At 33.0% G+C, this 487,587-nt stretch overlaps 4 protein-coding genes across 4 annotated transcripts; 2 read left to right on the plus strand and 2 right to left on the minus strand.

Moving 5' to 3' along the window:
• The first annotated feature begins 229,483 nt into the window (after positions 1 to 229,483).
• 5-HT2A (5-hydroxytryptamine receptor 2A) lies at positions 229,484 to 451,766 on the plus strand. Its single transcript, XM_085951499.1, has 9 exons — positions 229,484 to 230,252; positions 430,903 to 431,005; positions 433,250 to 433,371; positions 435,375 to 435,561; positions 436,172 to 436,237; positions 437,532 to 437,723; positions 446,185 to 446,357; positions 447,910 to 448,036; positions 450,849 to 451,766. Exons 1-9 carry the CDS (start codon positions 229,541 to 229,543, stop codon positions 451,057 to 451,059), a joined length of 1,893 nt encoding a protein of 630 aa, XP_085807625.1. The 5' UTR covers positions 229,484 to 229,540; the 3' UTR covers positions 451,060 to 451,766.
• A 1,357-nt stretch (positions 451,767 to 453,123) lies between these two features.
• HBS1 (translation elongation factor EF-1alpha (GTPase) HBS1) lies at positions 453,124 to 460,370 on the minus strand. Its single transcript, XM_085951498.1, has one exon. It carries the CDS (start codon positions 460,162 to 460,164, stop codon positions 458,098 to 458,100), a length of 2,067 nt encoding a protein of 688 aa, XP_085807624.1. The 5' UTR covers positions 460,165 to 460,370; the 3' UTR covers positions 453,124 to 458,097.
• A 246-nt stretch (positions 460,371 to 460,616) lies between these two features.
• RagA-B (Ras-related GTP binding A/B) lies at positions 460,617 to 479,286 on the plus strand. Its single transcript, XM_085951508.1, has 6 exons — positions 460,617 to 460,756; positions 461,005 to 461,104; positions 467,098 to 467,315; positions 469,365 to 469,531; positions 470,514 to 470,760; positions 471,815 to 479,286. The coding sequence occupies exons 1-6, from the start codon at positions 460,745 to 460,747 to the stop codon at positions 471,989 to 471,991; spliced, it is 921 nt and encodes a 306-aa protein (XP_085807634.1). The 5' UTR covers positions 460,617 to 460,744; the 3' UTR covers positions 471,992 to 479,286.
• A 5,668-nt stretch (positions 479,287 to 484,954) lies between these two features.
• Positions 484,955 to 486,817, minus strand: LOC147069124 (uncharacterized). Its single transcript, XM_085951606.1, has one exon. It carries the CDS (start codon positions 486,815 to 486,817, stop codon positions 484,955 to 484,957), a length of 1,863 nt encoding a protein of 620 aa, XP_085807732.1.
• Positions 486,818 to 487,587: the final 770 nt, after the last annotated feature.

A 487,587-nucleotide genomic window follows, 5' to 3' on the forward strand; every position in this document is an offset into this window, starting at 1 on the left:
TTGGAAGTGAAGCATCATTTTTATTTTTATGACTGGGAATGTCTCAGGAGCAATTACCCAAGACTAATGTCACGATACACTCAAATGTGCTTTGACTGAATTTACATGACTTTAAGTTAAGGTACCTAGGTAGAGGCAATATTACAAATTGTAGTAAGTAACAAATTAAAGCTAATATAAAACTGCTGAACATTCTAAGTGAAGAGATCTTCACTTTGGCAGTATGATGCCGCAATTTTTCTAAATGCAATAAAATTGGCCTTTGTGGCCACCAGGTTAGATGGTCCGATGGGCCCAACAGCTGGTTTAACCGACTTGAGCAGCTCTTCCGTTTCCGTACACATTTTAGGACATTCCCAGAGAATGTGGTTTGCATCCTGTATTTCTCCGTCACATGGACATGTTGAACGGGTAACAAGACCAAGCTCAAAGCGCCTGCCAGCAAAGCCACCATGTCCTGTCAAGAATTGACTGGTGTAATGATCTGGAGTTAAAGCGGTTATCTTCATTTGCCAATTGATACTCTGTGTCGTTCATATGATTAGAGCATTGTACTGCTTTATTTTGTGCAATGTCTTCCAAAACATCACATTCATCACGGAGCTGCTAATTGCTTCTTCCTATGAGGACATCAAATCTTTTACCAATGTTGTTAGATTCATTATCAGCTTTTAAGCTCAAATTATTGCCATAACAGCATCATTGTATCTGATTAAAATTCTTTAGAAACCACTTACTATACTTTCCAAATACTCAATGTTGTAGCTTCAGTAACATATGGTATGCGTATGTCATTTTTGTTGACATATTGTCACTTGATTTATAAGTGCATGACGATGTCCACATTGTGGATCTATTTGTGGCACCCTATCTCAGCTGTGTAATCCAATCTTTGGACGCGAAGCGATCGCTCTCTGAAATAATGCCAGAGATTTCACTGACAAATAATATTAATATTTCTGTCATAATGCACCATGTAGCAAAACCTGGCAACACTTTACACTTTATAAATGATAAATATTATGAATGAATAATTTATTACAACAGTTGGTGCTATGAATACTTAAGTGGTTTTCATACCGTGCCAAGTAGTGTTTTCCCATTAGTACCGGATATAATTTTGCAGTATAAATGCTCCATAATTCATTATTTTTGCCGGTAATATGATACCAACTAGTTTCCGGTATAATAATTATCTAGAGTTGGTCTACTGCCATTTTACTTAGTTCCTCAAAGTTCGTAATTCCTCACTGACACATACCTCCAAGAAATTGGATATTCCGTTGATCCAGAAGGTTTTTGTGTGACTCTGTCATCGTTTAATACCTCTGGCGTAGGGAATCCAATCCCGAGCCAAAATTCTGATCCCGGGATTTCGGGATTACAATTTGACAATCCCGGGATTGGCATTTTTTTCCATTGTTAATATAAAATTTTTATATTTACAAATAACATTGATAAAATCGGTCAAAAATAAATCTAGTATAATTTATACTATTTAAGACATTTATTGTTAATATTGTATACGTTCAATCTTGGAAATACACAAGTTTAATGGAGTAAATAATATTGTAATATAAATAATAATGTGAATTTAATATGAGATTGCTGTTTCTGATAGTAAAGACATAATGAATGGATTAGCGAGATTTAAAATAGTAAAGCAAATAATCATGGCGTACTTATGGCCTTTCCGCATTATAAATCTAATTAGTCTGCCAAATATGAAACTGCTGTAAAACGTATGATATCATGGTAGAATTACTTTGTTAAAAGTGCGAAGCATTGTTTTTTCCAATCTTTCTCATTTTTAATAATTCATGTAAAAAAATAAAATGAATCGACAACCTACACATGGGTATAAATCAAACTTCATTCAAACTCAGTTTATTTCTAATGTAGTTATTTTTTATTAAAAGTATTTTTTTCCGTTTTATTTTCGCTTTTATTTTATTTTCCATAAAAATTCATAAAAAAATCAATCCCGAAATCCCGGGATTATGTTTATCAATCCCGGGATTCATGGGTATCGAAAATAGCTCGGAATCCCTACTCTGGCGTACCACTGTATGATTTTTATCAAAGATTACATATGCATTGTAAGTATTAAATTTTACTGTCGCACGGTTAATTGCGAGCATTGAGCAGGAAAAAATCATCACAAAGAGCAGATCTAGGACGATCTGGTGCCGGGACAACTGGACACCACGCAATTTGAAAATAAATAGACGTTAGGGGCTTATAGGTACTTTTAAAAAGAATATTTAATACTTATTAGTATTTATATTTAAATTATTATATTATAATTTAGTTGGTGAGAATTTAAATATGCATACGTTATTAATGATGTAATCGTGCATATGCTTAAGTTCCAACGAAATAAGAGTTTTTTTTTATTTTTATATAAAGCCTTAGACATGATAATTCTCAATTCGAAATGAAAAAAATCATTATACATATTAAAAGTAAAATGAATTATTAAAACTACTAAGTAGTAGATAGAAACTGATTAAAATTCCTCGTCTACGTATACGTGTTTACGACAGTGCAGCGTCCAATTGTCCTGGCGTCCAGTTGTCCCATTCCCCCAAGAGCATTGGGAAAACGCAATTTAAATACGACCAAACCAGCTAACTGCACTTTTAAGCAAAAATGAGATTTTGATATCATTTTGTAACAAAGCATGTTTTTATGCTCATACAAAATTTAAAACTCCTAAACTTATTTAATGCGTTATCGTTATTCAAACAAAACAGCCAACTGCAGGTGCCGAATTTCTAATATCGTAAATGGAACAACTCCGCTCTTTATATAATTTTTCTTTATATATAAAAGAGAAGCTAAAATAGTATATTAACAGCTTATTTCCAAAAAAAATTCCAAGTCTATTTTGGAATTGTTAAATACCGCTTTATAGTAAAGTTAAATTATTACCTTTCTTTCTCCTTCCTGTAAAAATCAGGCTAATTTCTTTGTGCTTTATATGCATGTTCTATATATCGAATGACTTTGATTTTTTTCTCTAGTATACATATTATGTATACATAATCCGTTATTAACTCTTCTTCATAGTCGTGTACTCATGGCTGAGGATCATGATCACATTTAAATTTCCCCATCCTTTGAGCTACCAAGACTTTCCATCCTTCTCGATCTTCCGCTTCTCTTAGGGCAAAATGGATGGTGCCCCCAGTCAGCTCTTTCACTTGGTTGCTCCATCGTGCAGACGCTCTTCCTCTGCTTCCCCTTCCCTGGATGCTACCCAAAACTACCAGTCTCTCCAGGTTGTCCGGTCCGCGCCTGACAATATGTCCAAAAAACGGCAGAATTCATCTCAGACATATCTTTGAGAGCCGTTCCTTTATCTTCAGTCTCTGGATGATTGTCTGGTTCGTCCTGTGCTCCGTCCAAGAAATGCAAAGCATTCGGCGCCAACACCACATCTCAAAGGCATCAATTGCCTTCCGTTCTCTTGCCTTAAGGGTCCACGACTCGACTCCGTATAGGAATATCGAGAACACTAATGTTTGCACGAGCATCATTTTTGTGGCAATCGAAATTCCCCGATCCTTCCATATAGTAGTAAGGAGTGTCATCGCATTTTTTGCAATCTATGTGCGCCTTCTTATTTCCGCTTCGCATCCGCCCTTTCCACTGATGGTCGATCCCAGATATACAAACTCGTCGACTGTTTCGAGGTTTTGGAGTATACTTGGTGTTGGTAGAAGGTTGACCCGATCAACAACCATTAACTTGGTCTTATTCCTATTAATAAGGAGGCCGTATTTGCGACTCTCTTCCTCTACCCGGTGTAGCAGCTCTGTGCATTCTCTTTCATCAGTAGCAATCAGTGTGGTATCATCTGCGAATTTTAAGTTGTTTATTTAACTCTAAATACCTAAATTATCGACTTACCAACTTTTGGCAGCAACTCCACGATAATTTGATGGTACATATATATACCTACTATTACTGCGACAACTGTGATTTTTCTGTTTGTTTTTTTTTTAAGTCAGTAAATCTTTTGAATCAATTTAGAGAGACGGTTTTACTGTATTCAGTTAGTAATACAGAGGTTTAAGACTAAAATCCCATTAACTGAGTGAAACATGCAATTAATTTGTTTTATTTTGTTGAATCAATATAGCTTGTATCTGCGCCCGACGTAAGCTTTAGTGTAATGTGGTCCTTTTCCTACCTTTGTCTTATTTTTCGTTAACTAACTTTACGACACGTCATTCCCATCCTATAAAAGGGGTAAATTGAATAGCTTATAACTAAGCCTAATAGAAAATCATACTGACAGATACACACGGTGAACTTTCGTGTATTTCGTTCTGGAGAGAAACTAGAATGTTTTTGCCTTACCTTATCGAAAAGATACTTACAGAAGTTTCTAATAATCAATATTAACAAATGACAAGTGATTGTGAGGAAAACTGCATTTTTTGTATTAAAACTTGATGGTACTTTTGCAGTGGACTGTTATTTGAAGGTGATGCTGGTGGTTCGTGAATTATGGATCTAGGGGGGGGGGGTTACAGAGGATGTCAGACACTGACCTTTATGTTGAGAGGGCTAGTTCGCGCTGGTGAACGGATGGTACACTTTTGATGGACAGTGACGTCCCGTGGGGGTAGGCAGATTGAGCGTTGTTTGGAGGCGGCAGTTACTCTAAGGGCGGCAAATCGAGGAAAATCATTTGGAATATATAGAAATAGCCACATAAACTTAGTAATAGTAAAAATATCTTTCCATTAAAAAAATCGGCTCACTGGTTTTATCGGGTTCACGATATCTAGTTTACTTCCGTTGCCCTTAAGCGTAACGTTCTTGGTAACCCGAAACCAAAGACCACACTTGCAGATTTGCGATTAGTCTGATATTTTGTTGGTAATGTATTCATACAACACATTTCTTAGATATTGGACTCATGAAAGGATGATAAAAAAAATGTTTAAAAAAAATGAGGCGGCATTTTATCTAGGGACGTCACTGTTGATGAATGATGTATGAGGTTGATGAATGATGATATGGATGATATAGACGCGATGTTCCCTCAAACCGTTACAGATTTAGCGCAACGAAGGTCGAACAGATACATTTTGTATGAATCACTCTGTATGTAACGCGTCCTCTTTCGTATCGTATCAGATATACCTCGACAGCTTTAGCAAGCCCACGCGCTCGACTATCTTGGAATAATTAAACTTAACTTTCATCACGGTCTATCATGACCCGTAACTGATGGTCTTGTGACAGTAATTGGGGATTTTAGGCTGGTGGAAATAAAGGATTAATTTTAATAATATTTAATAAATAATGCCCTAACTATTACGACCGTCTATAGCCATTGCAATAAATAATTGCGATTTCTTATAATAGTACTAGTTTTTGCTTAAACTTTTCTATGTCTCACGATATTACTATGGCAGTATCTGACAGGCCGCAGATTTTATTGACACAGTATTGAATGTAAAGCAAAGCTCTTACTAAAATCGCTGTAATACCGATAATTTGTAGATAAATATTTAATAATTTTTCAAATAGATGTCACTGTGTGTTTCATTTTTTAGATTATGCAAATCAATCGACGTTGACTAGTAATTTGAGTTTGAAGTCGGACGAGACAACTCGCGAAATTTCTATGTGTGGCTTGTCGATCACGGCCTCAAAGAGGCAAAACTCTCTGAAGGCATAAGACCGGTTGAGAAGAAAATACTACGGCTATTATTTCAGTTGATTTTATCCTTTTTGTAAGTTGTCTACAAACTGTATACTATATTGTATTTGAAGTATAAATAATACAATATAGTATTGTGCCCAGCGCTCTAATGGAAAATTTTACGAACTGGAGCGCTCAATAATTTTACGAAAATATTAACATTGTTATCTGATTATTGTACCTATGAATTAAAACCAAACCAGACAAAGCAAAAATTTTGGTGATTTTATGAACCAGAACGGTGCTCCGGTGCGTTTCGGTCCATTTCAAGCCCTGATTGTGCCGTGATCTTAATATAGTTGGCTTTGTGAAACTACTTTAGATACGGGTGTAAATTCATTCAATAGAAATATATTATGTGATATGAATATTAAAACCAAGGGACTTGTTAAGATCTTTCTGTCACATTCACAGTATTTGTTCACCATATAATAATATTTACCATGCCACCATGGATATACGGGTTCAAATCCCGTCAAGCATCGTATTTTCTTTTAATTTTTCTAGTGTGTATATTATCTGAGGTGTTTTTAAGTTATGTATATTCAATATATGAAATATTACATTCTCAAATCCTGTGAATTATTTGCTGAAATGACGAAATGGTTTAATAAATATATATCTTATTCGATAACACTTTACATAGATTTCATTTCCAAGCATGAGATGCAAAACAACATTTGAATTTTACACTGCCACCGGATTGAAACCCACGATCTACAAAATATGAATCAAGTTTTTTAACACCTGCTTTACTGATTACTTATATGTGTATATAAAATTTTCCAAAAGGAATAAAAAGTTGAAATTGAATGAGAATAATTATGAGCATATTTTAGCATAAAAAATCATTAGCTATTATTTTTATATTTCTCTTCGGTAGCAACCATGTTAAAATTTCCCACATTTTAAGAGACAGTAAAAAAATTTGCATCATTAAAATGATATTCACTTTCGCTTGTCATCAAATATTTATGTGGAAAGTTTATTGCAACGCAGAGTTATATTAAGAGAGAGAAAAAATCGTAATTTTTATGTACACTTTGGTGGTCTTATTAAAATAAATTGGTTTTTTTTTATACTGCTTCCTCATTCAAGATAAAGTGTAATCGGGCCCATATTTTCTTTGCGGAAACTGATTTAAAACATCTGGTGTAATTAAACAATGGTAGGTATATATTTTTTTCTTCGTCAAGACGTCATGACTTTAGAGTTAAACCTTCGTGCATTGTCTCAAGCATAGATTTCACCATAGCTTTGATACCACAGTCTCTGGTACGTTGAAATACGTTTATATGTTAGAAATCGATCGTCCCCAAGGAACACAGTGACGATGGCCACGCGGCTTAAGCGTCGGACAATAGCGTCGTGGGTTCCAGGTTTGAATCCTGGGTCTGACAAGTTTTTTTCAATTTGTTTATAAGTCATAGTGTGGACCTAATAGGTTGAGCAAGTGGCTAACATCCATTTCTCACAAAAACAAAATCTGTTAATACAAACCTCCACTCTGTAGAGGTGAGGGCCATATTATTTTATAAGGATCGGACATGGTCGAAAAAAAAGGAATACAGAATTATTATTGGGAACGGGTGTGGATAAATAGGCAACCGATCTTGAGTGTGAATGAATATGGCATAAACGTCATTCTAAGCTTGTCCTTCGTTCTGACAACTGCTCTCAGTTTATGCACTGACGTTCATTCAATATTGGTTTATTTGAAGGTTGCGGCACGCCTATAATGCATTTTCGTAGGACACTCACATATTCAAAACTCTGCTTCAAAATGTAATGTATTGAGGTATAGTCAATCTGAATTATAATTAATAATCTGTTCTGTTTACGTCTCATTTGTAATATGTTACTCCTCGTGGTGCAGTACGTAGGCGCTGACCTTCCACCCGAGAGTTTTGGGTTCGATTCCCGTGAGGACGCAATATTTATTATTAAACAATATTAATGTGTTTGTGATTGTGATTGTTCAAATTTACTAACAACCACCTTATACGAAAAAGCAAGGACATGGTTATTAATAATTTAAAAATATATAGATAATATATATATATATATTTCGTAACATATTATGTTACTCCGACAAAATGCTAATACCGAATAGACGTTACTGGATCAATAACTACGTAGATAAATTATTGCATATCGTCGTTAATTTTCTACAAACACGTATCTCAATTTTTGTCAGTTTTGAGTTGTTTGATGTAATGAATTCAGAATTTGAATACGCTCATATTCCACTAACACGTATCTCAAAACATACTTTACAACATTATAGATTTAAGCAATAACAAAAACTCATATCACAATAAAAGACATTTATAAATATTATAAACTCGTATCTTGAGTTACTTGTTTGTAAGTATACAGAATACTGAACTCCGACAGATGATTGTACTGAAGTTCTTTCTCGTAAGTCAAGATAGTGTTTGCTGCAGTAATATTCGCAGTAAAGTTGCAATGCATTCTCGTATCTCCGACAATATGACTGATCGGTCGAAAGTATAGTGCGATAAATAAAAGAAACATTACATTTTTTTTCATGAAAATATGTCGTCTCTGTTCTGGCAGAACACACTAACTGGAGAATACTAGTTTTGAGTAATTTGACTTTGAAGTTGTTAAAATGTTTGAAATAATGGTCTATCATGTGAGTTTATTAAGTAATCGTAAAAAGGATGACTTTAAAATAAAGACTGTTTATTTATTAAGAAGGTTTCCAGACGGTAAAGTTTGAAATAATGAACATTTTGGTACTAACTCAATATGTAATTTTTTCGAATTAGTGTCTTCTGCCAGAACAGTGACGATGTGTAACTATTCTAAATGGATATTTCATAGAAGTAAATTTATTTCTAAATTAAAAACCGAGAGAATAAAGTTTTCATTTGCCTCTCTTAAAAAGTTGTGTTTTTTGAGATACGTGTTTGTAGAAAATTACAGACGATATGTAGATTGATTCACAGATGAATTAAAAATACTTCCAACTACAGCACGATACTATATCAAGTATAAAACGTTACCACGGTCGTTTTTGGAACTAAAACCCTCTCCCGCATTTAATTTATCCTATACTATATTCCCCGCAAACACACTATAATGTGTGTTTGATATCGCGTAAAGTTGTATGCCTAAACCTTAGCGGAAGTAGGCGAAGAGTGTTTATTTCGAATTTAGAAGTATCTTTTTCGACCATATCCGTCCCTTAGTTGGAGTATATGGATACCACAAGGCGCCTCCAAGAGTCTCTGTCGCTCGCCAATCTTATTGCGTCATTCCAGATTAAACCAGCATACCGTAGCTCCACCTTATACACTATAGATAGTATTTAATGGCCTTCCAGGACACCAGAATCCGGTTGGCTTGAAGAACAGGAAAGCCAAGTCCAATGTCGCCTCTTCACTCTCAGCGTGATGAGAGGCTGAATACAAATATGGTATAAAAGTATTGTGAGTAGGAGACAAATGAAAGAAAGCTTTTAATTCCTCTAAATAGTATCTGATATGACAGGTCAATATGCACAGACCACGTGACGGAACAGTGTCAGCGCATGTAGCGTAGCGCTGTGATGTGACGTAGAAAACTTGATATAGAAGTTGGTCTATTGTATATACTTAATGCAATTAAAGGAAATTCAGTAATACCATCATCAGCCAGCGTCGATACACTGCTAGATGAAGGCCTCATCTAGCTGGTCACATTATATTTATTGTATTTTATCTACCGTTGGTTGCACCGATTGTAGTGGCCGTCATCCTTATTGCCCACCTACTCAAATCCCCTTATTTATTATTGTCATGATACCTGACGACGAGCAATTATGGGTCAAGAGTAGACCGTGACTACAGTATACATTCAGTGACTTCAAAACAGCCGACTCGCGTAGACTTGTGTTAGTGCTTTTTATCTAATACGATACGAACGAGGCAGTGTGACTTAAAATACATAATATTTTAACTTAAGTTGGCTCGAGGCCACTGGTGCGTAAGCTTGTTATCGCTAAACCACCGTATATTGATTAATTCAATTATTATACAGACTCAGAAGTTGTTCGTGGGCCACGGCCGGGTCAGCTTGACATAGTGTGATCATCGTCCAAGCAATACTTCTGAATACCTGGTGAGCCATGATACCGGCTCTCATCATTCATATAAATTAACCTATCAACCACATATTATATAACCCGTCAACAGTGCACCGTCAAGTGCCACGTACCGGGTAACCCGACAAACCATACCGCGCGAGTGATAGTGCAACCAGACCATGGAGCCATCATCAATATCATAAAAGATCAGTGTCTGGCATCCTGTTAACCCTTCCCCCTAGATCCGGAATCCACCAACACCTTCAAATTATACAGTCTACTGCTACACAATGGCTGGTCACTTTTGAAGATACTAGTCAAGTACCTACCGAAATGCAATATATTCTTAAAAATATTTTACGATTTTGTTTTATAAGTATTTTTAATATGTTTTTGTTTAGGTTTCTGGGAAATTCCGGCATTCATTCCAGGGTGTAGATTTAGTATATATGTATAGTCTAGTGATTCCAATCCCGGGATCTCAAGCTATTTTGAATACCTATGAATCCCGGGACTGGTAAACATAATCCCGAAACTTTCAGGATTGATTTTTTTATCAATTTTTATAGAAGATAAAATAACAACGAAAATATAACAGAAAAAATACTTTTAATAACAAATAACTACATAAGAGATAAACTGACTTTGAATAAAGTTTTATTTATGCCCATGTGTAAGCTGCCGATTCATTTTATTTTTTCACATCTAATATATAAAAATTAATATTTGTGTGTTTGTTTGTTCGTATTGAATGCGCAGCCACACCGTTCATCCGATTGCAATAAAACTTTGTAAACTTATTGCTTGCACTTGCGGAAAGAGTATACGCTATACTAATATATAAAAATGAATGTCTGTCTGTCTGCATGTCTGTCTGTCTGTGTGTCTGTCCCGTATGCGTTCCTATACCATTCATCCGATTGCGATGAAATTTTGGTAAGTGGTTATATGCACACCCATGAAGGTTTCTGAATTAAAAAAATCATCATCATCTTCTTCTTCTTCATTCAATTTTCTTTTATTCGTATGGTTCCTATACCATTCATCCGATTGCAATAAAATTTTGGTAAATGGTTGTATGCACACCCATTAAGGTTTCTGAATTAGAAAAATTATCATCTTCTTCTTCTTCTTCATTCTATCTTCTTTTATTCGTATGTTTCCTATACCATTCATCCGATTGCGATGAAACCTTCGTCAGTTGTTGTGTTAACACCCGCAAAGGTTTCTGAAATAGTACAACCATCTTCTTCTTCTTCTTTTTCTTCATTCTATCTTCTTTTATTCGTATGGTCCCTATACCATTCATCCGATTGCAATGAAACTTCGTCAGTTGTTGTGGTAACACCCGCAATGGTTTTTGAATTAGTACAACCATCTTCTTCTTCTTCTTCTATTCGTATGCGTTCTAATTCCATTCATCCGATTGCAATAAAATTTTCGTCAGTAATTGTGCCAACACCCGCGAGGTTTCTGAATTTTACAACCATCTTCTTCTTCTTCTTCATTCTATCTTCTTTTATTCGTATGGTCCTTATACCATTCATCCAATTGCAATGAAATTTTTGTCAGTAATTGTGCCAACACCCGCGAAGGTTTCTGAATTAGTACAACCATCTTCTTCTTCTATTATATCTTCTTCTATTCGTATGCGTTCCTATACCATTCATCCGATTGCAATGAAATTTTGATCAAGTGTTGTGCTCACGCCGCAAAGGTTTCTGAATTGATACAACTATTTTCTTTTTCTTCTATTCTATCTTCTTCTATTTGTATGCGTTCTTATACCATTCATCCGATTGCGATGAAATCTTGAACAATTGTTGTGAGCACGCCCGCGAAAGGTTCTGAATTAGTACAACCATCTTCTTCTTCTTCTATTCGTATGCGTTCCTATACCATTCATCCGATTGCAATGAAAATTTGATCAAGTGTTGTGTTTACGCCCGCAATCTGAATTGATACAACCATTTTCTTCTTCTTCTATTCTATCTTCTTCTATTCGTATGCGTTCCTATACCATTCATCCGATTGCAATGAAATTTTGATCAAGTGTTGTGCTCACGCCGCAAAGGTTTTTGAATTGATACAACTATTTTCTTTTTCTTCTATTCTATCTTCTTCTATTTGTATGCGTTCTTATACCATTCATCCGATTGCGATGAAATCTTGAAAAATTGTTGTGAGCACGCCCGCGAAAGGTTCTGAATTAGTACAACCATCTTTTTCTTCTTCTATTCGTATGCGTTCCTATACCATTCATCCGATTGCAATGAAAATTTGATCAAGTGTTGTGTTTACGCCCGCAATCTAAATTGATACAACCATTTTCTTTTTCTTCTATTCTATCTTCTTCTATTCTATGCGTACTTATACCATTCATCCAACTGCGATGAAATTTTGACCAGTTGTTGTGCGCAAGCCCGCGAAGGTTTCTGAATTAGTACAACCATCTTCTTCTTCTTCTATTCGTATGCGTTCCTATACCATTCATCCGATTGCAATGAAACTTTGGTGAGTTGTCGTGCGCACGCCTGCAAAGGTTTCTGAATTAGTACAACCATCATCTTCTTCTTCTATTCGAATGCGTACTTACACCATTCATCCGATTGCAATGAAACTTTGGTGAGTTGTCGTGCGCATGCCCACGAAGATTTCTGAATTAGAAAATCATCTTCTACTTCTATTCGTATGCGTTCCTATACCATTCATCCGATTGCAATGACATTTCTATCAAGTGTTGTGCCCTTGGCCGCAAAGGTTTCTGAATTAGTACGATCATCTTTTTCTTCTTCTATTTGTATGCGTTCTTATGCCATTCATCCGATTGTGATGAAATTTTGACCAGTTGTTGTGCGCACGCCCGCAAAGGTTTTTGAATTAGTACAACCATCTTCTTCTTCTTCTATTCGTATGTGTTCCTATTCCATTAATTCGACTGCAATGAAACTTTGGTGAGTTGTCATGTGCATGCCCACGAAGATTTCTGAATTAGAAAATCATCTTCTTCTACTATTCGTATGCGTTCCTATACCAATCATCCGATTGCGATGAAACTTTTGTCAGTTGGTGTGCGCACACCTGCAAAGGTTTCTAAATTATTATTATATAAAATACAAAGTTTGTTGTTTGTTTGTTCCATCCAATTTTGATTTTTTTTTTACTACATATTAATAACATTAATAACGTTTTAATATTTTGGATTCGATTTTAATTTAGTGTTCTTATGTTTGACCTTTACTCCTATTAGAATTATTTTCATATTGCCATATTGTATTACACAGATATTTTAATATTAAAAAAATAATTACCTCTTATTATTTTTCAAATATCTAAGATAAATATAACCACGAAGCGACCCTGTGCGAAGCCAGGTACTTCAGCTAGTAGATTAATAAAAATGAGAAAGATTGGAAAAAACAATGCTTCACACTTTTAACAAAGTAATTCCAGCATCCATACGTTTTACGGCAGTTTCATATTTGGCTGACTAGTTAGATTTATGAAGCGGAAAGGCCATACACCATGATTTGCTTTGATATTTTAAATCTTGCTAACCCATTCATCAAGTCTTTATTATCAGAAACATCAATCTCATATTAAATTCACATTATTATTTATATTACAATATTATTTAGTCCATTAAACTTATATATTTCCAAGATTTGAATGTGCACAATATTAACAATAAATGTCTTATGCCACAATACATGGTAATTATTATACTAGATTTATTTTTGACCGATTTTATCAATGTTATTTGTAAATATAAACATTTTATATTAACTATGGAAAAAATGCCAATAACGGGACCTCTAGAGGAGCGATGATAATGATAATATTGCCAATGAAAAGTAGTAATATCCCAACCATAATAATAAACGAATTAATCATTTCTAACGTATATAAAACAATATGGAAGTTTCAACTGAAAATCAGCATAATAGATACATCTCGCAAATTTTATCCCTTCAAATAATTTTTAACTCACGAAAAAAACTCAACACGCTGTAGAAAATGCCAGTTTGGCCTCACGCTCTGTAGATAACGCAAAAAAAAAATGAATAATTTTCCTCTGTTTTTCCTCGGCCTTTTCCACAATAATACAAACAATTATTATTATATTCGTTATGTTTATCTCTTTTATGATACCTACAGCCATTTTTCTCTTCGTAAGTCACTGGTGTCCAACCAGTCGAATGCGGATAAATAAATTTCAGTTAATTTTGATTAGATTCAATTTTATTTATATAGTTTCAGCACCATATTAATACGTCGATGAAATTTGTAATCAAATACATTATTAGAATTGGAAAAACTGGATTTTAATTTTATAAAATTTTAATTTACTGCCATTCGCACAGAGTGCACAAAAATTCCAATAATGGTGTGCGTCCTAGTAACGCTAGCGACCACGGTTGCGGCAGCCATGATACGGTAAAAGGATTATTTTTTCAGGAAAAACTTCTTTACAACCCAAAATAATATTTTTTCCCGTGAGTGAATCCTGCAAGATAGATTATAAAATTTGTACTTCCATTCTGAGCTCTTCATCAAGCAGTTGTTTGACCCAGTTGATGATAATGATGAATGATTGGGACGAAAAATCCATACTTACGATCGTCCACTAAAACTCGAACCGTTCACGCAAATGAAAAATATTGTTATTTGAATAATTAACGAAGTTGTTGATCTTCAAATTGGTATCACCAATAGTAATTTTTGCATATTGTGAGAACAAAAAACTGAGAAAATTGCTCAAGATTATACAAATTTTCATCAGCAAAAATATCAAAGAATTCTCATTTACACCACGTACAGGTCGATCAACAATGATTTTATATTCTAACTTGTTAAAACTACAGTATAAAAATATGCCAAAAAACGTCATATAGATAAAGCTATTGATTGAGTATTCAAAGATGATTTGAGTTACTCCATTTCCACTCGCTTGTATGAAACATGTCAGAATGATAAGATTTTATTGCCACACTTCCTTGACCCAAAACGAAGCTGCACGAGACTGTTATAGCAAACATGCACCTTGGTACTTAAGGTGATACATCATTGAAACGGCAAATAATTTTCAACTATAGGCGCGACAAAATTTTGGACTCGCTCGCATTCTGAGAGAGAACGTCGAGCTGGGAACACGTCACTTTGTTTCGTGATGGCAACGGGCGTATTTATTCCTAAATCGTGTAAATATGACTAAAAACGTTACCCATTTACTTTAAAAAGAAAACATGTCAATGAATATATTATTATTGTTACTAATAGAATAATAAAGAGAACATAAAATGGACGTATGTTGGATTTATATGACAAATTATATTTCGTTTGGCATCCGTCATTTGCACCCGCGACCCGCAATCCACGCATCGCCTAGCCACAATCTTTCTAGACCGTGCCTCAACTGAGGTACAACCTTAAAGAAAGAGTTTAAAAATTTAAAAAAGGATCTTGACTCGCTCTGCCGTCATTTATCTTTAATGACATGGAGTTTTCTCTATACCAGTGTACACAAACTCTACTGAAACAGAGGAGTCAGGAGTTGAATGTGATAAATCTAAGGAGTGATCGGAATTATTCCGTACTCCATATTATGACACATAAAATTTGTCAAATGCCTCAAAGTTGGCATTGGTTATCAATCAAATTAAAGTCGACGTGGCAATTGGGTCCATTTGTAGATAGACTCTGGCAAACAGCTCTACTCGGTCGAATCCCATCAGCGGACAGTCTCAGAGAAGGACGTGTTCAGCGTCTTGATGGTCGTGCCCGTATGTGCATTCCGGTTCTGCTTCTGTTTTATTCTTGTTCATAAACATGAATTTAAATAATAATAAATATGATATCTAACGTTTTACCGTAAGCAAACATACGTCTATCTCTATTTCTTAAAATTCTAGTTTTAAAATAATTCCTCTGAAAAAGGTTGGGAACTCATGCTTTAAAGCATTAGTCAGGCATTATAACAGTTCCTTTCTTACACAGGTATGAGTAATGACGGGCTTTTTAGAGGAAAAGGAAATTTTTGATACATTGTTCCTTCCTTGTTGTGGGTTTTAATAAATCAAATGAAGTTTAGGATAGTTTTAACCTTTAGGCTTTAAATTAAATTTCTCGTAAATATGTAAAGCCTTATAAAACACATTTTCTTTATGATAGTAAGAAACAATCTTTTGTTAATTCTTAACTTAATCGTTTTCTTCGTGCCTATGTGTAAGATGCGTCTAAACTTTTACAACCCATGCTTTATCCACCTCTGTTTTTGGCAACGTTATTTAATTCCAAAATGTCATCAGTGCAGCTGATTGCAGATCGTCACGTAATTTGGCCAACCCATTAATTTTGCTTCTTTGTGCTCCTCTCTCTCATGTGTACTTTTAAATTAAAATCATCTTAATTCAATTAAATCACATTTGAGCGCAATGTGATTTTAGTCTTAGGTAACTGCTCCTGAGACACAAATTAAGACCGGGTGTGGATTATTGGCCAAATTAACTTCAACACCCAACCCATTAACCCCTTTCTTTTGACAAAACGCAGATAAAAAAAATACAATGTTATTTAACCATAATTCGAGCTTTGAACGCGCAAGTTATAAGCCTCTAAGGCGGACGTTTTTCCACTACACCACCATGGGTGCATTCTTAATTAAGGCTATACCTCAGCTGAGGCATGGTCTAAAAAGATCGTGACTAGGCGATGAGCGGAATGTGGGTCGCGGGAGCAAATGACAGAAGCCGAACGAAATATAATTTGTCATAAAAGTTCAACATGCGTCCTTTTTATGATATGTTTATTATTATATTCGTAATATTAATAGTATATTCATTGACATCTTTTCTTTTTTAAGTAGATACGTAAAGTTTTTTAGTCATCTTTACACGATTTAAGAATATTTTCATCCGACGCCATGACAAAATGAATCGACGTGGAGACGCCTCGACTATCGCTCTCCGAATGACAACGCGGCCGTAATTTCGTTCTACATACAGTTGACAATTATTTTCCGTTTCACCTATGTACGCTCTTAACATCAGCAGTGAAGTTCACAAAGAAAAACATGCAGTAGATACTTGCATAATCAATAAATATATGAAAATCAAAAATTATGTTTGTCTGATTTCCATTCCCTACTTGGTCCCAACTAACATCTACATAACATTATGAAAAATGATAAGTTTGTTAAAATTATCGTTTCTGCCAATTTTAATTTAGATTTTTCACGACAAATCACTATAAAGTTTGCATATTTTCTTTTGTTTGGCGTAGCTGTCAAAATTATTTTCATTTTGACATGTTGTATACCTAGATTCAGGTATTTGAATATTGAAGAAAGTAGGTAATTTATTATTATTGTTTTGTTAAATAAAATAAATGTACATTGATCAATGAAACGACCTCATGCACACCTATGTAGATTATAAAACGTTGACAATGAAAATTAATATAATATGGTTTTCTTTATTTTCAAATAAAAACAAAAAAGCTTCGTTCCATTTATAATGGCAAAAAAATACTTCTTTAAAAACATCTACCTCTCTAGTGTTGCCAGTAGAGTAAAATATTCAGTGACTGCTAAAAACTTTTAAAATAAATTTGAAGCAACATTCCCTCGCTTAGTACATTTTATATAAGAAAAGACTTCATCCCTGCAATCAAATTGTTTTGAACGATTTTATTTCTCAAACAGAATGAGAATTTTTTGTTTTGTTTTATTTTTGTGGTTTTCGAATCTATCTGTAGAGTAACTACGCTTTTTATGTGACGTTTGATCCAAATTAAATGATTTTTATATTCGTTTTTTAAATATTATATTTTTATGCTAGTATCATCATCATCATCCTCCCCTATATCTCTCCACTCTTCTCAGTCCCTAGTGCTTTACTGCTACGTGCATCTACCCAATGTCATGAACTCGTTTACCCAGCGTGTTTTAGGGCGTCCCTGTCCCCTTGGGTATCACTGAATGACGAAATTTGTCCAGCGGTAGTCCACTCACCGAGTGACATCCCAGCCCATTGCCTATTCATCTGCTTAGCGACCTGTATTACATTGCGTAATTTCGATGTTTTTGTGATATTTACGCGTTATGCTCAACATGCACATTTCCATGCCACATTGCGCTACTCGTAATTTTTGAATTTCTCAATTCATTAAATTCTTTCATTAATAGTCCATGTTTAACATGCATATGTGAGCATTGGTAGCACACATTGGTTGAACACTTTATCCTTAAGACGTAATGGGAGAATACTTTTGAAGATACTATTCAGGCACCCACATGCACTCCATGCCAGTTTGTTCTACAATCTCGTCATACATACCATCGTCAATCGACATTTGTTATCCAGGATAGACGTAGTTGTTGATTCGCTCAATTTGAGTGCCGTCTATGAGGATTGCTTTTGGTTCAGCAAAGCAGTTTATCATTCCTTTTGTCTTTGAGACATCTGTCTTTAAACCTGTTTTGCGGTTTTTATTTGCAAGCATCTTGTTCTGAGGATCTTCTGGGTTGTTTGCAAAGATAACAATGTCATCTGCAAGACGCAGGTTACTTACCACACCTAAACGCACTTATCCCAATAAAGGTCTCACCAGTGTGTTCAGAGATTTGAATTTCTCCGCACGAGACAGAAGCAATCCTTTATAGTATGTTAGTTTTTAATTAATTTCTTTTAGGCGTCTAAAAATAATGATTACATAATATCTTAGCATTTTTTATTGCAAAATAAATAGTAGTCTATTTAATTAATTAGAGCTTATGTAAATTTAGTTCAACTCGATGTGGAATGTCTGAAACACATGACTATACCAACATGGTTAAAACTGAATGATAGCTGTTCAGTGCTTTAATTCTGATAGTGTCTCTTTATGGTAACGAGTTATAGGAACATACAAAGGGTCAAAGTAATCTTTTACAAATGTTCGCGAGTGCCAACGTAAATCAAGATCCAATTCATTATTTTATGTTTCATTAAAATCCGTATATTTCAATGTATTTTTGGCACTTATTTATTTCTTCTTCTTTTTGACCATAATACGCTACTAAATTATAAAACATGACTCCTTGTCGCCCGTCAATCTCTCGTATCGTCCCAGATCATGCCAGCATCCCGTAGTTCTTCTGTATACACTCTGTAGATTGTATTGATCGGCTTCTCAGAATGACAGAGTCCAGCTGGCTTAAAGAACAGGCAAGCCAAGTTAAAATTATTTAGAGGATCTGCAGTACACGGCCGAGCTAAGTTCAACGTTACTTCTTCACTCTCAGTGTGATGAAAAGTTGTTTTATCCGCTCTCGAATCTCGCAGTTACTCCACAAGTCACACCAAGTATCCTCACTAAATATCTGTTTATCTGAGCCTTTATTGGGATTATTCAATTATATAATTATGTATAGGGACTGATACTGTATAAATAGGACTCAGTGGTTTTTAGTGAATATTGAGAGAAACACACTTCGAAATTATTTGATTTGACGAGATTACTTATTCGTGGAAGGCAACAGGAGTAATTTGTATGGTAGACCAATTTAATTTATTTCATGTAAATCAATACTTAGAAATATACTTGTATCGTTGGACATCAGCATGTAAGTAGAAGATAACTATTTTTTAATACATCTTATTAAAAAGACTTTAAAAAGAGAGAGTGGACTGCATTTCTAGGGTTAGTTTTGAATGGGGTGGTCTTCAATTTCCAGGGATGTTCTGTACCCCACGAGTGCTGTGTGATACATTGGTTTAACATACAATACCTATTTATTATAATAGCAATGAAGTTTTGTTATATTTTTTCGAACACTAGGAATTACAATTGACGGTACTTTTACTATTACTAAAAACTCACTATTTATTCATTGCGCTCTCAGTTTAGGTACATAAGAGAGACGCAATAAGACTAACTTATTGCATGTTTTCAGATCAAAACAGAATCTCACAATTTGGTATTTCGCAGACTTCTAGAATACTATAGTCTAGTTAGCTTCAAGAATAAGAAGGCCATGTTCAAAATTTCTTGAGGCATCTGTAGCCATATTACTAAGACAATTCCATCATTGCTTTTCACCTTCAAAATGAAGAAAGGCTGTATGGACCTCATTATTATCTCCTCGTTACTCTAAAAGACTTAATACCATTTACCCAGTACCTATCCTGAATGATGTTTAATACCTTCAATTATTATCTGACAAAGCATTTGAGATAAGCCAAAAAAAATATATGACAAAAAATAATCGTGTTGAACTGCATTTCTCGGAGAATATTAATTCGACCATAATGAATGATGGATGAGTACTAATGTGTCTTCTTATGATGTCGTAGATTCCATATTGATGAACTGGTAACAAAGAGGGCATATTTTGTCAATTTTTAGAGAAATCAACATTTGAATACCATCTTGCGGCCGTTTACGATATCTATGTTTACCTGTTTTTCGATTTACAAAGACATCATAGGTCAGATGATATTGAAGTGTAAAAAATCGTTGTTTCTACAAAAACGTCATATGTTGCAAGAGTTTCTAACAAAAACGTCCAATGTCACTGACAAAAATAACTTTTTTGTGAGAAAAGTACGTTTGCTTTGGTTGAAAATCGTATCTTTTATAATAATTGGATGGGATCTAAAAACCATATTATTAAAGATCATAATATTGAGGTGTCTGACAATTAATAGTAGTGTAGTTGAAGTTTGATTTATAAAGTCATTAAATATTTTTCTATTATTTTATTTGAATAATAAAAAAATATATATTTGGTCTTTAAAATTTTAAATCTATATTTTATACTTACCCACGAACTTTATTTTTAATTATTCATAGTTAGTACTGTTGTAAGCATGTCTGATTATTAAAATAAATACCTTTTTAAATTAAAAATAATTGATTTTTTAGCTGTTTTCTTACAAAAATGTCATAAGTCAAGGAGTTGCTATGTTTAGTATTTTTTTCTCATCCTTCCAGATTTTATTTTGAAGTATTTCTTTCTTTAAACCATGTCTCATATACTTCACTAATAAAGGATATTTTTTAAATATTCTGTTTTTTATTATTACCCAAGGTGGACAGTTTCTCTCTCCTGAAAAATCGTGTCTTTTGACAAATAAATGCCCTTTTTTTAATAGACTCGTCGTTTTAAATCCTGTATCTGCAAATTTAAATGTTCTTTTTTTCAGTTTGCATTCGTACCAAAAGAATGGAAATATTGTATAGTGAGCAAGTGGTTAATATGTATTTATAATAAAAACAATTATTAAGAAACCTCTTTGTGAAGATCCACATCGGAATGTAGAACCAATTTTAAAAATAAAATATACATGGTCACCACACAACCACTGTCGTTAAAACCAAATGCAGATAAAATTGGAAGTTGGTTATTCAAGTAAAACCGGCTTAGTTGTGCATACAGTAGTATGTGATCCAAACAATTCTTCGAAAATATGTAAAATGAAATCAATATATTATTATCACTAAATGACGGACTAAATAAGTGTCTACTGAATAATGTTAATGCTATATTGATGTTTTACGGCGTAATTGACAACCTGTGTTATTAAAAATCTGTACAACATAATACTTATAGGGATACGACAATTTAAATATTAAATGTTATATTAACCGTGTTCTGTTTTTTCAACGTTCTGTTTTGTCATCGTTTAGTTTTTCTATGTTCTGTTTATAGATGGAACCGTTATTAAAACCTGCTTCCTCTATAGTTTTCCGGAAGAACTTTGTCAGTTTGTTGAAAACAAGCTGATTTGTAGTAACTATCTATCAGTATCTCAGTATGTTTCTTGTTAAAGCGATTTTGTATTAATTGGTGACAGTTTTTTTCTGTGGATATTTCAATGCTAATATTCCACCGTACGATGAGGTGCATGAATAACCATTCATTATAAAGAGTTTCCTAACGGTCCACATGCTCAGCATAGGTCAAAATGGAGCTTTTATGGTGTTATCAGAACATAACCCTGGACATTCCGTAAACTTTGTAGATAATCTATTTATACAATTATTTATTTTAAACATTTGATGACTGCTAACCGAAAAAAAAATATTTTTTTAAAAACGGTACATGTTCAAACACGCGCGTTACTATGATCTTACTCCCTACTTCATTTATCGTTTATCAATTCATGGATATGGCCGTATGTTGTAGCTTAACCACTGGGAAATGCCAATAGAAATGGCGTATTTCAAAAAAATACTACCTTATTCTTAGGTCAATAATTATTATAAAGCAACCATTATGCGTAGGATGTTTATCACATTTAAATGTTTAAAAACATAGCTTATAAACAGTACCTTTATAATTATCTTCAAATGCGTTAATCGTGCCCATTTTTTGAATGATAAAATGCCTAATTCTTGTCGTAAATTTGGGTTCACAAAGATTATAAAATATATTTTTTTATCGTAAATATGTCACTATACAATGTTAACATTAATTTTACTAATGGTTTTGTAAATGCATTTAAAAATTAAAAAATCTAAAAAATCTTAAAACCACTGCACATGGATGTACTAACATATTATGACTATATTCTAAAGCATTAAAGCCAGAGGTTTAAAAGAATACTATTTTATGTAATAAAAATAGTTTATGCAGTCATCAAATGTTAACAATAAATATAAAGGATAATAAGGCTTCAAAATTATATAACTAAATTATCTCCCGCGTTTAAGTAATGTCCAGGGTTATGCTCTGAAAATACCATTAAAAGCTCCATTTTGACCTACGCTGAGCATGTGGGCCCTTAAGAAACTCTTTATAATGAATGGTTATTCATGCACCTCATCGTACGGTGGAATATTAGCATTGAAATATCCACAGAAAAAAAAACTGTCAACAATTAATACAAAATCGCTTTAACAAGAAACATACTGAGATACTGATAGATAGTTACTACAAATCAGCTTGTTTTCAACGAACTGACAAAGTTCTTCCGGAAAACTATAGAGGAAGCAGGTTTTAATAACGGTTCCATCTATTAACAGAACATAAAAAAATTAAGCGATGACAAAACAGAACAGCGATAAACAGAACGTTGACAAAACAGAACACGGTTAATATAACATTTAATATTTAAATTGTCGTATCACTATAAGTATTATGTTGTACAGATTTTTAACAATACAGGTTGTCAATTACGCCGTAAAACATCAATATAGGTATATAATTTCTGCATTCCTAATCGCTGGAAAGCCTCAATTGAACGGGACTCACCTAGGTGTTGCCGGCAAGCTAGGTATATCTCGCCTTAAGGGGGGAAGTGCGTCGCGTAGGTCAAAATGGAGCTTTTATGCTATTTTAAAAGCATGATCCTGGATATTCTTTAAAGATTGTAGATAATCTATTTACATAATTTTGAAGCCTTATTATCCTTTATATTTATTTTAAACATTTGATGACCGCATAAAGTATTTTTATTACATAAAATAGTATTTTCTTAAACCTCTTGCTCTAATGTTTTAGAATATAGTCATATTTTGGTACATCCATGTGCAGTGGTTTTAATATTTTTTAGATTTATAAGTTTTTAAACGCATTTACAAAACCATTAGTTTATTTTATAAACTTAAGTAAATAAACAAAAATGAATGTTTTATTTTTCCATTGGCTGTTCTGTTTTATCACCGTTCTGTTTATTCATGTTCTATTTTGTCCGGTTACCCTCAGCAATAATTATTATGCACAGTGTTATGGATGTATTATCTCATGTGGGTAATAAATGGTTCACTCAACTCTGGGTATATGGTCTTAATAGCAACGAAAACTTGCACCTTTTGAGGAGAACACCAAACTTGGAATACATAATGTCCACACTCATCCATCATCTACGCTCAAGAAGAATTGTCACCTGGAATTCGCCTCCCTAACAAAATGACGGTTATGTTTTCCAACTTACCTTTAATAAAATAAAATTATTTTAATATTAATTAATACTAAACTTAATATTCCTATACACAGAATATTGAAATATCCATAATACCTATATCGTTTATTCATTCGATGTCCGCTATGAAAGCAAGTGTTTCGAAAACATGTGGGTACCTATCTTATTAATCTAAACACATATTATTGAAAAACAAGTTTGAACTTCGGTTATATTAGATTTCTAATTTAACGTGATTTCATAAAATGTTATGATGTTTTCTATGAATAAGCTTTAGGCGTTTGTAAATTACCATAATATGTTTAAAAATGTTTTTATTTATAATAAACCAAATAAAGTTATTTTATTTTGTTATTATTCAAAATATTCTTCTTCTTTTTCAATGGCGCTACAGCTTTAGTCGAGCCCTGGCCTCCTCCACCGCTGTCCTCCAGCCAGAACGGTCCTCCGCACGTCTTTTCCAGTTCCTGATTTTTAGTATCTGGTTGGCATCTTTTGTAACATTATCACCCCATCGTGTGCGTGGCTTTCCCACTGGCCTTTTCCCTCCTGGGTTTCCTTCGAGGATCTTCTTCGGTATCCGTGACTCAGGCATGCGCTGGACATGGCCTGCCCAGTTTAGCCTCTGGAGTTTTATGAAGTTGGAGAGTTTTGAATCTTGGTATAAGCGGTATAGTTCCGTGTTATACCTAATTCTCCACTCCCCACCATCAATTCACCAAAATATTCACCTCTCTATAATTGTGGTAATTAATAATTTTGTAATAATAATATTTTTAATAGTATAAACACTAAAATAAATATTATGTAAAAAAATCATGAAACAAAAGTCGGAAATTATTTATCGTAATGCCCTACGTGCTGCAGCCTGCAAAGGTCGAATATTAAGTCAGTGGGTTATCTTTGGGAGTTAAGCCTGAAAAATCTATCGACTATGTGCTAAAGATGTATAATATTATGTATGTATGCCCAATAGTTTTACTTGGAAAGAATAGACTTTTAGATTATACTAAATTAAATCATAGAATATATTTATATTACGGCAAATACAGAATCCCAAACGTTGTATTTTTTCAAAAATTACAAGTAAATTGAAAACTTTATTAGAAAATTTTCTTTTTCTTTTTTCTTTCACCCTGTCACGACCCAACATTGGAGCATAGGGCAAACACAAGTTCGCGCTACTTCCATCGATCCATCGCCAACTCTTGCGCCTCCCGCCGTTCCAGACCTGCGGCACGTAGATCGCTTTTTTAGCACCGCTTCAGGGTGAGGGAAGGCCGGCCACGACGACGAAACCCCTGAGGCTGTGTCACAAGGGTACGAAGTGTCACACTTCTTGGGGGCATCCGGAACACATTTCTCAGCCATGTAAAACGTCTCTCCATGATTACGCCAATCACCGAAGGCTGCTGTGTCTGCTCACGAACTCGGGTGTTTGTAACGCGGTCGTACTAATATACCACTAAGATTCGGCGGAGACATCGATTCTCAAAGCTCAAAAGCCGAGACCTTTGAGGCTTAGTAAGATGCCATGTCTCACAGCTAACAATAGAAAATTTACAAACATATTATTTTTAATAAAAATTTATAGACGTTGGATATGGTGTTGTAGGTTATAGGATCCAACATCTATTATTTGTATGTTGAAGGTTGCTTCGTGTGTGTGATAATATAATGTTCGGGGGCATAATTAAAATGAGACACAGAATTGATAAGGATTGTTTTATATTGTCATAAAAACATTTAAGATTTACACGGCACTAAAATAAGATTGTCACATTGTTTTTATTCTTTGTTACTGAAGGTTATATTATGATTTTGAATTTGATATCGAAACTTCATGCGAACTTGCTCGCATGATTGACTGTACTATTAAAGGCCGGATTTGCAACTCAATTGTTGACTCATTTCATTATTATTGTCTATGGTCGATCAATGACCATAGACAAGACAACAACTTGACATTTGTAGAGTTAAAATATAAAACCTCTGCATATTAAAATTAGGTATAATCCACGTGTCGAATCCAAAAAAGTGGTACAACTTTGGGTATTCTTATTACATATGTCAAGGATTAGGTATAAAAACAAATATTTTGAATATTTAAATTAAATTCCTCAGTTGATCATTTTGAGACAACTCAACTTGAGATAACATTGAGAAAACTTGGGTTTTCATTTCACAAAAACCAAAAATACTGCCTTTTTACTTAGCAGAGCAGTATTATAGTGGACGTACAAACAAATTCAATAATGTAAATAAAATTTTAAACTACCGTTCCCAAAAAATCAGTTCGTAATAACTTAATTTAAAATAAATAATTACTATATAAAAATAACTTTTTATACACAACGTTTTTAAAATTTCTGTTGAATCATATAAACTTGACTTGACTAGCTTAAACGATCAAAAAAATTTGTACTTGACATAACATTGATTTCCATAGTAACGCACGTATATATTAAAAATTTTGTTGCTAGGACCCCAGACCCCTAGCAACCAATAATGGTGTTGAAATAACTTTTTATATAAAACAGAATTAACTGAAAATTAATTCAATTCCACTTAAAGATGGCTAAAAGTATTTAAAAAATGCATTGGAATCGTGTTCTGATATATTCTAAAAGTTTCAAACATCTTGCTAGTCGGAAAGTTAGCTAAAAATAGATTGCAAGATTTGTACCGGACAAAGAACCACCGGAAAAAGAAGAATACGAGCTAAGAAAAATGTTATAATAAAAAGGGAAGAGACCCACGGAAAAATGGATGCTTTCAAGATGTAGCTATATTGGCGTATGATGGAGATTTCTAGGATTGATTAAATTATTGTGCAAGGGGCATTATACTTTAATCATATTTTAATTAATAACTTAGGTAAAAGTAAATTATGCGTAGTCAGTACGAGATTATATTTAATTCTTAATATCTGTAAACGGTTCAGCCAATATCCAAGGCGTTTAGTGATCTAATATGACTGGTTGAGGATAAAGAAAAATCCTGCAATTCCTTTGCCAACTTGAGATAGATCATGGTGCCAAGATCAAAACGAAGTACTTATATTAAATAAAATTTCTTTAATAGAAGTCATTGTTTATTCAAAGATGAACTGTCCGAGAACAGATAGCACGAAACCAATATATGGGAAGAAAATGGTTTCCGGAAAAACACAAAGCAAATTAAAAGTACCATTCGGTTTTGCTTTTGTTTTAAATGGAAGCTGTGTTGTTTTCCATTAAACCGATACCGGGATTTACTGCAACCACGCAAAACGTGCCACCAGGAATGATTGCCGATTATTTTACTTGTGTGAACGCTTATGTTATTTAAAATGTAATTCGAGGAACAAAGTGACTTTCTGGAAATATTCCTATATGGCTTCGTTCGTTTTTACGGAGATACTAAAAAGAAAACTAAGTTTAACCTATAATTTATTAATTTTACTTCTATAGATAGTATAAATTAGCGAAATATGTATTTCCTTTTCATTGCCAACCAAGTTTTACTAGGCGGAGACTTGTACGCCAGCTATTTTTGGAATAAAATAAATCCCTTGAAAAATTTGAAATAGGAACAGAATAATAAATATTTGTGAAAACTTACCAAATCGACATGTTTTTCGAGTTTATCGTGAATATTTGCATACTAAAATGATAAATATTGTTTAGAAAATATACACAAACATTTTATTCAGAAGTTTTTATGGCGTTTACAAGAACACAAGATACGACATACATCCTTTGACGAGTTAATTCGACTCTGGCTAATGTGTCCTACATGATATATTTTCAAAAATGAGTTAGATACAGAATATTTTTTACCTAAACTAGTCTTAGTAGCGGAAAACGACCTCAGGTCTTTTCAGCGTTATTACAACGGTAAAATCAACGAGTCATTCAACAATCGCACAATTGTCGCATCTATAATCGGCATATTAATATTACTTCGATGGAGTTCGACTATTTCAGGATTGGTCATCGAAACGCCTCAAAGTTGCAATAATGCAGCCGTCAGTAGATTTCTGATTGCAAACTACATCAACAATGACTCTCGCAATTACCGAGTATTCATGTATATAAATAGGCCGTCATTAGTTAATGGATTATCTTAGTAACCTTAAGCTTAGTCAGTTCCGTAATCTTCCGTGATCTCAGTGGCAGTTAAATCTCAGTCTCAGTATCACTTCGCATAGCATCTCTCCCGCCATGCCTTGAACCAGCGCACTCTCTCATCACAAGTCTCTCTGAAGCATTTTCTCACCGTGCCTGAAACTACAGCATCACTTCCACTGAGCCTCGGACCGTTATCATAACTCCTGCATTATTTTTACTCATATACCAACTGTATACCGTTACGTAACAATAAACTCTTGCTTCTTCATTCATCTGAGCAACCTACAATTTAACTTTCATCTCTACACCAGCTGTCACCCCTAAAGCAGTCTTGTCCCTTTACAATGAGACTGCCAAACTAGCATATTATTATGCATCAAAAAAATTAACTTTTAAATTATATTTAATTTATAATAGAAAAGTCAAATACCTAAATCACAAACCCGTAAGTCCGCTAAAATTTTCAGTGACGGAAAATTCTTAATGTTGGGTTTTTGATAGTTTTATGGACGGTTTTCACGTGCAGGTATTTACGAAAAAATATAATGATCTAGTCTTTAATTTGTTTATTAATAACATAAGAACCAACAAAAAATTCAATAGAAATAGAGCCTAAATAATGTGTTAAAGTGAAGATGAAAAATGTTAGTGATTTTATTTGTTTTAAGTAATTTTGATTTTCATGATCACGTACCTATTAGTAAAGTCATACGTTAACTGTTTGAGATTTACTCACATTGACTGCACTGAGAATAATACATGTAATACGTTTTTCTTCTTTTTTTTCAGATGAATGTCATGAAAAAGTGAAATACAGTGAAATCGTAATTTTCGAATCTATGGTGAGTAAATTGACTAACTTCAAAAGTATAATAACTAAGTTTAAATAATATATGTTGTATGTATACACCCAAGGTCTACTATAATAGTAGTCTGGCGTGAGACGAACTGAAAATTTCAATGGTGGAGCTAGTTATTGCTCATATTTTGAATCCAATTTTATGGTGGTTATGTGGTTTGTAGAAATATTATTGTTGTATATTAAAATAAATGGTAATAATTTGAACAAAATATGTACCTAATTAAAAATCTCAATTTATTCTTCTTTTCTTTCGACCATGGCCTCCACACAGTAGAGGTTTGTAATAACACCCACGGTGGCCGCGCAGATTAAGCGTTGTACTATAACGCCGTGGGTCCCAGATTCGAATCCTGGGTCTGGCAAGTACAAAAATTGTTTATCAATTTGTGTCTGTCAGGGTATAGACCTAATAGGTTAAGCAAGTGGCTGACATCCATTTCTCGTAAAAAACAAAAACCTGTAATTTATTACAAACAAGTTATTGTATTGCATTACATGATAATGAATAACTAGCTGTACCTATAGTAATTCGTAAATGTTACGGTCTGATATTGTCTGACTTGCTCTAAACAGTCTAAACGGTCTAAGAAAATTTAAAAAAAAAAACTGTACCTATTCTAAAACTCTTTCTTTAAGCACTAAAGTGCATGGTTGCTCCATCAGTCCCGTGCAGCATTGCTTCGGGACAAGGAAGTATGGCACTAAAATCTTATCATTCTGACACGCTTATAGCATCATGGAAGCGGCCGTGCACAAGCCGCGGCTGCATATACATGGCGGGTGGAGATGGGGAAACTCAAATCATTGTACCTAAGTGCGGCTGTCAACGGATCCGTAAGAACCAAAAGAGACGAAAAGTTATCAAATTAATATAATTTAATTAATTATCATTTATTTATAATGATTCACAGGTCTTCAGCAGTTTTGAATAACGTTGACTCGGTGAGAGAGGCGAAAAATAAGTTTATTATATTAAAAAAAAAATCTCACTAAAAACCTGAGATACATATTTAAGCATTTATTTTAAGCGTGTTGGGTTAAATAAAAAAGCTAGAACGATTAAACAAATAGTTTATTCGATATTTTCACTCGATCTTCTCACTTCGTACACTCACTCCACGTTAAGACGTCCACAACATGACATTTAGAAACAACGAAATATTATTAAAACAATATTAGGTACATAACAAAAGAGATAGATCAGTATTAAGTTATTCTATAGTATAAATGTGTGAATACAAAAAAATATATAGGTACAAGGAAGTACACCGAATGAGTTAAGCAGACCCTATTTTAAGAATTTATAAAATAACGTCCACCTATACTCATCCTCACGTAGATGGAATATATCAACATCCGAAGCGATTTGGTTGAACAGAGTTATTGCCCTCCCAATTGACATCACCAATGGCAGGTTAGTTCTGCTCTTCGGGAGAACAAACAACTGATGCTTCCAATTTCTAAGATAGTTATCAGGGACACACAAGTCAATACTACCAAGAATGGCAGAGTTCTCATTCACACCACGTATAAGTCGAAAAAAATACGTGGCCAAATATTGATATCTTCTAGCACATAAACTACAGTATGTAAGCATACCTAAGAGAAAGTTAGTTGGATAAAGCCACGGATAGTATCCATATAACCTCAAATAAAGGAGTCTCAAAAATTTCTTTTGAACTCGCTCCACCATAAGGTCATATTTCAACTGATGCGGGGCCCAAACAATCAACCCGAATTATAAAAAAATGTTAATACAGTAACATCTGGAAAGACCCGGGAAGTACGTACGTAATATCTTGCCAGAGAACTATCACTCTATATTACGAGTACCTCGTTATCATCTTTTGCCATTGTATCACTATACTTCTGTCAAACACACAATCTACATGATCTTCAGACTTCAGTACTTTACTCCTTCATCGTTCATCCACCTCACCTACTACCCCAAAAAAGTAAAAATAGTATCATCACTTCAAAATATTAAATATGCTTATATTGATTCAAAGAGTAAACATTTCACTTGGCTAAAATAAAGTTTCTTTATTGGTATTTTTGAATATTCGTATTTAAAAAAAACGCCTAAAATATTTCAAATATACAAAACATATATTATTACCGTTATTAAACAATGATCTTTTTTAATATACAAAATATTCAAAATGTAAAATTTAGGGTAACCATAATGCAAAATTAATTTATGCCACATATTCAAACTTAATTCCCCCGATGAATTCAAAACGCAGAAGTTATCAGATACCTAACTTTTAAGAGAGGTGTCATAATATTTACCATACGGATACTTCACATCTCTGATTGTCGCAGGGTGTTGTTGCAACATACAATGGCATATTTTGGTGTGTATCCTGGTATATCATAATTTTCATCAGATTTGGCCGATTTACTGGTGTACCTTTAATTGGTCATTCATCTTTTCTCAATCAAGAATTATTGTTTTTAATGATTATCAATCATAAATGTAATATTGCGAACAACTAAATATAAAAATAAATTTATTATGAAAATGGCAGCATGTTTCTGATTTCTTGCTACTCATAAATTTAATGTTCTTTCGTGTAAAATGTAATAATTTGTAGCCATCTCTACATTTCTCATAATAATATTAATATTATGTATTATGTACATGAATGACTGACTGTTACCGAGTAAGTACTAGTACCTAGTTATTAGTTAGTTATACAAAAGTGTAGGTATTGTTGCTTTTCATTCAACAAACTGCCAATGAAATTAAAACAATACATTTTTTTAATAAAAAATAGTGTGTAATTTGAAGTGAACCATATTTAAGTAGGTTTTGAAATGAACATATAAATGATTTTCTTGATTTTCATAAGACCCTAAGCCTTATGACTGAGGTTTGTATCCGGTATTGAATACCGGAAACTTAAAAGGGTGTAAGTGCCATTTTCAAAAAAAAAAGAAGGGAATTTAAAAATACATTCAAACATCCAATTCATACATCAACCATACAATTCGTACAACCAACGCCATCTTCTGGAATTTTTAAGAATTATTTCCGGGCATCAGTGGTACTTGTACCCTTCTTTAGGACGTTGGCCTTGGCACATGCTATCCATTACCTAAATATAACCGTTTTCATAATTTCTAGCACTTAAAGCCTTTTAAGTTTCCGGTATTCATTTGGCTACCTAATAGCTCCCTCAAAACAGTCCGCCCCGCACCACACTTGGTCTCAATCGAGCGTATCACGAGGCCCTGCATTTTAATGTGAAGCATCAGCAATTGTGTATGTTTCAGGGTAAGGTGCCTAAACTGAGGTCACCACGCACTCAAAAGTGCTTTGATTGAGTTTACAGAGACTTTCTAATACAAGTTCTCATAGGAGAGAGGAGCAAAGAGATTTAACAAAAATAAATTATTATAAATAATTTACATTTTTTTGTAAAAAGCTAAAACATTTCGGACATACTAAACTATGTGGATTTATTCGTACAGTATTTCAAACTTGTTACCAGAGTTACACTTATGTAAATAAATCCTTTTCATTAGAGTTACGTGTAAAAAACACAATGTTGTACAATCAACCGCATGATTTTTTATTTACTGCCCACCACATCTCCACGCTTTTTAGAGCATAACAATGAAAGGAACAAACGAGAGCTGCCGTTTAAACTTGTGCTTGGTGTGTTCCAGAAAAAACTTCACTTGACATTGAGTCAATTTTATTTGAATGTAGATAAAAATAAAATACTAACTCTAATATCTAACTCACTCTGTGTAGCTGCAAATTAATATATGGAGATAAACAACTCAATCCGCGTCAATATATTTATCGGCGATATTGAATAACTGACCGCAATTATAAATTCCTTAATATCCTCGTAGTGTCCAGTTATGGCAAACTCAGTAAATAGCTTACTGCAATTATAATTTTCGCAATAACCATTTTTCTACATAGTTAACCATATCCAATGACGTAAACTCCATATAGAGTAGCTGCCTTAATTATAATAATTATTTTTCAAGATATTATTTTGATTGTGAGTACGTCAATAAATAGCGGATCATAATTCATTGGACATGTCACTCGACTATAAGTTCCCGGTCTGTTAGTATCTCAGTCTCTGTATCGCTCCGCACAACATCTCATCCTACCGAGACTCGGACCTCGGAACAGTATCGTAAGTATTGTAACATAATTACTACTGTAGCATACTCTTATGCCGACTGTTTACGCTGCAAATAAAACTCGCTCCTCTATCCATCGGAGCAACCACCAAATCTTGACTTCCTCATCCACAACATCATGACCCCCACAAATAATAATGTGATTGATCCTCCGAAAAAATCTAGCCGTGTATGGCAATGAAATAATTGGAAGCACCTAAACGTCTAGGAGTGGGTATATTTAAATGTACAATTAAAGTCATTATATTATTATAACGAATGAACTTTTGTGGGTGCTGTATTTAATTAAATATTCATATTAATATCGTCACAAGAGTTTTTGGAAAGTTTATTTTAGTCATGATACGCTTTTATTGTAGCCTACAATTTAATAGGACTTAGTGTAGGGTTATCAAATAGGAGTCATATTATACTTTATTTTTTTCTCAATAATTTGATTGTATCACTAGTTGTATGGCATGTTGCAATATCTTATATCGTCCAAATCAAAATCATATGCCAGAAAAAAATATTTATCACGTTTCTGTTTCAAAACGTTTACATTTCAAAAAATACGGCCAAATTACACCCCCAGACCATAGATTACAACAAACTGTTAATTTTTGTGGATATCAAGGTGTTTCAAGAATAACATGTGTATTTTCATTACTACAAATATGTTAATTGTGTTTATTTACGAATCCATATAATCACATATGAGTTTCATTGCTGAAGATATTTTTTTCATGAAATAATAGGTCTGTTTCTAAGTTGCTCTAAAGCAGTGGTCTCCAAACTCAAAAAGGATGTGAGCTACTTTCAGAAATTGAATTTGTCTCGTGAGCTACTTAAACATATTGATACTTTATATTTTTTTATCATCATCCTTTATCGTACCATACATAATATTATTATATTACTTAAAATAAATTAGGACATCGGACTTACAATAAAACATAAAATGTGTACTTTAATTATTTATTTATAAACAAAATAATAATTGAAAAATCTCTTGAAATTAGTGTGAGTAAAAAGAAAAATAATTAGTGAAAAAAACGGTATTCACATTCCGCTACATTTTTTTTTTCATTTCTCGGTTAGTATCATATCACTCCCATTTGAATGCACATATAAAGATGTACCATCTGTGATTATGTTTTCTGTTGGGACGAAAGGACATACAGATTGTACAGTTGAGGCAATACTCTTAAGCTACAAATAACATTGAAATTCTATCAATTCCTCTTCTAATGAAGGGCCATCTTCTTAAAAATTTTCGACGATACAGCTCAAATCGTTGTGCCAAGAAATTCATATTACAACGGCAACTTGTTAAGCATTTAATTGAAACTTAGTTCGAGACATATTTCATTTCGGAGTCAAATAATAAAGTTTGAGAGGCAAATTTATAAATAATATTATGATTATATAACAATATGCTACCGGTAGCTCGCGAGCGACCGTTTGACGATCACTGCTCTAAAGCCTAATCAGCAAAATTTCAAAATACGAAATGGTTAATTATGTTAACTGTATTTTATATGCCTTCAGATGAATTTTTTTATAAAGAATATCAAAATATGTAGCGCCATAAGAAAGTCGTTGAGTAATTGAGAATGACGTGTAATTGATTGTTCTGGATTTTCTTACATAGAGTTACCCAGATTTCTTAAATTTCAATTAATATTTCAGTTAAAAATGTGTCGCTAGATTTCAAAATCAGCCAAGTCTAGGTTAGTTAGGTATTTTTGACTTTTTTTATGAATTGCTGAAAAACTACTGCGTTCTAACATTTCTGCATTAACAAAATATGGAACTTATTAATTTTAAATATTCTATACTTGAAATAATATAAACTTTCACCCTCGTGATTGTGTGCTTGAAAAAACAAAAAGCTGTTTTTCTACTATTCATCCATCATGGACTTGGCTGATTTTGAAATCTAGCGTCACACATATGCAATTCGTCAACATAATATTTTAGCAATTCATAGAATCATCAATATTACTTCTAATTAAACTGTTATTATTTTCAAAATCAATGGCATTATCCAGTAAATACATATAATTGATAAATATCCGTCATATTTCAGTTAACCATGCTATCATAAAGCCTGCTGTCCATAACATTTCGATGCAAAGATGTAAGAATGTATTGAATTACTTGTATGATTATATTTGAGTTTTGATGCCTTTTTGATACCTAATTTTAAAGATAAATAAAAAAGCAAATAATTACGTTGCCAAAATAAGAATTTCCCTTTTATATAGGTACTGTATTATTTTAAAATTTCGTTTGGTAACCTTAGATAACATCACCGTAACAAGCGGATTTTTTTTAGCATCGTAAAGGAAAGATTGACGGCCTTAAATAAAATAAATAATGTTTAAAGTAAAAAACGACTTTTCAATCAATCTCTGGCTTAATTTTATTAACTATTAAAAAATTTGAATTAAATATTTTATAAATATACTTAGGGACTATAAAAAACTATTAACAGAATCAAAAACAAGATAAATCTTAAAAAAAACTTTGAAACTGATTTTTAAAGAGTTTATAAAAATTCTCGCTCATAAGCGGAGAATATGAACATCTACAGTGGATTAGATATATTAACAGACTTTTTAGTAGAAATGATTGACAGCCAATCGACCAACACATTGAATCAAACACACAATAAGAAAAAGAATCAGTGTTTGAACTTATGTATGCGCGTTAGAAGTTATACTTCTTTAGCAAAACAAAACACAAATAACAAAACAAAAAAACGTAAGTAGAAAGTACGATAAAAGATATTTAATTCAATCAAAAAAGTTTTAATTAAAAATCATAATCAATTAGAATGATGTGTATACAATACACAGTTATTAATTGTTGATGACATGTGTTAAATAAAATTATTATAAATAATTTGAAAATGGTAATATTAGTTTTAATAATTCTATAAATGTAATATTATTTCTAATCTATTTCCTATAATGGCATCTCCGAAAATTATAAACATCACCATTTTGACGTTTACAACGTTTAGTAAGAAAATTATAATGGCGGACTAGACTCCAGTGTTACCATATCGGGAAAAATCAAGGGCTCTAAAAATCACTTATTCGCTAATTCCAGAGACATTGAATTATTTTAATTGTGTTTTTATAGTTATTGAATTTATTTTGTACAGTTTTCATATTTTTGTCATCGTTTAACAATTACAAAATAATTTACCTAAGCAATGGGAAAGAAAAATTTTAAATATGGTATTATTTTCAATAGAAAAACGGAACGAAGCTATTTATGACGAGGTGAACTATATACGCGGCGACGTCTTTTTCACTTCCGTAACGGTTTCTCAATTTCATTACGTCCCAAAAAAAGTATAACTTCAAAAAACCCTAATTTTGCCGGCTTCATCACCACGGAGATACGTATATCAAGCAATAAAGAATACTTGTAAAATAAAATCTATTAATATAAATTTATCTGAGTTTTATAAATGGAGTTTTATTGCGAAAAATAGATGTTAGCCATTTGCTTTACTTTCCCATGTCTATGCTTTGAGTCATACACGAATTGAAAATGAAACAACATGTAAATTTTCCATGCGTGAAATTAAACTCGTGACTCGTGAAATAAATAATTATATGTGGTCGTTCTTGCACTACTCCACCGCGGCCATCAAAGTCATACTCAGTTATAATTAATTTAATTAACGCACCAATGTTGCTGTTCTATGGCAAGAGTTAATTGCATTTCATTATGTAAATAGTCGTAACCAGAAATCGTAAATTGATTTCTATAGCTTTCAAACCATTCACGCCGGGAATTTGTAATGCATATTTTTTTTTCTGATATTATTATCAAACTATTGTTCAATTACATTGTTTGTATAATCAAATTAGGTACTCGAGATTATAAATTCAATGTTAAAATATTAAATAAGATAAGGAGGATATATGTGACAGTCCGGCATTTTCTTTAGAATCTTAAGTAATTTTATATTTTCAAAAAAAAAGCTCCAATTACGCATATTATTATTTTTAGACTGTTTTGTAATCGGGTATTAATTAAATAGAACTAATTTATATCGTTACCGGAATTTAGTATGACAAAAAATGTATATTAAAATATCATATTGTCACTGTCAAAAGCTGGTAAGTCAATAGTTAAGGTATTTAGAGTTAACAACGGATTATGATGTATATAAATAAAAAAAATATGTATGCTAGAAAAAAATCAAGGTTATCCGATATATAGAACATGCACATAAAGCGCAAATGTCTGATTTTGGAGAGCATGTCAAACTTTCTAATTGTAATTACTGCATAACATGATTTTGAGACTTACCAACTTTTGGCAGTAACTCTACTCCAATATATTATATTGTAAGATCTGAAAATACATTTTATGATTTTGATATACTTATATGATTGCTGACAAGCGCTCGAATTGGATCGAAGCGCACTGGAACCCAGCGCCGGTTCATTAAATTCTCGAGACTAGCTGTCTCTTGAAAATTAAAAAAAAGTTATATTTATATACTTACTTATATTATTATTATACTGGGGTTTTCGCTAATATAAATAATTTTGGTTTATATTGTCGTCATCTTGAAGGTTTGCAGATATATTGTCTATCATTATTATTATTTTTTGACCATGTCCGGCCCATATAAGATCATATCACAGAATGGAGGTTTGTATCAACAGATTTTTGTTTTTATGACAAATGGATGTTAGCCACTTGCTCAACCTATAAGGTTCAAATTCTGACTCAAACAAAAATTTAAAAACAATATGACGTATATTTGCTAGACCCAGGATTCGAACCTGGGACACACGACATTATAAGCCGACGCATAAGCCGCTTGGCCACCGTCTAAATATATTATTTAAAATAAATTAAATATTTAAATAATCATATAATTATAATATATTATTTATTTTATAATTTACTAAGTACGTAGCAGTTATATTCCGTGGGGGTATGTATTTTGTGTATTTGCATTAAATAACGGACGAAAAGAGAAACATACAAAATTTTATAAAATATTTAGTTAAAATTAGTTTTTTTTCATATGCAAAGCTAGAAAATATCACCTTTCATCTTAAGTAGATAAATATAAATATATGTCAAAAGTTTGTTAAATTGGTGAAATCATTTGGTAGGTATCAAACGCTCCGGTTCGTATTTTTTATAAATTTCAAACAATGTTACTAATATTAGATTCTGATGTCATTACAATATCTTTATAATGTAAATGATCAATGGTTTCTTATATCTAATGGGATTTTGTACGTGACGTATGAGGTAACTAGAACGCGTGCTGGATTGTTGGCATTCCATGCAAATGGCGAATCAAAATAGTTGTCCATTGGAATGCTCTTGCATACAAATAAATCATTTCAAATTGACAGAATTGTAAACACAATTTACGCTAAAAGTGACTGGTAATATATTTCACAACACAGGGTGCCTGATATTTGGTGTATATAAGAGTATATGAAAATTTTGGCATTTGCCATCAGAATGATTTTTTTTAACTATAAATTCAAAATAAATACGTAGTGATATTTACCAACATCCTGTTGAGATATAAATAATAAACAGATAAAACGTAGACTGATGCATTTGAGATACACTATTGTAGACTATCGAAGGTATAATATGTTAAGTATTCCTCGGTAAGATTATTTATAACATACATTTTCTTAGCATATAAGTTCCACTTGAATCTAATTGCCACTTGAAAATAACAACTTTTACCTCAGTAATATTTATTATGTTAAAATTCTTTTTGAACCGAAAGGCATGGGATACTTAGTGTCAGCAGTACCCAATCGTTAGGGGTCCAATAAATAGCCTATCACGATTGAATAAAACTCACTCAGCTTTTATCTTGATAGTATAACTGTCATTCCATATCTCACTCGTTTGTATATCTTATAGTATTGTGTTTATGAATATATGTAAACTGCACTTGTTAATTTGAAAATAAAACTCGCCATCTATTCCATCATTCACAAGTCTTCATTCATCACATAGAGTCCCTCATCTCCAAACACACCGTTCAACCCAACAATTATTTTAACACTATAACAAGTCTAGAGGCTCAATGACAGTAGTATAGCTTAACAGTAGTAGGTATATTTAGTAATATAATATTCTTAATAAATATGTATATCAGTGAATTAAAAAAACTATAAAATATATCAATATAAACCCTATTGTGGGTATCTCCTTCAAAGAGGATGATAAAAAAAATTATCACACTTCTCAAGCTACCCTTGTAAATTTATATGTACTTATAATCATTATTGGTTACTAGTCCCATTTTTTAAATTAAAATTGAATCAAAATAACGATTATATTTTCATAAAATGAAAATTTTTCCAAATAAAAATACTTAAAAGAGTTTTTATAATTTCTGAAAATGAACGATGAAAAAATTCGTACATTTTATGACTTTGTTGTGACAAGTAACTTCAATCATCAACTATGAACATTAATTTGTACATCAAAGTGCCTGTCACCCTGTATAATCAAAATGTTAATATCCACATTTTAGTATAAGTATTATGAAATTAACTGTCTGACGGCACTAAATCAAAATATGGACTAACTTATTAAACGTGTACTGGGGTTCTATTTCTATCATATTTATTTTATTGTGGAATAGTAGAACCTTAGATAAATATGTATGTATTACAATAATATTGATAATTTCGGCATACTTAAAGAGTTCTACTGAGTTTTCGAAGGTTTTTCTATTAATTTTTCCGAACTATTCTCATATGAATATTTTTTTATGATTTTACCGAGGGTTTGACTGCGACTCGCTGTCATATCGCCTTTTCTTGTATAGAAGAGGATCCGCCGATCAGTCACTCACTCCAATTCTGTTAAAAAGCTTTAAAATTCTGCAAAGCTCTTCCGTCCTACCCACCGCGAGGGCATCTTTCAATTCGTCGACATTTTCAAGGATATCCGCAATTCGCTATATTCTGTGTCGTTCATATTTAGGGCATTGCAGTACATATTTAATGTCCACCAAAACATCAGATTCATCGCAGAGCTGCGAATTGCTTCTTCCCACGAGGACATCAAATCTTTTACCCATTGTGTGACGTGTTCTTAGCCTCAGTATCAGCTTAATCTAATTTCTCTTCCAAAGGGACTCTACAAACCAGGGCACCAAACGCAGGGATGGTAGAATAGACTTACTCCATTCCCCCTTTTCGAGGGATGCCCTGTGGTGAAAATCTATCCACATACTTTGGCACATTTTCTTTATGGGCTCATTTCGGTCCAGGTATTCTGGTACCTACCCACTGATATGGCATCTCTGATTGGCCAGCTTCCTTTGCCAAATCATCCACCCTTTCATTACCCTCAATACCCACGTGCGATGGGATTCATTGAAGCAGGAACGTTTTAATGTCTGATTTTCTAGTGTTTTAAGTTAAATAAAAATAACATTCACTTCAAAAAGCCGAATTTCAAACTCTGACTGAATCATTTTTTACGTAAAACGTCACGCTGATAAGTTGAAAGTTGGCAATCTTTTTTTAATACGTTTAAATGTCTTAACTGTTTGAGTAAGGGAAACGTAGATTAAATACAAAAGAAATTGAGTGTCGTAGATATGAAGGTTTTCAAGCCTCTCAGCCTCTATGAACCCTCCTTTGCCTCCTTACATTTTTTGTAGTTTTCTTTTTTTTTGTGCAGCAGTTAGTTTCGTCATTTTAAAACTATATGATAGCGTTATAGCTTAAAAAGTGTATTTTGAATGGTATTATATAAATATATTAAAATGCTGTATTGGCGAGAGTGTTGTGAAAGTTATAGCTAATTTTTATATGGTCGCCATTTTAACAGTTTGTCATTTTTTTCAATATACCCGATCCTCTTTTTGCACGGGGGATACGTACCAAAAACTACAGTGCAAAACAAAACCGCGGAAAAAAAGATAAGGTGCCCATACAAAAATGGTAGATAGGTTCCAATACTTAAAATCAACTCAAAATACAAAATTCTTGAACTCAAAAATAAATCGAATTTATTTATTATTTATACACAAAAATATTTAGATACCTATACATACATAAAAATACATAGTTTTTGATTTAAATTAAATTTAGCATAGAGAAATATATTCATTCAGTGTCACTACTTGACAATAAATGTGCCCATTTACTGTTTTCGGTAGCGAAAAATCACTCTCATCGTTGGAAATATTGTTGGAAATATTTAATGACGCTGATGCCAAAGCACACAACGCGTCTCTCGTATGTAACCCCAAGTGACTGACTAGTGGCGCCATGTATGTCTGGTCGGCCATTGCAATGCAATTTTTTGATAAATATGTACATACATACATATTTTTATTCTTTTTAGTTTTTTTAAACCGTGTTAAAGCAGATCAGTGTAAATAAAAAATAATCAGTACTTTTTTAAACCATGTTATTTCGAAACCGTGCAAAAAAAACGGTTCAAAAAAAGGATCGGGTGTATTTCATTTTTCGTAGATACTAATTTTTTTCTTATCTTTTAAATTGAATGATGTATCTATCATCCACTGCTACATTAAAAATATTCAAGGATAATTTTTATCAATAAATTAAGATACGTAACGCTAATGCCCAGTACGGCAAGTGGCAACGTAATTCCTCTATGTATAACAAAATAATATAAGGCGTTTTGCTTAATCTAAATAAACAAAATATTATATAATAAAGAAATTGAAATTAAAAATGTTAATATTCTATCAATCAACAGTAGGTACTGACAGCATTTTTCACCCCAAGCCTTGTCAAACAAGCTCTAGGAAAATAATATAAAAACAACCCTCCAAAAATAATAATTTTCAGTCTGCCCGTAGGCCTTTCCGTACTGCTCAGATTTTGACACTTAGCCGTCTCTTTCCCTCTTGTGAAAGCTTATGCGCCTTGCAACACGTTTTCTTGTCATTTTGGTATCATCGTAAAGTGTCCCTTAGGACAGTTGTGTAGAACCTACCTCGACTTTACATTTCATATTATATTCAATATATTATATTTTATTCCATAACACGCGGTCGCAGGCCTTTTATTGGACGATGAACCCGCTATAACTATTTTATTTTACCAAACGTTTTGTTCAATCGAATAACGTTATTTTATACGATAGGATATTATTTCTATTATAGTCGGTTACCTTTTTTGTATTTTAAAAGATTTAATTTATTAATATACACAATTTAAAATAAATCTCAGAATCTTACCAATTAAAAAAATTTGTCTAGAAGTGTCTATTAAAAGTTACAATATTACGGTTACATGACGTAAGTTGTACGTATGCGGTTCATCGTGGGACACTTATTCGTGCGCCGCAGTACGTGAAACAAGAGTTCGTATAACATTTTAGCAAATGACGAGTTCTTCGTTGAACTTCACCGTGGAATACATTTGTACGTATCTTACAAAATGCGGCGATAGTTTGCAAATAGTACTGTTCTAATTAGATTAACCCTAACCTAACCTAAGCTAACCTATTAAAGGCATCTCCACATGTTGTAGCATACGTATAAATTTATTCCGCGGTGAAATGTTCAACAAAGAAATCGTAATTTGATTAAATGTTACACAAACTCATGTTTCACGTACTGCGCCGTACGAATAAGTGTCCTGCAGTGAACTATTTACGTACAAAATTCCTGATACGCAATATGACAACTAACAACTTTTCTATTAGTTATAATATATTTTACCAGAAGTGTTTTCAAAATTATGTATGTTCAATAATTACATTCGTAAATCTTGTGTTTAAATGATTCGTTTAAATAAAAAAAATAGTTCATTAAAAATTATAAGCAAGTTCAAGTAAGTTAAATATTTAGAAGTGAGATGGAATAGGGAACCGGAGGGTAGGTTGGTTTGACTCCAATAATAAGAAGTGCATTAAACGAACCATGGTTTTATTATCTCCTTCCAAATAAATATTAATTTAATTATTACAGATAAGTTTACAGATTATAATTTAGATGTGTGAAACCACGAGTATGCGTTCTGATGGATTTACGAGATCGATCGGGCGAAGCGAAACGATAAGCTTACGGTTAAATCTTTGATAACTGAATGACTATGCTGCTTTCTTCTACTGAGTGTTTTATATTGATTCGATACAATAGAAAATGCTGCTATCAACTACTTAAATATTTTTGATAATCATGCTTATGAGGTTTATTGTGCAATGCATACTTCGTTTCGTAAATTATAAACAATTAATTTTAATTTGAACAATTATGCAGTTTTAATAATTGCGTAAAATTGATTTCATGCAAACAACTTTTGTGCATATCACATAGCATTATTTCTTAATTTGCGATATTATTGAATAATGAATTATTATATTATTTTGCTAAATAAGCTTTCTGTTGAAATTTTATTGACTCACATAAATCACTTGTTTTGGAATTTTAAAAATATTATGTTACAAGATACATTGTAGTTATAAATTAATGGTTTCTTGCCAAGTCATGCTGGATGGTAAGATATTCACCCTACAAATACAACACAAAATCTTGGAGTGATCCGTGACGTCGGCTAGCAATTAAAGCAATACCTACTTTGACTTAAAATACAAAAGCCAATAATAGCTCAATTTGGAAAGCGCTTCAGAGAGTATTAAGAACCATTAGTTAAAATTTGTCGCAATTAAGTATGACGCCTTTAGCATAGAAGTATATGTGCATGGGCGCGATACCCAAAAATGCAAGTTCGATTCCTGCGGGATGTTTTACTTTTTTCAAAAAGATTTTTTCTGTTGGATATAATATATTTTCTCAGAAGTGTTTTCAAAATTATGTATATCTAACAAACCTATTATCCATTATGCTACCAATATACTCGTAATTAACTGCAATAATTATTACCAATACCTTATTGGTAAAAGCTACACTATCTGCTGTATTCATAATATTATACCAAGAAATAGCTTCTAACTGAAATTAAGGTAATAAAATTCTTCAAATCTGCGAAAGTGTCCTTTTAGTTAGAGCAGGGGGGGCAAACTTTTTGGATGGAGGACCAAATTCAAGAATTCAAAATGAGTGGCGGGCCGCAAGTAAAATACCATTTTTAGATATACTTACACTATTTATTATCACGAAAAATAAACATTACAAAAAAATCAATGAGAAGAATGAAACAGTCGTACATTTTTTAACATTTTTTTTAAATTCAAGTGTTAATTTTGTAGTTAATATTCTCAAAACTAAATGAGCCTGTAAATGGGCATCGGAGATATTTAATCGTAAAGAATTTTTATTGAGGTTCATGATCGAAAATGTTTGTTCACATATCGAGTGCTTAAAGTTAGACAACGTTATCTACAAAAAAGTTTTTTTTTTTTTTTGAGATAACGTTATTTTACATTTACGGCTACATGATAGTCAAACAACGTTATGTCAATCTTTTCTAATTTCTTATTAAATCGTCAGTAAAGTTTAACGCTAACTACATAAGTTACCCTTGTTTTCATATTTTTTAAAAACTATCCCTATAAATTTTAACATCATCATAAGGAAGATAAATGTACAAATTATAAAATAAAAAATAGTAATAAATTATAAAATATTAACATTAGGTTTTAAATAAACATTTCCCTTGTTGAGTTACAAGAATCTAAATTAATTAACGATTTTTGGCTCTCCTGTAAAGTTGCACTTTTGTAGATAGTGTTGTTTGACACTAAGCCCTCGATATATAGGTTGATCCAAAAATAACGAATATTTTTCTTGCACAATCTTTAAGTTGGTCGAATTCGTCTGAATTAAGGGCATTGTAAAATTTGGAGATTTCTTCACGACGATGCAATTCTCTTAAATCAGTGTCACACTACAGATCAATAATCTCAAGTTGTAGCTCTGTCGGTACACTATCAAAATGTATTGAAAATGGATCGCGTACTATTGCTAAACTTGTCTCAATTTTCTCCAACAAGTCACTAAATCCTTGTGAAAAATCGTCATTCAAAGCTTTAATAATTTTACCATATTCTTCAAATTTATATTCTAGTATATTCAGCAACTTCAAAGTTGGAAAGTGGTCCATGTTGTTATTCGATATTTGTCGAAGGAATAACTTGAGTTTTAATTGATATCCATTCAAACTTTTTACCATAAATATCATGGGCATATATTTTTTTCCTTGCAACGCGGAGTTAAAAGTATTTAAATGTTTCACGATGTTCAACGTAGAAAATAGTGGTTAGATAGTATGAGACAAGACGCAAGGAATACGTACTGAGATAATACATTTACGAAACAACAAATTCTTAAAATTTTATTCTATTGTCAATATTTTTTAAAAAATTATAAAAAAAGTTATTCGTAATCAGAAGTACAATTAATGATGGCGGGCCTCAAAAAAATACCCGGAGGGCTGCAGTTTGCTCTCTTCCTCCCCTGAGTTAGAGCATATGAGCACGACACGGCACCTTCAAGAATCTCTTTCACTCGTGAGTCTTCTTGCATCTTCCCACGCCATGTCATCATCTCGTTACTCATTGAATAGTATTAAGCGGCCTTTCATAATGTTATAGAGTATCTCTGTCGTCGTTTAATGCATCTCAAGTGCACATATAATATTATGATATGATTCATTTATTAAAGTAACATTCCGGCTTATTTCTATTTTCGTCTGCTTGGCGACCTTTATTATGTCTGTCTCCTTTTATTTTGCAATATCCTTGCGCCATACTCAACATGCACCTTTCGATTGTTGCCACGTTTCACTACTTGTAATTTTTTGATTCTCTTACATTGACGGTCCGAATTCCATATCGTCACTTTACTATTAAAACTTCGTAAGTCTGTTTAAAAAAATGTTATGGGGAAGGAAAAAACTTAATAAAACAATATTTTAAACACCTATCTATTCGATGAATCTGCTAACACTGGTTGCAAAATACAAGGTTTTAATTATATGTTTGAAATCACGAGACTTTAAGTGAATTTATCGAAAGATGGACAGCATCCTAGTCTAGAGAACCGAGGTTTTGATATGATTTAAAAAAAAAATGTATAAATTTTGTCGAACAAACTTAATTTTTACATAATATCGGACTTAAGAGGTCTTAATAGTAAGGTGGCCCTATGCATATATGTGAGCACTGGTAGTAAATATATAATACATATCGACGGCCCCAGGAAAAACCATGATAAGTCTAAAATCATAAATGTTCAGGAGAGCGAAAAAACTAAAATATTTACGCTATTAAATTCATCATATAAAATGAGTAAGTTTTTTGTTATTTTATTTAAGTAAATCAGATAGACCATTTTATGGTCTATATTCCTATCAAAATTTAATGGTGATTAATTAATTAACAGCTGAGATAATGTCCAAAAATCGTTTTTATTTGGAATAATATTACGCACTTTATATTTCGACTCGATTCAACATGCTTTTGCGCGGACGAAATAGATTACTGACTCCGCATAACACATTCATATTCTGAGATAGAAACCTTATTTTACGTCGCATTTTTCTTTCTCTATACGATTTTATTAATTACAACTATAGTTATAACGCTCTTTCACGGAAAAATTGACATTGCGCAATATTTAGCTCGAAATAGTACAGCGTGTCTATAAAATCTTAACAAGGGATATAGGGACATATTGATATATATATATTTTTATACGGAGTTTTTATAATTTAAATGTATTTAAGTATGACTTTTTATGATTTTTTGCAAATTATTATTGATATTTTTATAAATAATCAGAATATGTACATAACGAAATAATAAACATTCAGGAAAAATGTTTATAATGGAATAATAAAGAAGTTATGAGAAAATTAGTACATAACACTACTTACTACACCATCAATAAAATATCTATTTTTTATATCTACTTCGTAAAAAATTTTTCATTAAAAATATAGAATAGATAGAAAAAAACAATGTAATGTTAATGGTCATGTATATCGCTAGAACAATTTTAATTTAATTAATATTCAGTACAATTATCGAAACCAGAGAGATAATATATTTCATTAAATAAATCATTATTAGTTCGTTAATAGTTTACATAAAGGATATACTGAATGAATTAAATTAGTAATTATCACTTTAGAACACACATAATTATTTTTGTTCAATACAAAAACACAAAAATATTAAATAACTAGTGGAATATAATATTATACATAACAATTTGGCACAAATGTACCTACCAAAGCATCGAAATGTTAGAAAAAATATATTTAAGTAGGTTTATTAGTTTCAAAAATTTTAATACTAATAAACCTAAGGAAAGTGTTATTTATAACCTAATAATTATTATTTAAAAACAGCTGAATTCACTTTCGTTATCAAATGATATCGCATTATTAAAATGTTCATCAGCAGAGTTAAATTCATATAAAATTTATACTAGGCTTGTATTACATACACATTCTATAATCACGATAAGGTAATTACCCATCTAAAATAACATTGATACAACATTATGTAGTTCTGATGTAGCAAGAGTGATAACCTTTTCAGTACCTACCTTCTATTTTCTTTTTTCAATTCAATTTTTGCAACATAATATCTTTCTGTAATTGATCTTGTAAAATTATAATTAAAAGCTTATAAATACTGATACAGTGATCATATTAACTTTCGTTTTGTTTTTCTAATGTTTATTGTTGATATGAGTTTAATTATCGATTAGTAAACATAGTTGAATTATATTTAATTGTCAACATAAATCATGAAACATCAGTATAAGTACGTCTTAATTGAACTCAGTTATGTTAATTAATAGGAGGTGTCATGATTGCAATAATTTATTTGGAAAGATAAAATAAATATGTACCTCCCCAACATTGTAATATTTAGTTTAAAATTTAAATAATCGTGGTACGAATCTGCATTTTTCTAAACGGTTGGCTTTTAAGTATTTTCTTTAAATGATACATTATATTGTTATCTAATCTAATCAATTACGTAGAGTTTTATTAAATACTTTCTCAAAAAAACATAGTTTAATATCAATTATCATTCATAGCACTTTATTTAACTTACTATTTTGATCAATTTATATAACTCCGACCGATTTAACTTAGATAAAATAGTAATTACTATTTATGCTAGTTTTCATATTTTAAAACAATCATATTCAATAAATTAATACGAGGTATGTATATATGAGAGTAGGTACTAGATTTTTCAAAACCAATTGATATTTTGTTCGATATTATACCTACCGGGGATACCACAATATGTTAATCCCATCTCATACATATTATTTACCTAGATTCTAGACAACAATAAATGATTCATAAAATGACTATTATTATACACGTTTTTCGGTAAAATTCTATTAAAAATAATAGATAAAATAAGTTTTCAAAAAACCCGGCTAATCTTTTCTTTTAGGTGACCGACATGTAATAATAATTTATAATCCACAGAGCTCGTTTTCGAGAAACATTCAATGTACAAAGTAATAATAATATATACCCTTTTATATTATTGCAAACATAAAATTAGCACGTCGGACGTATTTAAGTTTTACAATGAGCTTAAGTTGGTCCCAATGTGTACAAATCAATTAGTAAGCCTTTCGGAAATTCTCACCATTTGAAAGAGTAATAAAAATGATTTTTTTCACTTTCTTAAGTCATAAATATTATTCCGTAATTAGTAAGAATTTTACTAAGAGAATAATAAAATAAACTCTCTTGTATTTGCTAGCTAGATAAGTCCTTCCTTTTAAATAATAAAATATTTTGTAATTTAAACATGAAAATACTGCCTAGTTGTTATTATCGATGTACAAGACTAATTTAATCAAAATGTGTCATACTGTACCGAAAATAATATAATGTTTTGAAGTTAAAACATAATATTATAGGTATAAGCATCGGCCTATAACATCGTAGGTTCCGAGTTTGAATCATGGGTCTGAAAAATAGATACAAATTGTTTTTCATTTTGTGGTCGGAGTCAGAGTACGTACCTAATAGGTTGAGCAAGTGGCTGACATCCATTTCTCGTAGAAACAAAACCTGTTCTCCAATCTGTGGGGGGCCTCATTAGGATCGGACATGATCGGATATTTTAGGTGGGTATATTTTTAATTGCAAAACAATTTGTTTTCTAGTAATAGGTAATAATATTTAATTAAAATATGTCGTTTTCTGCTGGGTATTTATTTAAATTAAGTTTATTTATAATTACATACTTTTTTTACTCATCTAAATAATTGAAACAGTGAATTATTATAATGATATATCCATATCGTTTTCTATTAGATATTTGTTTAATATCAAATAATATAACAATTTTAAACTTAAACATTACCTACAACATTATTTTTTGGGTATCTAAGTAGAAGAGTAATTAACCGAAAATAGTCGAAGAAAGCTTGTGGAGGTCTTTATTTTGCGGTGGATTTAAATTGGCTGATGAATCAAAATTTATATTTAAACATTATTACTGTGTCCTAGTATAGTAAAAGCACCTACCTATAGTAGTACAAAATAATTCTTTTCTATTTTGTTTGTTTTACATTCAATAATATAATATTTTGATAATAAAACACTAGTACTAGTGACTAGTGAGTAGCTTTTTAACTAAAACTGCATTTACCTACTGCAAATTCCAATATTTTCCGAAGATAAACCAATATATTTTTCGAAACTAATGTGATACGTCAATATAAACCATGCCGTATATTAGGATCTCCGTTAAAGACTGTTATAGCAAGTAAAACAACCTTCTTACTCGTAAAATAAAACGCAGTACACTTTTTTTATTGATATATGACTATACTCCACGGATATTTATGTGAACACAAATTTGGTCGATGCGATATGTAGATATAGAGCACCATTGTCAAAAACCTAACTTTGTCAATTTTTATGCTAGAGACCTGAAATTTTTACAGGACATGCACAAAAAATATGATATTATAAAAAGCTAATAAAACTTAAAACGCTATTTTCAGACTTATCATGGTTTTTCCTGGGGCCGTCGATATGTTAAACACTTGAGACAAAATCACTTTTAAAGATGCCAGTCAGGCGACCAAAATGTTCTCCATGCCAGTTTGATTCTGGAAGCAAGTCGTCAAACAAATTTTGTTGTCTAAGATATGCCGAGTTATTATAAGTTATTTAAGCTACAAATACAAAAATATATACTATATAAACGTTACATAGCACTGTTTAATATATTAACATCATTTATCAGTATTATATAAAAAATATAAATCTTAATATATATATATGTATTATACAAAAATATAAAAAATCATAGATAGATAGATATATACATAAAATATATTATTATAGGTTATATATACATTAGATATAGTCAATTTACTGTCATTTTTATTTTTATTTATTTTAAAGAGACCGCAAAAATATTTTTATTGTCGCTTTAAATATGCTTGCCTTAAAATGGCTTATAATCACGGTTCGCGTGCCGTCAGTTTTGACCTCTGATTTCTGACTAAAAGGAGTTTTAGACTGTCCTAAGCCTCTGTCAAATTTCTTAGCAGCACTTGCTTCTGGGTTACATGTCTTTCGTAAGAATATTTCCGGAAAGGGTCAATATTTATTGCAACCCTTGTTTGGTCGATATAGTTCACCGGAAGATGCCATCGTGTGCTACCAATGCCAATATAATATGCGTGTCTACGTACCCAATTCATTTATTAAAATGTTATGTAATTTCAGACTAAGGCTACATACAACCAGGTCAATAAAATCAAAAGATGTTCTATTGAGTTGAGTTTGGCTTTAGATTTAGTTGACGAAATATAATAATTCAATGAACCGTTATTTTTACTAAATTACTGTATTTTTACAACGTTTTTCTTAGGTCGTATTCTTATTTGTCCGGTGGTTGTTTGTCTGGTACAAATCTTGCAATCGATTATTAACTAACTTCCCGACTAGCTAGACATTTGACTTTTAGAATATATCAGAACACGATGCAAATGCATTTTTTAAATACTTTTAGCCATCTTTAAGTAGAATTGAATTAATTTTTAGTTAATTTTGTTTTGTATGAAAAGTTATTTCGATACCATTATTGGTTGCTAGGGGGTCCTAGCAAGTAAATTATTAAATAATATATACGTGCGATACTATGGAAATCAATATGAAATGACATTTCATTATTCAGTATTTCTATCAAGTACAAATTTTTTTGATCGTTTAAGCTAGTCAAGTCAAGTTTATATGATTCAACAGAAAATTTAAAAACGTTGTACATAAAAAGTTCTTTTTATCTTGTAATTATTATATTCATATATTTGCGTCACTGTAAGGCATAAAGCCCACCAAAAAAGCGTTCGGTGCGCTCACTACTGAGTAGGCCCCCTCCCACCCGCGCATTACCCTTCACCTATATAATAAGGGGCTCAAGGAGCACAAAATAATTATTATTATCAGCGTCTCTCATAACAAAGCAATGAAATATTATTAAATTTCTCGGGGCTTGTAATTAATATCGGACACGCAATAATTAAACAAAGAGTTCACTGTTCTTAAATAATGGTTTCTCGCCCGTCTTATCGACGACGCTTTGAGGAGCGTGATTTTGCTTGCCGTGTTCAATGAATGGACTACGTTGTATTTTCGTTAATTCGTATCGCCGAGAAGTCAAAAACGGTGACTCATGGGGTAGGCGGGTACAGTGCGTCGTCAAATCCAGTGTGCGCTGGCGTATTTGATTACGTTGTATTTTCGATGATTCACATAGAAATAGCGCCTCGAAAGCCTGCTTTAGTGGACTTTATGCCTAAAATGAACAAGGTTTATTTATTATTTTTAAAAATGGTGAAAGAAACGTTTTGTATAAGATGGAGCCGTAATAAACTATTTTTATATATATATGTAAATATAAATATCAATGGGTTTTACTAGCGGATTCATTTTTAGCATATTTTCCACCATTTGCCAACATCTGTGAAAAACTGCAGGTACCTACTTCAATACTAATTTATGTTAAGTAATATTCATTATTGAATAATTCCTTAAAGTATTAACCTTCCCTTTACGATGCTCTGGTTGGCTCCACATTCCGGTTATATCACCTTAAGTTACCACACAAGATTGACAATATTATAGTAGGTAAAATGATAATGGCTATTTTGGCTACATCAATAAGCCTAACAAGGTGTCATCATCATCATGTTTTATTTATTATTTATGATCAAAAAGGCATCACATATTAATAATAATCATACTAGTATGTCTATACATTCTTAGGTATAGCCTTTAAGTCAGTGGTCAGCAAACCGCGGCTCGCGAGCCACATGCGGCTCTTTGGCCACTTGAGTGTGGCTCTGCTACAAATGCCCTCTGCCCTATTTGACATGGCTACAAAAAAGAAGCAAAGAAAATGGATGACGAAAACCGTGAATTTAAAGTTGAACGGACCAAGACTTTCGTGTTTATTCAAAACTTAAATGGCCTACGGACGTGTATTAGTTGTCGGGAAAAATTGGCGCATAATACGAAGTCAAATTTGGAGGGACAATTTACAACTAAATACGCGTCGTTTAGCACTAAATACCCTATCGATGATGCAAGGAAGAAAGCAGTTGAGGAACTAAGATACCTAAAAGTCATGAAAAATCAAGTTCTGTATTTAACGCTTTCGCTGCTGAAGAGATAATGAGATTTTAATTGCCCCCTTTAAAATGCACGTTAATTACATCGATCGGCCGCCTGGCCATTACGCGCCGTGTGCGTCTTCCGCGTCCAAAGTATTAATTACAATTTTCCAACAATGTTAATATTGCATGTTTTGTAGTTAGTAAAGGAATTTCTAAGAGAAGAAATCATGAGTAAATTGAGAAATCGTCTTATTGATGAGAACCTGGAATCTTGGTTGAAATTAAAAACATCAACATGCAAACCTTAAGACTTGTCCAAACTTTCCACGGAGATGCAAGGCCTTTATTCACATTGAGTGTTTATCAGTCATTGTCATGATTTAATTCTATGGATACCTTACATACAATTTACTTGTTATCAATTTCAATTTAAGAAATTTGGCTCTCAAAAGAAATCTCGATCGTTGTACTATTGATATTTGGCTCTTTTGACTAATGAGTTTGCCGACCACTGCTATAAGTCATAATACTATGTGACACCGCTTACTTTCATATCATTTTCTCACAATCGAGTATCTATATCTCTCTCTGTCGCATATACTTACTACTATCTACTATTTTGTTCTTACTGTAATGAGACTATATAAATTTAAAATAGTTAATTTGGAAATAAATTATCTTCGAACTGAAATTATAAAAAAATAGATAAGCACATATTATTGGTACGCAAGTTCAAACTGTAAAATTCAGTCACCAATATTAAAGTATTTTATAAAACGCTTCAGTTGTATCGCTACTAGTCGATTTCATCGTAATTAAGTAAGATATAAGTGGTTTAATTAGTAAAGCACATTGACCAGAATTTGATGGATACAGGGTAGATTTTATCCTGTTTGACGTCATATTTTTTCAAGAATTTTTCAAGTAGGTATGTTTCTGATGCCTTATATAAAACTCTTCTGCGCCCAGTATTAATGTATGGATCAGAATGCTGGGCAACAGGATGAGAGAAATATGGATATCTTTGAGAATAGAATCTTTGGGGCTGTTCAATAAAGTGGCATTTGGAGGTCAATGTATAATGAGGATATACCAGCAAGGCGGGTTATGTACGCAAACCCCGAGAGTAAAAGTAGACCTGGACACCTTGAAATTGAGATGGCTAGACTGCACCACAGGAGATTTAAGAATGCTCGGTTAAAAAAACTGGAGAGTATTGGTGCTGAATTGTCCAGGATGAAGGAAGTTGTTAAGGAGGCCAAAACCAAAAAGGGTTGTAGTTCCATAAATAATGATGTTTCTGATAAATTTTTAGATCAATAAAAATATCTATTTAAATATTACAGTGATAAAATTGCACAATATACAGTAGGAGGCCATCCATAGACTGAACCCTCGTGTGGTTTTAACTGTATGCTATTATTATTAAACTTATGATTTTTGTTCATGGAATAATATATTTTCACTTAGTATATTATGAAATTGTACGTAGGTAAAAGGTTTATAAACAGATACGGTCTGATGCTTGTATAATTAGTGAACATAATATATAACAGACTCCTAAGTTAAGTATGAAATACGGTGCAAGGCTACGTACAGTTTTCATCTATGGATAGCGTCTAGATTTATCACTATTATTAAGGGGGAGAGGCATACCAGCAGAGAAGCTAACGGAAAAATACGAAGCTTGCAATTTGAGATTTTTTTTTGATAATTTACAATTTCAACTGTATTAATTAATAAATAATAATATGTATCTGAAAACATTAAAAATATATGTATATTTTTTTTAATTCAAAGATAAACTTACAATTGTAAAAAATGTAATAAAATGTGAATTCGGTGCAAGGTCACATCTTATTATTACATTAAATTTTGCAATCATATGTATTATTAATATTTAGTTTATTAAGTTTAAAATTTTTCGTCGTATAGATTTTTGACAAATTCATCGTTTTAATATTTTTTATATGTATATTAAAAAACAACGATTTTTATAAAAATATAAATGTGGATAACTTGAAATCCTTTTTATTCATATCAAATCTAGCTTCAATATTGGGACCATACCTAAAATAAATTTTGATATAAATAATAAAGATTTAAAGTTATACAAATTGATATTTTTATAAAAATCGATGTTTTTTTAAATAAACATAAAAAATATTAAAACTATGAATTAGTCAAAAATCTACACGAAAAAAAATTGAAAACTTAATAAACTAAATTTTAATATTAAATATGACCATAAAATATAATATAATATCAAGATGTGACCCTGCAACGAATTCACATTTTTTTACAATAATTGTACGTTTATCTTTGAATTAAAAATCAAAAAAATCTTTTTAATGTTTTAGATACATATTTAATAATTAATACAGTTGAAATTGTAAATTATCAAAAAAAATCTCAAATTGTAAGTTTAGTATTTTTCCGCTAGGTTCTCTGCTGGCATGCCTCTCCCCCTTCATTAGTCAGAAATAGAATCAGTGAATCAGTAGTGTGAACATGTACCAACAAAATAAATCATAAGTACAAATCGTGATGGTACCTACATGACAGTCAATTAGTATGAATGATAATCATTCTTCTCTGGGGCCAGCAACGTCCACCAGAGACCTCCTGTGCCCACGTTGGGAAACCATTACTTCTATGAACATAATATTGACAAAAATCGCGTATCAGACTGACGAAACATCAAATATTGATAATATATCAAAATAGTTGACAAACATGGCGGCGTGTTTCAATGTTTGTACTTATAAAATAATATTTGTTCTATGGCTACCAATTCAACCGTACTCAAATCATTGCCTTCGTGTACTGGAATACTAAAAGTGAACAGGGCTTCATTTAATAATCATAGCCCAAAATCTTTGATTATGTCTATGTTGTTTCAATTGAAATTTCAACGACTCATATTATTGTAATCAAAATCAATATACCTACCAGTTATCTCCTATTAGAATGTTATATAGGGTGATGTATGTAGCATTACCTTATTGAAAGACAATGTAATTTACATAATTTTATAAATATTATTATTTTTTAAGATACATAATTTGAAAATATCTCATGCATATAATATCCACTAGAAAAAAAAATATAGAAAAAAAATACGACGCCCGACGGGATTTGAACCTGTAACCGTTGGATTCATGACAATGTACTTTTCCAATTAAGCTACTTAATTACTATAATATATTCATGGGATGTTTTCAAATTATGTACGATCAATATAATTTATTTATTTAAGAATACAAAACATTGTGGACATAACAAATCTAAATTCAAGACGTACACAACATGAGATTTACATTATAACAAATATTACAATATAGAATATAATAATAATAATAACAGAAAAACAAATTAAATCAAAACATACTTAAGTACAATTTAATACAAAAAAATGAAGTTTCAAAAACAAAATGCAAAGTACATCACTGAAAATGTCTATGTCTTTAGGGAGCGCATTTACAAATCTTGCACCCCTCGCTAATGGTGCCTGATAGGCTTGACACGAGGAAACGGTTCCGATCCAGAATAAATCATGGCTGCGACCACGTAGGTAATTGGCAGGTGCAGGTGCATGTAAATTCAAATTTATTAGGACACCGGGATTGGAAACCATCCCTCGCGCTAACAAGCAAAAGCGTTTCAAGAGAAGAAGAGACCGACCAGATTCAAGAGAGTGAAAAGTAAGCATGCCGTGTAGAAAAGCAGTCGGAAAATAATCATTTGACGAATTATTGAAAGGAAAATAGTTAAATATCTTAATATAAAGACATCGAAGAAATTTCTTCTGGACGCGTTCTAAAATAAGCTTATAGGAAACCTCATAAGGACACAAGATAATCGACCCATATTCAAGAATCGTAGAGACGTAGAGTGTACGCAATAAATTTGGATTCTTGAATGGTTTGGATTGTTGCATGATGAATCCTAGAAGATCCTAGAAGAATCCTAGAAAAGATAATGAAGAATCAAAAATTATCCCAAGATCTTTCGCCTCAAATTGACGCTTTAATGAACTTTTTGACGTAATATAATTATATTTAATCGGAGTTCTACACCTAGAAAAAGTATTACAAAAGCATTTGTCAGTATTGTAATATAATGCTATATTCTCAAATGTTGTGAATTATTCGTAGAATAAAAGAAAAAGTTTATTAAATTATTTTTATTATCATGGAGCCAATTTTTTTCAACCTTTAATGGTTTGTAGCCTCCCTTTGAGTCTAATATTTTTTTATGACTCCCCTACCTAAAGGTAATAATAATTATCACGGTAGGGGAAATTTAAAAATGAAACGTTAAAAAAGATTTTTTATTAAATATAATAAATTGACATAAGTAATTGATTTAAAAAAATAGTTTATTAAATTATTTGCAAGTGCAATTATAATTACGATTTGGAGAGATCCTGACGTCGGTTTTCAAATAAGGTAAGCACCTATTATTACCTGTTATTGGTATCTTGTTTCAAACCACAAAATTGAGTACCAAAATAAACGCAATTTATTAAGTGCTTCAATATATTGTATATAATACTAGTTAATTTCATCGCAATAAGATAAAACGCACGTAGGTCAATCAGTAAAGCATATTTTACGAACCCTCCAAAGGAAAATACAACCACGCTATACAACAACCCTTGCATCTATCCCAGAGTCTAGTGGGATTTTTTTCTTTGGAGGAGGCCTTCACCCGAAGAGGGGTTCTTACAAACCAAACAAACAAACAAACCAAAATATTATCTAAAGTTACAAATACAAAAATATATACTATATAAACGTTACATAGCACTGTTTAATATATAAACATTATTTATCAGTATTATATACAAAATAAAAATCTTAATACATATATGTATTATACAAAAATATACTTAGATAATATAAAAAATCATAGATAGATAGATATATATACATAACAGATATAATTATAGGTTATATTATTATATACATTAGATATAGTCAATTCACTGTCATTTAATTTTTGTCTGTATGAAATAAAAAGGCTTTTTTATTTTATTTATTTATTTTATTTTACTATCAGGCGTCATATTATTTTCAAAGATTTTTTCTATTAGGTATAATATATCTCAGGTATTTCAAAATTATTTATGTTGTAGGTATGATAATTTATAAACGCATAATATATTGATCTTAATGAAAATATCAATAAGACATCATACAGCTAATATTGGGGTTCTAAAATTCAAAAAGAAAAAGTTACTATATCGAGTGGCATTTGCGCAAAAATAATCATTAATACATATTTATTTAAAAATCAAAATGGTATCATGGAAACTTTCATTGGTAAATACTACAGAGATGTTGTGATTGAAAAGTTTTTGGTATCACAAATAGAAAAACTTTGAAAGGAAAATACGGCGCCACATCACACGTGACAATATATAAAGTTTTGAAAGAGTTGTTCCTTAGTTGTGGTTATATACATTGACCAATAAGATAACATAATTTTTACAATTTAACAGTCGCTGATTTGTAGGGCAATAATAATTATAAGGAAACTTTATGTCTTAAAGTCGTGGATATTAAAGTCCAAGGCTCTATATGAAAGTGGAAAATGAATTACTTGGGGTGTTATTAATTATTATCTGCTGACTTATTCTAGGAAAGACGAGTACGTTACTATGATACGTTAGCGTGTCTTACTATAGAAATTAACACTATAGATAAATCATCATCATCATCATCATCAGGCTAAATCTTCCACTGCTGGATGAAGACTTATCCAAGCTAATCCCACTTCTTTCGATCCTGTGCATTGCGTTGCCACGTGCTTCTGCAGAACGTTATCACTTAATCGATCCAGCGGCCTCTAGGTCTACCTTTTGGACATTATGTACCTTGTGGGTACCACTGAATTACTATCTTTATCCAACGATTGTCCTTTCTTCAAACTATGTGTCCAGCCCATTTCCATTTGAGGTCTTCAGTGAATAATATTACATCGTATACTCTCGTCTGTTTCCTCATCCACTCATTCCTATGTTTGTCCTTTAACATTATGCCCAGCATGCTTTACTTAGAGTCCATGTTTTACACACATATGTGATTACGGGAAGTACATACTGATTGAACACTTTGGGCCTTAGGTACAGTGGGAAGTCACTTTTGAAGACATTATTCAGGCGGCTCACTCGGGCGGAAGCACTCTAACCGAGTTCTACTCTGCGAACAATTTCATCAAATATACATCCATTTATAGACACTTTTTGTTGTCCCAGATAGATGTAGTTTTTCACCTGTTCGAGCTGAGTGCCATTGATGAGGATTTCTTTTTGGCCCGCAAAGCAGTTGAACATGACTTTCGTCTTTGTTAGATTTATTTTCAAGCCTACTTGTTCAAATAAATATTATATATTAAACTGTCATAAAATATATAAATTATATATCATAGTAAATATAAAAAGGCAAAATATTACAATTCGCAACACCCTTTATTAATGTTTCAGTCAGTCTATTACCTGTGTTTATAATATTGTGTTTAAAATTGGCTAGACAAATTGATATAATTAATGACACTCACGTAATGTATCATTTTGAAAAGGCCGGTTTCAACCTCTTATCAATCCGACAGCTTTCACAAATTACATAATGTTGAAAAGGATCCTGACATTTCCATATTATTATATTACAGGAGGCGTTTACATTCATAATAAACTGAAACAGTCGGTAGCTGTATGGGTTTCAGGTATGGTGGTGAATGAACGACGGTCGTGGTTGTTCGTGATGATGGAGGAGCGAGTTTTATTTGCAGCGAAAACGGTCAGTACAAGAGTATGTTACAATACTTATGATATTGTTCCGAGGTCCGAGTCTCGGTAGCATGAGATGTTGTGCGGAGCGATATAGAGACTGAGATACTAACAGACCGGGAACTTATATGCGAGTAACGTGTCCAAAGAATAATGATCCGCTATTTATTGACGTACTCACAATCAAAATTATATGTTGAAAAGAATATTTAGAAAATAATTAATATAATAATTGAGTCAGCTACTCTATATGGAGTTTACGTCATTGGATATAGTTGACTATATGGAAAAACGGATATTGCGGAAATTATAATTGCAGTAAGCTATTTACTGTGTTTGCCGTAATTGGACAGTACGGGAAATGGATATTAAGGAATAATTTTAAATACAGTCAGTTATTTAATCTCGCCGATCAATATGCTAACATGGATTGAGTTGTTTATCCCCATAGCTGTACTTTTGTGGTTTTTTTTTTAAGTAAGCTCGAAATCAAGTAGGTAAAACGTTTTTTTTTAAACAGAATAATTAAATTTTTCAATAGTTGTTGAAAGGACGAAGTTGAAATGACGGGAATCTACATTTGGATATAAAGCATAAATATTTTTTATGAATGTCTCAACGGGTCTATTCTTAACAGTTGTCACTTTAGCACATTTCCCGTATTTTCATTGGTCCAAATTAATACGGATGGCATTCAATATACAAAGCAGATATCGGGGCTATCTCCAATAGTTGATAAATCGTAATACGGCAAAAATTTAGGTTGGCAAACATGTCGGTCAAATTCGGGTGTGTTCGTGTTGACGGATACACCCAATCCCAAACGTATATGGCCGAACCCAATAATTTTGAATTGACACGTCAGACATATCAACATAACCTACAAATGTAGTAGTCATTCCATTTTTATTTTTTTTTAGAATTATTAATAACCATGTTCTTGCTTTTTCGTACAAGGTGGTTGTTAGTAATTTTGAATAATCACAAACACCCAGGCTTTGAGAAAAACACATAAATATTGTGTCCTCACCAGGAATCGAACCCAAAACTCTCGGGCGGAAGGCCAGCGTCTTACCCACTGCACCACAAGAGCTGCCCAGTAGTGATTCCATTGCGATTATAGCACAAAATATGTTGCAATAAAAAAATATTAAGTTACTACCAGCTGCTACTAGTCAAAAAGAAAACATTTGTGGCAAATATATCCAATTATTCTATAACTATTGATCCAACGTTGATACTTTGATAGTACACCCAACAAACGTTGAATTTGAGAGAGATTTTCCTGTACCTGGACTTTGTAGTATTTGTAAAAAATATCAGTTCTAAAATAATATGATCTTCTTCTTGGTCGTGCATTCATGGCTGAGGATCGTAACCACATTTAAATTTCGCCATCCTTTGAGCGACCAAGACCTTCCATCCTTCTCGATCTTCCGCTTCTCTCAGTGCAGAATGGATGCCAGTCAGCTCTTTCGCTTGGTCGCTCCATCGCACAGACGCTCATCTTCTGCTTTGCCTTCCCTGGAGGCTACCCAAAACTACCAGTCTATCCAGGTTGTCCGGTCCGCGCCTGACAATATGTCCAAAAAACTGCAGAATTCTTCTCAGACATATCGTCGAGAGCCTTTCCTTTATCTTCAGTCTCTGGATGATTGACTGGTTCGTCCTGTGCTACGTCCAAGAAATGCGAAGTATTCAGCGCCAACACTACATCTCAAAGGCATCAATTGCCTTCCGTTCTCTTGCCTTCAGGGTCCACGACTCGAATCCGTATAGGAATATCGAGAACACTAATGTTTGCACAAGCATCATTTTTGTGGCAATCAAAATTCCCCGATCCTTCCATATAGTGGTAAAGCGTGTCATTGCATTTTTTTGCAATCTGTGCGCGCCTTCTTATTTCCGCTTCGCATCCGCCCTTTCCACTGATGGTTGATCCCAGATATAAAAACTCGTCGACTGTTTCGAGATTTTGGAGTGTACTTGGTGTTGGTAGAAGGTTGGCTCGATCAACAACCATTAACTTGGTATTATTCCTATTAATAAGGAGGCCGTATTTGCGACTCTTTTCCTCTACCCGGTGTAGCAGCTCTGTGAGTTCTCTTTCATCAGCAGCGATTAGTGTGGTATCATCTGCGAATCTTAAGTTGTTTATTTTCTGGCCACCAATTGTTATTCCGCCTTGCCAATAATCTAGGATATATTGAATAACTGGGGAGATAAAATACATCTCTGACGAACTCCCTTTTCGGCTTGGAAACTCTCGGAAAACGCACTATTTACTCTTACCTTTCTGTGGCTATTGTTATATAAGTTTTTGATGAGACAGGTAAGGTGTGATGGAACTCCCATTTCCAGAAGTACCTTCCACATACAGTTCCATCTTACGCAGTCAAATGCCTTATGATAGTCAATAAAGCATAACATCATAGAGGTATTAATGATCATGAGGGGTATTATGATCTATACATATGTATAAAGGTCAACATAATAAATGTAGGTAGGCTTATATAAAGTAGTATTTCAAAAATAGATTGTAATCAGTAGTATTTATTGACGGGTACTTATTTTTTTCTAAAATATGTTTTGACTAATATCTACCTGTATTAATGCCGGTATTCAGAAAGAAATACCAAAATACCGGTATTGATATATTCGTTCGGTATTCCAATCCCTACATACATGTAAAAGTATTCTAGAGATAGAGACAGAGAGAAGACAATTAATATATGAGAATGGTGATAGTTGGTACTGTTACCTGATAATATTTGCTAGTACCCTAATATTACTGGACTTAACTTGGAGTCTTAAAATCTACATTGTCTTTGCTTAAAAGACGCCCAAGGTATAATACAAGAGGTAAGTAGCAGTAAAATATGTACTAGATGTACAAGTTATTATGTTTGGAGTGTTGAAATAGTACATTGCAAATACGTAAGTTGTAAAATACTTATATTGTTTTATGTTCTAAAGTTTAGTACCACTTTACGTCCGTCGATAAGGTAGTAAATGCGAGAGCAATATTGTTAAACTTTACAGCCCTTACGCTTTACCCATTTCAAATTTTATATCAATATAAAAATTATATATTTTATACGGTATATACTTAGTACCCAGTCTTGATGGAATATAAAACGTAGAATAATGTATACCTACTACCACCGCCATCTTTAGATTAATAAAGCCTGAGCATATTTTTTTGCACAAGCAACGAGTGGTCCACTGCCATACTATTTATTTATAAAAAAAACTTGCAAGCAGAGTTTGGTATTCTATAATGACTGAAGAGTGTAAATAAGTTATTAGTTATTGTCGTTTAGAATCTACTGTCACGTTGACAAACGTCCTAGCGTATTATGATATTATTATAATTGTGTCGCTACATTTCAAAACCAGCCAAGTCCACCTTTAGGTATTTTTGACTTTTTTGTGATTTGCGGAAGAACTAATGCTTTCTAACATTTCTACATTATCAAAACCATCCAAATCCGTCTGTATAATAAATAAATGGAAGCCAAAGATGAACAGTTTTTTCAAACTCACCCATGTCCACTGAAGTCATTTTATCACACTCAACCATGTCTATTCAGGCCAATCAGTGATGGCGATTACAACAACATGGCCGTCGGTAGTTTACAAACCATTGAGTGAGTGAGTGTCAATAGTGTCTTTTTTTACATTTTTTAATAGAAATATTTAATAAAAATAATGTTTCAAATATCAGAAGTGACCCCCGCTAAGGCGAGAAAATAAATAAATAAGAGAAATAATTAAGGCAGAATCGACAAAACGCGCCAAAGATAGGGAAAATCGGAAAGTTTTATTCTGTCTAACCTGCACCCTAAAAAGAGTCCGGTGACAAGCAGGGTCGCATTTGACATTTTTAGTCATAAGTACTGAGAATATAAATTTGGTTTTATACAATTGTAATTTATGAGACTTATAGAACCCTTTGTACTTCTTTAAAAAACACACACATCGTACCTACTCTTTAATTAATTTAAAGATTTTAATAATAATTATTCGTGCATGTTTATTTAAGAGCGTACTTCAGTGAAACGGCAAATAATTTTCAACAGTAGGTGCGACGAAATTTCTCACTAGTCGCCAATCGGAGACGGACAGTCGAGGTGTCCGCACGTCGATTTGTTTTGTCATGGGGTCGGATGAAAATATTCTTAAATCGTGTAGAGATGACTAAAAAACTTTACGTGTATACTTAAAAAAGAAAACATGTCAGTGAATATACTATTAATATTAGTAATATAACAATAAACATAACATTAAATGGACGCATGTTGGATTTTTACAACGAATTATATTTCGTTCGGCGCTCGTCATTTACACAATCCGCGCATCGGCTAGCCACGATTTTTTAAACCATGCCTCAACTGAAGTATACCCTTAAATATAGTTTGCTGTTCTATGCATACGCCTCTTAAGTTAATAATACTATATAGAGAATTTTTTTTTTGTCATCAACATTTATTTATAATTTCGCCCTTTTTCATTTCCTAAGTCCAGCCCAGAAGAATGACACAATCATAGCTAGTAAAATGGCTGCCACGTAAATATCAAAATAAGCCAAGTCCGCGTGGACTTGGCTTATTTTGTGACAAACTAAGCCATGTCCATATAAAAAATCCATTTTTTGAAGAATCTATGAAAATTACATGAAAACTAATAATGTGGATCTTATTAATTTAAAACATTCTATAATCGCAATAATATAAACTTTCATCTTCATGACCGTATGCACGAAGAAACAAAAAAGCTGTTTTTCTCCTTTTCATCCATTATGGACATGGCTGAGTTTGAAATGTAGCGTCACAATTATGTGTCGCTAGATTTCAAAATCAGCCAAGTCCATAATAGATGAATAGGAGAAAAACATCTTTTGGTTTTCTCAAATACACAGTTACAAGAGTGAAAGATTATATTATTTCGAGTATAGAATATTTAAAATTAGTAAATTCCACATTTTGATAATGCAGAAATGTTAGAAAGCAGTAGTTCTTCTTCTTCTTATTGTGCCATCCCCTAGCGGAGGTCGGCCACCATCAAGGCGATCTTATCTTTGTCGTCTGCTACCCAGAACAGTTTGGTGGAGCTGCACTCGTAACAATCACTAGTAATCAGTAGTTCTTCAGCAATTCACAAAAAAGTAAAAAATACCTAAAGGTGGACTTGGCTGATTTTTAAATGTAGCGACACATATACAGAAGAAGTTTACTTACATTGATCGTCACTTCCAATTATTATTAACACAGAACTACTAAATCAGATGAACTCCAAGGTATCCAAGATACGTTAAAATAATCTGAAAGAAATCTGAAACTAAGAATACTCCGACAAGTGAACACGACAGATGCATCAGTTTGAGCACTCTATAGACAATAACAGGTCATCCATAGAAAACGGGAAGGGCGGAAAGGTAGGACCAGTCGTGAAATGTATCGGCTTTCGTCTTCAATCGGCAATGATACTAATCATCTTCAATAGCGTATTATGCCATTTTCTTTCTTCAACGGTTATATCCTTTCATTTATTTACATTAACGACTTGTATAGTCACATTGAAGTTTATTCTCTCTCATAAAGTATAAACGATCAGATTTAGTATACATTATATTATGAGGTCTGACATACCATAGTACTATATGAATGATTGGTTGCGCTTTTTGCAGTGGACTGTAATTTGAAGATGCTTGTAGATTACGGTTCTAGGGAGGGAGGTTTAAACAGACACTGACGTTTTATGTTAGGAGGGCTAGCGCGCGCTGGAGCTGAGTCATTATTCACGCACTCACACATGGTTCGGAATGTCACTCTCACTGTTTCACTTAAGTTTTAGGATTAATTTTGATGACAAGTTCAGAATGGATGACAGACGCGACGTTCGCTCAAACCATATCAGATTTAGCGAAACAAATATCGAACAGATGCGTTTTGGAAGTGTCATAATCATATGCAACCGTAATTGTAATATTAAACACAAATGTAACTTACTTGTTTTAATGAATAAAATTGTCTCCACGTGCTAAAATAATTATCAAGCTACATCAAACCCACCCTCTCTAAGAAATCTCGCTCAATCATCTGCTGTTTTTTTAATAACCAAAGGTCTTTAAAAAATATTTACAATGTATATAGTAGGAGTACAATCAGGTAGTGGTAGATGATGGAGGTGATAGATGAAGAGTCGTTGTTGATTGGTTGTTGAGATGTGGGTTCATTGGTTGTAACAAGGATACACTGAATACAATAATAAGGATGATGACGTGATAATATTATAATTGCGAGGTTATGATGTATTGATGTAATCAATATTATCAAGATATTAATTATAGGAATGCACTGAGAGACTCTTGATTCGAGTGGAATAACGGATGTACTATGTCGAGTAAAGAACTCGTGACAATGACAGTATCTACGTCTCGTGACGGACTCGATGAGTGGAGTGTTAGTTTATAGATTGTTCTTCTTATTTATATTATGAATGCAGTAAGACATGTTATAATACCATAGATATAGTCGTAATTCTCAATCAAAATAAACGCTACTCTTGTTATGATTGAGGAAACGCTCACAACAATAATTAGTGCGAAAGTTTTGGTTTAATAATAAAACCTACATATTAATAAAGTGTGTCACTAATTTAATACAGAGTAGCATGATCGCTAGTTGCTACATATATTTATTTTATATACAGTTGTGTTGTGACATCAATCCGCACGGATTCATCTCAAAACAAAGGAGGAGACACTATTGTTATTCATTCAGGCTCGTTTATAAGACGGCCATACACAAATCACAGCTTTGTATAAAATAATATAATGGGTAGAGATGGGTTACTCAAAACATTGACCTGTATCATCAAGTGCTAGGTCCCAACAGCAACCGTGTTTGGTATCAGAGTTTCTAGCATAAGCTGAACATAGCTTGCCCCGTTCAGTCTCAAGGGTTTTATAATATTTTTACTGTATCAAATTTGTTCTTAAAGTGATAAATACATCCTACATATATTTACGGTGAGGTGGTATACAGAAATTTAGAAATAATTTATATATAAGTTTTTTTTAATATGTAAAGGTTTACCCAACTCTACAACCGAAGTATTATTGTCTATGTTCATTTGTATAACATAGACAATAATAATAAGCGGAAATGACAATCAACAAACCAGTCGCATATTCCTCCTCTGACTCCGTGAATATCCAAACCCAATCAAAATTCATAATGTAAAATCCTACATAATCAACTCTCAATATCAATATATCTCTATTCGTAATGCCGTGTACAATCTAAAATGTAGTGCTACAATATAAATCCAAGAAAAAACATCACTGTGTCTTATTTCTATTATGCCCCGAACATTATAACAGCTCACACATGACGCAACCTTCTACATAAAATTAATAAATGTTGTATCTACACACACCAAACGACACAAGATCATACATCTATAAATATAAACCCGATTGACAATACAAAATTCCATTAATTCTTTTTTTATAATACAGCTTTTGATGGATTTTATTTCTAAAAAAATAGTAAACAAAATTGTGTAAAAAACAAATTTAATTGAAATTATTATTATTTTTGAGTTTTTCTCGTTAAAATATAATTTACAGTGGTAAGAAACCAAAGACGGCCGAGCGATTAAAAGACTGTAAACACTAGGGTCAATGTTGTTTATAATTCAAATTTCAGTGTTTACACCCTCAAATTGAAAGCATTTTAACAGGCAATATTCTGAGTAGGTACTACTTTGAAATTCACGTAATTGAAAATATAATCGACGTTGATTCTGCAGCAGCTCGTATTTCTAAAATGTGATTTTATATTTTTAAATTTAATTTAAGTGCCATATTTCACTGAGACACTAGATAACCGGCCACCCGAGATAATTTTCTTTAATATGCTGTTAATAGAAAGGCGATTCGAGTTACCCCTTATTACTTATCATATATATGCTGCCGTAAATATTAAGACGATTTCAATTACGATATATCCATCCATCAAATTCAAATGTTCTTTCTTAACTTTCTTCTTTAAGCACTATGGTGCATGGTTGCAGCATCAGTCCCGTGCGGCTCCATCTCGGGACGGAATGAGCACTTAAAATCACTTCTTTCAGACACGTTTAAAGCGTCATAGAAAGCGGCCGTGCAAATCCACGGCTGTGCATATATGACGGGTGGTGGTGGGCACTTTAACGTTTATCCATCCATCATGTATATGCATCTGCAATATATACACGGCCGCCTTTTTAAAACCACCGTTAAAAAAAACGATTTTTTTGCGGTTAGATACATGTTCAAATACGCGCGTTAACATGATCTTACTTCATACTCCATTTATCGTTTGTCAACTTATGACTACGGCCGTATGTTGTAGCTCAACCACTGGGAAATGCCAATAGAAATTGCGTATTTCAAAAAAATACTACCTTATTCTTAGGTCAATAATTATTATAAAATAATAATTATTCTTAACATGTTTATCACATTTGAATGGTCAAAGACATAGTTTATAATTAATATCTTTAGAATTATCTTCACATGAGTTAATCGTGCCCTTTTTTTTGAATTATAAAATGCCTAATTCTTGTCAAATTTGGGATCACAGAGATTATAAAATATATTTTTTTATCGTAAATATTTTACTATAAGTAAAATGTTAACATTAATTTTACTAATGGTTTTATAAAAGCGTTTAAAAATTAATAAACCTAAAAAATCTTAACACCACTGCACAAGGATGTACTGAAATTTGACTTTATCTAAAACATTAGATCGAGAGGTTTAAAAGAATACTATTTTATGCAATAAAAATACTTTATGCAGTCATTAAATGTTTAAAATAAATATAAAGGATAATAGGCTTCAAAATTATATAAGTAAATATATTATCTACAACGTTTAATGAATGTTTAGGCTGATGCTTTGTAAATACCATAAAATCTCCATTTTGACCTACGTTGGGCATGTGGGCCATTAATAAGCACAAACAGGTTTGAGTAATATATTAAAAAATATATTTATTTAGAATCTGCTTACGTTTTCGCGTATATTTATGTATGTATAGCTTTATTAATTAGAAAATTATTATGCTTTAAAACTAGTAATTTTTACAGCATACGGTGTACTGCAGTTTCGGCGATGTAATTTTTATTCCAAAACGAATTGGTATTTCATCGTTCTTGATAAATAAACAACGTTTATTTTTAGGATTTGAGTAAGAGGTTGGTATCTAATAAAAACGATACAAATTAACGTATTTTGTTTATTTCACAATATAGGTATTCTCTATATTATATTATTGTAATACAGGTGTGTTTAGTTATAAGGTTGGTATAAAAATAGTTTGAATTATTTCATCCATAAGAATAATAATTCATTTATTCAACGTTATTTCACTACTTACGTGATAGTGACTGTATTGATGTCCCTTATGAACTAGGCTGGAACCGACTTCGGGTAATCTTTTAACCGGTTGTAAGTTTAAATTTATTATTCAGGTTACAATCACTGCTAACCTGTTAATTACCACATTTAAATAACACGTTAATTATATCTAATAGTCAACGACTTCAAACGCGCCAGTGTCGGTGTTAGCACTAAATGAGTTAAGTCATATAAATGTTATGTCTGTCTAAATGAGATAAGGGTTAAGAATTGTAAATTAAAACTATGTAGTTCTTAATAGAATATTATCAGATAAAAATTTATAAAAACTGCACACAAAAACACAGCGATGAAAAAATGGCCATGTAGTAAATAAAAAATACCTAATTACTGTAAAAAAAATACATTACGCAAGGAAGAAGATGAGAAAATAAGTTATTATGTAATATGAAAATAGAATAACTGATACAATTTGAAATTTAATGTATTTAACATGTCGACAAATATTTAATAATTTACAAAAAATATAGTAATATCTACCCTTAAGAAATGAAATGAGTTAATCGGCACCCTAACAAAACCGCCCAGACATTGCCGCCAAACCAAATGCGCCTGTACCAGTGCTCGTCTATCAGACAAATCTGCCTAGACAGAACCGCCCGCAAAAAATACAAAAATAACAAGTGCTTTTCTGGTTTATCGAATTGCGTATCGATTGAAATTTACCTTACTTACGATAATCAGTGTAATTTTAGATATCGTCGGTCTATCTTGTAAACCTCGTGAATCCAAATCAACTAATTGTTCAGGAGACAATAAAAACTGTCTAATTTTGGTTTTAAATGGAATTTCGAAATTTAAAAAATCCATTTGGTTACTTTTTAAATCAGCAACTGTATTCAGTAATTATTTTTAATAAATTTTCATTATACTTATTAAAAACAGCCTTTTTGGATTTATGAGGTTTTCATACTAAGTGTATTTTGCCTTTATGGATTTAGAAGGTTTTCAGTCATAAAAACGAGTACTGTTTAAGACAATTGCAAATTAAGACACATTGTATAGTTTACAAAAATATCAAATGTAATGTTTAAACTTATTAACAATTTTACTTATATAGGTATATTTAAAAAAAAATAATAAATGAACATGTTACTTTTTTTAATGTGGTATATTATCGTAGTAATCGTGAAAATCCTTCGACAAAACAGTCTTCAGTTCTTGCAGATCATGATGTTTCCTTGGTTTGATTTTAAGACGACTGGCATGTAGAGGTGAAAGGTCAGCAAACTTTTTAGGTGTGACGTCCTTGTCCTTTCTGTGAGGCAATCAATGACATTATTAATGGACAACGCACTCAATACAGTAGCTAGCAAGTAAATTCACGCACAGCGACATTCGCACTGGTAGGTAGACGTCACGCAATTTCCATTATGCGATATCACGCATCGGGAATTTATAGCAATATCACCTTTATTGTAATGGCGTTAGAACAGTGTTTCTAGTGTCGATGTTCATTTGAGCGAACCCGTTTGAACCAAACCGTTCGGCAGACTCGACAAAAAGCATCAGGAATTTATAGCAATATCACCTTTATTGTAATGGCGTTAGAACAGATTATGCCATTCGGCAGACCTGACAAAAAAGTGAGTGTCATTTTTATTCCCAGATGCTTCGTCCATATTAATGTCATTGGAGGCAATACACTCCAAACATCTGAAAATCTTAATTTATACTGTATAGTGCCATTTGGTTCATATAATAATGCCCTTATATCAGTGACAACCGGATTACCAACTTTTTTCCAGGACGAACAATTTTGATATATTTAAAGTCAAATTTGTTGAAATCTTTGTGATACAGATATTCACTATAATATGGCTCTGGTTTCTTTCGAGCATTACGGCATATATTCTGCAGGAAAATTTATATCCTGTTTTTTTCAGGTACCTTTCAATGGTAGAATGCATCGAATCAACTGGCATTTGGGTGTGTCCTTTTTCTAATATCCTAATATCATTCATCATTGCAATATTCAATAGTGAATTTTCCATTGTCGAATTTCTATTTTGATATGTACAACCATCGCTATATAGGATAAGTTCTCTTCTGTCTGTTTCCGATAGAGATGGCAAAAACTTTTTCGATGCTTAACAGAACATGCTCCCATGCATGTTCTGTTTTCTTCCTTCCGAAATATTGCTCACCTCTTTCTATATTTGCCTTCTTTTTTTCACTTTTCCACTCGGACTTATCTGCCTTGCATTCATTTTTTTCCCTCCTTTTCCTTTAAGTGTCAGTACTGATTTCCTGTAACGAATCATCAGTATTGGAATAAGGAACTAAATTATGGCTTTTTCACGAGATTTTCATAGTTTGAAGATCTCTCAATAGTCCCGATTATATTGTTTCCTGATAATTTTGCTAATTGGGGTCTCACACTTATATTGTAAGAAGCTTCGTGTTGTGAATCATTCATTAAAACATTGTCATCGCTAGAAATGACCTCATATGGCGATGATAATGGAATAATATGTATGGTCTCATAATATTCCATTGGGATTATTTCTATATTATTTCCTTCCTTAGCAGCAGTTGTTTCAATTGTGTTATTTTTTATTTGTAGCATGTCCATAATTTTTTGAGCCCATGACATCTGATAACAGATTAAACTTTGTAAATTTTGCATTCACGTAGTAAGTGGGTACTTGAATGTAATTTGATTTGTTTTCTTTTCTAATTGCATGTGCTAATAAACTAAAAATCATTGAAAACAACCAAACATCATTAAATATGCATGTCATGAAATTCTAACCTGAAAGAAACGTTCTATTGTAAATGTAACATTGTGTGCATATTATGGGAAATCATTATAAATAAAACGCTTACCTTAATATTTAATCTATATTGTATCAATATAAATCAATTCCTCTCTTAATATGATACCCAAAGTATAGTTGTATAACGAAACAAGACGAAGGTCATGTAATACTCAAGACACTGTGACAGTTCTCCATACGAAATGGCGGGATTATGGTATTTACGAGGTTTGCAAATTTTATTGTTGTATGGACGCGATTTACGAGGTTTTTGTGGATTGATTTATGAAATTATTAAACGAGATATGGATATAAGAGTTTAACACATTCGTAGATATTCAACCATTCTAACGTATTCGCTCAAAATCTCATTTTTGACCAAAACGGGATTTACGAGGTTTACAAGATAGACCGACGATATAATCCGTTGCAGCTGTTTAGTAGAGTATTAACTTAAAATCATCAGCTTTTAACACAGTACTAAAAACATAAAAAATGCCGATAATAAGTGCGTAATCCGATGCAGCTGCATAGCTTATACCTGAGTTCCCTAATGGAATATCTGGAATACTTACCTACTATTTTTTTATATCTTTATTCGTATGTTTTTTTTTATTTGTGTAAAATAAAAATTGTCTCAATGTATGGGTGGTTTTGTCGGGACCTCAAGTTAATCTTATGGTGCAATTATGAAACGGTTAATTTAAACGAATTAATGAACAAGCCCTGAACATCTTTGAAAGAAAAATTCTCCGCCGTATATATGGACCGATCAGGGTTGGCACCAATTGGAGGAGATGATATAATGGTGAGCTTTATAGGCTGTAAGAAGATTGCAGCGCAGTTCAATCAATCAAGATTGAGATACTGCGATGGCTAGGTCATGTGCACCGTATGAATGACAATTAACCGGCAAAAAGAGTGATGTTTAGCAATCTAATAGGACGTAGAAGAAGAGGGAAGCCAAAGATTTGCTGGTTAGATGGAGCCGCCAGTGACTGACGTATCCTGGGGGTACCAAATTGGAAAGCGGCCACACTTGATAGGGACAGGTGGAGGGAGCATAATTATGTTACCTTTTATAATAATAATAGATATTTCACAAAAATAAAGACAACTGACAGCCAATAAAATAAATTTTATGTAAAAAGCAATTTCTGTCTCGATACTTTGGCACTTTGACACCGAATACAGCGCAAGTAAATCAATGGATATAATAATATAATAAAAACTGACATTATTCTAAACACGTTATGCTAAAATACCTACAGCCACAGAATATACAATAGAATGACATTGGTTTTGATACTATGTGTGTTTTTTTTACAATATGTATGTATGTTTTGTATGCGTGAAATATTCTAAATTAGTTGAAACCTTTTTGCTTGTATTAGTTCTATAACTACATATCCATTTGGTTGGTCAAACTAACAATATTTATTTATAATACATACGTACAACAGACAGCTGATGTCGTTTAAAAATTATATAATTTTTCTAGAATACAAAGTAATGAAGTTATTATTTAAATACGTTAATATGAAGGTATTTAAGGTAGGATTTTAATAATATGAAGTCTTGCTACAGTTTTATACCTAGCTGGAAAATATTACCTGGCGATATCATGCAATCGGCGACGTCGCATTAGCAATACAGCAGAATAAATTCGATCAGAAGCAGGTGGTGAAAGGTGTGCTGGTAAATCTTTTAAAATCGTCTCAGATAATTATTATAAATTAAACTTTTTTGAGAAACCCGACATAACTTCTAAGAGATACAATTTGTCAGTTTATTGTGAGATTCTGACGGTGACCACTATTTGTTTTTAATCAGATATTACATTATAATATCAGACATCAAATAAAAATGGAAGTTAATTAGGCTTGTCATCTACTTATTTAAAAATTTAAAACTTTGAATATGGTGGCATATTATTATATCACAATTATTAACAAAATAATTGTAAAAAAATGTATGAATAAAAAATATAAAAGTTTTAACTAAAGCATAGCTAAACATTTAAATTTTAAAACTCAACTCTCAGAACTAATTGATTATTATACGGTTATATTAACGTGTATAAAAATAATTACAAGATAAAAAGATTTTTTTATATACAACGTTTTTAAATTCTCTGTTGAATCATATAAACTTGACTTGACTAGCTTAAACCATCAAAAAAAATTGTACCTACTTGATATAAATAATGTTGAAATGTCATATTGATTTCTATAGTAACGCACGTATATATTATTAATATTAATAATTTAGTAGCTAGGACCCAATCAGCAACCAATAATAGTTTTACTTTTTACGGATTTCTTCCGAAATAACTTTTCATACAAAACAGAATTAACTGAAAATGAAATCAATTCTACTTAAAGGTAGCTAAAAGTATTAAAAAATGCATTAGCATCGTGTTCTGATATATTCTAAAAGTTTCAAATGTCTAGCTAGTCGGGAAGTTAGTTAAAAAATGATTTCAAGAATTGTACCGGAAAAACAACCACCGGAAAAATAAGAATACGAGCTAAGAAAAACGTTGTAATAGTAAATATGTGTACTATGACCTAGATACTTATGGTTTTTTTGTTTTATTATCCATTCTTGGACACGTACATTATTAGTACGAACCAAAGTCAATAATTGCAAATATTATTATATTTAATTATTTGAATGCATTTGGTATTTTTATTCTAAAAGATGATATCCTACATTAAATTTTTAAACACAAAACCATAACAATATTTATATTGCCTTATTGAATAATATTTTCTATTTGTGAGAAAAACACAATATTTTTTCAAGATTGCGGTATAATAATGAGTGTTTTAAATTATTTCATGGTCCCTCTTAAATCTTCTGTTGAATCGATTGCGAAATCTGAGTCAAATAAAATCGCTGGGGCCATGCTCAGCGTAGGTAAAAATGGAGCTTTTATTCTATTTTAAAAGCATGATCCTGGACATTCCTTAAACGTTGTAGATAATCTATTTATATAATCTATTTATATAATTTTGAAGCGTTTTTATCCTTTATATTTATTTTAAACATGTGATGACTGCATAAAGTATTTTTATTACATAAAATAGTATTCTTTTAAACCTCTCGCTCTAATGTTTTAGAATATAGTCATATTCAGTACATTTATTAATTTTTAAATGCATTAATAAAACCATCAGTATAATTTATGTTGACATTATTATAGTGAAATATTTACGATAAAAAATTATATTTATAATCTCTGTGATCCCAAATTTGACAAGAATTAGGCATTTTATTATTCAAAAAATGGGCAAGATTAACACATTTGAAGATAATTCTAAAGATATTCATTGTAAGCTATGTCTTTGACCATTCAAATCTGATAAACATCTTACGAATAATGATTGATTTATAATAATTATTGACCTAAGAATAAGGTAGTGTTTTTTTGAAATATGCCATTTCTTTTGGCATTCCCCAGTGGTTAAGCAACAACATACGGCCGTAGCCATAAATTGACAAACTATAATTAAAGTAGGGAGTAAAATGATACTAATGCGCGTGTTTTATACATATTTTTTATCTTAAATATTTCACTATAATAATGTCGACATAAATTATACTGATGGTTTTATAAATGCGTTAAAAATTAATAAATGTAAAAAATCCCAACACCACTGCACATTTATGTACTAAAATATTACTTTATTCTAAAACATGAGAGTGAGACGTTTAAAATAATACTATTTTATGTAAGTAATAAAAATATTTTATGCAGTCATCAAAAAATGTTTAAAATAAATATAAAGGATAATAAGGCTTCAAAATTATATAAATAGATTATCTACAACGTTTAAGGAATGTCCATGATCATGCTTTGAAAATAGAATAAATGCTCAATTTTGACCCATGCTGAGCACGTCCGCCTTTAAGGTGTAGGTACTGGAATTAAGTCCCCAATTTTCAATAAAAGGGTTAACTCGAAGAATAAGATATTATGAAACTCCGTTTGTAACGAAGATACTCGTTCTTTTAGACCATTGAATTTAACAGTTTAGATTAATTTCATGCGGATATCACTCAACCATTAATAAGTATAAACGAGCACCAAAATCGAATTAAGTAATTCATAACACAGTGAGTTTACGGTCGGCTAACCACAACGTGAGCCTAAATCGTATACCTTCCCTCACACTCACACACCGCTAAACAGTAATATATCTCCATTAATACAATACAATACTTCATGGCACACTGCTAATAATTTAAATACGATCCCGATAAACAATTAAACGCGGGGCACCCTATAGCCGTGGCCATCTGGCGGTGCGGTTGAGAGAAAATCCCGGCACCCGGGATTACCGATCCGGGATCCCGGTGAATAGAATAACAAAGCCGATGGATTCTGCCAGATCCGGTTTACGGTGCAAGGTCTTAAAAACAAGATGGCGCCGCGACAGGTTTAGTGAAGCTCTAGAAACACAACCACTAAAAGTGCGAAAAAGCTCCCGTACTTTAAACCGTTTTATGACTCGTTTTTTGTACGTCGTATTTGTATTAGTTTCGGAAATGCGCTTTAAGACGCTTGAGCTTAATTTCAAAGCGGAATAAGTCCGTTCAGTCTGATAAAATACAAATCAAAGAAGAATAGAATTATTAATTCATAAAACTTATAGCAAGGCTTTTCACATTTTTAAATAAAAATCGTATACTTACATTAAGGTGAGGCCTTTACTGAGCCTTTTTTAAAGAGGCACCAAGCGGAAAAATACGAAGCTTGCAATTTGAGTTTTTTTTAAATATTTTTTTATGTTTTTGTATATATAAAAAGGATTTAAAGTTACACATATTTATCGTAGTATATTCTTGGGTATATTCTTAGTATAATCCACAGAAACCCTGAAAACATTAATAGGGATGATGGATTACGATTAAAAACGTCATGGCTTCCGGCACTATCAGCAAAATCTAATATTCGAGCCAGTATCTCCGGTCGTAATGATTGACAGATTACTCTGAACAACGTTTGCTCTTAGATAATCGGATTCCTTTTGACTTTCTTAGAGCAACGTTTACATTCACATACATACACTACATTTCATCATAAAACATATCTCTTGATAATGGCCTCTGCAACGAGCCCGAAACGTCGAGTAAAGAAGGAAGAAGGAGACACGGTGAAAACCCAAGAATATACTACGATAAAAAACAACCGTGAAAGCCTCAAACATTATATTACACATATTTATATTTTTTTATAAAAATCGATGTTTTTTAAAATAAATATAAAAAATATTTAAACTATGAATTAGTCAAAAATCTCTTAAATGATGCTTAGAAAACTTAATAACCTAAATTTTAATTATAAATATGACCATAAAATATATGTAATAATAGTGTGCGGTCCGATTCAACAAATTCACATTTTATTACATTTTTTACAATTGTAAGTTTATCTTTGGCTTAAAATAAAAAATATTTTTGTTTTTAATGTTTTCAGATACATATTTATTAATTAATACAGTTGAAATTGTAAATTATCAAAAAAAATCTCAAATTGCAAGCTTCATATTTTTCCAGTAGGTGCCTCTTTAAAAAAGGCTCAGTAAAGGCTTCACCTTAATAAGTTATTATGCTTAATGTTATAGCGTTACACATCTCTTAAAAAACCAATCCTGGGGAAGAGACATTTTGAATGGAATCTGGTTCGCGTTAGAAATGGCGGAAAACAACTTCACTGGTCACTTATCCCTTATATTTAAAGGATTGATGGAGGAGCCACAGTCAAAAACTACCCAATCAAGACTCGCAACTGGACAGAATCTGGCATTCGAATGACGTTTTCAATATGGCATCCATATGGTAGTTCGTTGTTTCATTTTTGACCGTTCTTCAGATAAATTTATAGAACTGTATATGCATTCAAAATACACATTTTATTCGTTTTCGCCGTAAACTAGCGCGGTTTGTTAAAATGGCTCGAAATTAAAACAAAAATCAAACTGGCTCTGCTTTGTTCAATTATTCAATTCCAATCTTTTCAATGTATTATTCCGATGGTAACAATGTAATACTTATACATAAACTCAATATAGGTAATTGATAAAAGTAACTTTCAACTTCATAAATGCAGAGATAAGTTGTTGACTCTCATAGCCTATTATAATGTAATATTTATATATACTGTGGGACATGGGAACTTCCTTTTTTGAAAATAAATAAAAAAACTGTACACGTTTAAAGAAAAATATTCTTATTTTTCGCCTGTCACATGACACAGGATATTTGATTTTACACCATTTTAAAAATATTATCTTGCAAATATCACCCTCCACTGTCAATACACTGATTCAGTCGAATTCGGAAGTTTCGGTTCACTCTTTCAAGCATGCCGACCAGTACATTGGCAATTTAAGTGTTCTGTTGGTGTTCTAGGGTCCGTGGAAGATTGTTATAAAACCAAGAGATCACCTCACAGGCAATAATCACAGGGGGCTAAATTAAGCGAGCGCACATGCCATTTTACGACCCTTCTCAGTGAGATCAGCCGCCCGGGGAAGGCTTGTCTCAAAAAATCCATTGAAACCCTGGAGGTGTGGGATGTGGCCTCACCTTGCTGAAACCACATATTGTCCACCAGGTCCACCATTGAGACCAGGCAAAAAACCTCATGGATCATTGTCAAATAACGGTCTGAATTCACGGTTACGGCACATAACGGCCGTTTTCTTGAAAAAAGTAAGAGCCGATGATCCCTACTCTTTAAATTTCATACCATACCATGACATGATCCGAATGAAGGGGTCTCTCATGAAGTACCCTGGAATTTGTTTCACTCCAGTACCGCATAATCTTCTATTTGTTAACACAGCCATTAAGGTTAAAATGTGCTTCGTCAGAGTACGTCGTTCGGTAAGGTGTCAATCAGCAATTCACATGATGTTTGTCGGATTACATAATCACACAAATACAAACCTTAAAGCCAGCCTCTTTCATTGAGCCCTTCCTCTCCCCTCTGTGACCACCACTAACTTCACCATGTCATTTAAAAAAAGGAAGTTCCCACGCCCCACCTGTATTTAAAGAACTAGAAAATTCGTTTAATATTACTTAGTGAATTATAATGGTATTGACGTTATTTGATATTCTCTGTATTTTCCGGTTAGGTTCGTACACATAATAATATTATAAAAAAACCCGCAAAGATTATGTCCATTATCGGTTTGGTTTTCAATAGTCTTATTATTATTAATCGTATTCAAACCGATCGGCTATTTTCGAAATGGTATTTTATTTCATCGGTCTCATAAAGTGTGTTCAAAGCTAAATTGAGATCTGACTTACTGATATGTATATAACATAAAACACTCTGCATTATCTATATAAGCGATTTTATCCGGATTTTTTAAATATAACTTATACCTAAACGGCCTTGAGATTAAATAGGTCACGTTCGATATTTATTAATATTTTTAGTAATAAGGCATAACTCATTAATTAGGTCCACGGAATAATAGCATTAATTTATTATTTATTCGTGCTACGAATACTTCACGAAACTCACGACTTCGCTTGCCTTTGTCAGAATGCCAGAAAATACTATAATACGGACGATATTCTACCTAAGCAGATTTTACTGGCGATTAAAAGCAGGTAGTGGTCAGAACGCGTCAGGAGGCGTTAGTCAGTGGTGTCCTCACTGTACCGAGTACGTCTTGCTATTTCGTCATGCGTGTTAGAATGTTGGTGGTTTGCGACCAGATTAGCCAGGTTTTGATTATCACGCATGGTTTACAAAAGTTAGAAGCGGTTGGTAGCCGATAACTCGCGGTTTTTTATCGACTCATGATTGAATGGGTCTAAGCCGGCTCTCACATATAAACTCGCCTCGTCTCATCTGCCGTCTCCATCCATGCTCACATCTACCTAGTGACAGTCGCGCGTAACCTATCGAAACGTATATATATATATATATATATATATATATATATATATATATGTGGATGCTGCAGCTAGCGAGCCGGTATAGGAATGACCAATTCATAGGTATGCGTATGCATTTTGGCGTTTTTGACTTACAACCCGAAACGCATGCGATTTTTGATAGCATCACTAGATGTTTTTTTTTTCAAACTAAAAGCCGCATTCGCCCAATCTGAGAAGCTCCATTTGGCAACGAGTATTTTGTGAACAACGATAACGTCACATCGACGTGTTCGACACGTTGCATACGTTTGAGTTAAGTTTTGATGTGCGGACCGGCTATCGCTTGCACTTTGACGATGCTATTGCTTGTTCAGTCATGGTACGGACGTGCTCTACAATAGAAGAGGGAATTCTTTCCTTATCTTTTGATTCTCTTCCTTGATAACTGTGTTAATGTATGGGCGAAGACTTAAGGGCCTACATGCACAACGTTGGTCAAAATTGAGCTTTTATGATATTTTCAAAGCATTTGCCTGAACATTTCTTAAACGTTGTAGATAGTTTATTTATATAATTTTGAAGCTTTATTACCCTTTATATTTATTTTTAACATTTGACGACTGCATAAAGAATTTTTATTACATAAAATAGTATTCTTTTAAACCTCTCGATCTAAATGTTCTAGAATATACTCATATTTCAGTACATCCATGTGCAGTGGTGTTAAGATTTTTTAGATTTATTAATTTTTAAACGCATTTACAAAACTAATAATAAAATTAATGGTAAGAATATATAGCGAAATATTTACGATTAAAAATTTTATTTTATAATCTCTGTGATCCCAAATTTGACAAGAATTAGGCATTTTATTATTCAAAAAATGGGCACGATTAACACATTTGAAGATAGTTCTAAAAATATCGATCATAAGCTATATTTTTGACCATTTAAATGTGGTAAAACATGCTACGAATAATGATTATTTTATAATAATTATTGACCTAAGAATAAGGTAGTATTTTTTTAAAATACGCCATTTCTATTGGCATTTTCCAGTGGTTAAGCTACAACATATGGCCGTAACATTGTATTTTTTGAGAACACGCAGGTGTAAGAGACAATGAGCGCTTGAAAGACCTTCATTGAACAGGATATTGACCCCTATAGATATTTTAAAATATGCATTATTAATAGAAAGAAAATTAATCTCACGCAAAATATTTTACAACTCACTCAGCGTAAATGTTCCCGTAATACATTATTATGGTTGGAACATCATAAACAGATTGTCGAGTACGTACTCGTATGTCCCAACGCAATAAAACGCTTGGTTTCGAGCCGCCGCGAGTGAGCCTACATATTTAGGGATGTATTGAATCGGAGCGGCTAAGGAGAGCGATTGTCAACGCGACAAAAATGACACCACGGGTTTAATAATTACGATACGAACATACTCAAAAATCGTATTGATTTATTTTTATACGTAATATTAAATTTTAATTGTTTTTAACCAGTCGAGTTTCACCTATAACTATAAGTGCGAGTGAAAAAGCATTTGGCATGCTTATATCTCCGCTCTATGCGTGTGAGTAAGATAGAACTCCTTCTGCTGAATTTTAAAAATATTAAAACGTCGCCGGAAAAAAATGATTTGGTTGATTACATGCATTTAAAAACTGCAACTACGTCGTGTTGCTGATATGGTTAATTATTTTGTGTTTAAATTTGGTGGTCGTACTGAGAAGCAACACGATGGTATAACGTTTCATACTTAAGTTTATAATAATAGAATCGTTGTTCTACTGTGCTTTCACTAGAAACGCGGCTTCATTTTGCCTAAAAATAGGCCCTCTCTATATATCATTACTCTGAGGTATGGACTGTGCGCTATGTACTTTCACGTAAATATACAACTTATTTATGAATAATATTTTACTTAACGTGGAATTTAGAATATCATTTTCTTATAGCATAGAGTTTTATTTAATAATAATAATAAAAAAATGTAGTCACAATTTTTTTATCTAAATAAATGGGAAAAAAAATGCACAATAAAACGTATTGCCTTGTTGAAAACTGTGTCAATTGAGCGTAGTTATGCACAAAGCAGCCGAGCCACACAAACCTCAAACAGAGATAGAAGCACTTTTATGTAAATTGTGTTTCTTTAAATCAGCAAAGCCTCTGTATACTGTGTATACTTTTTGAATGATAGATATTATATATATATATATGATTTTGTATAACTTTTGAAGAGATAAAAGCATATAATCTATGAAATTTTGGTGTTTTAGCAGTCCAGGTGTTTTGAGTAAAATGGTTTTTTTTAGAATGTGCATTCTGCAGAATGCAGCCATCTCTTATTTTTGTAAGAAAAGTCTTTATTTTTGATTATTTTCTTTAAAAATAGCCTTCTAAGTTACTTAATTATTATGGGAATTTCAAAATTCTGAAAATAATTCGAAAAACTTGTAAATTATACATCAATATTTAGCTGCCTGGCACTATTTTTTATATGAAAAATCTGTATATTATATTATATATAATAAAATGAAAAACATATAATGTAATTGAGAAAATAATGTTTATTAATTGAATGTAGAAAAACATACCTTACTGTCACGATTTTAAAAATGTACGTAAGTACAAATTATTATCATTTGGCTGCTTTTTGCAGAACGAATATTGCATATTTTTAGAACGCATTTATATGACATTTTTGTATGACAGCAGCTTGGTTGCTTTATGCAAATCGAAAATGTCATATTCTGCGATTTGCAAAATCTTTAAAACGCATTTATATGAGATGTTTGTATGACAGCAGCTTGGCTGATTTGTGCAGAACGTAAAACAAACGTGTGAGATTATGGAAATCACAATAACTCATTTTTTTCAAAATTGTGGCTTGGCTGCTTTGTGCATAACTACGCTCAATTAATATTGATTAAGTGAGTTAATTTTCAATTGAATAAAAAAACATAATAGTAACGTATAATATGAATACTTATATTTATATATGATATATAATTAAATAACCATTAGTTCGTAGTTATGACAATATTGTAAGAATAAAAAAACACAATTACCACTTCTTCAATATTTCGAGACATTTTGAAAACACCTAAATTCGTAAATTATAATATTAGCTGAAATCCGATGGATAGAACTTTGAGTTCCGCCCGGCACCAATATTTTTTAAGATTTTTCCTAATAGGTATAACTGTAAAATATTTTCGATTAATATATTATTATGCTCAATAAAGAATGTTACATTCTTAAATTATTCGGCTCATAGTGTCGTGGATCCCAGGCTCGAATCCTGGAATCCTGGTATAGACCTAATACGTTGAGCTAGTGGCTTACATCCATTTCTCGTAAAAATAATCTGTTAATTCAAACCTGTGGAGGCCCATAGTATGATCTTATTAGAATCACGGTCAAAATAAGAATATTATTTAGTGAAATAATTATATATTGTTTTAATGATTAAGATTTTTATTAGATACAAACATTAGAAACAAATTTGAATTGATTTTTATTTTGTATTTTCTCTATATAATGTTTGAGGTTTTTACGGTTGTTTTTTTATCGAAGTAGATTTTTGGGTTTCCACCGTGTGTTCTTCTTTCTTTACTCGACGTTTCGGGCTCATTGCAGATGCGTCATGACTTCCGGCATTATCAGCAAAATCCAATATTCGAGCCGGTATCCCTGGTTGTAACGATTGACAGATTACTCTGAGCAACGTTTGCTCTTAGCTAATCGGATTCCTATTGACATTCTTAGAGCAACGATTACATTCACATACCCACACTATTTTCTCTAGTTACCTTTTAATACGAAACTAGTAATTAGTTAAATATATTTAACTGTCCAAACATTACTTAAGGATATTATGGTATTTGAAACGTAGAAAAACAAAATTAACGACAACTTATAAGATAGCTATATAAATATACCGTGCTAACTGTATTTTATTATTATGTAAGCCAATTGCAAAAATTAACAAATGAAAAGCTGACCCGGTTGACGCACGAATCTGTATAGTGTATTTTAACCATAACCGACATTCACAACTATTTTTATTTGAGTCCAATTTATTTCAAATAAACAACTTTACTTTTAAAACAATACTCGTGATGGCCACGCTAATAAAATATATTGTTATGGGAATTATAAATTCTTAGTTCCACAATCAAGACGCGTCAAATTAACATTTTTGCGGATGTCGCTTCGCTTTGTGTATACCTTAACAGATTTTCGCACAAATGTGAACCCCCCCCCCCTCCTTTAAAATTTACATGTTTAAATAATTCATGAGCTTTGGAACACTTGTAATGAGAAATGTTTGGGAGTCGCTCGCTACAGTGATAATTTTTTTTCCAGTTTTTTACAATTTCTTATTAAATACTATTTTTGTCTTTAATAATATTAATTCAATTTATTCAAAATTAACATTAAATTTCGATTTTTTTTTTCAAACTATCTGCATAAAATTTAAAAAAAAAAACAGCTACGTATAAGGTGTTTAAATTCGATATTGTTGAATAAACCATTTATTTTATTCAACGAATAATTCACAATATTTAAGAATTTCAACGTAAAGAATGTTACATTAAGTACGTTATTAATAAAATTGTGTGTAATCCAAACGTTGGTTAGTAGGTATTTATGGCACTGAATAATTCATAACTCGATTTAAAACACAACAACCGTTATCCAAAATTAACACAATTTGGTAGGCATTTCTATATATAAAAACTATTTGCTTTTCCCTCCACCAGCCGCCACGTCTCTACACCCGTTATGCAGGCGTATGCAGTTAGTAACGAACGTTGTGCGCTCTTCAAATTTCTGCCAAAAGTGTCCCAGGAGCAACTTCCCAAGACCTTGGTTGACGTGCACTAGAGTGTGCATGATTTCTACTTTGATATAATGTATTACGGTCAATTCTCGATGAAAAAAGACCTTTTTGCTCGCCGTAAAATGCCGCAAACTCTTTAAAGGCTGAGAAAATTTTCCTCGTAGATACCAAGTCACAATGGCCGACCGGTCTAACTCAGGGCCGGACTGTCTTGATAAGCTCTTCCCTTTCAACCGACATATGGGGACACTCCCAGAGGATGTGATCGGCATCCTGCAATTTACCACATAAGAAAATCGCAAATTCTATTAGGCCAAGCTATCAGAGCTTGGAAGCAAAACCACCGTGTCCAGTTAAGAACTGAGAAGTTCAATAAAAACAACTACTAATTTCATCTTTATTAGATAGGACGATTGTGTTTTAATTAGTAAAGCACATTAGCGCGAATCTAGAGGACATGACGGATCGAGCGTCATATTTTTTCTAGTAGGTTTATAATATAAAACTGAGTAAAAATAAATAATGTATGTTTGATATTGTTCAATATTAAAATCAATATGCTAACTAATCATATAAGTGTGGTATTCCAGAGCAGCATGCAAATTAACCGTACGACATGCACTCAGCTAGTGACCGCCACCTTGCAACGTCAAAGGGCATTATTATCATAAAATCTATTGCTTCAATGCACTTTTAACCTAATCTACTTACCTACTTATTATGTAATATAACTATTCGGTATTCATTGCAAATAATATCCAGTGAAACATTGTTATATACTGTCCAATAAATATATTATTTATTTATAAAAATCGTTCTTATTCTTCCACCCTGTCACGACCCAGCATTGGGGCATAAAGCAAGCACAAGTTTGCGCCACTTTCCTCGGTCCATCGCCAACTCTTGCGCCTCCCGCCATGTCAGACCTGCAGCACGTAGGTCGCTTTTGTAGCACCGCTGCAGGGTGAGGGAGGGCCGGAAGGATGACAGATGACGGAATTCTTGAGACTGTGCCACAAGGGTGCGAAATGTCGCATTCTTTGGCGGAATCCGGTACATGTGTCCCAGTCACGTAAAGCGTCTCTTCATGATAACCTTAATCACCGAAGCTTGCTGTGTTTGCTTACAAACTCGGGTGTTTATAGCGCGGTCGTACCAATATAACCCTAAGATTCGGCAGAGACATCGATTCTCAAAGCTCAAAAGCCGAGACTCTTGAAGCTTAGTAAGATGTTATGTATCACAGCCATACAGAAGCATAGGTAGCAAGCACGCGTTAAATGTTTTGGACGACATTTGGTCCTCACATAATACAGCCTTCACCTCCATGCGACTCCAAGTTGGTTGTATGCAGAACCCGCCATACCCACGGCAACCGTGGCACTCAAGTATTTGAACACCACCTCGACGGGCAGACCGGAAACCCGCAGTTGAGTGTCGGCGTTGGTGCATTCAGCACTGCACATGGATTTGGTCTTAGCAGCACTCAGATGAAGACCCACACGTTTCGAGTTCGCAGCGAGCCTGTTCACGGTTACCTCTAACCGTTCGATCGTGGAGTCAAACACGACTGCGTCATCTGCATACGCCAAATCGCAGTCTTTCTTGAATGAAGATCGTTACCAACCTGAAATGCCTGTAACGTCGAGTTTAGTTGCCATCAATTTTCTTTGACTTCCTTACTCTCAGAATCTATGACTCTGTACAAAAATAACACTAATGTTTGCACAAGCATAATAATTTTACGTGCCGATGGAAATTTCTCCTCAGTGGTAAGACGTATCAGCTTATGTTTTCTAATCTGCGTGCGCGTTCCTATGAATTCTGCTTCATTATAATATTATTTAAAATTAAAATAACAACACAAATTTACATTTAGATTTATATAACTTAAATAACATTAACAAACTAAAATTTATTTTCTAATAAAATATATTTAAATCATGTAAATTGTGATACACAAAACCGGATTAACTTTTCTTTAAACCATCCAAATATTATTTACGAGCTTGCCAACCACGTGGTTGTGAGATTTATTTTTGCGTTTGTATTATTTATTTTTAAAACAGCTCTCGGCTAAAAAAATAAGATGTATTCATTTGGGTAGATGCCAACGAAGTATAGGTCAGTGATGTACAAGGTGGATGCCATGTTTCTATAATCATAAAATAAACATTACCCCACATTTACCGGTCGAGTGTTCGGTACACTTATTATTTTTCATACATCATTCATAATTTACACCACAGCTTAAGTCAGAGGTATATAGAACGTGGAGTTACAATAAATTGAAACAACGTCAAAATGATATGCGTACTTATAATAAATTATAATTACACCTGTGAATATCGCCAGGTATTCATTTAACGTCACATACGAATTTAGAATAATTCTTGACATTTTTACAACGTTTTTCTTAGCTCGTATTCTTATTTGTCCGGTGATTCTTTGTCCGGTACAAATCTTGCAATCAATTTTTAACTAACTTCCCGACTAGCTAGACATTTGAAACTTTTAGAATATACCAGAACACGATGCCAATGAATTTTTTCAATACTTTTAGCTATCTTTAAAAAGAATTGAATTCATTTTTAATTCTGTTTTGTATGAAAAGTTATTTCGACACCATTATTGGTTGCTAAGGGTCTGGGGTCCTGGCAACTAAATTATTAATATATACGTGCGTTACTATGGAAATCAATATGACATGTCAAAATGATATTTCAGTATTATTTCTATCAAGTACAAATTTTTTTGATCGTTTAAGCTAGTCAAGTCAAGTTTATATGATTCAACAGAAAATTTAAAAACGTTGTGTATAAAAAGTTCTTTTTATCTTGTAATTATTTAAATACTGATTTCCCGATAAATATTATTTTTTTAAATTGCCACATAATAGTAAGGGTATGCAAACGGTATAATATATATTTTTTTAATAATTATAAATTCTGTGGTTTCTGAGTAAAAATACCTAAGTAAGTTTGGTTGCAACTGCGATAATCAGTTTTCACAGTTTCCAAAATCACAGTTTTCAAAATACTTATTAAAATGCTTATAAGTTAATCTGTGTATCTTTTTTTATTTCTTTAACATTATGTGTGTATAATTAAGTTTGTGTGTTATATTCAATGTTTTGAATAAGTAATTTAACTTAGAATTAAAATGACGTTCTCGATTTATGTTATTTTATAACGTTTTTATTAGCCCGTACGTTTGTCTGCTGGTTGTTTGTACAGTTTAAATCTTGAAATCGATTTTTAACTGACTTCCCGACTAGCAGAACACGATGCCAATGCATTCTTTTAATGCTTTTAGCCATCTTTAAGCATAATTGAATTCATTTTCAGTTAATTCTGTTTTGTATGGAAAGTTATTTCGGAAGAAATCCGTAATCCAATTCACCATTATTGGTTGCTAAGGAGGTGGTCCTAGCAACTAAATTATTAACATCTACGTGCGTTACTATGGAAATCAAAATGAAATGTCAAAATGGCATTTCAGTATTCTATATTTGTTTGTTTTTTATTTACTTCGTAACTTTTACAAGTTTGAGCATAATAATTCAACAGAAAATTTAAAAAAGTTCTTTTCATATTGTGATTTTATATAGAAATTAAAATATGTATATATTTTGCTTACATGTGACAAAATCTATGATATGCAAAAAGAGCACAATTCTTTACACATATATTAATTTCGTAAAATCGTGACTTAACACAATCACTGCTAACCTTTTAATTACCACATTTAAATAACACGTTAATTATATCTAATGGCCAACGACTCCAAACGCGCCAGTCGCAGTGTTAGCAATAAATGAGTCAAAACTTTTGCTCTGCATCCAAAGAATTCCTAGTAATTAATATTATAATCTTTATATAATTCAACCATGGATTTAACACTGAAGTCGTAGTTTATTAAGAAGGGTATACTGAATTTATATATATTTTGTATTGGCATGGTAAGACATTCGTATATCATGTTGTTGAATGCAATGTCAACGTTGCTGATAATACAATGAGTTATATTTAATAATAATTGTTATGTAGACGCATGTTAATGTAACAAACAATTATTCAACATTTTTTTTTAATCAAAGTCTTTTATATGAAAGTTTTGGAATGACTGCATGAGGTATGTAACTATCATGTCAGACCAAAGTTGTGTGTTCATTTTTTTTATTATAAATATTGATATCATATTAATCATCATAATTTATTTAACTACTTCAATACTAACCAGAAAACTTATTGCAACACTAGCATGTGGCAACACAGATTGACTTAACTAATTAACCTAGATCTATTATAAAAAAAATATTTAGTTTATTATAGTAATACCTCTTTAACCAATATTTTTCTCTCATAACAATATAAATATATTTTGAACTATATTAACAGCGCACACATTAAAATTCGTGCAAGCTTTTAAAAACGTTCTTTGATGTCAATGCATTTTAAGAATCATAAGTATCTGGTTGGGTCAATTGTGGTGGCATTAATCCTTTCTTCCCACCTATCTTCGAATCCTTATTTATTATTGTCACAAGACCAGGATGACTAGCAGCTACTGTTTAAAAAAAATATTTTTTTTTTCGGTTAGGTACATGTTCAAACACGCGCATTAACATGATCGTACTCGCTACTTCAGTTATAGTTTATCAATTTATGGCTACGGCTATATGTTGTAGCTTAACCACTGGGAAAAGCCAATAGATATGGCGTATTTCAAAAAAATACTTCCTTATTCTTAGGTCAATAATTATTATAAAACAATCATTATTCGTAGGATGTTTTTTACATTTAAATAGTCAAGGACATAGCTTATAATCAGTATCTTTAGAATTATCTTCAAATGTGTTAATCGTGCCCGTGCCGTTTGAATAATAAAATGCCTAATTCTTGTCAAATTTGGGATCACAGAGATTATAAAATGTAATTTTTTATCGTAAATATTTCACTATATAATGTTAACATAAATTTTACTAATTGTTTTATAAATGCATTTAAAAATTAATAAAACTAAAAAATCTTAACACCACTACACATGGATTTACTGAAATATGACTATATTCTAAAACATTAGATCGAGAGGTTTAAGAGAATAATATTAAATGTAATAAAAATACTTTATGTAGTCATCAAATGTTTAAAATAAATATAAAGGGTAATAAGGTTTCAAAATTATATAAATAAATAATCTACAATGTTTAAGGAATGTCTAGGGTTATGCTCTGAAAATATATTAAAATCTCCATTTTGACCTACGTTGGGCATGTGGGCCCTTAATCTGTCGACTGTGACCTTACTGCGATAGATGCGACTGATGAAGACGTATTTACGATGGATTTACATTTAAATTTATCTTTATCTTTATGCAATATATCCCGTGATCATAATTGTGACTATTAATTACATACATAAGCCATATTATGACTAAAAAGGCGCTGCAAATGTTGGGCTTCATCTTACCTACGTACTTTCCGGGTTTTTATGGATGTTACTATTAAAAATCCCTTATAACTCCTCAGTTTGAATCCGGCTACTTAAACGGTGCCCAACCAATCGACCTACTCGCAAGTCTACTTATAATTACGTATATAATGTGGTTGGGCCAATTATGGTCACCCTCGTCTCTACATTTCCTTCGGTTCCATGACAAAACAGAACAGTGACAAAACAGAACAACGATAAATATAACTATGACCTTTCAGGAAAAATATAAATTTAATATTGAAATTGTCCTGCCTCATAGCACAGATTTTCGATACGCCATAATAAATTAAATTATATACCTAATCGCTAGAAAGCCTCAAATATACGGGACTTAACTCGGTGTTGCCGGCAAGCTTAGGATATCTCATTTTAATCAATATAATATGTTCAAAATGATTGGGTGACTAGGTACAATGAAATAATGACCTAACCTAATCTAACCTCAACAGATTCCACAAAAATTAATGTTTCATTTTTCCCCTGGCTGTTCTGTTTTGTCACTCTTCTATTTTGTCCGGTTACCATTTCCTTCCTACCTCAAATCCCCAGTTCCTGTCGCAAGTTCAAGTGAAACTCAGTTACGGGTCATCAGTCGACTGTGATTTAAAAACATACAGTTACCACAAGACAACGGGCGCATCTAGGCTTGTTACAGCTAGACCGTCGTTTAACGAGTAAGTCGAAGCGCATACAGACTGATCCAAAAAATTAAGTGGAGACCTTGAGCGTGTACAGTGCAACCGTCGTGGAAACCATAATTCTATTCGAATCTCCGTGCAAACTCCGTTAATCAAACTACCTGTGTCCGTGTTACTAGCACATTGTGTTTTCTCATTTATCATATCATTTATCAAAAGTATACCGTGCTAGTGTTTTCTAGGACCAGCTTCAGCCAGACCACTGAACATCAATAATAATAGTGCCAGGACTAACTCCCGTGCAACCGCCTCTGCCCCCTCCCAGCATCCACATCCACCATCATAATCATCCCATCACAAAAATACAGTCCACTATAAAAAACGCAACCAAATGTTTAAAGACTAATGCAATGGGTATAATGAATTATTATTAGACCTGTAAGCACTCTTTATTTTTAATCAAAAATTATAACGAAAAATCACACCGTCGAAAAAAAACGAAGATATTAAACACTTTAAAAGTCACGTGCCGTGAAAATGTTTCCAGCGGAGTTATCACTACAGTTTTAATTTGTTAAATTGTGCAGAAAAAGTACCCTTTGTTATTTCAACCCCTCGCGTAACAGTGGCTTATTTAACATTGCGGTAAATTTGTTTGGTTGCGGAAAATTTTTCACACATTATGTCGATTTTTGTTTAACTTAGTAACAATTAAAAGAGGCTTTTTCCCAATTACATAGTGGGTAGATTGGTATTTTTTAGAGTGTCGAATACGATAAAGTTAGTTAATATTATTATAATATAGTGTTTATATTATATTAACTAATTTTTTATCTGGTCGTTTTTATCGTGAACCTAATACTTTTACATTTTAGTTATTTGATCAATTAAACCACTTATATGAATGATGGCCGAAAAATTAATTATTCTATCAACGTTCATTTATAAAAATTATACAAGTCGTTTGATGGTATCAATAATTCATTCATGTATTAATTATATATTTTTTTAATTATTAATAACCATGTCCCTGCTTTTTCGAACAAGGTGGTTATTTGTATATTTGAACAATCACAAACACTCAGGCTTTGAGAAAATCACATAAATATAATATGTCCTCGCTGGAAATTGAACCTAAAGCTCCCGGATGGAAGGCCAACGCCTTACACACTGCACAACGAGAGCCGCATATGTATTAAATATTGCAACGAACAGTGTTTATAAATACACTATATCTATGAACATATTGATATTGAATCCAATCGTAATAATAACATTTTATCTATTATCAATCAACTCATTAAGCAATATCAATCCATTCGTCCAATTACCGCATACTGCTTCTTAGTCGTTTCCTCGTTTTGAGGATCGTGATCACCTTTGAATTTTGTCATCTTTTGAATTACCAAGATTTTTTACCTTTCTCCATCATCTATTTCTCTCAGGGTAGAACATTGGTTTATTATCATTGGGGTAGAATGAATGTTGTCCGCTTAAGTAAGCTTCTTCACTTTGTCGCTCCAGCACTCCGACGCTCTTTCTCTGCTTAGGTTACATGTAAATTGTACGTATGCAGTTCATCGTGGAACACTTATTTGTGCGCCGCAGTACTTGAAACATGAATTCGTATAACATTTTATCAAATGACGAGTTCTTCGTTCAGCGTGGAATACATTTGTACGTATTTTACAAAATGCGGCGATAGTTTTCAAATAGTACTGTTCCAATTAGTTTAACCCTAACCTAGTAAAGACATCTCATAAAATTAGTATTGAATCTAATTAGAACAGCAAACTAGCGCCACATGTTGTAGCATATGTACAAATATACTCCACGGTGAAATGTTCAACAAAGAACTCGTCATTTGATTAAATGTTACACGAACTCATGTTTCACGTACTGCGGCGCACGAATAAGTGTCCTGCGGTGAACTGTTTAAGTACAAATTTCCAGGTACGCGTTCTGAGGATCGTGACCACTTTTGAATTTTGTCATCTTTTGAGTGACCAAGATTTTCTACCTCTCTCGATCATCTACTTCTCTCAGGGTAGAGAGCATAGATGTACTATCATTGGAGTAGAATGAATGTTGCCCCCAGTCAGCTTCTTCACTTCGTCACTCCAGCACGCCGACGCTCTTTCTCTTCTTCACCTTCCCTGGAGGCCTCCCACAGATCCAGTCTCTCCAGATTGTCCGGTCCACTCGAACAATATATCCAAAAAAACTGCAGAATGCGTCTCAAACATATTGTCAGAGCCGTTCCTTTACCTACAGTCTCTAGATGATTGACTAGTTCAACAAATAAGAACATTTGGCGCCAATCTCGAAGGCATCAATTGTCTTTCGCTCCCTTCCTTTCAGGGTCCATGACTCGACACCATATAAAATATGGTAATAACACTAATGTTTGCAGAAGCATCTTTTTTCTGGCAATTGAAATTCCCCGATCCTTCTATATAGTAGTAAGACGTGACATCGCATTATTGGCAATCTGTATGCACCATCTTATTTTTGCTTCACATCCGCCTTTTCCACTAAAAGTCGATCTCAAGCAATACATACTACCTTACCATACATTCATACGAATTAATGTAGGTATATAGATAATAATAAATTCATAATAATTACAAGATAAAAAGAACTTTCTATATACCGCGTTTTTAAATTTTCTCTTGAATCATATAAACTTGACAATTATATTTATTAATAATTAAGGACAAATAAGGTAATAGTATAAGGCAATTGTCAACAAATCATTTTTTTGCTATTTTACAACAAACAAACAAATATAGAATACTGAAATGTCATTTTGATTTCCATAGTAACGCACGTATATATTATTAATTTAGTTGCTAGGACTACCCATCTTAGCTACCAATAATAGTGGATTGGATTACGGATTTCTTCCGAAATAACTTTCATACAAAACAGAATTAACTGAAAATGAATTCGATTCTACTTAAAGATGGCTAAAAGTATTAAAAAAATGTATTGGCATCGTGTTCTGATGTATTCTAAAAGTTTCAAATGTCTAGCGAGTCGGGAAGTTAGTTAAAAATCGATTGCAAGATTTGTACTGGATAAACAACCACCGGACAAACAAGAATACGAGCTAAGAAAAACGTGGTAAAATACAAACACCCTTGAGAAAATCGCATAAATATATTGTAACCTCAACAAGTTCGAGCCCGGAGCCCCCGGATGAAAAACCAGCAACTTACTTACCGGTCTATGAGTACCGGCATACAATACCATGTTTAGTTATATGCGCCCAAATTCTATATTCGGCCTTGAATAAAATAAATGATTTAAAAAATCGCCTTGAACCCAAAGTGTTAACGCTTTTTTTCGGCGCTAATAATTCTTACCAAGGGTAGAGTACGTACATAGGGATGGTCAAAAAAGAGATAACGGCCGCTATCGTTATTACGATGTTACGTTCAATTAAGTGGCGCTATCTTACGAGCTCGCAGGTAGGCAACGAATATTGTCTGATGTACAAAGGCTCCGACTCGGCAAGCAATATTTCATGCCTAAAGTAAATAATAGTGTTATTTGTAAGGAAAAATAATGTTTTTTTTCTAAGCTCTCTATTTTTGCACCCAAATATCGCGGACGCCACGAAATTCAGACATGTCCGAGTGGTGATTTTCTCAAATTTACTACACACACAGAATATTGGCTAACATACTTGCCATAATGTATCTATATCAGTAGCGAAGGGTGGAGGTAGACTGTTAAGATCCGCCATAAACAGTGCACATTAAACATTGTTAGTTGTGTGCTACATTTTAAATTTTCTACATTTTAGATTTCAAAATCAGCCATAATAGATGAATAGGAGAAAAACAGCTTTTTGTTTTCTCAAGTACACAGTCACAAGGGTGAAAGTTTATATTATTTCGAGTATAGAATATTTAAAATTAATAAGTTCCACATTTTGATAATGCAGAAATGTTAGAAAGCAGTAGTTCTTCAGAAATTCACAAAAAAGTCAAAAATACCTAAAGGTGGACTTGGCTGATTTTGAAATCTAGCGACACAGATCGCCTTGATAGTGACAAGAAGTAACTTAGCTAGAGAATGCCACCATCCATCAGTGAATCAACGCAGGCTGATGATACATTCAAAAGAAGTGAAACTACTGCCTTGTCACCGGAAAGAGTTAAGCGTTTATTGTATTATTTAAATGTACCTACACGCGTAACGAACGCGTGGCTTTCGACGGCAGAGCTTTCGCGCTACAAGAAAGCTGTCCTCCCGAGAGAATAAATATTTTCGTAAACTTTTAACGGAATTTTTCATTGTTATATAAATATGAATAATGTTTCGGAGCTTTTGCAATGCGTCGGCTGTGTTACGCACAAATGTAACAGAAAATACATTTTTTGTGTCTTTATTTATGGGGAGACAGTAAACGCCTAAAGTAACATTTATGTGACGTTTATTGTAAGAAACAATAAAAAAATATGCTGAAATATCATATTTTACGACAAAAAATAACGTTTTTATTCTAATGTTCACTGATTTATTTTTAATATGCTTAAGCATTGTTCAGTTTGTTTTGTTAACACTGTAATATGCGATGGATATAAAACTTTCCATTTGTTTACAAGACGCTACAAAATATATTGGACTTTGTATTACTGTTATGTCTCTCAGGGAAGAAGGCGAAGGAAACAGGTGACGTGGGTTGACAAGAACCTGATGTGGTGTGATGGTGTTATCCTTCCTTCGTCTCCTTACCAAAGACTAGACATATGTGCATCTCCTGATTAGTATTCATAGCTGATATGTTTGAAGCATGGCCCCCACAAAGGTGGGGCTGATAGGGCTCTAGCCTAGGGCCCGGCGTGGCGGGTCGACCAGTTAAGCGAAAAAAATACACCAAAAATTTGCTCTAATAGTAAAAAAGTCGCCTGCGGCGCTATTTTCTTTGATGGTTATTAACATTTAAAAATATGTGGCTATGTGATGTAATTTGATGTGATATTATGATGATTGATATAGTTAGAAGATAATTCACGTATAGAATTTTATTTTATAATTAATTTAATTTTAATTTTAAATTTAATTCCTGATTTACAAAATGGCTTTTTATCCAATATGGCGAAGGGTTGTATGTTACTTGGTTACCACAAAAGAATGTCGCGATCAGTACTTCATAATATTATGCTGAGCGCCGACAACTCAATAAATAAACTGGATCTATTTAAAAATCGTTAAAAATACTCTTACCTAATACCTTTAACCCTGGGGTTCCGTTAAAACCACTTGGGGAACACTACTGTAGAAAATCACACTGCCCTTAACCTTAGCAATAGGTAAGGGAGCCCGCCATAGATCCTGGCCTGGGGGCCCGCTTCGGGATGTGGGGGCTATGGTTTAAAGACCGAACCCAATTGTACTTAACTATACGAATAATCCTTCATGCTTTTTAGTAAAGTTAACCATCCCATAAAGTTATGTTAAAGTGTTTTCTGCAATACATTTTCTTACTTAAACAATGTGTCATAAATTGTAAAAGACTGCTTGCATGCGTAACAACACTTTGAAATGTTGACACAAGAATTTTATGCATGGCTTTACGGTAAATAATAACATTAAACTATACGAGTATCAGTGATACTTGCAAATATTAGAGTCGAAAACATAAAGATACAATAACATTTCGTCTATTTATCTTTTTAAATTTCATTACAATATTTTTGTTCTGCGTTGGCAATCTATGGATATGCTACTTTATCTAGTGTGTTATTTCATTTAGACTGTCGATTAAAATAGGCAATACACAATGAAGTCACGTGGGGGTAGTCATATTGAGCGTCACTTGGGTGCGGCAGTTACTCAAAGGGCGGCAAATCGAGGAGAATCATTAGGTATATATAGAATGCTACGTAAACTTAGTAATAACGGAAATATCTTTCCATTAAAAAAATCTGCTCACTGGTTGGAAACAAAAGATATCAGCTATTATTTAGATAATTAGTATACAATTTTCAACAGGATTTTTTTTTTGGGTTCGCGATGTCTAGTTTACTTCTTTTGTCCTTGGATAACACGTTCTTCACAGTCACTCGCGAGTTATGGAAGAGTTGTCAGGTGTATTTTTAAATATACCTATCTGAAACCGTAGACTCACAATATTGTTTATTGAAGTAGAGATGGCATTTAAGTTAGATTTATTAGTATAGGTACATATATCTTGTTAGTAATGTATCCATACAACACAATTCTTAGATATTGGAGTCATGAAAGGATGATAAAAAGTACTATATAAAAAAAATGTGACGCCATTTTGGCACTGCCTAGGGGCGGCATTTTGTCTAGGGACGTCACTGGCAACACACATCTGTTAGTAGTTAGTGATTGATCTGTAGAGGCTGTGAAAATTTGACATAAATAGTGCACACTAAACTTTGTCAGTCATACTTATTTATTTTAATTGAACTAAGAATAAAAATAATTGCAGATGGTGCTGGTTAGTTTTTAAAATGAAATTAAATCCTGTCTAAAGAAAATCATAATAGTAGAAGTATGCAAAAATAATGCACACTATGTCAGTTATACTTATTCGTTTTCAGCGAAGAATACAAATTGCAGATTGTTTTTCAAACTCGATAAAACCCTGCCTAGCCAAACCATAGCACATAAATAATATTCTTGTATCTATAAAATATTTTCAAGGGCGGACGTGCTCAGCGTGGGTCAAAATGGAGATTTTTTTTCTATTTTCAAAGCATGATCCTGGGCATACCTTAAACGTTGTAGATAATCTATTTATATAATTTTGAAGCCTTATTATCCTTTATATTTATTTTAAATATTTGATGACTGCATAAAGTATTTTTATTACATAACATAGTATTCTTTTAAACCTCTCGCTCTAATGTTTTAGAATATAGTCATATTTCAGTACATAAATGTGCAGTGGTGTTAAGATTTTTTACATTTATTAATTTTTAAACGCATTTATAAAACTATGAGTATAATTTATATTGACATTATTACAGTGAAATATTTACGATAAAAATTATATTGATAATCTCTCTGATCCCAAATTTGACAAGAATTAGGCATTTTATTATTCAAAAATTGGGCAAGATTACACATTTAAAGATAATTCTAAAGATAGTAATTATAATCTATGTCTTTGACCATTCAAGTGTGATAAACATCCTACGAATAATGATTGCTTTATAATAATTATTGACCTAAGAATAAGGTAGTGTTTTTTTGAAATACGCCATTTCTTTTGGCATTCCCCAGTGGTTAAGCTACAACATACGGCCGTAGCCATAAATTGAAAAACTATAATTGAATAAGGGAGTAAAATGATGTTAACGCGCGTGTTTGAACATGTACCTAACCGATTTTTTTTTAAACGGTACATGTTCAAACACGCGCGTTAACGTCATTTTACTCCCTACTACTAAGGATAATAAGGCTTCAAAATTATATAAATAGATTACTACAACGTTTAAGGTATGTCCAGGATCATGCTTTGAAAATAGAACAAAAGCTCCATTTGGACCTACGCTGAGCATGGCCCCCCTTAAGAATAGAACTGCAGATTTATTTTGTGAGTCATGTGAATAGCTTTAGAATAAAAATATTCTAAGTATATTTTTGAAGATTTTCTAAATTACGGATTCATTTAGGAAAGGAGTATTCATAAATAAATCAACTATTTAATGATTTGGCCAAATTTTAGTCACCTTTAAGAGCAACAATAAATTATAATATGTACCGGAAATAAAAATAATGATAACCAAACTTCGTTTAAAAGATAGCAGGTGCCTACACACAGAATAAGGCGTTATGATAAGAAAACGTCTTATTGTTTAGTTTTATTTGCAGTTAACCATTTAACTCTCGCTGGGAGAAATATACAATTTGCGGTAAAAGGGTTGTAAGCATTGTGTACCTGACATTCTGAACAAATTGTCAATTTTAAGCGCAAGTAAACTTCTATATTCTACGAAATATTTTGTAACCCAGCATATTACAAACAAAATAACTGTTTTCGTTGTGTTTTGGTGTGTAAATAAACAGTTGGATTTAGATACCCACTTAAAACTAGCATGTTAACAATTTCAGTTTAAACTCGGCATGCGTGCACCTTCCGAATTAAAAATGATTTACATAATAATAATTATTGAAAATGTACAAATTTACAACGTGTTTTGCAAGGAAAATAATATTAAATTTAATAGTACCTATGTAGTATTAGTGGTGAAGACTTCATATTAAACTATTTAAACCCTTCATACTTAACGGCCCACATGCCCAACGAAGGTCAAAATGGAGGTTTTATGGTATTTTCAAAGCATTCCTTAAGCCCTGTAGATAATCTATTTATATAACTTTGAAGCCTTATTATCATTTATATTTATTTTAAACATTTCATGACTTCATAAAGTATTGGTATTACATAAAATAGTATTCTTTTAAACCTCTCGATCTAATGTTTTAGAATATAGTCATATTTCAGTACATCCATGTGCAGTGGTGTAAGATTTTTTAGATTTATTAATTTTTAAACGCATTTATAAAACCATTAGTAAAATTAATGTTAACATTATACAGTGAAATATTTACTATAAAAAAATATATTTAGTAATCTCTGTGATCCCAAATTTGTCAAGAATTAGGCATTTTATTATTCAAAAAATGGGCAAGATAAACACATTTGAAGATAATTCTAAAGATACTGATTATAAGCTATGTCTTTGGCCATTCAAATGTGATAAACTTCTTATGAATAATGATTGTTTTATAATAATCATTGACTTAAAAATAATGTAGTATTTTTTTGAAATACGCCATTTCTATTGGCCTTTCCCAGTGGTTAAGCTATAACATACGGCCGTAGCCATAAATTGAAGGATAAATAATGTAGGGAGTAAGATCATGATAACGCGCGTGTTTGAACATGTACCTAACCGAAAAAAATCTTAATTACTAAATTTTGGCCCTTCATCCGAAAAGTTTTCCCCCTCTGTTATAGAGTATATAATTCGTACTAATATAATATATATATTTATCATATATCTCTGCTCAGATCTTATTTCTAAATATATGATTAGTATAAGAAAAGACTATAAAATGTAGCCTTAAATAATTATACACAATATTTACACAGCTAAACTTATTTGCGTCTAACCACTATCAAAGTTCACGGAAACACCTTCGGATTATCGAAGCAAAAGGTAGGGAATAAATTCTCATCTGGGAGTCTATTTTCACGGTGTTTGTATGCAAATTAGATTAGGCCGTCTATAGTAAACAACTCCTAGGACCGGATTAAGCCTTACGCTAGACCAGCGCTGTCCAACTTTACTTTCTATCAGCGCGCGAGAAACAAGTATTTATTTTATTGACTTCAATAATAAGATGTGATCATGGCCCCCACAAGGGGAGGGCTGGGGGCTGGAGGGGCCCGGTGAGGCGAGTCGATCAGATAACTGAGATAAACACACATCACCAATTTGTTTTAAAAGTGAAAAGTCGCCTGCGGCGCTATTTTCCTTCCAATAATATTATTATTAAAAATATAATTTTTAATTGTGTATCACTACTCGACAACTTCATAATTCAAATGGATGTACATATATATATAAAAGAACCACTAAATATACACATTGATTTTACCGCATACACCATTTGGAAAGCGCTACTGTAGAGCGTCACACTGCCTTTATCCTTAGCAATAGGTAGGTGGGGCCACGAAAGATAGCTAGATATAAGAAATAGCTCTGGCTATTCGATGGAGGGCGATCATTTGCTACGTCATTCATTGTCATACCGAACGGACAAAAATAAGGGTGAAGGCTTTCGAAATGTGACTGAATTGGCGGAATATAAAGAATATATACTGAGTTGATCACATTACCTACCAATGGGGAGGCTTTAAGATGAGTTGAGATGAAACGCAGACATACTGCATACTTTTCACAATGAAAAGTAGGTATGGTTTACTTCAACCCGTATTTCAAGCGATGATAGAGAAAACGGAAGCGTCGATAGAAGGAGATTCCCTTGTCTATGCAACCTTTGTAGGTAGCTAGGAGTCTGATATAACTGACCCAGAAATGGCGAAAGGATTCTCCGGATGACTCCGGACCATTACACCAATCAATTTTTGACTGGAGATGGTGGCTTTGCTGGTAGAAGCTATGAACTTAGTCTGTTACCTGTTCAACATATTGTGACGGAGAAATGATAAATAATAAATAAAATAAAAAAGCCTTTTTATTTCTTACAAACAAAGGTAAATGACAGTTAAATGACTATATCTAATGAATATATATATTATAACCTATGAATATATCTATTATGTATATATATATATATATCTATCTATGATTGTATTATCTACTTATTTTCTAGTTTATATAATATTAATTATTATTATTTTTTACATTTTTGTATAATACATATAAGTATATATTATTAAGATTTTTTTATATTTGTATATAATACTATTGGATAATGTTTATAAATTAAACAATGATTTGTAACTAGTTTGTTTGGTTTGTAAAAACCCCTCTTCGGGTGATGGCCGAGAAATACCGAATGCAAAATACATCATAATTATGGGAATAACCTAAAACTAGTATGGAAAGTGAAGAATTGCTCATGTCGTTTCAAACAGCTATTGGGCCTTTCGCACCGTCCAACTAGATCACCACAAAGGCTTATTTTGTTGCATTTAATAAAATAATTTCAAGTCTTTCAAATAATTCCATACACTCTATTTTCACTTTGAAACTCTTGAATATAGCTGATATCATATTGTTTATATTGTTAAAAACTATTTCTTAACTATTTGCTCGTGTGCATAGGTAATAATTTTATTAACCTAACTGAGTTTTCAATTATTTTCTAGTTGAACAGCGCTGATTTAGGCTTGTGATAGGGGAGGTCTTGTTTTATCAGTGTAAAGGTAAAATTTTGAATATTATGTTATGAAAGATTTTGATCCCATATTATTAAAACCGTTCGAATAATAATTAATTCTATTATATGCCAATTTCACGATTTTCCTAAGAATATTTTTCTGTTTTAAAAAAAGCTTTAAAATGAATACATTTTTTATAAAAAATGGCTTCTCATAAATACAAGAAAATATACTGTTAACTACCAGCTGTAGTTTGAATTATAAAGTTTCAATGTATTTCTTGTTTTCTTTTCATTTTAGCATAATAATATAATATATAAAAACTGACTGTTTACTATTTACGACAGTAATAATATAATATTCAATAAGCCAATTTTGAATAATTGAGGGTATGCGAACACACTTGGAATAAGCACTGTCGTGATATTTTTTTATATTATTATTTATTTAAAGTATAATATTAAAACTATCGACTTAAGGTACTTGATGGAATTTGAATTTAAATTCTTATTGATTTAAGTTTTATACTGTTCAATTTCAGTCGTTTTTTACGACCCGGGTTTCGCCTTTTGGCATCTTCGTGCACTGTGTGGAATGGAATAGTACAAAACTTAAATCTATTAGAATTTGGTATTTAAAATATGTTTAAGGTTTAAAGTTACATGTCTAGTTTTCATTTTATTAATTACTTCACCCTGTCATGTCCCAGTATTAGGGCATAGGACAAGGTACAGGGTCGCCCCTCCCGCCATGAGAGACCTGCAGCGCGTATATCGCTTTTGTAGCACCGCTTCAGGGTGAAGAAGGGCCACAAGGATACGGAACGTCGCACTAAATCTAGTGCTTGTTATGCTTGTAATGCGGTCGTACCAATATACTCCTAAGATTTGGTGGAGACACCGATCCTCAAAGCTTAAAAGCCGAGCTTTTCGAAGTTTAGTAACATTACTGTAACATAATACAACCTTGACTTCCATGGGACTCCAAGATGGTTGAATGCAGCTATGCGGATTCCAAGTTCACTAGAATGACTACAAACCAACGTTCCCTCTAATTTTTCTATTGTGTGTGCGGATCATCAACGCATCTGAGCAGTGGCGTAACTAGTGATGGTATCACCCGGTGCGGTAAATTAAAACCCTCACCCCACAAACACACATATACAATTTTTCATTAAAACTTATATTTTTAAGGTACATTTGTTATGTAGTACAGGTTTGTGTATGAGTGATGGTTTCGTGCATTCGAGCAAAACTCAAATCTGGCAAAAGAAACTTTCTTTTACAATAGTGTGAGAACTGTGCGGGTTTCGAATTTCCCGACGGGAATTCTCGAGAAATTTTCGAGATTTTCCATCTCGAATCTCGAGAATTTAAATTTTTAACATTTCGGGAAATCGCGGATCTCGAGAATCTTTTCTCGGGATTCGAGATTTCTTTATTATCAAATATTAATTCAAAAAACGATTTTACACAAAACTTACAAATACTGATCGGGGCATTTAACACAATTAAACCAACGTCGACTCAAAATGAGGGAATTTTGTATCCCAAATGAGTACGCGATTGTCAGACGCAGCGATTGACAGTCTGTGTTTTTTGAAATTCTATTTTAATAAGTAATATTTTGAATTACATATTTTTGTTTTCCTTCATCTATTTTGTTTGTCTTCTTACGTAAATAAAAAAAATCATATTTTTTTTCGAATTTGTCTGTTTTTACACTGATTTTATGATCTTTACAGTTTTTTTTTTTAAATTTTCCGATATCTCGAGAATTCTCAAGAATTCTTTTCTGAAAATCCCGAATCTCGAGAATTCAAATTTTTATCATTTCAGGAAATCCCAAATCACGAGATTGAGATTTTCGCGGGAAACGCCCAACTCTATGAAAACATGCGTGCGAACACACAATATAGAGGGAACATTGCTATAAACCATTGTCGGTAGTTGTGGCAACTAATTATTTGAGCCTGGTCACCGGCTCGATGATTATATCTATACCATGCAATAAAATATTTGTTTTTAAAATTATTAGTTTACTCAATTTAGTTTTCTATGCGCTTGGATACTTTTAATGTTCAACCCCTCAGTTATTATTAATAGAAACGAAAATAAATATTTTAATAGACATTTTCAAACGACTCTCGCTTCGATATAATAACATTATTGTAAAAGCTTTTTTCGTAAAAATATGATTATAAGAATGAATATGAATAAAAATGCCGTCATTTTGTTATTTCGTGTATCCGAATAAAAATATAACGTATTCTGTTTGACCGATCGAGATGGGAAATAACATATTCGCCGCCCGCGCAAGCCGGGACACAACAAATTTGGCGGCAAATCGAGTTAACACATTCCCATCTCTGTGACATAAATAAATCCGTGATAAAAAGAAATATAAAAAATAATAAATAACATTAAAGCACCTGTATAAGTGCATGGATTTACTGTCAGCCATTGCGTGTAAATTAAACTATCTAGACAATAACTATACACACACAAAGAGGCTGATTGTCGCACCACTATCCTTCTACTCTGCATATATAAATATATACAGCCAAGAGTAAATTCACGCATATGTAAACGGGCCATTACTTAGCAACATTTTTAATAAAATTATTGAATGTGTGTGGCGACAGACGTGAAACTTTGTTATTTTGCCTCCATTTTCAGACAAGTCGATTATATCTTGGTACCAGCCATAGTAAATAAATTACATTATATTTTTGCATGTTTTATTGTTTTTGCAGTTTTATCCGAAATAAAATAATAATTCATTTCATATTGTTCTAAATACCTGAATGCATCACTCGAAATGAAAAAAAAATTACAAACCGGAGCGCTCAATAATTTTCCGAATTAAACACTTCGTTTTTTTGATAAATGGCCTATCTAGCTCAGATAGTCAAATTAATTTTTCCACGAAGACGAACCAATAATTTTGTGGATTTCATGAAACGGAACAATGTTCCGGTGCGCTATGGTCCATTTTTTTTTTGTTCACGTCTACAATAATAGTTTTCTACTGTATGTATATTAAGATAACACAACATTGTCATTATCCGATGGCCGAAATAGCTCAATCGATGACATGCGCATTTGCGAATCGAAAAGTTCATGACGTGTTGACCCTGCCTGCAGGCTGCCATTGATATATAGTTCGTTTGTCAAATAAGTAATTTTTTCACAAATATTTTTTGACGAAAAATAGGTTTTTGACATTGATTCCAATAAAGTACTCTCCTGGATTTGGGCTGTTACGAAATTAGTGCATATATTTTTTTAACATTTATTACTCGGTAACTAATCAAAGACTAGTAGGTAACAATTAATTAATGCTATCCTGTTGTAAATTATAATATATAAATTAAATAAACAAAGTTATTACTAGAATACTGCGTCCATACATAGAGATTACGTATATGAGGTGAGGAGAGGAGAGAAATATAAGCCCAAATTTCGTCAGTCTATGACCTCAGCTACGTACCTAATAAGTAAGGAATCCGCGGTTTTGTATTAATTGACAGGATAATTAAGCTCGCGTCTTGTAAATATTGGTTACGATTAGTACAAATGTGTCACTAGATTTCAAAATCAGTCAAGTCCATAATGGATGAATAGGAGAAAAACAGTTTTTTGTAAGTACATAGTCACAAGGGTGAAAGTTTATATTATTTCGATTATTGAATATTTAAAATTAATAAGTTCCGCTTTTTGATAATGCAGAAAATGTTAGAAAGCAGTAGTTCTTCAACAATTCACAAAAAAAGTCAAAAATACCTAAAGGTGGACTTGGCTGATTTTGAAAACTAGTGACACAAATAACGAGTTGTAGCCGTAATACATTTCTCAACTTATCTGAAAGACGTATGTATGAATTAATAAATTTAATAATTCATTCAAACAGGTAAAACATTGAATAGACACATATGTTCATTTATTATATTTTTCCGCGTCTCAAAGTGTTAATAATTTTGCACCGGAAGTGTCGCCCAGCGCCATCTTGTTTTCGTAGTTATAAAAATACTTTACGCGGGAAATTTCGAATTATGCTTAGTGGAGTCTCTTTTTGCGCGGCGCGGAATTTAAATGGAATTTTGGCGAATTTCCTCGGTTAGCTTTTTAGGCATCACGTTCTAGAGAAAGCTTGTAAGGGAAGGTATTGAAACAGATTGCCTTTCTAGACTTCTATTCGAGACAAACGTAATGCGTACGTTTATTATTTAAGGGTTTAAAATTATTTTTATAAATTCTTACATATATTATTAATATTTTGACCGCCTAAAGTCTTCAATGACGACCTCATATAGGCTAAAAATATATAGTATAAAATCGACCATGTTTAGGAAAAAGGGCGTAACCCACACACAACAAATTTTACAGGAGAAGCAAAAAACGTTTTTTGAATGATTTTGGTTCAATATTAATAAAAAAAAAATGGCACAGACTGGGTGTATGATGATTGATGATTTGGTGTAATATCTTTTCGATCTATTAATAATTTAAGAAGTTATTACAGAAAAATCATTTAAATTGAGGGTAAATGCCTTTTTCCTTAAATTAAAACTTAATTGAAGCTCAATTAAAACCCGAATTTAGATAATAAATCAGCATTTGCGGCTTACTTCCTTTTTACAGAACGTGTATTTAGTTGTATGTATTGTTATTATCCAATAAAAGCACTTTTAGAAAAATCGAGGGTTAGGCCCTTTTTCCTAAACACAGTCGAAATTTAATGTATGCTATTCAACATGTGTCTTATCTGGTAATATTATGTATCCAAAATAAGGATCTTCAGCAAAATACAGATCCAACCCTTTTTTTAGTTTGGAATGTCAAAATAGTATTTTTTAAAAATTGATATCTGTCATTCGTTAGATAGTTTTACATAAAGTCGAAATTCGTTGTATTAGAGTGTCAGAGAACAACCGTTCAAAAAAGAAAAATAAAACTTTACTCGTAACTATTTTGGCAACGAAATAATACCCTCATTTGGCAATGCTTATAAACAATGGTATATTATCTCGTATATCTCTTTATATATAATATATATCATTACTTGAATACATTGTATAATTAATCTGTTGATATTAAACTAAAGTATAATCTTAATGAGTCCACCCCCATGTTGTATATGCAGCCATATGAATACATCGCATCCTCAAGCACCAACAACGTATAATTAATTTGCATCTCTCATAATTCATAAGCACTCGCAATGAAGTAGTGGGAAAACACTCTTCTTTGAAACTAAACTTTTGTCTCAAAATGTCGTGTGTTTTAGATAAAGTTTGATTCACAGTTCAACTATTCCTAGTAAAATTCCGTTAAATAACCTTCACTCTATCAATATCCATGTCGTGTTCTGATTTAAAGTAAATGAGTTGCCTAGAGTCATAAGTCATATATTATTCCAAAAATCGAGTTTTGATATAATCGCGAAAAAACACTAGAGCACTGTTTAATTTTATTAGAAGAAAAGTACTGAACCACCTTGAATATTAATGAGTGAGTGAGTCGATTTACATTATTTTTTAAATATATATAATACTCATAAGGCTGCAGACAGACGGCATACTATGAAAAATAGAGCTCTCTGTCTGGTTATGTTATTATTCATTGAAAAATGTGAATTATGACACCAACAGTCATCTTTGTCAATAATTTTCAGATAGTTTAAAGTGACTTTTGATAGCCAACTATTTTCTTTATATGGGTTAATGCCTTTAGAATGAATATTAACTAAAAAATGACCAAATTGAAAAATGTGACTGAAACTCTAGGCGACTTAAATTTACTTTAACTTAAAAGTCTCAGATAAACTTGAATCACCATGCAATAAATGCATGCGAAGAAGAGGAAAATTATTCCAACACTTGTAGCAATACTTTACCTACAGCAATATTTTAGGAATGCAACTCAAACTAATTTGCGAGAATAATTATTAAATAATATTACCTGTATAACGTCAGATAATTATTAATATAACAACTAAAAAACATATTTTTGAAATAAATGTAATCCACAACGGGATTCTAACTCCGCATCCACTGGATTTGCGCCAATGTGCTTTACGCAATAAATTATCTACGTCCTATCTAATTATGGCCGATAAAATTAACTATTCATTTTGATATCTTGAAACGCTTGATGTGTTTGGCCATATCCGCCCCTTAGTTGGAGCATATGGAAACCATGCGGCACCTCCATGGATCTATGTCGCTCATCAGATTTCTTGCATCATCCCAGATCATACCAGTATCCCGTAGCTCTTCCGTATACACCAGATAGATAGTATTAAGCGACCTTCCAGGACATCGGAATCCGATTGACTTGAAGAACAAGCAAGCCAGGTTCAGGTTCTCTTTTGGCATCCGCAGCACGTGGCCAAGCCAGGTCCAACATCGCCTCTTCACTCTCAGCGTGATGAGAGGATGTTTTTTGCGTTCTCTTATCTCCTCGTTACTCCTAAAGTACCACAGTTAATTCACAGTACACACAGTATCCATCACAAACATCCGTTTTCGAATCTCAGTATACAGTTACTCTGAGCCTTCATAAGGTGCCATGATTCGCTACCGTAAAGCAGCACCGTCAAAATGCAACCGTCGAATGGGAAAGATTTGGTTTTGACCGAGTACAATCGAGAATCCCAGACATTCCGTATCGAGTTGAATGTTGCTCCAGCCATTCCCATTCAGATAGCGAGCTCTCTCGCGCTTGACAAATTACGTTAGTTTTTGGCAGTCGGCTTTTAAGTTTTAAATCAAAGTATCAATTAGGTAACCTCTATTTCTAATCAATGAGAATCCAATGGCGATGGTCAAGCGGATAACGTATTGCCCTGTAATGTCATGGATTCTGGATTGAAGTAAAAAAAATAGTTTACTGAATAAATAGTTATCTATGTAAGAAATCTTCTTCTTTGACTTGGAGTAATTTTGTGTAAAAAACAAATAACACGTTAGCAAATTTTAAATATTATTTTCCTACCTTCGCGTTCCACAGTAAAGTTGACAATCACCGTTTTCAAAATGTGTCCTGTCACTATTAGCGCAACATTAGATCTTGGCAGGAATGATAAATTTAAATTGAAACCATTCCTTTGCTTCAACTATCTCAAAGCGTGCAATTGACAGATCTTTCCTATACTAATTTAATTCCACAGATTCCATGTAATAATTAAGAAACATTCAATTTTGTTTATATTAAAGAAACTTTCTCGTCAATTTTATGTAGGCATATGTGATGATAAATTGAATTCAAATTTAATTATACGCTATCCAGCCCTGTTAATTTAAAAATTATAAATAGTTCTTATTTTGCAAAGCTCTGCACATTATAAAATATTATAATCATTTATGTAATAAACTGATTGGGTGAATTTTCAATTCTAGTTAAATATCATGGTATAAGAGTGAAGTTATTTTTAAACAAACCTGCAATGTGAAGTCACTTTTAGCTAACTTAATCAATATATAAGAGATCCTTTTTGCTCTATAATTCATACGATTTAGGCTCCATCTCGATAGAATAAAGTTTGTTCATATTATTATTATAATATATTTATAACATCATCCAGCAGTCCAATGCATAAATCAAAATGACACTAATTTGGGGATTAAAATCCGTAAGTGTCGGTTTTCAAATCAAATTAAATCAAATTTTATATATTTTACACATAGTGAACTTTACAAATTATAATTTAAGACGTTCACAACATGATATTTCAAAACAAAGAAATAGTAATAGAATAGTAGGTAGGTATAGATAAAAAAAGATGCAGGACGGGGACGAGACAAGATGGGCACGTGCGCCGCGTTGGACAAAATGGAGATTTTTTGCCATTTTCAAAGCATGATCCTGGACATTTCTTAAACGTTGTAGATAATCTATTTACATAATTTTAAAGCCTCATTATCCTTTATATTTATTTTAAAACATTTTATGACTGCATAAAGTATTTTTATTGCATAAAATTGTATTCTTTTAAACCCCTCACTCTAATGTTTTAGAATATAGTTATATTTCGGTACATCCATGTTAATATTTTTTAAATTTATTAATTTTTAAACGCATTTATAAAACCATTAGTAAAAAAATGTTAACATTATATAGGGATTTATGTACGATAAAAATTATTAAATATAATTTTTTATCGTAAATATGTCACTATATAATGTTAACATTAATTTTACTAATGGTTTTGTAAATGCGTTTAAAAATTAACAAATCTAAAAAATATGAACACCACTACACATGGATGTACCGAAATATGACTATATTCTACAACATTAGAGCGAGAGGTTTAAAAGAATACTATCTTATGTAATAAAAATACTCCATGCAGTCATCAAATGTTTAAAATAAATATAAACGATAATAAGGCTTTAAAATTATGTAAATAGATTATCTAAAACGTTTATGGAATGTCCAGGGTTATGCTCTGAATATACCATAAATGTCCCATTTGGCCGTTAAGTTATTAAAAAATAAAAAGAGTAAATACAAAAATTATAAGAAAGTACACTGAATGAGGTAAGTAGAATCTATTTTAAGAATTTATAAAACAATGCCTACCTATTATACTCATCCTCACGTAGGTGGAATATATATAATATATGCGAACGATATACGTAAATCTTTAATAAACTATTTTTTTTATTCAACGAATAATTCACAAGATTTAAGAATGTAACATTCTAATTATTGAACATACATAATTTTGATCCTACTACTTTTATTTAAAATACAAAGCCGATCGCCAATAGTAACTCAATTTGAAAAGCACTTCAGAGAGTATTAAAAAGTACCGTTAGTTAAATTTGTCGCAGTTAAGTATGGCGCCTATAAATAGCACAGTGGTCTATGTGCATGGGCGCGAAACCCAAGAGATTCAGGTTTGATTCCTGCCGGGTGTCCTACTTATTTTCAAAAAGATATTTTCGGTACAGTTCGGTTTTGAGGAATACAGCGGAAAACACATTTTGAAAATACCCGATATACTGAATTATTTGTTAGTTTGGGTTAGTTTAGGTTAGGTTAGGTTGGGTTAGGTTAGGTTAGGTTAGGTTTGGTTAGGTTAATCTAACAAATAATCCAGTACATCGGGTATTTTCAAAATGTGTTTCCGTTGTATTCCTCATAACCGAACTGTACCATATTTTCTATTGGTTAAGTATAATATATTTTCTCAGAATTGTTTTCAAAATTATGTTTGATGACTAAGTAAATCTTTTGAGAAATTTAACGTTTTATGATAACTTAATGTAGCTATTATGTTTTAATGCCCAAAACACGGAAATGTTTTTGTCAAGCAAAACATTTGAATTCATTCAACGGTATAAATATCTCTACCCAAAATTATATCAAAATGAAATTTTCAGTTAGCATATTTTCTGAGAAAGTGATAGCTCCTCCGTAATTAATTTTGACGAAATGAAATTCACTTCACAATTAGTGCAGTGGGTAGAGAAATTTCGCCTTTTGTCGTCACCCATTTTGGACTAAGCTCGAATTTCTAAGAATTTTTATCGAGTTATTTGTAAAACTCCAATTACTAATTAAGACTTTCAAGTGGTTACTATTCTGAGACCAAAAATATAAGGCGTATCAAACGTCTTGACAAACTGTGAGTGATTTTTGAAAGTTTTCCTTTTCTACCCACCAGTGATCGCCGCAAAGTGTAGTACACGTCGCACCCGGGGAATAATAGTGACACAAGTTCAAATTTTACATTTTTGAGTTAAGTATGTAGAAATGTTCCAAGATATAATTTCTATCCGCGCAAATAGCGGCATAATTCTAAAAAATATAATGGTGTCCTTAAAAGCATTTTTGTCATTATCATATTATAAAATTTTACTTGAATTCAAGCAGAAATAGTGGCACAATGATTATAGTACCATTTTTATTGCGGACAACATTCAAATTGAGATGACTCAAGTGTGACAACGTCACACTATTATAAAGTTAATTTAAAAAAAACTGATTTGACGTACCAACATAAAATATTCAAACTGCTCTCCTGCAAAAACAAATTTCGAGTTGTGCCACTATTATTCCCCGGGTGCGACATATTGTTTTTTCACTTTGTGTATGAGTCATTGTATGGACCTAATAGGTTGAGCAAGTGGCTGACATCCATTTCTCGTAAAACCAAAAATATATCAATAAAAACCTCCACCCTGTGGAGGCCCATATGATCCTATTAGGATCGGACATGGACAAAAGAAGAAAGAAGTGATCGCCGCGCTCCAACACCTATTATGTGGGCATACATCGTGGCATAACTACTAACGGTTATGCGCCGTCTAGACAGCAGCGACTTGCCCGCGCGGTATAAACTTTTACAGCACTTTCGCGAGCTTCAGGTTTCCCATCCATATGCACGGGCTTCCTGATACAAACCGGTTTGCGCAGGTAAGTTTGTGGTAAAGGATGAGCATCGCTGAGCGGCGCTTTATATGTAAATTGTAGGTAAAACATTTCACCGTGGCACAGTTCGCCGTAAGCTTTCTTATCGGAAAGAGAAGAGGGCAGCCGCTGTTTGTTCTCCCAAGGTGGAGAGATAACCTGCGATTGGTAATGCCAATTAGGAGGACAATAGCTCTGTTCAACCAAATCACTTCGGGTATTGACATATTCCACCTGCGTAAAGATGAGTACAGGTGGGCATTGTTTTATAAATTCTTAAAATAAGGTCTGCTTAGCTAATTCGGTATACTTTCTTGTATCTAATTTATATTTTTTTTATATTCACACTTTTCTACTGTTCAATGCTGATCTATTACTTCTTTATATATATTTTTTCGACCATGTCCGATCCTAATAGGATCGTACATTATGGGCCTCCACGGAGTGGAGGTTTGTGTTAACAGATTTTGTTTTTACGAGAAATGGATGTCAGCCACTTGCTCAACATACTGTTTTATTAATATTTCTTTTCTTCGAAATGTCATATTGTGAACGTCTTAAATTAATAATTTGTAATTTTCACTATAAGTATATAAAATAAAAAAATAAAAAATTTGAAAAACTATGCTGTCTCCAATTTTATTAGATTCAATAATGAACGTTAAGTTTATTTTCGTAGCTGATTTTGACAAAATTCATGAATTTAAGAATGAAAACCTAACCTAACCTAACAAAAATAATCCAGTATATAGTCTATTTTTCAAAATTTATTTGCTGGTGACTTCTTGTGTGCCAACCAATAAAAAATTTCACGTGAAGTGTGATACGGCGAACTGCATACGTACAAGTTTCCGGACTCGGTAACTAACATTATTTAGTTCTGATAATGTATCAAGAACAACACTCTTAAGGCAACGGTTGACGCGCACGAGAGTGTGTATCAGTGACGAAGGGTGGAGGAACGCTGTGGAGATTCGTAATAAATAGAGCACACTACGTTTTGTCAATCATACTCATTAATAATTATTGTTTTCATTGAACTAATAATAGGTACAAACTGCAGAATATAGTGTTTATAATAATAATTTATGATTAAGCTATGCCAAAACAAAACCATAATACATAAAAAAAATTGTATTCTATCTATAAATTTACTGGCATTATTTTAGATATTTTATAAATAGAAAATTGCACATACATAATTTGAAAACATCTTATGCATATACCTACTACAAAAAAATCTTTTTTAAGAATGCTTTCACAATTAGGTTACGGGCATCCTACTTAATTACGACGAATTTCACTAGTAGTTATTTTTTTTATGATTTTACCGAGGCTTTGACTGCGACTCGCTGTCATATCGTCTCTTCTCTTCTAGAAGGGGATCCGTCGATCAGGTCCTCACTCCTATTCTGTTATATAACTTTACAATTTTGCCTAGTTCTTCCGTCTTATTCACCGCCAAGACACCCTTCAATTCGTCGAAATTCTCATAGACATCCGAAATTCGCAGCTGTACTCTGTGAAGTTCATATTTAGGGCATTCTAGTGCTATATGTACAAAGTGCTCTAAAACATGGCGTTCATCGCAGAGTTGTGATTCGCTTCTTCCCATGAGGGCATCAAATTTTTTGCCCATTGTGTGCCCTGTTCTTAGCCTCAATATTAACTTAAGCTCATTCCTCGTCAAAGGAGACTCTACAAACCAGGGCACCTACCGTGGTGATGGTAGAATAGACTTACTCCATTTCCCCTTTTCTAATGATGCCCTATAGTAAAAATCTATCCACACACTTTGTCCCATTTTCTTTATAGCCTCATTCCAGTCTAGGTTTTCTGGTATTCATTGATATGCTATTATTTCTTACTTCAAATACTTATCAAATTGCATTACAATATTGGATATCGGTTGTAATATTATATTGAATCAAGTTAGCTATCAATTAAATATCTTAATTACAAACCGAGGTTACGAATCACTCTAAATATTAATTGTTTATATCTTACCTGCACTTGTTTTAGGCAGAGTTTAATTAAATTTATTACCCACACTATCTGCATTTGTATAATTAGTTTAATGAGAACAAATAATTGTACCTGAAAAACTTTACTGTGCCCTATTAATGTCGGATCTCCATAGTCTACATCTACCCTTCGCCACTGGTGTGTGTGGTTCCTATTTAATTTAAGAAGATAAAGCTGAGTATTTTTCCTTCGTTGAAACCAAATCAACTTACTATATTAATCACAAGATTCCCAAGTCTCTATAAGCTGTATTATTTTACGATGCCAAATTTTTTTATTCTTCAAATGGTGCGTCTATGTAATTTATTATATTGTATAAAAACTGGACTCAAACGCGCTATAGAGTACATCAAGCGTAATTTTGGCAGTATGCTCCTGGGACAATTCCAGGACAATAAAAACGTTTGCTACTCCACAAAAAATCAAATCTGTGTATTAAAGAGTTTCAAACAATACCTAAAAGAATTCATAATACATATTTTTTAGATTGATAAACCATGTTGGTCGGAAAATGATGGATGTGGGTTCAAGTAATTTCTTGTTGTTTGGGCCAATTATGGAAGCGTTAATCCCATACAAATTCTTAACCTACCTCTCTTACAAAAAATGCGCAATTCACGATTGCGCAATTACTAATGTTTGTATTTTACATTTTTATATTTCCACAAAAAATGGGTTTTTGTCTCTCTTGCAAAAATTGCGCAATTATTGATGTTTGTATTTTTTTATTTTTCGGGATTTCGGCCTTCGGGTTTCGTCCGGCACCCAGTACCTAAGTAGTTTATCAATCAAACTACTGAAACATTTATACTTAGATACTAGATAACTTACTTAATATTTTGTTTGTAATTAATTCATACTATCTTAAAATACGCATTTATGCATAATAATATACATGTTTAAGCCTTATTATAATATTAAGTCGATAAAACGCAGAAATATAATGTTATTTTCATTCTAACATCTAACATTATTTTTAATATTTGTTGTAAATATAAATAAGTACCCATGTAGAGACAATAAATTAATTGATTATGCATATCTTTAAGTTTTAACGAGGGAAGAATTATTTTCTTTTAATAAACATCATAAGGCATAATAATTATTCTCAATCTATATTAAAAATGTGTCAGGCGCGAAATGTATAAGGTACAACTACTGAGAAGATAGAAGCATATTAAACTGACTTGCTTATTTACTCCAACAAATCGTAACGTACGTCTATTCCTTTGCGCATTTAATTCAACTGTGCGGCGTCCAATCCTCCCGGAGGCCAATTGGGTTGGTGTTGAATTGGGTCGGTGTCCAATTGGGTCGGCGTCCGATTGTACCGGCGGCCAATTACCGGAGGCTAATCGCCGGAGGCCAGTTCGCGGTGCCAAATCGTCCCATTTCCTCCAGGCATGGTATAAACAATTCAGTTATCTTCAGACCATCAAAGCGTCTAGGCTTGCACTAGTTTGACCACCCTATCGTTATCAAAGAAGTAATTCAATTACGAGTTACAATTCGACTAATGCCGCGTCAATCACCGTAATTCATGAAAAATCATAAACTCATTACTCACCTATCTGTCACAAGTACAGTGTAACCGTGAAAGTGATCGTACTAGTTATGTAAGAGCGAGAATACGGAACCAACACAGCACGTCCGCCATATCAACATCAAATGTTAGTGCCTGGATTGAATCCCCATGTAGAGTATATGCTATTCTTTTTACATATATTATCTGTATATTTATGAATTACTACATAAATTAATACAAGTAAATAATATGATTTGTTCTAACTTTTGCGACGTAATCAGGAAAAGAGGCATATCAGTATAGTAAAGGTGCAGAAAAGTTCGAAGTTATAAAACGTATACTCTAACCACAATCTTTCTGCATCCAAATCATCCCTTCCTACAGTTCACTAAAAAGCACCTCCAAATGTTTTTGAGATGTCCTGAATTATGTATGTTCAATTAGGAATATTACATTCTTAAATATTGTGATTATTTCATTGAGTAAAAAAAATAGTTCAAAAAAAATATTAAGACGGTAATAATATACTTACTATTAATTATTGTGGATGTGCATTCAGAGATAATTTATACTTTAAATTGTTTTATACAAAGAGATTGAAAGACTGAGTCCAATCTCTTTGGTTTTATAGGATTAATTGGTACCTATCTGAAAAAATTTAAATCGAAAATATTCATAATTAAACTGATCGTGCGTTCTGTTGTGCATGCCTAAGGCGTAAAACCCACTTAACGCAGCAAGTGGGGCTCTCGCGCAAAATTTCACAAGTGGCGCGTAAATCATCGAAAATACAACGTAATCAAATACGCCAGCGCACACTGGATTTGATGACGCATTATGCGCGCCCGCCCCATGAGTCATCGTTTTTTGGCTTCTCGGCGATACGAATGAACGAAAATACAACGAAGTCCATTTATTGAACGCGGCGAGCAAAATCACGCTCTGGAAGCGTCGTCGATCGACGGGCGAGAAGCCATTATTTAATAATAGAGAACTCATTGTTTAATTTTATTGCGTGTCCGATATTTCGCTGGTAGAATAATGTCATCGTGAATATTAATTACAAGCCCCGAAATAATATAATATTTGTATTGCTTTGTTATGAGAGACGCTGATAATAATAATTATTTTGTGCTTCTTGGGCCCCTTATTACATTGGTGAAGGGTAATGCGCGGCTGGGAGGGGGCTTACTCAGCAGTGAGCGCATCGAGCGCTTTTTTGGTGGGCTTTATGCCTAAAAGGTACTACATAATATTGTATCCTATCAATTTTGCAATACCACTTACCTATTGAACTTTACAAATCTTAAGCTTTTATTAATATAATTTAAATACTTGCATACCTAACTATGTCAGGATGAAAGCATTCAAAGACTCACACGCTAGCCCTTTTATCTAAAGTCAATAATTTAATTCAAGATAACATTTTAACCGAATATAAGAACTTGTAAACAACTGTTACTTTGGACCCCGAAACCGGAGATCAATGCACTTAATCAAGATAAATACATATTATTTTATATGAGCAATATAACATATATACCTACCCTATACTTTGTACTCCAAAAATGTAGGGTAGGTATAGTATTGTAGCCCAAATCACCTGTTTCCCTAAAGTACTTATCGGAAGAACATAACAGTTCGTTGAAAATAATAATTATATCATATTCATGGATATTTGTTTAATTAAACTACCTAGTTGTAGTTTTTTCGAATGTCACAAAAAGATTTATATGTTTGACAACTTGATCAGTTATATCAAATTAATCTTCGGTAAATTGTGACAATACTAATACATAATTTATAATATACTGATAAAAAATTATTAAATTAAAAACAGAGCTCGATTCTCGTGAAAAGTATCAGTCTCATTTGAATGGTTAATTGATTGTAGGACAATCAGAGGAACATCTTGCAGAAAGCATACCGAGCAACTAGACGAATTTAAAATTTAATTCAACTAAATTAATAATTCAATTTAAACGCTTTTTTCCGAAGAAGAATTGATGGTAAAGTTACTTGAATGGAAGTGGGAAAAATTCATTAATATTTAATGAAATCCTTTACAACGTCATCTTGAATGGATTTCAAATACAAATTTAATTCATTTCTTGGTAATCAAAAACTCCACAGTTATTTTTACTCTTTATTCAAAATGCATGGTATTGAATATAAAATAATATTTGACTTAATATATAAATAAAATTGGTACCAAATTGCTCGGCGTGGACCGGATGACCTGAATATACTGGTGGTGAAGGACCTGATTGATATGCAGAACTTCTTGGCACATTCTCCTTTGGTTGACAATATCAATATTAACTATTTTCACCCTACCATCAAAAGATTTCATACGTGATAACAATCTTATTGATGTAATACATACTTACATTATGTATCATTTGTGTTGAGTATTCTTGAATATGCCATCATTATTTGATCCTAACTGGTCTATCCGCGCAATTAAGTTGCATCAAGTCCACAATAGATTTCGTATATTTCTCTACTTAAGGATATACGGATACTTTCCTTATGATAATGATAATAAAATGAATTTTCCAACTATTTTTCTTCTGGGTATGCTATCAATGCAATCTTTATCCACCCGAAGAATGATTGCTCTTTTAAATCATTTATTTTTAGTTCTTCGTGGGATCATTTATAAGCCGTATATACTGGCAAATATTAATTTTCATGTTCCCACCAATATCACTCGTAACTCTACGGTCTTCATGATACCTCGTCGCAGAACGGATGTGATGTTTCATGATGGTGTGTATCGTGCGATTAATTTATTTGATAGCACCATAAAGGTTGATTTACTTTTTATTAACTATATCATGTTTGTTGATGTGTTAAATAGGTTAAATTTATAATTGTATTTATCATTTTATTTTAATATCTACATAAGCTCATAATTTCTTGTTATATTGGTTGTTATTTGTAATGAAGTTATTTTTATAATTTGTAATTATTACGTATTATGGCGCATTGGCCAATCACTGTAATGCCGTAATACTCTTTTCTATATAAATAAATAAATATCTTTCATAAAAAAAAATCTGTAATAAACAGAATTGTGGAAGAAATAATATTGAACTTGTAATAATATTTGTAACCTTGAATCGAAATATTAGACCCGTGGCTGTTATCGAATTCTTGTAATCCAGATCTCAATAATTATAATATTATTTATTAAATATTCATTTTTCACGTACAATCAGTCACTGCCTATAATGTAATATGATTTCTTAGTGTTATGTAATAGCGGATCTGCAATTTCATAACATTACGAATTAATATGATTTCATAATAATTTCAACATATTATTTCATATTGCGACGGTCAATAAATAGCGGGTCAGAATTTATTGGACATCTCACTCGATTACAAGTTTTCGTTAAAGACACATCGCACCGAATTAGCGTTATATTTATTATATTGCATCGATTCTACTGTTGTTGTTATTTTTGTAACAGTAAATAAATTTTAGCTTCCTCAATCATTAAGAACAAACACTACCGTCTTTCATTTGCAATATCAACTATCCTCCGCCGAACCAGAATACCACATACCAGTTTAGTAGGTATCCTTTTCTGGTACAACACAACCAATAATAATTTTACGAATTTCCGTATGACGAAAAATACCGCTATCTTACCCAAAAATATAAGAGTTAGTCATCGACGAGTCATTGAAAGCACCGAATTAGACGCACCTAATATACTACCTTTCAGTCAAGTGCATGAACACACAAGTAGGTATTTAAATTATGTACGCGCGTTAGTAGTTATACTTCGTTGGCGTAACAAAGCAAAATAAGCCGTTACCTGACTATAATATAATATTACAGTGGATTAGGTTCATGAAAACGTACGCGATTCATCTGTGTCTCATATAGCACATGATAATTGTAATTGAATTATTCTATTGGACCAAAACTCATCTTTGCCATACAGCGGTTACAATCGAATCAGAAGTGCCCATGATGAATTATTAAAAAATCAAATTTTAATATATTTTTTGAATTATTTACCAACTCAACATTCACAATTTTTTTTTTTCAATTTATTTATTGATATTAAATTTTACTCATAAATAATACTTACATAAATATAGCCTCAAATCTTGATACATAATCTTTACAATGAAAAATAAATATACACTCCAATATAAATAAAGTTTTATGAATATAAATTAACAGTGTAGAATGTTAGTCTCCAGAAATTTGTTTATAAACATATATTTATTATGACACTATATTGGTTATGTTTACAACATGTGCTCTTTACTTGATGGTATTGAACGACCAACTAAATGATACTATGCGCATGCGCATGTACCCTTGAGACCGAAATGAATATATTCATAATAATAAACAGTTACATCGGCGCGCGCAACTTTGTCACACGCTAAAAATACACTCTGATCTGTTTTCCCAAACGCGCCAATAGAAGTATAACTTTAAAAATAATAAGGTAGTGTTTTTTTTAAATACGCCATTTCTTTTGTCATTCCCCAGTGGTTAAGCTACAACATACGGCCGTAGCCATAAATTGACAAACTATAATTGAAGTAGGGAGTAAAATTATATTGACGTGCGTGTTTGAACATGTACAGTTTAAAAAAAATAAAAAAAAATCGGTTAGGTACATGTTCAAACACGCGCGTTAACATAATTTTACTCCTTACTTTAATTATAGTTTGTCAATTTATGGCTACGGCCTTATGTTGTAGCTTAACTACTAGGGAATGACAAAAGAAATGGCGTATTTCAAAAAAACACTACCTTATTCTTATGTCAATAATTATTATAAAGCATTCATTATTCATAAGATGTTTATCACACTTGAATGGTCAAAAACATAGCTTATAATAAGTACCTTTAAAATCATCTTCAAATGTGTTAATCTTGCCGATTTTTTGAATAATAAAATGCCTAATTCTTGTCAAATTTGGGATCACAGAGATTATCAATATATTTTTTTATCGTGAATATTTTACAAAAATTATCTCGTAATAAATTATACTAATAGTTTTATAAATGCGTTTAAAAATTAATAAACGTAAAAAATCTTTACACCACTGCACAGTTATGTACCGAAATATGACTATTCTAAAACATTAGAGCGAGAGGTTTAAAAGAATACTATTTTATGTAACAAAAATACTTTATGCAGTCATCAAATGTTTAAAATAACTATAAAGGATAATAAGGCTTCAAAATTATATAAATAGATTATCTAAAACGTTTAAGGAGTGTCCAGGATCATGGTTTGAAAATACACTAAAAACTCAATTTTGACCTTCGACGAGCATGTCCCCCCAGTGCATAAAAAAACTAAATTATGTTTCGTCCCTAACATCTTGCCAATTATTAGATAAACTTTCACATATATTTGTATTCCTTTCATAAACATAGGAATATGATATATATATATAATATATTGTGTGAAACGTAAAATACCTTATACCCTGAAATCAGTATTAAAACCAATGCTATGTCATAAGCTCTTCCATACATAATAATACTTACATCTTCAAAGACTCAATTCTACGTGGTTTATTTACTGATATATTCTCTCAAAGTCTGTTAGTTTCTGTTCTTCGTTAGTTACCATTGTTTTCAACTAACACGTAAAATGATATGCTTTTACGTCACCTATGATATTATAATATAGAGTCTATAATATGCTCCGTCTGGAATACAACTGGTGTACAAGATAAGCATTTCATCCTTTCTTATCTGTGTCGTTTTTCTTATATAAGGTTTTCTATTCATTAACTCAATGAAAACCTTTTTCCTAAGTTTCAAACTATTTACTGTTATGAACGAACGTTATGTCGATAATAATTTCGATTATGAAGATAGATGAGACAGGTCTAATGAAATGAAACGCCGGTCTAAGTGAGATGATTATGGCGTTACGTTATTTTTTTTAGTTTCCACACTTAGTAGTTAATGCGGAGTATTTTTGTAATCAACTTTTTGTACATAAATAAAAAGTCATGGCGTCGAATTTAAATATTATGATTTAATTACATGTGTTATTAATTATCAAATAAAAGATTTATATATTTAATTTAACTCTTAATAAGTTGATTGTGTCATGAGCTGTATAGCATGTTGCACCATCTTGTTAGGTAGCACATATCGTCCAAATCAAAATCATCTAATTCATGCCAGAAAAAAAATCAGTAATCATCTTTTTGTAGCATTCTCTATTGACAGTAACTGCAGTCATTTTCTTTTTTCAAAAAAATACTACCCAGTTACAAAACCACACTAAATTGTTAATTTCTGTGGATGTACTTACATGTGTTTCAAGACAATTATTGTACTTGTTTACGAAGCCAAATAACTAAAAATGAGAAGATGATTTTTTCATGAAATAATGGGTTTTTTTCAAGTAACTTTAAAGGAGAAATTAGCAAAATTTCGACGCATAATCAAATGCAAATATTTATGAATAGTCCATGTAGTGCCATAAGAAATTTTAAGTTCTTGAGAACAACGTGTAATTAATTGACACATTTTGATTCACAACATCCATATTTTCAGCAGTACGTTTACGTTTTTGACGTGTTGGATTCTTAACATCACAACTATTACCATTTGATTTGATTTTTATAAAATTACGAATAGTAAACTCTGTAGGTATTATTATACGTCATATTAACAATTATTATAACAATTTATGAACGTTGTACAACTATGCATCTTTCCATTATGATTTGCCAAACAATTAATACTGAACATAAATTTCAATTTTAGTGGGAATCAGAAAAAAGGCTGCTATGACATTTTAAAAATACATAGTACTAATAATTTAATAACCTTCTATATATCAATTACTTTTGTATGAAAACAACACTATGTTTTATTTAACTATCTATTTTTATGTTAGGTAAGATGTGGTGTTGCAAATGACATGCTAAGAATTAAATGAACGGAAAAGTATTTTGAAATAAATAAATATTTAGATACTAATATGGTACACTGTTTGTAGAAAATGATGATTGTTATAATAATGAAAATAATAACAAGATAAAAAGAACTTTTTATATACCACGTTTTTAAATTTTCTGTTGAATCATATTATAAACTTGACAAGTCTATATATTAATAATTTAGGACAAACCATTTTTTTGCTATTTTGCAACAAACAAACAAATATAGAAAAATAACTGAACTGAACTGAACTGAATACTTGATTTCCATAGTAACGCACGTATATATTAATAATTAGGTTGTTAGGACCACCCCCTTAGCAACCAATAATAGTGGATTGGAATACGGATTTCTTCCGAAATAACTTTTCATACAAAACAGATTTAACTGAAAATAAATTCAATTCTACTTAAAGATGGCTAAAAGTATTAAAAAAATGCATTGGCATCCGTGTTCTGATATATTCCAAAAGTTTCAAATGTCTAGTTAGTCGGAAAGTTAGTTAAAAATTGATTGCAAGAATACAAGCTAAGAAAAACGTGGTGAAATGGTAATACGTTAATTGATTTTAATGAAATATACAATAAAAAAAATCATTTACTGCAAACAAATTAGTACTGCATTGAATTTGAAAATAATCAATTAATAGAACTACTATAATAACTCGTAATTCAATGCCCAGATCTGTCTATTAAAGTTGGCCTTGGACCTGTCTCAGTAAATCAAAATAAGAATTTATATTGCAAGGAGCGCCTTTCTCAAAACGAGACGCCTCCTTAGTGATCGAGATAGTTTACTGTTCTGTTATTCCAATCCGTTTCTATGACATGGGGGTGTGAACGCTAAGCCAGGATGTCTCGGAGAGTTGAGGTTATATAGACGATATTCTGGATTGACAGGATGACAGATATTAATATCCTACGCATGAGAAAAAATCGATAAATCCTGGATATCTTAAAATTAGAATACTACAGTACCTCGGTGACATTATAAGATGACAGAAATATAGCATTTTCAAATTATTATTCAAAAGTAGGAATATAAGGTAGATGCCGATAACGCATTTTTTGGCTTGATGGATGCACGATGAGAGCAGCTCCACCAAACGATTCCAGGTAACACGTGCGTATAGTTTTAGTGTAAATTCTAATCCAGTCTTTCGTTAAAAAGGTACGTGAGTAAAATGCATTTTTTACAGAATATCTAAAGACTTGCTTATGTATAAAACAATATAATTGAAGCGCCTAGTTTCAAAAGCCGCTAAAACGGTTTTTAAAAATTTTGGAGTTAGATAATATGTATTTAGATGGATATTTTTGTTGCCTATATGATGGCCAAAGATTGAACTTTAAAAATGCCAAAAACCGTCAATATGTATGGTCAAAAATTAGGGTAAATTTCAAAACCCGCTGAAATGGTTGGGTGTGCTTTTCAAATACCCCTAAAATGGTGAGCCAAAATACTCTTTCGAATGTAACAAATTAAAAAATAAATACATAAAGTTCGCAGATGTAATAGATATAATTTTTTTCTCATTTTTCTCAAAACTACCTAAAATCGTTTTTGTCATTTTTCTCAGAACTACCTAAAATCATTTTAGGGGCTTTTGAAACTAGACGCTTCAATTATGACTACTTATTTATGTACTTATTTACTTGTTTATGTGAATATATATATATTTTTTTTAATACATTATCCAATTTTTAAAGATTATTTTTTAACCCGCTAACCATTTTCAAACAAGTTTGCATTTAAATACCACCGATTAACTGTCAATTCATGGTGGAAATACATTGTATTAATAAATTACATAAAACGTAATGTTAAGTAACAAATTGCACTTTTTCTTATTAAACTGGTCCAATTTCTTCCGCTTCAAAGGGACATTATCAATTAAATGACAGTTTCCAAAAACTCAATAATTTCTTCAAACTAAGATTGCTACAACATGAAAATATAAATAAAATATTAAATTATACAGATTTTTTAAAAAGGTTTTGTCGATAGCTACCTCGGTTGTAACACCGTTATCAAGACTTTTCAGAAAAGCTGTTTGCCTTTGCTTAAATACTATACGTACAGATAGAGACGTAATACATTTTCTTATTCGTTCCTAATCGTTTCGTTCCGTTTCTAATTCGTTAAGCATATGATTAACACAATTATACTAATAATATTTTATATATTGTATACATATATTCGTTGTCAGTGTGTATTTACCTCTTGGTGAGTGCACGTGGTGCCTGAAGATGCCAAAACGAGAAACCCGTGTCGCAAAAAACGACTTAAAAGGAAAAGTACAAAACTTAAATTTATTTGAAAAATAACTTTGTTTTAAAACTATTGTAATGGAGTTCTACGGTTATTTAGACATGGGGCTTAATTATTTTTGGAAAAACTTGAGAACGGGAAGGTGGTAAAAATACCAAAAAATCAAGTGACGTCATTTTTTGTGAACGACCCTAAAAGCGATAAAAATATATATATTATGTATCTAGATACTTCATATCTCCTACATTATCTTGTATCCACTATTTTTTCGTAACATTTATTAGTTATAAATCACCCCTTCAGATATTTTCTAAGCGACTGAAGATAGGCGGTTGCCCATATCATATTATTTGTGAGTAGCTTATGAGTATGTCTGGCAACGAAATTAATGTTTTTTCCACAAATTGGTTCGTAAAAAATATCGAAGACCGATTGTTTTTGATTTTTTATTCTCTGTCACAATAAGTAAATATAAAGTTGTTTTATATCGAAAAGTTTTGTAGAGTTTTCTTGAGGTTTCTTTATTTTTATATATATTATTATAATATATATATTAAATAATAAATTATTTTATATATATTTTTATATATATATATATTTTTTTTTTTAATAATTAATAACCATGTCCTTGTTTTTTCGTACAAGGTGGTTGTTAGTAATTTTGAACAATCACAAACATTTAGGCTTTGAGAAAATCACATAAATTCTGTGTCCCCAGTGAGGACACAGAACCCAAAGCTCTCGGGTGGAAGGCCAATGCCTTACGCACTGCGCCACGAGAGCCGCCAAGAGGTTTCTTTATTTATTTGGCCGTAAATATTATGATTGAATGTTGATAATTATTTTAGTACAATTCACTATTATGTTAGGGACGGATACTTAATTAGTATCGCATGATGTCAATGCCATTCTACACGGAAAAACAAATCGCCGCAATTCAGCGGCGAGAGGGTATTTGGAAAGCGGGCGTTAGTCGCAACGCGTCAGGAGGCGTTATCGAGTTTCGCCTAGTTTGAAAAAAAGGCGTTCGTTAGGCGGTAGCTCACGAAGCTTCCGCTTAACGTGGTTGTTTGCACTGTGACCACAGTCTTAGACACCCAATAGTGCCGGTATTGAGAAACGTAAGTGACGAGAATCGTAGTAGTCATGTGTACATGTTGTGCCCAGATTTCGGACAAGTAGCGTTCTATTTCATTTTATCTTACACAAAATGCAATACTGCATTTAATAAAATATTTTTTTTTCAACAAATAATTATTCACTCTTATTGAACATACATAATTTAAAAACTAGTCTGAGAAACAGGTTGATTTTAATATACAAAAGCCGATTGCCAATAAGTAACGCAATTTAAAAAACGCTTCTGAGGTATTTTAAAAACATTAGTTGACTCAGACGTAATTAGAAAGGGCACGTATAGCTTCGTGGTTAGGTACATAGGCGCAGGTTTGAATTCTGCTGCGGTTATATATTTCTCTGAATTATTTTCAAATTATGTATGTTATTTACAATGTCTTACTTCCTGTATCAATTAATCGATGAGAAATCATATCAGTCAATTCATAATGTATGACTTATATGACTGATTCTGTGATTTTGTTGTAGTTTTATTTTCTAATGTACCTTTCCTTTGATATTTTCTCTAATAACACCATAATATTATGATAATGTTTAGCTAACTGCCTAAGCATATAAAATCAGTGACATCCCTAGACAAAATACCGCCCCTGGGCAGGGCCATAATGCCGCCCCATTTTTTACAATATTTTTTATCATCCGTGTCATTTCTGGTCACCAAGGACGTCGAAGGGAAATGGAAGTAAACTAGACATCGCAAACCCGACAAAAAAATACAGTCCTGTGAAACCTTGTATGTGAATTAATACATTTTGTACACAACCAGCTGATTTTTTTTAAAGGAAAGATAATATCTTCATTATTATGTACTCAGCTTAGGTAGCTATTTCTATATATAACAAATGATTCTCCTCAATTTGCCGCCCTTCGAGTAACTGCTGCCCCCAAGCGATGCTCAATCTGCCTACCTCCGTGGGACGTCAATGCTAAGTTTAGGTAGCTATTTCTATATATATATATATATATATATATATATATATACCTAATGATTCTGCTCGATTTGCCGCCCTTTGGGTTACTGCATCGCACTCGACGACGTCACTGCTTAAAATACTCACATTACTTCTACGAGTATACCTCGAGACATTTTATTTAACTAAACTTAATGCTTTTTTATTAAAACCATCCGATAATGTTATGTTTAAGTCTTTTCTGCAATACATTGTCTTACTCACACAATCCTGTTCCTGTTGGGTATTTTTTCAAAAATATATTTTTAGTGGTTATATTACATTGATGATTCCAATTGAGAGGGAAATAACTGTCAGTAACCAAATCACTTAAAATAGCGATTTATTCCACTTGCGTGAAAATGAGTTTATATATACGTTGTTTTATATATATATTTTTTTTAAATATTATGGTATACATAGCTTAATTGGAATAGATACTTTCATGTACTTTATTATGTGTTTCTGTTTACAATTCTTGGTCGTTCCCTTACTACTGAGGATCGCGACCAGCCTGCAATGCAGTCTTCTTCTAAGCGATTAAAACTCTCAACCCTTTTCATTCCCCTGCTTCTTTCAGGGTAAAGTAAAGGCAACCCCAAGTAAGTTCTTTAACTTGCTTCCTTTGTTTCGCCTTCCCTGGAGGCTATACAAAACTATCAATCTTTCCAGGTTATCTTGTCCACGCCGAATGATATCTCTACTATTACTCTTTTTTATAAATTTTATTAACAATATTGTGTTTGTAAAGTTCAGTATATTGTCTAAAAATAAATAAATTTTAATGCAATACTGAAGTTTTATAGTTTTAAAGATCTAATTTGAGTTACCCTATCAGTACCCGCCATGCATATGCAGCCCCGGTTTGTGCACGGCTGCCTTCCATAACGCTATAAACGTGTCAGAATGAAAATATTTTAGTACCCTTCGTCTTAGTTTCTTGTCCCGAAGTTTTTAGTTCCTTGTCCCGAAGCGATGCTGCACGGGACTGATGTAGCAACCATGCACCTTAGTGCTTAAAGAAAGAGTTTTAGAAAATAAAAATCTTGAATCTTGAAAGAATCTTGATTTGCTCTGCCGTCATTTGTCTTTAATGACATGAAGTGTCCTCTGTACCCGTGTACTGAAACTCTGCCGAAACGGAGGAGTCAGGAGTTGAAAGTGATGAATCTAAGGAGGGATCGGAATTATTCCGTCCTCCAAATGACGCAGCAAATTTTTCAATGCCTCAAAGTTGGCCTTGGTTGATATCAAGTCGGCGTGTCTCAATCGGGCTCGTATGTAGACGGACCCTGGCAAACAGCTCCACACGATCGGTTCCCATCAACGGGCAGTCCCAAAGAACATGTTCAGCATCTTGATGGTCGTGCCCGCATGTGGATTCCGGCCCATGTCCTACCAAACGAAAACAATGTAGCTTGGCTATGCTATATTGAGGGAGTGGCACGCGCTGGACTCGCTTCGGTGTCCACGCACTCACTCACTGGTAAACGGACGGTGCACATTTGTATGGATGATATTATATGAGGATGATGAATGATGATTATAAGTTCAGGATGGATAATATAGATGCGACATTCACTCAAACCATAACAAATTTAGTGCAACAAAGGTCGAACAGATATGTTTGTATGAGTCACGCTGAAAGTAGGTAGCGACGGTAAAGTAAAACAACTTGCCCACGTCCGCTTACCTACCTTATTCGCCATCACGGTCGTATTATGACCCATAATTACTCATCGTCTGATCTTGTGACAATAATAAATACGAAGATTTGAGTAAGTGGGGACTAAGGATGAATGCAACCACAATTTGGCCCAACCACTCAACCACAGTATGTTTAAACATAAATAAATTTGGTACAGTTCGGTTCATACCCGATATACTGGATTATTTGTTAGTTTGGGTTAGTTTAGGTTAGGTTAGGTTGGGTGAGGTTAGGTTAGGTTAGGTTAGGTTAGGTTAGGTTGGGTTAGGTTAGGTTAGGTTAAGTTAGGTTTGGTTAGGTTAACTTAATAAATAATCCAGTATATCGGCTATTTTCAAAATGTGTTTGTCGCTGTATTCCTCATAACCGAACTGTACCGTACATTTTAATGCAATATTGAAGTTTTATAGTTTACAAAGATCTATATTGGTTTCATATGTATACTAATCCATGTACGTGAATTCGTTTATCATTTCAGTCAAGTTGTTTGAGTGTGTTTTCAATGGTAGCTGTAAATAGTTTCGGTGAGATTGTGTCTCATTGATCACATGAAATGATAATAGCGCAAAATGCAAATATTATAATATTATTCCCTTTGCTATTTCCACTAGGTATATTATGTAATTGAGTGATGAATACGTATGTATTATTAATTCCGCTAATTTCAACGCCTGTCGCATTTATTTATCTACCACGATGATTGATGGCACGACTCTGCTAATTTGAATAATATATTCTATTACAACATTGCGTACATTTGACAGTTTGCGAAACTTCTCTTTACTTTGAAATGCTCTGTATAATTCACGAGTGATTACCGTACAATATGGAAAGATCAATCAATTATCACCAATATGAAGTATACCAAAACGGTCTCGAAAATTGGACCGTAGAATAAAATGTTTCCCTTCGTTTTCAGCGGTATGAAGAAGGTTAAATAAATAATAAAATAAAAAAGCCTTTTTATTTCTTACAAACAAAAAAGTAAGTGACAGTGAATTGACTATATCTTAAGTAATGTAATGTAATAATAATATAACCTATGATTATATTATCTATTATGTATATATATCTACATATCTATGATTGTATTATCTACTTATTATCTAGTTTATATATTTATTATATATATATATTAATACGGAGAAGAAGGACTCACATGTAGGCTGGTAGAATCCTTCATCCAGCATTACTTCAGGTTGGGGGTGCGGACATCATGGGACATAACTATAACACAGAAACTTTTAATTTGACGGTTCCGCGCGGAAATCCTTTTTTTATTCACACTAAATTATACAAGCTTGGTTTACAAGGATTCAGCATGACTGCGATAAAGTAAAGTTATTATAGATTTGCATCGTGATTTGATTTGATCGTTTTGCAATCATATTATCTTGTAAGGCAGGGAAGGTAAACTTTTAGTGGGGGGGGTGTTTCGATGTATTTTTTTTTTTGTTAGATTACTGATTTAGAATTTGGAACTGTCGCGCGCTAGGGTTTTCGTTTGATAACAATATATATATATATATATATATATTTATAATACATATTATATTACTAACTAAAAATAAAAAAATTAAATATTTTGTATATAATTCTAAAGATACTCAAGATAAACATATTTAAACAAAAGGGAGCACTGAAAGACACACAATATTATATGAAGGAGGACTATCCACAGTATATTCTAGAAAAAAGGAAAAGAATTACAACAACAAATATGATCCTAGAGAAACAAAAAGGCAATACAGTCAAAATGAAGAAAGTTAAAAAACTAAAAATTGTTTGCCATTTTCTAAGATGGTAGTCACAATAGGAACACTGTACAGGCAGTGTTGTTAACTGTTATTTACAAAAAAAATCGGTGTGTATACTTATGTACGAGCGTTAGAAGATATACTTCTTTGGCGTAACAAAACTTGTGATATACTAGATTCTTTGACTAGCTCTTAATTATCTTGTAATTGGAACGCCGTTGGTTTATCTCTATACACTTTAACTTATATTACTAACTGACGTTTAATCATTTGTTTACGTAAGGAATTGCGTTTGGCTGATAATCGAACAATCGGTGGTTCGAATCCAATCAAGTGCGTTTTTTTTCGTGTGAAAAAATAAATTATGTGTTACATGTCACACGCCAAAAATACACTCTTTTCTGATTTCCCAAACGCGCCAAAAGAAGTATAACTTTAAAAGCTAAATAGGGTAAAATAATAATGTACATAGCAGAAAAAATGCTAGATTTTCGCAAAATTGAAAGTGTCTAGAAACTAATTGTTTTCACATGAAACAGGATGAAGAAAACATTCGTATTTTACAACAAAAATCGTAATAAATGGATAAAAAGTTTCCGTGTCTAAAGTGCTAGTTATACGCCATATTATGTGAATTTGCCAAGCTAGATTTATATTTAAAAATACTAGATCTGGGAAGAAAAATGGGAAGGAGAGCATGTAGATACGAGTGTTAATGGTTTTTAGTGAAGGGTTTATTTTTAGTTAATATAATAGCGTCTTTTACTTGGTCAGACTAAAATGTGTAGGTGACCTCCTTCTTGTGCGTCAAACATCAATGTATACGCTGAAAATAAGTCTTTTCGAATCCTAATTCTTTCTTCTAACTGTGTCCTTAAAGAACTGCAGAAGTTTTCGAAGACACATTTCTTTTTAGAATGAAGATATTCGTTCTCAATACTGTCTTTGGAAGCCTTAAAACACAATTTAAACACAACAATATCTTAAAAACATCAGTCTTATGTAGTTTTATAGTTCATGTATCAACACCATAAATGAAGCTGGAAATATTTTTTTTCAAGATTTATTACATAATTAAATTGGTTGACTATTTTTTTTTAATACTTTATTATGAATACCCTTTCCGTGCTTTTTCATACAATATGATTGTATTATTACCTACATAGAGATACGTTATTTTAAATAATGCTTGCATTTTTGAAAGCTCTCAATATTGTTTAAATATCAAAAATTGATAGAATAGTATTATTTTTAGCCTTATTGTAAGTTATGTTTCTCCGTTTATTTCTTGTTAATGGTTAAAATTAGATATTTTGTGTAGTGTTACTATGTTATTTCCTAAAGTTTTTTTTAAATCAATTTTATAATTGTGTTATCTTCAGAGATCCTAGAGCCTATTGCTATTTTGCTAGTATTAGGCAGTCGTTAATGACATATCACACTGTTTGAGAAGTGTTGCCTTCACATGGACAACGGTCATGCTGTATGTGATACTGTATCGTTGGTGAACTATCACATTTATCACATAGTGGAACCTAATCAATTGTCTAGAAAAGCATTCATATTATCTTAATAGATAGAACAAATGTCAATATATAAATACGAAGCCATAGATCATGGGTTTGAACATATGGCTAGACAAGGAGTAAAAGGACCTAATGGGTTGCGCGAAAATCTATCAAATTATAAAAAAGACTTCAACTTTAGTTAAACTTGATTTATAGTAAACACTCAAGAATAAAAAAGTCATTACTTAGTATGATTATTAATTTTGTTCAATTTCATGGCAATAAACTTTCTCTGGTTCTACTAGACCCGTTTAGTACATGCTGTATTTAATACGGTGTAACATTGTTGGCACAGCATGTTGACGACAATTGCGAAAACAGCTACTTAATCACCTGCTGCAGTAACATAATATCCATTTTAATTAAATTTGATAGTTCATTAAATAACTGCATACAAACAGAGAGAGTACTGTCAAAGGTGTACCTAACTATGTGCAATTTATTGTAACAATAACAACTTATATTTTATACTAGCAGTATCACCCGGCGCTGCCCAGGAGTGGAATAGTTTAATATTTCAAAATAAAAATTCTAAATTTAACGTAGAGTGCAAATGATTGAATATAAAAATGTAAAAAAATATAATATTAGAGATTTTTATTTTCAACATATAGTATATTTTTGTAAATGTATTGTATTTAAATATCTTAAAAAGTAGTACATATTCAATTTATTATTTGAAGGCTTTTCTATATAATATATACCTATCCATAATATAAAATAAATATCCAATCCATCATTCCAGGGCTTTTCGATATACAATATTTGTGGCTTTTCCATTTGGTGCCAAAATATATAGATTTTTTACTACTCTCACTCTCGATGCCGCTACATACAATTTGTCCGTGAGTGAAGCATTCCGATCTAATGTGGCAGCACTGCGTTGCCGGCACCGCGCTGGCTCGGTTGGTTTCCTGCCGATTAGCGATTCTAATACCATAATTATTTGCATCTAACTTTGCCATTTGACCTCCGATCGAACTGAAATAAACTCCAATATTTTTTAAATGTACACATTCTACCGACATTTTTGATAAAAAATGGGGGTTGCAGCATTAAATTCCGCATTTCAAGGCCCTGTGCGCGGCGGTATTTTCCGAGATTTTGTCAAAATCCGACTGCGCGTGTGGATTTGTAGAAAGAAAAACCGACACGACGGTACGAACATCCAAATATATTTTCGAAATTATAGTATAGATGAGGTGTATTACGATAATAACCTAAGTCCCTTTCAATAAATTTAAATTAATTTCAGGATGATTTATAACTATGACACAAATGTACTTTATATCAAGTGTTAAAAATTTGTATGAAAATATAAATACCTCCGGGAAATACGATCGTTAATGAAATAAGTTAGTTATAGTTATAATTATGGAAGTATGGACGCAAAACCAAGAGATGTCACGGAGACTTGAAGCTTTCGAGATGTGACTGTATAGACGCATCCTCAAAATTCCTTAGACTGACCGGGTGACAAATATTGAAGTCCTCAATCGAATGGGGAAGGACCGAGAAGTTCTACATAGTATCAAAACCAGGAAACTACAGTACCTCGGCTACATTATGAGAGGACAAAAAAACAGCATTCCCCAACTAGTCATTCAAGGAAAGATCAATGGGAAGCGTAGCAGAAGACGGCGCCGCATTTAGTGGCTTAAGAACCTCCGTGATTGGTACGAGTGCAGCTCCACCGATCTGTTCCGGGTAGCAGACGACAAAGATAAGATCGTCTTGATGGTAGCCGACCTCCGCTAGGGGATGGCACAATAAAAAGAAGAAGAATGAAATAAGTATTATCAATAACCACTTTCTCGAAATGAAATCAAGATGAATAATTTTCTGTCGTTTAACTTGAACTACGTACTACAAAGTCATGAAGTTACAATTCTTAATAAATTCATATAGGTATCTAATAAACTCGTTCAGGCATTCTTATATCTCACACATTATTTAGCTCTCCCAATTAGAACAACAATTTACGTTTTATATACAATTATTATACCACGCGTTTAGGCAATAAATCTGTATAATACACAATACTTCTAGTATATCGTAGGTACTTTAAATGTAATTTAATGGTGTAAACCAAAACCGATAAATATTCTTGATATATAGATCTTATATAATGTAAATTATAACTACATTTAATATAATAATATATTATATACTTGTATCATACTCGGTAGAAAGTCTATCTAAAGATATTTGAAATAAAATCTATTTTTATTAATTTTTGATAATGTCAAAAATTATTTAGGAACATGCCTCATGTAAAACAACATGAAAAAATGCAAAAAGTCTCCTTATAGAGTTTAATACTAGCATCATTATATTTACCGCCACCAAGGAAAGTGTCTTTCGTATTTAAAAGTATTATAGAAGTTATACTTCTTTTGGCGCGTTTGGGAAATCATCATCATCAGCCTGAATCTATCCACTGCTGGATGAAGGCCTCTTCAAGCTGCTTCCACTTCTTTCGGTTCTGTGCGTTGCGTTGCCACGTACTTCCGCAGAACTTTATCATTTCATCGGTCCAGCGGCCTCTAGGTCTACATTGCGGACGTTGTGTACTTCTTGGATACCACTGGATGACTAGACCTGTCCAACGATTGTCTTTTCTTCGAGCTATGTGTCCAGTTCATCTCCATTTTGTGACGCGTGACATGTAACACATAATTTATTTTTTCATACGAAAAAAAAACGCACTCGATTGGATTCGAACCACTGATTGTTCGGTTATCAGCCAAACGCACTACTTTTACACCACAGTATGATACTGCAATCGTGACGATTATGCAGTATAATATTAAAGTTTAGAATTGTTCCGTTGCCTAGGCAAAACAAAATATTAAACGTCTGACTGACAGTTGGTACTTTAAAAATAAAAACAACGAGAAACCATTATATAATTTAGTAATATAAGTTAAAGTGTATAGAAATAAGCCAACGGCGTTCCCATAAGCGGTGCTTTTTCTTGAGTGTGTAATTTAACAAGATAATTAAGAGCTTGTCAAAGAATCTAGTTTATCACAAGCTTTGTTTTTATTTTATTACGCCAAAGAAGTATAACTTCTAACGCGCGTACACAAATAAGTACACACACCGATTGTTTTTCCATCCTTTCATCAGTTACCTAACAACCTAGGGTGTGTCCATTTCTACTGCAAAATGTTCCTTAATCATATTATACCATCCTGTTCCAGTGTTCTCCAGGTTATCTGCACCGCCCGCATTAGTATCCATGTTGATATCGTCCAACCACCGTAATCTAGGCCTACCAATCGACTTCGACCATTGAGTCGCATCACATCGGTAGTTGGCCACTGTCCGTTTTTGGACTAATAGAATGTCTTCTAAAACGTTTCAGTTTCACATTATTTTAAGGAACCACCAAAATTATAATATTCGTTTATATTTTAACTAATGGTACATTTTACCGTGTCACAGTTGACCGTGAGATATTGTACCAGAAATAGATGGCCATATAGAGATCAAAAATATAATATGTTGTTAGTAGAGCATTGCAAATATTAAATTTTTTGATATCATCCTAATATTATCTAGATCTTGTGATTTTCCGACTATCTTCATTTCTCGAAATTAAGAATATTTATTTTCTCGAAAATTCTATATTGATTGAGTACCTATTTGATTTTCCGATAATTCTCGAGATTCTCTATAAATCGATAATTCTACGAAATTACCTCTTTTTGTCGATTATTTGTGTAAGAAATTCCGTTAAAATAGAAAGTCAAAACCTTTTTTTTTAGCTCAACCTCCCAAAACAAGTTGTTTAATTAGACATAAATTTGATCGCAATACTATACGCTCAACGGTTTCCAATATAACATCTCACAGTGAAATGGCATATTTTATATAAATTTCAGGAAAAAATTTGGGTACGTAATGCAAATGTAGTAGCACAACGTGATATGGAGAGGTGCATGCTGGGCATAACGCGAAAGGACAAAAAGAGGAATGAATGGATAAGGAAGCATACAAGGGTTTGCGATGTAATAGAGTTTTTTAAAAGCCTTAAATGGAGATGAGCTGGACACATAGCTCGAAGAAGAGACAATCGTTGCACAAATCTAGTCATCTAGTGATATCCAAGAAGTACAAAACGTCCGTAAGGTAGACCTAGAGTGTATCTCTCGCTGTATCGATGAAATGATAAAGTTCTGCGGAAGTACGTGGCAACGCAATGCACAGGACCGAGAGAATTGGAAGCAGCTTGAAGAGGCCTTCATCTAGCAGTGGATAGATTCATGATGATGATGATGAATGCGAATGACAGCAACTTTATATTCATCAATTTTGTTCATCTGTCATTGTCTTCAAAATGTTTTCAAATTGAAACTGCGCAAAAGAACCGTGCGCATTATTTTTTGAAAAATGTAAATGGTATAATATTGTTAACTATTTTTTATCTATATCTATTGTGGAACGCTTCAAAAATCTAAAAACTAGTAGTTAAATTCGTCGCAATTAAATATGATGCACAAACCTTAGTTTGTATAGCACATTGGGCATATATTTTTCTGAGGTGTTTTCAAATTGTATAATAAAATATTAGATAGTACTTTACAAATTCATTTCAATTAATGTGTCATATAATTTACATACCTACTCGAGAGGAATAAATACAGCTTTGGAGATAGGTGCGTTCATTCAATTCAGCGATGATTTCTATTTTATTATATCATACATATCTATTTTTATCGAATTAAACATGTAAGAAGTAATCTTTTTTATATTTATTTTAACTTGCCTTTTTTATTACAAGTATATTTTTACGTGTTTCATGTTTAAAATAATATTAATGTGTGTATTTTATACGTCTACATTTCTTTATGCGTACCATATTAATGATTTTATTATAAGGTGTGTACGTATCGTTTGTAATCATTTTTTTAATGTATACACGTTAAATTGAAGCCATCAGTTTCAAAATCGGTAGTCTCCATTTTTACTTTTTTGATAATATGTTTCTTGGTTTTAATTATTATAAATTCAGTACCGATTGCTCGTTAAATAGCTAGAAAGTCATAGTCAGCAGCCTTCATTTTCTAAATTTTACAACTAATTTGAAACACGATTTTTTATATTAATTTTAATAACACTTTACTTCTCAGTTAAATTTTTCTAATAATTTTTTTATCCAAAAATATTGGGTATTATTATAATTGCAGTCCGAAATGTGCTTGACGTTTTTTTGTAATTATTTCAAAATAGTGGAATATGAAGGTTACCAACTTTGAAACCAATTTTCTGAATTTATAATGATTCCACGATTCGTATTACGCTGCAAAGTGCAATTTTAATAAAAAATAACATCATATAAAAATGTTTTAAATATAACGTACATAAAAAAAAACATCATAATTTACAAAATAATAGTGTTATAAATAACTATATTATTATTTTTAATATTCAAATCCTATTATTTGCACTTCCATAGCATAAAATCCATTATTTTAGGGTATTTTCTGTAATATATTCTCCAAATAATCTAAAATCCATATATTTATCTCCTCGATACATTTAATTTAGAGCCAAATTGACAGTAAAACCAACATCAATAAACAATTAACACATACCTACAAAGTGACCGCGCCTGTATAGACCGTTCACTCCAAAGCTACAAGTGACGTTATGACATAAGCGTAACAATGTGCGCGTGAGTTACTGGGTGTGCTGGACGTCCTGCTCACCATCAACTCGAGATTAATGCTCGGAGTCCACCCCATTTATAAATTACAGTCCACTTAAATTATTTCCATCCTTTAATAAATAATTTTCTCCCTGTAAGTCAACTGGATACCAGTATCTCAGTACCTTGGCCACGTGCTGTACTCAGCAAGCAAATATAGTAAAACAGAAGAAAAGAAAAACTCATCATCTTTTAATGAATGATCTTTACTACTCACCTATAAAATAAAATTGAAATGAAAATATCACAATTTTAAAATATTATTCCAAGTAAGCATTTTCCGTTTGGGATCCTTTGATTTTCTGTCTCAATGATTTCTATTCAGTGACCTGGTATTCAATTTTCTTACGTTTTTTTAACGAATTTTCTTTTTCATCTTTGTTGAGACGCTATTTTTATTACGCCTAAGGATAGTATTGCCGGTTAAACGGTTATAAAATCATCACCAAATTACCGGTATCTATAACCGTTATTGCTAACCAAATCATCATTTTGAATTTATCCACATCTAAATGAAGGATTTTTCAGGCTGATTCCATTTATCTCGATTGTATTCTTATTTCCATGGTCTTTTGTACAACTGAACTATTAAGTTAATCCAGTGGCCTACGTTTTCATCTTTTAAAAATATGTGACCAGATATGCCTAACGATTATTTCAGTTTCGAGAAGTCTTAGTAGAATAGGAAGATAGTGAAGAACACATTAAATGCATCATATTATATTATTATTAAAGATCCATTTTGTTATACAAGATCTCATAATATACGTCTGCAAAACATGGACTGTTAGATGGATGTAACAAAGACCCAGAAGAGATTAATTTGCATGCTGCCCATAACGCGTAATATCCACAAAAAAGACCAATTTATCGGGCGACATGAAGCCCCTGGGCCGAAGACCCATCTTCATCACGCAGAATAGCGGCCTCCAGGGACACAAAGTCCCTCCAGCGAGTTGACCTGGATTTGTTAACAGCCTTTTTATACTTCAACCTGGCGGCTCTATGAGTGATCAAGAATAGATCATCGGGCCTTCGATGCATCTCATGTCTCTTATGCGCGATTTGGAGTTCCTTTCTAGCACTCCTCATTAAATTATGCAACTTTGTCAACTTCGGTTTCCACCGACGTTTCTGCCGAGTGTCAATTCTCCAGTTTCCTCAACCGTTCTTGTTAAAACGCTTGCTGCCTCGTGCAAGTTCTGGGGTGGACTGGAAACAAACCTGTCTAGTTTTCTCTTAAATTCGCGGTCTAACGCAATAAAATAGATGTCACCAAACTATTGAACTGGTTTGGTGGAAATAGATATAAAAAAGTGAAATAGAAAAATATAACAGTGATATAAATTTGATACAAATCAAAAAAAAAGGTAAATGGTTCGGTTTAATTTAGACTCACTAAGTTATACATATAAAATGGCCACCGTAACGCAGTTAAGGCCGTTTTCCTTAGATACACACAACTTTTGATCTGACCTGTTTTAATCTAATATATACCTTCAGAAATGAGTTCTTTGTCCACACAGTATTTTTTCAAAAATATAATCGATTATATTATGTATTAACTATCTTAACACTTTTTAACTTCATTATAGATCGGTTGGTGGCCAACTTTGCCTAATACAAAGACATGGTTTCTCATTAAAAAATATGTTTGTATCTTAGTTACTATTAGTTTAACCGATTGAAACATGTTTACAGCAAAATGACCGGTTTTAAGTCAAGCCCTTGCTGTATTATTATCGAAAAAAACGCCAGATGCCTCCGTACTGAATAATAAATGTAATAATATTATTTTAACACGTGTTTTAACACTTCAGATTATGAAATATTGCTGTAAAAAACTTGTGTAATATTTCAAACTCGAGAAAGGAATAATATACATATTAAGAAAAGAAAATATTGTAATAAATCACTTTCTTGAATCTTGTATGAATACTCAATATTTATATGCATATAAATGAGCACATGATGCATTAATTATTTTCCGAAAAAATATCTTTTCTAATATTTTTTTTAAAATCTAATTTTAACACCATATAATATGTATACTCGTATAATCAAAATACGGTGATAAAAAAAAATATTAAAAGATTCTCCCATACTATTCATACTGCTATTTTCTTAATACACGTGATATACTCAAGATATAAACTGTCAAAAGTAGCGCTTTTTAAACGATGGTTAACTAGATGGAGCAAGACAGAGTACAACAATTAATTATAACTTTAAATGTTGCTTTTGTAAAATTATTAATACGCATAGCGCGACAAAAGCGCCGCTCCTCAGGTTATAATATTTTACATATTACACACCCGCAAGCTGTCAAGGAAAGTCCAAGAATGTGCTCCGAACGGGAAGAGATGCTCAAGTCGGTCCAACCAGGTGTTGGACCCATCGGGCCGTCCAATTTGGTCGCCACAAAGAAAGATTTTATCGCTTTAAAAAAAATTACGGCGTCTTACTGCGGGTGTGAAGATCTTTTTACATAACTTTTGCTGTCCGTATTGATTAGCTTCGTTTTTTGTTTTATATATATATTATTAAACTCTTCTTTTTTTATTTATTCTCTGTGCCTTTCTCTACAACGGCACTTTACATTAGAGTAAAATCAGTAAACTAAGCCAAAGCTCACTTAAAAGCGTGGTGACCTCAGTCTTGGGTAACTCCTCCTGAGACATTCCCTGTCATAAAAAAAATGTTGCTTCACACCAAACGTAGGATCCCGTGATACTTCCGATTAAGACCGGGTGTGGTGCGGGTTGGGTGTGTTTTGGTGGGGACATTAACTCCAATGTCAAATAATGTCATTTTTTACGTGAAATATTTCTTATAAATCGCAAATTAAATGCATATTTGTACAATGTACAACATAATGAATACAAATATATTAATAATATTGTGTCGCTAGATTTCAAAATCAGCCAAGTCCATAATAAATGAATAGAAGAAAAACAGCTTTTTGTTTTCTCAAATACACAGTCACAAGGGTGAAAGTTTATATTATTTCGAGTATAGAATATTTAAAATTAATAAATTCCACATTTTGATAATGCAGAAATGTTAGAAAGCAGTAGTTCTTCAGCAATTCACAAAAAAGTCAAAAATACCTAAAGGTGGACTTGGCTGATTTTGAAATGTAGCGATAAATATAATATACACGATAATACGTATATTATAACAATAGTATGTAAAACTAGTACGGTGAGTTAAAACTAAGTTATCAATATCACTGCTAAGCTTTCATTTACCGGTAGGTAGTGTCGGGAGCAATGAAGTTCGATATTCAAATTATATTTCGCGCAGTTTTTCGCAACAATTCAAGTCGAAGAAAACTAACACAAGCAGATCTGAAGCATTAATTTCTCGATATTTCCATAGTGAACAATGCTCAGGGTAACAATGCGTACCCATGTAATCGCCAATAGAAATGAGAATTGTAATTAATTTTTAATAACGTTAATCCTCCAATGTTTATTGTATTAAAGCTAGGGGTTGTTTAACAATACTTTTACTCCCATACTTCTGTTATTAAGTCTCTGTTTAGTATACAATAATCTTAATTAAATAAATACGTCCATGAATAAATTCGTTATCATTTACCACTCCACTTATTTTAAATGAAATCACAACGTATTACTCTCTGTCGTATATTGAACAACATCTCACAGTCTAACGTTTACATTGTAGTTATATATTATATAATGTTACATAATTATACGATAATACAATGCGTATATTTTTTTTTCTTTATTTGGAAGCAATTGAGCTTTTCTCTGAATGGAAGGCTATTCTGCTATACAATGGTTTACAAAAGTATACATACACCTTTTTAACTACAGATATAAATATTTACATTATTAATAATACAGAATTACACTTTTGTTACACTACACACTAGATATTTACGTTACATTTTTGGAGACATTCATGTTCAATTTTCATAACTGAAATATTTGGTTTTGCCAGGAACGAATTAATCGTGAAGGAGGGTATAACCTGCATTTTCCCAATTTATTCATCAACACCTCTCTCTCATGGTCATAGGCATCATATTGCCAGACAATGTGGTTAAGATCTTGAGTGGGATGCCCACACTGACACTGAGGGCTATCTACCACTTTAATTTTGTACAATGATTCGTTGAGACTGTAATGCCCTGTCCTGCTTCTAGCTATTGTCACTATTGCATCTCGCTTTATTTTACAATGTTTACTAAGCCAAGTTTTAGGAGATCTACTATAATAATAATTTTGATAGAAGTGTGTTCCCTTTTCTTTCCCAAGATTTTCTAAATATATACCGTTATTTTCGCTCATTGTTTGTTTAAACTGGGTTTTAAAATCTGTGTATGGAATTCTTATGTTTTCTGATGGGTATTTTACGGATTTTTTTTTCAATTAATCAGCAATTTCATTGCCATTAATTCCTTTATGTGCTGGAATCGAGTATATCTGTATATTTATAACGTGTTTGTTACTATTGCTAAATTTGGAAATGTTGGTTCTAATATCAAGAATGTAGTCATTAACAATGCGTATATATTATAATCATATGTAAAAATCTTTAATATATTTGTTTATATGTATAGTAGTATAGTGTGTACCTACGCGAGGGCACGTTCAAAAGTGTTTTACTACTCTGAAAACTAGGAACGCACAATATGTTGTTTTGTTGACAATATTGTGTTGAAGATAAATCCATGCCAAAAGATTGCGAACAGAATTTAACTTAGGGTGAATGCTAAGTATATTTAGTTATTTTTGCTTTTTATTATTCTTACCATTATACTATACCATCATCATGATCGGGCCAACCTTCTACCAACACCAAGTATACTCCAAAACCTCGAAACAGTAGACGAGTTTGTATATCTTGATCGACCATCAGTGGAAAGGGCGGATACGAAGCGGAAATAAGAAGGCGCACACAGATTGCAAAAAATGCGATGTCACGCCTTACCACTATATGGAAGGATCGGGGAATTTCGATTGCCACAAAAATTATGCTTGTGCAAACATTATTGTTCTCGATATTTCTATACGGAGTCGAGTCGTGGACCCTGAAGGCAAGAGAACGGAAGGCAATTGATGCCTTTGAGATGCGGTGTTGGCGAAGTTTTTTAAACATATTGTCGGGCGCGGACCGGGCAACCTGGAGAGACTGGTAATTTTGGGTAGCCTCCAGAGAAGGCGAAGCAGAAGAAGAGCGTCTGCGCGATGGAGCGACCAAGTGAAAGAGCTGACTGGGTGCACCATCCATTCTGCCCTGAGAGAAGCGGAAGATCGAGAAGGATGGAAAGTTTTGGTCGCTCAAAGGATGGCGAAATTTAAATGTGGTCACGATCCTCAGCCATGAGTGCACGACCAAGAAGAGATACTATCTACACCATGGCCCTCACAAGGGGGGTAGCTGATATGGCTCTGGTCTAGAGGCCTGGTGTGGCGGATCGACCAGATGAATGAGATAAACACACATCTTAAATTTGCTCTAATAGTAATTATTGTACCTCGGGGTCATTCCCGTTTTAAGATAATAATTATTATATGGTTGTGCGATGCAATTTTTGGTTGTTGTATGTCGCTGAAAATACATTAAATATTATTTGAACACGAACACCATTTCGAAGAGCGTCAGACTGCTTTTAACATTAGCGATAGGTAAGGGGGCCGCCAAAAACCCTGGCCTGGGGGCCCGCATCAGAATGTGGGAGCCATGATCTACAGCTTGAATTATGGGTGGATTCAAAAGAGTGGTCATGTGCTTTGACAACGTTACTTTTAATACTGATGTATGTTTATAGTTGATCATTCTAAATATTCACAATGACACATAATATTGACATATACAGCTACTTCCAGTACTAAACGCAATGGAATTTTATATGCGAGCTTTCGCGCGGTTATCGCAAGGAAGCTTCATTTTTGCGTAGTGTCTAAAATGTATTACTATATACTTTTAGTTAAAACCATCGCTATGATAACTATCAATCATCCGTTCCGTTGAACATCGATTAATATATTTTTTTTATAAAACAACGTGTCTAAAAAAACTGCAGAATGCAGTGGCGGCTCGACGACTTTCTAGGTGGTGGGGTTTAGTCAATAATTATCAAATATATGTACAAGTATGTACCTACCTACATTCTCATATTAATATAGGTACATTATGTACGAAGCTACTTATAATAATATAATTTTATTAATGAGGAAATGTGTATTTTTTCAGAATAAATAATATGATTATCTGAATCGTTATTTAATCACATCTAAAAATCGTGTTTAAAAATATAAACTTAATTAATAATAATAATTATTATTATAGATTTACCATCAGTTTTGAAAAACATACAACGAGCATTTTAACTCATCTATGGGGGTCATTCTATTCAGCCCCTAGTATGCGTATAATAACGCTGATGCATTCACATACTTTGTAGAAGGAGATTTGTACCACAGCAACGAAATGGAACTGAGCGACCCCGATCAGCGAAAAATAGACGCCATAGCTTAGTAAATTTGTACATAATTATGTGTCACCGTGAAATAGGGCGTATTTAATTTAATAAGTTATTTTAATACCGCGTAATCATTATTATGTTATTACATAATTTACAATTAAGTATTGGTTTATTTATTTGTACAATAATAATTAATATCTCTCTAAAATTTCAACTGGTTTTTTAGATAGATGAAATAAATTAAATAATTCATTTAATCGTTTAATTAAGTAGGTAATATTATACGTTTTTTACGCATTCCCCACATGATAACGATGTGGGGATGGTCCCTATAAACCCTCAAGGTAGAGCCGTCCCTGGCAGAATGCATCTCAAACATATTGTCGAGAGCCATTTTTTTTCTCTTGTGTCTCTGGATAATTGAATGGTTCGTTTTGTATTCTGTCCAAGAAATACAAACCATTTGGCGACAAAGCGTATCAATTGTCTTTCGTTTCTTTTTCTTCCGGATACAAAATGCGACACCATACAATAATATGGAGAACACTAATGTTTGCACAACCACCATGGCATGGCAAACTAATGATCGATCCCACTCGTCTGCAGTATACTTCCTGCTGGTAGAAGGTTAACTCAATTGATACCAATTGATCATATTCCTAGTAGGTAATAAGTAGGCCGTATTTCTTCTGCTTGATGTAAAAGCTATGTGAGTTCTCTTTCATCAGCAACAGTTAACGTGTTTGCGAATTTATTTTGCGATCACCAATAAATATTATTTCGCTTTGCCCACGATCTTTCCGCATATTTTGAATAAATGGGGAGATAAAACACAACCCTGACGGACTCCTATCTCGGTTTTCAGGAAATGCATTATTTGACAAAGATGGCACTGAAAGAAGAATAAAGAATAATCTTTATAGTATGTTGATTCATTATATTTATATATCAGTAGTGAAGATTGGAAGTAGGCTGTTGAGATCCGCCATAAATAGTACATATTAAACTTTTTTAGTCGTACGTATTTGTTTTTATTGAACTAAGACTACAATTCATAGATGTGTTGGTAAGTTTTAAAAAATCAATTAAACGCTGCCTAACCAAACCATAATAATTTTGATATACTTTGGGCGATACGACAAAATTATGCACACTTTTTCATTCATACTTATTTGTTTTGTTGAATTAAGAATACACATAACAGATGGTGTTGGTTAGTTTTTTTTAAATTCATCAAGCCTTGCCTAAACCAAAGCTTAATCGATCGTAAACCACCTTCTATCTATAAAATATGTATGGTTTAATGGCATAACTTTAGATATTTTATAGATAAATGAATACTTTTAACTATCATCTACTATGGCTTGGATTATGCAGAGGTTAATTGAATTTTAAAAACTAATAAACACTATCAATAAATTGTGGCTTTAGTGTAATGAAAACAAATACATTTGACTGACAAAATTTTGTGTGCACTATTTATAGGTGATCTTAACAGCCTACTACCACCCTTCGCATATAGGTATATTATATATATTATAATATATATGGTGGAGTTCCACGTAATGTTCACCTACTGAAAATCGACCACTATAGTAAAAGTATATCTCAGAAGTTATTCAGAATTTATTCAAATCACGGCGGCTCGAGAGACGAGCGCGTCACGTGAGCCACGGAGCGGTAAATGGCTGATTCAGAAAGGGTAGGTACTAGATAGACTCCGCGTGACATAGTTAATTTAGTTTTAAGGCCAAATGAAAAGATGTTGAATTTATATAAAATTAATTAATTATGAACCCGATGCATATTCAATTAAGAGCCCGATGCTTAGAATGTCCCGAATCATTAAACGCTATTTCTACGCGTATCAGTTGTAAAAAAAAATAATGTAAACAAACACGTTACATACTAGAATCTGCGTGTGAAATTAATGACGTACACGTTCCACTGATTATCTGAAAATCTGACAACTGTTACTTTTTAAATAGAAATGAAATGCTAATGAAATGCTTTGAAAATAGGAAAAAGCTCCATTTTATCCCACGCTGAGCACGTCCGCTCTTAAGCAATGTCCACATTGGCAACAAGTTGCTGGCAAACTTATTAAATTTCGATTAAAACAATTTATGGTCATATAAATTATGATAATTATCGTGAATTTTAATGAGATTGCCAGCAACTTGTTGCCAATGTGGACACGGCATTAGATGATTATAAATAATTCTCATTACTTAGTGTATAAGTCAATTCAACATGAAACACTTTCAGTATTAACATCTCCGTTACTGTTATGTAACCTTAGATTACCCAGCCCAAACTTCAAATATTTCAGTTAATATGCACTTCATCATCTTAATATTTTAGATTGAATTAAAATATCATTATAATATTCAAAATCGATAATATTATCCATTATATACATAATTGAGATATCTGTCACATTTAATTTACCTGTCATAAATTATAAATGCACAGTGCAAACAGAGCATCGCATTCTACTGCAAACAAAAGAGATGGAAAAGTATATGCGACATCGAGAGATGTATTTAATTGTACGAAAGATATATGAAAGTAAGCGGTGCGATCAACGTATTATTATTACCGGCTTTCTTGTAGATTGTAAGAATGTATAGAAATTTTTGTATTAATGTAATTAAGTTTTATTGCATGATCGATTATTTTATAGATAAAACAAATAGTAAAGAATGATGATGAAACCATATTAGACTTATATAATTAATATGTTGTCAAAATAGGCATTTTCCTTTTACCTACTGTAATATTATAAATTTCGTATGGTAACCGAAAGTAACATCACCGGAACGGACGGAATTTATTAGCATCGTAAAGGGTAGGTTAAATACTATTATGATCACAAAATAGATAATAAATAGAATACCGATTGGCTATATTCAATACGCCGCATCTTGAAGTAGGGTTTTGAATGTGTGAGTGTACGAAAATGAAGCACGCATTATGCACGTGTGTGTATTACACCAACATTAAATCAGCGTAAATGCATAACCCGAGAGCAGTTTTCAGTATTCGACGTAAAACGTATTCTTGACACGTGTGTAAGTTTAACCCGCATTCTTCCTTACTCGAGTCGGTTACCTGCTATCGCCTTACCCGTTATGTATTTCAGTTCCTATTATTTCTGAGTTCCCTGATTATGATGTTAATAAAAAATATAAGAATTCATAATACCTTTATCTTACTAGGTATACTGTATCCGCAATGCGTTAATACCAAGAGTTAACTACTGACGAGGCAATTATTAAAATATTTCATTTTTATAATAACAATTAATGTATATTGTGTCGCTTTGATTTTTTAACCACACGAGAGATCAAAATTGAAATCGAAAACTTGTGGCTTACATGTTATAGGTATGCATTTAATTTTTATGTTAAATTATCGATTGAAAGACTTTTTTTATTTTTTTTATCACATTGCCCAGAAAGTAACAATAATTGAGTCGCCTAGAGTCATAACTCAAATTTTGCAATTTTATCATTTTTAGTTAAATATGCCAAGTGATTCCAAAGCCATTAATAGCCTATAATATAAAGAAAAATATTTGTCAAAATCACTTTAAATCGTGTAAAAATCGTTGATAATGACTATTAGTGTCATAACTTATATTTTTTAATGAACAATGTGAGTTCTGTCATCAAGGCCTGTCTAACCAATCAAGAAGCTCTATTTCTTATAGTGTGCTGTTGTATGTCTGCAGCCTTACTAGGAGTATTATATATATATATATATATTTTTTTAATATGTAAATCGACTTACTCGCTCATTAATATTCAATGAAATTCAATACTTTTCTTCTAATTACAAAAAAACAGTGATCTAGTGATTTTTTGCGATTATCTCAAAACTCGATTTTTTTAATATGTGAGTTATAACTCTAAGCAGTTCAATTATAGGTGCATACTTCACAGGCAAAGTAAAAAAATAGAATACATCTTATTTTATCACTTAGCTTGATTTTTTTGGAAAAAATGGTTAATTCCTGAGCATTATTTTGATCACATATCGCCCGCAAAATGTAATAAATTTTTAATATTTATCTCTGCCCGATTATTGCTCTAGTCATTATACATAATACCCAATTAATTATATGGTCCATAACAAAATATACATGCAAATATGTTTATGGTATGAATCTTCAAGCGAGACGATCTTTACTACGTAAAAAAGTCATTCGAGCCTTCTTCATATTTGGAAAGTCGAAATAACTTCGAAAAAAACATTTTCGACTTCTCTTTTGTTTTAGAACTAGGGGAATTTGAGATAAAATTACTTTTATATTTTGATTTTATAAGTAAAGTTATTAGTATTTATTTCAATTTTACCATAATAAACTGAGTTACTACTGAAAGAATTCAATTGGATATCTTTTCTTTAAAAAATTGTACTAGAACAAACAAAATTTGTTATTTTATTAAATCACCCTTTTTAACAATAAATTTTGTTATTGCATCAAAGGTAGATATTAAATGGTAATGTTAAACGTTTAACGACTGAACAGTGCACTGATCGTTTAAGACGATTTTTTTTGAAAAGGATAATATCCAGAGACCTGATACACCTACATAACGACAGGTGTTTTTTTTGACTAGCTACTTCTTTAACCAGATCCAGCATTATCTAATGTGTTTTAATTTTTCTGTAACGCATGAGAGAAAATACGAAACTAGATATAATTCGTGGGGTTACTACCAAAAATTGGTGAGACTCAAACTTGACATGCCTTCTAAAATTAGGCATAATGCTAATTTATATAATAATATGCTTTATGTGCATGTTCTATAATATATCGGATGAAAGTGATTTATTTTTAGCACACATACTTATATACCCATAATCCGCTTTAAATAATTCTAACTACCGAGTTTAATATAGAAATTATTGACTAGAAAGAGAGGGAAACATGGACGTATTAACTATATACTCGTAAACGGTAATTCTAAATTAGAAATATAAACTGTCACGCAAAAAACAAAGGAATCGTTTATTTTAATCGAGTCGTAAAAGAAAACAAAATGATAAAATATAATAGTTTGACAGACGTGTACAGTGTAGTAATACAATATATGGTAGGTATATATAAAGTATTAAAGGACATTAAAAGTAACTTGTGACAGATTGATGGAAATTTTTAAAGTAGTATTATTATGTCGAATGGGAAACACGATTTTTAAAATGATACATCTCTGAAAATGTCGATCTCTATAAGAATATAATGGTTATTTTAAAATATCCTTTTTTTTATGGACGAGGAAGAAACACCTTCTAAGCATGGCCATTTGACAAGTATGCTGAAAAAGACGCAAATTGCTATTTTTTAATAGGCATTTGGTTTGTAAAATACGCATATGATGTAAAATGAAGCGTTTTTCGAGGCCGCAAACAGCTTCGATTTATGTGACTAAATTTTGTCCATACACTAATTTTTAATTGAACGACTGATTTTATTGGTGTCGAAATAACAAATTCTTTTTCTATCTTTTTTTCTCGTGATTCCAATGTTCATAGTTACTACTTATTTTAATTTTGAGAAAATCCTTAGTTTTTATTCCCTATTTAGCTACTACTCTTACTTATATGCTTTTGTCAATGTCACACCGGTACTAAAAGGTAAATAATTACAAGATAAAAAGAACTTTTTATATACAACGTTTTTAAATTTTCTGTTGAATCATGTAAACTTGACTTGACTTGACTAGCATAAACGATCAAAAAAAAATTGTACTTAGAATTAATACTGAAATGTCATTTTGATTTCCATAGTAACGCACGTATATATTAATAATTTAGTTGCTAAGACTCCAGACCCCTAGCAATCAATAATGGTGTCGAAATAACTTTTCATACAAAACAGAATTAACTGAAAATTAATTCAATTCTATTTTAAGATGGCTAAAAGTATTAAAAAAATGAATTGGCATCGTGTTCGGATATATTCTAAAAGTTTCAAATATCTAGCTAATCGGGAAGTTAGTTAAAAATCGATTGCAAGATTTGTACTGGACAAACAACCACCGGACAAACAAGAATACGAGCTAATAAAAACGTTGTAAAATAGAATTTATTGTAACGCTATCTCGTTCCTTCTTTCTCTTTCAAAATAAGATTTATTAAAGTGATCTATTCCTAGAAAATAATACCTAACTAAATGGTAAATCTAAGATTTTTTTATTCTCTATCTGTAAGTATCTAATTATCTAGTAAAAACAAAATAACCTTTTTTGTTTTTCCTTGAACCTCCTTTAAATCTACGTATTTTTCACTCGCATCCTTCGGAAGGTGAAAGGCTATATAGCCATACTTGGCTTCAAATAGCCTTATAACTTACAATGTACCCACCAGAAGCCTAACACCTTGTTACGTAGCATGTCATCTAGGAGAAAGGACACGCTATGTGCCTCGGTAGGATCCGTACTAAATTGCGTGTCTTTTTGATGAAATTCAAGATATTATTATAAAATCTTAAATCGGAAAAATGGTGTTTTCGTGAAAACAGTGTGCACGTTGTTATTCAGGTTTATTTTACAAAATTAATTCTTTATAATATTATTTATTTATTTAAAAAAGACACATTGAGCATTTATACGAAATTATTAATTCAAAACGTTTACTATATGACATTTAGAATAAACAAAGCAAAAGATAATTTTATAGCAAAAGAAGTAAAATAAAAAAAACAACAATAATTATATTCAAGAAAAATACAAATCTAACAATAAAATAGAATTTTAAAAACAAAATACATATTGCATCGCTAAAAATGTTTATATCTTTGGGATTGAATTGACCAGACGCACAGCCCTCGCTATTGGTGCCTGGTGAGCCTGACATTGAGGAAACAGCTTTCACCCAAAATAGGTCATGGCTGCAACTGCGCATGCAATTAACGGGTGCATAAAAATTCAATTTTTCGAAAATATTAGGATTGGAAACTATACCACCCGAGAGCAGGGAAAATGCTTTAAGAGCAGAAGTAATCTACGAGATTCAAGAGGATGAAAGGCGAGCATGCTTTTAAATTATTATCAACGTTATTTGTCTTCATTTTACCATTACAGTGATTGACTGTGGTGCATTTAAAAACTGAAAGTTACCCTTTTTTTGTTAACATACTAAATTAACAACGTATTTTCTGAGTATCGGAAATTGTGTACTTTTTATTTTATTTTTCCAAATATAAATATACTTTACTCATAATTTGTTTGCAATAAAAGTCGAAGGGATCTAGGAAGATGATGTAACCGTGGCAAACTCCCTTTAAATAATATATAAATTCTGAAATATAGTTTGATGTAAATTCGAAATACTCGTAGCTTTACAATATTTTTTTACGAAAGAGATTCAGAAAATATTAAATATGACATTAACTTTTATTGACTAGATAAATACTTAATTCATAACACGTATATACTATAAATAATAATCAAAGGTCGTACCTCTCGCATAGTCTAAATTCTCCAGTAAGTAAATCAATAATTCAAGGGGATAAACACACCTCATTTGAGTTCATATTTCATTCACAGCTCACTTGCGGTTAAATCCAACGAAATAATTGGCAAGATTGCAGCATCTCTGGGTCTGTGAATCTTTATTGCCAATTGTATCAAAATGTCTCAGCCAATCTGCGAGAAGAAATCAGACGGACGTGATGGAACTGACAGGCGGTATAAGAGAAATGTTTCAACTCTAATAATATATAATTATAATATAAAGAATGTCTCATTCCCGATAAACTTCACAACTACGTCAATATGATTGACTAACTAACTGGTCGACAGTTATATCAACATTGCTTCAGCCACTCTACTACTGAATGAAAGCCTCTCTTTGCTTTATCTACTCTTTTTGATTATCTGTATTTTGTTATCACGTACTTTAGCCAAACTTTATTCTCTCATTCATTTAGCAGGCTCCTGAATATTCTTCCAATCATGTCCAATCCAAAAAGGATCATATGGGTCTCCACAGAGTAGAGGTTTGTATTAACAGATTTTGTTTTTTAAGAGAAATGGATGTCCTGAATATTCTTAAGTTATTTTAATATAATTTTTTAGATTTATTCAGAGATGGTGTGTTCTTTGAGCGATGTAGCCTACCGATTTATATTTTGTATTATATTTAATAAGTACTACCCTTTGCTTCCTTGTCCGTTTATTTATTGATCAATCTCTACATATTATGCCCAGAATATTTTTTAGTATCTAAGGTTTTGAGCCTCTTTAAAATTTAAATTCGCACACCCACGTTAGTGCTAGAACTGCTAGAAGAACACATTGACTGAAGGCTTAACGATTAAATGATAGTCATCATCATCATCAGCCGGGGTCAATCCACTGCTAGATGAAGGTCTCCCCAATCTTTTTCCAACTCTCGCGGTCCTGTATCGTTCGCTGCCACGTATTTCCGCCGAACTTTACCAGTTCGTCAATCCAGCGGCTTTTAGGGCGACCCTGTGGCGGTTTCGTACCCCTTGGGTACCATGGATGACGGCATTTGTCCAGTGGCCGTTCTTTCGGTGAGCAATGTGCCCCGCCCATCTCCATTTCAGCAGTTTGGCAACGTCTATTACATCGCGTAATCCTGTCTGCTTCTTAACCCATTCGTTTCTCTTACGGTCCTTTCGCGTGATGCCCAACATACACCTCTCCATGCCTCGCTGTGCGACTCTTAGCCTTTGGACATCTCTCGTATTGAGGGTCCACGTCTTGCAGCCATACGTGAGCACGGGTAACACACATTGGTTGAACACCTTACGCTTAAGACATAATGGTAAGTCACTCACTCTTGAAGATACTATTCAGACGTCCGAAAGCACTCCATCCCAGCTTTGTTCTTTCAGCAATTTCATGGTGCATGCTTTCGTCTATAGGCACCTGCTGTCCGAGATAGACATAGCTGCTGAATTGCTCGAGTTGGGTGCCATTAATACAGATAATCACAGGGTCCGAAAAACAGTTCTTCATCACTTTTGTCTTTGATACGTTTATCTTTAGGCCGACCGTTTGACTGACATCCGCGAGTTCTTGCATTCTACCTTGGAGGTCTTTCGGGTATTGTGAGAGTATAACAATATGATCTGCAAAGCGCAGGTGACTGAGGTGCTCCCTATTAATTGGAATACCTTTTTCCTCCCAATCAAGTTTTCTAAATAAGTCCTCAAGAGTAGCGGTGAATAGTTTAGGTGAAAGGGTATCACCTTGCCAATTTCAATGATAGTAAAAAAAATATATATAAAAACTCAATAATTAATAAGTGAACATGTAAAAACTTCACAGTCAAACACGAATTTGCGAAAATATCTAACCGTATTGCAATGTGAGTATAATTCATTTCCCCACTACTCGTACATAATACAATATATTATAATGATTTCGTTATTATGAACTAAATGGTTTACTTTTTTATCGTTTTGTTTTAACATATTTATAAAAAAAAATTATGGAAACATAAAAATAATTACAAGATAAAAAGAACTTTTTATATACCACATTTTTAAATTTTCTGTTGAATCATATAAACTTGACAATTCTATGAATTAATAATTTAGGACAAATAAGGCCATTGTCAACAAATCATTTTTTTGCTATTTTGCAATAAACAAACAAATATAGAATACTGAAATGTCATTTTTAATACCATAGTAAAGCACGTATATATCAATAATTTAGTTGCTAGGACCACCCACTTAGCAACCAATAATAGTGGATTGGATTACTTTTATTTTTTTTTTATTTTTTTTATTTTATTTTATAAAGGAAAACAAACAGTTACATATTGATTACAGAAATTTAAAATATAATATTAATAAGTTAATTGCAACCAGCAAAGTTTCCATATATACATTATAATATAGTTAATCCTAACAAGATAGATAGTAAAATAACATAAATATAAAGAAATTACATAAGAAGATTACATGAGAAAAATGAGAAAAAATGAGGAAGAATAATGAATAATTAAATGATATACAAAAGATAAAAAAGAAAAATAAAAAAGTAACATAAAAAATAAAAGAATATATATATATGTATAAGTAAATACATTATATATCTATTTATACAAAATTTTTGAGATAGCATGTTTAAATGAAACAGGTGAATTATTAAAAGGATCAACGGTGGAGAAATACATATTATAATTTAAACAAGAGCGCCGAATAAAGGAGTTTTGTGCATAATTAGAACCGCTACGACTGATATGGTACAAAGTTTGGTTTCGTGTAAATCTTGATGGACAATGTAAACCTACCCTTTCGAGTAGGTTTGGCGAGTCAACAAAACCATTGATAATTTTAAAAAGAAAATACTGATCAGATATAGAACGTCGACTTTCCAAAGATGGTACCATAAAAGTTGCAGCGGTCGAAGTAGAATTAGATAAATCATAACAGTAGGTTTTAAAATTAACGTGCTTGCGAAATCGCTTTTGCACCGCTTCGAGCCTATTTATATAAGTAACGTACTGTGGATTCCACACGACGGAGGCATACTCTAATAAGGATCTAACATAAGAGAAGTAAAGAACCTTCAGAACATCAGGCGATCTGAATGGTTTAGAGATACGAAGGATAAAACCTAGTAATTTTAAAGCTTTATTTATGGTTTCATTGATATGAGCGTTAAAATTCATTTTATTATCCATTATAACGCCCAGGTCACGTATTTTTGAGCTGCGTTTCAAGGGTTCGACTCCTAGTTTGTATTCTGTGTTGATGGGGCTCATACTTCTGGAGAATGTTATTGACGAGCATTTGTTGACGTTTAGATAAAGGTGATTCCGTTGACAGTATCTATACAGTCTATCTAAGTCAGATTGTAACTCAATACAATCATCGACTGAAGAGATATTTTTATATATTTTTGTGTCATCTGCATAGATGGAAAATTGTGAGTTAAGAAAACAGGTGCTCATATCATTAATATATAAGATGAATAATAAGGGACCAAGGTGGGACCCCTGTGGTACTCCAGATGGAATGTGTATAAAACTGGAGACGAATCCTTTAATTGCAACAGCTTGCGACCGATTTGAGATGTATGAAGAAATCCAACGGAATAAATCCCCGTGATTCCCCAGGGCCCAGAGTTTTTTAAGTAAGATGCAGTGATTGATTTTGTCGAAAGCTTTAGAAAAGTCTGTATATATAGCGTCCACTTGTGTTTTACTGCCCATTGAATTAAGTATGAAATCAGTGAATTCGAGTAGGTTAGTTTCTACGGAGCGTCTCCTAAAAAAACCATGTTGATTTGGTGTGATGAAGTTACGCAGAGCTGCAAAAATATGGTCGGAAATGATCTTTTCTAACAATTTTCCGAAAATAGGAAGTTTGGATATCGGTCTGTAATTAGTAATGACGCTTTTGTCCCCACTTTTAAATATTGGAGTAATTAATGCTTTCTTCCATACATCAGGAAAACATCCGCTTTTAACGGATTTCTTCCGAAATAACTTTTCATAAAAAACAGAATTAATTGAAAATGATTTCAATTCTACTTAAACATGGCAAAAAGTATTAAAAGAAGGGGAATGGGACAACTATACAGAACGTAGATGAGGAATTTTAATCAGTTTCTATCTACTACTTAGTAGTTTTAATTCATTTTACTCTTAACGGCCCACGTGCTCGTCGTAGGTCAAAATTGAGTTTTTATTGTATTTTCAAACCATGATCCTGGACACTCCTTAAACGTTGTAGATAATCTATTTATATAATTTTGAAGCCTTGTTATCCTTAATAGTTATTTTAAACATTTTATGACTGCATAAATTATTTTTGTTACATAAAATAGTATTCTTTTAAACCTCTCGCTCTAATGTTTTAGAATATAGTCATATTTCGGTACATAACTCTGCAGTGGTGTTAAGATTTTTTACATTTATTAATTTTTAAACGCATTTATAAAACCATTAGTATAATTTATTACGAGATAATTTTTGTAAAATATTCACGATAAAAAATTATATTGATAATATCTGTGATCCCAAATTTGACAAGAATAAGGCATTTTATTATTCAAAAAATCGGCAAGATTAACAAATTTGAAGATGATTTTAAAGATACTTATTATAAGCTATGTTTTTGACCATTCAAGTGTGATAAACATTTTATGAATAATGATTGCTTTATAATAATTATTGACCTAAGAATAAGGTAGTGTTTTTTTGAAATACGCCATTACTTTTGTCATTCCCCAGTGGTTAAGCTACAACATACGGCCGTAGCCATAAATTGACAAACTATAATTGAAGTAGGGAGTAAAATGATATTGACGCGCGTGTTTGAACATGTACCGTTTAAAAAAAATAAAAAATAAATCGGTTAGTTACATGTTCAAACACGCGCGTTAACATAATTTTACTTCCTACTTTAATTTTAGTTTGTCAATTTATGGCTACGGCCGTATGTTGTAGCTTAACCACTAGGGAATGACAAAAGAAATGGCGTATTTCAAAAAAACACTACCTTATTCTTAGGTCAATAATTATTATAAAGCATTCATTATTCATAAGATGTTTATCACACTTGAATGGTCAAAGACATAGCTTATAATAAATATCTTTCGAATCATCTTCAAATGTGTTAATTTTGCCGATTTTTTGAATAATAAAATGCCTAATTCTTGTCAAATTTGGGATCACAGAGATTATCAATATAATTTTTTATCGTGAATATTTTACAAAAATTATCTCGTAATAAATTATACTAATGGTTTTATAAATGCGTTTAAAAATTAATAAATGTAAAAAATCGTAAAACCACTGCACAGTTATGTACCGAAATATGACGATATTCTAAAACATTAGAGCGAGAGGTTTAAAAGAATACTATTTTATGTAACAAAAATACTTTATGCAGTCATAAAATGTTTAAAATAACTATAAAGGATAACAAGGCTTCAAAATTATATAAATAAATTATCTACAACGTTTAAGGAGTGTCCAGGATCATGGTTTGAAAATACAATAAAAACTCGATTTTGACCTTCGACGAGCATGTCCCCCCTTAACATAATATTTTTTTTCTATTGCGGATTGAGAATTACCATACCTAAGGCTGTATATAAAATAAAAAAACTCTTTTTTCGTTGGAACTTAAACTTATGCACGATTAAATCATTATTTATGTGTGCATATTTACATTCTCACCAACTATTAAGTCATAATATAATAATTTAAATATAATTAATAGTAATATTAAATACATAAATTTTTTTAAAGTATCTACAATCCTTACTTAATTATTTAATTTCGAATTGCGTGGCGTCCAGTTTTCCCGGCACCAAATTGTCCTTGACCCAAAAGAATGCATTGACATCGTGTTCTGATATATTCTAAAAGTTTCAAATGTCTAGCTAGTCAGGAAGTTAGTTAAAAATCGATTGCATGATTTGTACTGGATAAACAACCACCGGACAAACAAGAATACGAGTTAAGAAAAACGTGGTAATATGAGAATTAGGGATGATTTAAATTGGGAAAAAAATGATTCTATTCAAACAAGTTAACATATTTCTGAGAAGTAAAATACTATTGTTACATGAATATATTAAATGCATTTGATCTGTCTGTTATGTTCATACTAAACTATGTAATATCAATTATTTTATATACTGCTGCGTTCTGATTTATTTCGATTCCTGGATTAAGGGTGAGATCACAATAGCACTAGAGCTTATATGTTTTTGTAATAGAAGTTGTTGTAGATTACCTTAACTAAACACATGAACTTATTATTACAGCAATAATAATAATTTATTTGAAAGAAATATAATATTATCCTTTATTGTACTATATTGTACTTTTGGAAATTTTAGTAGGTATAAAAACTCTTGAAAAACTCTATGGGAACGATTTTTCCATTGCCTGATTATAGGGAATACTTTAAGGCTTAATTACATTGGCAGACGCGCAGATCCAACCCGATCCAACAACCGTCGTGGCCAACGTTTTAACACTATTTGCAATTACACGCAACGATTCAATCGCGTTGGTCCTTCCTTTTGATTTGTTTAAAATAAACATAGTGTTGCTATTATTAAAAATATAAGTTGACAAAAACTAGATATTTCTTAGATTAGTGGCTACACTGAACGTATTCCGTGCAATTTTACGTCAAAAAACTGAGCTGTCAAACCTAGCGAGCATCTGTTGAAATTTGCGCGGCCGTTTGACATTTTTAGAAAGTTTTGTATACTTATTGTTAATTTACATCGTGAATAAGTGGGCGAGCTTGAATTTCCAAGCCAATCGATTAGTAATTACATTATTAATAATTTTTAATAATACTAAAGACTAATTGTAGCGAGTATGGATATATTTCAACTGTCGTGTATTAATTCGACGAGGACCATGTCCTCAGCGCTAGTCCATACATTTTTTTGAGATTTCGCCATCTTGTAGTTGTTAAAATCGAGCAGTAGAATGAACGACCAATTGCGTGGCTTGCGAGCGGGTGCGTATTCGGCTATTTTCGTACGCTTTCGGCAATCTTCCCTTGCTAATGAATGGATCGCACGACGGAATAATAGAAAATTTTCCACTTTTGTCCCGATCGCTCACGATCCTTGAAAACCATAGAGAATAGAGTTTGACAGTCGTGGCAGACGATCGGGCCAGACGCAATCTGCCAATATAATTTGAGCTTTACTATTGTCAGATAAAAACAGCCACATTGTATTTTGGTAGGATATTACCATGACCTGATTAAGGGTTAATAAAACACTTTTTTTAATCCGTAACTTATAATATATTTTTAGAAACATAAATGGTTCAAGCTAAATAGCAACACAATTATATTTAATCATTTTCACAGTCGCAATTTATACCAGCAGCCGGGATTGGAAGGTGCTGAATACATTAGCATTTCCTTTATTTTGTGCGAAGTGAGACTGACAGAGTAAAAAGAATTAAATCCGATCGGTTTCCAGTTAATATATTTTATTCTAAGGCAAAAAATACTTTAAAGAAAAAAAAAATGCCACCGTTAATCAATATGATAAATCTAAAGACCGAATTTCGAAAAAGTTTAAACTGTAATGGGATTATTATAATGGAAACAGACTGCGGTAACGTAATCAAAAAAATTCAGAAGCTTGACTCTTTTAATGGTTTTAAAAAATTCTTAACTCCACATTTTGAATAATAAATAAACAATTCATCATCATTTTTGGTACTATCCATAAGCCATAAACCCGATATAGTTACATTTTTTTTTATTTTTTTTTAAGGAAACAAACAGTTACATATTGATTTCAAATTAAAAATATAATAATGAAATGTTATTGCAACCAGCAAAGTTTCCATGTATACATTATAATATAGTTAAGCCTAACAAGATAGAGAGTAAGAATAACATAAATATAAAGAAATTACATGATAAAAATGAGGAAGAATAATGAATAATAAAATTATATACAAAAAAAAGTAACATAAAAAAATATATATCTATTTATACAAAATTTTGGATATAGCGCGTTTAAGTGAAACAGGTGAATTATTAAAAGGATCAACGGTGGAGAAATACATATTATAATTTAAACAAGAGCGTCGAATAAAAGAGTTTTGTGCATAATTAGAACCGCTACGACTGATATGGTACAAAGTTTGGTTTCGCATAAATCTTGATGGACAATGGAAATCCACCCTTTCGAGTAGGTTTGGTGAGTCAACAAAACCATTGATAATTTTAAAAAGAAAATATTGATCAGATATAGAACGTCGACATTCCAAAGATGGTACCGTAAAAGTTGCAGTGGTCGAAATAGTAATGAAAGTAAGTTACATGGTAATATAGGTAAGTTATTAAGAAAAAAAAACCACTTCACGTTATCACTATTCTCACAGAAAAGGAATTCAAATTAAAATTCATTTATTTTACATTATAACATGACAAATTATAAATTCAAAGCGTTCACGACATGATAATATAAAGTAAGAGTGTTAACAATTTTCATATAAAAATACAGGATAATGTGAGTAAATTAATAAAATAATAAAAATAAAAATACACGGAACCACAAAAAGTGAACTTGATTGATGGGCCCTATTTAAAAAACTTATAAAACAGCGTCCATTTAAAATCATCTTCACTTAAGTGTAATATAACAATATCTGAATCGATTTAATTAAATATAGTTATTGCCCTTCTAATTGGCATTACTAATGGCAGGTTAGTTCTGCACCTCGGGAGAACAAACAACGGATGCCCCCGATTCCTAAGATAATTATCAGAGACATACAAATCAATACCACCAACAATGGCAGAGTTTCCATTTACGCCGCGTATAAGTTGGAAAAAATATATAGCTAAATAAAGATCCCTTCTAAACTTTCAGCTACAATATGTAGGCATAACCTATGAGAAAGTCAGTCGGATAGAGCCAGGGATAATATCCATACAGCCGAAAGTAAAGGAGTCAAATTTCTCTAGACTCTCTCTACCATAACTACTGCTCAAGTCAGTTAAACCAGTTTTTGGATCCATCCTACCGTCCAACCTGGTTGCCACAAAAGCCAATTTTGTTGCAAGTTAGAAAATTTTCAGTCTCATACTGCCAACGTCAAGATCTCTTTGCTTATATTGCTTGGCTGTTGTTACGTATTACATTGTTTAATTTTGAGTCTTAAGGATGCGAGACAAACAGAACAATCCATAAGGTTAAATGCATCGCCGTCAACGATTAGCATGCCACAACCAAATTATGTATATAAACTGTGAAGAAGCATTATTATATAAAAAATGAAAAATATAAATTTCATGGTTATTGAGAAATTTTTGCACGTTGACGTTGATTAATGTACATCCGATTTCGTCGTTCAAGGCCTTTTTACAACACTTTTATTATCTCGTATTCTTATTTGTCTCGTGGTTGTTTATCCAGTACAAATCTTGCAATCGATTTTTAACTAACTTACTAACTAACCCGACTAGCTAGACATTTGAAACTATTAGAATATATCAGAACACGATGCCAATGCATTCTTTTAATACTTTTAGCAATCTTTAAGTAGAATTGAATTCATTTTCAGTTAATTCTGTTTTGTATGAAAAGTTATTTCGGAAGAAATCCGTAATCCAATCCACTATTATTGGTAGCTAAGTGGGTGGTTCTAGCAACTAAATTATTAATATATACGTGCGTTACTAAGGAAATCAAAATGACATTTCAGTATTCTATATTTGTTTTTTTATTTATTTCATATCAAGTACAAGTTTGAGCATATTGAGCATAATAATTCAACAGAAAATTTAAAAACGTTGTATATAAAAATTTCTTTTTATCTTGTAATTATTCTTTCTAAGATCCAATGCATGGAATGTCATGAAATGCTATTAACTATTTAGGCATTTATCTGCTGTTTATACCGTGCAACATGCCCTATCGTGTTTTATGAAAAAGCTCTTAAAATAAAAGCTAGAAAACACTTGATAAAACAACTTTGTAGAAAAATAGCAGTGCCTAAGGGGGAATGGGACAACTGGACGCCAGGACAATTGGACGTCGCACTGTCGTACACACGTAAACAGAACGTATACGAGGAATTTTAATCAATTTCTATCTACTACTTAGTAGTTTTAATTTATTTTACTCTTAACATAATGTTTTTTTATTGCGGATTTAGAATTATTACCATGCCTAAGGCTTTATATAAAAATAAAAAAAACTCTTTTTTTGTTGTAACTTAAACATGTGCACGATTAAATCATTATTTACGTATGCATATTTAAATTCTCACCAACTATTAAATCATAATATAATAATGTAAATTTTTTTTAAGTACCTATAAGTACCTCACGTCTATTTATTTTCATATTGCGTGGCGTCCAGTTGTGCCGACGCTAAATCGTCCTAGACCCACGTAAGGCGCATGCCTTCCATCCGGGAGCTCAGGGTTCGTAATATATATACATAATCTAATATGTAAATTCCTCAAGCCTGGGAGTTGTACCACTATTATTAGGCTTCACGGCCTGTTCAACAAAGAAACAAATAATAATAATAATACTAATAATAATAATAGTCTAATACTGGCCTAAGAGAGCGGTGGCCATGACCATGTGGTGAACATGATCACCATAGAGGTGTAGTTGTGATCGCGCACCGGGTATTTTGTTGTGTAAAGTACCTCTGGAAACTCAACTACGATAAAGATAACAAATATTAATATTTTAACCCCTTATCATCGGAATCGCAAACAAAACGTCTACGCTATTAAAATCCAAGACGCGACGAATTCCAGAATCGTTCGGAATATTTTATTAGTAATTATTTTAAAGCGTAAAACACTTTGTGTGCTCATTTTAATGGCAACATTAATTACTTTATCGTTTATCATCAAAATGCCGTGGGGGTTTCTTTTGTGTGACTGGTACACCTATAATAACGTGAGGATTAAGTACAAGGTGAACCAGAGCGACAAAGGAAAGCAATACTGATAGTGTCTGTGCTCCTAGCGATTTTCATTATTCTAAAATACAAATTAACGTCTATACTTTCATGATTTATAATTATTTACTAGCGTTTGAACACAGCTTTTCTCGGGATTTTTCCTTGGCGGTTGTTTATTCCTATTCAAATTTAATTTCCGTTCGGTACATGTTCAAACACACGCGTTAACATGATTTTACTCCCTACTTCATTTATCATTTGTCAATTTATGGCTACGGCCGTATGTTGTAGCTTAGCCACTGGAAAAGGCCAATAGAAATGGCGTATTTCAAAAAATACTACCTTCAGTCAATAATTATAATAAAACAATCATTATTGGTAGGATTTTTATCACATTTGAATGATCAAAAACATAGCTTATAATCAGTTTCTTTAGAATTATCTTCAAATGTGTTGCCCTTGACATTATAAAATATTATTTTTTATCGTAAATATTTCACTATATAATGTTAACATTAATTTTATTAACGGTTTTATAAATCCGTTTAAAAATTAATAATTCTACAAAATCTTAACACCACTGCAAATAGATGTACTGAAATATGACTATATTCTAAAACATTAGATCGAGAGGTTTAAAAGAATACTATTTTATGTTATAAAAATACTTTATGCAGTCATCAAATGTTTAAAATAAATATAATGGATAATTAGGCTTCAAAATTATATAAATAGATTATCTACAACGTAGGATTATGCTCTGAAAATACAATAAATTTTCTATTTTGACCTACGTGGCGCACGTGGGCCGTTAAAATTTACGTTTAGTGTACAAGCATTTAAAATATATAACTGTGCTACAGTGTGTGTTACTAGACAAACATACATCGTAAAGAATTAAGCCCTGGATAATTTATTGTAGTCATATTAAAAAAATAGTCCTTTTTATTTTTATTTTAATTCTTGATCTGATTATAAAATAAGTAAAGTTTAAAAAGACAACCGATAGACGCCTGTCCAATCGCATAGTCGCCTATATAATATTAATATAATATAATATAATCGCATATTAGTTATGTTCATGTAATAAATATTTTTGTAAAATGTTAGCTTCAATAAATAAAAAATAATAATCACGGGTAAGTTCTTCTTTTAAATGCAACAAACCTCACTTTAAAATCTTGTATCGTGATTCCATGCCATTCTAGAGAAACATGCTTACGAGGAATTTGGTTAATTTAATTAACATATTATAAACATTTAAATAAACGTGGTTGGTTAAATATACATATTTTATATTAAGGGGGGACATGCTCGTCGAAGGTCAAAATCGAGTTTTTATTGTATTTTCAAACCATGATCCTGGACACTCCTTAAACGTTGTAGATAATCTATTTATATAATTTTGAAGCCTAATTATCCTTTATAGTTATTTTAAACATTTGATGACTGCATAAAGTATTTTTGTTACATAAAATAGTATTCTTTTAAACCTCTCGCTCTAATGTTTTAGAATATAGTCATATTTCGGTACATAACTGTGCAGTGGTGTTAAGATTTTTTACGTTTATTAATTTTTAAACGCATTTATGAAACCATTAGTATAATTTATTACGAGATAATTTTTGTAAAATATTCACGATAAAAAATTATATTGATAATCTCTGTGATCCCAAATTTGACAAGAATTAGGCATTTTATTATTCAAAAAATCGGCAAGATTAACACATTTGAAGATGATTCTAAAGATATTTATTATAAGCTATGTCTTTGAAAATTCAAGTGTGATAAACATCTTATGAATAATGATTGCTTTATAATAATTATTGACCTAAAAATAAGGTAGTGTTTTTTTGAAATACGCTATTTCTTTTGTCATTCCCTAGTAGTTAAGCTACAACATACGGCCGTAGCCATAAATTGACAAACTATAATTAAAGTACGGATTAAAATTATGTAACGCGCGTGTTTGAACATGTACCTAACCGAATTTTTTTTTATTTTTTTTAAACGGTACATGTTCAAACATGGGCGTCAATATCATTTTACTCTTTACTTCAATTATAGTTTGTCAATTTATGGCTACGGCCGTATGTTGTAGCTTAACCACTGGGGAATGACAAAAGAAATGGCGGATTTCAAAAAAACACTACCTTATTCTTAGGTCAATAATTATTATAAAGCCATCATTATTCATAAGATGTTTATCACACTTGAATGGTCAAAGACATAGCTTATAATAAATATCTTTAGAATCATCTTCAAATGTGTTAATCCTGCCGATTTTTTGAATAATAAAATGCCTAATTCTTGTCAAATTTGGGATCACAGAGATTATCAATATAATTTTTTATCGTGAATATTTTACAAAAATTATCTCGTAATAAATTATACTAATGGTTTCATAAATGCGTTTAAAAATTAATAAACGTAAAAAATCTTAACACCACTGCACAGTTATGTACCGAAATATGACTATATTCTAAAACATTAGAGCGAGAGGTTTAAAAGAATACTATTTTATGTAACAAAATACTTTATGCAGTCATCAAATGCTTAAAATAACTATAAAGGATAATAAGGCTTCAAAATTATATAAATAGATTATCTACAACGTTTAAGGAGTGTCCAGGATCATGGTTTGAAAATACAATAAAAACTCAATTTTGACCTTCGACGAGCATGTCCCCCCTTGCTAATTATTTTTTAGTTTATTAAATATACATTTTAATATATTCAGATGTTCTTCATCTAGTTGACCCTTTGTTGGCGCTAAATCGTCTTGGATCCGTAACTAGTTATAATATATTTTGCAATTTTGATTTTTTACGCATGGAAAATCTCTCACATAGAATAATACATAACAGCGCACTATTACATACTAAATAATTACTTAGTATGCAAGTCACCATTGCTTAATACTATAGCATACAGCTTTGATTTACCGCATCACTTCACTGAGTTCTTGACTTTATAATAATATAAGGGTTGAGTTTGATATTCTTTGCAGACCGCCCTGGCAGAGTAGGCACCTTGCATATATTTTAACAGATCCGCATTATAAATAATATTATATTAAATCGAGGTATATTATATTGAATCATTTCTTTTGTTCAACATAATCTATTTAAACTATTAATAATTAAGTGAACTTACGAGTATGTATTGCACGTATCGGGGGTACTCAGTGACGTCCCATGGGGCTGGGCAGATTGAGCGTCGCTTGGGGGCGGCAGTTACTCGAAGGGCGGCAAATCGAGGAGAATCATTTAAAATGTATATAAATAGCTACCTTAACTCAGAAATAACGAAGATATCAGTCCATTAAAAAAATCAACTCAGTGGTTTTGTCGGGTTTGCGATATCTAGTTTACTTCCGCTGCTCTTCGACGTCTTACGTGACCAGATACGACACGTGCAGATTTTCGAATAATTACAGTCTAATATTTTGTTATAGTCATATTTCTTAGATATTGGACTCGTGAAAGGGTGATAAAAATAGGGTGGCATAAAATGCTGCCTAGGGGCGGCATTTTATCTCGTGACTTCACTAAGGGTACTCATGAAATCATAGACATAGAGAGCGTCAGGTGCAGAACCAACCTGCCGCTGGTAATGCCAATCGGGATGGCAATAACTATAATATTAAACCAAATTTCTTCGGGTATTGATATATTTCACTTGCATGAGGTGAGTTTAGGTGGAAGCTATTTTATAAATTCTTTAAATAGGGTCTCCTTAGCAAACTCGGTGTACTTCCTTGAACTTCTATAGATGTATAATTGTATTTTCACTCTTTTTGTATGTTTATACTATGTTCTCTTTTTATATTTCAATTTTTAACACTCTCATTACTTTTTTTCATCTTTATAATGTTTCATGTCAAGTTTTGAACGTCTTAAATGTCCATGTAAAAATATTAGGTTGCGCTTTTTGCAGTTTACTGTAATTTATAGATGCTTGTGGATTACGGATCTAGGGGAGGGGGCTTAAACAGGATGCCAGACACTGACCTGTTATGTTGAGAGGGCTGGCGCGCGCTGGAGTTGGTTCGGTATTCACGCACTGGTAAACGGACGGTTCGGAATGTTACTCTCACGATTTTACTTGGATTTTGTAATAAATGATGATGACAAGTTCAGGATGGATAATTGACGCGACGTTCACTCAAACCGTATCATATTTAGTGCAACGAAGGTCGAACAGACGTTTTAGATGAGTCACTGTGTGGTTAACGACGGCTTAGATTTAACAAGCCTAGGCGCGTCCGCTTTCTTGAAGTAGATGAATGTAACTAGAATCACGGTCGACTACAATATGACACATGATTTAATTTTTGAATGATAATGAGGATTAACTGGGCTAGGCCACTATTTTTTCTTTGCTCGCTTTCAAGCAACACACTTACAAAATCACACGTCAACGCGTGGCAACCTGCGTCGTGTACAACAGTAAACCCAGTCTCCCGTTATCTGCTACATTTTGTGATATTTTAGATTAAGACCTGATATTTTTTTTTTGCTTTATTTGACATGACAACGGGCTACGAGGTAACAAATTAAACCAGGAACCTCAGCAAAGTTATTCTAAATAGGTAACACGGTAATTCATTTGTTATTTTTATTGCTCTAAAATAACACGGATAGCAATTCCATAAACATTGCGGTTATCTACAGTAATTTTTAGCCTATTAGAATCAAGTGTTAATTGTGTTACTCAACGTCATTGGATATATCGCGGTTAACGCGGTCATAGGCGACCGTGTTAATTATTAATATCACATCTGACAGTCAACTTCCCGGGACAATTTATCATTTTTTTATTGCTTTTGTAGTTAAGTGATATATTAGAATAGCTCCGCTGGTATGAGAATTCAGTACATTACGCATTGTACTACGAGGATCGCATATCTAGATATGATACAAATTGTATTGGATGGTGAATTAAATACTTATATTTTATACATAAATAGAAAAATATTAAAAATGGAAATTGAAAACTAACTTTTGAAAATCTTTCAAAATCCCAAGCATTAAAGTTTTAATCTCTCCAATACAGTACTGCGTTTCGATAACATCCAAAGTTATTCTAAGTTACGAAGCATTTGATATGATGCGCAGACAAGTTTCGAATTAAATTTTCTATTCTGCTTCAAAGTGACAGACACTGCATAACTATTCCAGATACCTTTGTGCTGAAGCCACTTGTTTTCACAATATGAATAGTATTACACCTTCGTCTGTAATTATATTTGGAATGTAACATGAATTATGTAACTTTTATTAGGTAACTAATTGGCATAGCTTAGAATGATTATTTCTATTAATATTTGTAACAACTTATCAGTTTACAATTTGAACACTGAACAATATCAAATAAAATACATACTTAATTTAGCCGATTAAAGTAAACAACTGTATGCTTATATCCAAATAATGATATTGTTCCCAATATGATTTTTCTATATAACAGCTGTTAAAGTTTTATTATTTGCATTTCATCATTAGGTATCTCCCAAAGATTTTTCAAAACAAAATAGATTCTCCTTCGTCGTCGGGACTTCATGGCTGAGGATTATGACCTAGATAATTCCTCTATTTGACAGCCTTCGACTTTACTCCAACCCTCTCAATAACTGGTATAAATACTATAATGGTATAAAAAACTGGTATAATAAGTGTTAACGACACTCAAAACCTTCGCCGATGTAAAACTTGTGACACTCTTGAGCCTGTCTGTCCTCTTGAAGATTCAGCTACCAATTCAATCGTCTTCTTCTTATTGTACCATCCCCTAGCGGAGGTCGGCCACCATCGAGGCGATCTTATCTTTGTCATCTGCCACCCGGAACAGTTCAGTGGAGCTGCACTCGTACCAATCACGGAGGTTCTTAAGCCACGAAATGTGGCGCCGTCCTCTGCTACGCTTATATTCAATCGTATTGGCGCTTAATTTGATTGGTTCAAAATATACGCTCAGTTGTGAACAATAGTATAAAAAATCAGTGTGTGTACTTATGTACGCGCAGTAAAAGTTATACTTCTTTGGCGTGATTGACGTGAATATGATAACCTAGATTCTTCGACTAGCTCTTAATTATCTTGTTAAATTACACACTCAAGAAAAAGGACCGCTTATTGGAACGCCGTTGGTTTATTTCTATACACTTTAACTTATATTACTAAATTACATAATTATGTATCGTTTTTTTTTATTTTTAAAGTAACAACTGCCACTATGACGTTTAATAGTTTGTTTACGTAAGAAATAACAAATGGCCGACAATAATAAATTCGTTCGGAACGGAACAATTCTAACCTATAATATTATAATGCATAATCGTCACGATTGCAATATCATATTTGTGGCATAAAGGTAGTGAGTTCGACTGATAACCGAACAATCGGTGATTCGATTCCAATCGACTGCGATTTTTTTCGTATGAAAAAATAAATTATGTGTTACATGTCACACGCCAAAAACACACTCTGATCTGATTTTCCAAACGCGTCAAAAGAAGTATAACTTCAATAAAGTCAGGCAGCTTTCATTAGGTAAATGTCAAATTTGTGTTGTTTTGTCAAACGCATGACAGAACACGCTCGCGCACATAGCAATAGGAATTGTTCCAATTCGCTCACTATTACTCACGACTCTAGTGAATGACTTAAAAGTGGCTTTTCACGATCGGAGGCGGTTGTGGCAGACGGTCAGGCCAGACGGTTGGCCTGAAAATATGCCAATGTAATTTGAGCTTTAAAATAAGAGGCAACGTTGGACCTGACTCAGCCACGTGTTGTGGATCCGTCAAAATAATTTCAATATGGTTGGTATTGTTTATACCCAACCGGATTCTGTCCACCAATACCATCCATAAAGTGTAGCTATGTGCTTTTGGCGAGCAACGAGTCCGGTGGGAACCAAACATTGTCAGCAAAATCCGCGACATACGAATCGATCGCGAAAATAAGCGATCACAGGCCATCAGCGATATCGGTTAGTGCTTACTCAGTAAGAAACGTTGACGGTGGAAATAAGACTGTTTATTACATACATTTTCTTAGCATATGATTTTCACAAGATTCTAGTAACCACTAGCAAAAAAGATTTTTTACCTCACTAATATTTATTATGTTAAAATGAATTTCTCACCGAAAAGCATGGGAAGTTCAGTGTCAGAATTATTTAATAGTGAGAGATTCAATAATTAGACTATCACGATTGAATGAATAGAACTTTACATCAGTTACTCAGTATTAATTGCCGAGCCTCGGGTTAAATATCTCACTTTTTTGAAGTTATACTTCTTTTGGCGCGTTTGGGAAATCAGATCAGAGTGTATTTTTTGGCGTGTGACACACATAATTCGCACTCGATTGGATTCGCGCCACCGATTGTTGCCTAGGCAGCGAATTTATTATTGTCGGCCATTTGCAATTCCTTACGTAAACAAACGATTAAACGTCTGAGTGACAGTTGGTACTTTAAAAATAAAAACAACGAGAAACCATTATATAATTTAGTAATATAAGTAAAAGTGTATAGAAATAAACCAACGGCGTTCCAATAAGCGGTCCTTTTTCTTGAGTAACTTTTTTAGAGTTTAGCATAAATAGTGCACATTTAACTTTTTTAGTCATACGTAATTGTTTTTATTGAACTAAGACTACAATTTACAGATGGCGTTGGTTAATTTTTAAAAATCAATTAAACCCTATCTAAACCAAGCCATAAAAGTTTTGGTATAGTACGTTGGACGATTCGACAAAATTGTGCATACTTTTTCATTCATACTTATTTCGTTGGATTAAAATTACTTATTACCTACACATATTGTTAGTTCATTAAATTCATTGCGCCCTGCATAACAAAACTACATTAGATAAAAAATTATTATATCTATAAAATATCCGAAGTTAAGTATGATTTAATTACATAATTTTAGATATTTTATAGATCGACGTGTGTTTTTACAACGTTTTTATTAGCTCGTATTCTTGTTTGTCCGGTAGTTGTTTATGCAGTACAAATCTTGCAATCGATTTTTAACTAACTTTCCGACTAGCTAGACATTTAAAACTTTTATAATATATCAGAACACGATGCCAATTCATTCTTTTAATACTTTTAGCCATCTTTAAGTAGAATTGAATTCATTTTCAGTTAATTCTGTTTCGTATGAAAAGTTATTTCGGAAGAAATCCGTAATCCAATCCACTATTATTGGTTGCTAAAAAGGGTGGTCCTAGCACCTAAATTATCAATATATACGTGCGTTACTATGGAAATCAAAATAACATTTCAGTATTCTATATTTGTTTGTTTGTTTGTTTTTTATTTACTTCATGTCAAGTACAAGTTTGAGTATATTGAGCATAATAATTCAACAGAAAATTTAAAAACGTTGTATATAAAAAGTTCTTTTTATCTTGTAATTATTTGACTATTACATATTATGGCTAGGTTTTCGTAGCGTTTGATTGAATTTTAAAAACTAACCGGACCATTGCACCATCTGCAAATTGTAGTCTCATTTCAAGAAAACAAATACGTATGACTGACAAACTTTAGTGTACACTATTTTTGGCAGATATTAAGAGCCTACATCCACCCTTCGCCACTGGGATACGGTCAATAAAGAAGAATAGTATAATGTTATTATTATAACTGAAGAAAATATAACATTATTAAGACAACATTTAATACTAAAACTCGCGACTCAGATACTATGTAGGTATAAACTATTTTTTGCGTCGACCTCTTGCTTCTTAATGAATTGTTTTATTTGGCCATTAAAGAGCAAGAAAAAAAGCACAATTAACTCGCAGAGGGTCGTTTTGCATGCTTAGAAGTGGACTTTAATGCCTTTCCCTTGTACGTCTTGTCTCTTTTTTTAATAAACTCGTTCTAGAAAAATGTTCAGCTCGTTAAAAAATTATTTATACGGTCTTTACAAGTTTTCTTTGCCAAAGGACATTGCAACACACTCAAAGTCGTTCTTTTTAATTTATTTTTTTAATTTTTAATTCTTTTTATAATAATTATTTATTTACTCGGTACTTAACTTTAACACCGTTATGCATAGTATTTTACTAATCACTAAATACTAAATAGTCATTTATGGGTGCAGAACAATTTTTTATACGCAAGTTAAAAATAACCAGTAAATCTGACATAATATTATATCGAATTTCAATTACTTATCTACATGAGTATGAGCAACAACCCCCTTATATGACAATAACGTATTTATGACGAGATAATAACTTATATTAATATTGGTTTATGTAAAAATTATTATAATACCTTAATAAGCAACGTTTGCTCTTAGCTAATCGGATTCCATTTGACATTCTTAGAGCAACGTTTACATTCATATACCTACACTACATTTCATCATAAAACATATCATCTCTTGATAATGGCCTCTGCAACGAGCCCGAAAAGTCGAAGAAAGTAGGAAGAATGACACACGGTGGAAACCTAAAAATCTACTACGATCTTAATAATAAAATTACAAGATAAAAAGAACTTTTTATATACCACGTTTTTAAATTCTGTTGAATCATATCGCCTTGACAATTCTATGTATTAATAAATACTTTTTTGAAATTTTTTTGATGAATTATCCCATCAACTTGAAAGAAAATGATCAAATGCGTAAAAAAGAGAGCAATTATAAGAATTTTTCAACATTTATTAATTGAATAACATATAATATTAGATTAATTTTAAAACTTGTACTTGATATGAAGTAAAAAACAAACAAAAAACAAGAAAGCGAGTTAATTCTTTTTTCAAGATCGTCGAAAGCTGTTACGCAAAAGTGCAAGCATTCAATTTGATCGAAGCGCCAACTTGCGGATTTTTTCCGAACTAACTTTCCATTAAAAACAGAATTACTGAAAATGAATTCAATTCTGCTTCGTTCGACTGATAACCGAACAATCGTGGTTCGAATCCAATCGAGTGCGATTTTTTTCGTGCGAAAAATTAATTATGTGTTACATATCACACGCCAAAAATACACTCTGATCTGATTTTCCAAACGCGCCTAAAGAAGTATAACTTCAAAAAGTTTTAACCTAGAAGAAAATTATGCTCATTGAACAAAACATACGTAATATTATACAGGCTGATAACCGTTCAAACTCGCTATAACGACAATGACAGAAGTAAAATGATATTTGGATTGCCGGAAGATGGGGGAGAATATATGAGGTAATAATGAATTGAGGAATATGGGAATGGGCATGAAATCTTGGAATCGGCTAGCTAGATGGAAGAGTGGTTTTCTTAAAGCCTGGGTGTGTGTGATGTTACACTACTGTCATTTGCCCTTATGTCCTGTTGTGCTAAAATGCTATTTTTCGATTTTTAACTAACTTCCCGACTTGCTAGATATTTGAAACTTTTACAATATATCAGAATACGACGACAATGCATTCTTTTAATACTTTTAGCCATCATTAAGCAGAATTGAATTCATTTTTAGTTAATTCTGTTTTGTATGGAAAGTTATTTCGGAAAAAAACGTAAAAAGTAAAACACTATTATTGGTTGCTAAGGGGGTCCTAACAACTAAATTATTAATATATTATACGTGCGTTACTATGGAAATCAATATGAAATGTCAAAATGACATTTCAGTATTCTATATTTATTAAGTATTTCTATCAAGTACAAAAAAAGTATTTATTAATACATAGAATTGTCAAGTTTATATTATGAGTCAACAAAAAATTTAAAAAGGTGGTATATAAAAAGTTTTATCTTGTAATTATTTTTTTCTAGGTTAGAAGTTTCTTTTTTCTTCATTAAAATTGTGCATTACTAGACCAGTCTTACGGGTATTAATAAAATAATGACTGATATTTGCAAAACCGGTGGAAAACGAATATTTAATCAACCTAGATAGTGCAGAATCCGATGTAATGACCGTCGTCTAGACCTGTGTGAAATCGGATACTGAAAGAAGCAATGACTAATACTAGATTATATTTATCATAGTTTTCTTATATTTCCATCACTAGTTATAGCCTACCTAATATTACGAAAATTTTGTGTGAAAAAATCCCAGTCTGGCGATCCCCTAAAAATATTTTCAAACACACTGTATTTTCTACAATGTAAGAGTCTTACAATTTTGTTACTGAAACGCGGCTGCATAAATAATGTATTGAAAAATCTTTTTCAATTTTCTTGAAAAGTTTTGGCACTGTGTTTGTCCAACATGCCAGATTTTTTTTATATGTCGTAAATAAATAAATTTGTGTTGATGGACACTGAAGAATATATTATTATAGTAACTTTTCGTGTCCAATATATTATAATAAATAATATACTTGTAATATATATTATTATTATCATTAGAAATAGATAACCTTGGCGTAATATTAGGTGATTAGTAAATATTACCAGCTAGAAGTACCACCTTTCAACACTATAATACGTCTTCTCCCTGTCACTTTCTCTATCTCATATGTTTACGTGGATGTTCTATTTTACTATCTTACATTTGGTGTTTTAGACTCATTTTATCTGTCTGAGAGCTGCTGCATCAGCCAAGCAGAGTCTACTAACTTTGCCAATTACGCCACCGCTAAACTCATTTTTTTCAAGTGGTGATGATGAGCAAGATGATGATTCTTCCTCATTCATAATGTTTCTATTTGTTTTTATTTATTGTATATTTCACTGAATTACTACCAGAGCCGAGATAACTCATCAAAGTATGTATGTAGCTTCAGGCCATGGACGAGTTAACTCGTGCGTTCTCATAAACGTCATAATTTCTGAATAAACTGTTTGTGTATATTTTCTAAACAATATTTATCATTTTAGTGTGAAAATATTCACAATAAACTCGAGAAACATGTTGATTTGGTGAGTTTTTACAAATATTTATCATTTTGTTCCTTTTATTTTATTAACTGTCAACTCATGGTGGAACTGCATTGTATTGTTGTTTAATTAAATGAAACGCAATTTTTTTTGTAGTATTTATTCCACTTTTAATCAATAAATTAGGACCGGTTTCGTCCGCCTCAGTGGGACATTTTTTTTAAACAATATTTATCAAACAAAATCCAAAGCGACCTATTATTTCTGTCACTTTGGATTTTGTTTGATAAATATTGTTTTAAAAAAATGTATTCAGTTGAAAATGTTCCTCTGAGGCGAACGAAACCGGTCTTAATCTATTGATTAAAGTGGAATAAATACTACAAAAAAAAATGCCTTTTTTATTTAAACAACAATACATTCTGTACCTATTCATTTTATTCCAAAAATAACTGCAAGTATCCACCTAGTAAAAATTTGCTTGCAATAAAAAGATTAAGATAACAGTGAATTAGAGTGAATTATCCCTATTGTAGAATAATCTAATTCTTATAGAAATTGCCATTTTAAGTTATATATAATTATCAAAATAGAGTTTTCTATCCGACACCATATGACAACTACTTCTATGTTATACCTCTCCATCAATCTGTCACAAATTATTCATCGTAATATCATTATTTTTAATACTTTCTACATTGTCAATATTGTATAGCTGGTGTTTGATGCGTGTTCATATCACGTCGGGCTCACCACTGTAGGTGTTGTCCTTCTGATGATGGAGAGGTCACCACTGTAGTATTCCATGTGTGGGTTATGGTGTTGAGGATGATGATGAAGAAGTCGAAGATGTATACAGGAACGAATTTTATTGGGCGTAACGGTCGGTACAATAGTATGTTACAGCAGTTATGTTACAATACTAAACTTATTATAGGTACAGATCCGAGGTCCGCATCTCGGTACAATCAGATGTTGGGCAAAGCGATATAGAGACTGCGATGTTAACAGACTGGAAACGTATATTCGAGTGACATTTTGATAAATTATTATTCGTAATTTATACAGTCAAAAGTAATACCGAAACATTATATTTTAGTACATAATTATATTGAACGAGTCAGCGGTTTAAATACGAGTAGTTGTGAATTTTATTTATTATGGAATATTATTTATTATGGAATGGATATAAGACTAATTTTCCATTGCGATACCGTATTTAATATCACCAATCAATCTGCTGACACGCTGAGAATTTATTATTGCGGTCGAATAATTTGATACATTAAAAATAGATATTTGATCAATAATATACTGACAGCTACATATATATGTTTGATACGGTTGATAGTTTCATATACATTGGTTCTCTTGTAACTCGACATAATGATATTACAGAAGAAATCAACAAGAGAATCATGTCTGCGAATAAATGCTACTTTAGCCTGTTAAGACATTTTAAGTCCCGCATACTATTTCACCGAACTAATAGCACTCTTTAAAAGACACTTGTAAAGTCAGTGCTCACCTACGCACCGGAAACCTGGACATTAACTCTGCAAAATGAACGAGCCCTGAACATTTTTGAAAGAAAAAAGTGTCAATTTATCGATGGTTTACGCTTGGGTTTTGCTATTTTTTAGATGTAGCAATATGCAAAGGAAAACATTCATTGTTCTTTCGAATGATTATAATGCGAATGAGAATTCTCCGCCGTATGTATGGACCGATCAGGTACGGCACCAATTGGAGGAGAAGATAAAATATAATGCTGAGATATACGGGCTGTACGAAGATTGCAGCGAAGTTCAATCAATTAAGATTAGAAGACTGCGATGGTTAGGTCATGTGCACTATATGAATGACAATGAACCGGCAAAGAGAGTGATGTCCAGCATTTCAATAGGGCGTAGAAGAAGAGGCAGGCCAAAAATTCGCTGGTTGGATGGAGCTGCCGGTAGCTGCCGTATTCTGGGGGTACCGAATTTGAAAGCAGCCATACTGGATAGGGACAGGTGAAGAAAGCTGTTGGAGGAGGCCAAGACCCACACCGGGTTAACGCGCCCCTGATGATGATGATGATGACATTGTCAATATGATTTTTATATATTTTACAGTAAGCCAGACTAAAATACTTACCACATTTCAATAGGTCTCTAAAAATACCACATTACATTAAATTTGTGAAAACTTCTCCAGTGGTTAATAATATTCTAGGTATCTTTTGACGCCATAAAATTCGTACCAATTTTTATGGATTTTGAAGGAATATTTATTATTTATTGATTGATTATTCAGACACGTTTGTATGTGTATTTCATTGTTCTCCTTCCAAAGTTTTTCACTTTGCCCTATGATAAATAATAAAGAACACAGCGATTTATCAATTTGTAATAAAACTTTTAGGTTTATAGCCGTTATATTTGGTCGTAAAATAAAATGCGAAATATAGAGGGTGTTTCAAAAAATAACTAAGTCATAAAAATGTTGAATCGTTGTACCCTTCTTCTTTTTCGCGCTATAAAGTTTAGTGATTAAAAACTCAAAAGGTCTCTTAGAGTAACTTGTACTCATTGATTTTTAAGAAACATACTTTTCTAGTTGAGTGTACGTTATTATAATTATCATTTTCTAATTTTAATCTACTTCTAGGCGAAGGTCTTTTCAATTTGATTCATTTTTCCATGCCCGTTTATGTTATATCGGTATAAATCCCCATATTAGTCAGCTTAGTAAATGTGAACACGAAAATTTTGCAAAATGCTACTTAGAAGCATTGCTTTAAATTTTTGGTATGAACTAGGTACCTTTTTCGGCAGCCATCTTGGATTTATGGCGGCCATCGTGAAATAACTATAATATCATCAATATTCCAGCTTCTAAAATACTCAGAATCACAATATTTAAAAATGCCAATATACATTTTCAGGATCAGAGAATAGATAAAACGCAATTTTTTTGTAGTACTTATTCCACTTTTAATCAATAGATTAGGACCGGTTTCGTCCGCCTCAAAGGGACATTTTCAACTTCAAGGCGGACGAAACCGGTCCTAATTTATTGATTAAAAGTGGAATAAGTACTACAAAAAAAATTGCGTTATATTAAATAAAAACAACAATATAATGCAGTTCCACCATGAATTGACAGTTAACAAAATAAAAGAAATTCAGAAAATACAAGTGGATAATTTTTAAATGCATTCGATATGTATTGATTCAAAAGATGGTATATTATAACAGCTGCTGGATATTTTTTTTTAGAAAATTATACAATAATATTATGTACTAAAATACATTCATACGTAGCATATTAGAAGATACACATTTTCTTATATAAAAATTATCAATTATATAATATATGAAATATGTTGCTCATACTACGTTAAAAATGATAGTAAGTTCATTGTAATTTCAACCTGTATTTAACTAGATTTTTTATCCAAACAATACCTCTTGGTAGAGATATTATGTACCTTGCCAATTTCAATTAAGATTTTTATCTTTTTAATCGCATCATCTTTTATCCAATTATTACGTTTTTTCAAGTTATACTTCTTTTGGCTCGTTTGAGAAATCAGATCAGAGTGTATTTTTGGCGTGTGACATGTAACACATAATTTATTTTTTCACACGAAAAAAATGCACTCGATTGGATTCGAACCAACGATTGTTCAGTTATCAGCCGAACGCACTACCTTTACGCCACAGTATGATAATGCAATCGTGACGATTATACAGTATAATATTATAGTTTTGAATTGTTCCGTTGCCTAGGCAGCGAATTTATTATTGTCGGCCATTTGCCATTCCTTACGTAAACAAACGATTAAACGTCAGATTGACATTTGGTACTTCAAAAATAAAAACAATGAGAAACCATTATATAATTTATTAATATAAGTTAAAGTGTATTGAAATAAACCAACGGCGTTCCAATAAGCGGTCTTTTTTCTTGAGTGTGTAATTTAACAAGATAATTAAGAGCTAATCAAAGAATTTAGTTTATCACAAGTTTTGTTTTTGTATTGTTACGCCAAAGAAGTATAACTTCTTATAACGCGCGTACATTAGTACACACACCGATTTTTGTCGAATCGTAGTACTTATACCTAGCATGCACTTCACAATATGAAGATTCTGGGCCTCTCTTTTACTGAAAGTTTAGTATGTATTTACAATTATTACAGGAAATATACAGTGATTGAACACTTTGCATTTATGTACTTAAATTTGAGATATTATTTAAGAGGCACTCCAACCTAACGTTTCTCTTTGCATTAAACATATATACATCCAATATTGAACAACTGGTACATATAAATATATTTGTTATATATCAAACTTCTGAATAAAAAGTCAAACAGGAATAGCTGTAATAGAGATACACTATACAAACATTAACAAACAACCCCGAAACGACCTTCAAGTTTACATACTACCTCCTGTGTTACGCAAAAAAACTAAAAGAAAACACAATAGAGCTATGCAATATAGCAGATACACAATATCCGCCACAGGATCAATAATACTAAATTTTATTCCAAAACATAATTTCAACCACAACCCTTGCCAGGCGTACAAAAAATCACACAAACTCATACCGATACCAATATGCCACGGAATATTTAGAGTCTATCTAAACAGATCTAAGGGACAATGACTGTCGTCCATATGACGTCTCAAATAGTGTGGTATCATTAACGACTGTAGACGATGGACTCTTGGAACTATGTTCAGACAATATACCTACTAAATTTGTCTGCAAAAACCACAAGAAATATTAAACAACAAAATAACACAAGAACATTACACAAAATAAATAATTATTGTCATTAAAAAAATAAAGAATTGAATTAAGGAACATAACTCACTATTACACTTTTTGGAGGTGGGATGGAATAGGGAACCGGAGGGTAGGTTGGTTTGACTCCCAAATGAATAACTCAGAATGTGGTGCGTGAATGAAATGAACGCTGGTTTTATTATCTCCTTCCAAATAAATATTGATTTAATTCTTATAGATAAGTTTACAGATTATAATTTAGATGTGTGAAATCACGAGTATGCATTCTGATGAATTGCGAAGTTCGATCGGGCGAAGCGTAACGATAACCTTACGGTTCAACCTTTGATGACTGAAAGACCATATTGCTTTCTTCTACTGAGTGTTTTATATTGAATCGATACACTAGAAAAATGCTGCTATCACTACTTGAATATTTTGATAATCATGCTTTATTGTGTAATGCATGATTCGTTTCATAAAGTATAAATAATTGATTTTAATTTGAACAATTATGCAGTTTTAATTAATTGAGCAAGATTGATTTTCATACTAAAAACTTTTGTGCATATCATAATAAACTTACGTAGTATTATTTATTAATTTGCGATATTATTAATTGATTGAATTATTATATTATTTTGCTAAATTAGCTTTCTGTTGAAATTTGATTGACTCACATAAATCGCTTCTTTTGTGATTTTAACAATATTATGTTGCAAGATACATTGTAGTTATAAATTAATGGTTTCCTGCCAAGTCATGCTGGATGGTAGGGTATAGACCCTACACACTACACTTAAAACTTTAGTCTGGTACACTTATAGTAAATCTTTACCTATCACAAATGTATTTATGTAATTAACTTTATAAAAAACAAGGAAAATCAAGGATATGGTTCATTAGGGCATAACATGTGGACAAATAACATTATGCTTTACCCGTGTAGGTCCTGACAGCTAACTTATCCTACATTAAAATAATCACTACATAAATATAGTCATCCAGTAGTAGGTACATATGGCTATTGTAATGATAAGATAGTTAAGATGACAACGCAATGCACATAACCTAAGAAATAGAGTCAACTTGAAGAGGCCTTCATCCACCAATGGATCAATCCTATCTGATGATGATACATCTTAAAATTAATCATTTATAAAAGGACATGTAGGATTTTTTATTTATTTACTTGACATATCATCCATCACTGAAACTTTTGACTTTGAAATAATTTTAAACCACAAAGTAACTTTTAAATAACATATGAATTATTTATTCTACTTACAAAGCTATTCGTCAAATTCCCTCCAACCTATTCAGAGCTTTTTCTCCGTTGAGACGTTGAGAGAAACTTTCAATGAGGTTTGCTTTTTTTATTAAAATATTTCATGTGGATAAAATTATCTTAATATCAATGGATCATTTATTCATTTAATGTTTAAGTTATGACGATCTAAATTTGGATTTTAATAAGCGGGAGAAATGTAAATACTTTTAATCTGTCTGTCCTCAGATATATAATTAAAAAGATATCATCAAAGTGCCCTCTATGTTCTGTCAATTTTTATTCCCCTCAAAGTTTATTGCCCGAGATGTTTAATTGATCAAAGATACTTTGTGAGTACGCTTTTGAAATAATTCATCGCCGAAATATTTTAATTAAGTAAGTAATAGAAAGCTTAAACATTTTTTTGTGATTGGAATATTCCACACACAAAAATGTATACATAGAAAATTCCGCATATTCCGAAATTCCGATAGATTCAATAACTTACTATTAAGAGCCATTCTAGAGGAGCAGGTGAAAATCTGCTGCTTACCCGCTACCGACTACACACTACACGCTGTGATCTGAGCGCGCTAATTAATACAAACACTCTGACAGTGATCACGCATTCGGCATGGTGTAACCAATACAGCAGAAAACCACTCGCTAACGCCTCCAGACGCGTTCTGACCGCCGCGCATTTTTCGAACGCTTTTATTTTACAACGTTTTCATTAGGTCGTATTTTTGTTTGTCCGGTGGTTGTTTATCCATTACAAATCTTGCAATCGATTTTTAACTAACTTCCCAACTAGCGAGACACTTGAAACTTTTAGAATATATCAGAACACGATGCCAATGCATTCTTTTAATACTTTTAGCCATCTTTAAGTAGAATTGAATTCATTTTCAGTTAATTCTGTTTTATATGAAAAGTTATTTCAGAAGAAATCCGTTAAAAGTAAAAACTAAAAACTATTATTGGTTGCTAAGGGTCTGGGGGTCTTAGCAACTAAATTATTATTATATACGTGCGTTACTATGGAAATCAATATGAAATCTCAAAATGACATTTCAGTATTCTATATTTATTTATTATTTCTATCAAGTACAATTTTTTTGATCGTTTAATCTAGTCAAGTCAAGTTTATATGATTCAACAGAAAATTTAAAAACCGTGTATATAAAAAGTTCTTTTTATCTTATTTTTATTTTAGAAAAAAATAGTATTATGGCATTACATAGATTGACCATTGTGTCGTAATACATAATAAATACAAAATATAAAAATGATTTATTACAAATAACAACCAATATACCAAAAAAGTAGAAGAGAAAGTATGTTGTAAATATTAAGTTAAAATGATAAAAACAATTATAAATTTACAGAATTTTATATATTTAGTTCAAAAAAAATAGTCAACCTTTATGGTGCCATCAAACATGTTAATTGCACGATACACAGCATCACGAAACATCATAGCCGGAAATCCTCAGCATTTTAAGTGTGAGATATTGAGTAAAATAATAAAATTATGTAAAAAAATACTTTTTTTTATAATATAATTCCCTTAAATAGTTGTTATTTTATTTGCGGTTGAATTGATAAAAAATCTATTAAAAAAATGAGGCGAAGACGAAGGCGAATTTTTGATGTTTTATTATATATACATTTATTGACATGATTTACATTGTGATTCATATATTTATTTACATGTTGTGTAAAAATTAAAACTACAATTACGTTCATAATATGACATAATATTATAATAATGTTATAGTTGTACAAAATACTAGAATTTTATAAATTTATAAAAGCAGAGTGATAAAAAGTATGCTAAATAAATATTATAGCTGAATCCCTCTTACGTAAGTGGAATATGTTAATACTCATTTAGATTTAAGTCTTGGTCTGCCATTATTTCTGCATTAACAATAGCGGGTTAGTTCTGCACTTGCATAAACAACTGGTGACTCTCATTTCATAGATTGTCATCAAGTCTTTATTTGTCAAGATAGTCTTTATTTGACCACGTCTTTCTTAGCTCGTATTCTTATTTGTCCGGTGGTTGTATATCTAGTAAAAAATCTTTCAATCGATTTTTAACTAACTTCCCGACTAGCTAAATATTTTAAATTTTTAGAATATATTATGAGAACACGATGCCAATGCATTCTGTTAATACTTTTAGCCATCTTTAAGTAGAATTGAATTCATTTTCAATTAATTCTATTTTGTATGAAAAGTTATTTCGGAAGAAATACGTAAAAAGTAAAATACTATTATTGGTTGCTGAGGGGATGGTCCTAACAACTAAATTATTAATATATCCGTGCGTTACTATGGAAATCAAAATGACATTTCAGTATTCTATATTTGTTTGTCTGTTGCAAAATAGAAAAAAAATGATTTGTTGACAATTATTGCCTTATTTGTCCCAAATTATTATAAATAATGAACATCAGGTATGATGAATCTCTAAAAACTTTTCACTGTATTGAAAGGGATTTTTTTTATTAATACAATTGTCAAGTTTATAATATGATATATATAGATTATATGACAGAAATTTGAAAACGTGGTATATATAAAATTCTTTTTATCTTGTAATTATTTATTTACACGATGTAAGTATGAGTAGGGAAAAAATATGTGTAAAACTACGAATAGTATCCACCGTTTCAAGCGAATGATACACTATCGAATCAGATTGTCTAAAATTTAATATTTTTTGTTTGGCATTCACAAGTATCTTAGGATAAACTGTTGTAGTCTGAACGTTAGGATTAAGTATAACGAAATCTACTTTGCCAACAGGTAGACGCCGTTAGCGGTTCTCGTAATTACGGCCGCTAACGACTAACGACGGCGGGATAACGAGTAACGGCCGTTACCGAAGCTTCTGTCTTTACGACAGAATCGATCTGCGAATGCGATTTATTATAAAGTTAGCTATATTTCATAGTGCCAACCATTGTCAGTTATTTAATTGTTTGATTTTGTGGAAAATAACGCATTGTGCTACTAAACTGGGAGACTTAAATTCAACCAATTTTTTTAGTCAAACCAGAACATTTTTGTATTAAAATACGATGCATTTTTAATTTAATACTGAATTTAGAATGTTAGATTCTTTATTATAGAAAAAATGCAACTTAGAAAAACCTCAGAAACATACATGCTTATTAGAAAAAAATCTCCAGGTAAATGCTTTAGACTCTTAGCTATCAATAGATCTATGATTCATGCGAACATTTTCATATAACTACGTTTAAACTTAATATTGAGATATATACATAATTTTGAAAACACTTTAGAGAAAATGTATTGCCTATAACCAATAGAAAAATCTTTTTGAAAAAATTAAGACACCCCACAGGAATCGAACCTGCATCTCTCGGATATCGCGCCTGTCGCGCATAGACCATTATGCTAAAGCTGCCATAATAATTCCGACAAATTTTACTTTTTGACGTACTTTCCAAATTGACCTACGATTAGCTATCGGTTTTTGCATTTTAAATCAAAGTAGATATTACTTTGATTACTAACCGACGTCACAGATTACTCCAAGATATTTTAGTGTTGTAACTTATTTGAACTTGCTAATAATTTTTAATTAACTATGTTCAATACTTAGAATATTACATTCTTAAATCTTGTGAATTATTCGTTGAATAATTGTAATCTTTTAAGTTATTTTAAAGTAACTGAATGTTATTCGCAATCACGATCATCCATGACCCGTAACCGGTCTTGCAACAATAATAAATAAGGATTCGAGGGTATGTAGGTGGGAAGAAAGGATGAATGCGACCACAATTGGCCCAACCAGTGGCTATTGTTAAATCTCACTGACATTAGAACATTGGTGGCGGTCATTATGTGATAACTCTTTTAAAATGGAGGATCACAATAAATTTACCATCAAAATGATTGATTGTAGAATACGAAAATTTTAAAATGAATCTCGATCACAAGTAACTTTGACGCAGCTCGATCAAATGTAATGGCTCCTTTGCTCTAAAATGGCCGCTGAAAAAAAAACAAAAATACAGCAAAACAACAACAACTTTAAATTCTATAATTTATTCATTATCAAATATTCAATTCGGTGTACTTCTTTACTTTTGTTGCTTTATTTAAATAAAGTAATAAACAATACAAAACTTCTAGAAAATAAACATAACTATGAAGTTAAACAAAACCATCGGTAGCCATTTAAAATTTTAGTATTATTGTTTTATATTGTCTCTGTGTATATTCTGAGAAGTCAATTAGGTCGGTTCAACAATTGCTAACTTTACAGTTTCATTATTTGCGATCCACGAAATAGTTTCAAATTTGCAGGATTTAAATCTAAAATTTTCCTCTAGTAAAATATTATTATAATGTTATATTGCCTTATTATTTAACATTCGGTCTGGCTTTTAATACTTACAAAATGATGATTTCCCACTCGTTGGGTTACTAATGAACAAATTGTTTTAAATATTTTGTAGTTGTTCATCACTTTCAGTTGGGATCACTGTTTGTAGTTTGGTATTTTAATTTGGTAACTACTAAGTTTTATTAAATATGGATATTTGATTAATAAACACAGAACTTTTTAAATGGTTGTTTAATGTACCTGTACACTTGTACACTCCATTAAATTTCGAGGATATATTATATAATATTAATTTAGTTGTCTATGTGAATTTAGTATTTTTAATAGTTATACGTCATTCTCGGACAAACACAGTATGTGAGAAACTATTATTCAATTGAGAGATTATTTGTGTGTTGCTTGATTGAAAGGTTTGATATCGACTAATAGTTGCATCTAATACAATATAATATGATAATTTTGAGTGACCAATACTAAATTACCGTCTGTGATCGTTAATTTTATTTTATGTTGATAGATGTTACTATTGTTTATTTTTTTATTTGCGTTTAAAAAACATGTTTCTGTCCTACCTAAGTTAAATCCATTATTACTGAAGCTCAAAATATACCTGAAGATTCCCAATATTTATTTAATATTAATTTACTTATATATGTGTGTTGGGGCACTACTGTGGTGTTCGATGTGTGGGTTGAGGATGATGATAATGAAGTCTACGATGTAGCAGGGTGAGATTTATTAGCAGCATATTGGTACAATAGTATATTATACAATGATAGTACATATAATCTACTGAGATAGTTACGAGCTAGGTACTTGGATTCGAGTGACATTTAGATAAATTATCCTTCGTTATTTATACAATAAAAAGTAAGATATTAACATTAAATTCTGATACATAATCATATTGGACTATATCGTCAGCGTTTTACATCGAGTAGCGAAATGATAATTATTTATTATTACCGTCGTAAGAAAATATGATACCATGAAAAATGATTATTCGACTAATACACCGTAATGATATATTGTGCTGTGATATGATGTAATAATATACCGTATCTAATGTCGCCAAACAACTTTCTGATCTAGCTACGAGTTGTTTGCTGGAAATTGATTCGCTGGGAATATATTACTACAGAGTAATTTGATACATTAAACAATATATATCTGATCGCTATTATTCTGCAGCTACATGTGAATTTAGTATTTAATAGTTTTACGTTATTCCCAGACAAACACAGTATGCGTGAAACGACCATTTAATTGAGAGATTAATTGTCAAATGCTTTATTGAAAGGTTTGATATCAACTAATCATTATATTTAATATAATTTAATATGATAAGTTGGAGTGACGAGTACCTACTTAATTATCGTCTGTGATCATTAGTTCACTAAGTATCTTTTGCTTCTTTTTCTCTAGATATGACGACCCTAGGAATGCGGTATTTGTGTAATACCGAAGATGTGCATTTAAACTAACGTTGTTTCATATTAGAGGTCGTGCCTCGTCTTATTTTGATTTTACGCTTAAGGCTATACTTCAGCTGGGGCACGGTCTAAAACGATCGTGGCTATGCGACGCAAAGATTGTGCAAACGACGCGTGCAGAAAAAACATATATAGTCATAAAAATTCAACATGCATCAATTTAATGTAATGTTTATTGTTCTATTATTAATAATAATAATATATTCATTGACATGTTTTCTTTTTCAAACACGATTTAAGAATTAATTCCCCCGACGCCATCACAAAACAAATTGACGTTTTCACAACTCTCTATCGCCCTCCGAATGGCAGCGAGTCCAAAATTTCGTCGCACCTATAGTTGAAAATTATTTGCCGGTTCACTGAAGTATGCTCTTAATAATTCGACGATGTTTCATTTACCCTTCCCAGAGTATCATAATACTGATTTGAACATCACTTAATTAACGACAGTATGTATTGGAACGGTACTGAGGTTAGGAAGGTAGTCAAGATGAAATTTAATGAAACATTAATCATTAGAAAAATAACCAAAACGAATATTTCACCCAAACAACAGATAAAAATTTACACCCTAATCTATTTTCAATAAGTAATCAAAGTCTATAAATATTACGATTAAGTTTATCTAAGAAAGCTAATAACGGATTAAGCTTTTCCTGAGCGGCCTAACGGAGTAACGCTGTCACGTGATTAAGCCTGATTTAATTAATACGCCATTAACATACTTACCGCGAAAGCCTCTTTTCCAATCCTCTCCTTATTTAGTGAACGAATTTTCCACTCGATTATCCTGAAAGTGAAGGATTATTATTTCATAACATAAGAATTTACTCCGCCTAATAAATAAATTAATATTACAAATATTTTATTATAATCTTTAAACGCCTCGGAAATATTGACAAAAATTCTATAAATATTCAAAAATGTGCTATCTTACTCATTATAGTATAAGTCATTTTTTTTAAATAAGCTTTAAAAACCATTTGATAGTATCTTTCTCGCCTGTGAGTAAAATATATACGTTACCAATAAATTTTAAGCTGTTAAAATTGGCTTAGAGCGTACATAGGTAAAACGGCTAATAATTTTCAACACTATGTGGGTCGTAATTTCGGCCACGTTGCCATTCGGAGAGCGATAGTTGACCTGTGAGCACATCAATTTGTTTTGTGATGGCGTCGGAGGAATATATTTTTAAATCGTATAAAGATGACTAAAAAACGTTCCGCATGTACTTGAAAAAGAAAATATGTCAAAAATATACTATTATTATTACGAAAATAATAATAAACATAACATTAAAAGGACGCATGTTGAATTTTAATGACAAATTCTAATTAGACCATGCCTCAGCTGAGGTATAGCCTTAACTCGTTGGACGCGGACGACACGGTTGCCGTGTCCCCGTTGAACGGCCATTAGATGCAATTAGCATGTTATTTAAATGTGGTAATTAAGAGGTACACAGTGATTGTGTTAAAACGATTAAAACCTATTTAGGCACGAATATAAGTTTAAGTCTGTGAATAACTGAACTTATTCAAATAACAGATGAAAAATCATCATCGAACGTTTCTAAAGCCCAATATTGGCAGATTGTCAAACCAACCATCTGGCCCGACCATCTACATCGATGGTGTAAAAGTCACCTTTGAGTCGTTCCTTGATGTCGTGACCGAATTAGAACACTGCAGTTAATGGCCCCATAAAACCACACCTCTCCACGCCACACCCGGTCTTAATCGAACGTATCACGACGTTTGACTACACGAACTTACGTTTAGATGTAAACCATCATTTTTTTGATTGGGAATGTCTCAGGAGCAGTCACTCAAGACTAAGGTTACCATGCACTCAAATTTGCATTGAATGAATTTACATGACTAACGTACACATGGGAGAGATGAGCATGTGGGGGCAATATTAAAAATTGCAGTAAGTAACAAATTAAAGTTAATACAAAACTGCCGAACATTCTAAGTGGAACGCAGGAAATTTTCTAATTTTTTAGAACAATTCTTATTTTTTGGGCACTATCATGTCGAACGTTACCGGGAATGTACGAAAATATCCGAATTAACCTTAAGCTACCAAGAGTGACCGCTCGAGCCTGTCCTGTCTTGCGTTTGACATAACAAACCAGGTAGTCAGACTTTATTCATCACTTTAACCATTGATATACTACTAGATGAGCAGTTCCCATACAAGTGTCATTTTAAAAATGTACCACAAAAGATATAACGAATATCGTCTTATAATATTTCCTTGTAGGTATAATGCGTTAAGACCGTTAACATGGATTCCCGAATTTTACCCGTATTGCCCTGGCTGCAAAACTAAATTTGCGTTCTTGGAATAGTGAACCTAAGGGTAGCTGCAGCGCAAAACAGACAGAGCAAGTCGTCATGCGCTGACTATTAGTTAGAGTAAGATGCAAGCTAGACCGGGCTTACTCAGTAAGTTTTAACAAAGGCCGACTCGCTGAAAATCGGGCGTCATTTTAAGAAGCATATGATTCATCCAGTAGTATATCAATGATTTTAACAGACAATAATACAATATAAATAATTACACGATAAAAAAACTTTTATATACCACGTTTTTAAATTTTCTGTTGAATCATATAAACTTGACAATTCTATGTATTAATAAATACTTTTTTTTGTACTTGATAGAAATACTGAGTACATATAGAATACTGAAATGTCATTTTGACATTTCATATTGATTTCCATAATAACGCACTTATATATTAATAATTTTGTTACTAGGACCCCCTTAGCAACCAATAATAGTATTTTACTTTTTAAGATTTTTTTCCGAAATAACTTTCCATACAAAACAGAATTAACTGAAAATGAATATAATTCTGCTTAAAGATGGCTAAAAGTATTAAAAGAATGCATTGTCGTCGTGTTCTGATATATTCTAAAAGTTTCAAATGTATAGCTAGTCGGAAAATTAGTTAAACATCTTCAATCGTCCAATACAAATCTTGGACAAACAAGAAAAAAATTGTACCGGACAAACAAGAATACGAGCTAATAAAAACGTGGTAAAATAATACCCCTGTATATACAATCTGCAACTGCTTACTTGTCTAAATTAAATTTATTGCTTTATTTATAATTTGTTCGTTGAAGTAACTGGCGTATATTATGAACAAAACAAATCAAGCGCCAACATGAATGCTATCACGTATTGATAAGGAAGAGGAGAAGGTGGGTATTGAAGGTGGGTAGGATTTATGATGGATAGGATGGGAATTGCAGGGGAAATATATAGGCAGGTGCGCCCGGGCATGGAGCGTGGAGATGAGATAGGAGTGCGGTAGAACATGAGACTGGGGGAATGCAGGGTCGTGGTTGGTTGACAATACCTCTAAAACCTCAGTTACCTGTCCGGTTACTTTACTCATTCGTGTATATTCCTGTAATAATAAAATACATAAAAATGCAATGATATATATCTCGGATTTAAGCGCCACTCTATGAAATGCATAGAGACAATAGTGATAAAAGGTAATTTAAATAAAACGCGTGTAAATAATTCTAACAGATGTATAATTAATAGATAGAATTTACTAGCGGGCGACAGTGTATAAAGTTGTAAATTAATCAAATCAATTACGAGCGGCTAACGTAGTATAATATTCAGACAATTTAGAATACAAATAAAATGCTAGTTCGGTGGACCGTAACGTAATGAAATAATATAACAAATACCACATACCAACTATGCTCTCAGCCCATTGCCGTCCTGAAACGTGTCGGGACCATGGGCTTCCTTCGATCTCCTGGCCTGGGATGGGACGTCCTTTGGATGGCCATCATCATCGTTTCCAAAACGTCAAGGAATCCAAGCCATGTGCCCCTGGTCCGAGGCTCGGAACGGAGCGAGACGTCTGCTTCGTTCGAACGATAAAATCTGAGAGGCTTGAATCCCGCTTCGCCTTGATGTTAAAAAGCCGCTTTTGCTTCTTTAGCGCCGGAAATAGTTTACAAACTGTCTTGAAACTATCGTATTGCGCATGCGTATTCAGGTTGTCCTTTGCCATTTTGTTGCCATATGAATAAAGTGTGTCATGTGTAAATAACATGACAATGCGTTGAAATCATTCCGTGTAATTTATTTTTATTTCAAGTCGACGTTTGCTTATGATGATCATTGAATCTGGTTGTCTAATTATTGAATTTTAATACGTAAATTTTTAGTATTACATTTTTTTTTCAATTACACATCTTAAATATATTTCTGTACCTTGATAGAATAATGAGTAATTGTCTAATAAATTTATTTATGCGGTGTAATATAAATTAACATAAAATATCGTCACCTCAATACTACAACTAGATAATCCTGATTTAGTCATTGTTGGGAAAATTAAATTTACACTTTACTTGATTAACTTAAATCTAGGCTAAAATTATTATTTAAAATAAAAATGGGAAATTGTGCTCGTCTAATTGGGAACAATTAAATAATGTTCAATTTTATAAAAAAATATCGTAGATAAATTATTTTATTTATTTAATGCATTTATGATTTTAAAGTTATTTAATATTTTTCCTCTCATTATGTCGCTGAGATACTGTAGTTTTCCGGTTTTGATACTATGAAGATCTGCTCGGTCCTTTCCCATTCGATTGAGAATGTCAACATTATTTGGCACCCGGTCAGTTCAAGGCGTTGTGAAGATGGGTCAAAGTCTCACCTCTCTGTGACATTTCTTAGATTAGCGTCGATACATTGAGAGAACAAAACATACGCAGTCTCAGACCTACATTAACGCTTTCGCTGCTGAATAGATAATGAGATTTTAATTGCCCCCTTTAAAATGCACGTTAATTACATCGATCGGCCGCCTGGTCATTACGCACCGTGTGCGTCTTCCGCGTCCAAAGTATTAAGGTCTCGATTGCTAATGAGGTGTCTCATTTTGAGAGAAGCATTAATTGCGATCTTCTTCTTCTACTTCAGCCATATCCACCGCTTAGTCGGAGGATATGAACACCACGTGGCGCCTCCAACAATCCCTGTCCCTCGCCAGTCTTCTTGCTTTGTTCCAGATCAAACCAGCATCCCGGAACCCCGCTGTATACACTATATATATAGTATTTAGCGGCCTTCCAGGACGCCGGAATCCGGTCAGCTTGAAAAACAAGCAAGCCAGGTTGAGGTTCTCTACTGGCATCCGCAGCACGTGGCCGAGCCAGGTCCAACGTCGCTTCTTCACTCTCAGCGTAATGAGAGGCTGCTTGGTGCGTTCCCTTATCTCCTCGTTGATGCTAAGGTCATACCACCACACACCCAGTGTCCGTCGCAAACATCTGTTTTCAAAGATCAGTATACGGTTGCTCTATGCCTTCGTAAGGTGCCATGATTCGCTACCGTAAAGCAGCACCGCTAGAATGCAAGCGTCGAATATGCGGCATTTGGTTTTGACCGAGTACAATCGTAAGTCCCAGACACTCCGCATTGAGTTGAATGTTGCTCCAGCCATTCCCATTCGGATAGCGACCTCTCTCTGCGAAATGCCATCTCCCATGATATTTGAAGCTGTCGACGCTCTCGATGTTTTACCCGTCGCTAATCAGAGGGAAATCTAGATCAGGACAGGTGCTACTCGTATTACACAAAACGTTGGTTTTCTTCGCGTTGATTTTCAAACCAACGCGAAATGAGTTTTCATGCAACATGTCGATTGTTTCTTGAATGCCCTCGATTGAGTTGTCGAATATTAGTTCTAGTTTATATTATTTACTAAGACTGGTCCCATTTCTCATTGACCCTGTCTGGTGTTAATAACAAAACTTGTCTTGGTGTTGCAATAAAGTAAATAATATCATATAATTAACAGAAACTCTATTTATTTTTTAAACAATATAAATGCACTAATATTTACTAAAATACATTTTCTTAGTCTTTTGATCATCCCATTGGGTTAGTAATACATAATACGCTATAAAATATATACACATAAAATCAAAACTATTATAGTACAATATTTTCAAAATTTATAAATAAATACAATATTGACAATCGGGTAATCGCTTGGAATACTAAGGAAAGCGTCACAAGGTTATCGACGCCGGAAACGTTGGTGTAGGGTTGAGGGGTCGTTGGCGTCGGAATCTCGATGTTTCGAACAGGTGTCAATGTGGTGAACCAATTGAAGCATAATAATTACTTGAGACGGTAATTTTGTGGCCAGGTAAGTTTGATAGATACGTAATATATTTTCCGAGCACATTAGTATTTCGGTAAGCAGGTACTGATCTAAACTAAAGACTATATTTAGATTGACTGAACATAATGATTATTAAAACCAAATTCTTTGTATCAGTCATTTTCTTGATGGTGTTGCTCCATCTGGTAGGCATACATCTTCAACGCTACCAGTAATCATTCTCCAAAAAATTTAAACACGCCTCCGTCAGATGGCAGCGAAACATTCTTAGATACTATCCATGGAATTCAGAGCCTCCTCCGCAAACTTCACAATATCTCGAATGTCCTAATCATAAAGGTATTAAATAAAAAGAGGGGCAAAGAATCGGCTCCAATCGGTCCCAACCAAGGCCTGAACAAAAACGATGCATAAATGCGAGTGAAAAGTATTCGGTACCCTTATAATCTCTGATGTGTAGAAGATTTTGTTGTCTGCGTAGCCGCCAAATCTTAGTTTTTTGCTTAACTAAGCGTCGATAACCTGCGAGCGCGCGTTGCTAAAATTGATATTTTTGTGTTAAACATAAAGTCAGTGGTAAATATTTTTAGTTAATTAAGTAGAATAGATGGTTCTGTGTGCTGTATTAAAATGTGGTAGCCGTACTGATAAGCAAGAAGATGGTATTACATTCATTGGTAAGTTGATACATGTTCGTGATAATTTATTTGTATATTATTATATATTTTAACATCCGTGTTTCTTTAAAATAACTTAAATTATGGATATTTTTACATAATGATAGCATTTTGACCGCTTAAAAATACTATATAACGTAAAAAAAATAGAAAAATATATTTTAATTCTGAGCGTCTAGTGTGAGTTCTTTAGGCGAGCACTAGCAAAATGGTCTATGGTCTCGAAAATTTGTATACGTATGCGTTCACTCACCCACAAACCAAACGCACGGCAAGCAGATTCATTTAACAATGCAATGAATGGCGTCTAGATGTATCTATAGTCTAAGGTCCCAACTCTTTTTCTATTAGATTCTGAGGAAGTTCTGGTTTCAACACTGTATAGAAAGATCGAAAATATCAGCATTTTAGCGTAGTTTTGTGACATTGTGACTTTTCCAAAACTTGGTGAGATGACTCTCAACATTCTTGAATATTAAAACCTACTAAAATCGTTGATCCACTCATTTCAAATGATATTAAGTATTATAGGTGCAATACCTAATATTAATAACGTCATCATCTTTGTACAAACGACTGCAGTTCTTGATTACTCTGAAATACTGCCATATTCTTCACCATCCTTTGAAAGCCTTATATTGTATTGGATCTACTAAGATTCAACGACCTGGACAACGCAGACGCAACATATATGAGGCGTCTAATTACAAAAAGCGATAAGCCCACAATTATTTAATATTTTCGGGAAACAACGTTATTATGTTTCAAGCTTCAATTATTTGTTTTAACGTGAGATTATTTTTTTCGTTGTATTCTATGTCTAAATTAGAACCAAATGGCAATTTGTTTCAGCCGATAAACTCTTAAATGTAATAAATATAGGCAAAATAAAATTGGACGTAGCGCTACTTGTACCTCACTTTTTAATTTATTCCGCATTAAGCACATATTTCCGTGGCACTGTCATGAGTTTACCAGATGCTACAGCATGGGAGACGCCCTTTTCAATATTGAACGTTCCCTTATTGGTTGACTTAAGCACGCGCGAAATAAACCAAGCTTTAAATAATATGAAACACGGACTTGGCGCTTTTTGTAATAAATCGAGACTTAAAATATTTTTTTTCATAAGGTTATGCCGCATTATGGAATTTATAGATCAATACATATTGTGTAAAATTATACAAAGAATACGTGCGTATTTTTTCTCGATTTTTACCAAATGTGGACTTATCGCTTTTTGAAATTAGACGCCTCATATACTTGCTAGTTTGAATCGTATCGTATGTGTATTTCTTGGTATCCATTCTTACCCACCATATCTGGTGTATTTTAATACACCAAGGGCACCTTGCCATAACAAATTTTTAACACCATCTGCCCTACATACATATTGCATTTTTTTCTAATTATATTGATTTATATACGCTTGATTAACATCTAAATATCTACATCACAATGTAAGCTTTCCTACTCGTATAGCGTCAGTGTCCATGATAGAGATTTCACTATGTCACTACCGCTTGTCAGACGATTTCACGGATTTACCAAAACCAGCCCGTAGCGAAAATAGGGGGTTTCACGAGGGGGTTGTCGTGTTACTTCAGCGTCGTGACTGCGGGGGATTTACCGAAACCACAAAATCCAATGAGCGATCCCAGGGATACATCTCGCAGAGAACGTAAATTAGTACGAAATTTCAAAATACATTTGATTGCAATCTTCTCATCGGTATTATCGTCATCGCAGTTGCAGTCAGGATGCTTTTTCAAATGAAGGCTTCCATCTGTTTCTTCAAGAGAAAAATGTAATATACATACTATTTTTCACTTCTTATTTTCTCACTTACCGTGACGTATTTGATAAAGCACCCGTCTTTTAACCGAGGGTTTAATATGCGTTTGAACCAGTACCTACATATTATTATATATTATGTTACGCCGCATGTGTGAAATTGCGTATAACATAAAATCGGCTAAATTTTGCCTATTTCATGAAAAATACAGGCCCGTTGCTTTATTATTGAATTAGGCAAAATATCTGCCGAGTGCGTGAACTCGGCAATATTTTCTGCCTAGTTCATGCATTGGGCAAATTAGATAGTAGCGCTACGGTGGTGTTTTTTGTAACTAAACCAAATGTGTCAATTGTCATTGGTCAAAATAGATGGTCGCGCTCCGGTGGTGTTTTTTGTAACTAATCAAACTAACCAAATTGTGTCAAACGTCATTGATTATATAAAAATATACTACAAATAAATATAACTACAATGACGTTCATATCCATTTACTTGGTCGATTGTTTGTTTGAGATAGTATGATTTGATAGTTTTTTGACACTTGTTAGCTAACCTTAAAATGGACATTCAGTTGAATTCAGAATTAAAAAACCTAACCTAACCTAACATAACATAACCTAATAATAATAATATTATATTATGTCCAATTATAACTAATAAAACCATATGTATTAAATTTACTTTTTCTACTGTCATGTTGACAGTTTAAGAATTCCATACCCTGCCAAATTCACGCACTCGGCAGATAAATTGCCTAATTCATGAATAATGCAAGCCCGTTATCTTATTCATGAATTAGGCAAAATATTGCCGATTTCGTGTAATACGCAATTTCACACATTCGGTGTAACATATACATTAAAAAACTATTCCATAATAAAATTATTTTCCGACTGCCTTTTTATAAGGCATGCTTACTTTTCACTCTCTTGAATCTCGTAGGCCTCTTCTGCTCTACGTGGACGCAGCCATGATTTATTCTGGATCGGAACCGTAACCTCGTTTCCAGCCTATCAGGCACCATTAGCGAAGGGTGCAAGACTAGTCAATGCGCTATGTATTTTGTATTCGAAATTTAATTTTTCTGTATACAATTGTACTAAAGAATTTTTTTATTATTAATATTATTTCATATATTCTCTTTTTCTCTATTATGAGGGTAATATTAAATATGTTATAATGTGAATCTCATGTTGTGCACGTCTTGAATTTAGGTTTGTTATGTCCACAATGTTTTGTTTCCTTAAATAAATAAATAACCTCCAATGGCTCATTAGTAATTTCATTTGGCTACACACTAACATTGATTTTGAGTCTAGCAAAACTATTTAACTCATGACACTGCCTAATTATATAACGGCATTCAATTTAATTGAAGCAATTTCTTTACTAGTATCTTGTACATGAGAGTGTATATTGTTATTAATGGTCCTTACAAGTACTCGGGTACCTTCTTTTTGCTGCGGTGGAGCATTGTACTCATGCCATAAAGCTAAAAGTTGTAATAATATTATCGATACAATATAAATAACACTCAACCTGATGATGTCAGTAGAAATTAGGAGGAAAATCTTTCCGAACCACATGTATTGCTTTTAACATTCCCATTACTGTCATGTCACCTTAGGTTACCCAGTCCATTAAACTAAAAATATTTCAATTCTAATGGATTTAAGTTTTGTACTATTCCATTTAAGTCTTTTTTTGCGACCCGGGTTTCTCTAGGGTCCTCCTAGGGCATTCCCGGCCTAAAACTAGTTGCTTCACATCGCCAATGTCGGGCCACGTAATACGCTTGATTAAGACCGAGTGTAGTGCGTGGTGGGTTTTGGTTTGGAGGGATTAACTTCAATGTGCTCTATCCAATAAATACGAAGCGTTCGGCGCCAATACTACATATTAATTGTTTTACATAATATATTATCTATTTATTTATTACTACTTAATAATATATTAATACAAGTGAATATCATTTGCTTTCATTTTATCCGAGGTAATCAGGCAAAGAGGTATCCCAGTGTAGTAAAAAATGCAAAAAAGTGCAAAGTTATAAAAAGTTCACTCTATTAAAGGTAGGATTCTGTGATTTCCCGATTAAGACCGTATGTGGTGCGGAGTGGATGTGGTTTTGTAGGACCATTAATTTCAATTGCCCTGAGAGAAACAAAGGGCCGTGAAGGGTATAGAGTATTGATCACGATGAAGATTACTATATTTCAGGATGGTTACGATAATAACATGAACCTTGGCATGCTGAATAGTCACATCGTAACAACGCATTTTTTTACGTTTTTCTTAGGTCGTATTCTTATTTTTCCGGTGGCTGTTTGTCCGGTACAAATCTGGCAATCGATTTTTAACTAACTTCCCGACTAGCTAGACATTTGAAACTTTTAGAATATATCAGAATACGATGCCAATGCATTTTTTTAATACTTTTAGCCATCTTTAAGGGGGGACATGCTCGTCGAAGGTCAAAATTGAGTTTTTATTGTATTTTCAAACCATGATCCTGGACACTCCTTAAACGTTGTAGATAATCTGTTTATATAATTTTGAAGCCTTATTATCCTTTATAGTTATTTTAAACATTTGATGACTGCATAAAGTATTTTTGTTACATAAAATAGTATTCTTTTAAACCTCTTGCTCTAATGTTTTAGAATATAGTCATATTTCGGTACATAACTGTGCAGTGGTGTTAAGATTTTTTACATTTATTAATTTTTAAATGCATTTATAAAACCATTAGCATAATTTATTGCGAGATAATTTTTGTAAAATATTCACGATAAAAAATTATATTGATAATCTCTGTGATCCCAAATTTGACAAGAATTAGGCATTTTATTATTCAAAAAATTGGCAAGATTAACACATTTGAAGATGATTCTAAAGATATTTATTATAAGCTATGTCTTTGACCATTCAAGTGTGATAAACATCTTATGAATAATGATTGTTTTATAATAATTATTGACCTAAGAATAAGGTAGTGTTTTTTTGAAATACGCCATTTCGTTTGTCATTCCCCAGTGGTTAAGCTACAACATATGGCCGTAGCCATAAATTGACAAACTATAATTAAAGTACGGAGTAAAATTATGTTAACGCGCGTGTTTGAACATGTACTTAACCGAATTTTTTTTTATTTTTTTTTAAACGGTACATGTTCACACAAGCGCGTCAATATCATTTTACTCCCTACTTCAATTATAGTTTGTCAATTTATGGCTACGGCCGTATGTTGTAGCTTAACTACTGGGGAATGACAAAAGAAATGGCGTATTTCAAAAAAACACTACCTTATTCTTAGGTCAATAATTATTATAAAGCAATCATTATTCATAAAATGTTTATCACACTTGAATGGTCAAAGACATAGCTTATAATAAATATCTTTAGAATCATCTTCAAATGTGTTAATCTTGCCAATTTTTTGAATAATAAAATGCCTAATTCTTGTCAAATTTGGGATCACAGAGATTATCAATATAATTTTTTATCGTGAATATTTTACAAAAATTATCTCGTAATAAATTATGCTAATAGTTTTATAAATACGTTTAAAAATTAATAAATGTAAAAAATCTTAACACCACTGCACAGTTATGTACCGAAATATGACTATATTCTAAAACATTAGAGCGAGAGGTTTAAAAGAATACTATTTTATGTAACAAAAATACTTTATGCAGTCATCAAATGTTTAAAATAACTATAAAGGATAATAAGGCTTCAAAATTATATAAACAGATTATCTACAACGTTTAAGGAGTGTCCAGGATCATGGTTTGAAAATACAATAAAAACTCAATTTTGACCTTCGACGAGCATGTCCCCCCGTAGAATTGAATTCATTTTCAGTTAATTCTTTTTTGTATGAAAAGTTATTTTGATACCATTATTGGTTGCTAGGTCCTAGCAACTAAATTATTAAATAATATGTACGTGCGTTACTATGGAAATCAATATGAAATGATATTTCATTATTCATTATTTCTATCAAGTACAAATTGTTTTGATCGTTTAAGCTAGTCAAGTCAAGTATATATGATTCAACAGAAAATTTAAAAATGTTGTAAGTATACAAAAAGTTCTTTTTATCTTGTAATTATTAAGATATTAAGTGGCGTCACAATGTGTGCAGGAGATCTCAAATTACAAAATAAAGGATAAACATTTAATTTTATATACATAATTTAGGTTTGGTTTGAAGAGAAACTTTGCTTTGCAGCCAATTTTTACTAGGTGGACACTCTTGTAGGCCAGCTATTTTTGGAATAAAATAAATTCCTTAAAAAATATGAAACAGGAACAGAATGATAAATGTTTGTGAAAACTTGCCAAATCAACGTATTTTTCAAGTTTATCGTAAATATTTTATTACTAAAATTGTAAATATTGTTTAGAAAATATACACAAACAGTTTATTCAGAAGTTGTGACGTTTACAAGAACGCACGAGTTAACTCATCCATGGCATGTTGTGACATTTATATACTTTAGCTATGGCAGTAATCAGGTTAATTTCAAATACATTGACTAATCTGTAATAAAAACTGCTACGTAATGTTATCAAATAATAAAAAATTAGAAACTAATGCCTCAGTATTATTGATTTACCAGTGTTGCCATGTTACGTAATACGTAACATGGCAATATAATGAATAACCTTTAAGATAAATCAACTAAATTAATAAGTTCACAAAGTCATTTTTGATAATTGATTAAGTAAAACTAACATGAAAAATTCGCCAGTCGTATTAGCTATCAAACTTAAATTGACGCGAAGTTTCAGCCAAGGATCAAGTTTTGAACAAGTTTGCGAGTTGCTATTTGACCTTAGCAAAGATTAATCGGTTAGCCGTCCAAGATTTGGTGTTGGAACAATTCGTAGCTGAAGCAAAGATGCGATATATTTACTTGCAATCACGCGTTTCTCATCCACACCTGGGGCGGGATCAATAATGTGCTAACTACAGAGTGATTACTATGTTTTTGAAAAAAGAACTCTAACTCCCAAAACTTAATTATAACATTATGTTCGTATTAAATATGGAACGGTTTTACTATGGTTGAAATGAACCTTATTTTATTACATATGGAGTCCAAATTTAATATTATAATATTGAAGCACGACCGGACACTAATTAAGTTAGCTGCATGTAATTTTGCATTGCAGGTTCATTTACACAAAACTTCACACTAATAAGCATTTATTTGCACATTTTACAGGGAATAAGAAAAGACAAATCAGTCACGATGAATAGAGAAGCAGCCATGAACAATAACACACTTCGGCAATATTATTAAGTTGAAAACTAATTTAAAATTTGTGTAAAACTTTTTATAACTGCATTCGAGTAAGTAATCTCAATGAACATTTAAAAGTGAGAAAGAAAATTGAAAAGGCAACTGAGTGATAATTATGCTTCATGCATTTGCATTAAATGTCATCTCTTTCTATAATTATAGTCATCATAATTGTCATAGGTAAGTATAACATGCCCATAAGCTGTTAACTGTCATTTATTACGTGAAAATATTTATAAAAATAAGCAAATGCAATGTATTTTACAACGTTTTTATTAGCTCGTATTCTTCTTTGTCCGGTGGTTGTTTGTCCACTACAAATCTTGCAATCGATTTTTAACTAACTTCCCGACTAGCTAGACATTTTAAACTTTTAGAATACATCAGAACACGATGTCAATGCATGCATTCTTTTAATACTTTTAGCCATCTTTAAGCAGAATTGAATTAATTTTCAGTTAATTCTGTTTTGTATGGAAAGTTATTTCCGTAAAATTTTCCGGAAAAATCCGTAAAAAGTAAAAGACTATTATGGGTTGCTAAGGGGGTGGTCCTAGCATATAAATTATTAATATATACGTGCGTTACTATGGAAATCAAAATGAAATGACAAAATGACATTTCCGTATTCTATATTTTGTTTGTTTTTTATTTACTTCATATCAAGTACAAGTTTGAGCAAATTGAGCCTAATAATTCAACAGAAAATTTAAAAACGGTTTATATAAAAAGTTCTTTTTATCTTGTAATTATTTGTATAATGAATGCATTCGAAGCTATACGAATACTCCAAGATCGATAGGGTGTAATTATAATAGGCTCAATTTATGTCGTCATGTCTAAGGGTAGGAATGGGTCTGATTTAATATGATAATTATTTGTAATGAAGAGTATGGGGGAGGGAGATAAAAAAATATTATCTCACAAAAATAATAAAAATAATGAAATCAATAAATTTTCAACCGAATTTATTTTTCAATGTTTCACAAGGGGGTTGAAAAAGTAGCATAATTTACACAGGAGATTTAAAAAAATTGACGATGTGTGACGATATAAAGCGGTGTACCCATGAGTAAAGATTTTTTCAAACTTCATACAATATTCAAATGCTTCTTTGTTATGACATGTTCAATCGTAGGGCGCCAATCATATCCTTTGGAAATTTCCACATATTAAATACCTACCTTAAAAATGTATAAATCTTGAAGTGCCGAAAAATAAAATCTATATATTGGGTGTTAAATAAATACATATTTGAAAATAAAAGTGGTACCTAAGTGTATACCAATATGTTTGTTTATTGCAAACGATCACCTTGGTTCACCGTCAGCAATTTTCATATAAAACTTAAGTTATGTCAAGTATAATAAAATTATAATATTGTGTTTCATAAAAACCTTGTCAGTTTTTATTTAGTTTTATTGGCCACTTGGAATGTCTGTGGTATATGACCTTTTAAAAAATATCATTGGTGAACAGCTGATTTTTTCCGTTCGAATTTGAATTAGGTACATAACATTCGAATATTTTGAATTACGATTTTTGATTTTCATTTATTTTGACTTACTATAGTATTCTGAACCTACCTTCTTTCGTTTACTTATAATTTATTATTATATTCTGAAATAGCAATCCTCCACTATAATATTAAAAACTGAAAGAAATAATTACAAGATAAAAAGAACTTTTTATATACCACGTTTTTTAAATTTTCTATTGAATTATTATGCTCAATATGATCAAACCTGTATACGTGATATGAATTAAATAAAAAACAAACAAACAAATATAGAATACTGAAATGTCATTTTGACATTTCATTTTGATTTCTATAGTAACGCACGTATATATTATTAATTTAGTTGCTAAAACCCATCCCCTTAGCAACCAATAATAGTCTTTTACTTTTTATAGATTTTTCTGAAATAACTTTCCATACAAAACAGAATTAACTGAAAATGTATTCAATTCTGCTAAAAGATGGCTAAAAGTATTAAAAGAATGCATTGGCATCGTTTTCTGATATATTCTAAAACTTCCTAATGTCTAGCTAGTCGGGAAGTTAGTTAAAAATCGATTACAAGATTTGTACTAGATAAGCAAGCACCGGACAAACAAGAATACGAGCTGAGAAAAACATTGTAAAATATACACACGCACACAAAGAAGAAAAAAAATTCGTACAATTAATAATGGTTCAATTTATACTGTACCTTAACTTATAATGTTGCAAGTGCGTTACTGTCGGAGAGTTTTTTGTGCTTTATTTATAATTAAAATATATATTCAGTCAGTTCATTCGAACAATATATTCTATAACCTGTGTATGTTTCATTAATATTAATCTAATAGTTTTTGAGTTATTTGCAAACATACGGACTTGTTATATTTTTTTTTTGCGTCATGGATACCAGGTTCGAATCCTGTTTCTGACATAAATACACATATTGTTTTTCAATTTGTATTTGAGTCAGAGTATGGACCAAATAGGTTGAGCAAGTGACTGACATCCATTTCTCGTAAAAACAAAATCTGTCTATTATAAGCCTCCACTCTGTGGAGGCCTATATTATCTTATTAGGATCGGACATTGTCGGAAAAAAATAATAGTAAAACAATCACAAACATCCAAACTTTGATAAAACCCATAATAATGTATTGTGACCTCACAAGGAATTGAACCCGGATGAAAGGCCATCGCATATCGATACAAAATATTATATAATATTCCTCTATATATAATTATGTCTCTACATTCTGAATCAGCCTACCTGTCAAAACCAATTTGCACTTGCAATTTGGTCAGCGTTGTGGGAACACTGTTCACGCTGTTCACATAACACTTGAGCGAACCGCTTGCACTAGCTAGTGCACTTGACTGCATTTCGAGTATCTATTTTATACATTGATAAGAAACCGGGATTCCTAGGAGCTTTTAAATTTATTTTAATGTGGTTTTAATACCAATCAGTAGCCATCGTTGATCCACTGCTGGATAAACCTCTCTCCATGTTTTTCCATTCTCAGTAGATTATGGCCTTTCCTTGTTACAAAGTATCAGAAAAATAAAAGAAAATTTGTTTCATAGTATCTGTATAAGAGGAATCTCATGACTTGGTTCACTTGACAACTTAATGTACCAATAATCATTATATAATCGTTCAACCAACTTGAAGTCGCATGGAGGTCAAGGCTGTATTCTGTGAGGACCAAATGTCGTTTGTTTAACGCGTGCGTGCTACTTGTGCTCCTGTATGGTTGTGAGACATGGCATCTTACTAAGCTTCAAGGGTCTCGGCTTTTGAGCTTTTAGAATCGATGTCTCCGCCGAATCTTAGGGGTACATCAGTACGTCCGCGTTACAAACACCCGAGTTCGTGAGCAGACACAAAAGCCTTCAGTGATTGAAGTTATCATGAAGAGACGCTTTACGTGTCTGGGACACGTATTCCGGATGCCGCCAAAGAGTGCGGCACTTCGTATCCTTGTGGCACAGCCTCAAGGGTTCCGTCACCATGGCCGGCACTCCCTCAACCTGCAGCGGTGCTACAAGAGCGACCTACGTACTGGAGGTCTGACATGGCGGGAGGCGCAAGAGTTGGCGATGGACCGAGGGAAGTGGCGCCAACTTGTGCTTGCCCTATGCCCTAATGTTGGGACGTAACAGGGTGATAGAAGAAAGAAGAAGAAGAAGAATCATTATACATTCATACAAGTGCACAAGTGAAATAGTGTTCCAATGACAGGTATATTTGTAAAAAAATAATACTCTAGTCATGAACAATAAAATTATTAGCGGCTCTAGAGGAAAAAACGGCAATTTTTTTAGAATTCTAGAAGTCATTTAAAAACTCTTACATCTTTATTATGGGTATAATTTTTGAAAAAATAATCATAATTTACGAAAATGGAAACTGCCATTTTTATTTCTAAGTCCCTCAATTGTCGTTCATCATCATTTGACTTATGTCAACACTTACCGGCAACCAGCGGTATAAACAATCCATTAATTAAGTATCTGTAATACGCTGTTTACACTTGTGCAGATTCACTGCTGACAGTACATTTTATCCCGGCCATAACAATGACATGTAATTGTAAACACATATTATTGTGCAAGTTGCAAGATTGCATGCATGTATCAAAAAAGTTCAGCAGCTTCTGACTTTTCATGCGATAGTTTGAACTATAGAATGATAGCGGCAAACCTGCCAGAAAAAAATACTAACTACACCATGCAGACCACTGTGACGTTTACCAATTTCCACAATCTATCAATAGTATCACCATACAATGACAACAACGCATTTCTCTTACGGTTGACTAATGAGATTGGTTAGACAATCAGCACTTTTACGTGTGAACAGTTATTATTGCGATAGTCTAATTTAAGCACTACTCGTTCCAGTAAAACCATACACGTGTACAGGCGCTATAAGTGACAAATATTTGTCAAGTACATCAAGTCGTGGGATTCCCTCTTTAGTAATTACTACTCACGATTATCATCCAGTTAATCTTGTGTTCAGCCGAGCAATACAAGTGTGCATACAGCGCGTGTAACCACATCGCAACTACTACATTTATTAATACTAACGACTAAAAGGATTTTCCGGAGAATGCGGGACGTCACCGATCACAAAAATATGTCCGTCATTTTTTATTATTACAACGTTACAACGTTTTTCTTACCTCGTATTCTTATTTGTCCGGTACAAATCTTGCAATCGATTTGAACTAACTTCCCGACTAGTTAGACATTTGAAACTCTTAGAATATATCAGAACACGATGCCAATGCATTTTTTTATACTTTTTGCCATATTTAAGTAAAATTGAATTCATTTTCAGTTAATTCTGTTTTGTATGAAAAGTTATTTCGATACCATTATTGGTTGCTAGGGGGTCCTAGAAACTAAATTATTAAATATACGTGCGTTTTTATGGAAATCAATATGAAAATACATTTCATTATTCGGTATTTCTATCAAGTACAATATTTTTTGATTGTTTAAGCTAATCAAGTCAAGTTTATATGATTCAACAAAAAATTTAAAAACGTTGTATATAAAAAGTTCTTTTTATCTTGTAATTATTAGTATTTGAGTCAGTAGGTGTGGTAGTGTAAAAATTCTAGATTTCAATTCTAAAATAAGGTTAGTGTACTATAATTAAGCTATGTGGTAAAAACGATATAATATACACACCTACACTATTTTAAACTTAAAATTTCTATTTTTTTTTCATGGAACCCATTGAGGAATCACTGGTTAAATAATCGTATTGAAACATATCGCAGAAACACCCACTCCTGAGAAAATTACGTCGATATATTATGGCCTTCATAAGAAGCCAATATCGTACACATTGGAGTACAAGAGCTACCAATGTAGACGTAGTTATTGACCCATTCTTGAATTGTATTGATTATGATCAATTTTACGTCAACCAAGGAGTTCATTATTATTTTAAAACGTTTTTATTAGGTCGTATTCTTATTTGTCCGGCGGTTGTTTGTCCGGTACAAATCTTGCAATCGATTTTTAACTAACTTCCCAACTAGCTAGCCATTTGAAACTTTTAGAATATATCAGAACACGATGCCAATGTATTTTTTTAATACTTTTAGCCATCTTTGAATAGAATTGAATTCATTTTCAGTTAATTCTGCTTTGTATGAAAAGTTATTTCGACACCATTATTGGTTGTTAGGGCCCTGGGGTCCTAGCAACTAAATTATTAATATATACGTGCGTTACTATAGAAATCAATATGACGTCATGTTAAGCACAATTTTTTTTTGATCGTTTAAGCCAGTCAAGTCAAGTTTATATGGTACAACAGAATATTTAAAAACGTTGTATATAAAAAGTTCTTTTTATCTTATAATTCTATATTATGACTTTAGTCCTTCATCTTGGGTGAGTTATGCAAATCGAAATTAGCTGAGGGGTTCTCTGTTAATAAGGATTTCTTTCATCTAGAGAGATTTTCTAGAGAAGCAGTGAATAGCTTAGGTAAGATGTGTTCCCTTATACCACGCACTTCTGCAAACACCCTGCCTTCCATCAATAGGGATTTGGTATTCAATGGTTTACAAAGCCTTCATAAATATATTCTGGAATCGCTTCAAAACAGTATCAGATAAATAAGTACCCAGATCTACAGGATTTCAATCAGCCAGTCAGCTTAGTCTGATTAGCTCTGACACTTTTGATCATACATGTCCTCTATTTTAAAACTAAGCACCTTACACTCTCGCAATTTGTTTCTAGTGATAAAAGTGGTTTCTAGTTGTCAAATGTGATACCTACCTAACAGTAGCAAAGGGTGGAGGTAGGCTGTTAAGGTATGCCATAAATAGTGCACATTAAACTTTGTAAGTCATACTCATTTGTTTTTGTTGAACTAAGACTACAATTTACGGATCGTGTTGTTTAGTTTTTAAAAATCAAGTTAACCCTAACTTTGGGCGATACGACAAAATTGTGCACAATTTTTCATTCATACTTATTTGTTTTCGTTGGATTAAAAAAATATTACACTCATATTATTTGTTCATTTTTTTTAATTCATTAAGCGCGACCTAAACCAAACTATACTAGATAAAAAATATTATTCTATCTATAAGATATCCAAAGTTATGTATGATTCCATTGCATAATTTTAGATACTTTATAGATAGATGAGTATTTTTTTACTAATATCTATTATGGCTTGGTTTTCACTTTAACGAATTTTAAAAACTAACCTTCACCATCTGTAAATTGTAATATTATTTCAATGAAAACAAATTAGGTAAGATTGACAAAGTTTTGTATGCACTATTTATGGCGGATCTTAACAGCCTACATCCACCGTTTGCCACTACTACCTGAACTAACCTTTGGCAAGTTCATCTGGTTATTTTATCGAGCGAGTCATCTTATCTTGTTAATCTGTTTTCGTGTACCGTTTGAAGTATACTCTGTTATTATTGATTAATCTCTGTGAACTCTGAATAAATACTGAAACCGGAAGTGTTTCTATTTTGTAAATAAAATACAACTGGCTTTGATTGATTTCGGATTCTACAGTCCAGTAGATCACATTAAAGTTTCAAGGACAATTATAGAGAGATTCATATTCCCTCAGTTTTCAATACCTGGCTTTGAATCAATGAGTGAAGAGTCATTTATCAACGCATTGATGGAGACGATCACTTCAAGTCTGAATACACCTTGTGACCCTGAGAACTGGTTATCAATACAACGTTGTATAACAGAAGAAATAAACAGCCAATAGTTATAGTAAGTTTTACTGTGGCAACACTTTAAATAGAATCATTCTATTCCGATCACTTCACCACGTCTTATACAAAGAGAACAAAATTGTTTTTATCAATGAATGACTAAGCAAATGTCGTAATATTTATATAACATCATTAATTAAACAAAACACAATAATACGAGTATATAAAATATTAATTTTATATTTTCCAAAAATTTAAGCATAACATGCGCATTAAGGGGCCGCTGAAGAGCTCGACATTCAAATATAATTCAGTATAAAAAGGACCTCGGCGTCGTAACTACGTTAATTTAAATCGATCTTTTCGCAAAAAGCACTAATCATCGGAGATTTTATTTCAAGAACATTATTATTATTACTGATATTGTCTGCCGCGCGGAGCATTATTATTATTTTATGAACACCTGCGAGATGAAGCCGATCAGAAAACAGGGCTGTCAAAATAATATTAAGCATTAATATTTTTAAAATGTTAATTTCATCGTAGTTTTTAATCAAACCTGTGCAAGTACGTACTGATAACTTGGGTGGATTTTGTAGCAAACATACTATTGATATATATACGGGTATATTAGTATTATAACCCAATTCAAATTGAACATAGGTTGATACTCAAATACTATTATAGTATGTTTATGATTTCGAGAAAATAATACAATGGTATAATTAATCCATATCAATTATTTGAAAACATTACATTCGCACTTTGCAAAGATAACATCAAAATGTGTATATACTTATCTAAATGACGAATGACATGCATGAGTGAGCACGGCTGAAAGCTTGGAAATGTGTTTTTTTCTATTTCAAAATCTTTTAATTGTGTATTATTTTATAACAAATTCAATGCCAACTTCATATAACTAATAAAAAATACTGTTTGTTTCTACGAATAACAAAAGACAGGAAGAAAGATGTGTACAAATCACGGCAATCAGAAAGGCCGGCAAATATGGCCGACAATGCGTGATACACAAACATAAAATACACAAAATTACAAACACATTCGAAGTTTGCCGCACACGTACAGACCACGTGATATTTGTTTACGCAAAATCGTCGCTTTTCAAAATGGCGAATTTGATTGCCAGATTTTACTGCGATGAATCAGTATGTTCCTTCTTGTCTTTTTTTATTCGTAGGTTTGTTTACTATGTACACCGAGAAATTTCCATTTATAAAATCGGAAACGAATTTTAAAGAAGAGTTTTGGAATAGGTATAATGCAACCAAAACTGGAAAAAATTCTATCATGGGTGTTGACTTCCTGAATTAGTTAACCCCAGGTCCATGCCACTACGTGAACCACAGTGGATATTAAGCCATTTCTACACTGGCAACAAGTTGCTGGCAACCTCATTAAATTTTACGATGCTTACCATAATTGCTTAAGAAATTTTACGATAATCATCATAATTATCGTAAAATCTAACGAGGTTGCCAGCAACTTAACTTGTTGCCAGTGTGGACCCGGCATTAGATGCACAAAACTTAAATAATACATATTATAAATAAAAATTTAAAATTATAATTATTTATGATTTATGTCTTCGACAGCCCTGATGAAATAAATGTGAAATATGAGTCTGATCAGTCATAGAGCAAATTTATTGACACAAACAACTTTCACACGACCTTTTTATATTAACTAGTAGACCAGATATTATGGACCACATGTTAAAAAATCATATTTTCAATTCTCAAGGCCAATTCTGTAGAACGTCCTCTTAAGGCCTATGTTGTATGCATACTTGTATAGCTCAGTTGAGCCCAAGAATGACTGGAGTAGAGTAATTAGTAAACACAGAATCCCACAACTTGACGGACCTACAAAATTATAGCGCCTGTACACGTGCATGAATTTACAGGAACCAATAGTGTGTAAATAAAACTACCGCGATATTAACTGTTATTACGTAAAAGTGCTGAGTATCTCACCAATCTCATTCTTCAAGCGTGTGTTATCATTGTATGGTGATATTTCACAGATTGTGAAAATTGGTAAACGTCAAAATACTCTGTGTGGTGTAGTTCATTTTTTTCCGGCAGATTCATCATTATCGATCAAATTCTGTCAATTACATTATTTTTTGTATTAATACAGTTTTTACCATTTAAAACGTGTCCGTATTATTTAATGAAATTAAAAGGGGCGTAGTTACATAACGTTTGGAAACCACTCTATTAATATATTTTATTTTAATTGATACGATATCTTTTCATTGGTATTTACAGTTGTCAGCAAGTCACATCACCGGAAGCTTATCTAAAATGAACTCAATTATATCATTATTCTAACTGGTGTAGGTACATGTATAGAGATTGCAATACCTGTATTTTTCGATACCGAAATACCGGTTTTAAACATCAGACAATAACGATATATTCGGTATTGAAAGTGGAAACAAAATGAATTAATTAACAGAAAGGTTTAACAGCATCGTGATTTTTTATCGGGTTACACGATGTCTGGTTTACTTCCGTTACCTCTCGACTTTCAAAGTGACCAGCAATAACACATGCAGATATGCGAAATATATTTGCATTACAGGTATGTTGATACCTACTTTACTAATTTTAAATTTATCCAAAAAAAATCGCAAGCTGCTCGCGGGTTTTGAAGTTTTTGAGTAGATATATCTGAAATCCCGGTTGTAAAATCATGAAGAAAGCGCCAATAGTTCAACTATTAAGTATTTATAAACATCAGAATCTCTACTATATCTTATCTTTACATATTATTTTTTAAGGTATACATATAAAACTGTACGTATTTAGATATTTTTGTTATAAAATATTAATCTTTTAAGAGATTTTTACAATGTTTTTATTAGCTCGTATTCTTATTTGTCCGATCGTTGTTTATCCAGTTCAAATCTTGCAATCGATTTTTAACTAACTTTCTAACTAGCTAGACATTTGAAACTTTTAGAATATATCAGAACGCGATGCCAATGCATTCTTTTAATACTTTTAGCCATCTTTAAGTAGAATTGAATTCATTTTCAGTTAATTCTGTTTTGTATGAAAAGTTATTTTGGAAGAAAGCCGTAATCCAATCCACTATTATTGGTTGCTAAGTGGGTGATCCTAGCAACTAAATTATTAATATATACCTGCGTTACTATGGAAATCAATATGACATTTCAGTATTTTATATTTGTTTGTTTTTTATTTACTTCATATGAAGTACAAGTTTGAGCATATTGAGCATAATAATTCAACAGGAAATTTAAAAACGTTGTATATAAAAAGTTCTTTTTATCCTGTAATTATTACATCTTTATTTATTGGTAGATACTTCTGTTTTTTTTCATATATTATACGAAAACCGAAATACCGGTATTTGTATTTTCATTCGGTATTGCAATCCCTATACAAGTAAAAACATAATCTTGTACTCGTGACAAATCATTAGTGGTGTGTATTAATGGATGTAGCTCACATGTGTACATCCATTTAAAACTTCTTTTTATCTTATTTAACTTGCATGATACGTACAAATCTCTCACGCCATCTTGGCACGCGATAAAGTTTAAATCTATCGTCAAAAGTTTGCTACTTGTTTTGCATAACATTGTTTCACTCAAAACAATGGACTTGTACGGCCATTGTCTCGAAATCTATCTCTCAACGATGAAAAATGGATCTGTGCTTTTTATACTGAACGCTTTTCTGATCCGCATTGTGAGATTCAGCCCATCTGTCATTTCGAAAAGTTTATTTATAATGATGAAATAAAAGAAATAATGCTAATTATTATTAAATGATAAGAGAATTAAATTAAGGGGGGTCATGCTCAGCGTAGGTCAAAATGCAGCGTTTGTTCTATTTTCAAAGCATGATCCTGGACATTTCTTAAACGTTGTAGATAATGTATTTATATAATTTTGAAGCCTTATTATCCTTTATATTTATTTTAAACATTTGATGACTGCATAAAGTATTTTTATTACATAAAATAGTATTCTTTTAAACCTCTCGCTCTAATGTTTTAGAATGTAGTCATATTTCAGTACATAAATGTGCAGTGGTGTAAAATTTTTTACATTTATTAATTTTTAAACGCATTTATAAAACCATCTATATAATTTATGTCGACATTATTATAGTGAAATATTTACGATAAAAAATTATATAGATAATCTCTGTGATCCCAAATTTGACAAGAATTAGGCATTATATTATTCAAAAAATGGGCAAGATTAACACATTTGAAGATAATTCTAAAGATACTAATTATAAGCTATGTATTTGACCATTCAAGTATGATAAATTTTCTACGAATAATGATTGCTTTATAATAATTATTGACCTAAGATACCTTATTCTTAGGTCAATAATTATTATTGTTTTTTTGAAATACGCCATTTCTTTTGGCATTCTCCAGTGGTTAAGCTACAACATACGGCCGTAGCCATAAATTGACAAACTATAATTATTAAGTAGGGAGTAAAATTATGTTACCGCGCGTGTTTGAACATGTACCGTATAAAAAAAAATCGGTTAGTTACCCACGCTGAGCACGTCCGCCCTTAAGCAATGAATTATTTTTTTCTGTCACAATAATAATTTACTTTTAACGTTTTAACTAAGAAGTTTTTGGACGGAACGGAGTCTTTGCAATAATATTTGAATTACTACTTATCTTTTGAATATTATTTCCACTACAGACGTGTTATTTTTACACTGCCATACTTTGAAGGTTATTGTACAGCTTTACCTACACAAGTCGCTTAAATCTATACTTCAGCTGGGGCACGGTCTAAAACGATCGTGACCACGCGACGCGAAGATTGTGCAAACGACGCGTGCAGAACAAAACATGATTTGCAATAAAAATTCAACATGCGTCCATTTAATGTTATGTTTATTGTTCTATTAGTAATAATTATAATATATTCATTGACATGTTTTCTTTTTCAAGTAAATGGGTAACGTTTTTTAGTCATCTTCACACGATTTAAGACTTAATTTCCCCAACGCCATCACGAAAGAAATTGATGTGTTCACAGCTCGACTTTAGCTCATTGGCAGCGAGTCCGAAATTTCGTCGCACCTATAGTTGAAAATTATTTTCCGTTTCACTGAAGTATGCTCTTAATAATCTGTAATCCAGTGCAATTGCCTTATTTGTCCTAAATTATTAATACATATAATTGTCAAGATTATATTATGATTCAACAGAAAATTTAAAAACGTGTTATATAAAGAGTTCTTTTTATCTTGTAATTATTTACACTGCTATACTTTGAAGGTTATTGTACGGTTTTACATACACTAGTCGCTTAACAATCTGTAATCATCAGGCAATCAAAACGCACAGTAAAATGCAATATATTATTAACTATTTCTTAAGTCGATCACGATCAACCAGTCAATTTTTCGAAACGGATTTTGGTCGAAAGCATCATATTATAATAGGCCCATTTGAATTTCGCCATGAAAATGTAAAAAACATGTACATATATTTGGTTTAAATATAATATAATTTCATAGACTATTAGGTACTTTTATTCAACGATTAATTCACAAGATTTTAGAATGTAAAAAAAGATTTTACAACGTTTTTATTAGCTCGTATTCTTGTTTGTCTGGAGTAGGGATTCCAATCCCGGGATCCCGAATCCCGGGATCCCGAGATCCCGAGTTATTTTCGATACCTATGAATCCCGGGATTGATAAACATAATCCCGGGATTTCGGGATTGATTTTTTTTATCAATTTTTATGGAAAATAAAATAAAAGCGAAAATATAACAGAAAAAATACTTTTAATAAAAAATAACTACATTAGAAATAAACTGAGTTTGAATGAAGTTTGATTTATAGCCATGTGTAGGTTGCCGATTCATTTTAGTTTTTCACATAAATTATTAAAATAGAAAGATTGGAAAAAAACAATGCTTCGCACTATTAACAAAGTTATTCCACCATGATATCATACGTTTTACGGCAGTTTCAGATTTGGCTGACTAATTAGATTTATGAAGCGGAAAGTCCATAAGTACTCCATGATTATTTGCTATACTATTTTAAATCTCGCTAATCCATTCATTAAGTCTTTACTATCAGAAACAGCAATCTCCTATTACATTCACATTATTATTTATATTACAATATTATTTACTCCGTTAAACTTGTGTATTTCCAAGATTGAACGTATACAATATTAACAATAAATGTCTTAAATAGTATAAATTATACTAGATTTATTTTTGACCGATTTTATCAATGTTATTTGTAAATATAAAATTTTTATATAAACAATGGAAAAAATGCCAATCCCGGGACCAGTCCCGGGATCCCGGGATTGTCAAATTGTAATCCCGAAATCCCGGGATCAAAATTTTGGCTCGGGATTGGATTCCCTAGTCTGGAGGTTGTTTGTCCAGTACAAATCTTACAATCGATTTTCAACTAACTTCCCAACTAGCTAGGCATTTGAAACTTTTATAATATATTAGAACACGATGCCAATGCATTCTTTTAATACTTTTTGCCATCTTTAAGCAGAATTGAATTCATTTTCAGTTAATTCTGTTTTTTATAAAAAGTTATTTCGGAAGAAATCCGTAATCCAATCCACTATTATTAGATGCTAAGGGGGTGGTCCTAGCATCTTAATTATTAATATATACGTGCGTTACTATGGAAATCAAAATGACATTTCAGTATTTTGTATGTGTTTGTTTGTTTCTTTTTTATTTACTTCATATCAAGTACAAGTTTGAGCATATTGAGCATAATAATTCAAAAGAAAATGTAAAAACGTTGTATATAAAAAGTTCTTTTTATCTTGTAATTTTTCAAATAAGTTCCTACATACTTATCTAATGTGATGTCAAATTGTGTACCTATATTTAATTTCAATGAAATTGTGATGGGAAAAAAATAACCATTCTTATAATTAGGTACTTTATTAAGCCAATAACGTGAAAGACATTTTTAAATTAACCACAAAAAAACCCGCGTAACCTTGTCGTATCACTTGATTCATACTGAACCACTAACAGTTTGCCTTAGGAAGGAGAGAAAGAGACAATGTGAATTTCCACGCTTTAAGCCAAGGCATTGTTTTAGTTTACAGTCGCGAAGTAGAATCTTTTCACAGTAAAATACTGGTTTAAACCAGAGCGTTGGAGCGGACCCTTTTTTGTGTTGCTCCGCTCCAGCTCCGCTCCGGGACTTAATACTTGCTTCGGCTCCGCTCCAGGATCTGCTCCGCTCCGGATAAAAAGTTCTAATAAGTAGGTATTATATGTATACAAATGTTAAAAAAGTAGTTTTAAAATAATTGTCAATTTCATTATAAATTCTATTAAACAAAACCGACAGCAAATCGTCTCTCATTATTTGCCTCTTCTGTCAAAAAAGTGAGGTTATTTATCACTCAGTGATCACGACAGTGTTTCCATATTTCAAATAATTCCAGAGACGCAAAAATAAATGTCAAAATATACTATTTTCATTGGTTTTTAGGACGAAAATTTAATAATAAAAAAAACATCCGTAGCAGTGGAGCGCTATAAATTTTCGGTGCTCCGGGTAAAATCCCATAGCTCCAGTGCTCTGTGCTCTTGCTCCGAGTTCCGCTCCAACGCTCTGGTTTAAACATGAGTGCAATTAGTATTGAATACCTAAAAGAAGATGAAAACATATAATTTTCACGACGATTGGAAAATTGACTAAACCTTGACAGTGATATATAGTAAAAAAATAAATAATATGTTTTTAGTTTGAAATGCATCAGTGCCTTCAACCAAAAGTAATACGCTTGTTCAAGATAAAGAATGACAATGGAAGCTTGTTTTAAATCAATGCTAGATTTGATTTTGCATAGTAGATCATAAGTCAATTAAAGTTGGACACGCCTGCTAGGTACATAATTTTAGAATGAATCAAAAATAAAATAGTTAAATATTCAAACAGCTGATACTGATATACTTAGATGATTCTTCAAATTGCGCCATTACACCATCAATAACATGTTTGAGGTTACATGTCAGTTGTACGTATGCAGTTCATCGTGGGACACTTATTCGTGCGCCACATTACGTGAAACATGAGTTCGTGTAACATTATATCAAATGACGAGTTCTTCGTTGAACATTTCACCGTAGAATACATTTGTACGTATATTACAAAATGCGGCGATAGTTTGCAAATAGTACTGTTCCAATTAGATTAACCCTTACCTAACCTAACCTAACCTAGTAAAGACATCTTCACATGTTGTAGCATACGTACAAATATACCCCACGGTGAAATGTCCAACGAAGAACTCGTCATTTGATTAAATGTCACACAAACTCATGTTTCGCGCACGAATAAGTGTCCTGCGGTGAACTGTTTAAGTACTAATTTCCGGAAACGTATGTTTGAAGCCAGTTTCATGGCGACCATGATGGCCAAAACATGGTCACGAAGAGTCCAGGTGTTTCTCTCACACAGACACGACAGAAGAAGAATTACGAACAGTGATGATTATCGCTTTTGTTTCTTCTTTTTATTTTATTTTCCATCAGTTATAAAATAACAAATTTTAAAAACGTATAATTCACATAAATATTATAATATAATAATATCTATCTTTCAAAAGAATCATACTCTGTTCTATTCTAAAGATGTTTGATATGAAGAAAACTTTGTTTAAACCTTGCATTTTTTAAACATTGATGTTGTACTCGTGAACCCTCTTAATGATGATTATCGGCATGTAGCTTGCCGTAACATGATTCGCATTTCAATTAAAAATACACGCGATCTAAATGAAATAATTTCGATTTTCGCGTCGACTGCAAAAAAAGATACAGTGTATTAAATTTGCTCTGTAGCAAGCTGTAATAATATTATGTAGAATGGGACTAAACGTAAAAATTTCAAATTACAAATTTATGTCATTCTATTATCACAATTATTATGACCTCTATAAGCTGAATATTGAATTAAAAAAATCATTATTTTCACATACCAGAACGTCAAAAATAAAAAAAAATATTACCTTTTAATATAATATTTATTTTGAATTATCTGTAACGCATGAGAGGAAACATATGAAAATGTATAAGAGAGAGAGAGGCAGAGAGAAGACGTAGATATTAGATACACACGTAAATTCAAATTGAAAATTTGAAAAATATGTGAATAAAGGAATCGTTAATTTTAATCGGGTCGTAAAATAAAACGTATAATACTCTCATACTAGTTTGACAATCTTAAAATGATAAGTTTGATTCTCTTCTAAGAACTCATTGCAGTTATTATACTAGGTACTATTAACATTAACTGTTATCTTGATGTGCAAAGAACCTACCGCGTGACTGTAAGAATAAACTGCAAGCTTCAACTTTAGCGCAGGGATTCACATAATTTCTCTGTTACTTATGTGGTAGGCCGTGAGTGATGCAATATGAATCAAGTGATACAACGAGGTCATCGGATCTTCCTGACGAATAAATAATTAGAAAATTCTTGAACGTAATCTAGTTAAGTAAATAAATCAAAATTACAATGGTTAATGCTCTTCCCTTTAAATCATATTGTATTGCAACTTCATTTAGCATTGTACATTTAAATCGACCAGTATCCATCCCACGAATAATGTGTTGGATATGCTTGATATATATGCTTGTGCATGAAATAAGAAGATGCAAGAAAACTGACTGATTCTTAGAGGTACCGTATAGTGTTCATATGCTCCGTTTAAAAAAGAGAAAAAAGTACAATTTTAAATGTGTACCGGGCGTGACTTACCCACGTCGCGTACTGTCACGCTGTCACGGCGACAAATTTAGTCTATGGTTTCGTCATTTTGCAGAATATTTTGAACGATCACCATCTCTATAAATTCAACGATGGAGGGTGCCATTTTGTATGTACGTATTAGTATTTTGAATTATTATTCACCATTATTCATGCTAATTTCAATTAATTTTAACATTTTCTACTTGTGTGTACGTTAAAATTACTTGCGATATTTCATACAAAGATAATATTTTAAAAAGAACCCAACCTACAGACCATAGGTAATAGACAACATTATTATAGGAAATGCATAGTGCCAACCGCTACAAACAAAAAAACATGCGATTTTGACATGAATCGAACAAGTGTAGGCGTGTACAAAAAGATAAAAAAATGTCCGTTGAGTCATGCGGGTGTCGATGCAGTGCGGTACGCGTGAGGTGACCTCGTGCTTGTTTTGGTTATTTCAGCAGATTTTGCTAACTGACAATGTACGTTTAAAGTTTCAAAATGTGCTACAGGATGGGAACATCAGTCTGATAACATTTTAAACACAATGAAAAACGACATAACACACTTTTTTCCCGTAGCGATAGTTTACTGTGACGTCACGTGATAGTACACGACGTGTATCATAATATATGTGGCGCTTTACATTCAAAATAACTATTTCTAACCCCACTCCTAAAAAGTATCTAGCACATTAAACAAATTTAACTTTTAAATATTTTTTCATGTACCGAAATAAGTTAAAATATTTTATGTCACATATCATAACTTCACTTTGATAAATACACGGGTGAGTAGACAACTAATCAAACTTTTCCATCAAAGTTGGCAGGGACAGAATTTCACTTTTCAATTTTCTCTCCTCGTTTATAAGTATAACATAAAAGTAAAGTAGTATCAGAGAGAGCTTTTGAGTAAGCCAAAGCTAATGTAAAAGGCTTTGAATACATTCTAACTAGTGTACTGTCTGACTGTCTTTCCGTTTCCGTTTGTTATTTTATAACTGAAAGACTATTAGACCAAACTTACACACCTTATCAACAATATTATTGGTTATGTTTTCTACTGTTTTTAATAATTTATTATTCGAGAACATAACCTAGCTTGGTTACATGTAAGTTGTACGTATGCAGTTCATCGTGGGACACTTATTTGTGTGCCGCAGTACGTGAAACATGAGTTCGTATAACATTTTATCAAATGACGAGTTCTTCGTTGAATATTCCACCGTTGAATACATTTGTACGTATCTTACAAAATGCGGCGATAGTTTTCAAATAGTACTGTTCCAATTAGATTAACCCTAACCTAATTTAACCTAACCTACTAAAGACATCTCATAAAATTCGCCACACGTTGTAGCATACGTACAAATATACTCCACGGTAAAATGTTCAACGAAGATCTCGTCATTTGATTAAACGTTACACGAACTCATGTTTCACGTACTGCAGTGCACGAATAAGTGTCCTGTGATAAACTGTTTACGTACGAATTTCCGGATACGACCAAACTTAACATATAATTTTCCAGGATTTTATGACATATCGCCTTGTTTTAAAGCTATCAGTTAAAAATGTAGGAAAGAAAGTTGAACACAGCGATTTAATTTGTGCGGCCTTATCGCAGGACGTAGGAGTTGCACTATGGAGAAGCGTCCAGATCATAATATGTCTAAGCCAGATGAAGTTCCTCTTCGTAATCACACCTGTCAGCAAGGACTGAGGTGTCAGCTTATCAACTCGACTATGTATATACTAATGTACCCCTAAGATTTTTAAAACTCCAAAGTTGACACCCTTTTGTCCAACTTAGTTATATCTTCTTCGATAATACTTTTATTAACTTTTTGCTAATGATGCCATCAATCAGAAACTTATATATATATAGATTCCTTCGGTTTCGCCTGTTTGCAGATATTAATGGGGAAAAAACTTGGGTGTTGGCGATTTATTTTTCGAGATAATTATAATACAATATTTTAATATTTATTTCTCAAAATATTGTATACACTACACAAAAATATTGTAGACACTATATTTGACATAGTATAGATACAACCGTTACTTATCACATTGATTTGATGTAAAAAAAATCGAATCAGTCTATTTCTTCATCCTGTATAATATCATCTTTCTAAGTTATTTGTCATGATTTCTAAGATTACCTCTGTACTTTTTGGCGTGATTTAAATTAATACTCACACGCAAACTTGCAACATCGAAATGTGTTTCAATTTATATATATATAAATATGTATACTAGGTCATTCAAATTCAAAGCCATTCGATATATAGAACATGCACATACAACATAATATAGAAATTAGCAGTATGTCTGATTTTAGAGGGCATGTCAAACTTTCAAGTTGCAATACCTCCATAACATGATTTCGAGACTTACAAACTTTTGACAGTAACCTCACAATATTATTATGGTTTATGAATTTGGACCAAAATTGGTGCAAAATTAAATGATTTTTCTAACACTTAACTCTTGTTGATAAATGTATATCAAAAGGTTCAACGTACGTCCGTTTTAAGGAAAGTTTAATGATTTCGATGCTTAATGAATTACCTAACCTTTTCATCTCTTCTCCAGTAACTATCATTTACGTTGTTTTTGCTTTAGAGAACAACCAACGAAGTGTACCAGCTGATCCACATCACTGATTTTATTTATAACAACGTATTATCTCTATACTGTTAACAGATGTTTAATTAAATTAATTGGAACCGGCCATTTTGAAGTGAGCTAAATTTTTGTTGAACAATTTAAAAATACCTACTGTGTAATGATTTGTCTTTTCTAAGATATAAAAAAACGTACAAGATAATCGTATCTTATTATAATATCATCATCAGTCTGGATCCATTATTAAAGCTAAGGGATGATTCCAATAAACAATCATTGGACAGTGGAAATGTATTTATTTAAAAAATAATTATTTATTTTGACACAATAATTTTGAATGTACTTAAGTACCTCCTCCGCCTCCTTAGCAATCCAGATCTTAAACTAGGTTTGAGACTGCGTATATTACGTTGTTATGTTCTCTCTTTCTTCTTTCTTTCTATGGTGTAGAAGTATGGACGCTAAACCAAGAGATGTCACGGAGACTTAAAGCTTGCAAGATGTGGCTGTATAGACGCTTCCTCAAAATTCCTTGGACTGACCGGGTGACAAATGTTGAAGTTCTCAATCGAATGGGGAAGGACCGAAAAGTTTTACGTAGTATCAAAACTAGGAAACTACAATACCTCGGTCACATTATGAGAGGACAAAAATACAGCATTCCCCAACTTTTCATTCAAGGAGAGATCAATGAAAAGCGTAGCAGAGGACGGCGCCGCATTTCGTGGCTTAAGAACCTCCGTGATTAGCACGAGTGCAGCTCCACTGACCTGTTCCAGGTAGCAGATGACAAAGATAAGATCGCCTTGATGGTGGCCGACCTCCGCTAGGGGATGGCACAATAAGAAGAAGAAGTACTTAAGTATATTAAAAATGTAGCCGGCCTCCTAAAAGACAGAAACCGAGTGCAATTATTTAATTACTATAATATATTATATCATCATCGCCACCTTCTGCTCATCATTGGCTTTGTATTTTTTATCAATAGTCGTTGCTGGCAGAGGTTTCATTTGACCTTTTCAGAAATGACTCATTTAAATCACATTTCATATGAGCAGGTAGTCAATTACATTTTATAATTTAAAATCTAATCAATTTTGTACAAGAATAGAAAATAAAAAATAAAGCTTAATATTAATATTACAATACTATAAAACATAACTCCCAGTATAAATCTATCAGAAACCAGTTCCGGCCTTATCCTCAACGGGAGGTAAATTTTGTAGATATTGCCATTCAATAATGGATGAAAACCTCTACATTTTTCTCGATCGTATGTATGCACGTAGGTACGTGTTTTGTACCTATTGAATCCTGTTGGATAACTAGATTTGTTCAAAAATTTGTCTCTTTTTCAATATAAATGTATTTAGCCTATATATATATATATATATATATATATATATATATATATATATATACAGCAAATACTAGTACATCGCGTACTCTTCTTGGTTTCTTTTTACAAGTATTTTATTTATATTTTAGTGATTACCGCCATATATACATACATATGCTCGAAAATAAAAATTACCATTATATGAACACTATTTAATAGTAGTTACTTATATGAAACTGACTATTTTATATATTTTATTTTACATAATACGGCAAAAATTTAGATTTGTTAGCCATGTCGGTCAAATTCTGATATATTCGTGCTGTCGAACCCAAGCGGATTAGACCGATAACATGCGGATAAAGCCAAACCAGCGCTATATAGTCGGTAATGAGCCAAACACAAGAATTTTGTATTGACACGTCAGACATGACCTACAATTTTTTTATGTTAATGCAATTGCAGTACAATAGTCAAATCTTGCATCTAAATAATTATCAATATGTAAAATTTACGTACTCTGTCTCGTTCTCAAAGTAAGCACGGCCAAGAGAGGGGCTGTTAAAGATATCACCTTTTGACAGTTCAATCCATGGCCCCCACATCCTGAAGCGGCCCCCAAGCTAGGATCTTTGGCGGCCTCCCCTACCTATCGCTAAATATAAAGGCAGTGTGGCGCTCTACAGTAGCGTTTTCCAAATGGTATAGGTACGCGTTAAAATTAATGTGTATATTTAGTCTTTTTTATGTATATACATCCATTTGAATTATGGAGTTGTCGAGTATCGATACATAATTAATAATTATATCATATAACCAGGTAATTTTAAATAATAATATTATTGATGGTAAATAGTTTTTTTTACTATTACAGAGAATTTGTGATGTATTTTAACACCACTAATCTGGTCGATTCGACTCGCCGGGCCCTTCGTGAGCCCGGGCCCTCAGGCTAGAGCCCTGTCAGTCTCTCTTTTGTAGGGGCCATGGTTCAGACGGTTAACTTTTTTACATAATTAAACACCAGAATACGTGAAGTGATAAATGTGATATTATATTTATTACTATTATTACCTCTTATTTAATGTTAATTGATATGTTAGAATAGGTCTGCAGATCACATTGAGGCTTAGTTCTGACGATGAATGAATTCAATATTTTCCATCTTTCATACAAAAGAAAATTTTACGTGATTAGAGTAATAGAAATTTTATTGAAAAATCTTTTTCTTCGTCTGAAAAATCGTATAGACTTGGCACGTCATTGCTATCAATCCTTAAAAGCGAAACGCTCACAAATCGATTTAATATGAATCCCATTATAACTATTTTCTATGTTTTTCTTCTTGGCTATGAGGCTAAATCATCAATTATATTATTTCTATTCACTTTGCACCAAAAATAACATATAATATTATTAAATCACAAAAATCAAAAAATAATGAATACTTATTCGAATTTATTATGAACACGTTTCATTTTGATAACGTTTTCTATTGGTTTCAAGATAATCTCGGCGAATTCAGAGAAATAATTACAATATTTATATGTATATTGATTTATGTGCCAATATGCCTGTAATCAATGACATTAATATGGACGAAGCATCTGAAAAAAAATGACACTCACTTTTTTGTCGGGTCAGCCGAATGGCATAATCTGTTCTAACGCCATTACAATAAATATGATATTGCTATAAATTTCCGACGCTTTTTGTCGGTCTGCCGAACGGCATAATTAATAATTTAATATCAATATCGTTCGTTCAAATGAGCATTGACACTAGAAACACTGCTCTAACGCCATTACAATAAAGGTGATATTGCTATAAATTTTTGATGCGTCATATAGCATAATGGAAATTGCGAAATTTTGTCACGTGACGTCTACCTATACATGTGCGAATGTCGATATGCGCTAATTTACTTACTAGCTACTGTACTGAGTGCGTTGTCCATTAATAATATCATTGCCTGTAATGCATTAGCTGCTTCTCTATGACGCTGGTAAATTCGTATGTTACATAATTTTCGTCTTTGCTGCGCGTTTGCATAATAAAATATCCACGTTGCATCTCCCTCATGCACGCTGCAGTTAATCGTTTAGTTACTATCAACAAGAAATCGGCGATAAGCATTCCTTTAGCATAGTGGTTCTATGTGCATGGGCACTAACCCGAGAGATGCAAATTCGACTCCTGCGTCTTACTTCTTTTTTTTTTAATTCTATTGTTTATATATATTATATAAAGATATATATATATATTATATATCTTGTCAGAAGTGTTTTCAAAATTATTTATGTTCAAAAATTAATATTAAATTAAGTTTAACCGTTTACTGCGACATTTCAAACTATTTCAATATAGCCAATGCCATTTATGTAAATTATCAAATAATATCCTTTTTCGATACCTAGAAAACTGTTTTACCATAAACATCCTACTTTACCGATTTTTTTTGGACATTTTCAAGAAATAAAGCATTTCTGCATTATAGTCTCTGCACTTCTGCTTTGACAGTTGACGAATTCGTATGTACGCGAAAATCCGCATTTGTAAATAAATAAAAAAAAATGTACAGAAGATTTAAATTGGTTGAATAAAAATATCTACACATCAAATAAGGTGTATACATTAGTTTTTATAATTGTTATCATTTGGTTTTGTATTTTGTCATACTGAAATGTAAGATTTCCTAATGTCGTAAATCTGCGACACCACGCAGTAACATACAAAATTTAATGGAATTTTCGAAAAAAAAATATTATTTTTCCTTCATTCACAAGGCATTTTGACACCAAGAAAAAATAAAATTTAAAAAAAAAACATGCAGTGTTAATATAATGAACCTACATAATATTGTCATTGTATTATCATATGTATACCGACGATACTCTAGCTAGATATTACGGGAAGATGTCGAAAACTGAGCTTGAGATGAAAAATTATCAGAAAAATGTTGCAGAGTTTAGTTTATCTTTTTATATCATAAAGTAAAAAAAAAAAATAACGGTACGTGATAAATATGATAAATAAACATGGTTATGATAAAGTACGTACTGCACCCAAGTATAAAACAATCGTATATATTTGGAATTTGTTAGCATTTAATACTTTATAGAATAAATATTATGTCTGGTGTGAAAGGCCGACTCAATTTGAAGATGTTGTCAGTCAAAAACAATAAATTTAATATCTTTCAAGTTGCAAATTTAAGGTGAATCATGTTTGAACACTGTCTGGTTTTTGTAAATTATTCACTGAAGCTAAGTAATTTTAGTCTCATTGATATGCCAAACTTTCGCTTGTCAAAAGCTCTCATTTCTTTGTTATAGAAAGCTCGCAGTCAATCACAGTGATTTTAATCCGTTTTCTGAAAGATATTTGAATAGCGATGGAATGTTTTTGAAATGAAAACAATTGAAAATTGGCTCAGTTTATTATTGTTTTGAATTACTACCTACTTGGTTAAATTACATAATGAGGTCGTATGTATTATAAACGTGCCATAAAAGTTTAAAAATATAAAAGAGTGCCTGTGAAACCTAAGCCTAAACAGTATAACTTCTGGTCGCGCTTTTAGCAGTGGACTGTAATTTTAAGATGCTGGTGGATTACGGATATAGGGTGGAAAGCTTACACAGGATGCCAGACATCGACCTTTTATGATGAGAGGACTGGCACGCGCTGGAACCGGTTTGGTGTTCACGCACTCATGCACTGGTAAACAGATGGTTCGGAATGTCACTCACACGGTTTCACTTGGTTTTTGGGATGAATGATGATGAAAAATTTAGAATGGATGATAAACGCCATGAAGCGCAACGAAGGTCAAACATATGCATTTTGAGTCACTCTATAGTTAACGACGGCTAAGCTATAACAAGCCCACACATGACAGCTTTCTCGATGTCACTTGAGCTAACTGTATGTTATTCTCAATCAAGGTCATTTCATGACTCGTAATTGCTGGCTGCCTGGTCCTGTGACAATAATAAATAAGGATGTGAGGTTGGTGGGGTAATAAAGAATGATGGCCACCATATTTGACCCAATCAACCTCAATGTTTCAACCATGTAAATTACACATTCCTCGCGTACATTCTTTAAACAATGACACTCCACACTTTAATTCTAACAAAACACATATAATTTTCAGCAATAACTGCTCATGGGGAGCTCACCTGACAATGGCTACATACTGCCGCAGCTATAGGTGGGTACCAATTTCATGTGGCTCAAGAATCTTTATTATTCATACAAAATTTTAAATCACTGATTTTTTCCGGGCAGCATTCAATAGACTAAAAATCCTGTTGACAACCGTTCTTCGATGTTTCCGCTTTTGAGAAAAAGGTTACCTTCTTATCAAAAATATATAACTGTAATATTGTGTATAAAATTGAACTAGGTGTTGTATAGTTTCTTTTTTTAGTTTCTTACATAAATGTATGTGTTATTGAAAAGACATTGTGTTATCTATTTAGCAGTGGTTATCAACCTGTTTTCTATAACGGAACCCTTGAAGTATTTTTTTAAATCTCGCGAAACTAAACTAACTACAGAAAGCAAATTATTAATAATTACAAGATAAAAAGAACTTTTTATACACAATGTTTTTAAATTTTTTGTTGAATCATATAAACTTGACTTGACTAGCTTAAACTATCAAAAAAATGTACTTGATAGAAATAATACTGAAATGTCATTTTGACATGTCATATTGATTTCCATAGTAACGCACGTATATATTAATAATTTAGTTGCTAGGACCCCAGACCCCTAGCAACCAATAATGGTGTCGAAATAACTTTTCATACAAAACAGAATTAACTAAAAATGAATTCAATTCCACTTAAAGATGGCCAAAAGTATTGAAAAAAATATACATTGGCATCGTGTTCTGATATATTCTAAAAGTTTCAAATGTCTTGCTAGTCTGGAAGTTAGTTAAAAATCGATTGCAAGATTTGCACCGGACAAAAAACCACCGGACAAATAAGAATACGAGCTAATATAAACGTTGTAACGTTGTAAAATGCCACGTACCTACGTGTGAAAATTAACAATTAACCAAAAAGAATATAGCGAAAAAATATCACGAGCATGGAATCTATTCCAAAAGTTATATTAACTGGAGTCTTAACCACAGTTTCTAACATAACCTAACTATTCGTACGTGAAAATTTAACCTGTTGGCTACCTCTAAGTAACTTATCAATTATTTTGAAAAAAAAAGTAGCATATAGGTACTTCATTTATTGTTTACATTTCGGATACACGAGTAATATTAACATTGTCCAAAACCAATGTAATTAATATAAAAAAACAATATACATCAATGCTCTTTTAAATCTTCAGTGTTAACGTGCAAAACTATGACAGAAACAAAACGAGCAGTGCGTAGTTGGCGATGACGTTCAATAATAATAACAGCTACATATCTCATTTTTGTATTTTTTCATTCGTTTTTGCTGCAAAAATGTCCCTCCCGAGTAAGCTATCGCGACTTCCAGTTATAACTACGGCGTAATATATTTGGAAGTAAGTGGATGATGAGTGATCAGGAGATGAGTGAAAAACTGAAGACTGGTTATTGAAAGCGGTTGCGTGTTTATCTAGCGAATTGACAATTGCAGTTTACATAGGTATAATGATTAAATATAATGGCGAGGTAGATATTTTTGCCCAAGGCATGATGATACAGAGTGACAGTTCTCTAACAAGATAAAATGCGGAGTGAAATATTCGTTTAATCGTGATTGCCTTTTTAGTGAATAATGCTTACACTGAGTATCCCATACCTTTGGTGAGAAATATATTTTTACATAATAAATATTAATAACTTGTAATTCTCGTTTCTCTTCTAAGTAACATATCTTACTTTTCACCGTCCGCATTTCTCACTGAGTAAACATTAACCGTTATGCTGACGGCCTGTGAAGATTGATCGTCATATATCTAAGCTAAAATTATAAAATACTGTATTTACCCTATTGCCAATTTTCGTAAGAGTTTACGGATTCTCGCAAACCCCTTAGCATAACTCGCGGAACCTCAGTGGTCCACGGAATCCCAGTTTGGAATCACTGCTTTAGAGTAATGTCCATCAGCCATCGGAAGAAGCTGACCACCGATAAGAAACGTTGGAAAACGAAGAATATACGTAAATTTTCCAAAAAGTTTCTTCTTTAACACCACATCTGCCATTTTGTAAATAAAATATCGGTCTGATATACAAAGTATTTTTTAATAAAATATTACAATATATATGTCTCATCATGTCATTTCCGCTTCGATGTCGATATTAGATGTCAAAGGTGTGCCCTCGTCACGGATGTGTTCAGTTGAAAAGTCACTAGGTTGAATTTACGGTGTGACCGTTGTCTTTTTTTACTGGCTATATTTAGGCGTTATAACAAATGTCACTAAAAATTTTCAGTGAAAAATCTCCTATACCACCTATATACGTCACTACATATTTGATCAGTATACTTGTATAGCAGAGGCGTACGGTCTATAGATTTCAGATGCTAAAAATCCTCAGAAATGATCGTTAAAGTACAATCTAATAATACCTAATATGTTCTCATTGTATAATTATAATTATTAGGTACTAGCAAGACAGACTGGCGAGAGCCAGTTGGCTCAGCTAGTAATTATTATTACTCTAGAGCTACTTAAGGGGGGGGGGACATGCTCAGCGTAGGTCAAAATGCATTTTTTATTCTATTTTCAAAGCATGATCCTGGACATTCCTTAAACGTTGTAGATAATCTATTTATATAATTTTGAAGCCCTATTATCCTTTATATTTATTTTAAGCATTTAATGACTGCATAAAGTATTTTTAATACATAAAATAGTATTCTTTTAAACCTCTCGCTCTAATTTTTTAGAATATAGTCATATTTCAGTACATAAATGTGCAGTGGTGTTAAGATTTTTTACATTTATTAATTTTTAAATGCATTTATAAAACCATCAGTATAATTTATGTCGACATTATTATAGTGAAATATTTACAATAAAAAATTACATTGATAATCTCTGTGATTTGTATCTTTAGAATTATCTTGAAATGTGTTAATCTTGCCCATTTTTTGAATAATAAAATGCCTAATTCTTGTCAAATTTACCGCCATTTTGCGTTAGTGTCATTTTGTCGTTTCATGCCTATGATGTTCAAGCGGTAATGTGTCAAATTCATATTAAGTTGTGTGTTTGGACCATTGTTTGGACCCAGAGTATGAACCTAATAGTTTGATCAAATGACTTTCATCCATTTCTCGTAAAAACAAAAATCTTTTAATACAACCTCCACCTTGTCGAGGCCTATATTATAATCTTTTTTGAATCGAACATGATAATATTGTAAAAATATTATGGTATTTGGAGTCATTACACTGGATTAAACATTCATTGAATTACATACTATACTTTTTTAACCACTTGCACTCATTTTGTATATTTGCAACATTATACCAACGATGGACGAGTCAGTTGACCTTGCGTTTATGACACCATAGGTCACGGATTCGATTGGGCTGGATAAAAAATGTATAATATTTTTAATGTTAAATAAATATGATTACTGTTGATTTTAAAAAATAAAACAATAGATAATCTAATTAGATTATTTTAGAGATTATTATTTTCTCCTATTTAATATTGATATCTAAATAATTATGCAAAACTTGACAATGCTTAAGCCTTTTTCTAATTGATTTTTTTCTTCTTTTGTTTCAGAAAACTTTCAAGATAAATTATTCAAGATACCCTCCCCTCGCAAGAACTTCTGAAGTGTAATAATTAATAATACAACCCTTCAAACTGTTTTTTGTTCAGTGACAACTTACTAGTAAATTTCGAACAGTTCACAAAAAATATTATAAATATTCTTAGTTACCTTTTGAACTTAATTCAAATATAATAATATTGTCAATAATTTGCCTCTGTATTCCTTGATGGGTCTAGAAACTTGCTTTGTTCTGGAAAACTCAGCGCTACCATATTCCAATTATTTTTGGCAGAGTCTCGTGGCGCAGTCCACCTATCTCAGTCTTGGCTACCAGGGCCTTCTTGAATCATCAAAAGATGCGTATTTGATGATGACTCTTCAGTCAATTCTGTATAAGTGCTTAAATTGGTTCAGTTTTGTATCTCTTATACCATGTGATCATTTCATTGTGTCTTGACCTGCAAATGAAATTTTCTTTTTACAGCTCCAAAATTCTTACGTGACTCGTAATTTTAAAATGTCTACTTTTCTCTCATCTAAATTTATAAAGGTTTGATACCATATATATTATATATAACATCATAATAACATCATTAAAATAAAACTAAGAAATGTCATAGTACATAGATATAAAGAACAGTTTTATTAAAGTATTCACAAGTTACCAGAGACAAATAAGCATGAAGTTAACGTTTCCAATAATGCCATCAGTATAAAATTTAAGAAAAATGATTTTCCATGGAAAATGATATCTGGAATTTAAGATAATAAATTGAAAGTATACCTTGTCAATAATAAATGAATAAAGTTTCCAATAATGGCAATGGACGAGAACATATTCGGCAATTCTTCAATGAGCTGCCGTCTGACATCAGGGAGACTCAGAATATGCCCCGGCGCCGAAATAAGTACCGCTGGCTTAGACTGCCTACCGATGGGACTTGAATCTTCAGAAAACAGAAGCAGCACCTACTCGTGTTCATTGAATATCGACTACCAAAATGATACCTTGTACAATTGTGACGCTTGTTCAAAAAACTGGACGCATACAGATTGTGCCACGAGTTTTGATATGTCTTTTAGTGGAATGGTTTTTGAGACAGCACTTCGAACTTTATGGTTGAAATTTCCTTCGGAGCCCGATGAACTATGTTCGATAAAGTCGTCTAGTAAATTCAAAAAAACATTAGAATGCTTCTCCAGTGGTGTTCATTATATGAACCAATCTTTCTGGTTGCGAGACAGTGTTGATTACATGGAAGAGTCCAGTGTTTTGGATGATGTACGATGTGTATGGGGGGACAATAATACTTCTATTAGTGAAGATATCTTGGAGTATGAATGGAGTTTTCTTTTCGTGATTTTTTTTATTATTGCCGGTGGACTTGGGAATATTTTAGTTTGTTTGGCCGTGTGCTTGGACAGAAGACTTCAAAATGTGACTAATTACTTTTTGCTTTCGCTGGCAATCGCTGATCTTCTGGTGAGCCTATTTGTTATGCCGCTGGGGGCTATTCCTGGATTTTTGGGTGAGTGAAAATAATTATTTTTATGATATTTTATTATCGATTTGTCAACTATATCCATCCTCAATTTCTTGCTATTTGTAGCGAGCAACGAGACCGGTGGAAACCAAGCATTGTTAGCAAAATTCATGACACACGAATCGATCGCGAAAATATTATTTAATTGTTTTCCAAGTTATACTTCTTAAGGCGCGTTTGGAAAATCAAATCAGAGTGTATTTTTGGCGTGTGACATGTAACACATAATTTATTTTTTCACACAAAAATAAACGCACTCGATTGGATTCGAACCACAGATTGTTTGGTTATCAGCCGAACGCACTACCATTACGCATCACCAGTATGATACTCCAATCGTGACGATTATACAGTATAATATTATAGTTTAGAATTGTTCCGTTGCCTAGGCAGCGAATTTATTATTGTCGCCCATTTGCAATTCCTAACGTAGACAAACTATTAAAGTCATAGTGGCAGACATCACTATAAAAATAATTATATTATTTAGTAATATAAGATAAAGTGTATAGAAATAAACCATCGGCGTTCCAATAAGCGGTCCTTTTTCTTGAGTGTGTAATTTAACAAGGTAATTAAGAACTAGTCGAAGAATCTAGGTTATCACAAGTTTTGTATTTGTTTTGTTACGCCAAAGAAGTATAACTTATAACGCGCGTACATATAAGTACACACACCAATTCTCAAAGCTCGACCAAACTGTTTCGGGTAGCAAATGATAGATCAAAGATCACCTTGATGGTAACTAAGCTAGTAAAAACTGTAAGGTCCATTTTTTTACACTCAATGCATTGCAAAATAAACTTCTATGCAATTGACTAATCAAAACAATGCAATCGATATTTTTAAAAAATCGGTGTGTGTACTTACGTACTTGCATTAGAAGTTATACTTCTTTGGCGTAACAAAAGAAAAACAAAACTTGTGATAACATAGATTCTTCGACTAGCTCTTAATTATCTTGTTAAATTACACACTCAAGAGAAAGGACCGCTTATTGGAACGCCGTTGGTTTATTTCTATACACTTTACTTATATTACTAAATTATATAATTATGTATCATTGTTTTTATTTTTAAAGTAACAACTGCCACTATGACGTTTAATAGTTTGTGTACATAAGGAATTGCAAATGGCAGACAATAATAAATTCGCTAAGCAACGGAACAATTCTAAACTATAATATTTCTGACCATGTCCGATCCTAATAGGATCATATGGGCCTCCACATAGTAGAGGTTTATATTAATATTTTTTTTTTACGAGAAATGGATGTCAGCCACTTGCTCAACCTATTAGGCCCATACCCTGACTCACACACAGATTGAAAAACAATGTGTACTTGCCAGATCCAGGATTCGAACCTGGGACCCACGGCGTGATAGTCCAATGCTTAAGCCGCGCGGCCACCGTGGGTGTCTATACCTACTATTACTATACTACTAAACTATAATATTTTACTGTATAATCGTCACGATTGCAGTATCATACTGTGGCGTAAAGGCATTGCGTTCGGCTGATAACCAAATTGGTTCGAATCCAATCGAGTGCGTTTATTTTTGTGTGAAAAAATAAATTATGTGTTATAAAATAATACACTCTGTATCTGATTTTCCAAATGCGCCTAAAGAAGTATAACTTCAAAAACTACATCGATTCACAGAAATCAAAAAACACCGTGGTCTTAAAATATATGCGTTGATCTAGAAATCGTCCTAATTATCTTCACGAAAATTTCATTTCGATCACGCTTGTTCTTTGGCTAATTTAGTGATACAGAATGCAATTACATTATTTTACAATCTTTCAGATTTAAAGTATAGATATCGATCAGTACGGCTACAAATAGACTAAGTCTACCTTTGTTGAATTTATTTTGTTAACAATAGCAAAGAATGTAGTAAAATTGGTTGTTATGATTGTGAAAATAATAACCGTAGTTGATTAAGTACGATTAATTTAATCAAACAGTTATTATTGCTTTGTTAAAGCTCCGATGTAACAGAGCTTTTGTGTTCACTCCAGTATTCTCGATTGGTTAGAATGGGCCAACGTAATACAATAATAATTAATGAACCCTTTTCTTGGATAAGTTCAATTGTCATTTCAAGGACATTGATTTCATTTTATAACAGAGTTATCCAACTATCAAATAAATGTCTTCTCATATATTTTTATCTTCAGTATTTTTGAGAAACCTTGTCAAAAACTTTGGAAAAGTACTTATATACTAATATATTAAGTAACCAAATCCATAAAGACAAAAAATAAAACCATCCTGGCAATATATGTGAATTAAAGTAATTGTATAATACATAATATTATTCTCTTCTTCTTATCGTGTCATCATGACCCCCCACAAGAGGAGGGGGTTGACAGGGCTCTAGTCAGGGGCCCGGCGTGGCAGGTCAACCAGTTAAGTAAGATATACTTACACCACAAATTTGCTCTAATTGTAAAAAAAGGTGCCGGCGGCGCTATTACAATAATGGAATTTTATCATATTATAATTACTTTTAGTGTGTTTCCTGTATAATAAAAATGACTATTTATCCAACATGGTGAAGTGTCAGATGGTACTTGGCTATCACAAAAGGGGGTCGCGATCAGTGCTTCATAATATGAGTGTCGAAAAATTATTCAAGCGGATTTATTTAAAAATCGCTAAAATACACGGAATATGCTTTATTTTATATAGAACCATGGAGTTCCGCGGAATATCATTGAGGAAACACTACTGTAGAACATTACATTGCCCTTAACTTTAACGATAGGTTGGGGGCCTGCCAAACATCGTGGCCTGGGGGCCCGCATCAGGATGTGGAGGCCATGCGTGTCATCCCCCATTGGAAGTTGGCCACCTTAAGGATGATATTTGCTTTATTATCTGCTATTCGGAAATCTTGTTAAGCCACAAAATTCGTTATCAGCTTGTACCGTTGATTTTTTCTTTGATAATAAGAATTGAGGAATGCTGTAAATTTGTCCTCTCATAATGTAGCTGAGACACTGTAGTTTTTAGGTTTTGATAATATGCAAAAAATCTCCAAACTATTTCATTCGTTTGAAGACATTACAATTTGTCACTTTCATAAATTTGTCACACGTATCCTGGTTATTATAATGATTTAAATAACAAATATGTTAACCTTATTATTATATTAACAAAATATTAAAACATTCTAAAATTAAATTTCGAACTGGTTGACCTAACTCCATTAAACATGACTATCCATCCATCCTAATAATTAAACTGTTCTTGTCTTTTTAGTGGAAGCCAGTGGCAAACAAATTTTGAAAATGGCCGATAATATAATATACTAGATTATTTGTTAGGTTAGGTTAGGTTGTCATTGCTGGATAATTTATGAATTTTGCCGAAATCGACTATGAAAATTGCCGCTGTTCTCACCTGGCTTCCAGTAAAAGGACTATAACATTATAACTCACGACCTATAAAATGTCCAAGATATTTGAAAATATAATAATGACACTCATTGAATCAATATGTATAATTATGGTCAAATATTTTATTGAATATACATGAAGACCTTATCAGGAAAATTATACGTACACAGTTGACAGTGAACTTTCGTATCGGAAACCGTTTGCCGTATAGCATTGAGTTGAAATTCATTTCTAAATAAAATACCGTACATAATAAAATAATGTACTGTTAAAAAAAAATCGGTAACGTACATGTTCAAACACGCGCGTTAACATCATTTTACTCCCTACTTCAATTTATGGCTACGGCCGTATGTTGTAGCTTAACCACTGGGAAATGCCAAAAGAAATGGCGTATTTCAAAAAAACACTACCTTTTTCTTAGGTCAATAATTATTATAAAGCAATCATTATTCGTAGGAAATTTATCATACTTGAATGGTCAAATACATAGCTTATAATTAGTATCTTTAGAATTATCTTGAAATGTGTTAATCTTGCCCATTTTTTGAATAATAAAATGCCTAATTCTTGTCAAATTTGGGATCACAGAGATTATCAATATAATTTTTTATCGTAAATATTTCACTATAATAATGTCAACATAAATTATACTGATGGTTTTGTAAATGCATTTAAAAATTAATAAATGTAAAAAATCTTAACACCACTGCACATGCATGTACTGAAATATGACTATATTCTAAAACATTAGAGCGAGAGATTTAAAAGAATACTATTTTATGTAATAAAAAATACTTTATGCAGTCATCAAATGTTTAAAATAAATATAAAGGATAATAAGGCTTCAAAATTATATAAATAGATTATCTACAATGGAGTGTACAAAGGAATTTCCAGGATCATGTTTTGAAAATAGAACAAAAGCTGCATTTTGACCCACGCTGAGCAGGTCCGCCCTTAAGTTTAGGTATTTAGCTATTTCTATATAATATAACAAATGATTTTCCTCAATTTGCCGCTCTTCAAGTAACTGCCGCCCCCAAGCGATGCTCAATCTGCCTACCCCCACGGGACGTCACTGCGGATATGGTCAAAAAAATCAAAAATCCAAATAAAGTTAGCATAAAATAATTAATTTAACAAATCAATATATACTCTTAAAAATATATTAATGTACCTCCGTCCGATATCGAAAATCCTTTTTCTGAGATACCCACTTAAAATTATTACGAATAGAACTTTGCATGGGTGTTTTAAATAACGGCGGTTTTCCGAGCATGAATTTACACTCAGAACTTTTCCCGAAAGCCATCAATCGAATATCTGGACTCGGAAAAATAAATTTTCCGACAAAACGACAGCTCGCGTATGTTTCATATATTTTTTTATTTCCATTTTTCAACGACGCACATGAATCGTACTTTAAACTTTTTGAGAGAATGATAAATAACTTTTCGATCGATTCTGTAAACTTTTGAGAGCCATGTAAAATAAATTTCAAATAAACTCTTTAGTCATTATGTTATTTATTTTATAGGAAGCATAGAGCAAGCACAGGGTCACATGATTTTTCTCCACCAGCCTCCATGTCTCTACACCCTTTCCGACATAATATACTGTAGCTCTATCAAACAGGAAGCGAATTTATTAATTACACACACCTAATTTTTATTATATATATGTTTTTAATTTTTGAAGTTATACTTCTTTAGGCGCATTTGCAAAATCAGATCAGAGTGTAATTTTTATGACATGTAACACATAATTTATTTTTTCACAAAAAAAAAACGCACTCGATTGGATTTGAACCACCGATTGTTCGGTTGTCAGCTGAACGCACTACCATTATGACACAGTATGATACTCCAATCGTGACGATTATACAGGATAATATTATAGTTTAGAATTGTTCCGTTGCCTAGGCAGTGAATTTATTATACAGTATAATATTATAGTTTAGAAATGTTCCGTTGCCTAGGCAGCAAATTTATTTTTGTCGGCCATTTGCAATTCCTTACGTAAACAAACTATTAAATGTCATAGTGGCAGTTCTATAATAAATAGTTGCAAAATAAAAACAACGATAAATAGTTATATAATTTAGTATAAAACTATATAGAAATAAACCAACAGCGTTCCAATAAGCGGTCCTTTTTCTTGAGTGTGAAATTTAACAAGATAATTAAGAGCTAGTCGAAGAATCTAGGTTATCAAAAGTTTTGTTTTTGTTTTGTTACGATAAAGAAATATGACTTCTAACGCGCGTACATAAGTACACACACCGATTTTTTATCATTTTCATACATCATAATATTATATACGAAGAGGAAAACCATTATTGATGTGGTATCACCTGCGCTTTGCTGACGTCTTTCTAGAAAGACTTTCATAACAGGATGCAGGAGCTTGCAAATCAAAGTCACAAAGTAGTTTTGTAGATAAAATTGACACGTATCAATGACACTCAAACCGAGCGAGTCAATTACGTCTATCTTGGACCAAAATATCAACTGACGGTTGTATATAATATGACGAGATTAATTACTGTACGAAAGCGCATTTGGGCGCCTGAATAGTATCTTCAAAGTTGACACCTTATTGTATCTTCAGCATAAAGTGTTCAACCAATGTGTGCTACTGGTGCTCACGTATGCATATGAAATATGGACTCTTTATATGAGAAAAATTGAAAAAATTACGAGTAACACAACGTATCAAGGAAAGTTGCCTATTGGGCATAACGCGTAAAGACTTTTAACGCGACAAAATAATTTAATGGATAATAAGGTAGATAAAAGTATGAAATGTGATAGAGTTTGCTAAGCAATGGACTGAACATGCTGTTCGATGTGTGCTATGTCAGACCCGCAGTGAGTGTATTACTCTTGTAGAATCACTACCCAGTAGCGGAGGCTTAGCCACGACAGTGAAATCAGTGAGACCATGTGACAATGCTACTGATACCCCGGAACAAATGTCCCATGCACATGAAGCGTCTCTTCATGACCAAATTCCAGACTCTCCATAGCAATGTTCCAAAATCAAAAATTGCGTTGCCTGTTTATCATGAAACGAGACGATGGGCCTAGTGAAATGAGGTGACAAGGCCCTATACCTCAGTGCTCGAACCTTATTGAGTGAAATAAATAAGTTTCTTAAATCTGCAAATTCGACATGGCAATTCTTCTGTGAACAACGGTTCTAAATGTGCTGATCACGAAAAATATAGTAGGTATGTATATATTATTTATTGTATAAGTATATTTAATTTTTTTTAGGTAGATCCTGCCAATAAAATGTATTATACGTCAAAATATAAAATTCAAATTTAAAAGATGTTTGTGAGTATTTATTTTCATTCACCGTTCACATAAACTAATGACCAAATAGTAAGAGGATCAAATAGTGGAGTCATATAAAAATTATGATAAATTAAATCCAGCTTATTTTGAATAATATCCAACCAAATGCGGAGAACTCGGCACATTTATTTGCCAGTAAAAGTTAAAGTGCATGAAAAATATGAAAGTATTCAAAGCAGAGAGAAAAACGCACTGAAATTTGGAATCCCGACGATACTTGTTAAACTTTTCCATCTGGCCAAAAAAAAAAAAAATCACTCTTAGGTTTATACGAGTAGCGTCTACCAATATCGAAGCAATTTATAATTAGAATATTTATTATTAAAGACCTCAGAATGATAAAAAAACATAATTTTTTTGCAGGGCATGGATGTCATAAACATAAATAAAAATCTTAATTACTCCTGACGCCGGCTATAGATAGTGTAATTCAGATGTATCATTCTTCTTCTTATTGTGCCATCCCCCATCGAAACCGGCTATTTTCAGGGTGATTTTACCACGTTTTTCTTAGCTCGTATTCTTGTTTTTCCGGTGGTTGTTTATCCAGTACAAATCTTGCAATCGATTTTTAACTGACTTTCTGGCTAGCTAGGCATTTGAAACTTTTAGACACACAATAAAAAATCTGTTCCAGACAAACAAGAATACGAGCTAATAAAAACGTGGTAAAATATATGGAATGCGTTATATATTATGTATATTGCCGAGAACGATTTCTTTAGATACGAATTCTTAGCTGAGACTGCTTCAGCTGTACATTTATACACTTTGATTACATTTTGTATATGAATAATGATAATAAAAACAAAAACAAAAAATACATAATATTCATAAGCAGTGGATACATATTATATACATGTCAGATATATATACATATCAGACAGGATACATGTCAGCTTCAACCATGTGGCAATACAATTATACATGCAGGATACATTCTCTTAGAAATATTTGGATGCACAAAACACTGTGATGTTTGGCTGAGCTATAAAAAATTCCAACTTCGTCTTTGAACATCATAAAAATGACATTGTCAAACAATGTGATTTATATCTTCAATGTCGCTTCCGCATTGATATTTAGGACCATTTTTATTATACCTAACCAAGCTAGGGACGCTGCAAGATTATAATGATCAGCTCTACTGTAATTAATTGTAACGATTGCTTATCTATCAAATACTTTTTGCTATACCCTGTTATTTTTAAGTATTTGAGGCGTTGAATGGTGTTAGTGTCATAAATTTATTTGGTATGAATTATTAGCAAGTAAGTGAGAGATATAAAAATATAAAAAATATCATAATATATATTAATTTTCCAATAAACCTTTTGAGAATGTCTGAAATAAAGAACGGTTCGGTAACATTTTGCTCCTGAAAGTTTGTTGAAGCGAAAATAATAATATTAAAATATGAATTTTTCGCGATTCACTTCGTATGAAAATGCTTGCAGTTTATTTCGTATCTAACTCAGCGTCTACTAACTTTGTAGCACTGACTGAGATAAAATCAAGTTAATCTTTACATGCACGAAAGATTTTGAAAATTTATAATTTATGTGAATTTGAAAATATTGAATAATCTGGCCATTTCCGTTTCCTGGAAAGTTTCCAGGCAAAGTGCCGACCTTGGGCAGACTTAGAATGTGGTACCCTTTCATTTTTACTCTCAAATTGTATGCAAAATTTTTGAGTGCAGACCTACCTATTTCACTATCTTGAACTGCCAATTTATTATTGCAACAATATCGGCCTGAGTGCCTCGACGGGACATCAGCTCTGAATGAGACATGCAAAGCTTGTAGACTAGTACAAGTTAGTTAGTACCAATTTAATTTTGAGTTTAATTTCAATATCTCAAATAGTTCCGAAGTTGCAATAAGACAATTTTCGAAAATAGCTCACTAGGTAAAGTGGTCAGATAGCAGCGGTAAACTGGTGAGGTGAGGTGCGGGTAGAAGGGTGCATAACTACATCGAATCATTGTCAAATAAAAATTCAAATATGCTGATTTGTGAAGTGAGTGATGCGGTAAGGTATATGAATAGTGGCGCGCATATTACGTCTGCCTACCTAGATCCAACCATTGTCCATAAAAAAAATCAAACGATATCATTTTTTTTCTTCATTCTTTCATTATGTTTCATCAGCTGTCCGCATTTCAGGCGGACAAAGTCACGGGCTATTGCTAGTAGATAAGACATTTTCCATGTCTTCATACCATCTTTGGCCTCGCCATATTAACATGACAACTAATTCCGTTTGGTTATGCCACACGGAAGCAAAGTGTACATTCTATAGTAGTATCTGGAGAAGGTACATGTCTCAGCCACGTGAAACACCTATTCTTGATCATATTCCTCAACAAAGATATAAGTCGTAGATAACCATTTTTAAAAAAATGTAGTGTTTGTTTGACTAGGTTAGTTCATAATATGAATACTATTGACCGAAGGTACTTCATGAAATTTTGTGTTTAAATCATTGATATACTACTGGATGAATCATATGCTTCTTAAAATGACGCCCGATTTTCAGCGACTCGGCCAGTGTTAAAACTTACTGTTTTAATATCAGCGGACTTAACTCGATATAAGCTCACTTAATATTTGTCCCCAAAACGACCTCGAAATAATTATGAGAAAGCCCGATCTAGCTTGCATCTTACTCTAACTAATAGTCAGCGCATGATGACTTGCACTGTCCGCTCAGACATGAATTTTTGGTAGCTTGCAAGCTTTGGGTTGCAGAACCCTTAGGGTCACTATTCCAAGAACGCAAATTTAGTTTTATAGCCAGGGCAATACTGTAAAATTCGGAAATCCATGTTAACGGTCTTAACGCATTATATCTACAAGGAAATATTATAAGACGATATTCGTAATATCTTCTTTTGTGGTACATTTTTAAAATGATACTAGTATGGGAACTCCTCATCTAGTAATATAATATCAATGGTTTAAATTCTAATGGGTTTAAATTGTACTATTCCATTTGAGTATGAAACTCAAATTGAATAGTACAAACTTAAGACTTTTAGAATTTAGGTTAGTTCACATGACATTATCATTCAAATCACTGAGAGTAAATTTAATAAATTTTTGGCGTGTTAGTTGACAAGTTTGTATATTGTATTGTTATAAACTGACAGTAAAGTAGAGTTTCTACTGCATTCGCGAATAAAATGACAGCTGCATAGTAATATGTAGTCGCTTTCTTATTCAAGAGTTTACAGAACTAGATACAAGAATATTCACTTTTCCTTAAAACAGAGGAGTGTTCATAGTTATTTAGCTGTAAAATACAAAATACTCAATACACAACAGTGGCAAAAGGTGACTTTTGGAAAGAGGTAAGCAGTGAATATCTGATAAAAAGAACACAAATGTCAGGTATACTTACGAGTAATAAGAGGATAATACGATATTACTACTAATGAATAGGTACACACTAATGACAACGACACACTAATTTAATGAAACTTCAAAAACTCACTGACGACATAAAATTAAGCGATCACTTTAAATTAAGTACGTATTATTTCAAAACATTTATACGCATCAAAAATCATTAGATAAAACTTCTTTTTATTTTTAAAAACAGTCTATATTTATTAATATTCCATTAAACACCATAGAAATTATTTTTTTAGATTATCTAATTATTACTTATTTAGTTTTAGGCTCTGCAATCCGAGCTTACCTTAGTTCATACAATTCGATAGACTGGGTGCGGCTACGTGACGTAAAGTCAATATGAAAAAAATTGAGAATTCTTTGAAACATAATCCAATCTTTATTCACGCCAAGACAGATGGCGCGCTGTAGTATATTTTTTAAAAGCTTTGTAGACTGTTTTGTTATTATTTGTGTAATACATTCCTACACATACGGCATCTCTCGTTGGCAAAATAAATTGTTTTATAGAATATATAATCAAGTGATTATATAAATAAGTCAATATGCAATTAAAAAATATTTTTCTTGAGAAGGTAGCCTTCAAATAATCGCCTAGTATGGAGTCTTCGCTACTGATACACAAGGATTTTTGATTCTTTATAATACAATATCTTTAAAAAAAAAAAAAAAAAAAAAACCTTAGAAACTTACTTATTACAAAAAATCCTATAAGTAGGACTCGAACTCTTATCTTTCACTTTAACCTATCCAGGTAAGTATCTAAGCTATCAATCCATATTATTTGTGATACATGCGAATTATTTCTAATAACTACGTTTTTACTGAGATACTTTAAATTCCGCCAATCAGAATACAATTAACTTTGTAATAAATTAAGATAAGTTTAATGATATTACTAACTTATTCGTTATCGACGTCCGGCGCTAGCCATGTTTATTATTGACATATTTATTATATATAAATAATATTTATTATAATATAATTATAATATTATTATTATTATAAAACATTATTGTAAGTAGGCGGCTCTCGTGGTGCAGTGGGTAAGGCGCTGGCCTTCCACCCGGGAGTTCTGGGTTCGATTCCCGGTCATGACGAAAACATGTATATGTTTTTCTCAAAGCCTGGGTGTTTGTGATTGTTCAAAATTACTAACAACCACCTTGTACGAAAAAGCAAGGATATGGTTATTAATAATTCTAATTATTTTTTTTCTAATTAATTTCTTAATCTAAAATTGTAAGTAAGTATATAATATTATCATAAAAGGTATTTTGAGATCTAACATCAATTATTGTGAAGTCGGAGTATTGAATACTATATGACAGAATTCGTCGCTGTAGGATTGGTTTGTCGAATAGACTTAGTGTCAAATGTTCAGGAGACGAAAAACAAATTTCAATATCCTATATTTAAATACATGGAGGTATTTAAATTGTTCTTTTTACAGCATATGAATGCTGTTTTCATTACAAAGCAATTTAAAGAAAAGGATGGTTCTGATCAATTTAGATACAAAAAAATATTTTGCATTAAAAGGTTGATTTCGACAGAAACGGATATTCGACAAACCAATCTATAGCGACAAGATTTTGAAAACAAATTAATCTAATGTTTAATAAACCATTTCAACAAATAATTCGCAAGATTTGAGAATGTAACATTCTATTGAACATACATAAATTGAAAACACCTCAGATATTATATTATAGAGAATTGGGCGTCGGTTAGTAATTAAGGTAATTAATGATTCCTTAATTAAAAACACAAAAACCAACAGTGAAAAATAACGCGATTTGATAATCATTTCATGTACGATATACTTGTTAAAATTATCGTAATTAAGTAGGAAGCCCGTAGTTTTAATTTGTTAAAGCATATTGGCGCGATACCAGTGCATATACGGGTTCAAATCCCGTCGGGCATCGTGTTTTTTTCTAGTACTTAGGTATATATCTGATGTGTTTTTAAGTTATGTATGGTTAATATTTTAGTGTTGCTGTCATTTGCATCATACAATGAAAAACATTATAATACTTGTAATAAGTTCTCAAGTTTTCCCACACCACACAAGAATATCTCTGATAGAGAGCAGTAGCGGAAATATGTAAATACCCACAATTTAAACTGATGCGTAGTTTTTGCCTACCGTCGCTGAGTAGGCTCTTTGCACAGTAGAATAATCGTTTGATTCGAATGAGTAAATGAAAGAGAATAAGAAATTGTCAGATCGACTAGTAATTTTAGACAGTTAAATTCAATAAGAGAAAGAGTATCACTATTAATATGTAGATGCCAGTTTAAAACTTAGCTCGGGTGACATAATTTGACATAATTCTACGTTGTTTTTTATGTAAAAAATACCTAAGTGAACGTTTTTTTGTTTGTTTAACTTTTGTTTTCGATTGAATTCCAGACGTCAAGAGCAAAGCGTGGGATTAAATAAAATGTTCGATTGCAGAACAAAAAACGGATTTTTCTTCACAGACTTATTTTCCTCGAAACTTTTATCTTCATTTAAACGACTTGAAACTTTTTTGTGAGAAAAACATTGGCGCCCGCAACTCAGTTTAGATTTAATAAAACTGTGAAATTATTTTTTCGCATTTACATATCTACTGTAACCTCACTTCTTTCTGGTTACGTTCCATAACGAGAGTATAAATAAGTTCCAATGGATTTAAGTTTTGGACTATTCCATTTTAGTCAATCATTCAGTCATCAATCAGTCATTTGAGTTAGACTCAAATGGAATAGTACAAAACTTAAATCCATTAGAATTTAAATGCAAATTCTATCAAGTATTTTCGGTCAATAGTACATATTATTAATAGATAATATAAGAACCACTGAACACGAGTTTCAACTAGGGAGGTAATGTATAATATACAGGGAACTCAGAAATAATGGGAACTTCAATACCTAACGGGTAAGGAGAAGCAGGTAGCCGATCTCGAGTAAGGAAGAATACGGGATAAATTTAAAAACGTGTCAAAAATACGTCATACGTCAAATACTGACAACTTCACTTGGTTTATGCATTGACGCTCATTTAATATTGATGTATTACATACACGTACGACAATGCACGTCTATAAATGCGTGGTTTATTTTCGTAGGACACTCACACATTCAAAACCCTGCGTCAAACTTTACTGCATTGGTATATAGCCTATCGGAATTCTATTTATTATCTGTTTTGTGATAATATACCTATATATTATTTATTTGACTCTACAGCATGTCATGAGGCCTAATGATATTAGTGTATTTAGTAATAAAAGAGAAATACTCACAGACACCCAGGCTTTGAGAAAATCACATGAATATTATTGTATCCTCAGCGAAAGGAAAAAATATCACCTCTTTCTAGTCCCTGAAAAAAAAATGGTGGGATTATATCAATGACATATTAAATGGACAACTCACTTCATACCGGCGCGCACGAGAAATTGTGCATGAAAGTCATTCACAGATGTATAGGTAGATGTCACGTGGCCATATGACGTATCCATTTCCATTATGCGATACAAGTTTCGAGAATTTATAGTAATATAACCTTTATTGTAATGGCGTATTAGTGTCATGACTCATTGCGTTAGAAACAGATTCTCGGTTACTTACGACTTTTCGGAAATTAGACGCAAGTGAGCCCAGGCGACTGTCCAATGGTTTCTGTCATTCAATTGCATTGAATAAACATTATCTTAAAATGGCATTTTATAAATAATAAATAATACTAACACATGAAAAGTGATATCCCATCTTTCTTGGAGTGTTTAGTAGATTTTTTTTACAATTTTTAACTAGGCACATTGGCATTTTGTAACACAATAATAACGGTGGAGTCGAAACCTGACAGTCAGAAATTTTGTATGGGCAGACCCAGCGGTGTCGCCAGACCGCTTGCAAGCAGAATGTTCATTTGAGCGTAGGATACCGATATTAAGATATGAATTTCGCCATCCGGCAGAGCCGACACAAAGTGAGTGTCATTTTATTTTCTAGATGCTTCGTCCATATTAATGGCATTGGATTATATAGTAAAAAAATCGACATGCCGAACAATAAACGAGTACAAATGACATAATTTATAAAATATACATAATTTGAAAACATCTCATGCATACACACACAGTTTTATAATTATCAATTTATACATAATAATATATATTCCACTTACGTTAGAGTGAGTTCAGGTGTACGTTGTTCATTCGTTTTTAATATAGGATATACTTAGTTTGCTGTGATTTGTCTTGTTCACAATATTATTTAAATAATATGTAAATTGGAATATGAATTTGAAAAAAGTGGCTTCAATTTGTATTCAAAATGGCTTTTCCACCATTGGATAATATCACATACGCATAGTTTATAACATGGCGTTATTATTTTGTTAGTAGGTATTAATAGCTGTAATATTATATATTTCGTATCAGTTGACAATATCAAGGAGACAAAACCGGTCCTGATAATAATTATAATATAATTATAATAATACGGATTATTATATCATAATGATTTATTTTATTTTCTAAAATTTAAGAGTGTTAGATTATTATTATTGAAAATACATTATTTCAATACTTTGATTTAATGAAAAATCTGATTGTCTTTCATTGGCAAAATTTGAAACGTTTCAGATAACGTAATTATTAAATTTAATTTGCATGCATCATATACGGATCGGTAGCTTAAAAAGTAAGAATACTCACCCGGATAGTGACAATGTGATCTTGAATCTTAAACATTAAAATATATATATTTTCAATAAGTAATAATGATCTCATATTCTGAGATCATGACGTATACCTATTGATTATATACCAAAACTATAGAATCCCGAAACTCAAAATTAAACCATGAGTATATTAATTATTAACATTATGGATATGAAAACTTTTAAATTATGTTTCTCTTGAAGTGTTCATTTTGGAGATATGGTAATCTGTTATAAGTAACATAAGTAAAAAGTGTAATTTGTGGATATAAGAACAATAATTTTTGCTCCGAGCACCACAACATAATTTTTATTCAGTATTTATGTATTTCTCTTCATCACCGTCCTGCAGTAGCAAAGGGTGGAGGTGATCCGCCATAAGTAGTGCACATTTACTTTTTCTAGTCATACGTAGTTGTATTTATTGAACTAAGACTACAATAATTTACAAATGGTGTTTTTAAAAATTAATTAAGCCCTGCCTAAACCAACCCATACTAGTTTTGGCATACTTTGGGCGATATGACAAACTTTTTCATTCATACTTACTAAGAATACAATATCACACATATTAATTGTTGGTTCATTTTTTTTATTTCATTTTTCCGACCACGTCCGATCCTAATAGGATCATATGGGCCTCCACAGAATAGAGGTTTGTATTAACAGATTTTGTTTTTTTACGAGAAATGGATGTCGGCCACTTGCTCAACCTATTACGTCCATACCCTGACTGACACACAAATTGAAAAAACAATATGTGTACTTGCCAGACCCAGGATTCGAACATGGGACCCACGGCGTTATAGTCCAACGCTTAAGCCGCGCGGCAACCGTGGCCGTTAATTCATTATTCCTTGCCTAAGCCAAACTACAATAGATAAAAAAAATATTCTATTTATGAAATATCCAAAGTTATGTTTGATTTAATTGCATAATTTTATAGATGGACGAGTACTTTTGACTATTATTTATCATGGCTTGGTTTCGCATAGTTTAATTTAATTTAAAAAAAAACTAACGAATACCGTCTGTAAATTCAGTGGTTAACTTTAAAAACTGGATATGTCCCATATAAGCCGAAAATGAGTTATTATCGGAATTTATCATTATATAACCTCATACACACTTTTTTGACTTTCAAAAATAGCCACAAAACAACAATTTCATATCGAAAAGAGGTTTCAAAAAGTAGGTTGACATTCAAATAGAGACACGTCTAACGTTGTTGACATTCGAAATGAGACATGTCACTTTCAGCTAATGGCGGGACTGTATTGAGTCACGTGACCAAGTATGACGTTGTCTTACAATCTGACAGTTTGGTTTTTGTCGCGTGCGTGTTTTCGCTCTGTGTTTTTATTTGAGAAGTTAATTTATCTCTGATGAGTGAATACTGGATATGTTCAGTTTTGAAAAATAACCACTGAATTGCAGTTTTATTTTAATGCAATAATTCAAAACAAATACGTATCGTATGACTGACAAAGTTTAGTATGCACTATTTATGGTAGATTTTAACAGCCTACGTCTACCCTTCGCCACTGCCACCCTATGATGTTAATTAAATATAAATTATTATTTAAATAAGTTTGTCCAATTTCTCTACGTCACTGCATATGTTAGAAAACTTCGCTATCTTACCTTAGACACATGTAAAAGACGGCGCAAGAAGTAGATTTTTGTATAAATACCTATGTACGTAACACATATGTTGTAACTTGTTTTGTTCGACACATTACTAATTTATAGAGATTTTATACAAGTGCCAAGATTAAAAAGAATTTAGTGGAGATATAAAATATCTACAGAAATAAGTACGGAACATTTCAGAATGAAAGTATTGTTAAAATATTTCCAATAACTTCCCTGTACTACATTACAAATCAGAAGGTAATAATATTATGATATTATAATATATGTTACGCCGAATGTGTGAAATTGCGTATTACACGAAATCGGCAAAAAATGCCTATTTCATGAAAAATGCTAGCCCAATGCCTTATTCATGAATTAGGCAAATTATCTGCCGAGTGCGTGAATTCGGCAGTAATTTTTCTAAAACCATCCGTATTAAATTTACTTTTTCTACTGTCATGTTGACAGTTTAAGAATTCCATATCCTGCCGAATTCACGCACTCGGCAGATGATTTGCCTAATGCATGAATAAGGGAACGGGCTTGCATTTTTCATAAATTTGGCAAAAATTTGCCGATTTCATGTAATACGCAATTTCACACATTCGGTGTAACATAATATATATAAAGAAAAATTATTATAAATTAATACTTATCCATATCAATCAGAGAGTTTTTCTTAGGCTGTGTCTTTCTATAATACGTGTAGAGATTTTACCAAACTCTACTACTGATATGTTATCCATCTATGCTAATTTTTAGACCATAGACAATAACGAGACGGAAACGTACAGTTGTCAAACAGAGCTTTAAAAATGTAGACGTCACAAGACGCTCAGCCTTACCTAAAAATATCAAATAATGTAAAAGTATCATTATTAACCTGTACGTGTAAATTCGTAGATTAATATTCTTTCGAGTTATCCGGCTGTGTAAACAAAATATAAAACGATCTAAATACCCACATGTATCACCTTAATAATTGAGACACATATAATAATATCACATCATATTCAAACGCAACTATCTGAATACAATAATTACGGGGGTAGTTGACCAAATACATAACAACTACTACACCCCTTATATACGTCAGCCATTCGTTTCCCTTGGCTTGTTAGTTGTTCGTTATTCAAATAATATTTTAATTTGTTATTACGTCCAACTACTAAGTTTCATTTTAATATGGATACATATTACTTACAGATGTTATCTCATATGACAATATATTTAATTTATATCCTAATAATTAAACAATTTTTGAGACTTTTTTAAATATGTATTTACAATTAATAAACCTTGTATATTTTCAGGAAAAGTTTTTTTTATTTAGACTCAACCAAAGTAAGATAAAATAAAATTAGGAATCCTACGCAGTGTTGTGAACGCATATTGACATATTATTATTTACAACCATGGTATTGGTAGCGTATCAGAAGTGAAGGGTGGAAGTAGGCTGTTAAGATCCGCCATACATAGTGCATAAATTAATTAAACATTTTTCGTCACACATATTTGTTTTCATTGAACTAATACTACAATAATTTACAAATGGTATTGGTTTGTTTTTAAAAATCAAATAAACCCTACTTAAACCAAACCATAATAGCTTTTGCATACTTTTTCATTCACACTTATTTGTTTTCGTTGGATTAAAAATACATATTACACATATTGTTGTTTAGTTTTATACAAATTCATTAAACCTTGCCTAAACCAAACTACAATAGATAAAAAATAATATTCTATCTTTAAAATATCCAATGTTACCTATATATGATTTAATTGCATAATTTTAGATATTTTATATTGACTAGTATTTTTTACTATAATCTATAATAATGGCTTGGTTTTCGCTCTGCTTAATTGAATTTTAAAAACTAACCGACATCATCTGTAAATTGTAGTCTTATTTCAATGACTGACAAAGCTTAGTGTGCACTATGCACTATTCATGGCAGATCTTAACGGCCTACTTCTACCCTTCGCCACTAGGGAAGTTCATTTTGAAATATTTCTTGCACAATTTTCATGTATTACACTACTGAAAGCTGTGAAGAGATGGTGAATAGTGATAGATAAAAGACGAAAAAGTGACAAATAGATTACATAGGTAATTTTGTAGTAACCCATATTCTAAACGTTTTTTATTTAACTACTCCTGTCGATCAAAGCTTTAGATAATTAATCCCCTACAATCTATTCATCCGGCAATATTGCCCGGGAATTAATTGCGTTTTTATTGTAAGTAAAGCCTATTTTATTAGAGCAGCCGACGAACATTTTTCAGTCGATTACTTCAAAGGAATTTTTTTAAATACCGCGATGGGGATTCCCGCCGAAACGCTTGGCGGGAAACATGAAAAACCAAAGTGTAACTTGTATCGTTAGGCGTGAGCTATGACGCGTCTTTCTTTTCATAGCTATGACTAGGGAATCCCGAGCCAAAAATCTGATCACGGGATTTCGGGATTACAATTTGACAATCCCGGGATCCCGGGACTGATCCCGGGATTGGCATTATTTTCCATTGCTAATATAAAAAATTTATATTTACAAATAACATCGATAAAATCGGTCAAAAATAAATCTAGTATAATTTATACCATTTAAGACATTTATTGTATACGTTCAATTTTGGAAATACATAAGTTTAATGGAGTAAATAATACTTTAATATAAATAATAATGTAAATTTGGTATGAGATTGCTGTTTCTGATAGTAAAGACTTAATTAATGAGTTAGCGAGATTTAAAATAGTAAAGCAAATCATGGTGTACTTATGGCCTTTCCGCTTCATAAATCTAATTAGTCAGCGAAATATGAAACTGCCGTAAAACGTATGAGATCATGGTGGAATTACTTTGTTAATAGTGCGAAGCATTGTTTTTTCCAATATTTTCATTTTTATTAATTTATGTGAAAAAATAAAATGAATCGGCAACTTACACATGGGTATAAATCAAACTTCATTCAAACTCAGTTTATTTCTAATGTAGTTATTTGTTATTAAAAGTATTTTTTCTGTTATATTTTCGTTTTTATTTTATTTTCCATAAAAATTGATTAAAAATCAATCCCGAAAGTTTCGGGATTATATTAATCAATCCCGGGATTCATAGGTATAGAAAATAACTCGGGATCCCGGGATTGGAATCCCTAGCTTTGACTAAAATCAAGAATCGGTTTCATACACCATGGCCTTCCAGTCGGCTTGGTTTTTTGCATTTTCATGTTATATATTCAACATTTTCGAACGTATACCGTAAAACAACGAACTAAAAACAATATTTTAAAATAAATAACGTAGAAATTATTTCGAAAAGTCTCAGATAAATTTTACGTATTTTAGGATAGAAATTATATTATTAAATTAGACAACATCCGCAAATAAAGTAATTCAGAGGATAGAGCACTCGCCCTGTATACAGAAGATGTTTTTTTATCCTTACTTGATTTTAAATTATTTTTATTTCTTTTATAATAATTAGTACTTTATATTGCTATGGCTGCTTATAAGACAGTTATATAATATTATGTATTATAATAAAATGTGGTATATGGTATATAATGTAGTATACCCAAGATGGCTATGAAATTATGTTATTGAAATTCTGACATTTATTTTTCTACTACCTTTGTATATGAATTATTGTAGGTTCATAGGTTATAGGTATATATAGGTATATAGGTTCAGCCTTAAATGACTGTAAAAATGACAAAAACAAGTTCCGGATTGACTTAAATTCCATCTTTGTATGGAAAAAAAATACCAAGATGAATTTTAGACTCCATCTTTAAAGAAGAAGATTTTAAATTCTAATGGATTCAAGTACCTTCGGTCGAAAGTATAAATATAATAAGAAGATTTTAATAAATTACATCTTTCAATGTATAGTAAGCCTCAATTATCTTATTATGATAAGTCTTAATATTTTGTGAAATTTCACTGAATGCAAATACGAATTGAAAAAACAACGTGTAAATTTTATACCAGCCATCCAACCCGAGAACCAAGTCCTTTCCCTACTTTGGAGTGATGGAGTTGAGTGATGAGTTCAAGAGTTTTTTTACCAAATAAATGAGTACAATGAATGACAGGTGCTACAGTTAAACAAAACAAGGTAATACGCGGTGAAATGTGCTCGGTCTGAGGCGTTATGATAGAGAGTACATACCCCATAAATTATGATTCGCTAGTTATTGAAACAAATATTCGATAAATTGCGGTAAGCAATTATTGATTTATGCCTCCACACTACTATTCCATGATTGTTCGTCTATTATTTAAAGTATTTTAAACAGTTTTTTTAACAGTATGATAAATTAATAAATCACAAAAAATGTCTTTAGTCTTTTAAAGTCAGTGTACCCTCAGCAGAAAAAGACAGAGCGCCAATTAATCCGCTGGGTCAAAATATATGTATGTTCATCAAATATATATTTTAGTACAAATCATGAACAAAAATCTACCAAAATAATTTTAATTCAATTGAATTGGACCGGAGCTCACCGGAGCGCCGTTCCTATTCGTGGAATCGGTTAAATTATTGCACCGTCTCGTGGAAAAAATAATTTAACCGTCTGAGCTAGATATGTCATATAACAGAAAATCCAAAACACTTACTTTTATGAAATACACATACAATTTGATAACTATTTCAATATCTTCAGAAAACTGTCGAGCGCTCCGATTCGTAAACTTTTCCACTTCGAGCGCTGTTTTAGTTACATCCCTTGGAGTAGATATTTATGTATTTTATTTTATTTTCAAATAAAAAACTATCACTCATTTTTCGTGGTTGATCTATTTTCATAAACTGTACATAGTCGTTCACGTTTTTTGCAATAAAGGTATATTCTCTAAGTAATCCGCTATAAAAAGAAGCGTAAATCCGTTTTTGTGTTATTACGAGGCAGGGCCGGATGGGGAATAGTGCGTGATACAAAAGAACGGTGATCAATCATTCCACGAAATCGACTTGGGCCATAGCCTGCCAACCTTAGTACGTACCTGTACTAAATACAACGGAATACAAATTATTATATTAGAAAATACATAATTTTCAAAAGCCTCAAAAACTTATATTTTAGAAAAATTCTAGAAAGTGGAATTAAAACACAATATATCCTTCATTTCACGAGTACTCTTGACCAATTAAATCACATACTCAAATAATGTTTTTCTTGCAAATAATGTCTTATTGGCGGCTCTCGTGGTGCAGTGCGTAAAGCGCTGGCCTTTGACCCGAGAGTTCTGGGTTCGATTCTCGGTGAGGACACAATATTTATATGTTTTTTTCACAAAGCCTGAGTGTTTGTGATTGTTCAAAATTCGGCAATGTTATACATTCTGTCAATAAATAGCTACCATCTTTGTAATGTATGTCATGATAATACACAAGCTTAACTATAAGAATCCAAATTTATGATTATTGCCAATGTCAAAGCTTAGTATCAATTTTTGGTGCTGTACGTATTTCTATCGTTGTTGACTCCAGATTTTCCCATCAGCTTCATATCATTTATCTTCTTTTTTCCTCTTTCACACTATCACGACCCAGCATTAGGGCATAGGGCAAGCACAAGTTTGCGCTACTTATCTCGATCCATTGGCAACTCTTGTGCCTCCCGCCAATCTAGACCTGCAGCGCGTAGATCTAAAAAAGGAAGAACATAAACATAAACCACTCCAAATCAACCCCCTTCTTAATCAGGCGTATCACTAAGCCATACATTTGGTTTTGGAGCATCACTGGTTGTTTATCCTTGGAAATTTCTTACAATCCAAAACTGAGTCACCACACACTCAAATGAGCTTTGACTGAGTTTAAATTACTTTAAGTTAAGAGTACCCATCGGAGAGAAAATTAATAATAGCATATAGAACGCTAATATAAAACTGCCAAATGATCTAAGTGAAGATATCTTCACATTTGGAGAATGATGCTTAGTGTTTTACCAGATGAGATTTTACAATACTGTTATATATTAATGAATGAGATTCCGCCAAGTGACATAAATTAGTGTATGCGCCAGGTGACGTTTAAATACTCCACCTAAAAAACAAACGTAATCTAATTTACTTTACTTGGCACGGCAGGAACCACACAACAATCATCCATATTATATTATTCTAGCTCGAACTTTCTCTTTTCAGTTGGTCATATTCAACCTCTCAATATTGACGTTGTCTGTCCATCTCAGAGGATACCTACTGAGGTTCCTCCATAAGCTTTATGGATAGTTCTAGATACATCGCATGTAACTCTGTGACTGCCTACACTCTGACGATATCAACAATGTTGAACTAGAATAAAACCCAAAATAAATACCATGCATATCGATACCCAACATTTCTACAGAAACAACTGAAAATTTCAAGGTTGTGAGTTAATAATGTCATTCGATGTAGAAGGGTCTTTTTTTTATAATTCAACGAAAAAAACTATCAAAAATTTCTTGAACGATTTCTGGGATTAATCATTAATTCAATTATAAACGGGAATAATATCTGGGTTGATTATGACTGTAAAATTTCATTGTGCATTAAAAATTACCTAAAAAAATTAAGACTTCAAGCTTGGCTAAGACATTGAAATGAGAATTTGTGCAAAATTTTAAAACGTCATTACCTTAGAACAGGGGTCGGCAAACCCTTAGACCAAAGGAGCCAAATATGAGTGACACAACGGTTCAAAAAAAATCGAGAGCCATACGTATATTTTTATAAATATGATTTATCTAAATGAATTAATTACATTTTATAATTGTTTATTTATTAAATGAAGAAGATTTCCCGAATAAAACTAACGTAAATATATGTTTTTATTCTTGAAATTATAAATATATGTTATACAGAATATGAATTGCATACAGTTTTCACGCATTCCTTAAAGCTAATGTGAACAATGACCTTCCTTGCATTTCTTTGTGTTGTTTGTGTGTTTGGTATGTAACTTGTAGTTTTTCATTTCAGACACGACTCCAAATAATTGTCGTCGGTTATGTGACTTCTCTAAATGCTATTTATATTGTTCATTTTTGAAAATGATTAGTCACATACAGGGCTCGAAATGAACAGGAGCGCACCGGAGCGCCGTTCTGGTTCGTAAAATCCCCAAAATTAGCGCTCCGTCTCGTGGACATTTGACCGTCTGAGCTAGATTTTCCATATAATATAAAAACCGAATACATTTATTTTTATAAAATACACATGCAATTAGATCGAACGCTCCGGTTTGTAAAATATTTTATTTCGAGCGTTGTTCACATACATATTATGTAGACTCGAATATGAGTTCGGAAACCTACTCCATGTATTAAAAATCGTAATATCTACCTTATGTAGATCTTTTAGTGCGCTCCACTTGTGTTGTGAAATTAAATTGAATTTTTCTCTCTCCAAATCCTTCATTTTGGTGGCAAGACCTACAAATTTGGAGCTCCATAACTCTTTGCTTGTTAAATCCACCAATAAAATTGTATTTCAAAAATGCTCATCTCAATATCAAGTGGAGAAAATTTTAATTTGTCGACGTTTGCAATGAGCAAATTTAAAACAACAATAATCATACCGTTTTTCATCAACCATCACGGAGGAAAAATTAGGCTCGCGATAATGTCATGAATTTGGAATTTAGCAAAGAGCCACACGTCAATACCCAAAGAGCCGCAGTTTGCCGACCCCTGCCTTAGAAAAAGGTATTTTGAGTTGTTTTGTCACTTATATCATCAATCTAGCGATCTCTTAGGCGAACTTCAGGTCTTTAATACCTCTTGATGCCCACTGATGATCACTTATTGGAGTGATGTTACCTGCTCATCTTCAATTTAATGTCTTTACTTTATAGTATGTCTATTACTATTGTTTGCTCTCTTGCCCATTTTTATCGATCTCTGTGCATAATGCCCAACATGCATCTCTCCACACCGTATCAGAACTATCCACCCATTTTATTTTTAACATCTTTGTCCTACTCGTGCTGACTTTAATGAATGTGTATATTTCAAAAGTAACTTTAAGTTATATTAACTATTTTAGGTGTTAAGTTTTTTTTTATTTTGTTTAACGTCTAGCTATGAATAAAAACCGTACCAAAAAAAACCTTTTACGGTCGAGCGGAAGAATAATATTAACGATTTGTTTAACTCACTTGTCCCCTAAGACAGAGCTTCTCAATGTAGTGAGTCGCAAAAATAATAGAGATACCTATGAATTATCAATTATTTCAAATCTAATCATGCATATAAGTCAAATTTTATTTTCTAATCAATTAAATATATTTGACAACATGATAAGTGAACCAGTAACCTAAAGCGGGTTCTAACCCCCTCCAAAATCTTTCTCCATCTTCCACTATTCTGGGCCAGAGTTCTCCATATATTTGCGCCTTCCGCTTCAGCATCTTCGTTGACACGTCCAACCACCAGAGTCGGAGCCTGTCAATCGATCTCCGATCTCATCCAGTGTCCAAAAATTTCCTCGGCAGCTGAGCACTGTCCATTCTTACTGCATGTTCCTCCCATAGGAACCTATCAAGTTTAACAAATACAGAGATACGTTCTTCTTAGAATAATATGTAGTTAGAGTTCCAGATTATGAAGAAATCGACATTCTTCTCTCATCTTCTTGTATGAGCCCATATATCCTATGTATTACCTTACTCTCGAATATATCGAGCACACGCTCATTGGTGTTGGTGAGAATCCAACACTCCGACCTGTAAGTCAGTATTGGTTTGATCATCGTCTTGTATACTTGATTTTGTTGTACGACAGGAGAAGGTGCCAGACTTTAGCTGTTTTTTTGGACCAAAGTAGTACCTGTTTTTAGATTTGACTCTCCCTTTCATTTCCTCAGTCATAATATTCTTGTTGGTTACCAAGAAACTAAGGAAAACAAAACTATTGACACACTGAAAGATATGGTTGTTGATTCGTAGATCTGACCGTTTGCTATCTATTCTTAGAAATTAAAAATTTTTAATAAAAAAGTTAATCCATGATTTTCGTCAAAACACATATTTAGAAACTTTACTTCTTACACGATTCCCATGACTTCATAAGAAGATACTTTACTACTCATCCATTGCAGGCGCACCATTCCTATACCATGCTTCTACACTATACGTGTTATAAAAATTTACGAAAATATGCAAAATGGCATTTTTTAGATATGGTCTGGCGGTCAGTACGAATAGTAGAATCAACAAGTCTGCTCGAATAATTTGGGAATATTTTTAAAGAAAAATAATTATAGTAATAAAGTTTGAGAATCATTGGACCTTAGCTATATTCAAATGCAATAGTTTCTTCCTTTACAATGGCAGAGTTTAAAATGCCTTGGGTGTACTTAACCCTTTCTATCATTTTCACTCCTTACGACGTAATCTTACGCGAGATAGGCCAAAATGGCTCACTTTATTAACCTTTGTCCTTAACTAAGACTATGGGTGTATGTAAGGAAGATGTCTCTTTTACTATGTCATGAAAAAGAGATAACGCATAGTGTTAGGGTATGCGTTAGAGTAGTGTGGATATATCTCAATCCAAAAGTTAAAGTGAGTTCAGAGCATTATATGCGTACCCGAGAGGTAAAGTTATATAAGTACATTTGTCATCTTCTACCTGATGCTATATCCCTATGTGAGTTTTGGTATCCTCCAGTAGAATTCACCAAAACCACATTGCGTCAGTCTATAGTCTTTAAATCCAACTAAATACTATAGTTTCATTTTGGACTATATCAACCTTCCTTCTCTTCCACGGCGCGACATCCCGGGGTGGGATTTGGCCTCCTCCACAACCGCTCTCCACTCACTCCGGTCTCTCGCCACACTTCTCCAGTTACCGGGTTTTCCTATATAAAGCCAGTCCACTTCTAAGGCGTCAGCCCATCTCCTTCTTGGACGGCCTCTGGGTCTCTTCCGTTGGGGTAGCCACTTTGTCATGATCCTTGGCGCTCCAACTTTAGGCATTCTCTCCACAAGCTCTCTCAACCTTCCAGTTTCTCAAATATCATTGTTTTGTCATGCATTGCAATTTGGTATAATGCCGGCGCTGGCTTGGTCTCATGTATAAAATGCCAGAGGAGTTACCAGCTATGTACGTAATCTCTGAGGGTAAGAGTAGACTTGGATGTCTGAAACTGAAATAGCTGGACTGCGCCATAGGAGATTTAAGAATGCTCGGTTAAAGCCACTGGAGAGTGTTAACGCTGGATCTTCCAGGATGGAGACATTTTCGAAAGAGACTACAACCCGCTAAGTGTCAATAATGAAATTTAGACAAATAACTAGTTATTGATTGTATTTACGAGGATAGTATTTTTCTTTAATATTATAATTATTATCTGTTAAAGTAGTGAAAAAGTCAGGCAGCCTTCATTATGTAAATGTCAAATTTGTGTTGTTATGACAAACGCATGACAGGACACACTCGCGCGGCTACTCTTCGAAGCTCAAAGTTAATTGACGTGAACGTTCCCGAAAATTAAAAATTGTTTCAATTCGCTCACGACTACTCACGACTTCAGGCAACAACTTAAACGTGACTTTTCACGATTGGGGACGATCGTGGCAGACGGTCGGGCTAGGCAGTTCATCTGAGAATTTTCCATTGTCATTTTGAGTTTCAGTAGAGTTTGACAATACATACCACGGCTGATGATCATGATTATATATTATAGATATTCTATATTTAAGCTCCAGGATCTAATAAAAAATCAACACACTCGTTCATACGTGATTACATTTTTAAAACAAACAATCCTTATAATGAAATCGAGGTAACAAAGTTTAAATATATATATACAAAAAATTATAATTAACAATCAAACCTTTTTGTAAACTTTGTAAAAAGAAAAACAAATTGATAGTAAATATTATGAATACATTTTAAATGTAAAAATTTCAAATAACTTTGAACATACCCCATTATAATAAATGTTTTCTCGGTTTGAGGTTTTAACCCTTTGCCAGAGTACAATGCAAAACTTCTCGGCGTATTTCACATCCCGCAGTAGCCGCAATCTTGTTTTTGACAGATGCAGTTACTAAGGTCTGGAAGTGGGTACTAAATTTCATTCCTACTTTACTCTGAGACGGTTTACCTTAAAAGTTAAATGTTCCACGTGGAGTTTCTGACCTCCGTTTTTTTCTTTTCGCGAAGTTTTCAGATAAACCGCATGGTAATAGTCACACCTTGCTATCTAACTTTGCAGGTTATTTATGATTTTTTTTCTCTTCGTAGATTTCCAGTTCTATATTTACATGGAAATCTTTTCCGTTGTCTTATGAACACAGGTAATTTTATTATCTCAGTATGTAGGTACATAATAATATGTTTGAATATGGCTTTAATTTTTAGCCATTATAGAAGTTCAAGTCGGGGTCACCAGATACGGTAGAATATTTATTGAGTTATCAACATAGGTTTAGTTTTTAAAAACGTTAGTTATTGATTTGTATGATATACTTAACTAACCTAATTATCCTGTTTCTAAATAATCTATATTATAATAATATTATAGTATATTATATTATAATACTTTATATTATATACAGTTTATTGAATTTGTTCTTTTCAATTTTGAATTATTGACTACTAGATTGAGATAGAACTTGCAAATTTTGGATTATATTTGTGTCAGAATTGTTTTCGTATTGACATCATGTTATATGACTACAAACAGATATGTTGAAATTAATTTATGTATAGCATGAAAAGATGCATGTTGGGCATAACACGTAAAGATCACAGAATAAACAAATGTATAAGGAAGTAGACAAGAGTACGCGATGCGATAGTGGTCACTAAGCAGATTAATGGCAATGGGCCGGACATGTCGATGCAAATGACAAATGCCGCCATACAGTGGTACCCAGGTACCTGACACCGTGACCTGACATACGTGGCAGTGAAGAACTAAAGACCGGAAAAATGAGGTTCGAGCTATAAAAAGCCTTCATACCATTGGCGTACATACATACATGCTGACACAGTGGCGAAGGGTGGAGGTAGGCTATTAAGATCCGCCATAAATATTGCACATGTCAGTCATACGTATTTGTTTGTACTGAACTTAGACTACAATTTATTTACAGATAATATTGGTTAGTTTTTAAAAATCAATTAAACCCTGCCTAAACCAAACCATAATTGTTTTGGTATACCTACTTTGGGCGATACGACAAAATTTTGCACACTTTTATTCATACTTATTTGTTTTCGTTGGATTAAGAATACATATTACACATATTATTGGTTTATTTTTTTAAATTCATTAAGTCCTGCCTAATCAAACTATAATAGATAAAAATACTATTCTATCTATAAAATAATCAACGTCATGTATTATTTAATTGCATAATTTTAGATATTTTAAAAATAGATGAGTATTTTTTGGCTAATATCTATTATGACTTGATTTTCACAGGGTTTAATTGAATTTTAAAAACTTACCAACACCATCTGTAAATTGTAGTCTTATTTCAATGAAAACAAGTAAGTATGTGTGACAAAGTTTAGTGTACACTATTTATGGCGGATCTTATTAGCCTACCTCCACCCTTCACCACTAGATGCTGTAGATACGAAGCATCCCCAGAATTATATTTTACTCCCTATTTGATAATATCTTTTTATTAATTTTGTAATTGTATGATACATTTTACTTAGGTACCTTTCTTACGTAAATATTTTCAAAATATCGAAACCCGAGAGATGCAGGTTCGATCTTGCGGGGTGTCTTACTTTTTCTAAAATGATTTTTCAATTGGTTATAATACATTTTCTCAGAAGTGTTTTCAAAATTATGTATGTTCAATAATTAGAATGTTACATTCTTAAATCTTGTCAATTATTCGTTGAATAAAAAAATAGTTAATTATAAAAATTAATTTCTCGTAAATATAAGTTAGTGCAAACCTCCACACTGTCCCCCTGGAGGCCCATATTATGATATTCTTAGGATCGGATATAGTAATAAAAAAAAAACCACACAGTACCTATATTACTTTATTGGCTGCCCAACAAAATTCAATAAGTTACAGTAAAAAATTATATAGCAAATAGTACGTACATATTTTTCAAAGACATCTCTACATGCAAATGTCACCGCAATAGCAGCGAATAGACCACAGATAATGCAAAATATCAACAACAAAATAAATGTGGATTTAACTGAATTCAAAACCAATAGCAATACATATTGATAAATGTGGTCCGTCCACACAATTAAGTTGGATCGAGTCCACAATAGATTTCTTAGATTTCTCTACGTAAAGACATACGAATTCTTTCCATATGACAGATATAATAAAATAAATTTTCCGACTCGTCGTTTTCTTCTGAGTATGCTATCAATGCAATCCCTGTCGCCTGATTGCTTTTTTAAAGCATTTCTTTTTACTTCTTCGTGGGTTCATTTACAATCCGTATATACTGGCAAATATGTTATGATTTATCTAATTCTATTTCGACCACTGCAACTTTTATGGTACCAACTTTGGAAAGTCGACGTTCTATATCTGATCAATATTTTCTTTTTAAAATTATCAATGGTTTTGTTGACTCGCCAAACCTACTCGGAAGGGTGGGTTTCCATTGTCCATCAAGATTTACGCGAAACCAAACTTTGTACCATATCAGTCGTAGCGATTCTAATTATGCACAAAACTCTTTTATTCGGCGCTCTTGTTTAAATTATAATATGTATTTCTCCACCGTTGATCCTTTTAATAATTCACCTGTTTCATTTAAATACGCATTCTCCAAAATTTTGTATAAATAGATATATATACTTATATTTATATTTTTTATGTTACTTTTTATTGAATGTAATTTAATTATTCATTATTCTTCCTCATTTTTCTCATGTAATTTCTTTATATTCTTGTTATTATTACTCTCCATCTTGGCTTAACTATATTATAATGTATACATGGAAACTTTGCTAGTTTCAATAACTTTTCATTATTATATTTTAAATTTTTGTAATCAATATGTAACTGTTTGTTTCCTTAATAAATAAAAAAAATATATATATTAATTGTCATGTTCCCACCAATATCACTCGTAACACTACGGTCTTCATGATACCTCGTCGCACAACAGATGTGTTGTTTCATGATGCTGTGTATCGTGTGATTAACTTATTTGATGGCACCATTAATGTTAATTTGTTATTTATTAATTATATCATGTTTGTGGACGTGTTAAATGGGTTAAATTTATAATTGTATTTATCATTTTACTCTAATATCTACATAAGCATATACTGTATTTTCTACTTTCTTATTACACTGGTTGTTATTTTGTAATTAAATCATTTTTATAAATTTGTATTAATTATATATTATGGCGTATTGGCCAATCGCTATAATGCCGTAATACTATTTTCTTAATAAATAAATCAAATACAGTCATACTATAAAAAGCATTGAATCAATACAAAAAGATGAGATACTACATAAACTATTGAAAGACAAACATATTATGATATAACCCTTTCGACACGTACAACTTTCTTTTCACTTGAGGCATCCACGGCGTGAGTTGAAAATAGGAGTTCCAGAGGAGTGTATAAATATTTCAACTTTGGCATTTTCGCATCTCAATCACGTCTCGCAGTCTGAGGGGCGAGCGAAACCTTTTCAATATTATCGAGCGCCATCCAATAGCTATGTCACCCTGACGATATTCAAAAGCAAACACTTGCGCGAGAAGATGGGTTCTTCAAAATACACCGTTCGCTTTCGACATCAGAACTTAATGGGTTAACGAAATTTTTCGTGTAAAAATAGATTCATGAAATAAATTTGGTAACAATCGATGTTGGAAATAATTTTGAATTAGTATAGCTCTGCTGATGAGACAGACAAGTGTCCAACCAAATTGCTTTCGATTGCCATATTATACTCAATAATTGTGAGTGAATATTAATTACGAGTATTTTGTTTTATATTTTTTACAATAGGGTCTATTTATCTCACTCAGTAGAGGTAAATTGTTCCACAGTAGCATCATGGGCGATTTACATATGTGTTGGCATGTTTTTTAGAATGCTATTAAACAATACAACTAGAACGTACCCATGTTTCCACTGTGTATTTACCCATACCTATTATAATTGTGTGTCAAACATTATTTGACTGTTTTCTATTTATATATTTAAATTTAGTGATTGGTATGAGTGCGGCTCGACTGAACTGATTCGGGTAGCAAATAATAGATCAGAGATCACCTTGATGGTGACTGACTTCTGATAGGGATGGCACGAGAAAAATAAGAAGAATTATTATCACATTCTATTTAAATGTACTTCTTTTTTGGTCACGCCTTAAACTTAAAATTTGTAATGTTGGAAAATAAGTAGTGAATTTTAATTTGAACATTTAAATTTTAAAACTAGTAAAAACTGTACGGTCCATTTTTTACACTCTATGCGTTGCAAAATAAACTTCTATGAAATTGACTAATTAAAAAAATGCAAACAATATTTTTAAAAAATCGGTGTGTGTACTTATGTACGTGCGTTAGAAGTTATACTTCTTTGGCGTAACAAAACAATAACAAAAGTTGTGATAACATAGATTCTTTGACTAGCTCTTAATTATCTTGTTAAATTACATACTCAAGTAAAGGGACGGCTTATTGGAACGCCGTTGGTTTATTTCTATACACTTTAACTTATATTACTAAATTATATAAATATGTATCGTTGTTTTTATTTTTAAAGTAACAACTCCCACTATGACGTTTAATAGTTTGTTTTCGTAAGGAATTGCAAATGGCCGACAATAATAAATTCGCTGCCTAGGCAACGGAACAATTATAAACTATAATATTATACTGTATAATCGTCACGATTGGAGTATCATACTGTGGCGTAATGGTAGTACGTTCAGCTGATAACCGAACAATCGGTGGTTCGAATCCAATCGAGTGCGTTTATTTTTGTGTGAAAAAATAAATTATGTGTTACATGTCACACGCCAAAAATACACTCTGATCTTATTTTTCAAACACGCCTAAAGAAGTATAACTTCATAAAAATATTCAATATAAACCAAACCATTACACTTAGAGACTAAGTTTGTCTGGTTATATTCAACGAATGGACATAGGTCGACTAGTGTGGAAAGTTGTTCATGCGAAGTTGTCCTGGGCGAAGAAGTATTGGGAGATTGGATGTTATGGCCTAGGATGTGTGAGCAATTACGGAAGATAGACTGGATTTCGAACGACGGCTTGAGAACAGGATCCTCGACTGGCTATTGTACCATGAACGATGCGTATGATAAGATCAATTAAATTTTATTTGAAACGTAGTGTGTAGAATATCAAAATCTAACATGCGAATATCCGGTTTTTTGTTTTCCATTAAAATTGATTTATGTCTATAAGGTGAAACTTTAAAAGAGTAACTAAACGTGATTCCTTTTAAACAGTAAAATTATTTTCACAATAATAACTGTGCAGTTTGATGTGGGTCATCAATGTGGGGTTCGATTTGAGTTACCACTGTGGAAGTCGTCGACGTGTCGTAGGTCCATGGTCTTGACGATGATGATGAAGAAGTCGAAGATGGATGCAGGAGCGAGTTTTATTTTCGGCGTAACGGTCATTACAATAGTATGTTATAGCAGTTATGTTAAAATACTAAACTCATGATACGGATCCGAGGTCCGCATCTCAGTACAATGAGATGTTGTGCCGGACGATACGGAGATTGAGATAATAATAGACCGGAAACGTATATTCGAGTGACATTTCCGATGAATTATTATTCGCTATTTATATAATCAAAATAATATTCTTTTTATTGAAATAATCGAGTCAGCTATTATTTGGCGTTTGCGTCAATAGATGACTGACTAAGTGAAAAACGGATATGCGGAATTTATTATTGCGGTCAGCTCCTTACCGAGTTTGCTATAATTTGACATTACGGAAAATATATGTTTAATTTGTAATTCTATAATATCTCTATATAACTTTAAATTTTAGTGGTTAGCCAAAATTAAATTCTAAATATTATATTTTGTAAAAATTTAATAAGGCACTGGACTAAAAATGTTACCTATCTCTTCTGCGAGTGTATTATTTTATATACGTAGACCAGATATACGGCCATATGCAATATGCATACTGTAAAAAGCGGCTCATGTAAAATTTTCAAGAGAGAAACCAGAATTAGGCCATTGAAGAAAGACTCAAGAGTTTGAAAATTCTTTGAATTCATACGACATATTTACCTCAACGCGAAACTTAATATCACTTGGAATTGAAGGCGTGTGTCTTTTTGAAACTATTTTATATTTTTCCTTAGAGCATATACCAAAATGACCCCCTAATACTTGTAGCAGTCCAATAAAAACATCTTTTTAAAACACTTGCTTTATAAAGGAACAAAAACATTAACTGTTGAAGTAAGACTAACACAATATAACACTTGTGGCTCGCTAGTGACTAGTGGTTATAGCTTAAAACTATGTGTTCATTGCTAAAATCAATTTCTTATTTATTTCATGTTTGTCATGGTTACGTGTAATTTGTACGTATTACTATTCACCGTAGCACAGTTCGCCATGAGCTTTCTTATCGGAAAGAGATGACCGTATACTAATATTGTATAATATATTCTCAGCTCGAACAGGTGAAAAGCTACATCTATCTGGGACGACAAGTGTATATAGATGGATGTATATTTGATGAAATTGTTCGCAGAGTAAAGTTAAGCTGGAGTGCTTTTTGCCGCCTGAATAATGTATTCAAAAGTGACCTTCCACTGTGCCTAAAGCGCAAAGTGTTCAACCAGTCTGTGCTTCCCGTGATCACATGTGCATGCTGGGCATAACGCGAAAGGACAAAAAGAGGAATGGGTGGATAAGGAAGCAGACAAGGGTTTGCGATGTAATAGAGTTTATTAAAAGCTTTAAATGGAGATGGGCTGGACACATAGCTCGAAGAAGAGACAATCGTTGGACAAATCTAGTCATCCAGTGGTATCCAAGAAGTACAAAACGTCCGCAAGGTAGACCTAGAGGTCGCTGGATCGATGAATTGATAAAGTTCTGCGGAAGTACGTGGCAACGCAATTCACAGGACCGAGAGAAGTGGAAGCAGCTTGAAAAAGCTTTCATCCAGCAGTGGATAGATTCAGGCTGATGATGATGATGATGATATTATGTACACCAATTACGCGTTGTTCGTGGAGTATTGCGGACAATAATGTTCCGATTGTATTAGATCCTAACCTAACCTAACAAATAATCCAGTATATCGGTTATTTTTAAAATTTGTTGCTCGCTGGCTTCTTGTAAAATAACAAGAACCGTGTTTTATTTAAACATGAATTTTATCTCAGCACTATAAGGCCCAAAGAGATTGGACGGTCTTTAATATATGACCATAATATATTTCCGATACAGTATTTTGGTGAAGTGTGATACGGGAAAATGCATACGTACAAATTTCCGGATACGGTTCGTCATTGAATACATTGTTAGGTGATTAATACAACCAATATTGAATTTGTAGTATTTGATTAAAAACTTATATTTAGAGAATTTATCATCACTCAATGATATATGTAATTAAACCTTATTTAGGTATGGTCCCAGTATTGAAGCTCGATTTGATATAAATAAAAAGGATTTCAAGTTTTACACATTTATATTTTAATAAAAATCCATGTTTTTTAAAATGAATATAAAAAATATTAAAACTATGAATTAGTCAAAAATCTCTACGTCAAAAAATAGAAAACTTAATAAACTAAATTTTTTCGTTTTCTCGATATTTCTATACGGAGTCGAGTCGTGGACCCTGAAGGCAAGAGAACGGAAGGCAATTGATGCCTTTGAGATGTGGTGTTGGCGCCGAATGCTTCGCATTTCTTGGACAGAGCACAAGACGAACCAGTCAATCATCCAGAGACTGAAGATAAAGGAATGGCTCTCGACGATATGTCTGAGAAGAATTCTGCAGTTTTTGGACATATTGTCAGGCGCGGACCGGACAACCTGGAGAGACTAGTAGTTTTGGGTAGCCTCCAGGGAAGGCGAAGCAGAGGAAGAGCGTCTGCGCGATGGAGCGACCAAGTGAAAGAGCTGACTGGGGGCACCATCCATTCTGCCCTGAGAGAAGCGGAAGATCGAGAAGGATGGATAGTTTTGGTCGCTCAAAGGATGGCGAAATTTAAATGTGGTCACGATCCTCAGCCATGAGTGCACGACCAAGAATAATAATAACGTGAGACCCTGTACTAAATTCACATCTTATAACATTTTTCTTAAATTGTAGGTATATCTTTGACTTAAAATAAAAAATATTTTTCTTTTTAATGTTTTCAGATACATATTTATTAATTAATACAGTTGAAATTGTAAATTATCTTCTTATATAGAAATCTTCGTATATATAATAAAAAGCTTCGTATTTTTCCGCTAGGTGCTTCTTTAAAAAAGGCTCAGTAAAGGCTTCACCTTAACTGTATCCATTTCTCGAAAATACTTCATGTAGTTATCTAATTGGAACATTACTGTTTGCAAACTACCGCCGCAAACGTTTAATATACTCCACGGTGAAATGTTCAACAAACAACTCGTCATTTGATCAAATGCTGTACGAACACATGTTTCAAGGACAACGGCTCACAAAGAAGTATCCGACGGTCAATTGTACACGTACAAATTTCCGGACACGTTTCAGGATATGCCAACCACCAGAGACTACGCCGTATATATCGTGTGGATGGTATTTAACGGCCTGCTAGAACCCCGGAAACCGGTTTCTTTAATTAACATGGACACAAAGTTGAAATTATCCTAGGGTATCCGTAGCACGTGGCTGAGACAAGTTTAACATCACTTGCTCACTCTCAGTGTGATAAAAGACTGCTGGCCCATTCTCTTTTCTCTTTGTTACTCTAAAGTCTAAAGTTATATCATTGCATACCCAGTATCCACCAAAAGCGTCTGTTCTAAAAGCTCAATAATATACGATTACCTACTATTAATATTTACCATTGAGTACTATCAATCAAAAGCGGCTCTACCCTAACTCATTTAGTGCTGACAACGCGACTGGCGATTGCATTGATTGGCCATTAGATATCATTTACATGATATTTAAAGGTGGTAATTAATTAGTAATTATCTGGTCAGCAGTGATTGTGTTAAGGGTTCGTAGGGACCATCCCCACATTGTTATCATGTCAAAAACACGTCCAACATTTTTATAATCGTCAAAATATACCTACTTAATTACATGATTAAACAAACTTTTTAATTGATTTTATCCATCTACATCCGTCGCAATATTTTAAAGAGATATTTATTATCAGTATACAAATAAATAAAGCAATGCTTGTAAATTATGTAATAACATAATGATGATTACGCGGTATTAAACTAATTAACTAAATTTTAGACTATTTTCTCTCCCGTAATTCCATAATTCGCATTCTTCCTGATCCACGAGGGCAGTTTATTACTACCTACTTATCAGAATTTTATTTATTGAAAAATATATAATTGAGGGCCTCTTAATTCTTGGATCCCAATGCATAGCTTACTCTTGCGATGTCAACTATTTAAACAAGAAATAAATAAATAATTTTATTAAAAAAATTACTTAAGCTCATTCATTAAAAAAGTAACTTTACTTTTATCAATGAATTCTGTCAAAATACTTTTTAAATAAAGTTCAATAGGTCATAAAATAATATTATTCAGTTTTCAATTGAAAATACAACCTTTGAATGAATATCAAATATTCAAGTTAAACTTAATTCAAACTTGGTGAAAATTATTGAGAATTTTCTCGTTATGTATAAAAATTATTTAATGAATCTTAAAGGTCAATAAATTTCGGAAGACAATTTTTTTATTTCTTAACATAACAATATACTCGTACAATTATCTATCAAAACGACTGTTATTATATCAAACCATAATCGATAAAAAATATTCTTATATCTATAAAATAGGTATCTAAAATTATTTATGGTTTAATGGCTGTTAAGCCATAGATATAAGAATATTTTTTATCTACTATGGTTTGTATTAGGCAGGGTTTATTGAATTTTAAAAACAAACAAATATTATGTCTATTTATTCATTTTTATTATATTGTGGACATTACAAATTATAAGTTTAAGACGTTCACAACATGACATGAAACATTATTATAAAGATGAAAAAAGTAATAAAAGCGATATGAAAATATAAAAAGAGAACATAATATAAACATAAAAAAGCAGTGAATAAACAATTATACATATACAGAAGTTCAAAGAAATACACCGTGTTTTCTAAGGAGGCTCTATTTCAAGAATTTATAAAATAGCATCCACCTAAACTCACCCTCACGCAAGTGGAATATATCGACACCCGAAGCAATTTAGTTGAACATAGTTATCGCCCTCCCAATCGGCATTACCAGTGGCAGGTTGTTTCCGCGCCTTGGAAGAATAAACAACTGATGCTGTCTATTTCTAAGATAGTTATCAGAGACATACAGGTCAACACTGCCTAGAATGGCAGAGTTCTCATATTTATTTTATACCTCGTATAAGAAACACTATCTACACATTATAGTTTTAGCTCAATGAAGTCAAATACGTCTGACTGACAAAGTTTAGTGTGTACTATTTATGTCGGATTTTAAAAGCCTATACCCACCCTTCGCCACTGCATCATTCCTCCCTGTATTTGATAAGACTACTTTGATAGGTTTCTAGGCGACTAGAATTCTGTATTGCAACACGCCGTGTCGTAGGAGTGTTATTTTTTTTCAAAAGTAAACTCCTTGTGAAGCCTCTCTAGGGTTACCATTAGTGGGTGGTTTCTGCGAAGTAAGTCGCAAAATTACTTTGAAACTTTTAAAATAGTACTTGCGTGTACAGTATGTAGACAGGCATTCCTTGTTACAGTTTTTTTGCTTCTAAAACTAAAACAAAGTCACAGTGATTCAAATCGCCCACAGTGAATTCTGTATTTTTTGAAGTAGGATTCTATTTCAAAACCAATAAGTCTTTATTCCCTTTAGTTTCTAGCGTCGTTTAAATTTTATTTTTCTATCATTGTTTACTATTCATGGGATCACGTCAACTTCCTACGAAACATTTATTTACTTTCCCATTTCGATGCAAATCTTTTCGTTTCATTTAAATGTTAATGAAAAGATTTTTTCCGTGAATTTTTTTGTTGTTTATTTGTCGAAAAAATATAATCGTTGACAATGCTATTTATATACATATTTATGTTGATTTTAAAAACGTTTATAACGTTTCTAAGTAAAGGGCCTTTGTTGATTTTATAAAAATGTGAAATTTAAATATCATGCCAGTCGCACTAAGGATTTCTAAGAATGTTATATCCAATTTGTGTTTTACGCAGATACTTTTCTTTCCTATTTTACTAAGGATGGGGAACCTGCGACCATGAAATGTACTTATTTTTATTTTCAGTTTTTTTATATAGGTATTATGCTGTGTTTTTTTTTATTTCGTTTTTTTTATTATCATGTTGTGAACGCCTTGAATTTTAATCTGTCATTTTCTCTACCTACCCACACAAAAACAATTGAATTAAAATTTGAATTAGAATCCTAATATTATAGAACAAAACCTGGTACACCTGTGTTCACTTACTCAATACCTTTTAATACTTGATAATTAATATGTTTTAATAAGTCAAGCGGCCATTGCTACCTGGATTCGACGAAGGCTAATTATCATTTTTCGGGCATTATATGGCGAGATAGATAATCCATTCTTATCTAACCTTAGCTGAAAGAACAATAGAAATATTCATACATACTAGAAATTCTATAATCGCTATTCACAGCCGGGTCTTAAAACGTTGTTCTTGGAATACTCGTAACAAAATTTTGAAGGGCGTTTGTCATTATTTTGTTACACCACTGTATGTGTGGAGGTAAAACTTGTGTTTCAAATTTTTTCATCATAATATACTTATTTGGGGATTGATGAGGTGGATGAAATAGAGTCGCTGTGCCTTGGAATTTGTAAGGAAAGAGTATATAGTTATCGATACATAATAAATAAAAATACAATGATAAAGATAACAGAGTAATGTTACTATCACGGGAACGGATGTACTGATGACTATATTATTGAACTGACTGGCAATGTACCGATATATTGATATAACCGATAGACTGAACTCGAGTGACAGGACTCGATGTGAGTTGTGCTTCGAGTAATGGACGCGAGTTGAGTGAGGATTTATGTATCGTCCTTGCTTTTTATACAAATGCACTTCATACATTACAAGAGATATTGTCGCAATCAAACAAATCATAATAGTCGCTATTGATCTAGGCTCTTCTTCTTATTGTGCCATCCCTTAGCGGAGGTCGGCCACCATCAAGGCGATATTATCTTTGTTGTCTGCTACCCGGAACAGTTTGGTGGATATGCACTCGTACCAATCACGAAAATGCGGCGCCGTCCTCTGCTATGCTTCCCATTGATATTTTCTTGAATGACAAGTTGGGGAATGCTGTATTTTTGTCCTCTCATAATGTGGCCGAGGCACTGTAGTTTCCTGGTTTTGATACTATGTAAAACTTCTCGGTCCTTCCCTATTCGATTGAAAACTTTAACATTTGTCACCCGGTCAGTCCAAGGAATTTTGAGAATGCGCCTATACAGCCACTTCTCGAAAGCTTCAAGTCTCCGTGACATCTCTTGATTTAGCGTCCATACTTCCATAGCATAGAAAAGAATCGAGAGAACATAACAACGTATTATGGTTTATGATTTAAGAAATGCTGACGATTGCATCCGTCACTTTGTTTTGTTTTAACAACAAAACATACATGTTAAAGTCTGTTGCCCTTGTAATGCTGAGTGGTATGATTTCTACACTTACTTTATTTATTATTAAATCACGATAATAATCTTTAAAAAATTGATTTAGGTATTGATAGAGGACGTCTAGATTAATGCAATTTCTTGGTGTGACGTGTGGTATTTTGCCATTTTTTTTAAATCATTATACTCGTACCTACTATGATAATTTTAAAATAAGAAATACTCAGATACCTTTAACAGAAAAACATACAATCAACGTAACACAGCTTAGAATTACGTTTACAAGTAATTTTCATTAAAAAATATAATACGTCGAAAAAGGTAAAGTTGATTTGGCGAAATACTTTATCTCGTCGGTGCAGCCTTTGAAGCGACGGCGACGCTTCGTAAAGCTTTTCAGAGCGCCGCGACGCCCACAGAGAAGACTTTTTCAACACGTTAGTGGACATTGGTTGACTTTTAAAAGCTTGCGTTAGGGAAATAATAATTATATTTTGTGACACTTAACGCCATATTTTCAAAGTTTAATTTTTTTATTATTCTTGTACAAAACGACGTTTTTATTACTTTTGGTTGAGCTTTTGTGGACTGTAATTTTGAATGAAGCTTGTGGGTTCCTGATCTGGGGGGACGGCGATTTATACGAGAATACCATGCACTTACCTTTGATGTTGAGAGGGCTGGTGCGCACTGGAACTTGTCCCGGGTCATACACACACGCACTAGTAGGTAAATAGTTTTGGAATGTATAACATTTGTATGAATGATCAGACACCCTGTGCTGGTAACACGGCATGAATAGATGTTCTGATTTCCTGATCTCGTACGGAGTATTGTATTGAGTTCTTGCTTAAACGATGGCCACACTGTAGCAAGTTGACTTTTTCGTTGTGTACTAATAACAGACTGTCATTAAATCACGGTTAAATTGATGACCCGTGATTAATTAGTGACAATAATAATAAGGATGGTAGGTATGACATATTTTTGCGGATTTATGGATGGGATTGAGATTATAATCGGCCCAACTAACTTTGAATAATTATTCTATTGAAGATATAAAATTTTGATGTATTTTAACGATGATAAAATATTTTTTTTCTTTATTATTAGCCTGTATAAATTTGAAAAAAAATAGTTGCATAGTTATGCTCATGGACCGTATCCAGAAATTTGTACGTAAACGGTTCGCCGCATGACACTTATTCGTGCGCCGCAGTACGTAAACCATGTGTTCGTGTAACATTTAATCAAATGACGAGTTCTTCGTTGAATATTACACCGTGGAGTATATTTGTACGTATGCTACAACATGTGGTAAATTTTATGAGATGTCTTTACTAGATTAGGTTAGGTTAGGTTACGGTTAATCTAATTGGAATAGTACTATTTGCAAACTATCGCCGCTTTTTGTAAGATACGTACAAATGTATTCCACGGTGAAATGTTCAACGAAGAATTCGTCATTTGATAAAATGTTATACGAACTCATGTTTCACGTACTGCGGCGCACGAATAAGTGTCCCATGATAAACTGCGTACCTACAACTTACATGTAACCGACATGGACTACGATAACATCGCCTGACACATGCCAAATTATTCCATATGTGAATGTCGTCTACATAAACATACATAAAGAATTCCTTTAAGACGCTGGTATGCAAAGCAGAAAAAATATTCTCCTCAAAGGATATCCTGCAAAACCATAAACCAGATGCCAGGTGACATGGAAATATTATCTCCGCTAACAACGATCTGAAACAAAAATCAGAAGACGAATACAAACGGTTATTTATGGAAATTGTACGAATCATAGTTAAACATGAGCTTTCGTACCGTTGCACAGTAGGAAAAAAGCCCAAAAACGTGGCCAAAACCCCAGAAATGAATTTTCGAAATCGGGATACTTGAGTAGTCAGTCAGGTAGAGGACTGATGACTGCATTTTATTGTGAAAGGGGAAGCGTTTTGGCCGTATATCTTCGTCGCTGCGTCAGTTGTAGAGTGTAGAGTGTACGCGTCGCGTGCTAAACTGACGAAAATAACGGTGACTTTGAAAACCCATTAATTTCGAGTGAAGTGTTCAATTTCAATTTCGCGACATGAATACAACTTCTGGAGGTATGTAAAAAATATTTTTACATTGATTGAGTCTAATGTCTGAAATGTAGTATAAACTTTTGGATAAATAAAATTGAATAATTTTGAAAACTTGCATTTTCAACTATTCGAAAAATTATATATTTTGTCACATTTTGCAAAGCACATAGTCTAGGCCTTTAGTTTACAATATAAGCTTGCAAAATTTACAAAAGTTACCTGCAAAATAGGTGCGTTTTGTGCTTGATAGGCCATTTTGTTTACTATAATTTAGCTTTTGAATGCGTAATCAGTGACCTTCAAAACCCGCATATACCAATTTTTGTCATGATCTGATACTTTTTTAACATCCATGTCTGCCATTTTGGATCGGCCATTTTGTTTACAATAATTTCGATTTCGGATTCGTAATCAGCGATCTTAAAAACCCGTATATACCAATTTTTGTCAAGATCTGGTACCTTTTTAACATCCATGTCCACCATATTGGATCGGCCACTTTGTTTATGATCATTCAGATTTCGGATTCGTAATCAGCGACCTTGAAAACCCGTATATACCAATTTTTGTCAAGATCTGGCACCTTTTTAACATCCATGTCCGCCATATTGGATCGGCCATTTTGTTTACGATAATTTGGCTTTCGGATTCGTAATTAGCGACCTTCAAAGCCTCTGTATGCCAATTTTTATTCAAATCAGAGGTCATTTCAGGTTTTGGCCACGATTTTGGGCTTTTCTCCTACTGTGTGTTGTGACTATATAGTATTGAGACCAAAATAACCCGTTGTTCGTGAAGCATTGCATATTATAATATTCAAATTTTATTAGATTCACTAAGAAATTACTTTGATATCGAATGGTATAATAACGCTGTCAATATAATAAGATATTTGATACCTTTGTATTACTCATTATTACAACGTTTTTCTTGGCTCGTATTCTTATTTATCCGGTGGTTCTTTGTCCGGTACAAATCTTGCAATCGATTTTTAACTAACTTTCCGACTAACTAGACATTTGAAACTTTAAGAATATATCAGAATACGATGCCAATGCATTTTTTAATACTTTTAGCCATCTTTGAGTAGAATTGAATTCATTTTCAGTTAATTTTGTTTGGTATGAAAAGTTATTTCGACACCATTATTGGTTGCTAAGCGGATGGTCGTAGCAACTATATTATTAATATATACGTGCATTACTATGGAAATCAATATGAATGTCAAAATGACATTTCAGTATTATTTCTATCAAGTACAATTTTTTTTGATCGTTTAAGCTAGTCAAGTCAAGTTTATATGATTCAGCAGAAAATTTAAAAACGATGTAAGTATATAAAAAGTTCTTTTTATCTTCTAATTATTTTTATATAACTATATACGATATTATTGTATTCGTAATTATTATTATATTATTCAATATTAAAGATACACAAGGTTTTTGAGAATATTTGATTATTTATTATAGAAATAATATAATTTTGATAGGTACCTAAACCTCAGAAAAATATATTTTTGAAAAAATTCCACAAAAAAAGATGGACCGAGTGGGACTCAAAATCACGTCTTTCACTCTCTGGTTGAGTGTTTTGGCCTCTAAACTATCGATCCATCTATGATTCATGCAAATTATTTCTTATATTTACATTTAAACTGACGTACTTCAAATTAACTCCAGTATTTATAATTAACTTATCTACCTACTTTCTTCTGCCTCTCCCTTATATTCCGGTGTTTTTAGACATAACTTTGATCTTAATGCTATACGGCTAAATATTTCAAATACAAAAGCTCTCGGGGAGAATATAGACAACCAAAAAAAATATTACTTTGTAGAAAATAAATAAGTGGCAATAAATCTTTTCTTATACCTACTAGAAATTAACATACATAATATCATTCATGATCATAATATAAAAAACTTATTGTAAAAAATATATTTATGGTTATGTATTTCTTACTTCGTGTGACATTTAAAATTTATTGCAATATTTCCTACGCCTGTAACGCCAATGTGTTAGAAATTGATTTTGAAATTTATTTCGGCGCAGTCGGCTTTTGTGACAAAGCCGGACTTTTGCTCCGCAGGCAGAATCCCGTACCACCCCACCCGGGATTTTAAAGCCTTTACCTAGATTGCACTTTTGACTGTAACATCAAGTCTCATCATACAAAAGACCATTTTTAAAATGAACCATCTGTTCATTGCACACTGCTCAAAAATATTGTCAGCACTGCTCAACTGTTGGATTCAAATAATAATTGTACAGATTTATTCTTTGTAGGATTTTTGTTAAGTTATACTTCCTTTGGGGCATTTGGTAGAGAGTGAAATTGAGTTAAGCCTCAATTACATTGAGCTTCTTTACGAGCTGTTTATTGGCAAATTTACAATCTGCATGTAAAGTCGCCCAGTGTAATCATCGAATAAGCTAATAAGCAGGTTGTGAACACTCTACCGAGAAAAGTTGAAGGCCGGTCAACTTTACACGCTACACGCCGGCGTGCGGGCCTACTGCGTCTGCGCAGTAGAGCGCAGTACCAACTTCCCGATAAAAAAACGAACAACGTTTTGTCAAAATAGTCACTGGCTTGTGGCTTCTCATTCAATGGAAAGTTGTGTGTGTAATCATCAAATCGCAGTAGCTAAATCGCCCGCTTTTAAATTCGCCAATAAACAGCACGTAAAGAAGCTCAATGTAATTGAGGCTTTACGAAAGTGCGCTACAGTATGAAATTAGATGCAAATCAGTCAACTGTATACAAACGCAAGTTTGATAGTAGAATTGTTCCGTTGCCTAGGCAACGAATTCATTATTGTCGGCCATTTGCAATACCTTACGTAAATAAACGATTAAACATCAGAGTGACAGTTGTTACTTTAAAAATATAAACAACGAGAAATAAGTATATTATTTAATAATATAAGTTAAAGTGTATAGAAATAAACCAACGGCACTCCAATAAGCTCAAAAAAAATCTTGAGTGTGTAATTTAACAAGATAATTATGAGATAGGTGAAAAATCTAGGTTATCACAAGGTTTGTTTTTCTTTTGTTACGCCAAAGAAGTATAACTTCTAATGCGCGTACTTAAGTACACACACCGATTTTTTTAATATAACCTCTCTATTAATGTACAAAGCAGATAAATGTTACACCAAAATTTGACATTAAAAAATTTAAGTTATCGGGGCAGAATGACGTCCGTAGAGGTACAAAAGTATTCGATTCGATTTGAATGTATTTTTAAATATAGAACATTCGAGACAAATGAAATGAATTTTTATGTCAGATCAATGAATTGATTATAATACAATTTTCACAGCTCGATGTGTTTTGGAAAATATCCGATTTTTCTTTTGATTATCACAATATTACTATCTACTAACTGGAAAGCCTATCTTAGGATGTACGAAAAACTATCTTTATTCTTATTAATTAATTATTTGGAACTTTTAGGAATGTGCTTCATATAAAATAACAAAAAAAATTGTTTAAAGTCTGCCTATAAAATTGCCGATGAGAGACTTAAAATCAGTGCAGAAATTTAAATCTCTTCTGCATCATGTAGGTAACTAAAGTGTCATAATATATCTACATATTTCTTATTTATTTATTTCCCTTTTTAAACTTAATATTTGTAACTGTGTCAATCCAGCTGATACGGAGCATGCTGTATACTATTTTGAAAGCTTCACGCTTTCTGAGCATTGTTTTTTTTATAAATATACACGCTTCCATTTTATATAGTAGGACTAAATTTTAACCAGTCTCATTCTGATTCCGGACTTGGCTAGATATTATTTTCTTCAGTAACTAGTTAAGTATATAAAACCTGCCCTACCCTTTTTGACTCGTCGTTTCAGTTCAATGGTATTGTCTGACTTATCATCCAGAATTTGACCTAGATCATCATTAGGGGCGCGACAACCCGATGTGGGTCCTCCTCCAACAGCTCCCTCTACCTGTCCCTATCCAGTGTGGCCGCTTTCCAATCTGGTACCCCCAGAATACGGCAGTCACTGGCAGCTCCATTAAACCAGCGAACTTTGGCCTCCCTCTTCTTCTACATCCTTTTGGATTACTGAACATCACTCTCTTTGTCGGTTCATTGTCATTCATACGGTGCACATGACCTAGCCATCGCAGTCTCCCAATCTTAATTGATTGAACTGCGCAGCAATCTTCGTACAGCCCGTAGAGCTCATCATTATATCTTCTCCTCCAATTGGTGCCGTCCCTGATCGGTCCATATATACGGCGGAGAATTTTTCTTTCAAAGATGTTCAGAGCTCGTTCATTTCGCAGAGTTTAATGTCCAGGTTTCCTATGCGTAGGTAAGCACTGGCTTTACAAGTGTCTTGTAAAGAGTGCTTTTAATTCGGCGAGATAGTAAGCGGGACTTAAAATGTCTTAACAGGCCAAAGTAGCATTTATTCGCAGACATGATTCTCTTGTTGATTTCTTCTGTAATATCATTATGTGGAGTTACAAGAGATCCAAGGTATATGAAACTGTCGACCGTATCAAACTTGTATGCACCAGTATCTAACTTTGGTGCGACTTCTCGTGGTGTGACATAGACAGGCATGTATTTAGTTTTTGCCTCGTTTATTTGTAAACCCATTTGACCTAGATACGAGTATAATAATTATGATATAAAAATGATAATATATACTCAAAGGCCACGTTTATTTAGTTTACATGTGCTGTCACAATGTGGAAAACTTAGTTACTTATAACCTTCCTAACTGTCAGCAATGAGCACTGTGACATTCTCCTATAACAAGGTTGTAACAAGAATTTTATTTTCTATTCACCCCGATTCACTTCATTACAACTTCGTCAAAAATATTTTCTGAATATTTGAGTGGACCCAGAAATTTTCTTCAGACCTTTGGAAAGACTCCAATATTCAAACCATTTATTTTAAGATCATTTGAGAATGTCTGAATACTATGTACATTAATATTACGTATCATTTGTGTTGTTTATTCTAGAATATTCCAGTATTATTGAAGTCCTCACAGACTTGTTTACAAATTGAAATTGGATCGAATCCACAATAGACTTCTTCGATTTTTCTACTAAATGACATACAAATTCTTTTCTTATTATAATGACAATCAAAAGAATTTTACGACTAGTTTTCTTCTGGATGAAATCCTTGTCCATCCGAAAAGTGAAATGTGATTCCAGGCAATATAACTAACAGTTGGGACTCCTGAACTTCTAGAGCACTCATGTTGTATTTATGGTGGGGTTGAGTTTGTTTATCATTCACATGGCGGGTCACCTTATACTTTAAGATTAATTGTTTCATTGAACTTAATTGCTGATTGTTAGCCTCGTAAATTGTCACCTAATAATAAGGTGCCTAGAAGAAATATGGACGCGTATAGTTTGAGATAATAATATGAGAATAGTATTGACGCAAACATAAATAAATAAATAAATTTTCAGAGATACTGTCCATACTTTTCTGCAATAAGCAATTATTATTCATATTATCCATTAAATTTATTTTTACTGTTGTTTTACAGCATTGATTTTAAATATGATACAAAATAACATTGTTTCCCAGAATGGTGACCCTACCGGTTGGATCTAAATAATATGCTTTATTATAAGTATATTTTATCACACAAAATTATAAGTCTCTGAAAAGAATATTAAGTGCACGCTGATACTGTTGACCTATAAAACCTTGATTAAATTCATCAGTGTATACAGCCTTAATTCAATTTGGTTCGGAAAAATCGGAAAATTGATCTTTCCTTATAAGTATTAAATTACATCTGGTACAGGATGTTTACATCTATCGACGGATGTAAATAATAATAATTTTGGCTTGGTAAATCAGCAATTCTCAACCTCAATGTCTACGAACAGATATTTTATTTATAACATCATCAGCAAACTTACCTATATAAATAAAAAGTTTGTCCTGATTTATAAAAAGAGACGATGATAATATTGCACTCTGAGATCTATAGGGTCAAAACTGCAAAAATACCCTAAAATGACTTATGAATGCAGTTCGATAGAAAAAAAATATGGTCAATGCACTCCCTAGAGATAATTCTGAGATATATACATTTTCAGAGATGCATCATATGTTTTGTTTTTAAAATTCTATTTTATTGTTTAATTTGTTTTGAATTATTGTTGCTTTTTTTTTATTTTATTTATTTTCTTTAAAATATATTTTCCTTTGTTTTTTTTTTCTCTACTAAGTTGATTTCCCTTTATTTTTTATTGTATATGTCACGTTGTGAACGTCTTGAATTAATAATTTGTTATGTGCTCAATGTGTCTTTTTTAAATAACTAAATAAATAAGCCGTGTTGAAATTCTCTTCGGGTATCCGTAGCACGTGTCTGAGAGGTTGCATGGTCCTCTCTGTAGTCTCCTCGTTACTCCTAAAGTTATACAACCACACACCTAGAAGAGAACCAACATTTTATGCAATGTCACCTGCTTCGGTCCAGCGTTCTTTTTGATTTTCAACGAGGAAAACATCCAGAGTGTCGACTGGGGGTAGACACCATGGGAGACAGCACTTTGCTAAAAGAACTCGCTAACCAAATGGAATTAACTGGATCAACATTCAGGTCTCAACTGGTCGCCACAAAGCTCAATTTTATTGCATTTAGAAAATTTGTGGCGTCATACTGCCAACGTGAAGATCTCTTCACTTAAAATATTCGACAGTTCTGTATTAACTTTAATTTGTTACTGGGTACATGGGTACCATAATTTAAAGTCACGTAAATTCAGTCAAAGCACATTTGAGTGCATGGCGACCTTAGTCTTGGGTAACTGCTCCTGAGACATTACCAGTCATAAAAAAATATATGCTTCACTCCAAACGTAGGGTTCCGTGATACGCCCAATTAAGACCGGGTGTAGTGCGGGGCAGGTGTGGTTTGGTAGGGCCATTAACTTCAATGCTATGTCGACTTTATGACCATTGCTAAAGCTTTAATGTCTTCCAACAAAGATTTGAATATGAAAAATATATAAAATCTTCTTCTTTCAATTTTTCTCCTAAATTAGAAGCCTCATGACCCACCTTGTGCTTGTCGTTTCGTGTCATATGCTCAAAGTATTTATGTTTGGTTTTTTTTTGTCGTATTCATTGCAGTGAACCAGCTAACCTCTAGCAAGTATAGGTGGTCCAAAGCACCCCGTTTGAGAAGCGCAGTGCTCTAAATGAACTGTGCGAGACACGAAAAGGGTCGAGTATGCGCAGTTCCTTCATAATATGAGGGTAATAAACTATTGTGTGATACACTAAGTAAAAAATATAAAAAGGGTTGACATCGTAATACACCTTAGTGAGGGTTATTGGGAGAGCGGTTTTTTTTAATAAAAAGTGGATGTTGATTTATCTGAGTAATTACGCCAAGAGCAATAGTTAATAGAGTAATAAATTAAAGAGAGTAATAATTAATATATCCGCTTCAAAATGAGCATAATAATATTATTATGCTCATTTTGAAGCGGATTGTATAAATTTAAGATTTTATTTTGCGATCGAAAAATTATGGACGAAAATGATGGGCGAATAATTATGGGCAAAGAATTATGGGCGAAGAGTTGTTGGCGAATAATTTTTGGCGAAAAATTATTGACGAAGAATTATGGACGAAGAATTGTGGATGAAGAATTCTGGACGAAGAATTATGGGCGATGAATTTCAGGCGGATAACCTTGGGTGAAGAATTTGTAAGCGAAAATTGTTGGCGAAGAATTGTAGACGAAGAACGATTGGGACACCATTAGTTATCTTTTTTTTGCCGGTATTGAAAAGGTTAAAGTAGAAAACAATAAACAATTACATAATATTATCATTTATAAGCTAACAGTAGATATAGTATAAACGGCCCACGTGCTCGTCGTAGGTCAAAATTGAGTTTTTATTGTATATTCAAACCATGATCCTGGACACTCCTTAAACGTTGTAGATAATCTATTTATATAATTTTGAAGCTTTATTATCCTTTATAGTTATTTTAAACATTTGATGACTGCATAAAGTATTTTTGTTACATAAAATAGTATTCTTTTAAACCTCTCGCTCTAATGTTTTAGAATATAGTCGTATTTCGGTACATAACTGTGCAGTGGTGTTAAAATTTTTTACATTCATTAATTTTTAAACGCATTTATAAAACCATTAGTATAATTTATTACGAGATAATTTTTGTAAAATATTCACGATAAAAAATTATATTGATAATCTCTGTGATCCCAAATTTGACAAGAAGTAGGTATTTTATTATTCAAAAAATCGGCAAAATTTACACATTTGAAGATGATTCTAAAGATACTAATTATAAGCTATGTCTTTGACCATTTAAGTGTGATAAACATCTTATGGATAATGATTGCTTTATAATAATTATTGACCTAAGAAGAAGGTAGTGTTTTTTTGAAATACGCCATTTCTTTTGCCATTCCCCAGTGGTTAAGCTAAAACATACGGCCGTAGCCATAAATTGACAAACTATAATTAAAGTAGAGAGTAAAATGAGATTGACGAGCGTGTTTGAACATGTACCGTTTAAAAAAAAATAAAAAAAAATTCGGTTAGGTACATGTTCAAACACGCGCTTTAACATAATTTTACTCCTTACTTTAATTATAGTTTGTCAATTTATGGCTACGGCCGTATATTGTAGCTTAACTACTAGGTAATGACTAAAGAAATGGCGTATTTCAAAAAAACACTACCTTATTCTTAGGTCAATAATTATTATAAAGCAATCATTATTCATAAGATATTTATCACACGTGAATGGTCAAAGACATAGCTTATAATAAATGTCTTTAGAATCATCTTCAAATGTGTTAATCTTGCCGATTTTTTGAATAATAAAATGCCTAATTCTTGTCAAATTTGGGATCACAGCGATTATCAATATAATTTTTTATCGTGAATATTTTACAAAAATTATCTCATAATAAATTATACTAATGGTTTCATAAATGCGTTTAAAAATTAATAAATGTAAAAAATTTTAACACCACTGCACAGTTATGTACCGAAATATGACTATATTTTAAAACATTAGAGCGAGAGGTTTAAAAGAATACTATTTTATGTAACAAAAATACTTTATGCAGTCATCAAATGTTTAAAATAACTATAAAAGATAATAAGGCTTCAAAATTATATAAATAGATTATCTACAACGTTTAAGGAGTGTCCAGGATCATGGCTTGAATATACAATAAAAACTCAATTTTGACCTTCGACGAGCATGTCCCCCCTTAAACACTTTATCAAAAATTGTCTCTTTTTCAAACTATGTGCCTATTTCCATTTTAAGTAAATTATAAGTAAATTTATTACATCGCATACAATTTTTGTTCCGTTATCCAAATATTCCGTGCGTATCTTCATCCGTTATGAATAATATGCACATGTTAAAGCCACAATGTGTATTGTGTGTAATTTCCACTTAACATACATTATTAGGCATTTTGATCCAGGCCATAAATCTTTATAATGCTGACACGACGAATTCCACTACCCTTCACATCTTCCACTATATAAACAAAAAAAACGTAGGTAGTTATATATTTTGAGGTTACATAAAGTGGCTGTGATCAGATGCGGCTTGACTGATTAAACAGGTGAGTGCCGTTCAACGAGTACCTGAGACAGCAAATAAAACTGAAAAGGTAATTCAGTCGTTATTTTTGGGTGATCTCAAGGTATCCAGGAGACTAAAGGAGATATTTTGTATACTACGAGAAACCTAGGATATCAAAATTTAATTATATTAATAATAGTTTATATAATATAATATTTATATCATTTACCGATACACACTTTCCCATTGTTATTTTGTTTTATTGTTATATATTTATATGTTAATATATTTATATATTTAATTTTATATTAAATCTGTGATTTTAATAAACTTTACGCCATTACCTACTTTTAAAAAATTAACTGAATAAAATAATAAGCTATTTATTTTTCGTCCTGATAAAATAAAATTCCTAGCTCCATTGCAATGTTATCTTGAAGATTTATAAACCATAGACAATTTCCCAAAGACAAAACATCTCCAATCTCTCTGTCACAATAGTCGCCATGGAAATTTTCTATTTAGCCAGCACAAAGCGCTCGTCTTCTCGTTGTCTCTGGTCTGCACGCTTGTATTCCTATGGTAAATAGCCAAACCTTCTAAAACCCAGAATCTATGGTAGGGTTATTATAAAGTGTAATATTAATCCGGGTTAAAGTTCTGTGGACCTCTGTCAAGTGAAGCCCTTATTTTAATACAATGCCCTCAGGCAGTGGAGTACGAAACGTGACATAAAATAATATGTCAATTAAGAATTCCATCGTACAGTATTATAATAATAATAGGTACATATTATGTAGAATCAAAATATAATAAATATTAAATTAAAATTGATATAAGTTTCATAGAATCGTTTTAGCGATGGGCTTTTCACTTTTCATCATCTTCAGACAATTTTTTTACGTTACATCTATTTGTTACGATCTGTAAACCCTCCTTATATAACGAAGCATTTTGCGAACTCTAACACTGATTTTAATAATATTATAGTATTGAAATTTAACTTTGTATCATATAGCATACCAAAATCTTTTATTTCAATATTAAACCAGACAATGTATATGGGATCAACAAGGAGTGCCTTGAAAGACTAAATAAAATAATAGTACATTTTGGAGCTGGCAAAATGATGTTCAGAACATAAATTAGACTCCATTATGGGGTTTTATTAGTTTTAAAAAGTCTCAGATCATCTGCGAACAGAAAACAAAAATTAATTGTATTAATCCTTGAGGAATACCAGAGTATAAACTCTGGCTCAAAAACATTATCCATAAGTACAGAGCTTACCAGGCATAAATTAATATAGATATTATGCCTGAAGATGCCGCAAAATTAAACCTGGGTAGGTAAAATTGATTCATATCAAATAAAATATAACCATTACATATCAGAAATTAAATTCGAATTCCAACAAGTATCCTCAGTCGATACGTAGTATTATTTTCTAAATACTTAACTCTTGAGAATTAACTTTTGTATTTACCATAAAAAAAAAAAATTTAAATTTAATCAGTTCTCAATTTTAAATCAGTTATTTTGGACGTACTGAAGTAAACCAGATTGCTCGAGTGTGTTGTATGGTAGGAATTGAAAATTTGACACCGCTTTAGTTTTTCCTTTCCTTTTGAATTTATTTTGTTTCTCTTGATATATCGTAAGTTATCTCGAAAAGTAAATCGATAAGGTCTACTTTTTTCTATTTTTTGTTGTGTCAAAACACGACCAATAATGAAATGGTCAACTTCTATAATCATGGAAGTGGAAGCTTATTTTTTCAAGGATTATTTCGAATATGCTTATTATTTTTCTTAGATTAATTTTACATCACACTATTTATTTAAAATTTTAGACCCCATTTATGTACATCACTGATCATTTTATTATGTATTACACGTTAGGTAGCGTCTTCGGCCTTGGATAGATAGGCTAATCTGTTAATTGAATCACTAAATAATACCTTTTCGTACTAAGAAAATACTCCTGAACAGGTGGCTACCTATCCTAATACACGTGAGTTAACTGAATCAAAAGGGTATTTAAATATTTATTTGCCACTTAGGTAACATTGGAAATACTTTTTTATTATGAACTATACGTGAATAACTGAGGAAATTTATTGTGCTCTACAGTTATATTCGATAAATGATAATATATTTTGTATGACATTCCCACGCTAGTTGTTTGATAGTTTTAACATTTATTAGTTAATCCCTAAATCAATTTATACATCATTAGCTTCCCAATATGCTACTATGGGCCTTAAACTGCGATTACGTTATAATCAAATTTATTCCATGGTTTATTCATTCCGCAGAATATTTTTAATGATTACTATTTCTATAAATTCAATGCTGGAAAGTGCCAACTCTGATTTATTAGTATTTTTAATACCTAATTATTATTTACTATTCATGGTAATTTCAATTAATTTTGACAGTTTGTACGTGTTCGTATGTTAAAATTGCTTGTGATATTGCATCCATAGATAATATTTTGAACAGAACCCAACCAGAAGATCATAGATAATAGACGTAATTAAAATATATGGATAATAAGTAATTTAATACAAAATCAGTAAAAGCAAAGAATATGCGATTTTGACATCAGTCAAAAATATGTAGCAAACAGAAAATAATAAAAAACGTTGATTGAGTCATGCGATTGGCGATGTAGCGCGATATGCGTGAGGTGACCTCATTCTTGTTCTTGTCATTTCGGCAGATTTTGTTAACTGACAATGTTCGTTTAAAGATTCAAAATGTGCTACGGAATGGGAACATCAGTCTGATAACATTTTAAATACCAAGGAAAACGACATTACACATTTCCCCTCGTAGCGGTAACTAACTGTTACAGCACGTGACAGCACGCAACGTGACAATAATGTATTTGACACTTTAGAATTGAATGATTGTCTATAAAACTGACAAGCTTGTACTCACTGGTAAACTAAACTATTTGGATTCTAGTGGATTCAAGCTCTGTACTATTCCATTTAAGTCGTTTTTTGCGACCCGGGTTTCACCTTTCGGCATCTTCAGGCGTCGTGTACACTCACCAAAGGTAAGCACACACTGACAACGAACAATCTTAACTCTACCTTATATAGTAAATCGATACAATAAAGTAGGTAAAAATTCCATTACCTACCTATCTAGTCAGAGGTCACAAAAATACAATAAACAAATTATGTATAGTTGAAGTGTCAGTAAAAAACCTAATTAGTAAAAATCCTATCTTATTATTCTTATTAATAACAATACACTAGATAGCATATTGTTATAATAAATCGTTAAAACCTAATAATAGATCATTATTCTTTATAAACAATAAAAAGACTACACTCAAGATGTGTAAATCGTCAATTCTAAGAAAAATAATTAATGGAGTTAACTAATGAGATATTAGTCTTTAATAATACTTTTACATACCTACATTAAACTATTTGGAATGAATGATCAATTTTCTCTATGACTTCGGTAGCTGCAAGAAGGTAATTAGGCGTAGAATTACGATATCCAAGAATGATATGATTCGTCTTACAAAGATATTGGAAAACATCACACAAATCAATAAAACTCTGCTATTTTCTATCTTCCTAGGTATATTATGGGGTTGATATCATGACCTAAAGAGAATCCGATAAACAGAGAATAATTGACACTACCTACGAGGTGTGATGCTGGCAAAATAAATATAATTTAAATTATAAATCAAAACATTATATGTAAAATATAAAGATGTCTCTATACCGGAAGAAGTTGTTATTAAAGAAAGTCTCTCAGCCAACTAATAAGAGAGACATTTTCCTATTTTGTTGGTCATGTGGTTATAAATAGTACAATGATATTTCAGAAGAAATCAACAAGAGAATCATGTCTGCGAATAAATGATACTTTGGCCTGTTAAGACATTTTAAGTCCCGCATACTATCTCGCCGAACTAAAAGCACTCTTTACAAGACACTTGTAAAGCCAGTGCTTACCTACGCATCGGAAACCTGGACATTAAACTCTGCGAAATGAACGAGCCCTGAACATATTTGAAAGAAAAATTCTCCGCCGTATATATGGACCGATCAGGGACGGCACCAATTGGAGAAGATATAATGCTGAGCTCTACGGGTTGTACGAAGATTGCAGCGCAGTTTAATCAATTAATATTGAGAGACTGCGATAGCTAGGTCATGTGCACCGTATGAATGACAATGAACCGGCAAAGAGAGTGATGTTCAGCAATCCAATAGGGCGTAGAAGAAGAGGCAGGCCAAAGATTCGCTAGTTGGATGGATCTGTCAGTGACTGCCGTAATCTGGGGGTACCAAATTGGAAAGCGGCCACACTGGATAGGGACAGGTAGAAGGAACTGTTGGAGGAGGCCAATATCCACACTGGGTTGTCGCTCCCCTTATGATGATGACGATGATGCAGTTAGAAGAGATCAGAGCTGCCTGGAGAGAAGAGTGATCACTGGTGGCGTCGAAGGAAGGCGGTTGCGAGAATTTGCACCTTCCATACGGAGGAAAACTATGAAGAAGATCGCTTAGATTATTGGTAACGCTTATAATATCACGGATCATCATATCTAATACTATCTCTCTTAAAGCATTTTTCCCTGCTTTCACGTGGTATTGTTTTCAATCCCGATATTCTATAAAATTTGAATTTTTACGCACCCGTCAATTACATGCGTCGTCGCAGCCATGAACTATTTTGGGTGTTAGCTGTTTCCTCACGTCAGGCTCACCAGGCACCAATAGCGAGGGCTGTGCGGCTGGTCAATGCACTCCCTAGAGATGTAGATATTTTTGGCGATCCATTATATATTCTGTTTTTTAATTCTATTTTATTGTATAATTTGTATATTTTTAAATTATTGTTGTTTTTTTTATTTTATTTCTTGTGTATAAAACTATTTTTGCTTTATTTTTTCTGATTATTTGTAATTTGTATTCTAAATGTCATGTTGTGAACATCTTGAATTAATAATTTGTTATAATTTACTCAACGTGTCTTTTTCAAATAAATAAATCTCTAGTAATGAGACAAAGGATATGAAGCCACAACTACCCGTAATATAACTACATGTTCTAGTGCTTTTATATTATTTTCTTTCATATACGAGTATTACGTGGTACGTAGCAACGAATTACTAAGGACCGAGAGGAGTAGAGATAGCTAGGGGAGGCCTTCATCCAGCAGTGAATCTACCCAGGTTTTATGATAGTAATGATGATGATGACATGAGTACATTATATTTTTATTTTGTTTATAATTATAAGTGTGCATAAGTGCATTATTGTGAAAGCATTGTGTTTTCCGGAGTGATACAATGATTTGAATAATTTCTCCACCCTCCATGTATTTATATGCAGCTGCAATTTATGCACGGCCACCTTCTATGACACTATAAACGTATCACAATGAAAAGGCTTTAATGCTACACTTTTTTGTTCCGAGACGAAGCTGCACGAGAGTGATACAGACAGTCGAAGAAAATAAAAAAAGTTCAAACGAGTGTATATGATGAAAAGTTTCCGCACCTTCTATAGTGCGGGAAGCAGGTTGAAGACCACTTAAATGCTTTGTTAACACACTTAACACCAAAATCAATAAAAAGGTGGTAAATATGAAATGTCATATACAGACAGTTAATTATCCTGAGAAGATAACTGTCAGGCGCGATATTTTTAACACGGCTGGCTATCACCGCGTTAACCGCAATTTGTCAAAATTGCATTGAGTAACACAGTTAACACGACTTACTTGATTAATGGGATACATTTGGAATCAAGAAACATGCTAACTATCGTAACAATAATTGTAGATAAATGTCTTATTTATGGAATTGCTCTGAGTGATATCCATGATATTTTAGAACAATACAATTATTGGAAACGTGTTATCGTATTAACTATTTAAAATAACCCTGCTGGTACATTTTATGCAATTTAATGCCCGTATTAATAAAGTGCCCCAGTTTCATTTTTAATACTGTGCGACCTTTCATGGCTAACCTTGTACAGTAGTAAAACATATTATATTGAAAATATTTTCTCTTCTGGACATTAATTGAAATATTTAACTTTACGGTTGTACGTTGTAAAAATTCTAATTGCTACGAAGAATTTATTTATGGGTAAGACTACAAGTTAGTATGGCTCCTTGTATTTGAGTGGAAAATATTATAATATGGATCCATACTAGAAGGAGAATAATGATGTATTCGACATACAGTAGAGTTCTACAACCTCATCCAAGAAGAATGAATTTACGCATTCGATACTCGTGTTGTGGATCTTTATCTCTCCTCTCTATGATATCTCCCCAATGACAATAAATTGTCTTTTGTTTGATTTATCGATTCCCTCAGTTACTAAGTATGTACGAATAAGTATGAATATTCGATCGGGGTGATTTCGACTATTGCATTGTACTTACTATTTCATATTTATACTTCTGATATCATTCAACTCGGACCATTTAAAACTTAAGTCAGCTCTGGTCACCAAGTTGTTTCACTACGGATCGAACACTGCTAAGTTCTTTTCCTTTTATTTATACACAATGTTATTGTGAATTGAAAATTGACGAATAAACATCTCTTAGGATTAACATCCAACGAGTCTTATTACTGACATACACCTTACACTGGACCACTTGAAGGATTACGGCCCATTGGTAAGGATTTTCGTTGCCGAAAATATAACACCTGCGAAACGTATTATTGCTTTGTTAAATTACACTTTGTTTGCCAAAATATTCTTCTGTCTTCAGCATTCACAGCAACTCAGTCAATAACAAATTTGGTCTTATGTAAGTCAATCTGTTACCCTCCAGCATCGAAGCATAGATCAAGCTCAAGGTCGCGCCTTCCGCCGCTTTCTTGCAGGCTGAAGGAAGGTTGGTTACGGAGACGTAATCCTTGAAGCTATGTCACAAGGATACGGAGTCCCACACTGTCTGGCGACATCCGGAGCATAATAAGTCTAAGCCACGTAAAACATCTCATCAAGACGGTTACAAGTAAATTGTACGTAAAACATTTCACCGTTACTGTTCGTCGTGAGCTTTCTTATTGGAAAGAGATGACCGTATACTATACGCTCTCCAATGTTATTAGATTCAATATGAATTTTAATTAAATTTCCATAGCTAATTTTGGCAAAATTCATGAATTCAATAATCAAAACCAAACCTAACATAACCTAACAAATAATAATCCAGTATATCGGCTATTTTCAAAATTTGTTTGCTGATGGCTTCTTGTAAAGTTTAAACCGACAAAAACCGGGAATGGGACGACTGGCTTCCGGACAATTGGACGCCGCACTGTCGTAGACACGTGTAGACGAGGTATTTTAATCAGTTTCTATCTACTACTTAGTAGTTTGAATTCATTTTACTTTTAACATAATGTATTCTTTATTGCGGATTGAAAATTACCATGCCTAAGGCTTTATATAAAATAAAAAACTCTTTTTTCGTTGGAACTTAAACATATGCACGATTAAATCATTGTTTACGTCTGCATATTTACATTCTCACCAACTATTAAATCATAATATAATCATTGAAATATAAATAATAATATTGAATATTTTTTTTAAAGTACCTATAAGTACCTAACGTCTATTTATTTTCGAATTCCGTGTCATCCAGTTGTCCGGTGCCAAATCGTCCTAGATCCCAAAAACCGTGTTTTATTTAGACATAAATTTTATGTCAATACTATACGACCCAAAGAGGTTTTAAAAATACTATATTTTAATATACGGCCATATATTTCCGATACAACATTTCACAGTGAAGTGTGAAACGGCAAACTGCATATGTATAAGTTTCCGGACACGCTTTAAGACTACTTAAATCACTGAGAGCCGACGTATCCTATCACAAACTCAAGTTTTTGTAATGTTGTCACACCTGTGTACCCTTAATATTTAGCTATAGAGAAACCGTATTTGTATCAAAATCAATCTTTCATGCAATGAAATGATACATTACCATCGGTTTTTGCGCCCAGTTGTACCGTGGCCAGTCGTTTTAGTAAATATTTTTTAAATAAAAACAAGTATCACATTTTTTTCATATAAATATTATATTTCTTTTACATTTCTCAAGTATGAGAGAGACGTTTGTCTCAACATATAAACCAACAATAAATAATCTTACATACCACTCCATAAGGACGTAAACGGTATACTGAAATAAGAAACGTCTTGTCGAACTATACTTGTAACAAAAACTTATCGATTCGGACGGAAAATATTGAAGTACAAGAGGCAGGGATAACATCTTGAAGTACCTATAAATTTTGTACAAGAGTTTTGGATGTCGATATGAAAGGCGAAGAGATAATCTTGCGGATTTTCTACTTGTCGATTTTCAACTTACTGGTTTGAAAAAGATTTTCTTTTTTTTTTTCATTATTAGAAAGTATTTTATATACAAAATATTCATAAAAAGTAATACATTACCTACCACTTTACTGTTATAGTATATAACATCGTTTCTTATTAATTCATTTTAACCACGAAACACCATCCAATAACCTTATTCAGCATGAATTTCAATAATGTAAAATTAACTATCAATTGCTTCATCTAGCATCAACGTTTTTTATTACAGGCAATGACATAGCAATCGGTTATCTCATGATTTCTCATAAAAACACCTACTAGTCGTTAGACACTGCGATCAGTTGGTTTCTCAATCATAGCCTAGTCAACAATAACCTAGATAAACTACGATGGCTTGTATAAGGTATTGATTGGTTTTATATAAGTAGCAAAGGACGATTAGTAAGAGTTACAGTCAATTCTACCTTCACACTCGACACTCGTCACACTCGACACACTCGACACTCGTCATTCTACATATCAGTATGGATCGCGGCTCGCTTTCAGCATCTAGCTCACCGCGATACTCTGTATTGTTATCTTTTACTCCGACCATTGTAACTCTCCTGACACCCACTGTGGCCGCGTGGCTTAAGCGTTGGACTATCACGCCGTGGGCTCAGGTTCGAATCCTGGGTCTGGCAAGTACACATATTGTTTTTCAATTTGTGTGTGAGTCAGGGTATGGACTTAATAGGTTGAGCAAGTGGCCGTCTTCCATTTCTCGTAAAAAACAAAATCTGTTAATACAAACCTGTACCATGTGGAGGCCCATATTATGATCCTATTAGGACCGGACATGGTCGAAAAAAAATGTAACTCTCTGTACTCTGCATCAAGACAATAAACAATCCACATCTATGTACACAAACACTGCCTCAAACAACTCACATTCGCCCGCTCGATCCCTAAACACCTATATATTTTGTACAACATAACAAAATATTTTAGTTTTAGACAATATGAAAAGAATGTGCCGCAAACAAATACTTTTTGCTACGATTTTCTTATTAACGTTGGAAAAGAATCTGATTTCCTTCCGCAGCTGCGATATACAATTGCAACTTATGAAACAGTGTAAGCACTTTATTTCTTTTTTTCCAGGGAATGATTTTTATGAATATTTTGGCAATATAAGGTTATCAAACAAGAGATATATATCGAGTGCTTAAAGTCAGACAACGTTATCTACAAAAAATGTTTTTTTTTTTGAGATAACGTTATTTTACATTTACGGCTACATGACATGTCAAACAACGTTATGTCAATTTTTTCTAATTTCTTATTAAATCGTCACTAAGTTTAACGCTAACTACATAAGTAACCCTTGTTTACATATTTTTAAAAAACTATTCTTATAAATTTTAACATCATCATAAGCAAGATAAATGTACAATACACAATAAATTATAAAATATTAACATAAGGTTTTAAATAATCGTTTCCCTTGTTGAGTAACAAGAATCTAAAATAACGATTTTTGGCTCTCCTGTAAAGTTGCACTTTTGTAGATAGTGTTGTTTGACACTAAGCCCTCAATATTATACAGAACTTTTATCTCAATAAGTTAATTGTTTCACAAGCTGTATGGCATGTTGCATCATCTTGTTGCAACCACATATCGTCCAGATCAAAATCAACTAACTAAATAATGCCAGAAGTAATCAGTACCAATTACATTTTTGTAATATTCTCCATTGACAGTAACTGCGTTTTCATTTTCATTTTCAAAAAAATATGCTCCAATTACACTTCCAGAAATAAACCACAACGAACTGTTAATTTTTGTGGATGTAACGGTGTTTCAAGAATAGCATGTGGTTTTTTTTATGATTTTACTGAGGCTTTGACTGTGACTTGCTGTCATATCGCCTCTTCTAATCTAGAAGAGGATCCGCCGATCAGTCCCTTAATCAAATTCTGTTAAAGAACTTTACAATTCTGCCAAGGTTTTCCTACCCACCACCACCTTTCAATTATTATTCGTCGACATTCTCAAAGATGTCCCCAATTAATTTTCAACTGTACTCTGTATCGTTAATATTTAGGGCATTGCACTGCTACATGTACAATGTCTTCCAAAACATCACATTTATCGCAGAGCTGCAAATCGCTTCTTCCCACGAGGACATCAAATCTTTTACCCATTGAGCATGTCGTATTACTCCAAATGCGACAATTGTGCTTATTTACTAACTGCCGTATTCATACAATTTTGAACCGCATTCAACGCAGTAAGCGGTTTATCGGCCAAATAAGAAAACTATAAAAAATGCATACATCACGAAGATGCGTACAGGAATGCGCACCAAACTTAAAATGGCGGCGATCTGCGTGAGCTGTCAGTGTCACTTTAATATACGTAAAATGAGTTCATCACAACAAGCGTTTAGTAGGAGACTTGAAGCATGCCGTCGTGCTATAATCGCTTGTAAAAATGTATACAGATCGTGGATCGATGGAGATGTATGTAATATTGTCAATGAGTCCGCAAAGCTGTATTTCCATATTATAGAAATATTTACTGAGTATACTTTATCATTTTGTGCATTAAGAAGTATAAAATAAATATGATTTTATAACAAATAAATTATTTAAAGTTTATGATAATTATTCATTTATAATTATTAAATTTATATGGTATCGTTAGCACATTTTTACACCTATTCACAATTTCAAAATTTTAAATTAATTACCGGGAAATTTAAATTTAAAAGTTGGTAACATTAGCCACGGCATGACGCGTATTACATCAGCGACGTGACGTCACTATTCGACAGATTCAAATTAGGTTTATGCATGCAAATTTGCAGTAAATAGCTTGAATGCAGTTTGTTGTTATATGCATACGTCAGTCAGCCGTATAAGCAAAAATGAGTTTCATCGCTGTGAATAATTTTTTTGAACAAATAATGGGTTTTTTTCAAGTTGCTCTAAAGCCCACTCAACAAAATCTTTACTTAAGTTATTGTGTTAACGACATGTAATTGTAATTAATTCTGGATTTTCATCTGTACTTTGATTCGCAACATCGATATGTTCAGCAGTACGTTTACAATGTTGACGGGTTGAATTTGTATCATCACAAAAATTATCATTTGACTCGAACTTTCCAATAAAATTACGAATAGGAAACTCTGTAGATCGATTATTTTGACAATAAATTTCACGTGTTGGCCGAAACTTAGCTCGAATAGATTCATAATTTTCGGAATAAATTTAACAACTATATATACGCCGAACAACTTTGTATCTCTCCAAGATGATTTGCCAAACAATACTGAACACAAATGTAAATTTTTGTGGGAATCAGAAAAAATGGCTGCTACGACATTAATTTAAAAAATTATAGTAGATACTATTTTTTTGATAACCCTAAAATTACCTTATATAATTTTGAATAACTATGGAAATTAAATGTTTGTTCATCGAAATATGTGACAATATCTCTAACTGCACTTCAAACTTTCTAACAAAGACTTTATATCGTGGTGTGATTGGACTTCTGAATGCAAAGGCAGAACCAAATACCGATATCTTTACATTTAATTTAAATAATCGTCTCTGTACAAATGGTCGACATTTAATAAAATTGATAATCTGGAACGCTTTGTGTAGCTGAGTTTTAAGTACGAATGAAATATTTATAACCGGTTTTCTTCAATCCGTTCGTCAAAGTCATCTATAGAATATTGTACTATAATACAAAGTATGTTTGTTTATCCCTTCCAATTTTAAATATTTTTACCTCGAATTTACGTAAAGTTTGCATATTTTGGATTCGATTTTAATTTGACGTTCTTTTGTTTTATTTTCACTGCTGTCAGAATTATTTTCGTTTTGACACATTACACTCGTAAATTAATTAGTTGTTTTGATATTATTTAAAAATGTGATTATAATTGATTTTTGGAGTGAGATAATTAATATATATGTCGATCAACGAAGTGACCCTATTATAAGCCGGATATTTCAACTAATATAATGTAAAATACAAAATATAATATTAGTTGTTCTTTCAATTTTAATTTGTTTTGTTTGATGTTTACTGCTGTGAGAATTATTTTTATGTTGACATATTGTATGCCTATATTGAACAGATATTTTGATACTGAATAATGTAATTATTATTGTTTTATTCAATCATATAAAATGTTTAGGTAAAGATCAAGGAAACGACCTCATGCGAACCCATGTCCATCATATAGTATCTATCTTATAAAAACCAACTACGCGTCGTTACAAAAAAAGGAAAGGCATGACATATTTCTAATATGGCATTGGAATTTTTCCATCAGCTAATCATATATTTGACTCCATCTTTTGGCATAATTAAAGCCAACACATAAGATGATAATCTGGAGAAACTTGTATTAGTTATTTGAGGTTTCGATTGTCAGATGATCTGCATACTGCTGAATGTCAAGAGGCGTGGATTCAAACCACTGTCAGATGACCAAATTATCTGGATCATGACCATGGCCCTAACAAAGGGGGGGGACTGACAGGGCTCTGGCCTGGAGGCTCTACGTGGTGGATATATTATCAAGTAAGTGTGATAAACAGACATCAAAAATTTTCTCTAATGTAAAAAATATGTCGCCTAATATTCGCTGTAATTCAAGAATATTAAAAATTTGAAATATTTGGTTGTGCGAAGCAATTTTTTATTAATCTCCTCAATAGGTAAAAGGGCCACTTCAGAATATGGGCACCATGTAGGGATTGCAATATCGGTATTTTAAAACCGTTATTACAATATTTATTAATACCGAAATACCGGTTTTAAAAATCCAAAATACCGACATTTTCGGTATTAAGAAACCAAACTCGTTTACGTTTTTGACGATGAATGTAATGTTATTTGTTCATTAGTTTGTACTGTATTTCCTATTCAATTGAGTGTATAAGTTATGTGCTGATAAAATGCAAAATATTGACTGAATCCAACACAGGTGAAATAACAATAAACCACAACCCATTAAATATACCCATTTATAAAATTGTCTCGATAAATTAACATACCTACTGACATTATTTCGAAATAAAAAACATCCGTGACAAATGTTCAATTATTCTATAAAATAACATTATTGATGATTGTACAAGTGTTGAAATGAATAAGATTTTCCTGCAGCGCGCTTACTTACACTTAATAAACCAGCCTTTTTGAGGGATTTAGTTGAAGCTATCAATATATTCAAATTATTTGTAAAAATCACCAATTCTACTATATTGTGATTAATACATATTTTAAATGTCACCATAATAAATGTAGGTCGATAGGTTTTTTCCTATAAAATAATGTTACTGATAAGTACTTATGTTTTAACGAATACCGGTAATCAATAAGAAATACCAAAAAACTGGTATTGATATCTTCATTCGGTATTGCAATCCTTAGCGCCATGGTCATGATCATCAATCAATGAAGTGAAATCAACAAAAAGAAAAATATTCACGAATGGATAAAAAAAATAAAACAAATTTAACAATGACTATTCGAAATTGTGTTTTTAGATTACCCCAGTTTTTTCCGATCAAAAATAGTGTTGCAAAAAATAAAAATACTATTGACCGCCTCTGGCGAAATGAGCAGGACCACATTGGTAATGGGCTTACATCGCGTGCGTGCAAAACTATCGGAATTACTTCTGTTGCGATAATTGGAAAAGTTTACCAAATTCGTGCGTAACAAATTTGTTGTTTCACGCCCTGAGGTGAGAGGAAAAATATATCGCGCCAAATGCCTAGTGAACTTCTCGTCAAAATACTTGGTAGATTATTTTTGTGTTTTTTTTCCACAGTATTAGTACATAATTTTTATACAGGCATATAAGAATCGTCTACAATAACGTATCGTACAGCCTCTATCAGTCACAGACATTTGAAACATTTTCTGGTGTGCCATAGGGCTCAAACTTGGGGCCATTGCTATTCACGATTTTTATAAATGACATAGCTTTGGCATTAAAAATTCTATGTATTTGTTGTTCGCTGATGACTTGAAACTCTTCATGGAAGTTGTCACCTTGGACGATTGTCTTAAATAAACTACATATTTTTTCCGACTTATACGCGGCGTAAATGGAAACTCTACCATTCTTGGTGGTGTTGATTTTTGTATCTCTGATAATTATTTTTAGGAATCGAGGGCATCCATTGTTTGTTCACTCAAGGTGCAGAACTAAACTGCCAATAGTAATGCCAATTGGGAGGGCAATAACTATGTTTAATCATATCCATATTCCACTTACCTGAGGTTAATCTAGCTAGGTGGATGTTGTTTTATAATTTTTTATGATAGGGTATATCAACGTAGTTGACTCTATGTGATTCCATGTACTTTTATTCTTGTTATTTTATTTATTTTCTTATTTTATAGCTTATTGTAATATTAACTCACATTGCCCTGTATTTTTATTTGAAAACTTGTTAACACTTATTTTATATCATGTCGTGGACGCTTTGAATTTATAATTTGTTATGTTCAATATATGTAAATAAATGAATTTGAATTTGAAAGGAAGGCTCAACAATAAAATCCCGCTAACGAATTAGGTACACAGATTAATTTTTGGATACTTGTAGTTCAAGAATATCTCGATTGCATGGTTTCCGGCACACTGAAATTTTATTGACGGCCCCACCAAACAAGACTGCCCCACACCACACACAAGCGTATCGCGGGACCCTAAATTTTGGTGTGAAGCATATTTTTTATGACTGAGATTGTCTCAAGAACAGTTACCCAAGATAGGTTCCTTTCTACTCAAATATGTTTTACATGACTTTAAATTAAGGGTACCCATGGGAGTAAATTGTAAATCACAAAATCTAATACAAAACTGTTGAATAATCTAAGTGAAGAAATCTTCGCGTTGGTAATTATAATATTACGCCACAAATTTTCTAAAGGTTACAATATTGGCCTTTGTGTCAACTAGGTCTGACGGTCCGATGGGCCCAACAGATGGTTGAACCGACTCGAGTAGCTCTTCTTTTTCCGTACATATTTTATTTATTTAAGAAAACAAAACATTGTGGATATAACAAATCTAAATATAATTCAAGACATACACAACAAGAGATAAGGGGGGACATGCTCGTCGAAGGTCAAAATTGAGTTTTTATTGTATTTTCAAACCATGATCCTGGACACTCCTTAAACGTTGTAGATAATCTATTTATATAATTTTGAAGCCTTATTATCTTTGTTAGTTATTTTAAACATTTGATGACTGCATAAAGTATTTTTGTTACATAAAATAGTATTCTTTTAAACCTCTCGCTCTAATGTTTTAGAATATAGTCATATTTCGGTACATAACTGTGCAGTGGTGTTAAGATTTTTTACGTTTATTAATTTTTAAACGCATTTATAAAACTATTAGTATAATTTATTACGAGATAATTTTTGTAAAATATTCACGATAAAAAATTATATTGATAATCTCTGTGATCCCAAATTTGACAAGAATTAGGCATTTTATTATTCAAAAAATCGGCAAGATTAACACATTTGAAGATGATTCTAAAGATATTTATTATAAGCTATGTCTTTGACCATTCAAGTGTGATAAACATCTTATGAATAATGATTGCTTTATAGTAATTATTGACCTAAGAATAAGGTAGTGTTTTTTTGAAATATGCCATTTCTTTTGTCATTCCCTAGTAGTTAAGCTACAACATATGGTCGTAGCCATAAATTGACAAACTATAATTAAAGTGGGGAGTAAAATTATGTTAACGCGCGTGTTTGAACATGTACCTAACCGATTTATTTTTTATTTTTTTTTAAACTGTACATGTTCAAACACGCGCGTCAATATCATCTTACTTCCTACTTCAATTATAGTTTGTCAATTTATGGCTACGGCCGTATGTTGTAGCTTAACTACTGGGGAATGACAAAAGAAATGGCGTATTTCAAAAAAACACTACCTTATTCTTCGGTCAATAATTATTATAAAGCAATCATTATTCATAAGATGTTTATCACACTTGAATGGTCAATAACATAGCTTATAGTAAATATCTTTAGAATCATCTTCAATTGTGTTAATCTTGCCGATTTTTTGAATAATAAAATGACTAATTCTTGTCAAATTTGGGATCACAGAGATTATCAATATAATTTTTTATCGTGAATATTTTACAAAAATTATCTCGTAATAAATTATACAAATGGTTTCATAAATGCGTTTAAAAATTAATAAACTTAAAAAATTTTAACACCACTACACAGTTATGTATCGAAATATGACTATATTCTAAAACATTAGAGCAAGAGGTTTAAAGGAATACTATTTTATGTAACAAAAATACTTTATGCAGTCATCAAATGTTTAAAATAACTATAAAGGATAATAAGGCTCCAAAATTATATACATAGATTATCTACAACGTTTAAGGAGTGTCCAGGATCATGGTTTGAAAATACAATAAAAACTCAATTTTGACCTACGACGAGTACGTGGGCCGTTAATAGATGACAAAAAACATACAAATATTATGGAGGACGGAATAATTCCGATCCCTCCTTAGATTCATAATTTTTAACTCCTGACTCCTGTTTTGGCAGAGTTTTAGTACACTGGTATAGAGGACACTTCACGCCATTATAGATAAATTGCGGCAGAGCAAGTGTAGATTTTTTTTATTTTCTAAAACTCTTTCTTTGAGCACTTAGGTGCATAGTTGCTACATCAGTCCTGAGCAGCTTCGTTCTGGGACAAGTAAGTGTGGCACGAATCGCGGCTGCATATACATGTCGAGTGGAGATAAGGTAAATCAAATCATAGCCATCATGTTGGTTTTATATATGCAAAGATGTCTGTCAAGGATTTCGGGAAACTATCGAGCGGAGCTGTTTGCCAGGGTCCGTCCACACACGGGCCCGATTGGCCACGCCGACTTGATATCTACCGAGGCGATTTTGAGGCATTCTAAAAATTTGCTGCGTCATATGGAGGACGGAATAAAGCCGATCCCTCCTTAGATTCATCACTTTCAACTCCTGACTCCTCTGTTTCGGAAGAGTTTCAGTACACGGTTACAGAAAACACTTCATGTCAATAAAGATAACTGACGGCAGAGCAGGTCGAGATTCTTATCTAAAACTCTTTCTTTAAGCAGTGAGGTGCATGGTTGCTACATCAGTCCCGTGCAGCATCGCTTCGGGACAAGGAAGTATGGCACTAAAATCTTTTTATTTTGGCACGTTTATAGCATCGTGGAAGGCGGCCGTGCACAAACTGCGACTGCATATACATGGCGGGTGAAGATGGGAAAACTCAAATCATTACCAATACTAGGAGTTTTTACTATATTCCATTTGATTTACATGGCAATTTTTAGCTCTCTACTTTAGAGAACCACCACTTGTACAAACTTTACAGGAGGTGATAGAAGGTCGTGTTTGAAAGAGAGTTTATTGGTTGATACAAGAATACACTGAATACAATAATAAGGATGATAAGGTGAGATTATGATCGCGGATAATGATATACAGGTGAGATCATATATCTCGAGTGAAGGACTCGTAACAATAGTAGTACGTCTCGTGACGGAATCGATGAGTTGAGTGAGGATTCATAGATTATTATTTTTATTTATATGAATGCAGTACATAATATATTACAATAGATATTGTCGTAATTACCAATCAAAACAGATACCACTGATCTAGTTATGATTGAGGAAACCACAAAACCTACATATTAAAGTATGTCATTCATGTAATGCTGAGAGTAGTATGATTACTATACCTATAAGTGCTACTAGTATCTCAATACCTCCGTCCAAGTTATAAGAGATGGGAAGAATCGTAAAATTATTACGAGTTTGTTTTATTTTTTAGTAGAATAAATTAGTCATTTACATTTAACTTCCTTTTACTGAAGCATTATTCATTTTAGTTATTACCCATTTTTTAACTCGGCAATATTTCATATTTTGACATAAAAGTTTTCCAAAACGTTTTGACCATAAAACCTGAGAAACGAACTAATAACGAACTGGATAGTTTGCTCCCGATGCGGGGGCCAATTTAAGTTTGAAATATATTCATAGGATCACAGGTGTGGCGCAACCTTTATCTTTTCTTTCCACCTCAGTTAGTGAATGTAAACCTTAAAAATACCTTAAAAAAATAATAAAAAATACCTTGTTTATGTAGCTCTGAAGACTTCTACAAAAGCTCTTTTCTAGTTAGGTTTGTTTTCTTTTTCTTACCGTTTAAACACTAAAAAGTGATGTACGGATATCACAGTAATAATTATGTTGTGTCTATGTTGTAATAGTCCGATTAAAATGTCGTTTAGAGCTTCCGGTTTTTCCGCTACTACATACTCGTATATTTTATGACGATGTTAACTGCCTAGGAGGGTTGGATTATTATCGAATTAGTAAGTATAGATTGTAAATATTGCGGGGCTACTGCCAAAAGTCTCGATATCATGTTATGGAGTAATCGCAATTCGAAAGTTTGACATGCCTTCCAAAATCAGTCATTATGCAAATTTCTTTATGCTTTATAATATACATGTTCTTTATATCGGAAGACCTTGTTTTTTTTACATAATCCGCTATTTACTCTAAATACCTAATTATCGACTTACCAACTTTTGGCAGCAACCAATTATATTATAGTAGTTTCTTTAAATATAAATTTGACGAATGTCTTGCAGCTAATTCTAGTAAAAAATGTTATTTAATTTGCCTCCAACTTATGGGAAAGTTAATAAGTAAGTATTCTTCATAATATGGATTAATTGCGAAAAAAAACTACAAACAAATGTGAAATCTATTCCTGATATTATTAGGTATTGTTTTTATTAATTAATAACAAAAGCCAGTCATAAATGCTAGCGAAAGTTGTAAAGTTCTTCAGTTGTATACGAAAGTACGATTTTTATGTCAAGTCTTCTACGACATAGCGCTACGTGCGCTAACACTGTTACGTTTCGTGTTCTTTGCATGTTGACTTGTAATGTCATAGCAAATATATACTCTATCTTTGGCACTATTGAGAGGAATTAAAAGCTTTCTCATAATACTCTACGTTTGAAATAACGCTCGTCGTCTGCTTTTTCAAAGGTTTAGATATTGTATTGTTAATAAAACTGTTCGCGATATCAAACACATACTGAATTATGGGTGCAAGTAATGTAGTAAGTAACGGAGAAAGTAATAATGCGAGTGACAGATTTTAGTTCTAGAAACGACCATAGTGACGTGGAAGACTCGATATAAAAGTCTCATTGTACTAATAAATTTCATTTTAATTAGGCGGGACACAGGTGGCTGAATTGCTAATTTACATTGACTGTAATCCAGTGGGTATAGATTTGAGTCCTGATTTTTTTATATGTTTATTTCTGGAGTGTTTTCAAATTGTGTGTAATTTTTATTTTGTTATTATTCCCATGCGAATCGAGAAATTTACTCGAAAGGACAGCTGACTTATAATTAAAGAAATTCACTCAGTCTACCACATTTGTGTTATCATTTTCCAGAATCTTAATGATACATCTAGTGGTGCACTTGTGTGTCAACTAAAATGTTATTTATTGTGATTTTTCGTTACACATCAGCTGGATTTTCACTAATGGTAAATATATATTGTATTTACCGTGCGTAAAAATTCACTGCAATAATATTTAAATATATTATTATCGGCTTCTTTTGCCATCGGTTGGTAACCACCACCCCAAACACGCTACATAATTTCCCGTTCGAGCAGGCCAGCCGCAACCCACCTCCAAACCAACAAAGTTTAATTTTGCGTAATTCAAGGTCGCGCCATATTTTATTTTGACAACCACTGTCAAATTATAATAATCCTAATATTACACGCTCATTTACGAGATTTATGTATCCTCGATTATTTAACGAGGCGTTGTTAGTATCTCGTGCCCCATATATCTAACGCATCGATATAGTGTTACCAGCGATAGTTTAATTTTAATTGAAAGCACTTAAACATAAAACGGAATAGCAGTGTTTCTGAAACAATGGTACGAGTTTGTACGTAAATGTTGATAAATGGTAAAGTAGCTAAATCGTATTTTACAACGTTTTTATTAGCTCGTATTCTTATTTGTCCGGTACAAAACTTGCAATCGATTTTCTCTAACTTCCCGACTAGCTAGACATTTGAAACGTTTAGAATATATCAGAACACGATGCCAATGCATTTTTTTAATACTTTAAGCCATCTTTAAGTAGAATTGAATTCATTTTCAGTTAATTCTGTTTTGTATGAAAAGTTATTTCGACACCATTATTGGTTGCTAGGGGTCTGGGGTCCTAGCAACTTAATTATTAATATTTACGTGGATTACTATATAACTCAATATTAAATGTCAAAATGATATTTCAGTATTATTTCTATCAAGTACAATTTTTTTTTGATCGTTTAAGCTAGTCAAGTCAAGTTTATATGATTCAACAGAAAATTTAAAACGTTGTATAGAAAAAGTTCTTTTTATCTTGTAATTATTATGAAGTTCTTTGACGGTAAAGTTAAATTGTATTGAAGTAATTTAAAATAATTGTAGAGTAGATTACAAAAACAACATCATATGTCAGTTTTTTTTTCATATTTGAGATTTATTTGTTTTAAAAAAAATGTTTGTATTATGCTCTCATATACCGTTATTTTTCAAAACAATACTATAATATAACATGAGTTAAAAGGTGTTAAATTTTCTTTGATACCAGCAAAAAAAATCATTTGACAAAAAAGTTTCTACAAATATCTACAGCATAATATTATATCCATTGAATATTTTTTCTGATAGGTACTAAGGTAAAAATTCTAATGATTTTTATTTCTTATTGAAATATAAGCACATATTGTGTGCTATCGCTTCAAAAAATGTAATTCATAATTCACAAGGAAGATATTCTAATAAGTTTTCTTGCTCTCCTGTAAAATTGTTCAGATCTGGCATAATATGTTTTTTTTGTAATCAATCCTTCGATTTCAAGTTACATATAATATTTATATTTTCTAGAAAAATCAATGTTTTTTTTAATTAACTTAGTACCTACCTAGTTATAATTTAAAAAAAAATGTTACCTAAGTATATTAAAAATATAATGGATTCAAGCTCTGTACTATTCCATTTAAGTCGTTTTTTGTGACCCGGGTTTCGCCTTTCGGCATCTTCAGGCGCCGTGTTCGCCGAGAAATTCATAATTTGTTTATTGTATTTTTTGTGACCTTTGACTTGATAGGTAGGTAATGGAGTATTTACCTACTTTATTGTATTGATTTATTATATAAGCTAGAGTAAAGAGTGTTTGTCAGTGTGTGTTTACTTTTGGTGAATGTGCACGGCGCCTGAAGATGCCGAAAGGCGAATCCCGGGTCGCAAAACACGACTTAAATGGTATAGTACAGAGCTTGAATCCATTTGAATTTGAATTCAAATTTCATCAAGTACCTTCAGTCGATAGTATTAATATTAATACTATATAAAGAAATTATCAAACTACATTTAATTATTAAAATTTTCATAAAATACAATGTGCTAATAAAAATATGATTTTTAAAGGACACAATTACTAAAAGATTCCAGATTTTTTTAAATAAAAATTATCCATAAAATATATTAAATTCATGACGATCACCCTTATTAATAAAGTTCGAATCCCCCAGCAATATAAAATAATGACTTGGTCTTTAGTGTGATAGAAATCAAATATTATTGCATACTGATTAATTTATTATTCAAATGGAGGTATTCATTTTAACTGGGCCACGTCTCTGTAGCGGTTCGACTGAATGGAGAGAGAGGAAATCGCAACATTTGACTAAATGAGTTATGGCAAAAGGTCATCCTCGATTCCACCCTGTACTGGAAGGTATAAGTCAATTAGTAGCAGTTTCTCGATCCGTGCGCTAGGATTAGAATTTCATTTTTAGAATTGTGAGGTAGGTACTCGATTTTAGTTATACATTAATATAGAATAGTATCTTTAAAAGTGACTTATTGTGTCTTAAGGTTCAAATATATTATGATGCACGTCGCGTACTCTCACGTGATGTCACATTAAGCTGCCTCTACGGGGAAAAGTGTGTAATGTCGTTTTTCTTGGTGTTTAAAATGTTATCAGACTATTTTCCCATCCCGTAACACATTTTGAACCTTTAAACGAAGTGTCAGAAAAATCTGCCGAAATCACCAGAAAAACAATGAGGTCACCTCACACGTACCGCACTGCATCGATACCCGCACGATGTATGATGTTCACGTCTATTATCTATGGTTTGCAGGTTGGGTTCTGTTCAAAATATGTTCTATGGATTCAATATCGCAAGTCATTTTAACGTACGCACACGTAGAAACTGATAAAATTAATTGAAATTAGCATGATAATGAATATTAATTAAAATTACTAATGCATTAGAGTTCTTACTCTTCATCATTGAATTTATAGAGATGGTGATCGTTCAAAATATTCTGCGGAATGACGAAACCATAGACTAAATTTGTCGCCGTGACAGCATGACAGTACGCGACGTACATCATAATGTATTTGAAGTGTTAAGCGTAAGGTGTTTAACAAATGTGTGCTATCAATGCTCACGTATGCATGTGAAACATGGGTTTTTAATGTAAGATTAATTTAAAAATTACGAGAAGCACAACGTGGTATGTTGGGCATAACGCGGAATGATCACAAAATAAACCATTGGATAAGAAAGCAGACGAAAGTACGATAGAGGATGCTAAGCAGAAGAAATGATTATGAACTGGAATGTCGTTCGGTGAGACAACCGCTGGATAAATGCTATCATACAGTGGTATCCAAGAAGCACTAAACGTAGTTAGAGACTCCTTAAAACCCGTGGTTAGACGAACGTACTTATAAAATTATGTAGAGCAAAGAATTGTGTACCAAGGAGGGTGGGGGGAGCTAGAGAAGGCCTTCATCCAGCAGCTAATGATGATGATAAAATAAAGCAGAGCAGGTGCAAGTGCTAGTAGTGTGATTGAATAACTCCCCGAGTCTCCTAACAATAAAATTGTTTGGTTTACGTTTTTAAATAATTTTCGTTTTGGTGACACTGTTATTCAAGACGGGTTGTATTTAATTCATTTCAAGTAGCTGAAAAATGCACAAAGAAAAACGACTCGAACGTCGTATCGTCTTTTGGGTTCCTGCCGCACTTTTGGGACGGAAAATATAACTTCCCAAACACAATGGGTATTATATCATGTCACACACGCCTTGGTTATGTATTATTGTGTTGGTAACATTACAAAGTATGTGTTTGAATTCCATAAATAATCAGGGGCAGCTCTACCTTAAGGATTCATAGGGACCATCCCCACATCGTTATAATGTCAAAAATACACGTCCGATATTTTTATCGTTGTCATAATATATCTTCTTAATATGAACTATTTAATTTATTTTACCCATCTAAACCTTTCGCAGTTTTATAGATATTTATTATTATTAAGTATACAAATAATTAAAGCAATGATTGTGAATAATTTAATAACTTAATGATGATTACGCGGCATTAAAATAATTAATTTAATTAAATACGCCCTATTTCACGATGACACCTATGTACAAATTAAGAAAGCTATGGCGTATATTTTTCGATGACCGGGGTGGGGTCACTCAGTCCCATCCCGTCGCCCGCGGTACAAATCTTGCTCTACAAAGGATATGAATGCATTAGCGTTAGTATACGCAAACTGGGGAGCGAATCAAATGGCCCCTAGGTGAGTGAAAACGCTTGCTGTATGTCGTTGTTCAAGACTGCTAATGGTGAGTCTATATTAATTAAGTTCATATTTTTAAGCACGCATTTTAGATGTGATTAAGTAACAAATCATATTATTTATTCTGAAAAATTACTCATTTTCTCATTAATAAAATCATATTATTATAAGTAAGTAGCTCGATACATAATGTATAATATTATAAAAAAGTAGGTAGGTATGTATATTTAATAATTAATGGCTACACCCCACCACCTAGAAAGTCGTCGAGCTGCCACTATATTATTTACATTATTATATAATATACTTATAAGGAAGTCCAATTGATCACGGATTACCACATAATAAATACTCAATTTCATTGAAAAGATTACAATCAGTTTTATCGTGGCATATTGTTATCAATAGACGTCATGTTTCTCTCGACAAGACAACGTGTTTTTTCCGCGAACGAACACAATGTATTATTACGGAAGGGTGAATAGGCCAGACCGAAAGCTTTTGTCAGAGTCTTGATTGTTTCTTATCATAATGTTCGCTCAGTGTTCCCAATTGCTTCCCTTACGCATAACTATTTAGTTTGGCTTATCCTATCTAGTGTAATGGATCAATTATGATGAGCTATTGCAGGGGCTGAGGGAGGGATTGTGATAAAGACTAATTGAGTGTAGTACAATACGAAGCAGTTGGACTTATCAAACTTTGACGAAATAAGAATCCATCAAGATAATACTATAATATATTAACCAATTCGTCTTATTAATGAGTTACTCAAAAAGATTAACTATAATGAGGGAAAACTTTATTAAATTTTAGATTTAAATTACGTTATGTCACTTCAGGAATGTTTTTGCATGGTTCATTTGATAACAAGAGGTAAAGTATTATTTTTTAATTTTAAAATCAGACATAGTATTAATAGATATGGATTTTTTTAAAGTAGGACTTAGCCACTACCTAAATCTGGAGCTAAGATACTGTCTTTTCAGTCAGATTATAATTATGGAGTGTTACCCACGTTGGCCGCATGGCTTAAGCGTCGGCCTGTAGCGTCGTGGGTCCCAGGTTTGAATCCTGGGTCTGACAAGTACCTACACATATTGTTTTTCAATTTGTGTATGAGTCAGAGTATGGACCTAATAGGCTGACATCCATATCTCGTAAAAACAAAATCTGTTAATATAAACCTCCACTCTGTGAAGGCACATATGATCTAATTAGGATAGGACATGGTCGAAAGTATTTGTGGACAGAAAGGATGCTCAGATAACTTCTCTCTAAATAAATTATATTTGTTTACAAAGGTAAACGAAAATTACCTCTGTCTTGCTTTCTAAATAGGTTTTGGCAAGCCTCACCCCAGATCTTAGTGCCAAAGAAGAAAAGAAGAAGAGTCAATAATACATATATCCTTTAATGGAAAATCATGTGAATATGTCATAATATATAATAAAAGAAAAATACATAAATAAAAGACAAGATGACTGGGTACATATTCAATCCAGTTCGATTCAACTTTCGAACAATGTTACAATTTTAGTTATCAACTTTGACGATAATAATATAAAAGCTTATTTTTTAATATCTTGACTTAACAAAATAAGAAATAACTTCCAAACAAGCAAGCAGACGCGTCAGTCAAAAAAGGACGCTGATGAAAACTCGGGATACGTTTGTAGAAGGAAGCTGCGAATGCGAGATTAATAATAATAACCTTATTTAATTTAATATTTAATAATTTAATAGTCTGTCGCGCGCGAGTGACGTGAACCCAAGGAGGGGTAGAGGGACATAATCTACTGAACGCAAAAAACGTTCGAGATTTACTTCGGGATGGTCAGGGATAGTAAACAGTTACAATATCAAGAAAACACAATAACGAAAATTAAAATGTTCAAGTCCATAATGTAATAATTGTGGAAGGTAGGTATACTACGTTTTTGTATTTCAATCGCCAGCTTGATAGAGAAAGCTGCCTCGGCAAACCTTGCAGATTGCTTGGCGTCTTAATCAAATAGTGGTTAACAGCCTGATGTCTCGCTAGACTTTTCATGTCGTTTTTTGTCTTAATCAAATAGTTGTGAATTCTAATAAAATTAATAAATGAATCTCATAATCATAAAACCGGTTTACTTGGAATGCCTAATTTTTTTATGTAGTAGGTGGTTTGGATGGTGCCATGATGTTTTTAAACCGATTGTATATTCTTTTTCGGAGACGGTTATCCTTAATATTAACAATGTACATATTATATTTCACCAATTTTTATTGATAATATGAGATTTTACAGAATATATTAGTAGTGATTTCAGCCAACTGGCGTATGCATATAACAGCAAACTGCATTCAAGCTATTTAATGCAAATTTGCATGCATAACCCTAAATCGAGTCCGTTGAATAGTGACGTCACGTCACTGACGTAATACGCGCCATGCCGTGACTAATGTTACCAACTTTTAAATTTTGATTCCCCGATAATTAATTTAAAATTTTGAAATTGTTGATATGTGTAAAAATGTGAAAACGGTACCATATTCAAAAATTTTATAATTATAAACGAATAATGATCATGAACTTTAAATAATTTATTTGGTATAATATCATATTTATTTTATACTTCTTAATGCACAGTAGGATAAAGTATACCCAGTAAACATTTCCATAATATGGCAATACAGCTTCGCAGGGTCATTGACAATATTGACATTTCCTTCGAACCTCGATATCTGTATACATTTTTACAATATTAGCATTTTTACCATCATGAATCCATCTATAGCTCAACGACGACGAGCAGTTAACTACATCAAGTCGAACTAAACCTACTAAACGCTTGTTGTGATGAACTCATTTTAAACGTATATTAAAGTGACACTGACAGATCGCGCAGATCGCTGCCATTTTAAGTTTGGTGCGCATTCCTGTACGCATCTTCGTGATGTATGCTTTTTTATAGTTTTCTTATTCGGCCGATAAACCACTAACTGCGTTGAGTGCAGTTCGAGACTGTATGAATACGGCTGCAGTGTTGTTCTCTCAGGCATGTCTAAATATTGTAATTTACACGATTTTTGTGATGCATGCATAGTGTAAATGTAAACTCTGGCATTTTTGCTAGTGTTAATAATGTATATTCTTGATAACCATCTGAGTAACCGGAAGCATCAGTTGTTTGTTTGGGAGGGTAATAACTGTTTTCAACCAAATCGCTTCAGATCTCTAGACTCTAAGTCTAGAGTAACCTTATTACCTACATAGTTTTTCTGCTGAAGTTTAAACTGAGATCCACGAAGCAAAATTCCAATTTAATACTTTGGACGCTGAAGACGCACCTGGCGCGTAATGACCAGGTGGCCGATTGATGTAATTAACGTGCATTTTTAAGGTGGTATTAAAAAATCATTATCAAATCAGCAGCGAGTGTGAGTGAGTTTAATAAAAACAATAAATTTTTACATAACAATATTGTTTTATAACGATTTAACCGTTAAATAGAAAACATGTACAATTTAACACTGCTATCCATAGTATATTCAAGTAAACACGAAGGCATCGCATATCATATTTTCTCCAAAAAACATTGTTGTTACCAAAGAAACCCCGGGTTGTCATATCTATTTTTTGAAGCTCCAACCATTTTACTTTTGCCATCTATTGGGATCCATTTTCGTCACTGTATTCAAAAGAAGATTTCTGGAAAGCAAAGATTTGTCAGAAGAAGAACGGTCAGAATTTTTTAAATCTGGCTTAAAGTCAGTAGGTAGATACTGCATCTCTATTCAATTAAAAGCTTATAACAATAACAAACAAAAATCACTCACCGTTTCCCTATACTTTTCCAACTATTTGTATGTATCAATCTCATTTAAATATACAAGCGATATATAATAAGATAATACAATTTTCATATATTAAAATGAGTCGAGAAAAGTTTGCGACCCCTGGTAAAATAATTTATCAAATATACGAGTGAGCACCACGTTTTTTGTGATTTTTTTATCTATGCAAACGCAAATGAAAGATTGAATTATTATTTCAGGCTAATGGCCCATTCACCAATTTAAATATTTATTAAAAGTAACAAATAATAATATTTTGGTTGGATTTTAAAAACTTTCAGCCTTTACTTTCAAACCTATAAACGCTTTATGAAAAATAAAATGTGTTAAATCGTATTAAGTCTTTATAATTTCCTTGTTACCGTTTTTAATTCATATTACACAGGGAAAAGCGTTTTATAACATATAATATATTTTTTAATTAATTGATTATGAACCTTGCATGGCTTTGCATGGCAATTCAAAGTGATCACATAAACTCATAAAACAGATACTAATAGGTTACAGACTACTGAGGGCATATGTAAACAGATTTTAATTGAGGGACAATGATTGACATCCATGTTACGGCTACACCTTTCAAGCAGTGTTATATGTCACCAACGACTGCCCAATATTAGAAAACGAGCGATGGTCTTTTGGAGCTCTGTGTCGACAAAATAATTACAAAATTAACCTCAAAACATCTCATGAAATACTAAGCAACAAAATAACACAACAACAATACATAAAATATCTAATTCCGGCCATTAAAAAAATGGAGGATCATTTTTATTGCAATACTTTAATTCAATAGAGTTTATAAAATGGATATGGGTTGGATATGGTGCTTGGTGAATGGACTACTTTACTGCTGTACGTACATAGCTTAACTTTCTACATTATGTCTGCATACCCAATAAGTTGGATAAAGCCATGTATAGTATCTATACAGTCTTAAGTAAAGAAAACTTCTTCTAAAACCTGTCCACCATATTCTAATATTTTACTAATACGGTGCCCAAACAATCGCCCCAAACTCAACCTGCTTCAAACTATTAAATTATAAAAATGGTTTTAACTGTGTTACATTCGACAATAGTGAAAGTACGCTTGATAAAACTCAACATTTCTATAGCGCCTTGCTGCACTTGCAGAGATATTTGAAATATTTAACACATTTACACATTTCCGTTATTTATTCCTACGAAATAATACGGATATCACTCGGAGCAATTCCATAAACAAGGCAGTTACCTAAAATAATAATTATTAACACAGTTAACACGCCTTACTTGATCCCATATATATCCCATTAGAATCTCCAATATGATAAAAAAGTCCAATCGAATAATATAATTGAATGCATTTGGAATCGAGTAAGACGTGTTAATTGTGTTACTCAACGACATTTAATAGCTCGCGGTTAACGCGGTCATGGGCGGTCGTGTTAAAAAATATCACGCCTGACAGCTAACCTACCGGGATAATTAACTACCTGCATACGACATAATAATATCACATTTATCACTTTTTTATTGATTTTGGAGTTGAGTAATATGTTAGAATAGTCCTGTTGTAGCAGTTTTATAACGTTTTTTTATGATTACGTATATTTAAGAATTTTGCATTCATTGATCAAATTGAGATCATAGAAAAACCCTGCGAATCACACATACTGTGCGACAACAAGATCTCGTCGATAATAGGAAGTCGCTATAGTCGCACATAGAAGACTTCTCAGTGACGTACCTGTCATGGCAGCAATGCATGTTTAAATAATTTATCGGGTCTCTTTTTAGATGCGACTCCTTTTCTTCTTCGCAATAAACCAAAATGTTCTTCTTCTTCCACGGCGCTATATCCCGAGGTGAGATTTGGCCTCCTCCACAACCGCTCTCCACTCACTCCGGTCTCTCGCCACACTTCTCTAGTTACCGGGTCTTCCTATATGAAGCCAGTCCACTTCTACGGCGTCAGCCCATCTCCTTCTTGGATGGCCTCTGGGTCTCTTCCGTTGGGGTAGCCATTTCGTCATGATCCTTGGCGCTCTAACTTCAAGCATTCTCTCCACATGTCCCGCCCACCGTAGTCTTTGGTATTACAGTGTCTTATGATTGTTTGCTGTTCAATCAGCTCTTCCAACTCGTGGTTCATTTTTATTCTGTAGTTCCCATTTTCCAACGTGGGTCCAAAGATTTTTCCGGAAACCAAAATGTTACTATTAATAATTCTAACATCATTCTTGATCGTTCTAGACATTTTTATCATAAAAATCATCAAACTACGTAAATTGATAGATCCGTACACCACGGAAGCGTAAAATGAAATGATAAATTTGGGGTCGTTCCTCGTTTGAAAACGGAAATGCGATTAACTGAAGGAGCTTATTGTTTCACAGTTTTAACACGTGAATAATAAGTTTTTGTTGGGAAATAGTTGATCTCTCACTCGCATGGTGTGTGTTGGAATGGCACTCCGTTCAAGATTTACCATGATTTTTCTGTATTCCAATATAGTCTCTTCTTTATAATATTCAAATACCAACCCTTTTCAAGTTGTTTGTTTTAGTATGTTTCAACGCACTGTTTATTTTTGTAAACAAAATATTTTTACGACGACACCTTTTCTAGGATTGAAACATTTACAATTATTTACATCATAATAATTACATTTCAAGACACGATGCGCCGTTTTAATTAGAATCTGTAAAATAGGGTAAGAGATAAAATCATTGCAATTAAGCCGAAACATATCCTCAGCGAAATAATCGCCATTTTCTTTGTCCTTACCATCCTTTCATTATTCTACATATATATTCATACATATAATACGGCCCGAGTTACATATATTATCATGTTTACATATATGACAGTAAAACACATAGGGCCTTTTATTAGAGTCTGATCTACGCATATTGAGATATACATACTTATTTATTTTAACATCCGTTTTCCCCCAATTATTGTAACCGAATATTTATGAATTAACCAAAATATCAACGTCTCTCAATAATACGTCTTATTTTTCAGAAGAACAAAAAATCTCAAATTTTGACGGTTTCATTTATTTATTTAATAATACAAAACATTGTCGACATAACAAATTTAAATTCAAGACGTACACAACATGATATTTACATTATAACAAATATTACTCTCACAAGAAAGAAGAAGAAAATATAGAATATAATAATAATAATACAGAAAAAATTAAATCAAAACATACTTATTAAGTACAATAATTTAATACAGAAAAATAAAATTTTGAAAACAAAAAACATAGAATTTTATACAGAAAAATATAGTTTCAAAAACAAAATGCAAAGTACATCATTGAAAATGTCAATGTCTTTAGGGAGCACATTTACTAATGCAGCACCTTTGGCTAATGGTGCCTGATAGGCTTGACACGAGGAAACGGTTCCGATCCAGAATAAATTATGCCGGCGACCACGTAGGTAATTTACAAGCCCATGTAAATTTTAATTCATTAAAACACCAAGATTGGAAACCATCCCTCGCGCTAACAAGTAAAAGTTTTAAATAAATTCATTCTAAAAAATCTAGAAATCGTTTCTTTCAGCTATTATACAATTATATAGGATATCAGGATATCGTATACTCTCATTGTAAAGAATTATAAGATACCTATCGTCCAAAAATGATATATCTAAATGTTCAGCTATTATGTGTAGTCCTCGGCCATGGCCGCCCCTCAGCTGGAGCATATGAACACGGCGCCTCCAAGAATCCCTGTCGCTCGCCAATCTTCTTGCATCATTCCAGGTCATACCAGCGTCCCGTAGCTCTGCCGTATATATTCTATTGATATTACTTAGTAGCCTTCTATTTATCTTGCATGCATTGGTTTTAAAATCAACGCAAAGAAAATTAACATTTTGTGCAAAATCACCTGTCCCGATCTAAATTTGCCCTAGGTGACCAAACATTGAGAGTGTCGACAGCTTCAAATACCTGGACGTACACATCTGTAGAGGTTGTATAACCATACAACTTTAATGTTGTATTCGATGGTTATTTATAGACCATAAACAATGATGCAACGAAAACACAGCCTTGAACTTTACTAAAATGTAGTGGACACGCGCCACTCGTCTGTATCTCGTTTAATAATAAATAAATTCTAAAGTATAGTTTAAACCTTTACACTCAAACTAAAATTAATATAATGTATATCATAATGCCGTATTACCTAACTTTATGACCATAATATAAAATCAAGAAAATACCAACTCGTGTTTCTATTCATCACTGCCCGAACAATATAATAAGTCACATTCACACACTCCAGCAACCATCTGAACTTAAACATAACATCGTGGGTAAGAATAGAAATGTATTCATCCCCCCGATACATTACACGAAATAGCATTTTGCGAGGTCGCTGAAAATAGTCAGAGTTATGTTAATTTCAATGAATTTTAAGTCAATATTTAAGTTATATTTTAAAAATTACAATATTCTATTTTATCTCAAAATTGCACAACCAACTTTAAAATCAATAGTATCATAAGTTTTTTGAATGAAACAATATTTTCGTGGTAACATATCACCCTTTCTCGGAGTAGACTATAAACATGGGCTTATCTGTCAAAATGGGGTAATATTGGATTATTAGTCAATTACGCGAGAGGCTAGCTATAATATGTTTTCTACATACTCACAGAATATTACGACAATCATAACATTAATGGATTTGAAGGATAAAAGCAAAACAATCATAAAATATTTTACTTATTAAAATTATGTATTAACATTTCCGTTGTTTATAACAGTATCCATCCATTAGGAAGATAAATAAATTATGGTTGCTGCTTCAAGATGGAGATCTTATTATAAAACACTATTAAATATAAGATGTGTATCAATATAATTATATTATGATTTAATGTAAGTCAATAGTTTACTAGATTCCGACAGTATTAATATTATGTTATATTGTTAATATAGCAAGGGATGTTTTTATATAAATTAATAAGGGATATCTTTTAGATTAACTACCGATTATAGATTAGATTTATTGTGTAATTTTAAAGAGTACCTATGTAATATGTTCCTACAATGTTGAGGAAAATAATAATATAGATTGTGATGTATCATGGAGTCGATAGTTATGATGCTTTTGTGTAAAATAAATTATTATTGGACAGCAAACTCACTTTTCAAAGTGGTATTTTCCGTTAAGTATACCAGTAGGTAGGTCTATTCTATACTTATCGACCGCTAAAATGATAGATATTATCAAACTTAGGGTAGGTTTGTATCAAAGTATTAGCACTTATTGTAACAATTACAATAAGTTGATTGTATTGTTGCAATAAGTGCTATATTTTAACAGCAGCAAGAGAGGCGCTGTTAAAATGTAGTGCTTATTGCAACAATTACAACCAACGTATTGTAATTGTTACAATATGTGCTAATACTTTGTTACAAACCTACCCTTAGTTTGATAATATTTATCACTTTATCACTTTAGCGGTCGATAAGTACAGAATAGACCCACTGTATTTAAAGTGGTTTACACTCTTGATGGTTTGCTCCTAATCAAGGAAAACTTTTGATCAATGCAGATGCCATTGCACAGAACGTTGGTTTTCAAACTTACGCAATACAGATAAATTTATGAAAACTTTCGATTTGAACTGAAATGCTACGGATTTATTTTTCAAATGACGGAGCGATTCTTGTCGCTTTTCAAACCATAGACATATTATGTTACTAATTTATTAATATAATCTATTGAAGCCTTGACAGGGCTCGAAATTAACCGGAACCCACCGGAGCACAATGAAGCGCTATTTTGGTTCGTAAAATTCCCAAAATTATCGTTCTGTCTCGTGGACATATTAATTTGACCGTCTGAGCTAGATCTGCATATAATATAAAAATCTGACACACTTATATTTATAAAATACACATACAATTAATAGAAAACTATGTCAATATTTTCGTAAAATTATCAAGTGCTCCTGTTCGTAAAATATTCCATTTCGAGCGCTGAGCGTTGATTAAAGCTACAAAATCCGATTGCCAAATATTGACGCAATTTGTTTAGCACTTTAAGATGTAAAAAGTACTAGTTGATTTCGGCTTAATTAGATATGATGCACATGCCTCAATTAGTAAAGTATAAAGAGTTACGCAGAGTGATGTATTATTTCAAAAAGATTTTTGCTAAAAGTCGTGTTGACGTATTTTTCAAATTATATATTTTCCATGTGAAAATGGTTGACGTCTACCTCCATTCATATTAACAATAATGAAAATATGTCACGCGTCACAGTTACGTGAATATATGCAAATTTCGCATGAAATATTGACGCGCGTCGCGTATAATAATTATTGTATCCGAATGAAAAGCGTGTTAAATGTTATTATCTACACGCGCGGTGTATGTCGTCCGTATCAGCGGACAATGTAACCAGAGAATAATGATTTCAACCAATTCAGAATCACGACAAACGAAACGTATACTCTGAATAATTTGCCTTAATATTTTGTCGAGCTTTTTAAGCTTGGGTATCAGAAAACGAAGAAAGTACCTATATAAGTAGTTTGATTTACGTATATATAAATATGGTTCCATGACAAAATAGAATATGATAAAACAGAACAGTGACAAAACAGAACATGACAAAACAGAACAGTGACAAAACAGAACAACGATAAATATAACTATGGCCTTTCAGGAAAAATATAAATTTAATATTGAAATTGTCCTATCTCTATTATGTTGTTAGATTTTTAATAGCACAGATTTTCAAGACGCCATAATAAATCAAATTGTATACCTAATTTTTGCATTCCTAATCGCTAGAAATCCTTAAATAAACGGGACTTTGCCGGCAAGCTGAAGGTGGGTAAGGCGGTGGCCTTTAACCCGAGAGTTTCCGGTCATGACAAAACATTTATATGTTTTTCTCAAAGCTTGGGTGTTTGTGATTGTTCAAAATTCTTAACAACCACCTTGTACGAGGTTATTAATAATTGTAAAAAAAAAATATGTTCAAAATGATTGGGTGACTAGATACAACGAAATAATGACCTAACCTAACCTAACCTAAATAGATTCCACAAAAATTACCATCACGCAGTACGCTCTTTGCACAGCAAAATAATAGTTTGACAATGGGTACCCGAAAGAAGACCAAAACTTATAATTTACACGACAAATGGGAAATTGTGTTTATTTCTTATAACAAGTGTTGTTGTTTAATAATTGTCCTCAGCCATATAATAATATGTTTGTTCAAGTTGAAGCGTGGCAATGTGAAAGTGTGGTGGATCACTCCATGTTTTGAAACTAGATAGTAAGCGTAAAATATGCTACCAATGTGTGCTACCAGCGGCCACGTTTTATCAGCAGTTACATGTAAGTTATACGTATGCAGTTCATCGTGGGACACTTATTCGTGCGCCGCAGTACGTGAAACATGTGTTCGTATAACATTTTATCAAATGACGAGTTCTTCGTTGAACATTTCACCGTGGAATACATTTGTACGTATCTTACAAAATGCGGCGATAGTTTGCAAATAGTACTGCTCCAATTAGATTAACCCTAACCTAACCTAACCTAGTAAAGACATCTCATAAAATTCGCCACATGTAGCATACGTACAAAATATACTCCACGGTGAAATCTTCAACGAAGAACTCGTCATCTGATTAAATGTTACACGAACTCATGTTTCACGTGCTGCGGCGCACGAATAAGTGTCCTGCGGTGAACTGCTTACGTACAAATTTCCGGATACGTTTATCAGCACCGAAACGGCATCGCTATAATAAATGAATAATGTGCTAGCTCGTTTGTTTTGAATTCCGCTACTTCTGCACGCTGAAATGGCACTATTGATTGAGAATGCATTGGGTATTTATGTGTAAATATACACTCATGAATATTCAAATTCGCTTACAGTGTATCGGTGCAACGCTCAATGTAAACAAAAAGATAAACAAGGAAATATTTTCTATGGCAAGTACATATATATGACGTAGAAAGTATGAGATATTTTTGGATTTACTGCTACAGATGAACTGAAATATTACACATAATCTTTATTATTATTGTCTATATTAAAACAGAATTTTCAGATAGTTTGACCGTGTGAAACATATAATTTTTTACGGTATTAAGAGAAAGTTTTTTGTTAACTCGACAATTTTAAAGTTATTTATAATTAACTATTTCCTATTTATATACTTTTATCTTACTTTTTTTCAAAAAAGATTTTTTCTATTGGTTATAATATATTTTCTCAGAAAGTGTTTTTCAAAATTATGTATGTTCAATAATTACAATGGTACATTCTTAAATCTTGTGAATTATTCGTTGAATAAAAGAAATAGTTAATTATAAATTATTAGCAAGTTCAAGTAAGTTACATCATAAAAAATATTGTAAAAATCCACGACGCCGGTTAGAAATTGAAGTAATAGGTATCTAATTTGATTTATTAAACAAAAATCGATTGCCAAAGTAGCTTAATTTAGAAGAGCGCTGATGAGTGGGTATTAAAAGTGGCCAATAGTTAAAATTTGTCGCGATTAGTATGTCACCGCGTAGCATAGAGGTAATGCGCGGATGGGGGCGTAAACCCGGGAGATGCAGGGTTCGATTCCCTGCCGGGGTGGCTTACTTTTTTCAAAAAAGATTTTTTCTATTGGTTATAATATATTTTCTCAGAAAGTGTTTGTCACAATTATTTATGTTTGAAGTTATTTATTTATATTCACATCTGCTTCAAAGAATAACCTTATCTTCGGAAGAGACACGTCCAGCACTGGTACCTCTGGTCATCACAACTGACGCGGTAGGGTATAATATACTACAGTGGCGAAGACTATACTGCTATTATAAGGAAGAAGGCAGTAACTGACACACTTTCGAGATAAATGACACAATGTGTTTTTTTTTAAACTTTAGTACTGTGAATTAATAAAAAAACGGTGATAATTTTTATTAGTAGGATGTTAAAATACAAACAAAGTAATAATAAACAAGCAGTAACTGCAATGAATAGGTGCAACTACTGCCTTTTTGCTAAAAAAAATTGTATTAATTTAGAAGATGTCTATTTTTTCACTAAGGATTTTAACGGTATTTTAGTGATAATACTGATTTTAAAGTGAACAGAATTATCAGATTCAAAATTACCTAACGGAAGGCATTTATAACTCAGTTTTACAAATTTTGCGAGTTACTGACTTCTTCCTTGGAATGGCAGTATACTAGGCGATAATTTGAAGCCTACATTCTTAAGATAAATATTTTTAAATTGCATATTGACGTATTTATTAGTGGCATAACGAACATTAGGCGCTCTTCAAAGTTGCGCCTAAAGTGTCCCAGGAGCAACTTCCTAAGACTTTGGTTGGCGTGCACTAGAGTGTGCGTGATTTCTACTTCGATATAATGTATTACGGTCAATTCTCGGTGAGAAAAGACCTCGTTCGCCGTAAAATGCAGCAAACATTTTAAAGGCTGAGAAATTTTTCCTCGTAATGGCCGACCGGTTCAAATGGGGGTCAGACCGACTTGGAAAGCTCTTTGAAAGCCTCTTGAAAAGGATGTGATCGGCATTCTGCAATTCTACACGTAAACAAGCTGGAGATTCTATTAGGCCAAGCTGACAGAACTTGGAGGCAAAACCACCGTGTCCGGTTGAGAACTGAGAAGTCCAATGGTCTGGAGTCAATCTGGTTGTATCCATGCTTATATTCTATAAAAATAATTTAATTTGCTAACCACATCTGTTGTATATGAAGAAATGTATTATACATAAATACAGATTACAGCACTATATATTAAAGATTTTAAAAATATGTCACAGCGCGCCAATTATCTTCAACGTATTTATCGGATTATTTGCTGGGAATGCTGAGGCTTTTTTTATGGACTTTATGTGACGTGACCTCAGCATATAAATAATTAACATAGACTATTCTTAAAAAATAATAATTACAAGATAAAAAGAACTTTTTATGTACAACGTTTTTAAATTTTCTGTTGAATTATTATGCTCAATATGCTCAAACTTGTACTTGATATGAAGTAAATAAAAAACAAACAAACAAATATAGAATACTGAAATGTCATTTTGACATTTCATTTTGATTTCCATAGTAACGCACGTATATAATAATAATTTAGTAGCTAGGACAACCCCCTTAGCAACCAATAATAGTCTTATACTTTTTACGGATTTTTCTGAAATAACTTTCCATACAAAACAGAATTAACTGAAAATGAATTCAATTCTGCTTACGGATGGCTAAAAGTATTAAAATAATGAATTGGCATAGTGTTCTGATATATTTTAAATGTTTCAAATGTCTAGCTAGTCGGAAAGTTAGTTAAAAATCGATTGCAAGATTTGTACTGGACAAACAACAATACGAGTTAATAAAAACGTTGTAAAAATAGAAATAATTTTATCTAATGATTTTTGATGTATAAAAATGTTTAAGAAAATACATAATTATTTAATCTCATCACTCAATTTTATGTCGTCAAGTTTTGGTCTTTTTTTAGGCATTCATTGTTAAATCATTCGTCTACTGTGCAAAGAACGTTCTGCGTGACGGTAGGGTAACTACGCCTCAGTTTAAAACAGCGATTTCCAAACTGGGATTTATAATACCTCACTTCTATAGTAGGTATATTATGAAGCGTGCTGGCTTGAAAAAATGAAATAAAAGGGTTAAATTATGATGTTGAAATTTGAGGCAAATTTGTTTAGGAACGATAATTGTGTTGTTAAAAATGTCTGTTTGGGTGAAATTTAAAAAAAAAATAGTGAATAAATCAATGCAAGATGCATTCACTGATTTAAGAATACGAAATGAAGGCACTCTTAAAATATTGGAACTTTGGAAATCAAAATTACTAAAAAAATGAGTTCACTTTTGCTACTTTTAAATGATTTGTGCGCCAGATACTTTAAAGCAAACAAAAATCAATTTACTGAGTTCTTGGTTAGTTTGCTAATTCACTTTTCACGATATTTTATTAATAGTAAAAAAAAAAGTCGCCTGCGACGCTGCTTTGTTTCGAGGTTGTTAAATATTTTAGATATGTGGTTATTCGTTTCAATTTGATGTGATACCTATATGATGATTGATATACTTAAATGATATTTTTTGATATATGATGGTATTTAAAAAGGTGTATGTATTATTTAATGAAATAAAGGGGGGGAGGCGCCAAGATTAGATTTTTTTAAAAGGGAGGCGTAGTAACATAAAGCTTGGAAACCATTGGTTTAAAGTATGAGAATTCGTGTATTTTCTATCACTAATGCTTCAGGCTGAGAGTGATACAATAAGTATAAAATGATAAGGCGATGTCATGCAGGCTTCCTCGTGGTTAAGGACATACATTAGGAATTGTTAAATGAAATCATATTATTCTATGATTATTAAGCTTTTTTCATTTCTACGGGTTGGCCAGCCTGCTTTATAGTTTATATATTAGCTTTATAGTAGTTCTAAAAAAAATTATCGAACGGGATGGTATTATTTATTACCTACTATACAACGGTAAATGAAAAAAACGCTTGCGTTTAAAACGCGAAGAATCACGTCTTCTCTTTCGCTAACTCCTTCGGTAGGTCGTAAGTAATACAATACAGATCAAGTGTATAATTTTACAACATTTTTCTTAGCTCATATTCTTATGTGTCCAGTACAAATCTTGCAATCTTAGAATATATTAGAACACGATGCCAATGCATTTTTTTTTAAACTTTTAGCCATTTTTAAGTAGAATTGAATTCATTATCAGTTAATTCTGTGTTGTATGAAAAGTTATTTCGACACCATTATTAGTTGCTAGGGGTCTGGAGTCCTAGAAATCTAATTATTTATTTATACGTGCGTTACTATGGAAATCAATATGACATGTCAAGTACAATTTTTTTTGATCGTTTAAGCTAGTCAAGACAAGTTTATATGGTTCAATAGAAAATTTTAAAACGTTGTATATAAAAAAGTTCTTTTTATCTTGTAATTATCTACGACTCAATTCCTATTAAGTTCAACCAAAATCCACCCCGGGATCGACGCGTCGGACATGTCTACTTTGTAATAAATGACGTGTGGTCACCATAATAACATTATGTCTGTCAAATAGTATCAAGCCACCTAACGATAAAACCCTTCAGCATTATATTTGAAGTACTATACCGACAATATGCAATTTCATTTTCGAACAAACTACTTTCCCGCAGTATAAGTTTTCATGAATTTTCGTATTCGCGTCACGATGTTTTTCGTACGCAATTTTCCACGCCTGAAAAACAAAGACCTTTCGCCAGACAGCCGCTTACCTGTGGAAGTATTCCCATCCTAATCAGCGTAGCTTCGCACCTGTCCTTTGGGATATCTCAGAATGTAAACCATTTAGTATCAGATGTATAACACGAGATAAGGGGAAAGAAATAAGCTATATTAACTATAATGTTAAAAGCGTGAGCTATGATATCAGTAACAAAGATACGGTACTAAACAACAATTTCGAAGACTACTTACAAATTAATTATTAAGAGCATACTTCAGTGAAACGTCAAATAATTTTCAACTATAGCTGCGACGAAATTTCGGACTGGCTGCCAATCGGAGAGCGAAAGTCGAGCTGTGAACACGTCAATTTGTTTTGTGATGGCGTCGGGGGAATTAATTTTTAAATCATGTAAAAATGACTAAAAAACGTTACCCATTTACTTGAAAAAGAAAACATGTCAATGAATATATTATTATTATTACAAATAGAACAATAAACATAACGCTAAATGGACGCATGTTGAATTTTTATGACAAATTATGGTTTGTTCTGCACGCGTCGTTTGCACACTCTTCGCGTCGCGCAGTCACGATCGTTTTAGACCGTGCCCCAGCTGAAGTATAGCCTTAATTAGAACTTACCTTATATTACTAAATTACATTCAACGGTAAATAAATAATAATATTTACCTGCATATTTATTTTAATTCTTGCGATAATCACAGCATAATACTACGCATAAAAAATTTAAACAAACATAACGATGACGTCATAAATAAAAATTTTAATTGTATAGGTGAAATGAAGCGAGCAGCGAGGAGCTTTAAGGTTACCAGAAAAAATATACTGTATGTTTTTAAAATGTTATATTACAGTCTGAATCCGACGGCGGCGGTTTTATGTTCCTGGCAAGAACTTTTCGTTTTTGACTCGGGTGTTTGATCATGAAAAAATAATATAAGTTATGTAATTTATTTTAATGAACAATATTTTATTTATTTATTATTTATTTTAAAAAGACACGTTGAGCACATAAGAAATTATTAATTCAAGACGTTCACAAAATAACATTTAGAAGAATAAGTGCAAGTAAATCAAATTAGTAGAGAAAAAACAAACCAAAAAATATTTTTATAGCAAAAGAAATAAAATAAAAAAATAATTATTCAAGAAAAATACAAATTATACAATAAAATAAAATTTTAAAAACAAAATACATATTGCATCGAAAAAACGTCTACATCTCTAGGTAGTGACGGACCTGGCTATCGGTGCCTGGTGAGCCTGACATGAGGAAACAGCTTTCACCCAATATAGGTCATGGGCTGCGACCACGCATATTATTGACGGGTGAATAAAAATTCAAATTTTCCAAAATATCAGGATTGGAAACTATACCACGTGAGAGAACATAATATACTTACCTACTCAAAATTAAAAAAAAAACATTTATTATATATTATTGATAGATAATAATACTAGGTACTTTATTTGATTTAATTAAATATTTAGAATAATTTAAATAAATCTCGTTCGCATGTCGAGCTAGCCAGTTTTATAATAGGTTTTTGATTATAAATAAAGTTTATGTCAAATTGCATAAATAGCTGAAACTGAAGATTTTTCTATGCATAAGTATTGAAATCGTAGTACCGAAAACTAAATGACTTTCAAAATTAATACAAAATAATAATTTTAAACTTATATTTCTGCACGTGCATTTTGTTTTCGTTGAAACTTATGTACCTATGTGTAGATGTAATTGATCTGGGTTTTAGACTTAACACGTTGCAAATGATTAAGTTACACTTTTGCGTTTGTTATTATCAAGCAAAACATCTGCATTATACGTGAAGATTATCGTATCCGGAAATTTGTACGTAATCAGTTCACCGCAGGACACTTATTCGTGCGCCGCAGTACGTGAAACAATAGTTCGTGTAACATGAAATCAAATGACGAGTTCTTCGTTGAACATTTCACCGTGGAATACATTTTTAGGTATGCTGCAACATGTGGAGATGTCTTTACTAGGTTAGGTTAGGTAAGGGTTAATCTAATTGAAACAGTACTATTTGCAAACTATCGCCACATTTTGTAAGATACGTACAAATGTAATCCACGGTAAAATGTTCAACGAATAACTCGTCATTTGATAAAATGTTATACGAACTCATGTTTCACGTACTGCGGCGCACAAATAAGTGTCCCACGATTAACTGCATATGTACAACTTAAATGTAACCGGAGGTTATACATATTTTTACATGACAAAAATCGTTTAAAATTCTTTGCAATATGAGATTATATTTTAATTTCTGAAAGATGTTATTTGTATATTATGTAATTGAGTTTTGAAACTGAGTTTCAACCCAAAGATATCCTTAAAGCGAATGCTACACAATTTAAATACCTTATCTTGTATGTTTACCATAACGCGTGTATGTTACCCCTAATTTGGCACTGGTCCCTCGGGCCACCGAATTCGCAGCCTACAAAGCGTTTTGGCTTGGTCAGGAAAACCTTTGCATTAGAATAACGAACGATACGCGGGTTTTGAGAAGGTAAATGAAATTTTACATCGTTTTATAACAGGAAAACTTTCTTTATAGCAGTACTGAAGATCTCCAATTTTGAAGAGAGGTAAACGAGCAGAAGAGTGCAGACCGAATAGTAAAGTTAGTTATAGCTAAGTATCTAACTCTTAAAATTATACTATAGTTATGTATGCAAACAGCCTTAAAAAATAATATATTAGTATTAGAAATAGGTACTTAGACTCAATAGAATTTGAACATAATATATATGAAAATAATTACAAGATAAAAAGAACTTTTTATATACCTACAACGTTTTTAAATTTTCTGTTGAATTATTATGCTCAATATGCTCAAACTTGTACTTGATATGAAGTAAATAAAAAACAAACAAATATTGAATACTGAAATGTCATTTTGATATGCATAGTAACGCACGTATATATTAATAATTTAGTTGCTAGTACCACCCACTTAGCGACCAATAATAGTGGATTGGATTACGGATTTCTTCCGAAATAACTTTTTATACAAAACAGAATTAACTGAAAATGGATTCAATTCTACTTAAAGATGCATTGGCATCGTGTCCTGATATATTCTAAAAATTTCAATTTTCTAGCTAGTCGGGAACTTAGTTAAAAATCGATTGCAAGATTTGTAATGGATAAACAACCACCGGACAAATAAGAATACGAGCTAATAAAAACGTTGGTAAATATATTATAAACAATAGAAAAAATATTTTTGAAAAAAGTAAGACAGCCCACAGGAATCGAGCCTGCATTTCTCGCGTATCGCACCCATGTACATAGTACCACTATGCTAAAGGAGTCATACATTGGACGCTAAAGACGCGCCCAGCGCGTAACGATTAGGTGAACATTCGATATAATCAGCACGCTATTTAAATGTGGTAATTATCTAGTCAGCATTTAATGTGTTAATTGCACCAAATTTTAACTAATGGTTTTTAATACTCACTGAAACGCTTTCGAAGATAAGCTAAAGATTTTTGGTTGTAACTTACTTAAACTTGCTTGTTACATTCTTAAATCTTGTGAATTATTTGTTGAATAAAAAAAATAGTTAATTAAACAATATAATTATGATTACTGGGCTCGTGTTTTATCAATTAAGCTACCAAGCCAAGATAAAAAGTTTCATTAAATAGAATGCTACATTCTTAAATATCGTGTATCCAAAGACGTTGAATAAAACTTGTCCTACTTGACGTAGCCTAAATATACAATAAAAGGTCATCCGATACATAAATATGCACATGCACAATGAAATTAGTATTATGCCTGATTTTAGAGGGCATGCCAAACTTCAAATTGTAATTTACTTAATAACATGGTTTCGAGACTTACCAACTTTTTGCAGTAACTCCACGTAATATCCATGTAATTCTCTATAATATCTATGGTTTTAACACAAAAAATCGGTGTGTGTACTTATGTACGCGCGTTAGAAGTTATACTTTTTTAGCGTAACAAAACAAAAAACTCATCTTTGCCATACAGTGGTTATAATTGATTCAGAATTGCCCATGATAAATTAATAAAAAATCAAATTTTATTGGCGTGTTATTATGATTATATTCATTTCGGTCTCAAGAGTATTTTATTGATATAGGTACCGTCAGCTACCGCCAGGTACCGTCAATATATTATGTATGCGAATAAATAATAATATTGCAGAATATACCTACTTTGGAAGAAAAAAATCTCAAAACCTCTGTTTGAAAAATTTAGCAAACTACTATTTCGACCATCTTTTAATAAACAGATGACTGTACAAGTATTTTCGTTAACAATAATAATTTATTACACATCAAAAGTAAAACATAGCCTATTAATTAATGGTTTAACTGAAACGTGATATTGGGTTTTGTGGTGAAACATAATAGTTATTATTATCTTCAATTATCATAAACCGCAAATAAATAAATAATTGACATGTGATATACAACAAATATTATCATAAACTGTAAAAATATGTATTTTTGTGTGTGAAGTGTCTAAATATTGTAAATTTACAACATACCATTGTTTGAATTATTTACCAACTCAACATTCACAATATTTATTTATTTATCGATATATAATTCTACTCATAAATAAAAGTTGCAACATTCAGTCTTTACCCAACCGATCCAACCGAAAATTACAAACCTCCAGCATTTAGAACACCCGAACGTCGCCGCGCAAAATAAATTATGTTGCATCGACGGGCAAAACTTCCGTCTCACGCCAAATTAATGCGTTACATTTGCGCGCGCAACTTTGTCCCACGCCAAAAATACACTCTGGTTTGTTTTCCCAAACGCGCCTTAAGAAGTACACCTTCAAAAATTATCCTATGGTTGTTTGAAACTAAGAGTTCAATAGTAGAATGTTGAAAATAGTATGTATGTATTTTACAATTGCATAATATTTAACTTAAAAAGTAGAGTTACTCAACTTGATTATGGAATCACTTGAATTCGTTCAATATCTAACTCACCTCTTGTCTCCATCTAAAACCATTTCAATTACAAAAGAATATTTCAAAAATATACTATGATATTATTATTATTGGTGACGTTACACATTATGGTAGAGTTGGTAATATTCGGGGAGGCATATGCGAACACGTTTTCGCTCTGTTGAATCATACTCCAGCACTATCGCAGATTACTTTCCCCCCAGATAGACTAAACTATATGAACATACTAACTTTTTTGTGTTTCACTGAAAATAATGGTGTTTAAATAATGTCAAAATATGACAAATGTTATTTTTTTTATTTCTTGACTTATATAGGTAAGCAAGATCTAAAAATGAAGGCGTGTAAATAAACGTGGAATATTTTGAATCTCCTACGTTTTTTCAAATGACATTCTCATGTATTCAAAAATCTTTATCACCTCAAAAGAAGAATGTTTAGAGGTTTTATACAACTATGTATACAACTCTACAAGTGACATGCTATTATCCATCCTCATTTATAGAGCATAATATACAATAATGCAACGGAAACTAGACAGTTGTCAATTATTAGAGTTTCCAAAATGTAAACATTCTGAGCAGTTCGTCCGTTCCATTAAATTATCATTAAATTCAAAAGTATTATTATTAATCTTTACACTCAAAACATGGTTCAATATACTATCATTAATTTATCTTGCCATGTAATACGCAATTGTGCTTCATACTGAATATAAAACAATTTAAACGCCCACATCTGTTTCCGTAAATGAGTCCTAAACTATATCATATCCTTCACACAACGCAACCGTCTGAACAACATACTATATAATATAGGGGGCAACATAAACAACTTTGATCACCCCCCGATAAATCCAAGAATTTTCATAAATAAGCCTCCAAATACTACCCTCAAAAATAAAGATAAGTAATGAAAAACTAATTTTCGGTCTAAAAAGAATATCTTGTATTTTAAAGATCTTTCAAAAAGGAATAAAAGCAATTCCTAATTAGTCAAAGTGGCTGATAATCTATCGTCAGAATGCCTAAATTTTTGTAATAAAGTAGTAAAAAAATATATTTAAAATAGCTTGATTTAATGAGAATATCATAATTAGCTACAAATGTTGGGCTTCGTCTTACGAACTTCTAGGGTCTTTTCGGAAAATTCTTTATAATTCCTTAGTTAGAAGCCGGCTTGCGAGTGGGTCGATTGTTTCGCCCCCACATCAGTTGAAATACAGGGCTCGAAATGGAACGGAACGCACCGGAGCGCCGTTGCGGCTCGTGAAATTTGTAAAATTATCGCTCCGTCTCGTGGAAAAAATATGTTGACCATCTGATCTAGATAGGCCATAGAATAGAAAATCTGACACACTTATTTTTATAAAATACACATACGATTCTATGACTATGTAAATATCTTCAGAAAATTTGTCGAGCGCTCCGGTTCGTAAACTTTTCCATTTCGAGCGCTGTTGAAATACGACCTTAAGGTGGAGCGAGTTCAGAAGAAATTTCGCCCAAAGTATACAAAAACTATTATGGCTTGGTTTAGCTTAGTTTAATTTAGTTAACTTTTAAGCTTAGCTTAGTTTAATTGATTTTTAAAAACTAACCATCACCGTAAATTGTAGTCTTCATTCAATAAAAACAAATACGTATGACTAACAAAGTTTAATGTGCACTATTTATGGCGGATTTTAACAGACTACCTCCACCCGTCGCTACTCCTACGCTGTATTTCATATTACCGTATTTGACGTAAAAAGTAAAGAGCTTTGGAGGAATTGGTATATCATTTTTATGTCTGAAGTATACACGTCATTGTAATAACAGTGCACATGTCAAAGCACTTCCTTTAGGAGAATTCTACTACAAGTGGATACCAGTGGCGAAGACTACACACTAGGCGATTATTGAAAGCCTACCTTCTTATTAAAAATATTTTCTAATAATTGCATATTGACATATTTATATAATCACTTGATTATTCCTATTCTATAAAGATAATTTAATTTGCCAACGAGAGATGTCGTATATGTAAGAATGTATTATACAGATTACAAAACAATCTGCAAAGGTGTAAAAAAATATATACCACAGAGCGCCCATCTGTCTTGCTGTAAATAAGGTCTGATTATGTGTGAAGGAATTGTGATTTTTTTTGTATGGACTTTACGTTACGTAACTTCAGCCGGTCTATCGAATTGTATGAAATATGGAAGGCTCCTATCGCAGAGCCTAAAACCTTCGCGCATAATATTGTTGTCATGACTGCACTCTGTCCAAAATAATAAATATTTAGATAATAATTAATTTCTATGGCGTTTAATCGAATATTAATAAAAATAGATTGTTATTAAAAATAAAAAGAAATTTTATCTTAAGATTTTTGATGTGTATAAATGTTTTAAAAAATACTTAATTTAAACTCTTCGCTCAATTTTATGTCATCAGAGAGTTTTTGAAGTTTTATTGAATTAGTGTGTCGTTGTCATTAGTGTGTAGCTATTTATTAGTAGTAATATCCTATTATCATCTTATTTCTCGTGTAAGCATACCTGAGAAGTGTGCTCTTTTTCTTAGGAGATCCTACAAGCCGAGGAAAATGGTGTTGTCTTCGCCAACTACTATTGCGACACATTGTAGGTAGCTATTGAAGTCCCAACACGACGAAGAAAGCATTCGTGACAAAACTGAAGAGACGCGACATGCTAGCTTCCCAGTCTCTCAGTTTTTAATCCCCCATAAAACAGTGGTGCCAATATCAGTATATTCAATGAAAAATCATAGTTTCTTACCAAAATTGGTAGAATTGAACTGAACTGAACAAACAATAACAAGTCAAGACGTTAAAAGTTAAAGATGGGCGAACTGATTTTTATTTAAAATTTGTAAATTTGCCACAGAATATTTCCGTTTATATTTTGTATAAAATATATTATAATATTTTATATATTTTGACAGTTTGAGGCTAGGGGCGGCAAGTTATATGAAAGTATGGTGAAGCAGGCTAGTATGGTGAAAAAGTATGGTGAGGCGGGCTGGTAATCAAGTTGCGGCAAAATTTCCACGTTAACATTATATTATATGGGTACGTTATAATGACCAAAGTAAATCCTCCGTGATGCCCTGATTTTTTTTTGTCGAGTCACTATTTCTCGTAAGTTGTCGCCTATTGTTGGCCTGCTTCATTCAATTGTATGAGAAAGCCGATTCCTTGCCCCACTTTTATTTAATACCTCTATGGTTTGAGGTTATGAGATTATTATTTTAAGTGGGTTTCAGTAGCGCCGTGTGCGAAGCATCAGTCATTGGTTCCCAGTTAACCAGTTTATGAGTTCCTTCTTCTCCACACCCTACCTCTTTCCAAAAGTCATCCTTCGCCATTAGTAGATACATTACATCTTTCAAACTGTATTTTACATTATGAACTACACATACTTTTAATAAAATTTTAAAAGATATATTTAAAAGAATCACTTTATTTCTCTGTAAATAAAAAAAATGCGTAAAGCGATCCTCTAAACTCTCCTTTGTCCGTTTATAGTCGCGAATAAATACAAGACGAATGAAAAAACTTGGTCTACGGCGTAGGCACTTCACGTACGACCTCTCTGTGTGTTTCTTGCCGCACTGCTACGAGGGGTCTACGTTTTCGCTACGCCGCTTCGGCGATGTGACCATACTCGTGGGACGTTTCATAAAAATTGCTTCCATGCCGATATATTGTACCGATTTGATTTATTGCTGCCTATAAGAAGGTAAGATTTAATAGAATATACAGAATGTGGTATTTTTATATTATCTATTGCTTGAGGCTATCTCGGGTGTTTTTTTTTTATTATATTTCATTTTTGGACTGTCAACGCGTCTTCTCTCTTCTTCTTATCTCATCCTTATTTTGGTCTCATTGCAGAATCCATTCTTAAGAAATTTGGGTATAGTTTGGTTATAAGGAATACAGCGGCAAACACATTTTGAAAATAGCCGATATACTGGATTATTTGTTAGGTTAACCTAACCAAACCTAACCTACTCTAATCCAACCTAACCTAACCTAACCTAAACTAACCCAAACTAACAAATAATCCAGGATATCGGGTATTTTCAAAATGTGTTTTCCGCTGTATTCCTCATAACCCAACTGTATCGAAATTTGTAGTTAAGGTTCATAGAAAACTTAAAATCTGTCATCATCGTCATCATTATCAACAAAATATCGATCCACTGCTGGATGAAGGTCTCCCCTAACTCCCTCCACTATCCTCAGTTCCTAGTAATTCGCTGACGTGCATCCACCAAACTCTATGAATTCGTTTAGCTAGCAGGTTTTAGAGGGTCACTTTGGACATTTAGTACCCCTTGGGTGGTTACATGTAAATTATACGTAACACATTTTATCATGGCACAGTTCGCCGTGAGCTTTATATCGGAAAGAGATGACCGTATACTATACAGTCTCCAATTTTATTTGATTCACTGTGAACATTAATTCAATTTTCACAACAAAATTCATGAATTCAAGAATGAAAACCTAACCTAACAAACAATCCAGTACATCGGTTATTTTCAAAAATTGTTTGCTGCTATCTTCGTGTAAAGTGTGATACGGCAAATTGCATACGTACAAGATTCCGGACACGCCCTTGGGTAGTGCATCCAATTATTGACTGGGGCAAAAACGATACCCGGTTAGCGGGTTTTTATATGAATAACCAGCTTAAGCCGCGTAAAATTACCCTGGTGTCAGTAAGTTTAGAAACGTGTGGTTATCCAGTTAACCAGTTTGAATACTATTCCCTTGGATACCATTGTATGACGCCATATATCCACTCGCAAGGGCTACATGTCCAGCACATTGCGATATCATCTATTTACCGACCTCTATTACATCACTTACTCCGGTTGCTTCTTTATACGTTGGTATAGTCTGTGATCTTTCCGCCTTATGCCTAACATGCATCGTTCTATGCTACGTTTCACTACTCGTAATTTTTGACCCTTGCATGCATATGTGAGCCTTTGTGGCACACATTAGTCGAATACTTTACGCTGAAGACACAATGGGAGAATAGAAGATAGTTGTACTGCCATTACAAGGAAGAAAGCAGTAACTCGCAAAAATTGTGAAATTGAGTTATGAATGCCATCCGTTAGGTAATTTTGAAAGCTATATATTCTGTTCACTTTAAAATCAGTATTATCACTAAAATACCGTTTAAATCCTTAGTGAAAAAATAGACATCTTCTAAAATAATACATTTTTTTTAGCAAAAAGGCAGTAATTGTACCTATTCATTGCAGTTACTGCTTATTTATTATTACTTTGTACTACAAATAAAAATTACCACCGTTTTTGATTAATTCACAGCACTAAAGTTTGAGAAAAAACACATTATGTCATTTATCTCGAAAGTGTTTGAGAGTCAGTTACTGCCTTCTTCCATAGAAGGGCAGTGTACTCCATGTCAGTTTGGTTCTGCAAGTGATCTCCATACGTACCACCATCAATTATTCACATTTTTTGCCTGAGAATAGACGTAGTTGTCGACCAACTTATCTTGAGTGCCATTAATGAGGATCACTTTGGTTCAGCAAACCATGTTATCATTACTTTTGTCTTTCAAGACATTTATATTTAAACCTACTATGCGGCTTTCGTTTGTCATTTAATATGCATATTATAATATACAATTGTTTTAGGTTAAGAGGGGACATGCTCAGCGTAGGTCAAAATGGAGCTTTTGTTCTATTTTCAAAGCATGATCCTGGACATTCCTTAAACGTTGTAGATAATCTATTTATATAATTTTGAAGCCTTATTATCGTTTATATTTATTTTAAACATTTGATGACTGCATAAAGTATTTTTATTACATAAAATAGTATTCTTTTAAACCTCTCGCTCTAATGTTTTAAAATATTATCATATTTCAGTACATAAATGTGCAGTGGTGTTAAGATTTTGTACATTTATTAATTTTTAAACGCATTTATAAAACCATCAGTATAATTTATGTCGACATTATTATAGTGAAATATTTACGATAAAAAATTATATTGATAATCTCTGTGATCCCAAATTTGACAAGAATTAGGCATTTTATTATTCAAAAAATGGGCAAGATTAACACATTTGCAGATAATTCTAAAGATATTGATTATAAGCTATGTTTTTGGCTATTCAAGTGTGATAAATATCCTACGAATCATAATTGCTTTATAATAATTATTGACGTAAGAATAAAGTAGTGAGTAGTTAAGCTACAACATACGGCCATAGCCATAAATTGACAAACTATAATTGAAGTAGGGAGTAAAATTATGTTAACGCGCGTGTTTGAACATGTACCGTTTAAAAAAAATCCGTTAGGTACACTGAGCACGTCCGCCCTTAATGTATACACAAATTTTCATCAACAAATAATTACTTAAAAAATATTGTATGCGACGATAATAATATAAAGCTTTGGTTACACCGATTCAAAATAGTACCAAATTCTGTTTGACGGAAAATAACTGCTCTGCCATTGACAAAGTTCAGAATCAAACGCGACTTCATCCGTATGAACTATGTAATAAAAATGCGTATATTGCAGGCTTCAGGACCTTTTACTGACGAAATTGCAATGGCAGTTAGTTGACAAAAGTTGATGTATGTTTTGATACACATTAGACAATATCTTAAATTTTGTTTTGAAGCGAATGGGACTTGAACTCACATCATGTTATAACAAATTATTTTAATATTGGTTACCATCTTTTATAATTTAAGTATTAGCAATACCAACTTTGTTTCTTAGATAGTGAATAGATCTCTCCGTAATTTAGTTCTGATAAATATACACATGAGTAAGTTTAATAATTATACAGCATGTTTTATTTAAAATGCATAATTATTCGTTACTACAGTTGTCCCGAATTATGGCAGTTCTATAAATAATATGTTATGACCTTTGCATGAAATTGACCTCCAAACACATCACGAAATACTAACCAACAAAACACAAGAGCACTACACAAAATATTTAATTCTTGCCATAAAGAAAATTAAAGACATACATGACTCAATATAATTAACTCTCTCAACCTGCTTGTACGAAAAAGTAAGCATTAAAAAATACATGTCTAAATCTTTTGTATTATTCAATTAATACTAAGATAATGTGTATGTGTACGCACAGAAGAAGTGAAACTTCTTCAAAGTAGGTGGTGAAAATATGGACATATTATTTTTTTGATTTTGATAAAAAAAAACGTGTTTTATTTAGACATGAATTTTATATCAGTACTATACTACCCAAAGAAGTTGGACGGTTTTTAATATTCTGCCATATATTTCCGAGACATTTCATGGTGAAGTGTGATACGGCAAACTGCATATGTACATGTTTCTGGACACGGTTTTTAATATCTACTTATTTAAATAATTTCTTATTAAAATACTTAAGCCCCGATGGCTAAAATTATTAAACATGGAACATGCGTTGCCTACTGATTCTCTGAATGTTGGTTTTCCAAATTCGAAAGAAAATAAAATAAATTGCGGGGTGCGTGTTTATACGTCATTCCCGAAGCGCCGTTCGCGGCCCGCGGCTGACTGGCCGGCCTTAGTTTCTCGCGGCCCACGCCGCGCTACTTTTGTGACTCTATTTTTCGTTACGCCTGTACGATTTTTCGTAACGAATCAGCCCGGGAGGACAAGACAAAAGCATGTATCCATGCTAAAATATTTTAGGTTGACATAGGTATAATGCTGTAACAGTAAACATAATATGTCAAACGCAAAATAAATCACGATAGTAGTTACATCTGTTACTAATGACACAAATATCGGTAGGTACATAATTAATTCTTGTCTACAATAATATTTCTTATAAAAAGTGTAACTCTGCTTATGGCTGAGGTAGCGTGCATGCTTGATGATAAGAAGGTCTCAATTTCAAGACCGCTTACTGTCTGACAATTTTATTTCATCTGTCACGTTTGCCGACTGAATCGTTACGAAATATAGTTATATACAAATAAATATCTAAAAATCGTTAAGGGGGGACATGCTGAGAGTAGGTCGAAATGGAGCTTTTATTGCATTTTCAAAGCATGATCCTGGACATTCCTCAAACGTTGTAAATAATCTATTTATATAATTTTGAAGCCATAATATCCTTTATATTTATTTTATGACTGCATAAAGTATTTTTATTACATAAAATAGTATTCTTTTATACCTCTTGCTCTAATGTTTTAGAATATAAAAATCAGTGTCTTTAAAATTATCTTCAAATGAGTTAATCTTGCCCATTTTTTGAATAATAAAATGCCTAATTCTTGCCAAATCTGGGATCACAGAGATTATCAATATAATTTTTTATCGTAAATATTTCACTATAATAATGTCAACATAAATTATACTGATGGTTTTATAAATGCGTTTAAAAATTAATAAATGTACAAAATCTTAACACCACTGCACATTTATGTACTGAAATATGATTATATTTTAAAACATTAGAGCGAGAGGTTTAAAAAAATACTATTTTATGTAATAAAAATACTTTATGCAGTCATCAAATGTTTAAAATAAATATAAACGATAATAAGGCTTCAAAATTATGTAAATAGATTATCTACAACGTTTAAGTAATGTCCAGGATCATGCTTTGAAAATAGCATGAAAGCTCCATTTTGACGTACGCTGAGCATGTGAGCCGTTAAGTTGAATCAGAAGTACCACTATGGTAAATAATTAATCTAGTGTGATAACCATTACTATCAATCCAACTGGAAATTTGATGTGTACCAAGTGTAAAAAGTTTCACTTCGAAAGATAATAATTATTGTAATGTTGCTTTTGGCATTATATTTTTATTTTTATTTCTATACCTTTCATAAAATATCACAAATGGCCATCAATTGACATCTTCAATAGCAATTTTACTGAATGAATAAATGTTCCGTCGAAATAAAAGCATTCACAATAATTGACTGTCTATATTATGTAATACTTAATTTATTAATTGACATTTGGAATTTTAACCATCGATCAGATATGTTGAATTTAACTATACAGGTACTTTGAGACTTTAAAAGTTTTCAAAGGAAGTGTTTTGCTCTTATTACTAGAGGTCTATCGTGCAATTATGACTATGCAATAAAACAAAATAATGAGTGATGTCTTTTTCCCTATATCTGTTTTCTATTCGGAGCTTTATCCACTGAGTTTTAAAATATACAAGAATATTTTTAAACAAATCAATACAACATATTTTAAATATAGAACATTCGAAAAAATGAAAAGAGTTTTCTTGTCAGATCAATGAATTGATTATATATTACACAATGCATGCAGTTTGATGTATTTTGGAAAATAAACCGATAATTTTTATGATCGTCATAATATATCGTAATCTCTCAAATACTTGCATTCATTCACGAAACTGTGCTTGCATAATAATAATGTTGAGAATGCAGCCTACTTTGAAAGAAACTTTGATAAATTACCAATGAATATGTACATGTATTATTTTTGGACAAAAAAATTAACAATTTTAAAATAAATAATAAACTATGAGATCTGGAACGACCAATGACATGGTATTTGCAAGATATATGAATCGATTTCAATCAACACTATTTATGTCATATTTTAACTATCATAAACCAATTATTGAAAGTTGCAGCATAAACTTTAATATATGAGCTTTATAATATAGTATATGTGTTATGTATCACAACGTTCTTAAAACTATCGCTGCATTCATGGTAATGTAATTTTACTTAGTTCTTTTCTGGAAGCCTGGCCTCGATGTTAGTCATTTACACTTTATTCCTGCCCAACTCAGGAAAGGGATACTTGGTCACTGGCCACTGGTCGTACTTGATTCCAAATGCATCTTATTATAATCTGCAGTTGGATAAAAATAATCCGATTTGAGATTCAAATAGGATACACGATACAACTGCAGTTTTACATACTTAGTAACTTTTACAAGTGTACCTATAGTGAAATTTCATGTTCGGAAATTTGTACGTATGCAGTTCATCGTATCACTCTTCACCGTGAAATGTACTATCGGAATTATATGGCCGTATATTAAATACCGTCAACCTCTTTGGGTCGTACAGTACTGACATAAAACTTCATGTCTAAATAAACACGGTTCTTGCTGGTTTACACTTTACAGGAAGCCAGTAACAAACCAATTTTGAAAATAGCCAATATACTGGATTATTTGTTAGGTTAGGTTTTTATTCTTGAACTCATGAATTTTGCCAAAATCAGCTATGAATATTGAATTAATGTTCATATTGAATCTAATAAAATTGGAGACCGTATAGTATACGGTCATCTCTTTCTGATAAGAAAGCTCACGGCAAATTGTGCCACGGTGAAATATGTTATGTACAATTTACAAGTAAACATGAAATTTTGAACAGATTATCTAAAAAACCCCTGGCCGAACTCAGGCTATCAATCCGCCACTGCTTCTAATATATCGATATTCCCTACGGCTAAACTATTTAGTTGACCACATCTATTTCCCTCGTAATTATTTGCTACACCAAAGCCAGGTTAGATCTACGCATTGGGAGAACAAACAATGAATGTTCTCGATTACTACGATAGTTATCAGGGATACACTCATTAACAATTTAGGAGCTTCCATTCACACCTCATTCGTGTTTCGGGAAAAAATACTTAACCAAATAATGATCCCTTTTAAAGCTCTAATGATAGAACTATTAATTTAAATAAGTGGGCTTATGCGTTAGTATTCTAATAAGAAATAACGTATAAAGATAAAAAAAATAGCTCCGATAGCGGAGAAATAAAAACAAAAAAGACAGCCGCTGTCAAAAATAATATTTTTTTTAAACAGAGTAAAATATATTATAGTTTTGGACAAATTAAGATAGTATAGATTATGTACCGATTACCTATGTTAGCACGTTTTCATGCATTTGTGGGAATTGCAACCCTAGTATATTTGATAAGCTTCGTAGATTAATCGATAGAGAGATTTGTAATTAATATTAATGTCGCTTTATAAAGCCATAAGGTCTCAAATACGAATCTTTGGCATGCCCCCCATATCCTGACGCGGCTCCCCTTACCTATCGCTAAGGGTAAAGTCAGTGTGTTGCTCTACACTCTACAGTATAGCGTTTTCCAAATGATGTTCGAGGTAAAATTTATTAAGGGTATTCTTTTTAGCAATTTTTGGAATTTATTAATACTTATATCCACTTAAATTATGGAGTTGTCGAGTATTGATATATATAATATAAATTCACATTTAACATATTTTTAGGCTTTTTTTACTATTAGAGCAAATTTTAGATGTGTGTTTATCTCACTTATCTGGTCAAAACGCCACACGGGGCCCGAGGCTTGAGCCCTGTCAACCCCCTCTTGTAGAGGCGGGGCCATGATCTCAGGTCTGGCAAAATTACGTGCTATTTTTTTCAATGTATGTTTGGACCGAAAGCATAGACTATATAAACATAGACCCTCCATACCAACCCTCCATACCAACCCTCCCCGTACCACCAGCAACGCATCAAGTGGGGATGTTAGGGGTACGAAACATCCGGCGGCAGGATTCAGGGGGCGGAAAATCCCGGAAAACATTTTGAATGATATTACTATAAAATATATGTCATTCAATTATATAAAATTAACTCTATGATGAAAAAAGTCGCCTGCGGGGCGATTCTCTTTCATGTCATTCAATATATTGTATATTATAATTCAGGATGTTATATTGTTTAATAGGTGAAAAAGTAAGTCAATATAATAATGTATTGTTTCAACATATCCTTAACTTCTGTCAAATTTTCAATAAAATATTTTTTATTTGGAGGGTGGCGGTAAGTTTAAGCTGGCATCCGGGCGGTAGCCACCCTTAACGCGTACCTGCGCACCACACTCGGTCTTAATCGAACGTTTCATTAAACCGTACGTTTGGTGTGAATCATTAAGATTTTTTTACACTTGGCAATGTCTCTTGAAAGTTCATATTAACTATTAATATAACGTTATTCAATATATTATTATTTACATACTTTTATTATTACAATATTTCATTAAAAAAAATATAATATTTCAATTAAAAAACAGTTCATACGCATAACAAAATATTTATTTATTTATTTAAGAATACAAAACATTGTGGACATAACAAATCTAAATTCAAAACGTACACAACATGAGATTTACATTATAACAACTATTACCCTCACAAGAGAGAAGAAGGGAATATAGAATATAATAATAATTATAACAGAAAAAATTAATAAAATTTTGAAAACAAAAAACATACAATTTTATACAGTTAAATAAAAACAAAATGCAAAGTACATCATTGAAAATGTATATGTCTTTAGGGAGCGCATTTACTAATCTAGCATGGTGGCAATGGTGCCTGATAGGCTTGATACGAGGAAATGGTTTAGATCCAGAAATTGAGTGAAAATGCAATACATTAAAATCAATGATGCATAGCTAACATAAATCGCTGAGAGAGGAAATACGCTTTCTAAATGTCACTTTCTGACCGCAATAATAAATTCATTTATTTTAAATTTGGTATCGATAATTATCAGTAGATTGCAAATGATATTAGAAGCAACGTTCTCTTGTATAAAATTAGTATCTGAATAATGCATTTTGAAATTGAAATGGTTCCAAGCTATATAAACATTTATCTGAAAATACACCCTATTAATTTAATATATTATATCGCGGCCAAAAATTTGTATATAATTATGTTGTTTTCCGTATCACAGTTTATCGTGAGCTGCTGTATCGGAAATATATTGACGTGTAGTATTGAGATCAAATATAAAATATATAACTAATTTAAAACGACGAAATACTACGGAAAGACTTGAAAACAGGTAGAGTATCCTTCACATAACTTTTCAATTGTACACAGTGACAAGTATTTGTGTGTATACGCACTCCGTATCAAAGTATTAGTAAATGACAGGCACTTGATTGGTTTACTCACGTTTTAGTATTCAAAATTATTCAAATAATTTTTAAAAAATCTATTCCAAATTGCATGGTTACGTAAAGGGTACTATATGTAAGTGAATTAGAAATACAATCATATATTTATATTAAATTCTGGTAGGTGCTCGCGAGTATCAAGTCTTATCTTTCAAATATCTGATAATAACAACAACGTCATTATCAGATATTTTATACAAATCAAAGTCAAGTTTAATCTAATTTTACATTACTGTCTTCAATGATCCACAAACAACCAGTAATTTATTGATCTTAATACTATACGGTATTAGAAAGTCTATGTTAACTCAATCAATACACACTTGAGTGCGTGGTGATCTCAGTCTTGGGCATCTTCTCCTGAGATATTCCCAGGCATAAACAACTGATGATGCTTCACAACCAAACGTAGGGCTACATGATACGCTCGATTAAGACCGAGTATAGTGCAGGGCAGATTGGGCTAGAGCTGGGCTATTATTAGGTAGTACAAATCCTTATAACCCTCAAGAATCCATCACAGACCTATTTAACCATGTTTGAATAGATCAACTTTTATGTGCTGAGATAGAAACTGAACCCTTTTATTCACTGCTTGCTAAGCACAAAGAGTCGTAGGTACCTACTTAGTATTATGAGCTCTATTCTTTATGAACTACATTGAGTAAGCAATTCATACTAAATACTACCCACTAAATGGATAAGACTTTACTTTTGTTACTTAGGTCCTTTTACGGAGAGAAATATTTATATATTATAATGCACATAGAACTTAATTGATTTAAATTAAAATTAAATAATATGTTATTCTGATTCAAAATGGTGATACCTTCAATGAAATCAATTACTTTTTTAATGGTGTTAACTGTCAATTCTTGGTGGAAATGCAATGTATTATTAATTTTAATAATATTCCACAATCTTATTGTGCTAATTCGACTTTTATTAAATATTAAATTGTACCAGTTTCGTCCGCCTCATATGGACATTGTCAACTAGTATATAACATTAATATAATAATTAATGGCACCCAACTCGAGCAAGTCAGCAGCTTCGTCTATTTCGGACAGCAGGTTTCCATAGACGGAAGCATGCACGATGAAATTGCTCGAAGAACAAGGCTGGGATGGAGTGCTTTCGGACGTCTGAATAGTATCTTCAAGAGTGACCTACCATTGTGTCTTAAGCGTAGGGTGTTCGACCAATGTGTGATACCCGTGCTCACGTATGGCTGCGAGACGTGGACCCTCAACACTAGAGATGTCCAAAGGCTAAGAGTCGCACAGCGAGGCGTGGAGAGGTGTATGTTGGGCATCACGCGAAAGGACCGTAAGAGAAACGATTGGGTTAGGAAGCAGACAGGAGTACGCGATATAATAGACGTTGCCTAACAGCTGAAATGGAGATGGATGGGGCACATTTCTCGAGATGATGATATAACATTCAGTTGACAATGTCAGTGTTGGGTTTAGTGATGTAGATGCTTGAAGCATCGATTAATTTTGTAGACTATTAAAAAATAAAAACCTTCAACTTCAACGTTCCTACTAAAATATCAATGTAATTCTTTCGTAGAATCACATGCAATAAATTAATATAATATATATTTTATAAGTTAGTTAGGCCCTTTCGCTAAGGTTTTATAATGATTTTTTACCTTATACTTGATACGTACTCGATTTGTGGGAAATACGCATCTTTTTAATATTTTTGGTAGAATTCTATATTTTACAACGTTTTTCTTAGCTCGTATTCTTATTTGTCCGGTAGTTCTTTGTCCGGTACAAATCTTGCAATCGATGCTTCAAAGTATCTGGCACACAAATCATTTAAAGGTGGCAACATGGTGAACTTATTTTTTTTAGTAATTTTGATTAAATACTTTAAATCAGTGAATACATCTTGCACTGATTTATTCACTCATTTTTTTTTAAATTTCACCCAAATAGACAAGTTTAACAACACAATTATCGTTCCTAAACAAATTTCCCTCAAATTTCAACATCATGATTTAACCCTTTTATTTCATTTTTTCAAGCCAGCACGCTTCACAATATACCTACTATACAAGTGAGGTATTATAAATCCCAGTTTGGAAATCGCTGCTTTAAACTGAGGCGTAGTTACCCTACCGTCACGCAGAACGTTCTTTGCACAGTACAGACGAATGATTTAACAATGAATGCGTAAAAGAAGATAAAATTGAGTGATGAGTTTAAATAATTATGTATTTTCTTAAACATTTATACACATCAAAAATCATTAGATAAAATTATTTCTATTTTTACAACGTTTTTATTAGCTCGTATTGTTGTTTGTCCAGTACAAATCTTGCAATCGATTTTTAACTAACTTTCCGACTAGCTAGACATTTGAAATTTTTATAATATATCAGAACACGATGCCAATGCATTTTTTTATTACTTTTAGCCATCTTTAAGTAAAATTGAATTTATTTTCAATTAATTCTGTTTTGTATGAAAAGTTATTTCGATACCATTATTGGTTGCTATTGGGTCTGGAGTCCTAGAAACTAAATTATTAATAATATACATTACGTGCGTAAGTCAATATGACATGTCAAGTATAAAATTTTTTGATCGTTTAAGCTTGTCAAGTCAAGTTTATATGGTTCAACAGAATTTAAAAACGTTGTATGTAAAAAGTTCTTTTTATCTTGTAATTATTATTTTATAACTAGTTTAAACTGCTTGGGACCCCTTTCAAATATTTTTATGAATCGATTGCATCTGCGTCAAAGAAAATTGCTACTGCCATGGAGAGGTATGTAACATACATATATTATATCAGTGGCGAAGGTGGAGGTAGGGTGTTACGATCCGACATAAATAGTGCACACTAAGCTTTGTCAGTGAAACGTATTTATTTTCATTGAACTAAGACTACAAGGTGTAGATAGTGTTTTTTAGTTTTTAGAATCTAATTAAACCCTGCCTAATCAAATACTTAAAATTATTCGTTTATCTATAAAATATCAAAAACTATGCCATTAAACCTTACATAACTTTATATATTTTATAGATAGAAGAATATTTTTTATCGACAATGGTTTAGTTATGCAGGGCTTCATGTATTTTAAAAATATGTATTATTAATTCAACGAAAACAAATAAGTATCACTGAAAAAGTATAGTGTGCACTATTTATGTCGAATCTTAACAGCCTACCTCCACCCTTCGCCATTGATACATATAAATAATCCAAATAATAAGTTTAATTACAACAAAATTATAATTTAAAAAAGCTTCCATCGGATAAAAATTATAACAACGGTCTTTAAAAAATAAATAATTATAATACTCATAACAAATGAGTAATTTGTAATGGCTCATATGACATATTATTCAAACCAAAGTTAAAATCACTATTTGTTTTCTCTGTAAGCGTCCAGTAAATCATGACGTGGACTACATATTATTATTATTAATACAAGCATTTGTATGGGGAAATATTTTCAACATAACGTACAGTCAAAGTCATGGTAGTATGTTTTTGTATACCTAATTGTTTTTTTACAATAAATACAATAATATTGAATATTTAAAATAAATCCAAAAATTACGAGTGTCATGGAAAGGTGCATGTTGGGCATAACGCGGATAAACCACAAAAGAAACCGATGGATAAGTTGTCAGACAAGAGGACGCGATGTGTTTGAGGTAGCTAAGCAGATGAAATGCCAATGGGGTGGGCACTGGACAATAATGCCGTCGTAGAATGGTACGTAAGACGTTCACATAGACGCTCAAAACCCGTTGGGTAAACTGAAAACAAATAAGTATGACTGACAATGTTTAGTCTGCACTATTTATGTTGAATCTTACCAGCCTACCTTCACCCTTCGCTATTGTAGGTAAGGCGTTTAGATAAGAACTATGTGCTTAGTCATAGTTATGTACCTAACTAAGTGGATTTAGTACCTACATTGTCGCAGCCATGAGCGATTCTGGTTCAGAACTGTTTCATCAAGTCAAGCCTATCAGGCAACATTAGCGAGGAGTGCAAAACTAGGCAATGCGCTCCCTAAAACATAGACATTTTCAATGATGTACTTTGCATTTTTTTTTGAAACTTTATTTTATAGTATAAAATTGTTTTATGTTTTTATTATTATTATTATTATTGTTATTGTCTTCTTCTCTATAAAATATTTATTATAATGTAAATCTCATATTGTGAACGTCCTGAATTTTGATTTGTTATGTCCACAATGTTTTGTTTTCTTAAATAAATTAATAAAATTTACACATTATATCAAACTCATAAATTTCGGTGGGTGTACGTGGCAGCAAAGCACTAGGGACCGATAAGAGTGGAGGATGCTAGGGGAAGACTTCATTCGGCAGTGGATCGACCCCTGCTGATGATGATAACAAATATATTTTTAACCATGTCCGATCCTAATAAGATCATATTAATTATTATGGGCCTCCACCGAGTTGAGGTTTTTGTATTAACAGATTTTGTTTTTACGAGAAATGGCTGTTAGCTACTTGCTCAACCTATTAGGTCCATACTCTGACTCATACACAAATTTAAAAACAATATGTGTTAGTACTTGTCAGACCCAGGATTCAAACCAGGGCCATCATTATCCGTAGTATAGCTACATTACCGAAAAAATGTATACTACTAAATCTAATTTAAATGCTATCATTTTAAAAAAAAATACATTTAAAAATACACCTGGCAACTTCCTAAACTTGCGAGTGACTGGCAATAATATTTGAGTAAATTTTAAATTAGGCAAGTACCTATGTACCTACATATAATTCAAAAATCTGCACGTGTCATTGATGGTCATCAAGGACGTGATCTCCAAGGACAACAGAAGTAAACTAGACATCGCGAACCCAACAAAAAATATAGTCCTATTAAACCTTATGTTAGTTAATTATTACATTTTGTTTCCAACCAGTGAGCTGATTTTTTAATGTATAGATATTTCCGTTATTACTACGTTCAGGTAGCTATTTCTATTTATATACCTAATGATTCTCCTCGATTTGCCGCCCTTCAAGTAACTGCCGCCCCCAAGCGACGCTCAATCTGCCTACCCCCACGGGACGTCACTGCCTGGGACCCACGGCGTTATAGGCCAACGCTTAAGCAGCTCGGCCATCGAGGGCGTTTTTACAGTAACAATAATAATATTTACAACTTGGACTGTACGTTACGATTAATTTCTAATAATGATAATATTCTGTTTTTAGTGTGAAGGTATATTATTCAGTCCCAGTTCTAATAACCTAAATAATACGAAATAAGCTTTAGAAAATTATTCCCAGAACAACCCAGCTGGCATTCGCAAAAAAATCATTGTCTTTTTCATAAGCTACGTAATGAGCATCTCTTTAAAAAATATATAAAAAGTGGGATTCCATTGTGTTTTTATTGTTCTTTTGTAGGAAGATAAAACCAGCATACATGGACCCCCTTAATGAACACGCGCCCCAAAGATTGATATTCTCCGCATTACCGTAATCGTTCTACTAGAGACCGGGAAATGTTTACCACGTACTCCAGAGCTTGTGAAACGGTATATTAAAATAAACTAAGATTTTCTTAATTTATTTATTGGGAGAAATTATGAAAATATAAATAATCATCAATTAATGAACAAACGACATAATTACTTATAACAAATATTATATAACACCAATGAAGAAGAGAAAGTAAGTTTTTATCTAAATATTAAAATAAAATAATAAAAACAATAATTTTACATTTAAACTATTGTCAATGTAATTGTGATTAAAATTAAAACATGAAATTTAGACTAGTAACGACATACTGATAATATTTACTAGGATATTATTTTTGCTTTGTATTATTATTGTCTGTTAAATGATTAATAAAGTCAGGTAGCCTTCATTATGTAAACTTCAAATTTGTGTTGTTATGTCAAACGCAAGACAGGACACACTCGCGCGGCCACTCTTGGAAGCTAAGTAAACTTCGACAAAACCAAAAAATATAAAACATTTTTTTTTCGGTTCGGTACATGTTCAAACACGCGTTGTTAACATTATCTTACTCTCTAATGCAGTTATCGTTTGTCAAATTATGGCTACGGCCGTATGTTGTAGCTTAACCACTGGAAAATGCCAATAGAAATGGCATATTTCAAAAAAACACTACGTTATTCTTAGGTTATTAATTATTATAAAACAATCATTATTCGTAGGATGTTTTATCACATTTAAATGGTCGATAATATAGCTTATAATCAGTAACTTTATAATTATCTTCAAATGTGTTAATCGTACCCATTTTTTTGAATCATAAAATGCCTAATTCTTGTCAAATTTTGGATCACAGAGATTATAAAATATATTTTTTTATCGTAAATACTTCACTATAATGGAAACATTAATTTTACTAATGGTTTTATAAATGCGTTTAAAAATTAATAACCTAGAAAATCTTCACACCACTGCACATGGATGTACTGAATTATGGCTATATTCTAAAACATTAGATCGAGAGATTTAAACGAATACTATTTATGTAATAAAAATACTTTATGCAGTCATCAAATGTTTAAAATAAATATAAAGGATAATAAGGTTTTAAAATTATATAAATAGATTATCTACAACGTTTAAGGTATGTCCAGGATCATGCTTTGAAAATAGAACAAAAGTTCCATTTTAACCGACGCTGAGCATGTCCCCCTTAATAATAATTCAAATTACTAATTACATTATAGTTGGCACTCTTCATCAGTGTCATTCTTCAGTGAATTAACAGAGATGGTGATTGTTCAAAATATTCTGCAGAATGACAAAACCATAGACTGAATTTGTCGCCGCGACAGCGTGACAGTAGGCGACATGTAGGCGACATGCACCTCATTTGATTTGCGCTTAAACATTTTAATATATTAACTTACAGCTGAGTCTTCGCCACAAGCATCACCCATTAGAGAGTCTTTGCCCCGACGTATCGTTGTCTATTTTTCTCTGTGCTCTATATTGAGTATAACTGTTCTCAAAGAAACGTCCCTGCCGCCTTGTATCGGTGATTAATGTGCGGACATCAAACATTCTCACTCACGTACCGGGTTTATTAACTGAACATACTCCGGTGGATCCTAACCCGAGTCTCGCACGATTTAGATAGACGTTAATTTGCCAATGCCATCTGGATGACAGGACAAGTGGACATTTTTAAAAAGGCGGTTGCCGACTTGGTGCCGGTAACTATTATTTTTAAATTCGTGAATAAATACACGCATACATAATTTTGAAAACACTCATGAGAAAATATGGCCAATAGAAAAAATCTTTTTTGATAAAAGTAAAACACCCGTTATGAATCGAACCTGCGCCTCTTGGATATCGCGCCCTGTGCATTACTACTATGCAACGACTACCATGCTTAATTGCGACAAATTTTAACTATTGGCTTTTTTAATATCTGCTCTTAAGCACTCTTCAAATTGAGCTACAGTAGGCGATCGGTTTTTGTATTTTTAAATTAAAGTAAATAAGATACATAAATCTAAACTATAATTATTATTTAAAATAAAAATGGAAAATTATGCTTGTCTAATTGGGAATAATTAAATAATGTCCAATTGTATTAAAAGATATTGTAGATATATTGTTCTATTTATTTAACGCATTTATGGTTTTAAAGTTATCAAATATTTTCAAACACAAAATTAATACAGTTTCCATTAACTTTTAATTTACCTAGAGAGACCACTTTGTAGAGATGGAAAACGTAGAAGCATAAAATGCAATAGCTATCTCAAAAATAGTGAATATTGATTTATCTAATTGCAGTATTAATTGAGGTGACGATATGAATTTTCCAGAGCCGGTATTCGAACCCGGATCCCATTACATTATAAGCCGACGCGGCAATCACTCGGCCATCGTGGGCGAATATATTCTTTACCGAACAATACATACACAAGTAATATTCCAAATGTATTAAGAATATCTAGCGATAGAATATGAAGCTTCATTTTTTATAATGTTTTATAGTAGTCATATTACTAAAAGTAGCACTGCTCTTCGTCTTGGTAGGATTACAAAATATCCTAATTCCTTTACCAAGATCCGTGCGTTTATAATATAAAAAGCGAATTTGGTTTTTTTCAACAAGCAAAAAGGTGGAAAAGTACAGTTAATACATAGGTATATGGGTACTAACACAATGTATGGGCAGAAAATATATATAATACAGTTTTAAATGCTTCATTTTCAAATGCGACTTAAAAGTCGGAGCATTATTGTATTAATAAGCCCGGGAAAATTAAAAAGTCGCCCTTTTATTGTCATATAAATTTCATTCGGTACAGGAAGATGAAAAAAAATGTAAATTTCTTTCAACTTGCTCGAAAATCCGCAGCAGTTTATAGCGCACTAATTAATAATGTATGAAGCATGACATTTATCTTAAAGTTTTTTTTGTTATTTTAATTATAAATGTAAAAATATTTTTACCACCCTTCTCAAATATTTTGAATTGCTTATATTAATTATGTAATACGAGTATATTATTACCAGCCAAAGTAAATTAACACGACGCGGATCAATTATAATATAATGAATATGTACATATTTTCAGATAGCCAATTCAGTCTGTTAGCTCTCCATAACTCGTAATCCATACACCTACTTAACTAATAGAGACACTACCAATTCAATCACACTATTTTTTATACTCAACAATGAACTAAGCTCTCTATAGTCAGGTCGTGACACGAAACTGTGAACTTCGATGTACAGCCAGTTTTTGCTCATTCTTCGAATGCTTATGCATAAATAATTATAATTAATATTGCATAACATGATGATTGTTACATATGAAAAATATGCAATCTAAAATCTTCAATGATTGCGAACATTGAAGTTAATGGCCCACCAAACTACATCCGGTCTTAATCGGGCATATTACAAAGCTCTACTTTTGGTGTGAAGTATTAGCAACGCCTGGTAATGTCTCAGGAGCAGATACCCAAAACTACGGTCACCACGCTCCCAAATGAGCTTTAACTGAGTTTTTTGAGTTGACTTTATTTAATAAAAAGTGCCATTATTAGACATGGAGACTAATGAATCTAATTATGACGCCGGATTTTTTTTAAATACAATATAATTGGCCTTTGTAGCGAACAGGTTGGACGGCCTGATGGACCCAACGGCGGTTTGGACCAACTTAAGCTTCTCTTCCTTCTCGAAGCACATTCTCGGATATTCCCAGAGGATGTGGTTTGCATGCTGTAGTTCTCCGCCACATGGACATTTATCATGTGACAAGTCCCAAGCTCAAAGAACTTTTCAGCGAATTCACCATAGCCAATCAAGAATTGACTGGTGTATGGTCAGCAGTCAATTTGGTTATCTCCAATCGCCATTGTACATTTGGTAAAAATGTACTAGTCATGTACTTGCCCGTTACCGAACGACATTCGAAGATAATCAATAACTAGCACTACCATTTGTATTTCACAATTCAGTGCCACGATCTATATACAGTCAGCCACGGTCGGGTGTATAATGTTACGCCGAATGTGCGAAATTGACTATTACATGAAATGGGCAAAATTTTGACTAATTCATGTAACAGTCAAGCCCGTTGCCTTATTCATGAATTAGGTAAATTATCTGCCGAGTGCGTGAATTCGCTAGGGTATGGAATTCTTAAACTGTCAACATGACTTAAGTAAATTTAATACGGATGGTTTTATTAGTTATAATTGGACATAATATATTACACAATAATTCTGAATTCAACTGAATGTCCATTTTGAGGTTAGCTAACAAGTGTTAACAAACTATCACAAACAAACAATCGACCATGCACGATTGATACCCAAGCACGAAACAAATCGCGAAAATACCTTTTAATAAAATTCTTCCGTTATCGTATATTATAGTTCTAGATTTTTTTGGGCATAGTAAATGGATATGAACATCATTGTAGTTATTGATTGGTATATTTTTATATACCTAATCAATGACATTTGACACATTTGGTTAGTTTGATTAGTTGCAAAAAACACCACTGGAGCGCGACCATCTATTTTGACCAATGCATGACCATTTTGACACATTTGGTTTAGTTGCAAAAAATACCACCGTAGCGCTATTATCTAATTTGCCCAATGCATTAACTAGGCAGAAAAATTACTGCCGAATTCACGCACTTGGCAGATATTTTGCCTAATTCATGATTTAGGCAAAATTTTGCCGATTTCATCTAATAGTCAATTTCGCACATTCGGCGTAACATATTATATACTATTTATGTACTAAACGAATTCTCGGTAACTTTTTATATGACATTTATTCATTTTTCTTCTTAATATCCAGAGTTTATTTAATAAATCCACCTAAAGCGTCGTTTTCCTCTCAATTATTTTCATAATGCTCCAAAATCTAAGCCATTTTGAAAATAATAAATCACACATAATGCGCACATTTCATATAAGTATATTTGAAAATTATTCAATGAAATATATACATTGTAAAGTATGTAATGTAATAATATTCAATTCTTTGATAAATAAAATTATATTTGAATCCATAATAATACTATCAAAGTACTTATCATTATTATTATTTTTCTTAACTATCGTATTTTTAATATTAATGGTTAAATATTAGGAAATTCTATAATTCATAATCTCTTTCTATAAGGTTTTATTGCACACTTTCAAGATATTTCACTGTCACAATACAAAATAATATTATGTTCTTATTTTTTTTGGGGCTTCAGCCACGGAAAACGTTCTCGCCTTAAGGCTTATACTTCATCTGGGGCACGGTCCGATCGTGACTACGCGACGCGAAGATTGTGCAAATTACGCGTGCAGAACAAAACATAATTTGTCATAAAAAATCAACTTGCGTCCATTTAATGTTATGTTTATTGTTCTATTACTAATAATAATAATATATTCATTGACATGTTTTCTTATTTCAAGTAAATGGGTAAGCTTTTTTAGTCATCTTTACACGATTTAAGAATTAATTCCCCCGTTGCCATCACAAAACAAATTGACGTGTTCACAGCTCGACTTTCGCTCTCCGATTGCCAGCCAGTCCGAAATTTCGTCGCAGCTATTGTTGAAAATTATTTGTCGTTTCACTGAAGTACCGTCTTACGAGCGTACTTTACTGCAAATAATTTTCAACAGTAGGTGCGACGAAATTTCTCACTAGTCGCCAATCGGAGACCGATCGTCGAGGTGTCCGCACGTCGATTTGTTTTGTCATGGCGTCGGATGAAAATATTCTTAAATCGTGTAAAGATGACTAAAAAACTTTACGTATATACTTAAAAAAACAGTGAATATACTATTATTATTAGTAATATGGCAATAAACATTAAATGGAAGCATGTTGGATTTTTATGACAAATTATATTTCGTTCGGCACGCGTCATTTGCAGAATCCGCGCATCGCCTAGCCACGATCTTTTTAGACCATGCTTCAACTGAAGTATTTTACTTGGGTACTTTAAAAAAATATTCAATAGTATTATATAATATATTATTTATATTTCAATGAATATATTTTGATTTAATAGTTGGTGAGAATGTAAATATGCAGACGTAAACAATGATTTAATCGTGCATATGTTTAAGTTCCAACGAAAAAAGAGTTTTTTTTATTTTATATAAAGCCTTTGGCATGGTAATTCTCAATCCGCGATAAAGAATACATTATGTTAAGAGTAAAATGAATTCATATTACTAAGTAGTAGATAGAAACTGATTAAAATACCTCGTCTGCAGGTGTCTACGACAGTGCGGCGTCCAATTGTCCGGAGGCCAGTCGTCCCATTCCCACTGAAGACTTTCCAGAAATACCATGTAACGGTTTAATACTAAACATTCATAGAGTTTAGTTTACACCCTTACTTATAAAAAATATTTTCCCCTTAAAACAAATTCGTTTTATCATATTATGAAAATCTTGCGCTAGACTATCAAACATTCCCAATAAAATCAGTCAATTTGTCTCACTAAATAAAGATTTTCGAAGAGTAAAAAAGATGAATCGAAAATACTGGATTGATGCGTGGAAAAGGGTGATTTATTCTGTTTTAAAAAAAATGAGGTTTCAGTAAAAAAATATTAACCTACGAAGCCTTAGAGATAATACTGACGATCAAAAACAGAAACATACCATATGAGACGTGGTGACTTTGTTCAATATAAAAACATAATGGAAACTAGAAAAAAATCCTTTACGTCATAGAACAGCATAAAAATAGTTACATATTAATTTTATAATAGAGCAGTGCCACCAGGGATGCCATCCGGTTGCCAATCCTCACCTATAAAAATGGCTGCTAAACAAATACCCTCAGGATAAAAACTCCTCGTCAATAACCCCATGTTTAGGAACACTCCGTATAATAACCCCTTGTGAAAACACACAAACATCAACCCCCCCCCCCCCCCGTCTCATATGAAAATAAAAACACTTCATAAAAAACCCTTATCGCAATGAACGAATATTTATTTTGTCACTTTAACGTTTCGCGGTAAGTGAGTATTATTGTGTTATAATACCATGTTTGCTTCGACATGATACTATACTACACATTGCCTTTGTAATTTGTTAAAATATTTCGTTTCATAGCTTCTGAACGTGTAATATAACAACTTACTATAACTACTAACTAGATACCCAGCATGGTGGCGCTGGTGTCACGATGTGAGTATTCATTTTTCAAATCGTCGCAACTCAAATTATTATTGTTGTCTCAATCTAGCGTAGCTGCCAAGTCTGTCATTAACCCTTATTTGTATGATGTTGCCTTTCAATGACAAACTTTATTTTTTATGGGAATGAAATTTTATTTAAAAGCTTATAGTTCTCTGCAGTAGACAAGGTGTTCTAACTACACTATTTATTCAAAGGTATTACTGATAATGTATAATACTATTACACATTATTAACTCATTCCGTTCACTAGATAATGATTTTTAATTACCACCTTTGAAATGCACGTTAATTACATCGATCGGCCGCCTGCCCATTACGCGCCAGGTGCGTCTTCAGCATCCAAAGTATTCATGTGGTCAATTAGAAAAATAATATGTACCTACATTAAAGGGTTGCCACCTTACGTTAAGAAACGTTACATTTCGCAATTCCTACTTCGAGATAGTTAACAGCTCTTGGAATGTGTCATAGTATTTTTATCACTATTTTTTATTGATTTTGGAGTTAAGTGTTATGTCGAAGAGCTTTTGAGTTCTTAATGTCCTCTAAAAAGTTTTACAAGCGCTAAGAGTAATCAACTGTAGAAAGATAGCGAACAAAATAATCTGCCTAAAAGGCTAAGGTCCATTGAGACGTGTAGTATGAAAAAAACAACCATTGTAAAATAGTATTTTAAAATTCTTTGTCAGAATAATAATAATATTATAATCTATTCATATTCTTTATTTCAAAAGTATGTGATAACGATATTTTCTATAAAAATGAGTTTCAGCGATTATTACCTTTTCACACGCATCATTTCAATTCACGGCGTCTCAAGCCAGTTTTGAATTATTTTTTTCCCAATTTTATTCGCACGTTTTACAACTTTTTTACGGTTATGACTGCCACTGTCCCAGGAGTATGGGTTACGGGTTCAAAAGAGGTTGGTTGATGGAGGTATCTATCAAATAGCACGGGGAGGGCCACTTAGGACTAGTCATACTTTTTTTATCGTTTTCTTCTAAAGAATACATCTCTTATTGCAACCCTTTCGGACAGGGTTCATGCAGGCAGAGGTGTATATTAAATTTGTGGAGTTACTGCTAAACGTTGGTCAATTTCGAAATCATGTATTGGAGTAATTAATTGCAATTTGAAGTCTAAAATCAGGCGTGATGCTAATTTAGTGCATATTATAATATATAATATATCGGATGACCTTGAAGTGTTTTTTTTAGCATACATATTTATATATGTGTCGCTATATTTCAAAATCAGCCAAGCCCGCCTTTAACTATTTTTAACTTTTTTGTGAATTGCTGAAGAACTATTGCTTTCTAACATTCCTTCATTATCAAAATGTAGAATTTATTAATTTTAAATATTCTATACTCGAAATAATATAAACTTTCACCCTTGTGACTGTGTATTTGAGAAAACAAAAAGCTGTTTTTCTCCTATTCATCTATTATGGATTTGGCTGATTTTGAAATCTAGCGACACATATAGACACAGAATCCATTGTTAACTTTAAATACCTAAATTATCGACTTACCAACTTTTGGCTGTAACCCCACGATTTATCAACGACTTATATTAAAGGAAATCTCGCTTCATTCTTCAAAAAGAGATCAGCCAAGAAGTAATTAAAATTATGATACAGACAAACAAATCTTAATACGGTTTTAGAGCAAGATTCCTCACAAGAAAAACTAAAATAAAAGCATACAAAACCTCTCGTCGGGCCAATAATAACATATAAATCGGAATGCTGGGTTTTATCAAAAAATATGAGAGGAAAATTGATATCGTTGGAAAGAAGATAATAATATTAAGAAGGGTTACGGGGACGTATGTGTCAAAGCCAAGGCAAAAAGCTATAACCATGAATAATACACCGTGTACAATGATCTCTCCATCATCTCACACGTGAACGTGGGTACCATATTAAATTATAGTAATAAAAAAAATAAAAAAAGCCTTTTTATTTCTTACAAACAAAAGTAAATGACAGTTAAATGACTATATCTAATGAATATATAACCTATGAATGTATCTATTATGTATATATATCTATCTATGGTTGTATTATCTACTTATTTTCTAGTTTATATAATATTAATTAATATTATTTTTTATATTTTTGTATAATACATATATATATATATATTAAGATTTTTTATTTATGTATATAATACTATAAGAATGATAATGTTTATAAATTAAACAATGATATGTAATTAGTTTGTTTGGTTTGTAAGAACCCCTCTTCGGGTGAAGGCCTCCTCCAAAGTGTTAATCTCTGGCCTCTCTGGTTTCTTTCTCCATACCCGTTTGATTTCGTAGCTAAGTATTTGTCTTGTCTGGGTTGGCCTTTAATTAAATTATAGTAAATGAAAGTAAATTATCATTTTTGCCTCTAAGCGAAGCAGAGTGGATGGTATGTTAACTGTTTAAGATGAATGGTTTTTGCCCATTGTGTAGTTGCACTAGATAACATGATTTTTCGTCCAGCCTTGAACCAAACTCGATCTACAATGTGACTTCTATATCAAGTCTTCTACGTCACCACGGTCGTTTCTGGAACTAAAACCCTCCCCCCGCATTTACTTTACATGCTATAAATTAATTGTGTGTCCGATTAAAATATCACTACCGGTTTTCGGTATTTCTTATTGAATACCGGTATTAATACCGGTATTCGTTAAAACATAAGTACCTACTAATCAGTAAATGTAGCTATAAAAATCTCTTGACAACATTATTTTATAGAAAAAAATCTACATATCAACATTTATAATGGTGACATTTAAAAATATGTTATAATAAAATTACAATATTTTAGAATTGGTGATTTTTACAAATAATTTGAATATATTGATAATTTCATCTAAAGCCCTCAAAAAGGCGAGTTCATTAAGTGTAAATAAGCGCGGCTGCAGGAAAAGCTTCTTCAATTCAACACTTGCACAATCATCAATAATGTTATTATTGAATAATTGAACATTTTTCTCGGATGTTTTATATTTCGAAATGATATCAGTAGGTTAATTTATCGAGACAATTTTATAAATGGGCATATTAAATATAATGAATTGTGTTTTATTATTATTTCACCTATGTTTGTTTCAGTCAATATTTTGCATTTTATCAGCAAATAACTTATACACTCAATTGAATAGGAAATACAGTATAAACGAATGAATAAATAACATTAAATAAATTCATCGTCAAAAACATAAACGAGTGCGATTTCTTAATACCGAAAATTTTGAAATACCGGTATTGCAATCCCTATATCCGATATCACGCGTAGTTTAATCAACATGTGGAAGCAGACGAAGTGTATTATTTCGAAATATTTTGTGGAGGAGACACTAAAAAGAAAGCTTTTATTTCTTCTCAATAGAAGAATCAACACGCAAGATCACATGACGTAATAGTTTCAGCGCACAGAAACCACATGACGTAGCAGTGTCACCGTAGGAGCTAAAAATTATAAATATGTCGATTAACCATTCTATTACTCTACGCCACTGTCAGATTTTTTTAAAATATACCATTCTCTAATATTTTATTGGTGGTTCCCTATAGATTATTTTGATACAAAATACACAAATACATAATCTTTTAAATGATTACCTATGTACTCATAAAGAATAATTAATTTTGATTCACTTCAGAAATATAATGTTTTTTATCGATATTGTTAAAGACGTGTTCGTGAAATATTTATTTTGATCATATTATAATAATAAAAATATAGAATGGACGATGATGTCAATTTTATTTTAGATATTTAACGCAGCCTGGTTGCGATTTTTGCAGTGGACTATAATTTAAAGGGATGGTAGATTACGGATCTAGAAGAGGGGGAGTTTAACAGGATGCCAGGCGCTGACCTTTTGTGTTGAGAGGGCCGTCGCGCGCTGGAGCTTGTTCGGTGTACACACACTCACGCACTGGTAAACGGATGGTTCGGAATGTCACTCTCACGGTTTCACTTCTGTTTTGGGATAAATGATAAGTTCACGATGGATGATAGTTACGACGTTCGCTCAAACCGCATCAGATTTAGCGCAACAAAGGTGGATGTGTTAGTCATTCTGTGGTTAGCGATGGCTTAGCTTTAACAAACCTAGGCACGTCTGCTATCTTGATGTAACTAAATTGATGACTGATGACTGATGACCCGTGACTGGTCACCTGGCCTTGCGACAATAATAAATAAGGATTTTAGGTAGGTGGGAAAATAAGGAATTACGGCCACTATAATTGGCTAACCACAGCCATTTATTTGTTATAAATCCCTAGCGTTTTGAATCAAGACTCGTGACCAAAAATGAAATATTCAATTCGAAAACAATATATTATTCGTAGTATATTCTTGGGTTTTCACCGTGTCTCCTTCTTCCTTGGAGTAAAGAAGGAAGAAGGAGACACGGTGAAAACCCAAGAATATACTACGATAAAAAACAACCGTGAAAGCCTCAAACATTATAATATATTATTCGATGCATGGCAGAGTTCACTCGCAAATCTTGGTATTACGTTTGATTTTAAACTGACAATTAGTGGTCATATATTATTTACCATTTGTAAAAAAGGCTCTGCAAACGTTGGGATTCGTCTGACATACTCTCCGGGTCTTTTCAAATGTTACGGTATTTTCTTTATAATTCGTTAATTTGAAGCAGACTTGAGAGGGGATCTATTGTTTGGACCCCGTAGCGGCCTACCCTGTAGCCTGTATCCTAGGTAGCTAAAGATAAAGCGAAGATCGCCCTAATAGTGATTGAACTCCGTTAGGGGATGGCACGATAAGAAGAAATTGTTTTATGTCAACAAGTATTTATGGAATTCAGCTGGTTGTCATTAGCCTGAATTAATCCATTGCTGAATGTACCTGAACCCTTTCAAACATATTCAATCTATCATTTCAATCATTTGAATTGTTTTCACACGTACTTCCATTTATTCTGTTGTCTTTTTAAAGTAAATACAGTAGAATCGGTTATCCGGACCTCGATTATCCGGATTATTTTTAATATTCTTCTTCTTTTGCCATATCCGCCTCTTAACTGGAGCATATGGACACCACGCGGCGCATCCAAGAATCCCTGTCGCTCGCCAGTCTTCTTGTTTCATTCAAGGTCAAACCAGAAGCCCGTATACGCTCTGTAGATTGTATTTAACGGCCTTCTAGGACGCCGGAATCCGGTCGGCTTGAAGAACAGGCAAGCCAAGTTGAAGTTATCTTCTAGCATCCGCAGCACGTGGCCGAGCCAGGTCCAACGTCGCCTCTATACTTTCAGCGTGATGAGAGACTGCTTGGTGCGTTCTCTTATCTCCTCATTGCTTTTAAAGTCATGCCACCCGCACACCTAGTATTTGTCGCAAACATCTGTTTTCGAAGCTCAGTATACGGTTGCTCTGAGCCTTCATAAGATGCCATGATTCGCTACCGTAAAGCACCACCGTCAGAATGCAAGCGTTGAATAGGCGGCATTTGGTTTTGACCGAGTACAATCGTGAGTCCATTCCGCATCGAGTTGAATGTTGCTCCAGCCATTCCTATTCGGATAGCGAGCTCTTTCTGCAAAATGCCATCTCCCGTGATGTGTACCCCCAGGTACTTGAAGCTGTCGACGCTCTCGATGTTTTGTCCGTCGCTAATCAGAGGGAAATTTTTAATATTACCGATATGTCATCAAAAAGAAAACGTGTCGTACCTATTATCATTAAAAGACAAATTTGATATAATCGATACTTTGAAACGCGGTGACTTGGGATGTTATCTATCTAATAAATGGTGTCGAAACGTCAACAATCTCGGATATAAAAAAAACAAAGTGATACTAATTATTGTCTAATGTCAGAAGATAGAAGCTCAGAGCGGAAAGCTATGAAAAAAATCAGGAAATAAAGAAGTTGAAGAGTGTATTTTTATGTAGTTCATACAAAGACAAAATAGTCACGTCGGTAATACAGCCGATGGATCAGGATGTTTATATAGAAAACATATGCTTCGACGATTATTGCTAGCAGACGAAAATAATGAAGAAACAGTTATCAGCTTCTTTGGGAAAATAAATTTAAAAGATTGTTGCTACATGGCAGCAGATAATTGGAATTCTTTAGATGTGTCAACTGTGAAAAAATCATGGAACAAAATTTTGAAAAGACCATTAGTAACTTCCAGTACCTAACGCGGTAGAACCTGTTTTAAGCAAAAATCGATAAGTAATTGATTTTTTTAATAAAAAATAATTTATTATACATATGTATGTATGTGAATATCTAGACAAATAAAAATTATTCATACTGAATAATGAATATACTTGTCTTTCCCTTTCAATTATGATTTTTTTTCGATTATCTGGATTTTTCCTTATCCGGACTATCTTCATCCCCAATTGGTCCGGATAATCGAGTTTTTACTGTAGTTCTATATTAAACATACATAATTTTGAAAAGGCTTCTGAAAAAATTATATTACAGCCAATAGAAGAAGAAAAATTGAAAAAGTATGATACCCAGCAGGAATCGAACCTGCATCTTTCGGGTTTCGTGCCCATGCACATGCACAAAGGCGCAATACTTAATTGCGACAAATTTTAACTAATGGCTCCTAATACTCTCTGAAGCGCTTTCCAAATCGAGTTAATATTGGCGATCGGCTTTTGTATTTTAAATCAAAGTAGGTATTACTTTAATTACTAACCGACGTTACGGATCACTCCGTTCTATATTACGTTATTGTTAGATAACTGGATATGAGGCGTCTAATTACAAAAGGCGACAAGTCCACGAAACAACGTTTTTATGTTTCAAGCTCCAATTATTTGTTTTAACGTGAGATTATTTTCTCCGTTGTATTCTATGTCAAAATTAGAACCAAATGGCAATTTTTTTCAGCGGATAAACTCTTAAATGTAATAAATATAGGCAAAATAAAATTGGACGTAGCGCTATTTGTACTTCACTTTTTAATTTACGCCGCATAAGGCACATATTTCCGTGGCACTGTCATAAGTTTACCAGATGCTTCGGCATGGGAGACTCCCTTTGCAATTTTGAACATTCCCTTATTGGTTGAATTAAACACGCGCGAAATCAACCAAGCTTCAAATAATATGAAACACGGACTTGGCGCTTTTTGTAATAAATCGAGACTTAAAATATTTTTTTTCGTAGGGTTATGTCGCGTTTTGGAATTTATAGATCAATACATATTGTGTAAAATTATTAACAAAGAATACGTGCGTATTTTTTTCTCGATTTTGACAAAATGTGGACTTATCGCTTTTTGGAATTACACGCCTCATATAATACTTTTTGTGCTGTGTCGCTATTGGCAAAAGGTTGAAATCCCCTGGTGTCCACTACCGAATTTCATGAGATTTAATAAATAATCTTCTTAATTAGGCAGTGGATAAATCCCGACTGAATTTGATGATGACGATAACGTCCAGTGGTTCTTAAAAGCTTTAGAGGGAATTTTTAGTTAACGTTTTGCCTCAGCAAAGGGTCATTAGCGGTAAATTATAACTCTCCGGGGGCTACTTCATTCTCTCTATGACTCTAATCTCTATTATTTTTGGTCATATATAATTAATTTTATCGCGTACTTTGACGTATTCAAATCGTTGTACATAATATTTAGATATACGAATATATTGAAACAACTAATTACCTATTCAAAAGTCTAAGTATTCACGAAGGGCGTTCATTATATTATCTACTTCGGCAGAAAATACCATGATAGATTAAGGGCGGAAGTACTCAGCGTGGGTCAAAATGGAGCTTTTTTAACCTACCTAACCAAAAAAAAAAAATTTTTTTTAAACGGTACATGTTCAAACACGCGCGTTAACATCATTTTACTACCTACTTCAATTATACTTTGTCAATTTATGGCTACAGCCGTATGTTGTAGCTTAACCACTGAGGAATACCAAAAGAAATGGCGTATTTCAAAAAAACACTACCTTATTCTTAGGTCAATAATTATTATAAAGCAATCATTATTCGTAGAATGTTTATTACACTTGAATGGTCAAAGACATAGCTTATAATTAGTATCTTTAGAATTATCTTCAAATTTTTTTTGAATAATAAAATGCCCAATTCTCTTCAAATTTGGGATCGCAGAGATTATCAATATGATTTTTTATCGTAAATATTTCACTATAATAATTTCGATATAAATTATACTGATGGTTTTATAAATGCGTTTAAAAATTAATAAATGTAAAAAATCTTAATACCACTGCACATTTATGTACTGAAATACGACTATATTCTAAAACATTAGAGCGAGAGGTTTAAAAGAATACTATGTTATGTAATAAAAATACTTTATGCAGTCATCAAATGTTTAAAATAAATATAAAAGATAATAAGGCTTCAAAATTATATAAATAGATTATCTACAACGTTTAAGGTATGTCCAGGATCATGCTTTGCAAATAGAACAAAAGCTCCATTTTGACTTACGCTGAGCTTGTCCCCCCTTAAAACAATTTATTTTTTACATTACGTACACAGGACGTAACTTTTCTTTTTAAATATACTTTTCTAGTATTCTAAAGATCTAGCCCTCACCACCTTTTTGACTTATTATACTTGAATATCGCTGTCCTCCAAAAAAAATAAACAATTACATAACATACCCCATTTAAAATATCGGTAGACTAAATTAAAATTCATACAAAAGTCAATAAAATGAATAAATCTTGGATTTGAAATTAGTAAATTAATGTTACACGTTTTTTTGGCTATGGAAAACTTTTGACTCTTCATTAACATTTTTTTCAGAATTATTTTAATTTTATAATATTAAACCATTAATTTAACTGTCGTTTACGTGGCATAACTCTTTTATAATGGTTTTAAACAAAATTATTTTTGAACATTATATAATTTAGAAAAACACTTTCTGAGAGAGTATATTATAACCAATAGAAAAAGTCTTTTTTGAAAAAAGTAAGCCACCCCGGCCGGGAATCGAACCCTGCATCTCCACGGGTAAACGCCCCAATCATCGCATTTATCCAATATGTGACGGTGTGACATACTAATAGCGAAAAATTTTAACTATTGGTCACTTTAATACCTACTCATCAGCGCTTTTCGAAATCAAGCTACTTTGGCAATCGATTTTTGTTTGTTAAATCAAAGTAGGTAACTATTTACTATTACTTTAGATTACTAACCAATATTATCCAATATTTTTTAGAAGTAACTACTTGCACTTGCTAATATTTTTGTTAATTCTACTTTAATTGAGTTATTTACGTTGACATCTATAACTAGTCTAGTCTAGTCTACTATAACTTACTATAGTCAACATTTCAGAAGATGGGTTCATAACCTGAAACATTAATTACTAAATTAAAATAGAAATAACAAATATTATGTAATTTTAAAACATAATATTATATTTATTTTGTTATGTCAATATTTTTTATTTATTCGAAGGGTTAATGTGCGAGGAATCGTTGTCTTTCCGATTTATTATAAATATATTTCCATCTTTATGAAAAAAATGCAATTTATTTTTTTAAATAGGTAGGGCGGCTTGTTTGGACTTCGCACGAGGGCGGCTGTTTCCCTTAAAACGGGAATGTAACAGAGAATCTAAGGTCCTCATAGAATGATAACTTTATCCAGCTGCTGTCAGGATAACAAAAGTGGGAGGTAAAATACTATTAACCAATGTTGATGATGAATACCTTTTTAATGGCACAATCCGCCCTTCGCCCTATTCGACGCAGCGATTTGTTCAATCCTATCATTCTTCAATCGAAACCACGTGGAAAATTCTAAAGCCTTTAAGACATATCATCGATGCAGCGGCGTTCATATATTAATATAACTGTTGTTATAAAATAATAAAACTCATTCATCCATATCATATAAAAACAAATAAGTTGTATAAATATTCTTATAATTTAATTTATATTGAGATTTTGTATACTGAGCCGAATTTACCATAAAACGGGCTGTAGCCTAGAGCTCTCGAAGTTATGGAATCCCGAGACCCAAAAAATAAATTGAAATAATTATATCCCGACATAAAGAGATAGTAGGTACTATTTTTGTGTGAATTAAATGATATAATATATTAAGAAAATTTCGTGTTGCATTTCAGTTGTTATTTTTAAGACTTGAAAATGAGTAATAAAAATACAATTAAGCAAATATGTAAGAGCTTTAGTAGTTAATTGTTATAAAATACTTATAATATAAACATTTTTTTTAAGTTACGATTTAATACGTTGACTTCTTGGATGTTCTAATAAGTAGATCTTAGCCCACGGTCCCTTTAAACATAAAGCCGGTTCTTTCTATATATAGAAAATTGAATTTGGCTACCATTGCTTTAGAGCATAGATTTCCAAGAAAAATCGCCTTACTCTTTTACGGCATATTTTTCACAGCATCAAATTAATTAAAAACTATTCCTTCATTGAAAATTTTATTTCAATAAATGTATATCAAAATATAATGACACAATATACCAGTAACATAACATTTAAATACAATATTTTTTCATATAAATGCAGGTGTTGGCCACTGACGAAAAACTATATTATTTTACATATTTGTTTTTGTGATAAATTGTTTAATTAATTTAATAGATATCTTTAAATCATTAAATCCGAAAAGATTTCAACTTCAAACAGCTCTGCTCTGCTAAGTAAAAAGACAGTGTTTTTTATTTTAGTGAAATGAGAACCAATTTTAAACTACCGTTTCTTTTATTTGATGTAAAATTATTGGATTGTTTTGATATAATCTGAAAATATATACTATCTATAAAATAGAGTAAAAACGCTGTCTATTTACTTAGCAATATTTTGTAATGTGTAGAAGTTTGTATTTTTGCCCGCTTTGATCAGGTCTTATGTGACTCCACACATGCTCCTCCCTCTAGGAGACAAAACTCTCTGACTTTTGTGATCACTGCTTTAAAGATACTTACATTATCACAAATTTGAGATACCAAATAACGGAGACAAAATATATAAGTAGATAATAAAGAAATTGAATATATAGTACTGATGTGTGTTATTAATTTTTAGCCACACGCCTTACATAATATTGTTGCAAGTGTTAATTTCGAGAAGTTTGTTTTTAGATATCAAGAATTTAGATGGTAGTTTACTAAGTTTGAATCAACCATGTAGTTGCCTTAATTTTATTAGCTGTGCGAGTTTTATCAATATTATTTTAGGGGGGACATGCTCAGCGTAGGTCAAAATGGAGCTTTTATTCAATTTTCAAAGCATGATCCTGGACATTCCTTAAACGTTGTAGATAATCTATTTATATAATTTTGAAGCCTTTATATTTATTTTAAACCGTTTAAAAAAATCGGTTAGGTACATGTTCAAACACGCGCGTTAACATCATTTTACTCCCTACTACAATTATAGTTTGTCAATTTATGGCTACGGCCTTATGTTGTAGTTTAACCACTGGGGAATGCCAAAAGAAATGGCGTATTTCAAAAAAACACTACCTTATTCTTAGGTCAATAATTATTATAAAGCAATCATTATTCTTAAAATGTTTATCACACTTGAATGGTCAAAGATATAGCTTATAATTAGTGTCTTTAGAATTATTTTCAAATGTGTTAATCTTGCCCATTTTTTGAATAATAAAATGCCTAATTCTTGTTAAATTTGGGATCACAGAGATTATCAATATATTTTTTATCGTAAATATTTCACTATAATAATGTCGACATAAATTATACTAATGGTTTTATAAATGCGTTTAAAAATTATAAATGTAAAAAATCTTAACACCACTGCACATGCATGTACTGAAATATGACTATATTCTTAAACATTAGAGCGAGAGGTTTAAAAGAATGCTATTTTATGTAATAAAAATACTTTATCCAGTCATCAAATGTTTAAAATAAATATAAAGGATAATAATGCTTCAAAATTATATAAATAGATTATCTACAACGTTTAAGGGATGTCCAGGATCATGCTTTTAAAATAGAATAAAAGCTCCATTTTGACCGACGCTGGGCACGTCCGCCCTTAAGGGGACGCTCTACAGAATTGCCCTTGAGAATTGAAAATATGGTTTTTTTACATGTGGTCCGGAATTGTTGCTCTACTGGTAATATTCAAAGGTCGCCGACAATGCTTTGGTCTAAACTCTAAAGTAAATAATGATCTCTCATAACACTGTCAACGTGAATAAAATATGGGGTGACCAAAAAATGATATCTTCTAATATACGTAAATGTTACTAAATTCAATTTGTTAATCATCTGTTTGGTGGGAAATATTGTAACCAATATGATGGATAGCCACGATATAAACTTAATAATATATTAATAACGTTTTAACCAGAAATTGTCCGAGAGCTAAACATACGAAGGATGTTGAAATACATATCTACCTACATTTTTATTTCATGTGCTATCCAAAAAACATTATTATTGAATAGTATTTATTTTGAATGTGTAAGACCTATTACATAATTATTAAAAAAATAGGTACACATTGTTTATTTCTAATGCATATTTAAAAAAAAAAAGTGTTATATAGTGATGTCTGTTTATTATAAAAAGAAAGTGACTTTTTATTAAAAGAAATGAAAATATAATTAATTATATTTTCATTTCTTTTAAAATGGAATTCTACCATTTACTTGGTTACTACTGCTAACTCAATTAATGACTTTTTATTACTTACCCGATTAGTTTAATTAATTTAGTCTGACACTTTTACAAACAAGTAACGCAATTTTACTTTTATAAAAATAGGTAGGTACAATAATAATTGTTGGTAAGTAAAGCCACTGCAAGAAATAATTTATATAAAAAATTATTATTAACGTAGAGACACCCACACATTTTTTTATTCAAAGCTAGCGTCGCTGAGAAGATAGCAAAGTTACCGACCAGGGATGTCGAAGACTAATTACTTATTTTTATGATGTGTTTTTAATTGTGTGCAATTTGGCGGAAAAATATAATATATAGATACAGTTGCTTACCATTCGGTTATCCAATGAGCTGGGTTTTGTTTAATCTTTTGCAGACATCCTACAGTTTTATTTTTTATCTTGCCCATCTCACGTAAGGATATCTGATATTATAAAAGTTACATAGTACAACAGTGTTTAAATCTAATATGTAATTGTACAGGTTTAATTAAAAACTATAACAAAATTAATATTTTAATGATTTACAGATTTTCCTATGCTATATCAACTTTATATCAATTTTAATGAGAGATACATATTACGATATATCCAAAATACACATCATCAGATAATATGTGAAATATTTTGATAAGCAAAAAAATAAGAACAATACAAAAATAACATAACATAATCAGCCAGTCTTTTCATAATTATTTTAGATAAATGTTGTATGCCGTTTGACGCTTGGAATTATGTAATTATTCCATCTGTTCAGTAAGCCATTTTTAACTTTAAATTTGTAACTTTTTAAAACGTAAAATTAGATTGATATTATTTTGACAGCCCTGTATTCGTTCGGCCGGCTTCAGTTACGTCGCATACATGTTATGTTTGAAGGGAATAATAATAATGATATTCATTCGCCCGAGAATTGTAATTAATAATTATTGCGTTTCTTAAAATAAATTCCCGATGGTTAGAGGTTTTTGAGGTTAGACTGAATTAAAATGACGTCCTTTCGACTCTGAGATCATTCTCTGAATGAACTATGAATGACCTTGTTCCTGTTCATCGGGCTCTTAAGTAGTTTTTGAGTCTTAACCAAATAATAAACTGATTGAAAGACATTATTATTATTATAGATATTTTATATGGATAAAATTAATAAATGTATATAATCAAAAGTTATATAAATACACATATTCGTAAATGAATTTTGTTTTTACCTATTCCAAAAATCATCCCCAAATCGACGCCACTTTTCAAAAATTTAGGGCGTCGGTATCCCGAAGATTGATCATTATTTCCAAAGGTCCGTTCTAGAGCAGTTGGCAATCTTTTATGGCAAGTATTCTTTGCTTTTTTGCAAACGAAAGAGGTTTTTTATTGATATTAGCCATTTCCGATTTCAATCCTGAGATTATTTTGACTCCAATATTCAACCTACATAAACAGGGGTTAGAGTCCAGCGAATTTTATGACTGTATACAATTGATTGACTTGCAACACTAGGGATATAAGTGACAGTTCAGTAAAACTGACAATGGCACAGTTATAAGCATTTAGATTGTTTTTGCTTTATTACTAAACACGGTATGAAAGGCTTTGCCAAAAATCTCTTACTACCTGGAGTGATCCTGTGCTGATTGGGTCGCTTCAGTCATCTAGTCATTTTATTTTACAACGTTTTTATTAGGTCGTATTCTTGTTTGTCCGGTGGTTTTTTATCCAGTACAAATCTTGCAATCGATTTTTAACTAACTTCCCGACTAGCTAGACATTTGAAACTTTTAGAATATATCAGAACACGATGCCAATGCATTCTTATAATACTTTTAGCCATCTTTAAGTGGAATTTAATTCTGTTTTGTATGAAAAGTTATTTCGGAATAAATCCGTAAAAAGTAAAACACTATTATTGGTTGCTAAAGGGTTGGTCCTACCAACTAAATTATTAATATATACGTGCGTTATTATGGAAATCAATATGACATTTGAATATTCTATATTTGCTTGTTTGTTGCAAAATAACAAAAAAATGATTTGTTGATGATCAGAACACGATGCCAATGCATTCTTTTAATACTTTTAACCATCCTTAAGTAGAATTGAATTCATTTTCAGTTAATTCTGTTTTGTATGAAAAGTTGTAAATCCGAAATCCAATCCACTATTATTGGTTGCTAAGTGGGTAGTCTTAGCAACTAAATTATTAATATATAGTGCGTTCCTATGGAAATCAAAATTACATTTCAGTATTCTCTATTTGTTTGTTTGTTTTTTATTTACTTCGTATCAAGTACAAGTTTGAGCATATTGAGCATAATAATTCAACAGAAAATTTAAAAACGTTGTGTATAAAACGTTCTTTTTATCTTGTAATTATTTTTGGTGATGTCGCTCTATCTAAAGTGTAAACACTCTAGCAATCTACTTTCTCTGATGCCGATTTTTCCACGCTACTCAGCTCTCTTATAACAATGTGGTGGAATAATAATTGATGAACTGATTTCGAGTATGTTGTTGAGAGACTTTCTTTGATTCCAAGGTCTTCTAATATAAAAAAAAAACATTTGTGCACATGGTCATCCATATAATACGGAGTAACATTCACTAACACTTCATCTCAAATTTAATGTGTCGATTCTCGTCGTATCGGATTCTCTCAACGTCCAGATTTTAGCACCATATAATTACAAAGATTGCAGCGCTTTAACAAGTCCTTTTATAGTTTTTGTGATGCTAGTGATTTTCCGTATCTTGGTGATACCACCAGTGACGTCGCGTGGGGGTAGGCAGATTGAGCGTTGCTTGGGGTCGGCAGTTACTCGAAGGGCGGCAAATCGAAGAAAATCGTCTGGAATATATAGAAATAGCTACTAAAAACTTAGTAATAACTAAAATATCTTTCCATTAAAAAAAATTAGCTGACTGGTTTTGTCGGGTTAACGATATCTAGCTTACTTCCGTTGGCCTTCGACGTCCTTGGTGACAAGAAACGATACGTGCAGATTTTCGAATAATTAGTCTGATATTTTGTTAGTGACGTATCCTTAGTCCTAACAACACATTTCTTAGATATTGGACTCATGAAAGGATGATTAAAAAATGAGGCGGCATTTCGGCGTAGCCTAGGGGCGGCATTTTATCTAGGGACGTCACTGGATACCACTAATAATATACTGTAATATCACAATTATTTGACTAATATCTTCGAAGACTTGTAATTTATGTACACACAATGCTACCTATACATGTATTGAATTCCACCAAAGCACAATTAATGAAACCTCTTGTTCTGAAGTGCTATCAAGTACTTATTGGATTATTTTTTCAAACACTAGGTACCTAATATATTTTTAAAAAATCGATCATATTGTAAAATTTGATACCATCTTTGCACTTGGATCCGTTCTTTCTTCACTACCCCAATTATTTTATTTTATAGCAGTCAGAATTGTGTACGTTGCATTCTAGACATCATTATGTGTACATATTGTAATAATATACTTATAAGTATATAGAGTGGCTCGTATATAAACAATAAACTTTAACAGTACGTAGTAAAAATTATATCCTTTAAATAATTTCAATAGTATTGAAGCTCATTGTTAACAGAGTTTGGACTATAGAGATTATTTCTATAGAGCTGGGAGCACGCGGAGGATATTAAATGCTCTCTCATTAGTTTTGCCTACTCTTATCAATAAAATTGTATCAAAAGATGCTATGTGCACCATTATTGTTACAAAGCTCCTTGTTCAAACATTTCCATTATATACCATCTCAATCATTTATGTCTCCCAGGTACAATCACCAATTTTTCAGTTCGACTAACCACGCCAACATTTTAACTCAATCATAATATACTCATTAACTAAATCACAGGGTGACCCGTCGCGAGAGTGATAAACATAACAATAATCAAACAAAGTGTACATGTACGTAATACGGGATCCAGGTGGGGTATTCCACAAAGCCAGCAGTTTCCCCATCAAAAGTTTAGTGCCTGGACTACATCCATGCATTCACTATTCTCCATAACACTCCATGTTCCTCAAATACAGACCACTCAAAAATATCGCCAGAACTTATTGACACGCAATGATGCTAGATTGTCTTTAAATCATATAAATTCTGATGTATAGTAAAAAGTCAGCGAATATTTTTTTTTTTCGACCATGTCCGATCCTTATAGACAGCGGGGCTTACAATGCGTGCATATGCCTGTAGCACAGAACATATAATAAATAGAATGCCGATAGGCTATATTCAATACGCCGCATCTTGATGCAGGATCTTGAATGTGCGAGTGTCCTACGAAAATGAAGCACGCATTATGCACGTGCAATAGTGTGTGTAATACACCAACATTAATTGAGCGTAAATGCATAAACCGAGAGCAGTTTTTAGTATTCGACGTAAAACGTATTCTTAACACGTGTGTAAGTTTAACTCGGATTCTTCCTTACTCGAGTCGGTTACCTGCTTTGCCTTACCCGTTACGTATTTCAGTTCCCATTATTTCTGAGTTCCCTGGTCTGTAGTTACAAAAAAGGTATGTCATTATAAATACATGTAAACATAATAATTATTGCTATAACCAACACTTGGTGGAATTTTTAGTCATAGTTAAATGTAAACAAATACGTATGACTGACAAAGTTTAGTTTAAGTAGCACTCTTTATGTTGAATCTTAACAGCCTACTTCCACCCTTCAAAGCTGTCAATACCTTACGTTTATACCTAATTGGCAATGGCGAATGGTGACTTTTGGAAAGAGGTAAGCTGTAAAGAATACAGAAAAGAGCACACTTGTCACTTGTCAGGTATACTTACAGGTCATGTAGGTAATTTATTGTGCAATACCATACTACATTTTTTTATGTTGTTTTGCACTATCCGTAGATAAATGGTTGCCGACCTCTGCAATTTAGATTCACATGAAGCTTATTACAATAGGTACTCGATAGAAAGTCCATAATATTGTAGTGTAGTTTAATTGTAAGCCATAACATTATTTGCCTTGACTTCATTTTCAGTTTACAGTTTACCTTATTGTATTCGAAGTATTGCACTACAATCGAAAGTCACAGTTTCTTGCCGCGTCTATAATATATGTGGAGTCCAATATTATGCTCTGCCTATGAGCAAACATGGCAATATATTTGATATTTTGTACTTTTAGAAGTATCGATTGATGATTGAGATAATTTAAATATTCCGTTGTTTCTTGTTTTAAAGTATTTTAGACTAACAATTCGAAGAATCGAGTTATCTCAGGAAAACATGACAACGGGAAATTTAACTTATTCGTTAGAAGCATTAAAATTATATTTTAGATATCAAGAAAAGGAAATATTGAGAAATTATCATTAATATGCATGGAAAAGATGTAATACTATTATATCTCCATCTTGGAGTTTTACTGTAGTATGTATAAAAGCATACTTTTGATAATATAATTATTTAATTAAAAGATTTTAGCTTTACTTAACCGAACAAAAATAATAATGACTGTCTGGTAGAGATAGATTATCAGTCAGAGTTTATCCACTGCTAGATAAAGGCCTAGATATAGTTTTTTGCTGTCACATACATTCATAAAACTTTATGAGTCTAGTTGTCTATCCAGTGGGTCTTAGGGAGTGCCTGTAGGCGTTTAGTGCCCTTATGTTACCACTGTATCCTGTGGTCTCTGAGCGACGATATTCTTGAATAATAGGGTGAAATTTACTTAATAAGTACTGCATAAGACCTCGTGTTATCTATTATGTTTTATTATTAAATGATTGATTATATTTAGAACACAACTTTTTTCTTGATATTATTATTTGTCTTGCGTCAACCAAATTCATCTTTATATTCTTTATTTATTTCCAATAGCCGTTAAACCGGGTTGACTATAATGTAGTTTATTTTTATTATGGGAGAAATAAATTGCAATTTTGAAGCGACTGGTGATTTTGAGAAGCCTCCACTTTGAGGCGTTTCAAAAATTTGCTGCGTCATATGGAGGACGGAATAATTCCGATCCCTCTTAGATTCATCACTTTCAATTTCTGAATCCTCTTTTTCGGCAGAGTTTCAGTACACGGGTACAGAGGACACTTCATGTCATTAAAGATAAATGACGGCAGAGCAAGTCAAGATTCTTTTTATTTCTAAAACTTTTTCTTTAAGCACTAAGGTGCATGGTTGCCACATCAGTCCCGTGCAGCATCGCATCGGGACAAGGAAGTGTGGCACAATTTTTTTTTCATTCTGATACGTTTATAGCGTCATGGAAGGCGGCCGTGCACAAACCGCGGCTGGATATACATGGCGGGTGGAGATGGGGAAACTCAAATCAAGCCTCCATGGAAGACAAAGTAGAAGAACAGCGTTGACGTGCTGGAGCGACCAAATGAAAGAGTTGAGGAATCAAAAGAGGTGGAAAGTCTTCGTCGCTCAAAAGATGACAATTTCAAGGTAGTCACGTTCCTCAGCCACGAGGGAACGACCAAGAAGAAGAAAAGAAATTGCATAAAAATAAAAAGTGACAAATAATGCCTAAACATAAAGCAAATTTGTAATAAAATCAGTTTTAAAGACATAAAAATAAATGAAAAAACGGCTAAACAAGCATTCGAGATCAAAGTAATTTAGTGTTACCCGATATGCAAAATGTCGCTCGGAATCAATGAATCCAGCGAGCGAATAATTTCAAGTACCTACTCCATTACCAGTGGCGTCAAACTTAGTAAGACAAATATTTATTATACAACTGGCGTAGGTAACATACTAGTATTTTGAATCTAAGGTATACATGATTTAGGTTTTGATGCTTAACGACTTTTAAGCTTCCACTTTCTCGTTGACTTCTCAAATGGCTGTTTGTTAGTTTAGTTGTCATAAAATTTTCAGGAGTAAATTCTGGGTAATCAGACAACTTCAAAAGTATATAATATTAGAGTCATTCATAATATATTATATAATAAAAAGCCCATATTCATTTTATGTGGTGTTTACATCATTCTCCTTCATTTTATTCTCAATCATTTTTACGCACTAAAATTGTGACACTTCTTTGAAATTGTTTGATTTAATACATCATTAAAATACAATATTTTTTATTTTTCTTTGACCATATCCGCTCCTCAGAGCATATGGACACCACTCAGCGCCTTTAAGTATCCCTATCACTTGCTAGTCGTCTTTTCAGGATATGCCAGCATCCCATAGTACAACTGTTTAGCGGCCTTTCAGGATGACGGAATCCGGTTGGCTTGAAGAACAGGCAAGCCAGGTTAAAATTATCTACAGTATCTACTCGCTTATCTCTATCCACAAACATTTATTTTCAAAGTTATACTATTCAGTTTCTCTGAGCTTTTGTAAACTATCATGACTCTACCATAAAGTATTACTGCATTCGTCGAATAGGTGACGTATGGATTTAACCGAGAACAATCGTTAGTTCCAGACATTCTACATCAAGTTGAAGATTGCTCCAGCCATTTTCATTCGGGTAATGGACCTATGTCTAACGCGTGCGTACGTCTGTTTAACGCGTGCGTGCTACCTGTGCTCCTGTATGGCTGTGAGACATGGCATCTTACTAAGCTTCAAGAGTCTCGGCTTTTGAGCTTTGAGAATCGATGTCTCCGCAGAATCTTAGGGGTACATTGGTACGACCGCGTTACAAACATCCGAGTTCGTGAGCAGACACAACAGCCTTCGGTGATTGAAGTTATGATGAAGAGACGATTCACGTTGCTGGGACATGTATTCCGGATGCCGCCAAAGAGTGCGGCACTTCGTACCCTTGTGGCACAGCCTCAAGGGTTCCGTCACCGTGGCCGGCCCTCCCTCACCCTGCAGCGATGCTACAAAAGCGACCTACATGCTGCAAGTCTGACATGGCGGGAGGCACAGGAGTTGGCGATGGACCGAAGGAAGTGGTGCCAACTTGTGCTTGCCCTATGCCCCAACGTTGGGACGTGACAGGGTGAAAGAAGAAGAAGAATGGACCTATCTTTCCAAAGTCTCATCTCCTGTGATGTACATCCCCAAGTATTTAAAGTTGTCAACACTCTCGATGTTTTTCCCGTCGCTAATCAGGGAGAATTCAGGACAGGTGCTATTGCACAAAACTTTGGGTTTCTTTGCGTTTTTTTTCTAACCAAATATTGAATGCCCTCGATTGAGTTATCGAGTATGTATAATTAAAAATTTATCAAAACTATAGTATGTTACTTCAGAGGGTTTTGTCTGATGTTAATGAGTGTGTTCATTTTATGACCTTTGACGGAGCAACTTAACGTTGTTTAGTCAGCTCTTGACAGATGAGTTTGGCATGTTGAAAATTTTAATACCCCATTTAAAAGAAAAAATGTCACTGTTGTATTTGTTAAAATTGTCATGTAACTACAAAGCAACAGCGGGATAACTGAAATACCCACTGATAATAATGGTATACAAAAAATCCTACTATTATTATATAATATAAATTGCAGAAAAATCAAAACAAACATTTAATTAACTATTTCATTTGCTTGACACAAACAATACATTTCAATTATCTCGAAACTAGTATTTTTGACTTAGCCCACTGTTGCTTTCGGGTAGCAATATAAAACATCAGAGGTCTGAAGTATTTTTGCGACAATGACTAGTGAGCTTTCTTTCGAGATTGTTTCCCGTAGGACGCTACTGGTGGATACGCACAAGATAAATAGACACCTACTCGAAACGAGAAAACTGATAAAATAAAAGTCGTAAAACGCAAAGTGCTTTTGCCTGACGGAGCTTTCGCCTCTAAACTTACAAAGCTTGCGAACCATTCAACACTTCTTCGATCCTGCAACTTGTAAAAGCTTATAGCGCGCGGAAAGTGAAAATCTCACGAGATGAATATAAAATATACGGCATGCGTTAGGAGAGCTGAATACAGATTTAGTATAAGCGGTCTTAAATTTTTCGATCCAGCTTGTCGAACCAAAATTTCGTCGACTAAAAATTTTCGAACAAAAATCGTCGAACAATTTTCATCGAATATTACAAATTGTACTGTAAAGTAACAACGTTATAATAATTCCAACCTCCCATCATTTCCATCTCACGAGCTACGTATACCTCAAGAGAATTTTGACCTCCTTCTTATTCTTACTATCCACCAGTTGTTTTATTCTTATTCTTCACCCTGTTACGCCTCAACATTTGGGCATAGGGTAAGCACAAGTTCATGGCACTTCTCTCAGTCCATCCCCAACTCTCGCGTCTTCCACTATCCAAGACCTGCAGTGCGTAGATCGCTTCTGTATCGGGTAGGGGCGGTCACGGTGATTTAACCCTTGAGATTGTACCACAAGCCATGGCCCCCATAAGGGGGGGCTGACAGGGCTCTAGCCTGGGGGCCCGGCATGGTGACTCGACCAGATAAGTGAGATAAACACACATCACAAATTTGCTCTCATAGTAAGAAAAAGTTGCCTGCGGCGCTATTTTCCTTCAATAGTGTTATTATTTTAAATTATGTGCTTGTATGAAACAATTTTTAATTATGTATCGATACTCGACAACTCCACAATTCAAATGAATGTAGGTATTAAAAGATACAAAATATACACATTAATTTTACCGCGTACACCATTTGGAAAACGCTACTGTAGAGCATCACAGTGCCTTTATCCTTGGCGATAGGTAGGGGGGCGCCTAAGATCCTAGCCTGGGGGCCCGCTTCAGGATGTGGGGGCCATACCACAAGCATACGGAATGTCGCACTCTCTGTTCCACCCACGTGAAGTTTGTGATTTTTTCAATCGCCGAGGGCTGCCGTGTTCGCTCACAAACTTGAATACTTGTAACTCTTGTAATAAAATTATCAACGTAATAAATTCATCGGGTTTCCGGTCTTCTCGTCGAGCTTGTAATGGTGGTCGAATGAGGTGCAACGGTGGCCGACGATGGCGGTCTTTTCGCAAGTTGTACACCTACCTACTTTCAATTAATAATTTTAACTTGTTAGTAGACATAGTTGTAAGATTGTATATTTTGTATTGCGCTAGTAAAATCTTTGACTCTATAAGAAACATCCGTAAAGAATGAAGATCAACGAAATAAAAACACAGTATATGCCCATTCAGATGAACCAAATAGATAATCCCCCAGATCTTTGAATCAACGATTACCTCTTTGAGTGAGTTGATAGTTTTGTAGGTAATAAAACGGAGTGTCATTACGGCAAACGGATGCTACTTTGGTCTCCAAATTTAGTTAAAGTCTCGCATCCTCTCTTGACGTACAACAATTATGATGTAGAATATGCTGATCCTACCAATACTGACCTACGGACTGGAGTATTAGACTCTCACCACACCTGATGACAGTGTGCTCGATATATTCGAAAGGAAATCGCTGCGTAGAATATGTGTCGCTAGATTTCAAAATCAGCCAAGTCCATCTTTAGGTATTTTTGACTTTTTTGTGAATAAAATTGCTAAATTACTACTACTTTCTAACATTTCTGCATTATCGAAATGCGGAACTTATTAATTTTAAATATTCTGTACTCGAAATAATATAAACTTTCACCCTTGTGACTGTGTACATGAGAAAACAAAAAGCTGTTTTTCTCCTATTCATCTATTATGGACTTGGCTGATGTTGAAATCTAGCGACACATATAGCCCTATACTAGAAGGAAAAAATGGCGTATTCGGCATGATCTAGGGCTCTATACGGAGAATGCATCTCCGCATTCGTTAAGGTTAGTAGACTCCGATGGGCGGGTCATGTAGCAAGAATGGACAATACAACCACGCCCTCCAAACCAAACCCGCCCCGCACCACACTCGGTCTTAATCAAGAGTATCACGAGGCACTACGTTTGATATAAAGCATCTGTACAGTTGTCGATGCCTGCTAATGTCCCAGGAACAGTTACCCGAGACTGAGGTCGCCACGCTCTCAAGTGAGCTTTGAATGAGTTTACTGATTTTACTCTAATGCAAAGTGCCGGGGAGAAAAAAGGTACAGGGAATTAAAAAAAAGAAAGGAATTTAATAAATATAACAAAAAAACGACGCTCATCATACGGACAGCAAAAAGTATGTGAAGATAAATATTCACGCCTGCAGTAAGCCGCATTTTTTAAATGCAAGATAATTGGCCTTTGTGACGACCAGGTCAACCAGAACAGCTGGTTGGACCGACTGGAGTAAGCAAGAGTGGACAGTGTTCAACTGCCAAGAGGAGTCCTTGATAACATATCAGATGATTGGAGGTCGATTACCAGGCCCAGACATCTGGAGGGCACTGACACAGGATATGGAGAGAGATGGAGGAATTTCTTGGAGTAGACTATTATTCGCCGTGGGTTATTGTACCACGTATGATGATGATATATATATACATATATATACATCGTACTTATTACTTACCATAATATATAATATCGCATTAACCAATAGGTATCAGAATATAATATAAATGATTATTTCCTTTATACATATTGAAATTCGAATTTGAATTATTCGATTCATAATAGCTTCAATCCAATATGAAAAGTGAAAATCTCATGACATGAATATAAAATTTACGGCTTACGTTAACACTGAGTACACATTTAGGATACGTGGCGTTGAGTTCTTCGAAATACATTCATCGAATAAATATTCACCAAATAAGCTGGCAGTACGTAGATTTTAAGACATTGACTGATAAAAATTAAGTCAAAGTCGTACCTAGCAATCTGTTTTTTGAGATAAATAGTTTTATTACATGCAATTATTAATAATAAAAAATTGCATATTAATTTTTTTCTTCTTAGACGGAGGTTGGCCACCATCAGTGAGGTATTTGGTTGATCATCTTCATTGAATGACAAGTTGGGAACACTGTCCTTTTTTCTCTCATAATGTGGCTGATGTACTGTAGTTTTCTGGTCCTTTCCCATTTGATTGAGAATGTCAACATTATTTTGTCCCCGGGAATTTTGAGAATGCGTCTATACAGCCACATATCGAAAGTCTCAATTCTCCATAAAAACCTTTGGTTTAGCATATATGTGTCGCTAGATTTCAAAATCAGCCAAGTCCATAATAGATGAATAGGAGAAAAACAGCTTTTTGTTTTCTCAAGTACACAGTCATGTGTAGTAGAACAAGTCAAGTAGTTTGAACATGTACCGTTTAAAAATAAAAATTCGGCTAGGTTCATGTTCAAACGCGCGCGTTAACATGATCTTATTCCCTACTTCATTTTTCGTTTGCCAATTTATGGCTACGGCCGTATGTTGTAGCTTAGCCACTGGGAAATGCCAAATTACTTATTTCAAAAAAACACTACCTTATTCTTAGGTCAAAAATTATTATAAAGCAAACATTATTCGTATAATGTTTATCACATTTGAATGGTCAATTATGGTTATAATCAGTATCTTTAAAAGCATCTTTAATGTGTAAATCTTGCCCATTTTTTGAATAATAAAATGCCTAATTCTTGTCAAATTTGGGATCACAGAGATTATTAATATAATGTTTATTGTAAATATTTCACTATAATAATGTCAACATAAATTTTACTAATGGTTTTATAAATGCTTTTAAAAATAAATAAATATAAAAAATCATAACACCACTTCACATGGACGTACTAAAATATGACTATATTCTAAAACATTAGAGCGAGAGGTTTAAAAGAATACTTTTTTATGTAATAAAAATACTTTATGCAGTCATCAAATGTTTAAATTAAATATATAGGATAATAAGGCTTCAAAATTATGTAAATAGATTATCTTCAACATTTAAGGAATGTCCAGGATCATGCTTTGAAAATAGCATAAAAGCTCCATTTTGACGTACGCTGAGCTGAGCATGTCCCCCCTTAAGGTGGACTTGGCTGATTTTTAAATCTAGCGATACATATGCCGTTTATTCTTAGTGCCGTTAAAAAAGAAAAAATACATAATAACGATCACTGCTTACCATTCTTTTACTAGACGATAGAAAGCTACGAGTTAGGTTAGGTTAGGTTAAGTTAGATTTTGTGAAGGGGTTGGTTGTTTGAATAACAATAAACGATTCTCATACAGTCTGGTTCCCAATGAATGTATTTATTTTTACATATTTTATTTTAGGTAGCATTAAACAGAAATAAAATATAAAATAATATAAAGACTGTTGTATACATTAACTTTAATTACCAAAGAAGGGGGTCTAATTATGGCTAAATATTTCTACTAACCTTACAAAACAATATTCCGTAGTAGTTTATATTATAATTTACATTATCTGCCATATTGGAGAGTTTTGTAAGCTGGTGACTGGTGAAATAGTTCAGGGAGTCGACGAAACCACCGATCTGTGATTGGGGGATATTTTTTTATTGATATTTCTTCATGACTTTAACCATTGCCGACTCAAGTAGAAAGCCCATAGATTCACAACGACTGGTCTTACTTTTTCGCCCCACCCATTGTTGCCTAAGGATGACCTGTCATTGCCTGTCATTTTTCTATAGAGTACTCATACTGACGCGTCTGTCGTGTTCACATAGGGAATGGTTTGATTTGAATAAGTAAGTTACATCACAAATAATACACTAGCATTACTTTACAGACTTTGACAGCTGATGAATGACAGGAATGTATTTGTATATTATTTATAATTAATTAATATTTTTGATTTGACATTTTTTTATAATTGAGGCGTCTAATTACAAAAAGCGACAAGTCCACAATTCGATATTTGCGGGAAACAACGTTTTTATGTTTCAAGCTTTAATTATTTGTTTTAACATGAGATTATTTTTTTCGTTGTATTCTATGTCAAAATTAGAACCAAATGGCAATTTGTTTTAGCTGATAAACTCTTAAATGTAATAAATATAGGCAGCATAAAATTGGACATAGCGCTACCTGAACCTCACTTTTTAATTTATCCTGCATATTATAAGGCACATATTTCCGTGGCACTGTCATGAGTTTACCGGATGCTACAGCATGGGAGACGCCATTTCCAATATTGAACGTTTCATTATTGGATGACTTAAACACGCGCAAAATCAACCAAGTTTTTAAAATATGAAACACGGACTTGGCGCTTTTTGTAATAAACCGAGACTTAAAATATTATTTTCCTTAGGGTTTTGTCGCGTTTTGGAAAGATCAATACATATTGTGTAAAATTATACAAAGAATACGTGCGTATTTTTTTCGCGATTATGACCAAATATGGACTTATCGCTTTTTGGAATTAGACGCCTCAATTGAATTTGAAACGAGAAAGGGCAAATTAATATGTCAAGCAATCTGGGATCTGATTTTGACAGCTGAACAGTGGACCACTCGTTGCTTGCGCAAAAAGATATGCTCAGGCTTTAATAATCTAAAATGGCGCTGTTTTAACACAAACGTAATGAAGAATATACTAAATTAATCCCAAATATAATACTACATCACCTAACATGTATAAGCGATGTATTATTGTATTGGTGACAATATTAACTATAAATGTCAATAAACCCTAATTGACTTGTATGTAGTGGTAGCGATTAACAATTAATTAGTGTAACTACAGTGATTTATTTTGTCACATTCAGTAACGACAAGCAATTGGTCGATTGAACCCGTGTTTGTGTGGTAGAAATTTAATATATTATATCCAACATCTAATTTATCTGTATTTGAGAAGGATTAATTACATAATAGAACTCAATGTATTAAAGAAACTTTGATTTATTCTAAATCTTTGAATTAGGCGGGAAACTGTGGAAATATTATTAATCGGTAACAAATTACTCACTTTTCTGGTCTTGAATTAGGACTGTTCAAATAATAATACAATCTATATTAACGTAGACTATTTATTGGGTTACATGTAAGTTGTACGTATGCAGTTCATCGTGGGACACTTATTCGTGCGCCGCAGTACGTGAAACATGAGTTCGTATAACATTTTATCTAATGACGAGTTCTTCGTTGAACATTTCACCGTGAAATACATTTGTACGTATCTTACAAAATGCGGCGATAGTTTGCAAATAGTACTGTTCCAATTAGATTAAACCTAACCTAACCTAACCTAGTAAAGACATCTCCACATGTTGTAGCATACGTACAAATATACTCCATGGTGAAATGTTCAACGAAGAACTCGTCATTTGATTAAATGTTACACGAACTCATGTTTCACGTACTGCGGCGCAGTGCGGTGAACTGTTTACGTACAAATTTCAGGATTCGAATTTCGACGGGCGCGGATTCGAGTCCTGTCCGGCGTGACATTTTTTTTATAAATACATATAAAATTTCTATCTTGATATAATATGAAGGTTTATCTTTAACATTTTAGGTGCGAGGTGATTTTATACTGGCTATAAAATAATAAAAACGCCTTTTAATACATTGCAATAAAAACTTTTAAATGGCACATCATAACATAGCAACTAACTAACTAACTAACCTAACTAACTAACTAACCTAACATAACCTAACCTAACCTAGTAAAGACATCTCCACATGTTGTAGCGTATATACAAATATACTCCACGGTGAAATGTTCAACGAAGAACTCGTCATTTGATTAAATGTTACACGAACTCATGTGTCACGTACTACGGCGCATGAATAAGTGTCCTGCGGTGAACTGTTTAGGTACAAATTTCCGGATACGCATTTATTGGCATGACCCGTGGAAGTGTCACACGAAAACGTTTCGTTTTTTGTCATCATCTACGTTCTACATTACAAACAAAACCGTGAAACCGTCTACGAAAAATCTATTATGAATGTATTACACGTGTCTCATGGAAGTAGGCAAAAATTAAGCCTGACATAAAAAACATTACATATTTTAGAATATCTCTTTCATTTATTATCCTTACAGTAAATTTTAATATAACTTTTTAACTAGTGACATACTCCTGGACTTCCCGTCTTCAATGGGGAGCCGGAATAAAGTTTTGTAGGCCTAAGCGTGCAGCTTGGCCACATAGTCAATTAACAGAATATGAAAGACTTATGACATATCACTTGGCTATCTGGATAAAAAGGAATATGTTCGATTTAGAATGCTAATTATAGTATGTACTTAGATATAAAATTTCAAACTAATAGCTTTAAGTGTAATATTAAGATTAAAATTGTAATTAATTTAGTAATAGGAATAGTTTGTAAATCTATGTAAGATTTTGTTTTATGAGTTTGAAAGAGATGGGTGTAAAAGATGTAAAAGTGGAAGATAGTTAGCATGAAAGTTCTTTTGTAGTGATTTTACTCTCACGCGAGAATTTTTTTTAATGAGGCAGTCGGAAGAAACACGAGTTGCGAGCGGACGCAAGTTGAATTAGTGTACTCCGCGCCAAAATATAAACTATTGTTTTAATTATTAGCATATAAGTGTGTAGCAAAGAAAATCACTGAAAATATAAAGCCACGTGCTTATAACCAAAAAAAAAGACAAAGACTTTTCATTTAACTTAAAAAAAAATTTGTGAATCCTGAGTTCGACACAGTTCTGAGCTAGCCCAGAACTCGGGATATCTCACTAGAAACTTTAAGTATTTTACAAAGTTTTTATTAGCTCGTATTTTTGTTCGTCCAGTACAAATCTTGCAATCGATTTTTAACTAACTTCCCTTGAAACTTTTAGAATATATCAGAACACGATACCAATATATTTTTTTAATACTTTTAGCCATCTTTAAGTGGAATTGAATTCATTTTCAGTTAATTCTGTTCTGTATGAAAAGTTACGATCAGAGAAAGAGTTGATCCTAGCAACTAATTGTTAATATATACGTGTGTTACTATGGAAATCAAAATGACATTTCAGTATTCTATAGTTGTTTGTTTGTTTCAAAAAAGCAAAAAAATGATTTGTTGACAATTGCCTTATTTGTCCTAAATTTATTATTAATACATAGAATTGTCAAGTTTATATGATTCAACAGAAAATTTTAAAACATGGTATATAAAAAGTTCTTTTTATCTTGTAATTATTTGTAGTTTGTATATAATATATCTTTTTTATAACGGAAACAGTAAAAAGGAAATGAAATGTCATCAATAATTATTGATACTCGCAAGTTGTCTCCCTGTTTTCAATTGTAATGAGTAATGTCACTTTCTAAAGTTATCTCTTCATCAACAATTTTATGAGACATGTCAGTGGATTTTGATCACTTACGAAGTACTAGCAGTCTAATACAGTACAACTTGAAACATTATTTTATAGATCGTAAATTATATTGTGGACTACATAAACTGAGAATCGGAAAGCATTAACGATTGACGATCAAAACCATGAAAATAACTATAAATCTAACGTTCTGAGTTAACCTTGTAAGTTGGTTATTTAATTAATAATTCATATTGAGCGCAGATCTGGATTTAGGTACGGGCTTTATTAGTTACAACTCAGGGGCCTCTGGCAGATGGACGGATTTCACCAAAATTTTATATTTGTGTTCTCTTGGTTCAAAATTACCGGGAAGAGAGGGATCCAAGAAGATGCCAACAAGCCAGTGACGTCCCGTGCGGTAGGCAGATTGAGCGTCGCTTGGGGGCGGCAGTTACTCGAAGGGCGGCAAATCGAGGAGAATCATTTGGTTTATATTATAGAAATAGATAAAAATGTTTTTTATGCGTTGTACATGATAGCATAGTAAAATTCTGTGAAAATAATAAATATGTGTATTGCTGAAAATAGTACAAACCAAATGTGTCAGAAATATTAACCAAATAAGACCTCAGCTCTGGTGATTTGGGTAAATGTCTTACTTATATTATGTTTACTCGCTTTCTATATTTAAGTTTAACTTTGTATGTTTTAGTGATATATTTTTTGTAGTATTGTATCCACACAACACATTTCTTAAATATTGGAGCTATGAAAGGATGATAAAAAATACTGTATAAAAATGGGGTGCGCTGCCTAGGGGCGGCATTTTGTCTTGGGACGTCACTGCGTACGTCTGACCGCCAAAGTACTACTAAAGAAAGGAACATTCAACAAACCATACAAGTGGCAACGATCGTTGATCTGACTGTTTGAAATTAAACTAAGAATACCAACTGTTCGCATGGGATGCAAATAGTATAGTTTATAAGTTTCTCGAATAATTCGTAACGCCAGCCGTCTACTTCCGAAAGCTAATCTTGAGTACCTGCCATTAGTAGACTAAAAACCATGGCAGGGTGCACTTGAGACGGCGTGGTGAAATGAGAACAAGCTTACAAGTGCAGCAAAGTGTAAACCGTAGAATAGCTATTTTTATCTATTTTCATTCAAAATTCGAATCGAAAATGGTATTATCAATCGTAGCTTTTAGTGTGATTCCCGTTACGATAGAATAGACTACGATTAGAAGATCGAGCAATCACAACGAATATTAAAATAATGCTTGTTAAAACTATCATTTTTGTATATTGTTGAGCATGGCCCCCACATCCTGAAGCGGGTCTCCAGGCTAGGATCTTTGACAGACCCCCTACCTATCGCTAAAGATAAAGGCAGTGTGATGTTCTACAGTAGCGTTTTCCAAATGGTGTAGGTACGCGGTAAAATTAATGTGTATATTTAGTGTTTTTTGTATAAGTATTTGAATTCATCTATTTGAATTATGGAGTTGTCGAGTATCGATAACACAATCAAAAATTGTATCGTATAACCATATAATTTTAAATAGATAAAAAGCGCCTTCTTTTACTATTCAAGAGAATTTTTGATGTGTGTTTAAATCACTTATCTGGTCGATTTGCCACGCCGGGCCCCCAGGCTAGAGCCCTGTCAGCTCCTCCTTTGTGGGGGCCATGCTGTGAGTCATGGAGATTAATAATTCACCAAAATAACGGAATAGTTATCAACAATAAGTCTAAAGTTGTGATCAAAGTCAGATGCATGTCGCGTACTGTCATGCTGTCACGGCGACAAATTTAGTCTATGGTTTCGTCATTTTGCAGAATATTTTGAACGAACACGATCTCGTAAATTCAATGATGGATTAATCTAGTGACGAGTCTCTCTAAATTCAATAATATTTTGAATGGAACCCAACCCACAGAGCATCGATAATAGACAACATTCTTATGGAAAATACATAGTGACAACCGCTAAAAACAAAAAACATGTGATTTTGACACGATTCAAAAATGTGTAGGCATGTGAAAGTGATGAAAAACGTTCAAAACTTCATGCAGGTGTCAATGCAGTGCAGTACAACGTGAGGTAACCTCATTGCTGTTCTGGCGATTTCGGCGGATTTTGCTAACTCACTTCACAAGATAACTAAATTAATATTGTCTGAAATATATAGTATATTCTATACATACACAGTATACACCATTAAAAATTTATTACCACGTTTTTCTTAGCTCGTATTCTTGTTTGTCCGGTGGTTGTTTATCCAGTACAAATCTTACATTCGATTTTTAACTAACTTCTCGACTAGCTAAACATTTGAAACTTTTAGAATATATCAGAACACGATGCCAATGCATTCTTTTAATACTTTTAGTCATCTGTAAGTAGAATTGAATTCATTTTAGTTAATTCTGTTTTGTATAAAAAGTTATTTCGGAAGATATCCGTAAAAAGTTTTCCGACTTGTTGACAATTGCCTTAAATTTAAAATTTAAAAAACAGTATTTATTAATACATAGAATTGTCAAGTTTATATGATTCAACAGAATTTAAAAACGTGGTATATAAAAAGTTATTTTTATCTTGTAATTATTTAAGATTTACGTTTGCTAACACTGTGTCTTCAAGGCTGATTCAGTCATTAAAACTTCAAACTTCTAGCTCCGTGATCATGGCTTTCATCGCTTTGGATCATTCTATATATTATTACTACGTGTAGTTCACCCAAAGCTCAGTTGGATACACTTAACATGCTGCCTCAGTGTCGTCACTTTTTATCGAATCGTATAAAATCATTATTATTGTGATGTAAACTTTTAACAGAGTGTTTATTGCTTTCAGTTATAGCATTATTATTTACTCCACGAACAACTTTATGTGTGTCTTTGACCGAGTGCCATTTGCTATGTTATGATGTGCCATTTAAAAGTTTTTATTGCAATGTATTAAAAGGCGTTTTTATTATTTTATAGCCAGTATAAAATCACCTCGCACCTAAAATGTTAAAGAAAAACCTTCACATATCCAGATAGAATTTTTATAATGTATTTATATACTGGAATTTGCGCCCATCGAAATCTGACCAATGCGCACAACATGCGCAGTGACAGGACATATCAATAGCGACTTACGAATATTCATACAACGAACAAGCAAAAATCTATGGTTACATTGCAAGCATTTGAAATAACCATGAAGACTAGTAGTATTACATACATCTTATTGTATTATCAATGACGTCAACATTTACTTTCGTAAACACACGATATCTCAACATGAAATAAATTTCTTGTCATGACAATAAAAAATATACGAATCCATCATATCTTATTAGGTATACTGTATATGTATAAATCAATTGATTCAAATAACCACTGATAAAACAATGATTTAATTATTTAAAGTTTATACTTTATATTTATATACATAACTTGAAAATACTTCAGATCCCACAAGAAAAAATCACATTTGAAAAAAATACGATGCCGTATATCCAATCCAATTAATTACGATAATTTAAATTAGTAAGTAGGTCGTATATCAGAGATATAACCAAAATTTCCCAAATAATATTTTTCAACCGTGCCACGCAGTTTATTTATGGCGAAAAAGTTTTCCAAAAAAATTGTTAAGAATTCTATTAAAAGGGTTTAAAAATTACGATTTAAAATTAAAAATTATTAATTTGAGTTATTGATATTCTATCTTTCACCGTATTTCTAGCCGAAGCCATATCTTTTATTGTTTGAATATTTTTTTTTTGTTTTCAAATTACTCAAAGAGATCGTGGAAGCATTTAAACTACTCTTCTTTCATATTATATTCTCCATCACAGAGCGGTTTTCCATTTTTAGAGATTATGTTTGACGTAAAATAAAAAGCAGTTATTACCTATATTAGAATGATTGCCGATAATTAATTTCATAAGGTTTGTTAATTGTATGTTTTTATGTTTAATTCTCCGATCCTAAGGACCGACCTATGCAATCGTATCTTTACATTGAAAATGATTTGCCTGCAATTTTGTATACAATGCGATTTGTCATTATTTATGCACGAATTTCGTCGTTTCCGTTTGCGCATCTGTTGGTACCTAAACATAATATGAAAAACCGAAAAAAATACGCATAGCTATGTCATCATTATTTTTTAATATCATACTTATATAAGTAATTACTTAAGTAGGTAATTATATATTTATTTGTAAAACTTTTTTATAAAAAAAAACATGTTTTAAATATAAAATAGTAATATTTCTTTTCTCTTCAAAATGAAACATTCACCTGCCATGCAAAATCATCTCGCGTGCCACTAGTGGCACGCATGACATAGGTTTGCCATTCCTGTCCTACATGAAAATATGCTTATCAAATTGCGTTATTATTGACTATATATGTTCAATATATTATCAAATATTACATTCCCAAATCTTGTGAATTATTTGTTGAATAAGAGAAATGGTTTATCAATAATTATTAATTTATAATTATTCAATTTATATTGCACACTTTTACTATTGTTTGATAACTGAAAATGGTCTTATTAACTTAAAAAAAAAACGGCAAAAATTCTGACATTTACACAACGTTACTTCAATTAATATATAACGCCTGTTGGAACTGTTATTACATTTTCATATATGTCGATTTAACGTAATTTGGCGTTATTTGCATCTCGAACTTACGTCTGGTAAGATCAAAGTTGTCTTCCCGATTACTATATTATTATGCATCTGAAACTTAGACGTTAAAGACAAGAAAAGGACAGAGGATAAACGCTTCTTAAATTTGATGCTCGAGGCGGACGCTAAAGCGCGACCCAAATTGAGGTGCATGTCACGGTGCTTGTCGCCTACTGTCACGGGCTGCCGCTATGGGGTGTAATGTCGTTGTTCTTGGTGTTATGATGCTATCAAACTGATGCTCCCATCTCGTAGCACATTTTGAACCTTTAAACAAACATTGTCAGTTTGGCAAAATCTGCCGTAATCACGAAAACAACAATGAGGTCACTTCACGTTGAACTGCACTGCGGCACCTGCATGACGTTTTGAACGTTTTTATCATATTCTACATACCTACACGTTTCGAATAAGAACGTCGTCTATTATCTATGATCTGCAGGTTGGGTTCTATTATCTATGGATGTCGTGCCGCATGTATTTTAACGTACGTACACGTAGAAACTGTTAAAATTAATTGAAATTAGCATGCATTATTAATAATAATTCAAATTACTAATACATTATAGTAGACGCTCTTCATCAGTGTAATTCTTCAGTGAATTTACGAGATGGTGCACGTTCAAAACATTCTGCAAAATGACGAAACCATAAACTAAATTTTCGCTGCGACAGCGTGACAGTAGGCGACATGCACCGTGACATTCACCTCAATGTGGGTTGCGCTTTAGAATCTCGTGGATGACACAACATACCAATGGCTCCATAATCAGCAAACTCTAAATTCGTTTTCACTGGACTCTTCATTTTTTTAAAATAAGAAAATTCTCAAGATATTAAATCAGGTCGAAAGTCAGAGAGGGTAACAAAGACCTGTCTCCAGATGAACAGACCAAATCAAGAGAGCCACAAATTTTCCATTGAAGAAGCTTATCAGGCGAGAAAATTATTAAAGTCACGTTCTTCAATCATGAGACCCTGGCGAAGAAGAGAATGAAGAACATGCCCAATCATAAATATTACCTACTTTACGTGACTGTTTATAACTTAAGTTATCGTATGTTTTTCATCGTAATATTATTAAAATATTTTTAATATAATTAATTAACTTCGTGAACTGAATATTTAATTTGTATTAACGGAAAATTTTCATTGAAAGCTAGTTAAACAAAAATCATATTTCACTTGACAGCTGACACATCCTGCAACGATTTCATTACATAAAAGCATTAACTTCGAGTCACTTAATTACTCTTTGGAAACTTTTTAGAAATAATTTCAACAAAAAAATCAGAGACTATCGCCCGACAAAGTTCTTTACTCTCTGAATGGCCCGTACTGTTTCTATAAAATACTGTGTTAACACTTTTATAAAGATTTTCTTGAATATTCAAGAAGTCAGAGCTACGCGAAAGGTTACAATAAGTAAACAGAAATTTCTGTTAACTTAATAATTACTCAATATTCCATTCTTTTAGGTACTTTCTTCAAAGAGGAAAGTATTATTTCATAGGAAAATTCAATTTGCCATTTCAACGGAAACGACCTAATTCCAAGAATACCTTTCAACATATTATTTTTTCGACTAATATTATTTTATTTCTCTTATGCAATATATTGTGTGTATACATTGTTTGTAAATACCAATAAAATGCAGATATTCTTTTTTATTCTGGAATAATGACTCAAAACAACATTTTATTTTTATTAGATACTACGTCAATATAAAATTTATATTGTTTTTTTCGTTATATTTTTTATCGATGTCTACTCTTTAAATGGAGCATATGGATACTGCACCTTACTAGGGATGGATTTAAGCATTTGAAGACTATTCGCAGCACTAATTATTGGAAACTCGTATAGGAAAAAATATTTTTAAAATTTAAAATAAACCAAATAATACAGCGAAAACGTGCATTTTAAAATACTCGTTTCTTAAATGTTCATCTTTTAATATCGTTATGACTCCTGACCATACCGGTACTGTTCGGTTATGAGGAATACAGCATAAAACACATTTTGAAAATACCCGATATACTGGATTATTTGTTAGTTTGGGTTAGTTAAGGTTAGGTTGGGTTAGGTTAGGTTTGGTTAGGTTAACCTAACAAATAATCCAGTATATCGGCTATTTTCAAAATGTGTTTGCCGCTGTATTCCTCATAACCGAACAGTACCCAAAGGTCAATTGTGTTGCATTTAGAAAATTTGCGGTGTCATACAGTCAACATAAAGATCTCTTTATTTGCTCGATTGTTCGGCAGTTTTGTATTAGCTTTAATTATTTACTATAGTTTTTATTGAAATGTGGCCCTATCTTCTATCGGGTACTTTAAACTTAAAGTTATGTAAATTTAGTCAAATCACACAGTCTTGGGTAACTGCTCCTGAGTCATTCTCATTCATAAAAAAATGATGCTTCACATCAAAAGTAGATTCCCGTGATGCACCCAATAAAAGGCGTGGTGTGTTTCCGGTATGGTTCCCTCGGGCATTCTTCCTTTCAAAATTCACCCTTCTCCACTGGTTATTATTGTATTTTTTATTTCGACAGCAAGCAATCATCAAAAACTAATCTAATAACAGTTCAGTTTTACGACGTTTTGTTTTGCTTATATATAACCAACATCAAGTTATTTAACTGCTAAAGTATTTATTATTGCGTGTTGAGCTTAATAGCAACTCAGCTGAATTTACTATGGTAGTAATATTTAAACTTGTAACATTCTCATACATATTGTCATACTGCAAAATAATTATTATTATTAAAACCGTGCTAACTTAAATTGTATGTATTTATCGACTGGCGGGGAAGTTTACACATTTTCTATTACTTTAATATAGACGACATGCTTAGTTATGCCAACCGGAGTATTATTAAAGCTGGAGATTAAACCGGAACCGGAAACTCTAAAGCTCAAATAACATTAGCAGATTCTCAGGACAACCGTCTGCAACTTCGCCCCTGATCGTGAAAAGTCGCTTTTGAGTCGTTCTCTGAAGTCGTGACCGAATTGGAACAATTCTTATGTTTTGCCTACGAATGTGTGAAAAATTACGGAGAACGTACGAAAATATTCGAAGCTTAGAAGAGTGGACGTGCAAGCATGCCTTGTTTTGCATTTGACATAACAACACAAATTTTACGTTTACATAATGAAGGCTGCCTGACTCATTGATTTGATTCTGATTGGCTGGTGAGATTTTCTTTTTAGACCAAACCAAACCTTACCTAACCTAACATAACATAACCTAACCTAATCTAACCTACCCCAACCTAATATTACCTCATTTAATCTTAGTTTGTGATAATGGTGCATCAAAATGTATGAAAATTTCAAATTTTCAATACGATTATTGGATCGAAAAGCCGATGCGCCGACAGAAAAAGGTATTTATTATAATTGTCTACATGGAATAAACTGTTTTCGTTAAAAATATATATAAAATCTCATGGCTACCTCTGCGGCACAATTACCAATATAATAATTATATTAAATGTTATATTATGTACATTAAGGTAAACACTTTATAATACTATTAGACATGACGTGTAGGTATTTTTATATCATTGAATTTTTCGACGCCCAGATATCTGTTGCCTAGTTGCCCGGCGTCGTTTAGTCGATGGCGCCGAATCGTCCTCAGCCCTGTTTATCAAACAATTTTGTGAATCTATCCACGCTTTCAATTACTGTATGGTCAGTAAATTGTCCGTACGTGGCTTGCAACTTATCCCCAACTATTAATCTGATAGTCCAAAGGTTCCGGAATGAGTGGGGTTAGAAAATATGACGTAAAAAATAAGGGGTAAAATTTTGAAAGGTAACATTATAATTATACATTATAATAGTAATAACACAGTTTTTTTTAAATATTATACACTTAATATAGGTAAATCATTATTTTTGAAAGTCTAATGCAAAGTTACGAAGGGAAAACGCCCTTAAGAGCGTACTTTAGTGAAACGGCAAATAATTTTCAACAGTAGGTGCGACGAAATTTCTCACTAGTCGCCAATCGGATACCGAGAGTCGATTTGTTTTGTCATGGCGTCGGATGAAAATATTCTTAAATCGTGTAAAGATGACTAAAAAACTTTACGTATGTACTTAAAAAAGAAGACATGTCAATGAATATACCATTATTATTAGTAATATAACAATAAATATAACATTAAATGGACGCATGTTGGATTTTTATGACAAATTATGTTTTATTTGCACAATCCACGCATCGCCTAGCCACAATCTTTTTAGACCATGCCTTCACTGAAGTAAAGCCTTAAGTATTTATTTGCCTAGTTCACTTTGCTTGTACGATGATTTTGCGATTCGAATTACCTTTGGATGGGGGGTAAAAACTTATCTCCTACTTAGTATCGCAGTCGGAGATGTTGAAATATAACGGGGCAGTGGCGTACGTTGGTCGCTGGTGAGGTCGAGAATTTTCTCTGAGTATATTTTCAAGTTATAAATTTTACAATATAATATTACAATTTAAAGCTATCCCATTCAATTGTTTAAATTTTAAATGTAGATATTTAACAATGGACAGTTTAGGGACTTTGAGCTTCAAGGAAGTGACAAATTTTGAAGTCTCCCACGATACGAAATAAAATATAAACGATAAATTCAACTACCAGTGTTACCTAGTAAAAATAAAAATAATACATCCCTTCCCTGTTTCATTATTATTGAATATAACAGCAATGGCACAATAATATTAGTGGCTGTTTGAATCGTTGTGTCTTTTCAAGATTCTGGTATGACTAATTTATATCTTCTGACGAGTCGATTGCATCATTTTCGTCAAAGAAAATCGCCGCTGGTACTTTCACATTAGTATTGATATTATTCCCAGCTTGTAGATTTTTAAGGCCAATAATTCAACGATACTTAAGTGTTTTAATACAAAAATTGTGTGTGGATTTCATTCTAGATGTAGTTCACGATTGAATTGAATTTAGTTGAATCATTTTCAAGCCATCGAATAATAAAAGGGGGTTTTGGCTCTAGACCCCCCTCCCCCAGAAACGGATAAAATACTAATCAAATAGGTAAATGGAATATCACTTCTTCGTATTTTTCATTAAGTCTTCCTGACTGAGGATCGCGACAGAGATGATTAGGCTGTCGAACAGCCTTCAGTTGTCGACACGCAAGGCATGTGGCCACTGGAAGACCCGTGGTATACATAAAGTGATGCAACTATTTGAGGCATTCAATACTTGCATAAATATTTCGATGCGCCCCATTTAAAAGACAAGATAACGCGGATGACACAAATGAACACTGATGATTTTAATAATCGTAACTGTTAAGCCACGCGCATTCGATAACCACTTCTGGATACAACAACTCGCAATAACTCACAGGTAAACACCCTTAGTTGTACCTGCAAGGCACGTGTTTATAGCCAGACTCAAAGTGCGGAGTATCTGGGGGTATGATTGAAGCATCAAGAAGAAGTAGTAGGCGGGGTAAAAGTTCTGTTACACCTGCTGTTTAATCTCACCCAGTCCCGCGGTCTAACTATGAATTATGATTTTTTTTCAAAGTGCACTCCCCCAAACCATTTTTCTATGTGCGCGCCTGACGCCACTGCTACAACAACGGCAGAAAAGCTTGTAAGCATGACCCATCATGAGCGAAATCGGCTGATTTCCTGTTCATTTGTTTCCCTCAGCCCCTTCCTGTTTATTTCATTTTTCCAACTGCCTTTCCTCTAGAGAGGATGTAACCCTTAGCTTAGATAATATTGTGTGCGTAGATTTTAGATTCTTTTTGCTTTGAAGCCTATCTTCCCTCGCGTTGGTTTTTTTTATAAATACGTTCATTTTTTCCTTGCACGAACCCTTTTTTACTGACGTTTGAGTAAATATACATATTACTTAAATGTACTCGTACCTTCCCCATTGTTTATTACTCCGTAATAATTAAGCAGAATATAGTACCTCCTCTAATTCTAACACACAATAAAATTTTATATAAAAAATCGGTGTGTGTACTTATGTACGCGCATTAGAAATTTGGCGTAACAAAACAAAAAATAATAAAACAATTACCTGAGTCTATTAATATTACAGCGGATTAGGTTGTTGCCATACAGCGATTATAATTGATTCAGAAGTGCCCATAATGAATTAATAAAAAATCAAATTTTAATATATTTTTTGAATTATTTACCAGCTCAGCATTCACAAAATTTATTTATCTATTGATATACCTATCATTTTACTCATAAATAATACTTACATAAATATATACAATCTTTACAATGAAAAATAAATATACACTCCAATATAAATAAAGTTTTATGAATATAAATAATTAACAGTGTAGAATGTTAGTCTACAGAAATTTGTTTATAAACATATATATTTATTATGACACAATATTGGTTATATTTACAACACGTGCTGTTTACTTGTATTGAACGACTATCTAAATGACACTATGCGCATTTATCCTGGAGACCGAAATGAATATAATCATAATAATAAATTATGTGTTGCATCGGCGCGCGCAACTTCGTCACACGACAAAAATACACTCTGATCTGTTTTCCCAAACGCGCCAAAAGAAGTATAACTTCAAAAAAGGTTTCCTTGCTTTAACATAGATTTTCTTTTTTTTTATAAACACATGTTTTTTTCTGTTTATAAACCGTTTTTAATAAAATTTCAGTAAATGAATATAAATACACGTTTAACGCTTAAATGCACAATGGCAAAACTTTAATGTAGGGTACATATTAATATTACTTTGCTAATCGATCACTTAATATTTTTATACAATAACAGTGGCATCTGTAAATAAAAACTGTAAATATTTTGTCGGTACAATTTATCCACCGTATAAAACTGTAAGTTTTAAAATAAAATTTCAGACACACAAAAAGTATAAATACAATTATTTGTTGCTTAAACGCAACACCATACAATTAATGGCTATGACCGCTGTAATACGTTTTAACATTTTTTTTATTCAACAAATAATTCACAAGATTTTGGAATATAACACTATTTATTGAACATATTATGTCCATACTTTGGAAACTAGCATATTAGAAAAAATCTTGAAAAATACTATATGATAACGGATACCTATATCCATCGGGTTTCGGCCAATGTGCTTAACTAATTTAACCACCTAATAACGACGAAATTAACTACAGAAGCAAGCCCTTTACAATTTTCGATAATAATGGTGACTTATTTTACCACGTTTTTCGTAGCTCGTATTCTTGTTCGTCCGGTGGTTGTTTATCCAGTACAAATCTTGCAATCGATTTTTAACTAACTTTCCGACTAACTAGACATTTGAAACATTTAGAATATGAATTGAATATGAATTGAATATGAATTGAATATGAATTGAATATGAATTGAATATGAATTGAATATGAATTGAATATGAATTGAATATGAATTGAATATGAATTGAATATGAATTGAATATGAATTGAATATGAATTGAATATGAATTGAATATGAATTGAATATGAATTGAATATGAATTGAATATGAATTGAATATGAATTGAATATGAATTGAATATGAATTGAATATGAATTGAATATGAATTGAATATGAATTGAATATGAATTGAATATGAATTGAATATGAATTGAATATGAATTGAATATGAATTGAATATGAATTGAATATGAATTGAATATGAATTGAATATGAATTGAATTGAAAAAGAATTGAATTCATTTTCAGTTAATTCTGTTTTGTATGAAAAGTTATTTCGGAAGAAATCCGTAATCCAATCCACTATTATTGGTTGTTAGGGGTTTGAGGTCCTAGCAACTAAATTATTAATATATAGTGCGTTAATCAAAATGATATTTCAGTATTCTATATATTTTGTTTGTTTGTTGCGAAATAGCAAAAAAATGATTTGTTGACAATTGCCTTATTTGTCCTAAATTTTGCCATAAAAAATACGTAAAATTGTCAAGTTTATATGATTCAACAGAAAATTTAAAAACATGGTACTTATATAAAAAGATCTTTTTATTTTGTAATTATTATTATTTACCTTGCGGAATCTCTCCAAATTTTAGTGCTGATGTAGGTTTTTTTTACCATATCCGATCCAAATAAGATCATATGGGCCTTCACAGAGTAGAGGGTTCAGATTTTGTTTTTTGATTTAGTAAGGTAGGTATGTAGGTACTTGCTAATAATTTAATAAACTTTTTTTTGTTTACAACGAATAATGCACAAGATTTTAAACATTCTTTATTGAATATACATAATTTGAAAACACCTCAAAAACATACTTGAGAAATCTCAGATTGGCCGGAAATCCGATACATACAGGTTCGAGTCTTGGCTGATGTCATATATTTTTAATATTTTTCTAACAAGTAATTAGTTATGTCCATGAGGTGTTTCCGAATTATGAATGTTAATGCTTATTTTTCAAAAGTTATAATTGAGTAGGTGTGATGTTAATTGGGTTAGGTACTATTTTTTTTTCAAACCAGGACAAAATCAACTACTTGTTGACACAACAGTTCTCTCTTTAAATTTCTACTTCTTCAATTCTCTCTTTAAACCATCAGTAAATTCTCAATGTAGGGTGTCGGTTTATTAAATCATGTATCTCGGGTCTGGCAAATTCACACATTATTATAATATGCATAAGTATGTATTTGGACCAAGAGTATGAACTTAATAGGTAAAACAATAATAGGAAACCTCTTTGTGAGGCAGCCAAGATGCATATCAGAAAGAAATTGAAAACTTTTTAATTTATTTTCGCCACAAGGAGCGCGCGTCTTGCTAAAAATGTAGCAATTTTAAATAAAATCAAACCGGTTCTACTTTGGTCAATCGATCACAACTACAATAATACATGGATTCACACGTGCCATCGATCTATTAATTACACAAAAAATAGACTTAAACCGTATTAAATTATGCATTCTAGTTGCCGGTGAATTACGGATCATCACACAGACAGGCAGCAATTAGTGTCTCGTCGTAATATTACTATATTATACTAGTTTACTTTCCATGTGGTGTGGCTTCTTTCTGTTAAAATATATCTAATTTAACTACACGTCTAAATGCTGTTTCATAAATAATCTGCTTCTGACATTTTAGAATGGTTAACGTACGACAGTGTTTCTCAAACTGAGGGGCGCGACCCCAAAAAAATCATAAAAACGTGAGTGATGGACGATAATATTTCACAAAAATTAAGACCAAAGTACAATTGGATAAGAACACCATTTGCTGAATCCTTAAAATATAAATATGTGAGGAGCTCAAGAAGAAATGATTAATATTAAGGCAGATAATTCCCTTAAAGTCGAATTTAAACACTAAAATCAATAAAGACTACAATTTTTGGGGAGGGGGGGAGCCTTGAATTTTTTTTCTGATTTCGGGGGCCGTGGCATAAAAAAGTTGGACAAGCACTGACGTGCGGCACACAATTTCATAATAATATTATATTCAATTATATTGTGATATGTATTAATTATGTGTAGCATGTAATAAAGGTGTTCACTTATCTTTAAAGACATTGGCGTACCAAAAGATTAATCGTTTATCTCACATGGCAGTAGGTTGTCACTACATTATTATGCTAGGCTGTATCTGTTAAAAACAGGAAACTTTTCCATATACCTTTAGATTCATTAAAATACTCAATTCTATCAAATATTTAAAATGTGCAGCTTTTTTAATTGATTCATTTCGACATAATTTGTATTGTAGGTACTTGTTTTAATGGTGCTGAAACTAATACATAGCAAATAAAAATTAACCTACATTAATAACAATATACTAGACTACTAGAGCAGAAAAACCGGTTTAAACTGAAACCGTTTAATCTAACATAACCGAAAACCGGGTAATATTATACGGGTAACTATAACTGGAATAAAATGAATGTAATTAGGTATGTTAAAAAACACATAAACAACAGTGCAACGCGGTATAACAACGTATAATTTATTACCTAGGTAGCAAATGCTATTTACTATCCGACAATATAATAATAATCTTTTTATCGTTGCTGAGAAGTAGTCAAATATTAAAACCTTTTTTAAATGCAAATAAAATTTACCCAAATCCCAATAACTTAACTAAGTTCACATCCCATGAGGTCAGTTACTTACTCAAAAAGTTTACCTACTTATTTACTTCAGGAGAAAGTAGTTACATATTATTGAAATATGTTTAATATATATATTTTTAAAGTATTAATATTTCATTTAATCTGACAGCTTAGACCGGTTAACCGATTATATATTGATAAAAAAACTACTCAAGTAGATGGCCTAATACTAGTCATTATATTATTATAATGCAATTGAAGGGGTTATTACAAGACAATGATATGCCACAGAAACATAGTTTGGAGATATTATGAGCAATTTAATGTTCTTGTTCATTCACTATTGTAACAGGAAAAAATACTATCCTCATTAAAATGTTCGATATATCTCACATCTAATTATTCTGTTTGGAGCACAAGGCGTGGATGACTGACCGATATCAATTTTTACTGGCATGGCATATCATATTATTGTTATAACCATTTTTATAGCAAAATTTGAATTTGTAAGAACTACACGTTGATCATAATTATTGAGATATATGTGTTTTTTTTTTTAAGTATCTTAAGTAAAACGTGAGTGTATGCCCTGGGAATTGGTTTTATTCAAAATCAACAATGCATAATTATGTGGCATATCATTGTCTTGCGATCCCTTTCAATTGTACAAAGGTATTGTGAAGGAACAGGCCGGATTGACTGATTTTTAGATAGACAGGTTGCCAAATACAGCGAAATTAAATATTTTAGAATTTTAATGTCGTTTATGGTAATCAACTGGCAACTTTTATATTAATAAAAATAAAACACAGTAAGCATATAATATTATGTAGTAGGTTCTTAGTACACTTAGAATAATAATAACCACGGTACGTTTCGTTCGTTTGAATAATTGAACATGATATCGACAACTTGTACAAAATAATATTATACAATAACATGTATGTAAATACCTTTTTAACAATTTTAATGCAAAACATGCGCAAATAAGTTTTCTTCTCGTGCACAGGAATTAGGCAAGGAGTTCTCGACAAACTTACATCAAGCCTACATATCATTGTCTTGCTTAGTGAACCTCACGCTAATCGTATCCGGAAATTTTTACGTAAACAATTCACCGCTGGACACTTGCTGGTTACATGTAAGTTGTACGTATGCAGTTCATCGTGGGACACTTATTCGTGCGCCGCAGTGCGTGAAACATGAGTTCGTGTAACATTTAATCAAATGACGAGTTCTTCGTTGAACATTTCACCGTGGAGTATTATTATTTGTACGTATGCTACAACATGTGGAAAATTTTATAAGATGTCTTTACTAGGTTAGGTTAGGTTAGGGTTAATTTAATTGGAACAGTACTATTTGCAAACTATCGCCGCATTTTGTAAAATACGTACAAATGTATTCCACGGAGAAATGTTCAACGAAGAACTCGTCATTTGATAAAATGTTATACGAACTCATGTTTCACGCACTGCGGCGCACGAATAAGTGTCCCACGATGAACTGCATACGTACAACTTACATGTAACCCACGCTAATATGGTACGTTTATAATTTAGTTCAAGATCTATCGTGGTATCAAATATAATCAAAGTAAAAATTGTCATCAAAACTAATACAAAATATTATCTTCCTAATGTAAAATATCCTCCCAGTCCACTGTCACTCTACACCAGTGAAATTCGAAACAGTTTATTATGTTGATTAATAATCCATTAGGCATATAAGTGAGTGTTTAAACATTAGAATTTGGGGGCTTAGGCAAATGTTGGCATGTAGGAGAATAGATAATAATTACCAGCTGCCTTTATCTGTCACCAGAGTTGACACGTTGAAATAGGTAAAACCGCCGCTTTCGGTTTTACCTTGGCTCATTTGATGACATTTCTGAAATTAATAATGAATTAATCATGGTAGGTAATAATTTTCAAGACTGTTTAATCCAAATTCAAAAATATACGTTGCTCAGTCGAATATAAAAGCATGTAACAATTAAACTTTTTGTACTTACATATTTAATTTTTAAATAAAATAATTATTACAAGATAAAAAGAACTTTTTATAATACAACGTTTTAAAATTTTTTGTTGAATCATATAAAATTAACTTGACTAGCTTAAACGATCAAAACAAATTGTACTTTATATAAATACTGAATAAATATAGAATACTGAAATGTCATTTTGACATTTCATATTGATTTCCATAGTAACGCACGCATATATTAATAGTTTAGTTGCTAGGACCACTGACCCCTAGCAACCGATAATAGTGTTTTGCTTTTTACGGATTTCTTCAGTATTAACTTTTCATACAAAACATGGCTAAAGATGGCTAAAATTATTAAAAGAATGCATTGGCATCGTGTTCTGATATATTCTAAAAGTTTCAAATGTCTAGCTAGTCGGGAAGTTAGTTAAAAATCGATTGCAAGATTTGCACTGGATACACAACCACCGGACGACAAACAAAAATACGACCTAATAAAAACGTTGTAAAATAAAGATTTCAACCTGTCTATTATTATAAAATACACTTTAAAGCATATCTTGAAAAATTAGGTCAGCAATAATTGCAATCTATATTCCTACTCCATAAAATAAATGCATCGTATTTTTTTCTCCCTCCAATTATGTACATGATACACAAAATCATGGGGCAAAGTTGTAAAGACCTTTAAATCTTTGAAATAATAGGAATTATTGTGAATATTTATGGCATGGGTCATAGTTACCCGATGCAAAGTACAAACTTTAGCCCACATTGTTCTGTCTGTATTTATATATCGAGCATTACAATATTTCTATAAAAGTTTTCTGAAATGCATCTCTTTTATATCAATAATACCACAGATAATTGTAAATTTTTTTTTAAACATTTATAAAAATACAATAAACCCTCACAACTGGGCCAAAGTTACCCGTGTTGACAGTTAGTAATGAAAGCATTTTCCTTTTTAATTAAAATCGAAACATAACGAAAATTAAAACCAAGCTACTTATCACGATAATAACAGTGAATAGGGCTCTTCCTATCACACCTGCAGTCAGTGTCGAGTGTAGTAATGTAGAGACCCGACGCACCGACTGATTTTGAGGCCACATACGATAAAAAATCAACATTTCGTATCATAAAAGATGTCGGTTTATAATATTTGCAATGTATGCTTTACGTTGCTGTCTCTTAGCAACCCATGATCGATCTGCCTACTCTCACAGGACTCTAAATCGATACTAGGTATTTAAAAATAATAATTATAAATTTGTGAGAAATGTACATCTCTATATATATAAAAATCTCGTGTCACGATGTTTGTGGTCGAACTCCTCCGAAATGGCTCAACCGATTTTTATAATTTTTTTTATGTATATTTGTTAGGTATGAGAATAGGTCAACAAGTATATTTCATACCGGTAGATGATTAGGGTATCTCTATCCAGAAAAATTTTCTTTTATTTTTTTGACAATTTTTTTTTTGTATTTTTTTTATTATTTTGCATCAAAAAATTCTTATAACCCCAAATTTTAACTCTCCTACCCCCATCCTCCCATTTTTTAATCGCGATTTTATTATTTTTGTATGAACAAATTTAACCGTCGTTCGTATTTCAAACAGAACGAAATTATTTATGTTGTTGAATGACAGATGGCGCTACGTCCGAGAAGAATTCAAGAGAAGCATCGCGTCATTTTGACATTTCATTCGGCATATCACAACGCAGTGCGTGCAAAATTTTGTACGATTTATTTTAATTTATCTATTTTTATGTGCGTGTATTACAGTGCACAATGCCAGCAAGACGCAAGGGGGGCCATTTAGGCCGTCGAACGAATAAAGCAACAAACATGTGAAATAGTAGAGCAGAAAGAACAGACGAACAAATCGAACAAGAGAACAAAAACTTGCGTGTAAGCATGTCGAAATTGCGTGCATCTCAATCATAAGAGGCACGAGCTGAACGAAATCAACAACGACAATTGGAACGGAGCCAAGCGCGCCGGTTCGTAGTTAACACACGCAGAGCAAATTACCGACAATGCCAACAAGTACATCGAACATTTACATCCGCTTCGTTTCTTCGTCTCGCATTCGAGTACGAGCCAGATATTCAATATTCCGCTCATCCGAAAGTGCTGATTGGTGCTATGGACAAAGATTGTCCCCATTGTCATGCGCTCAAATTCAAACATGAGTCAGCCGGGATGTGTTTCGCATCAGGAAAAGTGCAACTACCAGAAATTGAGATACCACCAGAACCATTGAACGGCTTGCTCATCGGCACGGTTCCAGATTCAAACCTGTTCCTGAAGTCCATTCGCACATTCAATTCATGCTTCCAAATGACTTCGTTCGGAGCAACAGAAATAGTTCACAATACCGCGGCAAATGGTCAACAATTCCATTCTTCGTTCAAAATCAAAGGCCAAGTATACCACAAAGTAGGCTCATTGCTGCCAATGCCAAACGAACCACATAAATTTTTACAAATCTACTTCATGGGCGGTGAGGACATCAATCATGTGGATGCACGTTGCGGCTACAATGGCCTCAATTTGCTTATTTCCAGGCGCATCGTCGGCGAACTAGACGCCCTGTTGAATGAGCACAATGAATTATTGAAATTCTTCAAAGCACACATGCACGAATTCTAAAGTGACAATCACGCTATTGTCAACAATCCTGATAAAACACCAGCTGGAGAGCACGTGCGTCGATTCAATGCATGCATTGACATTGCTGGAATCATGGTTGGCGACCGCACATCGATGCGAAAAATCGTGATTCGAAGAAGAAACAATAATCTGGAGTTCATCGCTGACACACACCGTTCATACGACGCTCTACAATATCCGCTAATTTTCTGGAAGGGACAAGACGGATATTGCATAAACATTAAACAACGAGATCCTGTCACAGGTAATTCATTCATTATGAACATCATTACTCATTTTGAATTGAGAAAATGAATGGTTGATGTTTTTTTGTTTTTATCGGCGGTCATCGTCTACAGCGGTCTATTCCTCTTTCTGTCATAGATCCCATCCCCACACACTTACGATACATTTGTTATTTTTTATTTAACAACCAAAATATTCACTAGAAATAATTTATATGGCAGAACAACGTTTGCCGAGTCAGCTAGTATTTTATAGATTTTTGAGTAATTTAATAATTTTATAACTGTAGTTAGTTTGTAGGCGTTCTTTTAAATTTTCTGACGAATCGGTAGCGTCATTTGCAGTGTCAGTTAGTCGGTTACATGTAAATTCGAGTGCTTAAAGTCAGACAACGTTATCTACAAAAAAAGTGTTTTTTTTTTTTGAGATAACGTTATTTTACATTTACGGCTACATGATAGTCAAACAACGTTATGTCAATCTTTTTTAATTTCTTATTAAATCGTCAGTAAAGTTTAACGCTAACTACATAGGTTACCCTTGTTTTCATATATTTTTTAAACTATCCCTATAAATTTTAACATCATCATAAGCAAGATAAATGTACAATACACAATAAATTATAAAATATTAACATTAGGTTTTAAATAAACATTTCCCTTGTTGAGTTACAAGAATCTAAAATAACGATTTTTGGCTCTCCTGTAAAGTTGCACTTTTGTAGATAGTGTTGTTTGACACTAAGCCTTCGAATTGTACCTACGTATTAATTTTACCGTAGCCCAGTTCGTCGTCAGCTTCCTTATCGGAAAGAGATGACCGTATACTATACGGTCATCTCTATAGCACTAAGACAACAAAAATACGAGTTGTTTGTGGAGCATTGCAGACAGAAATGTTCCAATTTTATTACTAACAAATAATCTAGTATGTCGGTTATTTTCAAAATTTATTTGCCGCTGGCTTCCTGTAAACCGACAAGAACCGTGTTTTATTTAGACATGAATTTTATCTAAGTACTATACGACCCAAAGAGGTTGGACGGTCTTTCATATACGACCACATATTTCCGATATTTCATGGTTAAGTGAGTTATGGAAAACTGCATATGTACAAATTTCCGGACACGCAATTAGTCGAGGGAGTAGCTAACGTCTACATCGCATATTGCGGACCAATAACCCATCATACAGTTTTGCTATGGTTTGAATGAGGTGAATGACGTTGTATTTTTAATAAATATTTATAATAACTACAATAAATGACGTACATATCATATTTTAATTGTTATAAACCAAATAATTTTAACTTTAAATTGATGGAGCCTTTTACGTTATTTTCAGTTATGACATTTGAAATGATTCAAGCATGGTTAACTTGAGTCGACCATGTCCGATCCTAATAAGATCATATGAGCCTCCACAGAGTGGAGGTTTGTATTAACAGATTTTGTTTTTACGATAAATGTATGTCTGCCACTTGTTCAACCTAGGTCCATACTCTGACTCATACACTAATTGAAAAACAATATGTATACATGCCAGACCTAGGATTCAAACCAGAGACCCACGATGCCAAATGCCAACGCTTAGGCCTGTCTTACACTGTCTTTTTTATGCCCTACAAATAATTGGCAAATAAATGTCAGTAGAATTAGTGTGAAGTTCACTTATAGCTAATCAGTGACGTCCCGTGGGGGTAGTCAAATTGAGCGTCGCTTGAGGGCGGCAGTTACCCGAAGGGCGGCAAATCGAGGAGAATCATTATTTATATAGCTATCACTATTTAATCACTATTTATATAGCAATAGCTACCTAAACTTAGTAATAACGAAAATATCCTTCCATTAAAAAGTCATTGGTGAACAGCAATAACACGTGCAGATTTTCAAATAATATTTGAATTATAGGTAGGTACATACTTACATAATTTAAAATTTATCCAAATTTAATATGTTTGTTAGTTAATCGCGAGTTTTGGAAGTTGTCAAGCGTATTTTTAAAAGTACCTATCTCAAATCGTAGACATTGTCTATTGAAGTAGTATATTGAAGTATATTATCATGTTTGTAATGTATCCACCATACAACACATTTTTTAGATATTGGAGTCATGAAAGGATGATAAAAAGTACTGTACTGTATGTGGCGGCATTTTGGCACTGCCTAGGGGCGGCATTTTGTCTAGGGATTTCACTGTAGCTAATTTTATATCTAAACCAGAGGTCATTTTTTTGTTTAAATTTCATACATTTATGCTCTATTTTTTTTTAGAAGAAGGTTTGAAACATCTGTGTTACAAACCGATAATCTAATTTTTAAATTCACACTACTTTATAATATAAATAATTTTCAATCATTCTTTATGACATGACATTATATACACATCTCAAATGTACATGATACATGACCCACGGATTTGGAGTTGGGTATTTTGTCCACTAATCCACTTTGGACACACTACAGTTAGTTTCTGCTAATCCACTCGTAATTGAAAGACCCCACCGACCTTCACCCATGGTACTAGTACTATACATACCTACCGTTTAAGCATTCACAAACACCTCTGCCCTTTGACAGCAAATAAATTATTATTCCATCGTAGGTACTAATGTATATTTTGTCCTCATACATAAATTAATATTCATAACAATAACTAACATACGATTAATGTTTAATATTTTATAATAGTACGCCTGTATTTTAATTTAATTATACAATCAATTATTATTTAACTGTCAAAAATTTTAATAATTACGAGTATTTTCGAAGATTGAAAAAATAAATACTTATCTACCTACTTAATGTGTGTTTTACGTCGATAACCCTCCCTATTACGAAGCTAATAAATCCGTTTGTTCCGGTAATGTCGCCTTGGGTTACCATGTGAAATAGATAATATTTTATTTCGACCATGTCCAATCCTAATAGGATCATATGGGCCTCCACAGAGTAGAGGTATGTATTGACAGATTTGGTTTTCACGAGAAATGGATGTCAGCCACTTGCCGAACCTATTAGGCCCATACCCTGACCCACACACAAATTGAAAAACAAAATGTGTACTTGCCAGACCCAGGATTCGAACCTGAGACCCACGGCGTAATAGTCCAACGCTTAAGCCGCGCGGCCACCGTCGGTGTAGATAATATTACAGTGTGTAAAATGGAAATATGTATTTTGACAACATAAATAAGTCTAAAAAGGTTTCATCATCATTTTTTTACTATTTATTTAATCTATAAAATGATCAAAGAGGCATTAGGAGTATTTATATACGTTCTTACAGCCTACAAAGTAATAACACTATCTTGATCTTACTCCTTATTTTCATAAGTACCTCTTTCTCGCTATTGAGTACCTATGTCTCTCTCTGGCGCATTTACTTTAAGATATATGTCTTTCGTTCGTAATGGAATGCGACGCACCATTTACAATGTGAATTTATAATAATTTATGACAGATAAATGAAATTTGACAGATATTTATCCATTATATGTATTTACTGGATAATCAGTTTTGAAAATAATAATATTTTATTTACTTACAATATGTGTAGTTATCGGTGTTTGAAAATATACACATCATTTATTAACAGTTCCGTTACTGTAATGTCACGTTATGTTACCCATCCCATTAAACTGCAAATATTTTAGTTAATATGCACTTCGTTATCTTCATATCTTAGCCATTCCATGTAATCATCAATATAACATGTAATTACATATTTTTATTTTCAAAATCGATAGCATTATCCAGAAAATACATATAATAATTAATAAATATCCGTCAGATTTAATTTATCTGTCATAAATTATAAATACACATTGCATACAGAGCGTCGTATACATTTTTTTTAATATTAACCGGTTAAGTGCCCAAAGCGTCTTTGCACGCCCTAATTACACCAATTCTTATGTTAATTACTATCAATTAACTAATTGCGGCATAGAAAGGATTAATAACCATGCCCTCGCTTTTTCGTACAAGGTGGTTGGGTGGCTTAGTTGCTTTGATGTGGGGCTAATTGGGTTCCTCCATTTACATCTTTAATTTTCTTTATGGCCAGGATGAAATATGTTGTGTAGTGTTCTTGTGTTGTTATATTGCTTAGTAATTCGTGAGGCTTTTGGAGGTCAATTTCATGATTATGCTGTCTACATCGAGTCCTGAGAGTCCATCGCTCCATTTCTAGTATAAAGCAGTCGTTGATGACATGCCACACAGTTTGAGATGCGTCGCATACATTACAAACAAAAGAGATTAGCATTTGCGACAAAAAGAAACGTACTCACTTATGAAAAAGAGATATAAAAATAAGACGTGAGATCAATATATAATTAAGACTTATTGGTTGATAGATTATAATTATTGAGATACTTGTATAATAATAATTATTTTTTAATGCCTTTTCGATCACTTTATAGATAAAACAAATAGAAAATAATAATGATAAAACCTTAGACTTATTTACGTTGCCAAAATAGGCATTCCTTTTATGTACTGTAATATTGTCAATCTCGTATGGCAGCCCATGGTAACATCACCGGGATAGACGAATTTTATCAGCATCGTAACAAGAAGGTTAAATACTTACTCATAAAGTTAATTAATTTACTAGAGAATATTTATTATAAATAATAATTATTCCATAGTACACATAAATGCAACTATGTATATTATAGTTAGACTGTTATTAATATTCGCCTGGCATTTTCCAGTCACGCTTATAACACTACTAACGACATCTCGTGAAAGCTTAGCGAAGCGTGCACTAAGCTTCAACAATATAATGAAAGGTGACATAAATCCGTGTTGCTTGCAAAATTCATTTGTCAGTGTAATATAATTAATTAATACTATGCAGTTTTGTTAAGTTCCAATGCATCAACAAACAAGAGGTTTGCTTTCAAAATATATATGCACAAACAATTTAGTTATACAAACGGGAAGGGATATTTTCGGATATTTATAATTTGTGAGGTCACTGCCAAAGTTGGTAAGTATCTAGGTAAGTCATGGTATGGAGTAATTGCAATATGAAGTTTGACGCTATGATCTCTAAAATCAAGCATAAGGCTCATTTATTTGTGGTTTATATGCATTTTTTATACATCGGACGATTATAGACACATAATCCGTTGTTAACTCTGAATACCTAAATTATCGACTTAATAACTTTTGGCAGCGACCCCACGAATATACTTTCTTATAAACATCTACTAAATTGATCCCATTTCAATGATTAGGCCGAAATCCGATTTCTGACGGTCGTGTAATAATGAGTTTGTTGAATGACAGTAATAAATGAATATAAATAAGTATTTATTATGTTTTATTTGGTAGTGTTATGTGTGACAAAAATTTACCTGGTCCAACAATTCCGAGAAAGCGCAAATGAAATCATTGCGCATGGCGAAAATACCAGTAACAGATAGTCGGACCACGTCTCTTAAGGCGGCCATATACGTACAGTTTTCGTAAGAGGTTGAACATGCCAGTTAATACGTAATGGCGGCCATACAGTTATCGTTGGTAGATAATCTGCTGCGCCCATAGACGGACAGTTTTTGACCTGTCAGATGTGTGCCATGTTCAAACTGCCAGCGACCCCCCACTCCCGTGTTTTTGTAAAACTGTTGGAATTTCAACTCACCGAAAATTTTCGAGTGACGTTAGCTAGCTGTGTCGTAAAATAGGAGTAGCTGGCGCAATTTGGCGGCAAATTTTGACAGTTCTGTCATAATCTTCTAAGTTCGTTTGATAAGAAGTATATTATTTTTGTTGCGTATTCTTTTGCTACTCATATTATATAATTACGAATATTGTGAAGTGTCAACTAGGTACCGCAAACAATATTGTCCACTACTTAAATACAAAAATATGTCTAGGCATCATGGAAACAGACGCCAACTTGCAATTGCATGTTGTACAATGTATGTCCATGACAGGGCGATGATGGCTAATACAATGAATAATTTATTCAAAATAAAAGAATCTGGACATATGTTTACACAAACAATAAATTGTAATCATAATAAATCTAACAAAATCAATATCGTTCAATATACCCTACTTAAAACTAATTTAACACTAGGTAGGTACCCCTGTGTATGATCTCCGCGAACATAACCTCCACAGTTTTTGACACTTGATCTGCCACAGACAATAACTGTACGTATATGGGCACGTCTGTTGACAGTTTGACAGATTTAAATGGCATAGTTAAACTGATCTATGGTGTGGCCACTAACGTACAGTTATTGAACAGTTATTGTCTGTGCCATGTTCAACATGTTACGAGAACTGTCCGTCTATGGCTGCCTATACCGATGCGAGTCGTTTCAGTTTCATTATTGACAATTAACAATAATTGGTATATTGTAAACTAAGTGCCTATACGCTATCAAGTTTATATAATACTTATATATATATATAGTATATACATATGTGTTATTGGAGCTTTACCCTCTACCTCCATCCTTCGCCCCTGAAGCTTTGCGCCGCAAAACGCGCAAAACAACGACGCGCTCTGTAATGCAATGCTTGAGTTTCATTATCTCAAAAAATAAATCGAGAAAACCTAAGTTTTTTTAAAATGTCTGTCCAGAAACTGACCTTGAGGAATATATCAGTAAGTGTTTCAGATCGTAATGTTTTTTTTTAATGTTGGAAGTATAAAAACACTTAAAATAATGCAATGTTTAAGCTTTTGTATACCTACTGAAAGTAGATGGGTGATAACCATAATAATATTTTGTTCACATTTCTATATAAGTATGAAATCGATCATTGTGAATCTATTAGTGAAGACTTATTAATAGCATCATTAATAAAAAAGTAAGTTTCTTTCTGTTATTAATATCCAATGAGATTATTAATGGACAACGCACTCAATACAGTAGCTAGCAACTAAATTCGCGCATAGCGACATTCGCACATGTATAGGTAGACGTCACGCAATTTCCATTATGCGATATCACGCATCAGGAATTTATAGCAATATCATCTTTATTGTAATGGCGGTAGAACAGTGTTTTTAGTGTCAATGTTCATTTGAGCGAACCCGTTCGAACCGAACCATTCGGCAGACCCGACAAAAAGCATCGAGAATTTATAGCAACATCACCTTTATTGTAATGGCGTTAGAACAGGTTATGTTATTTGGCAGACCCGACAAAAAAGTGAGTGTCATTTTTTTCCAGATGCTTCGTCCATAGCACAGAAAAGAAAGAAAATTTCTGAGTTCCCTGGTCCATAGTAATGTTATCGAGACCCATGTTTGGATTTACGGACCGCCGAAATAGAAAGAGTTGTCACCGCATTAGCACCTGTGTACCGATCCTTAAGTAGCGTCGATTTATAATACCGTGGATCCCAGGTTCGGATCCTGGATCTGGCAATTGTTTTTCAATATTTGGTTGGAGTCAGAGTATGGACCTAATAGATTAACCCAGTGTGCCACCCCGGCAGGGAATCGAACCCTGCATCTCCAAAGTAGCTTGATTTAGAAGAGCGCTGATGAGTGGGTATTAAAAGTGGCCGATAGTTAAAATTTCGTATGTTATTAGTATGTCACCGCGTAGCATAGAGGTAATGCGTGGATGGGGCGTAAACCCGGGAGATGCAGTGTTCGATTCCCTGCCGGGGTGGCTTACTTTTTTCAAAAAAGATTTTTTCTATTGGTTATAATATATTATTTTCTCAGAAAGTGTTTTTAAAAATTATGTATGTTCAAAAATCTCTTTGTATAAACCTTCACTTTGTAGAGATATATAATGGTCTTCTTACGATTGGACATTGGTCAAAAAACATAAATAAGATTTAATATGGGAAGTATGAGAAAATTTAGCGCGACAGAAAAACTGGTCTAAAGTTTCGAGTAGGTTACAGGTATAGAAAAATATTTTTAAAGAGATACAATTACTGCCATGGAATTGATGGTGATTTTAGATTCAATAATACAGCTTAACACCTGGAATCTTTTATATAATCTCTTGTCTCCTCTTTATGACAAAGTATATATGTACAAATTGCAAGATGGCGGCGCTCTGGGAAATAAAAATAAGGTGTAAGAAGAAATAACAGTAGGCAGATGAAAACGCAATCGTGTTACCTACTGCTAGCTGGTATCCTTTCGAATTTATTTAAGCGTCTGCCTGAAAAGTTAGCTATTATTATATAACAAAAGATGTTTGTGAAAACATTTTCTATTTTTTGTCACTATTATAACAGGGACTTTTATGTTGCAAATACGTAAAACCGGTTTATCGACATAGTGATATGCATAGTCTTAATTTGGAATACGTCAAATCTACTATTAATTATAACTTATCGATAACCGTAAAATACAGCAATAAAAGTACATAATACAGAATAAAGAAATTTGATTTGATATTTTTCCAAATAAATAAGATAAATAACGGTTGAATCTAGGCGCGCGTTGCTACATGATTATTCTACCTACTTGTGATAAATCAATTGTTGCAGGCGGTTCTCGTGGTACAGTGGGTAAGGCGCTGGCCTTCCACCCGAGAGTTCTGGGTTCGATTCTCCCGGTCATGACAAAAACATTTATGTGTTTTTCTCAAAGCCTGGGTGTTTGTGATTGTTCAAAATTACTCACAACCACCTTGTACGAAATAGCAAGGACATGGTTATTAATAATTCTAAAAAAAAAAAAATGTTGCAAGTGCATTATTTTGATAATGTTTCGAAACCATGTAGGATATTGGTTCTTGGCTGCGCTAAACTGATACATACCTATCAATAGTGTAATATGCCATTGGTAATAATTACTTTGATCAATCAAACCGCTTCGGATATTGATATATTCCACTTACGTGAGTAAGTTTAGGTGGACGTTGTTTTATAAGTTTTTCAACTAGAGTTTACTTAATTTTCTCGGTGTACTTCATTTAAGTATTGTTGGTTGAGTGAACTGTAATTATTTTGTGGGAAGATGAGGAGGTCGGATAAGGGGTCGGGGCGATGGAACAGAATGCCAGACACTGACCTTTGTGATGATGTATGATGGCTCCGTGGTCTGGTTTCAACTTTCGCTCGCGCGGTATTGTTGTTTTGGGTCACCCGGTTCGTACACTCACGCACTTTGTGACAGAGTTTTGTGGATTATATGTGAGTGTGTATGAATGATGATGATAGATTCTGAATGAGTCTGTATCTATTGAGTCAATCACTTAAGCGACGGAAAGCTATTAGAAGCCCGCTCACGTCCGCTATCGAGATGCAACTGAATGTTCTTTGTAACACCGTCTCTCATGACCCGTAATTGCTTATTGATTGTCTGGTGACAATAACACTGGGGTTAGGAGGTGGGTGAAGAGATAAGGAGTGGAATGGGAACTGAAATGGGGCTCGTATTACCCTGTTTTTATTGAAATATTATCACTACGTCTTATTTTTCATTATCAGGTTGTTAATGCTTTTATTTGTCATGTTTATTATATAATATGTAAGATAGATAGAATGAATTTGAATAATCTGTAGTTTTACCCATATTAGTATCATATTTTTTTAAAACAGACATAACAACTAAAAATTTATAACTATATTTGATACTTATGTAACGGTAGAAATATATGCCCAGTCAATGCAAATATTTCTAATTTAGAGATAGAATAAATTCAATATCTATTAAAGATCTAGTCAATAGTATAATTACAACGTTTTTATTAGGTCGTATTCTTATTTGTCCAGTGCTTGTTTATCCAGTACAAATCTTGCAATCGATTTTAAACTAACTTCCCGACTAGCTAGACATTTGAAACTTTTAGAATATATCAGAACACGATGCCAATGCATTCTTTTAATACTTTTAGCCATATTTAAGTAGAATTGAATTCATTTTCAGTTAATTCTGTTCTGTATGAAAAGTTATTTCGGAAGAAATCCGTAATCCAATCCACTACTATTGGTTGCTGGGGGTCTGGGGTCCTAGCAACTAAATTATTAATATATACTTACTATGGAAATCAATATGAAATGTCAAAATGACATTTCAGTATTATTTCTATCAAGCACAAATTTTTTTGATCGTTTAAGATAGTCAAGTCAAGTTTATATGATTCAACAGAAAATTTTAAAACGTTGTGTATAAAAAATTCTTTTTATCTTGTAATTATTTTTACAAAATATCAACATTTTGGTATCTATCAAAGAAATACAAGCTGTCATCGCACATTTCATACATAAATATATCTAACAATAGCATTGATCACTATATTTACGTATATTATGTGCAAGATTAACTCTGTTATTTTTTCATGGGTTTAATTATATTTAATTACATAAACATAGCTGTGTATTTTTCAATTGCATGACACTAGACTTTTTTAAATATGTTCAACTATCATAATATAAGAATGATCAAAAATTAATTATTACACTGACACAAGACCCTGCATCGTATATTGTTCATTTTATGAGTAGAGTGCAGTTTTATTATTATATTTTTTATTTTTATTTTATTTATTAAGGAAAACAAACAGTTACATATTGATTACAGTAATTTTAAATATAATAATTAAAAGTTATTGCAACCAGCAAAGTTTCCATATATACATTATAATATAGTTAAGCCTAACAAGATAGAGAGTACGAATAACATAAATATAAAGAAATTACATAAGAAGATTACATGAGAAAAATGAGGAAGAATAATGAATAATTAAATGATATACAAAAGAAAAAAAAAGAAAAATAAAAAAGTTACATAAAAAATAAAAGAATATATATATATGTATAAGTAAATACATTATATATCTATTTATACAAAATTTTGGAGATAGCATGTTTAAATGACACAGGTGAATTATTAAAATGATCAACGGTGAAGAAATACATATTATAATTACCATAAAACTTGCTGCTAACCTTTTCATTACCTTTTAATTACTGCATTTAAATAGCACCAAATACGCCAGTCGCGGTGTTTGCACTAAATGAGTTAAATTACATGAAATTATTAAGATACTATAAAACCGATATTTCTACGTATCAAAAACCGATTTGGGAGTCCCTAATCCGAACACTTTATTTTCTATCCCTGTGGCATTCCGCACAGCTGAGTTATCTCTCAAACATTAGTAACACAATCTGCACATATACATAGTATCTACACTCGTCACTGTGGAGCTGAATGACAATTATTGTCCTAAGGACATGTATATTTTCGTCACTAATAACTATCCGAAAATAAAATGGTCAATTTTACGGATGTGCTTTAATTTGGTTATTTTAAAGATTGGATGGCGTCAAAGCTTGGCAGTAGTAATATATAAATCAACCTACCGTACCGGTCTTTATCGGGCGTATTGCGAGGCACACATCGGTGAAATGGGGTGTCTGTCGGAGGTAAAGAGAACAAATTTAATATCCATGTTTTGGAATAAATAAGTAATGTGAAAGACAGAAAGAAAGAGGTAGCCTATTCAATATTCTGACAATGTGAAGTACATAATAATATGCTATGGGCCTTTCAATATATTCAGCTATGCGGAAGGTGAACTGCAAGGATAGCCGGAAAGACATAACTAGGTCAACTAAAAGTAGTTACGATTCTCAACAATGAGGTATACAAAAACGAGATAGTTTTTCTTATATTTAGCCACATATTTTTTTCAACTGTGTAAATGATGCGAATTGGGAGAGAAATAATTGTATTTAGCTTCCTTCCTTCTTTCTTTCGCCTTGTTACACCCCAGCGTTGGGGCATAGGGCAAGCACAAGTTTGCGCTACTTTCATCGGTCCATCGCCAAGATCTGCAGCGTGTAGGTCGCTTTTGTAGCACCGCTGCAGGATGAGGGAAGGCCGGCCACGGTGACGGAACCCTTGAAGCTGTGCCACAAGATTTCGTGATTTTTTTTTATTTAACTAAATCGCTTAAAATATCTATATATTCCACTTGCGTGAGATTTAAATAGACGTGGTTTTATAAATTGTTAAAATTCAATTCAATGTACTTTCATATAGGCACTTTTTTATGTTTCTGTTTACTCATATAATTATGTTAACTATTTCTTTTATTCAACGAATAATTCACAAGATTTAAGAATGCACCATTCTGATTATTGAGCATACATAATTTTGAAAAAACTTTCTGAGAAAATATATTATAACCAATAGAAAAAATCTTTTTGAAAAAGTAAGCCACCCCGGCAGGGAATCGAACCCTGCATCTCCTGGGTTTACGCTCCGTCCGTTGAATTTACCTCTTTGCAGGGCGGCGTACTAATCGCGAGAAATTTTAACTAGTGGCCTTTTTTAATACCTCAATAGTTAAAATTTGTCGCCTTGTAGCATAGAGGTAAATGCAACGGACGTGGCGTAAACCCAGAAGGTGGAGGGTTCGATTCCCTGCCGGGGTGGCTTACTTTTTTCAAAAAGTTTTTTTCTATTGGTTATAATATATTTTCTCAGAAAGTGTTTTTCAAAATTATGTATATAATTATGTACTTAACTACTCTGTATTTAGTATTGTTTCTTACATATTTATAATGTTTGCCATAATGTCAAAATAAATAAATTTGAATGGATAATATTTTAGCTAGAAAGGTCTTGAATATGTCAAAAGATAAACGCGTCGCTAAAATCCACTCATGGAATAAATAGTACAAATCTCGAATTATTTAGAATCCCTACTAAACTGTAGGTGTATTGTATTTAAATAGCTCTGAATTTAATACAAAACCATTTAGAGATTAGTAAGGAATATAGCTGCTTTATAAATTATTTAACTGTGTTTAATCTTTTAAGTTTTTATTTATTATTTTCTATTATTTAAAAACAATTCGTTTTATCAGCAATAAAAAAAATAAAGGAAAACTAAATCCGGTTCACGCACGTCCGGCTGCAAGCGTAGAAATGTTGGGAATCTCTGCGCATTATTGGACCCAGCACGGATGATCAGATTTATGGAGGATAAAAAAGGATTACCGTCGAATTGATCGCATTCCAGACGGAAGGGGACCGGGGCAATTGTCCGTGGCTTATCCGGGGTCCCGTGGCGGAACTACTGTAGAACGGTTCTCCAAATGTTATATACAATCTACACGGTTCTACTACAATTCGAAAAATTTAAAATTCTCGGAATTATTACCTACAATTAATACCTATAGTTCGATACTACGATTTTCATCAGTTTTGGTATTCTTCAATAACCCCCGTTTCAAGCGCAGTGAATATTATCGTGCGTTCTAAACTCATGAGCCCATTTTTTACAACGTTTTTATTAGCTCGTATTCTTGTTTGTGGTTGTTTGTCCAGTACAAATCTTGCAATCGATTTTTAACTAACTTCCCGACTAGCTAGACATTTGAAACTTTTAGAATATATCAGAACACGATACCAATGCATTCTGTTAATACTTTTAGCCATCTTTAGGCAGAATTGAATTCATTTTCAGTTAAATCTCTATTGTATGGAAAGTTATTTTAGAAAAATCCGTAAAAAGTAAAAGACTATTATTGGTTGCTAAGAGGGTGGTCCTAGTAACTAAATTATTAGTATATACGTGCGTTACTATGGAAATCAAGATGACATTTCAGTAAGTATTCTATATTTGTTTGTTTTTTTATTTACTTCATATTTACCTAACAAAAATTCAGTATATCGGATTTTCAAAATTTGTTTGCCGTGGCTTCCTGTAAACCGTCAAGAACCGCGTTTTATTTAGACATGAATTTTATCTCAGTAACATGAGACCCAAAGAAGTTCTATTTAATATACGACCATATTATATTTTTGATACAACATTTAACGGTGAAGTGTGATACGATGAACTACATACGTACATATTTCCGGACACAAGTTGACAGACGAGTGCATTTATTATGAAAAAATGGTCTCATGAGTTTAGAACGCACGATAATATTCACTGCATATGAAACGGGGGTTATTGAAGCATACCAAAACTGATGAAGATTTTTTATCAGATTTTTAAATATAATATACGACCCAACGAGGTTAGACGGTCTTTAATATACGACCATAATATTTCTGATATAACATTTCATGGTTAAATGTGATACGGCGAACTTCATATGTACAAATTTCCGGACACGGTAACCTAGGAGCTTTCAATTTCACAATTCGGTCCAGTAAAGATGAAAGTTTAAAAAATTTAGTACCTATAACCATTACCCTCGCTTAACTCCATTCGATAAATAATCTTCGATACTGCAGTATATTGCTAACAACGAAATATACCTTAAAGGTACTTTCAATGTTTTAACTTGTATTTTCCAATAAAAAATACATATACACGTGCAAATAGGATTCTTTATCCGATGACTCCATTCACCGCCGTTTTTAGATTAATAAAGCCTGAGCATAACTTTTTGCACAAGCAACGAGTGGTCCACTTTTCAGTTGTCAAAATCAGATCCCTGATTGCTTGACATATTGATTCGCCCTTTCTCGTTTCAAATTGAATTATAAAAAAATTCTAAAATCAAATATATTATTAACTATCAGTGTTATTTATAAATAATATACATTCCTGTTATTAATCAGCTGTCAATGTCAGACTAGTCCTTCACACAAAAACCGGTGGTAATATCGATTTCCAAAAAATATGTAGCATCGATCTATGCATTACATTCGTAAAAGGTATGTTAATGTTAGTGTATTATTTATCATGTAACTCATCTATACAAATCAAACCATTCCCTGTGTGCACTCTATATAGAACAATGACAGGCAATGACAGGTTATCCATAGACAACAACGGGAGGAGCTGAAAAAGTAGGACCAGTCGTCGTGAATGTATCGGCTTTCTACTTGAGTCGGGAATGCTCCATCCCATTGAAAACCCTGTGGGCGTTATGCTATGCTATAATATATAATATGGAAAACCCTATACCTGGATAATGCAAAACTACTACCCCAATATACCTGTAAAATCCTACCGTAGTATTGCCAAGTGGTTGAAATATTTTTTCGACATTAAATTTTGTTTCTATTACATTTTGCCACGAATTTATTTTACTAATAAGTAGGTAAACGAATTAAAAATTTGAAAAATCCAGACGACGTCTATTAATGAAAATTAATTACAAATAATAAATACCATTATTGATAGATTTTTAAAATACATCAAATGCGTACTTATTTGTTAGGAAATATCTGCATTGAGTCCTAACTTAAGACGATACTTCAGTGAAACGGCAAATAATTTTTAACTATAGGCGCGACGAAATTTTGGACTCGCTGGCAATCGGAGAGCGAACGTCGAGCTGTGAATATGTCAATTTGTTTCGTGATGGCGACGGGGGTATTAATTCTTAAATCGTGTAAAGATGACTAAAAACGTTTCCCATTTACTTGAAAAAGAAAACATGTTAATGAATATATTATTATTGTTACTAATAGAACAATAAACAGAACATTAAATGGACGCATGTTGGATTTATATAAAAAAAATATATTTCGTTCGGCATGCGTCATTTGCACCCGCGACCCGCAATCCGCGCATCGCCCAGCCACGATCTTTTTAGACCACGCCTCAACTGAGGTATAGCTTGTTAAAGTACTCGCCCAGCAGGTGATACCTATTTAGCGTTGACTCGAATCCCACTCAGTTCTAGAGTTTTCTAATAAGTTTTAACAACGCTTCAATATATTACTATAATACATCAAATTATATTAGTAGTACGGTAGAACCTCGATATAACGGAATTCGGATATAACGACCAAAATATCATATTAATAATACCAATAATGGTCATAATGTTTTTTTCAGTTACAGGATGTGATTCTGGGAATCAGGTACTTAAATTGATAGTTTTACTGGGTATCAATTTTTTTTTTTCTATGTGCCTTTATGGATACCTCGCATTTACTATCGAGGTTTCTCTAAGGACTTTGGCACACAAACTACTCTACTTGATGCTAGTCAAATGAAAATTGTGCCGGCTGAGAGAATATGCCTTATTGAAAACTGTTTTTCTACCCGCATCGGGTATTGCTAACTTGAATTCGGCCAGGGCCTATGAAACCGCCTTGAATAAACCCTGGAAATTTCTTTGTAGCGCAAGGCGGTGGTGGTTGTGGATTCGTGAAGTTTTTCCCGTAGTAAAAGAAATGTCGCATATGACTGATATTCTGGGGTATCAACGTTGGTTGTTCGAATTTATTGTTTTTTCATCGCGGGGGGCTCAAAATCAATCAGTACATCAGGCGTCCATGTCCGTAAACTCGCCAATGATGCTTCATCTTCAAATTGTCAATGAATGTAACTGTTATGTAACCATAACTACTCTCTCTATGATATATCCCCAATTACAATAAATTGTCTTTTGTTTGATTCATCGACACCCAGTGACGTCCCTAGATAAAATGCCGCCCCTAGCCAGCGACAAAATGCCGCCTCATTTTTATACAGTATTTTTTATCATCCTTTCATGAGTCCAATATCTAAGAAATGTGTTGTATGGATACATTATCTACTAACAAAATATCAGACTAATTATTCGCAAATCTACACGTGTCGTTTCTGGCCACAAAGGACGTCGAAGGGCAACGGAAGTAAATTAGATATCGCGAACCCGATAAAACCAGTGAGCTGATTTTTTTAATGGAAAGATATTTTCGTTATTACTAAGTTTAGGTAGCTATTTCAATACATTCCAAATGACTCTCCTCGATTTGCCGCCCTTCGAGTAACTGCCGCCCCCAAGCGATGCTCAATCTGCCTACCCCCACGGGACGTCACTGTCGACACCCTAAGTTACTAATTATGTACCATTGTTAAGAATCACAGAACAGATAATAAATAGAATTCAGATAGGCCATATACCAATACAGTAAATTTTGACGCAGGGTTTTGAATGTGTGAGTGTTCTACGAAAATGAACCACGCAATATAGACATGCAATAGTGTGTGTAATACACCAATATTAAATGAGCGTCAATGCATAAACCGAGAGCAGTTGTTAGTATTCGACGTATGACGTATTCTTGACACGTCGTGTTTTTAACTCTATCCCGTATTCTTCCTTACTCTAGATCGGTTGCCTGCTTCTCCTTACCCGTTAGGTATTTCAGTTCCCTGTTAAGAATATTCGATCGGTGTGATTTTGACTATTACAATGTACCTACTCAATATTATATTATTGATCAACCCCAATTTATCCACCCTATCTAGTTGTGTTACTACACACATATCAACCCTTGGACATGAACTAAGCGTCACTAATATTACTTACTTACTATTTTATAATATTTATAATACTGTAAATGATTCTAATAATATCATTCAACCTGTTCAACTTAACTCAGCTCTGCTCACCGAGTTGTTTCACTGCGGATCAAACTCTCCTGAGTTGTTTCCGTTTTATTTACAACATGTAACTGTACTTTGAGACCATAACGAATAAACATCACTGAAGATTAACATCCATCAAGTCTTATTACTGACGTAGGTACACCTTCCACTGGACCACGTGAAGGATCGGGGCCCGTTGGTAAAGATTTCCGTTGCCGAAAACATAACAGTATACTTTTAGATTTTCGTGATTCAATTCAAGAGCCAAAATTGTGATCCCGGGATTTCAGGATTACAATTTGAAAATCCCGGGATCCCGGGATTGGCATTTTTTCCATTGTTAAAAAAAATTTATATTTACAAATAACATTGATAAAATCGGTCAAAAATAAATCTAGTATAATTTATACTATTTAAGACATTTATTGTTAATATTGTATATCTACGTTCAATCTTGAAAATACATAAGTTTAATGGAGTAAATAATATTTTAATATAATTATAATGTGAATTTAATATGAGATTGCTGTTTCTGATACTAAAGATTTAATGGATGGGTTAGCGAGATTTAAAATAGTAAAGCAAATAATCATGGTGTACTTATGGCCTTTCCGCTTCATAAATCTAATTAGTCAGCCAAATATGAAACTGCCGTAAAACGTATGAGATTATGGTGGAATTACTTTGTTAAAAGTGCGAAGCATTGTTTTTTCCAATCTTTCTCATTTTTATTAATTTATGTGAAAAAAATAAAATGAATCGGCAACTTACACATGGGTATAAATCAAACTTCATTCATTCTTCATTCTAATGTACTTAGTTATTTGTTATTAAAAGTATTTTTTCTGTTATATTTTCGTTTTTATTTTATTTTCCATAAAAATTGATTAAAAAAATCAATCCCGAAAGTTTCGGGATTACGTTTATCAATCCTGGGATTCATAGATATTGAAAATAGCTCGGGATCCCGGGATTGGAATCCCTACCTACGATCAACCAAAATCCATTCCACGATTAATTCGTTGGGCATGCCTAATAAATATATGCATCCAAAATGAATTTAATACAATATTGTCTACGCCAATGCAATATTGCAGTATTACATTTACACAATATTGCATTGGCGTAGATTAGCAGTGATAATATTATTCATAAAGGTCGAGGTTCCCTAACGCAAAAGTTAACAATAGAAAATATGTAAAACAATCAAATTAAGATGACAATTAACCTTCCAGTTGTTTGTGTTATCATTGTAATAATGATAAAGACAAAAGGGTCGCGACCCCTAATTTAAATTAATTCTGTCATTTTCAAATTACCATTAAATTGTCCAAACCATCTTGATTGCCGTTGTTTTCAAATTATACTTGAACGGATTCGTAAAAAGTATAATGGGATATTGCGATTGTTTTAATAATTATAAATATTTGGAATAATTGGCCATTATAATGGAACGCCAGGATTTATGTAATTGAATATTTTTATCACATTATAATTTTCGTTAAGGACTTTGGCACGCAAACTACTCTACTTGATGCTAATTAATATGGAAAATATACTGGCTGAAGGCCTTACTACACCAGTAGACTCGCAGATCCAACCAGATTTAACAATCGTCAAATTTAAATAGCAATTATACGGAACGATTCAGCTACTAACTCCACCGTATTGACGCTGAATTTGATTGGTTCACAATATACGCTCAGTAAAGTGAGAGTTTATTACGTTTTATAAGTTTGCACTTTTTACTACACTGATACGCCTCTTTGTTTGATTACCTCGCATAAAATTAGATCAAATTACATTCAAATGTGTTAATATAATGTTGTGATAAATAAATAAATAGATAATATATATAAAACAAATATTTTTAAAATATAATATTACCTACATCATTTACATCTAGCGCCGGAGTGCAAAGTTATGAAGCATATTATTATACTTTACTAGTGTTAATAATAAAATTATAAGTAAAGAAACAAAAGAAATTTAGAGGAGTAACGGGTGTCTGAATGTATTTACTAGGGTATTATTATTGCCTGTTAAGCAGCTTTCGTTATTTAAACGTCAAATTTGTGTTGTTATGTCAAATGCAAGACAATACATGCTCGCGTGGCCACTCTTGGAAGCTTGGATATTTTCATACGTCTAATCTTCTACACGATCGTGCGCAAAATATAGGACTTGTTCCAATTCGGTCACGACTCCAGCGAACGACTCAACAGCGACTTTTCACGATCGGGGGTGATCGTGGCAGACGGTCGGGCGAGACGGTTGTCCTGAAAATCTGCCAATGTAATTTGAGTTCGAGAATAATGCCTCATTGAAATAATTCGTGTACGCCTTCTGGTATTGTTGATTTTAATTCGGCCAGGGCCTATGAAACCGCCTAGCAAAAACCCTAATAATAACTTAGTACCACACGGCTGTGGTGATTCTGATGGATATTAAAAGTCATCGAACGCTAAAGACGCACCTAGCGCGCAACGATCAGGCGGCCGATCGATATAATTAGCATGCTATTTAAATGTGATAATTAAAAAGTTATCTACTCAGCAGTCAATGTGTTTTAGTTGTATTCATTGGGAAATGAAAACTTTTTTCTCCTAACTGCGATATAATATAGCTGCATTGTTGGTAGTTTTCCCATAGAATAAATCTCATATAGCAACTGAACTTCTGAGTATATTATAAGATTTGAATATACCTACATTCTAATCCTGACCTATATGACTGTAAAAGCTAGATCTGAAAAGCATTTGTCATCGTTTATTATATGATTTTTTATCACGTCAATACAGACATTAAAAAACACACACCTTCTGGCCTCGTTCGCCATGGACCCAAGCAGGTCTCAGATGTCCGCGTCTGCCAGCTGTAATAAACTTCGAGTTGTGCCGCTCCTTGCTGAAAATTGGATAATCGATAAGCAGATATAGGGACGTCCTGGTCACTTCCGTCGTTGCATAGGCACTTATATATTATTTTTAACCGGTTCAGGTAGGCTCACATGACTCGGTCACCTGTAAGGATCTAAGTCATCTCAAAACATAGACCCTTGTGCACCCTGACGTTTCATTTTTACGTCGGATGGTAGAAATTTTCAGGATTCTTCAATAACCCAGTTACTTCTCGGAACAAGAAATAGAAACTATTGTATACCAATGCTCTCAATCAAACGTAGATAGTATACTAAAAAAATGCATACCTAAATATTATGTATGAGCCAGTTGTGATATTCAAATTAATGTGACATCCACGCCTTCTGATGCTAGCAATCTAAAATAAAATTATTTTTATATTCACGTACTTTGGCACAACCTTAAGGCGAAGACATTGACGATTGAACCAAATGTGTTGAGATGATAAACTCCGTTTTAATTTGTATTTCTTATACAAATTTAATTATTTGTCTATTGTGCTAATAATTTAGTAAATTTAAGAATATTCAATATAAAAAAACTTCTACATATGTATTATAATACGAGGGTTGTCCAAGAATTAAAGACCTTTATTAATTTTTGGTGACGCGGATGTTATTTCTCAAAAGATGGCAGCACTGGCGTTTAGTGTAGACTTCCCTCTCCAGAACGAGTGGTGAGCCGGCTCAGTGGCTGCTCAGTATGACTTTATCCTTATCTAAGAGTACCTTTGCCTTTGCGTCCGTTTGAGATTGACGCTCCGCTGTCGAATCCTGCTGCCTGGGCGGTGCGTTCAATCATTCGGTTTCTCAGCCAGGTTGTAATATGATGAACCAGCGGAATGTCAGGAAGTGGTGTACTAAGTTTTTGAGTGGTAGAACGATTGTTCATGATGAGGCAGGGAGAGGAAAGAGGTTCTCAATTGGTGATGTTTTGTTGAAGATAATCAATGATAAAGTTCCTGAAGATGGCCATCTGACAGTCCGTGAGCTCGCAATTTTGATCACAGACGTCAGTAAGTCAACCATAGAAATGGTTTTGAGGGGAAAATTGTGGTATGCGAAGGTGTGCTCGTTGGGTGCCCAAAATGCTGACGGAAGCTCACAAACAAAAACGTGTGAAAAACTCTTCTAAAGGGTCTTTTTGAACCTTTTGGAATCATTCAAATGGGATGTCCTCCATCATCCTGCTCATAACCCTGACTTGGCGCCGAGCTATTTCCGTCTTTTTCTTCACCTGAAGCAACATTTTTGGCCGGAAAACGCTTCAAACCGACGAGGACGTGGAGGAAGAGGTGAAAACATTTTCGAGAACGGCGGCAGCGGAGTTCTAAGACAAGGGAATCAAGAACCTAGTGCCACAGCTCACCAAGTGCATCGATTGCAAAGGGGATGACGTCGAAAACTAGTGGTACCTAAAATTTCGAATGCTTTTTCTATAAAAATAATTTTTCCCTGATTTTTAAAATAATAAAGGTCTTTAATTCTTGGACAACCCTCGTATAAGCTATAATATACTTATACTATACTTGTTATTACTACCAAAAATAAAATAAAAGTGACAGTTTTTTTCTTGTGAATGTGACTTAAATACATAAAAATATATGCTACATTTCCACGATTTTCTAGTTAATGTATTCTATTATGAGAGACATATGTCGGTATTCGTTTAAATAACTGATTCCTGGAGGAAATCTTTTTACTTACCTGTAGATAAAAGAGTATGTAAGTAGAAAAAGCATGTGTTTTTTAAAAAAAATATAGTAAACTTTTGTGATTTGAGTTTCAGGCAGGTAATCTAGTATGCAGAGAATCCTTGACTCAAATCCCGACTGTGTGAAAGTTCTCACAAAACATTGTCTTTTAAATGGGTGGTTCACAATAATTATGGATCAAGTCCATGAAAATGGATCCTGAGATATTTGGACCTAAAGTTAAAACTCCTTTTGTAAAATTCAGGAATGTTTTCACTGTATAATACTTACCATATTTTGATAATACAATGATCAATTTAAATAAATAGTCGAAACATAAAGTATACCTATTCAGGCTTTAATAATATTAGCATATTAATGTTAACAAATACCTTTTTATACTACTAAAGGAACTTGTCAAAATGGACATAATTCACATTCAATTTAATGCCTTATCAATACTTCTTCTTATTGTGCCAACCCCTAGCGGAGGTCGGCCACCATCGAGGCGATCTTATCTTTGTCGTCTGCTACCCGGAACAGTTCAGTGGAGCTGCACTCGTACCAATCACGGAGGTTCTTAAGCCACAAAATGCGGCGCCGTCCTCTTCCCATTGATCTTTTCTTGAATGACAAGTTGGAGAATGCTGTATTTTTGTCCTCTCATAATGTGGCCGAGGTACTGTAGTTTAATGGTTTTGATACTACGTAGAACTTCTCGGTCCTTCCCCATTCGATTGAGAACTTCAACATTTGTCACCCGGTAAGTCCAAGGAATTTTGAGGATGCGCCTATACAGCCACATCTCGAAAGCTTCAAGTCTCCGTGACATCTCTTTACTAGTATTTCCATTTATGCGGAAAATTGTAGAGCTACGATTGTGATATTAACACACAATATAGACATCTGCCTTATCTAGCCACTGAAACAAATAAATCGAATTTTATGAAAATTGGACTTGATCCATAATAAAATTATTGTGAACTACCCAAATGTTAATAATTATTATTATCTTCTTCCACTGTATCATTAGCTACTTTAGTTACCTTCCTCTGGGCAAAGAGCCACCAATCGTAATTTTGACTTTAAGACTCCTTTACTTTCGGCTGTATGGATATTATCCGTGGCTCTATCCGACTGATTTTCTCTTAGGGATGCTTACATACAGTAGCTTAAAATTTAGAAGGGATTTTTATTTAGCTACATATTTTTTCAGACTTATACGCGGCCTAAGTGTGAACTCTGCCATTCTTGGTGGAATTGGCTTGTGTGTCTCTGATAATTACCTTAGGAATCGAGCTCATCCGTTGTTTGCTCTCCCACGGTGCAGAACTAACCCGCCATTAGTAATTCCAATTGGGAGGGCAATAACCATGTTTAATGAAATCGCTTCGGATATTGATATATTCCACTTACATGAGAGTGAATTTAGGTGGACGTTGTTTTATAAGTTTTTAAGATATGGTCTATCAAAGTTCACTTTGTGTGCTTCTATCTACTTCTATTTTGTTATTTATTTTATTTCTTTTCTTATTTTATTTCTTATTTTATTACTTATTGTATTATTAACTCACACTTCTCTGTATTTTTATTTAAAAAAAAATATAAACACTTATTTTATGTCATGTCGTGAACGCTTTGAATTTATAATTTGTTATGTTCATTATATGTAAAATAAATCAATTTGATTTGATTTGATTTAATTTGAAGTTGCGGTAAAGTGGATAATATTAGCCATTGCGCGTAAAGACCAAAAAGAATCGACTGAATAAGGGAGCAAACCATACTATGCGTCTTATGTAATTAAGAATTAAGGGTGCCAAAACCCTTAAATGAACATGGGTTGGACAAACAGCTCGTACGCAGGATAGCCGCTGAAATAATTCAATCAATATAACTTTTATTCGAGTACAACTAATTATTATAGGTGACATGTAAATTGTAAATTACATTTCGCCATAACACATTTCACCGTGAGCTGTCTTACCGGATAGAGATGTCCGTATCATCGCTACTTCTACTTTCTTGTTATATTAGTTGTTATTTGTAATTAAGATGTTTTTATAATTTTGTATTTATTATGTATTATGGAGCATTGGCCAATCGCTGTAATGACGTAATACTCTTTTTCTAAATAAATAAATAGCATTGAGATCAAAAAAATGCGCATTGCTCGCAGAGCATTGCAGACAGTATGGTCAAATTTTATTAGATCCATTAAGAACATTAATTTGATATTGATTGGTAACTGATAATAATTTGAAACTGATAATGCTACCATTATTATCAGATATTTGGTTATATACACGACTATTGATACGTCTCATACTTGCTTACCTACTTTTGAATCATTCTAAATTTTTAAATTTTTATTATGATTACTACTAAAATGTGTTTTTCTTTTTTTAACCATTTTCAGTAACTTTTCAATTATATACTTTACAGCTGTACCTAATATTTGATTTAATTTAATTTTTTTATTATGCTTTTTGTGTCCGCCTATTATTGGTAGGTACTATCACATATTATTTTATTAAATATTATAATTTATTATACTTATTCTCTGTGATTGATCTAAACCAGTGATCGCCAAACGGTAGCTCGCGTAAGACATTTTATCATATTATTTATAAATTTGCCTCTCAAATTTTATTATTGGACTACGAAATGAAATAATTCTCGAACTAAGTTTCAATGAAATGCTTAATAAGTTGCCGTTGTAATATGAATTTCTTGGCACATTTGTCACAACAGAAAAGTATCCATAGTTTTGCGAATTGCGCTTAAAATGAAGGCATTGTTTTGTTCTACCTACTTATATGTGAATGAACGTTTTCCACTACGATGATGGTTAAAAGTAAATATAGAAACAGACTCACAGATATACATCTTAATAATTGCATTCGGATGGGAGTGACAAAGTACTTATCGAGAATTAAAAACATTGTGGATGCAAGTGAATGCCATTCTTTTCACTAATTATATTATTTTTACTTTCACTCACACGCATTTCAAGATATTTATCAATAATTATTTTGTTTATAAATAAATAATTAAGGGCGGACATGCTCAGCGTAGGTCAAAATGGAGCTTTTATTGCATTTTCAAAGCACGATCCTGGACATTCCTTAAACGTTGTAGATAATGCACGCAATAAACACGCGCGTTAACATCATTTTACTCCCTACTTCAATTATTATAGTTTGTCAATTTATGGTTACGGCCGTATGTTGTAGCGTAACAACTGGGGAATGCCAAAAGAAATGGGATATTTCAAAAAAACACTACCTTATTCTTAGGTCAATAATTATTATAAAGCAATCATTATTCGTAGGCTGTTTATCACATTTGAATTGTCAAAGACATAACTTATAATTAATATCTTTAGAATTATCTACAAATGTGTTAATCTTGCCCATTTTTTGAATAATAAAATGCCTAATTCTTGTCAAATTTGGGATCACAGAGATTATCAATAAAAAATGTTATCGTAAATATTTCACTATAATAATGTCGACATAAATTATACTAATGGTTTTATAAAAGCGTTTAAAAATTAATAAACGTAAAAAATCTTAACACCACTGCACATGCATGTACTGAAATATGACTATATTCTAAAACATTAGAGCGAGAAATTTAAAAGAATACTATTTTATGTAATAAAAATACTTTATGCAGTCATCAAATGTTTAAAATAAATATAAAGGATAATAAGGCTTCAAAATTATATAAATAGATTATCTACAACGTTTAAGAAATGTCCAGGATCATGCTTTGAAAATGCAATAAAACCTCCATTTTTACCTACGCTGAGCATGTCCCCCCTTAATGTATGCATATTATGTTTTATCGGAAGTCCGATGTCCTAATTAATTTGAAGTAAGTAAGTAGCTCACCAGACAATTTCAATTTCTGAAAGTAGCTTACATCCTTATTGAGCTTGGAAACCACTGATCTAAACAAACAAAAACATATATACGGCAAAGAATTTTAGAATCGGAGAAGAATAATTATGGTGGTTTGGAAGAATTTATGTCAATAACATGCAATTGTGCATTATTATTCTTTCGTTTACATGTCGCTTAGGTACCTTTATCTAACAAGAAAGCTCTTACAATACCATTATATTTTACGAACTTCAAGAATATTCGCGGGCATTTGCCAAAATCCTGTGAAATCACATATGAAACGTCGCTTTGTCAGGTTGACTTTATTATTCCTTTTGCATAAAATATCTAAAATTTGGCAGCAAGCTGTTGGGTGTTTTCATCACTTTCTTTCTAGCTGTCACATTGACTGCCGTTCTGGCAAACAGGTTTTATCTCCATATGCAGTACTTTCTAAGTTGAATGTCAATTTACTTCTACACCGCTTCCAAAAATATTTGGTAATAGTGCAGCAGATGTCCGCATGAGCTTTAATAAGTTTCTTTTTAGACCAAACCCAACCTAACCTAACTTAACCTAACCTAACCTAACCTACCACAACCTAATATAACCTAATAATTATAATCTTAGTGATATTATGATAATTATGCATATAAATGTATGAAAATTTCAAATTTTAAATTAACAATTAATTATTGGATCGAAAAGCATCTGCCCCGACAGAAAACGGTATTTAATTATTACATATAAGTTTACAGATTATAATTTAGATGAGTGAAATCACGAGTATGCGTTCTGATGAATTGCGAAGTTTGACCGGGCGGAACTGAACGATACCCTTACGGTTAAACCTTTGATAACCGAATGACCATATTGCTCTCTTCTACTGAGTGTTTTATAGTGATTCGATACAATAGAAAATGCTGCTATCAACTACTTCAATATTTTGATAATCATGCTTATGGAGTTTATTGTGCAATGCATGATTCTTTCGTAAATTATAAACAATTGATTTTAATTTGAACAATTATGCAGTTTCTTAAATAGTTACTCGTAATTATTTATCCTCACTCATTCGGGATTCCAACTACGAGTATCGTATGTATTTGTAGCAATACATTAACATTACAATATACTTAATTATAAATGAGGACTAGGACACAATATAACAGATTAATAAATATAATTCAGATATGCTATACCCCAATACACTACATTTTGAGGCAGGGTTTTGAATGTGTGAGTGTCCTACGAAAATGAGACACACATTATAGACGCTCAATGCTGTATGTTATAACCTTCAAATACACCAATATTGGACGAGCGTCAGTGCATAAACCGAGAGCAGTAAGTTGCCAGAACAAAGGATAAGCTTAAAATGACGTATTCTTTCTACTATTCGTACGTATATCTACGTTGGTAGTTCGGATTTATTGTTTTTGTTTGTTTTTTCATCAGGCTCATCGGGGGGCTCAAAATCAATCAGTACATCAGGCGTCCACGTCTTTAAACTCGCCAGTAATGCTTCATTTTTAAATTATCAATGAATATATTGTTATGTATCCATAACTCTTCTCTCTATGTCTATGATATATCCCGAATGACAATAAATTGTCTTTTGTTTAATTCATCGTCTCCCTAAGTTACTTCATATTACATATTATTCCACACTCGATATCGCTTACCTTGTTACTTCTCACCCGTTAGATATATTTTCTTTTCCCATTAATAATTCTGTCTTACCTGGGCTAGGAGGATGGTTACATATTATTTCTCCTAGCATACAAAACAAACAAAATGGTAGGCGCTACATTTTTTAAGGCTATACCTCAGCTGAGGCATGGTCTAAAAAGATCGTGACTAGGCGATGCGCGGATTGTGCAAATGACACGAGCCGAACGAAATATATTTTGTCATAAAAATCCAACATGCGTCCATTTAATGTTATGTTTATTGTTATAATACTAATAATAATAGTATATTAATTGACATGTTTTCTTTTTCAAGTACATGCGGAACGTTTTATAGCTTTACGCGATTTAAGAATATATTCCTCCGACGTCATCACAAAACAAATTGACGTGGTCACAGGTCGACAATCGCTCTCCGACTGGCAACGCGGCCGAAATTACGTCCAACATACTGTTGAAAATTATTTGCCGTTTCACTTATGTACGCTCTTAACTAATGTTGCTTGTATTTTATCTGAGATTCATTTCTTTATTTCAGGGTACTGGCCCTTCGGATGGGTGTGGTGCAATGTGTACGTGACTTGTGACGTATTGGCTTGCTCAGCCAGTATCATGCACATGTGTTTCATATCATTAGGCAGGTGAGTGAAAAGTTTATAAAAATATTATTATCTTTGAATAATTTTGCTTCCAGAGACTGAGTTGTTTGAAATTGGCAACATTACACAGGACATTGGCATTCATGGCATGGACATGGACATAGGCATTCTAACAGGAACAAAAATAATATGAACATACTACTTATAATATTTTATATATTTGCAAAACTAATTATTTAACCCGGTGATATCAAATTTCGAATTTCGGAATTTAGTTGACAGAAAAATTGACAGATGCCGGAAACTAATGATAATAAAATTTAATATAATAATAATTACAAGTTAAAAAGAACTTTTTATGCTCAATATGCTCAAACTTATACTTGATATGAAGTAAATAAAAAAACAAACAAACAAATATTGAAAACTGAAAGGTCATTTTAACATTTCATTTTGATTTCCATAGTAACGCACGTATATATTAATAATTTAGTTGCTAGGACCACCCACTTAGCAACCAATAATAGTCTTTTACTTTTTACGGATTTTTCTGAAATAACTTTCCATGCAAAACAGAATTAACTGAAAATGAATTCAATTCTGCTTAAAGATGGCTAAAAGTATTAAAAGAATGCATTGGTTCTTCTGATATATTCTAAAAGTTTCCTAGTCGGGAAGTTAGTTAAAAATCGATTGCAAGATTTGTACTGGACAAACAACCACCGGACAAACAAGAATACGAGCTAATAAAAACGTTGTTATATAATAATAACAATCACTGATCAACGAAATGTTGAGAAAAAGAAGAATATTAGTATATAATTGTGTTTAGATTCATCACCAAGTGCAGTGATTTCAGATCGTGGGTAATTTTTGGAATAGAAAGCGGAAATTGTGAAAGGAAAATGTAATCCTGAAATGACCAAACAGTGGAAAAACCCATTCTTCTTATGATTACGGTAAAAATATGTGCATAATTGTTAAAATTGATAATTTAGCAGTTTTGTGTGTTTATTACACTTTATGTTGACAATAATTATTCACTATTTTTCACTTGTATGAATAGTGCTATGCTTTTTATACTAACAAAAAAATCAGTTTTAGGAGGCCATAGGTACATTTAAAAAATAACTTATATTGAGAGTCCATAATATCATATAAATTTGTTAATAGCAACGGAACGCAGGTGAATTTAATATTCATGTGTAGTACTTAAAATTAAAAGTATGCATAGGGTACAATTAATTTTATATCACACAAGGGGTGCATGTTTTGTTACTACCCCAGGCGCAAAAACACCTTGCCACGTCCAGGGGCCTACAACATAATACATGTTCAAAATATTATATTACAATATTATCATGTAACGGAACCTCTAAAATATTATATTTAAAAAAATGCATCATCCGTGCGAAAAAAATGTCGCTACGTGTTTATTCTTCAATAAAATCCGTTTTGGAAATGAGTCCTAGTTAGCTCCACGACTGAAATCCAAAATTGTAAATTATGAGACAATGATAATATTAATTTATCTCACGCATTAAAAATTTTTTAGAGTTTTCATTGGATTTATGAACATACTTTATTTAAATTTTTGAATATGTGGGTTTTGTCGGCAAGGTAGCAATTTTGGATAACCACGAAATGTTTGTAATCAATATTTTTAGAACTTATCCGAAAAATATGCCAAAAACTTTTACCGCATTTCAAACATTCTAACGAGAACTGAAGTCTTCGTGTTCTGGACTTCTGAATGCAAAAACAAAACTGAGTGTCGTTTATAAATAGTGTTCGAATTTAATAAAAAATAATATTAACTTAGACCGCCCCACGGTGGCCGCGCGGCTTAAGCGTTGGACTAAAGCGCCGTGGGTCACAGGTTCGAATCCTGGGTCTGGCAAGTACACATATTGTTTTCCAATTTGTGGGTGTCAGGGTATGGACCTAATAGGTTGAGCAAGTGGCTGACATCCATTTCTCGTAAAAAACAAAATCTGTCAATACACACCTCTACTCTGTGGAAGCCCATATGATCCTATTAGGATCGGACATGGTCGAAAGAAGAAATAAGAAGACCGCTTCATCTAGCATATTTTTACAGGTGGTTGAAATATTATTAGCTAATCTTTCCCTGCATTTAATCGCGCAGGACCCCAATTAGGAAACGCTGATAAAAAGAATATTATTTTACGAATGAACTCTTAAAGTATAGCCTTTATGAAATTATAAATACAGTGAATTTATTTCTCATAATTCTTTCAACATTTTCATTTGATTGTGTTCCAGATATCTAGGCATCAGAAATCCTTTACGGACGCGTCACAGCGCGACGAAAAGAATGGTCGGGTTCAAAGTGGCGCTGGTTTGGTTACTCAGTATGCTGGTCTCCAGCTCCATCACAGTCCTGGGTAAGTATGAACTGCATTTTGTAGTATAACATCATTAAAAGCAAATCACATAGTTTCTTTCTGAGAGAATATAGTGAAGCTAAAATAATTAGGAAGTATGAAGTTACTTGTCCGTAGAATAACGGCATTAAAATGAAAATACCACATAAGAGCTGATACATTCATTATGTGGGTGTACAGTGTATCCTCAAAAATCCTACTGACTGACTAACTAAAATGTTGATCTCTGAATTAGTCCAACTCAGATAACGAATGGGAAAGCATCAAAACTAGCAAATTGAAGCAGGCTCCTCGCCCACAAAAGCATTCGCCAACCAACATCTTGGGTCACCAATCTATTCTTTCTAATGTAATTAACTCTGGAATTCTTAAAACTGGAAAATCGCGTCTTAATTAGGACAGATACGCACCTTAATTCGTATATATCATCATCAACCGTGGTCAATCCACTGCTGGATGAAGGCCTCCACTCTATTCGGTCATTAGTTCTTCGTTGCCACGTATATTTACCGAAATTTATGAGTTCGTCTACCTGTGGGGATTTAGGGTGCCCCTGTGGACGTCTATTATCCCTTGGGCACCACTTTATAACGGCATTTGTCCACTCAACGAGTGACAAGTCCAACCCATTGCCATCTCATCTGCTTACCGACCTCTATCTCTGCTTCCTTGTCCATTGGTTTATTTTGTGATCTTTCGTGTTATGCCTAACATACACATTTCCATGCCACGTTGCGCTATTCATATTTTTTTTAATTTCTCTCATAATAAGAGTTCATATTTCACACACATACGCGAGTATTAGCAACACACATCGGTTGTACACTTTACGGTTAAGACACAATGGGAGGTCACTTTACAAGATACTATTCAGGCGCCCAAATTCACTCCATGCCACTTTGGCTCTGCGAGCAATCCCGTCATACATCCACCGTCAATTATTGACGTTTCTTGTCAGAGATAGACGTAGTTGCTAACCTGCCCGATTTAAGTGCCATTGGTAAGAATCGGCAAAAAATTTTGGTTCAGCAAAGCAGCTTAAATATAAAATAATATAACTATATAATAAACATACATAACTCTGAAAACACTCATGAGAAAATACATCCAATAGAAAAAATCTTTTTCGAAAAAAGTAAGACACCCGGCAGGAATCGAACCTGCGTCTATTGGGTATCGCGCCCTGTACATTACCACTATGCTACGACCGCCATGCTTAATTAACGCGCGGCTTAAGCTTTGGACTATCACGCCGTGGGTCCCAGGTTCGAATCCTGAGTCTGGCAAGTACACATATTGTTTTTCAATGTGTGTGTGAGTCAAGGTATGGACCGAATACTGCCCTTCTAAGGAAGAAGGCAGTAACTGACTCACATACTTTCGAGATAAATGACATAATGTGGTTTTTTCCAACTTTAGTACTGTGAATTAATAAAAAACGGTGAAAATTTTTATTAATAGCATGTTAAAATAAATAAAGTAATAATAAACAAGCAGTAACAGCAATACATGGGTGCAATTACTGGCTTTTTGCTTAGAAATTTGTATTATTTTAGCAGATGTCCATTTTTTCACTAAGGATTTTAACGGTATTTTAGTGATAATTCTGATTTTAAAGTGAACAGAGAATTTAGCTTTCAAAATTACCTAACGGATGGCACTCAATTTCATAAATTTTGCGAGTTACTGCCTTCTTCCTTGGAAGGGCAGAATAGGTTGAGCAAGTGGCTGACATCCATTTCTCGCAAAAAAAAAAATCTGATAATACAAACCTCTACTCTGTGGAGGCCCATATGATCCTATCAGGATCGGACATGGTCGGAATTTTCTTTTCTCATGAGTGTTTTCAGAATTATGTATATTCAATAATAAGAATGATACATCCTTAAATCTGGTGAATTATTCTTTGAATAAAAGAAATAGTTAATTAATACTATTATAATAAAACAAAGAAACGACCAATTTTTCAGCTTATTGTCGTCTATTTTCTTGGCCATTTCCAGGGATCAGCAACAAAGCAAACATAATGCCGCGAGCGCAGGAGTGTGTGATCAACAACCGGATGTTCTGGGTCCTCGGTTCGCTGGTGACCTTCTACATCCCCATGCTGGCCATGGTAGTCACCTACGCCTTGACCGTTCAACTGCTCAGAAGAAAAGCAAGGAAAGCGGACCCAGACTGCTTCAGAAGGTTTCAATAGCACATATTATTATTATTATTTATAGATATTCAAATTATTAACCTTTCCTATGCCTCAAGATATTACTATGGCAGTATCTGACACACGTTGAATGTAGAGCAAAGCTCTGTGATGTGGACGTGATGTGGATGTGATGTGGATGTGATGTGGATGTGATGTGGATGTGATGTGGATGTGATGTGCATGTGATGTGGACGTAGTGGGAACGTGATGTGGATGTGATGTGAACGTGATGTGAATGTGATGTGGACATGATGTGGATGTGATGTGAATGTGATGTAGACGTGACGTGGATGTTATGTGGACTTGCTTCATGCCTTTACCTTTATCAATCTACTGTGTGATTTCTATTCCCTAATCATGCAAGGGCTTTACAATAGAACTTACCCAGGTTCCCATGGTGAATGGACGTACACCACAGTACTTCATGGGAAGGTGGAGGTACCGAATTATCCTTTGATCAGGACGTCAAAGAGTCCATGATATCGGCCATGCTTAAACCATAATGTTGCATAAAAGTATGTATGGTAGGTTTTAAAATTAAAAACAGAAATGGATCATAATTTAGCTAAGTTTCTTTATTCTTCAATGTGTTTTTAGATTGGGCGGAGGAGCTGGTGGAATATCGCATCATCTTGCGTGGCGAACCAGTGGTGCTCCAGATAGGTAAGATTAACGCAAAGAAGAAAGCATTGGCTGACTTTGACGCCAACGATGAGTAAGGCTAAGGCCACATAATAATGCAGGTGCCTTGCTTGGTGGCTACGTGCTAGGTGACATATCCTAGCAAACGGACGCACACTATAGTATCGCCATGGCCACACTGCACGCTTCGCACCTCGCTACGTGATTATTAGTCACCTAGTGAGTCATCCGGCGAACAAACGTCTTGGTTATTTTTATTGTGTCACCTAGTGATTTTGCAAGATGGCGGATGTTTCTTCAGTATGACAAACGTCAAAGACCGTATATTTTGAGGTTATCAATAATGACGCATGGGATGAATTAACATTATGCACCCAACAAGTTCGAATTTGAGACTTTCGAAATTTTAAACTTAAATTATTCTCTGTGAGAAGTAGCGTTCTGGTTAGTTTTGAGAGTGACATCGTTGTTGACTTGAGCGCTCCCAAATGTCAAATGAATTTGTACCTAAGCACGTAGCGTGTAATGTAGCAGTAGTGTTTTAGTGTTTTAGCGCTAGTGCTGAGCTAGGTGCTATGCTTGTCTACACAAGCACCTACCTATGTGGCCAAAGCCTAAGTGGCTTACGCGTCGGGTTATAATGTCGTTGATCCCAGGTAGGTGTCCTGGGTCTGGCAAAATACACATATTTTTTTTGAATTTGTGCTCGGAGTCAGAGTATGGACCCAATAGGTTGAGCAAATGACAAACATACATTTCTCTTAAAAACAAAAATCTGTTAATACAAAAACTTCCACTCTGTGGAGCCCCATATGATCTTATTAGGATCTGTCATGGTAAAAATAAATGTTAGTGAATGAATCAGAAACACATGACTTTAATTTTAAATATCACAAACCTGGTATGTAGGTACATTGTGCATTTATTACCTTTACTATTAAAGTTGAAACCCCCTTTTTCAAATTGCCTTTACTGATACAATAATTTATTGATGGTGGCTTGGCTTAGATTCTAGAATAGAGGAATTTTTGAACCCCTGATGTGTATTAATTAGCCCACGACTGGTGTAAACTGTTTCGGGACCGTTTTTTAAATATTCTGTCGAATCGATTGTGTCACCTGCGTCAAAGAAAAGCGCTACGGATTGGACCTAAATAATTTTATGAATTGACCGTTTTGGTGAATTTAAAATTGTATAAAAAATTTGTTGAGATTGCATGAGTTTTTGACAAATTTATCAAAAAATAGCTGCTTATTTAAACCGTAGACCGTGAGTATGTTTTTACTTTACTTGTCGTTATGTTTCACTTTCCAGGTGTATGTCAGGAGGCATACGCGGTAGCATGACCCAGCCTGCGATAGGCTGCGGAAACGGCGCCGCAGGAAGTGGAGACGGAAGACGAGACCAGTCCACGCAGACGCCGGACAGCATCGCCAGAGAATCTCGGAGTGCGAGGATTAAATCATTGAGGCTTCCTCTTGTGGCACCTTCAAACATTAATCTGAGGTAGGCATCCATTTAACTGACATCGTTTAACATAAACAGCTTCGAACGCCACTGTTTAAAAACCAATATTGCGCCGAAGAGCAGCGTTAAACCATACAATGCTCTAGACCAGTGGCGTGCGGTCCATAGATGTATAAAATTATGCAAAGCGCCCCCGGAAACAACGTAACTAAAAACAATTTGTGTAATAATTGTATGGTAGGTACATTTTACTTAAAGCCGCGTTGACACGGTCCAAGTACGATCCAAGTAGACTTGGATAGGAATAATTAGTATGAAGTTGTCTCATCCAAGTGACAGCTTCATACTATTTATTCCTATCCAAGTGACAGCTCCATACTATTTATTCCAATCCAAGTTAACTTGGATGAGTAGGACGCGGTCCAAGTAGCGTGGATAGGAATAATTAGTATGAAGATGTCACATACGAGTGCACTTGGATAGGAATAAATAGTATGAAGCTGTCACTTGGATGAGACATCTTCATACTAATTATTCCTATCCAAGTCTACTTGAATAATACTTGGACCGTGTCAACGCGGCTTTACTACCTCCCTAGACTTTTTCTAACATGCGCACGGGTCTTCAATGTCTTGTCGATGACAGATGGACAAAACAAATGAAAATAGCGTTGCTGTCATTTGCATTATGCACTGAAAAAAAGTTAAATTACATTATATAATAATAAGGAACATTTTGCAAAATCTGGAAAAGGTTTATTGGAAGGTTTTAGAAGATATTCTGGCCATTTGGACAACTTAATTCATTTTTAATTGTGAAACAATACTTTTAGATAAAATGTTTCATACAAAGATTACATTGGGACTAAAAACATGTTTTCTATTATTTTACATTAGGCAGGCTCTTAATAATAAACAAGAATTAAGATATATTTTTTTTACATCCTTGAATGGGCTTCCCACCTTGTTATTAATATTACAATATTCCAACATATTATACTTATTTTGATTCATCCAGCTGTCTCTCTCTCTCTCTCTCTCTCAGTTTGCGTTTTTGTTGTCCGATCGCATAAATAGAACACCCACGTTGCATCTCTCTCATGCTCGTTGCACTTACTCAATTAGTCACGTATATGTATTCCGCTTACATGTTTACTCACGTAAAATACACCAGCTTTATCAAAATCGATACTTACGAATCTATATTAGAATTCACACTCGTCCTTCAGCTATGAACATTGTTATTATCAAAGAGATTGGACTCCTCCCCCAGAAGTAGCACAGAAATGTCAGTGTGTACTCGTTTTGTGAGAGAAAGTTCTACTTCTCTGAAATTAGGTACACTTTGCTGCAAATGGGCCATACATGGACATAAAAACGCCCCACTAAGTATTTTTTTTATCAACACAAGCTTACAACCAATCCCGCAATAAAAGCTTTATTAGGATTCAGGGTAAGAAAAAATAATGCAAATGGATGTAAGTACTTTATTTTTAATAACACAAAAAACACAATAATATTACGAAAAATTATACACAAATCAGTTAATAGCAAATGGTTAAATATTGGAATAAGAAATATGGTCTTGTTTTTACATATTGTTCTATATAAAATTACGTAGCATTATTGTTTAGATAAAACGGTTAAATAAAAAACACAAATAATTACAGTTAATTACAAACAAAAAAAAAATATTATATTACGAGGGTGGGTCAATAAGTCCTTAGAAAAGCCGACAGGTGGCGCGAATTGTACTGTAAGCGGTTTGTTTTCATGCAGCGGCACTACCGATTTAGTATGCTGCGAAGTTTCAATTAGATCGGTCGGGTTGTTGTGTGTTTCTCGTACATTTAAAAAAAAAATTGCTTGTGGAAAATGGAAAAATGGAAAATGGAGAAAATTGAGTTTAGAGCTGTTATTAAACATTTTAATATAAAAGGGTTAACAGCAAACGAAATAAAAAATGAGTTGGATTTAGTTCACGGCATATCTGCTCCTTCACTTGCAACTATGTATAACTGGTTAAATGAATTTAAACGTGGTCGTACATCAACAAAGGATGAACCACGCTCAGGACGTCCTGTAGAGGTGACTACACCAGAAATGATCAATAAAATCCACGATATGGTGTTAAGTGACCGAAGATTAAAGTTGAGTGAGATAATTGAGGTTACAGGGATCTCAAAAGGTAGCGTCATTTCTATTTTACATGACAAATTGGGCATGAAAAATATTTCTGCAAGATGGGTGCCGCGTTTGCTCACAGTCGACAATAAACGCAATAGGGTGGTGGCCTCTAAAGCCCTGTTGTCGCTCATGCAACGCAATCCGGATGAATTTTTTCGTCGCTTTGTGACTGTAGATGAAACATGGATACACCACTATACTCCCGAGACGAAAGAACAGTCAAAGCAGTGGATTGCGAAAGGCGAACCATGTCCAAAGAAGGCGAAAACCGTAAAATCAGCTGGTAAGGTTATGGCTACTGTATTTTGGGATGCACGTGAAATTATTTTCGTTGACTATTTGGAAAAAGGAAAAACAATACCAGGGGATTATTATGCATCTTTATTGGACCAGCTAAAAAACAAAATTGAAGAAAAACGGCCTCATTTAAACAGGAAAAAAATCCTCTTTCATCAGGACAATGCCCATGTTCACACATGTTTACGATCAATGGCTAAAATTGAAGACTTGAAGTTCGAATTGGTCGACCACCCACCGTATTCGCCAGATTTAGCCCCCAGTGACTTTTTCCTTTTCCCAAACTTAAAAAAATGGCTAAGTGGACAACGTTTTTTTTCAAATGAAGAAGTCATCGATCGGACAAATGCTTATTTTGAGGACCTTCCGAAAACTTATTTTTCTGACGGTTTAAAAAAAATTGAGAAACGTCTAACCAAGTGTATTGAGCTCCAAGGAGATTATGTTGAGAAATAAAAAAAAAATACAAAAATAAAAAGTGTTTTAATGCTTTTTTCTAAGTACCCTCACCCTAAGTCACCCTCGTACCTACCTATTTACACATGTTTATTTTGAAAATATTTTATGAAATAAAAATATAACATGGGTTCGTTTTTGACATACTGTGTATAAAATTACTTGTTTATACAAACCTATTAGAGACAAAATACAGGTAGGTATGTTGAAAATTTGATTATATAGTTAATTACAATATTTTATCTATTTAACTCACTTTTTTAACTCTCGTTTAACTTTAACACTCATTTAACGTCACTTTCCGAGAAATGCTTCCCACACAGTAATGAATATTTAGATGGCACCCAGCTCTCCCGCCCGACTGCATCAATCCACAATTTCCGAAGAACTTCATTTTTCGGAAATCTGAAATAATTTAATTCATACCTATAACATTATAAAATTGCTACATATACTCCATTACATACTTCATATAAATACAATTTTTTGTTTGGTATTCTTAAAAATATATTCAACTCTGAAATGAAATATAAAATCTATGTAAATAATGAATGTCATTAACTAGCACTAACAGTTTTTACTTTGAAAAAGACATCGTATATTTTGGGTTCAAAATAATATTATGCATACGGCCCTGGATTTTTCGCAATAAACCATTTGACGCTTAATATAAAAGTTTTGAATTGTTATTGTAAATGATCTTTTAGGAAAAACTATCAATGTATAAATAATTAATAGTATGCATATTGTTCCGAAATGCTGTTACTCATTTGTATTCTTCCATTAATAAACATTTTTTTACCGAATAATAACGTATAATACGTATAAATCGAGAGAATAACAATATCATATCCGCCATGTTGTTTTACCACACGAACTTGAAGAAGCTCCAGAATACCAACATTACCAACTGTCTTTCTCCGATTCGTATTTTTTAGTACATAAATGATAGCGTGTTCCCTCTCCAGTCTTTCAATCTCTTTGGTTATTATATATTTTTTTTGCATATTGATACACCCCTGTTACAGGCGGGCTTCTCCCGGTGTAAAATAATCATTTAGTAGCTATAAGTCGAAACGTAACCCTGACCTCTAGAAACGGCTTCATAAAACATCTAATCTGATTCCTTGCTCAACCACGTAAGTATTTTTTATTTATAAGTAAGGGCCTTCGTCCGGTGTGTGAAAATCACATATTGGGCGGAGGTGTAATTAAGATAAATTTAATTTAATTTAAAAAGTATAAATGATGATGGATGAAAGCGATAATTTTAAGACTAAATATAAGTATTTAAATATAATAAATTTTGCCGCGCATTGTGCGTGAAATCCTCGCGCGCCGGCGCCAGGGTCAGGCTCGTGATTCGCCGAATCAAAGATCACGCGATAAAATTTGGCCAATCACGAGAGTCCTTTTTGCTGGACGGCGTCGGTACGCGAAATTTAAAAACAAAAAAAAAGGAAGTAAGCGTCCCCTTTCCGACATGTACGGACCTGCGTAACTAATTGTAAAAACCTAAACATGTAAATAAAGTGTAAAATATAAGCTAATACCAAGTTACACGAGACAGACGTGGTTTTATTTAATTCCACCCTCAAATATATCGTACTTTTTTTGTGAATCCGGGGTTCGATGGACACCTGAGCTAGCCGCTGGAACCCCGGGGATCTCAATGGCGCCCAACGTGGGGCTCGGAAAACGCATGGTTTTCCCGACATCACACCCTGCTCAGCTCTATAAATCTAATTAAAGTGTTCTACATCTAGACCATAGAACAACTGGTAACTATCGAGTTCCAGGCGCCTGAAGTACCTAGGACCATGTACCAGGGAAACCAAGGACATGGCCATGAGCTCCCTAGAACTCCTGGAAATGTGAGGCCAGGCGGGTGGCACAACAATGCCACCTGCACGAAATGGTACGGAGTATCCGACCGGAAGTAAAATGGAAGAAGAAGAGAGACATGGAGGAGGCGCCGCGAGCTGGTGGTCATCTTGGAGCAAGAAGAAGACACTGGATCCTGTGGATGCCCCCCTACCATGGATCTTCGAAGGAGCGGGTGCAAAAGACGTGAATTTAGTGGAAATAGTGAATGTTTAAGTGTGAACTCTCGTCAAGCACAAACTAAGTTTTATTATTAGTATATAAAAGATGCATCAAACGCAAAGCAAAGTTGATTTAGAATAATTTTAGATACGTAATGAAATGCCGTCCGCAAAAGTAACAAAAAAAAAATACACGCCTTCGATTCGTACAACGGCCAGTGGCGTGGAGTAAATGTAAATCCGCGCGGTAAAAGAGTACGTCGACGCTCGGAAATATTAAATTCAAAACCAATTATAACGCCACGTCGGTAAGACGAAATACAACGAATCAACTTTGCTCGGCGAGCTGATTAGTTATAAGAAATATTGTTTAAAAATAGATATAAACATATATAATAATGTGTGAAAGGATGTACGTTTGTGAAAGTATTCGTAACTATTTCTTTCGGAGTCGACACTGGCGAGATTACCAAAGAATCCTCAAATCTAAAATAAATGATAACGCCTCGCATATCATTAAAAAAATATATAAATACAGTATTATAATACCCTTCAGGACTTTTATAATTTTTGTTTAATACTGAAAAAGAAATAGATGATATGTATTGTAATAATCGTGTGAACAAAAAGCGAAGCTGCCAACGTTCATTATTAAATAATGTGAAAAATAAATGTTAATAATAAAACGTGAGAGGCCCCGCAAATCGGCGCGGCGCGCCTTTGGCGAGAAGGAATCGGATGACATGTCGACTAAACGCGATAACGCCGGGATCGGGCGCGAAAAACATAAAAAACCGTCTGGACTAGAAACTTTGAGACGCGCGGCAGAAAATCGAGTCGCATACGCGCGTAAAACGAAATAACAATTTTTTTAAAATAAAACGGGTTTTGCTAGTAAATAAATATAATGAGAGGGTGAAATATTTAAATTTTTAATATCAATGAAGTCTAATGAACGAATAAATGACTAAGGAAAGAAAAAGAATAAAATAAATACAGATGAAGACAATTTGGAAGCACAAAGAGAGCCACCTCTCGAAGTAAGCGCATCCAAAGGCAGCGTAGCCGAAAAATTCATGATACCAAAGCTTGATGGTGTGGAGAGTGCGCACTCTCTTTTCTCGTCGCAGGTTCATGAGGAGACTAGGGACGTGACGCCTGAAAGATATCGTGAAACAACAAGAGGTACCTCCGAAGTGTAACCATCTATAAAAAAAAGAAAGGGAAAAGGATACTTATTGTGAAAATCCATCCTAGTACCTGTGAGAAAGCCGTGCCGCCGTCAACGAGCCTGGCCGTTGTACCGCTATACGATGCCTTGCCCGCAGTAATAGGAACAGATGGAGACACAGTACCTGTCCATCTATGAGGTGATACTCCAGAGACCAGCAGATCAGTGGAAAACTTTCCACAGAAAGATATCCGCTGCTCGGAACGAGCCTGGCTCAATAGTAACGCCACTACCACGCCCTGGTTGCAAAGGCAGACGACGCCAAACGAGGTACGCTCCTATTGCACCAGAAGAAGTAAAGCGTAACACGAAACTATAATTCCGAACGAGGGCCAAACGTCTACAAATGTAGCCTCTCGGAATACAAAAAAACTGGACAGCCCAAGAGTCGAAGACTATAGCTCCACGACCCCTCCGCTGACTAGTATAAAAGAACGAGAAGAATAACAAAAACATTACGAAAACAAAATAAACGCACAACATTACAGGAGAAAAATAAAATAATAAATTATGACAAATGATAATAAGAAAGGAAAATAAATCAAACTCTGACTTATTCAGGAGCATTGCTTTGAGCAGGAAAATAGTAATTAAAATAAATATAGAAACAATACGTAAAGTTAGTTGTTTTTTTTTTTGTTAAAATAGTTAGATTGTAGTTGAATTTTTTTTATAAACTGTTATCATGCCATGTACCGGATGAACAAGGAATTGGATGGGTGGCCGATGAGATCAGGGCGTACCTTTCGACTTTAATCCAGATGGGGCGAATTGATACACCCCTGTTACAGGCGGGCTTCTCCCTGTGTAAAATAATCATTTAGTAGCTATAAGTCGAAACGTAACCCTGACCTCTAGAAACGGCTTCATAAAACATCTAATCTGATTCCTTGCTCAACCACGTAAGTATTTTTTATTTATAAGTAAGGGCCTTCGTCCGGTGTGTGAAAATCACATATTGGGCGGAGGTGTAATTAAGATAAATTTAATTTAATTTAAAAAGTATAAATGATGATGGATGAAAGCGATAATTTTAAGACTAAATATAAGTATTTAAATATAATAAATTTTGCCGCGCATTGTGCGTGAAATCCTCGCGCGCCGGCGCCAGGGTCAGGCTCGTGATTCGCCGAATCAAAGATCACGCGATAAAATTTGGCCAATCACGAGAGTCCTTTTTGCTGGACGGCGTCGGTACGCGAAATTTAAAAAGAAAAAAAAAGGAAGTAAGCGTCCCTTTTCCGACATGTACGGACCTGCGTAACTAATTGTAAAAACCTAAACATGTAAAGAAAGTGTAAAATATAAGCTAATACCAAGTTACACGAGACAGACGTGGTTTTATTTAATTCCACCCTCAAATATATCGTACTTTTTTTTGTGAATCCGGGGTTCGATGGACACCTGAGCTAGCCGCTGGAACCCCGGGGATCTCAATATGATATTATTGCTAACTAATTAGTAATATTGAGCGGATTGACGAGAATGTTGACAGGTGGCACTGCCACCTGGTGTTTCTTTCTAGTAAGTGTGTATTCTTACAATATATCGTATCTACCATTCCACAACATCATACATCATGCTATTCCGACGGAAGACTAAAACTTAAAGACGAGTGGTGACCTTAGTATCACGATGTGAGTATAAGCGGTGTGTATTTCTAACTGATTCTTCTCCAAATCACCACACTTCAAATTATAGTTATTATATACCTACTGCAGCACTACAGCATCCCTAAAACCAAAAGTCACTGCACACTATTGCTCTGGGACATGCTTATATAAATATTGAGTCTAAGCCGGCTTCCATGAACGTCGATCCAGTGTCGCATATAAAGACCGCGCACATCTACCTAGCGACAGTTACACGTAACCTTCGAAACATATAGATATTTGGATGTGGTGATAGGCAAGCCGGTATAGGAATAACCAAATCGAAGGTGTTTACATGCGTCCTGGTGTCTTTGACTCTCAGCTCAAAAAGCGTGAATTGTGAAGAGCGTTTGTGAATAACGATGACGTCATATCAACGTATTCGTCACGTTCCTGGCGAGACGAGTTTTGATGTGAGAGCCAGCTAAGCATCATCAATCACGTGCTTTATATTACATAATATTACAGGATGCTGGCAAAAATACACAAACGTAAGAATTTAAGCAATCAGTATGATAGGTAGACTTAGTAGAGGACTTAGGAGTAGTACTTGAAAAAATCATTTTTTGTATATATTTATTGTTTTGGACTATTTAATATTTAATAATTTGAACAATAATGTTATATTATCAGATTCCTGGCAAACCGCAACAAGAGAACCAGAACGCTGTCAGCCAACGCTGTTATGACTGAGCAGAAGGCCACCAAGGTCCTCGGAGTAGTCTTCTTCACATTCGTTTTCTGCTGGGCGCCATTTTTTCTACTGAATATATTTTTCGCGGCGTGTCCATCGTGTGACGTTCCAGGTAAACATTATGAATTTTTATTGAAATACTACAATTATTAATAACAAAACTATCCAATAGAACAACAGTAGCACTAAGGCAATGTTTCTTAACCTTTTTACATCCGCGGACCACAAAAAAATCAAAAAATGTATTGCGGACCATCAACATTGGAATAAAATAATAAATATTTATATTTACACTATTTTTGAAACAATTGTCGAAATATTATACAACCCCACTTCAAATGTTGGGTTTATAGGTAGGAAACTATTTTTGTACTACAGAAAATTTTTGCGGCCCACCGGTTAAGAAACTATGCACTAGGGCACATCTAAAACATTACCAATGTACTTGTGAAACTGATAAAAAAAAATATCCATGCAGTAAGATAAAATCTGTGACCTCGCCAATTGGCAATTCACTGGTAATTGGTAACACCTAGAGCTGTCAAAAATGTATCAATATATTATTATCACTTGCAATACGATAGGAGTATGTATAGCTTTTTTTGTCAATATCAAATCATTGAATACTTTTTTCATAATTGGAATTTTTAAATAGTGATCGGCGATTATAATTCATTAAAATATGTATTTGAAATATTTTAGCCACTATTTTCAGGGTAGTTATTCCGTCATTTTTGCTCCAGCAGTCCAGCGCTATTCTGACATATCACTTAACCGGTTCAATGCCTTCAGTGAGTTATCTCAGTCTATGAGGCCTTGATCTCACCCGACTTTAAACTCAAATTACTAGCCACTGTCGATTGATTTGCATAATCTAAAAAAATTAAACATGCAGTGACATCTGTTTTATGAAATACTAAGTCACAAATTATCGGTATTATAGTGAATGTAGTAAGAGCTTCTATATTTCGAACCATCACCATTTCTGTAAATTCACTGAAGAATGACACTGATAAAGAGTGCCTACTATAATGTATTAGTAATTTGAATTATTATTAATCATTCATGCTAATTTCAATTAATTTTAACAGTTTCTTTGTGTGCCTACGTTGAAATACTTCCGGCATGACATCCATGGATAATATTTGAACAGAACCCAACCTGCGAAAATACATAGTGCCAACCGAAAAACGTGATTTTGACATGACATTTGAAAAGTGTAGGCATGTGGAATATGATAAAAATGTTCAAAACGTCATACAGGTGTCGATGCAGTGCAGTTAAACGTGAGGTGACCTTATCGTTGTTTTAGTGATTTCGGCAGATTTTGCCAACTGACAATGTTCGTTTAAAGGTTCAATTTGTGCTACGGGATGGGAGCATCAGTCTGATAACATTAATTTTAAGCACCAAGAACAACATTACACTTTTTTTCTCGTAGCGGCAGCTTACTGTGACGTGACGTGATAGTCCGCAACATGCACCTCAATTTGGTTCGCGCTTTAATGTCATTAACATTTTATTATTGCTCATTAGTGGAAGAGTATCTAAGGTGAATGAGCCTGCAAGAGACACCTAGTGGAAAAATATGAAGAGCTTGTAAATTGAGAATTTTTTTGATTATTTACTATTGTTATAATATTATCTTATAACACCTATTTCAGAGCACATCGTAGATATTTGCCTCTGGCTGGGATACGTGTCTTCGACAATCAACCCCATAATCTACACGGTCTTCAACAAGACGTTTAGAGCTGCCTTCATTAGACTGCTTCTATGCCGATGTCACAGGTACATATTATAACAATAATTATTATTTAAAAACAGATACAAAATGACCAGGTTAAATATTAATTTATGGTATGGACAATAGATGGTACTGTCATATTGATTCAATTTCAGAAATAATATTCATTATAATAATACGGCTATGTAAAAGTAAACTCCTTTGATGATTACAATAATATGTCAGATCGTCGCTATAGGATTGGTTTCCCGAATATCCGTTTTTGTCAAAATCGACCTCTTAATGCATAATGTTTTTTTGTATCTAATTGGACGAGAACCATCCTTTTCTTTAAATTACTTTGTAATGGTAATGAATTCATCATTCATATGCCTAAAAAATAACAATTTAAATATCTCCATGTATTTAAATATAGGATTATGAAATTTGTTTTTCGTCTCCTGAACATTTGGTCTATTCGGGAAACCAATCCTACAGCGACGAGATGGTGTCCTCAATTTCATTACAAAATTTATTTTCGATTATCCATCGTAATTCTGTATACAATTACAATATTATTTATTACATTATTCAATAAGTAAGGACTCAATGGTTAGGCGGATAGATATCAACTGTTCCTCGTGAAAAAACTCTGTTAATACGAGGGTGGGTCAATAAGTCCTTAGAAAAGCCGACAGGTGGCGCGACTAGTACTGTAAGCGGTTTATTTTCATGCAGCGGCACTACCGATTCAGTATGCTGCGAAGTTTCAATCAGATTGGTCGGGTTGTTGTGTGTTTCTCGTACATTTAAAAAAAAAAATTTGCTTGTTTACAAAAATGGAGAAAATTGAGTTTAGAGCTGTTATTAAACATTTTAATATAAAAGGGTTAACAGCAAAGGAAATAAAAATTGAGTTGGATTTAGTTCACGGCACATCTGCTCCTTCACTTGCAACTATTTATAACTGGTTAAATGAATTTAAACGTGGTCGTACATCAACAAAGGATGAACCACGCTCAGGACGTCCTGTAGAGGTGACTACACCAGAAATGATCAATAAAATCCACGATATGGTGTTAAGTGACCGAAGATTAAAGTTGAGTGAGATAATTGAGGTTACAGGGATCTCAAAAGGTAGCGTCATTTCTATTTTACATGACAAATTGGGCATGAAAAAAATTTCTGCAAGATGAGTGCCGCGTTTGCTCACAGTCGACAATAAACGCAATAGGGTGGTGGCCTCTAAAGCCCTGTTGTCGCTCATGCAACGCAATCCGGATGAATTTTTTCGTCGCTTTGTGACTGTACATGAAACATGGATACACCACTATACTCCCGAGACGAAAGAACAGTCAAAGCAGTGGATTGCGAAAGGCGAACCATGTCCAAAGAAGGCGAAAACCGTAATATCAGCTGGTAAGGTTATGGCTACTGTATTTTGGGATGCACGTGGAATTATTTTCGTTGACTATTTGGAAAAAGGAAAAACAATAACAGGGGATTATTATGCATCTTTATTGGACCAGCTAAAAAACAAAATTGAAGAAAAATGGCCTCATTTAAACAGGAAAAAAATCCTCTTTCATCAGGACAATGCCCGTGTTCACACATGTTTACGATCAATGGCTAAAATTGAAGAATTGAAGTTCTAATTGGTCGACCACCCACCGTATTCGCCAGATTTAGCCCCCAGTGACTTTTTCCTTTTCCCAAACTTAAAAAAATGGCTAAGTGGACAACGTTTTTTTTCAAATGAAGAAGTCATCGATCGGACAAATGCTTATTTTGAGGACCTTCCGAAAACTTATTTTTCTGACGGTTTAAAAAAATTGAGAAACGTCTAACCAAGTGTATTGAGCTCTAAGGAGATTATGTTGAGAAATAAAAAAAAAATACAAAAATAAAAACTGTTTTAATGCTTTTTTCTAAGGAATTATTGACCCACCCTCGTACAACCAGCTCTCTGTGGAAGTCTGCTTTAGTTAATACTTTTTTTTAATTGAAAAATATTTTTCTATATAAACGATAAATATTCGTTAAGTACAAATTCTTTGTCACTACTGTCACTACTCTCTGAGGTTATACATAATATGAACAAGATTTTCTTTCATTAAATTTTTTTTAGGAATATATTGTTCAGGGATAAATTCAAATTCAATTTAAATATAATTCAAATTAAATATCTAAGAAACAACTGAAGAGAATTGAGGTCATTGAGGTTGTAAAACTGAAATATTCTCTTATTAGTAAGAAAATAGTGACAGAATAAGAAAAAATAATAATATAAGTAAACAAAAGAAAGCAGATTTTTGAAAACAGAACAAAATAGCATCGCATCCTTCAAAGTAATGTTGCCAATTGTATAACTAAATGTCATAGACTATGAAATGATTTTCAACAAAAATATGCAAACACTGTACAGTGTACAGGAACAACAATAATTCTAAATTAAAGTTACGCTCTAACTAGGATGGCTCATTGTAACTACAGACCTACAAACTTATCTAAAAAATGGATGCGGGAGCCACAGTCAAAAACTACCCAATCAAGACTCGCAATTGGACAGAATCTGACATTTGAATGACGGTTTCAAAATGGCGTCCATATGGTAGTTCGTAGTTCCATTTCTGACCGTTCTTTAGATAAGTTTGTAAGACTGTACAAATTGTATGTTCGGTACTCAATTCTAGAATGATTTAAACATGAGGGAATCAAGCAGGAATCGTTGATCCGGTAATACGCAGGAGTATGCGAGGTATTATAGCCAACCAAGCGTTGTGTACCCGCGATTTTTAAAATTTTAAAAGATATTTAATTTGAAATATAAGGGGGGAAAAAAAACCTGATACATATACTTTGTCTGATATTTTCCAGGGCTGGTCGGGCAGCCAGGTACCGTTCGGGCAATGCTGGCCGTGGAGCTGCCAACATATCAGCGCTGCCCCTCGCCATCTCTCTCCAGGGCGCCCCCCTTCTCTCCAGGACTCCTTCCTCGCCCGGAGGTCGCATGTCTCGCACTCCTTGCACACCCTGCACCCCCACCAGAACAGAGTCTCTCATGGAGATACACGACGACGATTGCTGAAGTGCAGTTGCCTTGCCGCCCAGGGTACGGTTGCTGTCACTCCGGAAATGTAGATATCCTGACTGTCACCGGTTCGTGGAGAATTACGCGTTTTATTGAAGTTTTCAGTTTTTGGCTTAGTGCAGTTTTTAAAACAATAATGCATCAACAAGACCGAAATGCAAGAAGAATGTTAGGAGACCTAAACTGAGACAGTTTAACTGTGTAGAAAAAAACGTAGCATCCCTGAGACTAAGACTTTGCGCCCACAGGAGGCGGCAGGGCGATGGCGCATGTGAATAAATTTTGTGAGCTGGGCTCCAACTCATCCTTAATACAATGTAATCAAATACTGAAGACCCCACTAAGTATGACGAGGCACAGTATACACCACTAGAGATGTGGATAAGTGGTGACACTCCTTACGCCACTAGCTTATTGGTTTTCTGATTGGTCTTATTGATTTTCACCCATCAATTTTTCATGGTCATTTTCCAGATGGAAATGTATTAAAAAAATTGCTGTCAATCTACTTTCTAAGATAATTAAAGAAAAACATTTCACTAGGTACCTATTCCACTACTACATGAACTACTTAATGCCTCGTTAACTCCTCTCGAACACCACATTGTCTTATGTGGGCTTTCTCTATAAGGTTGTTTGAAGGAGTTCACTTGACCTACAAAATAAAATGGGGGGCCACGGAAAGAATGAAAGGAAAATTTTCAGAAAGGTTTTTCGAGCCGCTTAATATGAAGTCATTTCCTATATTGTAGGTATCATTATTTTGAAAGTGAACTGACTTCATTAGTCAAACCATATAGGTACCAAATAAAAGATACCCAACTTGTCAAGAAGCTATTCTTTAGTACTAAAATAAGACCATTCCTAAGGCTCAGGAATTAGAAGGAATTAGCGGTAGCTTACGGAACAGAGTGTAAAGAGTGAAGACATTCCCTGGAGGCGGTAGCCAAGAGCTAGTTTTTGTGATAAAATATAATAAATCACTAAAAGACCAAAAGGTCAAATGGATGAGTGAATGGTGACAACAAGAATGGCAGACTGGAGAAGATTTGTGGAGGCATTCATCAAGCAGAAAATAGACAGCGACCAACAAAGACGACCAATAACATCAAATGTTTTAAATTCAATAAATAAATTACAAAAACGAAATTGAGGTTATGAAATGACATCGTAAGATTCTTGTATAAATTTAATGTTAATATATTGTCACGAATTACCATTTATCCTGAATTTAATTTTGGTATTTTTCAAGAAATCACAAAAATATGAAACTGTTGAATGAGATCAGACCTATACAATTCCTAGCAGCTTGTCGTGTTGTGTTTATTACATTTTTATCGCTCTCCAATCTGTTCAATATTCGACAATAGGATTCATTCATTTTCACGTCAACATAGCTTCGAAAATATATCATAATTTGATTTTGGGCCAATTCACTTCCTGCGCATCGCAGGCAGCTATCGGCGGCTATCGAGGGTAGTTTATCATATTCGTGTATTGAGATATTATAATTAAAACTCTTTCTTTAAGCACTAACGTACATGGTTGCTACATTAGTCCCGTGCAGTATCGCTTCGGGACAAGGAAGTGTGGCACTAAAATCTTTTCATTCTGACACGTTTATAGCGTCATGGAAGGCAGCCGTGCACAAACCGCGGCTGCATATACATGGCGGGTGGAGAAGGGGAAACTCTAATCATGTTACTATAAGTTAGCCGTCTAAACTGCCAAACTGTCTATCTCGCTCTAAAAGTTAATACAGCCAAAATAAGTGCTGTTAAACCATAGCACTTTTTGACAGTTCAGACGGATACATAAATATGATAAACTACCCTCGACACCCGCCGATAACAGCCTTGTATTTAGAATAGATGCGCTAAGTCCATCATAGATTAAATCAGAATTATGCGGACTCTAGTGTAGGGATGGTAAATAGGATTTGATCTTATGATGAAATAAGCAATTTTTTTTTTTTAATTTGCGGCGCATGCCGTTCCTTTTTAGGTGTACACATGATATAATCTAAATCATATTTATTGAATATATAAAAAAACAATTAGGCACAATGGTAACTATATTCTTTATTGAAGATATAAAAAAATGATTCACATGAAATGAAAAAAATAAGGAAATATAAAAACATTTAATAACACAATAATTTTTGCTTGAGGTTTTGTTGAAACTTTTTATATCAGGTTGATTTGTCGCTGATTGTAAATCAATACATGCTGCTGAATCTCCCTTTGTCAACATATTTGAATGTACATGATTCAATAGAGAAAAAATACTTTCACATAAGTACGTGGAAGAAAAAATGGTCAACAACGAGATTGCTAGTTTTTTAACAAATATAAATAATACGATTTTATATTTCCCCGCTATAAACGTTTTGAATATTAAAAAATAAAAGGAAATTATTTTTTTGGTTTGCCGTAAAAAACTTTTAGCGTGCCACTTATTTGCCATCACTGCTCTAGTGCATACCAACTGAAGGAATTGGGAATTTGCTTACAGGACAGTTCCAATCTGGTAACGTTCGTTACGCCATGAAAAAATATAGTAACTATGTCAGTGGTACCAAATTGACTCTATTAATGATTCCACAATAATCGGGTACGACAGTCTACAAGACGAATAATTTTAATAATTATTAATTTGTAAAAAGCTCAAAAAATTCGAAAGCATCCACTTTCGATAAGTGTGTAAAATTTTTTTTAAATTATGTGAGTAAAATTTAATGGTACCAATTAATCAATTATTTTTTTAAATAAGACGTATATTATGATGGATACTTATATTTTCATGTGTGTTTGTGCGTGTAATTTATTTTATAGTGTGTGTGCTGTTAGATAAACTATTAGAGACGTTGTAAGTATAATAAAATCATAGAAATAATTACATAATATATTATTAAATCCAAAAGTACCTTTCATCCTTATAATAATAAAAATATGAGCTTACAAATATTTTCAATACTAATAAATGTCTCAGTAGAAATTTAATGTTGCATTCGATACAATCTAACAGATGTCTCTGTAATTTTAGCAAAAATTAAAAATAAAGACTGCATTTTATTTGTTCCACAGTAAAGCAGAGGGCCCCACGAAGGCCGTGCGGCTCAAGCGTTGGCCTATCGCGTAGTGGGTCCCAGGTTCGAATCCTGGGTCTGTAAAAATATTGTTTTTCAATTTATGTGTCAATCAGAGTATGGACTTCTTAATAGGTTGAGCGAAAAACGACATTACATACTTTATTTCCGTAGCGGCAGCTTACTGTGACGTCATGTGATAGTTGGCGACATGCACCTCAATTTGATCAGAACTTGAGATCCATACTCTGACTCCAAACACAAATTGAAAAACAGTATGTGTATTTACCAGATCCAGGATTTGAACCTGGGACCCACGACATTATAAGCTGACGCGTATGCCGCTCAGCCATCGCCACAATAGACAGAGCATTATAACATAATGTCATTATCCCTACAAAGTCTACTGATTGTTCAAGCTTAAATGCCATAGACAACCCCTGTTAATTTTGAATGTTCTTTAATCTATGAATGCATTATTCCTTTCAATTGTTTCTTCATCAAATTCCTTCTGTTTTATTGTATAGAATCTTCTTTGTGTTATTATGTCAAATGATAAATTGTTAAATTAGTAGAAAATGTGACATACAAATATTATGTTTGAAATTTGTGGCCGTATAATTGTGTATTGCCCCTTCTAGCAAAACTCACCTAAACAAATTTGGCTTTGTTCAGAATAATTTATTGAGAATGAGTAGATTTGAAAATGTAGAAGTTAGAAGCGCGTTAGAAGTTATACTTCTTTGGCATAACAAAACAAAAACAAAACTTGTGATGACATAGATTCTTCGACTAGCTCTTAATTATCTTGTTAAATTACATACTCAAGAAAAAAGACCGCTTATTGGAACGCCGTTGGTTTATTTCTATACACTTTAACTTATATTACTAAATTATATAATTATTTATCGTTGTTTTTATTTTTAAAGTAACAACTGCCACTATGATGTTTAATAGTTTGTTTACGTAAGGAATTGCAAATGGCCGACAATAATAAATTCGCTGCCTAGGCAACGGAACAATTCTAAACTATAATATCGTCACTGTTCTGGCAGAAGACACTAATTCGAAAAAATGACATATTGAGTTAGTTATACCAAAATGTTCCTTATTTCAAACTTTACCGTCTGGAAACCTTCTTAATAAATAAACAGTCTTTATTTTAAAGTCATCCTTTTTATGATTACTTAATAAACTCACATGATAGACCATTTCAAACATTTTAACAACTTCAAAGTCAAATTACTCAAAACTAGTATTCTCCAGTTAGTGTGTTCTGCCAGAACAGAGACGATATTATACTGTATAATCGTCACGATTGGAGTATCATACTGTGGCGTAATTGTAGTGCGTTCGGCCGATAACCAAACAATCGGTGGTTCGAATCCGATCGAGTGCGTTTATTTTTATGTGAAAAAATAAATTATGTGTTACATGTCACACGCCAAAAACACACTCTGATCTGATTTTCCAAACGCGCCTAAAGAAGTATAACTTCAAAAATAATACATAATAATATCATCTGCTTACTTTAAGTTAATCAATTAAATGTGTGTACAATCAGTAAAGAAATTATTTGACATAAGTTAATATAATTAAAATTAAGTACATAACACTGTACAAAGCTAATTGTAAAATTCTGATAGTAATTTTATTTATTCTATATTATTATGTAATATTTGATTAGATATATACCAGCCAAGTGATGAGCAATATTGCTATGTATAAGGTATATAAATAAAATAATTTAAATCATATTTTCTGCAGCGTTTTATTGACGGCCATTACATGTGTGTTCTAATTCACGGCACGGTGTTGATCAATTCCTCACCTCATTCATCATCATATCACAGGAGTCCCAGGATCGATTCCAGTGAGGTTATAACACATTTATATGAATTTCTTAATAAAACATTTCTTTTATTCAACGAATTCATCCTATATATTGAATATACATAATTTGAAAACACCTCAGATATCAAATACAATGCCTGACTTGAACCTGTAACAAATGAATTTGCGCCAATGTGCTTTACCAATTAATCTACAGGCATCCTATTTAATTACAACGAATTTAACTAGTAGCTTTTACATGAAATGTAAAATTATCAAATTGTGAAATCTATAGAATGTTGCATTCTCAAGACTTGTGAGTTATTCGTTGAATAAAAGATATGGTTTGCTGTATGCATTATTCAATTAATCACTGAAAGCAATCATTATTCAAAGTGTATCTTACGAATTATTAATTTATAATGTGCAGTTTTCATACTTTTACTATTGAATGTCAACTGAAAAATATTATATCACATGATTTAAAAAATGCTGATAATTTTGATAGCGGAAAGCTATGTTGCCATGTAATTGTCTGTTTTCAGTAACATGTCATCTATGCATAGGGATCATAATTAGTCACATAACGTCAATATTCTATGCATCAGGCCCTTAGTGCTTGTGTGCTTTATAAATTATATAATAAGGGAGTTCAAAAAAAAATTTTTTGATTTAACAGTATATTTTCAATGTTGTAATACATAATAAGTTTACACCTTTATACTTATGTCAAAGTAGAATGAAATAATGAAATCATTATTGTATACTTTGTAACGATTATACAGATTCATTTTGAGAAGCTCAAAACATACACGGTATTGTCACAAATACAATGGGACATAGGGTGAGTTTTATAGCTCGGAATATAACATTAACACATTGATGTATTGAATAATGTATTATATGAGACAGCTACAAACAAAAAGCCACCATGTTTAAAACAATTCATGTGTTTATGAATGATTCGATTATTGTCACGCTGCTTTAAAAGATAGCTGACAATTTCGTTAAATCTTACAAGAATATCTCAACAAATACTACTTGTAAAATGGTGACGTAAATGATTGAACGTTTAAAATCTAGCCGGTGGCACCGACTTTTGCATTTACCCCCCGTGGGCCTTCCGGCTACATACCCCATAACCAGACACTCCGCGTTTTGAGTCTAGTTATGAACACCAGTCTTGCATCTATAACTACGGGTGCTCATCTGCAAGTGGTTATCGAATGTACATGGTCTAACGGTAATAATTATTATGATTGCTAATGTCCGTTTGTGTCGTCCGTGTTGTCTTGTCTTTTAGACATGCCGCGTCAGAATACTAAAGCAAACATTGAATGTCCGTGATGATAACACTAATTCATGAGTGCCACGGGTTTGCCACTGACACGAGCCTTGCATGCCGTAGAATGCCGAAAGGAGTTGGGAAACCCTTTGAGGATGCTGTTTGACAGTCAAATCACGCGATCTTGGCAAAGAAGAAGAGAAGATATATTATTCCATTCGCCCAAATTTTTATTTTTTTTGTTCCTTGGGTCCGGACCCGAAAACCATACATGCCTGCCAACAAATATTACAAATTTATTTGCATTTAAATTAGGCACAGCACAAGCAAACTAGTCACATCTTCAATGGTTTCTATGGATTTTTAAACAGTAATCCATCTGTTTAAAATCAGATGACATCAGGTCGTAAAATCAAACAATATCCACAATTCTTTAGTGAATTTTAAACGCTTGTAAAGAAAAATATCATCGAAAGAGAGAGACAAATAGAGTATGCCGCTCATAGAATAGGTATACTTATGGGTTTATTTGCTTTCTTTAAGGCGACCAATGACCTGACTTTGATTTCGAGTAAGTATATAATATCATGTTTTTATTTATTTATTAATTACTTAATGCCAGGAGCGGCACTGGCATATCTATATAATTGTCATGTCAGAATCTGTTAGTCTCAGCACAAAGAAAGGGCCTGAAAACAAAGGAGACGAAAACAAAATATTTGCCCATCTCTGTCATACTGCGGAAAGCGTGACATTTGGTCATTAAAATAGAAAAAAATGTGGTAAATGTCTCATATAAGGGTAATACATCAATGTATATCATAGATGTTTATTTCACGAGAGAAGTCACAAGTCCAGCGGCCACTGTGACTCCGGCGACACGGAGCATAATCCTGCCAAGTTCCTTTATGTCTTTGTAAGTCTCCATGCAGATAGGTTTGCACACTTCAATTTCGACCAGGGCGACCGAGTTATTGCCCAGACATCTCGGTTTCTTCTTCAAGACTTCTCCGGTGCTTTTGTTAATCGAGGCGGTAAGTTTAACGATGTTTGCCGACTCGATCAACGACTGGTGATGCAATAGAACCGGGAAACCTTTAGTTATAGGCACTTTAACGTTGAAAACGACTATCCTGGCTTCGAATCTACTTATAACCGGCACCGGGTTGATCGGATCGCATAGAATGAACCCGACGAACATGTTTTGCATGTCAACGCCTGATAACGTGATGCTGACTTGATCTCCTGCAAACGCTACGGTCTGCGGTATTTCATTTATGGCGACGGCCTTAGCGAAAGCCGGCTCTCGTATCGGACAGACAAGCACCTTATCACCGCTGTTGAGAACTCCAGTTTCGATTCTACCGGACACACAGAAGCCGGAACCGGTGCCTTTGAATATATCGTTAACAGACATACGGAAAGGTTTAGCGATCGGCCTCTCCGGCGATTTAAAGTTATCGATTACATCAATAAGAGTGGGTCCCTTGTACCATTTCTCCAACTGGTTTTCTGTGGGCGGCGATATTAAATTTTCTCCAGTCAATCCGGAGCAAGGAACATACGTAATATCGCAGTCTTTAAAGCCGGCCTGTTTCAAGAACCCTTTTAATTTACCGCAGATTTCTGTGAATCTCTCTTCGGCCCAATTGGCAGTGTCAAGTTTATTCACTGCCACCGCCAATTGGCTGATTCCTAACGATCTCACAAGTAAAGCGTGTTCGCGGGTCTGTCCGCCGAGATCGAATCCAGTTTCAAATTCCCCGCGAGTAGCATCGACGACCAAAACAGCCACATCAGCCTGTCCGGCTCCGGCGATCATGTTAGGAATAAAGTCAGCGTGCCCTGGAGCATCGAGAACAGTGATCTGTTTAGTTTTCGTCGTGAATTGAACGCGTCCGATATCCATAGTTATGCCTCTGAGGCGTTCTTCTCCAGTTTCATCCAAGACCCAAGCGTACATGAAGCTCTGTTTACCAATCTTTTTACTCTCCTGTTCATATTTATGAAGAGTTCTTTGATTAACTTCCCCAAGATCGCACAATAATCTGCCCATCAGGGTGGATTTACCGGCGTCGACGTGTCCAATTACTATAACATACAGATGTTCCTTCGCCGAGCCCCTCTCGGCCGCGTATTGAACCGTCGGATCGATTCTATTTTCTTTCGGTCTTATAATTAGCTTATCTTCTATAGCGTTGGTCGGTTCTGGAGTTTTGCACGGAGTGGCTCTGCCTGAGGCCGGCGATTGTGAGCGTGGAGTAGCGGAATTACTCGACAGACGGTTGCTGTCGTCGAGTTTAAAGCCTTTAACGGCGTGGGGCACTTTGAGATCGATAGTCGGTGCGATAATTTTCACAGGCAAATCGACAACGGGCGGCAGTATTCTAGCGTTGGTCGGAAAAATCTTATCATTGATCGAAGTCTTCGGTTTATTTTCAGTTTGTTTGTTTATTAATTGCATTTGTTTTTCTTTGTCCGAGTTTAATATACTATCTAGAGACTTAGTAATATCAAAGTTTTGAGCTACGACTGTCTTTATAATGACCTGTTCGGGCACGGAATCTCCTAAAACGCTTCTGACTTCGTCCAGGCACGACATCAACCTGGCCTCGTCCAATTCGCTCAGCTGGAGACTCTTCAAATCGAAAGAATCGCGTCGCGCTCCGGGTTCGCCCTTGGGGTCGTCCAATTCCTCGTCTTCCTCTTCGATGTCTTTGTGCTGCTCGAAATACTCCGACATGGCCTGCTGGCCGCGCCCCCGGTCGTACATCCACTGGGCCGCGTCACTAGGAGACATGGGACTGTCGTCTTCGACGGAGTGACCGTAAACATCGTCGTATCCGTCATACTCGTCGGTATAGTTCATGGAGCGGACGTTCCTGTGCCGCGACATGACGGTGCAGTCGTTCGACGTAAATGTTACAATGACAAAGAGCCACCGCTAATAGCGTGTGTTTGCGATGCTAATTAACATTCTATGGCCTTCCTCGGCATCCATAGTGCGAAACTAACCTTTCTAGTTTCAACGCGCGACCCACCACCTGTCAAAATACTGACGACACGACATTGTACAATGTGGCCAGATAAAAATCTACATGCGGCCATATTACAAGGCAAATTTTAATAGATGAGTACACCACCAAGTATTCATCAATTTAATTTAGTTTTACAAACAAAAAATGCTATTAAACGTATTAAAATATTTTTTATTCCTAATATTTATAAAAGCTTTCAATTATAAGTATATACTCAATTTAAAATAAACATCTTCATAAAAATATTCAGCGCTCAGACTTTAAGAAATCTCTAATAAATTAAAAATGTATCCACCACTAGCAACACACGATGACGTCTTGTATTTTGACATTTGCGCTATAAGCTATTTTGTCAATTTTGTCATTCTGCTACTTTCGTCGATAAAATATTCATATTTTAAACACAATAAGTATATTTAGATAATAAAAAAACACAAAATGAAGAAAAAGGTAATGCTATACATTTGATTTGTGTAATATCACCTCTTAACAATACAAATAAAAGTAAAATTAAAATGTGCAACTACGTTTTAATTGAATATTTAATATGCTCAAAAGATTTCCAAATCAAGTCGCAAAGCAGTTATTTATCGCATTTTATTAAGTTTATTGATATTATTTATCGTTTAATTATCTTATTTTGTTGGTTAATTCGTTTATTTCGCTTTTATTGAATAATGATTGTGTTTTTTTGTTAGGTTTTGTTGATGGGAAAAAGTGGTTCTGGTAAAACCAGTATGAGATCCATAATATTTGCAAATTACATCGCCAGAGACACACGAAGATTAGGCGCCACAAGTTAGTATCAATATCACCAAATTAATATAATTCTATATAGTCATATCAGTGTGACGATGACTCACTAGGTTTTATTGATAATGAATACAAAATGACTATTAGATTATATTATTAATGTGCTTTGCTGGTTTTATTATCCACATTGGCATCGTTTCTTGTATAAATATAATAATAATAATTGAATGAATGAGACCGTTTTAATCATGGTCTATTTTTTGTACAATGGTTGTGAATAAAGCAATGTTTCCCAATTTAATTTAGTTACTTAACCTTTTTATATTGTATAATATCGACACCTCCTACGTATAAGGCCGTAACTGAAAAATTTCAATTTTATACCCCGTTTACACGTGCATGAATTTACGGTTACATGTAAATTGTACGTATTACATTTCACCGTAGCACAGTTCGCCGTGAGCTTTCTTATCGGAAAGATATGACCATATATAGGTAAATCGTTTTACAGTGGCACCATGGATACGGCAAATGCGGCTTGCAGTAGTAGTGGTATTGTTTGCTAGCATTGAAACAGGCATTGTCGCAAGCAATTCAATACACGCGCGACTCGCCTATGGTGCCACTGTAGAATGATTTACCTATACCTACTATACGGTCTCCAATTTTATTAGATTCAATATAAACATTAAAGAATGAAACATAACCTAACAAATAAGTATATTAGTATATAATTAGTATAATCCAGTATATCGGCTATTTTCAAAATTTGTTTGCTGCTGACAAGAACCATGTTTTGTTTAGACATGAATTTTATCTCCGTACGTCTTTAACTCATTTAGTGCTAACAACGCGACTGGCACGTTTGGAGTAGTTAGCCATTAGATATAATTAACATGCTATTTAAATGTGGTAATTAACTGGTCAGCAGTATCCGATACAACATTTTATGGTGAAGTGTAATACGGTGAACTGCATACGTACGTATTATCGCGGCCATAACAAGAAGTACGTATTATAGAGGCTTCGCAGTAGAACGATAATAGCTGCCGGTAAAAAAACTAACTACACCGCGGAGAGACTCATTTTGAGGTTAACCAATTTTTACGACCTGCCAAACAGTACCATGCAATGACAACATCGCGTCTCGCTTACTCTTGAAGAATGAGATTGGCGAGACAGTCAGCACTTTTACGTGTAAACAGTTATTATTGCGATAGTTTAAAATACACACTATTGGTGCAAGTAAATCCATGCACATGTAGGTACAGGCGCTATTAGTACAATTTTAATAAATTTGAATGACTCCACAATGTTAATTTATATGCTGGAATCGTAATATTTTAGTTATGCCTATAAAGTATTAATTTAATTTTTGTTTTTTTTTTGATGTCATCGTTTTATTATCTGTAAAATTATTTAATCAAAGGCAATTATGACAGCCAAAAACGCAGTTCCGATCTTTTACGTGGGAGGTGTTGATATATTTCTAATTAATAATATACCTATAAAATATTTTTATTTGACGCCTACGATGGCCGCGTGGCTTAAGCGTCGGCCTATAACGTCGTGGGTCCCATGTTCGAATCTTGGGTCTGGCAAGTACACATATTGTTTTTGAATTTGTGTATAGTCAAAGTATGGACCTAATAGGTTGAGCAAGTGGCTAACATCCATTTCTCGTAAAAACAAAATCTGTTAATACAAAAACCTCCACTCTGCGGAGCACCATAATATGATCTCATTAGGATCGGACATTTATTGTTTTTTAACACTACAACATGCCATGAGTCCCTATGACAGTACGCGAGTGGAGAACTACAAGGTTCCAAGTGTTTGTCCTTGGAGAAACAATAGTAACAATGAGGCAGCTTAGAATACTACTTCATTGTTGGGTTTGTTTTTTCAAGGACGAACACTTAGAACCTTGTAGTATTCGGCTCGCGAGTAGTGTAATTAATAATAGAAGTTAATCACAAACACCCAGGCATTGAGAAAATCACATAAATATAATATATTGTGACATCAACGGGAATCGAACCAAGAGCCTCTGGATGAAAGGCTGGCGCCTTACGCATTACGAGCTCTTTGATGAGCCTGATGTTGTAAAATTTATCAAAATTCAACTCATCCGGGGGGGCTCCGGACTTGATTCCTAGTAAGGTCACAATACATTTATGTGATTGTTAAACCTTGGGTGTATATGTGATTGTTTCACATCTACTATAACACCACTGTTTCACTAGATTACTGCCATTAAACCACATGGCTTGTAGTGTTAAAGAGACTGAAAAAAGAGAGTCGAAGGTAAACAGCAGTGGCGAATGGTGGAGGTAGGCTGTTAAGATTCGCTATAAATAGTGCACACTAAACTTTTTTAGTCATATGTATTTGTTTTTATTGAACTAAGACTACAATTTACAGATGGTGCTAGTTAGTTTTTAAAAATCAATTAAACCCTGCCTAAACGAAACCATAATAGTTTTGCTCTAATTTGGTCAATACGACAAAATTGTGCACACTTTTTCATTCATTGTTATTTATTTTCGTTGGATTAAAAATACATATTACACATATTGTTAGTTATTTTTTTTAATTCATTAAGCCCTGCCTAAACCAAACTATAATATATAAAAAAAATTATTCTATTTATAAAATATTCAAAGTTATGTATGATTTATTTTCATAATTTTAGATATTTAATAGATAGACATGTATATTTTGACTATTATCTATTATGGCTTGGTTTCTCATGGTTTAATTGAATTTTAAAAAACTAACCAACACTATCTGTAAATTGTATTCTTATTTCAATGAAAACAAATACGTATGTCTGAAAAAGTTTAATGTGCACTGTTTATGGCGGATCTTAACAGCCTACCTCCACCCTTCGCCACTGGTAAACAGTGTAGGATGACCACAACTTCAATGGCTTGATGGCCTATAAAGAGATTTGCGAGCGCTGGGAGTAATGAGCTAGAAAAGGAGGTAGTGTAAATATATAAGAATAATTATAATGACGTCACCAGAAGCCATCTTCACAGATTGATCCTAAGATCTTCCACAAGACCCTGTAGCTTCTGGGAATCACTAGAGTGCGTGCCCACTACAATGGCCAGGCGCTGCCATTTGACCCTGCTATAATACACCGTACAGACCTCGTCCGCAGAATGCTGAAAACTATCCGGCACTCCCACTACAGCGCGCCGACGTTATCACATAGACGGCAGAGAAGGGGTCGCCTATTTGACTATATAAGGCGCTGCTTGGCCTTCAGTTATCAATTAGAATTGAGTCAAGCTTGGCTTTGTCAAGAGACCTAATTCACCTAGTTCACAACAGTAGTCTTGCTTGTACTCTGAAAATGGATAAACGGTTAGCCGTAAGCCCTATCATAGTAAAGTGAGCTATTCAATTGAGCTAGGTACATTGTCTGACCAAGCCATAGTTTCAGTATAAATTACCTCGAACTTATTATACTCGCTCATATAAAAATTATTGTATTATTACCAAAATCAAATATACCGTATACTCTTAGAGACACCCACGACTTATCAATTATAAATAGAGGAAGGAAGAGGACTCCGTTCCTTATAATAGTAAAATAACGATGAGAAACTGTGATAAGTTTAGATTTAGTAAGTTAATAATCAGGACATTAAAAAATCATTATTTCATGCGTTTTTACATTGGTTTTCAATGCTGTACGATTATAGATCATTTCACGACCAGTGGACAATGCTATTTGTCTCTTATCTACTCAAAAGCTAGATCCCGCTGTGACTATTATGCCATAGGTCATTTAATAATACAGTTAACGACCTTTGCTCCGTTAGTTATTACCAATCAACAACAGATATTAATCATTTTAGTTAATTGATAATATAGAATAATTTCTTATATAAGTTGTATGCAAAAATGCAAATAATAATGCAGTTCAATTCAGAGATTTTGTCATACTTGGTTTTTGGTTGTCACCAAAGAATTTGGACTCTAAGAAAGTCTTAAGGTTCAAATATATTATGATCTTGTTATGTGCTGTCACAGTAAGCTGCCGCTACGGGAAAAAAATGTGTGACGTCGTTTTTCTTGGTGTTTAAAATGTTATCAGACTGATGCTCCCATCCTGTAGCACATTTTGAACCTTTAAACGAAGTAAAGTTAGTTAAAGAAGTAAAGTAATCGTAAGTTAGCAAAATCTGCTGAAATCACCAGAACAACAAATAGGTCACCTCACGTTAAACTGCACTGCATCGACACCTATATGAGTTAATGAACGTTTTTATCATCTTCTACATGGCTACACTTTTCGACTGTCATGTCAAAATCACATTTTTTTGTTGTTGGCGGTTGGCACTATGTGTTTTCTATAAGAATGTTCTATTATCTATGGTCTGCAGGTTAGGTTCTGTTCAAAATATTATCAATGGACGCAATGTCACAAGTAATTTTAACGTATGTATACATAGAAACTGTTAATATTAAATGAAATTAGTATGAATAACGAATAATAATTCAAAATACTAATACATTAGAGTTGGCACTCTCCATCATTGAATTTATAAAGATAGTGATCGTTTAATTATTCTACGGAATAGCGTAACAGTACACGACGTGCATCATAATGTAATTGAAGCATTATACACATTCTGTATTAGAAATTTTAAAGGCAGTTCGATTTTCATATCATTCAATTATATGTGTAATTATAGTGGTAAAAATTTCATTATTTTCTACTTCTATTGGCATCGTCAAAAACAAAATGGCGCCTCACGTTTTGGTTTTAAATCTATTGCTTTATTTACATAACCTTTGTGCCAAAAGCGTAAAGTGTTCAAACAATGTCTGTTGCTCACGAATGCATTTAAAACATGGACCCTTATTGTAAGAGATATCCAAAAAGTACAAATATATGGCAAGGAAAGATGCATGTTGGGCATAACGCAGAAAGGAAATGATACTTGGTAAGTGGACAACCGCTGGATGAATGAAGTCACACAGCGATAACCAAAGGGCGCTCAAACCCGCTAGATCACTGAACTCATAAATTTCAGCGCATGTATTTGACAGCGAAGATTTAGGAACCGAGAAGAGTGGAAGGAGGCTTTCATCCAGCAGTAGATTGACCCCGGCTGATGATGATGATTATTGTATGTGATATAAAAATGAAGTCTTGTTACATTACATATGGCCCCCACATCCTGCAGCGGACCCCCCAACCTATTGCTACAGTTGAGGGCAGTGTAATGTTCTACAGTAATGTTCCCCAAATGGTATTCCATGGAACCCCAGGGTTACTCATCAAATAGCGTCGCATGCAACTTTTTGAAGTTATACTTCTTTAGGCGCGTTTGGAAAATCAGATCAGTGTATTTTTGGCGTGTGACATGTAACACATAATTTATTTTTTCACACAAAAAAACACTCGATTGGATTCGAACCAACGATTGTTCGGTTATCAGCCGAACGCACAACCATTACACCACAGAATGATACTGCAATCGTGACGATTATAGTTTAGAATTGTTCCGTTGCTAGGCAGCGAATTTATTATTGTCGGCCATTTGCAATTCCTTACGTAAACAAACTATTAAACGTCACAGTGGCAGTTGTTACTTTAAAAATAAAAACAACGATAAATAATTATATAATTCAGGAATATAAGTTAAAGTGTATAGAAATAAATCAACAGCGTTCCAATAAGCGGTCCTTTTAATTGAGTGTGTAATTTAACAAGATAATTAAGATCTAGTCGAAGAATCTAGTTTATCTCGAGTTTTGTTTTTGTTTTGTTACGCCAAAGAAGTATAACTTCTAAATTTGTGGTTTGTGTTTATCTCACTTAATTGGTCGACCTGCCACATCATGACCTCCTTAAGCCCAGACTTCTAGGCTAGAGCTCTGTCAGCCCTCCCTCTTGTGGAGGCCATGTATCCACATAAATATTGATATTTTCTATCGATCGATTTGTATTTGTATGATTCTTTCTAAGTGTAGTAACGCTATGGACATTCACCATTGTTTTTCTTATGTTCCAGTCGATGTGGAGCATTCACATGTCCGTTTCCTGGGCAACCTAGTCTTAAATCTGTGGGACTGCGGTGGGCAAGAGGCCTTCATGGAGAACTATTTCGCTTCGCAAAGAGACAATATCTTCAGAAATGTGGAGGTGCTCATATACGTTTTCGATGTGGAGAGTCCGGATCTAGACAAGGACATGCATTACTACCAGACGTGTCTGGAAGCCATATTAAATGTGATTATACCTTGTTTATATCTACTATATAAATCCTTGTCATCAATAGGGAGCGGACTTATATGCAACAAAAAACATGATTATATGCATGCACATATGCACTTAAAATCATTAAAATATGCACTAAAACCAAAGAAATATGCAGTTAAAAATTTATATTTTTATGGAAAAATAATTTAAATACCCACTTCACCCAATATTACTGATTAAAAATCGAATAACAAATTAATAATCTCAATCAATATCATACAATAACAAAAAAACACAAATAATCAATATAAAGTTAATCAATTACAATTTTCAATATAGTTTGTTTACAAGTGGGTACTTACAACTGTAAAAAACAAAAATGACACTACTATTCCTAAATACTATTATTTACTGTTTTTTTGTTTGAAAAAAAGTTACAATATTTTTGTCAATATTGTGCTCTGGCATTAAATTTTCCGCATATCTGTCAGTATTTTGTTCATATGCGGAAAACGTCCACAGAGGTGATTGCGCAAAATTTAAATAAAGGTGCCCGAGTTCAATTCACTTTTCTGATAAATCCACAGCTCGGGGATGCCATTAAAAAAATGCAGGTGCATCTAAACTATCTACCTACCTAATTTACTAATATTTCGATAAAATAATTAAAAAACTAAAGTTATAAATGCAAAAGCCCTAAAATATGCATTTCTTTATGAAATATGCACTTCTTCTTCTTCTTCATAACTGTGCATACACCCTAACAAAACATGCACTAGCATATAAATCCGGGCCCTAGTCATCAAATCATTTTTCAATCCTTTTAAGGCTGTTTGACTTGACTGGTGTCGATAGATTTAAATACACTATGACAAACGATACTGTATGTGACCGTGTTACACATAACATTTTTAGAATGATTCTGTCGTGAAATTAACTACTTACATACTTTTCCCTCTATTACATCCCCAGACCCTTTCTAGATTATACCATGGTGTAACTAACGAAAAACTACCTTCGAAATTATGTTGGAAAGGTACCAAGAAGAACTATCCACGACCACGCTTAAGAGAAAACTGACACTATTAATTTTTCATAACAAACACGTTATTAATAAAACAAAATATGATTCTTTCGAAAGATGGATTTATTTCTGTGGATATTAAATAAATATTTATCATCAAATCTTCAGAGATACTGTGGTAAAAAAAAATATAAATAAAATTAAACTAATAGTTTGATCAAGTGGCCAACATAATCCTATTAACATCGGACATGGTCGAAAAAAAATAAATAGGTATAACAACTTCGTTTTTTGATTCATTTCAAATTTATACCCGGTTTACACATAGATGGATTTATGTACTGCCGACAGTACGTATTATCGTGGCCGTAACAAAAAATGCACGTGTAAACACGTATTATTGTGCAAGTTGCAAGGTTGCATACATGGATTAAAAAAGTTCAGAAGCTTCTGAATTTTCACGCGACAATAATTGCACTGTGCAATATCTGCGCCTGTGCAGTAGAACAATAGTGGCGAACCTGCCGGTAAAAAAACAAACTACACTGTACAGAGACTTATTTTGAGGTTAACCGATTTTCACGACCTGTCAAATAGTACCATACAATGACAACATCGCTTCTCGTTTATTCTTTTAGGATGGGATTGGCGAGAAAATCAGCACTTTTACGTGTCAACTGTTATCGCGATAGTTTAAAATACACACTATTGATGCAAGTAAATCTATGCACGTGTACAGGCGCTATTAAATAGTATTATTGCAATATTCTGGGACTAATTACTCTTCAAAAGCAAATCTCAAAACTCCTCTCACATTTATTAATGACCCTTGGTGAAACAAAGACGACAGACGTCAAGTCACTTCACTTCAAATTTTTTCACGTGTTTGATTGTAATAGTAAAATTACTAATTTTACATTATTAAATACGATTTTATAATATCCAATGATTTTCCATAACCGCTTTAAAATCGGTGTCTCCAATCGGTGACAGACCTCTGAGCACTACACTCCTAAAGAATCGATCTCATCCATGTCTTCCGATCATTGTTTCAGAACTCACCTGAAGCCCGCATATTCTGTCTAGTTCACAAGATGGATTTGGTAGCGGAGGAACAACGAGATGTGATATTCAAAGAGCGGGAGGAGGACCTGAAGAGGCTCTCTAAACCACTCGATTGCACCGCTTTTAGGACCAGTATATGGGATGAAACTCTATATAAGTAAGACCATTGAAAATTTCGTCCATAAATATATTACTTCCTCTTGGAGCATTCGGGTCAACCTTTTTAATTTAGTAAACTAGGATTTATTCATAGTTTCAATTGCTCTAGGTCAGGGATCGGCAGTTTGTCAAGTGAGAAGAGCCAAATTGTCTAGGAAATAGGATAACAATGGTACCAGAGAGCCGCATATATAATATACATATTATGTATGTATATGGATTTTTAAAGTTCAAGATTTTTTTATTAAAAAAACTAATTAGACCGGCCTCCATGCATCGCTTTTGATAGCTTTACTATATCTGGCAAATAGCTACTTATTTTTAATTGGACACATGATTGTAAATTTTCATCCGTTATTCTGCTTCTAAGTTAATTTTTTGTTTGGTTCATAGATGAAAATGTTTGTTCGCATATATATGTAGAGCCAAAGATTGTGAGAATACCAAAAGCTATTTTTTTTAACGCGTCATATGTTTCCTATTCCATGTATCAAATATTATTGTTTCTATTTTAGGCAGTTGTTTTATGTCCACTAATTGTGCTGATAAATTAAATTGGATTTCTCTCTTTCGAGTTCTTTCAAGCGGCTGGTCAGATCTGTGAATTTATTGCTCCACAGTTCCTTGCTTTTTAAATTTATTAACTGCATCTAGAGTGAACCAGCATCTGTGCCGAACGGTATCAAGTTAAGTTCATTGACATTTATTTTGAGACCACGTACGATAAAAGCTAGTGTAGTCTTATTTGCTTTGAACTGGTGAAAACGTTCACCAAAACTGTTCTTCATTTTTTTTAATAAGTCATTCTTGAGATGGGGTTTAATTAGAGTATATGTTTGAAGAGCCGCAAACGTCTATGCAAATAGCCGCTTCTGCCGACCTCTGCTCTAGGTTATGGTTGTGGTTTCAAATATCTAAAAAAATTAATCCAATTCATGTTTCAGTGTTTCAAATCATGTATGTATTTTCAATTTCGCCAGGGCATGGTCGAGTATAGTGTATATGCTGATCCCAAATGTGAAAGCCCTGGAGAACTCCCTGCACCAGTTTGCAAACATTGTGGACGCAGATGAGGTGCTCCTGTTCGAGCGTGCCACCTTCCTGGTAATCTCACATTGCCAGCGGAAGCCGCACAAAGACTTGCACCGATTCGAGAAAGTCTCCAACATCATCAAGCAGTTCAAACTCTCATGCTCCAAGCTCGCGGCGCAGTTTCAGAGCATGGAGGTTCGTACCGTGTTGATATATGGCATCTATTTCCACTTTTCGACAAACTGCAATATGTCGTAACCCGCAATTCACAAATTTTATTATAAGAGGCACAAAAAACTGTATATAAAGCAATGTATGATGAAACTCTAAATAGTTTCTTCTATACACTTTTGTAGCACACAACGCAGACCTAGTATAGATCTAACATGCAAAATGTTCTATATCTTGCTTGGAAGGCATACGACATATTGACATATTGCATATATTTTTTTTATTTTAAAAGAAACTATTCATCAAAACTCTGATTTTTACACAGCATGTATACTAAAATTCCTCGCTCGAATCGGGTCCGAGCCCCCATGATCGCTAGCATCAAACACCCAAGCCCTTATCCATTTAGCCACCTCATTGATCACCCACCATTGAGAAAAGACAAATCGACTTCACTTCTCATGAAAGAGACAACAATAGTATTAACCACATGCCTGTAATGATAATCTGTATGTTGTTTGAGTAATTCTACTTGTGCAAAATAAAATCACACAGCAGGAAGTAAAATAAACATTTATAAGGGTATTTTCCTGGACTTCCTTAACAGATGTAAAATAGGTTCGATGTGATTTTGAAAGTGGGACTATGGCGGAACCTGAGCTTGTGCCTGGCTCACTACAATAGCTCACTGTACTCTGATAGGGTCACGGCTAACCGTGTATACCGTTGTCAGGGCAAGCAAGACTACTGTGCTAAGCTGGGTCAGGGCCAAGTCCGGCCCAATGCTAACTGATTGTTCAAGGCTGAGCATCGCCTTATTTAGCGAACTAGGCGGCCCCTTCCTCGCCGTCCAGATGATAACGCCGGTGTGCTTTGGTGGGGGACGCCAGATAGCGGAGACGCGCGATGGTGGGCACGCCTGACTGCGGTGACGTCCGATGTGCGAGCGAGAAAGTAGTAGTAAGTTCGGAGGCCGCGCGCTATACATTGCATTATTCCTTCACAAAACCTCAGCTTGATCCTGCACAGCATTGTAGACACTAAGTATGTTTTTTTAAATAATATATTTTCATTACAGGTACGCAACAGCGCATTTGCCGCGTTCATTGACGGCTTCACGAGCAACACATACGTCATGGTAGTAATGTCGGAATCTGCAATACCCTCCGAAGCGACACTTATCAACATAAGAAACGCGCGCAAACACTTTGAGAAACTTGAAAAGGTGTCGTCCAGTGCGCCACAGTACCGTTAGGCTCCCATCCGCACCTCACTTTATTATCACTGGACCATGAATGGACCTATTGATGCAGAAAGCAACCACCCCACTTGACAAATTAACCGAAATAGATAATTATTCAACTAACAATTTTACAATGCATACAACCAAGGCTATATTTAGTATTCAAGTCAAGCAAACTGTTTGGGCCAAAACTTGGCTATACAAAATCTATGAAATAATCCTTTGAGGTTTGTATAATATAGTTGGCATTGATACAGCGCATTCCACAGATCGAACCCTTCAAAATGGAACCAAATCATAAGATCGCTCTCTGTTAAAATCAACCAATAATTATTATGTAAAATTGTGGTTTGGTTGTATGGTTTTTTTTATATATAAAAACGGTGAAATTTGGTTGGTTTTGATTTGGAGAATGTGTGTATACATGCTTTAAGAATCGCATGGAATTGTTAAAACATTTTTGACAATTTTGTGAGTTGGTTACTTCTGCTTGAATAGGTCCAGATGTCATTACTGTTTGTTTTACGATGTAGGACATTTTCAAATTGTTTTTCATCACAGCAGTGTAAATATAACGAAAAGAATTGTAGAATTTATTAACGGGCTAAAAGAAACTCGTCTCAGTAATTAAAATTTTAAAAACATGTTATAACAAGTCATAAAATAATAATATATTGTCGTGGTTAGAATTGTGGACTGCATATTGTTCGTACACCCATATTTATAATATTATAAATTTTACTAACATATAATATATGTTAGGAAAATAACATAAATGTAAAACAATTAATTATCCATAAACAACTAGTGAAAAACTTGGCCCCTCTAATCTAACAGACAACAATATTAATAAGCATGCAAAATGTATGTACAGTGTCATGGAGTGGCGAAAGGTGAAGGTAGGCTGTTAAAATCCACCATAAATAGCGCACACTAAACTTTGTCAGTCATACGTATTCGTTTTCATTGAATTAAGACTACAATTTAAAGATGGTGTTGGTTAGTTTTTAAAATTCAACACTGCGAAAACCAAGCCATAATAGATATAGTCAAAAAAATACTCATCTATCTATAAAATATTCAATATTATGCATTTAAATCATAAAATATAATAATATTTTTATCTATTATAGTTTGTTTGGTTAGGCAGGGTTTAATTGATTTTTAAAAATTAACCAACACCATCTGTAAATTGTAATCTTAATTCAATAAAAACAAATACATATGGCGGATCTTAACAGCCTACCTCCACCCTTCGCTACTGGTGTCATGCCATAAGGAAGGGGAGAGGGTCTAATATAACGTCATGATTTGTGATGGAGGGGATGGGGGATACAAACCACCAAAATATAAACAATTTTTTTCTCTAAGAATAAAATATTCCATTGAATGATCTACTACTGTAATTATTTTTCATTGTCAACGAATTTGTTTTTTAACGAATGAGGGGAGTTTAAAAATATGACATAGCTTAGACTGGGGTTAAAAGATTTAATGAGGCGTCTAATTACAAAAAGCGACAAGTCCACAATTCAATATTTTCGGGAAACAACGTTTTTATGTTTCAAGCTTCAATTATTTGTTTTAACATGAGATTATTTTTTCCGTTGTATTCTATGTCGAAATTAGAACCAAATGGAAATTTGTTTCAGCCGATAAACTCTTAAATGTAATAAATATAGGCAAAATAAAATTGGACTTAGCGCTACTTGTACCTCACTTTTTAATTAATTCCGCATAAGGCACATATTTCCGTGGCACTGTCATGAGCTTACCAGATGCTACAGCATGGGAGACGCCCTTTTCAATATTGAACGTTCCCTTATTGGTTGACTTAAACACGCGCGAAATAAACCAAGCTTTAAATAATATGAAACACGGACTTGGTGCTTTTTGTAATAAATCGAGACTCAAAATATTTTGTTTTGGAATTTATAGATCAATACATATTGTGTAAAATTATACAAAGAATACGTGCTTATTTTTTTCTCGATTTTGACCAAATGTGGACTTATCGCTTTTTGGAATTAGACGCCTTTCAATTTTTGGGAGCCTAATTAGAATATAACTTTGCTTAACTGGAACCATCTACGCGTAGTTGACAGCCTTACACATCAATTATATATTTAAGTGGATGCTACATTATGAAATACAGTAGAACCTCGATACAACGGACTAATACGGGTGACGGGGTGTCCGTTAAAGCCGAAATTCCGTTATATAAAAACACAAACAAAATCCTGCTTACTCGTCTTATCCAGACACTCCCATTGTAGAGTGACGTTAATGTTCGATGTCGACACGCTTGCTTTTGGTAAACATGTTTTGAAAAAAGAATCAAGTTTTGTATCCACTTTCGAAGTCTCCTATTTTTTTTATAATCAACTCTAAAATTACGAAAATGCGTGTAATATAGGTAATTGAATTTTGTTACCTGTCAAATAGTCAATAAATGTTATTAGATCGTCGAGATGCGATCTTATCACTGATAACTTTGTTTTTGGTCGTGTTGTTTCTCATTTTCCATGATTGATAACTTTTACCACTATCTCCATCTACTTCTAACCATTGTAAACTTATTGAATGTAGTAATAAATACATCCATTCACTTCTAGTAAACAAATTAAACTGCTGTGCAGCTGTGTGAATTAGCGGCCAGCGTTGCAAAGGTCAGTGCAACGTTCGATGCTAGGTTCAGTCTACGAGCAGGACGGCATTATGACTCGAATTCGAGTGCGAGAAGTACGACGCGATTATCATGTGCAGAACATTGTTTACAAGCGGTGACACTTTGATTTAAACATGTATAATGTTAACAATTTTCACATTTGACCGCATATTTTCTCTGTTTTATCAAGGTTCTACTGTACCCACATAATTCAATGATCTCTGTCGTTTTCCCCTGGCCCTATGACTAGTTTTGCATATGTTTGTGCAGGTTTATTCATTTATATGTACCTACATCATAAGTTTTCAAAAAAAAAATTTAGACATACTTTAAGCAAGACTGAAGATGGATATAATTTTTTTTAATTTTTATGTAGCACAAAAATAATATTGAAGGTGTCATAATAAAATGATACCCTAGTTCTGTTTTCTTTCATCACCTTTGTGTCTCTTTCACACCATAATATATAAATTAGTAGAGTCGAAGCAAACAAAACTCCTATTCCCACATACAGTTACCCTATTCTTAAAGCCCTGTATTAAAAAACCTGTTACATTTCATTATTTATTATGCTTTATTTACAATTCAAAAATATTTTTAAAAATTTTGTGTTCGATTTACAATTTTAACAGTATTTAAAAAAAAAAAAAAAACTATTTCAATTCAAAAATTAGCATGGCTTGTTACGTAAAATAAAACACGTTCCCCATTGATACATTCTTATGGAAGTGTCATTCATCCAATTTTTTTTTTTCATTTTATAATTGATGTTCATCTGCCCAAAACGACTTCAATATCTATCAGTGGCGAAGAGTGGAGGAAGGCTGTGGAGATCCGACAAAAATAGTGCGCACTTTGTCAGTCGTACTTATTTGTTTCCGTGAACTAAAAATACAAATTGCAGATGGTGTTGGTTATTTTTTTAAATTAAATTAAACCCTGCCTAACCAAACCATGATAGCTTTAAAATATTCTTCTATCTATAAAATATCTATGATTTTATCTGTTATGGTTTTTGCAATTTAATCGAATTATAAAAAATTAACCAGTACCATCTGCAATTCGTATTCTTAGTTCAATGAAAACAAATTATTGTTACTGACAAAGTTTAGCGTGCACTATTTATGTCGGATCTCCACAGACTACCTCCACCCTTCGCCACTGATATCTGTGTCATAGAACTCAATATTTTAAGTGAATTATTGTGCATTATGGACTGTGGATGCTTGACGGAGATATAAGGAAACATTGTAATTATTACAGTAAAACCCCGTTAATACGAACACTGTTTTTGGAATTCACCGTAAATTATAATTTTCGCGAAAATTTAGAAAATCTGTTTACTTAATATGTCAATTTTAAACAATTTCACAAAAAACTTTTTTTCATATTTTTCATTTTTGCGATATATTTTGTATTTTTTGATTAAATTTTTTTTCTCTCCTGTCGATTTCAAATTCTAATCGATTGTAATTGTAATCCAATTATCAAAATTCCTTACAGATTTTTGTAAAAATGTTTTTTGAAAAATACATGGAAACTTACCCATTTGTAGTCCGTTTTAATTAGTATAGAGTCATGTAAGATTAAAATTTTATCTTTTGAAGCTTTGTGTTGCCAGATTTTCCACTATATTGTGTTTTTTTTATCGTATTTAGGTAATAGCGAATTGTATATCGAACTGGAGGTATTTATTAAGAAATCAAATTTGAAGACAATTTGATAATGTATGAAAAAGATCAAAGTTTAAAATAATTATAATCATTGATAATTTTTTAAATCTGTTACTCGTATGTTATCATTGGTTCTGGCGTGTTAGGTGTCCACTTCTTATTAATATAATGTATATTAATCTTCTAAAAAATTACATTCTGTATTTTTTGATTCAGAGAAGGAATCTAAGTTGTGATTATATTATGCTGCACGTCGCGTACTATCACGTGATGTTACAGTAAGTTGCCGCTACGGGAAAAAGTCTGTAAAGTCGTTTTTCTTGGTGTTAAAAATGTTATCAGACTGATGCTCTCATCCCATAGCACATTTTGAACCTTTAAACGAATATTGTCAGTTGGCAAAATCTGCCGAAATCACCAGAACAACAATAAGGTCACCTCACGTTGTACTGCACTGCATCGATACCTGCATGACTCAATGAACATTTTTTATCATTTTCTACAGCCTACACATTTTCAACTCATGTCAAGATCGCGTGTTTTTTGTTTTTAGCGGTTGGCGCTATGTATTTTCTATAAGAATGTTATCTATTATCTATAGTCTGCAGGTTGGGTTCTGTTCAAAATATTATTATCTATGGATGTAATATCGCAAGTAATTTTAACGTACGCACACGTAGAAACTGTTAAAATTAATTTAAATTATCATGAATAATGAATAATAATTCAAAATACTAATACATTAGAGTTGACATTCTCCATCATGGAATTTACAGAGATGGTGATTGTTCAAAATATTCTGCAAAATGATGAAACAATAGACTAAATTTGTCGCCATGACAGCGTGACAGTACGCGACGTGCATCTCAATACAATCGCAACTTAATGGGTTGCGCGATGAATGACAAACCATTCCTCGTAAATAAGTCTATTAATATAATCTCCACTATATAGAGACCCATATACTCCGTTTAGAAGTAAATGTGGTAATTTTGTTTTTTAATTGCATAACATATTATCTGGAATTTAAATGTGAAATTTTTTTACTAATATTGTAAAAACTACTGAATCGTTGACACGTAATATTCCAGGACCCTTTTTATTATCATTATAATTATTAATAAAATATATTTTATAATTTAAGGTATTAATAAATCATTCGTTAATATTATTACTAATTTTTTAACCCACTTTCAGCATTGTCAGAACGACTGGCTGGCTACATAATAGGAAACGTTACGATTTTATTTCCCTTTTGTTTCCTACTGTAGACATACAATGTTCACTGTCAGTTTTAGCATACCTGAAGTTAGCAGCTTAATATCGAAACAAAACCTGATTGGCTACACAGCCCTGATTGCATTACAACATTCTCATTAATCATCCTTAAAAAATGTCAAAAACTATGAACATGTAAAGCTTATGTGAAATTAACTAAAAATGTCTCGTAATTATATTTAACAAATTGGAAGATTAAATAAATAAATAATAATATTATAGCTTTTCAGTACTGTTAACCCATTGAAGACAATAACTGCCAATTTGACGCCGCTATTGACCAAGTAATTCTGGACAATGGGTATCAATTTGGCCTTACATATTTAAAGACAATAAATATCATTTGAAATGTTTCAATAAGTAAGCAATTTTGTTTTTAAATATTGAAAGTATTGATATAATTAACCGGTTCTATGCCTTCAGCAAGTTTTCTCGCACTATCAGGCTGTGATTGATAGGATGGATATACAAATTTCGCGAGTTATCTCATCCGACTTTAAAATCAAATTACTAGCCACTGTCGATTGATTTGCATTATTTAAAAAATTAAACACACAGTGACATCTGTTTGAATAATTATGAAATACTAAGCAGAAAAGGTTAACAAGTTCTAGGGCTTTTAGTTAACCGTCGTCGAATTTATTACAAAATTAAATCTTGCTGTTGGTCCATATTTTTTCTTTTTAAATCTATGTCAATGGGTTGACACTCTATTTTTTCAAATTATTAAAATAAATCTAAAATAGACATGGTGCCACTTTTGAGAGCTTTTTAGCTTGACTTGAGAAGCATCATAACATTATTTTTATTCATAAAAGGGTTAGCCCCTTCCCCCATCTCTATTAAGAGTATTGTAAATCTTAGCCGACTCTCACATCAAAACTCATCTCGCGTGCAACATGTCGAATACGTCGATGTGACGTCATCGTTATTCAAAACACGTTGCCAAATAGAGCTCCGCAGATTGGTCGAATGCGACTTTTTAGTTTGAAAAAAACATCTACTGTTACAATCAACAAGTTGCATGCTTCTCGGGCTGCGAGTCGAAGACGCCAGGACACATACAAACACCTACGAATTGGTCATTCCTATACCAGCTTGCCGATCACTGCATCCAAATATGTATGTGTTTCGAAGGTTACGTGCGACTGTCACTAAGTAGATGTGCAACACCGGATCGACGTTCTTCGAAGGTTTGATTTATGGCTGCACAGCAAACAAGGCAAGCTTATATGTGAGAGCCGGCTTACCAGTCTGCAATAAGTATAATAATACATAAAATCATTTTCTCCAGCACACAATATTAGAAAACTGATAATGTTGAGGATTATAAATACGAGTATAAGCATTAATTAAAAAAAAATCTGACAGTCTGAAAAATATTGCTTAATTAAAACATAATATATCAGCAAATATTATTTATTTCTCGCATCTAGTCAGAGAGTAATATTTCGTCGACAGCACTTTGTTAGAAATGTTTGTCCTTTTTTTTTCATTTTGATTTAATACTTTTAGTATATTTAGTATTGTGAATTTGAAGCAGGTTCATAGGATGTACGTGAATGCGATTGTATGTATATGGCTAATCTTGAGACCTGGCTTATAATAAAAATGTATGTTTTAACAATTAAGGAAGATTGTCAAAAGTGTACAAAAACGTTATTTTTAATAAAAAAAAAAAAAAACCATACTCTTTGTATTAATTATTTTATAACAATATATTAAATATAAACCAAATTCAGCAACTGTCGATGATCCTCTGTTTTATGAAGGCGGTGATGTCCCATGGAGATAGGCATACCATGCGGAGCAGCAAAAATACTAAAATAAAAAAAAATACAAATATTACAACTTTTAAGAAGAGCGGCAGTGTTCCATTAAGCAAACGAAAGAATCAACATCTTAGTTTATAAAATATTCGAAGCATGAAAATCCTAACAACAAAACTATTGTTGTATTGTACCTAATTCCCATTGTAATGGCGGCTTATCACACATGCAAGATTTTCACAAGGTTGCCTCCAAATCTGTCAACGTTTTATCAATCCATTGTGGAAATGTGTTATTGATTTAATTTTATAAAATACATTTTTTTAGTACTTATTCCACTTTTAATAAATAAATCTGGACAGGTTTCGTCCGCCTTAGAGGGACATTTTCAACTGTTGAAAACACAGGCGGACGAAACTGGTCCAGAAAGTATATAGTTATTAAATTAAATCAATAATTATATGAAGCTTATCAGTATTAACCCACACATGATTGAAAAACATTTTTTTTTAATATGTAATTCTTGATGTTTTAGAAACATTGAAGTCATGTTCAAACCTTTTAAAATGTTGTACAGTGCTCGAAATGGAAAATTTCACGAACAGGAACGCTCTATAATTTTCCGAAAAAACGGTATGCTTATTTTTTTCTTTACATACGTACGTACGTTGGATGTATAAATGCAACAATAAACTTTGAACTTCTTACGTGGATGTATATTGAGCAAGTGGGCAAGGATTGTCAGCGCCGCAGGCGAAAGAACCTCGTCTCAACAAAGTATACCGTCAAGAATTGTATTATTCTTTACTCTTACTTTATCTACCACCCACAATCAGCAGGCATGTTACTTCTACCACCACTCGTCACTGCTTATAACTTATATTACTGTCTCATTTGGGATAGTTCAGTTTGTTAATTAATTAAACTTAAAAAACAACATATCCACATACCTACCATAAAGATTCAAATTAAAAATTAGTTTACATATAACAAATTTTACAGATTATAGATTCAAGACGTGCACAGAATATTTTTAAAAAAATCAAAGAAATAGTATTAAAATAGTGTTTAAAAATAAAGAAATAGATGCAGCAACTATTAGAAAAAATAGTAAGTACCTATACAGAGACGAGTAAATACAAAATTTATACAGTACATATCTGTACACCGATAGAGCTAACTACGCCATTTAATTATTTAAGAAGTTATAAAACAAAGAATTATAATTATAATAAATCGTTCACATAAACTCGTTCTCACGCAGGAGGAATATACCAATATCCGAAGCAATTTGGTTGAACACAGTGTGTAAGCGTTCTTAAGATAAATCAATCGGATAAAGCCATGGATGGCATCCACACAGCTTCAAACAAAGGATCCTCAAAGATTTCTTTTGAACCTTCTCCACCATAAGGGCCATTAGGCCATACCTACTTCTAAGAAAAGCTTCAAGCCATCATCACCAAACTACGTAATTATAGCATTTTAAATTACCAATGATGTATCATTAATTATCGGCTTTTGAGATTTGAGAATCGATGTCTCCGCCGAATCTTAGGGGTACATTGGTACGACCGCGTTACAAATACCCGAGTTCGTGAGCACAGCAGCCTTCGGTGATTAAAGTTATCACGAAGAGACGATTTACGTGGCTGGGACACGTATTCCGGATGCCGCCAAAGAGTGCGGCACTTCGTACCCTTGTGGCACAGCCTCAAGGGTTCCATCGCCGTGGCCGCCTCTCCCTCACCCTGCAGCGGTGCTACAAAAGCGACCTATTTGCTGCAGGTCTGACATGGCGGGAGGCGCATGGCGATGGACCGAGGGAAGTGGCGCCAATGCTTGCCCTATGCCCCAATATTAGGACATGACAGGGTAGAAGAAGAAGTATCATTAATTATATAAGATAAAACATGACGGAAGGTGCAACTCGAGTTGCTAAACACGAATCCTATAGAATAATATAAAATTGTCATTAATCAGTAGGTGTAGGTACCTACCTATATTCAACATTATAAGGACTAATATTGTAGTGTATGTATATACCTATACCATAGGCCCCACATCGTGAAGCTGGCCCCCAGGCTAGGATCTTTGGTGGGGCCCCCTTCTTATCGCTAAGAATAAAGGCAGTATGTACGGGGTAACAATAATCTGTATATTTAGTGTTTTATTGTATATTTTAAAACATTCATACGAATTATGGAGATGTCCAGTATTGATAAACAATTAAGAATTGTTTCGTATAACCACATAACTATAAATAATAGTATTGTAAGAAAATTCTTTTTTTTACTATTAAAGTAAATTTGTGATGTGTGTTTATCTCACTTATCTGGTCGATTCGCCTCGCCGGGCTCCTCCTGAGCACGGGCTCCCAGGCTAGAGCCCTCTCAGCCCCTCGTTGTGGAGACCATGACCTATATGTTACAATGATGATGCTTTGGTTACCATTATTGTAATATATGTACACTTACCACCTCAGATTAAAGAACTTACCACCGTATTTATTTAATCTATGACCAGCGCTCGAAATGGACAGGAACGCACCGGAGCGCCGTTGTGGTTCGTGAAATTCCAAAATATACCGTTCCGGCTCGTGGATTCATTTAAAATTGCGTTGCGGTTCGTTAGATTGAGATATTTATGTGTGAATGTATCTTTTAAAGTTTTTCTCAAAATTAAAAATTAACGAAGTTATGTCATGCCGGGCGTGCAAGGGTTAAAAATAAAATTTATGACATCCCTAAATTTCTTTCAATTTTCTTTTTTGTGTCGATACATCCGTGTCTAAATGCATTGTCTAAACACTCCAAATAATTGCAATAAAATATTTTTTAACACGTCGAGTCAATTGTCGAAATGACATTGAATCAGAAAACCCTGTTTCAACTGTATTGTCGATCTTAAATGCTTATCGGAGTGAATTCTTAATGTTTTAGCAGATTTACACGAAGTACCTACTACTTAATTAAACCTTCATAAAATTTATAAATATCCACTCATATTTATCATTTTCAAAACGAAAAAAATATGCTTGTGGCCACTGGTCAACAGCATTATATGTTAAATCAGTTTGGATACCAATGACAAAAAATATACTTATATGTAATATGTAGAAAGGTATCGCCTGCTGAGATCTTTAACCAAATTTTAAGAGAACAAAATTAAATAATACAAAATGTTTTAAAAAACAAGCGATTATCACTAATAAGTAGATTTTAGCGGAATTGTACGATTTAAATTACCAAACTTTATCATATTAATTTTACCACCGAAAATTTTGCCCGCAAAAATAGACGTGGGGATAAAATTAACACGACGATTAGATGGCGATGAAAATAAATAAGTTTTATCACTCACAATAAAATATAAGTAATAAATTAGTAGGTAAGTAAATTCGCAATGCATACCAGTCAAAGGTAAAAGCGAGACTGTACTGAGATGTTTCATACTTTAGAAATTATTATACAAATATGTAGGTGCCAACTTTATTTTTTATTGAATTTAAGTTATTTAAGTACAAAAGGTTTTCAAACAATGTCAGCAAAGGCACAATTCTTTTGTAACTTGCAGCTGTAGTTACTTTTTTTATGTAAGTATGCAATTATTTGGAGTGCTTAGACAATGCATTTAGACACGGATGTATCGACACAAAAAAGAAAATTGAAAGAAATTTAGGGATGTCATAAATTTTATTTTTAACCCTTGCACGCCCGGCATGACGTAACTTCGTTAATTTTTAATTTTGAGAAAAACTTTAAAAGATACATTCACACATAAATATCTCAATCTAACGAACCGCAACGCAATTTTAAATGAATCCACGAGCCGGAACGGTATATTTTGGAATTCCACGAACCACAACGGCGCTCCGGTGCGTTCCTGTCCATTTCGAGCGCTGAATTGTTGTATTATGAAATTTATATTAAAAAATAACCGAAATATATATTCTTTATTTTATTTAATAAAATTATGCTTTTAGTCATACTATTTACTTTTCCATCTTTTCAATTTTTCAATAAAAACAAAGGTCCAAAAATTGTGTAAAAACAGCAAATGTTACACTCATTCTTTTTTAAATATCTATTTAACCGAAAGAAATTTTATATTTTTTTACATCCTCAAATTAATAAAACTCCTTTTGACAACCAAGATACCTATTATGCTTTTACCCTCCTGAAAAAAAAGTGTTTTGTGACATTTGTTGTTTTTATGCCAACATCTTCAATTATCAGTAAATGGTGTATATGTAATATTTTTTTTCATCTATTTGTGTAAGATAGCTGAAAATAAATAATAAAATAACTAATTTGTAACAAAAAATTAATCACAGCGCCATTCTAAGTCTGCATGAGAGTGGCACGTAACCTAGAGACTTCGCTGCATGAAGGCCTCCCATTGGCGGTGTTAGACACTTACATGTTTAGAGGTCTCCTTGTCATAATATTTTGAATGTAAGTGCAATGAATCACTACTTATTATGTTTTAAAAATATACCAATAGTTTAGTTTACAGAATTTTATATTTTACATTCAATTTTGATTGTATCAAATCACATTAAGATGTTGATACGCTCTGACGAAGCGACTAACATCCACTTCATGTAAAACCACCACTGAAGCCTTTCCAAGTTTCCCCCACTTTTACTCACCCCTTGGTTTTGCGTTTCTTATTATTTATGCCAAACTTCACACCGATATCAACACAAAAAAATAATTGCACATTTTCTTATAAACATTAATTAGGTTTGATTTCATTATGTTACGTTTGATTTGATTAGTTTATGTTATGTTCGATTTTGTCAGGTTAGGTTTGCTTTGGTCAGGTTAGGTTTGATTTCATTATTTGTTTTCTAAAAAAAATCCCATTGAAAGTACACATACACCGATTAATTAAAAATCTATATCAAATATACTTCAAACCACGACTCGCAGCCTTTGGTACAAAAACATCCCGAAAGTAGCAAAACATGCATGTGATTTGTTAATTTTTTATTTATTTATTTTTAAAAAAACACGTTGAGTACATAACAAATTATTAATTCAGGACGTTCACAACATGACATTTAGAATAAAAATTACAAGTAATCAGTTAGAGAAAAAAAACAAAGCAAAAAATAGTTTTATACAAAAGAAATAAAATACAAATTAAACAATAAAGTAGAATATAAAAAACAGAATATAATATAATGGATCACCAAAAATATCTACATCTCTACGGAGTGTATTGACCAGCCGCACAGCCCTCGCTATTGGTGCCTGGTGAGCCTGACATGAGGAAACAGCTTTCACCCAAAATAGGTCATGGCTGCGACCACGCATGTAGTTGACGGGTGCATAAAAATTCAAATCATGTATGTCTTAGCCAATGCAAAGACTCAATGGATTGGGTGAATAGCTAGTAACAGTTCCTCTATTTATTATAGTCTGTACTCTGTCGATGCACATAAACAAACACACCTCTTGAAGTTATAGAATGTGCCTCAAGGAAACAGAAGATAAGGAAGTAGGTATCCATAAAGTTTGTTAAAATTGGATGTTTATCAAAGACAAGGGTTGCCGGATGATTCTTGAGAATGTTCAGATCAATCTGAAATATTGTTGCCTTGCGCTCCAATATTAGTACTCGAAACAAATATCTTGATCCTTCTTTGAGAATCAGCACTTCGTGTTCCTTGCAACTTGCTTCCGTCTATAGAGCTTCTTCTCACCAATGCACTCCTTCGCACTTCGCTGGCAATCGGTGGCATTCTACTGGTACTCCCGTGGTAACTGGACCTTCGAGACGTTAAGACTTCAGTAATGGAAGACTCCGGAGATGATGGTAGTGGATTCTTCAAAGTCGGAACATTGAAACTTAAAGATTCTAGATCGCCAAGATCCGGTAAAACAAATGAGTCAAGAGAAAGAATGGACGCCGCTGAAACAGCTGATGGTCGAGCTGTTAAGTGCCTGGCGAGCTGCAGAGGATCTGCTTCCATTATACCAAAACCTCGTGCTACTCTTGCGGCAGCTAAAAGTCTAGCAGCTCCGCTTCTGAATCTCCTAGCTGCCAGTTGACGTCTGGCTGCATTCCTCAACGTCAATCTTGCAATGTGTGCTTCCCATTTTCCACAGCGTGCAGATCTGACTCCGAGTTTAGCGGGCCCTCCTCCTGGGCCGCAAGACTCTAACGCACCTGCCAACGCAGCGCCTGCGGCGACCCCTAAATCATTAACACTTAAGTCGACATCTCGAAGAGGCGTTTTCCTGGCGGCGATCGCAGCCGCGAATAACTGTCCACAATCTGGGGCGTCTTCTACACCCACCATAGTTATCCCGCATCCGGATACGTTCAAATTTTGAAGAACGCTTCCTCTTAACAAAGCTGACGCTATGTAAGCGGCTCCTGCGGATCCCAGAAGTGTATTCATGCGAAGATCTAAACTCAAAAGTCTTCCGGAAGAATGGCTTAAGGCGTAACCGAAACCTTCGGCGCCTCTGACACTGATTTGATTATTAACCAGAATCAATTCTTTACACCCTGGGTGTTTCAGGCTGAATTTTGCCAACATCAGAGCTCCGCTGTCTCCAATCTTGCAGTGGCTAAAATCGAGCGTTTTTATATGAATACTATCATTCAAAGTGCGTAAGATAGTTTTGAGTTTCCCGCAATCCAAATCGCTTCGAGTGATCCTCAAGATTCTGAGATGAGACTTTTCCAATCCTCGTGAAAGATGTTTCAAATCGTTTGGAGTTAATTGAAACATGTCTCTTCGATACAGAGCCCCGGCTGACTTGAGCCCAAAAGTTATATGAAGCTCAGTCAACAGTGTCAAACTGCTGACAACACCACTCAAAGGTATATGATCTCTGAACATGGAATTGGCCTTGTTTTTAAAATATTCCGCAGCAGTTTTGGTCAAGTCCTCGTCGTTATGCAACCACTCCAGCGACGATGATCTGTCAGCCTGTTCTTGCATAGGGTCTGCTGGAACCAGACTTCTTATTGCCAAGTTTCTCACGTGAGGAGCGCACATCTTAACGAGTTCGGATATCCTCTCAGGGTCGTACGATTTCGGGTGCATATTTTCCAATTCTTCAGCGCAATGAGCTTCCATGTACAACTGCACGAATGGGCGTCCTTCCTCGTGGCGGTTGGGCCATCTTTCACCGTGCGCCCTCTTCCAGAATGCGTCGTCTATTATGTGTTCAGCTAACAATGGTAATGGTAAACCTGTGTCCAATATTTCTAACAAGAAGTTTCTGTCTTTCGCAAGAGGGAATTCGCTCACTGGATAATCGCCCCAAATGTCAGCGATCTTTCTGACACACAAATTAGACAACTTTTCAGGATGATAGCCGTCCCAATTGAAATTATCGGCTGTTATATTTGCCCTCGATTCTTCTCCCGATGATCGTTTGTAAACATTTAATATATTTGAATCGATTGTGAATGGTAACTTCATTTTTTTAACACTTCAATGCTATATTCTGCCAAAATATTATTTAAATACATACGCCAAATTGTTATTATCGATTAAACAAACTGAGTCGATTATAGCACGTTGCGTACCTAGACAAAATGGCGCCCCTAGGCAGCGCCAAAATTCCACTACATTTTTATATTTACAGTATTTTTTTATCATCCTTCCATGACTCCAATATCTAAGAAATGTGTTGTATGAATACATTACTAATAAAATATATAAGTAGGTACCACACAATCTAATTTAAATGCTATCTCTACTTCAATAGACAATATTTCGAGTCCACGGATACAAAAGATACATTTAAAAATACATCTCACAACTTTCAAAACTCGCGAATCACTGACAAAAATATTTGGATAAATTAATGAGGTACTTATCTAAGTATGTAGTACCTACCTATAATTCAAATATAATTGACAAATCTGCACATCTTATTGCTGGTCATCAAGGACGTGACGTCCAAGGACAACGGAAGTAAACTAGACATCGTGAACCCCACAAAAAATACAGTCCTGTTAAACCTTTTATGTTAATTAATACATTTTGTTTCTAACCAGTGAGCTGATTTTTTTCAATAGATAGATATTTCCGTTATTACTGAGTTTAGGTACCTGTTCCTATATTTATCTTATGATTCTCCTCGATTTGCCGCTCTTCGAGTAACTACCGCCTCCAAGCGACGCTCAAACTGCCTACCCCCACTGGACGCCACTCTAAACGATATATTTTGTAAAACGACATTTGTT

Source organism: Rhyacophila brunnea, unplaced genomic scaffold (genome assembly GCF_057557595.1).
Source record: "Rhyacophila brunnea isolate RB1 unplaced genomic scaffold, BYU_Rbru_1.0 scaffold_24, whole genome shotgun sequence".
In the NCBI taxonomy this organism is placed as follows: Eukaryota; Metazoa; Arthropoda; class Insecta; order Trichoptera; family Rhyacophilidae; genus Rhyacophila; species Rhyacophila brunnea.

What these genes read in the sequence shown, in the direction of transcription:
- 5-HT2A (XM_085951499.1), top strand. Translation starts at nt 229,541, where the DNA reads ATGGCAATGGACGAGAACATATTCGGCAATTCTTCAATGAGCTGCCGT. An exon ending in CAGCTCCATCACAGTCCTGG is followed by an intron (nt 433,372 to 435,374) that starts GTAAGTATGAAC and finishes GGCCATTTCCAG; the next exon opens with GGATCAGCAACAAAGCAAAC. An exon ending in TCCATCGTGTGACGTTCCAG is followed by an intron (nt 446,358 to 447,909) that starts GTAAACATTATG and finishes CACCTATTTCAG; the next exon opens with AGCACATCGTAGATATTTGC.
- HBS1 (XM_085951498.1), bottom strand. Translation starts at nt 460,164, where the DNA reads ATGTCGCGGCACAGGAACGTCCGCTCCATGAACTATACCGACGAGTAT.
- RagA-B (XM_085951508.1), top strand. An exon ending in ACGAAGATTAGGCGCCACAA is followed by an intron (nt 461,105 to 467,097) that starts GTTAGTATCAAT and finishes CTTATGTTCCAG; the next exon opens with TCGATGTGGAGCATTCACAT. An exon ending in GTCTGGAAGCCATATTAAAT is followed by an intron (nt 467,316 to 469,364) that starts GTGATTATACCT and finishes TCATTGTTTCAG; the next exon opens with AACTCACCTGAAGCCCGCAT.
- LOC147069124 (XM_085951606.1), bottom strand. Translation starts at nt 486,817, where the DNA reads ATGAAGTTACCATTCACAATCGATTCAAATATATTAAATGTTTACAAA.